Here is a 497,650-nt window from a genome sequence, read left to right on the forward strand (position 1 = left end):
TTAGATGGCTTGTTGCAAGATCTACAGTCAGTTCAAGATACACAAGTCCTGGGCTTCCCTGGTGGCGCAGTGGTTGAGAGTCCGCCTGCCGATGCAGGGGACACGGGTTCGTGCCCCGGTCCGGGAAAATCCCACATGCCGCAGAGCGGCTGGGCTCGTGAGCCATGGCTGCTGAGCCTGCGCGTCCGGAGCCTGTGCTCCGCAACGGGAGAGGCCACCACAACAGTGAGGTCCGCGTACCACAAAAAAAAAAAAAAAAAAAGATACACAAGTTCTTATCCTCTTGCTAATTGGTTCAAATCGGTTGACCTTCAAGTGGGTCTCATGTACAACTGGTAAGAGAGGTCCTGTATGGCCAAGCAACCCATACACTTAACTAGCTGTTGCTCAAGCAACTGACCAAGGCACATGAACCCAAATTTGTCCGAACACCTTCTCCTCCTAGGCTGCAGGGCCAGCATTTCCCCCATCGGGCTGAAACATCTGCTGGGTCAACAGGCAGACCCTATTAGACAGGTGGTGATGACACTAACGTAGAATCCTTGGGGAGGCAGAGGGAGCACTGAGCCTGTGATGAGAGTCCCTGGGCCCTGCCCCACCCTGGCTCAGACCTCCTGGTAGGAGAAGGGGCTTCGTCCCAAGCGCACTGGCAGAGGAGGGGAGGAAGGTGATTTTCCTGGCACTTTGGTGAGCTGGCTCCCGTTTGCCTTTTGATCTGTTTCCTCGCTCGGGCTTTTCCCAGGAAAGCTTGGGTCTGTCTCACTGAACCCATCTCGGTGGTTAGGTCACCGCTGCTTTCCAAGTGGGAGCTGATGTTTAGTCTTTTATTGTTGCCAGAGTCTGAAATGATCTGGAAACCGGTAAAGACACCAGACACCAGGAGATGGCCTAGAAATCTTGGCCAGGCTGGGGGTGGACAGCAGTTCTCCCCACCTCCCCTTACCCTCTCTGTGCCCCCCTGCGGAGAGCTAGCTGATGGCTGGGAGTGTCCCTCAGCCTGCCAGAGTGGAGGCCAGCCACCCCTAACTTCCCTCAGCTCTATTTATAAACCTCTGCCCTGCTCCTTCTGAGACCCCTCCTCAGGGTTTGAGCCTCGCTGCTTTGCCTTATCAGTCTTGCTTTTCACAAGCACTTAAATTCATGAGAAAAGGGAAAAAGTGAAATCAGATAGAAATGCAGGTCTGTTTGCTGTTTTCTCCAATGCAATGGTTCTGGGTAAACAGCAGACACCTTTGATGAAATCCCAGCAGGCTTAAACAATAAAGCTGGTTACAAACTCAATCTGGCAGAGATATCAGATCTGAAATTGTTTCAAAAAACATGTCAACATTTTCTAATGCTCCTTAAAAAAACTTCCTGGGCAGCCCTCTCTGGAGTCTGGGTCGAAGAGACAGGGTGGGGACAACCTGGGGACTCGGCCAGCCAAGAGCCCAGGAACAGGCTGTTCCAGCTGCTGGGGGGCCCTGCCAGCTGTACAAGCCTTAATGGCTACTTCACAGTCATTGTCCAAACCAGGCAGAACACCAGCCTCCCTCCTGTACGCCACTGCACCCCCACCCCCCAGTCTGGCCTCTCAGCCTCCACCCTTAACTCCCTAACTTCTATTCTCCATACTGCAGCCTGAGGAGGCTTTTAAAAATGTAAATCAGATCATGCCGTTCCTTCGCTTAATACCTCTAATGCCTTTGCGCTGCACTTAGAATAAAATCCAAACTCCTCCTATGGCCTACAAAAACTCCTGCGGGATCTGCCACTGCCTGCTTCTCCCTCACTCACTACAGTCCAGCCTCCCCAGCCTTAAAACACCAATCTCTGCCTCTGGTCCTTTGCGCTTGCTGTAAACTGCCTGAGATGCTTTTGCCCCAACCCTTGATCATTAGCTCCCTCTCCACCCCAGCCAAAGTTGGTCCTCTCCCAGCCAAGCACAATATCACATTACAGTTTACTCTCTACACTAAACTCAGCCGCTACCTGAAGTCACCTTATGTGTTTACTCATTATCTGTTTCCTCCTTTGGAACATAGTCTCTCTGCAGGCTCCCAACCTGGGTGTCCCCTTACTGGCAGCCTATGACTAGCGTATAGTAGGTGCTCAATAATGAACTGCTGCATGAATGAATGAGCAGCAAGGATGTCATCACTCCTCTAGGTATCCTCCTGGGCAATGCCCAGGAGTACAGCACCATAGAAATATCTCACCAACCTCTCCTAACTGGCCAACTGGCTGTCCCTGCCCCACCCAGGCCTCACCCAAGGTCCCTGCAGGCTTTGGGCCACAGGGCCTTGGTGGAGCCTGGGGGCGGGAGCTCAGGCACTCACAGGGATTGGACTGTCTCCCCACTCTCACCGCCCCCTTCCCCCGGGCTGTTTCCTTCCTCTCCGAACCCCCTCATCCCCGCCCCCTCCCCCGGGACCCAAGCTCACACAGGCTTGAGAAGGGGTGGGGGGGGGGGCTGGGGGGCGGGGGGGAAGCAAGGGCGCGACGGCCCCCTCCTCGCTGGCCTTCCTGGACAAGCTCAGGCGCCCGGTCGGCTCGGGCCTCCCGGATCTGCGGCGGCGGAGGGGGTTGGGGGGCGAACAGCGATGCCACCCGAGCGCTCAGGCCCCCAGCCACACCCCGCCCAGGCCGCGATCGATCCCTGCTGCTCCTGCCTCATTACCGAGGATAACGGCCGGGGCTGGCGGAGGAGCCAGACGGCTGCGGAGGGGGCGGGGAGGCCTCTCGGCTCCCCGGCCCGGATTAAATATTTACTATGTTTTGTTTGGCCTTTGGGGGAGGGGCAGGAGGGCTGTCGCATCCGTCCGGAGCTGCCGGCGAGGCGGGGCCCGGAGGTTGGGGCTGGGTTCGGGCCCCGAGTACCCCCGGCCCGACCCCTCCCGGGGCGGGGATTCTGCTACGGAGCCGCTGGGCCGCGCTGACAGATCTGGGTTATCGCTCTGCTGCGGCGCGGGAGCTGTGGGCCGCCCGGGAAACGCTTCCCACCCCGCGGGCGCCTAGGCCACAGGGCCGGGAGGGGCCCCGCGCTCGGAAACCCGCTCCCTCGCCCGCGTGCGTCCTGCCAGCAGACCCCCGAGCCCGAGCCTGATCGGCCGCTGCCGGAGCGCCTGGACTGTGCTAAACCGCATCTCCTCTAGTCCTCCCGCCTCTGATCCCAGCAGCAGCCCTGAGCCGGCTCCACTCTCCCATTGCACAGATGTGAAATCGGAGGCAGAGAAGGAGACGCGGGGGCCAGACTGGACACCCAGGAGCGCCCCCAGAGCCCGGGCGCTTCCTCACCAGGCTCGCCCAGCATCTGGTCGCACTTTTCTACCTAAGGCTGTGCCGCGCCAACGCCCTGGCGCGCTCTGCCCACCGGCCTGGCGGGCTTCGGAGAAGGGGAGAGAACCGCGAGTAGTCTGGGCACCGAGGGGGACTCCGGGAGTGCTCTCAAATGCCTGCCGGATGGGCGGGTTTGCCACGCTCCTCTGAAGCCAGCTAGGACCCTGGAGTCCCTTTACACGGGCACACACACAACTCCTTCCTAGTCATCCATTTACTGGTCCCTGCTCGGAAGAGGTGTGCTGGGGACACAGAGTGCTGGGTAGACAGGGTCCCTGCCCTCATGGAGTGCATAGTCGGTTGTGCACACAATAAGAGCTGCCATCCCTTTCCACCCCTCTACTCGAACGTATACTATGACACACACACACACACAGGGTGACTACTCTCCAACAAACCTGCTGCATGGACATAGACCCACCCTAAAAGGCTGCTCACATCACATTCTACACGGGCAGGTACACACACACGTGCCCAGCCCACTCCAATCCCATCTTTACATATATATGTGTACACATGCCCACATACATGCACACAGCAACTAAGGTGTGGCTGCCCCACCCCTTATATTAGTGGGTCATGTGTGTGCCCACTAATATAAACACACACACACACAAAGAGCTGCCCCATCCCTATACATGCATGTGTATATGTGAGTACACACATATTCACTCACAAAGAACACCCATCTCCACCTCCATACATGTTGGTGTACATACCCACAGAGCTGACCATCCCCTCATCCCATCCCTGCACATACTTGCACTGAAGTGTCCACTGCCACCCCATCCCTATACATGTGTGTCCCCCTTACACACACACACACACACGCACACGCACACAGGCACACACGCATGCGCACTGACTACAGGCGGCTGGGGAAGAGCTGCAGCCTCCAGCCCTGCTCCTATTTCAAGAGGAGCATTGCTGGAAAAGGAACAAAAGCAAAGCTGGCTATAAATAGCCACCTCCCTCCCTGCTTTTCCTGCCCTCCGGCCTCAAGGCCTTGCGTCTCCTCTCCTGCCTCGGGCCCAGAGCAGCCAGGGCAGGGCTGTCCCCAGGAATGGGCAGGGGGGCCCTAGAGGCCCTGTGGCCAAGCACTGAGCACTGGGGCCGGCCAGGGGCTCTGGGCCTGGGTAAGTGCAAGGGCCCACAGCCTGCCACCTGCAGCCAGCCCTGTGTGCATGTGCCCAGCTTGGAGGGAGGGAGGCCCACTTGGGCCAGGCATGGTTGCTGCCTCAGCAGAACTGCAAAGGCTGGCAGCTGCAGGGGGAGGAAGGCGGGTCTGCTAAGCAGCAGCCACAGCTGCCCCTGCCTGGGCCCTCCCTTCCCGGCCAGGTTAGACCTTCCCTGTGTTGATTCCTGGTTTGGTTCCTGCACCCAGAGTTGGGGATATTGGGTGCCCAGTCAGGAAGCCGCATAGGGTGGAGGAAAGGGTGGGCAAGATCAGAAGTGGGGGAAAGGATGCAAGTCCTACTTTGAGTTCCAGTTCTATCACCTACGGATCCACCAGCCTTAGGACAGGCTCCTGATCACACCACCCAGCCTCGGTTTCAACCCCCTCTTCATGGAGTGTTGGGAATGATGCATGAAAAACCGGCATGCCTGGCAGGCCCTTGAGAACTGTGGAAGGCCATGGGATGGGGGAGATTACAGACTGCTCTCTGTGTCTGAGAAGAATTGGATTAAAATAATACCTTTATTTTGTATTTACCATGTGCTAGGCACTGGGCTATCTTTAGTTTATTTCATCCTCTGTGAGGTAGGTACTATTTATATTCCCATTTTACAGATGGAGAAACTGAGGTTCAGGGGCTCGCTCTAAGTTCACACAGGTCCCTAAAACACAAAGCCAGGTTGCAAAGCCAAGCTGAACCTGAAACCAAAGCCCTCTTTCTTTCTTTTTTTTGTGGTACGCGGGCCTCTCACTGTTGTGGCCTCTCCCGTTGTGGAGCACAGGCTCTGGACGCACAGGCTCAGCGGCATGGCTCACAGGCCTAGCTGCTCCGCCGCATGTGGGATCTTCCCAGACCAGGGCACGAACCCGTGTCCCCTGCATCAGCAGGCGGACTCTCAACCACTGCACCACCAGGGAAGCCCCAAAGCCCTCTTTCTTACATCTTATACTGTGGGGGACTGGGGGACCCTGGTTCTCAGGTTAGCCCCTCCTCAGGGACCAGTGGAGGTCTGGGCTGGGCTGGCTGGGCTTCCTGGGACTGGAACTCAATGGGCTGCAGGGAGTAAGCTAGCATGGCCCTCTGCTCCTGAGGCCCCCACCAGGGACTTGTGGGATCAACCCACCTCCCACCCACCCCTCCTGTCCCTAGCTCAGGCAGACCTACTTTCAAGGCTTTAATCCTTTTCGCTTAAAGGATTTTTTTTTTTTTTGCTTGGGGAAGACTTGGTCTGATCAGAGGAGAGACGCAGGGAGCTGACAAGCTGCAGAGGATGGGGGGTGGTGAGGAGAAAGAAATACATATTTATTACCCTCAATTATTAAAAAATAGATAGTACCAGATCTTAGGTCCTGGCAGACACTGCAGCGGCATTTGTGCAAGGACTGTTTTCTTTCCCTTTTCTCTCTCTGTCTCCCTTTTTTTCTTTTTGTTAATTCTGTTGAGATTGTGATATTTGTAGTGTGGCTAGCTTGTTAGTAAAAAATGTCCTGGCCAGTTCCCAGCGGGCTGGACAGCTGAGAGGTGAACAGAACCTGCAACCAGGGAGCCTCTGTACCCCAAGTATAGGGAGGAGCCGGACCCCTTCTCAGTGGAGGAGAGGGTATGGGAGGGAAGGATCTGTGTCCCCATCCGGGGCTGCTCGGGCTGGGCCCCGGCAGGCATGTAGCCCCAGCTGTTTCTCCCCCGCTCCCTGCTCTCTCAGGTCAAATCCACCAATAACCAGTAATGTACCCGCCCCCCGCCCCTTCCCATATTGCTGCTGTTTCCAAGGGAGTGGAGAGAGAGAGAAAGCGATTCCAGCTTCTTCTGTGAGGAAGGTGACAGCTCTTGCCCCAGGCTTCTGAGGGCTTTGCCCAGGGGCACTGCCAGCTCCCCAGACACACCCTGCTCTCCCCAGGACTGTATCAGCCTGTTGAAAAGTGGGCAGATCACCAGCCTGGTGCAAAGATGCCAAGGCATCCTGCAGGGTCCCAAGACCCACTGAGGCCTGATTCCCCAGCAAGCAGGTATACACCCCCAGCCTCTTTTCTTGTGGATCCTACAACAGGGCAAGGTGGGACCCTAAACAAAAACAAAGAGAGGGATCTCCAATGAGGAAAACGACCAAGAGGCAAAGCCACTGAGAAGCAGACTTGGCATTCATTTTGGTACTTGAAGACCTCACAGAGCCTGGCACACAGTAGGCCTCGGTACAGGGCTGTTGGATAACAGATCAGGATGATGAAGACAGAACAGCAGCAGCATTTCACTGAGGCCTTGCTACCTGCCAGGAAGGTGCTTTACACCCACCTTGTCATGAACTCTCAGAACCCCAAGAGGCAGATGGCATTGGCCCCACTTTTCAGATGAAGAAACTGAGGCCCAGAGAATTAAAAGCATCTGCCCAAGGTCAGGCAGCTGGTAAGTGGCAGAGCAGGGCCCTGATTCCCGCCCATCTGGCTCCACAGCCTTTGCTCTCAGCTACTCATCTCTATATACACAGGCAGCAGGCAAACCCGAGCAGACCAGGAATACGTTTGAGGAGAACCAGGCAAGAAGCAGTGTCCATTTCACAGCCCAAGAGACAGAGTTACTGGGCTGGGGCCAGGTTTTCCTTTCTGATCAGGGAGACCCTGTTTTGGAGGGAAGGAAGAGGCAGCTGAGGAGAAGACAGGGCTGTGGGCCGGTGGTGGGTGGATGATGTCCCAGTTTTCTGGGAAGGCTTTCAACCTCTTCTTACATTCCTGAACCAGTGAAAACCATTTGGGAATGCTTTCCAACTCCCTCGCCCCCCAGCCCCGCACTGCCTTATGGAACTTCTCCTTGACTGTAGGCAGAGGGGGCAGGGAGTTCAGGACAGAGCCAGTCCTCCCCAAAAAAGGTGACCCATCCCTGTTGGTCCTGAGACTCCTCCCCCTGGCCAGGGCTGGCCTATGTCATTTTGTCCACTCACACAGACTCAGCCCTGGACACAGAGAGGCAAAACTTCAAAGGGCAGTCAGGTCTGGCCCACAGGAAGGACAGCACAGGAAGTGACCACTCATGCTACTAATACTGAGGCTGCATTGGTTGAACTCCTATTCTGGGTCACGGTGAAGTGCCAAGAACTTCATCAGCGTCATCTCATTTAAGCTTCACAGCCCTACAAGACAGGTGCTCTTGGTAGCCCCATTTTACAGATGGAGTAAGTCAAGTTCAAAGAAATAAGGTCATTCCCAGGACTTGAATCTGGGTCTGGCCAGATCCCCAATTGGAGGTGAAGGGCTCGGCCACTGACCCCTGGAATGAGCTCTCCCTACCAGACCCTCTCCTCTTGTGGGAGAGAGCCTCCACTGAGCAAGGACAGCCACTAGCACAGCCGCAGAGGCCACCAATGAGGGCTCCACCGGAGTAGAGGTACAGGGAGAGGCTGGCGATGGGGGTCCTGGACAGATAAGGGGCATGTTACCAATCTTATCAGCCAGTATGCTTTGGACATTGTATGGAACACACCAACCCGATGCTGTGTGATGCTGGGCAACCTACCACGGCTCTCTGGGCATTGGTTTTCTCAGCTGAGTTATAAGGTCTCTTCTAGCACCAAAGAGCCTGCAAATCTGTCAAATTCACACAAATCCCCTGGTCCAGATCAGAAGCCAGGGACATGGTCTTCCTCATGCTCCATCCTCAGGAGTTTTTGGTGCCACAAGCCACTCCGATTCCAAGGAAAGCTAATGCCTCTGTACATCTTTCCCCTCTGGTGTGCTCACAGGTCCCTTCACTGGAGACTTAGACCATGTCTCTGCCCCCCGCCCCCCCCACACACACCCTCTTCCTCCTCAAATAACCAGAAGGCTTTGCATCTGGCTGTCTGCTGCTTGGGGTAGTGTCAAGCCCACCTACCTAAGGGGTATCACTGACCTCCCACACTGGCTTCCTTATGAAGGCCTTGACCTTTCACCCTTCTCTCCTTCCCCTGCCCAGAAGCCCACACAGCACATGGGCCGAGACATGTGCACAGGTGTGGGCTGTGGCATAAAAAAGAGGGAAACAGTCTCCACGCACAACCCAGAGGATGGGCAGTCAGACGAGGGACATTCTGCGGTCATTAAAACAGGTTTTGAATGACCACCCTAGAAAGGCGTTTGAGATCTACTGTTAATTCAACAAGGGCACATTTGCATGAATGTAGGGAGGAAGGTTAGAAGGAAGGATGCCCCATATGCCCTGGGAGGGATGAGAGTTCCCACTCTTTGAGTTGTGGGATTATAGTGATTTTCTTCTTTTTGCCAACCTGTGGTTTTCCACTGTTTTCTGCCATGTGTATGCATTATTTGCAAAGTTCAAAAATGTTACTCTAGGGAGAGAAGGCTGCTGTATAAATGCGGCAGCAGGTGAGAAAAAGCAAGACCTTACACAAAACTGAGTTCTATGTTTTGTGCTTAGGAGTAAAAGGCAAGGGCTTATGGAACTGACCTCTGATCTTGTACTAGGGCTACAGCCTGAACCACATTAAGAGCCAAGGAGGGGCTCCCCTGGTGGCACAGTGGTTGAGAGTCCGCCTGCCAATGCAGGGGACACGGGTTCGTGCCCCAGTCCGGGAAGATCCCACATGCTGCGGAGCGGCTGGGCCCGTGAGCCATGGCCGCTGAGCCTGCGCGTCCGGAGCCTGCGCGTCCGGAGCCTGTGCTCCGCAACGGGAGAGGCCACAACAGTGAGAGGCCCGCATACTGCAAAAAAAAAAAAAAAAAAGAGTAAGCAGCCCTGGGTGGCCATATTGGCCCTTGTGTGAGGTGAAACGTCATGGGTGCAGACAGTGGGGCAGGGGTAGGAGTAGCTGTCTTAGGTGGAAGGAGAGGCCATGAGAGAGACCACAGAGAGGTTGCTACTTTCTAGAGCCAGCCCCTTTACTGGAGGCTTCTGGAGTCCAGGTCATGCATCTCTTTGCAATAACCCCCCATTTCCAATGAGCTACCTTGAACCCCTGCCATCACATTTGTTCACTGAAGGCAGAAATACCAGCCCATCAGGGGCAGTGGGCCAATCACAGGAAGATGATAACCTCTGCTACCTTGAGGTAGCCTCAGGACCAATTGCCGCCCCATGATTTGGTGATAAAGTTTCCCCTTCGGTTGGTGCGTTCTCCTGAGCATGGCTCTGTGAACTGTCCCGGCCTCTCTCCCCTGCTCAGAGATGCTGTATCAACCGCAGGCTTGGGCAACATGCTCCCTGCAAGGAGAGGAAGTAGATCAAAGTAAAAGTCATTTCCCCAGATGGGAGAGAAGGCAAAAGGGGCAGAGTTTTCTCACCCCAGGCACCACCTGAGCCCAGCTTTGCCTGGCAATTTTATCTCCTCAGGTTCCGTCCAGCCTCATTTAAACATTTCAGATCTCTGAAGCCCAGAATGTCCACGAGAGGTTTTCATTTGCCACGGAATCAATAGTGCAAATTTTGTTCCATAAAGATCTGCCAAGTACAGCCCTAAACTTTTCTGAGTGAGAGTGCTGTTTCTTTCCCCAACATAGCTCCTGCCCTGCTGGATGTCCTCTGTGGCCCAGTTGCCCAGTCTTTCTGTGCCTGTTAGTTTTCTCTGCCTACAGAGGAATGGAACAGGGCTGGGGTGAGGCAGCAACAGCCCTGGGCCCTAAATGAGCTCTGTAGCCCCTCTGCGCCTCAGTGTTCTCATCTGTAACTTGGGACTAATACAACCTGCCTTTTCTGCTCTTAATGAGGCATTGTACAGGGAAAACCATGAGACACCTTTCTCCATACTCCTCACTTAAAAAAAAAAAAAATTTGTTCCCTCCTGGTTCCTGATACGAAGTTTCTTTCTTTTCTTTGCTTTTTTTTTTTAAAGCCCTAGGTTATCGTGATTTAATTTTTCTTACAGTTGCAGAGCAATTTAAAAGTTAGGTTTGGGTACCAGGTTCCTTGTGTTCCAACTAACATGTCATCAACATTCAATCAACATTGCCAGTCAGCTCGTAAAGACACGACATTAGTTATTGGTTCAGTACTCTTTACCCAGTGTCACACTTGTGCTACATTTTATTTTGTGCAGGATGCTGTATTAGTCGGGTCCTGGTAAGAAACACAGAGCACTGTCCGATTGAGTAACTTGATGAGTACATAACAAAGATGAGAAGAGTGGGTAAGGAAACCCTAAGAGATCATGTCTTTTACGGCCCCCTCCCCCCAGAGCTGAGTGAGGAGAGGGAGCTCTTACTGAGCCTGGAGAAAGAGCTGCTGTGAGGGCTTTGACCCGTTCAGCACATACCAGACTGACTTCCAACTGTCAGAACCCGCATTCCTTTGCCTGAGGGCCTCCTCTAGCAGGGAATCTGTCTTTGCTTTCTCCAGGGGAACAGCACTTGGCCAGTGAGGGATGGGAGCTGTGTATAAATACCCCAGCTCCCTCCCCTTGGAGTGAGAGAACTTTGAGGTGCATGTTCTAGACTGTATCTGAAGTTCCCCAGTGGGATTAAGTTCTGGTTGCCCATGACAACACACCTGTTATTGGCTTCTTCCCTTCTCTGTCTCACTTCCCCACTCGTCTCCTAGTGTTTCCTAGGATCCCTCCCAAATAAAGACTTACATCTGAATCCTTGTCTCAGGCTATACTTCTGGGAGAACCTTTGGGTGACCTATGGTGGAGGGACAGAGAGAGCCCATGGCGACCCACCATTGGTTGAACCCAGCCCTGGGACTACAATTTTGGGGTTCTTTCCAGAGCCCCAGGGCCCCCAGGAAGAAAAGGGCCTTAGCCAGGCCAAAGCCAGGGTCGCACAGAGCTGCTGTTACAGGCAGAGCCTGGTGGCTGGTGAAGACAGAGAGACAGACAGGAGGGTAAACACCGTGAGACGTGCTCCTGCAGCACAGGCTGAGGAGGTGGCCGGCGTGCTACAGCCCTCGCCCTCCGCCCAGCCTGCCCGGGCTGCCCCACGCTGGCCACTGCGTGACCTACCCGGGCCCACCTCCCCCGAAGCCCACCGCACTGCCTGCTCCTTCCTCCTCCCAGCCTGCTCAGACAAGCCCATGAATAGAACATTAAAGGTAAAACCTTCTAAAAGAAAAAGCAGCTCCCTGGTAGGAGTCACCCCATGAAATGTCAAATGCAGGAAGCCTTGCACGCTTCTCACTAATGGAGGCACCTTAGCCTCCATTCCCCACCATCCAATCGCCCTATAAATAAATCATTGTAAGAAGAATGCTGGTTTTCCCCCTAGGGCCTCATGAATCTCTCTATAAAAGCCCCCTTCACGATGTGTTGGCTCAGGTGCCCAGAGAGAGACATGGCGAACTCTGCTAGGACAATCTTAGAGGCAGAAGTAACTCTCATGCCACCTCTGTGGGCTGAGAGCTGGTAACTCAGCTCTTCTCCTGACTTGGGGAAGAATTTTTTGCTCCATTTCCTGCAGATCCACCCCGACCACAGGGCCACTGTCCTCTGGAATCAGCCCAGGACGCTACCAAGAGGCCTCGGCTCCGAGGGCTGCGGTGGTTTGTCCCCTGGCAGACATGTGATCAGTCATGCCCACCCACCCCTGCGTGGGCGGGTGAGCCATATACCCCTTCGAGCTTTGTTCCCAACACGTGGCATGCAGAGCGCTGGCCTGCCCACTCCCGGGGCCCCCACTGAGTGGCTCACCAGCCACCCGTGGTGCTAATGTCACGCTAGTGGCCCCAGGGTGGGAGTGCCGACCTAAGCGCCAGAGCCCACAGCTGAGCATTCGGGATGCTCAGCTTTGCCACAGTGGACCTCTGGCGTGCACTCCCGGAGCCTGCTGCATGCTCACCAGGTGTGTTTCTGCACACACACATAGAGTATTGTGCCAACCCTCTTGCTATGCCGGCACGGAGGCCTCCTCAGCACCTCTTCTGAATCACGTAGCAGGGGCTGTTTGCAGTTTCGGATCCCAAGTTCACTGACTGATTAGACAGTAATCACAGGTTCGGAAGCACCCCGCTGAATCTGTTAGATCTGACACCCTGCCCCACCCACACCGAGGAGGAGAGGCACTCCTCGCTCCAAGGGGGAACCCGCTCTTCCACACCGCGAGATCGGCTGGACTCTGCCTTTTCTTTTTTTTCTTTTCCAAACTGCAGGAAGAATGGGCCTCTCAGGTACGCAACCTCGGCCAGAAGGGGGCAGGAGAAATCCCTTGTGGAGGACAGCTCTGAGTTCTGCAATTACCACCCAGCTGACAGGGTAGGGCTGGACCATGGGAGCGCCCCCAGGAGTGAAGGAACATTCCAGAGGAGGAGGGGCAGGTGCAGGTGGAGGGACCTCCCTCATCCAGCCTGCTAACTGCCACCACCAGAGGCTGTTGCTCCCTAGTCACCGACCAGTTTGGGGTGTGGCTCCGTTAGCCAGTCCACCAGGACAGCCTGGAAGGGGACCCACGGAGAGCCACCTATGGAGAAATCCCAGCCCCCAAATAAACCATGGCTCCACCTTTCTTAAGGGCATGAAAGCAGGCAGGTTGGTGCTGGCCCACCGTCTCATCGTTGTCTGCAGTGAAGAATCCAGAGCAGGAGACGGTAGGGGAGGGGTGTGTCTCCCCAGACAGAAAGTGTGTGTGTGGAGGTGGACAGGGTAGAAGAGGACACGTGAGAGAGGGGTTCAGGGTATCAGGAGCCCCAAGTCCCAGCCAGAGATGTTCCTGGAGGAACACCAGAAGGGGAGTGCATGGGAACTACCAGGGAGCTCTGTAACAAGGCACAAGCGACTCAGCAGTGCCCGGCACCTCGCAAAACAAACGTCTTACACATCAAGGCAGATGGGCATGTGAGGCAGTGGAGCTTAAAGGTTAAGAGAGCAAGGAAAGGAGCGTGGCGGCAGAAAAACCTGGGATAGCAGCCTGGCCCAGTGTGCCAGCTGGGTGACCCAGGGCAAGGGAGTTCACTTGTCTGTGCCTCGGCTTCCTTATCTTGAGAGGAGGGACAAGCACAGACTGATCTTGATGGGTGATTGTGGAGATTGCATGAGGTAAGGCACGAAGTCCACTCAGCTTGGCCCGTCACTAGTTATAAGCAGCTATTGTCAGCATGTGGACAGGGATTGGCGTAATCGGATTCAAGGCAGGTTGGGAAGAACAGTCCATCCCCGATGCCCACTTCCAGCTCGCATCCATCCCTCCTCCCAGCAGGCTTGGCCAAGTATGCTCTGAGACCCACATGGCTTCCCCTTGCTCTAGTGATGGACACCAAGTCAGCCGTGCCTCTTCTCCCCAGTTCAACGACATCCAAATGTCCCTGCTCCTGGGCCCCCTTGCCTTGGAGTTGATGTCTCCCTAGGTCTTCTCCCAAGCCTTGAGGAAGCCCTCGCCCTGGGGTGCCTGCCTCACTCGTCTCTCAGACTCACTTCTACCCAGGGTGGCCTGGTCAGCTCACCCTGAGGAAAGGGCTGCTTCCAGCGCTCTGCACGGAGGTCCTGCCTTCTGCTGTCCCTGGAGGCTCTGTTCCCGTTTCGCCAGTTATTTTGCTTCCTCGGCCATCTGTTCCCTCCCTGTCATCTCCTCTCTGCTTTAACCTTAACCACCACTTCACCGCAGATGGTACCAGATCCATTCTTGACATCCTTCATGATGCCTGCCCCCTCCTTCTCATCTCCAGAGAGTGAGCTTCTGCTCTGTCCTTTCTCAGGCCCTGACTCCAAAGCTTGGAGTTGGATTCACCCCCCACAAGGTCCCATTCACCCTCCTCGGTCCCATCTGCTGTCAACCCTGTCACGGGTCAGGGGGCCAACACCTACCCTTTTCCCCGTCTTTTCCTTTTCCTAATGAGACTTCCTCTTTTCAAACTTGGCCGAGAACGTCTCCTGGCGTCAAGTCCACTGTTTGCTCTGGTTATCCACCTGGTCTCCTAAAACAGAGCTGTTTAATCCTCCGGGGCGGGGGGGTCGGGGTTGGTAGCCTGAATCTGAGACCAGAAACTCAGGTTCATTCTTGCAGTAAAGGAGCCAGTATGTCCACGCTGGGAGTTTGGGTCCTGAACAGTTCCTCTGTAGAAAATGGACCTGGAAATTGCAGTGAGGAGTTGGCCCTGTGTTGGCATGACAGAGATGGAACCAAAACACATTTTCCACATTGTGTGAGCTCACAAAAGGGGAGCATTGCACTGCTTTCCTTGCTTTTATTCTGGATCCTGGTGAGAAAATGCATGCATGGACTTTATTTAGCAACTCACTCTGCCTCTCCTCTCTATTGAGGTGACCTGGTGCTCCCCTAAAATTCTTCCTCTTGGCTTCTCTTTGCTGGCATAAGGACCAGGAGCTTTGAGGAAAGAAGTCCGGAAGCTCCTAAATAAGGAAACTGTCTTGGTGTCACTGGTTTCACTAGGCTGCCTTACTTGAAGGGGACAGAATTGGGCTGGGAAGACTGAAATCCCACTTCTGTACCTGGATTTGGGCTAAAAAGCCTCATATCTCAACCCTCTAGACAGGGCTCTTGTATTTCCCCTCTACACTTTCTCTAGCAGAAAGGAGAGTGTCTTGGCTGTCCATGGAACACTCTCCACTTCCCTTCTCCACTGGGGCTAAGGAGGGCCATGTCACTCATAGCTCCAAGAGGAGCCTGCTTACACCTGGCCACGTGGAGACTCTCTGATTCCCTAGGGAACCTCTGGATTCAAATCAACCAAGCATCTGACAACCCCACGGTCCCCCTACCTTCCCTTCTTCCCACAAAGGAGACCCAATCTAGACACTAGGCGAGCCCATCAGGCTATGGAAACCAAAAGAACAAAATGCATCTTACTGGGTTGCAGGCCTTAATCTAGCTCTTGCTGAATTATGCAGGGATGGCATTAACTTATACAAATGAGTGTGTTTGACTGATTTTGTGGTTGATGTACAGATAAATTCTAATGAAAGACAGCTACAAGATTTTAAATTATTAATTAGACTGCCACTTAACAAAGCCTATTTGGCACTCTATTTCCTTGCTTAACAAGACAAAAACTTTAAGGTTCTGTATGCGCCCAGAGGCTGTTGATTTGCATTCTGTTTTTATAGCTCTAAAAATGAAAACCATAGATCCTGACCTTAAGCAGGCCGCTTCTTGCAAAGCAAAACCCCCAGCAGGCTGCCCTGCCTTCCTGGATGGTGCTGGGTGGCTCGGGGCCTCGCTTGCCCTGACCGCCTCTCATCTCTGACCAGAGGTTTGCTTTTTTATATCCCTGGTTCTTCTGGGGTAGGCCAGGAGATGGAAAAGCCAGCAGGGCAGCTGCTGAAGCCTAAAGCTACCAGCGCTGTCAGTAGCAAGATCCACTGAGAACGCAGGGCTATTCTGGTTCACAGAGGTAGGGCTGTGGCCAGTAGAGTCTGTTCATTAAGAGATGCAAGGCAGGGCTTCCCTGGTGGCGCAGTGGTTAAGGGTCCGCCTGCCGATGCGGGGGGTGCGGGTTCGTGCCCCGGTCCGGGAGGATCCCACGTGCCGCGGGGCGGCTGGGCCCGTGAGCCATGGCCGCTGAGCCTGCACGTCCGGAGTCTGCGCTCCGCAACGGGAGAGGCCACAGCAGTGAGAGGCCCGCGTAACGCAAAAAAAAAAAAAAAAGAGAGATGCAAGGCAGCATCCCCAGTTCCTAAAATGTCCTGCCTGGAGACAGCACCATGTTAACTACAGTCAGACAACCAGCAATCAGAGGGACGACCCTTGTGGTCCAATCCCTACTCTCACCTTCTTCCTCCTCTGGGGTTTCTTTGCAGGATGGGTAGGGCTCGTGGTCCCCTCTTCTCCCAGGATCTAGGGAGGGCTACTCTTTCTTCATCTTTCAAACCCTTTTCCAAATCATAATTAAACTGTGAAACTCCCTCAGAGCCAGGACCCCACACAGGATTCTGCATCTGATAGGCAGGGAAACTACAACTACTATCTGAATCCATGCCATGATATTTTTGCCGGGAGCCTTTGGGAACAATTTGAGAAGCAGAAACTTCAAGGGCCACCTCTCTTGGCACTAGCTCCAGTCATATCTTTGTCTCTGGGCACACACCTAGAATCCACACAGAGAATCTGAGTGGCCTGTGTGTGTGTGTGTGTGTGCCTGTACGCGCAAAAGAGACCAGTCCTGGGGACCCGGATCAGGGGCCAAGGGAGAAAATTGCCCAGGAAAGGACCCAAATAGAAGTCCTTTGCCCACACCATGTCCCACCAGCAGGCTCCAGGCTGCTGGAGCCCAGCTCAGCCAAGTCCAGCAAAGGACTTCTCTGCTCTGCTTCCCTCAGGCCAATCCAGGTGGAAGCCTCTTTGGTTGGTAGAACCTCTCCTGCCAATGACGCTGTGCAGGAAGGGAAAAATAGCCCAAGTGGCAAATACACGTGACTGCCAGGCCTCCAGTGACCACCTCTTGGGCAAGGTAAAGAGCCTCCCCCTGGGGAGCGGCCCCCAGAATGCATTGGACTCATCCCAAGCTGTGCCTCTGGCTAGCAAGGATGGGAGAAAAAGGCTCCTGGAGGCTGCTCAAGCCTCCCTGGGCACTTAAACCATATAAATAAAGTGCGTGGGCTGCTTCATGGCTCGTTTTTAACTGTAAACTGCCAAAAGACAAAAGACAAAAAGGGAGATGTCAGTTCCTCTCTATTATCTCCATCACAGACCTGCAGCCCAGACATGGCGGCCTTTAAAACTGCCTGGGAAGCCTTCCCCACTGGGGCAAGTTTGCACGCTCCTGGCCCAGGCTGCCCAGACCTCGGCCTGCGCTCGGCTGCGTAAAAAAGCATCCTCTCTGTGCAGACACACTCTGGCCAGCACCGCCGGTTGCTGAAAAGGCTTTTAGTCCCTTTCTGCTGGGAAAAGGAACTGGGGTGTATCTGTGAAGTGGTTTCTCCAACCAGCCGCAGAGACTTTTCCCACCCACGGTGAAAGGCAGTCAGCGTTTCCCCCCTGCACTGCACCGACCCACGTGGAGGGCACAAGTCACACACAAGTTTGTGGATATTGACACGGTGGGGCAACCGAGGCTCCTGGGTCGGTCTGAGACAGCCGGGACCACCACACCGCCTTTACTGCTTCCAGCGCAGGCGTGGTTTCTTCACCTACCTGTCCGACCTCCTTATGGGGTCTCTTCCATCACCCCCCACATCTACTCCTCCCCGCCCATCTCCGGGCTTTGCTTCCCCCTTCTCCGCCACCTCCCCCCTGCCCATTTTCTCCTTCCCCATCCTACTGTGAGGTCAGAATCCTGTGCTTACGACACCTCGGTCTGTTGCCATGGAAACAGGGGCGGATTAAGGCTGGAGCGCGGAGCGCAGGGATCAGGCCCCTCCGCTACCTGAGCACCCGCCTCAGCTGGCTCCCGCAGGGCCCGGGCAGCCAGCCGCAGGCGCCCGCGGCTCATCAGCCGCTTGGCCCGGGCCAGGGACGAGGGGGTCCCGACGGGGCGCCGCAGCCCACCCGGACCTGGGAAGGGAGAGAGGTAGATGCAGAGGCCCGGGCAGCGGTTGGCGGAGCCCGCGGGCTCACGGCGTGGTCACCTGCCCTCCCTGGGCCCTGGGGACAGCTGCCGGCGCGGCAGCCACGTGGGGGCGCGGCAGGACTTCCCCAGCGACAGCGCCAACTTTGCAGCGCTCAGCTATGAGCCCGACAAGCCCAAGGGTCGTCGTGAGGTGGTCGCGGGGCCAGCTCTTAAGTTGAGACTGGCTCCGGCCGCGCACGCTCCAGGCACGGCCTCCGCCTTCGCATCCCTTCGCTCCAGGCAGAAGGAAAGTTTGAGGAACCGATCAGCAGGGGCTAGCCACCAACCCTCGGCCGCTGGGTGTCCAGAGCCCGCCGCTGAGGACCACCAAAGCGGGGCTGCAGGGAAGGTGCCCGGCTCCGGGCCCCACCTGGGAACCAGGACGCGCAGTGAGCGAGCGCCCGGGCCGCGCGCTGACTGACCGCCAGCTGCACCGGAGCGCAGTCTGGACCCGGCCCCGCCAAAGCGGCAGAAGCTGGCGGCGTGTGCCCGCGCAGGGGATGGAGCCTGCAAGTCAAAACTTTATACTGGCAAAGCTAAGGTCCCAGGAGGCCGGCTTCCCTTCCATCAGGGGCAGCTCACTGTGGTCTCGAAATGACCTCGCCGAGCCAGATCCCTAGGCCTGGCCGCTTGATCCATGGAGCAAATCCCGTGTCTCGCTACTGGCCCCAGTCGGGGGCTGAGCTCCTCCAGCAGCACTTCCTCGGCGGGTGCGTCCCCGCGAAGCCCGCCAGACTGCCCAGAGCTGCTTCCCGGGCCCGGAGCCTCGGCGCCTGGCAGCTCTCGGGCGGCTCCCAGGCTCGCGGCTCTGCCCCGTGCGTATCCAACTCCAACTTGCCCCTGCGGCTCCAACTCACCTTTGCGAAGCATGTTGGCCGCGGGGCCGCCACTCGGAGGTCGGCCTAGGCGCGCTCCCTCCCAGGGTCCGGATTCAAATCCTTGGGCGCTGGCTGCAGCTAATCCGAGTGCGTCGAGGCGGGGGCAAACCGGGGATCCGCTTGTGCCCGGCGGCCCGGCCCCGCAGGGGCATGGTGAGCCCGAGCCCCGCGCCGAGGGCACCGGCGCCCACCAGCAACCGCGGCGCTGCCTGGCAACCCCGGGGCGAGCTGCTTGCTCCGCGGAGCTGGCGGCCTGCTTCTGCAGCCCCGAGCACTTTGCAGGCGGTTTTGAGGGGGGACGCCGCCCCCCGGCCGCCCGGCCGCGGCCCCCTCCTTTCCGCCCCCTCGGGCCGCAGCCGCCGCCGCGGTTGCTGCAAAAGGGCGCTCGCACGCACCGCCAAGCTCCGGGGAAAGCGCCCGGCGCGCGTTTGCAGGACCGTGCGATCGGCGGAGCGGGGCGCCTCCCTTTCTCCCCCCCGGCTTCCCCCACCTCTCCTCCCTCCTTCCCTCCCCCGCTCGCTAGCTCCCTCCCTCTCTCTCTCCGCTCCCCGCCCCCGCTCACGGAGCGCCTCCCATACAAAATTTATGAAAGTGCTCTCAGCTCGCGGTGCTGAGCGCCGTCTTATTCCCAGGGCAGCGGCGCTCAGCCTTGCGGCGCCGCCTCCCAAGGTGTTTTCGCTGCGCCCGACCCCGGGGACGATCCTCGGCCTGCGGCCGTCCAAGTACCTGCCCTAGTCCCCGGGCCAGTCGTCGGGCCACTCGAGAGCCCCTCCCGGGCCCCGTGGGCTTCCCGGGGCTCGCACCCGCCGCCCCACCCCACCCCCACCCCCCGCTCGCCCTTCGCGGATGGAGGTCACCGAGAGAGGCAGCTGGAAGCGTGCGCTCTGCCCACCGGCTGGGATGCGAGGACCGCCGCCCAGAGTCCCCGATTACAAGTCCGCACCCCTGCCCATCTCCTCCCTGGCCGGCTCCTCTTCCTCCTCGGAGGCTAGACGGCTCCTCCTTGCCCAGGATAGCTCCAGCAGACCCAGCCGCATCGCATACCGAGACCCAGGACACTATCCTTTTTGAGGGGTGGTGTGGTGTGCCCCCTGGCTGGTCTACACACCTCAGCAAGCATTGGGGAGGCCCAGTTGCATATTCTAGAGAGGGAAAGACTGGTGTGGGGCTCAGGCAAGCTATCTCCGCCTGGGAGGGTGGGGGGCTCTGTTCTCCCTCAGTCTACACAGACCCCGCCCGGGGCTTCGTGGAAAATGGAGGAGGCACCGCCTAAAAAGCAGGTCCCACAGGGGACCAGTTGGACTGAGCTTAGAGAAGGTTCAGGCCAGATGAGTCCTGGGTGGAGGCCGGCACCCCCTACTGGCCTGGGATAAGAGGGGTCCTGGAGGGGGGAAAGAGTGGGCTAAGTCACCCTTTAAAGGCACATTTATTGAGGGTCTATCATTGTAGAGTACTACTGTTCCCCGGGGATTCAGCCAATGAAAAAGGCAAGGTTCCTGCCCTTGTGGAGTTTACAGTTAATAGGGACAATTGAGGAAAGTCCAGATGAGATGGCGCTTGGAAGAAGAAACAGCCAGGTATTGTTCTGGAGCTGATATGGGCAGATCAGGGAAAGCCGCTCTGAGCAAGTGACATCTAAGCAGAGATCTAATTGAAGTGAGAGGGTGAGTAGTGTGATTCCTTGGAGAAAAACTTGTCATGATCGGAAGGTCAAAAAGAAGGCCATTATCATTCATTCACCCATACATGCATTCAACCACACTGAGGCTCTGGGTTTGTGCTAACTACCTAGGCTTGGACTTCCAGAAGTTTATGGCACAGTTGGGGAAGACCCACAAGCTATCCTAGAATGCGACAGGAAGAGATACAGAGTGTGGGAGGGGGCTCTGCTAGCTCTGTAGGGGGTGGGGGGGGAAGACCATCCAGAAAGGCTTCACAGAAGAGATGCCGTTGGTCTTGAGGGCTGAATTCATCAGGCTGAGAAGGTGAAAGGCCATTCCAGGCAGGAAAGAATGTGCAAATGCTTGGAGGTGAGAGAGTTACCTTGTTCTGAAGATTAAGAAGATTGGTCCGGAACTACCATGGCAGTCCAGTGGTTAAGAAGGAGCTTGCTTTCCAATGCAGGGGGTGCAGGTCGATCCCTGGTCGGGGAGCTGGGATCCCACGCGCCTCTTGGCCAGGAAGCCAAAATGTGAAACAGAGGCAATATTTAACAAATTCAATAAAGACTTTAAAAATGGCCCACATCAGGGCTTCCCTGGTGGTGCAGTGGTTAAGAATCCTCCTGCCAATGCAGGGGACATAGGTTCGAGCCCTGATCCGGGAAGATCTCACATGCCGTGGAGCAACTAAGCCTGTGCGCCACAATTACTAAGCCTGCACTCTAGAGCCCATGAGCCACAACTACTGAAGCCTGCGCGCCTAGAGCCCATGTTCTGCAACAAAAGAAGCCACCGCGATAAGAAGGCTGGGCACCACGAGTGCAGCAACGAAGACCCAAGGCAGCCATAAATAAGTAAGTAAGTAAGTGAATAAATAAGTAAAGTCTATATAAAAAATGTTCCACATCAAAAATCAAATCTTAAAAAAAAATTGGTCCATCTTGTGGGAAAAGAAGGTGAGGTATTCTCTTAGCCTCCACCAGCTGCAGAGCTGGACTGAGCCACCCCATCTGAGCCCTGCCAGGCAGACACTAGCTGAACTCAATGATGCTGAGAGCTGCAGGGGCCCTCCACCAGTAAACCAATGTCAGCGAGGTTGAACAACTTGACCAGCTTCTCACAGCCGATCAGCGCCAAAGTATGGGCCTGAATCAGGACGTGCTGATCCTCCTTCCATCTCCTCAAGCCGCCTCCCCATGACCCCCTGCCCCACAATCTCCAGTATCTTAGGCAAAGTTGGCTGGGGCTGGGCGTGAGTGTGAGAAGCAGAGTTATTTCAGTCCTCTGGTTGGGTGCTGTTTTGGAGTCCAGCCAGGGAGTGGGGGCGACCGTGGGTGGGTGTTGTAGTTTAATGTGGGGGGAGCGCTGTGCCCGCCTTCTTGTCAGGCAGTAATTACTCAGACTGCTGAGTAACTCTGGCAGGGAGACCCCCATGGACAGATGGAGGTGTTCTCCGCCTAAGTTGAGTAACAGCCCCCAGTGTCCTGCACTGCAGGGTCTTGGGGCACATGCTCACCTCCTAATGGGGGCCAGGGCAACTCATTTAGGACAGGCGCTGTGGGGCAATGTTATAAAAGGATGGGGGACTTCTATCACCAGTGGGCCCACCTCTGCCTAGGGAAAGGCTCTAAGGGATATGGGGCCTGCTAGGGAGAAGCCATTACTCTGCTGGAGCCAATTTTTCCCCCTTGGAACTCACAGCTGCAGCCAGAGCTAAAGCTGCCCACAGGCTGGGCCTTAGTGTCCTGAATGGGGAGGGGCTGGACTCACGGGGTCCCTGGAATTGAGATCCTACACCCTAGGGGTCCAGAGAACCTGAGGGAATGGGTAAGTGCAGGCTGGACTCTTATCAGGCTGATGGGGTGTTCCTTGGACCCATGTTGGCCACATTCCTGCCCAAAGCTGTGATTGTCCTAAGAGCATCAGTTGGTGGTCTGACGGGCAGAGCACTGACCCCTTCTGGTCCTCCCCTTGGCTGCTCATTCCCAGCCTGCCCAGCCAGCTCTCCTCTCTGGGCGGTCTCCCAGGCAGAGCCGGTCCCTGGCTGCTTGTTTTTCACTTCTCCCTGCACCTTAATTAGGAGTTTCCAAGCAGGGAGGGCCTCCAGGGGAGCCCGAGGCCACAGAGCGCCTTAAAGGGCCAGCTGTGCTCACATAGAGAGCAGAGAGGAAGATGGTGCCAGAGGGCTGCGTGGGCAAAGGGCCCTGGGGGGACGATTCCTCTATGGGGCCGACCTTGCTGAAAGCCAGTCCTGCAGGTACTCTGCTCTTCCAAATGTCAAGGCTGTCTCACTGGCTACCCTGCCTTCTCTTTGAGATTCCAGAAGCTTATGCACTGATCAGGAGAGAGGCTTCCTAGGCCTGAGGGGCAGCCTAGGCAGGACAAACGTTGGCCAGAATCCCGAAGGTTTAGGCAGTCGAGTCCTTAGACTTCCCCACTCTGCCAGGAAAGCACCTTCAGGCTGGGGGCCTTCCCCGGTAGCAGTTTATCACAGGTGAACCTTCCACACTGTCGGTTCTAAAGGTGTAAGGGCAACCCAGCGCTCCGGAAACCAGCACCAAGACTCAACTTGGAACTGGCTCGGTGGGTGCTGAGTTCTGTCCTGTCCGAGCAATGGGGTCCTCTGAGGCAGGGAATGCGGCCCCACCCATAGGCATCCAGGTCTTATCAGGAGGGGAGAGAGTGAGGGGCGCTGAAGGAGGACCCTGTGGTGTCGCCATTTACAAGACTCCGCCCTCAGAACTGGGGTAGGGAGTCGGCAAATAGGAGGGCACTTGTCGGGGAGAACCAGGTTCAAGCTGCCCGGAAGGGGAGGAGGGGACAGGGTCGCCGGGAGAACGCAACCGCTGTAGCCGGGGACCACCAGGGGCTCCCGAGAGTCTCGACCTTCCCGGCTGACCTGGGAGCCCACTCTAGCCCCACCCCTATCTTTCTTCTTCACGGTCCCCGCCCCGCAAATCCCCGCCCCTCGCTGGCCGATCGGCGATCGATCGCACTGTCTGCGCTCTCCTCGTTCTTCTAGCGCTGTCTTTTTGGTCCCAACGTGGGCCAGCTGGTGATGGCGGCGCTGGTTGCGGCCGAGGCCACAGAGTCCGGCAGCCGAAACGGCCCGGGCAGAGGTGGGTGCTATAAGGCTGCGGCCTCCGGACCTCGCATCTCGGGGTAGGGCCTCCAAGTCAGGGACAGGACCCTTTAATGGCGGCGGCGCGTTTCTCCTCCAGACCCGGAAGGCCTTGCCGTCGCTCGCTCTGGGCGGCTGTCGCTGGAGCCCAGGACGACAGGTCTTTTGCAGCCTTAGGGCACGATCGGGAGCAGCCCCTCCTAGGAGCTTGTAGTCCTTAAGTCGGAAACGCTACCCCCCCTGCCTTGGCGGGCAGACAGACGCCTGAAGACTCACGGATAAGACGTACCCGACGGGGAGGGAAGGAGCCAGGCGCGTTGCCCCGGGCATTCCACAAGTGTGCCTTCGGGGAATGCTTCAGGAAAGATGCACAAGGTTTCATTCACCTGGCACTTATTGAGCGCCCGCTGAATGCCAGGCCTGTGCTAGGTGCAGGGACTGGACTGCAGCCCTGCCCTCAGGGATCTCACAGTCTACCGAGGAATGCTGACGTAAACAGAAGGTTACAGCCAAATGAAAAGGAAGCGCCTACTGGCCCTTGGGACAAATCGAGCTGCTACGACTAGCAGCTCCCACACCCCGACATCCACAAAGGGCTTGGGCCTCTGCCAGAGGAGCTTCTGAGAGGGGCGGTCCCAGAGACGCAGGCTTGTGTTTCATGGCCTTTGAAACATCTGAACAAGTACCATAGCAGTGGTAACATTCAAATCTGGACTTAGGGTCCCAAGCCTGCCATTCTAGTTCTCCACTGCACCATCACCACCACCACAGAGGCTGAAGTGTCAGGTCTGGCAGGATCCCTGGCAGAAGTTCTGGCAAATAGTACAGGCTCAATAAATATTCGCTGAATAAATCATTTCTCTCCTTGTCACATTCCCAAACTGTCTGGTGCCTAAAGGGAGACCAGGGTTGGGCTAAACTGAATTGTGGGGAGTAGGATGCAGATGAAGGGCTGCAGCCTTCGTAAAGGGCTACAATGTTTCTTCTCCTTTAATCAGGGGTTTGTAATTATTTGTGTACCTGCATTTGCCTCCACTAGACTACTAGCCCCTAAAGGGCAAGGTCACTTTTCTGTCCTTACCTGTTTGCCCACAGTCCTGACTAGAGTGTATTCTTTCCATCCTTCCTGGGGTGGGAAGTGGGGTAGAATGATGGAACTGGGGAATTTGTTAAGTCAGTTAAATGTATGGTGTTTATTTCCCTTTTGAATGAGGAGAGGGAAGAGTGCAGGAATTAACCAGTGTAGACATAGTCAGAGGGACTCAAGTAAGGAAGGCAGTCTTTTAAATTAGTACTTAAAACAGTTTGCTTATAGATCTCATATCTAGGATCTCAGAACTTCAAGGTGTTCTCAGGGGCTGGGAGGAGAGGGACGTTTTCCCAGACTGGTTGGGCTGGCTGGGCTCTTGGGGTTTCCTCAGGATTGTTCTCTATCAAGGAGCGGTTGTGTGGACTTTTTTTTCATTTGCCTCTCAGTTGAGTCCCCTAGTGTCAGCTTACTCTCCTGAGGTAAGAGCTGAGCCACACACTCAAGTCCTTGATTCCCAATAATCTCATAACATGGAAATTAATTATACAGATTTCCTCCTAGCTTAATGGGTTGTCTTTCCAGCTTCAGGATGAACTCAGTGGGGAAGAAGGCTGGGCCACTCCCCTTGGCATCTAGGATCTGGGCCTTAAACTTGGGTGGTGTTAACAGCTCACTCAGGTCTGGCTGTGGTTTAGGCCAGGCACCAACCAACTCAGGCCTTGCATTCGTCCTAGGTCGAGCCCCTCGGGGCCGCTTGGCCAATCAGATACCCCCTGAGATCCTGAACAATCCCCAGCTGCAGGCAGCCATTCAAGTCCTGCCTTCCAACTATAACTTTGAGATTCCCAAGACCATCTGGAGGATCCAACAGGCCCAGGCCAAGAAGGGTGAGCCCATAAGCTTTGAGCGGGGATGGGGGAGGAGAGGTTGCCTGGCCGAGCCAGGGGCAGTGTCCCCATCCCAGTCTCTTCCCAGCCTTCTGCTCACGTCTCTGCTCTGTCTTGCAGTGGCCTTACAAATGCCTGAAGGCCTCCTCCTCTTCGCCTGTACCATTGTGGATATTTTGGAAAGGTGAGCCTTGGGCCACTGACGAAGCTGAACCAAGACCTTCCCCATGTCCATTACAGCTCTGCCTGTTGGCATCATTTTTTCCTTCTGGACTTCTGCCTTACCGTGTTCCTTCCCACAGCCATACACACACCAAGGGAAAACCCCCAAACTAAACTCCTAGCCTGCTGCAATCCCTGCTTGTCTCTATAACTCTCCCCTTCCCTAGAAGAAATCGGGAGGGAGAAATGAGTCAATTCCAGTATCTTCAAAGGTGGGCCCACAGCAGGTGGTGGAGCCTGAGGAAGAAGCTAAGAGTCCTCAGAGTTGACCCTGCAGTGGGCTGGGTGGTCAGCATGGGGTCTGGCTTGGGGGAAACTTTTTCTCTGGCACATTTGGAGGAGTGAGGCAGGAGGGGCTTGGCAGAGGGAGAAGCGCATCGGAGATGGTATTCAGTTCCTCTGCCTCCCTCATCTGAGTTTCTTCAACACAGTGAGCCATCCTTGGGGGGGGGGGGTGAGTGCTCAGCCATTTGGAACCAGCACAGGAACAGGGAGGGCGAAAGAAGAAAGGGGAGGTCACCTCGTGATGGGAACCTCCCACTCCCCTGCTGCCGCCCTACCCCCACCCGGCTCCTCATCCCCGCAGCCACAGACTCACTTCCCTGCTCCCACCCTCTTGCCCCTTGGGGATGCTCTCTGGGGCTCGGGCCAATTTGCATACATTTTAATCTATAAAAAATTAAGTGCTCTGGCTGACTCAGACGCCTGGGCTGCATTCTAAGGAGCTGAATTATCTACTTCTGTGCACAGCCTGATTTGGGGAGGTGGGGGAGCTGCCTGGCAGCAGCTCAGCTTTTCGCACCACACCCCCAGGAGAGGAATGGGGAGACCCCCTGACACTGAGCCAGACTCCATGCCCCAGGGGTGGGTCTCAGGGAAGAGCTAGTCCTCTGGCCCCATTCCTGTGGTGAGTTCAGGGAGAGTGGGGTCTTCCCCAGCCACCCATCCCCCAGTGATTCAGGCCTGGCAGCAGATCCCATGGCAGTGTGCTGGCCAGAGCCCACTCTTCCTGACGCATGAGGTGTGTGGGTGGCGCCATGTGCTGCGGAGGAGCTGTCCACGGGTCCCCCCATCCCGGGCACAGAGGGCCCCGACTAAGGGTGGGGAGGTAGCAGGGGGTCTGGGCGATGGGGAGGCTATGTGTATCCCCACACGCGTGCCCACACACACGTCACGGTGCCAGGGTGTGGGAGTGGGTGTCTTCACCCCTGTGTGCATGCTCATTGCTCTGGGTGGGAGGAGTTGGGGCGGCGGAGGTCTGTGTTTGACCCCCTGTATGCCAGGCTGAGGGTTGGGGGTCCCTCTTGCAGTCTGAGCCTGGGCAGAGGAATAAGGTTGCTAGAGTCCGTCCTCATACCGCTACGGTTCCAGGAGCTGCTGCCAGGCCTGGGGGAGGTAGCAGCTGGGCCCCTCCTACTCTCTTGGCAGAAGTGGCAGCTGCCAACCCAAGGGATTGGGAGAGGTAGGGAGAGTGGAGCTGGGCCCTGAGATACCTCCACAGTTAGGTTCTCTGCTACCTCCTTGTGTCACTGTCCCATTGTTCCCCACCCCGACAGGTTCACGGAGGCTGAAGTGCTGGTGATGGGTGATGTGACCTACGGGGCTTGCTGTGTGGATGACTTTACCGCAAGGGCCCTGGGAGCTGACTTCCTGGTGCACTATGGCCACAGCTGCCTGGGTACGGCAGACCAGGACACCCACACCCTGGCAGGGAGGTGGGACTGCACGCTCATCCCCATCACAGTGCCTTGTCCTGCTTGTATGCACAAGGTCCCTCCCGGTTTCTGGGATGGCCTTGGCCTTCCTGCACTGCAGGTGAATCTTTCCTTTGGATTTGGTTGCCTTGGAAACCATGCTGCCATCCCAGATGCGGGTGTTTGAAAGGCTGTTGGTGGTAGAGCAGGCTGCGCCCCCAGCCGAGTGACAGAGATGGAGCTTCTCAAAGACCCATGACAACACCCTCCCCACCGCCCCCAGCCCCTCCCTCTAACCCTCAGGCTAAAGCCACTGGTCCTGGCTACTCAGAAACCTCGGCCCGGGCCAGGCCCTCTGCCCCTCCTGCCTTCTAGAACAGTCTCCTGAACTCTTCCCTCCTCCCAGTTCCCATGGACACCTCGGCCCAAGACTTCCGGGTGCTGTATGTCTTTGTGGACATCCGGATAGACACTACCCACCTCCTGGACTCTATCCGCCTCACCTTTCCCCCAGCCAGTGCCCTTGCGCTGGTCAGCACCATTCAGTTTGTGTCAACTTTGCAGGTAAGTGGGCAGACAGTGGCCAGTCTCCAGGCTCTTCCTGGATCCCCATGGCAGGTGCTCCAGGCTGGTCCTATGGCCCTGCCTCTCCTTCCCCATCCACTTGCTTCCCTTCCCTCATTATCCCTACAGGCAGCTGCCCAAGAGCTGAAAGCTGAGTATCGTGTGAGTGTCCCACAGTGCAAGCCCCTGTCCCCTGGGGAGATCCTGGGCTGCACGTCCCCCCGTCTACCCAAGGAGGTGGAGGCTGTTGTGTAAGTGAAACATGGGGTGTCAGTCATAGAGACACAAGAAATGTACCCTAGGAGGGAGCTGAGGTTCATCATTCAGGAAAGGAAACTGAGTCTAAAGCTCCTTAGCCATTCGCTCAAGGTCACCTTGCAAGATGGGGACCAAATAGGGTTTCAGGTTTCCTGTCTCCCTCTCCAGTGCTCTGTCCAGCATCCAGAAGGCTATGCCCAGGGTGGAGCAGGAATCAGGGCCTGATGGGGGGATGAGGGTGGGCTAGAAATGGTGGGACTATAATTGGAGAAGATGGATGGGCACGCCCAGGCTGCAGCCCTATTAATTTAGCATCCGGACAGCTAACAAGCAGGAGCAGCATGTCTCCTGCTGCCTAATTATTTTAGGTAATGGAAATGCTTAATGTTGTGTGAACGCAGCCAGCCCCAGAGCCGACAGCTCCCCCGGCTAAGACTGGGTAGGGGAGCCCCATTCCCAGCTAATGGCAGGGAAGGAGGGAGGGGCACTCCTCTGGCTCAGCCCCACCTCTGGGGCTGCTGATGCTGCTCCCACAAGCCTTGCTGCACCCACACAGCACATCCCTGCCCCTAGCAGGCCCACATCAGGGCCTTCCCCAGCCCAGACCTGGTAGCCCTGCTCCCTGAGGGGCATTCTTCCTGTGCCTGTGCCTACATAACTCTGAGCTCATAGATGCCTACCCCTGGGGGCGTCATGGTGTGTGTTGGAAGGAGGGACACTGAGTGTTGGCCATTCATCAAAATTTGGTCTGATCTCCAAGACAGAAGGAGCTGCCATGCAGATTGTCTTCCATGCTCTGGCCTCTCCATGGTCTGGGAAGGTACTGTTAGGGACAGCATCTCCTAGGCATGCTTGGTACAGCCTGATGGGTAAGCCTGGAATCAAATCCCAGATGTACTGCTTAATAGCTGTGGGACTTTGGGCAAGCTTCTTAACATCCCTGAGCCTCACTTGTATCTTCTGTGGAATGGGGATACTATAGGTAGCAGCTTGGAGGGTTACCTGATAGGACTGAGTGAAGTCATACATTCACTGGGTGTTTAGCCCAGGCCTGGTACACGGAAGGCACAAGCCCAGTAAACAGTGGCTGTTATTACAACTCAGTAACTGGACCCAAGAGCTAGTTTGGGCAGAGAGTAGCCAGTATATACCCTGAAAGCTCATTTATGGCATAGATGACACCCTGAACACTACTTCCCACATCTATATTGAGCTAGGTGAGGGAGAATCTGTCCCTCCACCTCCAAGTTAGGATCTAGATCTAGAGCCTTACCGTGGTCTTGGCTGTCCCTTTACTCTTCCCCCAGAAGGTCGGGGTGGGGAGAGGTGCAGTTCTTAGATTCTGTATTACCTAGCTAGAGGGGCCTTAATGGTCATCCAATTCAAACTTATTTCACGTGTGAAAAAACCAGGACGGGGTCTCCCCTGGTGGTGCAGTGGTTAAGAATCCGCCTGCCAATGCAGGGGACACGGGTTCCATCCCTGGTCCAGGAAGATCCCACATGGGGCGGAGCATCTAAGCCCGTGCGCCGCAACTACTGAAGCCCACGTGCCTAGAGCCCGCGAGCCACAACAAGAGAAGCCAGCTCAATGAGAAGCCCGTGCACCACAACAAAGAGTAGACCCCACTCACCGCAACTAGAGAAAGCCGGCACGCGGCAACGAAGACCCAGTATAGCCGAAACAAAAACAAAAAACAGGGCGGGTGGGGTGGCGTGGGGTGGGGTGGGGTGGGGTGGGGTGGGGTGGGGTGAGGGGGGCGGTGTGTGTGAAATGATGCTTTGTCCCAGTTCACATACACAGTCAGCAGCATAGCCAAGAACTCAGTCCTCTGGACCTCCGAGCCAGTGCCTGCTTCTTCTGGTGCCCCACCCCACACTTACTGTCCCCTTTCTCCCCCCTGCAGATATCTTGGAGATGGCCGCTTCCATCTGGAGTCTGTCATGATTGCCAACCCCAGTGTCCCCGCTTATCGGTATGGACTGAGCTGGGCTGACCAGCTGGGAAGGGGGTGGGGTTCTCTGCCACTGAAACCCTCAGTCAGCCCAAACTTCCTCATCCCTTGGCCACTTAACAGCCCCCGGCCCTAAGGATCTGAGGCACTTGGGTTCTGAATCTGGGTATCAGGAGAAGGGCTGCTGCTGCACAGCACCTACCCATCCCCTGGAATCACACCTGGATCCTAGACCCCTCTCCCACTCTTGCCTGCTCGAGTTGTGGAACTGATCTTCCCAACGACAATCTCTGCTCTTGCCTCTGTTCTTAATTGCCTGCATGGAGCCTGAGGGTTCAGGAGACCAAGGGGCCCAGTCAGGGAGCTGTGTATATAGCACAAATCCTGTAAGTGGCTGTCACTGTGACCATGACAGCTTCTTTTCCAGATACGACCCGTACAGCAAAGTCCTGTCCAGAGAGCACTATGACTACCAGCGCATGCAGGCCAACCGCCAAGAAGCCATAGCCACTGCCCGCTCAGCTAAATCCTGGGGTCTCATCCTGGGCACTTTGGGCCGCCAGGGCAGTCCCAAGATTCTGGAGGTCAGAGGGCTCAGGATGGCCTCTGGAAAAGAGGACTAAGTGGGAACCGAGCTGGGAAAATCAGTAGCCTAAGGGATTTAGCTTTGGCTGCTTGATCGTGGGGACCCCAGCTCTGCTTCTGTCTCCCAACAGCACCTGGAATCTCGGCTCCGAGCCTTGGGCCTTCCCTTCGTGAGGCTGCTGCTCTCTGAGATCTTCCCCAGCAAGCTTAGCCTTCTTCCTGAGGTGGATGTGTACGTTTCCCCACCTTTCCTGTCTAGCTATGACTGGCTAAAAAAGCTTAGAGTCTGGGTCCTTCCCAGCACCTGTTGAAGGCTGGAGTCGGTGCTTCCATGATCATGGAATTTCAGTGTTAACAGAGCACCCGTCCAGCAGGGACTACCCTTGGCTGTGGGTCTTCCCTACTTTGTCTGGCTTGGGGGCTCACAGGCAACGGCAGCATCATAGTCATTCTGCGTGAGATGAGTTGGAGGGGTGGTTGGCACCTGCACTGTACCAGGCACTAAATTTGATTCTGGGGATACTATTGCACATGAGCTGCCCAGGCCCTCCCTTCAGAAAGTTCATAGTCAGTGGAGGAAACAGGAGAAAACAAGCAACACCATAGTGTTATTCTTTTTTTTTTTTTAAATAAATGTATTTATTTTTGGCTGTGTTGGGTCTTCGTCGCTTGGCATGGGCTTTTTCTAGTCGCGGCGAACGGGGGCTACTCTTCGTCGCGGTGCGGTGGCTTCTCGTTGCGGAGCACGGGCTCTAGGCACGCAGGCTTCAGTAGTTGTGGCTCGCGGGCGCTACAGTGCAGGCTCAGTAGTTGTGGCGCACAGGCTTAGCTGCTCCGCAGCATGTGGAATCTTCCTGGACCAGGGCTCGAACCCGTGTCCCCTGCATTGGCAGGTGGATTCTTTTTTTTTTTTTTTTTTTGCTGTACGCGGGCCTCTCACTGCTGTGGCCTCTCCCGTTGCGGAGCACAGGCTCCGGACACACAGGCTCCGCGGCCATGGCTCGCGGGCCCAGCCGCTCCGCGGCATGTGGGATCTTCCGGGATAGGGGCACGAACCCGTGTCCCCTGCATCGGCAGGCGGACTCTCAACCACTGCGCCACCAGGGAAGCCCGGCAGGTGGATTCTTAACCACTGTGCCACCAGGGAAGTCCCCATAGTGTTATTCTAAACAGTAGTAGGTGACAGTCTTTACTTTAGAATAGTAAGCATGCATTGGCTGTGTTGGGCACACAGCCATGTTCTTCAGCATGCTGCCCAGGAACAGGGGGGCCCCCCCTTTGATCTGACGTGACTTCCCCTCCCAGGTGGGTGCAGGTGGCATGTCCACGCCTCTCCATTGACTGGGGCACAGCCTTCCCCAAGCCGCTGCTCACACCCTATGAGGTAACACCACGTTTTGAAAATCCCTGGGAGAGAGTGGGCTTTGCTCCTAGTTCTGTGGGTGGGTGGGCAGCACTTAGTTACAGCTGAGCCACTTCCTAGCTGTGTGGCCTTGGAAGTCCCTTCACCTCTCTGAACCTCACATTTCCTCTCTGTGCTATAGGGATATAATAGGACCTTCGTAGGCCGTCGTGAGGGCAGAATTAAATAATCCTGCGTAGAAAAATGTTGGCAGATGTCACTGTCCGGTGTTTCTCCTCTAGGCGGCAGTGGCCCTGAGGGACATTCCCTGGCAGCAGCCCTACCCTATGGACTTCTACGCCGGCAGCTCCTTGGGGCCGTGGACCGTGAACCACGGGCAGGATCGGCTGCTCCAGCACCCGGGCCGGCCGGCGCTGGGGAAGGTAGGAAGGAACCTCAAGGAGGGCGGAGAGGCTTGGGCGCGGCCAGACATTGGCCGCCTCCTTGGTGACGCGAGCCGAGCCCGCCGCCCTGCGGCCGCTACGGGAAATGCGTGTCAGCGGGGTGGGGAACGTCGCGGAAGCGAGACCGTGACCAAAGTCGGCCACCTCAGGTTCAGGAGAGGCCCGCGCGCCCCTTTCCAGCCGTGGCTTGCGAGGCTTGCAGCTGCAGAGACGAGGAGGTCGCGCCGCTCGCTCCCTGAAACGCTCCTTGGTCCCAGGTATCAGCCCCAGCTCTGGCCGGGCCGCACCCGCTCTCCGTTGTCATGGCAACGCCCACTCTCTCTGAGGCCCGCCTCCAGGGTGGTGCCGGCATTGGGTCCCGCCCCCTTACGTTCAACTTCCGCTCGGGGGAAAGACCGCTTCCGGTCCCTTGCGCTTGCCCAAAATTATGGCTACGTCCCCGCCTTTGCGAGTCTTGTGTCTGGCCGGTTTTCGGCAGAGCGAGCGGGGCTTCCGCGAGAAGACTGGAGCGCTGCGGAAGGCGCTGCGGGGTCGCGCAGAGCTCGTGTGCCTCAGCGGCCCGCACCTGGTCGCGGACACAGCGGGCCCTGAGGGCGCCGGGCCACACCCCGGTGAGATGAGCCCTGCCCGGAAATGCGCTCAGAGTCTTCTCTGTCTTGCCTCGTCCCCGTAACGCCTGCCTGCACACAGCCACCCTGTCCCTCCCCTCATTCCTGCCACCCTCCCACCTCATTCTGCCTATGCCCTCCATCCCTCCCACCCCAGCCCCTCGCTCAAATTCCAGCCTGGCCCTCCCAGACTTCCACCTTGTCTCCTCTCCAGGTCAGTCTGTTCCCCGCCTCATTTTCCCCAGACTTTCTTCTCTCCTCAGCGTCCTCTCTTTCCCTCACTCCCTTTCTCATTTCTTTCCCCCTGGATTTCCCCTCGTCCTAACTCTGAACTCTCCCCCTCACCGCTGTAGGGCCCTGCCCTCCGGAGGAGCAACCTCGAGGCTGGTGGTTTTCCAAACAGGAGACAGACGTTTTCTCGGCACTGGAAGAGCCCACGGTGTGCAGAGGTCTGGAGGAAGCCCTGGGAACGGTGGCACAGGCACTGAGCAAGCTGGGGCCTTTCGATGGGATCCTTGGTTTCAGCCAGGGGGCCGCGCTAGCAGCTCTTGTGTGTGCCCTTGGCCAAGCCGGCGATCCCCGCTTCCCTTTGCCCCGGTTTATCATCCTGGTATCTGGTTTCTGTCCCCGGGGCCTTGGCCTCAAGGAAGCCATCCTGCAGGGCCCCTTGTCACTGCCTTCCCTCCATGTTTTTGGGGACACCGACCGCGTCATCCCCTCTCAGGAGAGTATGCAACTGTGTAGCCGATTCGCTGGAGCCATCGCCCTCACCCACTCTGGTGGCCACTTCATTCCGGCAGCCGCAGCCCAGCGCCAGGCCTACCTCCAGTTCTTGGACCAGTTTGCAGAGTGACAGATCAACAAATGCCTTTGCCTCTGCGTTCCCGCTCCACTCCCCATCCCCTAATGGGGACACATGATCTTGATGCAATCTCTATAATCCCTGTCCTCCCCTTCTTTCCCCTACTGTGACCTCAAGAGACAAATATCAATACTTAAGACTCAAATTATATAAGCCCAGCTCTGCACTCAAGAAAAAGAGGATTAGGAGGCCTAATGGACTTTGACCATGGCATCTGATATTCAAATATAAAAAAGGTCAGTGGAGCCCTGGATGAGTGGAGAGTAACACGAAAAGCAGAGACTGGCAGCACTGTGACTGGTACAAAATAAAGTGGTGATTTGGATTTTGAGCATCGTTTCCCTGGTATACACAGCAAAACTCATTTTATTAAAAAAATAATAAAAGTGGATTCCTGGCCATCCACACAGCCTCCAGGGCAGCACCAAGCAGGGAGGTGTTTCCAGTTATGAACCCCCAGGACAAGCTCATGCATGTGTGCACGTAGACACTTACACATTACTGGTGAAAGTCTTAAGTCCCAACCTGAAAGAAAGGAGGCCTCCCTGAAGCAGGGAAGAATTTACATCTGAGAAGTCTGGGGAAGAGATCAATTGGCAGGGCTCTGCCTGGGCCATACTGAGTTTTGGCTTCCTCCATCCTGATCCCTAAGAGTTGTGTGTTGGCCTGTCAAAACCTGGCTTCATATGTTCTCTGCTTTCTCCACCATAAGTCTTACCCCTCCGAACTATGAGCTTGAAGGGTGGGATGGTGCTAGACCTTAGACCTTGATGGAAGCCAAAGATAGCACAGAAGTAACCTTCTTCCAAACTTGGCCCTGTTTGAAGCGTTTGAGATTGATGCTACTCTGTAGAGATTGCAGCCAAGACCTAAGCAGCCCATCTGGCTTGAAAGTGGTGTTTTTCCTAGACACTCTAAAGACTGCTCAATTCAGCCATTTCCCCCACTTCCAGGGCCTTCATCCCCAGCCTGCCCTGCCTCTGCAGACTCACCAGCTTGTTCCTTTTCTGGAAGTTCGCAACAGGCCCTATCTGGCCCTCAAGCATGGCTGCCCCAAGTAGTTTAGTAATTGAGCAGGAATTGAGATTAGGAGATTGTAGCACAAATACTCTAGCCCATCCTGAGACGACAAGACAAATAGTCTGAAATCACCTGAAATTCTGAGTTCTTCACAACGGACAGCAGCTGTCCAAGATTTTTTAAAAAGAAAAAAAAAAAAAAAAAAAAGGAGTTACCTGCCCAGACAGACCCAGTTTACTGAGTCTGGAACCTTTACAGCAGAAAGTGGGGTTGGGGAGAAAGTTCTCTCTTGGTACAGTCTGCTACTGCCTTGTTCTTGGGGTTTTTTTTGTTTTGTTTTTGGTTGTTTTAAAGGGAGATCCCTTCCTTGGCAAAAGGAAGAGACTCTGAAATGGACTGAATTACTCCTATAGACCTGTTTGTTGGCTTTGGCCCATAGAATTTTAGAAAAAGTTGGGATTATGATACTTAAAAATTTTGGAATTTCACACAAATTCAGATTCTTGGCTTCTCTGGAAATAAGCAGTTCAGAATGGAAAGCAGTGAGTAGATCGGCAACTAAGGGCTCACGTGCCTTCGTGGCAATCACACAGCAAGGCCCCAAGCGGTGAAAATGAGGCCAACTTGCATACCACAGCTGCTGCTACTTGGGATTATTGGAAGGAGTAAAGGAGAGAGGGAAAGACATTTGGGGAATAAATTTTAAGGCAGGGCTTAAAGTTGGAAGGGTGAAGGTGAAGACCAGAGCAGTGTCCGGTGGAGCAGGAGTGAGGAGATAAAAATTCCCCTGAGAATCAAAATGCCTGACCTAGAAGGAAACAGATCATGTGGTCCACTGGTTCCCAACAACTGAGATATGTCCTCTCCCATCATGCCCTCCAGGAACAATGGGGAATCTTAAGGGGTTATTCCTCCCACCCTCCACACAGATTCCATGGACCATTTGCATCAGGATCATGTTAAACCTTGGATTCCTGGGGCCAACTCCAGAGCTACTGGGACCCAGGAATCTGCATTTTGACAAACCATCCTGGTCATTCTCATGCAATGAAATACTTGAAAGCCACCGCCTTAGAGAGTAGAGTGTAAGTCTCTGGTAAATATGTGTAATTTTAAAAAGCCCCCCATGTGATTCTCATGCACTCCACTAGGGAGAGGGAAGAAGCTCTGTTAAGAATCATTGATCTAACATTTTCAACTAAGGAAAATGAGGTCTAGAGGATAGGAAGAGGAATATAATTTATTGAGTGCTAACTATGCCAGACGTGCTAAGCAGAAGCTTTAGTTAGCTAGTTTAATGTCACAACTTCATAAGGTAGATACTGTTATTAACCTAATTTTACAACTGAGGAAAGAGGCACAGAGAGGCTAAGTAACTTACCCAAAGTTGGATTCAGATCCAAGAACTCCCATTCTTGACCTTTACTAGTCATTGCTTTCTCTGCTGCTTCACAGAAGATGAGCAGAGAGGCCACCACTCACTACTCTGGGACAGTATGTCCTGCGTGGGCCTCACCTTCCTAATCCATAAAATAGGTTGGCGGTGCGGTGCCCTAAGTGATTTTCAAGATACTAAAAAACTCTAACATTGTACAGTCAGTCCTTTGGTTTTTTCCCCTCTCTGACCACCTTCAGGTGGGTTCAGACTGCAAAAGACTTTGTCTCTTCTTTTCAAAACATCCCTACCATTTCTCTTTTCTACCTCTCACTTCACCTTAGTTCCTAAAGCTCTTGGGAGAGAGAGTCCCTAAGCAAAGAACCCTCAATAGCCCCAGTCCTAGAGCTTCTGCTCAGAGAAATGTGTCCCCCTCCCCTGTTCATTCTAAGTGCCCAGAGCTGGGGTCTCCCACCACCCCCCCCCCCTTACAAGGACATAGTAGCCTAAGAAAATACTTAAGATCGAAATAGCTTTCTGCTGTTTGCAAAGATTTTTACTTACGTGATCTTATTTGGTCCTCACAACAGGCCTGCCAGAAACGAGGGATTATTATCTCAATTTACGGAAGGCTCAGAAACAACATGGCCCCTTAACAACCAGTTGATGGTGATGCCAGGTTGGACCGCCTGCTTCCCAGTGCACTACTCCCATGTGCACACACTACAGTCTGCCCACAGATGTCCACCGGATGCCAGAATCAGGTGCATTTTAATCCAAGACCTCAGTGTCCTTGGGTGGGAAGAAGACAATGTGTGGGTGTTGATTAGCTGTGAAACCAGCACCAGCTGCCTTAGAAGTAGTTTAGAAAAGGAGGGGCTATGGAGAGGTAGAGAAAAATTGGATTAATGGGTGGCAGGGCTGGGCTGCATTAACCATTCCCAACACTGTCCCTTGGGAGGTCCTGAACCCAATATCCAACAGTCAGCCCGTGGGTGATGATGGTGGTGGCAGGTGACATGCAGAATGTTTTTGAAGAGGTCATTGCTTACACTTCACTGGCCCAAGAGGACTTCAGCTCCTCCGATATTTACTCTCCCTCTTTTGGGTTAATTTGAGACATTGTCTAAAACTGGAATACAGCATCTAGAGATGGACTGAGGTGAGGATGCTGGTATGTTCAGACAACGGTTTAAGGACTGGTTAACTTTACAAGTTTTATGGCTTCCTGAGGGTTGGGGAACCCTTCTTATCGTTCAAGACCCAGAGGGAAAAAGAGAGGGAAGAGGAGTGAGGGAAGGCTGTGACTCCATCAGGACATGGGTTCAAGGTTTACCCTTTGCCCTCTGCCTACTCAGCTAGGGGTTCCTGGAAGAGTGAGGTCGTGGCGCATTCAGGAAAACTTTCCTCCGTCTACCCACTTCGGTCCCCAGGATGCAAACATTTTTCCAGGTCCTAGCAGCCTCCCTCCCACCAAGGAGTTAAAAAGAACACAAATCCCAGAACTACCCCTTCTCTCACAATCCCCTGGGTGCAGTACCTCGGCTAGGAGGACAGGACGGTCATTGAGGGGGACGGTCAGGCATACTCCGCAGACCGCGCTTCTTTCTCTGCCTTGGTGGATGCCCAGCTCCGGAGTAGCCCGCCTCCCTGTGCCTCACCTCCCGCCACCCCCGCAGACACATGGGCTCTCGACTCGCCGCCTCCGCTTCCTCCTGCTCCGAGCCTCCCCCATCCCGGCCCCGGCTGTGCGCTGCGCGGCGCGGCGCGTGGGCGTGCTGCGGGGCGACCATGGCTGTAGACTGTTACCTCCGGTTCCCACAGTAACAATCGAAAGCCACGGTTGCCCTGGAGACGCGGGGGCGGGGCGCGCGCTGCTGACGGCACCACGGCAGCTCCAGTTTGGCTGACGTCAGGACCGCGGAGTTGGGGGACGGCGGCGGCGCGGGCGGGGGACGGCGCTCGCGGCAGGGGCCGGGCGCTGGACTCCTGGGGCTATGAGATGTGCGTGTAGGCCGGCAGCCCCTCAGTAGCCCTTGGGGACTGGGGACGGGACGGCTCGATGGCGGTGCCCGCGCCGGATCAGCACCGCGGACAGCGGCGGCGCGGGCAGCGAGCTCGGGGCTGAGGGACCCTCGGGGACAGAGGGGCCGGGGGCGCGGCAGGTGGCCGGGTCCGCGGTCCTGGGGCGGGGCCAGGCGTCGGTGGCCGTGACTGGAGACTGTTACTGAGGGCGGCCCGGGCAGTAAGCAGTCTAGAGCCAAGGTGCCGGCGCGCTGCCCGGGCAGGGTGGCTCCGTCGCCCGCAGCTGGGGGCGCTGCTGCTCCTCCTCCCCCACATCTCCAGCCCTTCTCTGACCCAGCGCTTGCGGACAGGCACGTGGCCCTTGATGTCAAAACCCTGTGACGTCAAAGATGTCCCTGCAGAGAGGCACTTCCGGCTGCGGGGAGGGGGAGGGCGATGGGGGCGGGGCAGTCCGGCTGAGGCCCCGCCCCCGCCTGGTCCTGAGAGGACAGCTCCTCCTGCAGAGGCGGGAAGTTGGGGGCGCTGAGGGACCAGCTCGACGGGACGGGGAGGGGCGCCCCCGGCTGAATGAGGGGAGGGGTCCCGAGAAAGCCGCGGCCAGGTCGGCGGGTAGGTGGGCGTCTGTCTCTCGCCGGCACCCCAGCTCAGCCGACCGGGGGCAGCGAGGCTGAGTCACCGCTCTGCGGGGAGGAGAGGAGGGGGTGCATCTCCTGGGGCGCCGGCACCTTCGTCCCACTTTCTTGGGAGGATGGCGCAGGAGCTCCAGGAAGAGCCGCAGGGACTCTGAGGTCCGTCCTCTGATCGACGCTCCTCCGAAGTGGCTGCGTCTCCATCCGGGCGCAGGCAGGTGCTGCACAGGGTTCTGCGTACGCCTCCGGCTCCGGCTCCAGCAGTTGCGAGTGGACCATCGTCCCCTCCACCCCGTCCCTAACCCCACCCCTTAGGGGCCCCTCTAACCTGCAGCCTGTCGGCCTCCTCCTTGCCCTCCAGTCCGTGTCCGTGCATCGGTCCATCTGTCGCCCGTTGGTCGGTCAGTCTCGCTTACCTGTCGGCTGTATTGCGTCCGCGCCCGCTCGCCTCCCGCAGCCGGGCTGGCGCGGCGGCTTTTATAGGCGCGCATAGTACTCGTGCGGCGGCTCATTCATGCGGCCGCGGCTCCTACACACTGACGCGCTGCCGACGTCAGCAGGGAATTTAGGAAACGGGAAGAGGGGCTATTTATAGTGGCGAGGCGGGGTGGGGGGATGGGGTGGGGGGTTGGGGACCGAGGCGACGGGGAGCTGGGAGGGGGAGGAGGGCGCACGGAAGCAGGAACGGGGAGGGGAGCCCGCGCCCCCTGTACCGGTCTACAAGGGGTTAACTTTCCGGAACTGCGGGCTGGGGGCCCGCGAGAGGACAGTGCGGGGAGGGGGGACGGGTCCATTACAGATGTATTCACTCTGGGACACCTGGGGGCGCAACCCCACCCTCGCCCGGCCTTCCAAGGCCCTCACCCAGTAGCCCCCACTCCCACTCCTCAGTTCCTGGACCCGACGGCTCAGTGACGTCACAGGATGCCCCGCGGCGGCGTTATACCCCACAAGGCCACTGCGGTGTCGTCACCCTTGGGGGGGGTAGGGGGCAGGAGAGGAAGCTGGACCCTCAGAGGGGCCTCTGGCAGCATCTAGAGCTGTGGTGTCAGGGACATGAGGGAAGAGGAGTGGGGGAGCCCAGGGGTCTGGAAGGCTTTGTAGGAGGAGGCTGGGCCTGGAAGGAAAGGCTCAGTGGGAGTCCAGGTACCAGACGGGAGCTGGAGACGCGAGGGAAGGCAGAAAAGTTGAGGAGGGTGGCTTGGACTCCCCAGAAATGAGCAAGAGGGTCCTCTACGGGGGAGGTGGGGGAAAGGTGGCAGGAGAAGGGAGAGAGAGGAAGACAAAGCCTCAGCAACTGGAGGGGAGGAGGACTGGTCCACAATGCCAGTTTCAGAGCCTGACACTCAGCAAACCGCGTTTAGGACCCATTTGTGGAATGAGGGACATTGGCAGCTTAGCAGAGAAGAGTCTCTGGGGGTAGGAGGGAAGAGACCACTTCCTGGAGGACTTAGAGTTCCTGGAGATCAGAATTGACAGGAAGAGTCCATGCAATGTGAGGCAAACTTCTCCTGGACAGGATCAGGGAAATGAATGATCCTGGCCCAACCTAGCTCCATCAGTGGGGGCGGGGAGTGTGTCCAGAGAGAGGAGCCGGATTAGGGTGGGGAGGGGACAATGCCAGGCCAAAGCAGGTGGAACTAGGGAGGGAGGGAAAGGTCAAAGATTGAGGAAGAGTGAAGTCCACAGGAGGGCAGCTATGCTGGGGGCAGGTCTGTCAGACCCTCCCATACAGATGTAAGGACAGTGTGAGAATAGGGATGGGGAAGTGGGAATCTGGGGAGACTTGAAGAAAAGCAAAAATAGTGGGCACAGGGGACCCTGGGCACAGGGGACCCTGCACAGAGACAGGGCTGGGTGGATCCTTGTGGAGCTAGGATCTGGCCCCATCAAGGGGATAACAGATTACAGCGGAAATGGGGTCAAAGAGGTCCTGCATACCCTTTGGGATCTGGCTTCCTAGAGTCCCCCCCCCCCGCCTGTTTTTTTTTTTTTTTTTTTTTGCCCCCAGCGTTTGTCCCACTGGTTCTCTTCTCCAGGAAGACCTTCCTGCCTGGGGGGAGAACTCCTGTTCATCCACCAAGGCCCAGATCTAAGAGCACTGCTCAGGTGTCTCCCCCCCCCCCAGCACCCCATACATGGTTCCACCTCAGCGCACAGCACATCTCTCCGCCAAGGTGTTGAGGTCCACCTTCCCTGGGGGCTGTCAGCTCAGTTTCCTTCTTGGAACCTCACTGCTTCCTTAGCGAGGGCTCTGGGGCAGGGGCGGGGGAGACGGAGAAGAGGACTGGGATAAGATGGACCCAGAACACGGAGTGGAAGCAGGGTGAGGGCGGACTCGGGAAGCAGTGGGAGGCAGAAGAACCTCTGGGGACCAGGAGCCGCCTCCTGGCCCCGAGGCCATGAAGTCCCCTGCTGAGGAAAGGGAGCCTCTGGGGGGCGCCCGAGACCTTGGTGTCTGTCAGGGACCGCGATTGGCCGCGCCGGCGGCCCCGCAATGAGTGACTCAGCCACTACTTCTGTCGCGGGCGTGGGGGCGAAGGATGGAGCGCGGGGCGGGCGGAGGGGTTGGGGGTGGGTGGGCGGCGAGCGCGGCCCCCACCGCCCAGCGGCCCTGCGCGGTTGCTAAGCTCTCCAAGGCCTCGGAGAGACGCGATATGGGCGAACCTCATCGGTTACTATGGTAACTCTGCGCCCCAGCCTCTCGCGCTCGGCGGCTGAGGGAGGCGCAGCCAATCAGAAACTGCAGGCGTTCTTGGGGACCCACTCCCACCCCCCCCATGTGGGCGGGGGTCAGAAGGTGCGGGGAAGAGGCGGAGCGTGGGCTGCGGAGGCCCACTCAGCCACACAGGCGCTGGCTGCAGGCCTGATGTGCTGGGGCGGCTCGGGGACACTTCCGGAGTTAGCTGTGCGGGGCGCCCTCCCTCCCAGAAGGGGCGTCACCTGCAAGAACCCGGCCTTCACGTGGGGTGCAGGACCTTGCGGGGCATCCCGGGCTGCAGGCCGTCCTGTGACTTTTCTCTCGGGTCCGTGGTTTTGGAGACGAGGTCGTTCAAGCGGGTCGTCCCTCAAAACGGCTCACACGGGGAATCTGGGGGCTTGGGTCGCTTTTGCGGGACCCCCAAGAGGCGCTGTCCAGCCATTCCCAGTCGCATATCCTGGGGTCCCTCCAGAGGCCTGCAAGTTCAGGGTGGGCTGTTTGGGTACCACCTCTGCCCAGGTCATGGAGGGCCCTACATGACAGTCCCCTGAGTACGCCAGAAAGCCAGATCTTGGACTCCGGAAGGGGGCAGGTGTGTGTCTGTGCAAACGTGAGCGCCAGCGGGTGTCAATGCCTGGAGAGGGTCTGGGTGCAAACGGGTTTATTCTGTGCATACCTATCCCATGTGGCTAAGTAAGGGTGGGTGTGTTGGGGGGTTACAAATGGACAGTCTCAACCAGGAATATCTAAGGAGGGTCCCCTAAGATCTTGTCTATCTTCTTCTTCCTTAGGATTTCCAAAACCTCTCTCCCACCATCTACTGTCCCCTCCTTGCGGGCAGGACTTAACCGAACTGGGGCAATGTGAGAATTTAGAAATATGTACAGGGGAGCATTCAGCTCAAAACTCCGGGGTCTGTGGGGCTCGCAAGTCCGAGGCTGGGACCTCCAGGTGGGCACATCTGGGAGGCTGAATCTGCCAATAGGCCCCCCTCCTGAGTCCAGCTCCGCATCTGGGCGCCTCCGGCCCAGGTGCGCAGGAAGGAGGCTGTGGCTGTGTCGCGCAAAGTCCCTCACGGCCGCGAGGTGGCGCCATAGCTGCAGCAGCGCCCGCCGGCCCGGGCCGCTCCAGATAAGAGTGTGCGGAAAGCGCGGCGGGGCTGAGACGCGACCAGGACGCGGGGAGGACGGACCAGCAGGACATACCGACCGGGGGCCCGGCGGGCGGAGGGCAGCGCAGCCACGTCCCCCCTGGATCCGCCGGCAGCCGGGCCCGGGGCTTCCGACATGCCCCCCAGGTAGGTTCTAGGGGTGGGGACCGGGAGGGACAGGGGACCCGAACAGCCCGGTCCTCGCGCGCTGGCCGCCTCGGGCGCATCCTCTGGCGCGGGAGCCCCAACGCGGCTGGCGTTTAGGGCTCCGGGTGTCGCCCCTAGAGGACTCAGGACTGCCGGGCCGCTTCTCTGCGCCGGGTTCACGGCAGGGTCAGCGGCCCGGGGCCGGCTCTGCCCGCACATGGGCTAGAGAAGCGAGGGGAAGGGAAGGGGAGCTGGCGGGCGGGGCTGGCAGGGGCGCTGCCCTCCCTGGCACAGCGCGGCGCCTGGCAGCGGGGCGGGTGGGGCGCCGACTAGGAGCTGCCACCGCCACGGGGAGGGAAGCCCGGCCGGGCTGCGGCCGCAGGTAACGGGCCGCGAGGCCCTGTGGGCCAGGCGGGGAATAGGGTCGGGCGGGCGAGCGGACGGCCGCGGAGCTCAGGGCTCGGTTCAGGCCCGGCGGCCGCCTGGCTGCCGAAATTGGGGGCCGAGAGGAAAAGCTGGGAGCCGAGGGACTGCGGCTGGTGCGCTCCTCCCGGCCTGTCTGAAGTTGGGAAACTTTTCCCCAAGTTTGGGGCGGCAGAGGTCCCGTGGAGAAGGGGCCGAGGGGAGCTGGGGAGGGAGGCGCCGGGCCCGCGAATGCAGAGCGGAGGCCGAGGCCGGGGCCGGGACGCGGGTGGGGCGCAGGCCGGGGTCAGGGCCGAAGCCGGCTGTGCGCGGTGCCCGCCCGGGGCGCTGCCCCCTCCCTCCCTTGGGAGCTGCGTGGCTCCCCCCTCCCCCCCACCTGCTTCCTGCCTCAGCCTCCTGCCCCGATATAACGCCCTCCCCGCGCCGGGCCGGCCTTCGTGCTCTGCCCGCCACGGCAGCCGCTGCCTCCGCTTCCCGCGCCACGGCCGCCGCCCGGGCCTCAACTGAGGGCCTGACAGCCCCCGGCCAGGGCGGCGCCACGGCGGGCACCGCGCTCCCCTCCTCCGGACCTCTTCCCCCAACTGGGGCAACTTCTCTCGAGGCGGGAGGCGCTTTTTTACTCGGCTCCCTTGTATCCCACTTGGGCAAACTTCTCAGCCCTGAATGACTTTTCCTGCAGCGGACATTTTCCTCAAATCGGGTAACTTTCCGAAAGGGTCGCTTCGCCCGAACAGTTTTCTCCTTGGAAGCCCCCAGAACCCAGGCGGTGAGCCCGGCGGTATCGGGCCTGGGGGTGCAGGCCAGTCTGGCCTCCTCTCCGCCAGCCAGTCTCGGCTCCTTCTTTTGGTCCAGGCCGGCCGGCCCAGGCTCCCACTCTTGGAGGCCGCGGATCCTCCTCCAGTGCCCAGGCCGCGGTGCTCAATGCCCCTGCCCAGCTGAGGGGAAGGGGAAGTGGAGGGGAGAAGCGCCGGACTGGGTGCAGGCAGCGAGGGCTCGGTGCAGCTCAGACCCGGCTGGTGTGTGTCCCCGCAGGAGATTGTGCTGGGCAGACGATGCTGGACACGATGGAGGCGCCCGGCCACTCGAGGCAGCTGCTGCTGCAGCTCAACAACCAGCGCACCAAGGGCTTCTTGTGCGACGTGATCATCGTGGTGCAGAACGCCCTCTTCCGCGCACACAAGAACGTGCTGGCGGCCAGCAGCGCCTACCTCAAGTCCCTGGTGGTGCATGACAACCTGCTCAACCTGGACCATGACATGGTGAGCCCGGCCGTGTTCCGTCTGGTGCTGGACTTCATCTACACCGGCCGCCTGGCTGATGGTGCGGAGGCGGCGGCGGCGGCCGCCGTGGCCCCGGGGGCCGAGCCGAGCCTGGGCGCCGTGCTGGCTGCCGCCAGCTACCTGCAGATCCCCGACCTCGTGGCGCTGTGCAAGAAACGCCTCAAGCGCCACGGCAAGTACTGCCACCTGCGGGGCGGCGGCGGCGGCGGCGGCGGCTACGCACCCTACGGGAGGCCGGGCCGGGGCCTGCGGGCTGCCACGCCCGTCATCCAGGCCTGCTACTCGTCCCCGGCCGGGCCTCCGCCGCCGCCCACCGCCGAGGCGCCGTCGGGCCCCGAGGCCGCAGTGAACACGCACTGCGCCGAGCTGTACGCCTCGGGCCCCGGCCCGGCCGCCGCGCTCTGCGCCCCGGAGCGCCGCTGCTCCCCGCTCTGCGGCCTGGACCTGTCCAAGAAAAGCCCGCCGGGCTCCGCGCCTCCCGAGCGGCCGCCGGGCGAGCGCGAGCTGCCCCCGCGCCCAGACAGCCCTCCCAGCGCCGGCCCCGCAGCCTACAAGGAGCCACCGCTCGCCCTGCCGCCCCTGCCGCCGCTGCCCTTCCAGAAGCTGGAGGAGGCCGGACCGCCTCCGGACCCATTCCGCGGCGGCGGCGGCGGCGGCGGCAGCCCGGGACCCGAGCCCCCCGGCCGCCCCGACGGGCCCAGCCTCCTCTACCGCTGGATGAAGCACGAGCCAGGCCTGGGAAGCTACGGCGACGAGCTGGGCCGCGAGCGCGGCTCCCCCAGCGAACGATGCGAGGAGCGAGGCGGGGACCCGGCCGCCTCGCCTGGGGGTCCTCCGCTCGGCCTGGCGCCGCCGCCGCGCTACCCGGGCAGCTTGGACGGGCCTGGCGCGGGCGGCGACGGCGACGACTACAAGAGCAGCAGCGAGGAGACGGGCAGCAGCGAGGACCCCAGCCCGCCCGGCGGCCACCTCGAGGGCTACCCGTGCCCGCACCTGGCCTATGGCGAGCCCGAGAGCTTCGGCGACAACCTGTACGTGTGCATCCCGTGCGGAAAGGGCTTCCCCAGCTCGGAGCAGCTGAACGCGCACGTGGAGGCGCACGTGGAGGAGGAGGAGGCGCTGTATGGCAGGGCCGAGGCGGCTGAGGTGGCTGCAGGGGCCGCCGGCCTCGGGCCCCCTTTTGGAGGCGGTGGGGACAAGGTCGCTGGGGCTCCGGGGGGCCTGGGCGAGCTGCTGCGGCCGTACCGCTGCGCGTCGTGCGACAAGAGCTACAAGGACCCGGCCACGCTGCGGCAGCACGAGAAGACGCACTGGCTGACCCGGCCCTATCCGTGCACCATCTGCGGGAAGAAGTTCACGCAGCGCGGGACCATGACGCGCCACATGCGCAGCCACCTGGGCCTCAAGCCCTTCGCGTGCGACGCGTGCGGCATGCGCTTCACGCGCCAGTACCGCCTCACCGAGCACATGCGCATCCACTCGGGCGAGAAGCCCTACGAGTGCCAGGTGTGCGGCGGCAAGTTCGCCCAGCAACGCAACCTCATCAGCCACATGAAGATGCACGCCGTGGGTGGCGCGGCCGGCGCGGCCGGGGCGCTGGCGGGGCTGGGGGGGCTCCCCGGCGTCCCCGGCCCCGATGGCAAGGGCAAGCTCGACTTCCCCGAGGGCGTCTTTGCTGTGGCGCGCCTCACGGCTGAACAGCTGAGCCTGAAGCAGCAGGACAAGGCGGCTGCGGCCGAGCTGCTGGCCCAGACCACGCACTTCCTGCACGACCCCAAGGTGGCGCTCGAGAGCCTCTACCCGTTGGCCAAGTTCACTGCGGAGCTGGGCCTCAGCCCCGACAAGGCGGCCGAGGTGCTGAGCCAGGGAGCGCACCTGGCCGCCGGCCCCGACGGCCGGACCATCGACCGTTTCTCCCCGACCTAGAGCGGTCTTGCCGCCGCGTGGCCCCGGCCCGCGCCCTTAGGCAGCGGCGGCGGCGGCCACCAGCAGGCAGGCACACCGCGCCCGACGACTGTAGTAGCTGCGGCAGCGTCGCCGCAGGGGCGGCGGCCCCACCTGGCCTCACTGCTTTGTGCCTTAGCCCGGGGGTGGGGGTGGGGAGAAAACCCCGGGACGGGGGTGGGATGGGGGAAGGGAGATTTATATTTTTGATATCAGCTTTGACCAAAGGAGACCCCCGGCCCTTCTCCGCCTCTTCCTGTGGTTCGTTGGCCCCCTCCCCCGGCTCCGTGCTGCTCTTGGGGGAAGGGGTGTCACTGTTGGGGCGCTCCCAGCCCTACCTCCGGCCCTTGCGACCACACCCATTCTCACTGTGAATCTCCCCGCTGGGGTCGGAGCGTCGGGCAGAGTTGGGGAGCGGGGAGGGGACTGAGCCGGCCGGAGGGCCCCCCGCCCCCGCCCCCGCCCGCCCCGGGACTGATAATGTGAAGTTCCTCATTTTGCACAAGTGGCACTAGCCCCAGGGCTAACCTTTCCCTCCCTCTGGAGTCAGAGGGCTGAGACAGCCCTGGCCTACCCGGTCTCCCACTCCCGCGGTGGTCCCCCCCTCCCTTCCCTGGGGCCCCGGACCATATTTATTGCATGCGCCCTGGGCGGCCCCCCCAACCCCGAGCCCAGGCTGGGCTGGAACGTGGTCTCTTTAGCTCCCTCCTCCTCGTTTGTATATTTCCTACCTTGTACACAGGCTCTTCCAGAGCCGCTTCCATTTTCTATACTCGAACCAAACAGCAATAAAGCAGTAACCAAGGACCCTGGACCCAGCGGCTCTGTTCGCCCTGCACAAGGAGCTGGGTGGGCCGCACCGGGGTGGGTGCAGGGGCCAGAAGCAGCGCCCTCATATAGGTGCGGTGGCTTGGACCTTCCCTCCCCGGTCCCAGAGACAGATCAGCAAGAGCTCAGGTGTGTTTCATAACTAAAAATTTATTAAGGGAACAAATCCAGTGCTGCAAACGGGACAGAAAGGAGAGACAGGGTCTGGGTCCCACCCACCCAGTCGTCAGCCTTCATCCAGGGGAAAGGATCTCAGAGGAGAGGCCAGGGACCCTATACCCCCAAAAAGCCCAGTCTTCTGAGGCCCTGGGGGACTCACCGCCCCAAATCGTCGGCCGTGGCTCTCCTGTACAATTCCCCCTCCTTCTGGCATAATCTCGGGCCTCCGGGAGGGCACTGCCTTGCTCCCGTCCTCTGGGCAGGCTGTATAGTCAGATGGGGGGCTCTGGGGGATCCCCCCACTGGTCCCATCAAAACTTACTCCTGGCTCCGCCTCCAAACCCTGTCTTCCCCTAAGTCCCCCTCCCTCCCTGTCCCTGGGTTGGGAGAACGCTTTCCCAGTAGGAAGCCTCCTGAGTGAAGCTTTGAACACAGGTGCCAGCTAAAGAGGCAACAAAAAACTCCAAGGCCTAAGGGCCCCTGGGTCAAGTTCTTCTAGGGCAAAGCTAGAAACAGGGTGCAAACTTCAGGCTAGGCAATGCTGCTCCCAGGCACTGGCCCACCCTACCCTCCCTCAGGCTGGGCTGGAGGAGCCTGGAAGTATCCCAGAGCAGAGGGGCCTGGGAAAGGTGGTCAGCGGCAGGAAAGCTTTCTTAGGTTCCTGCCACAGGTACCGCGGGAGAAGGATTCAGAGTGAGAACCTCCGTGGCAAGGAAATGAGGGGCCAGGAAGGTGACAGGAATCAACTAGAAAGAGAAGGAGGGTGAGGGGGATGATTCAGAAGGGGGAGAGGGAGGGGGAGGGGGAATTGAGAAGAGTCTGAGGAAATTTTGTCAAGTGGGAACTAGAGCAAAAGGCAGGCCAATGGAGGGAGATGGAGCAGGCAAAGGCCACCCAGGAAGCATGGGCCTGAGAGCAGATGTCCCTTCCCTACAGACCCATGACCAACCGAGGGGAAAACAAGTGGCCCAGTACAGTGGACCCAGATTGGTAAGGGCGGGAAGAGCAGCGGGATGGGTGTGTGTGTGTGTGGGGCCTAGGGCTGCTGTTCAGAACCCAAGTGGGGTCCATAGGGGAATCCAGGCCTCAGGGGGAGAGAGATGCCCTGAGCACTCTCTTCACGGCGTGACCAAAGCCTCTTGGACGCTTTCAGGACAGGGGCTCTGAAGATTAAAGGGACCCGTGATCTCACCTGCATCTGATGGAAACTCTAACCCCCTGCCCCATCTCCAGCTGAGAAAGTGGCTGAGTCCCTGGGCTAAGAGGCCTTCCCCCAGCCCTTGAACCGGACACGGGGAGGGAGAAAGGCTGAGCACCGGCGGTCTGTCTGGCTCGCCCACCTGCTGTCACTGCAGCCAGCCACCTCCCTGCTAAATCCCGGCAGCCCAGGAGGGTCCCAGCGGCTTCCGCCCGGCCCTTGGGAGGGGCTCTGTGCGGAGCAGCTGCCCCCACAGCGCGGCCACGGCGTGGGGGGGAAGAGGGTGGTTTACTGTCTGGATGGACTGGTGGCTCAGGCACGCGGGCATCTCCTGTGCTACTCTGGGCGCCTGGTGGCCTCTCGGGAATGGTTCCATGGGGGTGGGCCCCGCTGTGGCCCTCTCAGCCCACCTGGGCCCACGTGAGGAAGGCCGGGATGTCCCGCACAGGCACATTCCTGGTCAGCGCCTTCACACGCAGGTTCCGGTCATCCGTCAACAGCACCACCTCCCGCAGTAGCCGGATCGGCTCCTCTGTTGGCACGAGAGAGCAGAGGGACTTCACTGAGGGCAGGAGGCAGGGGCACTGGCTGCCTCTCCTCTTCCGGAGGGGAAAGCAGTCCTGGGGGCTCAAGGCCAGCCCTATCTTGGCCCTTCCACAGGTCCTTTCCCTCGTGCGGACTATCAGCCGAGGGCGCCCCTCCCCTACCGGCTTAGGGAGGGCCATGAGGGGCCAGGGCTGGCCTTCTGCTCTGGACCCCCGCCTCCAGCATAGGGCTGTGCTGCCTCGTGCCCTGAGAGCTGCCCGACCCGCCAGCCTCCGCAAACCCCTCTTCTCAGGACTCAGCTGAGAGCGCAGAGCCGGCCCTCCTATTCCTTCTGACTGCACGGCTAGTCCTGGACCCAAAACATTCCTCTCTTCTGCACATCTTCTCCGCCCACCCCCCATCCCCCCCAAGGCCAGCAGATCCACGCTTTAGGTATTCAGAGGTAGAAAACTCAAGATGGAATACAAAATGTATCCAGGGCTCCCGGGAAGTGAGGAGAGGGGTTAGCTCAGGGAGCTCTGAGGAGGGGGGGGGCAAGGGTCCCGGCAGAGCCCAGCCAAGGTGGCCCTGAGGTCAGAGCCAAAAGATTCCCTCTATTAAATAAACGTGATCCGTGTGTACGGTAAAAACCTCTAGGTACAGAAGAAGGAAAGGTGAAGTCGCATCATTCTCCCTGTTCTCTCCCTCATGTCTCTCTGTCTTGTTTCCCAGGGTAGAGCTGTGTATGTCTCCAGATTTCTTTATGCACGTTTACAAGTGTATATATGTTATATAAGCTTTTTTTCTATAACATTACAATCATACTCACCGTACCTACTTCATTCAAATTTTAAAGATTTTAAAGTTCTTTCTATATCAGCACAAACGGACGCACAAACGGATAGCCTTCGTTCTTTTTAGATGACTTTTTAAGCAGGATATCTTCCCCCACTTCTTTCCCCCTAATTCCCTAAACTTTTAATAATGTAGTGGGGAGAATTTAAGCTGGGGCCAAGCACTCACACAAGTGACATCCCCACCCCTGCTAAGGCCCCTTGGGTGGCAGGTCCACTCCTCGGTCCCAGGCTGGGTGTTTGCTGACGGAGGCCCGGCAGACAGTGAGGCACAGGAAATGTCCTGCGGGGCTTGCTGACTGTGAGGGCTGGCGGGGCTGGGGGACTGCAAACATCCCTGCCGACCTGAGCAGTTTCAGGCTTGCCAGCTCCAGGCAGGGAGGCTGAGAACTGGCTGTCAGCCTTGGGAGGAGTCTGGGGGGAAGAGGGAGGGAGAGGCTCGTGGGGTTGATGGCGGTGAGAGAAGGGGAGAGGCGGAACGAGGGTGTGGTGGGAGGTGAGCAGCTGTGGCGGACAGAGAGGGAGAGGAAGGCAGCCATGGGGAGAGGAGATGCTCTGAGACTGCTCGGCTGCTTGGGCCTGGCCCCTCGGGGTGTGTGCGGTGGGGCGGGGGGGACGTGCAGTGCCATGTGGGGCTCCCAGCGGCTGCCCAAGTCTGTCCACAGCCCCACTGGTCCTGCCCTGGGACTCAGACCAGGCGAGTCCCAGGCCTTAGGTCAGCCAACCAAGGCCCGGCATTGCTGGCAGGGGTCTGCAGGGGTTTCTGTGGATACTTTGAGACATTTTTAACAATAAACATCCTCTGTTTTGACACTGGTAACTTCACTTTGTTAGAAACCAGAGACTGTCATCTTGTCAGGCCCCATCCGCCATAATCCACATGATTTTAAAATTCAACATCGTTTACACATAAACATTTGGTGATGGTTTCTCTGTGAATCTGACAAGTTAATCTGCTAAGAATTCACACTGACAAATGGGGTTTGATTACACCAGCCGTTGCTGATGTAATTCTGATAGGGGCGGTCCCCAGGATGGCAATGGGTTCCTGTAGGCTGTTTGGGGTGAAGCGGGGGGGCGGGGGGGGGAGACTAGGGCCAAAGCCAAAATGTGTCTCTGCTAAGAAAGAAACAGCTCTGAGGCTGGGTGGGGCCACAGCAGCATCTGAACCGTACTTCCCAACAAGGCCTTCTGCACTCCTGCCTACCTCTCCCTCAGAAGGTGCCCCTCTAGGAAGCTGCCTGGGAGCAGAGCCCAACCTCCTCTGTTGGGCTCAGCTAGGACTCCTTTTTACCACTTGAATGCTCTGGATCTGGCCCTAAGGGACAGGACGTGCAAGCCACGTGGCAGGACCCCTCTGGAGAACAGCAGCTGTGGGCTCATTACCAGCCTCAGGTACAGAGACTTGGGCAGCAGTGAGGGGCTGAACTGAAGTGGGTGGGAGGAGGGCTGGAGAGAAGACAATCCCCAGGCCAGCCTAGAAGCCAAGGCCAGGAAAGTAAGCAGAGACAAGAGATGGGTGACAACTAAGAGAAAATGACAAGAGGCTACATACACACAGACACAGACTACATGGTGAGAATTATCAGCTCTGCTGATGACACCGAGATAGGAAATCCTAGGAAATCCTTCCAAAAGAAGAAATGTCAGAGTCCTGGGTGCCGGGAGCAGAAAACACCTGAGCCTCACTGACTCTGAGGGGCTGAGGGGCTGCGTCAGAGGAGAGATGGTTCTGGGTTGAGGGTGAGGTGCTAAAGCACCTGGAAGAGAACCCCTGGTTCCCAGATGGGATTCTGCTCACCAAAAGGGTTTTGAAAACTGGGCTGAGGGCTCAGTCCACAAGCTCTCACCTGCCTCCAAAGGGCTGTGTCACACAACCAGAGAGACAGGAAGGAAAGGCCCACCACTAGGTGGGGAAGCACTCCTCCCCCCCACCCCCCATACACGGTAAACATTCACGGATGAATTGAGAGGATGAACATGGCCAAGAACAGGGAGGTAGGCCCTGGGGACCACCAGGGACTGTCCTCAGAGCGGCAGAGGGCTGGGCTCAGGAGACCATGCCCAGAATAAGCTACACTGAATCATAAAGACATTCTTGCTGTCAGAGAACTCACCGAGGACCCAAGAAAGGAAATGGACGCATGCACAGTGGGAAAGTTCAGTCTAGAGCCCAGCTTCCTGGGCTAGGCCCATCCCTAGTTGGCCGAGGGTTCACCTGAGGGTGGGGGAGTTGTGACAGGGAGGTCTGACTTCCAGGAGGGGAGGAAACTGGGCTGGCCTCAGGCTTTTATCAGGCCTGAACCCTGATTCCTTAAACTTCCCAGGCCAGAGTCAGTGGAGGGACCCTTCCCTAGGGCCAAGGAGGGCAGGACAAGGTAGGGAGGGGAAGGGATGGTCCCGAGGCAGACGCAGAGCTGTACCTTTGCTGGTGGGCATGAAGTCCTTAGCTTTGTCTTTGCAGTAGTGGAGGCAGCAGGAGAGGATCAGGTCATCGTTGTTGCCCTGGAGGAAGACAGGGTACGTGCCACCGGGTGGGGGGGGGGGCGCCACGCATAGGGGGCACAGGTATGCTCTGCCTCTGGGGTCCCGGGGAAGGTCACTTCCCAGGGTCCCTCCCAGACATGCCCTGGTCCTGCTTGGCCAGGTCCAACTGTGCCAAGAGTGGTCTAGGGGACAAGGAACTCCCCCTCCTGGGCCTCGATGGTGGCCGTCCCCTCGGCTGCTCAGGACAACTGGCCTTCCTCTAGCCCCTCCCTCCCGGAGACCCTGTTCTGAAGGCTGGCTATAGGTGCTCCCTTTTTGCCCTGGGTCTCACCAGCTGGCCAGTGATGTCCTCACTGCGGAAGGCGATGGATTCGAGTTCATTGCCACGGCTGGTCAGGGCCCGCAGGCAAGAGTCCCGACTCTCGAATCGCTGCTCGAGGAACTCAATGGACTTCCGGGCCTTTTCCTGCACCACACGGGCATAGCCCCCAGCCCGGTGGTCTGTCTCCTGCCCCTTGGCCAGGCCGTCCAGCTCATTGATCACTGATGAGACACAGTCCCGCAAGGAATCAGCCTCAGCAATCAGCAATCACGTCTGTCTTCGCCCGAGGCCTCGCTTTCCCAGCCAGCCCCTCCCCAGACCACAGAAGCCATCCTGTCCCACAGGAGTCTTCCAGTGAAACTAGGGGATCTTGGGGGGCAAGAAATGCCCCAGACTTTCCACAGTGTTCTATCTTCTTTCTGCCTCTTCCCCTGGGCCCCACCCTCCTCCTGGGAGGAACTTACAGGGAGTTTCTGGAGCTGCTGTATTCAGGGGAAGAAACCTGGCCTCTCTATCGCATTCCTCAGTTATAGAATCAAATCGAGAGGGTCCCTCAGGAGAGGCGAGGGTATGTAGCGGCTAGAGGAAAGAGGCACTCTCCCTCATCCGCCTGGGCCCCCACCACGGCAGTCCAAGGGGGGCCCAGTTCCATGCCCACCCCTGCCAGAGCGCAGGGAGGTCACAAGGTGGCAAGTGGGGATCACAGCCTCACTCACAAGGACCCTGCTATTCCCCTAAACCCCTGGCACATCTACCTCCTCTGATAGTGCACGTGTGTGTGTGTGTGTGTGTGTGTGTGTGTGTCTGCCTGCCTGCCTATGTGTCTGGGACACAGCTTCATTTTCTGGTGAAGATTCTTTCCAAAATTCCAGCCAAAAGCCTGAGGTCAAGTGGGAAATATGCACTCCTTGGGGGCTCCGGGAGAGTTTGGGGTCTGAGGCCTCTCCTCAGTGCAGTGATTCATGGCTCGGGGAATCGGCGTGAGCATGCTGTTCCATGGTGAGCCTGGCACTCACCGTCTGGGTATTCAGAGACACTTTCTGGAAAGGGCCCATGTGGGAATACACACACACAGACACACAGACACACAGACACACAGACACCCCATGCCTTCAGCAACCTGAGGCTGCAGTGTCCACACACACACACACACACACACGCGCGCGCGCACACACGCCACGCCTTCAGCAACCTGAGGCTGCACTGTCCACCCAATGTATGGTTGAGGTTGCGGAGTAGTGGTGGATGGGTGTATGGTACAGCAAACAGAACATCAAACATGAAAAACTGGTATTCTATCCCAAAATCTGCTTTCCTGCTTCCAAACTAAACAGGCTTCAAAGGGGAAGCTTGTTTGTGCTTCTGCACCAGGCGGGGCTTCTCGAAGCTGGGGTCAGACCTAAGGAGCAGGGAGCAGGTTAAAGAGCACAAGAAACAAGCAGAGAAGGCTGCCGGCTTAACCCTTCGTGCTCTGCACACAGGGCAGGACTCCCCTGCGGCGCCTCACTGAACAGGAGCCCCCTCTACAGCCCCTGAGAGTCAAGGCCCTGCCCAGCTGAGGACGCTTCAGAAAGGCTGGCCTGGATGCCCTGACAGAGTTGGCATTTCCCAGTGCCCCTGGGGGTTGACCAGTTATTCTCTATCTATATTCTCCTCTGAGTTTTCTCATATATTTGCTCCCTCCCCACTGAATCTGGCTTCCCCCACTGAACCATAAGCTCTTCAAGGCCAAGGGCTGCAGCTCTGCCTTTCACTGGCTCCCTCGGGAACAAGAAGACTGAGCACACAGTAGGGGCACAATCGGTGCTGGTGACTGAGGGCTCTGCCGGCCTGGGATGGTGTCTGAGGCTCCTACCAAGACTTAGGGGGCTCCTGAGACACCAGCAACCTCTCAGTTACACCACTTCCGGACCATCTAGCAAAAAGTGACCAATTCACTTTCTTATCCCTGAAAATCCCCTGGGTAGGAGAGCACAGGGACACGCTATCCTGAAAGTTGCCCCACCCCGGGCCCTGGTGAGGGTAGAGGGGAAGCTGCAACAACTCGCTAGTCTGGCTCTACCTGGGGCAGACAAGCTGCTCTACTTCTGAAGAACAGAAACCCTTCCCTTGGGTCTAAGGGCCTGGGTTGAAGAGGCTCTGGCCAGGCCACATGGGGAGGGGGAAGGAAGACAGGGAGGGTGGAGGCGGGACGAGGGCTGCTTCAGTGCCAACATTCTCAGGTGGTGCTAACGTGTTTCCCACAACCCCCCAGGGTTCTATAGCCTCTGCAGGGGCGGATGTTTCCTGCCCTTTGTTTCCACTCTCATCTGGCACTAAGACACTAGGGACTGGGAGGGAAGGCCCAGCGGAACATCTTGGCATGAATGTCAGAGGTGGCTTGGCAGGCAGACTGCCAGTCTGGCAGATTTTCCAGAGGACAGGGCCCCTCAACTTGCTCCAAGTGGCTGGTGAGAAGGGGACATTAAAAAGCCTGGGCTTGCCAGCCATCTCCCAGATACTCTCCCTCCACAGGATAGCTATCAGTGATATTAGCTGTTATATCAGACAGCAGCCCGGAGCCCAGAACACAAAGCCCATCCTGAAGCTGACCCACCACAGGGCTCCCAGAACCAGAGGTGCCTCAGACAGCCCTCTGGAGATAGCCCAGCTGGGCTCCTTTGGCCTGAGGGTGGAAGCAAGCTAGCTGGGTCCTGAGATGCTGACCCTGTACCAGCACCAATGACCAGACAGTGGTAAGAGCCCAAGTGGCAGGAATCCACACGCGTGAGCCAAGGGCTTGCTCTGGAGGGTTTCCATCAGCCTGGCCTTAGGGTGACATTGGCCAGAAGAATGTTACCTCGAACCAACAGAACAATCATGAAAAGCTACAAGACAATCAGACCAAAGGCATCTAAGCACTTCAAAACCCTCCCAGCCTCCCTGCCAGACCACCCAGCAGCACTGCCGCTATCTGCCAGGGCTGAGTGTTTACCAATAACGGGAACCAGCTTTGCTGTTTTACTGCAAGCTTTATAAGGATAAAAACAAGGGCTGGGCTCATGCAGCCTCTGGTTGCTGGGACACAGGAGTCCATTTGCTCAAGCAGTTTAAGCCATGGATCAGCCATAATAATTTGAACTGCTTTGATTATTAAACAATTTTCCTTGCCCCACACATTCCCTACTTCCCTGCAAATCCTGTCTTACACACACAGCAGGGTTCCGCCTGCCTGGCCCCCAGGCTGCGGGGCATGTGTGTAGAAGGGGTTACTGCGCACATGCAGGGCTGCTCTGGCCTGACTCACCGATGAGGGGCACCACCAGGATGTACTTCCTGCTCTCCAGCAGCTGTGCCAGACTGGCCAGGTGGTCAATGAAGCCGTTGGTGTCTGGTACGAGGAACAAGGGTCTGATCTCGAGCTCCATCTGCCTCAGATGACTCTGGTCCTCCAGGACAGCCTACAGGGACACAGAACGGTGAGTGAGCCAGTGAGTGAGTAGGCAAGGGGTGGGCGAGCCGGGGCCCTGAGTCCACGGTGTGTCAGCATCCTGCCCCTTCCCCACCCAGAGAAACAGCCAGTCCCTGTCGGGACAGGCCCGAGGGCTGGGCAAGGCACTGCAATAAAAATCAGTGTAGACCAAATGGCTTGGGGAAACAGGCATGACTAAAACCCTCGCATAGGACTGAGAAGGGACCTCGATGGTTATTAAAAATAACGGGTCTCTGAAAGTAAGACCTTGGGCTAAAAATCAGCAAGGGAGAGTTAGGTTCCTTGGATATGGAAGTGGCTTCACATTCGTTATCTAGGCAGCATATACAGGGGGTACTTCTCAACCCAGACACTTTTACGTATATGTATATCCCAAACAGAATTTATTTCAATTTACTTCACTGTGTACTTAAAAACAGGAAAGAAAAAGAATAAACTCAAAGTCTATACAAAAAGAGTGATGCTGACAACTAACAATTAACACCGAAGTGTCCCACATCGGCGGGAGCCCACATGGTGGGATGGTTTAGGACCCAACTCACAGATGTGCAAAGACCACCATCCAGACTGATGAGAATCGTCACCATCTTCCCCCACCAGCATGGTGATCCCTAAACAGTAGTCTTCTGTGCTCTACCTGCACTCCTTTGCCACGATTCCGTACAACCTGTACTCTTGTTTACTTGATGTTTTTCTTTAAATTGACTTTACGTCAGCTCGTTTTTGTGGCTTAGCAAATAATATCTGTGGTATCAGGAGTCTGAGAGCCTAGGAATATGTTTACCAGCGCAAGCGGCATTTCCGCAATAAAGAGTCAGAATGTCTTCTATGCATATTGAAAAAACCCCTCATGTGGCACCAGTGGTCTGGGCACCACACCTCGGAAGGCACACGGCCTAGCGCCTGTTAGTCTTACAGATGTTCACGTCTTCCAGGGAAGCTCCATGCTCATCCGTAAAAGCCCAATCTTCTCAAGTCCGCCAGGGCCTTGTGTGGCGGCAGCTCTTTGAGACTGGCTCTGGGTACACCTGTCACTACAGAACATGGTCACTACTGTGCTGCTTCCTCTTCTGGGGACCATGGCCAAGAAGCAGGCTGATGTGCGGGCATCTGCCCAGACAGTGTGCTCCCTGTGTGCAGAGCCAGAGGGCACTGAAGCAAACCCGGTAGGGGCCTGGCGAGCAGGTCCCAGCCCTGTCCTGCCCTCCCATGGCCTCCTGCCACACACCAACTTGCAGGGACAGAGACACAAGCATGGAGCAGGGGAGGAGGTGTGCGTGCCAACTGAGATGGGGCCCACAGGCTGGGCCCTGGCCACTAACAGTCAGTGAAAAAGGTGATCAGGTTTCACTGGCAGTGACAGTAAAACTGAAAGGGCATGCCTCTGAATGCTGGGGGTGGCTCCTCTGTGACCTGCTGGGGACCTCTCCCTATGAGTAAGTCATTGCTGCCACTGCCACCACAGCGGGTGGAAGGCACAGGACGCTGGCAGGCCTGAGAAACGCAGCTGAAGGGCTTGCCTGCTGAAGTCTTACGGCTCTCACCTCATGAAGGGAAAAGCACCTCTGCTGCAGGCCACCTTCCCAGGGGAGGTGGGTCACTGGCCCTCCCCATGGGGCTGCCAACTAGAGGGTGACACACATTCTACCGAACTCAACTTGGGCATTAAAAAAAACCCTATTTTTTTATTGAGATATAATCGATATATAACACGTGGGACGGCGCGGGCATTTTGTGAGAACAGGAAGCGGTCCCCACTCAGGCTTAGTGAGCTCTCCCGTCTCTCTCCTCACAGAGGGAGCATCAGCACTCCTGCTGCTTATTTCCCCAGGTCTCAGCGTTCTCTGTCCAGCCTTTCCACTGCCTGGAACGTTTCTCTTGGCATTATAGGCCCCTAAACCTCTGTCTTTCTCAGTGAGAAGGGGCAGGACGCACCCTGATGCCGGCTGGGCCTGAGCACAGCATCTCTGCCACCGTTCCGCTCAGACCCCTTTCACATCTTAGTTTTCCTGCCTCCATAAATGATCCTCTGGCCCTAAGGCTGACTCTAAGGACGTGGCATTGGCTGCCCCTTTTACCCTGTGGGAACAATGAGCTCCTAAGACCTCAGACCACCCTTCCGTAAATGCTGGCCATGGGCAGGAGGGCCTTTAGGCCAGATGGCCGAGGGAGGCGGGGGGCTGAGCCTGCCTGGGTGTTTTGATGACAGGATGGAAGAAAAATCTAGGTGCAAGGTCCAGGGAAGCACTAGCGGTCTGAGTTCTCTGAGATCTGGCTCAGGGCCAGAAAGGTGAACAGAGGCCACAGCCTTTTTGGGAGGTGGCAGCCTTGTTGGTTCCCCAGGGGTGGGCGGGATCAAGCTGATGAGGGTGGCCAGAGCTGTGCTGCCACCATCCGGTCCCAGGGACACCCGCAGACAACTTCCCTTAACCTGGCTCTGCCCAGTGAGTCACTGCACAACTGCTTCCTGTTCCCCACATGCCCTCCTGGAGTCTCAGGAGATTCACTGAAGCTGTTCCCCCTTCTCTTGGGGTACCAGTGGGACTCTGGGGGGTCATACCTGGGTCAGGAGACTGGCCCAGTCCCCTTGAAAGAATGGCAGACAAGGAAGGATTGGGAATCCGCAGCCCCTCGTCTGTGGGTGTCGGTGTTTCCGGCCCTCTCTGAGTGGCGCTGTGTGTGTGTGTGTGTGTGTGTGTTTGTGTGTGTTTAGCATTTGCCCTCCCAACTTTTCCAGATTTTACCCGTCAGATTCCTGGCAGCTGTGCACGGCGCCTGTGCCGGCCGTCACGTCCCATTCTGATCTCTGGGTCGCACGGTGAGAGAAGGACACAGGATGCGCAGGGAGTGAAAAAGTGATGTCGGTGGGGAGAGCGCCAAGTCCCCACTCACAGCCATGGGATGCTTGGGGAGAAGGGGGAAGCATGCTGCTGTGGAGTTCAGAGGCCGGTAGTGAGATTTATTTTTGTTTGTATGAGCAAAAAGCTGCAGAAGCCTCTGGTGGGGGTGAGGGGGGCGCAACTGGAATGCTGTGATTCAGACGGACTGGCCCTGGCCTGGAGTCAAATGTGCTGACCCGGAAGGAGAGTTCCATAGGAACCCTTCTCACTGCAGCTAAGGCTGGGCCACAGTGGTCCTTGGACAGTGAGCTGGGAATCCTAGGAAAGCAAGGACATGTTGAATCAGACCAGTGGCAATACGGACCATAAAGTCACAAAGTGTGAAGAAGAAAAGAACTTAATTCTGTTTCTGGAAGGCGCTAAGTAACCAACTTTCTCTGAAGGACGGAGGCATCCTTGAGCAAGGTGGTGGGGAACTGGGAAAGAGACAGTCCACAGTAACATCTGACGAGGAAGCTAACAGGCTTGGGTCCCCGGGAAGGGCTCTTTCACAGGTTAAGTTCCTTCTTCTAGATGGTGGGAATGATTGGGGGATGCTTGACCCTTTTGGAAATTGAGACACTGAGAATGACAAAGGTCATGCAGTTAGCTCACACGGCAGTTGTGGAACTTGAAGAACTCAGATCGCAAAGCAGAGCCAGATCAAGAGAAGACCTTCTTAGGTCGTCCTTCTGTGTAGGGCTCCAAAGGGAGTGTAGCTGCTTCCTTCCCTCTACAGGGTGATGGAATCATTTATACCTGAGCCTCTTTGGCCGGAGCAATGTCTTCACCAGAAATGAGAAGTCTGGTAACATAGCATATTTCCACCCTCATCTTGTATATGCAAGTATCTAGCTAAATGCCTGATACGTGTACTAGTAACTTAACAGATTTCAGTTTCCTTTCTTTCTGCCCGACTCCATTTCTCATCTTTTATACATCCAGGGTGGGTGACTGTCTGGGGACACCACTAGGGAGCAGAACCGGAGCTGGGGAGGGGCGAGGCAGTGCACTGCTGATTTCTACTGTAAAACTCGTGGCACTCTTGGTGTTTTGGGTTTTTTCCCCTTTTTTCTTTAACTATGTAGAGGTATTTTTAAAAAACAAAAGATGGAAAAATGGAAATGAAATATTAATAGGAATAGCTGGTGAGATAACCACCAGCAGTGCAGACAGGCATTCCCTTTTTTTTTTTTTCTTTTTGGCCGCACTGCGCGGCATGCGGGATCTTAGTTCCCTGACCAGGGATCAAACCCGTGCCCCCTGCAGTGGAAGCATGGACCACTGGATCACCGGACCACCGGGGAAGTCCCAGGCATTCCTTCTTGAGCTGCAAAAACCAAAGGGCAGATTCTGCATTTGCTATAGAAAGCAGGCAGAGTCACTGGTTTCTGTTAGCATCTTCATTTGGGGTGGGTTGCTCATGGGAAAGTTTCTGCTTAGGATCCCTTCTCTGGATATCCAAAGTCAATACCACAAAGCTTAACACATACTTGCTATCTTTTTCAAGGTTATAATTATGACGATTTGCTTGCTACTTCTTACTGCCCTTTCTAGATAGACAGGGAATGGCAGGCCTAAGCATGACACCACTGAGCTTGCTACAAGCAGCAGCCTAAGGGTATTCCAGCCAAAAGCCTGACCATTTCTGCAGGAGGACAGGACCCCGTGGATGCTGCTGGAACCAGGGAGGTGAGAATGGCTGGAGCAAGCTCTGGAATGTGCTGGAGTGGGGAGGGTGGCCGCCTGGCCCCACAGGCTGATGTGCTTTCCTGCCCTGGCGTGAACGTGCCCCTGGCCTGGTAGTGCGCTGGCTCCCACCCTGTCTCCGACAGCTAGGAGCCAGGGCTGAGTGTCTGCCTTCCGCTAGATTCCATACAGGTGTGGGGGGCTCTCTGCATGCCCCATTGTTCCACAGCGCCCCCCCCCCCAGCTGGGTGGCAATATGAATGGGCTGCAGCTATATTTAGAGTGAAACTCCTGGGGCTACCACAAAGGAGTGACTGCATCTTCAGGAGGGTGGGTGGGCGGGAAGGGGATAGGGGAGTGAAGCTATTTTCAGAACACATGTCATTGCTGGCTACAGAGCAAGACTGTGGCCATAATGCCGAGGGAAACAATAGCCGTGGCCAGAGGAAGAGCCTGTTATGTTTCAGGTGGGATGTTTGCAACTGCTCAGGAAACCTGACCCCGCCCGACAGCAGCACAAATCACAGCAAAGCCTCGTGGAGGCAGAGAGGAGGTGGGGATTCACAGGGCCAGGGCCAGGGTGAGGTGCCAAGAGGCCACGCCTCAAGCCGGGAGGAGGACGGTCAGTGACTGCTTTGCCCTGAGGGCCTGGTTGGGAAAGAAACACTCCTGACCAGTATCCCAGGCAAAGCATGTACCCTGCCCTGGTCTCTGGACGCCTCTCAAGAATGGCAAGGGGAACGGAAAGAACTCGGGAGGAAAGCAGCAAGGTGGGCTCAACCAGCACAAGATGAAGAGCTGTCTCAGGCAACAGGCAAAGCCTGGGCTGAGCCGGAGAGTGCGGCCTCGAAGCCCTGGGTGGGCGGACTTGGCCCCCAGCATCCGAGGCCTGCCTGGGCGCCGAGGCTCCAGCTGCACAGGTCCTGAGAGCTGCCCACACCCCTTTTCTGACCTCCAGTCGGCCCCACTCACCAGCCTCTGTGCAACACCGGAAGCAGGGAGGGACAGGCTGCGGAGGGAGGCCAGGCCTCACCTCCCCCATCCCACAGATGAGCTTAGGCCCGGGGGTCTCGGTGGGAGCGGGGAAGTGGGGGTGTGGCTACGGCCCCAGATCTCATTTGGACTTTACAGCCAGCATGGGGGCCGGGAGGATTTTTTTCAACCCCACCTTCACATCCCCTTCCCCAAACATGTGTGGTTCCTGTTTTGCTGCATCTGTAAAAGGCGCTGGGAGCTGGGGACGTGCCTTACACCTCTCGGTTAACACCCCTGGAGACCGATGGAGTTCGGAGCACAGTAATTTACAGCCCATCTCTCCGATCTTAATTCACCCGATGCTCCTCTCTTCCTTATTGTATTAGTGTGACCCAGGTACCTGCCAACAATAATGGCCTCTCCAGCTAGGAGCCTCTCCCCCACTCCCAGGACAATTTATACCTTTTCCTTGGGATTTTCCCCCCTTAAATTAAACAAAAAGAGGGAAAATAAGAAGAGGTTAACATGGGTTTGGAGCACTGCAGCCCCGTGGTTCTGGGCAGGGAGCCAATGGCCCGAGGGCACACACATGTGTGTGCTCTCCCAGAAGGGCCTTCACCGGCCCTGTTTTACAGCCACCTCGGCACAGACTCCAGGGTTCACGCATATGGCCAGACAGATGTGTCTGGCTTACGTTCAAGGCTGGAAAATGAAGAATTATGGAAGTGAAGGGCCCCGGGCATTAAACAGGGGGTGGGGAGAAGGGAAGGGGGGAATTTCTCCTCTGCTGAGAAATCCTCCTGTGGCTGTGAGGCTGGAGGAAGAAGGCTGACAGGAGGCAGGGCCGCCAGCAGCGGTGCACGTGGGGCCTGTTCTTAAAGGGGCCACAGCAACCCCAGCCCGGACGGCCCGCAGCAGGCCATCGATGCCTGGCCTGAGCAGCCTGCTCCAAGGGAGCTGACAGGGAGAACCAGCTTCCGGGGCAGGAGCAGCTGCGGGCTCCGGAAGTCAAGTCTCATACAAGGACTCTGTCAGGTACCGCCTGTCACTGGAGAGGCCGGGCTGAACACACTGCCTGAGACAAGGCCATGTCCCCTTGGTGCACGCTCCCACAGCATCTTGCACTTCCCTTTGGTCACAAGGCTCGCTCACACTTCAAATCACTGACTTCTCCACGCCAGTGGACACTCTGGGACGGGACTTTCTTGGTTCGCTCCCGTGTCCCCTCACCACCAGCCTGGTAGGTGCTCACCACCATTTACTAAATTGAGCGGAAGACACGGTCCCTGATTCCAAGGAGTTCACAGTACGGCGGGGGGAACAAGTCCAGAAATAAGTGTAATTTGAGACGTGATATACGTTTCACAAATGAGGTATAAATCAGTGCCACAGGAACACTGAGCAGAGAGATGAATTCCTCCTGGGGGGAATCCGGGAAGGCTTCACTGGGGAGATAGGGTTTCATCTGGGGACTGAAGGAAGAATAGAATTTCAACAGGTAACAGGAAATGTGGAGCAGAAAAAGAGTACTCGGGCTTGAGCGAACAGCAGGAACAAAGACGTGAGAGTAGGAAAGGGCAGAGCTGTCTGGGGACAGTGGGTAGAAAGGAGGGTTAGTGTTGTCCAGGCAGGAGGGCTGGAGTGTCTGGACAGGCACTTTGCGTGCACTGTCTTTCTGAGGGAGTTGCTGTTACCACTTTCATCTGACAGATGAGGAAACAGGCTCAGGGAAGTTAAATGATTTGCCCAATGTCATATAGCTCGTGAGGGCTCATAGGGGACGGGAGAAGAGGTTGGGAAAACAGACTGGGAACAGACGAGAAAGCCCTAGATGCCATAGTAAGGAACCCGACTTTATTAGCCAAGCAAAGGCACTGATGATTCCTGAGCAGGGGAGTGGCTCTTTTGGGGAGAGAACGATGAAACCACGTTAAGATGAGTTGCAGGCAGGGAGCCTGGCATGCGGACCGTGTACCACACAACTCCAGGAGCTGCATTCACAGACTACAGGGGAAGGGGGACCCCCTGGACTTGTGCAATGCAGGGTTGCTGGCTACAATCCAGTCAGTACCTGGACCAGAACAGCAGTAGTGGCAATGGGGATGGAGAAGGGGGGGGGGGATAAATGAGTGAACAGATAGGATCTGATAAGAAATCAGGCACGAGGGGTTAACAGCCAGTGAGGAACTTAAGATGCTGCTCTCGCTACTACCATCTATGAACTCACGGAATGAAAATACCTGCTGAGGGCCAACTCCATGTGCTGAGACTAAGAAGTAAGAGAAAGGGAGGAGGAGACCAAGTAAAGGATGGTGGTGAGGAAGCCCAGGAGGGTGGTGTGGTCACCAGACAGAGAGGAGACGAAGGTCCCCGTGTGCGGAAGTGAGGCTGGAGAGAGGCGGCTTTGGGGTCCAAAGCTACAGGGAAGTCAAGTGTGATGAAGACCCGACACAGGTACTTGGGGGACCTCTGATGCAATCGCCTCTGTAACTGCTGGGCTGAGAGTCAAGAGGTGGAGGTGGCAGTATGGATAGGACTTTAGGGAAGACTGATGGTGAGGAAGGAAAGAGCTCCCGGACAAGAAGAGAGACAGCTTGCAGACGAAGCTTCGAGGGCCACGACGGAGGTTCACACGGACGGCGTGAGGGTGGAGGAGGCAGCCACACCACAACGGCAGTGATGCTGGCACAGGCTCAATTCCAACTGGGAGACTCATATGAACACGTCTGAAGGACCACGGGTCCCAACTGGTATCCATTCCCCTTTCCCGGGCAGGGCTCTGTCTGATGAGCGGTCAGCCAGCTATCAGACCACGGTGTGCCGTGCACTGTGCTGGCTGCTTTACGTGCACTGGCTCCTGTGGGCCTCACAGCCAGTCCAGGCGGCAGGTGCCGTCACCAGTTTCACTCTGCAGATGAGGAAGCAGGTTGGGAGAAGTTAAACAATGTGCCCAAAGTCACAAGGCTAGTAAGTGGCGGAGCCCAGCCTGATCAGGTCGGCCTGACCACACGCACTACGCTCCATGCCAAAGGCCAGAGGTGGCTGAAGAGAGGGCTGAAAAGAGACATTCCTAAAGACGACTGACGCTTCCCCACGTATGCAGTTAGTCTGAAAGCAGGGAGCATGGCCGGCTCTTCCCCGTCTGCCCCGCGCCCTAGATGAGAAGAAGTGAGCTTACAGTGCAAGAGTCAGACCTGGGAGAGCCATAAGGAAAAGCCTGTTGGAAGTGAAGGTACGGGTCCACAAGAGGGCTGATGGGGCAGGAATCCTTACGTGGCGATCGAGTAGCTTCTCCCTGGGGTTTAGAGTGTGCTGTCCAGAGGGGCTCGGCCATTACGGTGGGAATCCAGACAAGCAGACTGTGGCCATGACACCGTCTCCCCCTGAGAATAGGTGTTCTCAACAGAGAATCCACGGCTTTTCCGAGAGTGTCTGGACAACGTTCAGGGGAACTCTGAAACCCCTGAAACTGTGTGAAAGGTTGCGTATGTGTGGTGTGTGTTCATAGATCATCACTGGGGGAGAAGTTTTCAGCAGATTCTGAGAAGAACCTGGCCCTGCTTGCAGCTCCGGAGGAGGGAGACTCCAGGCACCAAACCAGAATTTAGTGGCAGAGGAGGAAAACAGGTGGTGGAACCAGTGCGGACGCTGCAAGACTTCCTGAGTGAGAGGGTCCTGCTCATCCCTACTCCCATCTCCCTCATGCCCTACACAGACCACCAGCCACATGGGAACCACCCTCCCCAGGCAGGCCCCACCTGGATCTTCTCTTGGCGACGCTGCTGCTCCGCTATCTTCCTGGCCAGAGCCAGCTTCTTGGCCCGAAGCTCTCTGATGTCATCCTCGCCCCCGCTGCCTTCAGCCTCCGAATCTTCCTCAAAGTCTTCAATCACCACGTCCTCTTCCTTTGCCGGTGGTGCAGGCCAGGGGAGAGAGGAGACTGTGAGCCCACAGCACAGACCAGACCCACCCTTCCGTCCCGCCTGCGTCCCAATCCAGGCCTATCTGGACCATTCCACACACAGGGCCCCAGGGTGTGTGCTTGCCCCAGCTCAGGCAGAGGCAGGTCGAGGGAAGCTGTCATCCTTCTCCCCCGGCAACTGCTCCCCTTTGCGCTCCAGGGCCCTCCTCTTACACACTCACAGATCCACACCCTATCTACTTCCATGCCCTTCACAGCCCTTCCTTCTTTGCACACACTCAAAATGTCAAACTTTGGGCCCATTTTCATTTTGAAATTCACCAAAGGGGAAAACAACAGATAAAGTTAAACCACCCAATATAAGTCTAGTTCATGCTAGCAATCGGATAGGAATCATTCTGGCCAACAGCTGGGAGTTAGCCATGGAAGCTCCCTTGTCCCAGGCAGCATCAGGGAGCAGATGCTGTAGTTCAGCAGACCTTGCCCTGGTTTCTTTTTAAGACCACAGCCTGGCGGTGCGGGGGCTGGGGGCCCCATGATAGGAATTCACATGCCATGACCTTGCTCAGCTGCCCTCTGGGGGCCTGCACAGACTGGGAGATGGCTGGCTAGCTTAAGGAGTCTCCTGCCAGGCTGGTGGAGCCTTCCCCAGGGATGGCACCTCCCTGCTTGCAGCCTCAGCTCTTAGAAGCCACTACTCCCCGGGTGGTCCCAGGCTCCATTTCTCACTCTCTCACTTTTGGCCTTGGTCAGTAGAGAACATGCAGCTGCCCAAGAGAGCTTCCTTTGAGGGACAGGGTTAGCACGGGTAATAGGGGTTGACTTAGTAGGAGAAGATTCCTGGGTCTGAATGATAACTGGATGATAATAATGCCACTGATTATGACAATAACGGCTACCATTCACTGGGTGCTTATTACGAGACCAGGTACCAGGCTAAGCATTTTTCATGCATTAACTCATGTAATACAATAGCCTGTACACAGATGCTATCATCATCCCTATTTGATAAATGAACAAACTGAGGTCTAGAGAGGTAAACAATGTGCTCAAGGTCACGACGCTAGGAAGTGGCAGAGTAGGGATTCAAACCTTAGTGAGTCTGATTCCCAAGTCTGTGCTCCTGCCACAAAGACCAAGCAGCACAGGTGCGGTCCTGGGTCTAGATGGTAAGCCCAGACCCAGCCCTTTGCCAGGCCTCCCACGGACTCACACGGATCCTGCTCCAGACAGACTCTCTCTCCTCTAACTGTCCACCTCAAGGATATTCTGAAGGACTCTCTGCGGAAAGTGGTTTAGCAAGAGTGTGTGAGCCGGTGATGCTCTGTCTTAGGAGTAGAATCTAGAGGTGGGAAGACAGGTGTTCTGGGAGCATCCTTAAGGAAATGGATTCTGTTCTGCTCATGAAGAATGATGTCTGAAGAAACAGCTCCCCTCTCCTCTCCCAATCAGCTCAAGGGACTCAGTCTTGCAGTTAGAAGACATGAGATCTCGGGATGGCGCCAGAACTGCCACTATCCTAAGAGGTCTCCGGGGTCTGGGATGCTGTCCACAGTCAGCACTCATCGGACAACGCGCAGGCTCTAGTGTCACAGGGCCCACTTCCAGAGAGGCCCAGGCCGTGGGAAGGAGGAAGACTCTCTCTGCACATTTACTTCCTGCTCGTGGGGTTAACCTGGACCAGAGTGAGTGGAGTAGGGTCCCTGGCTGGTCTGTGGGGGACACTGCCCCTGCCTGCTCTGACCAGGGATACACGGGGTTATCATGGGGCTTGGACTGAGCCTGACTGAGGTCAAAAGAGGGTCAGCGAGGCTTGTCTGAGGTTGGCTCAGCTCTCATAGCAAACGAGGAAGTGCAGGGTTGTGAAATTACACAGACCAGGGTGAGCAGGGTTTCCCAGGGGCCACTAGCATAACGGAACCCAGGAGGCTCGTGGGAAAAGGAAGAAGTGGGCAGCATGGCATGGGTCACAACCTTTGTCTGGTCAATAAGCCTAAGAAGGAGGGAGAGAGCGTGGCGCAGCCAAGATCTGGGACCGAGAGCTGGTCTGTTCCTTGTGAGAGTGGAGGAGCCCCTCCCTCTGGGCACCGCCTGCTTCCCTGGATTTGGCCCTGCAGGCTCCTTGGGCCAGGGGACATCTCTTGCAGCAACCCTGGAGAGCCAGCTTGCTCACCTTCTACCGCCCGCCTCAGCCTCGAAGCGCGGGTGAGAGAGCTGATCAGGGCGCTGCCCCACCCACGCTTCCCTGCACGGTGCCCAGGGCTTGGGTGGCACTGCGCCGTCCTGCCTGAAGCCTGGACACCTCAATGGCCTTAGCAACCCCACTGTCTCCTCCCATATTGACAGCTCATTCTTTCCCGTTACTCCCTGCCCAGGTTTCATCTGGAGAGTCTGGAATCATGGGCTCAGCTTTACCCCTGGAACCACCTCTATCCTGTGTCATCAGGGGTGGGGTGGGGTTCTCCAGCTATTCTAATGAAGTCCGTCCAAGATTTTGCTGCTCTGAAGACTCTGAACCAAAGGTGGCCACTCTATCACTGCTTCAGATCACCAACGACAGCTTCCAGCTGACATCTGGCTTCCCTGGCCTGCTGCTGATTTCATCCCCACACTCCACCCTGCTCCACCAGGCGCTTGAGACCGCTGCAGGCCAAATGACTGTGTTGGCCTACGGGTGACCTGGCCTCTGGCTACAGCCGCTTGCGTCCCTTCCTTGAGTCCCATGTTCTTTCCCACCTAAGTCCCCTCTGTCTATAATACCGTGGGGCAAAAAGAAGGAAAGAGTCCACCAGCAGGCAAAGCGAGCTCTGTGTGCACACACACCCAGATACCCACACCCAGACACACAGCAGGGCAGCTGGCAGCAACAGTGAGCACAGTAAACGCACACAGGCACCGGCACCGTCCACACTCACATTTACTCAGAACCCACAGACAGCGGGGAAGCTGGCAACAGTGTTCCACTTACACTGACACACAAACCCACTGTGCACAGAACCACAGTAACGATCACCCCCAGAAAGATACATACATGTACGGCAAGGCAAATGTCAGCGGGGTTTGGCAGGGGTGGGCACTCAGGCTGGCATGAGCGCGCACACACGCACATGCACACACACACACACACACAGTCTGGAGTGAAGCAAGGGCTACAGGAACAACCAAGGGCAAACAAACAAGAGGAGAATTCCTTAATCACATCAGGATGTGCAGGAGGGAGGGTGGGAGGGAGCAACGGAGGGAGGGTAGGCCAGGGAGGGGGTGATTTTCCACACGGGGCCAGCAATGTCAGCTCTTCCTGTACGTGTGCTGGAGGCTGCAGTTCAGGCCTGTGCTGCACTGAGCTCCACACATCCATAAACTTGATCCTCGGCCTGAACCCTAACACCCCCCCCAACTCCCTTTCCTAAGCCTCCAGAGCTGCACATTATTAAACTCTTTCTTTCCCTCCCTTCTCCTCCACTGCAACATTAAAAAGAAGCATCTGGAACTCGTAGCAGAGCGAGATGGGGGCACCGGGGTGGGACTGGCAGGAAGGGGCACCAGCAGAGTGCACTCGTGAGAAGCTGGCTGGTCACGCCAACATCGCCACCACTCTGTGTGGTTATAAATAACCAGGGGGAGAGGCCGAAGCCCGGGCAGAGCAGCGCTGGGGGGATGGGGGAGCCTTCCTTCGGCCACAGCGGGCTCTTCCCGCATTGTACCTCATCTTCCAGTTGTTTTCCCTCTTGGCTTCCCATTTCCTTTCCCATGGTGTCTGGGACGGGTGCCACTGACACATATTTTCCACCCTTGAATGCCAGCAGAGGCTCTTCTTGTCCACAAAGGGCTTCCAGAAAATACTTCAGCACTGTGACCCTTTTGCAGTCGGCTGCAATAACCTACAGGGCGAGAGGGAGAAGAAAAACAGCATTTTCTGAAAGGGAAGATGAGAGACTTTGTTTGTTGGCTGAGGGGCACACGAGAAATGTGTCCACTGGGCAGGGAAGGCGGAGAGAGTGAGCGGGAGTGCGTGCGTGTGAGGTGAGGAGGGCCAAGACCCTCTGAAGGAAGACAGCACCGTCTCCCCCGAGGTCACCTCTGGGGGAGCAGAGAACCCCAGGACCCATGACAGGTGTCCTCCGGGGTTTCGCCTTTCTTGTGATCAAGTCCTGATCTGAAAAAAGAATAAATTAAGTCTTCCAAGTTTGGTATCTAGCTGATAGAAGGAAGGGTGGCATGTAAAATATTGGCTGTCACGGAACATAGCTCTCTGGTACCCTCACTGCTGCTCTCCATTCTTCCCCCAGCTCCCCTCTTGCCAGACTCCCAAGAGGAGAACTTTCAGCCCGAGTGTGAAATGAATGATGAGGGCTTTCTTGGCTGTTTCATTTCACTCAGGTCATTTTGGGTTTCCCATGACAGGTTCCTGCCCCACCTAAGAGCTTCTTACACTGAAGAGACTGGGGTCTGGCAGGAAATTATTATCAGGAGAAGGGAGACAGGCAAAGCAGGTGTGTGTGTGTGTGTGGGGGTTCACCAAGCCCTGCTCCTCCAGGGGTTTAGGCCATCCTGCTCCCATGTGGCCACGTCAGCACATAAGCCAGTGCTGTCAGAGAAGCTGGGGCTGATTTAGCTGAAATGAAATTCAGTATCTTGAGCAATCATCAAATTTGTAAGTGGCTCAGAGAAAGTTTCCATAGTCACCCTGTCTGGGGTCCTTCTCCTGCGAGACCTGCAAACCCACCTGCTTTGCACCTCCTCATGCCCTACTCTTCGTCCCTGGTCTCTGGGGTCCTCCCGTCCCTTCTGGGAGGGCGCTCACCAAGGGAGAAGGGGCCCATTTGATCTGGAGCTCACAAGTGGTGAAGGCCGTTCCCATAGGGTAACACTTCGGTGGCCAGATATGTCACAGGGTGGCAGCCCCTCCATCATCACTGACTCTAGCCCCTGTCCCCCCACCCCCAAACCCCATGCTTCCCATCCTGTCACGTGACAGGGACTTCCCTGGCTGTAGCACACAGTAAAGTAACTAACTTGGAGACTGTCTTTGATTGCGTGCTCTTTGTTTCACAGGTGCATCTGTTACCGCCCTCGCCTGGATGATAACTCCACTGGTGGCAGAGACTACATCTCATACTCCCCTGGCAGGGGCCGCTAAGGACAAGCAGGGCACCCGGGAGGTTTGCAGTAAGGGCTGACAGGCACAGGGAAGCTCGGCTGGGCACCAGAGCGGGCAGATGAGGCCGCTGCGACCCAAGTCCTCCAGGAGACGTGGAAGTGAGCTCCCCTCTGGCAGCCGGCTGGCCAGGGAATGTGCAGCACACAACTGTCAACCCTGCGCCCCGTGACTCCGTCCTCTTCCACCTCTCCCAACCTCGGAGTGGATCCCCCCCGCCCTTGCCCCACCAATGGCCTTGATAAAAACTGAGGCCTGAATCGCAGGCTAAGTACCTCGACCACCTGAGAGGCTAAGCCAAAAGGTGCTCAGCTACCCAGCAAAGGCTTAGGAAAGGACAGCTGTCTTGAGCTTGGGGTGCCTGCCCAGCGCTGTGCTTAAAAGGAGGAAAGAAGCACTTGCTGGGCCAGGGCAGGTAACCATGGGTTCCATCGCGTGTATTCAAACATGTGATGAGGAAGGCTAGAAATACAGAAGCAGGGGCTAAAAGGCATTAAAGAACAGAGCTGAAATGAGTAATAGCCTGGCAGGCAGCACGCACAGTGGCCTCCCTGCATCCCCAGCCTCTCACTTGCAGAGGAAACTTCTGCATTTCCACAAGACTGCCAGTTTCCTCTCAGTGGTCTAATTTTAACCACCTTGTCGTTACAGTGTGTGTCAGCCACCTGACCCCACTGTGACCTCCGACCTTATGCCCCAGTTACTGCTTGCACTATGGAGAATTATGTAATGGGTCCAGGACTTTCCTGCTGTCACTGAACGGAGAGGAGGTGGGGGTTGAGGGGTGAGAGGAGGACACAGGAAAACCTCACAGTGGTCCCTGGCACCACCTGGATGGTGAGAGGTACGCTGACACTCCTGCTGAGTGTGCTGCAGAAATCTGCCCAGGAGACGAGTGTGCCCATGGGTGTGTGTGCTGACAGGCGGGCAGAATTCCTGCTGTTAGGGCATGGGCTGCATGGCATGCTGAGTGGCTCAGGAAGAAAGTGTGATTTCTGGCCAAGGGGGAGAAAGGCCACATGTGTGGACGTGGGTCTCCTGGAGACGGGGATTTCCAGGGCACAGCAGGACCCAGGGATGCAGACATCCTGAACCTGCCTGCGGCACATCCTCAGAGGATCTGGGGGAGCTGTTATTCACGTGGACACCAAAACAAAAAGGAGTGCCACCTCCCTCCCCGGGCCCCTGCCCCCTATTTTAGTTTTCACTCTGGAAGGAAGGAACCTGATTTCCGGGGGATTTTGTCCGCTATGGCCATCAGTTCTTCCCTGAGGGCAAAGGGACTCCTGGATGATTCTCAAAAGGGCTTTGATCCAGCGGGGTCTCTGAGTGGGGTGTAGAAAAGAATTCTACATGTTTGGAGAGAAAAGTCACCCAGCCTCTTGGAAGAGTGTCCTCGCCTTTGCAATCCAACTAGCAAGGAGGATAGCCGACGTTGTATGGTCTCCTTAGGTTTCAAAGTGCACAGTGGAGTGAGGAATGGGGTTTGAGCTACTGAGGAGATGCGGGGACTGAGGGGCAGAAAGTCTAGGGCTTGTCCGGGGCACAGAGAAACCCTCGGTCTCCAGCCTGCTGGCCTGTCTGCTGAAGCATTCTGCTCTCAGGTGGGAGGAATCAGTCCAGCGGGTGGACTTCTCCTAGACAAAGCCTCCAGCACTTGAATTGGGGGAAAAAACCCCAGTTTGAATATGGTTAATAAGGGATATCACGAAGGAAGACGCCCTTTAAACCATTCACAGAGAGCCAACTCCAAGATGATCTCTTTCTGGCCAAGGAGGACTTCCTGGTAGGACAGGGGTTAAAGCTAGGCTCCCGGCTCGGAGAGGAAGGAGTCCAGATGAAGTCTATGACATAATCCCCACAATAGCTCTGTTCATGAGTACATTTTTCCATTCTATATCAATGAAAAACAGAGAATGTAAGTGGTATGTACATTGTAGCTCTGGGCAAATTCTAGATTCTCTAGAGGAGAAGGATCTGGGCTGCAGAGGCCTCCTTCCTGGGCTGTTAACAGGTGGGGCTGGACAGGGGCTAGAGCTGAGGAAAAGGGCTGCTGGCCGGGAACACCCAGGTAACCTGAGACCTGGCACCTTCTCAGGGGCAGTCACGGTCCTTCTGGAGAGACTCACTGTGTAGGAGACCATTGGGAGCTGCAAAGTTGATGGTCCAGTCAGCTCTGAAAGAAGACTAGGGCTGTAGGTCAGGGACGGGCTGAAAGAAAGGCGCCCAGAGAAAGCCCCTCTCCCTCCCCCTGAAGACCATCTGAGGCAGTGTGCCCCATCGGCGGGAACTGAAACCTCTAGCTTCAGGGCTCCAGCTACCACCCAGATCAGGTCCACACGCAAAGAACCAAGCATAAAGGAAAACTGAAAGTGAGATGTGGCGAGGCGATGTGGGAGCCTGGCCTGTCACAGGCTCAGTTCCTTAGAGAGAGAGAAAGTGAGCATGCCCATGGTAAGCGGAGGCTGGCACCCAGAGGAAGGTTAGGTCCTGAGGAAAGCAGGAAGAAACCTCTAGGGCAGGAGAGAAGAGGGAAGGCAGTCTGGGGTATCTTAGGTGGGCCGGTGGATGAGAAAAGAATGTTGTTTTCTGAAAACTGGTGACTTTCCACAGCCACTCGGCAGAGGACCAGCCCAGCCTGGGCAGAAATGCCTAGGAAGGAACAGAAAAAGAGGTCCAAGCAGTCTTATGGAAGGTGGCGGAGGGAGAGAGAGAAAAGGAACTGAGCACCAGGTACCATAGACGGATGTTAAGTGGCAAGACTTCACACCAGCCATGGGGAAGGGAGAAGAGCCCTAACCCAGCCAGGGAACAGGAGGAGGGGTCAGAGAGATGAAGCAGGCCTCTGGATGCAAGCTCCAGGGAATGATGGACTCACTCCATCTTTATTGGGTCCCTATTCAAACAGGCCTCCTGGAAGGCACAAACACTACAGTGACTGGTTAGATTTTGCAAAATTTCTTTTTCTGAACTTTTGGTTTGGGGAAGTCAGAATTTAAATTTGCACTATCAGCCAGTTCGATTATTTTCTGGTTTAAAAAGTCCTGCTTGCTACTGCTGCTCTGGTTACAGAGAAAAATCACACGGGTTCTTCCCCTACAAACTCCAGTTTACAGGTTGTTTTTCTTGTTTCTCTAAATGGTGCCAATTATTCTCATATTTGTTGAAACCTTCAATCAAACTTTATAGCTCGTTAATTTTATAGAACGTCCTTAGAGCAAATAAGATGCAGACAGAAAAGTGAAGTCTTGCTGAAATTATTAAGAAATCTTAAAATAGCCTACAAATCCATTACCAATCCTGGTACAATACAGGCTGCTTGGCTGGCTTCTGAGGTCCATTAGCAATGGGTTAATTATCATCTCTAATGAGCCCAGCCTACAGGATTGGCTACAAGAAAACTGAACTCAGACTAAAGTGTTTTCACAAACTGAGAACCTCTAGTTATACACGATTCGCCTTCACAGGAGACTGAAGGGTGGGTAGGACGATTCTGTAGTGGCCAAGGGTGGGTCAGCCTGAGAAGAGGTCTGCCAATGGAAGTTCAGACACAGGGAATCCTCTGGAGCTGGAGGACAGAGGAAACAGTTTATTCACATTCCTGGAGGAGGGGCTTCCAGGCAGGAGGGAAGCTGGCCACGAGGATGCACATTCACTCTGAAGACAGAGGCCGTAGCTTATGATGGGGAGACAGACACTCCCAGCCTAGATGAATCAGGACGACTGGTACTGATTTGTTGAGAGGGTCACAGGTCAGAGGGGAGAGAAAGGAAGAACCTGGCAGGCACTGAATGACAAAGTGGACAAGGAGAAAAGGCATGGATCCTTGTGCCAGACACATCCTGACAAGCCCCGGGTATCCTGTCCAAGGGCATCCACTCAGCGGGTCACTTGTTCCCCGTCCCTGCAGCAGCAGGACTGCATTTCTTCGCAAGGCAGCTAAGCACAGCCTTGCCCTCGGTCACTTTTGATCCCAATGTCCAGACTCAGCCATCCCTAGTCCTAGTGCCAGTTGAGGGGTCAGTGGGTCACAAGATGAAATGCTAACATCATCGGCCAACCCCCCCGCCCCCGCAGTAGCTATACCATTCCACGTGTCTGGTCCCAACAGCTGTTTTCTTCTTAGTGGAGGCAATGTGGGCTGTTACCAATCAGCTGGCAATGCACAGATGCCTGTTCAGAGTGGATGGCAGCCTGCTAGCCCCACCCATACCTCCCCCCACCGTGTGTGTGCGCGCATGCACTGGCCTTAAGTGTCCTGGGGGGTGGGAACTGGCAAATGGTTAGGTGGGAAGATTTGGTGGGGGTGGGGGAGAGGCTACTCCATTATTTTTATTGAAGATTCCAAAGGGTAGGGGTACTGAGAGGGAGATTATGGTCACACTGGGAGGAGAGTTGGGAGAACAAGAGGAGATGTGGAGCATACACTGGTGGTGAGAAGGTAAGTACAGATGGGAAAACAGGTCCATTCTGGGAAGAGGCAAGCTGAGGCAATACAGGGGGTCGGTCAAGAGCCTGGGCTTCCTAGTCAGAGATGTAAGTTCAAGTGTTAACTGCCACTTCCTAGCTGTGTGTCCTTAGGCGAGTTACTTAATGTCTCTGAGCCTTGGCTCAAGTTGTTTAAAAGGGATAATGCATATCATATATTTAGCAAGGTGTCTGGGCTCAGAAAGTGCTAAGTAAATGAGTGGCTATTATGTTTCTTCTTCTTCGCTGCCTCACTCTGCTCAGAGACAGGAGGGGTACTCTGCCTGACACCACTGAGATGTCTGGAAGCCAGGCTCAGAGGGAAGGAAGGAAGCATGGGGCAGGCACACAGCCTAGGGCTGAGGGGAAAGGCCCTGGAATGCTCACCTGGCTGTTGAAGCTGCTGAAATAGTTTATTTTGAGCTAAGGTGTTGGATCCAGGTTGCTGGACAAGCCAGCTTGTGGAGGGAAGCCCCGGCCTCTCTGCAGCTGCCCCCTTCCTATTCTCTACAAAGATTCCTGGACCTAACCATGGGCATGCGTGCATTCTGCAGGACTCCAGAGGGGCCCCTAGGGCATGGGCTGTAGGACAAGCACGGCACTAATGCACACATCAGAAATAAGGTCCTGCGGTGAACATCACAACCATCTTGCCCATCTGGCCTCTTCACACTGGGGTGTGGGTGGCGACTCTGCCTTTGTTAATGGTATCCTCCTTAAATGAGACCAGCTGGATCCTTGCTCCAGGTCTTTCAATACAAGAGAAATGATGTGAAAAGCCTCTTCATGCTCTCAGGTGGTATTTTCTACCCACCTGAATTTCCTAAGCTTGGACATTCTAAACAAAGGCAGAGAGGAGTCTTGGCTCTCCTGGGCAGAGGACAGCTGGCTCTTCTTGAACTGTTCCCTCATGGAAAGAAACTATTTTGTTCTGGAGCTCTAAGCTCCGGCTGCACGAGCAAGGTGCATTCTCAACAGTGAGGGCGTCGTAGAGAGCAAGCTATAGGCAGCAGTAGCTCGGGCTGCGGTCCAATCTGCTTCCCCTGCAGAGGCTCTGAGAGCAGCCACCCGCACTGGCAGGGGCTGGGCGGATACTGGCACTGCCAACACAAGCCTTTCAGGTCTGGCTGGCTTCAGCTGCTCTGAAACCTGGAGCACAGGCACTGGGGCCCTCACTCACTAACCAGCAGGGGAGGCTACAAGCTCAGCCCCTGGGGAGGAAAGGCCTGAGTCTGTCTCAGTCTGCAAATATCCACATGCAGTCTGTTTCTACACTGCCGGTTAGTTCTGGGCCAGGAGCACTGTCTCTTGTGCTCTGGTCGCTCTGAGCCACTTTCTTATTTGCCTTCCAGACAGCCAGGATCAGGAGCCGCCCCTTAGGTTCGTGTGCAGACTCCTTCACCCGATCTGTTCCTAGTTTTATTTATCTTATGTGTGTGGAAGAATGCTGAGACCTGCAGCATTCAACACATCCAGTCAACATTCAATTCAACAAATATTTACTAGGTGTTTACTGTGTGCCTAGGGCCCGTTTTAGACCCTGAGGATTCAGCAGGAGGGGGGTGGGGCACATTCAGAGCAGGTGCATCAAAGACTCCCAAGAGAGAAATACGCCCTCCCCCCAACCCCCATTACCTACAGCACTCAGAAGGGCAGAGTTCTCATTCCTCTTCTCCTCCTTCAAGAGAGGAGCAAGAGGCAGCCCGGGGAGAAGAAAAGCTCTTTGTAGAGACTGGGCACACTGCTCCTTTATCGCTTTTAGGCAGATAGGGCCTGAGGAAGTCAGGATGGAGAAGTCCCTTGGGCTCAGCCTCAGTACTAGATGGAATCCCAATGTCTCTCAACGCTCTCCATGATCTGTGCAAACCCTCCCCACTGTACATCACCACGGCCCTTCTTGCTGTTATTCCCTAGTCCCCAACTCCAGGCCCAGGCAACCTTGCTCAATATTCCCGTGTGCCATTTGCCTCCCTGGCACCTCTGAGACTTTATAGATTATTCCCCGAACCTACCCAACCTACGAGGCCTTTACCTTTATGCAATCAATTCATTCCCTCACCTTCCTTTAACTTTGATAAAAAGTCTTTCTTTTCTTTTTTTAAAATTAATTAATTTATTGGCTGTGTTGGGTCTTCCTTGCTGCGCGCGGGCTTTCACTAGTTGCGGCGAGTGGGAGCTACTCTTTGTTGCGGTGCGCAGGCTTCTCACTGCAGTGGTTTCTCTTGTTGCGGAGCACGGGCTCTAGGCACGCAGGCTTCAGTAGCTGTGGCACACGGGCTCAGTAGTTGTGGCTCGTGGGCTCTAGAGCGCAGGCTCAGTAGTTGTGGTGCACGGGCTTAGTTGCTCCGCGGGATATGGGATCTTCCTGGACCAGGGCTCGAAGCCATGTCCCCTGCATTGGCAGGCGGATTCTTAACCACTGCGCCACCAGGGAAGCCCAAAAAAGTCTTTCTTTTCAAGAAGTCATTGTCCAGCTCACCAGCCCACTGTCCACCAATTTTTCCTAAGGACCTGCTATGTGACATGCTAGACATTTCGGGCACACAAGAGAGAATAAGACAGATGCAGTCCTTGACACTTCACAGAACTTTCAGGCCATGGAGGGATTCCACAGTAACCTGGCACTAACCTCTTCCGAATCCCCAGTTGCCCCTCCAGCGCCTACGGGCTAGGCCCACACGTCCTCCTCTTTTCCGACTTCATTAGCAGTCCTCAACACCTGTATCACTCAGATGCCAGAAAGTGAGCTACCAGTCACTCAGAGCCACCCTAGAACCTCTGCTACAACATCTCCCAGTGATCCAACCCTTTCTTGAGTATGTCAGGTGGGAAGGATTCAGGACCCTGGGGAAGCTTTTAAAACCATCATCCCTTCATGTTTAAGACACATATAAGTAATTTTTATTATTACATACTTAACAGATTTTTTTCCCTATTAAGTTCCAGTCCTGACCATGCTGTATGAGAGGTCTGTTACTGTCTTGAGTCTACAAGGGGTTCATTTCCTAATAGGGAACCCATTCCACTTCTGGACTTTTCTCATCAGTGGAAATGTCTATCCCTTTTAAGCCCAAATCTGCCTCCAGTGCTTCTAATCCTGTTCTCTGGGCCACAAACAACTCTAGCTCTGCTTCTACCTGCGTGGCTTCCAATTTGTTGAAGTCGGCTATGTTATACCTTCTCTAGGCTAAACAGTGCCACTTCCTTCCACTGTTCCTCGCTTCAAGTGTCTCCTTCACATCCTGCTTATTCTTTCACGAAGACTTTCACTGAGATGAATGTCTCCTGGAGGGAGCCCACGTGTGACTTAGCAGCAGAGAACAGAGCAAACAGCTCCTCCTCGTTCTGCTCTGGACACCCCTGTGAACAGGCCAAAAAGCATACATTTTGTTGTTTACCACTTTGCCCTAATGACACATTGTGAGCTTTTTTTTTTTGCGGTACGCAGGCCTCTCCTTGTTGTGGCCTCTCCCGCTGCGGAGCACAGGCTCCGGACACGCAGGCTCAGCGGCCATGACTCACGGGCCCAGCCGCTCCGCGGCATGTGGGATCTTCCCAGACCAGGGCACGAACCCGTGTGCCCTGCATCGGCAAGCAGACTCTCAACCACTGCGCCACCAGGGAAGCCCAACACAATGTGAGCTTTTAATCAACAAATCCCCAAAGTGTTTTCACGTATGTGGCTAAATAATATCTTCCCCAACTGCGAGCAAGCCCTCCAGTAACTATTTCCTTTTATAACATTCCTTCACTGAGGTCTCTCCATGCTATAAAAAAACCCCTATTATTTAGTATTGTGCTGCATGCTACTTGCTGTGTGCAGCTGACTTTCTGGATAAAGTAGGATTTTACATTTATTCATATTTGAGTTCATGTAATTATTTACTTCTTTCATTGTAGCCTATCAAGTTTTCTTTGGATCCTCAATTTGTCATCTGAGAATGTATTCCTTCTTAAGTTCATGACATCCATAAATCTGATCTGTTTATGCTTCGCAATATCTTTCTCCTATTAAGCTGTCCTGTTTTCTCTCCTGAGTAAGACTCTTGAGGACAGGCACTGTAATTTGTACGTGTGTGTGTGTATTTAAAGAAAAGTCTATCTGCAGCATCTAATACACACTATGGGTAGTTGGACAACGTGGATGACTGATCATGGGAGGCTGACGGCAGCTTTGGGACCTTAGGACAATTCCAGAGGACATCATGATCGTGGAGGGGGTGCCAGCCACACTGTATACCGTGAATCACGTTCCTTGTGTTGTGCAATGTGAACACCCTGGACAGGCTACTCAGAGATGCTTCTTTCTGCTTCAAGTGATGCTCCCCACGGAGATTTAGGCTCCATAAAGAATGGTGCTCTCTTTTGACAGGCTGCCTACAGAGTTTCTAGTTTGAAATAAGATACCACAAGAAGCCAAGCTCTGGGCATGTTCTGCCTTGTCTTAACTGCAGGCTGCTGCCCCAGGGCAAGGTACAACACACCTCAGCAAGAGGTGAGACTTATCTTCTTCAAAGCACTGATGTCACACTCTGAGAAAAAATTATACCTGTATCTCGAGAATCCCCACAGCATATTAAAAATATGGTGAGAGAAATTCTGAGATTAGGGCTGAGGTGTGAGGCCACTTTAAGTTGTATTTTCAGGTCCTACATCTAGAGTCCTGAGTCTCAAGTGGCCCATGCCTCATGGCTGGAGACAAGACAAGCTTTGCTAACTAAAGCTCGCTAAAGTCTATTTATAGTTTGATAAGGTATAAGTAAGCCAAATGCCTGGCATATAGAAGAACTTCAATAAATATTAGTTCCCCTTTCTTCACCTATGAGCACTAAAAAGCATTTAAAAAACCACCTGCATCTGAATCACACAGCGAGCTTGTTAAACATGCAGATTCCTGGACACCACTTTGGACTAAGTAAATTAGTTTTTCTGGGGACAGGGCCCCAGAATGTGTACTTTCAATAAGTGTTCCAGGTACTTATGAACATTGAAGTTGTAGAATCACTGCTTTAAAGGCTAGAAGACTAAGTGAAGGTGGTCACAAGTTTAGTCCACTCTTCAAGTGCAACTCTAGCTAAGGTACAAAAAAACACGCTACAGTTTTCATGGCAATTTTGGAATCTAGGAATCCTCAGGGCCTTACAAAGCGGTTACTATTACATTCAGATAATGACAAGAGATGGAAAAATAAGTTAAATGAGATTTGAAGCCAGATGCAAGGCCTTCGTACGCCTGTGTTCTTGCCACCTCACCAGAGCCGCTTCCTGCGAGAGCACCACTGGGGCTTCTAAGGCACAACAACAAAACCCGGCGCGTGCTCCTCCACCCTTCTCGGCCATGGCTAACACTAAGCGGGCGGCTGCCGGTGCCAGGCACTGTGCCAAAAGCTGACACGCACCACCTCATCTGATCCACACAACAGCCCCACGAGGCAGGTGCTATCAATACCTCGATTTTACAGATGAGGAAATCAAGGCACGGAGAAGTTAAGTAACTCACTCAACTTCAAGCCGCTGGTAAGTGGAGGGGCTGGAACGTGCCTCTGCTCCCAAACAGCGTTCCAGCTGCCCACAGCTCTCGATGGGTCCAGAGCATCTGCTTGTGCTTCGGGCAGAGACTCTCACCATCTCCACAAGGGAAAAGAGCTGATCATAAATTCAAAGGGGGCAGCCTCTTGCTGCTGCACTTCTCTTGGGCAGCTGACCTGCCACAGGTCTAGGGAAAGCAGGGTCTAGAGGAACGTTCACTTCATGCTCTCCTGCGTGATCTTCGGCGAGTTACCGAACCCTGTTTGCAAAATGCAGGTGATTCTCGAGATCTCTTTCCCATTTGTAAAGGTTTCTATGACTCTGGGCAGTCATCTTGGAAAGGAGAGGAAAGACGGTTCTGCCTCTGACCTTGAGGCTGGAGCTCAGCTCTGTCACAGGGGACAGTGCCAAGAGCTGGGCTTGGCCCTTTTGGAAGGAAGGGCTGAAGGTTCAGAATCTGTACTAACAGTGAGAGCCTGCAGATAATTCATGACGGAAAAAGGTGGTATAGGTTCTTCTCATACGATAAGCCACTCAGGAAGACTTGGAGGGTTTGATGGAATCCTTAGCACAGAGCTCCCCTCTGGCCACAGAGCAGAGGAAGAGACAGCGGACCAGTTTATAAAGCTCCAGAGCGGAAAATTTCTGTTGGTGTCCAAACTAAGTTTTTGGCTTTCTGTGAAATTTGGAAAGACTTATACTGAAGTTTTAATCACCTGTTTAGTGTTCTGAAGACTCTTGTCAGCAGCCTCACTGAGCCTGCTCCAGCAGGCAGTGGGAACCGCTGGCTCAGGCACTGTGCTCTTACTGTGGGCCGTTTCTTTCCCATGGCCGTCTCTGACACCCTGCAGCTCCCTCCAGGCCACTTGGAGGGTACAAGCCAAACCAGTGTGCCCCGTAAGAGGCTGAGGACAAGGTTTCTGGATCACTTCTCACCAGATTTGAAGCCAGGAGGGGCCCCTTAAGAAAAGCCAAGGTGCAAAGAGGTAAGGAGTGGTCTCTGGAGATCAGTCGGCCAGCAAGGCCTCTGGGATGGCACAAAGGAGACAGGCTGGCCTTCTAGGAGAACGAGACCGTCCAGACGTTCTAAAGCCCTTGGGGACGGATCATGAAAGAAGTTCTCACAGTGAAAAAGAAAACTGAACAAACTCAGGGCAGGGCACGTTCTAGAAACAAAAACTCATGAGCATGCAAGAAACCCGTTAAGGAGGTTCAGGGCAGTGGCATGCAGAACAAGTCAGCACTTTACTTCTTCTGCAGTTTTCATGGGTCACAACTTCGTGGTGGCTGAAATATCCCATTTTTCTGGGAAAGCTGTGGTGGAGATGAAGTGGTGGCTGATGGTTGCTAGGCATTATGCTATTTCATCTGATTATCACAGTAATCCTGGGAGATAGAAAGAGGAAGAAGAAACTGGAGCTTGGAAGAAACAAACATCCAGTCAGTGGTAAAATGGGGATTTGAACCCACATGTGTCTTACTCCAAAGTCTGTGCTCAGTCCATTATACTTTGTAGCCTCTCTGGAAGTAATGGTACTTTTGGAGAAAGGGACCTACTTCAAGTCCTTTTTACTAAAGGGTATATCCACCCCCCCACCCCCCAACCAGCTCAGCACTGCCCCAAGGGCTGGCCCCCAGGACAAAAGAAACAGTTCTGATGAATTCACATTTAGATGAACACGAACCAAATGGGAGCTTGGCTAAGCTACGGGCAGGAACAGAGATACCGAAATCAAAAGCTTCTCAGGGTACCTGGCCTAAAAGGAGTTCTATCATCCAGTTCATTTCATTTCCCTGGACACAGCATGGATAAGACCTCACCTGGTCAGCTGATGAGCTGAACGAATATGGGAAACTCGTCACTATTGGATGCCAAGCTAAAACCTATGCATGGGTGTCCCCAGAAAGTCCTCTGCACTACACAGTCTTGGAGTCTGGATGGACTGTAAAGAGAAAAGTCCATCAGAGAGCGTGGGGACAAGACAAAGGGAGTCAAAGCTCCCTCCTTCCACCTGGCACCCAAAGGCTCCACAAATCCATCAATCGGAGAAACTTTTACTGTGAGAGCAACAGGGTGCGTTGTTCATCTGGCAATCCTTGATCCTGGAGCAATATATGAAGGCAGGGAAGAGAAAGAACAATAGTTTCCTTCTCAGTAGAAAGACCAAGATGAGGGAGGCGATGCTGGTTTCTGACTGAGCTCTCAGGGAGTACTTCCCTGCCACAGAATTTTCTCTTTCCTTCTCTTCTGTTCTTTCTGGGGGTAGCTTCGTCAACTGCCTGCTCTCTCCAGCTGAGAGTTAACTTCCCTTTGTCTGGCCAGACTACTCCACAAATGCCACCGTTCCTTGCCCTGTTATGCCCAAGTTCAAGCAGAGAAGCCGCCAACATGGCTTCTAATGGAGGAAGGGAGGGGCTCCCTCAAGGGAACTCGGCTTACTGAGGGAAAAGAGACTCGCACAGCAGCAAACGGCGCACACTGCCCTTCCTCAGTGGCCTCGGAGGAATCTCCTTACAGAAGCTGCAGGTGGAGAGGGAAGAGGGAGAAGGAAGGCAAAGAGAGGGAGACCATGACCAGAGAGGTCGTAAGTCCCACAGGAATGACGGCGAGGACGAGGACAAGGCCGCCTGTCACGAGGACAAAATTAACCACACCCATCTGATGATGACAGAGGGAAGGCCAGTGCTGGGATAATGACTGGAGGAAGAAGCTCACAGACCACTGCGTACATGGGGAAATGTAGGAGAAAAGTGTTCCAAAGCTGATGACAAGGCAGACAGGAAACTTACATGTCCTTGCTGACAGGAAAGAGAGAGTGAAATGCTGGGTCTTCTCTCATCTGCAGGATTTCTAATAGGCGTCTGAAGTTCACCCTCTTCCCAAGGATGTGCTGACAGCTGGGAATACTGCCCTTCAGGTCAGGCAGAGCAGGGATCTAGACCTCTCCAAGAGTTCACAAAGAGGCTCAGTAAGGATTCAAACCACGATCCAAAACACAAGTGGGACTGCCATTTCCTGCTGGGTTTCCATGCTGTAAAACAGTGGGGGAGAAGTGCCAACTACAACGTGCACTGCCTCCTGTGGAAAACGGAGTGCAATGGACCCGGCTCCAGTTCTGACTTGTGAATCGAAGTGAGAACTGGTTGCTAGCTGCTAGAGGATTACAGTGTTAAAGAGACATCCCACCACCCAACCTGCCAGCCTTTCCGCTCACTGTCCGTGGACGGCTAGGGAGCTAATGACCAAGCTGTCTTGGGCCTCCGTAGGAAGGCAGCCTTGGACTCTGGCAGCTCCTCGGGACCCCAGTTCACTGTCCTGTGTTCTTAAACAGCTTTGATGGAACAAGCCATCTGTGGGAGTTATTTAGTTTGGAACTGGAAGAGGGTTAGGATGTGGAAAAAATAAACTGAGCAGCCAAAGGATGGGGCCAGAGAGACAAGAGAAGGCAGGTGGCATGTTCATGGGACTATGTGCCAGGGCGAAGAGGAGGGTGGGACCGCAGAAAGGAATGGTGCCGAAAGGAGGCCAGCATGGGAAGTGCTGGAACACCCAGGACAGTGTGATTTTATTTCCAAAGTGGTGTTCTGCTGTTCTCCTTCAAGGGCTCACAAACCCTCACTTGTGGGTGTCCATTACAAGAGAATCCTAGGATAGTATAACTGTAAGCACACCTGATTTGCCATCTGAAAAACTACCTGAATTCTGCCTAATTTCTTGCTGGGCCTGTATCCTAGCCTAAAAGGCAAATCTAACAGTTTTTTGACATCCAAAGCCACAAGATAATGGCAAGAGCTGAGAGTGGAAAAGGGAGATGGTGGAGGATCTGAGGGAATCCTTATGAATTACAGAAAACAGCAACAGAAACTGCAGGGTGATCTGGGAAGATATATAGGAATCTGGTGCAGAACTGGACTGAACCTGGTCATTTCTTTGGAGTCATCTTTTTTTTTTTTTTGCGGTATGCGGGCCTCTCACTGTTGTGGCCTCTCCCGCTGCGGAGCACAGGCTCCGGACGCACATGCTCAGCGGCCATGGCTCACGGGCCCAGCCGCTGCACGGCATGTGGGATCTTCCCGGACCGGGGCACGAACCCATGTCCCCTGCATGGGCAGGCGGACTCCCAACCACTGCGCCACCAGGGAAGCCCATCTTTGGAGCCATCTTAACCGCCCCCTCCAATCACTATAAAGAACATATACACATTGAGAGAGACTTTTATTTTTAAAATATAGATATTTTCACTTATGTTATCTCATTTAATCCTTACCGAAATCTTAGGAAGGGACTATTCTCATCCCCATTTCACAGAGAGTAAATTCAAGCCCAGACGGAATAAATAACTTATATGGAGTTTTCTTATGATCAGAACGGAGCAGAATGAAGACTATGATTCGCAACTAGATTTTTAACCAGATTTTTCTGCAGGTCACTCTGGCAAAATGGCATTAACATTGATTGTATCTCATCTGATCCATTCCTGATCGCCAAGCCTATGTAGCATATCCTCACAGGATTTGAAAAAGAGATCAGAAAGCTGCTGCTAGAGTCTATCTCTGATTCTTCACTAAATCTTTCCAAGTCATTAGTCTAAGAACAGGCTTAGAGACAGTAAGCCAGCAACTCTGAATGCTGTTTACTTAACTTCTGAAGCACACACACAGAAAGACATACAAACAATTATAAACTACTTAGTATAGTTTCAGTGCTTCGTACTGATAAGACAGAGAGACAAAATTTCTGTACCAGCCTGTACTAGGGAAGCCTACACACAGCCTAAACTTTTTTTAAATTGACAACACAGAGCTAAAACTGAATCCTGTCACTGAATTCTGTTACTTAGCCTAAAGTCATTCTTGTTGCTGACAAAGCAGAAAAGAAGTTCAATGACAGCATCTCTTCTTTCTAGAAGGCAATGAAGATATGGTAGCGCCTGGGCTTCAAGTACCAGGACAAACTGAAGCTGTTCAGTAACACGTAGTTTAAACACGAGGCACATGGTAAAAACCAACCAACCAACCAGAGAGTACATATGGCTGAATTTTAAAAACAATCTTCCCACCTCTGGTTTCTAAAGCCTCTGTTTCCCAGCCTTGTTGCCAGTTTCTGGTGTGGCCTGCAGAGATATTTATGCTTATACTGCCATATATGATTAACTATGGACCTATACCTTTGAATACTTATTTATTTATTTATTTGGTTGCACCAGGTCTTAGTTGCAGCAGGTGGGCTCCTTAGTTGCAGCTCGCTGGCTCCTTAGTTGTGGCATGCGAACTCTTAGTTGTGGCATGCACGTGTGATCTAGTTCCCTGACCAGGGATCGAACCCGGGCCCCCTGCATTGGGAGTGCAGAGTCTTATCCACTCTGCCACCAGGGAAGTCCCGGACCTATACCTTTTATATACATTTATATAAATGGTGATACATGCTGCCACTAACAGCATATCTTAGAGATCATCAACATCATTCGGGAAGCACATTTCATACCAAATGCTAAAGATCATCAACAGCAAGGTTCTGGAACAGATCCAGAAAACCAACCATGTTTATTGCAACAATTTCTCTGTGCTGGGATGACTGAAAGACCCAGCAAAGGCAGCAAAGAAAAGCAGACAGAAGAAAAACTGTTCATCAGTAAAGTCCGTCAGTCACCATCAGGTCCAACAGGCCTGGGAGTGGTCAGCAACAACAGACCCCTCAAGCAGGCAGGGTCTCAAATGACAATAGGCTGGGCAACGGGGACTGCCTTTACATATCCAAAAAGAATGTGAAAGTACATTATGCGCTTCAGTCTGCATGCTGCCCGGAAAGGGCTCCCACACCAGAGCAATCAACATCAGGAGGGTCTTCAACAAATCTGAAGGCCAGAAACAAACACTGTAACACTTTTTAATGTGAAAATTAAATTGTGTTAATTACATCTCTACACATAACCCAGGTGTTATGGCAAGAGGCGCCTGGTACATCTGAAGGCTTTGCACCGTCTGCCAGTGCCAGTCTCCCTATCAGGGGTTACGTGCAGATACCACAGGATACGTGCAGATACGGCAGGATATTTGAGGTGTTCCAGGCTGATCTCACAGTCTGAGGTTCTGCCGTGTGACAGTACCCTATTCCAGGGGTCAGGGTACAATAACTCTTTGCTCCTTAAACTGTACTTCCTAAAACATTTTCAAGTATTCTACTGAATTCATTCAATAAATATTTATTAAGCATCTGCTATGCATAGTAGGGCTTATTTAAGACACGAGGGACACAGCAATCAATAAAATGATGCTCCTGTTGTCATGCAGCTTAACATTCTTGTGAAACTGAGAAACAAGCGAACAAATACAGGACAAGTAGTGGGAAGTACTAGGAAAAAAATAAAGTAGGGTAGGAGGGACAGAGAGCAACAGGGTAGGGGACAGTATTGCTATTTAATCTAACACGGACAGAGAAAGTCTCCTGGATAAAGTGCCATTTGATCAGACGTGAAGGAGTGAGCCACAAAGCAGAGAGGGCCTTACCTTCTGGGTACCTTCTTGGGCAGGTAACCAGAGCGCCAGGGAGCCCCTTCTCTCCTAACAAGGGTTCCCAGCTATGCAGTGTGAAGGAAGGGGCATAGGCTCTTCTAGCTCAGCTGAGTGAGAGGAGAGGCCTTTGAGAACGCATGCAGCTCGCACGCCTTCCATGCAGTTTCTGGATAGTTTCCATCACAGATGAGAGTTTTATGTTGAATTTTAAGTTGACCACAAATATTTAACTTCCCTGGACCACAAATGCAGTATCTTCTCTGTGGTTGAGCTGGCACCAAGTACATATTTACGAATCTCTATATGTCTGTCTGTTATTTAAATTTCTTATAGAAGTGCCAAGGTCTTTAGCTGTGATTTATCCCCTCCCATTCCATATAAGTGGGTCTGAACCCTGATCAGGCCTAATTCTTGGAGAAAGGAGATATCTTTACAATTGAAGCTTAGGGTCTTCCTAGTTAAATTTCCTATTACTGCTTTCTTCAAAAAATATTACTGGGGGGTCTATTCCAGGTTCTTGTATTTGAATTACAGTGTAAAATATTTTAAATTACTGTTTTTTCCACAAGAGAATAAAAAATAAAACTTAGAAAATCTACATACTTTAGCTACATTAAAAGGAAAAACAAACAAAAAAAGCTATGCGTAAAGAGCCCCAAACTTCTAAATGTGTACTCTTATTTACTTACCAATTCCTGAGAATTATAAGCAGCACTAGAGTTACAAAGAATATAGGAAACAGTCCCTGCTCCCCAGCTGGGTCTGCAACAAGCTGGCTTGGGAAAGGGCTCTGGCTCCACAAGAGCACAAAATTCTGGGTCATTCCGAATCCCAGGGTCAGTTTCTCTTGTCCAACTGGCAAGAAAAGCCATGAGGCATTTTTATTAAATAAAGGCATACAAGCAGATCGTCCGAAACTCGTGAGTTTCAAAACAATCTCTCCTACCTCATTCTGGGTATCTGTCATTGTCTTCATCTTCTGCAGTGCAGCTTCCTGGGCCTTTGGGCTATGGCTCTACTCATATTCAGGCTTCAGGGGGTGGGGAGATACCAAGCTGCAGAGCTGAGATCCAACACAGAAAGACCAACGCTCACCTTCATAAAATGAATAGACTTTCAAAGTATTCAACGTGGAAGCCTAGAAACTCATTTAAAGGGGGAATTCCCTGGCGGTCCAGTGGTTTGGACTCCTTGCTTCCACAGCAGCGGGTATGGGTTTGATCCCTGGTCAGGGAACTAAGATCCCGCATGCCACACGGTGCGGGGGAAAAAAAAAAAAAAAAAGGAAAAGAAACTCATTTAAAAAAAAACTATTTTTTTTTAAATTGGAGTGTAATTGCTTTACAATGTTGTGTTAGTTTCTACCACACAGTGAAGTGAATCAGCCGTATGTACAGACACATCCCCTCCCTCTTATACCTCCTCCCACTCCCCATCCTACCCAACCAGGCCGTCACAGAGCACCAAGCTGAGCTCCCTGTGCTATATAGCAGCTTCCCAACAGCTATCTATTTTACACATGGTAGTGTATTTATGTCAAACCTAATCTCCCAATTCATCCCACCCTCCCCTTCCTGCCCTGTGTCCACACGTCTGTTCTCTACGTTTGCCTCTCTATTCCTGCCCTGAAAATAGGTTCATCTGTACCATTCTTCTAGATTTCCACATATATGCGTTAATATATGATATCTGTTTTTCTCTTTCTGACTTACTTCACTCTGCATGACAGACTCTAGGTCCATCCACATCTCTATAAATGACCCAATTTCATTTATTTTTATGGCTGAGTAATATTCCATTATATATATGTACCACATCTTCTTTATCCATTCATCTGTCAATGGACATTTAGGTTGTTTCCATGTCCCAGCTATTGTAAATAGTGCTACAATGAACATTGGAGTACATGTCTCTTTTTGAATTATGGTTTTCTCAAGGTATATGCCCAGTAGTGGGAATGCTGGGTCATATAATAGTTCTGTTTTTCGTTTTGTTTTTTTTTTGCAGTACGCGGGCCCCTCACCGTTGTGGCCTCTCCCGTTGTGGAGCACAGGCTCTGGACGCGCAGGCTCAGTGGCTATGGCTCACGGGTCCAGCTGCTCCGCGGCATGTGGGATCTTCCCGGACCAGGGCACGAACCCATGTCCCCTGCATCGGCATGCGGACTCTCAACCACTGCGCCACCAGGGAAGCCCTGTTTTTAGTTTTTTAAGGAACCTCCATACTAGCACTGACTTGTAAGTAGAATGGCTTTAAGTACATGCGTCAAGTTATTTTGTCTACCCTTCCAGTTTTCCACTGAAATGACTGAAAAAAAAAAAAAAAAAGAAAGAAAGTATATATCAGTACTAGGCAACCACATACCAGAAACTATGAGGAATTTTCTACAAGACAAACTACAGATGGGACTGGAATGAGAAAAGAACAACTGATGTTCAACCCTTTGCTTGCTTGATAGGTTCATAGATGAGACTTCAGCAGCCATACCCCACTGATGTCCTTTCCTTGGAGCAACTAGGCCAAGAGCCAAGGTGGGTTCTGACACACTTAGAACGGCACAACTGAATCCCACCAGGGTATATCAGAAGAAACTTAGCAGCTGCTGGCTTACAATTGGTGTGGGTGGCCGCATGAGGAAGGAGGAAGACAAAGCTGAGTCTGGCTTCTTAAAGAGGCAAGAACCCCAGAATGAGAACACTAAGTTGGTCTATTACAGCAAAGGGAGGGTTTAGCTCCTTGCCATGACTATCTCTAGCTCTAGTTTCCTTTCTACACTCCTCTAGGAGTATTTAACGCCCACAGTGTAAATTAAATGTTCCTCTTTTCCTTTTATCTGCACCTGAAAATCTTAACAGACATCCGAGATCTCAATATGAACAAGTATAGACTGCCTAAAAAAAGGATGGAAAAAAAAATCACCTAACATGAGAAAAGGTATTAAATTGAAAAGAAGGATACGAATCTAAGGAATAAGTATCCCTCTAGAACAGTCATTGTGAAAACTTTGGAAACTTTCAATTTTATACGCAACAGTAATGGCACAAGGACAGATAAATAAGATCATTGGAACAGAACAGAAAGTCTACAAATACACCCAAACATATATAATCGCTTGACTTATGACAAGCCACCACTGCAGGTCAGTGGGGAAAACTGATCTTTCAATAAATGGTGCTCAATCTATGGGATATCTGTATGGAAAAAAATTAACCTTGTCTCTACCTCATGCCAAAAACAAAAATTAATTCCAGATGGACTACACACCTAAATGTGAAAGGTAAAATAATACAATTTCTAAAAGAAAAAAACAGAAGAATATCTTCATGATCTTATAGGCAAAATAGTTCTTAAATAGGGCACAAAAAGCACTAATCATTAAAGAAAAAAACTGATAAATTTGACTTCATTAAAATTAAGAACTTGTGTTTATCAAAAGACACCATTAAAAGTGAAAACATGGGGGCTTCCCTGGTGGCGCAGTGGTTAGGAATCCGCCTGCCGATACAGGGGACACGGGTTTGGGCCCTGGTCCGGGAGGATCCCACATGCCGTGGAGCAACTAAGCCCGTGCGCCACAACTACTGAGGCCACGTGCCACAACTACTGAAGCCTGTGCCCCCAGAGCCTGTGCTCCGCAACAGGAGAAGGCACCGCAGTGAGAAGCCCGTGCACCGCAACAAAGAGTAGCCCCCGCTCGCCACAACTAGAGAAAGCCTGTACGCAGCAATGAAGACCCAATGCAGCCTAAATAAATAAATAAATAAACAAAATTTAAAAAATAAAAAGTGAAAACATGAGCCAAGGCAGAGATGGTATTTTTAACACATAAATGTATATCCAACACAGTACTTATATATAAAGAATATTTTAAAAATTATTCTATAAATTAATAAGAAAAAGACAAGCCATCGAAAGGAAAATGGGCACAAGTCAGGAACAGGCACTCCATAGAAAAGGATATCCAAGTGACCAAAAGCAGAAGAAAAGGTACTCAATATCATTATTCTCCAGGGAAATGAAAATCAAAATCACAATGAGATCCTTCTGCACACCCACCAGAATGGCTAAAATGAAAACCAAAACCAAAATCAAAACCAAGAGTTGGCAAAGGAAAGATGTGGAACAACTGAAGTTCTCATATACTGCAGATGGTCATGTATATTGGTACAACCACCTTGGAAATCTGCTTGGCATTGTCTACTGAAGTTAAACATACATCTACCTTATGACCTAACAATCCCATTCCTAGGTATATATCAAAGAGAAATAGAGCATATGTCCACCAAAAGACATACATAAAAATGTCCATGGCCGCTTTATTCATAGTAGCCAAGACTGGTAAAAGAAACAAACTTTCATCAACAGTAGAAGTAGTAAACTGTGGTGTACTTATACAACAAAATACTACACAGCAATAATGAGGAATGAACTACTCTTACATGTAATAACATGAATAAATCTCTCATAGATTGTGTTGAACAAAAGAAACAAAGCAGGGGGGGACTTCCCTGGTGGTCCACTGGCTAGGACTCCAAGCTCCCAAAGCTGGGGGCCCAGGTTTGATCCCTGTCAGGGAACTAGATCCTGCATGCCTCAACTAAAGATTCTGCACGCTGCAACTAAGGGTCCCGCATGCCACAACAAAGACCTGGTGCACCCAAATAAATAAATAAATATTTTAAAAACAAACAAACAGACAAACAAAGGGTATGTACTATATGATTCCATTTATGTACAGTTCAAAAACAGGCAAAATTAATGGATAGTGAATGAGATCAGAATAACTGTTACCTGTGTAACGGAGAGTATTAATGAGAGGGGGCAGAAAGGAGCCTGCTGGGATCTGAGAAATATTCTGTATCTTGATCTGGGTGGCAGTTAGCATGTCTTTTTTTTTTCTCTTTGCAGGTTATTTCTTTAATTCAGATCATGCAATTTTGGAAATAGGTATAAGTCATATTCAACAATATCTTTTATTAATAATACAGATGACATTTTTTTAAACATCTTTATTGGAGTATAATTGCTTTACAATGTTGTGTTAGTTTCTGCTGTATAACAAAGTGAATCAGCTATACGTATACATATAACCATATGTAAAAATATACTGAGCTCAAACTTAAAAGTAGTGCATATTACTTAATAAAGGTTAAACCTCAATAAAAAAGTAAAAAACAAAAACGCACACAAAAAAACACACAGAGTAAACTGCATTTCAATCTAGATTTTGGCAGTCATGTTAGAAAATGACCAGGAAAAAATACAGGTAAGGCTATAAGCAGCAGTTAAATATAGTAATAGAAAACCAAATTAGTGAAACGAATGACTTCATTGAGCCTCTTCTACAATACAAAAGAAAATATAGAGATGAAGATAATGGTGGGGGGAGTAAAAACGTGAAGAGAGAACCCTAATCTTTAAAAGCTATTCCAGAAAGATCAAGACTGACAGGAGAAGAGCAATTATTTTAAAAAATGAGAAAGGAAAGGCGGGGGGGGGAAGGAAAAGTAAACTTTCCTGAGTGAATAAAAAGCCTGAATATTCAAAGGACAAGCTAAGAAACTTAATAACAGCAGACCAACACCTTCATTAGAGTTGGCAAAAAAAGTGGGTTTTGGGGGCTTTGTTTTATTTTTTTTTTAAATGAATCTGAAACTTCATTTGTATTCAGTGGGAAAGAGTGCTGTGATCAATTAGTAATGCCTGTCTTTGGCACAGAATGAAAGCATATTTATCAGACATTTGCCATCCTTGACCCAGATATACCCTGGTTCAGTCTTTAATTTCCAAGGACAATGAGAAAAAAAATCCTGTAAGCATTAAAACAAACAAAAAAACAAACAAACAACAAAAACCCCACACAAATCTGACTGGCCTCAGACTTTTGTGCCCCCAAACTGCCCCATTCATGTAGAAGGACAAAAGACAGACATTTTCAGATAAACTAAGACTTAGAAACATAATAAACATTTTTCTTTCAGAAAAAATACTACTTAAATATGTATCCCAGTATAACAAGATATTAGAAAAAAAATTGAGACCACCATTAAAAAAAAATCAAGAACATCTTCAACAAATAAAAGGCATTTAAAAAAAAAGAGAGGTGCACACCAGTCAGAATGGCCATCATCAAAAAATCTACAAATAATAAGTGCTGGAGATGGTGTAGAGAAAAGGGAACCTTCTTGCACTGTTGGTGGGAATGTAAATTGATACAGCCACTATGGAGCACAGTATGGAGGTTCCTTAAAAAACTAAAAATAGAACTACCATATGATCCAGCAATCCCACTACTGGGCACATATCCTGAGAAAACCATAATTCCGAAAGAGTCATGTACCCCAATGTTCATTGCAGCTCTATTTACAATAGCCAGGACATGGAAGCAACCTAAGGGTCCACTGACAGATGAATGGATAAAGAAGATGTGGCACATATATACAATGGAGTATTACTCAGCCATAAAAAGAAACAAAATTGAGTTATTTGTAGTGAGGTGGATGGACCTAGAGTCTGTCATACAGAGTGAAGTAAGTCAGAGAGAGAAAAATAAATACCATATGCTAACATACATATATGGAATCTAAACAAAAAAAAAAGGTTCTGAAGAACCTAGGGGCAGGACAGGAATAAAAACACAGACGTAGAGAATGGACTTGAGGACACAGGGGGTGGGGGGGAGGGTAAGCTGAGATGAAGTGAGAGAGTGGCATGGACACTATCAAACATAAAATAGATATCTAGTGGGAAGCAGCCACATAGCACAGGAAGATCAGCTCGGTGCTTTGTGACCACCTAGAGGGGTGGGATAGGGAGGGTGGGAGGGAGATGCAAGAGGGAAGGGATATGGGGATATATGTATACATATAGCTGATTCACTTTGTTATACAGCAGCAACTAACACAACAATGTAAAGCAATTATACCTCAATAAAGATGTTAAAAAATAAATAAAAATTAAAAAAGGGAGGTGGGAGAACTGTTATACATTAAAAGACCCTTAAGAGGGCTTCCCTGGTGGCGCAGTGGTTGAGGGTCCGCTTGCCGATGCAGGGGACACGGGTTCGTGCCCCGGTCCGGGAAGGTCCCACATGCCGCGGAGAGACTAGACTAGGCCCGTGAGCCATGGCCGCTGAGCCTGTGCGTCCGGAGCCTGTGCTCTGCAACGGGAGAGGCCACAACAGTGAGAGGCCCGCGTACCGCAAAAAAAAAAAAAAAAAAAGACCCTTAAGAGACATATCAACCAAACACAAAGTATGAAGCTTGCTTAGATTTTAATTCTGACAAACCCATTGTGAAATGACATTTTGGAGATAATCTGAAGAATCTGAAAATAGACTATATGATATTAACAAATTATTAATTTTGTTATGTATAATAATGTTATGTTATGCTAGAAAGACTTACAAGTTAGACATATCTACTGAGTATTTTCAGTTATAATGAATGGAAGTTGATTTAAAACCTCCAAGAACAAAAATCTGGCAGGGGGACAAAGAGAACGATTGAAAAAATATTGGAAAAATGTTGACAACTGCTTAATTTACATGGTGATTCATTAAACTATTCTCTTTACTTTTCTTGTAGTCTGAAAATTTCAAGAGTAAAAGGTAAAAACAAAAAAACCAAACACAACAAAAACTAACCAAACAAAACCCAGGAACATAGTAGATAAATTGTATTAAAAAACAAATGGCATAAAGCAAAAAGAGTAAAAGATACTTAATTCTATAAAAGTGATGTTAATAGGATTCTGAAACAGTGCAAATGTCAAAAAGTACTCTTCAGGGCTTCCCTGGTGGCGCAGTGGTTGAGAGTCCGCCTGCCGATGCAGGGGACATGGGTTCGTGCCCCGGTCCGGGAAGATCCCACATGCTGCGGAGCGGCTGGGCCCGTGAGCCATGGCCGCTGAGCCTGCGTGTCCAGAGCCTGTGCTCTGCAATGGGAGAGGCCACAACAGTGAGAGGCCCGTGTATCGCAAAAAAAAAAAAAAAAAAAAAGTACTCTTCAGAGAAATGATACACAATGTACACACAATGTGCACACACTGTAAAAACATTTAATGATAATAGGGTTGAGAGTATATAGTGGTTAATCTGGACCTACAGTATGTGTTTGAATTACTGGATGTATGACCTTAGTTAAAAACCTGAACCTTTTTGCATCTCATTTTTCTTCATCTATAAAACGGGGATAATGACAGTACTTACACAGGTAGAGTTGTTGGGAAGATTAAATCCTGGCACATTGTAAACCTTCAATAAATAACTACTATTATCTAAAATCTCACTGATACCTATACTAACTAGGAAATGGAGAAGTGGTAAGAAAAGGAGGAAGCAGGAAGTCCTACATGGGGGTGCATGGCAGAAACTGCTACTTGTTTCCCATTATCTGCTCTCCTTCTCTTCCTCTGTAATAAAACTCTTGATTTTTAGCTGTGCATGTGGTCTACCTAGAATAAAAATATTTCCCAGTCTACACTGCAGCTAGGTTTGGCCACGTGACTCAGTTCTGGCCAATAGAATGTAGGCAGTAATGTGCATGAACTCCCAGGAAAGGCCCTTAAAGAAAAAGACATTTTTTTCTTTTTAACTGCATTCCTTCTTTAACTGTTTCTACTTCGCACAGGTTTGCATACAGATGAGGTGGCTGGCATTCCAATAGCTTTCTTAGACTATGAGGGGTCCTTGGAAATGAAAACCGTGTATAGCAGAGCAACAAAATAGAAAGAAACTTGGTCCATGACACCATGGAGTCCCAAACCAGAAAACCTCTGGTTTTGAGAGGGAAATCTATTTCTATCTTATTTAAGTTACTGTTATTTTGGGATTTTCTGCATCTTACAGCTGAACATAATCCTAACTAAAATGAGAGACAGTTCTATCCTATTTAATTGTTCTACTTGATAACTAGAGAAAAAGAACTTAAAGTATTTTATTTTAAAAATCAGAGATAAACAAGTGGAATTAAAATGCCATGAGCATAGAGGTGTTGGTTTCACAACACTACGAATGTTCTAAATGCCACTGAATTCTTCACTTTAAATGGTTAATTTTTATGTTATATAAATTCATATAATTTTACCTCAATAAATTAAATTTTAAAAAATACCCCAAAGTAGAAATTAGTAACAAAAGTTTAAGAAATCCAACTATAAAAACAAAACTCCCAATTAACTTTAGTATCAAAGAGAAAAAATCAAAATGACAATTAAAGACTACTTAGAAAATGGTCATTAGAACAGTACACATCTCAATGAATTAGAATGTGGCCAAAGTATTAGTAATTGCATATTCAAAGCCATAAAGCTTTTAAGTAAACTAATAAGAAACAAATGAACACAGAAGATCCAACAGAAGTAGGAGAACAAAACAAGTCTAAGAAAAATAAGAGGAAGAAAATAAAGATACAAATAAAAATTAATGAATTAGAAGACAATAAATATAAGAGCTAGTTTTTGAAAACTAAGAAACATACTGCTAACAAATTTAAGAAAAAAATCAAAGAACACAGAAATTAAATTAGAAATGGAAAGCGGATTTATAACAAATCCTTAATTTTTAATTAGTGAAGAGATATCAAAAATGTGAAGGGACTTCCCTGGTCGTCCAGTGGTTAAGCATCCACCTTCCAATGCAGGGAACATGGGTTCGATCCCTGGTCGGGGAACTAAGATCCCACATGCTGGGGGCAACTAAGCCCACACACCCCACACACTGCAACAAAGAGGCCACACACTGCAATGAAAGATCCTGCGTGCTGCAACTAAGAGCCAACACAGCCCCCCAAATAAATAAATAAATAAAATATTTTTTTTTAATGTGAAGATTTTAGAGAAACGGATCATTTTCTGGATAATGTCAGTCAACAAAATTGACAAAAGAAGTGATAAAAATGTTCCATATCCTCATTGTGGTGACATTTACACTACTGTATACTTTTGTCAAAACTCATCCAACTGAACACTTAAAATTGTTGAACTATTTATTATATGTATTTATGTTATATCTCAATAATCCTACCTAAAAATGTGATGCAAGAACTAAGAAATCTTAAAAAACACATAACAAAGGAAGAAACAGAAACAGGAGGTGTCAAAGGTTTTCTTTCCAAAACTACTAGAGGCTGAGATGCCTTTATAGGTAAGTTCCTTCAGTTCATTTACCTATTCAGCCAATAATATTTATTAATGGTATGGGGAGGGATCCATTCTTCAGGCACTGTTCTAAACACTGGGGAGTAATACAGTAAATAAGATCACATTTTTTACGTTCTAGTGGGGGACAATAAATAGGCAAAGCAAAAACAAAACAAAAACCAGTTGTCAGGTAGGTGATGTTAAGTGTTAAGAAGAAAAATAAAGTCCAGTGAGGGGACAGAGAGTGCCTGGGGTAGACTGTTCATTTCTACAGATTACTGGTAAAGAACTTTCTGATAAGGCTGCCTCATGGACAGGAATCTGAAGGACATTAGGAAGTAAACTATGCAGGGGGGTAACAGCAGAACAGAAGTGCAAAGGCCCAGAGGCACGAGTTGTTTGGCGTGATTAAAGAATGAGCAGGCCAGCTTGACCAATGAAGAATAAGTGAATAGGACAGTGGTAGGAGATGAGGTCAGAAAGGATGTAAGCCTTGGTAAGGGCTTGATATCTTTTATGAGTGAGATAGGAATCCTCCAGAGGGGCTTGGCAGTGGTGTTAACTAATCCAACTTACCTCTTAAAAGATCACACTGGCTGCTGTGTTGAGACTACACTGAAGGGGGGCAAAGATCACAACATGCCTACAGTAATAGTTTAAGCAAGAGAAGGTAACATTTTGGACAAGGGTGGCACTACTAGAAATGGTTAAATGGCTGGATTCTGTATATATTACAAAGGTAGAGTGAAAGGACAACTGCTGAGAGGCTGAAGGTAGAGTATGAGAGAGAGAGTCAAGAATGACTCTTTAAGTAATACACACTATACACTTACCAGGTCACAGAAAAAAAAAAGCTGCTTCCCATTTCTTTGTACGAAGTCAGTACACCCAAATACTCCAACACCCAAAGAAAAAACAGCAAAGACAGAAAAGAGAGGCCAGGCCTACTATGGAAATTGATGTAAATATCCTAGGTAAAATCATAGCAAATCAAATGTAGCAGACCATTAAAATATAACCCAAATAGTGTTCATCCCAGTAAGAAAATGACAAGTCAAGTTTAGAAAACATTAATTTAACACATTACATATAAAGAAGATGTGAAAAAAACTATAAGAAACACAAATACATGGAGGCTAAACAGTGCACTACTAAATAGCCAACAGATCACTGAAGAAATCAAAGAAGAAATTAAAAAATACATAGAAACAAATGACAATAAAAACACGACCCAAAACCTATGGGACGCAGCAAAAGCAGTTCTAAGAGGGAAGTTTATAGCAATTCAATCTCACCTCAAGAAACAAGAAAAATCTCAAATAAACAATCAAACCCTACACTTAAAACAACTAGAGAGAGAAGAACATGGAAAACCCAAAGTCAGTAGAAGGAAAGAAATCATAAAGATCAGAGCAAAAATAAATGAAATAGAAATGAAGAAAACAATAGCAAAGATCAATAAAACTAAAAGCTAGTTCTTTGAGAAGATAAACAAAACTGATAAACCCTTAGCCAGACTCATCAAGAACAAAAGGGAGAGGATGCACAGAAATAAAATTAGAAGTGAAAAAGGAGAAATCACAACTGACACTGCAGAAATACAAAGGATTTTAAGAGACTACTACAAACAACTATATGCCAATAAAATGGACAACCACGAAGAAATGGACAAAATCTTGGAAAGGTACAATTTTCCAAGACTGAACCAGGAAGAATTAGAAAATATAAACAGACCTATCACAAGTAATGAAATTGAAACCATAATTAAAAATCTTCCACAAACAGAAGTCCAGGACCAGACGGCTTCACAGGCTAATTCTGTGAAATATTTAGAGAACAGCTAACACCGATCCTTCTCAAACTATTCCAAAAAATTGCAGAGGGAGGAACACTCCCAAATTCATTCTATGAAGCCACCATCATCCTGATACCAAACCCAGAAAAAGATATCACAAAAAAAGAAAATTACAGACCAATATCACTGATGAACATAGATGCAAAAATAATGAACAAAATACTAGCAAACAGAATCCAACAGCACATTAAAAGGATCATACACAGGGACTTCCCTGGTGACGTAGTGGTTAACAATCCGCCTGCCAATGCAGGGGACACATGTTCGAGCCCTGGTCTGGGAAGACCCCACATGCCGCGGAGCAACTAAGCCTGTGTGCCACAGCTACTGAGCCTGCGCTCTAGAGCCCGCAAGCCACAACTACTGAGCCCACATGCCACAACTACTGAAGCCCACACACCCAGAGCCTGTGCTCTGCAACAAGAGAAATGACTGCAATGAGAAGCCCGCACACCACAACAAAGAGTAGCCCCTGCTCTCCACAACTAGAGAAAGCCTGCACACAGCAACAAAGACCCAACGAAGACAAAAATAAATAAATTTAAAATAAATAAATAAATTTATTTTAAAACAAAAAGGATCATATACCATTATCAAGTTTGATTTATCCCAGGGATTCAAGGATTCTTCAATACATGCAAATCAATCAATGTGATACACCACATTAACAAATTAAGGAATAAAAACCATATGATCATCTCAATAGATGCAGAAAAAGCTTCTGACAAAATTCACCACCAATTTATGATAAAAGCTCTCCAGAAAATGGGCAGAGAGGGAACCTACCTCAACATAATAAAGGCCATATATGACAAACCCATAGCAAGCATCACACTCAATGGTGAAAAACTGAAAACATTTCCACCAAGATCAGGAACAAGACAAGGATGTCCACTCTTGCCACTCTTATTTAACATAGTTTTGGAAGTCCTAGCCACAGCAATCAGAGAAGAAAAAGTAATAAAAGGAATATAAATTGGAAAAGAAGAAGTAAAACTGTCACTATTTGCCAATGACATGATACTATACACAGAAAATCCTAAAGATGCCACCAGAAAACTACAAGAACTAATCAATGAATTTGGTAAGGTTGCAGGATATAAAATTAATGCACAGAAATCTCTGGCATTCCTATACATCAACAACGAAAAATCAGAAAGAGAAATTAAGGAAACAATCCCATTTACCACTGCAACAAAAAGAATAAAATACCTAGGGATAAACATGACTAAGGAGGTGAAAAACTTGTACTCAGAAAACTATAAAACACTGATGAAAGTAATCAAAGATGATATAAACAGATGGAGAAATATACCATGTTCTTGGATTGGAAGAAACAACATTGTGAAAATGACTATACTACCTGAAGCAATCTACAGATTCAATGCAATCCCTATCAAACTACCAATGGCATTCTTCACAGAATTAGAACAAAAAAATCTTACAATTCGTATGGAAACACAAAAGACTCCGAATAGCCAAAGCAAACTTGAGAAAGAAAAATGGAGTTGGAGGAATCAGGCTCCCTGACTTCAAACTATACCACAAAGCTACAGTAATCAGACAGTATGGTACTGGCACAAAAACAGAAATATAGATCAGTGGTACAGCACAGAAAGCCCAGAGATAAACCCACACACATACGGTCACCTAATTTACAACAAAGGAGGCAAGAACATATAATGGAGAAAAGACAGCCTCTTCAATAAGTGGTGCTGGGAAAACTGGACAGCTACATGTAAAAGAATGAAATTAGGTTGGTTCCATGTCCTGGCTATTGTAAATAGTGCTGCAGTGAATATTGCGGTGCATGTCTCTTTCTGAATTATGGTTTTCTCAGGGTATATGCCCAGTAGTGGGATTGCTGGGTCATATGGTAGTTCTACTTTCAGTTTTTTTTTTTTTTTTCTTTTTTTTTTTTTTTTGCGGTATGCGGGCCTCTCACTGCTGTGGCCTCTCCCGTTGCGGAGCACAGGCTCCGGATGCGCAGGCCCAGCGGCCATGGCTCACGGGCCCAGCCGCTCCGCGGCATATGGGATCCTCCCAGACCGGGGCACGAACCCGTATCCCCCGCATCGGCAGGCGGACTCTCAACCACTGCGCCACCAGGGAGGCCCTACTTTTAGTTTTTTAAGGAACCTCCATACTGTTTTCCATAGTGGTTGTATCAATTTACATTCCCACCAACAGTGTAGGAAGGTTCCCTTTTCACCACACCCTTTCTAGCACTTATTGTTTCTAGCTTTTTTGATAATGACCATTCTGACCGGCGTGAGGTGATACCCCATTGTAGTTTTGATTTGCATTTCTCTAATAATTAGTGATGTTGAGCATCTTTTCACGTGCCTCTTGGCCATGTGAATGATGAAATGTCTATTTCATCATAGAAAAAATGTCTACTTAGATCTATTTAGGTCTCCTGCCCATTTTTTAACTGGACTGTTTTTTTTGATATTGAGCTCCATGAGCTGTGTGTATATTTTGGAGATTAACCCTTTTTTTTTTTTTTTTTTTTTTTTTTTGCAGTACACGGGCCTCACACTGTTGTGGCCTCTCCCGTTGTGGGGCAAAGGCTCCGGACGCGCAGGCTCAGCGGCCAGGGCTCACGGGCCCAGCCGCACCGCGGCCTGTGGGATCTTTCCGGACCAGGGCACGAATCCGTGTCCCCTGCATCGGCAGGCGGACTCTCAACCACTGCGCCACCAGGGAAGCCCTGAGATTAACCCTTTGTCTGTTGTTTCATTTGCAAATATTTTCTCCCATTCTGAGGGTTGTCTTTTTGTCTTGTTTATGGTTTCCTTTGCTGTGCAAAAGCTTTTAAGTTTAATTAAGTCCCACTTGTTTATTTTTGTTTTTATTTCTATTACTCTAGGAGGTGAGTCAAAAAAGATTTTGCTGTGCTTTATGTCAAAGAGTGTTTTTCCTATGTTTTCCTCTAAATGTTTTATAGTGTCTGGTCTTACATTTAAGTCTTTAATCCATTTGGAGTTTATTTTTGTGTATGGTGTTAGGTAGTGTTCTAATTTCACTCTTTTACCACAATGTTCATTGCAGCACTATTTACAGTGCCAGGACATGGAACCATCCTAAATGTCCACCAACAGATGAATGGATAAAGAAGATGTGGTACATATATACAGTGGAACATTACTCAGCCATAAAAGGAAACAAAACTGAGTTATTTGTAGTGAGATGGATGGACTTAGAGTCTGTCATACAGAGTGAAGTAAGTAAGAGAGAGAAAAACAAATACCATATGCTAACACATATATATGGAATCTAACAACAAAAAAAAGAAATGGTACTGATGAACTTAGTTGCAGGGCAGGAATAAAGAGACAGACAGAGAATGGACTCTCAAAGCTGGGGTGAAGTTAGAGTAGCATCAACATACATACACTAGTGAATGTAAAAGAGTTGGCTGGTGGGAAGCAGCAGCATAGCACAGGGAGATGGGCTCGGTGCTTTGCCATGACCTAGAGGGGTGGGATAGGGAGGATGGGAGGGAGGCTCATGAAGGAGGGGATGTGGGGACATGTGCATGCATATGGCTGATTTGCTTTGTTGTGCAACAGAAACTAACACAGTATTGTGAAGTAACTGTACTCCAATAAAGATCTATTAAAAATAAGTAAATAAATAAAGAAGATGGGTACATATATACAATGGAATACTACTCAGCCATAAAAAAGGATGAAATAATGCCATTTGCAGCAACATGGATGCAACTACAGATTATCATACTACGTTAAGCAAGTCAGAAAGAGAAACACAAGTACCATTTGATATCACTTATATGTGGAATCTCAAATATGAGACAAATGAACCTATCTATAAAATAGAAACAGAATCAGGGACACAGAGAATAGACTGGTGGTTGCCAAAGGGGAGGGAGGTAGGAGAGGGTACGAGTGGTAGTTTGGGATTAGCAAATGCAAACTGGTATATATAGAATGGATAAACAAAAAGGTCCTACTGTATAGCACACAGAACTATATATAAACCATAATGGAAAAGAATATGAAGAAGAATATATACATATGTGTAACTCAGTCGCTGTGCTATATAGCAGTAATTAACACAACACTGTAATTCAACTATACTATACTTCAATAAAAAATAAAAAGAAAGAAAACAACACATCACATAAATTAATGAAAGAAGTAAGTGATCGGCTAAAAACAGAACCAATAAGAGAATTAGATGTGATACCTGAATACAAATGTTAGCTTTTCCCAAGTACGACGTAGAAGGCGGGATGGGAAAAATTCCATTCATTATAGCAAGAAAATCGATGAAAAAACGTGGAGACATAAAAGAGCTGATATCCAGAGAGTACTTTGACCTAATAAGAAAACTTACAACAATGTAAACTTTTCTTCAAAGATATTTTTATTTTAAAAATTTTCATGTATTTATGTATTTATTATTTACTTATTTAGGCTGTGCTGGCTTTTTTAAAAATAAATTTATTTATTTTATTTTATTTTATTTTTGGCTGCATTGGGTCTTTGTTGCTGCACGCAGGCTTTCTCTAGTTGCAGTGAGCAGGGGCTACTCTTTGTTGCAGCGCATGGACTTCTCATTGCGGTGGCTTCTCTTGTTGCACAGCACGGGCTCTAGGTGCGCGGGCTTCAGTAGTTGTGGCACGTGGGCTCAGTAACTGTGGCTTGTGGGCTCTAGAGCGCAGGCTCAGTAGTCGTGGTGCACGGGCTTAGTTGCTCCATGGTATGTGGGATCTTCCCAGACCAGGGCTCAAACCCATGTCCCTTGCATTGGCAGGCAGATTCTTAACCACTGCGCCACTAGGGAAGTCCCTGCATTGGTTTTTAGTTGTGACATGTGGGATCTTTGTTGCAGCACATGGGATCTTTTTTTAGTTGCGACATGTGGCCTCTTAGTTGTGGCATGAGGACTTCTTTAGTTGCAGTATGCGGACTAATTGAGGCATGTGAACTCTTAGTTGTGGCATGCATGCAGGATCTAGTTCCCTGACCAGGGATTGAACCCAGGCCCCCTGCACTGGGAGCCCAGAGTCTTACCCACTGGACCACCAGCGAAGCCCCCAAAGATATTTTTAAAGTGAACGCAATTCCAATCAAAATACCATGAGGAGTGCTCATTTTTGGCAGCACATATAGTGAAAACTGGAACAATGGAGAGAAGATTAGCATGACCCCTGCTCAAGGATGATGTGCAAATTTGTGATATGTTCCATATTTTTACTGTATATTTGAAAGTTGCTAAGAGAGTAAATCTCAAAAGCTCTCATTGCAAGAAAAAGAAATTTGTAACTGTGCGTGGTAATGGATATTATCTAGACTTATTGTTGTGATCATTTCACAATATATACATATATCTAATCATTATATTGTATACCTAAAACTAATATGTTGTATGTTAATTATATCTCAATAAAAAAAATAACATAAGGATTTTTTTGGGGGGGTGGAGTGGGATTTTAAATTATTCTGAAGTTTGCATAAAGCATAACTAGGTAGAAAAAGCCAAAGGTATATTGCAATAAAATATAAAAAGGAACGTGTGTAAACTCACATCACTGGTATTAAAACACATTACAAAGCTAGAGTAACTAAAATGACAAAGTTATGTTTCAAGAATAGACAAACATAAAACAAAAAAAAATCCTAGAAACACATGCTAGGATGCACCTATACCTATCTATACATATAGATTCTAGTATAGTGTATACATATATCTAGTGTATGATGAAGCTTAACTTTTAGTTAAGTAGAAACAGAATAAATTATTCAATAAATGATGCTATTTTATAAACTATTTTGAAAAAATTAAGTTAGATCTCTATCTCACATCATTCAGCAAAATAAATTCAGATAAAAGTTTTAATAATAATTTTTCAAAAAGTAAAATAGTGAGAAGAAAATATGATTATTCATTTGGTTTGAGGTTAGGAAGACTTTTTAAAACATAAAAACAAATTTCATAAAGGGAAAATGGAAGATTTGGCTACACAAAATTTTAAATCCTTTACATTTGAGAAAGATCCCATAAATAATGGAAGGTAAGTGACAAATTGTATAAAATACTTTGAATATAAATGATTGAAAAGGGTTCCAACCCTTGTTAGGAAGGCCTTTTCAAAAAAAAAAATAGTAAGTGAAAAATATTCCAATAAAAAACAGGCAAAGGATATGAGAAGGCAACTCTTAAGAAGGCATAAAAATGTCAATGCTCAAAAGTACCTGAGAATTCCTCTTTTAAACATTTTCAAAATCAGTTTATTAATTTTAGTGGTAATTCTCCTTATTTCAAAGACCCATGTTATTTTTGACCTTAAAAAGGAATAACTCAACTTGCTCACTGTATTTATTGTTCACTGGAAAAAATATTTACTATTCTTGACTCCAAGTGTTATTCTGGCTATTTAAATTAAAAAACAAAAAAACAAAAAAACAAACACAACACTGTAAATCAACGATACGCCAATAAAAATTAACTTAAAAAAACCAAAGTGAGACTTAAAGTCTGAAGATTTGCCACCTTTAAGGATATTCAAAAGATTGATTCATGGATTCCAGAAAGCAGAGGTCCCAAAACTCTGGTGGTAGAAATAGCACTAATATACACATGTACAAATATCTAAATTAGCTGGTGCAGGAGTTCTGCTTCCAATATGACTAAGTAAGTTCCTACTGGATTAAATTTCCTGTGAATAACAATGATAAACTCAGGGTAAAATTATAAAAACAAATACCCAAAGGCACTAGAGAATGAACCAAACTAGGCAGATCTGTGAGGGATACTGACACTCAGAAGAAGGAGCTGGGACAGTTGGTGGTACCATACAGCGCAGCTAAAACTCTGCTGAAAAATCCAGTCTTTAATAGCCTGAAGAAACAAAGGACAAAATTCAAGACAATCACAGCTGCTAAAAAGCAAGGGAGGAAATCCCATAAAGGGGGTAGCCAGAGAGAGGAAGCCCCATATTCTGTGTATACACAATACTCAAATTCATGGCTGACTTCTGAATCATGCATGTGTAGATTAAATGTAAAAAAAAAAAACAAACAAACAAAACCCAGACAAACGGAATGGATGTTTGACCTACTGCAGTTTGAGTCCAACCAACTGAAAAGCCTGATACACTAAAGCATCAACCCTCTCTGCAGGAATAAAACAAAATCCACATGACATTTACAATTCCAGGATAAAACCCCAAATTACTCAATATACAAAAAACCAGGAAAGTGTGAACTACTCTTTTTTAAAAAAAATTTTTATTGAAGTATAGTTGATGTATAACTTATAGGTATACAATATAGGGATTCACAATTTTTAATGGTTGTATTCCACTTTATAATTATTATAAAATACTGGCTATATTCCCCTTGTTGTACAATATATCCTTGTAGTTTACTTTATACCTAATAGTTTGTACCTCCTAATCTCCTACCCCTATATCGCCCCCCTTCCCTCTCCCCACTGGTAACAATTTGTCTGTTCTCTGTATCTGTGAGTCTGCTGCTTTTTTGCTATATTCACTAGTTTTGTTTGTTTGTTTTTGTTTTTGGCCATGCCACACTGCATGCGGGATCTTAGTTCCCCAACCTGGGATCAAACCTGTGCCCCCTTGCAGTGGAAGCACAGAGTCTCAACCACTGGACTGCCAGAGAAATCCTGCTGTATTTTTTAGCTTCCACATATAAGTGATGTCATACAGTATTTAATGGGACCTATTCTTAAGAGAAAAGACAGTAAATGGAGATCACCTCTGAAATGACACAAATGTTAGAATTAACAGCAAGATTATAGAAAAAGTTACCATCATGATTATGGAAAAAGTTACTATAATGATTATGGAAAAAGTTACTATAACTATGGAAAAAGTTACTAATATGGAAAAAGTTACAGTGAGAAAAAGGAAAATGATTGAAATAAATGAAAAGATAGGAAATCTCAGCAGAGAAACAGAAACTATGAAAAAGAACCAAATGTAAAGTCTAGGACTGAAAAAACAAAAACAAAACAAAACAAACCCAATAATCTAATATCTGAAGTAAGAAAGTCATTGGATGTGCTTAAAAGGAAATGGAGGAAGGGGCTTCCCTGGTGGCGCAGTGGTTCAGAGTCTGCCTGCCGATGCAGGGGACACGGGTTCGGGCCCTGGTCTGGGAGGATCCCGCATGCCCTGGAGCAACTAGGCCCGTGAGCCACAACTACTGAGCCTGCGCGTCTGGAGTCTGTGCTCCGCAACAAGAGAGGCCACGACGGTGAGAGGCCCACGCACCGCGATGAAGAGTGGCCCCCACTTGCCACAACTAGAGAAAGCCCGCACACAGAAACGAAGACCCAACACAGCAAAAATAAATAAATTAATAAACTCCTACCCCCAACATCTTCTTAAAAAAAAAAAAAAAAAAAAAGGAAATGGAGGGACTTCCCTGGTGGTGCAGTGGTTAAGAATTCTCCTGCCATTGCAGGGGACATGGGTTTGAGCCTTAGCCCAGGAAGATCCCAAATGCCGCAGAGCAGCTAAGCCCATGCGCCACAGCTACTGAGCCTGCGCTCTAGAGCCTGGGAGCCACAACTACTGAAGCCCACACACCTAGAGCCTGTGCTCCGCAACAAGAGAAGCCACCAAAATAAGAAGCCCGTGCACCACAACAAAGAGTAGCCCCCGCTCGCCACAACTAGAGAAAGCCTGTGCGCAGCAATGAAGACCCAATGCAGCCAAAAAAAGGTTTCGAAAAAAAAAAAAAAAAAAAAAGGAAATGTAGATGACAAAGAAGTGAGTAAATCTGAAGTCAGAATAGAAATCATCCAATCTAAACAAGAGGAAAAAAAGATAAATTAATAAAGCCCCTGATTTGGGACACAATAGGCCTAACATACATGTAATTGAATCCCAGAAGGAGAAGAGATTGGAACAGAAAAAATTAACTTCAGTAATAATGTCTGAAAGGCCCCCAAGTTTGGTGAAAGACAATCTGTAGATTCAAGAGCACAGCAAACGCCAAACAGGCTAAATAAAAAGAAAATCATGCCTAGAATATCATAGTCAAACTACTGAATACCAGATATAGAGAAAATATAGAAAGCAGCCAGAGAAAAATGACCCATCACATATACAGAACAACAGTTTGAACAAGGGCTGATTGATGTCTTATCAGAAACTATACAGGCCATAAGACAATGGATGAACATATTTAAAGTACTGAAAATTTTCTATATCCAGTGAAAAGATCTTTAAAGAAGGAAGTGAAATAAAGACATTTTCTGATAAAAGAATACTAAAGGAATTTTAGCAGATATGCCTTACAAGAAAAGCCAAAAGCTTTCAAGCCAGAGGAAAACAATACCACTTGTATACTTGGCTCTTCACAAAGAAATGGTAAATACCTGGGTAAATACAAACAACAATTTTTCTACCCTTTTAAATTAAAGAAGATATATAGATTTGTTTAATGTAAAATTATAACATTTTACAAAATGGATATCCCCATTCCAGTGAATGAGGCTGGTTCCTTATCTAACACCATACATAAAAATTAACTCAAAATGGGTCAAAGATCTAAACTTATGAGCTATAAAACTATAAACTCTTAAACTATAAAACTCTTAGAATAAAACAGGAGAAGGGGCTTCCCTGGTGGCGCAGTGGTTGAGAATATGCCTGCCAATGCAGGGGACTATGGGTTCGAGCCCTGGTCTGGGAAGATCCCACATGCCTAGGAGCGGCTGGGCCCGGGCGCCACAGCTACTGAGCCTGCGCATCTGGAGCCTGTGCTCCACAACAAGAGAGGCCGCGATAGTGAGAGGCCCGCACATCGCGATGAAGAGTGGCCCCCGCTTGCCATAACTAGAGAAAGCCCTCGCACAGAAACGAAGACCCAACACAGCAAAAATAAATAAATTTAAAAAAAAAAGAATAGATTCTCTCCATAGAATCCATGAGGAAAAAAAAAAAAAAAACAGGAGAAAATCTTTATGACACTGGATTTTGTCATGATTTCCTGCATATGACACCAAAAGCACATTCAACAAAAGAAAAAATAGATTAAATGGTAAATTTTATTATCTATCTATCTATCTACCTATTAGATATATCCAGCAGCTTGCAGGATCTTAGTTCCCCGACCAGGGACTGAACCCAGGCCCCCAGCAGTGAAAGCATGGAGTCCCAACCACTGGACCACCACAGAATTCCCAATGTTACATATATTTTACCACAGATACACAAACAACAACACCTAGGATTTAGCATTATTTCAAATGTTTGCTAATATTAAGTTAGTAGAAATAAAATTTGCATGTCTTTGAAGTAAAAATCCAAAGACCAAAAACAACCCAACCCCATAACACTGTCATGTGGAGTTTATAATGTATACGGTATATACCATATAACAACTATAATAATAAAAGAGCAATGGATAACTGGAACTGTATGGTTGCAAGATTTCTACATTTTATGTGAAGTGGTACAATAGCAACTCTAAGTAGTCTGAAAAGTTAAGGATGTATTAAATATACTATAATCTACAGAGCCACCACTAAAAAACTGCAAAAAAATAGCTAAAATGCCAATAAATAATTTAAAATGGAATTCTAAAAGAAAAATCATATAATCTAAAAGAAGTCAGGAAAGTAGGTGCAAAAGGAAGATACAAAACGGAGGAAAAGAAAAAAAGAAGGAACAAAAAATCAGAAGGGACAAAACAGAAAACAACTAACAAAATTGTAAACCCAAATCCAACCACAGGGATAATTACATTAACTGTTAATAAACTAAATACTTCACTTGAAAGGAGGAGATTGTCAGTATGGATTGAAAAGTAAGACCCAGCTACATGCTGTCAATAAGAGACACATTTTATATATAAAGATTCAGACTAGTTAAAAGCAAATGGATGGGAAAAGATACACCATGCAAATAATAAACAAAAGAAGACTGGAGGGACTTTCCTGGTGGTGTAGTGGATAAGACTCTGCACTCCCAATGCAGGGGGCCTGGGTCTGATCCCTGGTCAGGGAACTAGATCTCACATGCATGCTGCAACTAAGAGTTCGCATGCCACAACTAAGGAGCCCATGTGCTGCAACTAAGGAGCCGGCAAGCCACAACTAAGGAGCCTGCGAGCCTGAACTAAGGAGCCTGCTTTCTGCAACTAAGACCCGGTGCAACCAAATAAACAAATACTTTTAAAAAAATGATTAAAAGAAGACTGGAGTGGCTATATTAATATCAGAAAAAAATTAATTTCAAGGCAAAGTATTATCAGAGATGAAAGAGGGGCATTTCACAATGATAAGATGGTCAATTCATCAGGAAGATATAACAGTCATAACGGTGTATGTGCCTAGTAAGAGACCTGCAAAATACAGGAAACAAAAACTGACAGAGTTAAAGGGAAGAACAGAAAATCCACAATCATATTTGGTGATTTTAACATTCCCTCTCAGAAATTTTTTTAATTAATTAATTAATGGCTGCATTGGGTCTTTATTGTGGTGAGCAGAGGCTACTCTTCATTGTGGTGAGCAGGCTTCTCATTGCAGTGGCTTTTCCTGTTGCGGAGCATGGGCTCTAGATGCATGGGCTTCAATAGTCGCAGCACGCAGGCCCTAGAGGGCGTGGGCTTCAGTAGTTGTGGTGTCTGGGCTCAGCAGTTGAGGCGGTGGGCTCAGTAGTTGTGGCTTGCAGGCTCTAGAGCACAGGCTCAGTAGTTGTGGCGCACGGGCTTAGTTGCTCTGCGGCATGTGGGATCTTCCTGGACCAGGGATCAAACCCATGTCCCCTGCATTGGCAGGCAGATTCTTAACCACTGCGCCACCAGGGAAGTACCCCCTCTCAAAAATTAATAGAGCACCTAGACAAAATATTAGTGAAGACATAGAGGATCTCAACACTATCAACCACGTCAACCTAATTGATATTTATAAAACACTATGCCCAACATACAGAATACTTTCTTTCCGTTGTACATAGTTATGGTCTTCAACATAGATACGCGCTAAGCCATAAAACAAGTCTCAATAAATTTAAAAGGACTGAAATAACACCACGTATGCTCTGATCATAATGGAATTAAATTAGGAATCAGTAACAGTAAGATATCCAGGAAAACCCCAAATATTTGGAAATTAAACCACACACGTCTAAATAATCCATATGTCACTACATACAGATCCTACAGACATAAAAATAATAGCAAGACATTATTATGAACCATTTTATGCCAACAAGTTTGCCAACTTAGATTTAACACCAATATTGGTGGCACAGTGGTTAAGAATCCGCCTGCCAATGCAGGGGACAAGGGTTCAAGCCCTGGTCCAGGAAGATCCCACATGCCGCGGAGCAACTAAGCCTGTGCGCTGCAACTACTGAGCCTGTGCACCACAACTACTGAAGCCCACGCGCCTAGAGAGCCCGTGCTCTGCAACAAGAGAAGCCACCGCAATGAGAAGCCCATGTACCACAACAAAGAGTAGCCCCTGCTTGCTGCAACAAGAGAAAGCCTGCGCACAGCAACGAAGACCCAACACAGCCAAAAATAAATAAATTTATTTAAAAAAAAAACCCAATATTACACAAACTCTTTCGGAAAATGGAGGAGAAAGAGGAGATTAAACTTCCCAAGCCATTCAATGAGGTCAGTATAACTCTAATTCCAAAACCTGACAAGATATAACAACATAAATATTCCTCATGAACACAGACACAAACATCCTTACCAAAATATTGGCAAATCCAATACAGCAAATAGGGTTTATTCAAGTAATGCAATGTTGTTTAAACATTTAAAAATCAATCAGTGACTCATAAAACTTAACAATAAGAAAACAAACAACCAAATTAAAAAATGGGCAAAAAATCTGGACAGCTCAATGAACTAAATATACAGATGGCAAACATATGAAAAGATGCTCAACATCATAAATCATTAAAAAATTGCAAATTAAAACAATAATGAGCTACCAGTACACACCTATTAGAATGGCTAAAATCTAAAATACAGACAACAGCGAATGCTAGTGAGGCTGTGAAGCAACAGGAACTTTCATTCATTGCTGGCAGGATGCAAAATGGTACAGCTACATTGAAGGCAGCTGGGCAGTTTCTTACAAAGCTACACATAGTCTTACCATATGATCTAGCAATTGTAGTTCTTCGTATCTACCTAAATGAGGTGAAAACTTACCTCCATATAAAAATGTTTATAGTGGCTTTATTCATAATTGCCAAAACTTGTAAGCAACCGAGATGTTCAGTAGGTGAATGGATAAACAAACTGTGGTACATCCATACCATGAATATTATTCAGGAATAAAAATAAATATTACTATTCCATGCCATGAAATATTATTCAGGAACAAAAAGAAATGAGTTATCAAGCCATAAAAACAACTTTAAATGTACCGTTAAGTGAAAGAAGACAATCTGAAAAGGCTAAATGTGATTCCAAAGCTTATATGATTTTGGCTATATGACACTCTAGAAAAGGCAAAACTATAGAGACAGAAATAAGACCAGTGGTTGCCAGGGGCTAGAGAAGATCAAGGGAGGGAAGAACAGGTGGAGCACAGAGTATCTTTAGTATCAGACAGGGTATCTTCTGTCTGATACTATAATGGTAGATATGTGTCATTATATATTTGTCAAAACCCACAGAATGTACAACACAAAGAGTAAAACCTAATGTAAGTAATGTAAATAATGTAAGCCCTAATGGACTGTAGTTAATAATAATGTATCAATATTTGCTCATCAGTTGTAACAAATGGGCTACACTAATACAAAATGTTAATAATAGGAGAAACTGCTGTGGGGAGGGGTGGCGGGGGAGAGCTTGGGTTTTCAAGCTCTCATAAAGTAATAGCCATAAAACAAAAACATGATAAATTAGATTGCATCAAAATTAAAAACTTCTGTTCAGCAAGACACTGTTAAGAAAACAAACAGGCAAGCCATGTACTGAGTGAAAACATTCACAAAACATATATATTTGACAAAGTACTTGTATCCAGAATACATAAAGAAATCTTATAACTCAATAACAAGAAAACAAACAACTCAAAGAAAATGGGCAACAGATCTAAAACAGACCCTTCACAAAGAAGATATACAGATGGCCAGTAAGGACATGAAAAACTATGTAAATTCTATATTAGTCATCAGGGAAATGCAAATTAAAAACCAAAATGATATACCACCCCCCTCCCCCAAATGAGGACGTGGAGCAACTGGAACTCTTTTACATTGTTGGAGTATAATATGGTGCAATCACCTTTGGAAAAAGGTCTAGCAGTCTCCAATAAAAAGCATCCATATATCCTATGACTCAGCAATTCCAATCCTAGGCATTTACTCAAGAGAAAACACGTGTCCACAAAAGGGTTTGTGTACAACTATTCATAGCAACTTTATATTCATAATAGCACCAAACTGGAAATAGTCATCAATCCATCAATCAGAGAATGGGTAACTGTGATATATTCATAAAATGGAAAACTACTCAGCAACAAAAAGGAATAAACTGCTGATAAATGTAACAACATGGAGGAATGTCAAAAACTTTATATTGAATGAAAGAAGCCTTACTCAAAAGAGTATATGCTGTATGATTCCATTTTTATGAAGTTCTGAAAAAGGCAAATCTCATCTACAGTGGAAAAAAAAAATCAAGACAGAGACTGCCTCCGGGGGTAAAGGTGGAGATAAGGGAGCATAATAATAAGACTCTAAATTTTGATAGGTTTTGGGTTACAGAGGTATATGCATTTGCCAGAACCTAGCAAAGGTATACTTAATGTTTGTCCATATCACTGTATGTAAATTTTACCTCAAAAGAAAAAAGCCATAAACGAATACTGAACTCTAGTTAATGATATATATTCATGCTGAAGGATTTAGAGAAAATGTATTGATGACACAGATCAAAAAGAAACATGATGGATGGAGAGATGGATGGATAGATAGATACATGACAAAGCAAGTATCGTAAGATGAGAATGCCAGAATCCAGATGCTGAGGATAAGTGAGCTCATTGTAAAATTCTTTCAACTTTGCAATATAATAAAATGTTGGAAATCAATTATATCACTAGAAAATAAAAAGACAATGTATATTGGATGCAGTGGACGTGGCTGTTTGGAATAAAAGAAGAGAATCTATCTTTATCCTTGTTGCCTTCACTAAATGTTTGTCTCCGTAGCTATTAAGGAAAACAGGCTGTCAGAATGCTGGTTTCGCCACCTAAAAGAAGTCTTCAGCTGCTTGTGTCATAACATTGGCTCTGATATAATTCTTCAGATTTGAAAGACTAGAAATGTTGAAAATGTAGAGGCAGTTTCAATACCCAGAAGGCAGGGCTGGGAACTAAGACTTATAAATTTGGCTCTGGCACCCGGTGGGGAGGGGGCAATGACTGAGCTAGGTCAGAAGTGGCCAGTCACAGAGACCCTCGCCAGCTCCAGCAGTTCTCTGTCTGGATGTCGGCCCCACATACTGGCTTAAAACCTCAAGAAACTAGAAGATCTCACCAGTGGGATCAGCCAGAGCAGCTGAAACACGTCCCTGTAAACAATAAATGTTTATCTGGGCAGATAACCTGGCAGATAGCCGTGTCCTGATCTTAGGCAACTTGAAACCCCACAACAGGAGGCTGAGCACAGAGGGGCCCTTTGCCTTTGCCACACGGATAGGAAGGCAGAGATGGAAGGTGGACCTGGCTCCTACTACAAGAGAGGCGGCAGGAAGCCACTCTGCAAGTGCCAGCTTCTCTCCTGGGCGATGGCCAGATTCCCTTAAACACAGAGGGTGGGGACAGAGAAGTCAAGTGAGCCAACACTAAACAGTGCCACCGCATGAAGCTGGCTGTTACACCACAGCCCTGAAGGTATGAGGGGCTCTGGCGTGTTGGCTGCGGCCACAGGAACCACACTGGCTGAGGGCTTCCCCAGGCCTGGGTGGGAGGCTCATCACTGACTCCGGCCACACACAGGCTCAGTCGCCACCTCGGTCAGTGGCAAACAGCTGCTGAGAGAGGAGGGGCAGACCCAGGGGTGCTGTGCTCTGCACAGCAGCATCTGCCACTTTAGGAGACCCCAGACAAGACTCGTAAGAACCATATGGCTTAGACCTCACGGAGGTACCAGAAGAAAGGGTTGTACAGGCAAAGAGGCAGCTGGAAGAAAGGAATGGAGGTATGCTGATGGCACAGAGAGGCCCTTCACTGACAACTGTCTCTGCAAACAATTTTACTACCAGTTCTGAAAACCCCACGCCCTAAGTGAGGGATTAAATCTTGGCACTGGTTATTCCTCCCATTTATGTGCCTCTGCCCACACTGCTCTTGGGACGGCAGAGGACAGGGAAGTGGAACTCACAGTTTGCCTAAAGGGTAAGTTCAGCTCTTGTTCAGCAGATTATGGTTGAGTTCTCTTCCAGGGAAGAGAACGAGATAGTTTAACAAAGGTTCTTTGCTCTGAAAGAGTACCACGTTAAGCCCAGAAGAACAATAAGGGTGTGGATCTGGGATGGAGCCTGATGGAGAAGTGTAGGAGTGTGTGTGTGTATGTGTGTGTGTGATAATGTTTTTTTTTTTTTTCAGGGGTTGGGGGAGGATGCCAATCCATTCTTTAGACTTCATTTGCACTTATAGCTGCTTTATAATCATTTCCTGAAAACACAGTAGGAAGAGAGTGGTATTTGCTCACCCCACCCTCCATCTAACACTGCCCCAGCAATCCAACTATGTGCTTTAAACTGAGAAGAGGCCAGTTTTTTGCCTTTGGCAGCACTGAAGGCCAGACATTACCAGCACTCCTGTGAACAGCTCAAGGCTCCACCCAAAGAAGACTGCACACACTGAAATCCAAGAGGACTATCATTTCCAGCACAACAACCCAGGAGAGAAAGAGGAGAGCTGAGGAAGCTGGGTGGGACAGTTGGGACACTTCTAAGTTCTGACACCAGAACACCCAAGTGGTTAGCATAGGAATTTTGGTAGAGTGGTGATAGATCAATTCTAGTGTGGGAAAGCCCAAATGCTATAATAAAAAAAAAGTTATCTGTATACAAGGAGAGAGATGAGCATGAGGGTGGGGTGTAGGCTAGAGGGTAGTAAGGTGGAGAAAGCATATTTAGAGAACTGGGTAGCTGCTGAGCTAATCCAATTCTGAATACACAGGAGATGTTCCAGCCTCTTTTCAGGAGAGGCTGATGGAGAGTGGTTATGCGCAGGCCAGGACAAACAGGTTCCATTTCTGGTCTAGAAGTTGACTGGAGGGCTCCTCTGCAAGACAGTCTTAATAAAATGTTGATACACAGGCACCACAAACCTACTGCTCCTGGCTATCCAAGGCCAAAGGCATCTTCTTCCAGAAGAGCTGTGTGATAGCCTCTAAGCTCTAAGACACCCAATTTTATTTACTGGGTTTTCCTGTTTACTCTGAGAAGATCTGCAGATCTCCCTAGGGAGTCTTTAGAGAGATGCTAAGGAGGGGAGCAGGGAGACCGCTGTGAACAGTACTAAGGACACAGCTCTTTTACACCCTAACATTACTTCTTACCTGGCAGGAAAGAGAGAATGGACATGGAAAGGGAGTTCCCTAGTTTAATTAATTAACTATTTAATTAGTTAGTTCTAGTATTCATCCTTTATTTTTTGTTTCTGATGTGCAGGATTCTCTTGGACTCTTGACCCTCATGGAAAATGGAATTGGAAGTATGACAATTATTGGCATCTGAAGGCACTTTCTGTTGTTTGTTGTTTTTCCCATGAGAATATCATCAGAGTGATGAACAAGGTACAAATGCTTTAAAATAATCAATATTTTCATTTAGAAAGGAAATTTCTTTGAAAACAGTTGACCCATTTTGGGTACCATAGTCTCTGTTTATATGAAAATAAGAAGAGGCAGAAGGAGTTCCATTTCTGCCAGAGACAGTCTGTCTTTTGCTAATTTTTTGAAAGCAATAGGTTCTCTCTCTCTCTCTATGTATGTATGTATGTATGTATGTATGTATTTATGGCTGCCTTGGGTCTTCGTTGTTGTGTGGGCTTTCTCTAGTTGCAGCAAGCAGGGGCTACTCTTCCTTGTGGTGCACGGGCTTCTCACTGCAGTGGCTTCTCTTGTTGTGGAGCATGGGCTCTAGGCGCGTGGGCTTCAGTAGTTGTGGCACGCAGCCTCAGTAGTTGTGGTGCGTGGCCTTTAGGGCACGTGGGCTTCAGTAGTTGTGGTGTGCGGGCTCTAGAGCACAGGCTCAGTAGCTGTGGCACACAGGCTTAGTTGCTCTGCGGCATGTGGGATCTTCCCGGACCAGGGCTCGAACCCATGTCCCCCGCATTGGCAGGCGGATTCTTAACCACTGCACCAGCAGGGAAGTCCAGCAATAGGTTCTTTTTAAGTTCTGGAGCAAACTAGACACTTCCAAAAGGAAAACAGAGAAGGAGACAGGATCTGATACTGCATGACTTGTGGCTATCTCATATCCCAGAGAGAGAGAAAGAGAGAAAGAGAGAGAGAGAGAGAGAGAGAGAGCGAGCGAGCATGTGCCTGGAGGAACCTACCCCCTCCTGGAGGCAAGCCTCTCTAGGCATGCTTTCCATATGTGCAGTCATCCTGAGCCCAAAGATGATTCAGGTACTACAAGGCCTCTGCAGGTGTCACCATTGCCCAATGTTTTAGAAAGGAAAGAAAATCTGGGAAAAGAATCTAAAAAATAGTGGATATATGTATATGTGTAACTGATTCACTTTGCTGTACAGCAGAAGCTAACACAACATTGTAAATCAACTATACTCCAATAAAAGTTAATTAAAAAAAAAAGAAGAAAATCTGAGGATGATTCTCTAGGGCTGTGCTGTCTAATACAACAGCCATTAACCACATGTGGCTATTTAAACTTAAATTTAAATTACCTAAAATTAAATATAATTAAAAATTTAGTTCCAAAAAACAGAAAGACATCCAGGTTCATGGGTTGGAAAACTTAATATTGTTAAGATGACAGTACTACCCAAAGTGATCTTCAGATTCAATGCAATCCCCATCAAAATCCCAATGGCATTTTTTGCAGGAACAGAAAAACAAATCCTAAAATTCGTATGGACTCTCAAAAGATGCCAAATAGCCAAAACAATTTTGAAAAACAACAAAAATTGGAAGACTCACGTTTCCCAATTTCAAAACTTACTACAAAGCTACAGTAATCAAAACAGTTTGGTACTGGCATAAGGCCATAGAGACTAGTAGAACAGAACACAGAGCCCAGAAATAAACCTTCATATATACTGTCAATCAATTTTTGACAAGGGTGCAAAGACCACTCAGTGGGGAGAGTCTTCAATAAATGGTGTTGGTAAGGTTGGATATTCCCATGCAAGAGAATGAAGATGGAGCCTTATCTTACACCATATTAAAAAATTAACTCAAAATCGATCAAAGACCTAAATGTAAGAGCTAAAACTAGAAAACGCTTACAGGAAAACACAGGGGGAAATCTTCACGACATTGGATTTGGCAATGATTTCTTGGACCTGACAGCAAATGCATAGGCAAAAAAATGTTTTAAATATAAAATGGACTTATCAAAATTGAAAACATTCATATACTAAATGACACTATCAAGAGAGTGAAAAGACAACCTACTGAATGGGAGAAAATATTTGTAAATCATTTATCTGCTAAGGAATTGATATCCAGAATATATAAAGAACCTCCTACAACTCAACAACAACAAAACAAGCTGATTCAAAAACGGGCAAATGACTGGAAAAGACATTTCTCCAAAGAAAATTGTCAAATGGCATAAGCACATAAAAAGATGCTCAACATCATTAGTCCCTAGGAAAATGCAAACCCAAACCACAATGATATACCCCTTCACACCCACTAGGATGGCTATTATCTAGAAAACCAGAAAAAAGAAAAAAAAGAGAACTTTGGTGAGGATGTAGAAAAACTGGAACCACTGTGCACTGCTGGTGGGCCTATAAAATAGTGTAGCTGCTGTTTGAAAAACAGTTTGGTGGTTCCTCAAAAGGTTAAACACAGAATTACCATATAATTCAGCAATTACACTCTTAGGTACATACTCAAGGAATTGAAAGCAAGGACTCAAACAGATACTTGTACACCACTAGTACACCACAAGGTCCATAGTAGCACTACTCACACTAGCCAAAAGGTGGAGCAACCCAAGTGTCCACCAACAGATGAATGATGAAAAAAGTGTGGTATATATATATACACGTTAGAATTATTCAGCCATAGAAAGGAACTAAATTCTGACACAGACAACAACATGGATGAGCCTTGAAAACACTATGCTAAGTGAAGTAAGCCAGACACAAAAGGACAAATATTGAATGATTCAACCTATATGAGGTACCTCAAATATGCAAATTCATAGAGACAGAAGGTAGACTAGAGGTCACAAGGGGCTGGGGGGGTGTTTTTGAGAACTTCTTATTTAATGGATACAGAGTTTCTGTTTGCAATGATGAGAAAGTTCTAGAAATGGATGAGTGATGACTGTAGAACATTGTGAATGTACTTAAATGTAACTGAATTGTACAATTAAAAATGGTTAAAACAGTAAGTTTTATGTATATTTTACCAAAATTTTTAAAAATTAAAAAAAATCAATTCCTCAGGGGCACCAGCCCCATTACAAGTGTCAACAGCTATATGTGGCTAGTTGGCTACCATACTAGACAGTGCAGAGTAGTACATTTTCATCACTGCAGAAAGTCCTATTGGACAGCACTGCTCTAGAGATATATTAAGACCACCTGATCCTGTTTTCAGCCAAACCATCCTAAAAGCTGCCTCTAGCTGCCTTATCCCTTATTCCAGTGTACCACTAGCCTGCCTACTTCCTCTCTAACCACTGTAAACCCCCTTAGCAGTGTAAATTTGAAAGTTTACAGTACTATTTCACAAGTGCTATTTCATTTAATATTCAGAACTGATGGGGATGGTGGTGTTATTCCTTTTTTTTAGGCTTAAAAACTAAGGCCCACAGTTTTGTAAGTGGAGCTGGGATGCAAACGCTTGATTTTGAATTTTGTGTTCTTTCCACCTCTACACCACACTGCCTCTCAGAGGGTTTTGTCATTTTCACCAGCACTAACATCACCAAAAAGCATTCACTGAGCTGCACATGCTGATGTCCAGGAGGCTGTACAATGGTGGTCATCCTCTCCTTAGAAGTTTCCAACCTCAAACATGTTATATCCTCGAAGGCTTCCTTTTCCAACCTGCCCATTTTAATCAACAGTAGCTCAAATACTTCAGTTATTTAGCCTCAAAATTTTATAAAGATGTTCAATTCTTCCCACCTTTACCCTACTTGTACTATAGGAAAACCAAGTCATATTGTAATGCTGCTGCTGTTCTGAGCTAGATTCTCATCACCACAATCTTAGATAACATACTGCCAACCGGCCTCTTGCTTTTACTGTTTCTCCCCTCCTAAACCCTGCCACCAGATTAGTCATCTGTATCTCCAATTCTGTCATGTTATTCCCTAACATTATATTTTTTACATAATTTTTTTTTAAATATAAGGAAGAATAAATGGCACGTAGGCAGCAGGGGAAAGACATTTAAGAAAATAAGGGAAAAATAAGATGTGTCTCCCATGAAACAAGTATAGTCCAGAATATGTTCATTTTGGGGGGGGGTGAAAGAGTAAGAATAAGAACACATTGAGCTATTTTAGGAAAAAAATCTTAGTTCAACATCAGAAATGTATTAATGTATATTCCCATACTAACAGGTCAAAAAAGACATACCACATGATCATCAACAGATGAAGGAAAAATATTTACTACAATTTAACTCATTTATTTATGATGAAAAATAACCTCAGTAAACCAGGAATAGAAGGGAACATCCTTAACCTGATGAAAGATATTTATCAGAAATCTATGGCAAATAGAAGATTTAATGACACAAGTTTAGAAGCACTGCCATTTAAGTCAGAAAAAAGTAAGGATTTCTGTTATTCTGTCATCTATCATTAGAACTAATGCTACTAGCGTTGGCAGATATAGCAACAGAAAAAAATAGCACTTACGTTTATACCATTAATAGCCAACTAGAAAGTACAATATTCAAAATAGCAATTAAAGCTGTGCAAAGGGGCTTCCCTGGTGGCGCAGTGGTTAAGAATCCGCCTGCCAATGCAGGGGACATGGGTTCAAGCCCTGGTCCAGGAAGATCCCACATGCCGCGGAGCAACTAAGCTCATGCGCCACAACTACTGAGCCTGCGCTCTAGAGCCCACGAGCCACAACTACTGAGCTCACGTGCCACAACTACTGAAGCTCGCGTGCCTAGAGCCCGTGCTCTGCAACAAGGCAAGCCACCGCAATGAGAAGTCCGTGCACCTCAACAAAGAGTAGCCCCCGCTCATTGCAACTAGAGAAAGCCCGCGCGCAGCAACGAAGACACAACGCAGACAAAAATAAATAAATAAATGGGAAAAAAGACCCAATGCAGCCAAAAATAAATAAATAAAATGAATAAATTTTTATTCATTATTATTCATTTTATTCATTTTATTTATCTGTAGGTCATTTGTAGGGATATGGATTGACCTAGAGGCTGTCATACAGAGTGAAGTCAGAAAGAGAAAAACAAATATCGTATATTAATGCATATATGTGGAATATAGAAAAAAGGTACAGATGAACCTACTTGCAGGGCAGGAATAGAGGTGCAGATGTAGAGAATGGATGTTTGGACATGGTGGGGAAGGGGAGGGTGGGGTGAACTGGGAGATTAGGTTGACATAAATACACTACCATGTGTAAAATAGATAGCTAGTGGGAACCTGCTGTGTATAGCACAGGGAGGTCAGCTCAGAGCTATGTGATGACCTAGATGGGTGGGATGGGGGTGGGGAGGGAGGTCCCAGAGGGAGGGAATATATGTATACATACAGCTGATTCACTTCATTGTACAGCAGAAACTAACACAACATTGTAAAACAATTATACTCCAATAAAAAAAAAAGTCATTATGAATGAATCAGGATCAGAGATAGTGGACTCCAAAGAGTGGAAAATTACTAGATTCTTATCAAGATAATTTAGTAATGTGTTTAGCAGGATTCAAAATACGAAGTATGGGAATTCCCTGGCGGTCCAATGGTTAGGACTCCACGCTTCCACTGCAGGGGGCACAGGTTCAACCCCTGGCCCGGGAACTAGGATCCCACATGCAGTACTGCATAGCCAAAAAAAAAAAAAAAAAAAGAGGAGGAGGAGGAGACTGGGTATTGGGAGGTAACTGGCAATCTCTGCTCCAACAGCAGTTTGATTTTTTGGTCTAGTGCTTTCCCACTGTTTCATGTTGCCTCTGTTTCATTAGCTAATGATTTAGTCATCCAAGCCTCCAGGGCTAGCAGTTTTTCCAAAGAATTAAACATAAGCGCGCGCTCGCTCGCTCTCGCTCGAGCACTCTCTCTCTCTCTCCCAGTTGAATAATTACAATAAAACCCACCGTTAATTGAGGACTTGCTATGTCTTAGTTATTATTCTAAGAGCTTTACATGTATTAAAACATTTAATCCTCAAAACAACCCTTCGTGGTAGGTACCCTTATTAGCTTCCATTTTATATTTAGGGAAACTGAGGTACAGAACCATTAAGTTGCCCAAGGTTACACAGGTAGTAAATAGTAGAGTCAGAATGCAAGCCCAAGAGAATTCAAGCTCCAGAGCCCATCCTCCAAACCACTGCTACTCTACACGGCCTCTTGGGGAAGTGCTATAATTGCCTAAAAGTAGATGGTGGCTTTCATCACACTACAGACATGCCATTCTCCTCCTCAGGATTATTCATAAACTGTGCTAAAAGCAGCATGTCTGTTGTGTTGTCTTACTTTTGCATTCCCTATCTTCTTCTGTTCTTCTCCCAAACCTGAGGCTGAGAAAAGAGATTGTGACATGCTTTAGGTTTTTAGAAAGTTCACATCCCTGAACTCCTGTTGGAACTTGCAGAAGATTTGCTAGGTAATTAATTAGGTGTCTGTAGAGAATCCAGAGGTTCAAAGTTTCTTTATCTTGTTAATAGAAATATTGTTTCCAAATATATTTTAAAATTTTCTTTTCACTCCCACTCCCCCAGCTTCAGTGTTCTAGTTCTAGTTGTGGCTAGTGAGGGTACCACCATTTATCACTCCATGTCTCTTCCCATGGATACCCCACAGAGATGGTGCTTGAGCATACAGTCAGTATATAGCCTGGGCTTCTCTGCAGGGTCAAACATCTCCCCTAACTTCCTCTGGTAGGCTTGACTTGTGGCATTCACTTAATATTAGGTATTTATTGAGCACTATTTGCCAGGTAGTACTTGCAGTTCTAGGATTTCTGTGGTGAGTGAGGCAGACACAGTCTCTTACTCATGGACCTAATGTTCTAGTTGAAGGGAGACGGGCAGTTAAAAAAAAGTAAATAAGTGAAATAAATTCAGCTTGTGTTAAATACCACGAAGGAAATAAAGCAGGGCAATCTGATAAGAGACTAACTGTGGGAGTTGATTTAGTCAGTCACATAACCACTTCGAGCTACAATTTTACCTCCCTAAAGTAGAAAGACCTAGGGCCACTGATGGCCATAGATGGAGGTTGAACTCTACCCCTGTGCAAATTAGAACTGTCTTGATAATTGATCCTAATCTCTACCCAGTTGTTTTTTGTTTTTTGTTTTTTAAAAAATCTTTATTGGAGTATAATTGCTTCACAATAGTATGTTAGTTTCTGTTGTACAACAAAGTGAGTTGGCCATATGCATACATATATCCCCATATCCCCTCCCTCTTGAGCCTCCCTCCCACCCTCCCTATCCCACCCCTCTAGGTCATCACAGAGCACCAAGCTGATCTCCCTGTGCTATGCAGATGTTTTCCATTAGTTAATTAACTCTTTTACATTTGGTAGTGTATATATGTCGATGTTACACTCACTTCGCCCCAGCTTCCCCCTCCCCATCCATGTCCTCAGGTCCACTCTCTATGTCTACCCCTTTATTCCTGCCCTGCCACTATGTTCATCAGTACCACTTTTTTTTTTTTTTAGATTCCATATATATGCATTAGCATACGGTATTTGTTTTTCTGTCTCTGACTTACTTCACTCTGTATGACAGACTCTAGGTCCATCCACCTCACTACAAATAACTCAATTTCGTTCCTTTTTATGGCTGAGTAATATTCCATTGTATATATGGACCACATCTTCTTTATCCATTCACCTGTCGATGGACATTTTGGTTGTTTCCATGTCCTGGCTATTGTAATGAGTGGTTCAATGAACACTGGGGTACATGTGACCTTTTGAATTATGGTTTTCTCAGAGTATATGCCCAGTAGAGGGACTGCTGGGTCATATGGTAGTTCTATTTTTAGTTTTTTAAGGAACCTCCATACTGTTCTCCATAGTAGCTGTATCAATTTACATTCCCATCAACAGTGCAAGAGGGTTCCCTTTTCTCCACACCCTCTCCAGCATTTATTGTTTGTAGATTTTTTGATGATGGCCATTCTGACCCTTGTGTGGTGATACCTCATTGTAGTTCTGATTTGCATTTCTCTAATAATCAGTGATGTTGAGCATCTTTTCATGTGCCTCTTGGCCATCTGTATGTCTTCTTTGGAGAAATGTCTATTTAGGTCTTCCGCCATGTCTCCCTCTCTACATCCTTCCTGTCATTACCCCCAACCTTAATCATCAAGTCATACTTCTTGAATTTACCACAAAGCAGAGCTGTCCAACAGAACTTTCAGCTATGATGGAAATTTTCTATACCTACTCTTGACAATATGGTAGCCATTAGTCACATGTAGGTATTAACCACTTGAAATATGGCTAGTATGGCTGAAGAACTGAATTTTAAACTTTATTTAATTTTAATTAAAATAGACACACATGGCTAGTGGCTACTGTTATTGGACAGTGCAGCCTATGGAGTGAGCTCTAGGAAAGAGAATTATACATCATTTCCTCATTTCTATTTGATATATCCCATTCCTTCTCAACACCTATGCTAAAACGTTTTCTCTTAGCCTACTCCTGATATAGCCTCTAAATCCTTGGGGGTGTACCCATTTCCCTATTTGGGATTTGGGTCAATTATCTTCTTTCCAGAAGAATAGACAGATTTGTTCAAAACACACACACACGCACACTCTCTGTCCTGAGTGAGACAGACATCCTTAGGGCAAAGCTTACTGAACACACCAGAATAACTAGATTCATGGAATCCACCAAAAAAAAAAAGCTCCAAAGATGATTAACTCCCCAAAAAGGCCAGACCCTACTTTGGCTTTTTGGCCCAAAGATATCTGAAGTTCAATTATCCTTCTTGGTAAGTCCTTATGTATTCAATATGAGTCTAATACGTTCTTTTAATTAAATAAAACAGGAGGAGAAACAGGCAGATTCTGCTCCTAGGAGAAGATCAAACTAAAAGAAATGGCCTGAAGCAAGGTTACTGACCATGGAAGGCTTGGTAAAGCAAATAAAACTGTCAAAATAAGCAATCTGTCAACTTGAAGAATGAGTATCTTCATCATGGGGATGGGAGGTTGGTTAAAATAATACCGCAGGTGATTTAACTCTTAGTGAAGGGCTGATGCTTTTCAACAACGCTAACCCAACCCCACAAAGGACAAGCGATCAGCAATTTACTGGCCTGCTCCACCTGTGTGGACAGCCCTAGACATTCTAACTATGATCTGTGTATTTCAGCTGAGCACTGGGCAACTTGGGTTTCTACTATCAGGCCGATAGGCAGGACAGAGAAAAAGCTCTAGAAGAAGAGGGTATCAGACAAATGTTTTTCTAGCTTGAAAGACACACGTTAGAACAAACACCCTGACCCTGATGACCCCTCCAGGCTGCTACTCAGGTGCTCGTGTGTGAGATGTGAGCAACGGTGTAATTTCTTCAAAACTCCTTGATGTTAATCCAAGAAACAACGTGACAGTACCTGCTGTCGATTTCCCTTAGAGGCAAACCAGTGTGACCTTCAAATGCAAATCGGCTTACGCTCTACAGCTGTCAGGGTTTGGGGGAGGAGTTTAAAAGAAAAGGCAACACTCCCCTCTGACTGGCCTGAGGAGTACGGCTGACCCTGAGCCAGTGAGAAAGAGGGACAAAGGCCACCTGGAGAATGACCCCAGTGAGCAGAAGGTTCCACGGGACTGGCCTGGGCAGACCTCGAGGGGAAGGGGAAGTCTCTGGCTCTGCAGATCCTTGAGTTGGACCCCCTTAATTTTCGCAGCCCCCTCCTCCTACATGGACTCAGGTATTCACTGATCTTAGGACAGAATCCGAAAGTCCCCTAGACCTCCAAGTCAGTTCTCCCTCGTCTTTATGGCAGGCGTGCCCGTAAACCTTGTCACCCAGCTATGCTCCACTGGCTCTTACTCACTAAGGAAGTATTTATCAAGCCCTTGTGAGATCGGCAGCACCACACTAGACACCTGAGGATGTCTAGAAGAGTAGTTTCAAGGAGCTCCCAATCTCATGTTCAGTGTGTAATCTTAAAGGCAGATGCAGGCAGAAACGGGTGAGAGATGACCCAGGAGAACCATGTCCGTACTCAGAAAATGCCTCCGGTCTTTCTAGGGACTGTTATATCACATGGAAACATAATTATTTCACAGGAGGTGGGGGGGGGACCCTGGAATTTCAGAAATGAGAGAAAAAATGTGGGGTAAAGGCAGGTAGTAGTTGGGATTAGTGAAAATGACAGAGTGGAAGCTTTAGACTCAAATAGAAAGGCCAGGGAAAGGAGGCCTGGAAATTCAAACATGCCTAGATTAAGGAGCCTGTCCCCATCTACAGGAAGTTTATCTCTAACATCTAAATAGTCATGTTTTAAAATCAACAAGTTATCTGGTTTTCAGCTGCCACTGACTGGAACCCCCAGTGGCTCTGGCCCACAGTGTAGACAGACTGTGCCCAGCCGGACTAGATGAAGACATGCAGCCGGAAGTCAGCCAGCCAGCCTGACACCTCCCAGCTTTGGGAGGAGTTTGAGCAAAATGCTACCCAGCTACATGAGTAGCAGACAAGAAGGTTTAACCCTAGCAGCACAGGGCTACACCGAGGACCTGGCATCTCAATCAGTAGATTCAGACAGTAAGTGGTCTAGGACTCAAGGGGACTCCAGGAATGAGAACAGAAACCTAGCAGCAAGTTCAGCAGGACCTTTGGTCCCTCCCTGTCCACTGCAGTTGCATATTCACGTTCACAGTCACATATTTTAAAATTTTGATATAATTATCTCCTAGAAATTACTGTATGTAGCCTCTTGGGATCTAAAGCAATTAAGTGAAGATAAATTTCTTTCATGGAGCAAGCTGTCAAAGGATGAAGCAATTTCATTCCCCATTTGAAGTGGAAGCTTTGGGTCATGCATGGTTTATTTGAAACAATGCCATCACCTAAAGCTGCTGATCTTATCTCTAACTCCGTTCTCCATTTCAAACTGCTGGAGATATGTAGCGTGGCACTGCCTGAAGTTATGACATCTGGCTCAAGGCCAGCAACAGAACAAGCCAGCTCCTCTTCTAGACTGCAAGCTTAACAGGACAAAAATAATATTAAAGCAAGATAACTTTATAGGTGAAGTCTGTTAAACCCTAAAAAGGGGAGATCTTCCCAGGGCATCGGGTGTGACTACAGAAGCACCCTAACAGTGGGGAAGTGGTTGAAGAGCAGGCAGGAACGCCCCCCAAAGGGGGTAGAGTGAAATACATGCCAAGGAATCAGATTTTTCTCTTCTGGGAGACACCAAACCAAACAAGTAGTGGGTCCTGTTTCATGAAACAGCCTGATAGATGGAAAGCATACCAGGCCGAGAATCAAATTCGGCCCAGGGTTCTAATTCCAGCACTACTAAGACCACGTGTGAGATTAAGGGGAAAGTTCTCATTAACTCTTTTTCTTCTGAACTGCAGCTGGCACTTTATTTTAAAAAAATTCTTCATAACCACGTATTATTTATTTTATAATATACAGTCAATGTGCTATCTAGGTAATAGTATTCAAACTTTATATTTAAGCCATTGAAACTTTCTTCAGGTAGAATCACTGCAGGTCAGACCATGTCCAAGCACTGCTTTTAACAGGAACCTTGAAGAACTAGAACTTGTTAGTGCACTGGAATCACCAGAAGAGCTTGTTAAAATGGATTGCTGGGCTCCACCCTCGAAGTTTCTGATTCACAGGTCTGGAGTAAGGCCTAAAACATTATATACCTAACATGTTCCCAGGTGAATCTCATGCTACTGGTCCAGTACCACAGTTTGAGAACCAGTGGTATAGAGGAATCTGGTCAGGAGGATGACTTGGACTTGGAGTGTCTAATACAGTAGCCACTGGCCACATGTGGATAGTTCAGTTTAATTAAAATTAAATTAAAATTTCTGTTTCTCACCCACATTTCAAGTACTCAATAGTCACATGTGGCTAGTGGCTACCATACAGGATGGTAAAGAAATAGATTTTTCTGCACCATCATCAAAAGAAGTTCTATTTGATAGCGCTGGTCAAGAATCTATTTGGGGCCTCCCTGGTGGCGCAGTGGTTGAGAGTCCGCCTGCCGATGCAGGGGATATGGGTTCGTGCCCCGGTCTGGGAGGATCCCATATGCTGCGGAGCGGCTGGGCCCGTGAGCCATGGCCGCTGAGCCTGCGCGTCCGGAGCCTGTGCTCTGTGACGGGAGAGGCCACAACAGTGAGAGGCCCGCGTACCGCAAAAAAAAAAAGAATCTATTTGATTGCACTGGTGGAATGTTTACCCTAGAGAAAAGAAAATTTAAGGAGAATTTCAAGTATATTAAGATGTGTCAGATATAGAAAAAAAGGCTTTGTGACTCTCAGAGAGTCTCTCTAAAACAAGTAAGTGGGAATTACAGAAAGGCAGATTGTGTTCAGTTTGAGAAACAGCTTTTCAATGGTGACTGTCTCATGACACAGTAAACTCTGGGAAGTATCTGAAGCAGAAGCTTTGAGGACACTGGGACACTATTTCTTAATTAGGTAAAGACTGACTGTGATGTCTATTCTAAAGGGCCTCCCAATTCCATGGTTCTTTTGTAACCTGATCTAATTTTATATTATGGCAAACCATCTCTTCTTGCATCTGGGATAGTTTTCTAAAGCATGTAAGTCAGGTAGAAGGAACTTCCTTTATTAGGATATTTTGGTGATAAAATTTCCCAGTTTGTATTGTTTAAAAATGTTTTTATGGGAATTCCCTGGCAGTCCAGTGGTTAGGACTTCACGCTTCCAATGCAGGGGGCATGGGTTTGATCCCTAGTCGGGGAACTAAGATCCTGCATGCCACACGGTGCGGCCAAAAGAAAAAAAAAAAAAAGTTTTTACAACACCGAAGTACAAGTAACAAAAGAAAAAATAAACTGAATTTCATCAAAATTAAATATTTCAAGAAAGTGAAAAGACAATCAACTCACAGAATGGGAGAAAATATTTGCAAATCATGTATCTGATAATGGACTTTTATCCAGAATATATAAAGAACTCCTACAACTCAATAAAAGACAAATAACCCGATTTTTAAAATAGGCAAACTATTTGGATACACATTTCTCCACTTTTAGAAAACCTTTACAAAGTACTTTCACAGACCTCATCTTTTATCGTCACAATAGCTCTTTGAGTTGGATAGGGCAGTTGTAGGTTTCCTAGTCTTAGTGAAAAAGAGACAGACACCCAGAGAGGCTATATAAATTGTCCAAGGCAATACAACCAACCTATGGCAGAGTTAGGATCAGAGCCCACATCGGATGCTTTCTTTCTTTTCTTTTCTTTTCTTTCTTTCTTTCTTTTTTTTTTTTTTTTTTTTGCTGCATGGCTTGTGGGATCTTAGTTCCCCAACCAGGGATTGAACCCAGGCCACGGCAGTGAAAGTGCTGAGTCCTAACCACTGGACCACCAGGGAACTCCCCTGACACTTTCTTTTATTCCATCCTGCCTTCTTTTGCCTCAAAGGGAAAAAGCTTATGCTCAGGCATCCCAAGGCCAATCAAATTTGAAAGCGAAATTATATTTTTTAAATGCACACAATAAATAAGCACGTGAAAAGATGCTCAACATCATTAGTCATTAGGGAAAAGCAAGTCAAAACCACAATGAGATATCACTTCACACCCATGAGGATGGCTAGTTTCAGATATATAGAAAATAACAAGTGTTGAAGAGGAGGAAAAATTAGAACCCTTGTGCATAGCTGGTGGGAATGTAAAATGGTATAGTCATTGTGGAAAGTGGTATGGCAATTCCTCAAAAAATTAAACAGAATCACCATATGATCCAGTGATTCCGCTTCTGGGTACATACCCAAAAGAACTGAAAGCAGGGACCTGAACAGATACTTGGGTTTCCCGGCACTTATTCACAACAGCCAAAAGGTGGAAGTGACTCAAGCGTCCATCCAAGGATGAATGGATAAACAACATGTAGTGTATATATACAATGGAATATTACTTAGCCTTACAAAAGAAGGAAAGTCTGACATGTACTACAACGAGATGAACCTTGAAGATGTTATGCTAAGTAAAATAAACCAGTCACAAAAAGACAAATATTGTATGATTCCACTTATATGAGGTTCGAAGAATAGTCAAATTCAGAGACAGAAAGTAAAATGGTGGTTGCCAGAGGCTCGGGGGAGGGAGGAAATGGGGAGTTATTGTTTAATATACAGAGTTTCAGTTGGGGAAGATGAAAAAGTCCTGGAGATGGAGGATGGTGATGGCTGCAAAAACAACTGTGAATGTATTTAATGCCACAGAACTGTAAACTTTAAAAACAGAAACAGTAAATTTTATATTACGTATATTTTAACAACTGCTTTCTTTTTTCTTTTGGCTGTGTTGGGTCTTCGTTGTTGGGGTCTTTGTTGCTGCGCATGGGCTTTCTCTAGTTGCGGTGCGCGGGCTTCTCACTGCGGTAGCTTCTCATTGCGGAGCTCAGCTTGTAGGTGCGCAGGCTTCAGCAGTTGCGGCACATGGGCTCAGTAGCTGTGGCTCGTGGGCTCTAGAATGCAGGCTCAGTAGTTGTGCCACACGGGCTAAGTTGCTCCGTGGCATGTGGGATCTTCCCGGACCAGGGCTCAAACCCGTGTTCCCTGCATTGGCAGACGGATTCTTAACCACTGTGCCACCAGGGAAGTCCTAACAATTACTTTAAAAAAAATAGTTTTAAAACACGTCTATCGGAGCTGGTGAATTAATGTCTTCAACTTTACCTTTAAATGCAGTTGTATCACACATAATATGTTCTGATCTCCAAGTCCGAGGCAATGTAAACTGATCTTCCTATTTTATCAGTTGTGGTTTGTTTTTTTTTTTCCTTGGCCACACCACACAGCATGTGGGATCTTAGTTCCCCGACCAGGGATCGAACCCATGACCCCTGCATTGGAAGCGCAGCGTCTTAACCACTGGACCGCCAGGGAAGTCCCAAGCAATTACTTTTTTTAAAAAAATGGAATCAGCCTGTTTTAAAGAGTAAGGCCCTAATGAGAAGAAAAACACCCTTCCTAGCTCCTCACCCTCTTGAAAGGCCTGGTATAGGGATTTTCCAGCTGCTGGTATCGACAATGTAAGGAAGAACAAATTAAAGCTATCAGTGGGGCTTCCCTGGTGGCGCAGTGGTTGAGAGTCTGCCTGCCAATGCAGGGGACATGGGTTCGTTCCCTGGTCCGGGAAGATACCACATGCCGCGGAGCGGCTGGGCCCGTGAGTCATGGCCGCTGAGCCTGCGCGTCTGGAGCCTGTGCTCCGCAACGGGGAGGCCATATCAGTGAGAGGCCCGCGTAACACCAAAAAAAAAAAAAAAAAAAAAAGCTATCAGTGAACCAAAGGCTGCCCTGTGACCCTGGCACCTTCAGAGCAAAAAGCAACCTAGGCAGGCTTGTAGTTCCTCCTTGACCGCATGGTCTGATTCTCAAGGCCAAAAACTGTCCTCAGCTCTGTCTGTGTGGGATTCTGAGTTAAAAGAAGGAAAAACAAAGTATTCCTTCAGTTCCTTCAGTTGTCTGTTTATAGGCTGGGCCCCCAGGAAACAGCTGACTCTTAGCTCTAGAAAGCTACGACTTGCCTTATACCAAAATGTAAGCCGGGACGGAGCACCAATTCCGACATTTAAATGCTATGCCCACAGGACTTCAGTGTTTCCACAGGGAGGGTCCTGCTTATGTTTTGTAATCCTGAAAGGCAGAACTGCCTGTTCTTTTTTTTTTTTTTTTTTTTTTGCGGTACGTGGGCCTCTCACTGTTGTGGCCTCTCCCGCTGCGGAGCACAGGCTCCGGACGCGCAGGCTCAGCGGCCATGGCTCACGGGCCCAGCCGCTCCGCGGCATGTGGGATCCTCCTGGACCGGGGCACGAACCCGTGTCCCCTGCATCGGCAGGCGGACTCTCAACCACTGCGCCACCAGGGAAGCCCGAACTGCCTGTTCTTTAATGTTCAGTTTAGCCTGAGGGTTAGAAAGAATACAGGTTGGATTCTGGGAAAAATGTCTTCTGGGGCCAAATGCATCCATGCCCTTGAGCATCAAGGTCCCAATATCAATGCACTGGACAGATGTCTTCCACCGAGTTCATCAAGATCCCCCAAAGAACACAGCTGTGTCCCCACCTAGTCAGGGGTAGCTAACCTCTCAGAGGGTTATGTTTCCGTGATTCTCAGATGCTATGGAAGTAATCAGACCCAACTCCGATGGCCATCTTGAGATGTTTTTTTATATTGCACTTGCTGTTCCCAGAGTCAGACAGAAGGCAAATCACTACAGATCTCTGTCCAGATGAAGTGTATGTAACTCTAAAGTAATAAGATGTGTTTTTAAAAATCACAGATGAGTATCAGAGCAATTAGGGTACTTGGTAGTCACACCTTCTACTGAGGCTGTGAAATACTCTTTCCCCCAACTCTCAAGCCCAGGTCTCACTCGAGTGTGGAGGAGGTGGGTTTTGTTTTTGGTTTTTGAATTTTTGTTGAATATCCATACCCCAGCTGTGACACTTCCTCCCGCCTCTACCTGTACATCCGTGTCCGACAGAGCGCTGCTGCTTCAAGTGAGATGCGCGAGGCTTCTGTAGATGCTGGGGAACAAGATGGAACAAAAATGCTTCACACCTGGCTCCCAAATTACAGGCACGCTGGACTGGGGCCAACATAAGCTGGCACAGCACCAGCTGAAATGGACATCAATTAAGGAGCCTGTCATCTTTCAAGACTGCGGGGTCTTTTTTCACTCCACGATCCCCACACTGCTCCACAAACCAGCCACGGCACCACTGGTACAGTTTTCCAGATGGGATCATTTCCCTTAGATTCCATACTTGCAGATTTATTGCAGAACTTGTTTTTAACCCCTCCCTTTGTTTTTAAAGCCTGAACTATTATTCCACATTACAGTTTTATCTTTAATTGAATTTATTTGTTCTTAGGAAAGTGGGAAATTTGTACGTACATGAGCAGGAAAAGTGTTAAGTTTGCCTAAAAGATGCTTTGTTTACAAAAAGGCATTCAAATAACTGAGATTAGTAAAGGGTCAGAAATTCTTCTCTGTACACATCACTCCTACTGGGGTCAGAAGCCAGAGAGCCTCGACCAGACTTCATTATCCTGGAAAAATGGGCAGACCTCTAAGACTAAAGCAGGCCTCCTCCTCCTACCATCACATGCAGTGTTAGTGATCCATGTCATGCGCAGAGAGAAAAGAAACTCTGCTAGTGTCTAGCCAGTGGCAATGCTGTTTAAGAAAAAAAACCTTTTTTTTTTTTTTTTCTTTTTGGCTGTTCCACGTGGCATGCAGGATCTTAGTTCCCCGACCAGGGATCGAACCCCTGTGGAAACACGGAGTCCTAATCACTGGATCGCCAGGGAATTCCCAGAAAAACACCTTAAGAATGTCAGCAATTAAAAATTCCACATAGTACCTTTTCTTGACTTTTGTCCAAAGGGGCAGAACATATTTCCTCCCCTGTACCTAAGTGGGCTGCCCTGTGGAAGGAATTCCATGCAACATGAAAGAGTCCCATGATAAATAAATATCTCATCCACATTTAATGTATGTTCCGAGAACTGAATTCCAGTGCCTCAGGGGGCTGTCTGTTGCTGCCAATTTGCTTCTCATGGCAGAGCCCTGAGTGGCAGAGCCCTGCTTAGGCGCTGCCGATGCTTGTTTGGAAAAGAGTCCAGCTGGAGATGAAAGAAGCTCTTCAAAGTGGGTGACTCCTTGGAGGCTATCACTTTAGGGCTTGGGAATGATTACTTATCAAAAACTATTTCAGTCTGGAATATACTCTGGCAAGAAGCTGGCCTGCCCTCTCGGGTATTCCGTTGGTGTTTGTGGAGCTGGAGAGGCCTCAATGGGTTTGGAGTGATAGCAGGAACTGAAGAACCCCGCTAAAGGTAAGAGCCCAGAATCCACATCATAGCTGGGGACAGGAGAGAGAGAAGGAATCAAAGAAAGCTTCAGACATCTGTCTGCACAACTCAGTCTTGGTGCACCCCTTTCCCCACTCTGGTATTTTAAATAAACAGCTTCAAAAGGGGTGGTCCTCACATCGTTCTGCTGACTAAGGTCTCAATTTCCTTACTTTCTTCTACCATGAGAGCCTGAAACCTCTAGCGCTCAGCATTTAATCAGTCAAACCTTAGTCTCTGAAGTGAAAAGACAAGCCACAAGCTGAGAGAAAATATGTGCAACGCATATATATCTGCCAAAGGACTTGCAATGAGAATATATAAAGACCTCTCAAAACTCAGTAAGAAGGGACTTCCCTGGTGGTGCAGTGGTTAAGAATCTGCCCGCCAATGCAGGGGACAGGGGACATGGGTTTGAGCCCTGGTCCCGAAAGATCCCACATGCCGTGGAGCAACTAAGCCCGTGCACCACAACTACTGAGCCTGCGCTCTAGAGCCCGCAAGCCATGACTACTGAGCCTGCGTGCCACAACTACTGAAGCCCATGCACCTAGAGCCCGTGCTCCGCAACAAGAGAAGCCACTGCGATGAGAAGTACACGCACTGCAATGAAGAGTAGCCCCCACTCGCCACAACTAGAGAAAGCCCGCGCGCAGCAAAGAAAATGCAAAGCAGCAAAAATAAATTTACAAACAAACAAACAAAAAAACAACTCGGTAAGAAAACAAACATTCCAATTTAAAAGTAGACAAAAGATTTGAAGACATTTACCAAGCACATGAAAAGATGCTCAATATCATTAGCCATTAGAGAAATGCAAATTAAAACTGCAATGGGATACCTGTTGGAATGACTTAAAAAACAAAACTGCAGTACCAGATGCTGGCAAGGACGTGGAGGAACTGGAATTCTCATATGTTGCTGGTGGGAATACAAAATGGTACAGCCACTCTGGCAAACAGTTTGGCAATTTCTAACAAAATTAAACTTATGCTTACCAAATGACCCATCCATTCATTCCTAAGTATTTACCCAAGAAAAGTGAAAACTCAAGTTCACATAAAAATCTATACAGGAATGTTTGTAGTAGTTCTATCCATAATTACCAAAAGCTGCAAACAATCCAAATGTTCATCAGCTGGTAAACGGATAGACAAATTGTGGTATATCCATACAATGGAATCCTACTCTGCAACAACAAAAATGAATTACTGATACAGGCAATAATATGGATGAATCTCAAATGCATGACGCTACATGACTGAAGCCAAACTTAAAAAGCTAATTACTATATGGCTTTTAAATATGACATTCTGGGGCTTCCCTGGTGGCGCAGTGGTTAAGAATCCGCCTGCCAATGCAGGCGACACAGGTTTGAGCCCTGGTCCAGGAAGATCCCACATGCCACGGAGCAACTAAGCCCGTGCGCCACAACTACTGAGCCTGCACTCTAGAGCCCGTGAGCCACAACTACTGAGCCTGCGTGCTGCAACTACTGAAGCCTGCGTGCCTAGAGCCTGTGCTCCACAACAAGAGAAGACATCACAATGAGAAGCCCGCGCACCGCAACAAAGAGTAGCCCCTGCTCGCCGCAACTAGAGAAAGCCTGCGTGCAGCAACGAAGACCCAGTGCAGCCAAAAATAAATAAAATAAATTAATTAAAAAATAAACAAACAGATTTAAATAAATAAATAAATAAATATGACATTCTGGAAAAGGCAGTCTTAGAGAGAGTAAAACAGATCAGAGGCTGCCAGGCACTGGGAGTCAGGGAGAAGTTGGTTGCATGAGGGAGTATTTTGGGGGTGATAAAAACGCTCTACATCTTAATTGTAGTGGTGGTTACATGACTGTATGTTTGTCAAAACTGTATAACAAAGAGTGGATTTTAATGTATGTAAACAAACAAATCTTGGTCTCTGGGGAAGGGGATGAACTTCAGGAATACCACTCCATTCTGTAAGTGGGGTTACCTGGGGGATGCAATATAACTAGAGTGTGACAGGGCTGACACAGAGCCCATTTTCACCCTAAGTTGGAGGCAACATTAAAATAGACCTGTATTTCTGTTGGAATAAAAGGAACTTTATACCCTTTGTCCCCAAAACTTTTCACTGTTACGGAGATAATGCAATCTTCCATATGCAGATAAAAAGATACCGAGTCCCAGCTTGGTTTTCCTCCTCCCCTTTCATTTCCTGTTTCATTTGGGCAGAGGTCTCTGTTTCTACAAAGGGCAAAGTGTATACAAGTTTAAAAATCATGGGGGAAATCAGAGGTTTAAGCTAACTGGAGGTCTCTTGGCCTAAATGGGTTAACGAGCACACAACCTCATAAAAATAAATCCCCAAACATATTTTCTAAAATAGTAAACAAACACCTGCCAAGGTCTAATTACAAGTATTCTCAAGAAATCTTTGTCTTGTTGTCAGTGAGTGAAGTTAAAAAACTTAAAGTACACCTGTAATAATAAGGTTTCTTTTTATATCATTATGATCTAATAATGAAATTATGGGCATCTCCAAAGGTGCAATATTTTGAAAGAAAGATTATACGTCTTAAGGGTAAGCTGGGATGAAGTGAGGGAGTGGCATGGACTTATATATACTATCAAATGTAAAATAGATAGCCAATGGGAAGCAGCTGCATAGCACAGGGAGATCAGCTTGGTGCTTTGTGACCACCTAGAGGGGTGGGATAGGGAGGGTGGGAGGGAGATGCAAGAGGGAGGAGATATGGGGATATGTGTATACGAATAGCTGATTCACTTTGTTATAAAGCAGACACTTAACACACCATTGTAAAGCAATTATACTCCAATAAAGATGTTTAAAAAAAAAGATTATACCTCTTATTATAATGTGGTCATAGGACCACAGGGAGTGAGGAGGTTGAGTGGATAAAGGTGTGTGTTACAGCAGTACCTGGAGAGCTGTGAAAGCAGTTAGCCTGAAGAAGAGAACATATTCCCACTTTCATTTTAGTGGCTTACCTTCACACCTCTGCTTCACAGCTTAATCCTTAGTACTTCTTGGGTGCTTCAGGCGAGAGGAAGGAAATGGTACTTGGAAACAATAACTAAGCTAGACTCTTAGCTCCCACCTTCGAAGAGCACAGGCATGTAAGCATATGCACACATACAAATGCAGAGAAAGGGCTTTTTCATTTAAATGGAGGAAGCTGCCATGTCTACCTCTATAAGCAAAAATATTAATCATCCACCGTCTGGTTTTAATCCACACGCTCCTGATCCTGCATCTGAATGTATTGTTATCAGGGGAAGGAGCATTTCTGCTCAATCTTATTCACCAGCCAAAAACCTGAAAATGTGAAAACCACATTGGTGAAGTGCCTTCTTGGGGACCCAGAAAACTCTGAGCTGCTGCTTTTTTTTATTGTTTTCTTTCTTTTTAAAAAAATGATGAACAAATGTGAATTTCAGAGGGTCTGGAGGGGAAAAAAAGAAACAGCTCAAGTTACAGGTCCCTCCTGATCTTGGAGTGACACTATCCTCGGGGAAATTAGCACTTTCTCTGCTGTACTTCCCAACGGGGATCCAGCCACACAACCTGATTGACATCAGCCCGTCCGAGGCTCCCAGGTGCATCCCTTACGAGTATTTACAAATGAAATGGCAAGCCCAAACAGCAAGCCTTTGCCTCCGGTCTCCATTCTTCTGGTTTGTGCTTTGCTAGCAGTAAGAGCAGGGACTAAAAAGGTGTCTGTATGAGTCTAAGCACGCTTCTCCCACTGTCTGTGCTGGAGACCCTTCCCTCTCTTCAGGGTCACCCTAAAAAGGGTCTCCAAGCCAATATGTGTTCTTGAGTACCTTCAAAGCCATTAGTCACCACCCTTGCAGTCTCACTCCAAACTGCGAATGGGGCCACCCGTGACACAAAAACTCTGGCAAGATGGACTAGCGAGAGCTGAAGAAACCACAATACGCCTGAGACTCCCAGGAGAACAATGACTAGTGCTGGTAGGGAACAGACTGACAGAGCAGACAGACTCTAACCAGGCCTCGCTCTGTTTTCGATGCAACACAAATGTTTTCCATTAGAAGTTCCCTGCCCCACAAACACTCATACATGCGGCTATGAAATCCACATACTTAACTTCTGCTTTTCTGGCACTCTGACCCAACTACCTCTCCTGGTCCTCTGGAACACAGCAAAGTTGAGAGTGAAGAGATTCCAATACCCCCAGCACAAAGGTAAGGGGGGTAAGAAAATCAGAATAAGGAGCATGCTCACTAAGTACCATCTAACATGAGTGTGACTGAGTAGGCTAAAGGGAAGAGGGGAGCAAACAAGGGCTTTACTTTTGCCAAGAGAGAAACAAGTCTTATATAGCTCTGGCTCTTATTGGTTGGCTCCTATGCTTTCAAGCTTAAAGTTTGGCTTTACTTTCTAGTAAAGGCTGCAGCTGATCATCATCAGGAGGTGTCAGTCACCATTAAAAGCAAAGCAGGCAAAAACCTCCGAAAACTCATTACAAAGTCTGCAAAATTCTAGTACTAAGAAATCAAGGAATGCTGGCTGATCAGTAATCCATATTTCAAACACTCAGAACCAGCTGAGTATGGCAACTGTGAGAAGAAGCTGAACTAGAAATCCTTAAGCCATCAGTAACCATCCTCCCACCATCTGCAGAATCAGGCCCAGGCTTACTTCTAGTCATAGTCACAGAGGGAGGGACACGTGAATGTCTGGCTAATTAATCTCTTCCCTAAAAAACAAAACAAACAAACAAACAAAAACCAAAACAACAACAGCAACAACAACATAAAAAAAAAAACAGGAAAAAAACCCCACAACTAAGAATTTGAGAGAATAAAATAAAAAGAACACTGAAAAAGAGGGAAAAAGTAAAAATTTTAAATGGCATGTAAGAAAGAAAAGGAAATCCCCTATTCAGGCAGCTCTGGAGTTCCCTAATTGCACAAGAGCAAAGGACAACCCCCCCAATGTGGATGCCTTGTTAAGCAATTGCTCAACCTACACTCATTGTGCAATTCCAACCTTCCAAAGCTTTTTGCTGCACATATGAAAACCACGTTTTCCACTGCACTCTAGAATTAAGAACAGTTTCTCATTTTTCTCTTCTTCACTTTAGAGGGGGCTGTGTCCCTGAGCAAAAAAAAAAAAAAAAACCCACCCAAATAAAAAAACCCAACTATTGCTAGATAAGCATTCACTACAAATGAGGTTTTACATTATTTCATCTGGTTATTTCTGAGTTTACTGGTAGTTAAGAAACATTTGGATTTTTTTCTTAGGCAGCTAAAGATTCATTTTTCCTGTCACTGACAATAATGATATCACAAAAAAATTGTCCACACAAACATCAAACCTTCAAAAGCCTTTGTTCTAAATGACTGCAATTCTGGAATATTTGGAGCAGTTGAAAGTGGCGGTTCCTATTATACAGCCAAAATTCCAATAGAGGCCTGGGTAGATCACAGTGCATCTCGCTAATCACAAACCTTTCTTTTTAGGTCATGTTAAACAGTTAACAAGAACAATAATAGATGTGTACCAAGATGAAGAAAGCATAACAAGAAAACCCAGAGGTCACATAGGATAAGACAGATCTGACTCTATAAAAAATTTAAGTCATACATTGTAAAAAATATAAACAAGATTATAAAACAAGCTACAAACCAGGAGAAAATATTGCAACATATAAAACTATCTATAGTATATTAAGAACTCCTACATATCAAAAAGTATAATAAAAAAGCACAAAAATGGACAAGGCCATAAATATATATATATATGTGCAAGTCAGAGAGGAAGAAATATAAACATGCAATACATATACAGAAAGATTCTTTATTCCACTAGCAAACAAATACAAGTTAAAGTGAGATACTTTTTTAAACCTAGAAGATTAGCAGAAATTGAAAATATAATAATAAACAGTACTGCTGAGAATATGAAGAAACAACTTGTATACTGTGAATGGGAGTGTAAACTGGTATGATCATTTTGAAGGGCAATTTGGCAGTATTTGTCAAAGCAGTAAACATGTATATTTTTGACAAAGCAATTCCACTTGTAGGAATCTATTCCACAGAAACAGTCCTGTAAGCATACAGAGATTTAAGCACAAGGAAGTTCATTTCAGCACTGTTTGTAATAACAAAAATTGGACACAAGTATCATCTGAAAGACAGATGGATAAATTATACCTATACAGTGAAACATGATGCAACTTGAAGAAGAACAGTGTAGATTTATATGTTATGATTTAGAAACAGTTCCAAGGTATATTAAGCAAAAAAAAAAAAAAAAAGAAAGAAAGAAAGAAAAGGCAATGTATACATGGCATGTATTTGAAATTTATTAGAAAAATTAATACTTGGTTACCAAACTGTTAACAGCAATCATCTTTGGAAGGGAGGGACTTGTATTCTTATTTTCTATAGTTCTATATTATTTTAATATTATTGCAGAGAGCATGAATTACTTTTGTAATTAAAAAGTAAAGACAGTCCATCTTCTTTTTCTGATTACGATGGTAACGGACTAGTCCTCACCCCATAAACAGCTGTAAAATATATAAGGCAACTGTTTTTAGGCAGTGCCCAACAGGCAGTGTCCAACAGGCAGTGAAGAACAGTGATCCCTGAGAGAACAGAAACTCATGAAATGAGCCTGTAATCACTCCGTCCTCTGCTTAGGGATAATTTTGCAACTTTGACACAGAAAGCTGAATCCCAAGGATATTATGGTGATCCTGTTGAGCTGAGGAGACAGAGAACAGAATCTGAGGCAGCTGAAGGGGCTGAATCTGCGAGTAAGGAAATGAACAGAAAGAAGTTGTGCAAAGAAAGGGCATGAAGTACATGTGAGAATCCTCAGTGCACAAGTAGGTGAAGGCTAGACTGTACATATGCAGGCCAAGATGACCAGAACTTACCAGATGGCAGCTGCTACAGAGTTAAGAGTGGAAAAGAGAGATATCAGAGGTCCAGCAATGCTAGGGGAAGAACACTGCCTAGGGATGAGGGAGTTGAAGTTCCAACACTGCCAGAGTGAAGAGATTTTAATACCTTGTTAACATCCTTTGACAACCATTGGAGACTCCAGAGAGGCCACACCCTAGAGTTAGACCTAATCTGAATTTGCATTAATTGTTCCTAAAACCCAGCCTAAGACAAATCTGCAGGGGAGTCGGGGCTTGGAAATTGACTATTACCAAGTTATTGGGGCTTGGGAAACATCCTAGGTTTCTACATAGCTGCACTAATAATGTGTAAAAGCCAAGCTTACACAAATCCAAGATGATCAAGCACTAATATAACTGCCTGTTAAAATTAAAAAAAAAAAAAAGAGGAAGGTAACAAGGTCAAGAATCTCTTTAACAAATTATCCACAGGGTCCAGTGATTTTAAACGAAAATCGCTAGACACAAAGAAACAGTAAAATGCAATCCATATTCAATAGAAATCAAATGTGAGATGGCCCAGATATTGGATTTGGCAGGCAAACACTTTCAAACAGCTATTTTAATAAATATGTCCAAAATATTAATGGGATAGACGTTCAAAGAATTAAAGGAAAATATGGCCTTAATGAGTAAACAAATAGGAAATGTCAGTAGAGAAAAGGAAATTAGGGAAATGAACTAAGTAGAAATTCTTGAACTGAAAAGAAATAATTAAATTTAAAGGTTCACTGGATAAAGTTAATAGTGTATTGAAAATGGCAGAAGAAAGAATCAGTAAACTTGAAGACAGACGATAGAAAGTAAGTAATCTGAAGACTAGAGAGAAAAATCACTGAGGATAAATGGAGCTTCACACATGTGTGAGATTATATAAAAATGTTTAACATACACATAATTCAAATTCTGGGAAGAGAAGAGAGGGTATTTGGGGTAAGAAAAAAGTGTCTGAAAGACACTCCAAGTTTGATTAAAAAATAGCAACTTATAGCTCTGAGAGGATCAGTGAACATCAAGTAGGATAAATGTAAAAAGAACTACAACTATGCACATCCCAATTAAACTTCTGAAAACAAAAGATAAAAAGAAAATATTCAAAGCAGCTCTCCAAAAAGATGCATTACATAGGGAGGCAAAAGAATGTTGATTTCTCATGAGAAAACAATGGGTATCAGGTAATAGAAGAAGTACATCTTGAAGATGCCGAAAGAAAAAGCTTCAATCTAGAACTCTATTCAGTTAAAAAAAAAAAAAACCTTCAAAAACAAAGATAAAAAAAAGAAAAAAGAAATAAAGACATTTTAAGATAAACAAAGGCTATGGGAATTTGTTACCAGCCAACCTGCTTATGTCCTGTAGGCTCAAGAGAAATGATACCAGATGGAAACTTGGATCTACTAAAAAGAATGAAGAGCACCATTAAATAAGTAGATTAATATAAAAGTCTATGTTTTCTTTTTGTTTGTAATTTACTTCAAGGCAACTAACTGTTCAAGTAGAAATAATAACATGGTATGATAGGATTTATAACATGGTAAGTAAAAGAGAAGACAACTGCACAAAACAAGAGGGAACAGTAAATGGAATTATGCTGTTTTAAGGTTATTACATTTGTGAAGTGTGAAGCAGGAAACAGGAAGCATAAGGTGTGAAGTGTAAAAAAGTACAATATTGACCTTAAATATCTTCTGAAAAGCTAAAGATGCAAATTGTTAGCCCTAGGACAACCACTGGGGGGGGGGAAATTAAAAGGGGTATAATTAAGATGAGAAAAGCAAAGACTTCTTAAAACAGAAAAGGCACTAACCACAAAGAGAAATTTTGAAAAACTGAACTTCATCAAAATTAAATACTTTTGTTCTTCCAGATTTTGTTAAAAAAAAAAAAAAAAAGCCAGCAACACTGAGAGAAAATATTCAGAGGACAAAATCTCACAAGGATTTTTGTCCAGAATATATAAAGAAGTTTTACAACTCTATTAGAAAACAATTTTTTTAAATGGACGGGACTTCCCCAGTGGCACAGTGGTTAAGAATCAGCCTTCCAATGCAGGAGATATGGGTTCGATCCCTGGTCAGGAAACTAGATCCCACATGCATGTTGCAACTAAGAGTTCGCATGCCACAACTAAGGAGCCTGTGAGCTGCAACTAAGGAGCACACGTGCCACAACTAAAGGAGCCAGTGAGCTGCAACTAAGGAGCCTGCTGGCCACAACTAAGGCCTGGTGCAACCAAAATAAATAAAATAAAATAAAATAAATTTTAAATAAAAATAAATAAATGAATTAAAAATGGGCAACAGATTTGGACACTTCCCAAATGAGGATCTATGAATTGCTGATAAACACATGAAGAGATGCTCATCATTAGTTAGGAAAATGCCAATTAAAATTAAAGTGAGATACACTAGAATGGCTAAAATCATAAAAACTAGAAATACCAAATATTGGCAAAGATGTGAAGCAACCGGAACTCTCATACATTGCTAGTGGGAGTATAACGGTGCAATCACTTTGCAAAATAGTTTGGTAGTTTCCTTAAAGTCAGACATGTAATTATTGTATGACTGAAAATTCTATTTCTAGCAATTTACCCCAAAGAAATGAAAAAATTTGTCCACAAAAGACTGTATATTAATGTTTACAGCATCCTTATTCATAACACCTAAAAGATAAAAACAACCCAAATGGCCATGATCAAGTGGGTGCATAAACAGACTGAGATATATCCATACAATGGAATACATTAATAAAAGGTAATGAACTGCTGGAAAAACACAACAACATGGATCAATCTCATAGAAATTATGCTGAGTGGAAGAACAAAACATAAATGTATGATTCCACTTATATGAAATTCTAGAACATATAAAACTAATCTATAATGAGAATAAACAGATGCCTGGTTGCCTGGGGTTGGGAGTGGATGAGGGAGATTAACTGCAAAGAGGCATTTGGGAATATGTGGGGGAGATGGAAGTATTTTGTATCTTGATTGGGGTGGTCCTTACACAGGTGCATACATACATCTGTGCATTCAAATGTATGATTTCACTGTAGGTAGGTTACAAATCAATAAATTGATTAATAAAAGTGAAGGTATGAACTTTAAATAAAATTATTTTTTTCACATATCTAAAATTATGAAGTAAAAATACATATTATTTTACAGATATGAGGGACTACATTAGTAAAGAAAATTAAAAAGGGCGGGAAGGAAGTTCTGAGGCAGAAGTTTATGTCAATATCAAGGATTTTCTCTAAGTATCATACATCTTTCCTTTATCAATTTCAATTTCAATTTTTCATTATGGCCCACATTTATTAAGTCTTGAGCCAAAGATCACTTCTGTGGATGTATGTAGATAGGTAGGCATACTTACATCGCTGACTTTCAGGTTTTTATGCGTGTGTTATCCCCATCAGCCAACTCTAAGAGTCACTGTTCATCTGTAAGCAATCCTGCCTGCAGAGCTTGGAATCCAGGGCACTGTCTTGATCTTCTGGTCCTTAGAGGTTGCACTACCACTACTCTTAGATTTTTTTTTTTTTTTTTTTTTTGGCTGTGTTGGGTCTTCGTTGCTGTGCGCGGGCTTTCTCTAGTTGCGGTGAGAGGAGGCTACTCTTCGTCGTGGCGCATGGGCTTCTCATTGCAGTGGCTTCTCTTGTTGCAGAGCAGGGGCTCTAGGCGCATGGGCTTCAGTAGTTGCAGCATGTGGGCTCAGTAGTTGTGGCGCATGGGCTTAGTTGCTCCGTGGCATGTGGGATCTTCCTGGACCAGGGCTCGAACCCGTGTCCCCTGAATTGGCAGGCGGATTCTCAAGCACTGCACCACCAGGGAAGCCCCTACTCTTAGATTTTTTTTGCCCTTGAATGAATACACTTCCAAAACAGTGTAGCTCATCCAGTGCATATATTCAGTGCCTCTTAGAGCAGTCTCAAGGGTTTGCCAAAAAATAAATCAAGTTGTCTTTTCAAAGACTCATATTCTAGACACTCAGGTATCTTTGGACCCAAGGCATTCAAAGATTTGAAGACCATCCAACCCAAAGAGAAAGCAGCAGGAAAATTCAATCTGAGCACCCATTCCCCTCATATGAACTTTTACTTCTTTGTTCATCCTCAGGAACTATTATGGGAGATCAGATGATCTCCCTAAACCAGATCAATAGTTCCCAAGCTCCTGGTGAGAAATCAAGCTCCCAGTGAAAACAGAACTATCAAAGTTGAGAAGAGAACGGGACGTATGCACTGGGCAGTGTGTTTGTTCAACCACTCTACTACTGTACTTATATTCAATTAAGAGTGTGTGCTCTAGGGGCTTCCCTGGTGGCACAGTGGTTAAGAATCCACCTGCTAATGCAGGGGTCAAGGGTCCGGGAAGATCCCACATGCCATAAAGCCTAGAAAAAAGCCCACAGGCAGCAACGAAGACCCAATGCAAGCATAAATAAATAAATAAAATTTAAAAAAAGTGTGTGTGCCCTAGACTTGGATTTGATTCGTTCATTCTTAGCTGTGTCAGCCTGGGCAAGTTCTTCCTAATAGCCTAAGTCCCATAGGGCTTTTGTGAAATTTAAATGAAATAATATAAAGCATTAAAACAGTGCCTAGCCACCAGAATCTAACACTACATTGTAAATCAACTATACTTCAATTAAGAAACAAACAAAAGACAAACCAAAATAATCCAGTGCCTAGCACGTGATAAGCACTCACTAAAAGTCAGCTGTTTTGCTCTGGGTCCTCTTGGGAAAGGAGAGCCAGACATGTGACTTTTCATACATATTCAGGATAAATGTATTTCTAGCATTGTGAATATAACTTCTGAAGACCTCAGAAAGCTATATGGCAACATGGAGGCAAAGTATATAAACTGTCAGGTAATATGCTCTACATTCCAGAGTTAAAGATAGAATTAGGAGGCCTACTTATACCAGAGATATTATTTTTACCTCGACCAAAATCGTTGCCTAATGGCCACCAACAGCCACCAAATTCCTAAAACACAGTAGTTCTTGGAGTGTGAAACCCAGACCATTGGCATCACCTGGGAACCTATTAGAAATCCAATTTTTCAGTCTCTCCTTCTCCTAACTAATTAGAAACTCTTGGGGATGGGGCCGAGCAAGTTTAACAAGCCCTCCAGGTGGTTTTGATGAATGCTAAGTGTGAGAACCAATACCCTAGAATAAAAAGAACACCTGGGCTTCCCTGGTGGAGCAGTGGTTGAGAGTCCGCCTGCCAATACAGGGGGCACGGGTTCGTGCCCTGGTCTGGGGGGATCCCACGTGCCGCGGAGCGGCTGGGCCCGTGAGCCATGGCCGCTGAGCCTGCGCGTCCTGAGCCTGTGCTCCGCAGAGGGAGAGGCCACAACAGTGAGAGGCCCACATACCGCAAAAAAAAAAACAAAAAAAACAAAAAAACACCTAGTGGTTGAACAATCCATAATAGCATGGGCCTAAAGATAACTGAGTCAACAGTGTCCATTTGGGGAATTAGATTTATAAATTAGGCAGTAACTGATATAATCTGAAGGGACTGAAGTAAATGGAAGTGGTAATTAGCAATTCTATAAGGTTTATATACAATTAGTAAAGAGGTGAGAGACAGCACACAAAAAAGGTTAGGGAGGGCAACAATGAGTAGACAGAAATGCACAATACAAACGATCAGTGCCAAAGGGCCACTGGTGAAGTGAGTCATCAAACAAAGTGGCCCATCACAGTATTTTTGCACCTAAAGTGGGAAGAGGCAAAAAGAAAAGAAAAGAAAAAAAAAAGACTATTTTTTGAGATATAAAACCAGAAGACTTTTCAAAACACTGTATAACTTTTACTAAGTTTATACCAATATCAAAGGCTCCTTTGATTAAACAGGCAAAATAGAGAAGGAAATAAATATAGCTTATAGTTCATTTCTAAATATCTGGCTGGAAACAATTTTTCCTTAGATATCTACAGACTGAGAGAGAGGGAAGTGCAAGAAGGAGAAACTAATTCAGAAGTTGAAAACAAAAGATCTTATCCAGCATGGTGCGACAAAGCAACGCACATGTCTTACTGCCTAAAAAATACAGTGTTCTCCCTTCCAAGTTTCCAAAAGTTCTTATCTCATTCAGTATAAAAATAAAACACCTCTTGTACAAGGGTAACCAAAGAAAGTTCAAAAGTTATTCATAAAAAGCTTTTACAAATCATTAAGAAAAAAATGGATAAGCATTCTAATGGTAAAACAGGCAAAGAACATAAGGTAATTTATAAACTGTGACACCAATACATATAATTAGTAAGCATAGTACTTAAAAAAAATCAACCTTATTAGTAATCAAAGTATGAAAATCAAAACAATGAGATGCCAGTTTTTGCCCATCTTTGGCAAAGTTACAAAAAAGTCAAACTATTCATGATTAGTGAGGATGCTAGATAACAGATACGATATTCTGCAGTTTAAACAGCTATATAACTTTTTTGGGAGGGCAATTTGGCATTATCTATCAAAAGGCTTAAAAATCTGCATACCCTCTTTGACCTAGTAATTCCACTCAAAAATCTGCCTTACGAACTGATAAAAGAGATATGTAAAGATTGCCTGAGATGGCATCATTTATAAAAGTGAAGAGTCAGTAACTTTCTAAAATGCCTAATGATTAAGAACTAAAAATATTATGGTATGCCCATACATGTTAATATAATGCAGCCATTAAAATTCACACTGTGAGTGAACATGGAAATATATTCAGGATATATTTATTGCTAAGTGAACAAGGTAGATTACAAAACAGTATATACAGTTTTATTCTATTTCTGTTAAAAAGCAAAAAACTTTGCATATATCTATCTGTCCATCCTTCTATCCAGCCAGGATAGAAGATAGAAAGATCAAGGAATCTTTCATTTTCCTTATTGCTAATATTGATTTTTCTAATATTTCTTTAAATGAACATCTATTTTGTAATACAAAGAAAGACTTTTATAGTAAAAAAAAACTTAAAAAGCATACATTTCTGAGTTAAATAACTCTACTTCCAAAATCCCAACTGAAGTGACCAAACTGAATACACAGAGTATATCCCCCACTCCCCATGATGCCTCCTTTGTCTACTGTGTTCACAGCAAGGGCCACGGAATCTAGAATAGCTCCTGACGCATAGCAGTCAATAGCTATTAAATGGGAAAATGCCATCCATCTGCCATAAACCATAAAGAATTACTGCCAGATGGATAGAGGATAGCTGGAAACAGGTCATTAAGAGCCAATTCACAGCTTCCCTTCCTAAGAGAGCAACTGAAAAGAAAAAAAATTTTCATTTTGCTTGATGTTAGTATGTAGATGTGGAATTGATTTTTGTATACTGACTTTATATCCAGCAACTTTGCTAAACTCACTTATTAATCTGAATAATTTATCCTTATTTTCTACGTATGAATCACATTATTTGCAATTAAAGATAGCTTTATTTTTTTCCCTTTCCAATCGTCTTTTTAGTACTTTATCTTATCTTACTGTACTGGTTAGAACCTTCAACATAAACTGAATGAAACTGGTAATTAATCACCCTTATCTCTATTTCTTGACATGCTTGGTGGTAATACAGTTGCTCACTTTGTGATGAGTCTTTTTGTTTTACATATTTCCATACGTATATTTCATAGTGAAAAAGGTTAAAAAAGAAAAAGAAAGCAGCAAGAGAAGAAACCATGAAGAGCCTGGCAAAATTCTCCAGTTTGGAGGGGTCAATTAGTTTCCTACTGCTGCTGTAACAAAATACCACAAATTTAATGACTTAAAACAAAACAATTTATTATTCTACAGTCTGAGAGATCAGAAGTCCTAAACTCAAGATGTTGGCAGGGCTGTGCTCTTTCTGGAGGCTCCATGGGAAAATCTGTTTCCTTGCCTTTTCTAGTGTCTAGAGGCCACCTGGCATTCCTTGGCTCATGGTCCCTTCCTCCACCTTCAAGGCCAGCAGCGTACTATTTCCAAATCTCTCTCTCTCTCTGTGACTTCTGGTTCCATCACCACATTTCCCTCTTCTGACCCTGACACTCCTGCCTCCTTGCAAGGACCTTCGTGATTACGTTAAACCACCTGGATAATCTGGGGTCATCTTCCCATCTCAATATCCTTAACTTAAACACATCTGCAAAGGCCCTTTTGCCTTGTAACGTAACTTATTTAACAGATTTTGGGGAATAAGATGTGGACCATCTTTAGGGGAGGGCATTATTCTGCCTACCACAAAATGTGAGGGTATGGGGGCAGATGCAGAACACCGCTTGGAAGACTTCACTGCTACAAATCAGTACCAATCACAATCAACAGTTCAGAGAGGCCCAAATAAATGTAAGTGGGAAGTGGCCGGAGGGTGGAATTTCTTCTTGACATGGTAGACCACAGCTCCAGGAAGGAGGTCAGAAATTGCTATATCATCTATGTGAAACAGAAACTGGACATGGGATACTCATTCTGGTACAGTAGCTCCATTATATACAGGAAAGAAAATGTAGAAAATAAGTTCATATGTTGAGAATGCACACCACCTGGCCTCCGCCCCAGCCGCTTCAGGGTGGTGACTTGGTAATACAAACATGTATCAACCAGTTTTTGACTTGAGAAGGGGATTCTAAATGATATTTGTAGGTAAAGAAGGCATCCAGTGAGAATCTACCTAACCTGTTGTGGAGAAAATATCAGAACGGAGTAAACCTTTCTCTGTTCAAAGAAATATAAAAGGCCAGAATCAGACTGTAGAAATACAAGTGGGGGCCTATGAAAAGAGTCTGCAAGATAAAAAAGGGAACAGAGCATGCAAAGAGAGAGAGAAATAGAGAATACTTGGGGGAAAAATGTTAGCTGACGGAGACAGTATCTGCTTTACTCTTACAATTGGATTTTTAAAATCATAGATTCTGTGAAGTATGCTAAAAAATAAATGACAAAACAAAACAGATAAAGGAGACCTTGGTAAAAGGCAGGCAAAAATATAAACATTACAGGATAAGATAGGGAAAAAACGTAAGGCAACGAATAATGCAACAGCGGACTTAAGAACTGAATTAGAAGCAGTAAAGAGTAGAATCAGCACTATAAAAATCTGAACCAATTAAAGACAGGAAAAACTTGAGAAACCTTCCGAGATTGCAGAGGCAAAGCAAAAAGGGATTAAAATGATGACAGAAAAATAGGTACAGGACGAAGAACAGAGATCTAACATACATGTTAGGAGAAAAGAAATTACTGAAGAAAAGAACAAACACAACATTAGTAATCAAAGACATGGGAGATGAAAACTTTTCTGATCTAAAGATAGAATTGCATCTGCTTATTTAAAGAGCTCATTATGTGCCATGAAAAATTAAAGTACAGAGCCCAGTACTAAACAAATCCTCAATTTGGAATTCAAGATTTAAAGAGTTGTAAGTTACCCATGCTGTATGAAAAAAAAAAAAAAAGTTTACCTATAAAGGAAGAAAAACCAGACTTTTCTCCAATTTTTCCTAACCATTAATGCAATGGAATAATAGCTATTGTTTTAAAGGGGAAAGAAGTTGACCTAAGCTAAGTTGCCATTCATGTGCAAGGGCAAAATAAGAACACTTTCAAAACACAAGTGTTCAAAAAGTAGTCATGAAGAATGTCCTCAATATACTGTTTAACGAAAAGAACAAAGTAAGGAAGAGAATGTATATCGCACTATCATTTTGATCATATATGTATATATGTTTATAAATATGCTTCAATGGGCATAGAAGTGGTCTAAAAAGATAAATATCAAATTGTTAACAGTGGTTATCCCTAGAGGGTGACTTTGACTATATATTTTTTTGAATTGTTTGACCCTTTTGCTTGAGTATGTATATTACTACTGTATTTCACAAAAATCACCTTCATTTTTAAAAAGCCTCCATGTTATCTTTGCTGACAAAAATTCTACAATGTTGCATCTGAATAACAGATGAATCAAAGTAAAGAACATAAGAATGGGAAAGCCACAGAATAAAAAGACAAAAATGGTGAAAACTGGACACTGAAAACACTTACTATAAAATTAATTCTAAATAACTATTGTAAATTTAGAAACAAAATGCAACTGTGTGAAAAAGAAAATACATATTGTAAACAGTCCTAATTTTCACATCTTAAATATGGGATAGTCAACTGTTTTTTTTTTTCCCCTTTCACTCTTGATGTTGATACTTTGAGAATAGAAGATTATGTATGTTTTTCAAAAAATTAGTCACTGGTAGCACTTAAAATTAATATTTTCCAGACCACCAAAAAACAAAGGCAACATTTCCCCCCAAACTATACATGTATCTATGTATATATGTATATGTATGTATGTATATATACGTATGTGTATGTGTGTATAAAAACAAGGGTGTTTAAAAAACATAAAATAAGAACAAAGCATATACTGTATGGTCCCAATTTTATGAAAGGAAAAGAATAAGTACACACATATAAGCATGGGGGCAGGGGAAAGACTGAAAGGACATATATGAAACCTTAACACCAGTTAATTTTAGGTGGTAGTTTGTAGGTGATTTTTATTTTCTTGTGCTTTTCTATATTTTCTATTTAAAATATTTGGGGGTAATTATGTGCAAAACAAACATGCCAAAAATATCATTTAACAAACAGACAAGCCAATAGTTTCAAAAGTTGAACAATTTAGGTGCAGTGGTTAAGAATCCTCCTGCCAATGCAGGGGACGTGGGTTCGAACCCTGGTTTGGGAAGATCCCACATGCCGCGAAGCAACTAAGCCCATGCGCCACAACTACTGAGCGTGCGCTCTAGAGCCCGTGAGCCACAACTACTGAAGCCCACGCCCCTAGAGCCCGTGCTCCACAACAAGAGAAGCCACTGCAGTGAGAAGCCCGTGCACCGCAACGAAGAGTAGCCCCCTCTTGCCGCAACTAGAGAAAGCCCGCGCACAGCAACGAAGACCCAACGCAGCCAAAAATAAAATTAAAAAAAAAAAAGTTGGACAATTTAAACCTCATCTTTAACCTCAATTACATATTTTATTAATGACAAAGCTTCCTGGGATCCTACATCCAGATAGAAAGCAAAGGTTACTGTAAGAATGAATGGGATGTGATCGTGAGACTTATAACATCACCATATAATATGACCTGTAATTTATTCCCTAATCAAGCCAAAGGGTGGCCCCGGCATTAGCTTGTTGGAAAGTTCTTCACTTAGTTCTTGATGAGATAATATGGGAAGGAAGACAAAGAAGATCACACGGATTAATCTTCCTGGGGATGCTAGAATGAGGATTGCTTACATCTATTTATGACATCAACGTTTTGCTTATCATTAAATGGCTAGACCTTTAGAGCCTAAGGAAAGACACAGCCTGTCACTAAATAAATCCTTGTTCAGTACCACCTATAGCTATACAATCACATGCATTTTTTTTTTTTTTTTTTTTGCCGTACGCGGGCCTCTCACTGTTGTGGCCTCTCCCGTTGCGGAGCACAGGCTCTGGACATGCAGGCTCAGTGGCCATGGCTCACGGGCCCAGCCGCTCCGCGGCATGTGGGATCCTCCTAGACCGGGGCACGAACCCGTGTCCCCTGCATCGGCAGGCGGACTCTCAACCACTGCGCCACCAGGGGAGCCCCACATGCATTTATTTTGAAGATGACAATTAAGCTTTTTTGATATTGACTAACATATAACATGAACTTAACATCTTTCTCCTAAAACAGTTTACTTTTTATCACTTCTCCTATCTGCCTATAGGGCTACTGGGGTTTCAATGAGGAAATATGTGTAAAGAGCTTAGCACGGTGCCTGGAACATGATTATTGACTGAAAAACCTTTATTATTATTATGGTTTGATTACTTTTTCAATCACTTATGCTTATTCAGTATAATGCAGCAGAAAGGACATGGAGTTTTATTTATTTATTCCTTTAAAACTTGTTCTTATGGAAAATTTCATATATATACAAAAGTAGACTACTATAATAAACTCCATGTACCCATTATTCAGATTTAATAATGATCAATATTTGGCCTTTTTTTTCCCATCTACACTCCTGTCCACCTTCCTCCCCACATTATTTTGAAGCAAATCCTAGATGTCAAACCATTCATAAGAACATGATGTTCTGAAGTCATACAGACAAGGATTCTAATCCTGTACTTCCTCACTTAGCTACATAACCTTGGATAAGCTACTTAACCTCTGAATTTAGGTGCCGAGCAGCCACTCAACGAACCTAAGATCACTTTCTCCTAGTTGGCTCTAATTTTCAGCATCTGTGATGTTTCTCTCTAAATGTAACCAGCTCCACTCTATTGCTTTTACCTTAATCTGTACTCTTTATCTTACTTTTGGATAATCCCAACAGCAACCTGTTTTCTCACCTCTTACTCATCCCATACCTGGGTTTTCTACTATGGTTTGTTTCTTCCAGGCAGAATATTAATCCTGTAAGATGTTCAGTAAATCAGAAAGATCAAGGGTGAAGCAAGGTTGGGAAAGATAGCAAAGCGTATCCCCCTCGCAATGTACTCCACATTAAAACTCCAAGAAGTCTTTCAGTAATGGATTCTGTCTAATATTGTGTTACCCTAACTTACATGATTGTGAAACTCTTTTTTTCCACCTATTAAGAACCTATAAAACTAGAGTTTCATGGAACATGCTTGGGAAATACAGTGATAGGTTAATGCCAAATCAGTGCTCCTTGAGCAATGCCTTCATTGGGAAACTACCAACTCTACAAAATTTCAAGAGTTCCTTCTATAGGTTCAAATTAACTTAGGTTCCTTCTCACATCTTTGTATATGCCGTAAGTTGTCTCCCAAACTAGGAGGGTGTTTGCCTTGTATGTCTGGATTTCTCTTGTGTGTGCAGGTGTGTAATATAGGCCGCTCAGTGAATGCCTGTTGAGTGAGTACCCAGGCTAGACCGAACATGTGACTAATCTCCACCAGCAGTGAAACTGCTCATGTTGCTGCTACAAAGTCCTTGAGATACTTTACATTTCTTAATAGTGAACACTAGAAGCTGGAGAAGATGTCTATCTTCTTCAGATACCTAAAAGGTCAAGAGTTCCTAAAAAGTCCCTCTGGACACATCCATACTAATCTTCCAGGTCAACCATGGATATGTTTCCTATGTTTCTATCATTCTTCACTCCTCTCTTGAGCCTCAGTTGTCTCTTTTATAAAATGAAGGCACGAATACCTACTTGGCAGGCATATTGTGAGGACTTAATGAAATACTGGACAGAATTACCTCTTCCTGGGACTGATACATGCTAGATATTCAAGAGATGTTATTTTTCTCTGCCATGGAGAATAAAGCAGAGAAAAAGGAAAAGGACGGCATGTAACATCTTATATAGGGTAGCCAGGGAAGACCTCTCCAACAAGGTGGCATTGAGAAGGCCATTGAGAGTGCCACACAGGTATCTGGGGACGGGGTGTTCCAGGTTAAGAGGAAAGCAAGTACAAAGACCCTGAGGCACAAGTGTGTGGCTTGTCTGAGGAACAGCAAGGACGCCTATGTGACTAGGGCATACTGGGCACAAGGAAAGCAGCAGGAGCTGGATCAGAGCGTGAACAAAGAAGTGACATGATCTTATTGATGTTTTAAAAAGATCATTCCAGTGGCTGTGTTGAAAACAGACTGGAGGGTAGGAGGAGGGAGGTATAAGAGAAACCAGTCAGAAGGCATTTTGTTGAATCGAACTAGGGTGTAGTGGTAAGAAAGAGTTGCATTTGCGTTTATCTTGAGGGTAAGGAAGACTTGGATTGCTGATGGATTAGTTATGGAGGTGTGAGAAGAAGAGAGGAGCGAAGGATAACCCCAAGAATTTTGACATGAGCACCCCCAAAGTCAAAGCTGCCATTTACCGAGATGGGAAGACTGAAGAAAGACCAGGTTTGGGGGAGATGTTGTGTTGGGCACACCTATTTCACAGTCCTTGAAGTGGAGACCCACCTTAGTCTCAATGAGCTGTGACTGCCCCGGGCAGCCTGTGATTCACGACCACAGGCTGAGGGCATGGACCACTGGCTCTGTGTTCTTCTTGCCAGGTCATATATTGTATTTACCATATACTGTACCATACACATGTATCATATGCTAACACCAAAGCTGGGAGAGCTGATGAGAAAACAGGGCTTAGCAAGTCTAAAGCTGGACAGGACTCCTTCCTTGTTCTGCACTGAAAGACAGCTGACCCAATTGCCAACTCCCAAAAGCACCTTCCAGAGTCAAGACCACCCTGTGATCACAGAAAAACAGTACGTACTAGGATTCCCCTGGCCCAAGCCATGGCTACCCAATTTCTCTTCCAACTCTTCTAACTGAACATCTTCCACAAAGTCTGAACTTTGTTAGCTGTCCTCTGCCTCACACACTACAACTCCCCATTGTTATTCCCTTCTGAGACTAGAAGAGCAGGATTTTATTCCAACTTTTCATTGGAAAAGCATAAAATGAGTACTCCTCTTGAGAGACAAAGGTTTTCACATTCCCGATATTAGCCATTAAATGTACCCAAAGAGTATGAGTTTTTGATATGTCAATGTCTAGAACCCTTATCTACGTATAGAAATGTAACCATAGGGAATATATGAAAAAAATTCTGCTATAAGGAATCAGCTGTTTATAGTAGTTCAAAAATTCAGGACAGTCCCTTGGTTCAATAAAGCAAAGACTGGTTAAAGAAATCTTGGCACAGAAAAGAATACTAAGTGATCATCAAAAAAGATTCCAAATAAGAATACATTAAAAGATACTACATGCGAAAAGCAAACTATAAATAACATGTATAATATGACCCCCAGTTTTTTTGTTTAAAAAGAAGTGTGTGTTTATACCATAAGTTAAATATGATTGTATATAATTAGCAAAAATAACAGTTGTGTTACCAGTTGGTAGAGGGATTGTGGATACGTTTTTCTTCTTTTTACTTGTCTACAAGGAACATATATTCTTTTTTCACTAAGAATGAGTTAAAAAAATTTTATATTCAACATAAAATCTCTCATATTTGTAGTTTATGCTTAGAATTTAGTTTTTACTATCTGACATGAAAAAAAACAAAAACCAAAAAACAACTACCTACACCTCTATACCTACTTCATCTAGGTCAAAAGACTTCCTTCTGAGAAGCCACTTGTGGACTCTCCACCTAAAGGCTCTCCTCTAGGGGACGTGGTGCTACCAACTCCACAGAGGGGTCAGTCACTGAGTTCCCCTGCTCAGCACAGGAGACCCTGCTCCCAGGGTCTGTGGGCACGGCTTCCCCAGCCTAGCAACCGCTACACAGGAATGTGAAGCAGAATGGACTGCTCGACTCTCCACACCTGGCCACAGACCCAACTGTTAAGCAGAGACTACGAGTTCCACAGTCCCCACCAGGGCAACAGGCAATGGGCTTTGTTTTCTATAAACAGACAAGACAAGGAAAAAGTTCAGGTTAAAACACAGTCCTCGGAGGAAGAAAAATAGAAACCAGGCAGCGGGGAATGCTTCATACTCCTAAAAGCTTTTTTTGTAAGTTAACACATGGTGTCTGCTTCTCTCTAGTCACCTATTTATCACTCTCCTCCTTAGAGAAGGGAAAAAGCCCTGGCTGTTTTCCTAGTGCAGAGTTTTGTGGCTGGGGGGAAGGATGAAAGGGGGGAGGAAGGAGGGTGCTTTAAGCATGATGCAAACCATTTGGAGCTGAGTGAGAGCACTGCCAACACAAGCTGCACTATTTAAACAAGTGAGGAAATGATCGTATATACAACATGCCAGTGAGCGCACACACACACCAAAGGAAGTCGAGAGGGCTTTTTTTTTTCAGGACGCAGAGCTGGATGTCAGCGGCTAAAAGGTCGATATTTTCCCTTAACACCCTTCTCAATGACTTAATCATGTTCCGTTTGCACAGAAAACTTCCCAAGAATAAAAAGGTCTGGAGAATTAAGAGGAGGGGTGAATGGGGAGGGATGTTTGGCCTGGGGCTGACCTTATCCGAGGTTTTCTCCACGTAGCACGGGTCCTGAGGGGCAGCCAGCAAGGGTACAAAGCCCGAGAGAAGCCGATCCTCTTCCAGGATAAGGAGGGTGAGGTCATCGTCCGGGTCCTTGTACAGTGGCACCTCAGACTGATTCACTGCAGTCAGTATGTTACAGAAATCAGCCAGCATCGACCAGACATCCACAGCAACCCTGTGAGAAAGAAGGTAAGAAAAGAAGAGCAGCTCTAAAGAGGGACCAGTTAAAGTATTCTAAGCAGTTGTGGGCAGGGAGGTACTCGTGGCACTTGCTGTCTACGGCTGGCATCTGCCAGGAAATCTAACCCAAAACGCTAGGATACAAAATTGCGCCCGTGGCAGTAATCTGGTGTGTGTGTGTCCATCTATGCAAAGTTGAAGTTGATTAGAGGGAGTTTTTAATCCTAACCAGAAAGGAAAAAGAATTTAAGAGAATCAGTTGCCTAATGCAGGTCCTGTCACCTTTCCAGACAGTGTGCCTGAGACACTTACTCAAACACTCAAGACAACCAGTGCCTGAGGCAGCTCCCAGAATTCCCCTACTCCTGTCCAGCCAAGTATATGCCACACAGACAGCAACACAGTGCCAATCTCCCCTCCTCCCACACAGCCAGAGGGGCCAGTCACACCAGGCAAAGAGTCATGTGGTTATTACCTCCCACCCCAGTCCCCTACAATGCTTTAGAAGTCTCTTCCTACATATAAGTAGGAAAACAATCAAACATACCCACCAAAAGCCACATTCCTGGCCTGCCAAGATCTTCCCAGGAGGGTAAAGCTTCCCATGCATTTCAGCCGACAAACCAGTATCAGTGCTGTCTTGGCCATCCCTCTCCCCCTCCTCTCCCTCACCTGTGGAAGGTTAGATATAGGGTGACCAACTGTTCTGGTTTGCCTGGGATTTGTCCCAATTTTAGCACCCAAAGTCCCATGTCACCAGAAACCCCTCAGTCCTGGGCAAACTGGGATGGCTGCTCATTCCTAACTGCACATCACCAAGTCCTGGCTGAACCTAAGAAATCTTGAAAATGCAAAGTCTAGCTCTCCCCATTTCAAACTCCAGGGCAGAATTAGAAAAAGAAGGTTCATTTCTCTGTCACCATCATTTGCCAAAGATCTACCGTGGTTCATATCCCTGCTTTGATGGGTGCTAACGATCCTTAAGAGCTTTCTTTTTTGCCTGCACAGGACGCAGCTCAAATAGCCAAACTGTAGTCAGATCCAGGGCTTGCCAAATCTATAGGCCCTGGGCTGTACAAGACTTGGTTTCCTTTTCCAGAAGACTACCTTAACCAGGGACTCTGGAACAGGGAGTGCCCTATGGATGCTAAGCTGTACTCTAAAAGGAGTGAGCTGCATAGAAGAACAAAGAAAAGCTTTACAATTAGGCTCAAGAGGTGGAGCGGCAAGAGGCAAGAAGCAAAGAGAGCTGTAAGAGCGAGCTACATCCTGGAATCTTCCCAGAGGAGTAACTGCGCATGAGCCAAATCTGCTAGGGAGGGGCCTCAGACCTAAGCAATGTGTTTCTCCTGGAGACTGGGAGCCTCTGGGAGATGGCAGAGGAGAGGGCATTCAAGGGACATGGCACTGAAGGTGATGCTGGGGGAGAAAGTGGGGTAGAGGTGTGGGGACTCCTTGACTGGCTCCAGGTGGAAGGAGGCTGCACTGGTTTATTTACTGTAATCACTGCACTAGGAAAAGGCAATGAAATGAAACATCTTGTTTTCAAGAGTGTCCTGGGAACCAGGCGGAACACAGCTCCATTAATCATACAACGGCACATAATCAACACACATGTACTGCACAAGTAACTCGCCTCGCAGGCTTTGCCCAGGAAAAAGAACATGTTTGGGAAGAATCACCGGAGGGACAAGAGTTTTCTAAAGCCTCTCTCTGCACAGACACCGACAACCAGGCTCATTCACAAAGCTCCATCTTTTGGCTCGGCTGAGTTTGGCTGTCAGAAATGTTTAAATATGGAAAAAAATAAACAGTTGCAACACGTTTTAGTGCAGAGATCTGCCTGAGCCCCTTTGTGATGTAATGGGAAACGCAGCATTCAGGCTACCAGCTGTAGAATAAACAGAACTTCGAGGGTTAAAAGGAACTGAACTTTCCACGACCCCATCTGCAGAGAAGAAAATAATAAGAGGAATGATGCACTGCCCCACAGCTCTGATAGTTTATCCTCCGGTCCCGGCTGCAGAGACAAGCACCGGATGTGATAGGGCTGCTCAGGGCCGCCTCCGAGGTTAGCGCTGCCCATGGGAGACGCACAGGGAGGCTCTTCCAGCTCCCCGCTTCCTCCCCCAGTGCCCTGCTGGCCACTTGAGCCCACTGCCTGAGTCTGATCCCACAGCGCTGGTGAGCTCTGGCCAACAGGCACTGCTCGGCTGCAGAGCAGCAATTTGGAAAATAAACAGGAAAGACGACAGTGAGAAGGAAGAAGGTGAAAAGTCTCCCAGCTGAATTCTTGGCTTGGGGGCCTTGGTTGGTGCTGCTGTGCAGGTCAAGGCTGCTTCAGGACGTAGATGGGGGTGGGGGGTGGGGGGTGAGGGCAGCAGCATCTCCAGCCAGGGAGGGGCAGCAGAAAATTGCCCACGGCTGCCACGATGGGAGGCCCCACATCCCTCGCTCGTCCTCCCACCCCTACCATCTTGGATCCAAGACGAAGGAATATGTGGTACCATGTGGTTCTCATTACCACGCTCCCTGTCCCCTAAGGCTCAGATAAACCAACACTGACTCCTCCCAGCGGCTGCTGGCCACTACTAGGGACCCCTGCCCACATCTGCCTTTTGCCCATTACCACCCACCTTGTGCCAAAACCTTAAGACTCACTGCAAAAATGAAGTGGATGAGTGTTCCTACCCTCGTACTGATTTGTAAGGTAGCAGCTGATGCCAAAAGACACAGGAAGTATCCTGAGTTCCCAACTCAGAAATGTAAAGTGGCCCAAGGGCCAAGCTAGACTGAGCAGAACCAAGGGAATACACAAAATGCTCCGATGAAGGGTCATTTCTGCCCTGATCCCGTCAGACTGGTGTGTGATTCTGAGTGGCCACTTTCTTCTGGTATTGCAGTGGGACGGCCCCCGATCACTTCACATATCATCAGTTCTCTCCTCTCTCACTGAGCATCACGAACATGAACACAACTGACTGGGCACCCATGGACCATACGGTGACCCCCACAGAGGGTGGGGCAGAGGGGAGTGTCAGGAAACTAATACTAAAAGGAAGAGGTACTCTGAAAAACTAGGTGAGATGTCTGAGCTCAGAAGTTAAGATATTTGCAGAAGTATGAGGTGATTCCTGTAGCCTGGGCAACCTCACCTCAGCTTACCCCAATCAGGCCTCTGGGCTGACAGGTCAGTTCCATGGGTGAACACAGGGCTTCCTGTCTGAGCAGAAGGGGAAAAGTTAGCCTTTTCCTGCTCTAGCCCTTATCCCAGCTGGGAGTGCCTTCCAACCTTCACCCCAATCTAGTCCTTGGATTCTAAGGATTCAAGGTTGACCTGGGCCAAGGAGCCCAAAGTCAAATTCTGGTGGCCGAGAGGAACTTTAAACAGCTCCCAATCTTCTAGAAATGCCTGGGAAATGACTCCCCAAAAGAGTTTGCAGACATTCTCAAGCCACCTTTGGTTCTACATGGACCCTCTAGAGTGCTATAGGCTTGGGCAAGTCCCTCTGCCTTGTGGCCCCAACTCGTACTTTGGGAAAGCTCCCAGAGTCCAAAAAAATCCCACCAAACAGACACAAGGCAGCCAGAGAACATGAAACTGCATCCAATGAGTCTGTTCGTGGCTCTCAGAATGGTGGCAAGGGAGCCTCTCAAGCAGCTGTGATGTGACTAGTGAGCAGGGATCAGCAGTTGTAGGGTGACCCGGTGGCCCAACCCCACAGAACACACCACACACCAGGGAAAGCAGACCTCTGGCTGGAGTCTGAACATCAGATCCTAGCTTGGGACAGACCAGCAGTGGCTAGTTATAGGTATGCACTCAGGACCAAGGCTCACCCACTTCCCCACAGACATGCATTCACTTACTCCACCAGGAAAGGAAAAAAATAAAGAGTTAATTTACTTTTTATTGCCTCAGAATTCCAAGGTTTAATGTAGCTGTCAGTTTGAGTGCAGTGCAGCTGCTGGCCGATACAATGCAGCCCAGGCCAGCCCAGGTGACTAGGGAAACACATTTCACAGAAATGAACCAATACACACACTGTTGGCTGGTTGTTTGAGGGGATATTGACTTGGGGAATCAGATTAAACCTTCAGGCTGGGGTTAGTTCTGCAAACAGCATTAGAAAAGCAGCTTCACTCCAAGGAACTGAGAAGTCCTGATCTCAGGTGGACCAGTGGGTTTCTGTGTTTCTACCATTTTGGAGTTTTCTCATACGATCTGTTACTCAACTACGTCATGCTCGGAAAGATTAAGGTGTGAGATATGTGAGGCAAGTTATACCACAACAACCTATCTCTTTCCTAGAACTCAGAAAGAAAGGCAGATCTGCCAGCTTTATAGGGAAGAGGTCAAGAATGAACTTGTCTGCAAACTCCATCCGAGGACGGGACTGCAGGAGGAAGACAGTTTGGAGAATGGAGTACCAAGGCCCGACCAGGGCTCAGGCCATCCTTCTGGCAAGTCTAAGGAGGGCTGAGCCCTCACACACCCCTTCGTATTTTTACTGGGGGAACAGGCTGACTGGTGATTAATATCAAGTACAATGACCCCATGTTACAAGCCTGCAGGGGCCTGTGGAGGTGGCCATTTCCTGTGTAATACCAGCTTGTTTAAACACTAACATTCAAACTCCACAGCTGCAGAACAAACCCGGAAAGAGGTGAGTGAGAAGAAGCCCTGCATTGTGTTTTGGAGCTACGGAAGATCAGAGAAGTAGTACAGATGGGAAACGAGTTGGGTCTTTTGGTTCCTGGGGTGAGACACTCTGGAAATACAGCTAAGATGGCATAGAAACTAGGCACAAAGAAACTGAAAAAGAGAAAGTCCATGGACTATAAACATAAAAGGGGAAAGCCAAAAGGCCACAGCAAGAGAAATATTCTTAAGATATGTAATATCCTCTTTTTAAAACCTGTTTGCCTACGGACCATCATATTATAGCCCACAACTCTTCACGTGGGGTTCAATGGCCAACATAAGACCACTGTAGCCCTGGAGGACTTCCCACCCAACTGGACAAAACTGCAGGAAGTGAGCAGATAATAACAGAAATGGACCTGAATCCAACAAGTCTGGTAGAGTCAAAAGAATAGTACCTGGGTTTGAAATAGCTTAGTAAGCTCCTTGGAAAGCCAGGATGTCATGCCAACTCTGTTCTCAGTAGGCCGAGGATCTGGTTCTGGTATCAGGGCTAGGCAGCTCAACAGAATGGGGTAGAGACTGGGGGAGGGTAGGAGGAGAACTATGCAGCTCCCTCTGAGATTTAGGAACTACAGTGTGTTTTCCAGATGCCACCATGATATAAACCGGAGACAAAGTTATCAGGGGTCACTATTCTAGGAGTTAAGACATGGGCAGCAAGATACCATCCTCCAAGAATAATAGCTGCTTATTAGGTGACCACTAAAAAATATAAGACTCAGTTAAAGAAGATCCTTTCTGCCTTCCTAATTTATACAAACAAGTCAACTTGGGCCCTTGGAAGAGTGCCCAACTTAAATTAATTCTGCCCAACAGGGCAAAATCAATCTGCAGCTCAGTCACCCTGCACTACTCGAAGAACACAGACTTCATGTTCTAAGCAGTGCAGCTGGAGCCCTATGGCCAACAACAGGTCACGGTAACCTCGTTCCAGGATTTCTCAAGTACCTCTAGCTGTGCCTCCCTCAACCTCTCTCTAGGTCATGCCTATTTGACTTCAGTTCTCCCAAAGCTACACTCAGATGTGTAGCCTCTGTCGTATCACTGTGGTGTGTTAAACCCATCCGCACTGTGTGTTTGGGAAAGAGCAGCCCCCAGGGGACCCTGACATCGCCACGGCATGAGTGGAGCCCTCGGCGGCCTCCCTGGTGCGGATTCTCACGGTTCCTGCCTCTCTAAATTTTTAGCTGTAACCACTCCAACACGTCTTCTTAGTTTAGCACACACTGGACCCAAATAACCTCAGCCCAGAACTGGAAAGTACTCTCCCTGGGGTCAGCGGCTGTACCCTGCTGGGGTCAGACTGGAGCCTTGGGCCAACACCCCTTCCTCTCACAAGAAGTCCTGTGGGAGGAGTGGGGAGGGGACAGTGGCTCCTGCCGTGGGAGAGATCACGTGTGCCCCACACTCAGCACTTGGAGGAAGAGGAACCCCCTGGTGCCAGGCTATAGTGCTGACGCCCCAACCCGGAGCCAGGGAGACTGGGTGGGGAGCCAGGGTAGCAAAGGGGCTTCCCACAGTCACCACCACTTCCTTCAGGGAAGTGCTGATGGACTATTACTTAGTGACCTCCCAAAATGCCCTTCTGGGAAGACGTATTAAGCGTCCTTGAAGGGGTGCCGATTAGACTTGGGATTAGTTCTTATTTCAGAACTGCCCTATGAGGGTGAGTGAATGAGCTGCTTTTTAACTCAAGAATTTCTATCTCGTCTACAGGGTCAACACATGTAGGCTCCCTGAGGAAATGAGCTTACTGCATACTCCCTCCATATCCCCATGTCTCCCTATGTGACGGCACCTCAGAGGGCTCCCTACAAGCCCTTTCCAGCATGCTCTGTAGACTATACAAGACAAGCCATGGAAAAGCAGCAAGTCCAGGAATTTCTGGAGTTTTTTTTTTTTTTTTTTTTAACAGTGCTCCAATCCAACAGTGTGATAAATGCATCCGAGCTACAATTAGGAAGATATATAGCATCAGAATGCGAAGGTCTGGGCAGCCTGGTGAAACGCGGGCTCTCCAGAGCCCCAGCTATGTTTCCCATTATGTAACCCTGGTCATGGGCAGACAGCCAGACTCCAAATGAAAAAGAGACTCTGGCTTGGCACTGGTTCTATTTTCCTATCCTCATTCGGGGTCAGCGCAGTGTCATACAGCTGCAGAGAAAGCTCTGGGGATTAAACCTGGGAAAGCCTCCAAGACCAGGACCTGGGTTCAAGTACCAGCTGAAAGCAATAAACCAACTGCCACAGCTGGGCTAGGTTTGGATGTTCTCAAAGTCCCCTGACTCTTTCACTTACTGAGAACTAGAGATCAAGATGAGGGAAGATCTGGCTTCAGCAGAGACTATGCAATGAGGTAGGTTGTCCCACTGCCCCAGCCTTGCCAAAGGTCCTGGGGTGCAGGGGGCTGTGCTTAGGCTCGGGGAAGCCTGTTGCTCTGCTTCTCTCCACCACCTGACATTCACAACGTGCCTCATGTTCCCTTGGTAGAGCGGGGAGCAGCTGCCCCTCCCCTCTAACAAGAGGCCTGGCACAGAAACTGTGCTCCCCACTCCACCCCCACCCCCACCCCCATAAGCAGACGGCCCCTCCAAACACTGTGGTCTGTTCTAACCAGACCAAAGCACTCTACACTGCCTTTTACAGTGGCTCAAGGCAACTTTCCACACCCTGCTACACTCCTCTGTACCAAAATCTCCTGGGATATAAAGCCATCCTATGACGACTCCTAACAGATACAAATGGGAAGTCAACGTACGTACGTGCTGACTCCAGCACACACACCTACTAAGCGCCACTGTTGTGGGAAGGCACAAACAGCCCTGAAATCCTGCCCTTGTCACTCTGCAGTGTCAGTGAGGTTCTGTCATCATCATTCTAAGTGGTCCATGTGTGCCTAAGTGGCTACTGCCTAGGAAAAGTAAACTTGACCAGAAAGAAGAGGAATACAGCAAAGGGGAGAGAACCAAGGAGACTACTGATGCGCTTTAGAATTCCCCTGAAAAAGGGGAGGTGCTTCGAAATGACTAACTGTGCAAGGAAAGATGGTAACACAATGAAAGACAGAAAGGGAATGAAGGGAGCAAGATTAAACAAGGGTCCAAATGTGTCAAGGAGACAATATGGGAGGAGGAAATTTCTGGAGGAGAAGCAAACTACAGTGTAGGCTATCTGGTCACCTTATCACAGGATCAGTGAGGAATCTGTCTTTGCAGAGAACAAATGCAGGCGAAGACCAATGAAAACATGCAGAGGAGAGGCGTTAAGTGGAAGCCATTTCCTTCCTACTCTCTTGAGAGCGCTCCTAAACCCTCCAAAATGAAGAGCAGCACAAGGACCTTAAGAGTGTCAGAGGGATTACTGTTCTGACATCTACAGAACTGTCTGGATTATGTTATTCCCTATAGCCTTAAAAGAAAAGGTTCCACAGTGTGGAAGATCAGTGGGTATAAGATGTCACTTTGAAACCTACAGAAGAACCACCGTACCGGGCCAATCTCTCAACCACAGTATTCACTCGGTGAGTGTTAGGCAGTTACACGAGAAACTAGAAAGAAGGGAGGTAAATTCTTATTCCACTTTCCACTGCTTGGATCTGAAGGCTATGAGGTGGGATGACCCTCAGTGGTGGTCAGACCAGGTTTGCTCTGTCCAACGGTGGCACCAGCCCTCAAACCACCATGCCTTGGGGTCAGGCCCCAGGATGGCAGAGCCCCTCCTTTATGCTTCAACTTGCATTCCAGAGACAACCAGCCGCTGATCCTGATTGCAAAGGGAGACAGTGTAGAAGGGGACTCTATTTTCTACCACACTGACTTCTCTAGCCTAAACTGGACTCATCAAAAAGTAAGTTACAGCTACAGGAACTTGTTTACTAAGTAATCAGATTCAACATATTATTTGGTCAGATTTGCTATCCTTGTGCAGAAAAGTCTGAAAAGACTAAGCAAATTCGATTCGAGTGTCCCAACCCCCTCTGCCTTTCTGTAGCCTCGGAGGTGAAGCCCAGTTGGGGATGGATGTAACTGGGACCACGTGCCCAGCTGCAGATTGAGCCCTTGCCCAAAGATGGGCAGCAGCTCACATGAGCCGGCAACGGGCCATTCGCTCCAGCATCCACAGAGAAAACAGATTCAGCACCTCAAGCAAATGAAGCCCAGCACTTCCTGTGTGAGGTTTCCATTTCCTCAGCCAAACAAAAGCCAAAGGGAGCAGGAGAGGGAGGAGGGATAAAGGGAGACAGGTTGCAGAAGAGAGTGAGCAGGCCTGATGGCCAGGATATGGGCAAACAGGGGCTGGGTGGACCATATCTAAGGTTGTGAGGTGGGGTGACCCAGGGGAAGGCCCAAGCTCCAGGGACAGATGGTCTGCCTCCCCACCCCCCGAGAGGAAGGGAGGAACACTCCGTGACCCCTGCACATGCTCAGAAGCAGTGGCTTCAGATACTTGGAGAGCAGAGCCCTTCCTTGTCAGTTTCTTTCCAAAACTGCAAATTGCCTAGTCGGCATCTTAGATTAACGGCCTGAAAACTTTGAGGCTGTACATGTTAACTCTTCAGTGAACACTGCTGGCAAACAGCTGCCCCCTAGCCAGCAGATCGGTCTATTCCTTTGTGTGTCCACAGCTCCCCAGCTCAAGCTCAACCCTGGCTCACGAGGCCTCAGCCTGGAGTGCATTTTGAAACCTAGAAGGGTTCACAGGAAAGATGCAAAGATTTGTCTGATGCTGTGAGCATCACTCACATGGTTACAGAGCTAGAGCTGGGGGGGGCCTAGGGAGGGCAGGCTTAATGGTCCAGGGGTGCTTCCTGGGGTGAGGAGCCAGGAAGAAATGGGACGAAGGAAATGTAGGAAAGAGCCAGACTATATGGTCCACACAGAAAGGTCTAACTGCTGGCCAGAAATCTCTGCTGCAGTCTTCCCTCTGTGGGTCACCCATGAGTCTGGGAGACTCACATGGCTGGTCCCCAGCCCAGAGAAGCACCCCTCCCCGCTCCCTAGAAATGCCACTGGCACCATCCTAGGTATCCATCTTCCATCCTCCAGGATTTTCCCCCTCCCAGGGAGGAGCACTCGAGAAGAATGATGAGATGCTGGGTGTGGATGCTTGTTCCCAAACACACAGATATACACCCAGCACAGAGCCTGAAGGAACTCTGAGTGCACTACACCTGCCAGAGACCACAATACAGCAGATGGGGGAGGGAGGAATGGAGGGAGGGGAGAAAGGGAGAAGGAAAAGTTAAACAGAGAGAAAGAGAGACAGAAACACTAAGGGAGAGACAGGAAGAGAGAAAGAGTAAGGGAGAGGGAGGGAGAGAGATGGACAGTCAACAGAGTTGACCAGAAACGGGCACCTATATGCACACACATTAGGACACTCTTACGCAAACACAAACACACACACAGTGACCCTAACGTACAGAAGAACAAGACACATAGGAACATGGATATAGATGAGGAGCTGGCAAACTTTTTCTATAATGGGATAGAGAGTAAATAGTTCTGGCTCTGCAGACCACACGGTCTCTGTCACAACTACTCAACTCCACTGCTGCAGTGTGAAAGCAGCCATAGACAAAGTGTAAACAAACAAGCATGGCTGTGTTCCAATACAACTTCATGGACACTGAAATGGGACTTTCATATACTTTTCACAAGTCATGAAGTCTTACTCTTTTTATTTTATTTTTTCAACCATTTAAAAATGTAAACCATTCTGAGCTCATGGGCCATAGCTTGCTGACCCCTGAAACAGATACACAAACAGCAGAGAGAGACAAACAGAGTCAGGCAAAGAGGCAGGCAGGGACAAGCCAAGACAAGCTGAGACAGGCAGGAGGGACAGGCAGAGGCAGGCAGGGAGACACAGGCGAGGCAGGTGGATACAGGCAGCCCCTGTATCCACATATACAGAAATCCCCTGCCCCCCAACAGAGAGACCTAGACTGACACACAGAGACATACTTACAGACAAATATGGACACGGACACAGGCAGTCCCGGGCACAGACATTCAGGAACATATACAAACACTCCCACAGGACACAGCCACACGCAGAGAGACATGGACAGGACCAAAGCAGACATGGACTGACATGGCCCAAGAATCAGACATAGACATATATATGAACACACAGACATGGAGAGAGACACACAGTGAAACAGATTCCTCACAGGGACACAGGAACCCTGTAAAGAGATCCACACACAAGGATAGACAGAGACGCAGACACAGATGTGGACACAGCACATGGACACACATACATAGACAGACATGGAAAGGCACACCAAAAGAGCCTTCGACAGACAATCCCCGGGGACACACACACACACACACACACACCCTCACACTCAGACACACACAACCAGACACACATAGACAACCAGGCCCAAACAGGCACACCCAGATCTACAACTCACACATCGCTACAAACACAAGAAATAGCCCTACCTGGCTGCACAGCAACGTGAATGTACCATGCCACTGACTGTATGCTTAAAAACGGTTAAGATGGCAAACATTGCCACATATATACATTTTACCACATGTCATATGGACACACAAAAAGATCTACAGAGAAACACCCAGCAGACACACATACTCCCCAGACCAACACATCCCACATCAACACAAAGAGACAGGGAGAGGGGGCGGGATGTGTTGCGGGGACAGGGATGAAGTGAGTGGGAGAGAGGGGTGCATGCTCTCACCATTCCCCACATACTACAACGTCGTGAGAGGAAGGCAAGGAGACAGAGTGCGCAGGACAGCACGAGAAGCAGCAAGAGCCTGAGAGATGCACAGAGATAAACTAAAAGGGAGAGAAAGAAACAAAGTCTCTCACACACACTGACTGACACCCACCCAGACTCAGCAGGTAGCCGCCGAGATGGTGAGTATGAACAGTACGCAGTAAAAATTAGCAAGATCAAGGGGAAGGAACGAAACAGAGCAAGCTATGGTGTGAGAGAAAGAGAGACTGAGAGGAGGAGGAACAGGCTGGAGAACAGGCAAAAACAACCTAACACGTCAGAGGACGAGGAAGGTGTCAAGGAAGGGGAAACCCCAAGTTCAAATGAAGAGGGAAGACAGACACAGGCGGGCTGCGGGACAGGGGCTGTGGGAACACGGGTGGGCGAGGCTGACTCACTGTGAGGGCAGATCCAGGGATGTGGGCGGAGGATTCCAGGTGTCTGGATAGCCGAGCATCCAGTCTGACCAGACTTTCACACTGGGGAGCAGTTCCTTCAGGTCCGGGACGAAGGAAGACACCTTGATGTCATCTTGATCCTCCTCCTCCTCAGGAGAAGACAGCTGAGCTGCAGAGGCAAAGGGTGAGAACTGGGCCTAGGTCTGCTGTGGCCCCCAAGTGAGGCCTGGGGCACTGGGACGGCAGCAGGCTCTTAGGGAAGGGAGACCAAGTCCACAGGAGAGCTGGGCCCAGAAGCGAAGGACAAGTGCCAGCAACTGAGAGGATTCTGAAAAGCAGGACAAAGAGAGAACCAGGGCACTGGGTCCGCCCTGCAGACAGCTGTCTCTGCTCCACCTGTGGCCTGGCTGTAGCTGCTACCCTGGCCTCCAGCCCCTGCCCCCACCCACTTTTAGCCTTTCTCCAGCACAGTGCTGAGATGGCACCAGGGTTCATGCCCAAACTGTATGACCTGAATTTGACAGTGAGGACGTATCAGAGAAACCCAAATTTTAGGGCGTTCTACAAAGTAAATCTCCTGTACACTTCAAAAATATTAAGGCCATGAAGGACAAAGGAAGACAGAAAAACCATTCCAGATTGCAGGAGACTAAAGAGACATGACATCTAAATGCAAAGTATGATCTTGGAATGGATCCTAGACCAGAAAGAAACTTTTTTCTTAAAATTCTTTTTGGGACAACTGGTCCAAACTCAGTAAGGTCTGTAGATTCAATGATAGTACTGTATCAGTGCTGGCTTCCTGATTGTGATAAGAGTACTGTGATATAAGACAATGTCCTCATGACTAGGAAATACACAGTCAAGTAGTTGGGGGGAAAAAGCTACCATGTCCGTAACTTACAATCAAATGGTTCATAAAAAAAAAAATAACAGGGACTTCCCTGATGGCGCAGTGGTTAAGATTCCACCTGCCAATGCAGGGGACACGGGTTCGAGCCCTGGCCGGGAAGATCCCACATGCTGCGGAGCAACAAAGCCCGTGTGCCACAACTACCGAGCCAGCCCTCCAGAGCCGGTGAGCCACAACTACTGAGGCTGCGTGCTGCAACTACTAAAGCCCACACGCCTGGAGCCCGTACTCCGCAACAAGAAACCTGTGCACCACAACAAAGAGTAGCCCCCGTTCGCAACAACTAGAGAAAGCCCACGCACAGCAACAAAGATCCAACAGAGCCAAAAATAAAATAAAATAAATAAATTTTAAAAATAAATAACAATAACCATTAGGTATAGGTGTGCATGTGGAAAGAGAGAGAACTTAAAGCAAATATGGTAAAACGTTATCAATTAGGGAATCTGGGTGAAGGGTATGTAAGAGAGCTGTTAGTATTATTCTTGCAAATTTCTGTAAATTTGAAATTGTTTCCAAATAGTTACCCCTACCGTCCCTCCAAAAAACAGGCAGTCCCAGAGGCTAGAGGCATTCACAAAAGCTGATGCGGGGTTCAAGACGGCGGAGTAGAAGGACGTGCGCTCACTCCCTCTTGCGAGAGCACCGGAATCACAACTAACTGCTGAACAATCATCAACAGGAAGACACTGGAACTCACCAAAAAAGATACCCCACATCCAAAGACAGAGGAGAAGCTGCAATGAGATGGCAGGAGGGGCGCAATCACAATAAAATCAAATCCCATAACTGCTGGGTGGGTGACTCACAAACTGGAGAACACTTATACCACAGAAGTCCACCCACTGGAGTGAAGGTTCTGAGTCCCACGTCAGGCTTCCCAACCTGGGGGTACGGCAACAGGAGGAGGAATTCCTAGAGAATCAGACTTTGAAGGCTAGTGGGATTTGACTGCAGGACTTCTACAGGACTGGGGGAAACAGAGACTCCACTCCTGGAGGGCACACACAAAGTAGTGTGCGCACCAGAACCCAGGGGAAGGAGCAGTGACCCCATAGGAGACCGAACCAGGCCTACCTGCCTGTGTTGGAGGATCTCCTGCAGAGGTAGGCGGTGGCTCACCGTGGGGACAAGGACCCTGGCAGCAGAAGTTCTTCTGGGAAGTACTCCTTGGCTGAGCCCTCCCAGAGTCCGCCATGAGCCCCACCAAAGAGCTGGTAGGCTCCAGTGCTGGGTAGCCTCAGGCCAAACAACCAACAGGGAGGGAACCCAGCCCCACCCATCAGCAGACAAGCAGATTAAAGTTTTACTGAGCTCTGCCCACCAGAGCAACACCCAGCTCTACCCACCACCAGTCCCTCCCATCAGGAAGCTTGCACAAGCCTCTTAGATAGCCTCATCCACCAGAGGGCAGAGAGCAGAAGCAAGAAGAACTACAATTCTGCAGCCTGTGGAAGGAAAACCACATTCACAGAAAGAAAGACAAAATGAAAAGGCAGAGGACTATGTACCAGATGAAGGAACAAGATAAAAGCCCAGAAAAACAACTAAATGAAGTGGAGATAGGCAACCTTCCAGAAAAAGAATTCAGAATAATGATAGTGAAGATGATCCAGGACCTCAGAAAAAGAATGGAGGCAAAGATCGAGAATATGCAAGAAATGAAGACCTAGAAGAATTAAAGAACAAACACCTAGAAGAATTAAAGAACAAACAAACAGAGAGGAACAATACAATAATTGAAATGAAAAATACACCACAAGGCATCAATGGCAGAATAACTGAGGCAGAAGAACGGATAAGTGACCTGGAAGACAGAATGGTGGAATTCACTGCCACAGAACAGAATAAAGAAAAAAGAATGAAAAGAAATGAAGACAGCATAAGAGACCTCTGGGACAACATTAAACGCAACAATATTCACATTATAGGGGTCCCAGAAGGAGAAGAGAGAGAGAAAGGACCCAAGAAAATATGTGAAGAGATTATAGTCGAAAACTTCCCAAACATGGGAAAGGAAATAGCTACCCAAGTCCAGGAAGCGCAGAGTACCAGGCAGGATAAACCCAAGAAGAAACATGCCGAGACACATAGTAATTAAATTGACAAAAATTAAAGATAAAGAAAAATTATTGAAAGCAACAAGGGAAAAATGACAAATAACACTCAAGGGAACTCCCATAAGGTTAACAGCTGATTGCTCAGCAGAAACTCTACAAGCCAGAAGGGAGTGGCATGATATATTTAAAGTGATGAAAGGGAAGAACCTACAACCAAGATTACTCTACCTGGCAAGCATCTCATTCAGATTCAATGGAGAAATCAAAAGCTTTACAGACAAGCAAAAGCTAAGAGAATTCAGCAACACCAAACCAGCTCTACAACAAATGCTGAAGGAACTTCTCTAAGCAGGAAACACAAGAGAAGGAAAGGACCTACAAAAACAAATGCATAACAATTAAGAAAATGGTAATAGGAACATACATATCGATAATTACCTTAAACGTGAATGGATTAAATGCTCCAACCAAAAGACACAGGCTCGCTGAATGGACACAAAAACAACACCCATATATATGCTGTCTACAAGAGACCCACTTCATACCTAGGGACACATACAGGCTGAAAGTGAGCGGATGGAAAAAGATATTCCATGCAAATGGAAATCAAAAGAAAGCTGAAGTAGCAAGACTCGAATCAGATAAAATAGACTTTAAAATAATGAATGTTACAAGAGACAAGAAGGACACTACATACTGATCAAGGGATCGATCCAAGAAGAAGATATAACAATTATAAATATATATGCACCCAACATAGGAGCACCTCAATACATAAGGCAGCTGCTAACAGCTATAAAAGAGGAAATCGACACTAACACATTAATAGTGGGGGATTTTAACACCTCACTTACACCAATGGACAGATCATCCAGACAGAAAATTAATAAGGGAACACAAGCTTTAAATGACACAATAAACTAGATAGATTTAATCGATATTTATAGGACATTCCATTCAAAAACAACAGATTACACTTTCTTCTCAAGTGCACACAGAACATTCTCCAGGATAGATAACATCTTGGGTCACAAATCAAGCCTCGGTAAATTTAAGAAAACTGAAATCATATCAAGTATCTTTTCCGACCACAATGCTATCAGGTTAGAAATCAATTACAGGGAAAAAAACAGAAAAAACACAAACACATTGAGGCTAAACAATATGTTACTAAATAACCAAGAGATCACTGAAGAAATCAAAGAGGAAATCAAAAAATACCTACAGACAAATTACAACAAAAACACGACGATCCAAAACCTATCGGATGTAGCAAAAGCAGTTCTAAGAGGGAAGTTTATACCAATACAAGCCTACCTCAAGAAACAAGAAAAATCTCAAATAAACCATCTAACCTTACATCTAAAGGAACTGGAGAAAGAAGAACAGACGAAACCCAAAGTTAGTAGAAGGAAAGAGATCATAAAGATCAGAGCAGAAATAAATGTGAAATAGAAACAAAGAAAACAATAGCAAAGATCAATAAAACTAAAAGCTGGTTCTTTGAGAAGATAAACAAAATTGATAAACCTTCAGCCAGATTCATCAAGAAAAAGAGGGAGAGGACTCAAATCAATAAAATTAGAAATGAAAAAGGAGAAGTTACAACGGACACCGCAGAAATACAAAGCATCCTAAGAGACTACTACAAGCAACGCTATGCCAGTGAAATGGACAACCTGGAAGAAATGGACAAATTCTTAGAAAGGTATAAACTTCCAAGACTGAACCAGGAAGAAATAGAAAATATGAACAGACCAATCACAGGTAATGAAATTGAAACTGTGATTAAAAATCTTCCAACAAACAAAAGTCCAGGACTAGATGGCTTCACAGGTGAATTCCATCAAACATTTAGAGAAGAGCTAACACCCATCTTTCTCAAACTCTTCCAAAAAATTGCAGAGCAAGGAACACTCCCAAACTCATTCTATGAGGCCACCATCACCCTGATGCCAAAACCAGACAAAGATATTACAAAAATAGAAAATTACAGACCAATATCACTGATGAATACAGATGCAAAAATCCTCGACAAAATACTAGCAAACAGAATCCAACAACACATTAAAAGGATCATATACCATGATCAAGTGGGATTTATCCCAGGGATGCAAGGATTCTTTAATATACGCAAATCAATCAGTGTGATACACCATATTAACAAATTGAAGAATAAAAACCATATGATCATCTCAATAGATGCAGAGAAAGCTTTTGACAAAATTCAATACCTATTTATGATAAAAACTGTCCAGAAAGTGGGCACAGAGGGAACCTACCTCAACATAATAAAGGCCATATATGACAAACGCCCAGCAAACATCATCCTCAATGGTGAAAAACTGAAAGCATTTCCTCTAAGATCATGAACAAGACAAGGATGTCCACTCTCACCACTCTTATTCAACATAGTTTTGGAAGTCCTAGCCACGGCAATCAGAGAGGAAAAAGAAATAAAAGGAATACAAATTGGAAAAGAAGTAGTGAAACTGTCACTGTTTGCAGATGACATGATACTATACATAGAGAATCCTAAAGAGGCCACCAGAAAACTACTAGAGCTAATCAATGAATTTGGTAAAGTTGCAGGGTACAAAATTAATGCACAAAATTAATGAAATCTCTTGCATCCCTATACACCAACAATGAAAGATCAGAAAGAGAAATTAAGGAAACAATCCCATTCACCATTGCAAGAAAAAGAATAAAATACCTAGGAATAAACCTTCCTGAGGAGGTAAAAGATCTGTACTCAGAAAACTATAAGACACTGATGAAAGAAATCAAAGATGACACAAACAGATAGAGAGATATACCATGTTCTTGGATTGAAAGAATCAATACTGTGAAAATGACTATACTACCCAAAGCAATCTACAGATTCAATGCAATCCCTATCAAACTACCAGTGGCATTTTTTACAGAACTAGAACAAGAAATCTTAAAATTTGTATGGAAACACAAAAGACCCCAAATAGCCAAAGCAGTCTTGAGGGAAAAAAACACAACTGGAGGAATCAGACTGCCTGACTCCAGACTATACTACAAAGCTAAGGTAACCAAGACAATATGGTACTGGCACAAAAACAGAAATATAGATCAATGGAACGGGATAGAAAGCCCAGAGATAAACCCATGCACCTATGGTCAACTAATTTATGACAAAGGAGACAAGGATATACAATGGAGAAAAGACAGTTTCTTCAATAAGTGGTGCTGGGAAAACTGGACAGCTACATGTAAAAGAATGAAATTAGAACACTCCCTAACACCATACACAAAAATAAACTCAAAATGGATTAGAGACCTAAATGTAAGACCGGACACTATAAAACTCTTAGAGGAAAACACAGGAAGAACACTCTTTGACATAAATCACAGCAAGATCTTTTTTGATCCACCTCCTAAGAGTAATGGAAATAAAAACAAAAATAAACAAATGGGACCTAATGAAACTTAAAAGCTTTTGCAAAGCAAAGGAAACTACAAACAAGACAAAAAGACAACCCTCAGAATGGGAGAAAATATTTGCAAATGAATCAACAGACAAAGGATTAATCTCCAAAATATATAAACAGCTCATGCAGCTCAATATTAAAAAAACAAACAACCCAATCAAAAAATGGGCAGAAGACCTAAATAGACATTTCTCCAAAGAAGACATACAGATGGCCAAGAAGCACATGAAAAGCTGCTCAACATCACTAATTATTATAGAAATGCAAATCAAAACTACAATGAGGTATCACCTTATTCCAGTTAGAATGGGCATCATCAGAAAATCTACAAACAACAAATGCTGGAGAGGGTGTGGAGAAAAGGGAACCCTCCTGCACTGCTGGTGGGAATGTAAATTGATACAGCCACTATGGAGAACAGTATGGAGGTTCCTTAAAAAATGAAAAATAGAATTACCATATGACCCAGCAATCCCACTACTGGGCATATTCCCAGAGAAAACCATAATTCAAAAAGACACATGTGGGCTTCCCTGGTGGCGCAGTGGTTAAGAATCTGCCTGTCAATGCAAGGGACACGGGTTCGAGCCCTGGCCCGGGAAGATCCCACATGCCGCGGACCAACAAAGCCTGTGTGCCGCAACTACTGAGCCTGAGCTCTAGAGCCCGCAAGCCACAACTACTGAGCCCACGTGCCACAACTACTGAAGCCTGCGTGCCTAGAGCCTGTGCTCCGCAACAAGAGAAGTCACAACAATGAGGAGTTGGTGCACCACAATGAAGAGTAGCCCCCACTCACCGCAACTAGAGAAAGCCTGAGCACAGGAATGAAGATCCAACACAGCCAAAAGCCAAAAATAAATAATTTATACATATTAAAAAAAAAAGACACATGCACCCCAATGTTCATTGCAGCACTATTTACAATAGCCAGGACATGGAAGCAACCTAAATGTCCATCGACGGATGAATGGATAAAGAAGATGTGGTACGGGGCCTCCCTGGTGGCGCAGTGGTTGAGAGTCCGCCTGCCGATGCGGGGGACACGGGTCCGTGCCCCGGTCCGGGAGGATCCCACATGCCGCAGAGCGGCTGGGCCTGTGAGCCATGGCCGCTGAGCCTGCGCGTCCGGAGCCTGTGCTCCGCGACGGGAGAGGCCACAGCAGTGGGAGGCCCGTGTACCGAAAAAAAAAAAAAAAAAAGAAGATGTGGTACATATATACAATGGAATATTACTGAGCCATAAAAAGGAACGAAATTGGGTCATTTGTAGAGACCTGGATGGATGTAGAGGCTATCATACAGAGTGAAGTAAGTCAGAAAGAGAAAAACAAATATTGTGTATTAACACATATATGTTGAACCTGGAAAAATGGTACAGATGAACCAGTTTGCAGGGCAGAAATAGACACAAAGATGTAGAGAACATAGAACTACCATATGACCCAGCAATCCCACTACTAGGCATATACCCTGAGAAAACCATAATTCAAAAAGAGACATGTACCAAAATGTTCATTGCAGCTCTATTCACAATAGCCCGGAGATGGAAACAACCTAAGTGTCCATCATCGGATGAATGGATAAAGAAGATGCGGCACATATATACAATGGAATATTACTCAGCCATAAAAAGAAACGAAACTGAGCTATTTGTAATGAGGTGGATAGACCTAGAGTCTGTCATACAGAGTGAAGTAAGTCAGAAAGAGAAAGACAAATACTGTATGCTAACACATATATATGGAATATAAGAAAAAAAATGTCATGAAGAACCTAGGGGTAAAACAGGAATAAAGACACAGACCTACTTGAGAATGGACTTGAGGATATGGGGAGGGGGAAGGGTAAGCTGTGACAAAGCGAGAGAGAGGCATGGACATATATATACTACCAAACATAAGGTAGATAGATAGTGGGAAGCAGCCGCACAGCACAGGGAGATCAGCTCGGTGCTTTGTGACTGCCTGGAGGGGTGGGATAGGGAGGGTGGGAGGGAGGGAGACGCAAGAGGGAAGGGATATGGGAACAGATGTATATGTATGACTGATCCACTTTGTTATAAAGCAGAAACTAATAAAAAAAAAAGATGTAGAGAACAAACGTATGGACACCAAGGGGGGAAAGTGGAGGTGGGTGGTGGTGGTGGTGGTGGGATGAATTGGGAGACTGGGATTGACATGTATACATGTGTATAAAATGGATAACTAATAAGAACCTGCTGTATAAAAAAATTAATTAAATTACATTAAAAAAAAAAAGCTGATGTGGCAGAGGAACAACAGAGGAGCCTCACACTCATCAAAATTAATCCAGAAGCTGAAAGAAAGGTACACCCTTCAGACCTACCTTACACGGCTCAGCAATCAGGCTTGGAATTCTAAGGGCAGCCTTAACGGATAAGGGGACACTGCTCAAAGCGCTAAAAAGAACCCCTGCTCTGGTCCAGTGAGTCTACCGAGATGGCTGGTCCACAGTGGTTATAGCCCCCACCAGGTACCTGACAAACAGGGACATATAGATAGAGGGGGAAACCAAAACATGGATTATGAACACCAAGGGAAACTCATTTTTCTTTTTTCTTTTTTTTTTTTAAGTTGCAGGAACATGCAGTAGTTCAGAGGTACATTGAAAATCCTAACTATTAAAGGCGAGAAGAGAGAGAGGAGGAAAGAGGCCTCCTTTCCTTTCTACAAGGAGGAAAGAGGGCCATAGAGGAAATGGGACTAGTTAGGTGGGCAAAAGGAAGCCTGGAGTAGAGGGAGAAGACGCAGAGACAGCAGCGTGGCATTCTGAGCTTGTCTGGGCAGGACCCAGGAGCTGGGAAGTCCACCAGTCAGGGCCCCTCATCTGCTTACCTTTGGCTGATTCCTTCAGTAAGTCAGTGCAGCGCTGCACCAGGAGAGAAAACATGGCCAGGCCCAGGGCTGTGGCTTGCTCCTGGATCACAGAGCGACACTCCTCCGAGAAGCAGTCTGAGCAGGAGAAAAGGGAAGCCCATCAGTATCCCGGGGGCCAAGGGCTCCTCTTCCCTACCTTACTAGGTGCAAGTCCTTGCTTGTATCACCGAGCTGCTTGCCCTTCATCTAAGACTGGTGTTGTAATATTCCCTCTCTCAAAGGGTAGTGAAAGGCTAACTAAAGTAATGCACGTGAAGCACTTACCACCATGACCGGCCTGTGGGTAAGCACTCAATAAGGTTACTATAAGGCTCACTTGTGTAAATTCTGTATCACATCACTTCCCCAGGATCAGTTACCCCAAGGTGAGCAGCCTGAGCCACACCTGCATGCTCTCTGCCTTTAGTTGCCTGCTGATGATGTGAAGCAACAGCAACAAGAAGTCATATTTAATTAACTCAGTCTCTCTAACGTATACATAGCGAGAATACAATCACCAATTAAGATCAGAAAAATACACATTTAAAAGTTATCTTCTTGAATCACCAAACTTTGGTTCCATCCTTAACTTCTCTCTGTTCCTCCTCACCTTCTCTCTGTTCCTCCTCCTCAGAGAACACACACGAAACAAATAACCTATTTTCACCGCATGAGTTAACTTTATATAGGACAGTGCATGGCACATAATAAGCACTTAATCAGTGTTAGCTTTAATTTTCACAAGTTCTCTCCCCTAGGGCTAAGGAATAAATCTGGTTTCCAATACTAGCACCCTATCCCCCTCACTTTCTCAGCCTGCCCAACTTCCCTCTGGCCGCAGGTCAGGGAAAGGAGCCACCTTGGTGGTGGCCAAAGCTATTATTTAGCGAGAGCTACATACACACCTTCAAACCACTGCCTGCACCTGCCCCTTGTCCGTGGCCCTCCCTGATGGGCACATCATCCAGACCTGAGAGAAACAGGCGACCAACAGAAGGCAGCAGTCCAGCCTTGCAGCCTCAGAGCAGGAGACACCCTATATGCACAGGAGACGGAATCAGGGGCCAGGCTCGCTTGCTTTGGCAGCAGCTGATCCGTTAATTCCTTCTGTCTGAATACAGGAGAACTCCCAGAATCTCCAGGTGTTAAAAGGATAATTAGCCACATGTTTGATCTCTGTCCCTGCTTGCATTTTAACCTCAGTAGCCAAGGGGGGGCCCTCCTGCCTCTCCCCTCATTGATACTCATCTTTCCAGTGGGGCCTAATTGAAGTCTTTACTCCAGGAGATGCTACACAACCACAGTTATTCCTAACCGTCTTGGCCACAGGAGCAAACATGACTGGAGTATGCAAAGCCAGCCCCAAACCACTTTAGAAAGCCCTGGGGGTGAGAAGGAACGGGCTGCTGTTCAGAAGGTCCCAACATATGAATAGCATCAGTGTAGCAATTCTTCTATAGTGGCCTTCACCGCCATCCTTCCAGATGCCCAATGGTCCCAAATGTCACCCTCTAACTTTCCAGTTCAACTGTGGCAGGCAGTAAGGAAGTGGTAACAATCCATGTGATTAGAATAGATCACCAGTCTCATTCCTCCTCCGGTAAGGCCCTAAACCTGTGCTAGAGAGACAAAAAACAAGCATCTAAGAACAAAGCGGAGGGAGGATGGAAAGTAGGGGAGGGGAAGATGTGTAAGCCATCCCAAGGAAAGGTTGCCAACTTCTCTCCTCCACCCTTACTATAGGCAACAGGACTGTCTGTACCACCCCAGCTCAGCCCAGGCCCCTGCCAAGCACTGCCAGCAGCCTGCCTCTAATCAGCAACAAATCCCAGAATGGGAGAGTAAGTCCATAACAGAGGGAACTAGGAGAGGCCACATCCTGGTAGTTGACACACTGAGTACCCATTAGTGTCCCCTCATCAATTGGGCACCTTAGGCAGAAGTTACCTGCACACAGAAGGCCCTCAGAAGGGATAGAGGTGGGTATCTTAGCTCCAAGGACTGGCAGAAGCCCAAGACTACAAGAAGACACTCTCATCAACCTCGATAAGGATAAGATGAGGCAAAGGGAGATTACTTTCACCAAGACCATTTCTATTTTCATGATGAACATCAACCTCAGGTTAGACTCCTTCTCAGAGAGCACAGGGCTAGGGCTCAAGGGGGAGAACTGCTTAAGAACAATGACACTGAGGCCTCTGGGGAGTCCAGGCTGGCTCCTTTTTAAAGCTTCTTGCTATGAGGTCTGGGGACCAGGTGGGGAAGCGACAACTGGAGCCTCTCTGCTGTGTCTGCAAGGGCTCAACTACCTCTCAGGGCAGCAGCTAAAAGGTAGCTTCATGACTGCTCTGCCATGGTTATGTGACCTCAACCCTTCACCCACCCCCCCCACCCCTCCACCGCCCCAGGACGGGCCCGACAGCACTCCCTGCTGTGTTCTGGTTTAACTGATGGTTAAACTGATGGGAGGTACAGATCAGCAAGCTGCTCTGCTCTGATCAAGCAGGTGGTGATATCACAGCTATCTGGGGGCCAGAATGCCTGGGTCTCCGTCAGCTCTTCATACACAGCACTTTCTGGAAGGCCTGCCCTCCTCCAAGGCTCAGTGGTACCGTAGGCACTGAACATCTACAGTGTCCTTGACCCTGTGCTGAAGAACAAAGCTACAAATAAAACAGGATCCCTGCAATCTTAGGACCTTGCAAACGGTTTGTTTACCCCCCAGTAACCATGGCAACTCAGACCCAGTGCCTCCAGGGAGAAATGTATTAAGTGCTATGGTATCTTCAGGAGATGCTCTGTGCTTCACTTAGGCTTCTGTGGACTAGAAGCTGTAAGATGCCAGTCCTTGAGACGTACCCACGCTTATGTAAGTGGGTAGGAAAACAGCATCCAGATTCCCAGGTCCGCCCACTCTAGGGTTAGGCCTAGGAAACTGGTCCCGGTCTTGGAGATGCCCATATATATCCCTAGAGCGGGCTGGGCCAGGCCAACACGTGATGTGGGGTGGGGAAGGAAAAAGCATTGTTCGCCTTGGTATTTGCCTGGGTTCCTCTGGCTTTGTGTCAGGTAGCTGGAGCCTGACATGAACTGAGGAACTCATTAACATTGTGAAACAGCCTTTTCCCTTCTTTCCAAAAGCAGGCTTGCTCCAGGGTGTAGGGGGATGGTTCTGGCTAAGGAAGTCGGATGGAAATCTTTCTTACCAAGAAAGTCACCTGGAGTCTGAACCGGGTTTGCCCCTTCCCACATGCTCTCAGATGGGCAGGTGACCACATCTCCCACTATTCCCCTGGCCAAATACCTGCTCAAGCAGAAACACTCTTCCCGCTCCTATGTAACAGGGAGACCTTCTCATTTCTCTGAGAACATATTCATGGAAAACATAAACCAACTGTCGTCAAAGTTGTATGAAATCAGGAAATGGAGCGGCCGGGAGAAGGCTGCCATGTGGCCGGATGTTATGTATTTCTAATTAGTGCTATACATCTTTCAACAGCAAGTGTCCTTCTGCTGGGAAACACAACACACTGCCCTTGTTATTGTAACTGTCAGAGAAGTGCTTAAACAGATAATCTCCAGGAAAAGTGATAAACACGTCCCCTCTCCCACCAGTGTGTGTGCGACGGTGCTGCCAAAGCAAAGCTGTGCTTGACGGCTCCAGGATGGCAGAGCGTCCTCCTGCAGGAAATGGGAGCGAGGCAGGAGTGGGGGGAGAGGGAAGAGGAGGGCAGGAGAGGCAGGCCCACCTGCCCGGACACACTGAGCCCAGCCAAGGGACAGCGGTTCAGAACCATTGCTTCTGATCAATTCCTGGGTCACAGAGCGATCTGGAGGAAACCAAATCAGTAGGGATGAGGTTTGCCGGGTCACAGAAAAACCTGGCAGCAATGGAACAAGCAGAGTTCGCCTGGTGCACACAGCCAACTTCCTAGCAAGAGAATGAGAAGAGTAATGAAGGGAAGACACAGGATGGATGACACATAAGTCTGCTACCCTGACAGCCGCAGAAGGCATTCAGAGGGCACTGGGGTCCACTCGCCACTCCAGCAGAGAGAACCAACCAACCATTTACTCAGCTGCTTCACTAACAGCCGGAGAAAAATGCAGGCAAGACCACTTATTCACTGATTCCATCCCCACCGGCTCCTCCCAGAGAGAGGAAATGAATGGTCAGTCACCTCCAAACTAACACCACCTGGAGGCGATTTGTTGGCTCTTATCTTTCAGACATGAGGCTGCTTTTCTCATGAGTCAGTCACCAGTCAGACACAGAGCTGGCACAGTTCCTGAGCAGCCCACCAAAACCTCCTTGTCTACAGGAAGTGGGCAGTGAGAGCATCTTTCGACTGCTGCTGTTTGAGCCACGGAGTTCCCTGTGGCAGCTGCTGGCTGAAAGGGAGGTGGAAGAAGCAGTCATTTCATAGGAACCATACAAAAATCTCACAGCAAGAGCAGAGATGTCCAGGTCATCAGGGCATCATTTTATTCCCCAAGGAGGAGAATGAATGAGTCAGAAAAATCAGGCACCAATACACCCAAGCAAATTATTCATGCACAATGGCAGAACACAGGCTGACTGGGTGGAAGGCAATCCATGACATATTCCTGAACGAGGTACGTCTGAGACAAGACAAAGGAACATGGAAGGTAATGTTTCTTCCCTAAGAGCCCCTACTCCTTTTGGATTTTCTAGGATTATAAAACTCTGACTTCTTTTAGCGGGTAGATGTCGGGGCAAAGAAAATCCCAACCTCCTAACAAAGTGACCTCTCCGACTAATTCCAAAGTTGTTTATTTAGCCCAATTGTGGAGGATATAAAGGAAAACAGGATACTGTCCATGAGAAGATGATATTCTAACGAGGAAGACAGGAAGAATACACAAACACCCAAATAGCTGTAATTCAAGACAATGTATTATTACATGCCATAGGAAGGTGGAAATAAGATGCTTTCTCTCACCAGAAGGAAAGAAAATCATTTCCAGCTAGTGTGTATCAAGGAAGGTTTCATAGAAGAGAGCACTTCTGAGCAGGGCTACAAAAGATGAACTGGGCAGGATGAAGGAGGGATTGAGCGTGCTAAAGAGGCACACAGGCAGGGACACACCAGGCGTGTACCCAGACGGCAAGCGCTGTACTCGGCACATGGTAAAACAGGGACCACAAAGCATAGGGCCTGCGATGCCACAGCAAGGAACACAGGCTTGACCCAACAGCCAGTGAAGAGAACACTCGCTCAGGGTTCCTGAGTGAAGGCAGAGGTGAGTATTTTATGAAGATTAATCCAGTTAAAGCATTCAGGACAGATTAGCATAGCTGGAAAAAAGTAACAGGGAGGCAAACTGGTTGGGAAGCTAAGAGGACATGAACTTGTTTGAATTAAGAGGAATTACATGTAGAGCGCTTCATAAACTTTATAATGCCAAATAAATGTAACATCTTTCTTATAAGAGGTGGGAGAGGGAATGGAAAGGAGTGCACAGATGTGAGAAATGCTGCAGAAGGAAAATCAAGAGAAGAGAAGGTGGAGACGATGTGGGGGAGGGAAGGACTCTCACTGATAATCTGAGCAAGTTCCAGAGGATCCTGAGACCTCAAAAAGGGCAACACCCACCAAATGAGATCCAGGAAAGGGGTAGAAATGTGGGAATGCAGAACACCTGGAGAGAGGGAGGAGTCCCCAGGCTCCCGCCCACTTGGCTCTGGGCCAGTCCTGTCTTTCCAGAACAAAGACACTTCAGGGGGTCAGAAATACTTGAGGAAGACCTTGCAGAAGGAGGCCTGGGAAGTCTGAACTGGTTCTCCCTGTGGAAGCCATTAGATATTCAGCACTTCATTTGTTTCCAATTCTTGTATGAGTGCAGCTCCAGGCTGTGGGGTGAGAGGCTCCTCTCTGACGTAATCAGGAAGCAGCTGCAAAATTAAGGAATCCCTCATGACATCATAAAAAGGGTCGATGGTTTACTGGGGAAAGTATAAAAATTAATTACATATTCCCGCATGACTCCCTTTCCCCTAAATCTGTACACACCCCCTCCCACCCCAACACATTCTCTCATCAACAACATCCAGAAGCCACCTTGATGAACAGGGTACGAAAGGGCAAACAAAACCCAGGAAGAAAAAGTTCTGTGATGCACCCACTGTCCGCACCACACATTTGGAACTTAACAAGTGATGCCTAGTCCTGGAATTTTTATACATATAGCATGTTTCCTCAACAAAATTATAAGCCCCTTGAGGACAAGAGCTATGTCAAGACTTCACATCCTTGAAAATTAGCACCATGAAGGGGTTCAAGAAACATTTGCTGCTCTTAACAGCAGGTACACTTGCCTCTCCATTTGTGGATCATAAATGATGATTCCACTGTGGCCAGAAATAATAACTAAGATATAGGGAGAGCTGTGTTAGACACAGAGCATTCATATATATATATTATCTCAGAGCTTTACAAAAGATTTGCACAGGAGGTGTTATTCTCCCTTTCTGACAGTTGAGAAAATAGGCTCAGAGAAGTTAAATGACTTGCCCTAGGTCACAAAGTCAGTTAAGTGTCAGAGATGGGATTTGAATCCAAGTCTGTTTGCTCTTACACCTACACTGTTTCCATACCTGGTGTTTTTGTTTTTCGTTTTTTGTTTTTGGCTGTGCTGCACGGCTTCCGGGAACTTGGTTCCCCGACCAGGGAGTGAACCTGGGCCCTTGGCACTGGACCACCAGGGAATTCTTCATACCTGGTTTTCAAATGCCTGTGATTCAAGTTTCAAACTCCAACTCCTCCTCTCTCCTTTGCCATGAACATGAAAACCTCACACCACTCCATAGTTCTGCACAAAAAGCTCTGAGATAACTGTGTGGTGACTGAAATTAAAAACACAGTATTGCCAAAGAAAATGAAATACTTAGGTGTAAATCTAACAAAATACGAATGGGATCCTAGGCTGAAAATTACAAGTGTTGATGAAAGAAATAAAAGATGACCCAAAATAATTGGAGAGACTTACCATGTTCATGGATTGGAAGAATCAATATCACAGAGATGTCAGTTCTCCCCACAAAGATTTAAAGGTTTAGCACAATTACTATCAGAATCTCAGCAAAATTTTTTTGTAGACGAAAACAAGCTTATTCTAAAGTTTATGTGGAAAGGCAAAGGACCTAGAATAGCTAAAACAATTGTGCAAAAGAACAAAGTGGGAGGAATTATCGCTCCCGATGTTAAGTCAAAGAAGGATAGCCTTTTCAGCAAATATTTGCTCGAGCAATTAGATATCCCCAAACAAACAAAGAACCTTGACCTAAATCTCACACGTTATACAAAAATTAACTGAAAATGGATCAAAGACTTACATGTAAAACATAAAGACTATAAAACTTTTAGACAAAAAATAGAAAACAATCATCAGGATCTAGGACTAAGTGAAGAATTCTTGGACTTGATGCAAAAAGCACAATCTATAAAAGGAAAACTGGTATGCTAGACCTCATAAAAATTAAAATCTTTCGCTCTGTAAGAGGATGAAAAAGCAAATTATAGACTAGGAAAATGTATTTGCAAACTACATATCTTACACAGGACTAGTATCTAGACTATATTAAGAACTCTCAAAGCTCACCAGTAAAGAAAACAAACAGTCCAATTAGAAAATGGGCAAAAGACATGAACAGACATTTTACCAAAAAGGATATACAGGTGAAATATAAGCACATGAAAAGATGTTCAATATCATTAGCCATTAGGGAAATCAAAGTTAAAACTACAGTGTTAAAATTACCTATCAGGGGCTCCCCTGGTGGCGCAGTGGTTAAGAATCCGCCTGCCAATGCAGGGGACACGGGTTCGAGCCCTGGTCCGGGAAGATCTCACGTGCCGCGGAGCAACTAAGCCTGTGCGCCACAACTACTGAGCCTGTGCTCTAGAGCCTGCGAGCCGCAACTACTGAGCCTGTGTGCCACAACTACTGAGCCTGTGTGCCACAACTACTGAAGCCTGCACGCCTAGAGCCCGTGCCCTGCAACAAGAGAAGCCAGTGTAACAAGAAGCCCACGCACCACAACGAAGAGTAGCCCCCGCTCGCCGCAACTAGAGAAAGCCCGCGTGCAGCAATGAAGACCCAATGCAGCCAAAAATAAATAAATAAAATAAATTTATTTTTAAAAAACACAAAAAACTACTTATCAGAATGGCTAAAACAAAAAATAGTAACAACAGCAAAAAGCTGATGAGGATGCAGAGAAATTGGATCATAGATACCTAGCTGATTGGAATATAAAATGGTACAGCCACTCTGAAAAAGTTTGGCAGTTCCTTCTAAAACTAATAATGCACTTATGATATGACTCAGCAATTATACTCTTGGGCATTTATCCCAGAGAAATAAAAACTTATGTTTGCACAAAAACCTGTACGCTAATGTTTATAGCAGCTTTATTGATAATAGCTTAAAACTGGAAACCCAGATGTTCTTCACTGGATGAATGGTTAAACAAACTCTGGAACATCCATACTATGGAATACTACTCAGCCATAAAAAGAAAAGAACAGCTGGTACACACAATAACTTGGACAGACCGTCAGGGAATTATGCTGAGTGAAAACAGCTGACTTCAAAAGGTTACATGCTATATGATCTCATTTATATAATATTCTTGAAATAATGTAATTATAGAGATGGAAAACAGGGCTTAGGGTTTGGGGATGGAAGGGGGCAGGGATGGTTCTTACAAGGTAGCATGAAGGAGCTCTGTAGTGATGGAACAGTTCTGCATCTTTTTTTTATATATAAATTTATTTATTTTATTTATTTATTTTTGGCTGCACTGGGTCTTCGTTGCTGTGTGCGGGCTTTCTCTAGTTGTGGTGAGCGGGGGCTAATCTTCGTTGCGGTGCGTAGGCTTCTCATTGCACTGGCTTCTCTTGTTGTGGAGCACGGGCTCTAGGTGTGCAGGTTTCAGTAGTTGTAGTGCATGGGCTTAGCTGCTCCACAGCATGTGGGATCTTCCCGGACCAGGGCTTGAACCCGTGTCCCCTGCACTGGCAGACGGATTTTTAACCACTGCACCACCAGGGAAGCCCCAGTTCTGCATCTTGATTGTGAAGCAGTTACATGAAACTACCTGTGTGATAAAACTGCATACAACTATACATGAACACAAACAAGTGCATGTATAACTGGTGAAATCTGAATAAGGTCTGTGGATTGTACCAATGTCAATTTCATGGTGTTGATACTGCACTAAAGTTATGCAAGATGCTAACATTAGGGAAGGAGGGATGAAGGGTGAACAGGACCTTCTGTACATTTTTTTCTTTTTTACAATTTCCTGTGAATCTATAATTATTTCAAAATGAAAATTTTAAAACAAGCAAACAAAAGTAAGCCAACAAACAAAACCCAAAAAGATCTGACATAGGATTCCAGAAACGTTTCTCTTTCACATAGAAAAGGGCTCTTAAGACATTTTGAGGACGGTTTCTCAATTAGTTGAGAATACTCTGTGCAGATGCTGCAGCCCCTTGTTCTCATCGTGTGCTGACTGGCCTGAGCTGTTGGAGATGCCCAGCTGTGTGGCTCCTTATCTGGACTGAGCAAGAAACTGCCAGGGGCAACCAAAAGGATAATAAGAAAAAAGAAGGGAAAGTTCACTGAAGACAGAACTTCTGTCTAAAGAATAAGGTGTAAAGCAAGAGAACTTCATCATCAAGGCTATGACTCATCGGATCAGTAAAATCCACGTCAAGCAGCACAAAGTGAAGGTGATGAGAAAGTGACGAAAGATGACAAGAAGAACGAACTGCAGAAGCTAAGTGAGCTGTTTAAACATGTACTTGCTGCTCAAAAAATAAGTAAAGGTATAAATCTCAAACCAATGGTATGTACATTCTTCAAACAAGGGCAGTCAGGGGAAAAAAGTTGTTTAACACATGAGCCCTAGCACTGTTTTCTTCATAAATGAAGCTGCTTATGCATTTTCAGTGCTGCACTGCTTCAGACTGTTAATCAGATGGATATTAAGAAGATTTTTTTTTAATTAGCAGCATCAGCTACAATACTATTTTAAACTGCTCCTTTGCCAACAAATCTGTAAAGATCAAACTTAAAAAGACTTCATTAAAAAAAAAAAAGCTTGTTCTTTAAAAGACAAAAATGAAAAGAGAAGCCACAAAGAAAATTGTCTCACTGGGAGAAAATATTTGTAAAATATATATCTGACAAAGGACTCATATCTAGAACATATGAAGAACTCTTTCAAATTAATAAGATAAACCAAAAAATGAGCAAAGAAGCTATGTAGATGGCAAATAAGTACATGCTAGGGACTCCCCTGGCGGTCCAGTGGTTAAGACCCTGAGCTTCCACTGCAGGGGGCGCGGGTTTAATCCCTGGTCAGGGAACTAAGATCCCACATGCCCCGCGGGTGCAGCCAAAACAAAACAAAAAACAACCAACAAAACAAATGGACATGTACTTCTGATAAGATGCTCAATATTATTAATCAGTAGGGAAATCTAAACCTCGAAAAACTCCACACCCCCTAGGATGTCTGTAATCAAAAAGAGAGAGAATGACAAAGTGTTGGTGAGGATGCAGAGTAACTGCAGCTCTCACACACTGCTTTGGGAATAAAAAATGGCACAACCACTTTGGAAAATAGTTGGGAAGTTTCTTAAAAAGTTAAAATACACATTTACCAAATGACCTGGGTAGACCATTCCTAGGTATTTACCTAAGAGAAATGAAAGCATATGTTCACACAGAGACTTACACTTGAATGTTTATAGCAGTTTTATGCATAACAGCCAAAAACTGGAAAACAAAACCAGATGTCCATCAACAAGGGGGACAGATAAACAAATTGTGGTATATCCACACAATGGAAGACCAGTCAGCAACCAAAAGGAACAAACTACTGTATCACTCAACAACACAGATGAATGTCAAAATCAGTGTGGAGTAAAGAAGGCAGGCCAAAGGGAGGGAGGGGAGGGAGGGAGGTAGAGAACTTACTGTCAAATTCTAGAAAATGCAAACTAATCTACAGTGACAGAAAGCAGATCAGTGGTTGCCTGGGATTGGGAGGGGAAGGTTAAGGAAGAATAGATTACAAGGGAGCACAAGGAACTTTCACTTTAAGGAGTGAAGGATATGTTCACTATCTTAACTGTGGTGATGGTTTCACAAATGTATACATATGTCTAAATTCATCCAATCTGTACACTTTAAATATGTGTAGTCTAAAATACATCAATCACAGGGACTCTCCTCGTGGTCCAGTGGTTAAGAATAAGAATCTGTCTTGCAATGCAGGGGACACTGGTTTGATCCCCGGTCGGGGAACTAAGCTCACGCAACACAACCAGAGAGCCCACGTGCTGCAACGACAGAGCGCAGGCACTCTGGAGCCTGCGCACAACTAGAGAGAGAGAGAGAAGCCCATGCACCGCAACAAAGAGCCTGCGTGCCTCAACTAAGACCCGACAGGACCAAATAAATAAAAATAAATAAAATAAAATAATAAAAATATAAAATACATCAATTACATCTCAATAAAACTGTTAAACAAAATTTTTAAATAGGGGAATGACTGCCTCAACTCCTCAGATTTTAAGAGTTTATAATTAGAGATTGATTTAATCAAGAAAGCTGGACAGCTACTGAGTGCCTAATACATACAAAGGCCCTGAGCAAGGTGTTTTGCATACACTATCTAATTTGATACTCAGAAAAACACTACAAACTGGCATTGATATTCCCTATTTCATAGACAAGAAAACTAAGCCTCGGGCTTCCCTGGTGGCGCAGTGGTTGGGAGTCTGCCTGCCGATGCAGGACATGCGGGTTCGTGCCCCGGTCCAGGAGGATCCCACATGCCGCGGAGTGGCTGAGCCCGTGAGCCATGGCCGCTGAGCCTGAGCGTCGGGAGCCTGTGCTCCACAACGGGAGGGGCCCCAACGGTGAGAGGCCCGCGTACTGCAAAACAACAACAACAACAACAACAACAACAAAAAAGAAAACTAAGCCTCAGAGAAGATAAGTTAACTTTGTTCATCAAGGTCACACAGCTGATAAATGGCTGAGTGGAGAATTCAAACTTCTGGTCTGGTTGATTGCAAAGCTCCTTATGGCACTATAACACAACTGCTACCTTCTGAAGGTATGAAAATGACCTCCAGAGGTGCTAGGCCCTCTCCAGAGGGCAGCCTGGCTTTCCCTCCTCCTCGACATGGAGCTCTAGAGCAAAGAAATGTCCTGGGAACTCTATCGATACATCTTGGCAAGACAGACGGCAAACCATTTCTACTCTCTACAAGGAAAAATGAAAACACTTCTCAATGAGTGCTTAGCTTTTTCCAGGGAATATCCATGCAATTTTAGAAATGGTATTCCTATAGATTTCCTGGAAAAATTAAATCAATCAATCACTAATCAAAACATACTCTGGCCATTTCTACCTTAGTTGTATCTCTGGATTGATACTTTTGTCACTCAGAATTTCCTGCCTGATTCCAGGGTTATTCAAATACATGTCCCTTCTTGGGCAAGCAGACCCACTGCCAGCAGGATGGCATGCTGGCACCAGCCAAGCCTCTCAGGAATGGGGCCCAGTGGAAGAGCGCCTGCCATTCCAGCATCGCATTTGGAGGAGTTACAAGTAGATCCTGGAGGACAGAGTTTCTGCTTCTACATTTCTTGCCAGAGGTTTTAGGAAGCTTGCTTCTCTCCCAACGTTTGAGGAAAGCAAAGGAGGAGTAGAAAAGAGTGGCAGCTTTTACTTATATCAGGCAGCTAAATCCCTATGGAATTCCATCAGGAGATCTGGAGTGTCTTGTGTCAGAAGTTACTTAAGGCTGTGGAGGAGAAGAGAAGCAAAGGAGGCTTTCTAAGAGGCATGCCCGTTGGCCAACCAAGAAGGAAGCTTTCGCTGTTAACAGTGAGAAGGAATTAATACAGCTACATCCCTTCTGACAGAGTGGGCAGAGATTTGGCATCAGATTCAAACAGTCTGAAACCTGCCTTTGCTGGATGATGCTTCAGGAGCAATTTGGGCTCAAAGTAAAAGTTAGTGAGAGATAATGCCTGCAGACATCCTCATTCAGAGGAAGCTCCTTTGATATGGCAGGCAGAGGGGCAGAGAAGTGCTCAGCTTTCATTTTAACAGATTAACTCAATTTCTTTTCATTTTATGGCTTCCTGAAGGATTTTTAAAAGAGTCTGACAGTTTGCAAACAAGGCCAAAAATAAAATAACTCTGAGGCAAGTAGGGCAGAGAGGTACCCAGGATAGGAAGGCTCTCTTAGAGTCCTTGTGAGAAGCTTCCAGAATGCAAAGATTACAGCCATCAAACAAATCTTAAGGAGTCAGTACTGAAAAATGAGGCCAACGATAAAACATAATTCCTGGGTGGATTTCTCTTGAACATCCAGATCTGCACATTCATCCTGCTCTGTTCCAGCAACTCACCCTAAAAAGTTCCTCAAAGCTTTACAATCCAAGATCAATGCCCAAACTAGATCAAGTAAGCAATGACTTTATCCAACCCCACCCATTGTGAAACATGTTTTTTTTTTTTTTAAATGGCTTTTATTTATTTATTTATTTATTTATTTATTTATTTATTTATGGCTGTGTTGGGTCTTCGTTTCTGTGCGAGGGCTTTCTCTAGTTGCGGCGAGGGGGGGCCACTCTTCATCACGGCGCACGGGCCTCTCACTATCGCAGCCTCTCTTGTGGCGGAGCACAGGCTCCAGACGCGCAGGCTCAGTAGTTGTGGCTCACGGGCCCAGTTGCTCCACGGCATGTGAGATCTTCCCAGGCCAGGGCTCAAACCCATGTCCCCTGCATTGGCAGGCAGATTCTCAACCACTGTGCCACCAGGGAAGCCCGAAACATGTATTTTTAAAGTAGAAAAGAGATCAATAGAACAACAGGTAAATAAAGTAATTATGCCAAGGGAGAAAGTGAGAAAGTTAGCACTCAATGAAGGTGCCTAGAAACCCAAGAAGCACCAGCTAGTCCCCTAACTTAGAAGCTCTAGAAAGGAGATCCCCTTTAGAATTTGTATTCAGTTGGCAGACTTGATAGTTTGTCAACAATACTAACTGAAACCTATATACATTGTTTTAAACTAGATTAAATTTTTTTTGTTTATATTTATTCTTTTATACCTCAATTCCATGAAGGATTTGTGACAATTTAGGGCAAAATCATCTACCATGAGATAACATTAAAGTAAATGTAGAAAATCAGGACCAAGAAGAAGGAAAATACAAATATGTCAATCATGTGGGTTAACAGTCTTCGATGAATGAACTTAAAATTTGCCTCTGATTTTCCTGGCAGTCAAAGCAGAAAAGGAAACACCAACAACTGGATAGCTGTCATTATTGGAAAGGAATAAGTATATCAGTTCCTCAGGAAAAACAAATCTTTTCTCAGCACTGAGCTCTAAAATAATTTTTTTAACACGGACTCTATGCAAGGGATACTGTATGAAAAAATGAACAATAACCTTGAAAAGGTCTTTACAACGTATGGCATTATCACCACATACTGTTAAATGATATCCAAGAAATATTACCCTAAAGTTATCTATATTGTGAGACAAAATACATTGTGTATCACAATCTAAGAATGTTTTTCCAAAAACATAGATATAGGAATAATTTATATATAGATAGATATATAATGCTAAGTTAAAATAATGCTAAATTAGGAGATCGTAATTCTTATTTCAAAAAGGATCCATGAAGGGTTTCTTTAAGCAGAGAAATCCTTGATGTCTAACATATTTGCCCAACATTCAGTCTGTGACAGAGACCAAGGGCCAGAGAAACCCAAGTGCAAAAGTTACTTGCAACTGGTAACAAAAGGCTGAAGTATCCTAAAATCTTAAAGAATTTTAGATAAATGAGAATGTGACAATATGCTATAAAAATCTTATTTTAAGAAGACCAAATGATATATTAAAATATATATGCTATCAAATATATACATATATAAACACAGATGTATGGATATGAAAGGAAAATGGTCAAAACTGTAAAATTCGATTTATGTAAATTTTGGGGATCTTTACAAAACAAAAAGTACAACAGCATGCTATAAAACAAAGAGATTTAAAGCTAGATTTATATTTGAACATTGGTACAGAGAACAAAGCTCCATAATTCTGGGATTAGCACCCCTGCCAAACAGGCAGTCTTCAAGCACCAGCTCAACTTCATCTTCTTGGTGAGATTTCCTCCATTGGGAGGACAGAATTGACCTGCTTCGGCCTGGTTCAAAAGACCTAACAGATTTATTTTTAGAGCACTGCCTTGCCCCTTAGAGAGGGCCCACACCAAAGGATAGTGAATGACAACAGCCACGAAGAAATAAAATAGCAAACCTGCCACCTCCATAGCACTGCATGGCCATTCTCCCGCCCTCGCTCTCCAAAGCCCACCTCTCTCCTTTCCATTATCTAAGTCCTTCCTTCAAGACCCAACATATACTAAACCTGTACTGTGCTGCCTGATAAGCCTCCTTTCTCTGGACTCAAAGTGGTTCCACCCATAACATGCACCAGGCAGGTGGCTCAAAGCCACTCTAGCACAGGATTTACAATTTATCAAGCTTCCCTACTAGGCTGGAAATCCCATGAGGGCAGGGTCTGTAGTGCAGACCCCAGTAAATCCCAGGCACTTACCACGGTGCCTGGTCATCGAAGACTATCTGTTCTGAGTAGTAACTCACTAAGTGCTGGATCAATTCCTTTCCTTATTCACACAGTCAGCATTTACTAAGCAGCTACTACATGCAAGGCCCTATGCTAGGCATTTAGCTTTCAAAGATGAATCAGACATGAACTGGACCCTCAAGGAGTTGAAATCTAATAGGATTCCAGCATGTAGTTAACTATAAATCAAAGAAGAAAGTGAAAATCATCTTAAGAGATAAAGATAATGTGTGAAATGACATGAATGAGGAAATTCACTATTACATATTTTGGAAAGGAAAAGCCTGCAAACAACCTAAGTGTCCACGAATAGAGGACTGCTTATTAAATTGTGGGACATACATACAATAAAATAGCCACTTAAAAGGGTGAGATAACTGTTTGTAAAAAATACAAGTATAGGGCTTCCCTGGTGGCGCAGTGGTTGGGAGTCCGCCTGCTGATGCAGGAGACACGGGTTCGTGCCCCGGTCCGGGAAGATCCCACATGCCGCGGAGCGGCTGGGCCCGTGAGCCATGGCCGCTGAGCCTGCGCGTCCGGGGCCTGTACTCCACAACGGGAGAGGCCACAACAGTGAGAGGCCCGCGTACCACAAAAAACAAAAACAAAAACAAAAAAATAAGTATACAAAAGTGACATAATAATTAAAGCTACTATTTACTGAACCTTTTCTATTAGCCAGGAAGGCGGGGGCGAGACAGAGGGGCGAGCAATATGCAGAAGGAAGCAGAAGTGCAGAAAAAGGCCTTCCTGGTTCCAATCCCTTCCGTAGGATAATATCCTTGTCCTCACGTCCCTTGCAATACATTTCGCTTCTTGTGTAAGCTATTTCAAGATGGTTCTTGTCATTTTCAAACACTCCTAACATACACGGTAAAAAAGAATAAGAAGTGGGGTTGCATTGTTAAAACTCATCAGACTGAACACTTGAAATCTGTGCATTACTGTTTTATGTAAATTATACCTCAATTTAAAAACAGAAACAATGAGGCCAAGACAGCCTAAATATATGGAAGACACTGGTACCAATAACAGAAAAACTGTACGCAGGAGGAAGAGTTCCAGCAGGGCAGGGGTGATCTGGGGCACTGCCCAGATCCCCTCCGGGACTAACGCACTCATTCTCCCAGCTGCCGAGAGTGTTGGCAGCAGTAGATCTCAGCTGATCCCTCTCCCAGCTTGCTCTCAGCTGAAGAAAGGCGTTTTCCCAATGTCACTGCCCCTTCCCAGGAGTAACTCACATTCATTGACTGGTGGTTGGAGGGCAGGAGGGGGTGTAAAGATTCAGCCCCTTTGGCCCAATCTGGGACTACTCTGAAGGGTTAGCCCCTTTAAGCAGCTCCAGAGCGCCTTACAAGACTGGCTAAGGCCTTTGTTACATCTGCAGTGCAGTTCAACTTCTCACTGTGCCCCGTCCTGCATACCCATCATGCCCCTTTGGGTATTGATCCTGAGAGCATTCCCCAACCAACTTCCTGGGGATGCAAACCTCCATCTTAAGAGTCTGCTTCCTGGGGAACCTGACTTACAACACTTGAGAAATAGGATGAATCAATTTTTAATAAGCTTGAGATTCCAGGTGAAAACATTCAACAAGAAGTTAGAAATGCGGGCTAGAGCTTAGGAAAAAGATTTGCGCAGGAAAGAGATTTGGAAGCGATCCACAGAGAGGTGACAGTTAAAACCATGGGACTTTATGATACAACAATGAGGAAAGGCTGAGAGAGGAAGGCCAAGGTAATATCTTTAGTGAGCGCTGATATTTAGGGTGTGGATCAGAAAGGGAAGACCCATGAAATAAGGGGAGAGGAAGGGAAGAACAGAGAGAATACAGAGTTACTATCACTGAAAGCACTTCTGGAAAGTCTCCTGTCAACAAAGGCAAATGCTACCAGAAAAGCTAAGAAGAGCGAGACACAACAAATGCTTAACAAACCCTTGTTAACTGAGCTGAGTGGGACAAGTGGCCTGCAGAATGATCAGCTTTTGTTGGGTTTTCTTCAGCAGCTTCCGTCCTATGGCCGTAGGCACAGAATCTACCTGCGTGCCCTGAAGCAGATCCACAGTTAGACTGGCAAGCAAAGAAAAGCTGGAATGGCCTAGTATGCGAACGTAAGTGAGCCAAGACAGAGTTCAGCTGCTTAAGCAATTTGGAAGAAGCCTTCTGAAAGGCTTCTTTCAAGAGTGTTCCCAGGGACTTCCCTGGTGGTGCAGTGGTTAAGAATCTGCCTGCCAATGCAGGGGACACAGGTTCGAGCCCTGGTCCAGGAAGATCCCACATGCTGCAAAGCAAGTAAGCGTGTGCGCCACAACTACTGAGCCTGCGCTCTAGAGAGCCCGCATGCTGCAACTACTGAAGCCCGCGCGCCTACAGCCTGTGCTCCGCAACAAGAGAAGCCACCGCAATGAGAAGCCCGCGCACTGCAATGAAGAGTAGCCCCTGCTCATCGCAACTAGAGAAAGACCGCGTGCAGCAGCAAAGACCCAATGCGGCCATATATACATACATACATAAATAAATAGCATTCCCTGGGATCTTCTGAACAACTGGGATCCTTGAGGAGGATCACTGTCCCTACGGACCAAATTCAAACCCACAGACATTTAAATAGACTGATTCTAGCATACTTTTCTGAGGGGTTGGGGTGGGCATAAGACCATAGGTATACGGAGGGAGGAGTGAGGCAATCACTTATAGACGTTAGTGACATCATCATTGCTTTGAATACAAATAAAACAATTCTTCTTAGCCATGGCACCCTAAAGTAAATGACATACCACACAAACAGGTGTTATCTGACCTCCAGTCCTAGACCAGAGTAAACAGAATTTACCTTCCGCTCCTGTGCCCAACACAGCTATGCAACATTCTTCGATGACTCACTGACTTTCCCTGTTTTCCTCTGGGTAAGGCTGGGGGATCCCCACATCTATGTCTCTTGCCCCAACTCCTCCTGCCCAACCTGCAATCAAAGGCCAAGGCACAAGGCATCACAAATGCCCAAGAGCCGATGTGGCTGTATTTCCTGCAGAGATCTGAAAACCTGTTGGAGTTCCAAAAGTCAGCACCAATTTCAAATCTGATCAGGATCTCTGAAAGTCACAGTTACCATACAGCTGAATAAAATATTTTTTCATAAATTTAACGCCAGCGTGTCTGTGTTTGGAAACTTTGAAAATACATGTTGTATGGTTTACTGCACTGGAAAAGGTGCCAACAGAGTTTCAAAGGAAGGGAAGTGTATAACTGTTTCCTTTCAAATGCATTTTCCAATGGGATCCATTCAGGGAAAAGGCTGGAACTAACTAAAACATTATTAAAAACTGTTATGGAAAGAGACAGGGAGATGGAAAAAGATAGACCCAAAAAAGCGAAATACATAACCAAGAGTGAGACAGACATACAAGGAAAAAGAAAGGGGATCTGGGCAGAGAGACAGGTTGGACGGTGAAGTGGGGTGAGATGGAGTTTTGTCTGGCAGTTGCTGTTCGTGGTCTCATACTGCTGCAGATCAATCGATCCGGGCTGCAGTGCTGCTGGCCCAGTGGCACAAGACAAACCACAGAGTTGGCTTCAAGTTCGGCACTTGCGAACTGCTGACCTTCAGTTTTCAAACCAAAAATATTCTTTGGGAAACGGTAATACCAGGTTCAGCCCAACCAGCCAAGCAAAAACAAGGACTACTAACCTGAAGTAACACCCTATTCAGTTACATCAGGCACCGACCCTTCACAGGCATCAACTGGGAAGTCTGCAAACCTGAAACCACACCCCACCAAAAACTAACTCCAGGTTCTGACTCAACCAACTAGGCAATGATAACCAGAAATGCTAAAACAAGTGACATGGTGTTTCAAAGTTGGCTTTACCAGGACCTACTCAAGCAGGAAGGCCAGTCCTCGCTCACAGAGCCAGAGATATGGCAATTCTTTCTGAGGTCACATGTGCATGACTCCAGTGGAATCTGCTTGCAATGCTTAGGGCAGGGTTTGGCGCTTACAATCCATTACATTTCTAGACAAAGAATTAACAGTTTGTAGTGAGTGAGTTGTTTTTTCAATTTTGGGTTTGTTTGTTTTTTTAATCTTTTTCTAAATTCACCTAAGGTAGGGTGATGCTAAAATCTATCTCCTAAACTGGGATATTTGTGAGAGCGAAAGGGTATGCTATTAACAATGCATAAACAGGGACTATCCTTAGGCAAACCAGGACTTACCGTCACCCTAGACTAAGCCATAGTAGTTTTTTTTCTCCCTGGGTCAGTATTATACAATTGTAGCTCAGAAGAATCTTTTTAAAAAGCCAGGACTGCTCCTGATTAGTGCCAAAGCACTTTCTTTTTGAGCTCCTCCAATGGAGAGGTAAACAAATCAATTAAGTTAACTGCAAAAACTAACAAGAAAGATTGGGCTGACAATCAGGATTCTGGAGAAGCTAAAAATTCCAGGCAGCAGCTTCAGGGGAAAAGGGAAATGTGCCACAGATGGAGCTGTTGAGGCTGATCCACCAGGCCTCTCAGTGCTAGGCCCGGATGCCTCAGCCAGCTTCAAACAGCGAGTGGAGGGCGGGCAGACCTTGGTGCAAGTTTGCTGAGTTCCAGGCCATCATTCTTGAGGGTGTAATAACCATGGGCTGTAGCACACATGTTGAGGGATGAGGGAAAAAAATAAACAGAGAGACAAAAGAATGAGGATGCACTGCCAATTTCAATTGTGCAGCTTTTATTTTTAAATGCTTATCAAGCTGAGAGAGAGCAGAGTTCTTGGAAAACAAGGTTTCCTTTTTTCCAATGCCAGTGTAAAACACCCTCAAGGACGGGCACTGCACAGACTGTAACAACAAGGAACGTGGCTCTCCATCCTCCACGCAGCACAGTCCGCCATGGGTCCCACGCTGCTCTGATTTCGGCTCAGCTGAGAACTCAAAATAACAGGCCCACTGCCTCTGGTAAAAACTGCTCTTTTTAAATTTTTTATTAATCTCCAAACTGGCTGTGTTAGAATTACAGCCCATTACCTACTAACTCTCTTCACTAATAAAATAAATTTGTAAAAGGCCTAATTACTACTTTTACTGAAGTACACTGCCTGGGGATCGAGTACAGGAAGCCAAGGGCTCAACCAGTTGTCAGCTAGGGGATGATGGGGGGGGCGCGGGGGGCGGGGGAGGACCTAGATAGAGTCACCAGAGGGAGAGACTATGACATCCACAGACGAACCTCAGAGCCCATGCCCAAAAAGAAACAAAAGGGCACTAACCCTGCTTTTGTTCTGAACAGCACCGTGAGGATCCATGCCATCATGGCACTTGGGGAGGCCTGTCACGGGTTACACAGGCCTGTGCTGCCCACGCCCCAGCTCAGCAGAAAAAAAGAACTGCAGTCCAAGACAGACGAATCCTGGCCGGACTCTCAGCAGAGAGCCTGGAGAGTCTGACCAGTAAGGAAACAAACAACCATCCTTCCCACCTATCCCCCTCTATCCTTCTACCCCAATCTAGGCCCCCAAAGAAGAAAAATACACAAAACAACAACAAATTCAGGCAATTGCACAAGAGCTGTACCGTGAAGGCGAGGCCGACTGCAACCACTTCTGGGCTGTGCCCCGCACCTCATCCCAGAACATGATTACAGAGCTGGAAACGTTCCTTACACACTGAGCCAGTCAGCACCCCCTCATCCAGGGCTGGTGCTGAGAAGTCTGGCTAGAAACTAGCAGTCAACTCGGACACACTCATTTACAACAGAAGGTGTGTATTAAACAAACTAGTCCAACCTTAGACAAAAAGTGAGAACAAAACGTGATTGGCATTCTTAATTGTCCACGAAGAGCCCTCCCAGGCAAATCCTATGCATCTCTGGGACTTTGATAAACAGTATTTCTCCTCCAGAGAAAACTGAAAATCAACCATTGCCAAAGAACCTCGTTTTTAAAGAATCCTGATAAGAAAACCTGCCATGGCAGATGAGTTAAGCCTGTGGCAGACACGCCTTTTGGGGATGACCAGACTGAAACCTGGCATTTCACTGAGGTGGAGGATCTGCACTGACTCTCCGCACATCACATGCCTGACCCTGAAGGGATGGAATGATCTCAATGGGAAAAACCCAGCAGCAAGTGCTGTGATACCAAAGCCACAGCTCCATGGGCCCCCCGAGCCTCTCAAACTAAGCTGCCAGCTAGGGAGCTAACACTAGCTTTGGATAAAATGCAGCTCTGGTAGAGTAATTAATTTTTTTCTTAACTGGGATTACATTAATTTTCAAGGACTAATGGAGTCCAGCTGTAATGGGAAGAGCGGCTGCCGATGCACAAAGGCACTTGTGCGTACAACATTATAAACACACACATACACGCGCGCGCACACACACACACAGACCTATAAAAAGGATCCACTATAACAGGATATTTTTAGTTTCTACAATGCTGCACTAAAAATACAGCCCCGGCTGATACATCATGGCAGAACTATTCTCTCTGTGTCCCTTCAGGAACAGTTTAAAACATTTATTTTTGTTTCCTTTTTGCAATGGTCAGAGTAGAGAGAGAAAATAGCAACTCATTGATAAGAGGAAACGAGAGAGACATGAAAAATTGAAAACTACCTAAAAACTCATGGCGAGGTTTATTTTATTAGTTCTTAATAAATATCTTGCAGATTTCCTCAGGAAATACACCAGATCACATGTAAAATAGTTTGATACTGATGTCAACTGCATCAACATATGAAGTCTATTAGGGTGAAGCCACAGCAGGGTGATCAGCGTGCTGAAAAACTCCACAGTACTTGTGGGGGGGGGGGATCTCACGGCCTTCCAAATTCTTCGAGAGGTAAAAAAGTCAGCCAAGACGCAGAGAGAGAGAAAGAGAGAAAAAAAAGATCCCACATCCTGCTTTCAGCTGCCAGCAATGTGAAGTGCCCAGAGATTAATTCTACGTCTGGCCTGGAAATGTGACTTTAAAGCATGAGGGAGGGGAGTTGGGGGGGAGGAGGGCGGTGAGGAGGAAAGAGGAAAGAGAAGGGCAGGCTAACTGAGGCTGGCAGCAGGCCACCAACCCCCTCCCAAAGCCATGTTTCAATGTAGACAGAAGTAAACCCCAACAGACAGCAGCGCCTCAGCCTGCCAGGGCCTTACACCAGCTGCAGCACATCTCGCTCTCCACTCAGCCCCAAGTGCAGATGTTCCCTACAGCATCACTTCCGCTCGACTTTCTTTTAAAGAAATAGCACACATATGTGGAGGCATTTCCACCACTTCCCAACAGGACTCTCCTCGCTTTTAAGGGCTTCAGAGCAAGGGCGAAACTGACAGCAGGTACCACGATGGCTGAATGAGCTGCTCCGCCTCCCTTGGAAAGGAGCATCATCCATGGGCTAAAGAGCATTACTTAATTAACAGGACTGTCTTTATAAATTTGGCTTCTACTGTCTTCAGTGGGAGAGGCCCCCAGGGTTTGGGGCTAAGAAAAAAGGGAGAGAAGTATGTCAAAGATCTTACTCCTGGTTTCTCAAAGCAGTCCACTGTAGCATTACCATCTCAGACTGAGGGTTCTGATAGCTTTATCACCATGGAGCTTGCATAAGGCCATCTTAAAAGAATGTTCTAAAAACATATTAACATTTTGGGCCAGAAAGAAGGGAAGAGAAAGTTTCAAAAGGAAAGGTATGGTCAGTAGGGCCAAATATATTCAGAGCAGTTAGGTAAGTTGTGGACTGAAAATCATTCACTGAATCTGTTCTCAAAAGGTGAGTGACTGCAAATGGGCACAGGGCTCTTTTCAAGGCAATAGAAATGTTCTCAAATTTGATTGTGGTGATGACTGTACAATACTGTAAATTTACTAAAAATCACTGAATTATAATTAAGCCACTTAAAATGAGTGACTTGTCACATGTAAATTATATCTCAATACAGCTTTCCTTTAAAAAAAATAAAAACAAAAAATTAAAATTAAAAAAAAACATATTAACATTTTAGGGAATTCCCTGGCAGTCCAGTGGTTAGGACTCCACACTTCCACTGCAGGGAGCCCAGGTTTGATCACTGTCTGGAAACTAAGATCCTACAAGCTGCGTGGGGTGGCCAGGAAAAAAAAAAGAAATTACTATTTTACCAGGCATGTTACTTGGCTGCAAAAAAGACATTATTTTTTTTTAATTAAGTTTGCTAATTTCTTACATGCCTAAACTCATTTTATACAACCCCAGACCCTGATAAGTTACTCAATCGATCAGTCATTGTTGATTAAGTACCTAATTTTGAAGTCAGCCTTGAACACTGTTAGGGATTTCACAAAATATACAGTCTTCTCTTGTCCTCATGGAGTACATACTCTAGTTGAGGGATCTATGTATTTCATGAAGCTAAAATAATTTCATTTTTTAGAATAGCTGAATATTCTCTAGTTGGTCTATTAGGTTACTAGTTCTTCTGGAATCAAAGAAGAGAGAAGAATCAGCAATGTCAAAAGAAAACAAAACAACCCTCAAAACCAAAGTTGCTTTGTTTGAACCTCAAGTTCAAGAGAGGAAACAGAATCTTCCCTTAAGGGAAGGAGAGAAATACTGGCAATCAGTGGCAAACCATATTATGGTTAGAAGGCTTAATTCAACAAATATTTAATAAATGTCTTCTATGCACAAGGTACTAGATATAGAAACAGATTTAGAAACTGTTAACTAATTTGCATGATACAGCAAATAACACAATAGGAACTAGAACCTAGTTTTATCTAACTTCAACTTTTTTGTCATTACAATTTCTAAAATTACGTTTCTTATTACAAAAATATTGTGATCACTACAGAAAACAACAAAAATGCAGAGAACAAAAGAAGAGAATTAAAAACACCTTTAATTCTACCATCCTAGAGAATCATGATTAAGTTTTGATGTATATCCCTCAGGCTTCTTCCCTGAATGTGTATATAACATGTATTATTTTACGAAAATGTGATCAGTTGCAAAGTTCATAATCATGGGACCACATGGCCTTCAGAGAAAGGAGAGATCACATTTTTGGCAGCTGACCCCACCCCTAAGAGTCAATCACCCAGAAGACAGAAATGTGATGATCTGACTCCCTATACCTGGCAGCATACATCTATTCCATCCCTATAAGTCTCCGAGCTCCTTAAAGCAAAGAAATTTCAAAGATATTTCATTCTCCTCTACCCTCCTTCTGCACATCCCTGAGCCCAAGATAATCAGGGGCACTGACTCACTGAGCAGAAATGCTGCCCTCAGTGCACCTTCCACAGTGCTTCCAAAACCAAGACTAACCAATGAAAAGGGCCATCGGAGATTATGGGAAACATCTGTGTCCAAATGTCTCTGGCTGAGTCTAGTCCCATGCGCTGGTGGCTTGTGGGCCCCCACTGGCACAGCCTTACCTCCTTGCTTTCAGCTCAATAGACAGTTTACTCCAAGAGCTTTTACTCCAAAATAAAGATGGTACTTCCTTAGTAACATTCTGTTACACACCTAGGATTCATTCATCAATGAAAAGCAGGACAGCCACAAAAGGTAACAGTATTCTTTCCTCCCTGAAATGGCAAGACCACACAACTACTCACCTGCATACCTATGCTAATTTTCCAGGCCTGAGCTATTCCCAGCTGGAAAGTAGTCACCTGAGGTGAGGTGAGGGGAAAGGTCTGACTCTGACAATGCAACCCCTGATGACTCCAACCTTACCTCACTCCAAGTAATGGATAAAAGTGGGCTGATACGCTGGTTGGGAACTCTTATATCGGGTGCAAAAGATCTACTCTCACAACATCTCACATTATTTAATTAAGCACGTAGGGTTCCTCACATCTCTTTCCAACTGAATGTAATTACAAACGATGCTAGAATTCCCCCCAGCTGATGGAAATGAAAATACGGTTGGAGGGATGGCTAAAAACTTCTCCAATGGAAAGACCTTTTTAAGCTTAAGAGCAATGAAATAAATCATAAAGAAGGGCATTTTTAACTATATAAAATTTTACAACTTTTATACATTAAAAAAATAAATATAATTAAAAATCAAATACAAATAAGAAAATCTTCAATGAATATAAAAGGACTTGCTATATTTACTATCTGTAAAGCTCAAATAAATTGGTATGAAAAATATTAGGCTGGAATAGAAAAATGAGCAGAGAACAAGACCACACAGAACTATACATGGGTAATAAAACATAGGAAAAAACAGGAAAAAAATGTCCACTCTCACCAATAATCAAAGAAATGCAATTGCAAACAGGATAGGTTGGAAGACAGTTCGGCAGTTTCCTACAAAACTAAACACAGTCTTACAATATGATCCAGCAATCACACCCCTTGGTATTTACTCAAATGAGTTGAGAACTTAAGTCCACATAAAAATCTGCACACAGGGCTTCCCTGGTGGCGCAGTGGTTGAGAGTCCGCCTGCCGATGCAGGGGACACGGGTTCGTGCCCCTATCCCGGAAGATCCCACATGTCGCGCAGCGGCTGGGCCCGCGAGCCATGACCGCGGAGCCTGTGTGTCCGGAGCCTGTGCTCCGCGACGGGAGAGGCCACAGCAGTGAGAGGCCCGCGTACAGCAAAAAAAAAAAAAAAAAAAAAAAAAAAAAATCTGCACACAAATGTTTACAGCAGTTTTATTCATAATTGCCAAAATTTAGAAGCAACCAAGATATCCTTCAGTAGATTAATGGATAAGTCAACTGTGGTACATTCAGACAATGGGATACTACTCAGTGCTTAAAAAAAAATGACCGGGGCTTCCCAGGTGGCACAGCGGTTGAGAGTCCGCCTGCCGATGCAGGGGACACGGGTTCGTGCCCCGGTCTGGGAAGATCCCACATGCCGCGGAGCGGCTGGGCCTGTGAGCCATGGCCACTGAGCCTGCGCGTCCGGAGCCTGTGCTCCGCAGCGGGAGAGGCCACAACAGTGAGAGGCCCGCGTACCTCAAAAAAAAAAAAAAAAAAGACCTATCAAGCCATGAAAAGACACAGAAGAACCTTAAATGCATATGACCAAGTGAAAGAAGCCAATCTGAAAGGGCCACCTACTGTATGATTCTAACTATGACATTCTGGAAAAGGCAAAAACTATGGAGACAGTAAAAATACCAGAGGTTGCCAGGGGTTAAGAGGAGGGAGGGAAGGAGGGAGGAACAGGCAGAGCACAAAGGTTTAGGGCAATAAAACTATACTGTATGATACTATAATGGTGGATACATGTAATTATACATTTGTCTAAACCCACAGAACACCACCAAGAGTGAACTCTAAGGTGAACTCTGGACATTAGGGGATAACGATGATTAGGCTCATCAATTGTAACAAATGAACCACTGGTTCTGGATGTTGATAGTAAGGGTGGTTGTGAATGTTTGGGGGCAGGAGATAATATGGGAACTCTGTACTTCACACTCAATTTTGCTATGAATCTAAAACTCCTCTAAAAAATAAAGTCTATTTAAAAAAATAAAGATAGGTTTTATTCTATCATTTATTCTACAAATATATGGACGGCTACACTGTGCTAAGGACATTAACAATACTCAGTGCTAGCAAGAGGTGGTCACTGGGCATTCTCAAACACTGCTGCTAAGACTGTAAGCTGGCACAGCTTCTTAAGTAAGTAATCCAGCTATCAACAGCGCTAAAAGACTTCAAACCTTTTAAACCCAAATGCTAGCTTCTAAAAATATATTCTGGGGGCTTCCCTGGTGGCACAGTGGTTAAGAATCCACCTGCCAGTGCAGGGGACACGGGTTTGAGCCCTGGTCCAGGAAGATCCCACATGGCTGCGGAGCAACTAAGCCCGTGCACCACAACTACTGAGCCTGTGCTACAGAGCTCACGAGCCACAACTACTGAGCCCGCACGGCTAGAGCCCGTGCTCCTCAGCAAGAGAAGCCACCGCAATGAGAAGCCCGCGCACCGCAATGAAGAGTAGCCCCCGCTCACTGCAACTAGAGAAAGCCCGCGCGCAGCAACACAGACCCAACGCAGCCAAAAACAAATTAATTTAAAAACATATATATATATATTCCAATAAAACAATATGAAAAGCAGAAAATGGTTTAATGTTACAAAGATGTTAATAAAGCATTATTTATAATCCTAGAAAAGTGGAAAAAATGTGTGAAAACAGGGTAATGATTACGTTAATGTTAACATATTTACATGAGAATATTATTCAGCCATTAAACATGTTTACAAAGAATTTTATAACTCAATACTTATAATAAGTGAAAACAGTAGAATCAAACATTTTATATTCAGTATACTTTCAACTGTGTAAATAAAAACTTGAATATTCACACATACACATAGGAAGGAATGTCATTGCTGGGAAGCTGGTTTACAGGTGGTTTCCACCTTTTTTCCTAATATAATTTTTTCTAGTACTCAACAAAACCTAAAAGGTTAAATCTTTTAAAAGATTTTATGTAAGCTAATTATTATTTAGCTTACATAAAACAGGACAGAGTTGCTCCAGTAAGGTAAGAGTAAAATATGGTAAATGAGTAGAGAAAGAGAAATAAAAGAATATTTATGGGCAGGAAGGATAGAGAATTAATGATGAAAGATTCAGGAGATGAAAAAGGACAGAGCTCATGCTGTATTAAAAGAAATTTTGCTTTCCAGAGACCTGAAGACACTGACTCCAGTATTAACAGTAAATACCAAGGCACATTTAATGCATTTTAATGTCAGGATATAAAACACGCACTTGGAAATTACATATTCAGAAGTGTCACCTTAATGAAAAAACATGATTATAAGCAATGGCCCAAACAGCAGATGCCTCCTGGCCTTGCCACTCAGCTTTCAGTGTCTAGACTGACTTATTGACAAACTTTATTCTTGATTTGAACTCAATTCAAAACCTACTTATTGAGAACTTACAGCACACTAGGCAGTGTTCTAGATGCTTGCAATACATTACTGAATAAAACAGGTCAAGGATCCCTATCTGCAGGGAGCTTACAACCTTGCAGAGGAGTAGTAAGGGAAAACAAAGATACACACAAAAAATAAGTTATCTAGTATTTAGAAAATTTGTGTTATAAAAAAGGAACGTCAAACAGGATAGGGGACATGGGAGAACAGAGTGGGAGTGCAGCAGTGTTAACAGTATGGTCAGAGTATGCCACACGGAGGCAACACTTGAGCAAAGACTTACAGGAGATGAGACATACGCCACGCAGACAGCTGGAAGAAGAGCGTTTCCAAGTAGAGAAAACTGCTAACGCAAAGGCCCAAAGGTGGGAGAAGCCCTGGCTGATCAGAGGACTTGCAAGAAGACCAGAGTAACTAAGGCAAAGTAAGTAAGCCAGGGTCTGGTCTGAATGAGACCAGAGACAGCAAGGAGGAGTGGGGAGGAGGGGGAGTTCCACATAGGAAGGCCTTGTAAAGACCATGGCTTTTGCTCTGAGAGAAATGGGAAGCTAGCAGGGGATTCTGAACAGAGGGACATGATGTTTTTAAAAGAATCACTGCTGTATAGAGAGCAGAGAGAGAGAGAGAGAGAGAGAGAAAGTGTGAGAGAGAGAGAGAGAGAGAGAGTGTGTGTGTGTGTGTGTGTGTGTGTGTTCGGAGTAGAGGGAGACAGGGGAACAGGAGAGACCACACTTAGGAGTTTCAAATCTTCTCGACTGTCTTTCTCTTCGTGTTTAAAAAGAAGTTTTATTCACAAGGGGTATCCAGGCCATGTTTGCAAAGAGGGTTTTTGCTTCCAGTGTGGAATCTTGAAGAATGTGTCAATGGTCTGCAATTATGTCCTCAGCAGGCATCTCAAAATAAAGATTACCAAACATTTATCTCTGCTCATTGCCCTGACATGAGTTCTGGGCATCACCCTCTCTCAGGGGAGAGGTGAAAAGAGGTTATGTAGAACAAGCAGTGATAACAGGATGACGTCACAGGTGTGCCTCAGAGAAGCCCCCAGTGAGTTCAGCTCATAACCACTCCACAGTGATTTACTCTACCCTGCCAACGCCAGCTGGAGGAGGGATGAAGAAAGCTGACACAGCCTTAAGCCCTGGGCAGGCATTATAAGATCTTTCTCCCTCCCGTCTCCTGCCAGCCCCTCCTCTCTTTCAACTGCTGATCCTTGCTTCAGTAGCCAACGTGTGAACAGCACGTGTCTGGATTTCAGAAACCTGCCCAGCAGTTGGAAATTCCCTGCAGCGTGTCAATTGCTGCATCTGCTCTTGGCACTTGGGGCAAGGGATCACATGGGCATTTTCTGAAATAAGCGTCAAGATGGGAGTCTTATATCTGAAGAGGGGACTAGAGAAGCCAGAAAACTCCAATTACAGTAAATAAATTCCTAAATATATGACAATCTGCCTTCTAAAAAGGAAACTGAGACATACAAGCCAACCAAACAGCTCTAAGAACAGCAGTAGTCAAAAACAAAAGCACAGAGCACCTTGACTAATGGAAAGGATTTTATGGGCCAACAGAGTTTACCAGCTCTGTAGTGTAATGTGGCTGAAACTAGAGAGCACTCTTTCCCAGATCTCTAGCTCACACCCTTTTGGCAATAAATGGCTTCTATCATTTCAGCTGCAGGCCTCCCTCCCCCTCCCTTTTACCTTTCTTCCCGACTCAAATCGTCCTCTAAGAAGTCTATACCTTGAACACCTCTTGGAAAAATTGAAAAATTTGAGCCCAGTAACACTATCTGCCATAAAACTAGGCTGTAGGAGCTGAAAAGGAGCTGCTCTTTGAAAAAGCAGCCTACCAGGCCCTTGCCACCCTAGATACAGGTGCCCCAATCACACTGCTCAGAGGCAGAGGTAAAAAAATGCTCAAGTCTGATGCTTCAAAGGAAAAAGGAATAACAGCATTTCCTCTAGTGACACAGCAGGCAGACTAGGAACCTAGGTCTACTCTCCCAAGGAAACAACTAATTATCCTGGAAAAGTATTTTTAAAATCTTTTTAGAAAGCAGTGATGAGTTAGTAAATTAAAAAGGAATCCTCTGGTCAGGAATTGAGTAAAGACGGGAAACTAGAGCTGTAAGTGTGAAATATGGTCAGACTTCACCCTAAGGACATTTGCTACCTGATGAACTTGAGCTTTGGTTTCCAAGGCTTCATGGGTACAGCCAACGTAAGAGGATGCCCAAGATCCCTGACATAAAGCTGAGATCCCACAGAGCTACACCCAAGTATAAGGGTGAGTCAGAAGTAACCCCTTGGGACTTCCCTGGTGGCGCAGTGGTTAAGAATCCACATGCCAATGCAGGGGACACAGGTTCAAGCCCTGGTCTGGGAAGATCCCACATGCCACGGAGCAACTAAGCCCGTGCGCCACAACTACTGAGCCTGCGCTCTAGAGCCCACGAGCCACCAACTACTGAGCCTGCACGCCACAACTACTAAAGCCCACACGCCTAGAGCCCATGCTCTGCAACAAGAGAAGCCACCACAATGAGAAGCCCGCGCACTGCAACGAAGGGTAGCCCCCACTCGCCACAACTAGGGAAAGCCTGCGCACAGCAACGAAGACCCAACGCAGCCAAATAAATTAATAAATTAATTTTTTTTAAGAAAAGGAAGAAGTAACCCTCAGACCCTTGATAAGACAGCTAGAAAACTGACTATATCAAACCCTGGGGCTGACTAGAAGAGAAAAAAATATTATACTGAAAGTATAGACTATACACTAGCCCCCACAGGGGTGTGCAGCCTGAATTCACATTATCTGAGTGGTCCAAAAACCCTCAAGCAGATATTTTAATTAGAATGATCATTCTAGACTCCCCCCACCAGGCTGTAGACAAAAGCAAACTCAAATCTTTTCCCCATTTTCATCCCAGGTCTCCAAGAATTCCCACTTATGAAATCCCACAGAAAATAAGCAGATTACAGAAAAAAAATTAAATTACAGAGGAAACAAGGCACATATGCAACAACCAGCAGAAACAAGAGATGAGTAGAAACTCACCTAAAAGGACCCCTTGATCAGAGTACATAAAATAACCAGGGTTAATACATTAAAAAATAAATAAAAGACAAGCTCACAAATATGTTCAGGAAACAAGAAACTATAGAAAAAGAGCAGATTTAAGGGGGGAAAAAAACAAAAATGGAAATAAAAATGTATAATTGAAATAAAATCTCAGCAAGGCATGTTTAGCAGATTAGATACAGCTAAGAAAAGATTCAGTGACAGAGTTAAGGAAATTATGAGGAATGTAGCACACAAAAAAAGAGTCAGAAAAATGAGAGAGAGGTTTAAGAGACATGAAAGACAGAAGGAGAAGAGAAAGCACTGGCAGATGCAGTATTTAAAAAAAGAATGCTAAGAGTTTTCTACAACTGCTGAAATCAACTCACAGATACATGAAGCCCAACAAATCCTTAGCAGGAAAAATTTTAAAATAAGTACAAACCTAGACAAATCATTAAAACTGTAGAACATCAAAGAGTTAAAAAAAAAGAAAAGCACCCAGAAAGAATAGATGACTTTTAAAAGGACAATGAGACTGATGGCTGACTTTTAATCAGCAACACTAACAGCCCAGAGACAGTAAAATATCTTCAATGGGCTGAAGAAAAGGAACTGTTAACCTAGAGTTCTACTACCGGTGAATATAGATCTTTTAGGAATAGGGAAAATAAAGGCTTTTCAGACAAAAATTGAAAAAGTTTGTCATCAAAAGAATGTCACAATAAATTCTAAAGAATATACTTCAGGCAGAAAGAAAATGATCCCAGGGAATTCCCTGGTGGTCCAATGGTTAGGACACTACACTCACTGCCAAGAGCCTGGGTTCCATCCCTGGTCGGAGAACTAAGATCCCACAAGCCACGTGGTGTGGCCAAAAAAAAAAAAAGAAAAAAGAAAATGATCCCTGGTGGAGGGTCTGAAATGCAAAAAGGAATGAAAAGAAAGTAGTAAATATATAGGTGAGTCTAAACAAATATTTAACATAAAAACAACAGCAACAACAATAATAATGAAAACAAAAGAGAAATGAAAACAGTAATACTTGTCTTGTAGGGTTTAAAACGAAAAAAATAATTAAAACAGCTGGCAACAGCAGAATATAACCTGAGAAGATAAAGTTGGAAGAGAACAGACAGAATTTAAGTATTCCAGGGTATCTGTATTATTTAGAAGGAGAGTGAAAATGCTGAAAAACTTTTGACTTTTGGCAAGGTAAATATGCACGCTTTAATTCCAAGAGTAACCACCAAAAAAAAAAAAAAAAGGAAACAAGTGGGGGGACGAGGAGAAAGAACAGGGGGAAAATCCAGAAAAAGTTAAGAAAGGAGAAAAAAAGAAACAGAATAGGTAGAAGAATGGAAAAACACTGGGAGAAAATATTTGCAAAATATATATCTGATAAGGGGCTTATATTCAGATTATATAAAGAACTCTTAAAACTTTTTCAATAATAAAAACAACTTGGTTTTAAAAATGGGCAAGGGAATTCCCTGGCAGTCCAGTGGTTAAGACTCTGTGCTCTCACTGCAGGGGGCCGGGGTTTGATCCCTGCTCAGGGAACTAAGATCCCACAAGCCACATGGCGTGGTCTGAAATAAAATAAAATAAAACTAGAAAAAAAAAATTTTAAAAAAGGGCAAAAATATTTAAATAGGCACAAGGAAGATATACAAATGGTAAGTAAGCACATGGAAAGTCATCATCCTTGGTCATTAGGGAAACACAAATTAAAACCAAAATGAAATAGCTCTGCACATCCACTAACATAGGTAAAGTAAGAAAGACAGACAATACCTAATGTTGGCAAGGAAGCAAAGAAACTGGGACTCTCTCACACACTGCTGGAGGGAACGTAAAATGGTTCAACCACTTAGGAAAACAGTTTAGCAGTTTCTTATGAAGTTAAACATACGTTTATGACCCAGGAAATCCACTCCTAGGTATTTACCCAAGAGGGATGAAAATCTATGTTCACAAAAAGACATTCATACAAATGTTCATGGCAGTTTTATTCATAGTAGCCCAAAACTAGAAACAACCCAAATGTTCATCAACAGGTAACTAGATAAACAAAACTGTAGTATAGCCATAAGACAGAATACCATTCAGTAATACAAAGTAATGAAATACTGATACATATAACAACATGAATAAATCTCAGAAACATTACACTGAGCAAAAGAAGCCAGACACAGAAGAGTACACAATGTATGATTCCATTTATATGAAACTCTAGAAAAGACACATCCAATGTATGGTGACAGAAAGTGGATCAGTGGTTTCCTGGGGCCAGGGACAGGGATAAAGATCAACTGCAATGGGCATAAAGAGAACTTTTTGGGATGATAGAAACGTTCTGTATCTTGACTGTGATGATGACTAGTTACCTGGGTATATAAATTGGCCAAACTCACTGAAATGCACACTCAAAATGGGTACATTTTAGTGTATGCAAACTTGACCTCAATAGAACTGATTTTTAAAAATAGGACGGCATTACATAACTGTCAATGGACTCAATGCTCATAATAGCCTCAAAGAGAAGACAACTCAAATGTCCACAAACAGAAGAATGGATAAACTGCAATAAATGAATAAAATGTAGTGCTGTAGCAATGCAAAATGAATGAACTACAAACTACACATATCGACATGGACAGATTCACAAACACTACCTGGAACAAAATAAGCCAGAGAGAAAAGAATATAAATAATGTTATTAGCATGACTTCATTTACATGCAAACAAAAGCAAACTATGTTCTGTTTAGAGGCATATACAATACTTAGATGATAACACTATAAAGAAAAGCTAAGGAATTAATTCCACAAGTCAGGATGATGGCTCCTGCAAGGGCGAGAGGGAACTACCATGAGGATGAAAAACACAGGGAACAGTTCTGAGGTACTGACAATATTTTATTTCTTAACCTGGGTGCTGGCTGTATGTGCATTCACTTTATTGTTCTTTCAAATATTTTATACTTTCATACCCTTTTCAGTATGAATGACATACCCACCTTCCCTTCAGGCCAAAAAAAGAATCACAGTCTCATTTAAGAATGGCATGTGAGGGCTTCCCTGGTGGCGCAGTGGTTGAGAGTCCGCCTGCCGATGCAGGGGACACGGGTTCGTGCCCCGGTCTGGGATGATCCCACATGCCGCGGAATGGCTGGGCCCGTGAGCCATGGCTGCTGAGCCTGCGCGTCTGGAGCCTGTGCTCCGCAACGGGAGGGACCACAACAGTGAGAGGCCCGCGTACCGCAAAAAAAAAAAAAAGAATGGCATGTGAAAAACCTCTTTTCAAAAAGCAAGGCGGATACTAGAAAAGATGGTGAAAATAAGAAACAATGTTCCTAAAAAGTACTTTTTTATTTTAAAGAGATACTACATATCCCAAGCAAGAGAAAGACTCAACACTTCTTTTACGAACTGGTCATGAAAAATGCTTTCCATTGTGAGGGGAGAGTGCCCTCACCTATGACAGTGGTAAACATGGACCCCAGACAACCCTGACTTGCTCACACCATGTCCTTCTGCCAGCTTATTACCTGTGGCTCCACTTGAGCCTCAAGCAACTTGGGAGAATTCTGACTCCCTCAACTCCCTCACTTCTACTTCTGTTCCTCTTCTCAGATCAGACTCAAGGATCACTTTCTTCATCAAAGAACAGCAGCTGCTCAGATTGCGGGGGGAGAGGGGAAGCAGGGTGGGATTCCTTGCTTTGTTTAGCTGTCTCAATCAGGTCCAAAGAAATTTTTGTGGGCCTTCTCATTCAGAAGGCTTGACCCTTGAGACCTAGGTGTAATTTACTAGCTGTGCAAACCTTGCTTAAGCTACTCAACTTTTCTGATATATTTCTCACCACCTACGGAATAGGACACAAAATATCTGTCCCACCTGTCTCAGAGGGCTGATGGGAGAAATCAAATGAGAATACATATGTAGCAACTATAAAATGTCATCACGTATTATCACAGTGTTGTTCTGTTGTTGTCATTACTGGCCACTACCTCTGAAAGCTACAATTCTTCCCCAGATCAACATTTAGTTGGTTAGGGTCCAAAGTACAACTTACTCCCCCTAACCCCCATCCCCAGAACATACTCATTTCCCCTGTGTATTCAACAAGTAGCACACATCTGGCCCGCGCCCTCCATAAAATCTAGAATTTTACTCCTCAGGAAAAGCTTAAAGAGAGTTCAGAAAAGGGAGCTGTAAGTCCTGCTGCCAGCATCAACCCTAACCCCTAATAATGTCTCCCTTTCAGAATAAGTCCGTCCAGGAGGGAAAAAAAATCAAATTGAGAAGCTATAAAATGGCAACAGAGATGAGGTTTCTAGCCCACGTTAATGACCAGGCCACAATCGGATACTGCACTTCCGCACTGCAAGGCAAAGCAGCCATGGACACCAAACCACACAGTCACCTTGGGGCAAAACCAGAAATTATTTCGTCAGCCGACATGGTAAGAGGCTTAATTTCATTGATATGAGTGAATTTTCTCATTTCTTTAGCTTTTCACAACTGCTTCTCCTCCCTCAGCCTAAAGTAATGGATTCATTCTGAAAACAACAAGGACCCTGGAATTCAGAATAGGGAAGATAGGAAGATGCCTTGACAAACTCACTTCCTTCATTTTTTCTTCTTTTCCAGGGAATGCGGAGGGAAGAAGTCCATGCTAAGCAGCCTGTTGATAGTTCTATCTCCCCGAGAGGGCATGGCTGAGGGATGCATCCTCCCCTGGCCTGCCTCCTAAAGCCTAGCCTCTTCTGACCTCTGAACCTATTTCTCACATAATTTGTTGGCCACGCTGGCTGTTTCTTCGTTTATTTGCTCTAAACTGAGCAGTCCTGAAAACGAAGGTCAGGCAGTGCTGATTACCTGCAGAAATCTATCCACACAGATCCTTGAGGAGAAAGAGCCCAAGGGCTTCTACCGCCAGAGACAGACAAGGAGGAAGGAGAGGGGCAGTTTACACAGCTAAACTCAAGCCTAACCCTTTACGAAAGGTGGATTTCCTGTACAACTGTTCTGACAAGCAGAGGATCAGGCACTTCATATATTCTGCTTGGGTAAGAGACTCAGACAGAAGTGAATTGCCACAGAGGAGCAAATTGCTTTACTAAAGGTCTCTAAGGTGGTAATGTGCCACAGACAAAGACATTTTGGTTGTGAATTGAACTTCTCAACCGGAGTCAACCTGCATACACAACCACAGCGTGAAGGTGTGTGGTTCCCATCTCAAGCAGCCCACACACTGGGGTTAAGCTCTATCGGTCCCGTATTAACAGCTGCGATTCTCTATCCCTCTGGAGGCATGCATGTGGCACTCCCTCCTACCACCTCCTGCAATTCAGGGTTACTAACAAACCCTAAAAGCAAGTGTAAATGATAAAGAAAGGAATGCCAGCCTAGCCCTGCCTCAATCCCAGGCCCTAAATGTTCCCTAAGAACAGGGAGCACCAACGGCGCACACAAGCAGTGTCTCTTGGGTGCCCTCTTGCTGCCACCAGGGCTTTTCTGCAAGGCTGTAGTGGAGGCCTACTCTATGAACTGGTAGGGGAGGAAACAGAGGAGGAAAAAGAGGGGGAAGAAGAGGGGGAAAAAGAGGGGGCCAGGGCACAGAAAAGGGAAGTTATTCCAGTGGTGGCCAATAAATAACATCCAGTGATTTATAGGAAGTATAATCCAATAATACAGTAAAATAAAACAGTGTGTGCCTGAGATGGTTTTGATTCCAGGAATTATAAAACATATTTTTTAAAAAGACAGAGAGAGAGAGAGCGCAAGAGGAGGAGAGAAAAAGAGGGGGAAAAAAAGGGGGCCAGATTGGAGCAAATTGGGCACAGATGGGGGGTGCAATGGGGTTTCAGTGATGCCCTACCACAAATGTTGCTTCAATTATTCCTCTTCAAGAAACTAGAGTTTTATTTCCTTAAATTACAGAATTTTTAAAAAAATTAAAATTCTTAGAGTGCTTGTGGTTTAGATCAACCATTCCCCCTCCAGCACCACATCAGCCAATCAGATGGCTACTGAAGTGTTAAATGCTGAGGCACATGGAGAAGGCCCCGTTTCTCCCTTCAGGAATGCTGCAGAGAGATCACCAACTGTGACATCACTCTGGGAACCACCTATCTCACCACCACCCATCACTCGCCAAAGGGTAATTTTGGACAAAGGCCAGGAAGGAAACACACTGTTCAATGAGGGCTGGCCTGCCCAGAACCTGGCCTTCCTCATCCATGCATTCAATGAATACTTACTGAGTGCCTAAGAAATACCAGGCACCATGCTAATGGCCCCAAACACCCCTCAAATTTATCTGTCCCCAACCACTTCAGTGTAGGTATTAGGATTCTAGACTCTGTAGTCCCACTGAAGTAGGCTTTTTGCACAGGGCCCATATGAGGGGAGGAGATAAAGGTATCCGCACCAGTAGCCCTGAATTTGTGAGTTTTAAGATCACTGCTGAGACCTGAAAGTTTAGTTGGTTAAATGATGTGGCAAAACTCATTTTCCCTTATTGGAAGGGGGACAAATCTCACAACCTCTGCCTCCCTGAGCTCCAGGAAAAACTATAACCTAGGAAAGGGGAAAGATGCCTGTCATTCACCACCATCTAAGTTTTTCCCCTCCGTTTGGCTTGTGAGGTGTCCAAAGCTTTAAAACAGTTCTATGTCTCTCGACCCCAAGGAAAGCACATTTGAAAAGTAATCACACTAAAGTGTTAGTAACAGTATCATTTCCACCCTGGACTATTGGTATTTTGAAAAGAGGGCTTATACAAGGGTAGCATCAAACACACACAAAAAAGAATCAGAGGCATCAGCAAAGGACGTACTTTTTAGTAAGGACGTCCCTGCTGCCCTCCTTAAGTACCACATCTACAGGGAAGGGTCAGGCACAGATTGAGAGGATTCTGACTGCTTTGGGGGGCCACAGATCACCGCTGTTTCAGGCTGGAACGTTCCTTCTCCACAGAGTCCAGGAACTGACATATGCAAACACCCACCCAGAAGGACACGTCCAAGAAGGAACGGAAAGAAAAATGATGGCCCAGATGTTCTGTAACTTGCAGTGACTGCCAAATCACCACAGACCCCAAGCACCTGGGAGGGCCAGGCAGCAGCAGGCCCTTGCTTCCTGGTTTCAGACAGCCAGGGTCCCGCGGCTGGGTGGCGACTCTGACAGCAAGCAGACTGGCCTGGAGAGAAGCCTTCAGAAGGGCACCGGCTGACGGGACTTGGGGGCTGAACACTCAGGGCTGATTTATCACTTCCTTACTCATAAAAATGTGATTCAAACTGCTGCTGATTAGTGAAGGATTTAAATCTTTACCCTCTCCCCAACCCCCTTCCCTCTCCACCCCCGGCACAGATGCTGCTGCTCAGCCACAACACCCCCTTCTTGCCACTGTCCGTGCAAGCACAGCACAGGGGCCCAGAGAAGATGACTCATGTGCTGGGAAATGGAAAAGCGCATCTTCCCACCAGCCAGCTCTGCTGAGCGCTCTGCTCACCCCTCTCCCAATGGCAGCCCACACAGTGGGGTCTGGACGGCCGCCTCAGCTGCACACCGGGGACTTGGCAGCACGTCCACAGAGCGCTCTGTCCTGGCTGAGTGTTATATCCTGTGGCCCAGGCTGTTTTCCCTGAAACACCCTGGGAGCTTCTGACCACCTCAGCTCATACTCCTCTCGGCCCCAGCTGCCTGCCCCCGGGAGGTGAGCGCCAGGACAAAGCCAGAACCCGTGGTAGGGTCTCACGCACAGGCTGCGACATGTCCTCCCTGGCTATCAGGTCCTCATTATGACCAACCATGGAAAGGAGTCCTAGAAAAAGTACCCTGGCCTCAAAAGGGGAACCACTTACTTCCTTCTTTCTCTGTTCTCACCATCTCACCTTCCTTTCACCCATATTTTCTTAACTTTTACTTTACAACAGCTCCAAGAAAAGGACTCACTGGTGGCCTATGAAAGGGCCAACGTATTCCTTTCCATGGAGCACAAGTTGCTGACAACAGATGCTCCACAGGCAAGAGCTGCGGGGTCTTTACATCCCCACCTCCAGGTCACTCGATGCAGGAACAGTGCCTTGGCAGAGGCTGCAGCCCTGGGACAGGCAGCTTGCTGTTGTTAGAGGGAGGCAGGAAAGTGAAGAGGAAGGCACCTCAGGAGGCCCCATTCCCTGAGTCCAGTGAGCTTCCCAGTTGGTAGCCCAACCAGCAGAGTAACGATGAAGGGATCAATCTCCCTCCCCTCTGGACTGATGGCCTCACCACACTTTACAAACTTTATTTCCTCCTTCCTGGAAACCTCCACTGCCCCTCAGGACTGCATGCTTCCTCAGAACTGTTCTTGGGAATATTTAGCCAAGTTCAAAATGGCATCTAAGCCTCCGCATCTCACCTTCTTCCGGGAATTCTAAATGCTGCAGCAGGCAGCGCGAAAGCAGAAAACCCTTGAGGATTCAGATGTGATTGAAAACCCAGGCAAACTAGCAGAGGACCTTGCAGAGTCCCAGGAGGAGCCAAGTTTCAAGGGAAAGTGCAGCATACCCACCCATCAGGGGAGAACACCCCCCTGCAGCAGGCTGAAGCATAACCTAAATACAAATGGGAAGGGAAACCAACTTCGGAGTGAGAGAAATCACTAAGAAAAGGTGCGATGAAAGAACTAGTGACCCTCTGTCCAGAAACACCAGGTCTGTTTTACAATGGACTCTCCATAGGGTAGTTCCCGCTTCTTGGCATTTCAGATGATAAGCTTCCAGCCCTGAGACCAGACACTCTCTGCCAGTGCTCTGAAACGGTTCTTTGGCAGCATGGACCAAATCTCCTTTGCAAACAAACACACAAAATAATGTCACCTCCATGCTACAGATTTCCATCAAGTCAAACCCCATCATCCTTACCTCAGTGGGGTGGAGGAAAGGGAAGGGGAGGGGAGGGATCCGGTAACATCCTTCAACTGTGACCTGGTCATCAGAACATTTAAAAATCCTGCCAATCAGCACCACCCCCATTTCTCCTACCCCAGCCCCCACCTCATGTTAAAAAACCCCCAGTGTTCAGAAAAGCATTTCGGAATGCACACTAGTGCATTTGCCAAATTCTGGGCCTGGTGATTTTTGTGCTTCCAGATTTGAGTCACCAAAGCTCATCGATTCTCTGTTCTTACTCCCTGGCAGACTCCCACAAGGGATATCCCATAGGGAACTAGACTTTTCCATATTGAACAAACAGGGTACATGAGTCCAGAAACAGCTATTCCCAATCCCTGCCAAGCGTATGGTCTCTGCAATGAAACATTTCAGCAATGCCTCCCCCCCTGGGAGAGGCTCTGGGTCTGCAGCCTCCAAGAGGCCTTGCTGCTGCCTTTAGCATGGCCAGATGTGCAACAGCATCTCTGGGTTTGCAAATTAAGCTCTATACCCATGATTCCCTCCAACCATCCCACCCAAGCACTAGAGAGTCATACAGATTTCAGAGAGTCAATTAAAGATCTGAAAGGCAACGGAAGAAAAGGGTGTGTGTGTGTGTGTGTGTATTTGTGTGTTTTGGGGGGACTGTGTAGTGGTATGGTAGCATAGGAAAGAAGCTAGATTAATCTTTATCTGTCTAGATAAAGAAACTGGACATTCCTTACCTTTCAATTGGGAGTTGTGTACAGCAAACATGTTGATGGTCATAAGCTGCAGCATGCGGGTACTTCCAATAGGAGAGGGACTATGCTGCAGCAACACCTGGAACTCCTTGAGGACCTTCTCAGCCACTGCAGGGAATGTCTCCATCCTACAAATACAGCCAGCCCATCAGTGAGGCACATCCCCAAGAGCACTCGGTGTACACACACACACACACACACACACACACACACACACTCACACACTCACACACTCATTCTCTCTCTCTCCGCATCCCCCACCCCGGAAAAGCAGACGGCTAACGCCTAGGACATTTCTTTGCTACTTTCACAAACCTTCCTAGTACCCTAAGGTTGTGAACAAATTTAAGAGAAAGAAGTTCAGAGCTTAGAGATGGAAATAACTCAATTTTTGGATAAATCGCCATGAGTTTTCATCCTTTGGTATGCTATTTCCTAACCTCTGGCAATAACTGGATTCAAGCTGAAATCAAAGTTTCTCTCTGAAACAATCAGTTTTTCTAAATAGTGAACAAATTTCCTTTAAGCTCTAAGACCAGCATATTCCCCAAACTCTCTGGTATGAAAACCATATTCTATGAAGAGGTACATGAATCTAAAGATTCTTCACTCAAAGCTTTACTTCAGAAAGCCAGACGCAGTTCTGCTGCCGTCTACTTAGGGACTCTCACACTAATCGCTCCACCTAAGGATCCCAAATCTCCCCTGGAAGAATCCCTCAACCTAGGGCCCTGATGATCTGTTTCGGTCTTTCCTGTGTTGCTGTCCTCCTCCCTCTCACAAGCCTCTGCTCATCAGGGTCTGTATGTTTTCAGGCCAGTGGAAATATAATGCCCTGGCCAACTGCCACTCCCAATACAGGAAGAGCCTGTAATGTAGGGAGGTAGAAATCTAGCCAGTGACCCAGGGCTCCTAAAGAGAGGTCATTCAAACCACTGCCTGCCAGAAGTGGCCACAAACAGTGGTGCATGCCTGGAGCTCCTCTGGCAACAGGAACAAACCACAGCTGAAGTCCTCAGAAATAAAAAGCAAATTTGAACTTGGTGCTAGAGAGAGAAACCAGGCACACGGGCCTTAGGGCCATGCCGAACAATTCGTGGTCAGCAGAGTATCTTTTATCCATCCTCAACACCCCCGCACCCCCAAAAACAAACAAACTGCTTGTGATACACTGTGGGGTGGGGTGAGGGAGATCTCCAGCCTGGATTAATAAATAGCTTCTGGAAAGCCACAGGGAAGGGAATTCTCCTCAAAAGATACAAAACAGTTTCAAGTCGTAGGGAAAGGTGCTTCTACTTTCACCTGAACCCTGGCTCTTTCCCCTCTGAGTAGTACCTTCCTCAGGTCAGAAAACTCCAGAGCTTTCTGGCCTCCTGGCAATCTTCATTCCTTGCCCTTGGAGGCTACTCCTATGACTGACCTCCTAGTACCCAGAAGTCATGCCACAGTTATGGGTCAATTACAGTTTATACTCCAGTGCCCTTCTCTGCTGAGCTGTCCTCATTTTCATTGGCACAAAACATGCCAGGCATTTGCTTTCTTCCCTCCACATGCCATTTCAAGTGCCACTGCCACCACCCAACAACAACAACAAAACAACTGAAACACACTCTTCCCCCCCCCCAAAAAAAAATTTCAGAACCATTAAAACTCTTGGTCAGTTTGGAATGGCAGAGAGTGATATGTTTGAGGCTGGATTGGATCCATTTTTCCCCATGGGCTATAACAGAGGTTTCATTTTAAATCTTGACACTGTGCAGCGCTCTTTCTAGTGGAGGTGGGGAGGGGGGCTAGCACTTCTCGTTACGAGAATAGCAGAGTTCACTCTGCTTGAAAAGCAGCCACACTGGGCAAGTTTCAGAGCCATGTGTCTCCGTGTTGAAAGGCGGTAGAGAGCCAGCACAGAACGACATGACAGAAGTGTCACGTGGGACAGTCTTGCTTCGAGGCTGTGTCTGAGGAAGCCTCTTCCCTGGATGGGAATTGAAACAGATCCATTAACACTCCCTAGGTCAGAATGAAGTCTCAAACGAGCACCAGGCCAAATGTCCACATCTTCTTTTTTTGGAAAGTTTTAAAAAAAAAATCCCCCGTTCGTCTTTCAACTAGTTCAACATGATTAAAACAAAAGAAAAAAAAAATCAAATGCATAAGTTAGAGTAACTTCAATTCTGAGATATGAGGAAAGATGGCATTCTCAGGCAAAATCAGCTTTGTTAGGCAACAACTGAAGGACACACAGATAAAAGATTCTTCCTCAGAGCTCAATAACAGCGTTTCTGGTGCCCAATTTCGTAACCAAAATGATGTCTGTTTTTGGCCTCAAGTTACCTGTAAGTAGTTTTATTTCTTTCTCTTCGCTCCACCCCATATTGCAGAATGAAAATTATACTAAAACTGAGATAATGACAGTATACAATTTGTTTAGAAAAAACCCCACAAAATAAAATTATGGTTTTTATGGCTACATATGTAAGTATGTAAATATAGTAAAAAGGTCTGGAAGAATACATAACCTGATGTCCGGCATTATCTCTTTGGAAGGCACAGGGGTTGGGGGAGTGTTGAAAGAAATTTTAGAAAAGAATGTTATACTTTTATAAGGAGATTTTATATATTACTTAGGTAATAATTGTAAAAGTTTTAGGCAAGAAGCAGCAGCAGTAGTAGCAGCAGAGGAAGAGGAGAGAAAGCATAAAAAAATGGCAATTTATATCAGCCAAAAATTGGAAGCATCCTAAAACGCCCAACAACAGCCGACGATTAAAATGGCACATCCATACAACTGAATTCTATTTTTTAAAAGCGGTATTAGATTTTTTAATCACGTGGGAGAAAGTTCAACATATATTAAATGAGGACAGCTTTAAAGTAGTTTAACGCGATCCCTTTTTATACATATTTGTAAAAAATAAATAAGAAAATGTGTGTGCGTGATGTATAGAAAAGAAGATAAAATATACACCAAGTGTTAGTGGTAGATAGTTATCTCTGGATAGTGAGAATAAGGATAAATTTTTGTTTCTTCTTTTTGCTGGGTTTTCTAAATATTTTACAATAAGCACTGTATATAGTAAAAAGATTTCCCCTACAATGAATACTTCTGGCTTTTGTATATAATACATTTATAATTTTAAAAAAATCAAGACACAAACATTATATTTTTAACAATTCAGAGTCCAAAATAAACATGAGCCTTTGAATTCCAAGAGATCTTGAAGCTGTGCAAATAGCATGACTCGGCAAGCAAGTAAAAACTAAAGTGGTAACTTCAACCTAGGCTATAATGGGAAGCAAAATTATTCTGTTTGTCACAAATCAAAAGTCTACAGGCTGCCGGCTTCCCGACCTCTCTCAGAGGAGTCTGAGCACAGGTCTGATCTGCCTCTCCTGGGGAAAGCCAGTGTCTGTCAGGAGCCACACGGCACCCCTGACCTATTCCCCTTCCTGAGCCTGAGAGGATTCCCGCCCTATCCTTTAAAGCTGCAGAAGGTATGGTCACTTTCGGGATACGAGTTTCGCTGGCTAAAGTGACTGCTTTCTGAAGTGATCTCCAGAGATACCTTGTCTCATTTGAATGGCAGTTTCAAGAAACCAGTCTTTCAGACAATACTGGGACCTAGACCCGTGAGTGACTCAGACAGTGACTAACGGGGCAGGACCCAACCTCTCATATGCTGGGGAACACAGCTGGGCCAGACAACATTCTCTGCAGAAAAGAATCAAGCTCCCTAACTTTTCTTAATATCTTAATTTTTAAAAACTGAACAAGATAGGAGCGAACCAGTAGCAAAAAAACAAAACAAAACAACTAAGCCGTATGACAGGGTAACAATGAGGGGAAAAAAATCATAGTGCTACAGAACATAAGGACTGGAACAGACCTTGGAGATCATCTATTTAAACTACTGATAAGGAAACCAGAGCCCACAGAGGCTCTGACTTGTTCCCTCTCGAGGTCTTAGAACTAGTCAGCGGAGAAAAACAAACTCTTTTTGGCACTTGATTCCATCTAACACTCCGCACCTCTTTTTCGCTGGTTGCTGAGAGGAAGGAGACTAGCGTTGCACACATTAGGCCCTCAAGCATACGCAAATGCAACAGAGAACACGGGGCACGGACAAGACGAAGACTGGGAGAGCCACGGGGGGCTTTTCTCAGCAGGCAGGCGGGACAGTGGATGTGTCTTCAGCTGCTCCCCATTACAATCTCCTCACTCTTAATTCGTTTTCAACGCCTCCCACATTTCACATCTTCTTGGTAATTAGGCAGCAGTCCATGTTGTTGTGTGTGGCTCGGGCTCATTGCTTTTCTAGTCTTACAGACTTCTATACTTTTTTTTTTCCAATAGAAAAATTATTGCTGTTTCTGCCTTCCAGAATAAATACGGGGCTCAATTCTCTTTTTACCTCTAGGAGAGCACAAGAGGAATACTCACCCAGGGACTGGGATGCCTAGAATTTACATACATTTTCCTCATGTGAACACTACTACGACTCACTGTTCATGAAGGTGCAACTAGACGGGCCTTATCTTTTTGCCAACAGAATATGTTATATGCAGGAATGGAAGAGATCTTGAAAAATAATCTGGACCACAGCAAACCACCTCTGACAAATGAGATAATCTATTCGCTTGCAAAGGCTTCCAGAGAAGAAAATTCCTGAACATCTCCCCTCTGTGAAATCTTCTTACATCTAACCCAAACCTCTCCAGCTGCAACATAAGCCTATTTTTCTCTTGCTGTCATCCAAAAGAAGTCAAAACTAATTGGTTATGACCCTAATATTTAAACACAGTTAGGGTACCCCCAACAGCTGTCTCTAAATAAAACATTTTTTACCTTATTTTTTTAAAGATTAATTTGTCCTCTCAGAAATCAATTTCTAGCTTTTTAATCATTATTGTGATCCTTTCTCAAACTTCCTTCAAAATATCTAAATATGAGAGTTTTAAAAAGGGGAAAAAATAAGGTTCTAACTAATGCTTAACCTGATTTAAAAAATATATATATATATGTGTGTGTGTGTGTGTATATATATATATGTGTGTGTATATATATATATGTATGTGTGTGTGTATATATATATATATGTCTCCTAAACACTCGTATACTCTGGACCAAGATTTATAACTTTTTTAGTCCCAAGAGTCTCTAACAGAGCTAAGAAATACCTAGGGCAGTGGTTCTCAACCAGGAGCAATTTTGCACTGCGGGGAACATTTGGCAATGTCTAGAGACATTTTTAATTGTCATAACTGGGGGTGAAGAGAAGGAATGCTACTGGCATATAGTGGGTAGAAGCCTGGGATGCTGTTAAACATCCTACACAGGACAGCCCCTATGACAAAGAATTATAAGGTTCAAAATATTAACAGTACAGAGGTTGAGAAATCATGACTTAGAGCAAATATGGGGTACATAAAAAGTTAAAGAACAAACACAGGAAAAGGATAAAAGGAGAAAATACTGACTAGAAAGGTAGTAAGGGGAAAAAAAGATGTTTTAAATGAGAATTTTAAAATAAAGAGATAAGGAACCATAGCACCTACTTTAAGTGCAGTACAGTGGTATTTCTGATATGATGTGCTATTTTATGAAATAATATCTCCTTATTATAAGATAATAATCCTGAAACTGCACCCACCCTGAAACTGCAACTTTACATTACTCACTACTGACTGGCCTACTATGACCCGTAGAATACTAGATCCTTCTCTCCAGTCTTTCACAATCTACCCATTTCTTGTAATAATTCACTTATTCCTACAACAAATATTTACTGAGCACCTACTACATGCCAGGCACTAGGGATACAGCAGTCTTAAGCAAAAACTCCTGCCAGAGTAGAGCTGACATGGGGGTGGGGTGAGGGGTTGCTACTGATGCACCTAGTTTACTTTGCTGAGTAAATCACTTCACACTTATTTCTGCTAGTAGAGATGCATCTATTGGCACTACTCCAAGTTTCCCAAGTCATTTCAAAATCAAGACTATAGCCATCCATCCCTGTCACTCTTGCCCAGGCTGATGACAAGTGAATATGTAAGAGGTACAGTGTCTGGTTCACCATCCACAAACAGTGTTTCTTCTAGCAGGACAAAGCTTTTCAGCTTCTCCCACTAAGGAAACCTTCTAGAGCATTACAGATACACTTACAAGGTTATGACAGAAAGTGAAAGGGAGGGGCTTCCCTGGTGGCACAGTGGTTAAGAATCTGCCTGCCAATACAGGGTACGTGGGTTCGAGCCCTGGTCCGGGAAGATCCCACATGCCGCGAAGCAACTAAGCCCATGCGCCACAACTACTGAGCCTGCACTCTACAGCCTGCGAGCCACGACTACTGAGCCCACGTGCCACAACTACTGCAACCCGCATGCCTAGAGCCCATGCTCTGCAACAAGAGAAGCCACTGCAATGAGGAGCCCACGCACCGCAATAAAGAGTAGCTCCTGCTGACCACAACTAGAGAAAGCCCGCACCCAGCAACAAAGACCCAACACAGCCAAAAAAAATTAATTAATTAAAATCTTACAAAAAAGAAAGTGAAAGGCAAACACTGACAACAACTGGGGGAACTATAATCCAAAGCAAATCACCTCAAAGGGTAGTTCACAATAAAACCTCCAACTCAGAAAACATTAAAATGCAGAGACGACCTGAGGGCACCGCCACCCGTTCCTCTCCTGGAGTAACAAGGCACTCAGCACAGGGCCACCAGCTTTACACAGTGAGGAGAAACTCGGATCCACCAAAGGGATACTCAAAACCTGATCTCTTCCCAGAGACTTAACGGATAAAGTAACAGGGTCTCACCCACACCACCTTCCCTGAGATTTATATGGAAATCCGTGGTGAATGGTGAAACCATAGAGAAGTCTTAGCATTTACTGAGGTCAGCAATATGGTGCAGGAAACTGAGCACAGGAGGAAGGGGTATGGTTCGAAGGAAGAGAAAATGTTGGAGGAAAGAAATTACTGTCCACTAATTTTCAAGGGAAAATTAGTGGATAGTATTTTCCCCCAAGGAGGACCCCTGGCAGCTGCACCCAGGGACTAAGCATGACTTCCTTGCGGAGCTCACTAGGGGCTGAGCCGGAAGGCAGAGGAAAGAGAAACCCAGAGGGATTAGGGGTGGGGGCTGGGAAAAGATTGTGGTTAAAAGGGGGCTTTAGTAAAGGTAGGGAAGGGGGAGCCAGAGGGATGGAGAGTAATATTTCCCAAACTTCATGAGCACAGTAGGAGAGTGAGTGAAGGGAAGAGGAGAGAAGGTGGAGGCCCCTAAGAATTCACACCCTGTGCCCTCAGTTACAAACACAGTCTAGTTGCTAACAATATTAAATTCCAAAATGACTTGTAATGTAGGAAAATAAAATAAACATCCTGCACACTTACCCAATCCGGGTAAACAGCTTCCCATGGGCATGGAGAAAACTGAGGATGAACCTTTTGTTCAGCTGCATGGGAAAAAAAGAGAGGAGAAAACAATTAAACTTTCCCCAGTTTCCTGTTACTGAACAGAGTCCCTAGTGACACAATAACCTGGCCAGGGTCTAAGGGGTGGGCACTAGGGATGGGAACCAAATGAACATGCCCAAACTCTCACACAGACCCAGGGCCCATGCCCAACAGCTGCTGCTCAGCTGAGCCAAGATGACAGCAGGCTCGGTGAACGGACAGCACCCCCTGCTGGCAGTAGTGTCTGAGTGCAGGGAGCGAAGCACTGAATCCCAACTAAGCTGGGTAGATGGCTGTCACCCTCTGCCACCTAGAAGTCACTCTGTCACCATAATGACGGAAATGAAACACTGACAAGTACAGGACAGGGATGATGATGATCTTGGATAAGTCCCTTCTCTTTCTTACGAGCTGTTTTTCTACCTACCCAAAAAACAGAACTCTTCTTTGGTAACCAAGGGTAAGGTAATCCCACCACTAACTAGCTTATCAAATTGTACTTCTCCAGCTTTTAGAATAACAGTTCAAACCCTTCCTTTTTTTTTTTTCTTTTCTTTGAAGAAAAACTGAAAGCTGGGGTTATGTGAAATCCTCTGGCTTTTAAATGTTGGCTACTAAAGAAAAAAAATTTAAACATTAGGCAACCCAAAAGCACACGTTTGCCAGCCACATCTGGCTCACAGCCATGAGCTACCAAATTTTCAATCTCAGTTCAAGGTTCTAGAAAATCTACTTCTATCAAAATTTAGGGGAGATATTCCTCTAAGCAAAACAAGGCAGGGAAAAAAATTTCAACTCCAAAGAAAGTGGAAGTAATCTAAAGACCAAACGCTGTCATCTTCCCTGGTCTCCTGGAAGCAATATGCTCAGGGCCCTGTAGCCAGACAGGGAAGAGGGATCAAGAATTTTGAGCTCAAGGTGGTGGTTAGGGCAAGGAATAGCCCAGCACCCTGATGCTCTGCCCAAGAGGAAAATACTCTTCTGGTTTATACCCTTGCAAAACAGAAAACCAGTCAAATTGTGGCAGTTCCACCAATTTCACAAGGAAGCTGGGTGTAAGGAAAGGTGGGCATTCTCGCCTCCCCAATGACTTCAACCACAAACTGCAAACAATCTTCAGTCTCTATATCTGCTTAAACAAATTACATTTAATCAGCAATACCACACAAAACTCTGATTTCTGTAGTTAAAAAGGATACTCCATGGAACGTAACCTGTCTCTACAGTGAGGTGAGTCAGGGCAGGGGACACTGGGTTCCATGAACAGAAGGGAAAGATGAGGACCTGCCACAAAATAAATGGCCGAGGGCTCCGCCACTGTTAGTGGCAAGGCCTGGGCTAGAATGCAAAGGAAGGTGGTAAAAAACTTACCCCTCAAACCTCTGCCACTTACCTGCTGTGGGGTCTCAGGCAACTGGTCTAACCTCCCAAAGTTTTTCTTTCTACGCAGTGGAGATAACAGTACCTATACATTAAGGGACTGGTGCATGAGATAAGGCAACTAAAAGCACATGCTCGGCATTTGTAAACACTCAAGTGTCAGCTGAACATTCTCTCCCAATGAATGGTAGAGTGAGTGGAAAATGTTAATAACTGGAGAATCCAGGTGAAGGAGATACAGGAGTTCTCTGTATTATTCTTTCAACTTTTCTATGGGTATAAAATTATTTCAAAATAAAAAGGTAAAAATATATATTCTCTCTCTATTCTTGTTTTAACTCAACTGTCCCTTTTTCCAGCTGCCAATCATAAACTGGTTAACTCATCCATAACTAGTTATATTTATACATACAGGATACTTTGGTAGAAACAGAACGATATTAACCCATCTCGTTCAAGCCAATTACGATCCCCCAAGCCGCAAGATAGCTCAGAAATTCAAGCAACTTAAACCAGTGAATGACAGAACTTGAACCCAGGTCTTCCAATTCCAAAACAGTTCTCCTCCCCTTAAACTGCCATTTATCTCAGGAAGAGAACAGGTGAGCTTATTCATGAAGGGCCAATGAGGGAGTAAGAGCAACTAAAAAGAGCAGTTCAGTTTTACCTTTAAGTTTTCCTTACCCATTAGGTAGGAAACATAGTGTGTAACCCACAATGCCTCCTGGAACAAAATGAGTGCACCATGAGGTTTTTTAATGCTGGAGTTCTAGCTATACTTCCCAAAGATCCTTCTCTTAGGGTAGTAGACGAAGCCTACTTAAGCACCTGACTTCACACCTGCCATTATCATATTTTAACTGTATCTAGTAGAAAGTGGATTTCAATGCATTGTTTTTCAACTAGTGATAGTGAAGGGAGTCTTAGCAAACTTCGTCAAACTACACACACATTCTCTCTGACCTTGGTTAATGAGAACCACTGCTTTATTTTTAGTCTGAAAGTACCTGTTACCCTAAATATAGTTTCTCTTTATTTGTCACCAACATTTTGAGTAGGAAAGGAGCTAAAATGTAGATACATTCTAGAGAGAGGTAAAAGCATGTTATACTGAGGAAGTAGATTTGTTACACATTGATCAAAGTGGGACTAAACACCATCGTAAATTAATAACATGAAGACAGCAAGTGCTGAGGCGGAGCTTTTGGAAAACTTAACTGATACCAAGTCCACAAAAGGAAGGTCTTAGCCTGAGCTTCCTCCCTCTCCAACACATCACCATGGATTGGCTTCATGTTTGGAGCTTTTTGATTCTTAACAATACACTCAGATGGTCTCACTCAGGTAGAGAAAGAACTGTTTTTCCGCGTATGGTGAGACTATCTGTCTCCAGATCTTCCTCGTGCAATTACATACTGTTCACCAGAAACTAAAAATGCTTCTTGGGTGTAGCCCTAAGAGACAGTGTCAGAATTATTAAAGGGCTCCTGGCTCTCTGGTTTAAGGCCATAACCAACTCACAACGGACTCTTGAGCCTTTTGTACCATCTAAAAGCAAGGACCCAAAGAGACACTAATGGCAATAGTTGGATGGGTAGGTCTCTGGACACTCACAACAAAGTCTGTCCTTCCATTAACTATGGGGTTATGAGTAAAATGGTTTGGGTTGTTCCTCAACTGTCAAATGGAATTGCTACCACTGACGGTACCTAACTCAGAGCTGAAAGGATAAAACGAAGTAATACAAATTAAAGCATTTTGAGGAATAAATGTCTTATGCAAGCCCCAGTTATTACTACTCAGAACTGCCTAAGTGCTTTATGAACTGTGTAGCAAGAGAAAGAAGCTCCTCAGAGGCAGCAAGACATCACCAGAGGAGGAGAGAATTCTGAAATATGCCCAATTTTAATTAATAGTTGTTCCTGCTTCTAAAAAGTTGTGTGGAAAACTGAATTTCTGAAAAGTGAATCATTTTAAGGGCAGTAGGAGGAATTAAGAGGAATTCCTCAGTATTAAGAGGAATTCCAGCATGCGTCTTTAAAGCGTTTTGGGGAACATAAACTATCATCCTCTAATTTATTCATCTGGGATGTCTCTACTTTTATATACCAAGTACTAAAAAAAAAAAAAAAAAAAAAAAAAAACTTCATTGTGTTTTAAAAGGGGGGCTCTATCCCCTTAGATATGAGACAACATAGGTGAAGACCAAATTTCAATGGTACCTGTTAGAAAATGTCCAGGACTTTCAGAGCCTGCCATCAAAGCCCAGTTATCTCCCTAAAGCACTGAGATCACAGGTGGAAAAGAATGTGAGCAGAGGTGAAGCTGCACACCTTCATCCCTGTGCTCCCCTGACAGGCACAATCAAGAGCAGACCAACAAGACAGGGTCCCCAAAGCCAAAGAACTTGTAGCCCAAGAATAAAAGATAAATAACAAACCAACTTGCCAACTCCCCATTTATGTTCCAAAACCTAAGACAAGGCCTTCTGACTATGATGGTGCCAGGAGGCACTGTGCTTCCCTTACTGTCACTATCCCTCAGCCAGGAAAAGTCTGTGGCGGGGAGATCTCAGGAGATGATAGAGAAAGTGAGGAAGGAGGGCACGGCACACAAAACGTGGAAGCCTACCGGTAAGTCAGCAGTATAATAATCATATAGCAGGAATAAAAACTGCTCATTAGAACTTTCAGTATTCCTCTTTCCAGGATATAGATAAATAAAAATGTGTAGGCAAGTCAAGTAGCAAGACTCAAGTGCCTTGTAGGGAGACAAAGCAAATCACAAAAATCCATCTTCGAATCCCAAAGAGCCACACTGAGGCTGAGGTAGGTAGAGCAGGTACGGTGATTACTCTTCACCTTCAGTTTCTTCACCCCTGAACTGTTCTGGGCAGGATGACAGCTCAATTAGCTCTAATGAAGTCCAAGTTCCATGTAGAGCTGTCCTACTCAGATGGCTGGATCGGCGCCATGTGAACTCAAGTGTGAAACGTGCCTCTTAAAACCAATGCACCCCTTGAAACGACAGCTCTCACTCTCACACTGCAGCTTAGTGCTGCCTCAACGAAGTCTTACATTAAAGCAATGTACTTGCTATTACTTCATTATCTCTCCTACTTAAAGCCAGCAAACTGGAGGGAAATTGGGCTAAATGTCAAATCAGCAGTCAGCTCCGGAAAACCCAGCCAGCATGCAGAGGGACAGCTGAGCTTAGAGTACCGGGCTGGCTCTCAGGAGGAAAACTGGCACTAGGTCTAAAGAAAAGAACGACCCACGAATTTGTGACTATTCTGTATTTATCGCTCATTTGTTTACTGTGGGGGAGGGAGTAGTATGGAATAATATGAACAAAGACCAGTGATCTGGGTTCAAGACCTGGGTCCAAATTTTGGTTATGCCATTTATTTTTTATATATAACTATCGACAAATCATGTCAACTTTCTAAGGCTGTTTCTTCAACTATAAAACAAGAAGGCAGGGTGAGATCAGTATCAGTGATTCTATAACCCTGAGTGTGTACGCAGCACAAGAAGAGCGTCTGTAAAAAATACAGATTCCCCAGTCCTTCGGAATGAGAATCCTCAGGGAGGGGAGAAGGGGACTGCGAATCAGCATCTTTAAAAGGTCTCCAGGTAATTCTGAAAGACAGCTAGATTCGGGAATCCCTGGGATAGATCACGCGTCAGCAAATTATGGCCGAAGCGTTTTTTAGCGTGGCCCATGAGCTAAGAATGGCTCTTATATTTTTTAACAGTTGAAAAAAATCGAAAGAATTTTTCATGACGCATGAAAACTATATGAAATTTAAATGTCAGGGTCCACAAATAGAGTTCTATTGAAACACAGCCACACTTGTTTGTTTCATATTGTCTGTGGCTGCTTTCCCCCTACAAAGGCAGAGCTGAGCAGCTGTAGCTGAGAGTGTGCCCAAAAGCCTAAAATACTATCTGGCCCTTTTACAGAAAAAGTTTGCTGATCCCTAATCTCATCGATAACACTGGAGTCTCAAAAAAATGTTTGTACCTGCACAACACTTCAGGGCTACCACACACATACTGGAAACAGCAATGGTTCTCACAGGCTGTTTAATAGCAAGCCCCACCTCTCTGGATGTTCTGACACCTACCCTCCCACCTATCACCTCAGGGGAATCACCAATCCACAGTGTTCCTTCCAATTCTAAAAGCCCACAAATGAACAGTTCCTACTAAATCTAATCTTTCTTACCAGCTTCTGGGCAAACACCATCCTATTCTGTGTTAGCACAAAATACACCAAATGCCAAAAGACTGCTGCTCTCAGAGCTTCTTCTGAACTCAAATGCCCCAAAGGCTACAGAGAAATATAAATGGGGCTCTCAAGGTTTCCACCTTGGAAGCCACTATGGGGTGGAAACACAACACACCCAAGCCCAATCAATATTTCACTTAGGCCAGAGGGCCCCAGGACTTTCCCCAAAACATCCCTAATCAAGGGAAAGTGCCAGACTAAGGCTTATGAATCCCTGTGCTACGTGGTCTGATAATCAGAAGTGCCACCAGCTTAGCATCTCAAGGTATACAGGGAAAGAGAGAAAGTTCAGCCAAAGGGCGACACTGTTGCTCTGACTGAGTTACTTTCTGAATGACTCTTCTTTCTGACTCATCTCTCTCAGAGCCTGGGAACTCTCATGCCCATCCACCCAAAAAAATGGGGGAGCTGGGACACCTTTGCAACTGCACAAAGTGGGAGAGAAGAGGACAGGGCTGAAGCTCCCACTTGGTGAAGAGTTGGGCACCAGAAAATAGTTTTCCAAAGGCACATACACAAGCTCAAACCATCTTTTAAATGAATGGATCAACAGAGCGCTGATGATGGTGAGGTCCTTTTCACACTGTGTCCACCCATTCATGCATTCATTCAACAAAAACTTACTTGCCATCTTCTAGGGACATGACACTGTGCATGAACTATGAACAAGGCAGAGATAATGCCTCCTCTGTGGTTGACACAATTATAAAGTACCATGATTAGCGAAGGATGGGATACTGTGTGTTTCCACAGCAGGAGCATCAGAGATCTCAGAGGAAAAGAAAACATGCCTATATTTCATAAGCATAGGGGACAGCACGTGTGATGGTCCCAAGAGTAGAACGTTGTAGACTGGCATGGCCAGGTGAGTGATTCTGCAAGAGGGAGGCTAAAGAAATAGGCTGGGCCAAGTTGTAGATGTCCTTGTTAAAGAGTTTGATCTTAATCAAAGCCACTGAAGGGTTTTGAGCAAGGAAGTGACATGAGCAAACCTCCATTTTTAAAAGGACATTCTGACAACTGTTTAGAAATTTTAGTTTTGTTTTTTTTTTGGTTGGGTGGGGGGAGGGCGGAGTAAAATGTTTACAGGCCAGGAGACCAGTTAAGAAGTTGCTGCAATCATCCATTGGCAAGAGGGACAGAGGAAAGAGGGAAGACAAAGAAAACCATCATTCCACACTCAATCAATCATGATCCCTTGTCCCTAACTCCCAATAGTTCTAGTTCTAAGTAACTCAATTTACAGAGACCAGCAGTGGCCCAAAACCAAGCAGAAGTCTTTAGAATCACACAGAAGTCTTACGCAAACTAAGTGAAACACTGATTTCATTTTTAGAAATAATTTGGATATTCTTATTTCCTTTCAATAATATTTTTAAACGGCCTAGCATAGTGTCTGGTACTTAATACGTATTCAGTAAGTGACTGTTGAAGAATCTATTAAAATATATAAATTTGAGGGGCTTCCCTGGTGGCACAGTGGTTAAGAATCCACCAATGCAGGGGGACACAGGTTTGAGCCCTGGTCCGGGAAGATCCCACATGCCGCGGAGCAAGTAAGCCCGTGCACCACAACTACTGGGCCTGCACTCTAGAGCCCATGAGCCACAACTACTGAAGCCCACGCGCCTAAAGCCTGTGCTCTGCAACAGAGAAGCCACTGCAATAAGAAGCCCATGCACTGCAACGAAGAGTAGCCCCCGCTCGCTGCAACTAGAGAAAGCCCACATGCAGCAACAAAGACCCAATGCAGCCAAAAATACATTTTAAAAAAAATAAATAAAATATATAGATTTGATAGCAGTAAGATAGATTATCCAGGTAATACACAGAAAAAGCTCACAAGAAAAACAGTACAGTACTAATACTAATGCTGAAGGGAAACAGCACACTCAGCACTACTTTTGAGAATTTAAATATTTCTCTTTCTGGAGGATAATTTGGCAAAACCCAAAAGTATTCAAAGGAAAAGAGAGTACTGGGCTTCCCTGGTGGCACAGTGGTTAAGAATCTGCCTGCCAATGCAGGGGACACAGGTTCAAGCCCTGGTCCAGGAAGATCGCACATGCCCGTGCACCACAACTACTGAGCCTGTGCTCCATGAGCCACAACTACTGAGCCCACCCACGTGCTGCAACTACTGAAGCCCGTGTGCCTACAGCTTGTGCTCTGCAACGAGAAGCCACTGCAATATGAGAAGCCCGCGCACCGCAAAGAAGAGTAGCCCCCGCTCGCCGCAACTAGAGAAAGCCCGCATGCAGCAATGAAGACCTGACGCAGACAAAAATAAATAAATAACATTTTTAAAAAAGAAAAGAAGAGAAAACAGAGTACTATCGGGATTTAAGGATTTTGATCCTGAGTAATAGCAGCTCCATCTGCTACATTCCAGCTCAAGGGACTAGACAAGAAGCGACCACAGCTAACATCAGAATACAAGACGAAGTCCTTACAACGGCCTACAAGAGTCCTGTGTAATCATCATTCTCCACTCCTGCGGCTTCCTGACACTTGAATATGCTAAGCACATTCCCACTCAGGGGGCGTGGGGCAGGGGGCGTGGGGGGGCGATATTTTCCCTCTAGCTCAGTGGTTCCCAACCTTTACGATTCGTGGGAATTGCCTATGAATCTTTTAAAAATACGGACGCCTGGGCTTCCCTGGTGGCGCAGTGGTTGAGAGTCCGCCTGCCGATGCAGGGGACACGGGTTCGTGCCCCGGTCTGGGAAGATCCCACATGCCGCGGAGCGGCTGGGCCCGTGAGCCATGGCCGCTGAGCCTGCGCGTCCGGAGCCTGTGCTCTGCAACGGGAGAGGCCACAACAGTGAGAGGCCCGCGTACCGCAAAAAAAAAGAAAACAAAACAAATAAAAATACGGATGCCTGACTTCTATCTCCAGATATTGATTTAATTGGCGTGGAGGTGAAACCTGGGCATCATGATTTTTAAAAGCTTCCCAGATGATAGTACTGTACCAAAGTTTGAGAACGACTGCTCTAATTTACACTGTTTTTATAGCACTTATCACCAATTTTTACACACACACCATGACAGCAAGGACTTTGTGGATTTCATTCACCACAGCCAGAGACTCCTAGAGGGTAACCTATAAATACTTGATGAACAAATAGCCTTTCTAGTCTGGTCTTTGGCTGCTCCTCCTACCTCCACTGTTGCTGATACAGCCTACCCTTCAGCAACAAACAATTATTTGTGATGCCCTAAATTCACCATGTTCTTCCTGCTGCTATGGCCAATCTCCGTCTAATGCCTTCTCATGCACTCCTTTTTATATCTAATAAAGCCCTTCTTTTCCTTGCTTAAGACCCTCTTCCCAACCCTCTTACCTCTAGGCTGAGCTTGACACCTTATCCTCCAGACTCAGACTATTTCACATCCCTCTGTGATACTGGGTATCATGGTACATCTTTATTATATACACACATCTGTCTTTATATGAGCTCTTTCCATAACATTTTTCCATGATGATGGAAATGTTCCTTATCTTCACTGACCAATACAGTAGCCATCAGCCACAGGTGAGTAATGAGTGTTTGAAAGGTAGCTACAGTGACTGAGGAACTGAACTTTTAATTTTATTTCATTTTAATTAAATAGCCCCATATAGCTAGTGGCTACCACACCAGTCGGCACAGCTCTAGGCTGATGTCCTTTAGTGAATGATTCGTTTCTATATACCAGGACTCAGGAATTATCAATAGTGAGGGACAGCTGACTGAAGAGATGGATGGATATGAGTTTGCTCCAAAGATTATAATACCCATACTTTTACAATTTCTGGCTTTGCCATATGATCGGAGCAAAAAGACATCCTGAAGCACAAATAAGGCTCAGCCAATGGGAGCAAAGGATTGGAAGAACCTATTCTACCCTTCTGCCCAGATATATAATCCACACAGTGTGGAAGTGTGGCCTCACACCTGATTTTAACTATTGGACTGCACCTTTCAGAAGCCTGGGGGCAGGTCCCAACTAAGGACAGGTTGAATTTACAGAGCTGGCTCTGTGCTTTAGGAGTTAAAAGTACCCCAACCTACTAAGACACAACTCAGACACCGAGAGCTCAAGGTTTCCCAGCTGAGCAAAACAAGGGTGTCATACTCAACCACCTTAGTAACAGTCAAAACTCCTCCAGCACCTTCTCTGTGTAAGGCACATTTCTAAGCACTTTATGACTATTAGCCCATTCAACCTCACAACAATCCTGTGAGGTAAGTACTACTATTATTTCTATGTTACAGATGAGAAAACTGAGCACAGAGAGGTTAAGTGACCAGCGCAAGTCTGGTTCCAGAGTCTGAGCTCTTAATCTTCCACCTTTAAAAGGGGCAACTTTTCTGGCAGAACCAAGAATCACACTGAGGATGTTTATAAAGGCCAAAAGCTAAAGCAACCCCAAGCAAAAACCCACCAATGGCTCCAGCTATCATTCACTGAAAGACCACTAGGCCAAACCAACCGAGAACTCTTGCAGATTAAGGGAAGTAGACACTTCCAGTCCAGATCATACCATGAAAGTTGGTGGAAGCACTTAACAACTGCACCCTAGGATAATGCCAGCCAGAAGAGAGAAGAAAGAAAAGTGGGAAAAATAAATAAAAGCTTGTTCTCCATATCAGTAAAATAGCAGTAAGAAAACTAGTAAAATAAAAACCCTAGTATTTTCTAGACAAATCCACAATCCACCTGTTTAATAAGGAATTAGTTCTTCAGGAATCAAAGAATATATGTGCATTTACACACTATCATCAAGGGACTGTGCATGGTCCAGAAAAAATATCAGAAAACATACCCTCCTGCCTACCCACCTACCACAATACAGGAAAACCCCTGAATATCTCAGGAAAGGGAGGAGTAAGAACTAATCTAAGAACCCAGAGAAGAACGAAGCTTCAGTTTAAGAAAGATGTGGTCACAAAGAAGGTTTCACAAACCACTCTGCTGTGGGCACCAAAAAGCAAATAACCAGCATTACAGGGCGCTCTGACAACCTCATGTGAGCTTCAGATTTAAGCAAGGCACCAAATAAGGGAAGGATTCTGGAGCATCAACTCCTAGGAAAAGTGTTTCAAGTTAAAAATGGTTATTCAGGTTTGGATGTGAACTTCTGTATCTGTTCTTTATCAACAGAGGCACCTCTACCTCACTGGCAGCTAGCAGTAGAAAGGGAAGAAAATGGTTGGAATAAAAATGGGTTACACATAGATGACAACATGAGCTGACGCAGCCTGGCATTTACCTGGACACCAAAGACAAGGCTATAAACATGCAACACAGAACTTGTAGGATCCCACATCCCAGCTGGACCCAAGCATCGCCAAGGAGCAGGCTGGCCATGATGTCACTTTTCCCCCAACAGCCAGAGTTCAACATTAAGGCCAAAAACCACAGCACTTTTGGTGAGAGACTCAGTTTCACTGTGACTGGAGGAAGGCCCGCTTCCATCTAGTTTTCTGTCAGTCATATCCTTTTTGTGCTGGTTCCCAGACTCAAAATATCTAGTTCAAAAGACATGGCAAACACCTTCAAATTCCTTGTCTTTGATCCAATTCTCCTCTTCATTTTCCTTATCCTCTCTCAACAATGAAAATCAATCTTAGGCACACCAGAAAGCAGGTAAATCATGAACATTAACTTCTTCCTAACTTATTTACAGTGCTTTATCCCTTTCACTGTTACTATGAAATGTATAGGGAAAATGTGAGTTTAAAGTTAGAAGCACGAAAATGACGAGTCAAACACCAATTACACCAGGACTTCCTTGGTGGCACAGTGGTTAAAAATCCACCTGCCAATGCAGGGGACATGGGTTTGATCCCTGGTCTGGGAAGATCCCATACGCCATGGAGCAACTAAGCCCGTGCGCCACAACTATTGAGCCTGTGCTCTAGAGCCCCCGAGCCACAACTACTGAGACCACATGCTGCAACTACTGAAGCCCGCGCACCTTGAGCCCGTGCTCCGCAGCCAGAGAAGCCACTGCAATGAGAAGTCCGTGCACCGCAACGAAGAGTAGCCCCCACTCGCCGCAACTAGAGAAAGCCCACGTGTGGCAATGAAGACCCAACACAGCCAAAAACAAACGAGCAAACAAACAAATAAATAAAAACCAATTACACTGGGTTACACAGTTTGCTTAGTTTGTGACAATTGATCAACCTGTATGGCTTTGATACATGCACTTTCCTGTATGTATATTATACTGTAATAAAGTTTTCTTCAAATTACCACAACCTTTGCTGCTGTTCCACAAAAAGCCTTTATTTCATGCCAGTATCCTTTGCCCTATATGTTCTAACCCCCGTCAAGATTCTAACTCTGAGGTGGTAAAAAATGAAGGTGACTGTGCTAAAAGGCTGTGGCTCCATCTAGGTGCAGAAAGCTATGCTGGTGTTAAATACGAGATCTATTGATGGTGTAAATTAGATCCTATTTTACAGATGTAGAAACAAGGAAAGAGACTGAGAAATGTTGACAGAAGTAAAAAGAAATTTAGGAATATGACCCAGAAGATCTGACTCCAAGTCTGCATCAGCCACAAGGGACAGCTTCTCAGGGGGCACCAAGGGCATCTACTAGTGTCTTATCCAACCTTTTGATATGTATCACTTCAAAGTATTTTAAAAGCCATACTGTTTTACAGATCTGTCCGGAAGTCTAAAAGAAAATATGCCAAAGAAATTCCTCAAAGAGAATGTCAACTGACTTACAAATAGTTTGCTTTACAAATTAGGGCCTAGCATCTCAGAGATTTGTGGCACAAGTCAACTCAAAATCTCATTAGATAGAATAAGACTTTCGTATCTTTACCAAGAAACACCCCAGAAAAATGCAAATCCACAAAGGTATTATTCCAACTCCTCTTTTCCATATGCTTCAGTAGTTGCAGTCCTACTGTGCGTGTGAAGAGCAAGAACAGGACTTATTGCCAACAGTTACAACATAATGCATAACTCATTCCCAAGCCAAGCTAGGCTTGGCTCAGAAAGCTTCCCAGAATGATGGAAGGCATGACTGTAGGATGACTCAACCTTTGCTAATGCATAAAATAAAGCAAAGAAGAACTATTTGAAGGATTCACTTCTAAGCTTGGGCCAAATCAAAAGCCCAGAAGTATCCACTTTGTGATGAATCTTCAGTTCCAGCTGACTGATTAGACAGCATTGGTGTGGACATCTGTACCGTGGCCCAAGATGTTCTAATGACAGACTCCTGGCTAGGAATCTCAGAAGCAACCACTCAGTTTCTAACCACACCACGTTTTAATCCATGCTGTTCCTTCTGCCAGAAAAGTCTGCTACCCACATCTCCCTAAAGAACTTCTCTCATCCTTCAAAATTAAGGACAGATCACCTTTCTAGGTAGCTTTCCCTGTTCATCATGAGTTAATTTCTTTCTCCTCTGTATTACCCCATACAGTATACATATTTCTATTATAACATGTAACATTTCATTACAAGTATTTACTTAGTTATCCATTTTTCTTACTACACTGTATCTTTGAAGGAAGGACCAATATCATTTACCTTTCTAGGTGCAGTGCCTAGAATAATGACCAGCATACGAAGCTATTCACTAAATATTCATGGAAATGACCTGAATGGGGACAGGAAAAACCCTGATCCCCTCAGAGATGACTAACTGACCTGAGGAAGAGGTTTCACAACTGGAAAAGTAAGAGAAAAGAGAAAAATGTCCATATAAAACTGTGAAGGCAATTATTTAAGTCCACATATACAGGCATATACTGTACTGCAAGACAGAATACAAAAAAGAAAGAGGAGCCAACAAGAAAAAGATTAGAGGTCAGGAGCAGTAAGGACACGACACAAAATGCATGCCAGAAATCCCTGACACTTATTAAAGCCAGTTACAAGTTCAGCTCTAACCTCTGGGACAATTAAAATAGAGAATTATTCTGAATAACAAATTTGTAAATGTGCATGAGGTTAAAAAAAACACACAAAAAAACCTCACACAGTACAACTATCTCTGATACTAAAAGCAAAAATCTCTCCCGTGGGTTTCCACAAAGAAGATACCAAGTAATGCAAATAGCAGTGATTCCCTAGGCCTCTTTTATTATTTGTCTTAATACAGGCTGATGACCTTACACCAAAGTACAATTCAGTCAAAGCAATACTACCACGGACCAACATGTCACCTAGGTACATGTTCTAGGAATGAATGACATGGAAAGAGCAAAAGGAGGAGAGATGCCTAGTGATTCCCAGAGCAGACACTCAATAAATTTTGAATCGGTAGACAGAAGATAAACAACTGGAAAAATCACTGAAGCTCTTAATAATAAAAATGTGTGATAAATACATTTTACAGGGAATTGAGCATCAGAAAGCATCTTGATAGTATTTTAAGTTCCTTCTGGTCTAGGGAGTCTATATACTAATACTCAGAAAATAAAACTGAGCAGTAACTTCAATATTAAATATTTATGAGTAAAGTGAAAGGCTTCCAGGAGGAAGCCTGAGTTTTAACCTGAGTTAACCTGAGTTTCCCCCCTGAAGCCAAACAAAGGGTCTACCGACTGGGGTAAGATCACAAGCCAAGAAGACGACTATTTCATATTCTCTACCTTAGCCCAAACATCACACCCAAGACAGTGAAAACAGAGTAGACAGATGAAATCCCGGGACCTTAAAGAGTAGACAAGGATTGCAAATAACAGAACTACAGATACGTCTCCCCACGAGTATGGTCAGAAACTTAAAAAAACATCGGAGGGCTTCCCTGGTGGCGCAGTGGTTGAGAGTCCGCCTGCCGATGCAGGGGACACGGGTTCGTGCCCCGGTTTGGGAGGATCCCACGTGCCGTGGAGCGGCTGGGTCCGTGCGCCGTGGCCGCTGAGCCTGTGCTCCGCAACGGGAGAGGCCACAGCGGTGAGAAGCCCGCGTACCACAAAAAAAAAAAAAAAAAAAAAAAAAAAAAAAAAAAAACAACATCGGAAATTGGTGAGAAAGGTAACATGGGGAAAACAAAAAGGTGAGTGCAGCCTCTTACCCCGCACAACAGACAATGTGCTACATATAAAGTGAGCTGCTCCCACTCACTACTAGTCATGTCACCTCGCTGCTCCGTCCCCTCCTATAGCAGCTGCAGACTGAACATGGATCCAGTGTAAGGGTCTCATTCTTATTTGCAAGGCTCTTCACAGACTAGGAGCTGGATCCTAAGGGACGATTTGTAGTACATCCGCACATACATTCCACTTGGCTGGAACTCAGCAGCTGATTGCTCCCTTGTCTAACTTGGTAAGGAGCCAAAGGAGGACTTTTCTCAGTCGACTCTCCCAGGCTGGAAAATTCTCTAACCCCAGAGTTCTGGCTTAAGTCTGGATATCAGGTTATTCAGGAGATGCCAAAACTACGTCTTTACATTGGCTTTGAACAAGTCTCTCAAGTACACCATACAGATTCCCACAGATCTCAAAATCATCTGGACATTAAGGCCAGAGATGGCCACTCTTCCTCTCACATAGAGAGGAACATGCTTTCCAAATCATGGCCAACATCAAAATAAACCTTTCATAAATCATACATCAACCTGAACAAGTCTTGAAGGGTGAACAAGCAAGAGACACACTCATTAAATGGCCTCCTTACAACCTTTTTATTCTACACTGAAAATTCTCCCTATTCCCCCAGTGACTGGAATTCTCTCTCACTGTGGTTGATCCCTATGCCATGAAGGGCCAAATTCTAGGTCTGTTTCTCTGACTGAGAGGAAATGAAGGAAGAAACCTTAACAAGGTGTTTTTTTAAATCTCAGTAGGCTCTAAATCACTGGTTCTCAACCAAAACAGTTCCACCCCTCCCAGGGAGTGCTTGGAAAATCATGGGGGCCAACTACTGGCATCTAGTGGATGGGGCCAAGAATGCTAAACATCCTATGGTGACAGGCCAGAAAAATGAACTGTGCCCCCAAAAGGCAATAACACCCTCATTAACAATCAAGGTCCTAAAGGACCTCTGGGTTAACTGCCTTCACCCGCCCAGCTTCTGGAGCAGTGGTGGGCCAACTTTTTCTGTAAAGCGTTCGGCAATAAATAGTTTAGGCCTTACAGGCCACATACGTCTCTCTGTCACACGTTCTTCTTCTTTTTAAACAACTCCTTACATTGGAAGGTAATAAACGCTTCTTAGCTTGCAGGCCACTGGCAGTCTTGTATCTACCCCTGTTCAGAGCACTACCTGACTCATTAAAGTCCACTTATATTGAGAGATGCTGACTAAAATAAAATTCGATGCCGTGTGTTATAAACAACTCCAATAATGAACAGTACAGTTTTAAAGAATGCAACAAGAGCTTCAGAATTTAGTCTTAAAACCTAAGAACTGAGGCATGTATTTGACTTCTAATCAATTAAACAGTTCTCTCCTCTCCTCCCCTGTGCATTTCAGTAGCAAGTTTTCTTGCGAATGTTCGTTTTCAAACATGTTACTGAAAAGAGCACGGGGCAGCCTTTCCCCCTCCCTTGAGGGTATATAACTTCCTATTTACTATGCGTGCCACTCAAAAAGTCTCTTTAGAATTACTGCTCTTAACATTTTCTAAAATGTCTAAACCAAACCAAAGCCTGGAAAATCTGACTGGTATCTGGGTCCCGACTTTCCGGATGGTAACTAAAGGTCACGTGGGGTGGAAAGTGGCCTGTGGGTAACACAGAATACACACATGCACGCGAACAGGATATGTTGGTAATCCGGTTTCCTGAGACCTGGTGAGTTGTGAGAGTTCTCATCAACACTCTTGGGGAAGATGAAAAACCTTAAGCTGGGAAATACTGGATTTTAAAAAAGTATTCATTCTTAGAATTAGATTTCTGGCTGAAGCAGAATGGGAAGGTACACCTCCTCTTCCTCCACATTTTAGTTGTCTAAAAACATAAATAAAACGAACACAAAAAATAAATGAAGCGAGTATCTGACGAGGTTTCTTCACCGTGTGGAAGCTGGTGTTTGCAGCATGGCTTATATCACGTCTCAAACCCAGAAAGACGAAGAGTGTGGTTTTGGTGTCTAACCAGCCTCAACTGCACCCTGGCACTCTGTTTCTTCCCCCCAGAGAACTCTGCTCTGCTAGAGGAAAGAAACCAACCTCACATCTTGAAACAAAACTGCTAGGATAAAAATAAAGCCCTGAAGTGGTTTGGTGACCGAGGTCATATGGGGCGTTAAGGGTTTGTAGTTAGGGCCAATGTGCTTTGAGAAACTTCCACTCACTGCTAACCACAAAGAGACAAAGACAAGACATCAGCCCAAGAGTCCAGCAGTGATCCAGGCAGGTGGCCCCAGACCTTGTCTGTTAGAGGCTGTTCCTCACAGCAAACTCATAGGATCAATATCCGAAAAAACCCAGTCCCAGTTCTGACTTTCTTTGAAAGTAATCTCACCAAGCTGTTTCTTAGGGCCTGAGAAAAAGAGAGCCAATCTGTAGCCGCTTCCTGTAGAAAGAGGCTCTTATGAACTCCTGTCATCACATGCTGCCAAATCTCAGCTGACAGAAGAATACTTTCAAAGAGTTGCCAGGGTGGAGGAGACTGACACGGGGTACATGTTGTAAGCTACTTTACAAAAGTAAAAGGCCACATCAGTGACATGAAGTTAATAAAATGCCCACAGCAACCCCGAAAAAATACATGGTACCCACCTTACAGATATAAAATCTCTATATTCATGAGGCCAAAAAATTAAGCTAACTTTCTCTGCTTTGATGATATAATTATGGGGCAATGCAATAACTGAGTTATCATGGACAAAACATTTACCTATTAGCAGAGAGACTCAATTCTTCTCTATCATTGTAAATTAAGTCAACGCTTAGGCTACCCAGAGGAAATCAGGTCAAAAGCTATTTTGAGCTTCATAGTGGCACTAGCTCTGGAAGTGCCAACCTGAAGGATCATGATACAACTCTAGGAATTGGAACGCACTCTAATACAAGGCAAGGCATCCTGCCTAAGGAAGCAGGCCTTCTAAAACCATGCTCTCATCTATAGTTATGTTCATGGGTGGGGGCAGGGGGGTGAGGGGAAGGTGGAGGCATTAGATGTGTATCACCCACACATCACAGCTTTCTTCTGCACTGTGGTAGCAGCAGTGGTAGCAGCAGCAGCAGCTGGAGTGCACAAACTATGCAAGGGGCACTGAAAAGCAAGACAAAGGATGGGTCTGAAGAAAACGCCACCTGCATACCACACTTTTAAAAAAAGCCTTCAAGCAAATATAATAAGTTGAGCATGTGAAAGCTCTATGCTACAGGCCACCTGATCTGGATTTCCCACAGTGAGGCTGTGCTCCTTTTTTGGCCCATGTTTACTTCGCTGGACTCTTGATTAACGGCAAGAAAAAAATGTACTCATATACTATCCAGCCTTGTAGAGCCATGTATCAAGAGTCAGAAAGAAAATCATCATCCTCGAAGGAAAAACCACCATGGAAACATGGACACAAGAGATTCAGGCAGGGACAGCGCACAAAATCCAGGCAGATGATTCCCAAACCTTGGCAAATAAGGTTCTCACTCTGCCAGAGATTTCACATAACTATTAAAAAGCCTGGGGACAAGGAAAACTACATGAGACCAGAAAAGTTTATTCTAACCAACTGGTTTGGTGGGTGGCATTCAGACTTTACTAAAACACGGCCTGAAGCTTTTCAGTTCACACGCTTAGGCAGTATAACTTCTCACTTTTCACCAAGCTTGGCTGCAACAGGATGCTGAGGAAAGAGCTCTGTCCCAGAGCTCTGTAGGTAGGCCTCAATTCCCACAGGTACAAATTTCATTAAGAAACAGAAGTGATACCTTCAGATTCCTTAGGCTCACTACTGGACAGCAGACAGAGTAACCCAGCCAGGTAGCAGGACATACTGCTAACTGATTTCTGGGTCAACACCAATGACAACGTCACGTGAATCCCAGCAAAACACCTACGGCCCAATGATTAAGACGTTTCCCTGTACCCAAAGTCAGGCCCGTTTGGGTGCTCTTGTCAATCTTAAACTGAATCTCTGAGAAACAACTTAAATGCCTCTTAAAAACGTGGATTGTAATAACTTACTTTGGTGGCACTTTTAAAGCATGGATCACAAAATCAAATGCCTACAGAGGCAAGGTGCATGATATAAGTAAGCAACATATAAGCAAGCATAGGAGAGGTAAAGGGGCTAGTGGCAAACTAAAAGGGGGTAGGTACTACTCAGCTCTGGCAAATTGTTGCCAGATCTTGATTTCTTTTGAGAATTAGCTGGCAACTGACTGTAATTTTAAAATAAAACAAACAAAAATCCACTATTTGTACCACTTGAACTCTGGTTAGTGAGCTAGTCCGACACCTCCTAAGGCAATAAAAAATGAGGGACACAGCCTCACCAATGAAGTACTCTTACCAAAAATGCTGAAAGTATCTAACCATGTGTTTAACTCTCATTTACAGTTATATGGGGAGAGAGGAACAGGATAAATGATACCGCAAGGAAAGAGAGGCAAATCCACAATGTGGAAATTCCATAGGCCAATTGACCTGCTTCTTCTTCTTCTTTTTTTTTTTTTTTTGACCTGCTTCTTTAACAAGCTAGTGACATGAAGAAAATTTTTAAAAGGGAAGGCAGAACCGGTCTTGATTAAAAGAGACTTAGGAAAAAACAATCAAACAATAATATATAGGTCTTGATTTGAACAAACCAACTCTAAGAAGACATTTGTTAGATAATCTGGGAAATGAAGTTATAGATCAGATACTGAATGACGTCAAGGAAAGGCATGGTGATGGCCCTGTGGTACGTAAGAAAATGTTCATTATTTTTTTAAAGGCATGTAGGGGGGACTTCCCTGGTGGTCCAGTGGTTAAGACTCCACACTCCCAAAGCAGAGGGCCCAGGTTCGATCCCTGGTCAGGGAACTAGATCCCGTATGCCCCAACTAACAGCCTGTGTGCTGCAACTAAAGATCCCGTGTGCCGCAACTAAGGATCCCGCATGCAGCAACTAAAAGATCCCACACTCAGCAACGAAGATCCTGCATACCGCAACTAAGACCCAGTGCAGCCAAATAAGTAAATATATATATATATTTTTTTTTAATTAGAAAATAAAAGGCACGTAGAGAAGTGAAATATGTAGGGATGCAGTGATCTAGGGTTTGCTTTAAAATACTTCAGCAGGGGGTGAGGGGGAGAAGCTGAAACAAATGTGGAAAATGTGGGTGACAGGTATGGGGGTTCATTACGCTATTTTCTTGTGTGTGTTTGAAATTTTTCATAATTAAACAAAACTCTTCAAATCAAATGAACAGTCTGCATTTAGACAGTGGGCTGTAAGTTTGTGAATCATCAAGCCTCATTGTTCACTTAGGTTAGAAAGCGAAAATTGCAAAATCAAACCTAATAGCTTAAAAGAACACCGTAACAAAAATATAAGTATGTCGGTAACAACTACCACCACTGTATGAGAAGTTACGGTATGCCACTCATTGCTCTTTACATGCATTATCTCATTTAGTCTATCGTTATCACCACCTTACAAATGAGGAAACCAAAGCACAGGCAGATTAAGGAACATGCCCAAAGTCTCACAGCTAATAACTGATAAAACCAGGACTTGAACTTAGGACTTCCCAAAATCCAAGCTGTTAACTCCTGTACTATCCTGCCTCTGACATACAGAATGCTGGACAAAATTAATGAAAGCTAACAAGCTTCCAAACCCTAGAGAGATATAATGGACTTGCAGGCAATCACTCATGAAAGGATCTCCCAACTCCCAAGTCCAATAGTAATATAAAAAAAAAAGCAAAGGTGAATAACAGTGTGTATGATATGCCACTAACAGACAATCATATATCTATCTTACATATACAATTTATATTACATATAAACACTCACATACTATATTACCCCATTCAAAAATATTTCTTGGGCTTCCCTGCTGGCTCAGTGGTTGGGAGTCTGCCTGCCAAGGCAGGGGACATGGGTTCAAGCCCTGGTCCAGGAGGATCCCGCATGCCACAGAGTAACTAGGTCCACGCACCACAATTGCTGAGCCTGTGCTCTGAAGCCCGTGAGCCACAACTACTGGGTCCGCGTGCCATAACTACTGAAGCCCATGCACCTAGAGCCTGTGCTCTGCAGCAAAGAAGCCACCGTGGTGAGAAGCCCGTGCACCGCAACGAGTAGCCCCCGCTCGTGGCAACTAGAGCGGGCCCGCGTGCAGCAATGAAGACCCAATGCAGCCAAAAATAAATAAATAAGATAAATAAAACATTAAAAAAAATACATTTCTTTAATTAAAATATTTTAAAAGGCAATCACTCCTCTACTAGATCTGTCAATCTCTATTCCTACCCTCCTAGAAACCAACCCTAACATAACTGCCTAGAAATTTCTCCAACAAGAATCCAGCTTTCCAAACAAGGTCACAAACTTCCTATGCCCAGGGGGCCTCACATTAATCCCTCATGCCCCCAATTGATTACTAGCTCAAGATGCTGTCTCATGAAATGGATCCTTTCAGACTCTATCTTTCAAAAACAATAATCAGGGGGCTTCCCTGGTGGCACAGTGGTTAAGGATCCGCCTGCCAATGGAGGGGACACGGGTTCAAGCCCTGGTCAGGGAAGATCTCACATGCCATGGAGCAACTAAGCCCGTGCGCCACAACTACCGAGCCTGCGCTCTGGAGCCCATGAGCCACAACTACTGAAGCTCGCATGCCACAACTACTGAAGCCCGCACGCCTACAGTCCGAGCTCCACAACAAGAGAAGCCACTGCACTGAGAAGCCCGCACACAGCCACGAAGACCCACCACAGCCAAAAATAAAATAAATAAAATAAATTTATGAAAAACAAAACAACAATAATCAGTCCTATTAGATGTCTAACCTTTCTTGAGCTCACTCTTCCTTATTGTTCTGGCTTGAGAAGTTTCTCTTTATGCACAAGAGACAGGACATTATGGTGTCACTCTAACTGTGCTACTTTGATAAAGACCAAGATATAGATAACTGTGTTGACCGTAGATATTAGAATACCACTTTCCCAACCAGATTCTAGGTTAAAAATTAGGCATGGATTTTTCTCTTCTGATATCCCAGGATAATGGGCATTCGACATTTCCAATCTAAATGCTGTGCCCTATAAAAATATGCAGGAAGAGCATACCCTAAAATGTTTTATTTATTTATTTATTTTGGATGCACTGGGTCTTCATTGCAGCGTGTGGGCTCTCTAGTTGAAGCGCACGGGATCTAGAGCACGCGGGCTCAGTAGCTGTGGCGGACGGACTTAGTTGTGGCATCTCACTGGGATCTTAGTTCCCTGACCAGGGATTGAACCCAGGCCCCCTGCATTGGGAGCATGGAGTCTTCACCACTGCACCACCAGGGAAGTCCCCTAAAATGTTAAAAGTGGCAGGGGCCTCCCTGGTGGCGCAGTGGTTGAGAGTCCGCCTGCCGATGCAGGGGATACGGGTTCGTGCCCCGGTCTGGGAGGATCCCATATGCCGCGGAGCGGCTGGGCCCGTGAGCCATGGCCGCTGGGCCTGCGCATCCAGAGCCTGTGCTCCGCAACGGGAGAGGCCACAACAGTGAGAGGCCCGCATACCGCAAAAAAAAAAAGAAAAAAAAAAAAAAAAAAAAAAGTGGCTATCTCTAGGTGATAAAACATATTTATCTGCATTTTCAAGCTTTTTACAATAAGCATGTGTTGGCTTTGTGCATTTTTAAAAGCGATAAAAATATGAAAATGAAAAGAGCTTTGGCCTTCTTGACTGAAGCCATTAGCAATTTCCTCCAACCACCAAGACACAAAGAGACACTAGTAACTTCTCCAGGTTCGAGCTCAGCATGCCTAAAGCACCATCTGAGAGAGCAGTCCTCAAATTTTAATCAGCAAACTGTGGGGCAAAAAATTCAGTCCACTTTCACCCTACCAAATTTAATGAATGGAAGAGTATTGCTTTTGTTGAATTAACAACGCAGATGTGACAAGTAAACAATGAGAAATTCCAAAAACAAAATGTTATTTCCAGAATCCAGAAGGATATTATACGGGACCAGCCTACGGACCACCACACACCCATGCGTCCACAGCACCAAACAAGAAAGTGGTTCCTGCAGAACATTCAGTCTTTCCACCACTCTAACTTTCTCACATTATCCTCCAAACTTATCACAGATTTAGATACCCTGCAAAGCTTCTGCTGTGTCACACCACCTCTGTCTTTGCTCAGGCTGTTCCTCCTACTTGGAACACTCTCTTCTCACTCTCCCTAGTTAACGTTTCCAGGAAGCCTTCTGAATTCGCCCTCCCTTTCGCCACCACAACCCACCCCTCCACCAGGATTGGACCAAGTGCCCTTCTCTGTGCTTCCAAGGCACCCAAGACATACCTCCCTCATGACACTTACAAGATACAGTTGGTCCTCATTATCTGTGGATTTCGTATTTATGAATTCACCCACTCACTAAAACTTATTAGCAACCCTAAAATTAATACTCATGGTGCTTTCACAGTCATTTGTGAACATGTACAGAGCAGCAAAAAATCTGAGTCTCCGCATAAGCACATTCCCAGCTGAGATCAAACAAGGTGATTTCTCTCATACTTTAAACTAGTGTCCTTTCTGTGGCCTACTTAGTGCCACATGTCCCACATTTTTGGGCACTGATTAAAACGGTCCTGAAGTGCAGTGCTAAAATGCTATCTAGTGTTCCTAAACACGAGAAGGCTGTGATGTGCCTTAAGGAGAAAATATGTGTGCTAGATAAGTTGCTTGGGCATGAGTTATACTGCTGCTGGCCATGAGTTCAATGTTAATGAATCAACAATATATTAAATAAGGTGTCTTTAAATAGAAGCATACATAAGATCAGGTTATGTACTGATCAGCTGATGAAAATCTTGTAACCAGGGGCTCACAGGAACCTAACCCTGTATTTCCCTTAGGAGCAATGGTTCAGAACCTACAGATTCAGTGTCTATGGTGACTTTACAGAACATAACTACTGCAAACAACAATAAACTGTACACTGAAACATTCTCTTTATGTAGCCATTCCTTCCATTCACCCAGAGGTTGGTAAAGTAGGCCCACAGGCCAAAGCGAGCCTGCCACCTGTCTTTGTAAACAAAGTTTTACTGGAACACGGCCATGCTCACTCATTTACATTTTGTCTATGGCTACTTCAGCACCACAACAGCAAAGGTGAGTAATAACAGAGACCATATGGCTTGCAAAGGCTAAAATACTTACTATCTGGCCTTTCACACAAAAAGGCTGCTGACCCATGCACTAGACTCTAAACTCTTTTCTTTTCTTTTTTAAAATTTATTTATTTATTCATTCTTGGCTGCACTGGGTCTTCGTTGCTGCGCGCGGGCTTTTCTCTAGTTGTGGTGAGTGGGGGCTACTCTTCGTTGTGGTGTGCAGGCTTCTCATTGTGGTGGCTTCTCTTGTTGCGGAGCATGGGCTCTAGGCACGTGGGCTTAGTAGTTGTGGTTCGTGGGCTCTAGAGTGCAGACTCAGTAGTTGTGGCACACAGGCTTAGTTGCTCCGCGGCATGTGGGATCTTTCCGGACCAGGGCTCGAACCCATGTCTCCTGCATTGGCAGGCGGATTCTTAACCACTGTGCCACCAGGGAAGTCCCAACTCTAAGCTCTTCGAGGAAACAACAATGTTGTACTCATCTTTACAATCTTAGCACAAAGCTAGCACAATAGGACAGGTAAACCAAACTTCAGTCTGACTAAGCACTGGACCCAGAATACAGCCTTCTGCTCTAAGAAGTCCAGGGTAACTGCATCAAACTCCAGATCTGATTAAGTCTTGAAAAAAAGATACTATGCAGGGCTTCCCTGGTGGCACAGTGGTTGAGAGTCCGCCTGGTGATGCAGGGGACACGGGTTCGTGCCCTGGTCCGGGAGGATTCCACGTGCCGCGAAGCGGCTGGGCCCGTGAGCCATGACCGCTGAGCCTGCGTGTCCGGAGCCTGTGCTCCGCAATGGGAGAGGCCACAACAGTGAGAGGCCCGTGTACCGCAAAAAAAAAAAAAAAGATACTATGCAAAGAAATAAAATAAATAATGGAATGTGACAGAAGGATGAGAAGCAAAAGGAAGAAGAACAAGGCAAACAATATCATTTGGTGGGTGAAATAATATGAGAGATTCAAATAAGGAAAGACCCAATAACAGGTATTAGTAGCTATTGAGGTCCAGTCTAGTCTGAACCCCAAAACATATTCAGAAGAGTCAAAGAGAAGGAAGGTTTTGCAAGAGCTTGGCCAAATATACAATGACATTTCATTTGTCTAAAGACATATTTTCTACACATAGCACCACGCATGTTGTACACATAATAATCACAATGGGTTGAGGAAAATGCCGGGAATAGTAAACCAAATCATGCCACAATAGGAGAACTCACTAAAGTCTGAGAGACAAACATCTATCAACAGCTCATTCTTCCCCAGCAGACAGACACATGTTACACTGCATTCAAGATGTTGATAACAGAGCAATCAGGTCTGAGAAAATCCTCAGCAGTTCCATCAGAGACTCTCACCTTTCAGTATGAACATTATTTCTGAAGCCATTAATTTAATATCCTTAGATTAACTCACTCTCAGCAACAACTCATTTGCTAAGCAGTACCCTTTTCTGATTTCCAAAGGGAGCTGAGACATAGCGGAAGGCACATCCACTAAATAAAGAATGCTTGGAACCCTGGCGACACTGAATTTGAGTGGCCTAGCTGACAGAGAGAGAGTTTAAATGCGAGGCTCAATAGTTTCAGAGGATGCCACTTACAGCTGAGGCTGGCAGTCCCTCCCCAGGTTGCGTGTTCAACCCAAACCACATCTCAAGGCTGAAAACCAGCAACCCACAAGCTAACCTCCTGCAGCCACTCAGAGAGAGAGCAAAAGCTCACGCCTGGCAGAGACAGGACAAACCAGTTTGGAGATTACTATCATTACTAACAACCACCTGAAGCCAAATTTTCTGTTTCTTATTCATGGATCTGAATTTTAGCAGTTTGTGCTAGAAACTCTCCAGGAGTTGTCAAAGGAGCAACTCCTATCAAGGTTAATCACTCAAAAAGGACAACTGAAATGAACACACAAGTAAAGCACAACACACATTTAATTACACAGATAAATAAATGGCACACACCTTTATAATGAAACATCATGCAGCCACACTAAGAACATACTAAGAAAAGACACTCTTAGACAAGTGGAAACACAGTCAGTTCTGCTACAAGCTTGTTTTGAAAATGTGTATCTGTTCCATCATGATCAACATATTAGGGAACAATTTGAACCTAACACCAGTTTTTCTTTTGTTCAGGAAAAACAACAGGTAAACACAGAAAACTCCACCCAGGTGAACCAAGCTGCACAGGAACACACAAAACACACACACACACACACACCCCAAACATCCACCAGCTGCTGCAGTTCACCATGTGAACTTACATTCTGAGCCACGCCTATCCCCATCTGGTGTTATACCTGCCAGTCCAGTTTCAAATAACCATCCTTCCATCACTTCACAGTAACTCACAAGCAGCAATCCTTCCAAAGCCCACTTCTACAAGCAAACCTCATGTCTTTTTCAAGATAGTATCTACATACTTCTTAACCAATGAACATGTATAAAACTGTACAACTGCTTTATTAGGTTTATATCTTTTTTTTTTAAATAGGTCACTGAGGAAGTTTTTGAGTGTTGTGCTCCTAACCCCATTTTCCCCATAAGCTCTGTAGTTTTTATTGTGCAATTGTGCATCGCACAGTGATTTTTAGGAATGCATGTGTTACCTTATAGGACAACTGACTGCATGTCCAATGGATAATTCAAAAAAGCAAACTGTGGGACTTCCCTGGTGGCACAGCAGCTAAGACTCCACACTCCCAATGCACGGCGCCCGGGTTCAATCCCTGGTCAGGGAACGAGATCCCACATGCATGCCGCAACTAAGAGTTCACATGCCCCAACTAAGGAGCCCGAGTTCTGCAACTAAGGAGTCTGCAAGCCGCAACTAAAGGAGCCCGCATGCCGCAACTAAGACACAGTGCAACCAAATAAAGAAATAAATAATTTTTTTAAGAAAAAGCAAACTGTAGGGCTTCCCTGGTGGCGCAGTCGTTGCGAGTCCGCCTGCCAACAATGCAGGGGACACGGGTTCGTGCCCCGGTCCAGGAAGATCCCACATGCCGTGGAGCGGCTGGGCCCGTGAGCCATGGCCACTGAGCCTGCACGTCTGGAGACTGTGCTCTGCAACGGGAGAGGCCACAGCAGTGAGAGGCCCGCGTACCGCAAAAAAAAAAAAAAAAAAAAAGCAAACTGTATATCAGTATATATAGTATAATCTCATTTTTGTTAAAAAAATATGTTTCATGTGTGTGTATACATACACGCCTATAAATGTTTAGAAAAAGGTCTGGAAGAACCTACATCAAATAGTTAATAGTGGTGTCTCTGAAGGAAAGAACACAAGTGACTCTCATTTTAAACTTTATGTACATTTTTGTTTGATTTAGATACAGTGAACTGGTGTTACTTCTGCAATTAAAAAAATTCCCTTTAAAAATCAAATCAAAAAATAAGAAGAAGAAAAAAATTTTAAAAACAAACAAATAAATCTGTTCTAATAGTAGAAGTGTTGAAAAGAGTGATCATTACACACTCTGGTTATGCGACCCCGTTTAAAATCCTTAGTATTAGATATCCAAACTCCTCAATATTTATGAAGAATCTGGCCCCTCCTATCTTCTCCAGCTTCATCCCTCACTTTTCCTCCCCTCCTTTATATGCTCAACTAAGATTTATTTACAATCTTCTATATGCAGGCAATGGGGATAAGGCAATGAGCAACCAGATACAGACCCCACCCTCACAGAGGCTTGAATCTAGCAAGGGAGAGGCTTTAACCAACAAGAACAAAACTGCACCTAGTTTTTAAGTAACTGTAAAATTACTTCATCAGAAATATTGCATTACAAAGGGGAAACAACCAGGCTCAGGGATCAGGAGAAGCTTCCCTGGAAAAGGGAAGTGGTATTTACGCTGAGAGTTTAAGGAGAAGCAAAAATGGAGCTGATAAAGAGAGAAGGGCACTGCAGGCAAAGAGAAAGGGCCACAGCCAAGGGCCAGGAAAGAACTTGGGCCCTTCAAGGAGGAAGCCAGTACAGCCACAGAACAAGAACAAAGCGGGGAAGAGCGGTACAGGATAAGGTCAGAAGCAGCAGAGACCAAATCTTGCAGGGACCAGTAAACGACTTTAAGGATTTGGGACCTGATTCCAAGAGCAAAGAGAACCAACTGAAGACTTTCAAATAGGGAAGTGACATGACCAGAAATGTGTATTTGAAAGCTCATTTGGGTTACTGTCCAAAAAGAAAGGCCTAAGGAGGACCAGGAATAAATGTGGAAAGGTCATTAAGAACTTCTTAATAGTGTGTGGATTACTGAAATAATGAATGATAGCTTGTAGTACGATAGTGGTAGTAGAAATAGAAAAAAGTAGATAGATTCAAATTATGTTTAGGAGTAGACCAAACAGCTCTTGATATTGACTGGATGTGGGGTACAGGAAAGGAAGGGGTAAAGGATGACTCAAGTCTCTAGCAAGAGCACCACTCACATCCTAGCCTCCAGCCATACTGAATGACTTGCAGCTCCCTAAGCCTTCAGCCTGAGAGTGGAAATGCCCTTACATCATCCTTCAGCTACAAAGTGCCTCCTCATTCTAGCCTTACCTAACCATGCCCATTAGGTGCTTTAATTGATGCTCCATAGCCTCTCAGCCTTACCTTTGTCACAGCACTTGGCACGCTGCATTATAATACATAATATAATCATATGTTTCTGTCTTCCCCACATGACTGAGTGCTCCCCAAGGTTAAAAATCATTTTTGGTTGTTTTAATCTCTGTATCCCCAAAGCCTAATTACTCAAACGTCTGTGAATAGATTCCCACTTCCCATCAACTGTATGTTCCTCTTGCAGGGAACAGAGAAAGCAAGCTAAGTTCCTGGGGCCTGCTGTACGAAAGAAAAGGATATGGGAACATGGCTTGAGCCTGAGAAAGCAGGTAAAAAAGGCAGTGTGGTTTCCTAACTGGATAAACAGAGAGCTATGAAACTGCAGGCTTCCTCCTCAAGTGCTGGTAGTAGAAAACTAAAAGTCCAAACCCAGAGATGTAAATTTAAAAGAAATTAAGGATGGTGTATGTACCCAAGGATGATGTATAGGCTGAAAATATATAATCAGCTTCAACAATAGTTTAGAAAACAAATTACCACATTTTACTCTGCACACATCTGTGATCATGTGAAATTTTTACTAAAAATATATTCGTATGTTATTTGTATAATTAAAAATAAAATAATAAAATGTAATGGATCCAATGTGCAGCTCAGAGAAGCTACACATTGAATAAAAACACATGCCATATGATCCAGCAATCCGACTCCTGGGCATATATCCACACAAAACTCTAATTTGAAAAGATACACGCACCCCAATGTTCACAGCAGCGCTATTTACAATAGCCAAGACATTGTAGCAACCTAAAAGTCCATCGACAGATGAATGCATAAAGAAGATGTGGAAAGGGTGTGGTGAAAAGGGAACCCTCCTGCACTGTTGGTGGGAACGTAAACTGATACAACCACTATGGAAAACAGTATGGAGGTTCCTTAAAAAACTACAAATAGGGGCTTCCCTGGTGGCGCAGTGGTTGAGAGTCCGCCTGCCGATGCAGGGGACACGGGTTCGTGCCCCGGTCTGGGAAGATCCCACATGCCGCGGAGCAGCTGGGCCCGTGAGCCATGGCTGTTGAGCCTGTGCGTCCGGAGCCTGTGCTCCGCAACGGGAGAGGCCACAACAGTGAGAGGCCCATGTAACGCAAAAAAAAAAAAAAAAAAAAAAACTACAAATAGAACTACCATATGACCCAGCAATCCCACTCTTGGGCATATACCCTGAGAAAACCATGATTCAAAAAGAGACATGTACCACAACGTTCACTGCAGCACTATTTACAATAGCCAGGACGTGGAACCAACTTAAATGTCCATCGACAGACGAATGCATAAAGAAGATGTGGCACATATATACAATGGAATATTACTCAGCCATAAAAAGAAACAAAATTGAGTTATTTGTAGTGAAGTGGATGGACCTTACTTCATACAGAGTGAAGTAAGTCAGAAAGAGAAAAACAAGTACCATATTCTAAGGCATACATATGGAATCTAAAAAAAAAATGGTACTGATGAACCTAGTTGCAGGGCAGGAATTAAGACGTAGACCTAGAGAATGGACTTGAGGACACGGGGTGGGAGGGGGAAGCTGGGGCGAACTGAGAGTAGAATCGACATATATACACGACCGAATGTAAAATATGTGGCTAGTGGGAAGCAGCCGCATAGCACAGGGAGATCGGCTCGGAGCTTTGTGACCACCTAGAGGGGTGGGATAGGGAGGGTGGGAGGGAGGGGATATGGGGAAATGTGTATGCATATGGCTGATTCACTCTGGTGTACAACAGAAACTAACACAGTATTGTGAAGCAATTATACTCCAATGAAGATCTATAAAAAAAAAAAAATCACGGGGCTTCCCTGGTGGCGCAGTGGTTGAGAGTCCGCCTGCCGATGCAGGGGACACGGGTTCGTGCCCCGATCCGGGAAGATCCCACATGCCGCGGAGCGTCTGGGCCCGTGAGCCATGGCCGCTGAGCCTGTGCGTCCAGAGCCTGTGCTCTGCAAAGGGAGAGGCCACAACAGTGAGGGGCCCGCGTAAAGCAAAAAAATAAAAAAAAATAAAAAAAAAAAAAAAATCACTTTCCTTTTCCAAAAAAAAAAGACATGATAAATATATATATATATATATATATATATATAAAATGGATTAGTACTCAGCCATAAAAAACAACGAAATAATGCCATTTGCAGCAACATGGATGGACCTAGAGATTATCATACTAAGTGAAGCGAGTCAAAAAGAGAAAGACAAATACCATATAATATCACTCATATGTGGAATCTAAAATATGACACAAATGAACTTATCTACGAAACAGACTGACAGACGTAGAGAACAGACTTGCAGTTGCCAAGGGAGAAGGAGGGGTGAGGGAGGGATGGATTGGGAGTTTGGGATTAGCAGATGCAAACTATTATATATAGACTGGATAAACAACAAGGTCCTACTGTATAGCAGAAGGAACTATATTCATTATCCTGTAAGAAACCATAATGGAAAAGAATATGAAAAAGAATATGTATATATATATGTATAAATGAATCACTTTGCTGTATACCAGAAACTAACACAACATTGTATATCAACTATACTTCAATAAATTTTAAAAATGAAAAAGAACAAAAATATAAACTTACAAACACATTGCTTAAAAAATAAATAAAATACCTAATGGAAGAGAGAAAGCTATAAAAGATTAATTATAACTTTTATGAGAGATACTCCCTAAGTTTGAGGCCAAGGCCAAAGAAAGCCATAAAATGCTTTCTCAAATTGTCACTGTTGCTTTCATTTTAAAGACACACAGTGGGGCTTCCCTGGTGGCGCAGTGGTTGAGAGTCCGCCCGCTGATGCAGGGGACACGGGTTCATGCCCCGATCCGGGAAGATCCCACGTGCCGCGGAGCGGCTGGGCCCGTGAGCCATGGACACTGAGCCTGCACGTCCGGAGCCTGTGTTCCGCAACGGGAGAGGCCACACCGTGGGAGGCCCGCGTACCGCAAAAAAAAAAAAAAGACACACAGTGGAGCTAATCGATAGAACAATTTATCTCTTATTCAAATAGGCTTCCAGTTCGGGGTGGTAATATTCAAACTAGAAGAGGCAGTAGTGAGGGATTCTACCATAGCAGCAACCCCTCTGAAGCACTTTGATGTACTGGGGCCCCATGCACACCATGACATATAGCAAGTTGGTAGTTTCATTTATAAGCAATGACTGCTTTCCAAGTCATCCAGAAAACAGCTAAAGACTAAAGATACAGGAAGATAAATGGAAATTTTAAATCAAACCCCAAAGGACAAGTCCTCCTATCCCACCACCTTTGACTCATCTTAGACAACCATGCCTCCAACTTCAAAGAGTAAATAGAAATCATCAAAAGGCCCTCCCTGGGCTTCCCTGGTGGCGCAGTGGTTGAGAGCCTGCCTGCCGGTGCAGGGGACGTGCGTTCGTGCCCGGGTCCGGGAAGATCCCACATGCCGCGGAGCGGCTGGGCCTGTGAGCCATGGCCGCTGAGCCTGCGCGTCCGGAGCCTGTGCTCCGCAACGGAAGAGGCCACAACAGTGAGAGGCCCACGTACCGGGAAAAAAAAAAAAAAAAAGGCCCTCCCTCATCTTCCTCCTATAATACAAACTTACCTGCATCCCCAATTATCTGTTCCTCCCTGCCCTCAAGCACAAGAAAGAGGGGTTCTCTTACCTTCCTTCGGGCTAATCCCCTCATTTGTACTCTTTCTCATCAACTGCAAGGACTTTTCCCTGCCATCTATCTCCTTTCTTTCTTAGACCTCGAACCTATTTATCATTATGTTCCTTCCTTGAGTAGCTGAAGCAACTCTCTCATGACTTCAGTACCATCTATAACAGGATGCCTTCAAGTATCTTCATCTCTGGCCTAGATCTCTCTCCTCAGCTTCAGATATCTGCTAGCCTCGAAATATCTCCACGTCAATGTCCTATAGAAATTCCAACATGTCCAAAACTAAACTCATCATCTTTCTCCTAAAACCAAGACCATCATTCACCCGGTTTCCAAATGAGAAACCTAAGTGTTACTTTTGATTCCCTCTTCTCCCTCAGCTCCCCATGTCCAATCAAGTCCTTTGGATTTTACCTCATTAATACACTTCTGTCACTTCTCCCCATCTGCAAAGCCATCTCCTGGTTCAGGTCCTTCTCACATCTCACTTGGATTACTGTGGCACGCTCCTACTCCTCTTATTTCTGTCTTACCCTTCTCCAAATTTTCCACAAAGCAGCCAGAGTCATCTTTCTAAAGTGCACATCTGACATTTCCCTATTTAAAGCACTCAATAGCTCCCTACTACCTTCAGGATAAAGGTCAAATTACTTATTACATGACCCTTCAAGGCCTGGTCCCAGATTACCCCACCACCCACCCCTCTATAAATTTTACCCTCAAGGCACAATGAACCCGCCATTTGCAGTTTTCCAACTACTGTATCCTCTCCCTAGCTTCAAAAATCCCACACAGAATCCTGAAGCATCATATTGATGACTATAAACCCAAAGCAGCAAAAAACCGTCATCCTATACAAATCCTAAATTAATCTTCATTTAGAAAAATTACTTTTACTAAATTCTACAGTGCCACATAGTGGTGAGAGAGGGAAGCGAATAGCAAAGGTAAAGGAAGTGTAGGTGGAGGGCGCAGATGAGAACATCAAGGAGCCTGAAGTGATCTGCCTTCCCTGAGATGAATGGGAAATGTCTGTGCAGTGCTCCATGGCTGCATGTACCCAAACAAACACTCACGCTTACTCAGCTAGTCTTGCTCATAACATCACCCTCAGGAACTTACATCACTGGGGCTCAGGCTGCCCAGCCCATTCTCCTGCTCAGAATCCTTCCCAGACTCAGTGCCCTGGGAGGACCGGGGATGGGAAGGATGAATCCAGATCTCCAGGCGAGTGGTGTCATCTCCAACATGCCGGAAAGTGGATTTCTTTGCTTTCCGCCATTGGTCGGGGCTCAGTTCCAATTCCTCGTGTTGCTTCTTTTCCATCTGTTCTGCCTGTACGACACACAAACATATAAGCTCAGACTCTCCTGGGATTCAGCCAATCAAGAGAAGTGCTCATCTCACCTGAGTCTGTTGCCCAAGAATTGTAAAAAGTAAAGACTTTGCCATCGTTCCACAGTAGCAGAGTATCATCTGTTTTGTCTCATAAAAGTTATTAATTCTGTAAACCAGATGCTGTGCGCCCTGGAGAGCTCTCCTAAAGATGAGTCTGGTTCTGCATAGAGACTGACTGACTCCCATCAGCACAGCCCAAGGGGACCCCTTCAGGACATTATCAGTCGTTTCCTTAAGGACACAGAGACACTAAGAGAAACACATTCTTCTAGGAAGGAATGATTCTGCCTGCATCCCCACTCACCTTCCGTTTGGTCTCTTCAAACAAGCTCATGAGACTCTCCTTGGCAGTCAGGATAGGGTTGCTGGCAGCTAGACTGCGCATATAGTAATAGACGGCATCAAGCTTCCTCCTCTGCAGAAAGAGGTCAGAGACACTGAGTCAACCAGTTCTCTTCTGGACTCCAGCCTGAGTCAGCAGACCCAGGAAACCCTACCATCCCTCCCAACCTGTGCTCCAAGCTGTGAGGAGTTCCAACATGAAAATGAGACAACTATCCACGGGAGAAGCCATGGCGAGTACATCAGAGCTCTCTTCTTGCCCAGTACTATGTCTTACATGTAGACCAGTACTATGTCTTACATGTAGAGGTACTCTTAAAGCCACATGCTCAGAAGCAGGAGAAACGAATAAAGAGCCTCACAAAATACGAAACCAGTTATGTTTTCTTTTTAGAGAAAGAAAATGTTCAGCATGTACTAATTATTGTTTTTAAAACATTATAAATAACAATGGCAATATCACTGATTAAAGCATGGCTAAGTGTGAGGGAAATGATCAGCACTTCATAGATATTATGATATTATTTCCAAACCTAAGGAAACTGCCCCACAGGGAGTACTATTCCCGTTTTAATGATGAAGAGATAGGGGCTCAGGAAGATTATTACATAACTTGCCCAAAAAGGTCTCAAAGCCAAATCCCAGATAAGCTAGTATTTGAACCTAGGTCTGCCTGGCTCCTAAGTTTATGTTTTCACTACAACATACTGACTCCACGAAGAAAAGGAAACAAACTAGTATCCAATGCATGCAGCAAATAAATACTTCAAGTCCATTTTAAAACCAATTAATAAGTAAAAGAAAGGGAGAGGGTCAGAAAGAAGGAAAAACACTGAAATAAAGGGGGAAAGAATATCAAAAAGCCTTTCTATCTTTCTATCATATACATTGTTACCTTTTCTGTCTCAAAATGCACCTAGACTACTACCTCCCTCTCTCCCGAGCACCTACTCACTCTTTACAAGTCCCATCTTGCATTCATCTAGCATGGTTAAAGGTGTACATTCTAAGCTCAACTGCCTGAGTCTGAATTTGGTCCTGCCATTTATTAGGTATAACCCTAAGAAAGTCAACCTAGAAAGGTTTCCTTATTTGTAAAATGAAGATATTCACCAAGATATATGGCTCCTGAAAAGATTAAAATTCATATAATATATACAGTTTAACAGAATATCTGGTACCCAGTTTCAGTCAGTTAAGTGGGAGCTATCTTTAATGTTATTCCAATTACGCCACTCATTTGAGTTTACAGTCTTTTATCAGTTCTACAATGATTTTTTTTCATATTTTAACATCTCTGAAATCAAGATACAACTCAATCACTATCTACCATCATGTCTTATTTTAATTCACATTCTTCTTTCTTAGTGGTACAGGAAGTGATGAATCGAACAATCAGTTGCATCATATTGCATCAAGTCTAATTTGTATCATTGTCTATACACCTCACTTGTCTTCTCAACAACGTTTTCTTTCAGGACAGAAACCATATCAAATATTTACCACTCACAGCACCTAGCAAAGCACTGTGCACAGCATGTTCTCAGTAAATACTTGAGATCCACTGAATGAAAGGTTACAGAAAAGCTGAGAAAGTGATCTTAAAAGACAACTGGGGGCACTTTTCTGGTGGTCCACTGGCTAAGACTCTGAGCTTCCAATGCAAGGGGCACGGGTTCAATCCCTGGTCAGGGAACTAAGATCCCACATGCCGCTTGACATGGCCAAAAAGACAGACAACCGGGTTAACACAGAGAAAGAGGAGGGACAGAGGAAAAGAACTTGAAAAGAGTACTAACTTAGGTAAGAGGTCCATGAAAGAAACACATACCAATTTAATTAGTGTAGCAACAGACAACTGAGGGAAGACACAAGGTTAACACTCAAGGGACTTCCCTGGTGGTCCAGCGGTTAAGACTCGCACTCCCAATGCAGGGGGCCTGGGTTCAATCCCTGGTCAGGGAACTAGATCCCACGTCGCAACTAAGATCCCACATGCCGCAACTAAGACCCCGCATAATCAAATAAATACATAAATCTTAAAAAAAACTTTTGTGCATAAAAGGGCACTATCAAGAGAGTGAAAAGACAACTCATAAAATGGGAGAAAATATTTGTAAATCACATATCTGATAAACGTTAGAATATATAAAGAACTCCTACATCTCAACAACAAAAAAAGACAACCCAATTTAAAAATATGCAAAGGATCTGAATAGACATTTCTCCAAAGAAGATATGCAGATGGCCAACAAGAACATTAAAAGATCAGTACTCATTAGGGAAATGCAAGTCAAAACCACAATGCCATACAACTTTGAAGCAGTTAGGCTGGCTACTATTTAAACACACACACACACACACACACACACACACACCAACAGAAAATAGTGTGTGTTAGGAAGGATGTGGAGAAACTGGAACCCTTGTGCACTACTGGTGGGAATGTAAAATGGTGCAGCTGCCAATATAGTGATTCTTCCCAAAACTGAAAATACAATTACCACATGACCCAGCAACTCCACTTCTGAGTATATATTCAACAGAATTGAAAGAAGAGTCATGAAGAGGTATCTGCACACTCATATTCATAGTAGTATTATTCACAATGGCCAAAAGGTGGAAGTGTCCATCGAGAGATGAACAGATAAACAAAATGTGGTATATACATACAATTGAATATTATTCAGCCTTAAGGAGGAAATCGACATGAGCTGTAACATGGATGAACCTTAAGGATATAATGCTAAGTGAAATAAGCCAGTCACAAAAAGACAAATACTTTTAAGTTCCATTTATATTAGGTAACTAGAGTAGACAAATTCACAGAGGTGGGAAGGTGAAGAAGGGTGGTTGCCAATGGCTAGAGGGAAAAATAGGGAGTTGTTGTTTTAATGGGTAGAGAGTTTCAGTTTTGCAAGATGAATAGAGTTCTGGAGAGTGACTGCACAACAATGTGAATGTACTCAACACTACTGAACAGTACACTTAAAAATGGGTAAGATGGGAATTCCCTGGTGGTGCAGTGGTTAAGAATCCACCTGCCAATGCAGGGGACATGGGTTCGAGCCCTGGTCTGGGAAGATCCCACATGCTGTGGAGCAACTAAGCCCGTGCACCACAACTACTGGGCCTGCGCTCTAGAGCCCGCAAGCCACAACTACTGAGCCCGCGTGCCACAACTACTGAAGCCCACGTGCCTAGAGCCCATGCTCTGCAACAAGAGAAGCCACGGCAATGAGAAGCCCGTGCACTGCAACGAAGAGTAGCGCCGCTCTCCACAACTAGAGAAAGCCCGCATGCAACAACAAACATCCAACAAAGCCAAAAATTAATTAATTAATTTAATTTTTAAAAAATGGGTAAGATGGGGCTTCCCTGGTGGCGCAGTGGTTGAGAGTCCGCCTGTGGATGCAGGGGACACGGGTTCGTGCCCCGGTCCGGGAAGATCCCCACATGCCGCGGGGCGGCTGGGCCCGTGAGCCATGGCCGCTGAGCCTGCGCGTCAGGAGCCTGTGCTCCGCAACGGGAGAGGCCGCTTGGTTTTATGTGTATTTTACAATTAAGAATTATTTTTTAATTTTCTTAATTAAAAAAAATGGGTAAAGGACTTGAATAGACATTTTTCCAAACATCCAAATAAGCATATGAAAAGATGTTCAATACCATTAGTCATTAGGGAAATGCAAATCCAAACCACAATGACATACCACTTCACACTCACTAGATCTGCAGATGTCAACAAACTGATTCTAAAGTTTATATGGAAAGGCAAAACATCCAGGACAGCCTACACATTATTGAAGGAAAAGAAAAAAGCTGGAAGAAAAAAAAAAAAAAAAGTTGCGAGACTGACACTACCCAACTTCAAGGTTTGCTATAATGCTACCGTAATCAAGATAGTGTGGTACTGGCCAAAGAACAGACAAATAGATCAATGGAATAGAATAGAGAGCCCAGAAATAGACCCTCACAAATACAGTCAGTCGATCTTTGACAAAGGAGCAAAGACAATTCAATGGAGAAAGGATAGTCTTTTCAACAAATGGTGTTAAAAACAACTGGATATCCACATGCAAAACAAAGAATCTATACACAGACCTTACACCTGTCACAAAAATTAACTCAAAATGTACCGTAGACTTACATGTAAAATGCCAAACTCTACAACTCCTAGAAGATAACATAGGAGAAAATCTAGGTAACCTGGGTTCAGTCATGCCTTCTTAGATACGACACCAAAAGCACAATCCATGAAAGAAAAAGTTGGTTAAGTTAGATTTCGCTAACCTTAAAAACTTCTGCTCTGTGAAAAACACTAAGAAAAATGAAAAGAAAGCCACAGACTGAGAGAAAATATTTGTAAAACACATGTCTGATAAAGGACTGTGGTATCCAAAACATAAAATGGACTCTTAAGACTCAATAAGAAAACAAACAACCCAATTTAAAAATGGGCAAAAGATCTAAACAGACACATCACCCAAAATACACAGATGGGAAATTAGCGTACGAAAAGATGCTCTACCTTGTATGTCATTAGGGAATTGCAAGTTAAAACGAAGTTTAACACAAATAGGATTTTGCACACCTATTAGAATGAGGAAAATCCAGAACACTGACAACGCCAAATGCTGACGAGGATGCACAGCAATAGGAACTCTCATCCACTGCTGGTAGGAACGCAAAATGGTACAGCCACTATGGAAGACAGTTTGACAGTTTCTTCCAAAACTATACATACTCTAACCACACAACCCAGCAATCACACTCCTAAGTATCTACCCACATGAGATGAAAGCTTATGTCCACACAAAAACATGCACATGAACGTTTATAGCACTTTTATTAATAACAGTCAAAATTTGGAAACAGCCAAGATGTCCTTCAGTAGGGGACTAGATCAACTGTGGTACATCCATAGAATGGAATATTACTCAACAATAAAAAGAAAAGAGCTATCAAGTCACAAAAATAACCCTAAATGCTAAGTGAAAGAAGCCAATATGAAAAGACTACATACTGTATGGTTCCAACTATATGACATTCTGGAAAAGACAACACTATAGAGACAGTAAAAACATCAGTGATTGCCAAAGGGTTGGGGGAGGGAAGAAGGATAAAGAGGTGGAGGGTGGAGCACAGGATATTTTTAGAGCAGTGAAAATACTCTGCATGATAACATAATGGTGGATACATGTTGTTATACATTTGTTCAAACTCAGAGTGTGCAACAGTAAAAGTGAACCTTAGTGTAAGCTATGGACTTTAGTAATATAATAACGTATCTATACTGGCTCATCAACTGTAACAAATGTACTACACTAATGCAAGATGTTCATTAATAGGGAAAACTGAGAGCTGAGGAAGTACATGGGAACTCTGCACTTTCTGCTCAATTTTCTGTAAACCTAAAACTGACCAAAAAAGAAAAAAAAATATTAAAGGAGAAAAAACCCACAATGAAGTATCACTTCATACCCACTAGGTTGGTCATAATCAAAAAAATGAAAACAAATGTTAGCATGAACATGAAGAAACTAGAACTCTCCTACACTGCTGGTGGAAATGTAAAATGGTGCAGCCACTATGAAAAACAGTTTGGCAGCTTCCCAGAAAGTTAAACATAGAATTACCATATGACCCAGCAATTCCATTCCTAGGTACAGACCATAATTAATGGTTAATTTTGTTACATGAATTTTACCACAATTTTTGTTAAAAGCCATTGAGGGGAAAAATTTTTTTAATTATATTTTCTAGTGAACAAGAAAAAAACCAATTCATTAGATGATTACAAAGAAGAAAAACTGGGAAAGGAGACAAGAAATGAGAGAGAAGGGAAAACAGAAGATGGATAAGAATAAAGGGGAGAGAAAAATAAAGCCACAAAGAGGGGTGAAAAAAAAATCTCAACGCATATCACAAAGAGAATAGGACAGAGGTAAAAAGCAGAGAGACAGAAAGATTCAATAGATTCTGCAGGAAGTGTATCTGTAAACCACGTTACTTAATCAACAACTTCAATCCATAATTAAGTATCAGGAATATTTTTGAATCTTTGTAGAATAAAAATATCAATTCAAACACTGTTTATTTGGGCAATGAATTTTACAGTTTTAAGAAAACTCTCCCTGCTAATGAGCACGTTAGCTGCTTCTTAAACCTTTGGTACTTACCAGTGGTCCCTCCCCCTCCCCCTTGAAGTCAGCTTCCTCACTAGGGGCTCTGTCAGCTCCCAAGGCTCACCTTCAGAGGCACATTTAGAGGAGTTTGGTAAGATCTAAAGAGGTACAATTTGGCACTTATGGTGCTTCTGCTAAGGAGACTCCTTAGGTGAAAAGCTAAGATGAATAAGGGGATGATCTGAGGAAAGGAAGGAAGGATGTACTTCGGGCTAGTTGAGGACTTTAAAGGGGAGAGATAAAGGGAGCCTTATTTTCCTTCTAGAAATGAGTAACCTAGTTCAACCTAGGGAAGGGAAACAAAAAAAGATTCAGAGCAGAAGCCTTGGTCAAAAACAAAGAGCGATGTTTGGCTGGAGAATAAGCATTCCCCTAGGAACTTAAGTGCAGTAAAAGTGGATTTAACTGAAGTGAGGGATCCCTGACAACTTACCTCTGAAAGTAACAGTAACAAAAGGAGTTTGAGGATGGGAGGCAGAAGGGGATATGCTTCACGTTATAGCGTTCAGATGAAATCTAGGTCCAGGAGCTGACGCTATCAAAATCCATATTTCTAACATACTGCCTGCAAAATACTTCCACATCCAAGATTTCTTACCGTATACACTGCCAGAAGAGCCAACTGGTTATAGGGGCGCCCATTCTTGGGAGCAATGTGCTGGGCTTTCAGGTACCAGCTGTAATAGAAAAACAGTAAAAAAAAAAAAAAAAAAAAAAAAGTTCTCTATCAACATTTTCCCAATTCATCACCTGATAGCCCTTACTACTTAAGCTGTAAACTTGGAGTGGTAAAGCATGAGGCAAATAGGGTCACCTGTAGGACATAATATATAGGAGGCAGCTCAGGTGGTCCACTGCTCTTAACAGGGCTTGGATTAAAGCCACACAGGGAAGAGGAGTAATGAACAAGAGGCAAACAGTACCTGCGTGCTTTCCCGTAGTTTGCCGTGTCATTGGCTTGCTCTCGATACCTGGCAATATCTCCTTGACAAATCATACATCGCTGGGCACTGATCAAGGCATATTTTACCTTCAGGAAAAATGATCAGTTAGTAGCATATACCCAAGAAACTCTAACTTCAACCCCAAAGGACAGGGATGGGGTCAAAATAACAGAGCAGCATTAATAATAAGGCACCAGTAGTCCTCAACAAAGCAAAAAGTTTTCAGTCTAACCTTGACTAGAAAAAAAAGCCAACAATGTGATGCAAAATTTACTGAGAAAGAGTGCAAAAGGGAGAGGAGGTCATCCTTATTTCGAGTCCCAGTCAAGTGGAAGAAAACATTCTGACTCTCTCTGTAGTAGCTGTGTGATCTCAAGTAAGTCTTTGGGACTCAGTTTCTTCATCGGAATATAAAAATACCTATCTCACAGGGAAACTGTAGGGAATAAGTGTAAAAACACAAATTATAAAGTGACATACAGGGAATTCCCTGGAGGTCCAGTGGTTAGAACTCGATGCTTTCACTGCTGTGGGCCTGGGTTTGTTCCCTGGTTGGGGAACCAAGATCCCACAAGCCACGCAGTGCGGCCAAAAAAAAAAAAAAAGTGATATACAAATATTAAAATAATTGTTTACTCTGTTCTTTTCCTGCCGTCATCTTTCTCTCCTCAAACTGTTAATACCACTGTATTGTGTTACTGCATTGCATCCCCTTTGCAAGACAATAATAGTTCCCTAAAACAGTAAGTTACCCTTTAGCAAACACCTACAACGTGCCAGGACTGAGTAATACTACATACGTTTCCTCCCTGATGGGCTTGGCGTCTGTCACTCAGTGAGAAAACAAAAGAGTAAACCCGTAACAATCCCAAGACACGTACCCAACCAAAAAAACCTTCCTAAGGAACATCACTTCATAAGATATAATACCACTCCACCCACAGACAAGAAATTACCATGTCACTGAATAAAGAAGTAGATACTGACCCCCACAGGAAGGCTCATTTACTAGCTAAGTGAGTAACTACTGCACATCATCCTGCTAACATATAACTCAAAAGTATGCCTCGGCAAAGTTATACATCACTACATGTCATACACCTTCAGAGTTCTGACTGCTCCACACATTCTCCCTATGAATGAACACCAAGAATCCTTGCTATTTAACTGGTAAAGCACCAAGGAAACTGCTATGTTTCCACTCTACAGCCACTTTGCTACCTCAACGGGGGGAAGGAAAAAAAACAAATTTGGCCAAAGGCTCTCCACTATCCTCAGAATAAAGTACTAGATGGTCCAGCCTCTGCTCACCTCTCCAGCACCACTTCCCCTCTCACTCTCTGTGCCTCAGACTAGGCTTTTCTCAGTGGTGCTTTATCACATGGTGCTTCTCCCACTGCAGGACCTTCACATGCACCGTTCCTATTGCCGAGAATACACCTTTCACCTGGCCAACGTCTCCGGTCTTCAGCCTCTGCTTAACTGTGACTTCCTCAGGCCTCTATGATCCTCCAAGCCCCTTCACACCACACCCCCCAACATCCTCTGCGGAAGTCAGTGCATCTGCAAATTACCAATGCAAAACCTGTACTCATCCCTAATCAAACTCTAAACTCAGAGCTGGGAACATGGCTTTCTCGTTCCACACTGAATTAGGTGTGCCTAGGATGGCACCTGGCATGGAGGAGGGACTCAACAGATACTTGCTGACGAGTAATAGAACCCGTGCACGGCAGTTCATCAGAAGGAGCAGAAAGGCAAGAGGAAGCCTCTGTTCCATAAATCACACTCCTTTCTCTAATGAATCAACCTCTTCCCCCCACCCCGGCCCTTTCCTCTCAACATGTAATTACACTAAAGTCTCTCCAAGCTTAGAAGCAAACTTCTCTTGACACTCTGTCTTTGACTACTATCTTCCCTTCTTGCCTTCACAGCCTTCTTAAAAGAACAGTCTAAGTTACCCTCTCATTATATCTGCTGCCCCACTTCTCACTCACGACTCTCTGGTTTCCATCCTCTCCAACTAATGTAACTCGTGGTAAGGTCATCCAATCCAATGGACAGGTTTTAGTAGTCTTAACGTTTGAGGATTTTGCAGCACCTGACAGTTCTACCCACCACCACTGTACAAATCTGACCCCCTGCTCTCTGGCTAGCTTTCCTAGTTTCCCAACTTCTGCTTCAACTATCACCTCCACATTGATGACTTCTGAATCTCTATCACCAGCCCAGCTCTTTCTCCTGAGCTCCAGACAGACCACAACATGCATTTGTTCATCTTCAAGCTCCTCCACCTAAGCTGATCCAAAACTAAACTAACCTCTTCCTTCCCAGCCTCTCTCCTAGGGCACAATATGGGAGATGATCTGGTCTCCTCATGCCTCCCATCTCATCATTCACAGCTCACCAGCCAGCAATTCAATTCTACCCCCTTATATCTTTCCAAGCTGTCTCCTCTTCTCCACCTCCACCACCTCTACCTCAGTTCAGGCCCACGCCTGACCCTCCTACTTCTACTCTGGCCCAAACTCATCCATTTGCCAGAGTGACTGGTTCCAAGAACAAATCTGTGCTATCCATTTGTTGAAAATCGATCAATAGCTCCTCACTGCTTTCAGGAAAAAATCCAATCTCTTCAGCGTGGCATGTAAGAGATTATGATCCATCCCTTCCTACTTCATCAGCTTTACCTCCTCCAACAGCCCAATCCACGTTACAGACAACAGCATGCTGCCCTCTTGTACTTTCCCAATGAGGCATGAGTCTCTCACTGCGCCCTGTGCCAAAACTGCCCCTTCCACTCCTAGTCATGTTTCAAAACTCAACTTGACAGTCTCTAAGAAACCTTCCTTGACCCCCACCAGTCTAAAGCAGATTCAATTCCTTCCATGCCCCTTCAACACTCTATATATGCCACTGCTGTAGTACTCCTGACAGAACATTAGAGTTGTTGGTTTAACTGGTCTGTTCCCCCAGAGGGCTGTATCTTTCATTCTTGTATACTCAGCACCTAGCATAGTGCCTAGCACATAACTAACACCAGATAAATGCTTACTAAGTGAGTGAATAAATTTAAGATAAAGAAGCTGGCTTACTGTCTTTCGTAATGGCTTGCTGCGAATGGCAAGACCGTCCATGTAGTCCTCCAGTTTGAACTTGTAAGTAACCTGCAGCTTCTGAAGCAAACTATCAAAGAAGTCACTACCCTATAAAGAGAAAAAATAAGAATCAGCCGAATCAGCCTGTTCTGATCCAATCTACCCAGAAAGTGGGGCAACTGACCGTTTCACAGTTCTGTTAATGCTCAGCCATCTGATGTAAAAGGAGGCATATACAGTATTTAGTGGCCACCAACTAAGCACAAGACAAATTGATAGCATAAGCCTTTCAGTGGTTTTAAAGATATGAAAACAAACACACACACACACACACACACACACACCAGCTAAGACATTCAGAAAGCTTCCAAACTCAAAACTAACTCCAATTGTCAGTAAATTATGGTGTCAGGAAGTAACAGATGTAGGGTAGGCCTAAACCCAAGAAAAGAGCATACAGTTTGTTGTCAATGTTCTGTTATAAAACATAGTATTTTGGGTGGTAAAAACCCATCACAACTAAAGGATGTTGAAGTCTTTACCCTGAGGACATAAAGATGATGGTTTACCTCATCCAAGAGCTCCAAAAGTCTGTTCCGAATCTGTTCTGGGTTCTCAACATTCGGATCCTTGAGAAGCTGCCTGAACTTCTCAATCACCTGATAGAAAGCACTCTTCCACAGGATCTGATCCACATTCTGATTATCAGAGAACTCAATATCTAATAGAATACAGCGCTCATACAGCTGCAGCAGTTCAGCTCTGGAATAAAACACATGCAACTTCTAGCTCCAAATATACCACAGCAAAGGCTAGACCCAAGATCTGAGGTTCCTACAAATCAAACACCTTCCTTGGCAGGAAATCCAAAATGCCACCAGGTATAGTACTCACTCTAGTTTCCATTCTGCACAGCAGAATGTCATTCTAAAGACAGTTATGTCTAGGAAAGTAGTTCTTCCCCATATGCCTCCACCTAAATTTAACAGCCAAAGTAAAACCTTCACCACAAGTTACATGTTGTTCATTTCTTGGCACTTTAGAAAGTCTTTCCTTTTCCATATCCAGATTCCATGTTCTCTTAAAGATTTTTTTCTTCTTAAAGAAAAAGTGGGAAACATAATCATTTCTAGGACTAGAAACAAAATGCTCTGTTCCGTTCTTTTTCCAACTCCCCTTCCCTTACAAAAATCAATGTGAAAGGGAGACAACACCCGGCAGCTTACCTAAAAGGTTTCTACCTTCCTCAGCCATGGGGGCCTGCACACCTCCAGCTTATCCCCATTCCCCTCTAGCCAGGATGGAACCCACCGTACCTGAGCTGAGCCATCTTCTCCAGGCCCTCAGGACTGATGCGGTCCCTGGAGAGCAGGTTGCTGAGCTGCAGTTCTTGGTTGTCAGCCACCCGGAGAAGCCGATGTAGTTCCTGTTGCTGCATGTTCCTCATGTGTTGCTCCATCTCCTCAGGACTCATGGTGCTGGCAGGGAGGGGGCTACAGACATACTGTCCTGATGGGGTTGGGTAGCCTGGGTAGTAAGGCGCTGGGTACACACCATTTGTAGGGGCCACCGGGTACTGCAGAGGGCTATAGCCTGTGTAAGGATACTGGGAGGTGGGGCCTGGTGTCCGGGGGTAATAATAAGGGTTGTCTGAGTTTTGAAACTTATAGTAAGATGCTTGGGCCTGGCGTGAGTCACCCCAAGAGGTAGGGCTGACTTCATCATCAGTGTCCAAGAAATGTAGCTGCGGTGTCTGGCTCTTTAGAGCAGGTTTCTGATCAGGATTGTTTGGGTCCCACAATCGTCGAGTGGTGCCTCCTCGGCCCCAACTCCGAGATCCCTTACTACCAGATCCAAATAAAAGCCGAGGTCCCAAAGGCGTAGACTCTGGAGAACCGGCTGAATTGACAGACAGGGTGGTATGGGCAGGCAGAATCAGAATGCCACGGCCACGACCCCGAAGTTCTTGTCTCAGGTTTTTGTACTCCTGCTTCTCAGAGCCTTTGCCCCCACTGCTCGAGCCTCTGTCTGACTTTAACCTATCCGAATCCTCCCTGGCTGACCTCACCATGGGGGAATCTTTGTTCATGGTTTCTGCATCAAAAGTAACACGAAGAGTGCCTCGATTTTCTTTACCATTGCTTTTCTGCTCTCCCTCCCCACAGCCAGACCAGCTTCTTTCTAAATGTTTCTTCCTTTCTGAGCTCCTCCGTGGCCCATCAGACTCATCAATTCTGTCCTCATCCAAGGAGTCAGTTGAGGACATAGATACTTGTTTCTTCAGTCGTGGCCTCTCCTTGGTCCGATCTTGGCGGCGGCGGCGACTTCCATTATCAGTCAGGCCAGTCCCCTCGGCACTGTTGTTGCTACCCGCTGAGCTGGTACTGCAAGTGCGGTAGCGGTTCCTTCGTTTGTCTGAGCGGGAGTAGCGCTTCACAGAACCTGGCTTCCCCTGAGCTGGGTCATCATTCACCTTCTTCACGCCCTCCCCTTTTTCAACCCTCTTTCCTTTTTCCCCCTTTGCAGCCCTTATCCTGTCACCACTTAGGCTCTTTTCTGCCTCCTCTTTGTCTGGCTTGTTCACAACCTCCTCCTTCACATTTCCCCTACATGCATCTTCCTCTACTCTCAGTTGTTCTACCTGGTTGAGGATTTCTTCCTCATCCACCCTGCTGGTCGATTCTTTGGTACCAGTCTGCAAACGCCTTCCAGGCTGATAGATCTGCATGTCAGGTTTCTTTGTTCTCTTGATAATTCTTAGACTTCGATCCTCTTGTCCAACAGTCCTAGGAAAAGACTCCTGTGCCCGAGTATCTTCTGGGTCTACAGGACCATTTTGCTGTGGGCTGTCTTTGCAGACATCTTTAATGAGCTGTGTACCACTTCCAACAGCAGAAGAATCTCTGTCATTAACAATTTCATCCTTAAATTCGTGACCTCCAGAGGGTTCCTTGATTTTAGGTCTGTTCCTTAGTCGGGAAAGACCAGGCTTATAGATTTCCAGATCTGGGCGCCTGTTATCTTTGCGCTGCCTGGGCTCCTTCATGTTTTCTGTGATGTTGGAGAGAGTGTTGGGGAGGAAGAGGTAGAAGAATAAAGGGGAAGGAAAGGAAAAGGAATTGTCATTAAAAGTCAAGCAAGAGAGACTTCCCTGGTGGTCCTGTGGTTAGGTATCCACCTGCCAGTGCAGGGGACACGGGTTCGATCCCTGGTCAGGGAACTAAGATTCCACGTGCCACGGGGCAACTAGGCCCGCGCACCACAACTAATGATCCTGCGTGCCACAACTAGAGAGAAGCCCACGTGCACTGCAATGAAGAGCACACATGCCATAACAAGAGACCCCACATGCCACAACTAAGACCCGATGCAGCCAAAAAATAAACAAACATTAAAAAAAAAAGTCAAGAAAGAATTACACATTGATATGTTAATACTGGTGGACAAGGAAGGAAATTTCTGCAGAAACAGAAATTCTACTAGGTTTACAATATTTGTTCAGCAACTGGCAAAACTAAGAACTTAACTGTGTTGGAGCTACCTACACCTGAGTTGGGGAAACAAGGAATAAAACCTACATTCTCTTGTTACCCAAATCATATTTGGATCCACAAGACCCCAAACTATCTAATCATTGATAGAATAAAAGATCTCTAACCAGTTCTGCATTGGACTATTCTCTGCTATAGAGCCCTCAGCTCCATCTTGGTCTCTTCTTCTGCCTCTAACATTTTTCCAGTGTGGCTGAGTCCTTTTAACATATTAAGGGGTCGGGGGCGGGGAGGGGGGAGGGCAGCGAAAAAGAGGAGTATGCATAACAATCCACAGTTCTGGACATCTCTGGAGAAAAAATTTGCAACTCCAGTCACTGAACTTGGCCAGGACAATCCTCTTCTTTAGGATTTCAACCACCCAATCACATACCTCCTGTTGAAGCAAACAGGAAGCAGTTCCTTTCACATTCTTCAACTCCACTCATGCTCACCAACTCTCTAACAGCAGCCAGAAGGGTCCTTCCAAGGAAATACTGCTCAAACTGTCATCATTAGAATACTGAGACTAACTGCTACTATGATGATGTTATATGAGAAGGAAAAAGTTCCATAAAGGAGCTTTCCCTGGAAGATGATGGAAGTATTGTGACATGCTCTCAAAATACCAACGACTGGGGCACTCAAGAATAAGAGAACAAGACTTTAGAAACCACTCTCCAGGCTCCAGGAACTTACAGAATGACAGATAAGCAAGCATCAATTTTTTTACCTGTTACGTTTATCTGTTAAGGGGAGAGTCTACTGTAAATAGCCACTAAACTGTTCAGTGGGGAAGAAACAGGAATTAGTGAGATTACTGAGTACATTCAAAATGGAATGTTATAGAAAATCCTACTACTGTTCTATAAACACAAATGCAAACAAGCTCATAACAGGGATCACAGGCTCCAGCATTTATACCCATGGGTGTAAAGAAATTGGAAAAAAAACAAAACCACAAAACCCTGAAGTTTAAGATACTGCTTCAGTATTTTCTGAAGTCTAAAAGACTGCTTCATCCACTACGAACAAAGGTAAAGCAGTTAACTCCAGAACAGCACACCCTCAGCAGCCTGTGTAAGCTGGGGGGTGGGGTGGGAAGAGCCACTACCACTTTCCAAGAGAGGAGGGAGAAAACCTGAGTAATCCAATGCACACGACCCATGAAAACCAATTTCACAGACTTCTGCCACAAGCCTGCAGGAATATAACTACCATTCTACACGACTCCACTGCCTAACCCAAGAGAGGTGAGACACCAGAATCTTCCTTGGTGCTTTCCTGGTGTGGCTGGAGACTTTAACTTGCAAGCTGAACATTCTCCCTGATAAAAACTGCTCCCACACATGCCAAAGCCAAACCAGAGTAGAGTCAACTCTCTGAGATCCTGGATCCCTCCGGTGGCGCAGCCTTCAGAAGCCTGCCTTGGGGGAAAAAAGTTCAGCAAGGAAGTCCCAAGCTGTTGAACCTTCCTCCTCGATGTTCCCAGCTCCTTCCAACGCTAAAGAAACGACGGGGCAGGCCTACGGATGACTCCTCGGGGAACCATACACCCCGGGGGCCTCCACCAGACCCCGGAGCCCACTCCTTTCCGCGTCCCCTGACGGCTGGGAATCCTGTGAGAGAGCTGGGGCAATGGGGAACAGTCACCTTCGCCGTGAGAAAGGGGGCGGAGGAAGGAACCCGGGCTGCGCTCTCCCGGAGCGGCCGGAGCTGGCAGAGCCCGACCCCACACCGGCTCTCTGGCTGGTAGAGCGGGGAGGGACCGCCCTCGGCCCCCGCCCCCACTGTTGGGGGAAGGGGCGGGGGCTCTGGAGCGCCGCGAACTGAGCGGGGAGGAGGCAGAGGAGGAGAGGGAGGCGGGGCGGGCAGGCCCGGCCCAGGAGCTGGGCGGCGCGACTCACCTCTGCTCCCGGCCTGCGGAGCCAGAGTGGCCAGGATCCCTCGCAGCTCCGACGCGGAGATCCGGACACGCTCCAACCCCTCCGCCATCTTCGCGGCTGCTGCTACAGCTGCAGCTACTCCGCCAGCGCCGCGCGCAGCCAGGAAACCACGACGAACGGGCGGCGCGCGCGCTCACCCACCTCCCACCCTTTTCCCCGCCCACTCCCGCTCCCCTCCCCAAACGACGGTGGCCGCACTGGGAGGAAAAGCGCCTAACGCACGTTCGGTCGGGAAGAGGCGGGCCGCAAGCCTGGGCGGGGCTGGCGGGCGCCGCGCGTGCGCAGAGGTGTGGCCGGGAAGGTGCGCTGAGGCTGGAGTTGGAGGCGCGGCGCCTGGGAGGTGAGGTGAGGTCTGGCCCGGCCGAGCCAGGCCAGGCAAGGTGGGCGTTCGCTGCGGTGGCTGCTCTTGCTGCTGTGGTGGCCTTTGAGGACACCGGTACCAGCCTGGGGCTCGGGTTGACGGGGGCCTCCACCGTCCGGCCCTTTCCAGTCATCTTAGGCCAGGGTCTCCCGCCACAGGCCCGGACTACTGCCCCAGGCTTTTACTTTGCGACCTTCAAGATTTTGTAGGATAGTTAGTATTATGCCCCCCTTTTTTCTTTCTTTCTTTCTTTTTTTTTAAGATGAGGAAACTGAATCCCAGAGAACCGTAGCAAATTGCCCAGGGTAATCGATAATTACCAGACTCAAAAGTCTTTTCCTTTATGGCAATCTACATCCCAAGCTTCGTGAATTTTTTTTTTTTTTAATACAGTATAGATGGCTCTTGCTGAGGGAAGGGGTTGTGTGGAAATAAGTCAGGAGGTGTTATGAGTCGATTTGGGAATTTCTGTATCACTGTGGATTCTGGGGGAAATTACTTGACTTTCCTGGATCTCAGGTTGATTTTTTTTTTTTTTTCATCTTTAAAATGTAACTGGATCTGAAGACTGGTACTTTACCTGTTTGTTCATGAACCCCGTGTTCAGAACTGTGGTGGAACTCCCTCCTCTTGCAAGGCTGCTTCCCTCCACCTCTTGCTCCTTCCCAGTCCCACACAACCTATTGGACCTCTACACCATCAAAGAATAGTTACCGATTATTCCTTGGACTGGGCTTAAAAGATTTAAACAATCTCTGACAACTCATGCAATTCCTATTAGGTGGTAGACGCTTCGCCTCCACGAAGTTCTCAACAGATGGAGAAAGTCAATAGATAGCAAAAGAAGGGAGTGATTGGAGTGGTCAGAGCAAATGGCAATCTTTAAAACAGATATGAAAGAAATAGGAAAAAAATGTCTAAAACTAATTTGTTTTCATAGTGAAATTGACGAGGACATTGCAACAGTTTTTTTTTTAATGGAAAAATAATCTGAAGAAAACTTTCTTAGGAAAAACACCATTGCCAAATTAATACAGCAGTATCAGTGAGCTGCAGATGAGGTATGCCAAAAGTTAAACCAGCTCAAAAAATTTTATGAGAACTCAGAGGGAAAATATAATAGATAGAAACTATTGAGAGGTAAAGGTACGAGATATGGAGAATGGATCCGGAAAACTAATAATCAAATATGAGTCCAGAAGGTGATAACAGAACTGACTGAGGAGGAGCAATAATCAAATATATAATAGAAGAAAATTTACTAAGTTGATGGAAAATTTGGATTTAAGACTTAAATTCAACCCTCAGATTTAAAGGGTTCATGAAATACCAGGTAGAAATAAGTGAAAAGACAACCATATTTAGACCTGTATCACAAAGAAAGCTGAGTTTAAAGAATTAAAATATGTGCTGATATATTCAAGATGCATTGTTAATTTTTTAAGCCAATTGCAGAACAAGATATAGAGTATGGTTCTGTCTGAGTGCAGCAAAACCATTTATTGCATATGTAAATTTCTATATAAATACATAAAAAAAGATGTGGAAGAATACATACCGAACTTTTTAAAATGGTTATCTTGGGAATTCCCTGGCACTCCAGTGGTTAGGACTCCAAGATCTCACTGCCAAGGGCCCGGGTTTGATCCCTGGTTGGGGAACTAAGATCCCACAAGCTGCACAGTGCACCCAAATAAATAAATAAATAAGTAAAAAGAATGAAAATTAATAAGCTACGTATTCAACAAGGGTAGAAAAAGAAAATAAAAATAGAAGGAAGAAATAAAGATAAAATCAGAAATAATAAAGGAAAAAGAACAGCACTTGATAAATTGAAGCACTCATCCTTCAGAAATAGACATTAAAATAGACACATTTCTGGCAAAAAAATTTGAAAATTCAAAAGACATCCTACCAAATGCTTCATAGGTAATGCAAACTTAGCTCATCAAATCTCTGATTTTCCCCTAAAATATTTTTTTCTTTGCCAGCCTTATATCTCAGTAAATTATACCACCATCTAAGTCGAAACCCAAGAGTTATCCTTGACACCTCCCTCTCCTTCAGTCCCTACATTCAATCCAATATCAGGATATGTCTCTTCTATATCTGTAGTGGTGACGTATGGAGTTCATCACCTCAACATTTTCACCTTCCTTTTCTCTTGAAAACTGTCCCTTACTCTCACTCAGAAGTACTTTCTCTTTTCCTTTTTCTATTTCCTTTTTTCCTTTCTTTCCTCTTTTACTCCCTTCATTTGCTCCTATTTTTCCCTCAGGTGCAGAGATTTGAGGCAGTCCTGCTGTTCAGTTCACATCATCATCAACAAGACCTTTCTCATTTTATCTTTTTTTCCTTCATTCCAATTCCCAGTCATGTTCCTTCCCTCTTCCTTCAGTAGCCACTCTAATGTGTTTGATACATGTCCTTGGATATACATGTATCTTTGAATAATATACAGTATTGTTTTGTATATGTATGTGTTTTAAATGTACATATTTGATATTGTGTTATAGAAATCATTGTTTCTGTTTCATGTTTCTGTAAATACTTCTATTGCATAGTATTGTCTTAAATGACCTCACACCCTTGGCCACTGGTCCTGGGCCTAGATGGACCAATCAGAGTCCTTACCCAGAATTTTTTTAACTGAAACTAAGAAAAAAAGAAAATCCCTCTCCAGTTTGGAAGCCGTAAAATGTAAAACACAGGAGCTGTCAGCAGCCATGTGTCCTGCCATGCGGAACCAGCTGGTCTGCAGTGAAAAGAATGAAGCCGACATGCAGAAAGCAGCAGAGGTGAGAAACAATGAGAAAGTCCTGGAAAATCTCAAAGTCCCTAGTTCCAGTTGTTCTGATGTGCCATGTTCCTGCCCTTTCCGTGGTTCAACTCTTCCTTGGATTCCATGAGCCAGTAAATTCTCATCACCTCCCTCTTGTGCCTAAGCCAGTTCAAATTGGGGTTCTATCACTCATAACCAAGAGGTCTAACTAATTATAATCTCCAAAATGTATGTGCGTGTGTGTTTTTTAATTGTGGTAAAATACACGTAACATGAAATATACGTGACCATTTTTAAGTGTACAGTTCAGTAGTGTTAAGTACATTCACATTGTTGTACAGCCAATCTCCAGAACTCTTTTCATCTTGCAAAACTGAAACTGTACCCATTGAACAACAACTTCCTATTGCCCCCTCCTCCCCACAGCCTCTTACAATCACCGTTCTACTTTCTATGAATTTGACTACTCTAGGTACCTCACATAAGTGTAACCATATGATATTCGTCTTTTTGTGACTGGCTTATTTCAATTGGCATAATATCCCCAGGATTCATCCATGTTATAGCACATGTCAGAATTTCCTTTTTTAAGGCTAAATAATATTTCGTTGTATGTCTATATCACATTTTGTTTATCCATTTATCTGTCGCTGGATACGTGGGTTGCTTCCACCTTTTGGCTATTGCAAATAATGCTGCTATGAATATAGGTGTACAAATACGTCTTTGAGACCCTCATTGAATTCTTTTGGGTATATAACCAGAAGTGGAATTGCTGGATTATATGGTAATACTGTTTGATTTTTTGAGGAACTACCACACTGTTTTCCACAGCAACTGCACCATTTTACATTTCTACCAACAGTGCACAAGGACTCCGGTTTTTCTACATCCTGCCAACGCCTGTTATTTTCCCAGTGTGGGGTTTTTTTAAATAGTAGCCATCCTAATAGGCATAAGGTGGTATCTCATTGTGGTTTTGATTTGCATTTCTCTAATGATTAGTGATGTTGAGCATCTTTTCATGTGCTTGTTGGCCCTTTGTATATCTTTTTTGGAGAAATGTCTATTCAAGTCCTTCGCCCATTTTTTGATGGGTTTGTTTTTCCAAAATGTATCTTGAATGATTATTTTTTTCTACCTCCACTTTCACCATCCAAGCCCCCCTGTTGTTTTTCGTGTGGACAACTGTAATACTTCATAACTGGATACCTTGATTCCACTCTTATCTCTTTCCTTTTCATTCATTGCAATGTAGCAAGTGATTTTCTGTAAATATAGATTCTAACATGTCACCTGCTCAGAATTCTCCAATGACATTTTAAAAAAAATTTTTATTGGAGTACAGTTGATTTACAATGTTGTGTTAGTTTCCACTGTACAGCAAAGTGAACTCTTTTTTAGATTCTTTCCCATATATGTCATTACAGAGTATTGAGTAGCATTCTCTGCTATACAGTAGGTCTTTATTAGTTATTTTATATATAGTGGTGTGTATACGTCAGTCCCAATCTCCCAATTTATTCCTCCCCGCCCCCTCCCCTGGTAACCACAAGTCCAATGGCATTTTATTGCTCTTAAAAAAAATCCATGGACTTCCCTGGTGGTCCATTGGTTAAGACTCCACGCTTCCACTGCCAGGGGCGTGGGTTTAATCCCTGGTCTGGGAAGTTCTGCATGCCCTGAGGTGCGGCCAAAAAAAAATTCCATGAGTCATGGTCCCTTTTGATCTATCTAGACTCTGCCAACTTCACTCTCCTTATCTCTTATCACATTTCCCATTGATCACGTTTTCAGATACATTGACCTTTTAATTCCTGGAAAATGCCAATCTCTTTCCCTCCTTAAAGACTTCACATAATATTCCCTCTACCTGAAACACTTTCCCCACTACTCTGCCCATTCATCTTTTAGGTCATAATTTAATTTTACTTCTCAAGAAAAAAAAAACTAATTATTCACAAAATAAAAAAATTCACTTCTACATAGAGGGTCTTCATTGACCTCCTTCACTGATCTAAATAAGGCCTCCCACTATAGTATCCTATCATAGTACACTTCCCTAAGTTAACACATCAATGTTTGTAAATACATATTTAATTGGATTTTTTGTTAGACACCTCTCCAATACATTGTAATCTTTATGAGAGGAGGAACAAGTCTACTTTTCTAATACTATATCCCCAGATCAAACAGTATCTGACACAGAAGGTGCTCAAATTTGTTGAATGAATGAATACCACAGATATGAAAAATACTTAGAAATATTAATATGTACAGCTTTATACTAATAAATTTTAAATTAAGTGATTTTACAAAAAAAATTAACTGAAATTAATTCAGGAGGAGATGGCAAATCCATATAAACCAGTAACTATGAAGTCATTGAAAAAGTTACGAGAGGTACATTTTTAAGGTAAAGACGAATTTATTTGCAGATAGCATGATTGTTTAGAGAATAAACTGTAAAACAGATCTAATAAGATAATCTGGTAAAGTATCCTATTACATGATAAATATACAAAAATTATTAGCTTTCATATACATCAGTAAGCAGTTTAAAAGTCTAATTTTAAAAATGCCTTATCTCAAAAGCAACAAAAATATACTTAGGCATAAATTTAATCAGATCTATACAGGGCATAAATAAATTATGATAACTTTACTAAGAAACCTAAAACAAAAAGACTACTAAATTAAAAGACACCCATGTTAATGGATGGGGAGACTCAATATTTTTACATGTCAATCATGCCCCCAATTCATTTGTAGATTGTACAGTGGGATTTTTGGCAACCTTGGTAAAGGATTTCTGAAATTCATTTGGAAGAATTGGTGTGTGAGAAAAGCCAATAAATTTTAGAAAGAGAAATCAGGGAAGAACGTATTAATACAATTAACAACTGGGAAAGGAATTGGCAGTCTGATCGATGGAACAAAATACTAAATCCAGAAAACCCCAAGCATTAATAGATACTTAATTTTTTATAAATGTATTTCAAAGGAAAGGGTGATTCAGTCAGTAAATGGTATGTTAAAGGTTCGCAAAAGAATTAGTAGCCAGTAAGTATACAGAAAAAATGTTCAGGGACTTCCCTGGTGGCGCAGTGGTTGAGAGTCCGCCTGCCGATGCAGGGGACACGGGTTCGTGCCCCAGTCTGGGAAGATCCCACATGCCGCGGAGCGGCTAGGCCCGTGAGCCGTGGCCGCTGAGCCTGCGTGTCCGGAGCCTGTGCTCCGCAATGGGAGAGGCCGCAACAGTGAGAGGCCCACTTACCGCAAAAAAAAAAAAAAGAGAAGCCACCGCAATGAGAAGCTCGGGCACCGCGACGAAGGGTAGCCCCTGCTCACCGCCAACTAGAGAAAGCCCGAGTGCAGCAATGAAGATCCAACACAGCCATAAATTAAATAAATAAATAAATAAATTTATACATATAAAAAAAAGAATGCACAAACAACAAGGTCCTACAGCACAGAGAACTATGCTAAATATCCTGTGATAAACCATAATGGAAAAGAATATGAAAAAGAAGGTATGTATATGTATAACTGAATCGCTTTGCTGTACAGCAGAAATTAACAACTTTGTAAATCAACCTTCAATAAAATAAAAAGTTCAGTCACTAGTAATTAAAGAAATGTAAACTACTAGACATACTTCATTAAATTGACAGATAAAAATGATACAGTGAGGGTGAAGGAAAATAGTCATTCCTTAGAAAGTGCTGTTGGAGTATAAATTGATAGAATCTAACTCTTCTAGAGATCAGTTTGGCAGTGGTATCAAAAGCCTTAGAAGCGTGTATGCCTTTTAATGTAAAATACCACTGGTGGAGTCTACTCAAAGCATGTATAGAGATAAACAGAGATCTTGCAACAAGGCTGTTCATTGCATCATTTATCATAGCCAAAAAAAAGCTAAATGTTCAACAACAGAGTTATCTAAAGCTATGGTATTTTTGTAAAAAGAAGTACTAGTAAGTCATTTCACTAGAAATCACAAAGTGATTTCCCTGGCAGTCCAATGTTTAAGACTTTGCCTTCCAATGCAGGGGATGCAGGTTCAATCCCTGGTCGGGGAGCTAAGATACCACATGCCTCGCGGCCAAAAAAGACAAAACATAAAAAACAGAAGCAATATTATAACAAATTCAATAAAGACTTTAAAAATTGTTCCACATCAAATAAAATAAACATAAAAAGTCACATATCTATTGATAAGCAAAGATTCATAGATATATTGTCTGGAAAAAGCAAGTTAACAAACCTGTCAAAAAAGTTTTGTCTGCATATGTATGTGGGCCTGGAAAGAAAGACAACAGAGCTTCGGTAGCAATTGTCTTTGGAGAGGAAAGCAGATTAAATTGTTTTTCTTTTGAACATACATTACCTTTGTTAATAAGGAAAAATAAAGAGAAACTTCATGTTTAAACACTACAGTAAAAATAGTAAAAAGTGGAAGCATAATACAGTTACTGAAAATTATAATTATGAAAACTTTGAAGAATGAGCCAAATGGAAAAGGAGTAAAAATGTTATTTATGGTTTGATTTTAACTGTCATATATGTATATTGAAAAAACAGAAGGAAACATAGTGAACATAATTTGTTAAGATGGTAGGATTGTAGGCAATTTTTCCCCTTGGTAAAGGGGAAATTTTTTTTAAATAAAAATTTGTAGCAGATTTTGAACCCAGTTTATTCAAGCTTCACAGTCATGAAAATGTAGAGACCAGTGGCAGTGCCAAGAGATGGATGGTAGGGGCGAGGGCTGAGCTTTAAGCCTTCAATAATCATCACCAGTTATCTCCTATGAGGTTTCAACAGAGCAAACTTACACACCAAGAAACTCAGCTTCAAGAGAAGTTCCCTTATGCAGAGATTCTGGACCCCAGTAATGGAGACAGTCCCCACATTAACACCACAGGCCCTGAGTCTATTTTCCTATGTTATGCATTTTCTTTTTCTTTTTTCTTAAGATTTTTGTTTGGTTGTTTTTTGGGTTTTTTGTTTGTCTGTTTTAGTTTAAGGTTCACAGCAAAATTGATGGGAACAGAAATTTGCCATATACTCCCGGCCCCCACACATGTATAGCCTCCCCCATTATCAGCATCCCCCACCAGAGTGGTATATTTGTTACAGCTGAACCTACATTGACATGCCATTAGCACCAAAGTCCATAGCTTACATTATGGTTCACTCTTGGTGGTGTACATTCCATGGCTCTGTGTTATGCATTTTCAAAATCTTTTTTAAACACATTGTCGAGGCTTGCTTTGACCCCTCTCTTATTCCTGGGTTTCAGAACCATGTGTGATCAGTACTGCATCTCCTTTGCTGATGTTGAAAAAGCACATATCAACATTCGAGATTTTATCCACCTCACACCAGTGCTAACAAGCTCCATTTTGAATCAAGTAACAGGGCGCAATCTTTTCTTCAAATGTGAACTCTTCCAGAAAACTGGATCTTTTAAGGTAACAATCCCTTTTGATAGTGTATCATGTTTTTTTTCAAGCCACTTTGATTCTCTTGACCACCCAGTGAGGTAGGTACAATTAATATCTTTTTACAGCTAAAGAAAGGGTTGTAGAAATTTTCCTTTGCTCAAGTCCTGGTTACTTGGCATCATGGCATTGACAAGAGCCACTTTTACACAATCTTAAAATTCCGTATAATTAAGGTGATCACATACAATTTACTATCCAAACTAGGACATGTTTGAGATTGAAAAGGGGGAACTTCTAACGATTAAGGCGAGACCACAGTCATCAACCTGGACACGTGTGATCACCCTGTATATAGCCAAGTTTAAGCATTCACTTTGTCAACTTACTATTTGTTTATACCTTATTATGAATATAAACAATCTAATCCTAGCTCAACCCTCATATAACAGGACCTTTTTCTACAAAATACATCAGTGCCTCTCCTCTGCATACAGATAGATTTCCGTGCTGATTTGTTACCAGAATTCTCTGACCGTTAGTTGAACTTTAAGATCCATTCAGGTAAAAATCTGAAAAGCTGCATTTTGCACTGTGCCTAACAGGTATTTTTAGTACCCATTAAGTGGTAGCTTTAGGATTTCAGGAATTTACCTTTTTCCATACCCATTAACTGACAACTTTTATTTTAAACAAAAACTTCTCCATTCTCTTTTGCCCTTTGCTTCTTCCATGGTTTATTTTTCATTCATCACGCATCAAGCATTTATTTTCACTAACTATACTAGGTATATGTACGCTAGGCCTTGCCCCATATCCATACTTGCAGGGGAAGACAAAATAGGTTGATGACAAGGGCCTTAAAAGAGATACAAACAAGGGCCATGGAAACGAATGAAGTACCTAATTTTGCCTGGGAGAACAAGGAGGTTGAACCAGGTGGTGTTTGATTCAAGTTTTATAGGATGAGTACTTTTAGCCAGATCAGGGAGTGAGGGAAAAGAACTACAGGTAGAGGCATCAGCATGCCAAGAGGTACAGCAGTGTGAGCTAACCTGGTAGGATGGAAACTAGAGGCAATTTAGGATGGCTACAACGGTAGAGGTAGATATGTTTAGAAAGGCTGCAGCTTGTAAGGGATTTGTACTTTTCTTACAAAAATGGGCAATCAATGAAAAAGGTAACGTTTATTTTTTTAAAAGCTCACTTTCCTAATCTAGTCGAACTATTAGATGAGAATAATCCTTGAGGCAGGATCAGCTGAGATTTGGTGATACCAAGTTGAGAAATGAGGCCTCACCAAGGTAGTGGCCAAGATGAACATGAGATATTTAGGAGATAGACTCAATAAGATTTAGTCATGGAGTGGATGTGCAGTATTGGAAGAGAAAAATGTAAAAAAGCTCCTTGGTTTTTTGAAAAGAATTTTTAATCAAATATATTAATTCACCATTCCTCTTTTCCAGATTCGTGGTGCCCTTAATGCAATCAGAGGCTTGATTTCTGCCCCTTCAGAAGAGAAGCCCAAAGCTGTTGTTACTCACAGCAGTGGAAACCATGGCCAGGCTCTCTCCTATGCTGCCAAATTGCAAGGTACTTGATTAATTTTGCAGCGTACTGGGTAGGCTCATCAGAGAGGACTGGAAAAGTAGCCTTAACTTTCAGTGAGGTTGGTGATAGTTGTGGGAATAAATTTCCAAGTCCCTGATTACAAGCAAACTGAACATAAATTTCTATCCTAAATTCTAATTTGTACTAACTAAACATGCTTCTCCCTCCCAGGGATTCCTGCTTATATTGTAGTGCCCGAAACAGCACCCAACTGTAAAAAATTGGCGATACAAGGCTATGGAGCCTCTATAGTATACAGTGAACAAAGCGATGAGGTAAGGAAGAGAGCAATGTTCAGTACCACCTTAACAGCTTTCATAGTAAAATGAAACTTCTCTTCCTACCTTACTGGCTGCAGCTTCTGTCTTTGTTGTTTCTCTAAGTGTTGGCACACACGACCTTTTCTCTACCTACACTCACTCAGATGATCTCATTAGTCTCATAGTTTAAAATATCACCTACACTCTAACTCCAGCCCTGAACTTTGCTCTTAACCAGGACTTGTACATTCCCACTTGGGTGCCTTAATAGGCATCTCAACCTTACTGTCTAAAACCAAACTCCTCATCTTAATACTGTTCCACCTCCAGTCTTGCCCATCTCAGTAAACGGCAACTTTTATCCTTCATTATCCGCAAAACATGGAGTCATCTTTGATAACTCTGATACCCCACATCCAAATCTTAGTCCTACTTTCAAAACATTTCTGTAATCCAACTTTTTTTAAAATTAATTAATTAATTTTTGGCTGAGTTGGGTCTGTTGCTGCGCGCGGGCTTTCTCTAGTTGCGGTGAGTGGGGGCTACTCTTTGTTGCAGTGCACAGGCTTCTCATTGCGGTGGCTTCTCTTGTTGCGGAGCACGGGCTCTAGGCATGCAGGCTTCAGTAGTTGTGGCTCGAGGGCTCTAGAGCGCAGGCTCAGTAGTTGTGGTGCACTGGCTTAGTTGCTCTGCAGCATGTGGGATCTTCCTGGACCAGGGCTCGAACCCGTGTCCCCTGCATTGGCAGGTGGATTCTTAACCACTGCGCCACCAGAAAAGCCCAATCCAACTAACAGCCTCTACCTTCACCACCCTGATTCAAACCAATGTCAGTCCTCACCTAGATTCAGTAGCCTCCTAATTGGTCTCTGCTTCCACCCTTGCCCCACGAGTCGTTTCCAAAAGAGCAACCAGAGCTATCCATTTAGTCACTCAGAATTTGTCTGTCAGCCCAAAATCCTCCAGTGGTTCCCCATCTCATACACAGTGGAAACCAAAGTTCTTGCAATCATCTATGGCCCAGATGAACTGGCCCATTCCTATTTTTCTGACTTCCATCTCCCACTATTGCTCTCCTCCAAACACTCCACACCAACCACACTTAGTTTCTCAGAAAGCCAAGCACTCCTCTCTGTAGTCTTTGTACTTGCTGTTACTCTTGCCTTGGAATGTTCTGGAGATACACAGGACTTGTTCAAATCTATTAAAATGTCACTTTACCAGTGGCCCTTCCCGAGCACCCTATATAAAATAAATTCATTTTTCTCTAAAGAATTTAGACATACCATGTATTTACTTATATCCCACCCCTCCTCACCACATTAGAACATAACTCCACTGAGTGCAGGGACTGTTTTGTTCAGTTATATCCCCAGTGCCAAAACAAATTCTGAAAAAAGTAGATGGCAAATAAAGTGTTAAATGACTGAATCTAACTTGTTGGGAACTCTATTAAATACAAATAAAGTAAGCTAAATTAATGTACTCTTTCAGTCCAGAGAAAATGTTACAAAAAGAATTGTGGAAGAAACAGAAGGCATCATGGTACATCCCAACCAGGAGCCTGCAGTGATAGCTGGGCAAGGGACAATTGCCATGGAAGTCCTAAACCAGGTAAAAACTTATGTTAGTTCTTATTTAGCTTCTTACTGGTAATGCTGTTTGGCCACAGAACCAATTACTTTATATATACATATAAAACTGGTTATTAATAGACCTATTTATACTTTATATTCTTTTCATTAAAGGTTCCCTTGGTAGATGCACTGGTGGTACCTGTAGGAGGAGGAGGAATGGTTGCTGGAATAGCAATTACAGTTAAGGTAAGAAAACAGCTTCTGGAGGACTCCCCCCTTCAGGCAGAGAAGAGTTTATTTTACATCACAGGACATTGTGAATACTTGCTCAACATTCCCCCAAATTGCCATTCCTTCTCATCATCCCTTGGCACTTGAGATAGAAGGCCCTGCTCTTCATCACTACCCTTTTTTCTTTTTTTTTGCCGCGCAGCACGCGGAATCCTAGTTCCCAGTGACTGAACCTGTGCCCCTTGCGGTGGAAATGCGGAGTCTTAACCACTGGACCGCCAGGGAAGTCCCTCACTACCCTTTTCTTAATGAAAACTTTACAGCACAAAAGCCATTACAATGAGTGGCACCCTCACAGTCCTCTGAGTTCCATCTCAACAACCTACTATCCAAGTCAGTGGCTACTCTTTTCCCAAGTTACCAGCAGAACCAGCTGTGACCTAGGCAACCGAGGCCAGAGTGGAAAACAATTTCAAGTGCTTAAAGGCCTTATTTCCGTTACATCGGTTAAAAGAAAGCCTCTTGGGCAGAAATATGTTAACTGTACTAATCATTTTACTGCAAGCATGTGCGCAAAATGCTGTGGCTAGTTGTAAGCTATCTAATATTCCTCTTCCTAGGCTCTGAAACCTAGTGTCAAGGTATATGCTGCTGAACCCTTGAATGCAAATGACTGCTACCAATCCAAACTGAAAGGGGAACTGACCCCCAATCCCTATCCTCCAGAAACCATAGCAGATGGTGTCAGATCCAGCATTGGCTTAAACACCTGGCCTATTATAAGGGACCTCGTGGATGACGTCTTCACTGTCACAGAGGATGAAATTAAGGTGAGGCCCCAAGAGGAAAGGAAATAACAAAAGAATGGAGCAACTTCTTAGGCAAAAAACCCTCCTGCTGTAAGTAGCAACTCACCCACTAGGGACTCAACTAGGTGATTTCATGACACGTAGGAGGGTGCCCTAGATGTATTAAGACCGTAGAAGCAAGAGTTAGAATGAAAAAAGCCCCGCCCTTCACTGGCAAACACAAACATATAGCAATAGGAAAATTCAGACGGGGCATATTATATCCCCATCTGGCCTTTAATTATAAAGGCCAACGAACTAGGCTCTTTCCCCTTTTCCTATTTCATTAATTCTTACTCCCTTCTATACCAACAGTATGCAACCCAGCTGGTGTGGGAGAGGATGAAATTGCTTATTGAACCTACAGCTGGTGTTGGAGTGGCCGCTGTGCTGTCTCAGCATTTTCAAACAGTTTCCACAGAAGTAAAGAACATTTGTATTGTGCTCAGTGGTGGAAATGTAGACTTAACTTCCCTAACTTGGGTGAAGCAGGCTGAAAAGCCAGCTCTTTAGCAATCTGTTTCTGTTTAATATGTGCAAAAGGAAGAAAAGGGATTCAGTGTCTAGACACTTGGAAATTTTGTCTCCTGGTCATTGTCAACTTCCTATCTTCCCCTCTCAAAGAGCTTTCAAAATCCTAATGGAGAATGTATATTTCAGTAAGTTTTAATAGTTTTTTGGACTAAGCTGCAATAGAAAAACATCCATACTTAACTGAGATACCTTGTCAAGGCCAAGAAAAGTCTTCTGCTAAAAGGAGCAGGAGACCTTAAGTAGGCTTAAGTAGAAAACATAAACTGCCCAGTCACAACCTACAGGCTCCCAACCCTAGAGTGCTAACTAGTAGCAATGAGACAGAATCCCACTGAATCCATTATTCCATGTCCACTTCAGGCACTGTTGAAGAAATCTCACTTTTCACCCAAGGTACTGGTTCTGGTACATATGGATCATAAGTCCATTTGGGGAAAACTCTTTTATAGAGGTTCATCAGTACTGTGTCCTGAGATTTTAGCTTCCCATCAAAACTGCACTTCATGTGGCCATGAGTACCTACAAAGAAAACAGCACGAGTTGGTCAACTTTAAAAGGAAATTTTAAAGCAGTGGTCTAACCCAACAGTCATTTAGTAGCACTGGGGAAATCTAGACAAGATCCCAAATCCCACATTCTCTTACCTAAAGGCTCCTTGATGTGCCCCCTACGGCCCCACTTTGTTCTCAGTTCCACCGGTTTAAACCACAGCACATCCTCTTAGAATCAAACACACAGAAGACCAAGATGAAATATTTATCCATAATATATAAATCCAACCTTCATCCCACAAAGGCAATTGGGTCCCATCCGTTACACCTACCTCTGTTGAAGAACATGTAACGCACCACTGCCATCTTAGTAAAAATTTTGAAAGGATGACCACTCAGAACAACTCTCTTGATGACCATTCTGTCTGGATCCACTGACAATAGATGGCCTGTGGCAATGAGGCTGTGCATTCCTAAGGGGCAAAAGCAGGGCAGCAGGAGTCCATAGGTCAAAGCCTTCATTTATTGTCCAGTCCATTTAAAGACCTATGGGAGGGCTTCCCTGGTGGCGCAGTGGTTCAGAGTCCGCCTGCCGATGCAGGGGACCCAGGTTCGTGCCCCGGTCCAGGAAGATCCCACATGCCGCAGAGCGGCTGGGCCCGTGAGCCATGGTCGCTGAGCCTGCGCGTCCGGAGCCTGTGCTCCGCAACGGGAGAGGCCACAGCAGTGAGAGGCCCGCGTACCACAAAAAAAAAAAAAAAAAAAAAAAAAAGACCTATGGGAGATCTTAGGGAAACAAAATAGGGATGTACTATGCTGCCCCTCCTGGGTTCATGGCAAAGATCACTAAGTGATATTCCTGCTGAGCCTATCCTCAGAACCCACCCTAAATACAGCACTCTGAGCAGCCTCTACCAATTAGCTATGGTTTACAAGCAAGATAAAACCCCATTTGTCATCCTCGCCTCAGACCCAATATGAGGCTGAGATTGGGATATTTTGAAAATCATCATTACCTTTTTTGTGCCATTTGGCCCCCAAATTTAAATACAGAAAGCAGTTAATCTTATTAAGGACCCACAGGCCTATTGGCCTATTCACCTCTGTGAACTCAACTTACCATTGCTGTTCTGTTTGAAAAGCAGCACAGATGCAGGAGGAAAAGTGATAGGGGCATATACTGTCACCACCAGAGCCAAGTCAGCAGTCAGGAATCTCTGAAATTTATGTTTATCCGCTGCCATAAAGGTTAAAAAAATAAAAACCAAAAAATATTTTGAGAAACAATAGGTAATGCAGAGGCCTGTGAAAAGCAGTATCACTGCAACTCTTAAACCTAAGGCAACTAGTGTTTTTTTATCCCACTAATTCTCCAAACATTTTCTGGCCTCAATACAACTGAAAGATACAACCCAATCCTATCAGTGATTTTTCAACTGGAGGCAGAATCTTGGAGTTTAAACTATATTTTGGGGTTGGAAAAAGTTCTCCAGGTGATTCTGATACACATCACCCCTACCTCATTTGAGAATCAGTGCTTTACAAAATACACTAATTCAACAGCTCTTAGTCTTGAGCAAGGATTGGCAAACATTTTCTGTAAATGGGCAGATAGTAAATATGTTAGGCTTTGTGGCCATTATAGTCTCTGTTCCAACTACTCAACTCTCACTGTAGCACAAAAACAGCCACAGACATTTTTAAAAAATTAAACAAGAAAGCACAACTGTGTTCCAACAAAACTTTACTTAACAAAACAAGCAGTGGGACAGATTTGGCTAAGGGCCAAACTTTACTAATCTCTTCTTGGGGACTATCTAGATCTTGTCTTTACCTTCAACGAAACCCTTTTTAATACAATATTAACCCTTTTTAATACTGAATGTTATAGGGAAACAAAATAGTTTAAGGGAAAGAGAAATTAATCCTTCATTTAGACAGCATGGCTGGAGAGAAAAGAAATTATCCAGAGCATCCATTAATGCCGCCTTTATCACCTTCCTCCGGCCATTGCTGAGAGTTGAGAGTGTAGGTAATGTTCAGAAGCCCCCAAGTTAATGCAAACATCTTCCCACTCCTAATACGAAAGAGCACAATCATTTTTTTGTCATAAAGTATTCCTGGTCACCACTCTCTAAATCCTCATGCAGTCTCAACATCTCAGAAGCCACACACTCTGCTTTATCCAACTGAGGGCCACCCCTAGCCTTCACCCACACGGCCACTGGCACAACAGATGCCAAGGGTTCCATGACACAGCATCTCTAGAAAGCAGCCAACTCCTATCCAAAACCTCCTCTGCAGCAAATACTCATGGCAGAGAAGCCTCAGCACCACACAGAGGTTGCATCACTGGGATGCTTCAGACAGGTTCAGACACTTTGAATGGAAACATCATTGGCTCCTAAACCAGAGTACTGAAAATACCTCTAACCCAGAGACTGAGAGTTTGAAATGGTGTATTCTGCACCTCTCCCCAAATCTCAGTCCCCTAAAAGACAGTAAGATGGACAAGAACCCAGAAGCTTCCCTACTGCTCACCTGCAGTGTGCTGAGAGAATAAGGGTGAGGCTCGGAAGCGCCTGAATCCACAGTGGAAGATCAGCTCCTCTTTAGCTTTCACAGGTTCAGTGTTGCCAGGGTGCCGGCTCACCACCATATTAAGTACTGACATCTGGGGACCAAATAGGAAAACAGAACTTCATATCAGGAATAGAATAGCCTAACCTGCAAGAAGGCAAACCTAACCAGATTATATTCACTCTAAGAACTGACAATACTAATTTATGGTGGAGTGTAGATGAAGAGACACAAATTCACCTTTTACCTTCACCAACAACTGGCATTCAAATCGAAAATATGCTGGTTTTCAGAGCTTTCATGTCCCTGCTACACTAGGTGACCTTCCCACGTCTAATATGCAAGAGCTCAACATCTGCCACAAAATCAGTGCCTACAAGTCACTCACTCATCACACACCTCTAAACCACACTCATGCAAGACCCTTCTTGCCTCCACCCTTACTCACAGTGACCAAAAGGCCAGAGCTCTCACATATACCGCAACCTACATGACTGCTGGCCATCAAGAGAAAAAAGATCTATACCTTGGCACTAACCCTGTTTAGTTTCATGGATGCCAACCCTTTGTTAAAGTGTGACCTGACAAACGTACTTATCTCAGAGAAGTCTCAGAACCACACAGAGATCACGTCACTGAGGTGTATCAGACAGGTTCAGACATGTTGGGTAAAACCATCATCGACTTCTCTGTCATCCTCTCTGACTTCTAATAAAGGCAGACTTTTGCATCCCAATGAGTAAAATGTCAGTCACATAAAACTTCAGACTGCCAGACAAAACTGGTTGGAAAGTGTCATAACTCCCATTTCCCACAAGATGCTAACTCACCTTCTGTTCATGAGGTAGTAAAGAAAATGCAATCAAGGGTGCACCTCGCTTGAAGTGCTCAACCACTGAGACAGGGACCTCAGAGACATGAAGTGTGACATACCAGCCAACCTGCCAGAAGAAAGCAGAAAACAATCATGCAATTACCCTTAAGGTCTCAATAATGATGAAGCATTTCTCCAAATATGTTAAGAAGTCTCTCAGACCACCGTAAAGCCAATCCTCACCCTTCAAGACTGTCCTTCACAGATGCCTCAACCACCTAGATTAAGCTTTTTCAGTTAACAGCTCTGATACCTCTTTGTTCCCAATTAGCTCCTCTAATTCAGCTGTAGGCAGCACAAAACTAATTAAGGTCCTCATGCCAACAGAAGTAGAGGGGGCACCTTGGCAAACAAACACAAATTCTAGGGACGCACAAAGGACGGCAGATACCTCAGCTCCTTCAACCTCTTTTTCTTCAATCTCTTTAAAGATGCGTCTCCTAGTGTTAATAAAGTTCTGAAACTGAAAGATCCGAGCATAATCTTGAGGGAGGTTTTCCTTAGGATCCCATGGAGATGTCCGGAAGCTCTTGAGACCTCTGTATTTCTGAAATCTAGAATACAGAGGCTATTTTAAATAAATTAATAGTGAAACTTATATGGTGCTACTTAACCGTTTCACTCAACTCACTTCTAAAAAGGCTAAGGCTTAAAAAGAAGAAAAAAAAGAAAAAAACAAAAACAATTTTTTTTTTAATTTTTGAAAGATAAACAAGTAAATAAATAAAATGCCTAAGGCTTTAGCTTAAAAGAATTCACTATCTCTCAAAATAACCTAACAGCTTAAATCTGAACCACACTCCAAAACAGCCTGAAACAAGTATTTCAGCACCAAACCCCAGCTTCTTAAAAGTATTTACAGCGGCTCCCTGGTGCGTATCAGGGAGCGGCTCTTTAACCCGACGAGCAACATCCTCGATAAAAGCCTTCTCTCTCTAATATGCAGCATAAAGTCTCTGGACTCACCTTTAGAGCAAACAGGACCATCTACATCTTCATTCTTTTATTCTCACTGTTCTACCCAAACTTCCCCAAATCTCCAAGTGTTATATACTTTGAGTCTTAGCTCCAAAGGAAGCATTTGCTAATTAATCACAGCATTTCCTTCAGTAATGTACTGTAACACTATTAGTCTGTACTACACAGTCTAGAATATGAACATTGTTTCCCATATGTCTGTCTTACCTTCCCATATAGTATTAGCCCTTCAAGAGCAAGAACAATGTATGTTCCTTCTTTTACATCACACTGACATAGTTCTGAGCCACGTAAGTTTTAAATAAAAACATACTGATTGATCTTAGACTTGCTGACTAACCGAATTCTAGCAGCCACGTCACGGGGGGTATCTACTTCATCTGGAAACATCTCTTCCAGTCTTTCTTGTTTATATTTCTCCAGCATTTTCCCCTCAGCCTCTTCATCCACTTTCTCATCATACAGATCATCATGCATGGACTCTCCTATAGTCACAGTTTCACATTCCTCCTCTTCTTCCTTTTCACTACCCTCATCCTGTAGAATGAAGGATTACAATTTCAGAGGAAACCCACATCTCTACCCTAAAGGCCATCGAGCTAAAATAATTCTACTAGATACCTAGTCCAAACCAATATCAATTCTAATAGAGACTAAGTTATAAAACAAAGTCTCATTCCCGGCAACAAAGTCATTCCTAAGAAACTGACCACACATACCCCTTAAGGTCAGGAATGCACCTTGCCTTGCATTTGGGGCTGTACACAGAAGTTGCCCAAGGGCCCATTTCCTTACCTGAGATTCCTCTTCCATAAAATCCTCACGTTCTATATCATCATACTCATCTCCTTCCCCACCACTTTCGCCATCCTCATCCAAAATCCATTCAGCTTGATAACTGGATGTTCCTTTGGGAACCTTCTTTACTACCTTGGAAGCTTCCTTCAATAAGTCTGTAAAAGCCCAAATGAGTTAAGTAAATTATATACCTCCTTCCCTCCCCTATTACTTTGGGTATTCTCACATAGGCAAGATATCACATATTGCTACCAATATCAAGAACTCTGACAGGCTCTATAAATAGAACAGACTTCCCAATTTAATTCAGCTGCCTCAGAACTAGCAATACTTACACAGCTAAATAAGTCCTATAATAAATCAGAAGTTATCTGTTCATTAGGAAACAATAACGTAAGTAATTTTTAGAAACGAAGTAAAGCTGTGTCCAGTGTTTGCTTAGTGAAAACATAGAACCTTTGGAGGTAAGAGAAGACTTCCAAATACTTCCTCATCCTACTCTACCTTATAAGGTCCTCACTGTGAGCAGCTAGACAAAACCCACAATTCTAGGCCAGAATTTCAAGTTTGCCAATACCAACCATTTGCTTCACTCAGCTCCTCCTCCGTGGGCCAGGTCTGTTCCCCCTCCATTGGATCTGGGATAACCTCTGTTTGCAAAGATTCTTGTCTCTCAGGGTCTGCCTTCATTAGGACCTTCAGGTCCTCCTCCATATCAGCTACAGCATCTGTAGCACAAATCTGAAAACCCAAACAGTTGATGGTCAATTAAATATTAGCCAAAAATCTACTAAATCTAACATAATAACCAGAAAGATCTAGAAATAACATAGTCCTCAAACAGAAAAATAGAAAGTGAAAACTTGTCAGAATTTTTCAAATGGTTCTATTTCCTACCATTCTAGGTCCATACCTCTGCTTGGCTCTTGAGACCTTTCATAATCTGGTCTCATGCCTACCTTTTTACTACATACCTTACTCCCATCAAGCTGTTATCTTCAGGGTTCAAAGAAACCCTCTGATCCATCACTTTGCCTAGGTTCATGTTGTCTTTATTTGCTTGGATATTCTTCCATCTCTTTTCAACTCATAAATCACGTTCATCCTTCTCAACACCTAGCTCAAGTCTGATCTCTTCTGTGAAGCTTGCCAGTCTTCTTTCTCAACTTCCACTGCAGGTGTGCACCTCAACCACGCTTTCTCAATCTTTATTTCACAGGTCTCTGCCATTTTTTTCTGACCTAATTGTCTAAGGAAAGAGACTACAACCTGTGTGCCTTCTATAAATTCAGAGCCAATTGCTATGTAAGGCATCTACAAAGCACTGGATAAGTATATGACATAGCAACTTATTTGTAGTTGACTACCGCCTTATTTCGAACTAGCTGTTACCTCCAGGGACTAGGATAGTTGTCCAAGTGTGCAGACAGACTACCCTCTCTGTAGTTCCCATCCTCTGCCAGCTTACACATGAATCTACAATACATAGTTTTTAAGAACACCAATCTTACCTCCATTGCCATGCCTGGGTCCTCTGGGGATTTGATCACTCTAGGATTTAAAGGGAAAGGGTCCATAGGGGCATCTATCTGTTTCATCTGGAAATCACCATGTCCAACGATATGCAGCAAGCTATTTACATTCAGAGCCTGCCCACGAACATAGCCTGAGATCTTCAAGGTGCCCACCAAGTTATTCTCTTCACTAGGCACAAAGTCAGCAGCATGAGCAAATAGGTAGGCATGCCGATCTCGAAAGGCAAGATGCCGTTGCTTTTGGTTAGCCAACTGCCTGAGCAGCATCCCTGCCTCCTGTTGAGTGTCTAACAGGAGGAGTTTGTCATCAGGAAAGCGCTTCTCCACTGCTTTACTTAGCTTCCTCCTGACATCTGTTTGTTTCTTCAGTGGGAGGCCCGAAACCCCCTGGACAGCTAATGCTGTGAACAAAAGAGAAAGGGTATCATGACTTGTTGCCTCACTATATGAAAATCCCCCCTGTGGCTCACAAACAAGCTAACAGTTCAGTTGTGAGCCCAGAGATCACTGGGAAACCCAACACTCCGCTACCCTAAAGAAATTTCACGGTAAAACCAAACTTCATATTCTTCTTCTTTCTCTGGTCAATGGGCAGTCCAGAAATAAAAAGACATCTTGATAGGTAGCTTGTAAACAATGGACCAAGTTAAGGCCATACATGTACAACCCTCCAATAGTATCAAGCGTCAGACATAGTGTATCAGACATAGTGTCTGGCAAATTGTAAGTGCACTATACATGCTAATTCACTTCCTCCCTTGGCCTCCAATACTCCCAACTCACTTACTGTAGGTAGGAAGGCCCTGAGCAAAGAGGCAGGAAAGGCAGTAATCCCCAGTGCTATCCCAGCCTTCTAGTGGATCAAGGAGGAACAGGATGGTATCAGCCACTTTAGCCATGTCTAACACAGTGTGCAGATCCCCTGCAAACAGAAGACAAAGTCAGTATGAAGAGGTGGTTGACAGCACATTATACTAAAAAAAATTACCACTAATACGCAAAACATAGTGATAGAAAATATTGTTGTATGTTCTAACCTGGCCTTGCAGATGTAAAAAACCACCGATGTTTCAAGCGGGGGCATATCAGCATAAAGCTATGGGTGCTTCCCCATTCATTCAAGTGTACTGTTCCAGTATCCCTATCCTGAAGCAGTCGAAAGGCCTCTGGCAGGGAAATCCTGTTGTGCAGGGGAACCACCAGTACCTGATGAGGAGGGCCATCCTTGCTGCCGAGCTGTCTCTTTTCTGCCAAAACCTGAGGAAAGAAAGGATCAGAGAACATCTCAATGTTTCAGTACTTTGTTTCGGTACTGCATTTCCACCAGTACAGATGCCCACCCCGACCCTCCGACCAGCATCTCTCTTGTAAAAGGTGTCATGTATGCCAAGGAGGCGGGCAGAAGCTAGAAACAAAGCAAAGAATGCTCCAGCATGAGTCTGGGCCAGCACGCCTGACACGTGCTCTAGGGTTATTCTCCAACCCTGGCCCCTTCCCAGGGTCACATTTTCTAGTTTGAGGCATTACCCGCCTAGAACGGTTGTGAAGCCACACCATTCCCCAATCCCCGGTCCTCTCACCGCCTCCTTCTTCTGCTTTCGGAGCTGGCTGGCGCGATGCCTCTGGTCCACTTTGCTGAGATCTTTTCTCACCTTCTTGCTTAGGGTTTTCAGTGCTAGACGGCCTGTAGGGAGACCAGAAAAGGCTCTTGCACAGGGCACTAGGTCAAGAAAGGAGATCCCTCTCTGCTCTCCTCAGAGCCTTTGCGCGGGGTCCAGGCCGGAGTAGGTAGGAGCTCATTCTGGGCACGAAAAAAAGCAGTTAATATCGACTAAACATCCCTTCTTCCTCCAACCCTACCTTCTTACCCTTGCCGTCCCGCTGCGCGGATCCCCGACCCCGATGCCGCCCGCCTTTATGAGCTTTATTCTGCTGCTTAAGCGGGCCAGAGCGATGAGCCGCCATATTGCCGCTCACGTGTACCAATTCGGCACTACTTCCGGGCCGAACCGAGCGCTTCCGGTTCTCGCCTTGGGGGCGTGTCCTCGCCCGGCGGGGCAAGGCTCCTCGTGTGCTCCCGCGAAGGTCCTTTCCACCCGCTTCTGAGAGCACGGCGCCTGCGTCTCCACAAAACCTGCTCGTAAACTTTTCCCAGGCGGTGGTCCGTTGTTGCGGGCTTTAAAACGCCGGATGTAGACTCGAGGTTTGGGCTTTCAGTCTCGGAGAGCTGTTTTGCTCCCTTGTATTTTTATTTTTTGCGCTATCAGGTTGCATCACTTTCACTTAGGGAGAGTCTCCATTTGTGCGATAGAGGGCTAAGCCCCTCCTCTCACCTAGCTTTGTGCACACCGCTCCTCAGTTTGCAGCAGCAGGTGTTCTTTGACACTTTGAGCAACCTTTTCTCGCCCTCATTGCCCAGGTGGGGCTGCTTAAGTCTACAAGGCAAATCGTGCAGAAGGCGCTTGTCTCACCTCCACAGGTTCCGTACAAGCTCCTTCTGGTCCCAGTCACTCCAAGCTGCGCCCCCACCTCCCACGTGTGTGTGTGAAGGGCCAGACGGGACGTGACGACCCCTCGGGGGAGGGACGGCTGACCTTGACTGTCGCGCCCTTAGGTATAGCCGAGCCTCTGTAGACGGGGGCTGCTGCGCTCCCACTCCTCTTCCCCAAAGCTTTGCAACTGAGGGCGCCCGGCTGGCAGGGGTGTTTGGAGAAACGATGGCGCTCCGCGGCCTTTCTCCCAGCCAGGGGACTAACACTGGCTTCCCCGTGGCCAGACTCGAGGCGTGGGGGCCCCGGCCCTTCCCGTCGGGAAGACGAGCGGGTAGGAATCAGGGGACGTCTAGCTGGATGGGGGCCAGCTTCGGCCCGAGCGACTCACCCCTCAGCCATGGGGTGCCGGGCGCGCCTCGCCTCCCCGCGCGGCACTGGGCGCGGCGGGCTGCTAGCTCTCACAGTGCAAGTTCGCGCCCTCGGGGCTGGAGAGGGCGCGTTGCCATGACAACGGCCCCCGTGGCGCGCGCCCGGGCACGGTGCCCCCAGGCGCGCGCAGCCTTCCCCCCTCCCGACCCCCCGCCAGTGGCTGAGCGCACCACCCCCCCGCCCCCGGCTGTGGGAAGGGGCCGGGCCAGCCTCCTGACGTCGGTGCGGGGCTCGGAAGATGGCTGCAGAGCCCAGCACCGGGCAGTGGCTGCGGCGGCGGCGCCGGGAGGGGAGCGCGGCGGGCGGGGGCTCCTCCTGGCGCTTGGGGCGCTGAGCCGAGAGGCGCTGAGGCAGCGAGGGCGCGTGGGGGGCTTAGGCGGCCGCTGGGCACCACCTCCCCGTCAGCCGCCGCACGATGGGCAGCGCGGAGGACGCAGTCAAAGAGAAACTGCTGTGGAACGTGAAAAAAGAGGTAAAGTCGGGGTACGGACCCCCGGGAGCTCGCGTCCCTGTCCGCAAGGCCCAAGGGACAGAAAGATCTGCTCCCATTCCGGGCCGCGGGCGCTTGCTGGCCTTGGGCGGGGGCGGGGTCCTGGACTGGTTTGCGGTTTCCGCCCCACTCCCGGATCAGGGGGCAGCTCTCCTCGGCCCCAGGGGCTAGGCCGGCGCTTCAGGGTTAGTTTGCTCCGCGATCCCGCAGCTCCCCGCCCTGTGAAGGCAGCAGCTCTGGGAAACCGAGGTCGGGGGAGGGGTGGCGGCAATTTCTGGAGAACCCGAGCTGCCCATTCATTGCCCGCGCCGCCTGAGGAGGGGGCGGGGCCCCTCGCAGGCCTCCTAGAGCGCTAAACGGGTGACCTGGGGGCTTAGCTCCGGTTTGCCCTACACCCCATTCAGTTATCTTTCTGGGAACCGAGCCTCGGCTGCAGGAGGGTTCGCCGCACACCTCACTGATTCTCACTCCACGCCCACCTCCCTACGCAGAGGCCAGAGGGTGTTTTGAGAATGTTTTTTAAGACTCAAGATTATTCTCCTCTTTTGAGGAGTACCCCCGCCCACGTCAGAAAGAGAACAGTCCTTCTCTGTACTAATGTCCTTTACTTTGACCCTGCCCTAAAAGCCATTTCAGTTTCATGGTGGTGGGGGGGGTTGTCCATATGACTCACCCACAAACGAGAGCTGGAGAGTTCAAACCCACAGAGTGGATTAGAATGGATTAGGCCTCTGGATGGAGCCACGAACTCCTCCCACCTACCTCTGTGTCTGCCAGATGTGTAAACTCAATGAGGGCAGGACACCCATCCGTCTTGTCCAGAACTCTGTATCCACGTAGGCACTCAATGACTCTTTGGTAAATAAATCTGCTGATCTTGGAGACTGCAAAGTCTGATGGGAATGCATAAACTTTGGGATAGTCTGGACCAGCTCTTTGTGACCTTGAATAAGTTACTTAACCTCTCTGAGTCTCAATTTCTTCATCTCTAAAATAAGGATAGTGATATTCACCTCATATATAAAAGTTTACCATATTGGTTCCTTTACCCTTTCCTAGAGTTTCAGGACTGGAGAAGACTCTGGGTTCTTATAAAATCCTGGAAGGCTCTAGATCGTTCTCCCGCATTAATTATGGCCTGGCTATTGTGCCCTAACTTTTGTTTCCTTCCCTTCTGTTGGCAAAGAAGTAGTTGAAGCCATCACCTTTTCCAACTGTGTGTGAGAAGCTCTATTGTGCCTTTGCTGTGAAGTGGCCAAGTGAGAGGTTTTTTAGGCCAGGAGTACATCAAATTAGCATTTAAGCCCCAACTCTGGTCTCCCCAAGGAAAAAAGAAATCTCAAATCTCAGTAATTATCCTCAGGAAACAGATAGTCTAGTGACAGAGATTTATATGAACAGTATAAACAAGAACAAAAATGTAGCCATACCCAAACTATGGGCAGATGTGCTAGGCTTGTTGGTGTGTTCCAAATTTGGGGTTGGTCAGGGATGATGGGAAAGATTTGGGGGAAGGCAGTATTTAGAAGGCTGTCTGTACTACTCCCAGAATGATTCTTAAACAAATGTAAGAAATGTCCAGAATATGCCACAGCTATGTGTATTACCTGACAGATGTTGACCCGCTCTGAACTCTTAGTTCCCTTCCCCCTTCAGCGCTTGATTTCAAGAGAAATATAATCCTTTCTTGTCCTACAAGTAGGGACAGTGGGGGTAATTGTAGGCAAGTCTGGCCTTTCATAAAGGACTTGTAGTATATATATATATATATATATTTTTTTTTTGTCTGTGCTGCACAGCTTGTGGGATCTTAGTTCCCCCATCAGGGATTGAACCTGGGCCCCAGCAGTAAAAGCGCCGAGTCTTAGCCACTGGACCGCCAGGGAATTCCCAGGGTATCTATAGGTCCTCCTAATCCAAAAATCTGCCCCAACAGCCTGCTTCAGATGCCTGCAGGTCTTTGAGCTGTGACATTATGCTCTGTTTAATGCAAAACCCCTTGGGAAGTAATCTAGGAAGGTCTTAACAGTTTAGAGTGCAGGCTCTATTTACAATAGCCAGGACATGGAAGCAACTTAAGTGTCCACTGACAGATGAATGGATAAAGAAGATGTGGCACATACATACAATGGAATATTACTCAGCCATAAAAAGAAACAAAATTGAGTTATTTGTAGTGAGGAGGATGGACCTAGAGAATGCCATACAGAGTGAAGTAAGTCAGAGAGAGAAAGACAAATACTGTATGCTGACACATATATATGGAATCTAAAAAAAAAAAAATGGTTCTGAAGAACCTAGGGGCAGGACAGGAATAAAGATGCACACGCAGAGAATGGACTTGAGGACACGGGGAGGGGGAAGGGCAAGCTGGGACGAAGTGAGAGAGTGGCATGGACATATATACACTACCAAATGTAAAATAGCTAGTGGGAAGCAGCCGCATAGCACAGGAAGATCAGCTCGGTGCTTTATGACCACCTAGAGGGGTGGGATAGGGAGGGTGGGAGGGAGACGCAAGAGGGAAGACATGTGGGGATATATGTATATGTATAGCTGATTCACTTTGGTATAAAGCAGAAACTAACACCACTGTAAAGCAATTATACTCCAATAAAGATGTTAAAAAAAATAGAGTGCAGAATCGATCCGATCCCCCTTTACCTAACCACTAACCATGAGCACTTCGCAGCAGGGAGGAAACTCTGGGTCCTTCCTCCTCCCCAGACTTTAGAAGCTCTACCACCCTCCAAACCAAAGTGAGGGCCTGGGGAGCAAGGGCAGCATCAGGACACTGGACACAGGGCACTGTCCAAAGAATGGCAAAGACTAGCTCTCCCAGAGCTTACCGTATCTGTAAGATTTAATGTTGGGATTGAGGTAATCCATCCCTCTAATCTTCAGTATTAGTATTTGTCTCCTGGCACGTTCCCCCAAGCCATCAGAAGTGCATGGTTTAAGTGCTGGGAGCAACTAGAACCTCATATACTCCTGCTGGGAGTGTAAATTGGTACAACCACTTTGGAGAGCAACTTGGCAAAATCTAATAATATAGAATATACTCATCAGAAATTCCTTGCCTAAAAATATAAATCCAAAGAAATGAGCACCCGTGTTCACACAAAAACATGTCTAGAATGTTCACAGCAGCACTACCCATAATAGCCCCAAATTGGAAGCTACCCGAATGCCAGTCAATTGTGAGTTGTTCACACAATGGAGAATGAACAATGCACATCCATATACAACATGAAGAAATCTCACAGTCACACCAAGGAGCAAAAGAAACCCAGTCACAAAAACTCCACAGTGAGCCATTCCATCTATAAAAAGTACAAAACCCCACAAAAGTTCTCTATAATGTTAGAAGTCAGGATAGTGGGTACCTTTGAGGTAAGTAGTGACTAGAAGGAAACATGGCAGAGTCTGGGGGTACTTTAGGGTGCTGGTCATGTTTTCTTTTTTTTTTTTTGTGGTACGCGGGCCTCTCACTGTTGTGGCCTCTCCCGTTGCGGAGCACAGGCTCCGGACGTGCAGGCTCAGCGGCCATGGCTCACGGGCCCAGCCGCTCCGTGGCATGTGGGCTCTTCCTGGACCGGGGCACAAACCCGTGTCCCCTGCATCGGCAGGCGGACTCTCAACCACTGTGCCACCAGGGAAGCCCCACGTTTTGTTTCTTGATCTGATGCTGGTTTCATAGGTGCGTTCAATTTGTGAAAATTCTTCAAGCTGTGTAATTATGATATATACCCTTTTGTATTTGTACATCAATTTTTTAAAATTAATTAATTTATTTATATTTGGCTGCATTGGGTCTCTGCTGCTGGGTGTGGGGTTTCTCCAGTTGCGGCAAGCGGGGGCCACCCCCGCCGCCGTGTGCAGGCCTCTCACTGCAGTGCCCCCCCACCCCACCCCACCCCCACTGCGGAGCACGGGCTCCAGGTGCGCGGACCTCAGCAGCTGTGGCACACAGGCCCTAGAGCGCAGGCTCAGCAGTTGTGGTGCCCGGGCCCAGTTGCGCTGCGGCATCCTCCCGGACCAGGGCCCGAACCCCTGTCCCCAACACTGTCGGGCGGATTCCCAACCACTGCGCCACCAGGAAAGTTCCTGTACATCAATTTTAAAGTTTTTTTTTTTTAAGTTCTTTCTAAAGAAGGCTGTGACTGCTTACCTTACAAGGCATTCAGAAGCTTTCACATCCAGGTAGGAACCCAAACATAGGGCTTTACCTAGACAGAAAGAAGACTGGGCTTGTGAGCATGTAGGGAGTGTCCCTGAGGCCTAGATGGATGTACCACTACCCTCAGAGAAGAGAGAAAAGGAGGGTCAGGTTGTTTATCTGGAGCCTGTACTGAAACAGTTTGTCCCTAAAGGACAGTGTTTCTGCCCACAGGCCCTTCTGCAGCTAAGTACAGATGAGCAAATAGCATCCCACCCCTGTTCTCTATAGCAGGGCACTTCCTCCTGGGTTGGAATATCTGCACTGATTGATTGGTGGGTTTATAGCATCTTTTTTCCTGGTTGCCTTTCCAAGGTGTTGGTGCTATCTGTACTGAAGAAACTTTATTCCCCACCCCTCCCTTTCCTATCGTCTACTCTGCAGGTGTCTGAACCCAGACCAGGGCGGCAGAGCCAAGCCATTTACTTGCTCACAGGCCTTTGGTCAATCAGTTAATCAATCAATCAATAACGATGCTGCCCATTTATTGACAGGTGAAGCAAATCATGGAGGAGGCTGTCACCAGGAAGTTTGTGCATGAAGATAGCAGCCACATCCTTACTCTATGTGGTGAGTGAGTGACTGGGGGATAATGGGAGAGGGGGTTAAAAACTGAGGACACTATCTTGGGGCCAGGGAAAGATGAGTCCTCAGGTTTAGTAGTTCTCGAATCTGGCTGCAAGTCAGAATCAACTCAGAAGCTTATGAAATCTCCTTGGGTCCCATCCCAGACCTACTGAATCAGGATCTCCAGGGCCCAGGAATCGACTATATATGTCTAGTTCCCAAGGACAGTAGTGCTCAAATTTTAGCATGCATCAGAGTCACCTGTAGGACTTGTTAAAACGGATTCCTGGGTCCCAACCCTGGAGTTTCTGATTCTAGTCTGTCTGGGGCAGTCCCAGGAATTTGCATTTCTAACAAGTTCACAGATGATGCTGATACTGCTGGTCCAGAGACCACACTTTAAAGGCCATTGTCCTAGGTAGTTGGGTTTGGGAACCACTCCTCTGGTTTATCTTTACATTAACTTTGGGGAAGGGTCTGTGCTTTCGGATGCTTTCTGTGCCATATCTATTTTCTAATTAATCCCACCTGTGTTGCTCCAGCATCCCAACTATCCAGGCACTCGACTGCGTGCAAAACAACATGAATGTAAAGGAGGGATAGCCAAGCCTTCCCACCTTAGAAAGGAGAAAGTCTGTAATAAACCAACGCTTCTGCCTCAGCATGAACACTTTTGCTTTTGTAGGAGCAAGCCTGTCCCAACACACAACTGAATCTTCTTGGATTTCCAGGAATTTGACCTTCCGTTTGCCATCTTTTTTTTTTTTTTTAATTTATTTTTGGCTGTGCCAGGTCTTAGTTGCGGCATGCAGAATCTTTCGTTGCAGCGCGCGGGCTTCTCTCTAGTTGTGGCATGCGGGTTTTCTCTTCTCTAGGTGTGGTGCACAGGCTCCAGGGTGCGTGGGCTCTGTAGTTGGTGGCACGCAGGCTCTAGTTGAGGCGCGTGAGCTCAGTAGTTGTGGCACGTGGGCTTAGTTGCTCCGCGGCATTCGGGATCTTAGTTCCCTGACCAGGGATCGAACCCACGCCCCCTTCTTTGGAAGGAGGATTCTTTACCACTGGGCCACCAGGGAAGTCCCCCATTTGCCACCTTTATGTTGTTTTCCTTGACCTCTGAGATTGGTGTTCATTGAAGGGAGGTTGTGCATTTCTGAGGTGAAGGAGTGAAAGGAGGAGATACGGGAAGGAACACTTTTGACAGTAGCATGGTGAGGCCGATAGAGCTGCCCCTCCCATCAGTCCAGCAGCAAACACTGAAGGTCCCCCAGATTCCAGATACTGTTCTCCAGGTAGGGAAACAGCAGTGGCAAGATGGACAGCGTCTCTGCCCCGGAGGATTACATTCTGTGGGCAGAGAGACAGAAAACAAATGTACACATGAATATATCCTGCAATAACAGGCGTGGCAACAGCTACGGAAAAAAAAATAAAGCAGAGAAATGTGGGAGGGCGACTGGGGAGAGGCAGCCTGTGAGCAGAGCCCGAGTGACAGACTGAGGGTTCAGACAAATCCCCGTGCTCTGCTTGCTTCTCAAGTTGTTTGGACAAGTTTCTTAACTTGTCACCCACAGTTTGCTCCTCTAAAAACAGGGTGGTGATTCCCAACTCAAGGAATTTTTGTGGGTATTGAGATGATACATGTGAAGGTTCCTAGCATTGTAAGAGATGAGAAAAATGTCTGTGTTTCCTCCTCTTTTGGATGTTAAGCCTGAAACTAGGTTTGCAGGGCTTGAGGTCCTACTATCTCCCTTTCAGGTAAGCTTCCCTGGTTCTTTGAGATGATATAACGATTCTCAGGTTTGCAGGAGCAATCTGATCCTACTTTTCTCGGGCAGAAGCCCTGCTGGGGAAAAAGCATGCTAGTCTTGCAATAGGTGCCTTTGACGAGTATTAGAACCCTACTCCCTTCCACCTGTGCTGTGTTCCCCTGACGTCAGCCAATGTCAGTCATTGTCACCAGAAGGGCTCTACTGGTGGCCCAATTAGTCATGGCATGGTGCTAGGCTTCGTCCAGAGCACACACAGCAAACACAGAAAACAGAATAAAATAGCACAAACAGCTTGTGCATGGGTGCCACATGTGGGCGGCCGTAGGTAAATGGGGGAAGAGAGGCAGGGGAAAAAGCTCTTGGCGTCCCACCGTCAAGTCCACTAGGGTGAGAAGAAACCGTCAGCTCTCCTCTGATGAGTCCAGAGGCCCCCAGGAAGCAGTAGGGCTTTCATTTTTGCCTCTTGCCTTGAAGCCCATGGCTCTTTCCAGCAGGCAGGGATATCACCTTCAAAAGGAATGATTCTTCTACTTTCAGCCAATTTCAGTCACGGAACTAGAACAAGGGTCTATGAAATAGACCCAGGTCTCCAGGGTTCTAAGATCAGCCCCAAAGCAAGAGGAGCCCTGTCCTGCCGGATTTCGGGAGGTGCCTTAGGTCAAAGTGCAAACTTAAATGCCCACAGGGTCTAACGAGAAAAGTCCGGGTGTGGGACAGCAGGCAATGGTGGGCACTGGGGTGAACTGGGTGGCACTTGCCATGTTTGAAGGGGGCAGCCACCACTCAGCTTCTGAAGGAATGCTAGCCCTGGCTTGCTATGGCCCTTGTTTTATTTTAAGAGAAGCCAGAAGTCTGGGTTTTTACATGAAATGTCCCAATTTTTAAATGCTGATAACTAATTCCCATTAAAAAAAAAATTGTGTGGGCTAAACAAAAGGCATCTGCAAGCCTCTGCCAGTTTGCTGCCTCTGCCTTGGGCTTAGTGCACAGCCACGGAAGGGAATGCTAGCAGGAGGGGCTCCCAATAGTATAAAGCTGAGTCAAGCCGGGGCATCTGAGACCCACGGGAAAAGGAATCTTTATACTTTGTTGAAAATGGTGTTCAGTGGTGATGGGGATCTCAGTTCGGGCTCCAAATAAGGTTGGTTTAAAGCAGTGATTATCGAGACTTCCCTGGCAGTCCAGTGGTTAGGGCTCCGCACTTCCACTGCAGGGGGCACAGGTTTGATCTCTGGTATGGTAACTAAGATCCCGCATGCCACCCAGTGTGGCCAAAAAAAAAAAAAAAAAAAAAAAGCAGTGATTATCAACCGTTTTTCCTGCCTGCATCACACAGTGGAATCATAATCAGGGATTCCTAGGGGGAGGCAGAGAGAATAGACATGTACTGATGGAAAACTCCACTCTTCTGGCTTTTTGGAGATTCTGAAATGCCAGGCTCCTTCACCCCCTGGAAAAATGTTCAGAAGTGCATTTTTAGTCTGAAGTGGGTCCAGTCTTACCCTGGGTCTTGCACTTGTCCCAGCCACATCCAGAATTCAGCTTTGTTCTTGGGGAAGTGGGAGTGCAGAGAAAGTGCTGAGAGAGAGGGACCAGAGTGAAGGCCGTGGAGACTGGATAAACTGTGCAGTGAGTGACCCCTTTCACTAGAGCTTTGTGGAGGGCCGGGGTCCCGGGCCCCTCTGCCCTGCCTTGGCCTCTCTGTTCATCGCAGAGGATGGCTAGGGGGTGACTGAAGAGGGCAGGGCCTGAGCAAGATGAGCTTCCCTGAGCTTCCTTAGAATACAGACATTTGAACCGGAAACAGAACCTTCCTGGAGAGCCTTAGAAATGGAACTGAAGAATCCCTGGGTCGAGACCTGGCCCTGGGCAAACCCAGGAAAGTTCCTGTCCCTCAAGGGGAGGAGTGAGACTCCCAGGACTGACGAGAAATGTGCGTTTGTTGTGTTTGCTGTGCTTGTTCCTAAACCTGTCTGTCTAGAAGCCAGTCAGGCCCCAGCAGGTAGAAACCTTGTGAGGAGGCCTTGCTGGCAAACCCAGCTGGCAGGGAGGGGTTCTATGTGTGCTGTTCTCCTACCACAGAGCAAGGCTGCGTTGCTGCTCTGAGGCACCCCCTGCCAGCCCCCAGGACCTGTGTGACTGTACCCGCGCACTGGAGAATAGGCCCAAACCCCACTGTTGGGAGAAGGTTCTTGGATATCTTGTCTTCATCTTAAAAAGTCATGTCAAGTTGGGCTTCCCTGGTGGCGCAGTGGTTGAGAGTCCACCTGCCGATGCAGGGGACACGGATTCGTGCCCTGGGCCGGGAAGATCCCACATGCCAGGGAGCGGCTAGGCCCGTGAGCCATGGCCGCTGAGCCTGCACGTCCGGAGCCTGTGCTCCACAACAGGAGAGGCCACAACAGTGAGAGTCCCACGTACCACAAAAGAAAAAAAAAAAAAAGTCATGTCAAGTTTGCGTTTTGCTCCATAATATGGCCTCTGAAACTTTGTGCTGCTGAATGAAATTAATGGTTCCTGTTTTTCTGTGGCTTCCTGAACCCCCGGGTCGTAGGCTGATTATCTCCTGCCACCCCAACCCCCAGAGGGCCAGGTGCTCTTAACTTTTGCTGGTGGGCAACTCAAGGTCAGGGTTAAACAGCCGGTTGTCTTAAGTTTCACCTTTGAACTCTGCATTTGTAATAGCAATATGACTGCTCACAGAGTGCCCAGTTACTCTTCCCATCAAGTGGTCTGGGGTAGTTTAGGCCTTAACCAAGGAGCACTGTGCCTCCCCTCCCCGCTGGCTCAAAGAAGAGCATCTGCCTCCACAGTGTCTCCGTTTGCTCCATTCCAGTTGGGCGCTGAGGTTGGATTTTAACCACTGGTGGGTAGAAGGGCTTTAGGAGGCCCACAGAGAGGTTCCCGGCCTGGCAGAGCAGGTTCTTAGACTTGTAAACATCTCCTTTTTCTGGCCACAGGCACTGGGGGCGGGACCCAGACCAGCCCTGCCCCTCAGTCCTTAGGTTCCCTGCCCTCCCCGCGCTGATCCGTCCACCTGAGGGTTGCTTCAGGCTGAGGATGAGCTGTAATGGGAGACGGGGGTGGAGTCTGTGGAGCTGGGAAAAACACCAGGGCTTTATTAACCTGCTCCCTGTTGCTAAGCAGCTTTCATTAGCCGGGAAGTTCAGCCGCAGCAAGCTCCTCCTAGGAATGGCAAGGAGATGCTAATAAGCTGGGAGAGAAGCAGGTGTGGCGGGAGGGTGCGTCCCACCTGGGGTATTTCAGCACATCCTGAGATTCAGGCACCAGCCAGTTTTTACTCTCTCTTCAGTGAAAGGGATTCCTTCTCTCTTCTTCCTGCCCACACTGAATGAACAGCTCATTCTCAGCATATCTGGCTTCCACTTTCCATGTGGTAATGATCCAGTAGGAAGAAAGGCCCTCTGGGAGACTGGCTCCCCTCGCCCTGTCTTAGGGCATGGCTGAGGGCACGTGGTGATGGTCTATAGCTGAGACTTTGGAGTCCGGCAGACCTGACCTGGGTTCACAGACTGACCATGTCATCAAGTGTGTGACCATGGCCACTTATTCAGCAACTCTGAACCTATGGAATAAGGTTGATGTGAGGATTAAAAGAGTGATACAGGTAAAGCACACAGCATGGAGCCAGGTATGCAGTAGGTGCTCAGTAAATGTTGTCATCACCACCACCAGTGACATTCTACTTTGTTCTTGAAAGTGATCTTTTAACCTTCCCCATAAAGCCTCCTAGAACCTTCTCCAGGATTCCATTTAGGAATCCATGTTTCTGAGAGTTTTGAGCATCTGGACAATCAGAAAAATTTGAACTCTGGGAACCCAATCAAGGAATTTGAAAATATTAAGAAATTATTATTGATTTTTTAGGTGCAGTACAGGTATTAGGTACATGTTGGGGTTTTTTTGCGGTACACAGACCTCTCACTGTTGTGGCCTCTCCCGTTGCGGAGCACAGGCTCTGGACGCGCAGGCTCAGTGGCCATGGCTCACAGGCCCAGCAGCTCCGCGGCATGTGGGATCTTCCCGGAGCAGGGCATGAACACGTGTCCCCTGCATCGGCAGGCGGACTCTCAACCACTGCGCCACCAGGGAAGCCCTAGGTACATGTTTTTAAAAGAGTCATCTTTTAGAGATACACACTAAAATATTTATGGACAAATATATATGGTATGTAAAATTTGCTCCAAAATAATCTAGGGATAAGGGGGAAAGTGGTTGGAGGTGGTATAACTAAAACAAGATTGGTCCTTCCTTGATCATTGCTTATGTTGTGTGATGGGTACTCGGGGGTTCATTATATCATTCTCTTTACTTTTGTATATGATTGGAATTTTCCATAATGAAATGTTTTTTTTAAAAAGGAGGAAGAGGAGGAGGAGAGGATGGGTGGAGGAAGAGATAGAGATAGCAAGTGTATGCAGCCTTTTTTTATAGGATATATTTTTATTTCAAAAAGTATGTATTGAATGCATCCTTAAACCTTAAACAGGATTCTGGACACGTAAGCCTGCAGAACAGACAAATAAGTATGGAAATCTGCCCCACCTTCTGGGTGTTGGAACTGGATGTTGGATACTGGAGGGTGGGGTCTGAAGTCATGTAAATATAGAATATTTTATTATTTTTTTTTTAAGGCCGTGCCACGCGGCATGCGGGATCTTATTCCCCCACTAGGGGTCAAACGCATGCCCCCTGCAGTGGAAGCGTGGAGTCCTAACCACTGGACCACCACGCCGGGGAAGTCCTAGAATACTTTATAGGAGTAGATCAGCATTAAATGCTAGTCACTGAAGTTTCATAATTTAATTTGTCTTGTAGACTGTTGTGTTTAATCCAACACATAGAGATAGTCCCACCCCCGAGCTGGCCCAGCCTCTGTCCCCAAGTCCATGTACAGACATCTGTTAGTGGTGGAGGCTTCACAGCCTAGAACCTGTGCCCAGGGGCAGTGGGGAGAACAGGGAAAGGGAGCAGATGTTGCTGAAGGGTCCCCCCTGATCCTGGACCCCCAGCTGGAGTCAGGAAGGACCCGTTGTTGCTGAGGCTGCTGCCTTCCTTTCCCATCCTTGGTCTTTTAAACCAACGACAGGGTCCGGGTGGGGGACCTGGGTAGTTCTAGAGAGCGGACGCAAAGCCAGCCCTTCACAGGCCCACACCAGACCAGTCATCACCTGGCTGCCAGACAGTAGGATGGTCAGTCATGTGGTGGCTAGTCATGGTGAAATCCAAAAAGAGGAGGAAGAGTAGAAACCCAGGACACTGGGCCCCCACCATGAGGGAGCTTCTACAGGGAAGGCCAAGGTCCTGAGTCCTCAGTGCTGACCATAACCGCTGAGGCGAGCTATGAAGGCTGGTTTAGTAAGAAAAACGAGCGTTTGCAGCTCTCCTGTCCCAACAGAAAAGCTCTGTGTGGTCCCTCTCCCCATAAGTCACTGCCCATGGGAAATCCTTGACCTTGATGGAGCCACAGCCATGCCTGTCTAGAGGGGGGTGGGGAGAGCTCTGGTGACCACAGCACACGTCCTCCCTCCCCTCCCTGTCCTGCCTTCTCGGGCTGCCAAGGGGGCCCTCTATGGAGACAGGCCCGAGGAAGGGCACCAAGAGTCTTTCCCTTGAGATCAAGACCTGGCCCTTCTTCAGGGAGGCAGCTCCAGACGACCTGCCACAACAGTTACCACAACATCTAGCTGCGTGGCACATACACAGCTTTCTTGAGAAATTTTATGTGCAGGGAAGCAGCTAAATGGTTTAACACCTAAATGGGGATGTAGGGCCAAGGGTGGTGGTGTTTTTTTTTTTTTTGGTGGTACGCGGGCCTCTCACTGTTGTGGCCTCTCCCGGACCGGGGCACGAACCCGTATCCCCTGCATCGGCAGGCGGACTCTCAACCACTGCGCCACCAGGGAAGCCCGGTGTGTTTTTTTTTAATTGGAGAAATTACAGAACAGTTATGTACAAATGGAAAGTATCTAATAGGAAAAAATTAAAGATATAGGAAAGAGAAGGGACGTTGCTGGAGTGATGTCCTTGAGAGGTGAAAGGGGCTGAAATCCAGTGCGCAGGTGGGAGGGGTGGCCTTAGAGGGAAGCACAGCCAGAGCACCTGTAGGTACCAGAGGGAGGGCAGGGGACGGATACAGCGCAGGAAGGAAAGGCACTAATGCTCATCCATCACCTTCCATGTTCTGAGCGCTACAAAGAGCCTTGGGCACCTCTGCACGGGCTGTTGCCTTCGGTCACTCAGCCCCCATCGAGGTGGGACCTGTTCCTTTCCCTCCCTGCAGTTGAAGCTCAGAGAGACTTAGTGGTCTGCACAAAGTCAAGAAGCTAGTAAGGAAAGGAACGAGGGTTTGAACCCACATCTGTCTGACTCTAAAGCCTGTGTTGCCCAGGGATGGGTCCCCCTGTGAGGCCTGCCCAGGAGTGGAGCCTGGAGGTGTGGGGCATTGAGGAGGAGTTGGAGGCATAGCTTGGGTCACCCAACAGTGGACTCATGATGTCCAGAGATACTCTGGGAGACAGCGGGTCTCTTGTCGAGCTGGGTGAGGCTGGCACTGGCCTGGTTCCCTGGCAAGCCAGTGTGAGCCCTGCACATGCAGACTCTGCCCTGCATCCCCAGCAGGGCAAGGAAGATGGGTACGTGTGGTATGAACTTCATTTCTCTCACTTGCTTGGTTCCAGAATATCAGGGCAGTGCTTTCTCCTCCCAGTGAAAGTCTGGGTGGGAGAGTTGCTTTCTTGTTTTAAGGCTTTGAACAAGGCTGAGTGCCACCCCCCTCAAAGCTGAAGCAAACCGCCAGCATCACCAGTGCAGGCGGAAGGAAAAATGTACCCTTGTTACCATAGAAATGCTTGTTCCGCGTGGAGGCAGCCGTCATAAATCTCTGATGGAGATAGCTGGCCGGGGAAGTGGGGAGGGGAGAGATGTAGGATGCCTGGCCTCGCCTCTTTGCTCCCCTCACTTCATCCGCTACAAGTGAAATGTTGACTCCCGCCATGGGCAGTTGAGGAAGTTCCTACTTAAAAAAGGCCTCCCATCCTACCCATTCCTTTATCTCCAGGGAGGCTGCTCCTCTCCTGGAAATCTTGGTTTCACCATCCAAGGCTTTTAAAAATTCTGCTCTGAGTAATGTCCCCCAAAACTCCAGGACCAAAACAAGCCACTTGTGGCTAGCTGCTCCACCCAGCGCTTTCCTCACCTGGAAGCTGAACTCACCTGTTGCACAGATGGCAGCTGGCAGAGGTGGGGAGCAGGGCACACTGGACATACGAGCTCCTCCCATTATCAACCCCTCCTGGCTCAGAGCCTTGGGCCCAGCCTTCATGTCAGGCTGTGCTAACTCTGGATGCCGTGTCCCTCTACCTCAGCCAACTGACCGAGTTCTCTGAAGGCCATTCAGTGGGTCCCCCTATTACCAGGCTGGGCTTGTCCAGGCCCCTTGGCTGCTGAACACAGTTTAAATGTGGATATGCGTGTGAGAGCCGGGGGTTGTTTCTGAGGCCCGCTGGGCTGACTGAGGACCCTTCTCAATTGCTGCTGCGTTTCCTGGCAGCCATGGCTTTAGTCCATCCTCGTGGGCTCCTGAGACACCTAAGCTTGTCCCAGCCCACTGAATTGTTTCTCCGGTCCCTACGCAGCTCAGATCACCAGTGGCTACCCTAAGCAGAGCCCAGGTCATCCTGTGGGAGGGGGAACCAAGCTAATCTGCAGACCCTATTTGCTGAGGGAGCTGGTGATGGGGTGGGTGCCCATGGACAGACCCAGCCTTTCTGAGTTTCATGACTTTCAATTCACCTCCAGGTTGGAGAGAATCTCTAGCATCCTTTCATGATGGAATTATTGTTATTATTTTGAATCGGTAACCTGGCTTAAATATCAAAACTTTACAAAAGGTACACAGTAAAAAGTCTCACTCCTTTCCCTGCCCCCATTCACCCACTTCCCCTCCACCTACCAGTTTCCACACCAGTAATACTACCATTCTTCCTTCTTATGCATCCTTCCAGAGTTTTTTGTCCTGATTTTTTTTTTTATTCTATTCTTTGTTTACCCCACCCTTTTTTTTTTTTTTTTTTTTGCGGTACGCGGGCCTCTCATTGTTGTGGCCTCTCCCGCTGTGGAGCACAGGCTCCGGACGCGCAGGCTCAGCGGCCATAGCTCACGGGCCCAGCCGCTCCGCGGCATGTGGGATCTTCCCGGACCAGGGCACGAACCCGTGTCCCCTGCATCGGCAGGCAGACTCCCAACCACTGCGCCACCAGGGAAGCCCAACCCCACCCTTTTTGTAATCAAAAGCTATCACGCAGTCAAACTGCTCTGCATCTTGCTTTTGGAGACCGTCCTGTTATTAGCTCCTGGAGCTCATTCTCATTCTTTTTCAGAGTTGCATAATATGATACTGTATGAATGTGCCGCATTTACTTAATCTGTCCTCTATTGATGGACAAGGGGATAGTTTCCAGTCTTCTGCTGTTATAACTAAGTAAGCTTGATTCTATCTGTAAGCTAGATTCTCACAAGAGGGGTTACTAGGTCAGAGGTTATTTGCAATGTTAATAGATAGTGCCACATTGCCACCGTAGGGGGTCTTACCAATCAGCCCACCCTCCAGCAAGGTCTGAGAACATTCAGTGACTTCCCAAGTCCCTTCCCTCTCTATCTACTGATGTCTCCTCTGTTCTAAATTGGACTCCTTGGAATGGTTAAATCAGTAAGTAAGGAGTTTGTGGGAGGGGCCCAGAAGATTCCATTAGCACTCGTGGTCTCCAATCCATGTAGCATTTGTTGAGCCCCGTATCTTAATAGACTTTAGGGGCATGTCAGAGACTGGTGAGGGACAGTCCCAGGGCTTGTCTGGGCTGTAGTTCACTGCTTTTCCTTGGGAAGATGGTGCCAGACCTTGTCAGGGTGGGATGTCCACAGCCAGGTGCTAAAGTTAAAACTGTTTCCACTCCTGCCCACTCCGAGTTGCAGTTCCCCGAGCCTTGCTGTCAGTTGGATAGGATGACAGAGTAGAAAGGGTACCCTGGGCTCAGCCGGTACTGTAGCTCCAAAGGCCACTGGAAGACCAAGGTGGGGAGTGAGAGGTTCATGCTTGTTGAGTCATGTCTGTTTCTCTGTTTCAATTCATTCACCCAGACCTTCCCATCCCAACCAGTGACCAAAAACAATGTTGATTTTTATCAATTAGTACGTGTTTTTCTTATGTGAAGTGATCCAAATGATGTCAGGGCTGTCTCTCCCCTCTTCCAGGGCAACCAGAGTGGCTGCAGGTGGTGCTGGGAACCCTGAGACAGGGGCTCCTGAAACCTTCACGTCACGGCTGGGGACCAGGGCCCAGACAGCTCAGTTAGAAGGGGGATGATTTCGGCTGACTTGGTGCTTTGGCTGTGATGGGCGTCTCCTTCAGGGGCCTCTGTGTGACCTTCTCCTGGAGAAGCGTGCTTGTTGGTCTGTGAGAGGGCCTCCTGGGGAGCACAGACAGCTGGAGAGTTGGGCATTATTGCTGATAGCTCTACAACTGCAGTTCTGAGTGTGGTGTTCTCTGTAGGTGGGCAGAGGCCAGGGGGATCTTTGTACTTGCATGTCTGTAAGTGTTGCTCAGTAGAAGTGTCTGCAGTTCCTCTCAACCCAAAAGTCTTAGAGCAGGGTTTTAAAACTTTCTGGGGTCAGATACCCCTCTTAGGAACTAAAAGCCAAGGATCCTTTATCCAGAATAAAAACACTCACCTAAGCATGCAGAAGCAGACCAGTGAGTCTGTGTGCAGTTTTAGGGGATCTCGAAGGTCCAGAAGCCTATCAACAAACCCTCTTAGGAGAGTAATTATCAATTATATATTATCAGTGTTATTATATTATTATTTTTCCTACACACTGCACACAGTGACGTGCTCCTTCCCTGTGGGGGACAGCCCTGTGGGAATGGGGAAGGACTAGTATAGTTTGAACAACTACTGGCCGAGGAGCCCATGGAACCAGCTTAGGAATACCTGGCATAGAGGGTCGTTTACTTTGCTTGGAACATAGAGAGTTGAGAGAGATTTTTCCCTCTGCAGACGTTGCCTGGTACCTTGCCTGGGTTTCACAGAAGGAACTTAGGGGCCATGGGGTGAGTGGGGGCACTGGGTGTGTTGTTTGGGCTTCTCTCAATATTCCCTACTTGCAGTAATTGCTGAGGAATGCCTCCCCCCACCCCAGAGAACCCTGAGGCTGCCTGTGCTCACAGCCTGCCTGGCAGGCTGGGTGAGGCCAAGCTGCTGCCTGCATCCCCAGGCTCCCCAGCCTGGCTACACGGGCAGTCGCCTGGGGAAGGTAGGAAAGCTAATGACTCATTATCCCGGCAATTAGTCACGTCACCAAGGCACATGATTCTCTGCAGGACTGGTGCCACCTGCTGCTGCTCTGGCCTTGTTCAGTGCTGCTTTTCTCCCACTCTGATCGGGGAGTGCCACCCCAGGAAATAGTCACCCCCTTCTTCCAGCTGTGGACTTGTAGCTGCAGCAGCCCCAGGACCAAGAGACTATGACAAAAAGGTCACTCACCTGTGTACCCCAGGGCCACGCAGGACCTCCAGGGACCAAGGGGACAGCCATGGAGGGGAATATGTGGAGGACACTTAAGCAAAGATTCCCCCACATGTTCCATACACACATGATACCTGTGGATACATCTGTCTGTGTACGTATGTGCTCATCGATATATGAACATGCCATGAAGGAAAGGCTGCAACTTGTGAAATAAAGTCCTCCGAGGCCTGAGCTCCCAGGAGAGGGAGGGCGTCCTGTCTTGTTTCCCCTTCCCTGGGATGCTCTCAATGAACTGGCCAGCTTCCACATTGGCCCCAGGGACTCTCTCTAACTTCTTGACCTCAGTACAAGAGAGAGCCAAACAAAACTCTTTTATAGGACATCAGTGACTGTCTGTTAGTAACAATGAAGGCAGAAAACAGGCGAGAGCCTCTGTTTTCAGTGATTATTTCCTAAGTCCAGGTTTCATGTTCTTTTTTTTTTTTTTTTTTTTTTTTGGCTGCACTGTGTGGCATGTGGGATCTTAGTTCCCCGACCAACGATCGAACCTATGCCCCCTGCAGTGGAAGCACAGAATCTTAACCACTGGACCACCAGGGAAGTCCCCAGGTTTCATATTCTAACAACACTAGTCACAGTAAGCTTGATGGGGCCTTAGTTCCCCTGTTCCTAAGAGAATGACACCTCCACCCACCTCTGGGGCAGCCTGTGATTCTCTCTCTAGTGTGTCCTCGCCTCTCTCTGCCAGTGAGAGGACTTGCAAAAACCCAGCCCTTACAGGTTAGCCATAGAACAGGATCTCGACAAAAAGAGGTTAGGAGTCAGGAACCGACTTGCATCAAGGGCCTCCGGCATGAAGTGTTTATGTACTTCATCTCGTGTAACAATTCACACCAGTCCTAAGAAGTCTCCCCCATTTCACAGATGATAAAACTGAGGCTCGGAGCATTAAGTCACTTACCCATGTTTTCCGGAAGTAGCGAGTGGCACCACACTTCAGACCCTGTTCTGACTCTCCACCTCCAGCACAATCCGTGTAAAAAGAGTACCTGTGAAGTGAAGGGAGACCTCCTCCCACCTGTGGGCCCCCACCCCCCAACACACCTGGAGGAGGTGAAAGGGGCTGGGCCAGCGTTTGGGGCCCTGTGTCTATGCCCAGCTCTGCCACTCTGTGACTTCGAATCAGCTCTCTTCCCCTTTCTGGGCCTTTCCTTCCTCGGCTGTAAAACAATCAGCGTGTCCTCAATAATGGCCAAGCCCCTCCTTCCCCCACACCTACACACTAAGTTTTTTAGAATCTGTATGTGCCCAGGACAGCTCCCCACCCTCCCCCACCAAGCCCTTCTTTCCTTCCTATGGGGCCTGTCTGCTGAAAGCAGAATCCAGACAGAGAGAGTAGACCTGGCCCCTAAAAACATGAATGAATGCAGGGAAGCCCTCCCTGCGTGGGAAGTAGAAATCCCTCACTGTCGGCTGCCGGCTGTCAGGTCCGACCTCTGCAGTGGCTTCATCAATATTTCAGCTCCTTCTCCAGAGCCTCGTTCCTTAGCAACCACATCATCTCTGCTCTACAGGAGGGCTGCCAGGCTGTGTGCTCCCTACATCCCCTGTCCTGTAGGTGCTGTCTGTGCTTGCCCTCGTGGGCAGGGGGTGAAGCCACCCATGCCAACTGGCACTGGCAGCTTTGTCCTCAGAGCCTCAGGGCGATGCTGCATACAGGAGGCACGTACATACCAGATGAGAGAGAGGGACAGGGACGGGGTGGCGCAGGTCCACCCTGGGCAGGAGCAGGGAGGGGCCCGCGGGAGTGTTTTGGAGAGAGGTCAGGGTATGTCTCCGTGGCCTGTCTTAAGCCCGAACCTCACCCCCTAGTCTTAGCAGAGCCAGGGCCTGCCCTCACCTCTCTGCTCTCCATAGGTATGGGGGAGGGGAGTGTTTCTCTCTCCCCCACTCTCACCCAGGCTCAGCTGCTGCTCCCTTTGTGGCCCAGGTGCGGTGGAGGCTTGCCTCCTGCATCAGCTGAGGCGCCGTGCCGCCGGCTTCCTGCGCAGTGACAAGATGGCGGCCCTGTTCACCAAGGTGGGGAAGGCGTGCCCAGTGGCTGGGGAGGTTTGCCACAAGGTACAGGAGCTGCAGCAGCAAGTAGAGGGCAGGTAAGCCCTGAACCAGCCCCTCCCATGCCTCCCTTCTGCTCTTTCCATGTGCTGTTTCTTGCAGGGCCTCACCTCTTGGATGACGGGCCAGCCTAAGGGTACGGGGGTGGCCCTTTCAGGCACAAGGTCCTGTCCACCCCATCCCAATCAGTCCTCTGGGTTCTTGTCCTGCAGCTCCAAACTCCGCTTCCAGTGCCACCAGTCTGCGATGAGGCTTACCCCCAAGCCCTCCCACTCCTGAAGCCCACCCCCTCTTTGCAGGAAACCCTTGGCGGGCAACCAGGAGACCCAGCAGAGACAGGGCTCTGCCAGTGGGAAGGCCCCAGCCCTCAGCCTGCAGGCCTTGAAACACATATGGGTACGCACAGCGCTCATCGAGAAAGTGCTGGACAGGGTCGTGCAGTACCTGGTGGAGAACTGCAGGTGACTGCCCCTCCCTGAGCCCAGCCCTCCCTGTGCTTGACTGCCCACCACAGTCTATAGGCACGTGCCACCCCCCGTAGCATCCGGAAGGCAGAGACCACACCAGGCACCCCACAAAGCTCAGTCCTTGTGGACTCATTTCTTCTTGCTAACTGACATGAATTTGATCCTTGTGGGGATGTATCTCCTTGGTGAGCTTGACGGCCCTGGAATGAGTCCTGGAGCCCCAGTGGTCACCCTGTCTGTCTCTCCCCTGGCAGCAAGTACTACGAGAAGGAGGCATTACTGGCAGACCCTGTGTTTGGCCCCATCTTGGCCTCTCTTCTAGGTAAGCCTAGGAGCAGACAGGCCTGCGCTGGGCCAGTGGGGGCTCCAGGACAAGTGCTGAGGGGGCACCCCCGAGCTGGCTGTCCCTGTCTCCACAGTGGGACCCTGTGCCTTGGAGTACACCAAGCTCAAGACAGCCGATCACTACTGGACCGACCCCTCGGCTGATGAGCTGGTCCAGAGGCACCGTATCCGGGGTCCCCCAAATCGTCAGGACTCCCCTGCGAAGCGCCCAGCCCTAGGAGTAGGTGTCACTCTTCCCACCCTGTGCTCACCCAGGACATGCCCCCGGGCCTTTGTGGAGGAGCAGCTAGGCTGTGTGCTCCTGGCAGATCTAGGCTGCGCCTCGGAGATGCCCAGGGGAGTGGCCACCCCAGGAGAGCCTTTTCCCCACACTGGCGCTCACATAAATGCCAGGAGCACAGAGCTGGTCCGTGGCTGAGAGCAAACTGGGGACAGGAAGGACCCTTGGGGTCACCTAGAGAGGGTCTGCATGGAGGCCTAGGGCTGACCCCCACGGCTGACTTCCTGGGGCTGGGGGCAGAGCCGTGACTTTGTGCGCAGATCCGGAAGCGGCACTCAAGCGGCAGCGCATCGGAGGACAGGCTAGCTGCCTGCGCCCGTGAGTACGTGGAGTCCCTGCACCAGAACTCGAGGACACGGCTGCTCTACGGCAAAAACAACGTGCTGGTACAGCCGGTAGGAGAGCCTAACGCCCGGCCCTCCTCTCCCTTTTCCAAAGGCACCAAGACCTCCAGCCACATTCATCCCTTTTCCCAGGGGCTTGACTAGAGAGAAGGGGGAGAAGGGCCCCACCCTCTACTTCACTGTTTCATAGCCTCACGCCCAGCCTGGAGCTGGCAGGAGCCAGGAATGGCATCTGCTCTGGCCAGCTGAGAACCAGGCCATCCGGGAGTAGGAATGTCAGCCAGGAGGCAGGGTGAACGCCCAGCTTGGGTATGGCTGGCCCGGACATGCCTGGCATCCAGGAGGCTGACAGGACAGAGCCAGTGGCCCCAGGCCAGCCAGGGAAAGGAGGCACCCACATCTGCGTGTGGCACGTGATGCCCCCTACTTCCTCCTGGCCCCCAGTCCAGGATCCCGTGATTGGCCTGGCCTGGCCTCCCTGCACGCACCTGGAGCTCCTTTTCCGTAGGCCAGCCCCAGGAGCCCTCAGGCCCTCATCTTCTCTGTCTTCTGGTGTGTCTGCTCCCTGCAGAAGGAGGACATGGAGGCGGTCCCTGGCTACCTCTCCCTGCACCAGTCTGCACACAGCCTGACTCTGAAGTGGACCCCCAACCAGCTCATGAATGGGACTCTGGGGGATTCCGAGCTGGAAAAGAGGTGGGGGCTTTGGGACTTCCTCCAGGAGCCTTGCTCCCGGGCGGGGGATGGAGAGACCCAGCCTGCTCCAGGGGGCAGGCCTCACTCCTTATCCGATGCCAAGAATTGCAGGGGGAGGCTGCCTGGACAGGTTCCCGAGCTCTCTAGGACTGAGCCGGGCCTGGGCACGGAGAGGTTTGCCTGAGCCAAGCTCTAGGCAGCTGAGACTGCCAGGCTCTGTGCCATGAGGACAGCGTGGGGCCCAGAGGGACAAGGTGGCTGGCCGAGGTCACATTCTCGGCTACGGTCAGGGTACTAATAGTAGTACCCTGAATACTACTATTCAGGGTAGTCTCACGGGTGTCGGGGCCGGGAGATGAAGAAGGCGGGATGGCAGGTCTTGGGACACAGTGACACCAAACTGGTTCCTTTCCAGCGTTTACTGGGACTACGCCCTTGTTGTGCCCTTCAGTCAGATTGTCTGCATCCACTGCCACCAGCAAAGTGAGCCTCCCCTGTCCTGGGCACAGGGGTGAGGGGAGAGAGCCTGCGCCGTGCACGGACTTCCTGTCCCCCTCCTTCCGTCCCCACGCTCCCACCCCACTGTCCTCCTACCCAGCCTCACTGGCCCACATTCACCCCCCAGAGAACGGTGGCACGCTCGTGCTGGTGAGCCAGGATGGCATCCAGAGGCCACCACTGCAATTCCCGCAGGGGGGCCACCTGCTGTCCTTCCTGTCCTGCCTGGAGAACGGGCTTCTGCCTCGAGGACAGCTGGAGCCCCCACTCTGGACCCAGCAGGGGAAGGTACCTCGGGGCTTGGGAGGCTCTGGGTGAGGGGATGTGTGGGGTGGGTTCTCCGCCCACCTGCTGGCCTCCCATCCTTTCCCCACACGGAGCTCTTAGGAGCAGCCTAGCTGGGTGGGGGGGCAGGGGGGCCATGGATTGGACCCCGCCCTGGGCAGGCTGACCACCCGCCCCTCTCCCCACAGGGGAAGGTGTTCCCCAGGCTACGGAAGCGCAGCAGCATGCGGTCCGTGGACGTGGAGGACGTGGGCTCGGGGCGGGCCACCGACTACGTGTTCCGGATCATTTACCCTGGCCACAGGCACGAGCACAGTAAGTGTCCCAAACGTCGTTTGTGGAGGAAGAGAGAGGTGGGGGCGTAGTGTCACCGAGGGGGCCGCAGGCAGGGTCCACTGCCCAGGCCCGGTTAACCCAGGCAGGTACTTACTCAGCCTCTCACCGGACCTTCCCCCCCGCAAATCATCCCTCGGAGAAGTGGTCTCTTGTCTACCTAGCTGTCTTCTCCCCACCTTGTGACCCCAGGCTCTTGGCTCAGCCGATCCAGGTGTCGCTGTACAGTATTCTCTTAGTCATCCTTTCATGCCCTGCCCCAGGGAAAAAATGTGGTGAGACCACACATAGAAGGTGGAGAAATCTTGGTTTCTTTTCAGCCTGCCACCTGACCCCCACAAGGCGGCCTGGGTGCAGGGTCAGCGCGTCTTTATAGATGGTGCAAATTGTTCACTGACTCTGCTAGAGCCAGAACCCTCCCCCAACCAGCTACTGATGAAGGGAGCATTAGCAGGAGTGGGGGGCGGGGGGCGTCTGGGGTGAGATTTGGAGCTGCAGTGGGAATCTATGGGGCCAGGAGTTGAAAGGTGACTTGACCCTCATGGGTCCTGCCCCACCTGGACATAACCCCTCTGGGCCCCAGGGGGCTTGTCCACAGGCATCTACCAACACATGAGCTCCCTTTCTGGTCAGAGCACTGCTGTTGCCCATAGGTCTCTCCAGGCCAGAATGGCTGATCTCGGGGATAAGGTCAGGGAATTTGCCAGCCCAGAGCATTTATTGCCAGCCAGACCACCTGCTCCCAAAATGTGCTAACTCGTGCCAATAAGCTGTCGACAAGTTGTCTCCGTATTAGTGGACAGATTGCCCAGACTGCAAACACACAGCCACAGCGCGAGTTCTCTGTTAACAGGCTTGGAGGGCAGGAGACCTGGGGCCCCCTTCCCTCCCAGGAGTGCCTGGTGAAGAGAAGGAGACTCAGCTTTGGCCAGAACGTGTTTGCAGACCTGGCATTTAATCTCAGGCTCTTGCTCGGCTCAGATTCTGCAGCTTCCACTTGCCCTCTTCAAGCCTTGGTACTTCCCAGTTCCGGTCACTTCAAGGAGCTGAAGCCCAGCGGGGTGACTCAGGCTCCTGGGGAGCAGCTCTGGGAAGCCCTTAGGAGGGTGGGTTTATAGTCTGAAGCGGGGGATTTGGGGTAACCCTCAGATGCAGTTCGGCTTGACCATGACACGAGCCGAAGAATGATTGGGACCCATCTGCCAGCAGTCATGCCCAGCCTCCGCCAGGGCTGGGGAGTCCCTGTCTTTCCCTACCCTGGCGCCCCCATCAGTTCTCTCTCTCCTGTTCTTCCTAGAGAGGGCATCCTCCAAGAGTGGAGCTCTGTAGCTGCCGCCCTGTCCTCACCTTCTTCCATACTTTCCCCAGTAACTCATCAACAGACTCTCAGGTCCCCCCTTCCCCTCTTCCATGCCCTGCAGGCTCAAGGTGACCCAGACTCCATTCTGCTCTCCCGAAGGAGGGAGTGCGGACCCTCCTGCCCCGGCCCTAGGGTCCTCACGCCTCTGCATCTCTGCTATTCTTTTTGAGCAGTCACTATTAACTACCACCACCTAGCGGCCAGCCGCGCGGCCTCGGTGGACGATGATGAGGAAGAGGAGGATAAACTACACGCGATGCTCTCAATGATCTGCTCGCGGAACCTCACAGCTCCCAATCCGATGAAAGGTTTTTATCCCTCCCCCTCTCCCTGACCCCATCCTCCCGCCCCACCCCCCTGGGCCCACCTGCCACCCACCGCAGGGGCTCAAATGGCAGTGTTGGCATTATGGGACTTGCACCCAGGAGGCAGATCAGGGAGGGTGGAAGGAGGTGCTGGCAGGAGGGGCAGTACAAAATGCAGTTGACTCTGGGCTCCCCATTGAACGAGAAGAGAGGGCTTTGCACCCGAGAGGGAAGAGATTGACGGGTGGGAAGGTCTGATTTTCTGGTCCCCTGTTGGAAATGAATGGCTCTCTGAGAGCCCTGCTCCCACTCTGGAGGGGTCATGCTGGCAAACCCAGGACAGTGTCTCTTTCCTTCGCTCCTGCTGGCTGGGAAGACGGGCCCCCTGTGCCTCTGACTCCTGACTTAACGGAAACAGGACAGAAGTACCAGGCCTCTCTTTAGCAGGGGTAGGGGCTGGACAGCTCATGGGGACAGGAGTCACCTGTGGTCAGGTGAGCGGTCAGGGTCACCATGGAAAGAGACCCGGGGCTCAGTTTACCCAGCTGGCACTTTAGCATGAAATCTAGAAATATCTATGCCAAGGATATAAGACAGGTGTGTTCCCACCCTCAGGGACCTGACTCCAGGGTTACCAAGGCCCCCTCATTGGAAATGACAGGACAGCGCCCACAGCTCCTCTTTCCACCACTCAGCGCAGAGCTAGACGTGTAGAGAGGGACTGGTCAGGGGATCAGTGAGGGCCAGGCCCAGGTGCTCAGGGAAGATTGCTTCTGAAGGGCTGAGGCCACCTGTCTTGGAGTTTAGGGGAGGCTCCCCATCCCCACCATTCCCATGCCACAGGTTAATTTCTTTTTTTTCATTAAAAATATTTATTGTCCATATAGGAGCTAGTGGGAAAAGCTTCGTCTCTCTTTCCTATACTCCAAGAATGACCAATTAAATATATAATCCCCAACCTTTTAGGAGATGAGGGTAGGGTTTATACAACAAGTAGGAGAAGAAACTTAAGACACCATTGTCCATAATGAAGTGTCAACCCATCTCTATTTCTTCAGACCTTAATGCAAACATGGAACCCTTTGATCCATTGCCCTACCAAAGCACCTTGGTGCAGGGGGCATGACTGCTATCCATAGCCACATCCAACTGCAGACATTGTAGCCAACGCTCGGAAGTCAATGGATCTCTATTAAACACACACACACACACACACACATACACACATACACATACACACACACACACAACACCCCTAATTTCAGCTTCTTTTAAATATTGGAACATTAAATTTGTGAGGCAGATTATTACAGTAATATCTTCCAATTTGTTTATGCCTCCCTGAATCCATTTGAATAATTCCCTACCGTTCTTCTAATTAATTTATTTTTAATTTTTTAAACCATTTTTTAAATTGAAGTATAGTTAATTTACAATTTTTTTTTGAGGCCACTTGGCTTGTGGGATTTTAGTTCCCCAACCAGGGATTGAACCCAGGCCCTTGGCAGTGAGAGGGAGGATCCTAACCACTGCACCACCAGGGAATTCCCTAATTTACAATGTTGTGTTAGTTTCAGGTACACAGCAAAGTGATTCAGTTACATATATATATATATATATATATATATATATATATATATATATATATATATATATATATATATATATATATGCTTTTTCAGATTCATTTCCATTATAGGTTATTACAAGATATTGCATATAGTCCCCTGTGCTATACAGTAGGTCCTTGTTGTTTATTTTATATATAGTAATATATGTATGTTAATCCCAAACTCCTAACTTATCTCTCCCCTCCGCCCCTGGCCACAGATTAATTCCTTCTCCCCTTCCCTGCCCCTACAGGGGGCATCTAGGAATATGTGACACTCTCCTTATGCTTCCGCAAAATTCTACCAAAGAACCCAGTTCCTTAGCTCAGCCACCAAGCCTGTAATGGGCGACCAAGTCCACGGCCTAGAACACATCGAGCACACCCTCAGCACAACTGCCAGCTGCCCCCTTACCCATCACATTCCTGTCCTGGTGCCGGCCCTCGCTCCCAGCCCTTCCAGTGGGCCTTGCAGGCCAGCTGGTGGGAACTCGGGGGAGCCTCCTCACTTGTCATGTTTTTTGCCTGCCACCTGGTTCCTTGCAAACCTGGGCTTGAGGCTGATGCTTATTTCCAGGTTAGCTGACTTGGAGCCGTGTGGGGAAGCTAAGTCAGGAGAGCCGGGGAGCTCCTTCTCACCCCACAAATTGTAGTCAGGCTGGAGGCTGTGGGGGTGGGGGAGTCCCAGTAGAGCCCCTAATTAGTGGAGCTGGAGACAGGAAGCCATCCCTGGCTGCTCTTAAGAGCTGAGGCCTCCAGGGTCAGAGAAACTTACAGGGTCCAGAGGCCTCGGGGCTTGTTTGGGCATCCTCCTGGGGAACTCAGGGGTCAGACCGACCCAGTGTGTAGCCCCTGGGACCCCAACACTTGAGGAGGGGGAGGAGGTGTGGAAGCAGAATCAGCAGGTGGCTGGGGAGATGGTATGGGAGCCCTCATGTCCGCTCCAGTCCATAATGACAACACTGCTGAGGCCGTTCTGCTAGCCGTTGCTTTCCAGGCCTGCAACATGCTTGACTTGTGCATGTGAATCAAGTGGCGGGTGTCCAGACTCTCCTTCCCCCCTCCCCTCCTTTTCCCGCTGCCTCCCCGACAGAGCAGAGATGCTGTTCACTCTAATTCGGCTCCAGGCCAGGCACCTTTCCCTCGGAGTCTTAGGGGCTGTGGGGTTCAATCACCCTAATTGTTTTGCTTCAAACTTTCCTCACGCTCAGAGGAGAGAGTCAGAGTCGAAGCTGGCCCAGCAGACCCCCGTCCAGCCTGCTGCCCCTCGCCCAGTCACTCCAGAGCTCCAGCTGTCTGCACTGGGTTAATTCAGAGATGCAGTGTCCAATGCTGGCTAGTTCAGCTCCTTCCTGGAGAATTAAGGTGAAGAGCATTGACCCAGGAGTCTGCCTTGGTTGGGCCCTGCTTTCTGGGCATGAACTCGTTTCCCTGTGTGCCCACCCTCTGCACCTGGCAACCCCCTGCCTGCCCGCCTGCTGCCTGCTGCCTACCTGGCTGGGCCTGCTCCTGCCACACACACCGCCACACACCCCCGGCTCCTCCCACCACTGGCCTCTCTCCTGCCTGCTGCAGGGGCCTGAGCTGGGCTCCTGCCCCATCCCACCTGCATTTGCCCCCTCCTTCTTCTTCCCAGAGTCTCAGGCATGGCTTGCAACCCCTCACTCCCAGAGCCGCAGCCCCTCCACACCAAGTGTGTTCCCTTAATTTGCCTCCTGGTGGAGCTGAAGGGCCAGATATCTATAAAAATCCCAGCCGTGGGTCTGGGGAGAGAGCCCTGGGGCCAAGACAGGGCAGCCCCTGAGGGGACTGGAGGGGGTCAGCTCAGCCCTCCCCACCAAGGCACACCCAGAGCTGGAGTCTGGATCCCACAAAAACCAGGCCTAGGTCTGCTCCAGACTCATAGCAGGCCAGGGCCCAAGCCATAATTCGCAGAAAAGAACTACTGCTTGAAAGAAGTCTATCACACACACAGCTCTCTCTCTCTTTCCTTGTCTTCTTCACTCTTCTCTTTCTCTCTCTCCTTCCTGGCGTCATCTCCTGGTCCTTTCACTTTCTGCCCTCACTTTGCTTCATCTTTGTGGCTCACTGGACCTGCCAGAGTCCCGCACGAGCAGTGCCCGCCCCACGTGGGCCTTCGAAGCTCTCAAGGGTCTTGAGTTGTGATTCAGGCTAGCTGGGCCGGCTGAGGAGGCTTGGTCTGCTGTGGTGTAAAATTGTCCAAGGAGCTGTCTTCTGAGGCTGCACCGGGCACACTCTTCTGGATGGTGGAACGTGCATGCCCAGCTGCCACCCTCATCCCCACAGTGGCCTGGCAGCCCCGGAAACTTTGCCCCTCCTGCCAGTTCACCTGCGTGTTTGCAGGAGGCCGCCATGCAGTGCAGTCAGGCTAGGCAAGGATGGAGAACTCACCCACTGCTGCGAACTCGGGGGCACCTGGCCTGGGCAGGGAGCACCGCTCCTGCTTAGCCACTGGCCGCCAGGTCTAGAACCCTCAGGGGGATGAGGTCTGTGGACCAGGACTGGTGGCTCAGGGGTCCTTCGGGGGTTTTGATCAGTGGATGCTCCTGGCATGGGAAGGTTCAAAGTTTGCAAAGTTCCAGGCACCTTCCTGCACATCCCAGAGTTTGCCCAAAGAGACCAGGCTGAATCCTGGAAGGCCAAGCCAGCTGGCAGCATTTCAGAGAGCTCAGGCTTTTCTTGTTCCTTCTTTTTTCTCCTCCCTCTAGAAAAACAAGTGTCTATTCCATTGCTTATAGCAAGATGGAGAGAATAGACACAATCATCCATGACTCAGTGAAAGTATCTTACCACGTTGAGAAAGACTAGGTGGACGCTGGGAAGTGTCAGGTGCCCTCTCTCTCCACCACTTCCAACTCTGGGCTCTGGACCCTGGGCCAGGCAGGCACCACCCCTGTGGTTTTCCACCAAAGGGTGACTTCATGCTGCAGCTCTGGGCACAGAGGTGGGCATGCTGCAGGGTACTTGGGGGGAGGAGACCTGCCGGGCCCTGACCATGGCCCCCCTCCTGCCCTCAGATGCTGGCGACATGATCGAGATGCAGGGCTTTGGACCCAGCCTGCCAGCCTGGCACGTGGAGCCCCTGTGCAGCCAGGGCTCCTCCTGCCTCTCCTACTCCACCAGCAGCTCCCCATACGTACCCCCCAGCCACTGCAGCTGTGTCCCTGACCGGTGAGTGGGTGTGTCCATCTGTGTGTAGGTGTCAGTCTGTCCTTTGGGGCTGTGTCACTTGCCTGAAGGGTGATCTCTAGTTGGACACACCTGGGTTCGAATTTCACTTCTGCTCCCCATGTGACTTTGACAAGTTGCTGAGTCTCTCTGAGCTTCTCCATTTCTGAGCCTCAGTTTCCTCATCTGTAAGATGGGGATAATACCCCCTTCTCCCTAAGGTACTTGTGAGGACTGGATGAGGTACATAACCCACGTGAGTGTCCAGAGCTGTGCCTGGCACAGAGCAAGTGCTCAGTACCTGGAGCTCCCCTTTCCAAGGTGGACCTGGATCCTGCTGTCAGGCTGCCGTCTGAGGACACTCAGCAGGTATCTGGGCATCTGCCACGTGCCAGGAACAGTGTGCGAATGGCATTTGTGTGAGGGTCATATGCCGACACTTGATGCTTGCCGACGGCTTTTTCACCAGGAACTTCATTTTTCTACCTGTTGCACCTGTTGACCCTCGGATGGCTCTCTCCATTTTCACATGAGGAAACCAAGATTCACTAACATGAAGTTAGTTGCCCAAGGTCCCCTGGGTGATTGGGGGCCAGGCTGGGCCCCCAGCAGCTCTACCCAGGGTAGCTGGCAGGGCCGGGGAGCCCTTGACATGCTTCTGGGTTGTAGATCCGGCTCTGTGCACCACCTGCCCTCTGAGCCAGAAGGTCCTTGCTTCTCACTCTTCTCTCCAGAGGAGCAGCCCTGAGTCAGTTGATTCCACAGGTTGCCCCTCAAGCTGCTGTGTGAGAGCATGAAGAGGCAGATCGTGTCCCGGGCCTTCTATGGCTGTGAGTGTGGGGTGAGGTGGGGCCGCAGGGGGTGGGAGCAGGGGCAGGGGGAGGCACGGGGACGGAGGGTCACGGCCTCCCGGCTCCCACCCCCACAGGGCTGGCATACTGCCGCCACCTGTCCACGGTGCGGACCCACCTGTCAGCGCTGGTGCATCACAACATCATCCCACCCGCCCGGCCACCGGGGGCCTCGGGGGGCCTCACCAAGGACATGTGGAGCAAGTATCAAAAGGACGAAAAGGTGCACGCTCTGGGGTGCCAGGGACCGAGGCCGGCTCGAGGGGCTGGGGGCCAGCAGGGAGAGGAGACCAGCCTGCTCTGTGAGTGGCTTTCACAGACTACATGGGCGTTCAGGTAAAAGGTGGTCCAGGGTCAGAGGTGACAGGCCAGGACTGATGGCCTTGGAGTGCCTGGGTCAAGGTAGAGTCTCACAACTAGACCTGTGGGTTTCCACAGGAAGGGGACCGGACAGGAAGTCTATTCTGCTTCTGCATTACTCCACGACCTTGAGGAAATCTCCTCGTCTCTCTGGGCTCCTTTTCTGCCCTGGAAGGAAGCAGGGTTGAAGTAGATCTGCTTCCAGCTCTAGTCTGGGGGCAGGGAGGATGTGACGGTCCCAAAGCCGGGTTTGCCTGGGTTTCAGCAGAGCGACCAAATGAATCGCCGTCCCCAGCCCCAGCTCTCAGGGCATGGGGTCGCCGAGCTGGGCTGCAGAGACTGCAGGGGCTGCATAGCCTTTCCCCCCTGGGTCCCTCAGAACTACAAGGAGCTGGAGCTGCTGCGGCAGGTTTACTCTGGCGGTGTGGAGCACGAGGTCCGCAAGGACGTCTGGCCGTTTCTGCTTGGCCACTACAAGTTTGGCATGAGCAAGAAGGAGATGGAGCAGGTGAGGGGAGCCTGTTCCCCATGGGGGTAGGGAGATGGGGAGCCAGGCCATGGGAAGCAGGGAGGGGGGGCCTCAGAAACCCCAGCCTCTTCCCAGCCAGAAAGGAACAGGGCAGAGGAAGATGTTAGCAGGCGTGCCCCACTGTCTTCACCCCGAGGCCCGACCCTAGTCTCCAGCTGTCCCAGGAGGACAGCTGCAGAGGAGGGCCTGGTGCACCCCTCCCGCCATGGTCACGCTGTGGTCTGAGTACAGGTGGACACAGTGGTGGCAGCGAGGTACCAGCGGGTGTTGGCGGAGTGGAAGGCCTGCGAGGTGGTGGTGAGGCAGCGGGAGCAGGAGGCTCACCCAGCTACGCTCACCAAGTTCTCCTCGGGCAGCAGCATCGACAGCCACGTGCAGCACCTCATCCACCGAGACTCCACCATCAGCAATGACGTGAGCCCGAGGGGACCTGGGGGCCGGGGGCGGGGCCACCAGCGCTGTAGGCCTGCCCTCTAGCGTTCGCTGGCAGTGGAGCCCTGGAGAACAGCTTAGTGTGTCTGTGTCTCATTTTCTTCCACTGAAAAATGGGATGACGGTCCCCTGCTGCCCACTTCTCTGGGTGTTGCAGGAATAAAATGACATGGCGCGCTGTGTTCTGTTCTAATGGACTAGCAGAGGAGGATAAATTTATGGGGAATTAGGGAGGCTCTCCCTCTTCGTAGAAAGACCCGAAGGCTAGGGATGGGCCTCCCTAGGTTCGTTCTAGTCCCAGGTCCACTCGTGACAAGATGAGCGACTTCTCTCCCATCTCTGGGCCTCAGTGCCCCCCTCAGCTCTGCTCTCCTCTGATTGCAGAAGCTCCTGCGAGGGCTGTTGGCCAGAGACCAGGGGAGCACTTAACAGCAGTCCCACCTTACAGAGTTGACTATGCAAAGCCAGTTCACAGCCTGTGTGGTTCTTCTGGCCTCACCCCTGACTTTTAGGTGAACATCAAGTCCCAAACTATGGCTGCTGGGCCCAACCAGAACTGATAAGTTTAAGTTTTCAGGACATTGTTTCATTAACTTACGTCTTTTCTTTAAAATTGCCTCTTTAGATAGTGTATGTTCTTGTTACTTAACTCCTTACTAACAGAGAACTCAAATTGGAGCAAGACTTAAAGAAATATAACTGCCAAGGTACACTCTCCTTTCCATGGGCTTTGTTCTTAATCCCCTATTTGTGAACATACACTCTTTCTGCTTTGGGTTTTGTAAAATCCTGAGTCTGTACCAGTGCCCCAGCTGCTTAGCTTATGGACTCAAGTATCCTTTCTCACTGGCACTATTCTGAGGCTCTGAATTGCCTCAGAATCATGGCCGTACCTGACACTAACCCAACAGTGCTTCTTGCCCAAAGTGAAAAGTCTTTTTTTTTTTTTTTTTTTTTGCGGTATGCGGGCCTCTCACTCTTGTGGCCTCTCCCGTTGCGGAGCACAGGCTCCGGATGCGCAGGCCCAGCGGCCATGGCTCACGGGCCCAGCCGCTCCGCGGCATATGGGATCCTCCCAGACCGGGGCACGAACCCGTATCCCCTGCATCGGCAGGCGGACTCTCAACCACTGCGCCACCAGGGAGGCCCGAAAAGTCTTTTTAAGCATTCCCTTTCCTACATAGTCCAAATAGAAAACCAAAATGAAACAAAACTGTATGTATATGTCTCTTCTTTTCCCTGTGACTTATCTGTGGGAGTGTGGACTGTTTCAATCAGTAGAATATGTTTCTTTTCACTTCTTACCTCTCCTCAGCTAATATAACCGATTAGGTACTTGCTAGAGAGGTTTCCTGCCTTGTACAGAACATTCAGTCCTGAAAATAAGGAAGAACTTATTTTTCCTAACACCTCCAGTCTGCCGCATCCATAGGCTGCCCCAGAGGCCACACCAGAGACACTATGGAAGCTGTCCTGGCCCGAGGCAGCCTCATGACTTCTGTGTTTGTAGAGTGACACTTACGCTGGCCATCGAGCGTCCAGGCCTCCGGTCCCCCTTCTTCCCTGCAGCAGCCGCAGGAAGCGCTTCACACTTTTTCTCACCAGTTTGAGGCCAGATGGGGCTGGAGATGGTGTTTTCATGTTTTCCTGGAGCCTGGTCAGCTGGGTCAAAGGGGGCACTTGGCACCTGGGGAAGGCAGTGCTAGAGGCCATGGGGTGGGAGTGGGGGTGTGAGGAGACTTCTCCATCCCTCTCAGGTCTGACCCAGGAAGGAGATGCCGAGCTGAGGGATGGTGCTGGAGTGCAGGTGTGAGCCCTGCCATCTTTGCCCCCACCAGGTGTTTGTCTCTGTGGATGAACTGGAGCCTCCAAGGCCCCTGGGCCCCGAAGATCCCAGACCAGAGCCTGAGCAGGGGGCGGGGGCCAGGCCCACTGGCACCACCATGGTGGAGCAACAGTCGGTGGAGTTCGACTCTCCAGACTCAGGACTGCCTTCCTCCCGCAATTACTCTGTGGCCTCGGGCATCCAGTCAAGCATAGATGAGGGCCAGAGCATGGGCTTTGAGGAGGAGGACGGCGGTGGGGAGGAAGGCTCTGACGGGCTGGTCCCTGCAGCCCAGGTCTCCAAGCCTCAGGACCCCAGCCAGGAGAAGGCCTCGCGAGCCGGCGAGCTGGAGGCCGGGGAGGAGCTCGCCGCCGTGTGTGCTGCTGCCTACACTGTATGTGGTCGTTCCCCAGGCACTGCTCTCAGCGGCCCCAGAGGCTGGGGGTAGGGGCTGGCGGGGCAGAGGGTGGGGTGGCCTGGACTGTCCTGGAGGGAGGCGTTCAGCCCATCTCTCAGCAACCCCACAGGACTCTGTTCTCTGAGTCCCTTGGTTCCCTGCCTTTGCTGCCTTCCTTTATTCGGGCATCACCTCCAGCCCCCAACTCACCCCTGAGGGCCGTCCGCTCCTCCAGATAGAATTACTGGACACCGTGGCCTTAAATTTACACCGCATAGACAAGGATGTGCAGCGATGTGACCGCAACTACTGGTACTTCACACCCCCCAACCTCGAGCGGCTCAGAGACATCATGTGCAGGTGCCACTGTGGGGCTGGGCTCTGTGGGAGGCAGGGACCCTGCTCTGTGAAAGGCTAGACCCGGCAGCGCCCTGCTCCCCTGCCCTGTCCCCTACTCACGCTCAGCTCCCTCCGTCTGCTGTGCCCCCTACCCCACCCCCTCGTCATTCTCGAGGTCTTTCAGATCTCAGGTTTGGCCATGCTTCTACAGGAAGCCTTAGAGGACCCCCACCCAGCATGTCAGGTGGTGATGGCCTGTCCAGTCTCTCTCCCTGAGCCCCCGAGGGCCTTGAGGACAGTGGCTATGGGTTGTTCGCTGTCGTGCTCCAGTGCTTTAGGGTCGCAGAGCCTCTGGGGAGCAGGCTGCTCTAGGGGCCGTCTCCCCAGGAGTTCCCGAGGGGAGGGGAGGATGGCGCACACCCACAGTGACTCTCCCTGGCATTTCAGCTACGTGTGGGAGCACTTGGACGTGGGCTACGTGCAGGGCATGTGCGACCTGCTGGCGCCTCTCCTGGTTGTCCTCGACAATGGTGAGGCGGGGGTGTTGGGACTGGGCCTGGGCTGACCCAAGCTGGGGAAAGGAAAAGGGGATGGCATGGTCTTCATGGGTGGGCATGTGAGCCAGCCCTGTCCCCCTGCGGACTGAGGCTTTGGGGTCTCCTGCCTTGCCGGCCTCACGCCCACCTCCCCACAGACCAGCTGGCCTACAGCTGTTTCAGCCACCTCATGAAGAGGATGAGCCAGAACTTCCCCAACGGGGGTGCCATGGACGCCCACTTTGCCAACATGCGCTCCCTCATCCAGGTGAGGCTGGCAGCAGCCCGGGGGCAAGTGACCGGGCAGCGCTGGGCTTGTTCGTCATCCACGGGGAGGCCGGGGAACGCTCCCAAAATGTTTTTTACGTATGCTTAGTTTCTTTCATTAAAAAAAAAAAAAAACCCACCATTTTCAACCTTACAAATTGAGGAGGCGTGTCAGTGTGTGAACGCTTATGCTCATGGAAGTTCTGGCGAGTAGTGCGGTCGATGATGAGATCACCCAGCATGTGGCATCATTCCAAAGAGTACATCCCAGAGAGACAGGTGGAGCTGCAGAGTGCAGCCCGGACGGGAGAGGCGGGAGCAGCTGCCAAGCAGCCAGGGAGGCACCACAGAGGGGCCTGGGGGGCAGGGAGCCAGGGAGAGGCTGCACCGGTTCAGTCTGGCTCCCGTCCTCCACTCAAACCAGATCCTGGACTCAGAGCTGTTTGAACTGATGCATCAGAATGGAGACTACACCCACTTCTACTTCTGTTACCGCTGGTTCCTGCTGGATTTTAAGAGAGGTAAGAGGTGGGCTGGAGAGTGGGCCTGGGGTCAGGGGCGGTGGGAGATCCCTCTTCCCCGAAGTCAGTGGTTCTCAACCCACACTGTATTTTAGAACCCCCCGAGGAGCCCTGGGCCCCACCCAACCCCAGACTTCCCAAGTGTGGTGACTTTAAAAGCCATTAGGTGAGTCCACAGCGCAGCTAGGGTTGAAAATCACCCAAAGGCAATGGTTTTCAGAACTGTTTTCGAACCAAATCTTCCCGAGCACCAAGGCCTATAAAAGGCTGCTCTAGTGCGATGTGGCCTCTGCAGGAGGCCAGTGTACAGGACCTACAAGGGAGGAGGGTGGGGCCTTGGCCTGGGGCACAGAACTGCTCTCCTGGACAGGCTCCCGTGGTGGGGAGGGTCCCGGGACTCTGGCCCCTGGAGCTCTGTCTCGGCACGAGGTTCTGTCCAGAGGCCTGTGGACAGCCAGGCCCAGCCTCAGCCCCTCGGTGTCCGCAGAGCTGCCGTATGAGGATGTGTTTGCTGTGTGGGAGGTGATCTGGGCAGCCCGGCACATCTCCTCGGAGCACTTTGTCCTGTTCATCGCCCTGGCCCTGGTGGAGGCCTACCGAGAGATCATCCGTGACAACAACATGGACTTCACTGACATCATCAAGTTTTTCAACGGTAGGAGCCACTCGGCCGTTCCGGCTGCCTCAGCAGGGGCGTGGGGGCCTCCACAGGGTTTGGGGGCCCTCGGGAATATTGGCCCCTACCCTGTAAGCAAATGTCAGGGGTCCAGGTGGAAACGGAGCAGGGTGGGCAGTCCCAGGGCTCCTCCCAGATGGCTGCCCCCACTCAGTTATCCATGTTTCCCCCAGAGCGGGCTGAGCATCACGACGCCCAGGAGATCCTGCGGATCGCCCGGGACCTCGTCCACAAGGTGCAGATGCTCATAGAGAACAAGTGAGGGCTGTGGCCAGGGGGGCAGTGGCCCGCCAGAGCCCGGGCTCCGGGCCCCTTTGGTCCCACAGAGGAAGGTGCAGGCGCGGCACAGCCAAGACTGCCCCAGCCCTCAGCTGACCCAGCGGCCCAGCTGTATTCCTAACAAAGCGCTTGTGAGCCTGGGACGGGACTCCAGGCAGTGCTGGCCCTTCAGGGCGAGTCAGGGGCCAGGATGCCCTCAGGTCAGGACCGGGAAGGGAGGGGTCAGCCTCAGGGAATGGCTGCCTTGGGGGACACTTACCCTGCTCCCCTCTCAAACACCTGGGGATAGTCCCACTGCCACTGGCAGCCCCAGCCTGGACAGCTCCCCATGGCCTCTCCTGGGGCCCTGGAGAGTTAGGAGGGCAGTAGTTGCCTGGGCCCTACCTGGGTGGGTCTAGGGGACTCTGTGCTGTATCTCTTCTGAGCGTCCCTCTGCAGGCCCAGTGCATGTGCACGCACCAGCCCCAGTTAGAGCAGCCAGAATGGCTGCCAGTTTGGGTGTGTGCCCTGGGTGCAGGAGACCTGGGCTGCATTCCAGGCCCTCCCCTGAGACTGCGGGACAGCCCAACAACGTGGGCCCTGGGTGGGAGCAACCCACCTCAGCAGCACTGCCACTGCCTTTAGCCACCTGAGGTGACCCCATGCACCACCACCACCCCCGGCCTATACAGTGCACCCATGTGTATCTGTACAGTCTCTTACCACCCTGCTCTTGCTTTATGCATTAGATGCATCCCCGAAAACTGTGTATCAGTGATGCTTTTGCCAGCAGAATGACCTGGAATGTGGCAGAAGCACTTGCTCTCCAGGCTGATTCTTTAGGGAGGCAATCCCGTCATGGCCTCCTCTCAGGGACGGGCTCCAGAGCTTGGGGCAGCCCATTGCCTATCCCGGGCATCTGCTGAGTCCCTGAGGTGGAGGGGTGGGTACTTGGATCTCCCCAGCTTGTCCTTGGTGAGAAGCAAGGCTAGCTCTTCCTTCCACATGCTTCTCAGGATGCCGAGAACACTAGGGACCCACAAACCCCCTTAGAGGAGCCTCACTCATGGAGGTGCTAGGAAGGGCCCAGCTCCTGACCCCAGGCCTAGTCACACTGCTTGCTCTGTCATCCCCACTTCCCGTCTCATCAATACATGCGGGATAGGCCTTGTTCTGGGGCCAGGAGGCCACTCTGCCCCAGGGTTGGGCCTGCCCAGCTATCACTAAGGTCTGGAGACTTCCTGCATTTGAGAAACACGAGAAAGGGCCCAGCCACCCCTCTGCATCTAGCACAGTCTCCCCAGCCCAGCCCTGCCCCGGGCACTGCACCACCTGTTTGGAGGCCAGCCTGCCCCATTGCCCACCCACCAGGTGAGTCCCTGGCCTCCACCAAGCACAGTGGCCGTTGTGTGCCTGCCTTAGTGACTCAGTGGTTTTTTGAGGAGCAGAGTGTGTATGTTTTTTGGCTCAGAAACTATACTCTTCAATGTTAACAGACCAATAAACACAGCATTTGGCAATGCTTGAAGCTCTGGTGGCTATTTGTGGGCTGGCACTGGACCGTCAGTGACTGTTTGTGTTGGGGAATTCTGTAAGCTCCGGATTGAGCGGTAAGGAGGGCCAGCCCCACAAGGCAAAGATGGTGAAAAGAGAGAACCAAAGTTTCCAGAAGAGAGGGGCCTTGGCTGTGGAATGGTCCAGGGTGATAGCCAGACTCTAAGTACCTAGAGAGTTGAAGTAAGTCAGAAAGAGAAAGGCCTAGACCGACCAATGGCCTCTCCAGCTTCTGGATGGCATGTAAGTCCCTGCCCCGCCCCGCCCCTTTCCAGCCTTTCTGCCCTCTGGGCTGGAGCTTGATGGGGAACCTACAAGACCTCCCGGCCTCTCTGCTTCTGCCCATTGAGCACTGTCTTTGAGATGCCTGCTTCAGGCGGGAGCATGGAGGGTGTAGTGGCAGGAGAGGTCAAACTCACTGAGGCATGGAGAGTGCTGGACTCAATAGCAGGTTCCCATCTGCCTTCCCCCGCCTCAGAGGGCCACTGCCCCATCAGCCACAGTTCCAGATAGAGGGCTGCAGTCACCAGCATGTTGTTTGGTGTAGAGGACACTAGCTTTCTGGGCATTAGGGCCTGCTGTCAACTTACTCAGAGCTGCCCAGGCAAGGAAACCAGTTGACACCAGGAACCCTGTGGCCAGGACCTTATAAGCCCCTCAAGGAAACTCCTCTCCACCCCCTAGCTGACCTTGTAGCCTGGAGCAATCAGAATTCCCTCTGCTGTAACATCTATTCATGATAAAAACTCTTACCAAAGTAGGTATAGAGGGAACATATCTCAACATAGTGAAAGCTATTTATGACAAACCCATAGCCAACATAATACTCAATGGTGAAAAGCTGAAAGCCTTCCTCCTAAAATCTGGAAAAAGGATGCCCACTCTCACCTATTCTATTCAACACAGTATTGGAAGTCCTAGCCATAGCAATCAGAGACAAGAAAAAGAAATAAAAAAGTATCCAAACTGGAAAGGAAGAGGTAAAATTGTCAGTATATGCAGATAACGTGATAACTATATAGAAAGAACCCTAAAGACTCCACACAAAAACTACTAGAACTGATGAACAGAAAGCCCAGAAATAAACCCACACACCTACGGCCAATTAATCTTCAATAAAGGAGGCAAGAGAATGGAGAAAAGACAGTCTCTTCAGCAGGTGGTGTGGTGGGAAAGCAGGAGAGCTGCATGTAAATCAATGAAGTTAGAACACTCCTTCACACCACACACAAAAATAAACTCCAAATGGCTTCAGGACTTAAATATAAGACATGACACCATAAAACTCCTAAAAGAGAACGCAGGCAAAACATTCTCTGACATAAATCATACCAATGTTTTCTTAGGTCAGTCTCCCAAGGCAATAGAAATAAAAGCAAAATAAACAAATGGGAATTAATCAAACTTATAAGCTTTTATACAGCAAAGGAAACCACAAACAAAACAGGAAGATAACCTACAGACTGAGAGAAAATATTTGCAAATGATGCGACCAACATAATCTTCAAAATATACAAACAGCTCAAACAACTCAACAACCAAAAAACAACCCAATCGAAAAATGGGTAGAAGACCTAAATAGGCATTTCTCCAAAGAAGACATACAGATGGCCAATAGGCACGTGAAAAGATGCTTAACATCGCTAATTATAAAACAAATGCAAATCAAAACCACAATGAGGTATCAACCTCACACAGGTCAGAATGGCTCTGGTTAAAAGGTCTACAGTCCAATGCTGGACAGCGTGTGGAGAAAAGGGAACCCTCCTATGCTGTTGGCGGGAATGTAATTGGTGCCGGCACTATGGAAGACAGTATGGAGGTTCCTCAAAAAACTAAAAATAGAGTTGCCATATGATCCAGCGATCCCACTCCTGGGCATATATCCAAAGAAAATTCTAATTTGAAAAGATACATGCACTCCAATGTTCATAGCAGCACTATTCACAATAGCCAAGACATGGAAGCAACCTAAATGTCCACCAACAGATGAATGGATAAATAAAAGGTGGTACATATATACAATGGAATACTACACAGCCATTTAAAAAAATGAAATAATGCCATTTGCAGCCAACATGGACGGACCTAGAGATTATGATACTAAGTGAAGTCAGACACAGAAAGACAAATACCATGTGATATCACTTATACGTGGAATCTAAAATTTGATACCAAAACAGACTCACGTAGACAACAAACTCATGGTTACCAAAGGGGAAAGGGGGGTGAGGGAGGGATAAGTTAGGAGTTTGGGATTAGCAGATACAAACTACTATATACAAAAATAAACAACAAGGGACTTCCCTGGTGGTGCAGTGGTTAAGAATCCGCCTGCCAGTGCAGGGGACACGGGTTCAATCCCTGGCTGGGAAGATCCCAAGTGCTGCGGAGCAACTAAGCCCGTGCGCTGCAACTACTGAGCCTGCGTTCTAGAGCCCGTGCTCTGCAACGAGAAGCCAACGCAATGAGAAGCCTGCGCACCACAACAAAGAGTAGCCCCCACTCGCCACAACTAGAGAAAGCCCGCGCGCAGCAACGAAGACCCAACGTGGCCAAAAAATAAAAAATTAAATTAAATTAAAAAATAAAACAGCAAGGTCCTACTGTATAGCACAGGGAATTATATTCAATACCCTATAATAAACCACAATGGAAAAGGATATGAAAAAGAGAATGTGAAAGAACATCTACGTGTATGTGTGTGTGTATATATACATTTGAATTGCTTTGCTGCACACCAGAAACTAACATGACATTGTATGTAAATCAAGTGTACTTAAAAAAAAGAAAAAAAACATCCCTCTGCTGTGACACCACCTGGAAGTTCACCAAAGGCCCCTGATAACTTGCCTGCAAGTGGCTGGTTCCTTCACACACTCCCACCTCTTCTCTGCTCCACCCAGAACTGCTGGCACTCCCAGACCCCAGACTGAGCTTCTAGGGCCAGAGCGAATCCCACAGCCAAAACGATGGGTCTTCTGGGGGCTGTGTGTGGAAAGAAGTAGCAGGAAGCCTGAGTAAGGTACTATAGCCCTCAGCTGAAACTGGGTCATCACGGCCAGGGGTAGAGTCTTCATCTTTGTCCCCAGCGCTGGGCACACTCAGGTTACGTTAACCCTTACTTACCCCAGGCCTTCCCTAAGGTGGAAGGGACCGACCACTTCCTGGAGCTACCAGCAGAGGGAGCAAGCACCTCACAAATGAAAGGAGCTGGCGGGTTGCAGGGTAGTGGGGAGGAGCATCGAGCCCCTCCCTTCCCCTTCAGAGAACGGGACCCTGCGGCATTGGTGGCCACCAGTCCCCTCCCCACGATGACATCCCCACGTGCATCCTCAGACCCACCCCAGGAGGAGAAGTTGAGTCAGTTGTCCGGGCTGCGGCTGGGAGCGGGGCAAGGGTCAGGGAGTTGGAGCCGTGGCCTGGCTGGTCTACACCTTGGCCCAGCTACCTGCTCCCTGATCTCCCTCTCCCTTACCTCCCCACCTACCAGCCTGCCAAACGGGTGGCTTCTCCTAAACTGGGGAGAAAAGATGCCGTTACAAGGACCAAAGTCTTCAAGGCCCAGCCTAGGACATGGCTCTTTGACCCCTGACCCCCAACTTCATCTTCTTGTCCCTTTCCCTGAAAGGACAGGAGTCTTCCCCAGATGACCTGTCCTAACTACAACCCCAGAAGTACACCCTGTCTCAGGAAGCCCTCCTGTGAAAGGATCCTCCAGCTTTCCCACTGGAACTTTCTGGAGTTCAGGATCCCCGACTCCATGACAGACCCAGGGCAGGGTGGCACGTGCCTGGGGACAGCTCTGCACCAGCTGAGATCAGACTGCAGCTCCACACGGCCCCCGGCTGGTCATGTGACCTTAGCAAGTCACTCAGCCACCCCGAACCTGTTTCCTCATCTGCTATTTCTTGGCCTATTTACTTCACCGAGCTGTTAGGAGATGAAACAAGATAGTGTTTGTAAAAATGGTTTGAGGAAGTGTGAAGTATTGCAAAAGCATGAGGACCAGAACTGCAGTTCTCAGAGCTTGAGGACTGAGCCTTGGGATCAGAACAGTAAGGTCCCTCATCTTTTTTCTAAACTCCATCAGCCTGGAATCTACTTGAAGACTCTGCCCCCAACCCATCAATAGGGAAAGGATGCTACTGCTTCTCACTGGAGGTCCTTCCCTGAAGGTCTCTGCCCCCTTTTGCAACAAAATGACCCAGATGCTGCAGGTGGCAGCTCCGTCTCGGGTTTCAGTGCAGGTTTATTTCAATTTTATATTTTATTCCAGGCAAGTGCTTATTACATGGATAGTATTCATGTCTCAATACCTAATGTCTTGGAGCATGAACAGCCACTAGAATACAGTTCAATAGTAAAAATACAATATGTACAAAATTAGGGTTTTTGTAGTTTTTTGTTTGTTTGTTTGTTTTTTCCCACACAGCAGATGTATCCAAACACATAAAAATCTCTACAGTCTGGGGTCGCTACGATTTATATTTTAGGAAACAGAGACACAGTGACCAAGTCCTCACTGTAAACAAGGGCCACCTCTTTGGGGGATGGGGGTGGGACTCTGGGATGGGGGAAGAAGAAGCTGTTCCTGGAAAGGGCAGGGGTTATGGTGACCCCTAATTCCCTTCCAGGAATTCCCTGCCCTTCTTTGGCCCCCCAAGGAACCAACCTCCCCATCTCCCCGAGGTAAAGACTCCCAGCCAGTGAGCCACTCTGAACATCAAAAAGTAAAACACGCATGAGAGGTAAGATGTGTGTGTGTGTGTTTGTGTGCGTGCGCACGTGCGCACGCATCCCCCAGGCTGGAAGGGCTAGGGAGGGGAGGGGCAGGCGGTCCCAAGGGGCGAGGACAGATGTGGTCCTGACAGCTCTCAGGGGAGATGCCCAAGGAAGGGCTGGGTGGAGGCTGCCCTCTTGGGCACACAGCGTCACAGCGTTCACGAAAACAACAAAAACAGCAACAACACCCATCGTCACCAATCTGGACATAGTCATTCGGCACTAGATTCCGAGGCCCACACTGCGGCAGTGGGGGCGGGGAGGGGCGGGGGCGCGGGCGGATGAGGTATCTGTGCAGGCCCGAGGGGCAACTGGCTAACAGGACAGTTACGAGGTGAGCAGAGCTGAGAGGAGGACGGCTCGCCAGTACTTCTCTGACTGTTCCTGGGGGCCAGGCCTGCCCTTCTCCCTCTGCTCTTTCTAACGTAATCACACCAGGAAGAGAGAAACCAGCTCCGCCCAAAACAGGGTGGTAGTGGCAGTGGCTGCAGGTGCAGAAAGGCGGCAAGTGTGAGGTGGGAGCCGCAATTTGGGGGGGTACAGGGTGCCCTCCTAGAAACCTCGGAGGTGTCCAGAAGGCCTTCCCTTTCCCCACCCCGGGAGACAAGGGAACAGTCCCCAGGCAGGTCTCCAGGACCAAAAGGAACTGAAAGGGAGTTCTTAGGTGGCTCAATCTATTCAAGACTTTTGCTGGCCTCCTCAGTGTCCCCCTCCCCAGGCTGTCATTTCAAACTTCACACCCAGGAACACTGGCTTCCCCCTCCACAGACACTCTGAAAGGCCATTGGTGAGTGTGTCCAGGTGGGGAGCCAAGTGTCCACATGTGTAACTGAGTGTGTCTGACACAAGGCCACTTGTAATAAATATGCACATAAAAAGAGAAGCCAAAGCAGTCTGCTGAGGCGAAGGCAGGGAAAACCGTCCCCTACACACAGGCCCCCTTGCTCCTCCCACCGCAAGCTCAGCCCCGCCCGTGGCCCAGCTGAGGACCTTTCCTCAGAGGAAGGTGGTGGCACACAGCAGCCCCCACTGGGGAGGGCAGGCTCAGAACAGCCCGCTGGAGAAAGGGGGACGTTCAGAGGAAAGAAAGATGGTGCCAGAGACGGAGAAGCTGGGTCAGAAGCCACAGTCCTCCCGGGTCTGGCCATGCTCCCTCCCCACAGGCCCACAGGGCCAAGCCCCTGGATTTTAACTTCCTGATTACCTCAACAGCGTGGCTTCAGGCTCCTGGAAGCCAAACCAGATGCTGGTCCGTCTCCCAGGCAGCAAGGAGGCATCCAGGTGTACTCTTCCTCCAGGGAGTGCACAGTACCGAACAGAGGCCAGACCTCCTCTCTACTTTCTGGAAGCCAAGAGTCAAGTCCAGGGATGGGGACAGGGTCCAGAACACCCTCCTCTCAGTCCAGACCTGGTTGAAGGTCAAGGGGGGGCAGGAGGAGACAGCCAAGCTCCTCCTTCCCCGTCCCCACCCTCAGCCTGCCTTCCTGAAGACAGGAGCCCAGTGGCAAGGGTTGAGCGGCTTGGGAAGCTTGGCAAGGGCTTGGGTTTGGTTTACTATTAGTAGAGAATTGTCTTTTCTAGCTTGTTGTGATGAGTCACAATGACTGCAACCAGGTTGGAGAGCTCCAGGCTGGGGCACCCACCTGTCTGGAGTCTTTGGGACTCCACACAAGCCACATCCTAGGATCTGTCACCTGTACTCAGAGCAGGGCCCCCCTCAGTCCCCAGCTTTCCGGGCCAAGTTGCTTCAGTTCTGCTTCCCCCCTTTCCCCTCGAGAACCCAGGGAAGAGAAAGCTGAAGCTTGGGAGGGGAGGGCCCGGGCGCTCAGCCATCTCACCAGACAGAGCAATAGCAGCAGCAGCGGCACAGGAAGGTGGGCAGGGCAAGGGAAAGCGGGAGAACACGATGTCCACATCGCACTGGTTTCTGGGGATGGGGGACAGGAACGGCACTGGAGCTGGCACCAGGCCGGACAGGCGGCACGTTTGCCAGAGCGTCTCTCTTCACTTTGTCAAGTCCTAGTGCAGTGGGGTGACCCCCTGCCCTGTGCCCAGCTCCCTGGGGAGGCCCCTCCCTCCCCTGGCTCAGAGTCTCTGCACCCCCTTCCCCTAGGAGGCCTGGGGGTGGGTATGGGTGGGGCGGGCCTGGGCCTGGTTGGAATGTGTGGAGCTGGTGGGTGGGAGAGTGGGGGACAGGTCTCCCTCCCTGCCCCCACAGGGGGCCTCTGAGTGGCCTCATCCTCAAGCCAGCTTGAGCGTGCTGACTGGGAAGGAGGGCATGGTGACCATGGTCACAGGGTTGAGCACTGTCTGGCCCACCAGCTGGGGGTGGTGCACCACCTGAGCCCCTACGGCTGGCTTCGCCATGACTGTGGCCGGGGACCCCAGCCCGGCCGTGCCATTCACTTGCTGGTGTGAGAGGGTGTGGGCGATGTGGCTCACCGCCACGGGCTGGCTCACCGCCACAGGCTGCGGGTACAGGGGCAGCTGGGAGCCAAGGTGGGCCACGTGGTTGAGGGCGGCAGGGTGCACCGTGATGTGGCCAATGGGGGGTGTGGCGGGCGCCAGCTGCACAGCAGGGCTGGGGGCCGAGGGGGCGATGTGGGCGATGTGCTTGCCACCCGGCCCCTGCAGAACATGGTTCACAGTCTGAATGACTGAGGCGTGGGTGGTGGCTGTGTGGGCAATGACCGTGGAGCCTCCCCCGGCTGCAGCCACCAGATGGGCTGGAGCGGGCACCAGCGTTTGGGCCGGAGCAGCTGGGGGCGGGGGAGGGGCTGGCAGAGGTGTCTTCTGCTGTGGCGGCGGCGGCTGCTGCCCGGGGAGATGGGCAGGAGACAGGGCCACAGGCTGCGGGTGGGGAGGCAGAGGCGCGGTGCTGGGTGGCGGCTTCGGCAGCTCCGGGCGGGGGCGATGGCTCAGCTTAGGTGGGCCCAGGCCGGCCTGGTCCTCCTCCATATCCTCGTCTATGTTATCCTCGCCCTCTGTTGCGGGGGCACGTGGATAGGCACAGGTCAGAAGGGCTTGGCAGGGAGAGCCTGGAGGAGCAGATGTCCCTGGGGGCCCGGGATATTATGGGGCTGGGGCGGGGCGACACGGAGCGGGTGGGGGGTGGAGCTCACCAGAAGCAGTGGAGGTGGAGGCCTGGTCGTCGTCAGGCTGGCCCGTCTGCCGGAGCACGCGGTCGATCTCCAGCACGTCCATCCACTGGCTCAGCTCGTGCTTGAGCTCCGCCAGCCGCTGCTGCGTGGCAATCTTTTCCCGTGCCAGACGCTCCATCTCATGTTCATATTCTTTCTCCTTCCTCTTCAGGGACTGGAGAACAGAGCCAGTAACAGCAAGGTATCCTGAGCGGCAGCCACGGGGCCCATGGTACCACAAACACCTCCCGCCGCAGCCCTCACCTCCAGATCACCTGGCCCCCAGAGGCAGCTGTGCAGTGACCAGGGGCCCAGGCGGACGGGGGCTGTTGGAGACCACACCTGCCTCCTGGTCCACGGCTCTGCCTAGGGAGGCCCAGCAACTGGCAACCGCGGGCTCTCAGGCAGGTGCGGATCCAGGTCAGTCCCTCCCCTACCCCCACATCACTCCGTCCTGAGGGGCTTCGCTGCCTCTTGCCCCATCCACCGTCCTGGCGGCACCTCCCTCCATTCTGCGGAGCAGAACGGAAAGGGTAACAGACTTCTCAGTGGTGCCCAAGGCCCCCGCTGTCATTCACACCATCCTGTCACTCACGGATGCCACAAGCTACCCTCCATGGAACCCATGCCTCAAAGATCCCCAGACGATCCTGCCCTTTTCTCCCCTTCATCATTCACTGGTCTCCTTAACTTCAGTACCCTTGGAGGATGAGCCACCAGATTCTGAGACCCCCATCTCATCTCCTTGACCTTCTCTATGTCGTCCCTAACAGCTGCTGGCTGTGCACCTCCTCTCCGACCTCCTGGGCTCCTCCCCACGGTGCCCACCCGTGCCGCCTCTCCATACCGCTCTACGTCCACGCGGCCCGCAGCCCTCCAGACGCCCCAGGCTGCTGAGCTACCCCAGGCCCTGCAATGTGCCCCTCCTTCCACACCTGCCCCTGAGCTGCCCCGGCCAATGAGAAACAGCTCTTGGGAGGACAGCACCCGTTGCCTCCACCTGAGCACCCCTGGAGAGGCTCCGCCCTTTAAGACAGGTCGCAGGTAGCTCCTCCCCCGTGACACTGAGGCTACCCACTTCACTAAGAACACTGGAGAGAGCTCCCCTGTCCACGGCACCACCTCCCCTTCAACTCCCCCAGGGCCACAGGCAAGCTCTCAGGTCGACCCTCCCAGAGGTTGCTGGACGCCCCGCTACCCAGACTGTGGCAATGCTCCCCTGTCAGAAGTGTCTCCAGTTTCCCTTTGAACAATGCTTATTAGCAGCCCTGAATTGCCAGCTCCTGTCCTGTTTCTCAACTCCCTTCCGCACCGAAACTCTCTCCTTGTCCTCTGTGACCTCCCGACTGACACTTTATTAAACCATCTCATCTTAAATCTTGCAGGCCTCCCTGTTGCCAGCTTTTCCTCAGCCCAGGCACGTCATGACTGCTGGGTCCACCAGACAGCAAAGACAATCTTGCTTGCTGCCCCATGAGTCTCTTACCTGACCTGCTCCTGAGCTTCTAGCTTCCAAGGCTTGCCATTCACAGCCAAGTGTAGAGCCCACTGGCTCACACACACATCCTCCCTTCTCACCCCTCCAGGTCTTACCTGCCTGTGCTCCAGGCCCACCACTGGGCCCCCACCCCCTCACTGTCCATCCCCATCCCACGTCCTCCCGGTACATCCTCCTGCCCTCAAGCCCTTCTTGGCACTGGCACCACACCTCTGAGCGTTTAACGAGACTGTCAGCATTGAGACTGACACTGGTTCACACGAGCCCCTAAATATTCCATGTTTTGTTTTTCCATCTCAATACGTGCTGTCCCTGTCCAACCCTGGGAGCGGGGCAAGGACTGTTCTGCAGTTACCTTACATCCCCTAAGGCTACCAGTGCCCAGGACAGAGCCATGAGTGATGTCTTAGCCTCGGGGGAAGGATCTGTGACGACCCAAGCATGTTGGTACCCACCTCTACCCTGTCTCTCCGCCTCATTACAGGAGGATCACAGTCTCTCATTAGATTTGAGTTTCCCCTGATTCCAGTTCCTTCGGGCAATTTTGCAACAGCCTTTCCTGACTGTTCACCTGACCTCCCAGGCACAATAACGTCTTCAACTCCACACACCAGCTAGGCCCAACTTCCCCACGCTCCCTCCTGCAGCCCCAAACTGCTTACATTCCTGGCCTCACAAGTCAGAGATGCCTCAAACATCAATGCCTGTGACACGCAACCCAGACACAGCGATGCTCTGTACTGACCTGAGATCTGGCAGCTTTACACCTTTTATACTTGTTGCCAGTCCCAGGCCACACACAGCTCTGTCATCCTGGCTTTGAGATTAACCTGTCTCTCCCCATATTTCTGCCAGAAAGATTCCCCACCCCCCCGATTTACTGACACACACACACACACACACACACACACACACACACAATCTGGCTTCTCACCTGGTTCTACCCTGAGAGGCCAGTGCTAGACATGCCAATTGGATGGAGCCACGTTAATGATGAGACCTGGGGTGAGTCAGCCCTCACTCAAACCTGGATGCAGGGGGCTGGAAGTGCCTGTCCTGAATGCTACCTGCTAGCTAGCGGGGAGCATAGACTGTCGGCTCAGGAAGAGAGGATGTCAGGGACCAAAACCTCCAGTTCTCACCTAGTCCAGCTCTCCACAGGCCTAGAGATCCCTGGAAAGCTTTCCCAGGGTCTAACTTTTGTCCCCAGTGCTTCATTCTAAACCCATTTCCTTTCTAAGACTATGGGTGCGTGGTTTGGTACCTGCCTACTCCTCTTCCTGTTTCTGTCCACTTCACTGATCCTGTCTTCAAATCCTTTACTACCTCCACGGTAATGTGGGTCTGGCTGGGGGCTACAGCCTTCCCATAGCTTCCGGCCTCAGCACACAACCGAAGCCCTCAGTCTCCACGCCCTATGTGGTCTCTCCCGTACTCCCTCCCGACTCCCATCTGGTGCCCCGCTGCCGCCATCTCTGCACAGCAACCCTCCTGAACACCTTTAACTTCCAAACATGCATCCTGCTTCCTCCTACCGGAGAAACTTTGCTCTGCACTGGGCTTTCTGCCCTCCACTTGTTTCGGTCACCCTGGCCTTCAGGTCCCAGCTCAAATGCCCCTTCCTCAGCGGCAACTTCCCTAACTCCCCAGAACAGATCCTGTGACCCCCTATCCCTACTACGCCCTCGTAACAGAGTTCTCTGATTATGTGATACTCTGCTGCAAGACCAACCTAAGGACAGAGATCCACAGTTTTTCCTTTGCTCCCCACTTTCTAGCCTCCCAATCAGACACAGGGCTGTCCAAAAGTACCTGAATAAGTAAATGAATGAAGCTGAGGATTTATAGAGAGCCTTGTTAAGTTTTCCAGCATTTCTGCTTCCACTGCTAGCCCCAGGACAAGTATCTCTTATGGACAGCTTGGGTCCACCTTGCTTCCCACTCAGCCCAGCCCCAAATCCCAAGTCTGCTGGCTCTACTGAGTCTCTTATTTCTGACTTACTTTCAAATCCACCATCTCGCAATCAAGGCTTCCGGACCTAGGTATGTGCCTACAGGGAGGAATGAGCCATTCCATCCTTCCTACTTCTCAATAATTGCCATCAAGTTAATATTTATAGACGGCCCATCCTCCTCACATCTTTATGACGAAGATACTATTGCTTCTTCCCACTTAGCACCATCGCAGCGCAAAAGAGGAAACCGATATTGACAGAAAATGTCAGATAGTTTAGACAGGGGTTTGCTCCCGGGCTACATGACTTCCTACGGCTGAAAGACTATAAATTTAGACTCAAGCCCAAGTTCTGCAGAAACATCCCAGAAAAGAGCCTCACGGGGATCCTCGCCTCTGAAACCCGAGGCTGGGCCCCCTCCCCTCTTCCCCGTCTCTCTCCCATTCCCTCTCGGCTGCCGAGGCCCCGCCCCTCCCGGAGCACGCGCGAACCCACGCGGACCCGGCTTTGCTGCGTCACTCCCCACAGGCCGCACCCTCACTCCGCGCGCGCACGAGTCCCGCCCCCTGCCCAGCTCTGCCAATCGGCGGGCCCGGCCCCTCCCCTCCCGTGCCGGGAAGCGGCCTGGAAGCGCGCCAGCCCCTCCACCTCGTCCGGAGGGAGGGCGGAAGGGCGCGCGTTGGCGGAAGGCGGGGAGGGAAATGCCGGCTGGGAGCAGGTCCGAAGCAGCGCCTCCGTCCCCTCCTTCAACAAGTCTGGCTCCGGTTACCTCAGGGCTGTGACCCCTGAGGTAGTTGAGGCCGGGGGAAGGGTGGCCCACCCGGGCCGTGATGCCACCCAGCCCTCAAGCTTCCCAAGAGCGCCGACTGGGAGACCCTGAGGCTGCCCCGCCCCCGCAGCCCGGGAGCCCTAAGTCCCTCCCACTTCCCAACGGCTACCTCCGGCTCTGTCTCCAGGGCAGCCGAGCATGGCCGTTCGCCCCACCCCCACAGCCTCCTTCCCGGCACGCGGAACCCTCGGCCGGTTTCCAGGGAAACCGAAACTCGGGCCGTCACGGCAACGGTCTTATCTGGCGGTGCCCGCCCCCCGCCCCGTACTGCAGAGAGGAGCCAATGCCCAAAAGCAAGGGACACACGGCCAGGAGGGTCCCTTAAAAAAGAGCTTCTTTTAAACCCTGAGGGAAGGAGAATGTAAATCTTTACGTTCGGTGACCCCGGGGCTTCTCGTTGTCCAGACTGCCGCATTGCCCCCTCCCCTAGGTTTACCCCCCAAAGTCAGGTGGTGGCACCTCCGTGAGCTTACTGCAAGGATCTTGGTCCGTCTGGGCTACAAGTCGCGGGCTGGGGGGGGGAAGGTGTTTCAAGGGCGCCACCCTGCGGAACGAGCCACGCCCAGCCCCCCGCCCCCCGCCGTGATAGTCTCAGGCTGAAACCGGTTCCCGCCCAGGCACTGCGGGCGGGAGCGGTGGAGGCGCTGGCCACCCTACGCCCTTCCCACCCGCCGGGGCACTAACGCGCGGCAGGCGGTAAGGCAGGGCCGCGGACCGAGCTGACACTGAGCCGCAGGGGCCATGCCGATCGCGGGGCTCCGCGGGGCAGCCCGGCGGGGGAGGGGAGCCGAGCGCCACCACCGCGCTCCCCCGCGCACGCGCGCCGCTCCCCGCCCCCTCCCGGGCGGGGAGCCCCGCTGACGTCAGCCGGGCCATGTGCTCGGCGCCCGCGTGGAGGCGGGCGGGGGAGCCGGTGAGGGAGCGAGGGCGGGGCCGCGGAGGGGAGGCGGGGCGCGCAGGAAGCCGGCGCAGCGTCCGTCGCCCGCCCTTCTCTGGGCCTTGCTTCCCTCCCCCATACCTGAATGTACCGCAGCGCCGTGCGCAACACGCTCAGATTCGATGTCTTCTTGTCATCCACGTTGGGGATGTTGCGCTTCAGGGTCTCAAAGCACTCCTTCAGATGGGCCCTCCTGGGGAGAGGAAGCAGCGGCGGTCAGCCAGACGCCAGGGGGCCATGGGCGGGAGGGAAGGCCTAAGGAGAGCTTGGGGACCACAGACGGGACCGTCCCGGTAGTCACACACACACACACACACACCTGTTCTTCTCCAGCTTGTTGTGGACTTCTCTGGTTCCGATTCTGAAATCCAGACAGACAGGGGGCTCAGGGAGTTGGGCCCAATTAGGCGGCCTTCCCACCCCCTGCCCCTCCCTCCCCAAATGCCACAGGCTTTTTGTTCCTGACATTGTCTCTCTAGAGAAGCAGCGATGAGCTGTTCAGTTGTTCGCCCTGTGTCGTGGGGCATACACCCCCTGGAGGGCACATGTAGGCTCGTAATAATTCACAACCCCTTTACCTTCCATCACATCCATGCACCTGTGAAGGGCTCCTGGGATAGCCAGTGGACCCCGGCCCTTACTCAAGAGCCCCATAATCCAATACCCTGTCCAAAGGCCTCGAAATGCCATTAGCCTCAACCTTGGAGGGCGTCAGAGAACCCAGAAGCCTGAGAACAACAGAGGGCAATGACCATTCCCCACTCCCCAGGGTGGGGATGGTCACAGCTCGGTGAGGACATATCGAAATACAGGAAGGCGCTTCTGGGCTGGGGAGGCAGGGCCACGGCTCTGCCAGGCTAGCTTGGGAGGGTGCTTTCTCTCGTGCACACCGCTCAGGCCGTGGGCCGTTTGTTCTCCTCTCCATCCCACCAGCCCCTGTGCCACACTTCACTCACCCCCCAGGCCTCTTCTTCTGTTCGCCGGATTTGACTTCTTCAGCGGGTGCCAGCTTCAGGGTCCCAAGAGTGGATGGGGGTGGCTGCTGGGGGGCCAGCTGGGGCTGGACTCCAGGGTGTGGGGCGATGGTCAGGATGGGTGTGGGGAGGGGCTGCAAAGGCTTGGGGCTGCCAGTGGGCGGAACGGTGGCCTTGGAGTCCGGCAGTAGAGGAGCAGGAGTGGGCCCCTGCGGCCTGGTGGGAAGGGGTGCCGACTCCTTAATGCTGAGTCCAGGGGCGCTAACCAGAGCCGGCTGACGAGGTGCCAGGGGCAGGGGCGGGGGCGGGGGCAGAGGCTGAGGGGAGCTGGTCACTACAGGAATAGGGATGACAGTCAGTGGGGTGGGGGTGGCCAGCGGGGGCGGGGGTGCCGGCGGGGGCGCGGGCGGCGACAGAGGCAGGGGCGGTGCCTCGATGCGGGGTTCCTCCACCGGCAGGGCGTGGGCCAGCCTGGCCAGGCTGCTGGCCTGCTGCTGCTCCCGCTCCCGCTCCCGCTCCAGGCGAAGCCGCTCCTGTTCCTCTACACAGAGAGAACGCCAGAGGGGTCTCAGCAGGGCCGGCGGTCCTGGGCCCCAGCTTCACCTGTCCTCCAGGTGCAACCCCTCCTCTGACCCCATCCCAGGCAGCACCGGTGACACCACAAATACTCATCCACACTTGATAGTTCGGCACTGGGCTAAGCGCTGGGGACGCAGCAGTGATCAAATAAAACAATCCTGGTCCTGCTGTTGGGGAGCTCATAGACGGGGAGGGGGGGGCGGTGAGGGGATACGACAAATAATAGGGGTAACAATCCAGGCTGGGGGAAGAGAGAGGCTGTGGAAAGGCCGAGCAGGAGCTGTCAGTAAGGGTGCTGGAGGCTGGGCACCCTGAATGTTGAAGGATTAAGCAGGTGATGAGCAGGGGCTGCAAGGCTAAGGGGAGGGAGTGATAGATGAGGTGGGTAAAGGCCAGCCCACAAATGACCTCACAGGCCACCAGGAGAATAGAGGAAGTGGTCAAATCCTAGATTCTGGGGAGGTACCTTCTAGAGGGCAGGTGGTACCTTCATTTCACAGATGAGATAAATTAGCTCAAAGAGGCAAAATGATTTGTTGAGGGTCATACTGTGAATCAAAGGTAAAACGGGGGCTAAACCCAGCCAGCTCTTCTGACACCTGGTGAATGCCTGGTACTTGCTGTGCCAACGTATGCTCACTAGGTGTCTATATGCGTAACACACACACACACACACACACACACACCCCTCTCTGTATCTCACAAGGGCCCCACAGCACAAGCAGGGCAGGGATATCACCTTCAGCTCACACGTGAGGAAACCAGGCCCAGGACTCAGGACTCCCAGGCTAGGTCCCAAAGCCTGTTTCCTCAAGGTCTATACCCAAAATGCACCTGGTCCTTCTCTGTCCTTTGTGTGCTGGAACTTATTCCCCACCACCACCAGCAGCAAAAACTACAAAAGTAAGAGGCAGGCAGAAAGGAAAGCAGGGCTTTTTAACAGGTGTTGAACAGGGCAGTGAGCTCCAACAACCTTGCACACCTCTGTTCAGCATCTCTGCTGAAAGCCCCGCCAGAAGGAGAGGCCTGCTCAGCAGCGGGCTGAGAACAGGGCAAAGGGAGAGGCCCCTCCTGATCCAGAGGCCCCTCTCCATCCCCACCCTGCCCCCCACCATTCTAGTTCCCAGGCTACAGGTTTGGGCCAGGGCCCAGGGGAGAGGCTGGAGCCCCCAGGCCAGGGAGCAGGCTGGTCAACCAGCCCGCCCTCCTGCCCCGATTCACCACGCTGCTGACTAACAGCTGACAGCACAGGGAGGGCCGACACGCCCCAAACACACCACCCCAAGGGGTGGGGCTCGGGGGCGAGGTTAGCGAAGTGCCCCCTGGGGCGAAGAGCATCCCACTACCCAGGTCTTTGGGCTCAGGGGCCCCCGAAAACGCGAGGCCTCAGGGCCCCTTGGCCAATCAACAACTTGAGTGTGAACCAGGCCTGCTCAGAGCCCCTCCCTCCCACAGAGAAGAACAGAGAAGAAGAGGCGAAGGAGGAAGTAGGGGGGAAGTGTTCTGAGAGGGCAAGCGCTCAGTGGTTTCCCAGCAGCCAGCATTCAAGGGCTGGAGTCAGCAAGCCGGCCTCTTCCGTGTCTCCCCTGCCTCTCAGGAAAGGAAGCTACCAGGCCTGCACCAGCTTGCTGCTGTAAGCCGGCAGCACTGGCTTCTGTTACAGGCCCAGAGAAAACCAGCTCTCTGCGCTCCTGTTTCCCACAGACCACACTGGGAAAGGAGCCCTTCTCAGGCCCAGCCTGGGACATCCCCAGTCCGCTCCCCACCTCCCCCCACCCCACCCCCAAGACAAGGTCCTGGAGCTCAGGGCCCAAAACAGCCCCATCTCCATTCCTTTGAGCCAGGACCCGAACTTTCATTGGCCTTGGAGCAAGTGTTCCGCTCTCCCACAAGCAGGGGGACAGACAGGGCCCCAAACCCCAAGGCCAGGTGCTCTGGGACCCTAGAATGAAGGCAAACGTCGTTTTCCCCATATTTTAAGTCAAATCCAAAGCGCACCCAGGAGATGGCAACCTCCTCACCTACCCTCTCTGTTCCAGAGCCAGGCAGGCACGCCTCACAGATGCCAGGAAGGACCCAGGTGAATGGCCAAGCTCTATCACACCTGGATCAGCATGAAGAAGCTTAACTGGTGGTGAAGAAGAGGGGGCGCCCCAGGCCAGATCCAGCCAACTACAGCCTCCTGCCTTCATTCCCCACCTAGCGCTGACCCCCTTCCTGTGCACTGGGCAGGGGGAAACAAAGTGGGGAGAGCAAACTGGGTTTTAGTAATATGGGTTTAGGCTCTTCAAAATAATGCTCTGCTGCACCCTTGGGTGCACTCCTCTTCTCACACACATACTCTGGCACCTACCCTGGGTTCTGCCCAGAAGCTGCCCCCAGAGAATTTTGCATGACCCTTCTGGGTGATCCAGGGGTCAAGGGTCCAGGCCGACAATGGAGAGTATGGGCTCTGAGCTTCCCCCAAGCCACTGTGGCCTAGGGGCTCAGCAGGCACAGACCTGGGGCCAGAGGAGTCCACACCAGGTGGTGGCCCCCAATCTTCAGGGGCGTTTTCCCCTTCTACACGTAACAGGGAGCTTGGTGCATGAGGCAGGCACAGGTGCGACTAGCTCAGGTAGAAGAGGGTCCCATTTCAGTCACTTCCATGACTGCTGGAAATGACCAGGCCTTCCTGCTGGCCACCAGGATGGCCTTGCCCTTTCCTCTCTCCCCTCGTGCACAAACATGCACGTGCACACACATCCTCGGTTCATCATTTGAGCAAACTGGCTGGTCTAGGTCAATAAACTGTCACTTGAGGCTTGAGGTTGAACGGGGGCCCAGATGAGAGGATCCCTGTTCAGGGCTGCCCATGAGGTACACACCCCCAGAAAGCAGTTCTGGTCAGCAGGCTCACCAGCACCCCCTTCTCTCCCATTTTTTCCCACCCCAAGTTAGAGGACAGAACCTCTAGTAAGAGAAAAAAATGAATTGCAGAGATTAAGCTGCTGCAGCCAGGTCTGGCTATCTACACATGAGTTTTTGGAGTAAATCTGGCTTTCCAGCATCCATCCATCCATCCCCTAAGACCCCCTGCCCCACCAACAAGAAGCCTCACCTCAGCTCCCTGCCCCCAGTTCTCACCACCTGGAGGAGGGGCAGGGCTCTGCAACTTCTTAGAGGAGAGCCATTTCCATGTTCCTTCCAAGTGTTGCTCAAGTCATCCCTGTGGTCCTTACTGTCAGCTCTGGACTGACTTATTTTGGAAAGCATGGTAGACATGACAGTGAGGGTCTTCTCCCCTCCCCCATATGGCCAACCAGCCTGCGAGTAAAGTGAAGCTGAAGTGAGTGTTCCCTTGGAGCAACAGCAGGGTCAATCCTGTTGCCTCCTAGCACAGTGGGCAGTGCACAGTGGGGACACAATAGGAACTCCTGAATTGCATTGTGTTGATGGTGGCAGCAGGTGACTCAGTCTCTCCAAATCTTGTGCACGCTCCTCCCCGTGCCGCTGGTCCGGCACGCAGGACATTCTCGGTCACCACCTGCACTGTCCATCACCTGACCCTGCTCTGGACCTCGAAGACAAGGGGGAGGGGCGCGTGAGCTGACGTCCTGGCCCATCAGTTCCGAAAACCCAAGCACTGTCGGTCACACATATCTCGAGTGACTCTTGACCTTGAGAGGCCGGCTGACCCGCCGCTTCCCCGCCGCTGGTTCACTGCTGCTTCCCCCGCCCGCCGGAGCGGCGGCGGCGGCGGCGGCGGCGGCGGCGGCGGTACACGCTGCAGGCGCGCGCGCGCACACAACACACACTACTACCTCCTGCATGACTCATCATTGAAGCAACAATAGGCAGAGAGAAAGGAAAGGAGGGCGAAGCACTCTCTCCACCACAACCGACCCGGCCGAAGGGCTTGGGGTGGGGGTGGGGTTGGAGGGGACAGCAGTCCCCGGATATTGCACACACGCCGATCCAGGGCTGCGGCCCTCGCAGCAGTCCGGAAAACGGAGTTCTTCCCCCAGTCCCTATTTCTGCAGTACCCTGAAGCTGGGGTCTACCAACAACGGCGCGTGGAGACAGGGGGCATCGCAAACCTCCGTCTCCCCGCTGTCGAGAGAGCACCAAAGTTTGCCCCTTCTCGCCTAGTTCATTCCACACCGCGGCCAGGGGTGCTGCCAGGGAGCCCTGGTGAGAACGTCTGGGGGGTCAGTGGGAGTATGTGAGCTCTATATGTCCAGTGATTCTGAGGGTTTCCCTAGCCCCAGGATCAAAAACAGGACGTTGGGGGGAGAACAGACAGGTGAGCTCGGCTCCTCCCTCGTAGGGCAAAGGATCTCCCAAGGAGATGCCCAGCGGCCAGAGCCAGGGCCCAACCCGGCGCCAGGCCCCTCGCCAGCCCCGCCCAGGCCCCGCCCCCGGCCGAGCGCGAGGCGGCTGGGAGGCGCTGGGCCGCGCCGTCCCCAGCGGGAGTGTCCCCCGTGCACGTGGTCGGGGGCGGGGCCGGTCCACGTCACCACCCGGTGTAACCAACGGGCTTGGAACGCAGGCACACGCAACATTCCAGCCGAGAGCGGGTTTGGAACGCGCAGACACGCCACATTCCACACCGGCTAAAGTGGGGGGCAGCAAGGGGGGCCCGGGGGCTGCCCCCGGAGACCTGCGGGCCGTTTCGCAGATGTCCAATTAGTCCGGCTCTCACCCAAACCCTTGACGCGCGACCCAGCCCAGCTCTGAGAGGCGGGGTCAGGCGGGGCTGGCCAGGATCATAAGACACGCGATGTCATTTCATTCTGCAAAGGCCGCCTCCGCCCCAAGCGGCGCGTAGATATGCCGGGAGCGCCCCCCGCACAGGGCCAGGGAAGCCGGGGAGCTGCTCCGCGTAGAGTAATTCCACCCCCCACTCCATTACACACACGCCCACTCGTGTGCACTAGACACTCGCCCGTGTACACGTCCATCCATCCGCTCTCATCGAGGCTCGCATCACACATCCCCCGTGCATACACGCACACACGCGCGGGTCTGCCACCCCCACGCAACACCATTCTTCACCCCACCCCCCCGGCTCGCACATCCTCAGCCCTACCGAGGGCGCCGCTGGCCCACGGGAAAGAAGCCCCCCACGAAAGGTGCACAAGGGGTGGTAGGCAGCCGGGGTGGCGTCCACAGGAGCCGGGTCCTCCCTGCATGTTAATGAATTCATTAATTTCACTGCCCACAACACTCCCCGGGCGGCGGCTCTTGCGTGGATCCTTGCACTGCCCGGCTTCGCGGGCCGCCCGGGAGGGGGGTACCGCTCGCGGTTTCGCGTGGGCTCGGGGACCGGGGTCGCTCGCCTCCCCTTCCCTGGTGCCCCAGGGGCCCAGCCCGGCCGCTCACCACGTGCTCTCTGTTGTTGCTGCGCTTGCCATTCCAGGAAGCGGGCCGCCTCCAGTAACGTCTCTATGCTCATCGCGCCGAAAGCTGCCGGGGGCGCGCCGGGGCCGAGACTGCGGCCCGCAAACCGGGCACAGGTCAGGCTGGCGGGCAGGCGGGAGGGAGGGATCACCTCCGGGGGGCGACAGGACTGGGCGGCGCAGCGCACTCCACAGGGAAGAACGGGGGAGCACGGGGAGAAAAATCAAGGTCTCCCCAAATGTTTGCAAAATGTGATTTGCAAATTTAAAAAAATTGATGCAAGAAAAAAAAAAAAAGGCGGCACTGCCTCCCTCCTTCCCCTCCCTCTCTTCCTCCCTTCTGATGCCTCCCGCCCCGCTGCCCCCAGGAGTCCCGCCGACAAGAAAAGGCTTTGCAACAAGATGGCGAGGAGGCACCGACACACACAACAAGGGAAGGAGCCGCGCTGCCCCCGGCCGCCGCCCCCGCTACTACACCGGGGCCGCAGCCAAAGCCCGGACCGGAGCCCCCGCCCGCAGGGCCGCGGCGTCTCCTGAAGGGAGGGGCGGGGTCCAGGGCGGGCTGGCCCCGCCCACTCGAGACGGCGCGCGCACACGTGGCCTGGGTGGGGGTGGGAGAAGTTCCAGCCGGGTTCGCGCCCTGCATTTCCGCTTTCCCGCCTCGCCCCGCCCCGATTGCAAGCCACAAGTTGAGCAACGGCGGCGTGTTTGGGTCATTCACAACGAAATTTGTCCTGCTGGAGGGAAAGAGGGGTGGAAAATTCAGGACTTAAGTTAGCTCAAATAAAGATATTCCAGGTCAGGGAAACGTTAGAATGGTAGAGACTGGCCTGACCCTTGGGTCTCCGCTCCCTACCCACACGTGACCTAATTCCTGCAACCACCAGGCTGTCGCAATTCCCCCGGGATCCGCCCCTGGGCGGAGCTGACGGCAGGAGGCTGCCAGCGAACAGGCGGAGGGAGCGGAGTGGAGATCCGGTTCCGCGTTTTGTCTCCGTTCCTCCCCCCGCAGTGCGTTCGCATCCTATTAGGCGATGTCACCGGGCCGCGGGCCAATGGGCGGGCAGGACAACACGGCATGGAGCAGCTCCACATGGACACCCCGCGCCGCCAGCCCTCTGTTTAAAGGGCCAGTGTCTAAAGGGTCACATTCGCCGGTGCGGATGGGGCCACTGTGTGGAGGGTGGGACGCTGAGAGGGAAATTCTGCAGTTGTGCCCTGACCTACCCTTTCCTTTTCACCACCCTCCCTTTAAAACCAAGCCTCTCTCTCTCCTTCCTCTTAACTCTCGTCTTTGTCCACGCGCGTCTGATGCGGGTGGAGACTCCAACTGTGTCATCCAAGAGGCCGCCCTTTGCTCTGGGGCCGGGCTGAGGGCGGTTACGGCGAAGCGTCCACAGCCCAGACCGAGGGGGCGTGGCACAAATCGGGAACAACAACGTGGAAGGCGGAAACCCGGCCCTCCCAGTGGCTGGGCGACTGAGGCCGCGGGCGGGGTGCGGGGGCGGGGCCACTCCGCCCGGCCACAACCATACTCGCTGCGGGGGCCGGGACCCCGGCTGGCGCTCCTTACGGCTTCTTCTTGTGCTAGAGTTTGGGGGCGCCTGTGGGTACAATTAGAAAGTTAGTCCATTTTGAGGTCAGCTTGCCCAAATTCTCTCATTTTGCAGATAAGGAAACTGAGGCCCAGAGACGAGAAGGGACTTGTCTAAGGTCACTCAGTATTCCAGTTACTCCTTGCCCCGCAGGAGAAGCGTTTATTCCTTACCCCATGGATGACTGTTCTGAAGGCAGTTCTGGGTCAGGGCCCTCAAACAGAAAAAAGTCATGGAGGACTATCAAACTGCTCGCACGGGAAGGGGGGTGGGGTCTGACCACCTAACATATTGTGATGGGGGAGGGGGACACTAAAAATCTTCACCTGAAACCCTGATGTACTGCACAGGAGGCCGCACAAACCCCACCCGTACAGTTGGTAGTGACAGGCATAGGCAAGCTGAAGGCATATTTGGGGCTCCCTGGAGCATGTCCAGCTCTGCTGTCCCAATGCCCGCAAGCCTAAGGCCCCTGGATCTTGGCCCCAGATTCCTTTCTTTGCTAATCAGTTCTAATTAGAGTGGGACAGTGCCAGTTGGGTTCAGGATCTTGTGGCCTGGGCTTCACCATCATGCAAAGCCAGAAAGCAAACCTTTATGAGGTTGGCTGAGTGGCAGATCCATCCATCCCATTCCATCCCCACTTCGCCGTTAGAGGGGTACAGTCCTATTTGGGGAACTAGCTAGAGGAGAGCTAGACACATATAAAGGGGCTACAAATGATGCTTGCTGGCTTTGTGCCTTTCCTTTGAGGTCATAATGCATGCCAGTGAAAGAAAATCTGCACAGATTCTGGAAATCAAGAACCTGGTGAACAGGAGGAGGGGGGCTGTTTGCCAGAACCAGTCTACAGGGGCCTCTGATATTTGCACACTTAATGCCCCAGCATCTGTAGCTGAGCAGAGAGAGGCCATTACACACAAATGACCAGGTGACACCGGCTTTATGATGAAGCTGGAAAGCAACGGGGGATCAGAACAGTAACTACCAGCCAAGTTCTTCTTTGCAGGATGAATGCTTTTCTCCTTGGAAGGCTCGATCTGTGCTGGTCCCAACGTTGCTTCCTTTAAGGTGTCTGCTACCTGCTGTGTGTGTGTCGTGTATACACACACACACACACACACACACACACACACTAAGCAGTCTTATATGTAACAGTGACTTGAGATAATGTTGCTGACCAAGTTCTCATTCTGTTAGGGGTAGCGCTGTAGCATTCTGCCCAGTGGCCCAGGATGCTCAGAGGGCGACCTCCAGCTGCACCCCCTGCCTTCCTCAAGCGGTCATGGCACTTGTACAGCCCTGGAGCCTCTTCTAGAGGCTGAGGTCCCATTTCCCTGCCTCGCCAGGGACCAGCTCTGTCACGTCACAAAGGCACCCCCTCTGGAAAGTAGCGCGAAGACAGCTTTCCCTCAGGGGTGGGGAAGCAGGAGATAAAAGTGGGGTGAGCACAGAATTCAAATGCCAACCTCTCCCTTGTCCCCGATAACCCACCTGCTCCAGAGCTTAGTGGAGACCCTCGTTATTTAAAACAAACAGCCTGCCTGCCTTCACATGACCATCTGTTTATTTGGGTCATGTGGGGACAGCAGCCAGGGGATGTTAGGCAAAAGGCAAGGGCTTAGAAAGGAGGCTTTTCCTGGGCCTGTTGCTGCCAACAGGAGCCTGAAAATGGCCAGAGTTTCTCATCAACCAAGGTTATTCTTGTTGGGGAATGGACAGTGGGGACGGGAGATAGATACCTATGAGGTGGCAAGGGGGAGGATAAAAGGAGAGGAATGAATAGGAGGCTGTTACATTTTAGCCAGCTTCCTGTTGCAAGGGGGTGGAACTCAAGTAGAAGCTGGCAATTTATTCATTCAAGGGAAAGTCTTTTTGATGTTTCAGCAGAAAGGTTAGCATGTTTGGGGAATAATCCAAAGCCCAGCCATTTCCAAAAACTTGTTCCTAAAGTTTCCTTATGGCTTCTAGTGCTTAGTACCTTTGGGGCAGGAGGAAACCTAGCCCATCCATCGTTGTGTAATTCTCATGGGAGGATTTTCTATTTCCACTCCTCCTCCTCAAGTCTTTTGTACTCCAAGGCCCAGTTCAACCCCTGAATGTTTTGTTTTCATTTGTTTTGGCATCATGGCTTGTGGGATCTTAGTTCCCTGACCAGGGATCAAACCTGGGCCCACAGCAGTGAAAGTGCTGAGTCCTAACCACTGGACCACTAGGCAGTTCCCAACCCCCTCAATTTTTTAATATGCTGAGCTAGTGACATTCCCTAATGAGGCTGTCTCCGATCCCCCCACCATTCACCCCAACAAAACTCTACATATATACACAACCCCAAGAGCTATGCAGATCAATTCCCTGACCCTCCAAAACATAAAAATAAGATGAAGGAAAGAGTGTGAAGCCATTAGTACAAGTATACCACATCCCAAATGTCCTAACCCTGTAGGCCTGACTTCTCAAATTATGCAAGTTGTCTTGGAGAGCTTTTCACCTATTATAGTTAAAACAAGACCAAAGGGAGAAAGCTGAGAGATGAAGAGGGAAAGACAGAAGACTAGTACACCCAGGGACACGGTACATGACGTTCATTTCACAAATATTTACTGTGTGCCTAACATGTGCCAGACACTGGGCTATCTTCATAGCCAAGGCCAGGGGAACTTTGGTAAGCCAGAGTGGGGTAAAAGATCACAGAGCTGAACTCAATTCCACAGCGATACCTGGAAAAGGTAAAGCTTTGCTCTCTCCCACCATGCTGGATGTAGCACAAGAGATCAGAGGACTATATAAAGATCTGTAAGGAAGGGTACTGATATACTCTTTTCACTGAAGTCTTCACCCACCTTCCTCTACTCCTGGTGAGTTGTCAAAGGACCTCTCCTGAAGCTATGAAACAGATACAGTCAAGTTCAGCCTTCCCATTCACCTACTTCCTCTTCATTGGCTCACACAATGTCAGAACTGGAAGAGCTTCAATCACCTAGACCCATCTCCCAAGAGGTGTTTTATCCAAGGTCACAAAGCTGCTTAGTGTTAGCTGGGATGAGAAGTGGCCTGGTTCTCTTTGGAGTGTGTGTGGGACAGCTCAGCCTGGGGAGGAGGGTCCAGGGTCCTCGAAAACCTCACAGAAATGGCTGATGATGGGGAGCTGGCTGAAGACAGAAATAATCATTGCCTTTGCTTAGTGGTGCCCAATAAACAAGCTTAGCAGGTGAGTGAGAAGGCAAGGAAAGAGAATCAAACTTAGGATCCAGGGACTCAGATGACCTCAGAGGACACTGTACTGCCTCAGGCCACCCTGAGGAATGAGGAGCAGGCCTGGGTAGACAGCCATTCTTCACCGGCGCTTATGTCTGGCCTGAAAAGGTGACTGGGGGAAAGGGGCAGATTTTTATCCAGGCAACCGCCCTGGGTGTGGATACTGAGTAATAAGGAAAGAAATGCAGTTCAGAAGCAAAAGGGGAGGAGCCACACACTCTGAGCTTTTCTGAGAAACCAAAGCGGCTAGCAAGCAAGCAGTGCAGCCCGAGAGATGGGGTCCATGGATGACTTGGGAAGGAGGAAGCTGATCAAAGGGGAAAGGCACAAGGGAAAGGATGAGGACTTCAGTTACTCCTTTGAAGACAAACAAGAGGTGGCTTTATGAGAGTAAGTTAATTCAGGTCATGGGAGTGAGACTAGGCAAAGTTATTAGTAGAGGGAGGCGGAGTCTTGCAATGTGAGTCAAGAGCCAGCTGGATCAGTGGGGGTGGTGGATGTCGAAGACAGGGAAGGCCCCTCCCAGGGCAGAGTGGCTGGAATGCAATCAGTGCCCCACACAAAGGACTCTGGCCCTCGGTCCCAGCCAATGCAAGCTCACACGTGAAAGCAAGCCTGCAGATCAAGTCTTTAAAACTCAAGACATCAGCTACCTGTGCTAGTGACTGATGCTCTCTCAGAAGAGTATGTAGGGCCTGGACCAGTGGCCCCTTACTGGCTGGACTGCCTCCATCCAGGGCCCAGCTCCATGCCCACAACCAGATTTCTTACCAAGGGACCAGGGCCCATTGGGAGAGTCTATACTGGGCAGTGCTGGGGACACTCTAGGACTCTCGAGGAGCCACATTCCAGCCAGTGCCTCTCCTCCCACTTCCAGGCTGGGGGCTGGGATAGTACATACCCCTGTTCCCCAGCCCCCAGCCCACTTGAGTCCCTGTTCCCATCACAGACACCTCACACAGCAGTGCTAGAGTTCACCAGTCATCTCTCTGAAGAGTTTACTCTGTGATAAGTCTGAACCATTCACTAAACACAGTTGAGTCCTTATAACTTACACCATACACCGACATAAATGCAAGTGTTAAATGTAAAAAATGTCAAAAAGAGCCATAATAAAATACGGGCAAACATTTTTCTGCTCCAAGGGTGGTGAAAGAGGTCTCTACCCATAAAGGCAAACAAAGAAAACATAAAGGAACAGTTTGACAGATGTGATTATATAAGCCCTCTAAAAGCTCCCTGACTGTAAAAACAAAATAATTTTCACCCACCATAAACAAGAAGAAAAGGTAAATGACAAAATGGAGGGAAATATTGGCAAGATGTGCCCTTGCAATTTCAATAACAAAAAGAATACCTGGATAGAAAAGTGAACATAGAACACAATTTAAAATTCATAAAACAATAAATATATGAAGTAACATAAATATATATATGAAAATGTTTGGCCTTGCAATACCATAATAAAATTAAAACAGTGAAAATATTCTTTATCAGTTGATAAAGGACTTTTTAAAACTGGCCTTCTAGTGCTATCAAATGTGTGGTAAAAACAGACACTTGTGGAAATGTAAAGTAGCACAACTTTCTCAGTGAACAAACTGGCAATATATATGGAAAGCCTTTAAAAGAGCATTATCTCTTCTGCTTCAGTAATCCTTACATAAATTTATCCTAAAGCAATAAGAAAACACACAAACACTTCTGTACAAACATATTCACTAAGCATTATTTACAGAAGTGAAAACCAGGAAACCTGAATTTCCAACAAGGAACAACTGGTTTCGTGAAGTGATGCTCACAATATGGCACGTGAAGAACACCGGGTTGTTAATAAATGAAAATGTTAACAGTGGTTGTCTTTGGGCAGTGCAATTACTGGTAATTTTTATTTTCACAAGTTTTCCGACACATAGATTAATTTTATAATCAGAAAAAGGTTATCACAATATATTGCTAAATGAAAACGTTTATAAAATAGTAACACAGAATGTGATTCCACATTTGCTGTTTAAAAATATATATGCCTATAAAAATACTAAGGTAACAAAATGTAAAGTAACTCCATTTGAGTAGTGGAATTATAAACTTTTATTATTTTCCAAAGTTCTTACAATGAAAACATTACTTTTGTAAAATGAAATTAAGGGGGAAAAGCTCTCCCGTGCTTCCTCAGGAAGGGCCTCATACCTCTTAGTCTCAACTAACTTGACCTGCTGCTGTGGGTCTACTTCCCATCCTAGTTTTTCTTTCTGTTTCTTCACCCCCTCCCCCTAACCCGTCTAAATCTGCTCTTTCTGCTGCTTAGCTCTGAAATCCCTCAGAAACAGTTCAGGCTTCCTTCACAGTCCAGGTGAGAGATGTGGAACAGCACTAAGGCACTGGCAGCAGGGCTGGAGAGGCTGGGCTGGATTCGGGGGCTCTTTCGAAGGTGGTGAGGAGAGGGAGGCGCAGAGATTTCTAATGTGGACGGCTGGGTGCGTGGTGGCCAAGAGCACAGGAGAGAAAGCAGGTGCAGACAAGCTGAGTTTGCACAGCCACAGACCCGGGGAAGGTGTCCACTGGGTGGCTAGCTATGTGGGTGTTGGAAGCTGAGGAAAGGCCTAGACTTGGGCGTGATGAATGTAGGAGTGAGCAGTACTGAAGTCACGGAGTGGACACGGTCAGCCACAAGTGAGAGAAAAAAGCGAGGCCCATGGATAGAATCTTTGGGATTCTCCTTTTAAGAGGTGAGGAGAACTCTTAAAATGGGAGGGTAGGCAGCAACCAGACTTCAGTAGCTGAAATAAAGAGTGAGGAAAGTGGAGGCAGCAAACATGTGGACACTTCTACCACTTGGTGGTAGAAGAGGCCACAAACTGATGGTCTACCAGGTCTCTATAAACTACTGAATTCGCTGTTAGGGTTTACATATTTCTCCTAAGTCTGGATTTCTGGATTTCCTCAAGAAAGAAGAGGAAGACCCAACAACACTGGGCAGCTATGTCTGCACGGCAGTAACAAGAGGGATTGAGTAAAAGCTACTTCGTAGCAGGAGTACTCCATTCGTGGGAGCTCCAGCACTTCTTGCCTGGCCCCTGGTGTAGAAGACGAGGAAATACTTCCCTTTGTGAATGAAAGTCCTCATTAGTGCTCATCTAGACTTCACTGAAATAGAGGCCAGCGTTTGACCCATAAGCCCCACGTTTGGCCCCCGAAGGCAAATCCTGGGACAAACATATCTGAATTAGGGATCCTGACCAGACTGCGAATGCCCATTTCCCAGCAAGAGACATCGTATCAAAAGCCTCTGGAGGGCTTCCCTGGTGGCACAGTGGTTAAGAATCCGCCAGCCAATGCAGGGGACACAGGTTCGAGCCCTGGTCCAGGAAGATCCCACATGCTGCGGAGCAACTAAGCCCGTGCGCCACAACTACTGAGCCTGCGCTCTAGAGCCCACGAGCCACAACTACTGAAGCCCACATGCCTAGAGCCCGTGCTCTGCAACAAGAGAAGCCACCACAAGGAGAAGCCTGCACACCTCAACGAAGAGTAGCCCCTGCTCTCCACAACTAGAGAAAGACCGCGAGCAGCAACGAAGACCCAACGCAGCCAAAAATATATAAATAAAATAATAAATTTATTAAAAAAACAAAAAAGCAAAAGAGAACAAGACCCAAGAGCGCCTGGAATTACAAATGTACGGGAGCAAGCCCGCCCTCACCCACTGCCCCAGGCTCAGCGGTGCTCCCTGGGCAGCCTTCTTTTGGGCAGAAAGAAGCCCCACAGGCTTCCCTGCGTGGCTGCCAGGGCCCGCCCCCAGCTGGGGACTTCCCAGCCCTGCTCCCAGACGCTCAGCCACGCTCCCTGAATGGGCCCACCCGGTGGCAGGCAGCCTGTCCTCTCCAGATTTACACAGTCCACTCCTCTACCTGGGGAAGACACGACTTGCTATTTTTATAACAATTGTTACCTTCTCCAGCAAGATCAGAAAGTACGTCAGTTTTGCATTCTGTAAGTGAAATATGTGATGCTGCCTAAAAAAACAAAAAAATCTTTCTTCTGTTGTTATACAATTACATATTGTTAAGAGTCGTTACCTAATTATCAGTTATTTTACGTTGATTCTGATGCAACATGTGCTTGCACTAGACATTTTATTTTGTGGTTTTGCTATCTACTTAATTATCTGTACTACTGCCAAATACAAAATTCTATAAAGATTTGGTAGCATAAGTTAAGAACTAATTATAAGCAATTTCACTTATTACACCTTTTTTTTTTTTTTTTTTTTTTTGCGGTACGTAGGCCTCTCACTGTTGTGGCCTCTCCCGCTGCGGGGCACAGGCTCCGGACGCGCAGGCTCAGCGGCCATGGCTCACGGGCCCAGCCGCTCCGCGGCATGTGGGATCCTCCCGGACGGGGGCACGAACCCGTGTTCCCTGCATCGGCAGGCGGGCTCTCAACCACTGCGCCACCAGGGAAGCCCCCACTTATTACATCTTGTTCACTGATCATGGGCTGGAAAATAATATTACCTTCAAATGTTACATTGTGAAGGTGGGTAAGAGATGCTTTTCTATTCCCTGTGTCATATAATTGAAGTCTCCTTCCCTAGAGATGGGTCAAATAAGCCCAGAAGTCCATTTCCACCCTCAGTGTAGCACTTGTTACGAATCTTGAGATTTGGTATGAAATCTCAGTCTCTTATCTCTGGACCTGAGTTCAAGTCCCACCTCTGTGACTTAGCTCTGTGAACAACCTTAGGGCAAGTCACTTAAGCTCTCTGAGCTGCCACTTCCTTAACTGATCACACAGGGACTCCATACCTCTTTGAAGGGTTACTAAGTCAGACAATTTACATAGAGGACGGACAGTAAGTACTGGTTCCCTGTTCATCCTCCCAGTGCACAGAAGCTTGGATTTTGCTCTCAGTCAGAGAGGGGCAGTCTACACCCGCAGTTATACACTTGAGGTCTCAGCCTTTTCACCTGAGTCTCTTGGTAGACGATTTTCTGACTAGAGATTGAAAACTCACAGGAGACTAAGAAGAGGTGAGCAAGTTGAGAAGCCTACTCTTTGTTCATGGACTCTTCCAGGTGCTTTAGTATTTCTCTCACTTAACTGCTGCTACAACTCTGGGAAGCAAGAATTCTTCGTCGTTTGTATGAGGAATCCAAGCTTTAGTGAGAATGATTGACCCTGTAAGTAGAACTGGAACGCAGACCCAAGTCTGATGAACCGTGAAGGCTGTGCTCTTCTCTGTTTTCCACTCCCCTGCACTTTCTGGTCCACTCCGTCTTATCTCCGTTCCCTGGCTCCTGACAAGCACCTGTGGTCCCTCACTTCCCTGAAGAGAGTGGGAGCCCCCGACGTCTCTGCTGGGGCTGAGAGAGGCAGAGAGGCTGCACCTCAAAGGGCATGCAGAGTTGCAAGGCCTTCAGTCACAACACAGTCCCCTGGGGTAAAAGCAAAGCCTCCGAAAGGCAGCATTAGCTGTTCCAACCAGCAATTGAAAAACATAAACCACTGTTTTAGTCATTTGGGTGAGTCACAGCAGAGGATCTGAATGTCTTTACAGAGCAGAGCAGGAACTCTCTGGTATGTGTGTGAGGCCCTGCTGCTCGTGGGTGAGCCCCATGCAGGGCTTTCTAATACTGTACTGGCACAAGCACCAAGAGGTTTGTACTTGGGAGCATTAGAAAGTTCAAGACCATCAATGCCCTGCTCCAAGAGGCAGAGGCCAGCCAATCCATTTTCACTAGTAAGCCTCTTCTGGGTTTTCCTGGGGTTAGTGCCCATTCAGCAAACTGATTCTCCTGAGCATTAACTTCTCCAAAAAAGTTGTGGTCACATCCCTTTCCTAGGGGCACCTCCTGGCTGGCTGTAAAACTGCTGCACCTTTGAGACCTTCCTTCTCTCAGAGGGTTCCTTAGTTTTCCAAACTGGACCTTCTTCCTCCTAACGTACAGGTCTGTTGCATGGCCACCTAGGACATCTGATCCTGGGCCATAAAAATAAGGGCAGATGGAGCTTCCCCTTGAGCCCACACAGACCCAGGGTTAGTGACAGACATGTTCCACACAGAAACACCTCTTGTGGGAAAGAAGGCCCAGCTAACCTGTATAATATACCTAACACAGAACCAACTGTGACAATGTTTTATGTAAATAACACAGCACATGCATGCTCTTCAGCCAGCCAGATAAACCAAAACAAGAATTAAAAGACAAAAGAAGATTGAAAGCAGCTTGTTTCTTAAGGCTCTCTATATTACTCTTCCTGCAACATAAAGCTTTTGAAAAGTTACTATTTAAAATCACTAAACATCCCCCTCTGGTACCCCCATTAACTAGAGACCAATAAAAAGTTGATCCAAGGGACTGACCCAACCTGGATATATTTTAGAGTAGCAGGACAAGTCAACTGGTACCATAAAGAAACATAAAAAGGTTGAAAGCTTATGCCCAGACTGCAGGGTGGTGGGGTTTTCTTTCTTTCTACTTTTATCTCGCTAATTTTTTTTATGTTAAAATGTACTTGCTTCCATAAAAATGTTTATCTGAGCAGCAACTGGATATTTCAAGACAATACCGAGGACACTATTTTATCCACGCCACAGTGAAGTTGATAAAAGGGCCAAATACGCCCCCATGTGGCTACAGAGGAAAATGCCTCGGTTTAAGTAAGAAGGAGGGGCTTACAGGAGGCCTCGAGTTTTCTACAGGCCTTTGCATCTTTTTCACACCCTGCAGTTTTATTACTTGTCAGAGCTTAGAAGTTGGTGTGCTCACATGGTAAGCTTTGATTTCTATCAAGAGAAGAGAGGTTTCATGTTTTTAAAAATATATACTAAAGTTTTAAGTAATCCACACGCACCCTTAAGATCAGCTGTGACTCCAACACAGAGACACTAACCCTACTAGGACAAGCAGCGATGCTCTGGCGTGTGAATACCTGGGCAACGACGTGGGGTGAAGGGACCAAACTGCTGGAAGCAAAGCAGATTCCAAAGAACAAAAGCAGCTTATTCCCCTCCTTGGAAAACAAGTTCAGCTTCTGTTTCCACTTTGGTTATCAAGAGATCAGAAGCCAATGCAAGGGACCAGAATAGAATTTAAGATAATACCACAAAGATCGTATTCCATACCAATCCATCAACATGACCTTGACCTCTAGACACTTCGGTAAGTATCACTCAACATTATGATACCTGGGTCAATAACCTATTTCTTCTAAAAAAATTCCTCTTCCCCATACCAGAGGTGTAGGCTACCACATATCACACACATTGTAAGTATATGCATAAGTGAAAGAATTTTTAGATGTCTTTTCAAAATGTTTCAATGTTCTCTCATTAGATAGAAATAACTACTCAGAGAAGGAAACGAAGACACACAAATGCAAAAATGGCACTCACAGCTCTGGCACTGGAAGCTTCTGTTGTTACATACTTTTTAAATTCTAAGAGCATTAGCTTAACACCTATAAAACGTCCTCCACGACACTAGGCCTTAAACCTGGGGCACCAAATACATATAGACACAAGACACATCTCCTGGGCCTCCAGGTCCACAGAGGATTCTTTGGAGGCCTCTAAGTATCAGACTTAAACAAAGGCTAATACTGCGCCTGAAGCACATTTTGAACAGGCGAGGAGCATAAATAATGCACATCTGTGACAACATGGAAAAATACAAGACATCAGATGAGAAAAGAGCATAATATAAAACTACAGCATGGGGCTTCCCTGGTGGCGCAGTGGTTGAGAGTCCGCCTGCCGATGCAGGGGACACGGGTTCGTGCCCCGGTCCAGGAAGATCCCACATGCCGCGGAGCGGCTGGGCCCACGAACCATGGCCGCTGAGCCTGCACGTCCGGAGCCTGTGCTCTGCAACGGGAGAGGCCACAACAGTGAGAGGCCCGCGTACCGCAAAAAAAAAAAAAAAAAAGTAAAAAAAAAAAAAAAACTACAGCATGAACACAACCAAAGTTGAACCCACACACTCACACCCCCCATCTACAGAAAGAGATTAGAGACTAGAAGGAAACACTGAAATACCAATAGTGGCTGTGCTTCAGAAGGTTGAGACTAGGGGTGATTTTGAAGCTGTTTTCTCCTTTCATCTTTCCAAATCTTTAATAATGAGCACACACTACTCTTTTATAGTGAAACAAACAAGCAACTACTTAGTGACCACTTATCGACTGAATGGTTGTCACCTAACTCACTTATCCTAAAATTTTAAACTAGGTTTGGGTCCAGCATATGATTCCAATGTGTCCTAAGAGGTAAGCAGAGCAGGATGGTGTGGGTGGGTACAGGAGATGAGCACAGGAATCTAGGGCCCTGCAATGAATCTTGGCTCTGTGGGACCCTGGGTGTTGGTTTCCTTATCCTGTCAAAGAAGAGGCTGGACTAGCAGAGTGGTTCCTAATCCTCAGTGAGTTACTAACTGCTCTAAGTCAGGGACGCTTCTCTCCAGAAAAAAAACCCAAATATGTCCAGAGCTTTCGGAAATAATCCAGGAGGCTATGGGTTCTCCAGAGGTCCACGGACCAGGTTAAGAACACTGGCTGGAAGAGTCATGTACCAAAATGTTCACAGCAGCCCTATTTACAATAGCCCGGAGATGGAAACAACCTAAGTGTCCATCATCAGATGAATGGATAAAGAAGATGTGGCACATATATACAATGGAATATTACTCAGCCATAAAAAGAAACGAAATTGAGCTATTTGTAATGAGGTGGATGGACCTAGAGTCTGTCATACAGAGTGAAGTAAGTCAGAAAGAGAAAGACAAATACCGTATGCTGACACATATATACGGAATTTAAGAAAAAAAATGTCCTGAAGAACCTAGGGGTAAGACAGGAATAAAGACACAGACTTACTAGAGAATGGACTTGAGGATATGGGGAGGGGGAAGGGTAAGCTGTGACAAAGCGAATGAGAGGCATGGACATATATACACTACCAAACGTAATGTAGATAGCTAGTGGGAAGCAGCTGCATAGCACAGGGAGATCAGCTCGGTGCTTTGTGACCGCCTGGAGGGGTGGGATAGGGAGGGTGGGAGGGAGACGCAAGAGGGAGGGGATATGGGAACATATGTATATGTATAACTGATTCATTTTGTTATAAAGCAGAAACTAACACACCATTGTTAAGCAATTATACTCCAATAAAGATGTAAAAAAAAGAACACTGGTTGGTTAATATGTTCTCTTCTGCAGCTCTGTCTCCACGGCCACAGGGAGGTATAATACGGTCCTATTTCCATTTCCTGTATCTTTGCTGAGGGACTGGTCTAGCTGCTGCCAAAGTATGCCAAGGTCATCAGTTTTCTGCCCCAACCAATGTCACCTTTTAAAAGTGTGGCTTAACTACACAAGTCTTCTTTGCAGATAGCAAGGAGCTCTGGTACCATACTCAGAAATTTCAGGCTAAATAGAACCCTAGGCTGCTGGTGTAAATTCAAGCCATGAAAGTCAAGCACAGCAGAGGGTAACTGAGACACCAAGAGAATAAAAGAGAGACTCCTTTTCCAGAGACATTCCTGCCAAGCCCTGACACTACAATTAGAAACATGTTTTAAGAACATGGTTACCTCGGTCTTAGAATTCTCCAATGGTAACAGGTAAACACAGAAGGGATTACAAGGGAACCCAAAAAAACCGTCTTTGATCAGCGACAACTTATCTGCCAATAGGTGAGACTTTCTTAAGCAACTTACTACACATAACTATCTTGCTCCATTTTTATTTCTATCATCAATCACCTACCCATTCAAAGCCAAGAAAATATTTTCCCCAACCCCAGGATTCAAACAAGATTGACAGTTTTCAATTCTGAATACTCTTATATTAGCTCCACTTCAAATGTTGAAACAAATTTTAAAAAATCACACACTAGTAAAACTGCTACAAAATAGTACTTTAAACAGGTTGGAGGTAGGGGTATGGCTTCATTCTGCTGCATCTCAGTCACATCTGGCAGTTTTGATTCCCTAATTCTGTTTCTGAAATAACCAACATCAAAACAGACAAAAGTCAGGAATATGCCGATGTTTCCGACGTTTCCAGGCGCTTCCTGATTGGCCCTTCTTCCTGGCATTACTGAGCGTTCTCTCCCCGACTCTCCCGCCACCTACCATTAGGCCAGTTCCCTTCTCAGGACTGACACAGGGGTCATCAATTATATGTACCCAAAGTCTCCAGTCTTGAAGGTGACTTTAGAAGAAGGTACAGGGCTATCTGGTATACCACCTCCACCAGGGGGCTGAGAAAGTCACCCCTTCTCAGGAAGCAACCAGGGGTGACAGAGTGTGATGCTCTGTAAGTTCTGACCAGGATCAGACTGCAAAAATCATCCTTTTGGCCTCAGAAAACCAGTCTAAAGCTAAGGTGATCAGCTTAAGTCAGGTTTAAATCCCTTGTGAGTTTACTGATGGCTTTTTGTTGATGCAAATAACCACAATTCTTCCTCTGAACTACCATTCTACAGTGCCCTGTTAACTTAAAAAAAGGGGAGGGGGATGTTTTAAATGGATTAATTTGTTTCAGATAATTCCATATAATGTTACCAGTGGGCCAATGGTGGGATTCAAGTTGCCACCCCACAGGCCACACTCCAAAGCAAGCTGCTTTACTGTGCAAGGAGTTTGGAGTTAACTAGCAACAAGCCTGAAAATTTGGTTACGTATATAAGTACAAAGCTGGTTCATCAAATCCCTGTTCTGGCCCTCAACCCAATGCATTTCAACTAAGGCATCATCTACCTCCTTCTTAACGTTTATCAAACACTTGAATAGGTAACATCCAGCTACTCTTTGGAGATGGTTCCCTTTTTCAGACACTGAATTGCTGAATTGCTCAGAAGCCTCTTGGTCCTGGGCTCCATTACTGGAGCCTTTACAACTTTCCCAAACCTCCATCTCTCCCTTTTCCTCACTCCTTTCATCCTCCATGGGTTCTGGGTTTTCCTCCTGGGAAAGCGAGTCTTGGTTTGGGCAATGGCCTTCCACAGTGGCAGACTCGCCTTCCTGTAGAGCAGGCCCGCACAGAGCGCTCTCCTGGGGACCCTGAGCCAAGTCTTGGCTGTTGCTAGACTCTTTAGCTGGGGACCTTTTCTCTTCCAAGGCTTGGATGACATTTTTGGGAGCTCGGGGAACTTCTCTCAGTTGTCTCACTCGGTCCCTTTTCTTCCTCCTTAAGTGAATCCAGGAGTTTTCTATGGCCGTTAGGAAAAGGCTAATTTCCTCCTTTCCACAGGGAACTCGTTTATGCTGGACCTGTTTGGAGGAAAAACAGAATTTTATAGGAAATCACTTTTCTCCTCTGAAAACTCCTTAGAACTTTCTTTTTTAAAAAAGAAAAGAGGGCTTCCCTGGTGGCGCAGTGGTTAAGAATCTGCCTGCCAATGCAGGGGACACAGGTTCGAGCCCTGGTCCAGGAAGGTCCCACATGCCGCGAAGCAACTAAGCCCGTGCGCCACAACTGCTGAGCCTGTGCTCTAGAGCCCAACGAGCCACAACTACTGAGCCTGCGTGCCACAACTACTGAAGCCCGCGCGCCTAGAGCCCGTGCTCCGTAACAAGAGAAGCCACTGCAATGAGAAGTCCGCGCACTGCAGCGAAGAGTAGCCCCTGCTTCCCGCAACTAGAGAGAGCCCCGCGCACAGCAATGAAGACCTAACGCAGCCAAAGATAAATAAACTTTTTAAAAAATTAAAAAATAGAAGAAAAAAATAAAAGAAAAAAGATTATTATAAGTACTTCTTCAATGTGCTTATTAACCAGGTACCTTCAGATCGGTGAGAATTTTTTCAATCCATGTTGTCACAACTACTATGCCTTCCACTGTCTCAGAGCCCAAAGACGATGCTTTGAGGGATAATTCTTTCATCACAGATTCCAATACTACAAACGTTATGGGTTTCCTTGGCTTCTCTAATTTTCTTCGCTTACTTGGTGGTGACTGAAAGAAAAAGAAGGCATGGGAGAAGAGGAAAGGTTATCCAAATAATTAAATATGTCTTATAATGAATTCAGCTTGGGAAATATCCATGACCTCTGCTACCAATCACAGAGCAATAAAAACACAAAGGCCTTTGCATATTTATTTTTAATACTCAAAACAACCCTGCAAAATGGGTTTATCATCTCCCCATTTTATAGAAGGGAGAAACTAAGATACAGAGAGCCTATGTAATCAGCTCCAGGTCGCACAGTTAGTATTTGTCAAGTTAGGATTTGAACCCCAAAGCCAGGTTCTTTTCTGCCATACCATGCTGCCTGTGTTTTGGCTATCAGTATGTAACTCCTCCACTTACTAAATGTCCTTAATCTACCTGTTGTGCCCAAAACAGGCCTGTGCAAGTATTTCTTTCATGGCACCTCAAGGACTCCAAGGGCATTGTGTTCTTTTCTATAAAGAAATACATGGCTTAAAATCACCACCTTGTAGCCTGAGTTTATACTTGCCAAGGCTTGAAAGAAAGCAGCTGGTGAGCCACAGTTTGTGAGATCACATGCTAGGAATGACCAGGGCCACCAGAATTACATGGGCGGAAAAGGACACTGAATCTTGGTTAACATTAGGGCCAAGCCAGTGGCTAGCTAAGCACTGCCTCTCAGCTGGGGAGAGGGGACACCAGTACCGAAGAGAACAGTGGATTTGAAAGTTGGTTCCACGTAACTCAAGGTTGTCGTCTTTCTTTAAATTTCAAGCTTGGAAAGTGATTTACACTCTACCCACTAGAGGGACTCAAGTTCCATTTTAAAAACCAAGTGACACTGCTGTATTTAAAGTTTATTTCTTTAAAGTAAAAACTTGCTAAATTTTTTTTAAATGACTCAGCTAACACCAGACATATTATGGATACTTTAAGAGACAGACTTGTAGACAACCTTTATCAAGACTTAAAAAAAATTAAGCTAATTCTAAGGTTAATGGGTCAAAATGAGCAGGACTATAAGAAGAAAGGCTCAAAAAAAGAAAACACCTAGTCAGCTTTGAAGATCTTCTCCTAAAAAAAAAAGCCTCTGATAATTGTGCTGCTAACTCCAGTTCTGCCTGGAAACAGTGACAGAGCATGTCCATATTCACACATAGTCAGGTCCAGTTACTGGGTGAGGCCTTATAGGAACTAACCAGCAACTCCCTACCCCACACATACACAACAAAATATCCAGTTTATTCTATGCTAGAAAACTTTTAGATGGTATTTCTTAGAAACAATCTACATTTTCTCTTTATACCAGATATTAACTAATAAAAAATGGAAATTAAAGAACAATAGAAAACAAGCTTAGAAGAAAAAGGACCAAAAACAAAGGGTGTGTGTATGAGTCAGAAACCTGCTCTTGAGAAATGAATGGTGGACTCTAAGCCCTGAGGTCTGAACTTGCTCAGTTAATGTTTCAGACAAGATGAGACAAATTCATGTTGACATTAAGATAGTAGTATTGTTATTACTCAATCACCCAGCATAAGAAACATAATTTCTACAATTACGGAGAGCCTAACACTTTGCACTAAGGAGCTTAAGATATGATTATTAAGCTGGGGGTGAAAAAAGATGGTGGTGTTGTAGGAGGAGGATGGGGCAGAAGAATCAGATTCCCTTTCCACTTCCTGACATCCAAGGCTGTTAACATGGAAAGGTCACCGTCACAGGGCCATCCCTGACAGCATGCCAAAGGTCATCTACAAATCTGGCTAAAAGGATAACGCCCCATCTCTCTTCTGACAGAGGTGGTAATCATTTGTGCTCACAAATTCCAACCAGCAAAGTGAAGATATTGCCGTGTTTCCCATTTCCTGCACTATTCTTCTCCGAAAGAGTAACAATGGACTCATCATCATTTCTAGAACTAAAGGAGAAAAATGCATCCTCACCAAACTTAACAAGAGCTCTATCAAGGATCCACTTTACAAGTTCTAAGGGAGTCGGAAACAACAAAACAGTTTATTGCCTTGTTACACCAGTACTAAAATGAAACCTTCTCTATCTCATATATTGCTCCTTTACCTTGCATCCTGGCTCCAGTGTTCCATATACAATGGTCAATCAACAAATCTGGTATTTCTGAAGATTTTTAGTGAATTGTTTTAATACACACACATATTCTCAGGATTGTTTTAGTTTTACTCTATTATAGAAACTAGGTAGGCACTCAAAGAGACAGATAATTTATACTTTAGAAATTCTCAAAGTTTTTAAATGATTAAAGATTAACTTAAGCCTGGCTTACAGCAATCATTCCTCTCCCTTTCTTGTTCGTACTGTAAATTCTTAGTAGGCAGGGCCAGAGTAAAATACAGGAGCAGGTCTTAAAGAAATTAATAGTTAAATTCAACCCCACAGGTTCAAGAGTAGGTAACTGTATATATACCCTGTTACAACACCAGCAAATAGAAGCTGTCTTTTCCCCAACTGAGATGATCTTAACTTGCTAATATGCTTTTAAATCTCAAACCACAAATATTTTCAATGAAGAGTTCTACACTCAAACTGTCATAATATAGTTTAGAAGACAAAGTAACATAAATAATTCAATATTTTAAAGCATAAATTTAAAAATCAATAATTTACAATGGTTAATTCAGCTTAATGCAAAGAATCAGAAGGTGAATTTACAACTGGTTTTGGATTAGAAGATGAACTACTGTATTACCCAGCTGAAATTACAATGTGAAAGAAGTTTGGTGGGGAGTTGTAAATCCCACAGGGGATACAGGTTTTGTATTGCTTGAACTGCAAGGATTCAATGAATAAAAATCAACAGGGGGAGGAGCGTCAAGTGTTACTAGACTGAAACCATAAATTGGACAAAAACAGTTCTTAAATTTTTAAAATATGCTTTACCTAGCAGAGCTGTCTTTAAATTTCTTAAATCCTCACTCTTAATTTCTAGATCTCAGTGGTACAATAGTCAGGACACTTTCAAATTAGGTGTAACCTGACACAATTCCGTGTAGCATCTGCTATGCTGTGCTGAAGCTCTGCTGTTAACTACAGCTAAGGCAGAAACTCCCAAGGAAGCCACAGGCTCATGAAAGCTTTAAGAGCTCCCTTGTATCTGCAGGAAAAGAAGGGAGTCATTCACTAAGATCTGCTGAGCATGAAGCCACAGCCTCCTCGTTTAGACAAAGCAGCTTCTAGAATGGTCTGGAGGGGAAAGGAGTGCTCTTGGCTACTGCACTGGGGTCTTCCCTGCTCTACCATACTCTGAATGGCTACTGCCCCAGGTCCTCCAGGAACAAGCAGAATGTCTGTAAGCTGTTATTCAGCACAGGCTGTCATTTATGGAGAAACAAAGCCAAGCAGCCAACACTGACACCTGGCTGGAATACACACAGGAGGTGCGCTGGGAAGGACAGTCAGACCATCTTGCTTTATTCAAATGTGTATCAGCTCTGCTGCCATGAAGTGGACAAAATATTTTATTGTCTAAAGTGTGGCTTCCTTATTAACAGCCCAGTGGCATTTCTGTTGTTACCTAATCTGACAAGTTACTGTTTCTAAAATGTCCTTGTAATTATTCCTAGATATATGCAGAAACAGTAAAAAGTAAAAAATCAAGGGGAAGAAATTTTATGTAGAATGCTACCTATCTAAGAAGGGGTGGCTATATACATGTGTATTTCTTTATATTAAAACAACCAAACAAAAAACAATGGAAGGATAAACTATAAAATCGTTTAAATAGTAACCCAAGGAGAAGAGGGATTAATTGGGGTGAAAGAGACAAGAGAAAGAAGCTAGACTTCTAACTATATCTTTTTCAATATTTGATTTTGAAACCATGGGTAAATATCTTTTACAATTACAAAACAAAATTAAAGAGCACAAAAAGAGGCAATCCCTAAAAATATAAAGTAGAATGAAACAAATGAACATAACTGTGTACGGACTTGGTGGCATAAACCCACAAAAAGGAAACATTCCAAATGACTTTAAAATCCATCATGAGACAATCCCCAAGGACAAAAGAATGAAAAAAAAAAAAAAGCTATTTTCACAAATCATTTGGTGATGTTAACTTTGAGATTGCCATGGTGTATCATGGGCCAAAACAAATGAGTAATTAATTATGGTCAAGGACTGAGATTTTTGGCATGGAATTTTTGAACGGGAGACATAGATAGACAATTGGTGAAGTAGAAACTAAATAGAAAGTCTGAACTAGGATGTATTTTATCTTTAAAAAGGAAATCGAAAAATAGTTGCTGCCAGCTCTGGGGAAGAATCAAAAATATGAACTGAGAGCAACCTGTCATACTAGACAGCAACGGAGCTACCCAAGATTCTAGTATGATAAGACGACTCAGCATCCAACTTGAATAAACACTCCATGGGCAAAGATGGGACATAATCTGTGCATCAATAAAGATAATAAGTGTAACAGACTGAAAAATACTGAAAGTGTAAATCCATGAGTTCATAATAGTCTAAAAACAAAACCTAAACCACCCTCTTTGGTCACTTCTGGGAGATGCTAGGGAACTAACTAACTAACTAACTAACTCATTATTCTTAAAACTAACTAACTCATTATTCTTAAAACTGAAAAGTAAAGCAAAATAATCAAGCATTTATCCTGCCTTTACCAGATGAACTGTACCTCAATGTAACCAAATAATTGATAAGGGGAAGTTTCTCTTTATAAGTACTTTAGCAATAAATAAAGAAGGAATAATAGAATCGGAATATCAACATTCTGTAACTCTAAATGAATTAATGGATCCAGGCAATGATCATCAATGACTGCTCACATTGCAAGAAGACAAAAGCAAACATTATGTGGCTCCTGATGGAAGTTCTGAAGCATACCACACACCACCTAGAAAGCAGTCTCCCACCCACCCCATCAAAACTGTACAATATCTGATCATGCCTCTGGCTCTAACTGCCAATTTACAGGAAAGACAGGGTCTGAGGAACATATTAACACCACGGAGATGCACTCAGAAAAATCCAGATGTAAAAAACTCTATAGGACAAATATCCCATTTTCTTTAACAAATAAATTACAAGGGAGTGGGTGAGAGAAGGGGGAAAGAGGGGGTGGGCAATCAGACTAAAAGCAATTCAAAGGATATACCAATCAACTGCCAACACATAAAACTTAGTAAGGCTCTAGTTTGACAAACTTTAAAACATCTGAGACAGTAAGAAAAATTTGATCAACTATACAGCCAACGTGAAGGAATTATGAATTATTGTGGTGATGTTTTTTTTAAAGAATCTTCACCTTTTACAGATAAATATGAAAATGGTTATGGATAATATACTGTCTGAGATTTGCTTCAGAATCGTCAGGGCAGGGGGAAGGAGTATATGGAATACAGATGAAACAAGAATAGCCATGAGCTGTCAAAAGCTAAAGTAGGTGACTGATAGGTAAATCCTAGGTGTCTTCCTAGACTGTCAATCGACTCAATATTAAAATTATTTAACTTCAAAAACTAAAAACAAAGATATATATTATGGAATAGAATACAAAATTCAAATGCATATTAAAGAGAAAAGAAGAGACTTCACAAGTACAGAGTGCTTCCTGGGAAATTCTTTATTGTCACCTTGATGCCCAGGGATTTGTCAGAAAACATTTCCTCCTATAGCTGATACTTCAGTGGAAAAGTCTGAGAATCACTGTACCACATCATTTATTCCTTCATTTTCATTCATTTAATAATTATTATTTGAGGACCAGACACTATACTAGGTTGATGCCACGTAGAAGACACAATATGGACAAAGAATAGTGAACACAGGAGCAGGATCCCAATATCAGTTTAGGAAGAGTGAGGGCAAACTTCACAGGTGGCAGTATCTGAACTAACTTGATAGATGAGAGTCTGATGGTCAGAGAGGAATCTCCTGGAGAGGGATCAGAGAGCAGAAGCTCAACATTACTGGGGCATCAAATATGGAGGTGGGTGAGAAGGAATGGTGGGGAATGACAGTACAATATATTTTACTGAGGATTTACTATATACCAGGCACTGTGTTAATTATATTTAATCCTCAAAACCCTATGTGGTAGGTACTATTATTACCCCCATCTTATAGATGAGGAAACTGAAACTTAGAAAAGTAACCTCCTCAACATAAAGCTAGACAGGGGCCAGCACACAAAAGGCTTTTTCTATACACTATGCAATAGTTTTGGTGTTATCCACCATGCCACAGTTAAACAGAATACCAATACAAACTACTAGGTCACAAGGAAGTTCATGCAGAATACAAATGACTGAAAGAGATAAGTCCAGAGAGATTTCTATGGGCTGCATGGTTAAGAAGCCTTTATGCAGAAGCTGGAACAGAGCTGGGCTGCAGTGGAGGGAAGTTCACAGGAAGGATCAGAGAAAGGGCTGTGAGCAAAGGCTGTACAAAGTCAGTTATGACTCTGGCATCATGAGAAGACTGTGGAACTTCTAATATCGTAGAAGACAGTACAGTCAGAAAAACAGGGAGCAATTAGGACGGAAGGGAAAGTCAAAGACAGATTTGGGAGGCCCAAGGAGCCACTGAGGAGCTATACATTCTTTGAATGGTGGGTTTAGGATGAATCCAAGTGACTGTTACATGGAAGGCTGTTGGGATGGCCTTATAAGCAAGGTGATGAAGGGTTGCCTAAGTAGGTTAATACATGTCTAGGCTGCAATAAAAGGCAGTCCTTTGGCAGTACAGTGAGTAGGAGCTTAGGCTGTGAAATCAGACTAATCTGGGCTCCAACCTTTTTAGAGCCTCCAATTTCCTCATCTAGGAAGTGGGGATAATACCACGTATTCGACTGTTGTCAGGTTTAAATAAAATGACATAATGTGTGTGAAGCCTTCACATCACAGTTTGAAGCACTATATCCACTGCTTTAAATCTACTATACCTATTAACGTCCTGCTTGCAATGCTGCTCCTTAGTAGAAGTCCTACATCATTCCTTTTAACATTCAACAAATACTTACCAAGCACCAACTGTGAGTCAGACACTGACAATTCCTCCTCCGTGAAGTCCTCTCATACTAGCCCAGCCTGAACCATTTCCTTTTCTGAACTCCCTAATTCCACACCATTCTGGTCCCTACCATTCATTTCATTACTTACTCATATATAAAATTTTGTATCAATACTTCACATATTTTTCTCTCCCATAAAACTGATCATCATAAGGTATAGAAAATGGTATCTTATTTCTTCGGTATTATCACAATGAACATCACACTTAATAAGAAAAGTAATTAAGAGGAGGAGCCTTAGCTTTGGTTTTGTTCAAGAGCTCAGCTCCCTAACCATCACTTCTGTTTTACAGCATAATATACAGTCTGGTATAGTACTGGTTTTCTAACCATGTCTTAACAGCAGAATCCTTTCAATAAATAAAATTAATACATAATACTGACAAAAGCAGATCAGCTCTGGTTAAAATGAGAGAGAGCCCTGAAGTACCAGCCTTACATCTGCCCCCAACTGTCATCCCCTGGGCACCAACACAGAATCCCTCCTCTATCTAGAATCAGTTTGAGAACCTGTGGAATAGTAAGTCGAGCACTATCAGAAGACCCCCACTCTGACACTAACAAGGTTACATAATTAATTTGACCCCTTACCTCCATTTGTTCTCCAAAAAGCCCTCTAGTTATTACTCCCTAGACAGGAAAGACCCAGTCTCAAAGGAAATGTCTTGAACCCAGGAAGGTCATTTTTTAAAACCAGAGTTCCTGGGCAATGCTCAGACCAAGAGTGCACAATTTACTACGGCTACATTATTTTTCCTTTTTCTTTTAACAAGTGTCAAACTTCTGAAAGCAAAGCAAAGCAAACCTAAAATAATTCCTTGAGCAATAAGAGGAGAAGCTCGGACAAAGAGGCATTGTAAGTGGCTTGTTAAAATTCTGTAAAGAACCGTCTTTACATTATGTTTCCTTATATTTGTCATCAGTCAAAAATGAATGTACAAAATTCTATCAACACTAGGACTCGTCTTTTTGCTGTTAAAATAAATCCAGACAAGAGCAATGGGCTTAGTGTGGGCACCTGAATCAGAAGTGAATTGGAATTTTTCAGCATTCAGCACCAACAGAAACGAGTCAGTAGGCCTGAGATAAGTGAAAACAGAAGTTGCCATAGTAACTTGCACATTTACCCTAAAAAGGCGGGAGTGGGGGTGGGATGGGGAAGTAGGTCAATATTTCTGCTTAACTAGCTCTAGTCCTTGGCTTCCTCTCCTCACCTAAAGCAGCATATCCTCCTGCCTCCCCACCACTGACAGGAGCAAGGGGAGGAAATGAGGTGACCATGTCAAAAAGCAAGGAGTGGGAGAGGTCCAGGTAGAGGGAAGGTGAACCAAGAGGACAGTCCACTAAAAACGTCCCGAGTGCCTTGGGACTACCCCTGGGAAAGCAGATGCTGATCAAGGGCACCAGTGCTAAGAAACTGTTGCTGGGTTACCACAAATCAGAAATTGCCATTTTCTCTGTAGCAGTTTAAGTGTACCTAATGGAACACTTGGGAGTGCATTATTAACAACTTTGGGTTGGGGGTGGTGGTGGGGAGGGATGAGTACTCTGGCACGGGAGAAACCTGAAGCCCTTAGCAAGAGGCATCCTTTGATGGCTGAAACTATGAACAGGGCTCATGGACGGCTTAAAAGACGGAGGGAGGGAGCAAGTAAAGTAAGCTGATTTTGCTACACAGAAACATAGTGCTCTTGGATACTCTGATCTGAAATAGCTACTAATCCAAGAGGGCAAGGGTGACGCTGGTCCCTGAGATGGCCTGAAGAGTGCCAGAGCTCATTATCAGCTCTTCTGCCTGTGGTACCAACAAGTGCAGAAAGCAGGTTAAACAGGAAGCATTTGGAAACAGGTGCAGCTCCATTTTCCTGCAGCTGTTAGTGTCTGCACAGGGATAAGCTAGGACATTACTAAGGATTTTAACCATTTGGTGGGAAAGCCCTAGTGTTCTAGAAGACAACAGAAAGGATAATCCCTCAGGGAGGTCAAAAAAGCAGAACCATCTGTTTTAACCAGTGAGAATTTCAAACACAAACCTCTAGATACCCTTCTGCATGGCACAGAGGCAAGTCTAGGCTTCCAACAGGCAGGCCAATCAGACTTGACTGGGAAACTTATTTCAATCCAGCAGCACACCTAGCTGCAGAGCACAGGAAGGAAAGGCTCAGTTTCAAATCTGAGCTCATGTATTCAGAAACAACTGCAAATCACCCCCTTGTACTTCTGCACACGTCTCTACTCCTCTGCCCTATGGGAGAAGGAAAGAGCCTCATAGACACAGCAACATCTAAGAGAGGCTCTGGAGACCCAGCGTGGCCAAGACCTTGGGAGAGGAGCACCCAGAACAAGCCTGTGGTGTGGACAGGGGATCAGAGACGGCAAGGAGCAGGTACTAGGCCTCCGTAAACACTGTGGGAAGCAGCAGCCCACGATGAGCAACGTGTGCATGAACGTTAAGGCAGATGGCTCCAGGCAACAGTAAGTCAATCATTCTTCCAAGGGAAATGTGAGAACAAACAGATGCTATTCTATTACCACCTCTTAGCACGGCCCAGAAAAATTATTCGGTCTAACCAGTTCAGAAACATTTTTCTCTTGCATAGAGCAACACAGAGGACAATGAGAATTTTGTGGAACAAATGTTTTAAAACGTTCTATTACGGAAGAATGTTCAAGCTCAAGCACATGCAAAGTAGACAAAATAGGGTAATGAACTATCACCCAGCTTCAAAACTCATCAGTGTTCCAGTGCTAATCTTAAAGCCAAGACAGAACCGTTCATTGGAATGATCTCTAAGTTTTACACATCAAAAACCTGCAACCCCAAATGGTAATTTCTACATCCACCAGGAACCCCAGGAGATAGTTACTCTAGGAAAACAGCAGTGTTAATAAACAGACTTCAATTTCAGTGCTTGAGGAATATCTAACAGAATAATCATACCCACAAAGTTTTTGTACCTGAATTTTTTAATTCCTAAAAGATGCATTTCCAACTCATTTATGTCTGCTGCGTAAGAATCAATGAGTTGCACAAACTCACAGAGAAAGGTTCCACAGTCACCATGGTCAGCCTTCCAGGACCATGTCTGGTTTACAACCACTTTCCATTCTTTTTTTTTCCTCCAGCTTCATTGAGGTACAAATGGCATATATCATTGTGTAAGTTTAAGGTGTACAACTGTGATGATTTGTTGCACAAATATTGTGAAATGACTACCAAATAAGGTTAGTTAACACCTCAATCACCTCACATAATTACTTCTTTTTTTGTGGTGAGAACACAAGATCTATTCTGTTAGCAACTTTAAGGTATGTAATACAGTACTGTTAACTATAGTAACCATGCCGTACATTAGATCCCAAGAACTTATTCATCTTACAACTGGAAGTATAACCTTTGACCAACATCTCCTCATTTCCCCATTTCAGCCCCTCCACTTTCCATTCTGACATAAGCATTTGGGGCAAACTTCAGGAAAACAGGACAGTACAGATTTAGTTCATTTATGACCTACTAAAACCCACCATGTGCTGGAATTCAGAGAAGCTAAAGGAAGGTCTCTACTTACTGGTACTGTTACATCATCATAAAAACTCCAAGCCAAAGCCCACCTCATTGTCCGACCTTGGCAGAATTCAGTGTAGGTGACTTTAGGAACCTGAAACCAGCAAACACAGCATCTCATCATTCTAGTAATTCTACTATGTTTCTGGCTCCCGCCTCATGTTAAGTTATATGTTGGTCGTTCTTTTCATCAGTCAACAAACACTACCATCCAAAAACAGTTATGCACAGCTGCCTAATAATCAATGAATAAATTACCTCTCGACAAAGCTGTGGGCCTTCTTCCTGCCATAAAACATGAGAGAGAACTTATAGCTCTGGCCTAAAGGTCCAATATATGAAACACTCAAAACACAGCCCTTCAGAGAACCACTGGTAAAATGATTCATATGTTCTTTTGTTTTCTTTTGTTTAGGAAAGAGAGCCTCTAAGGCCTAGCTGGACACAGCTATGTAGTCTCCCTTTTGTCTACCAGATTTTAGGAAAGAAAACAGAACTACTTTCTAGCTGTTACAATTTTAACAAAGAAAAGGTGTTGTGGGGAAAATAGGATGAGTAGAATGTCAGAGAGAAAACTGAAATCAGAAACTTGGTTCTACTGCTGAACCCACATCTGACCCCCTTCTCTGAAAAGTCATCCTGCTCCTGCCTATTCACGCCCAAACACCATCAACTGGGAGGGGAGTTGGGGAAGTATGTATTTGTCACCTGCTTTTCAAAACAAAAGCAAGGGGCTGAACTTGTGTGGGTCACACCATAGTGGGGTGAAGATCGCACACCGGACTGAAGATCATTCTGGTTTCAGCTGTTATAACTAGACGTGTGAACTAGACGTGTGAACTAGACGTGTGACCTGGAACAAGCCCCTTAGCTTCAGTTTCTGCAGTTATAATGGAGTCAGATGTGGGGTCAGTTGTAGGCAGACACCAGGGTTTTTGATGTCTGGTTTCTCTCTGACATTCTACTCATCCTGTTTTCCCCATCTTTTCTTATTGGTCAAAGAAGGCCTTATTTTAATAATTTATAAAAAGTTCCCTTTAGCCCCAAAATTACAACATTAAAAAATAAACAAGCAAAAATAAAAAAAAAAAACACATTTAGAGCTTTTAGGTATAAAGGAAAGTTCTATCTGTACTCCAAGTACCATCAAAAGTGGATACACCAGAAGAGTAATGACAAAGACTTACCCCTTGTATTCGAAGTTCTTCCTTCAGAGGAGCCAGGCTGCATTTCTTTCCCAGCATACAGCTATACCACCTGGTGGGGGGGGCAGGAATCAGGCAAGTCAAACACTGTTTATGTGGTTACACATTTTTACAGTTAAGCATTACTCAAGTTAAAAAGATAAGAGTAGCAAACAAATATTGAGTTAAGTTACAAGTGACAATAACAAGAATTGTATCAATAGCCCAAAGCAACTTAAACAAAAAGCCACTTAGCCTCTCCAATGATTTTAGGGCTGTATGTATGTGGAAAGAGAGTAAGAGAGAGAGGTCTCACCTGCAATGCTCAGAATGAAGGTCATTTAGCTTTGGGACAGAAATTAGTTAATAAACAACAGAAAAAACATGCATATACACCCCCCCACACCATATTAAGAGAAATTGTAAAATCTAGCATGAACCTGTATATTGAGATGCACTCACTTGCAAATAAATTAAGAATATATATTGCATTAAAGTTTCAACAGAACATGAAATAAATTTCTTCTATAGCAAATACAAGTCCAGAAGAGGGAGTATGAAGATGGAGTGAACTGGTTAAAAGGTAAAAGGACAGACTTTATTTCTTCTGATTATTCTAAAAAGTTTGCAAAGTATAAAATTTATACAGGACTTTTGCTTCAGCATATGAAGGATTAACTAGTAAGGAAACCGCCCTTCCACCATAAACTAGGAAACTGGACAAAATATATGAAACAATTTTTCAGACACTAGACAACTGCAGTGAAGACCTATGATCTCAGAGAGAAAAACAAGGTGAGCCCTATAACTGCCAGAGCTTACTGCCTGAAGGAAATTCCCAAGCTGCAAAGCAGGGAAAGGAAACTAAAACAGAACCCAATAATCTTGCTGAATTGATGAGACAGAGACTGGAGTTCAGAGAGGCTGAGGCAGTAAGAATTTGAAGAGCAAAATACAAGAGGAAGGAGCTGCATACGGAGAGAATTCTGGGCATCTGCAGAGGAGATCGCTGGAATATTCTGCAGAATGATCTACATGTGTGGGGTGGAGGCTAGGGAAAGAACTCTCAGAAATCAGTAAGCTGAACAATTCCTGGATTCCAGACAGCTGGGACTAGTTTGTGGATCTACTAGCCAGAGCAGAAAGACCCTGTTAATAAAAGGGGCATCTAGTAGAGTCCTGGAAAGGATACTGCTTTGTAATGGGGATACAGCCTGTTCTATATCTACCCTAATAAAGCTTAAAAGCAAGATTTGAAAGGATCCAACTGATCACAAGTAACTGAAGTAAGCATCAAAACAAAGTTTAACACCCTTTAAAAGAACAGAATGAAACGCAGCACCCCCAAACATAAGATATGCAATGTCCAGCATCCAGTCAAAAACTACCAGACATTGAAAGAAGCAGGAGAGATTCCCTGGTGGCACAGTGGTGAAGAATCTGCCTGCCAATGCAGGGGACACGGATTCGAGCCCTGGTCTGGGAAGATCCCACGTGCCGCAGAGCAACTAAGCCCGTGTGCCACAACTACTGAAGCCCGTGCGCCTAGAGTCCATGCTCCGCGACAAGAGAAGCCACCGCGATGAGAAGCCCACGCACCGCAATGAAGAGAAGCTCCTGCTCGCTGCAACTAGAGAAAGCCCATGCATAGCAACAAGGACCCAATGCAGCCAAAAATAATAAATAAATAAAAATAAAAAAGCAGGAAAATGACTCACAACCAGGATTTAAAAATCAATCATTAGAAACAGACCAAGAAATAAGAGAGATGATGGAATTAGGAGATGAGAACATCAAAACCGCTATTAGGGGCTTCCCTGGTGGCGCAGTGGTTGAGAGTCCGCCTGCCGATGCAGGGGACACGGGTTCGTGCCCTGGACCGGGAAGATCCCACATTCCGCGGAGTGGCTGGGCCTGTGAGCCATGGCTGCTGAGCCTGTGCGTCCGGAGCCTGTGCCCCGCAACGGGAGAGGCCACAACAGTGAGAGGCCCGTGTACCACAAAAAAACAAACAAACAAACAAAAAACAGCTATTAGAAATATGCTCCATAACAAAACATGGACGTGATGAAGAGCAAGAGGGAAGATACAAAAACTAACCAAATGGAACTTCTAGACATGAAAATTATAATATCTAAAATAAAAAATTCAGATGGGATTAATAGCATATTAGACTCTGCAAAAGAAAAGATGTGTGAACTTGAAGACACAGCAAAACAACTACCTGAAATAAAGCACACAGGGGGAAAAAAAAAAAAGAAAAAGACCAAAAAAATAAAACGCAGCACCAGTGACCAATGGGACAATATCAAGCAGTACGCATAAATGGGGTTTCAGAAACGCCACAAAAGGAGGACAAAAATATTTGAAAAAAAAGGTCAAAATTTTTCCAAAACTGATAAAAACTATAAACACATTTACAAGAAGTTCAATGAACTCCACACAGAAGAAACATAAAGAAAACCATACTATATATTTAAAACAGATAGCCAACAAGGACCTACTGTATAGCACAAAGGAACTCTGCTCAATACTCTGCAATAACCTAAATGGGAAAAGAATTTGAAAAAGAATAGATATATCTATATGTATAACTGAATCACGTTGCTGTACACCTGAAACTAACACAACATTGTTAATCAACTCTAATCCAATATAAAATAAAAATTAAAACAAAAAACATACTAAAGCACCTTATAATCAAATTACAGAAAATTAGAGATAAAAAGAAAATCTTAAAAGCAGGGAGAGGGTAGAGACACATTTTGTTCAAAAGAATAAAGATAAATATTTAATATCAGACTTCTCATCAGAAATAATGCAAGCCAGCGCTTCTCTAGTGGCACAGTGGTTAAGAGTCTGCCTGCCAATGCAGGGGGCCCGGATTCAATCCCTGTTCAGGGAACTAGATCCCACATGCATGCTGCAACTAAGGAGCCCGAGTGCTGCAACTAAGGAGCCAGTGAGCCGCAACTAAGGAGCCCGCCTGCCTCAACTAAGACCCAGCTCAACCAAATAAATAAATAAATAAATAAATAAATTTTAAAAAATGTTGATTAAAAAAAAAAAGGAAAACAACCAGAATACAATACCCAGGAACTGTGGGACAACTAAAAAGGTATAAAATATGTGTAATGGAAATCTAGAAGGAAAAGAAAGAGAAAAGAACAGAAGAATCTGAAACAATGACTGAGAATTTCCCCCATATTAATGTCAGAGACAAACCACAGATCCAGGAAGCTAAGAGAACACTGAGCAGAAAAAATGCCCAGAAAACTACACCTAGGTGTGTGATTTTTAAAACACAGAAAATCAAAAAGATAAAGAAAAAATCCTCAAAGAAGCTAGAAAAAGATACACCTTACCTATTGATAAGAATTACATCCAACTTGTCTTAAGAAACCAAGCAAGCAAGAAGAGAGTGGAGTGAAATACTTATTTCAGACAGGGCTGACTTCAAACCAAGGCAAGTTATCAGGAATAATTACACAATGCTAAATAAAGATGACAGTCTTTCAAGAAGACTTAACAATCCTTAATGTGTTTGTACCTAACAACAGAGCATCAAACTACATGAGGCAAAAACTGATAGAGCTGCAAGGAGAAATGGATAAATCCTCTACTAGAGATGGAAACTTTAACAACCCTCTATCAGAATGGACAGATCCAGCTGGCAGAAAATCAGTAAAGACATAGTTGAACTCACAGCACCATCAATCAACTGGCTCTAATTGACATCTATTAACTATTCATCCAACAACAGCAGAATACAAATTCTTCTCAAGCTCACATGGAATATTCACCAAGACAGACCATGTTCTGGGCCGTAAAATACACCTTAACAAATTTTAAAGAATAAAAATCATACAACATCCGCTCTTACACCATAGGGAATTAAACTTGAAATCAGTAACAGAAAGAGAGCTGGAAAATCCCCAAATACTTGGATATTAAACAATACATTTCTAAATAACACATGGGTCAAAGAAGAAATCTCAAGAGAAATTAAGCAATATTAAAAAAATAATAAATTTATTTATTTATTTTTGGCTGCATTGGGTCTTTGTTGCTGTGTGTGGGCTTTTCGCTAGTTGTGGTGAGTGGGGGCTACTCTTTGTTGCGGTGTGCAGGCTTCTCATTGCGGTGGCTTCTCTTGTTGCAGAGCACGTGCTCTAGGTGTGTGGGCTTCAGTAGCTGTGGCACATGTGCTCAGTAGTTGTGGCACGTGGGTTTAGTTGCTCCACGGCATGTGGGATCTTCCCAGGCCAGGGCTTGAACCCGTGTCCCCTGCATTGGCAGGTGGATTCTTTTTTTTTTTTTAACATCTTTATTGGAGTATAATTGCTTTACAATGGTGTGTTAGTTTCTGCTTTATAACAAAGTGAATCAGTTGTACATATACATATGTTCCCATATCTCTTCCCTCTTGCGTCTCCCTCCCTCCCACCCTCCCTATCCCACCCCTCTAGGTGGTCACAAAGCACTGAGCTGATCTCCCTGTGCTACGCGGCTGCTTCCCACCAGCTATCTATTTTACGTTTGGTAGTGTATATATGTCCATGCCACTCTCTCACTTTGTCACAGCTTACCCTTCCCCCTCCCCATATCCTCAAGTCCATTCTCTAGTAGGTCTGCGTCTTTATTCCCATATTGCCCCTAGGTTCTTCATGACTTTTTTTTTTCTTAGATTCCATATATATGTTAGCGTACGGTATTTCTTTTTCTCTTTCTGACTTACTTCACTCTGTATGACAGACTCTAGGTCCATCCACCTCACTACAAATAACTCAATTTCGTTTCTTTTTATGGCTGAGTAATATCCATTGTATATATGTGCCACATCTTCTTTATCCATTCATCTCTTAATGGACACTTAGGTTGCTTCCAAACAGAGCTGCAATGAACACTGTGGTACATGACTCTTTTTTTGTTTTTGTTTTTGTTTTTTGCGGTACGCGGGCCTCTCACTGCTGTGGCCTCTCCCATTGCGGAGCACAGGCTCCGGACGCACAGGCTCAGCGGCCATGGTTCACAGGCCCAGCCGCTCCGCGGCATGTGGGATCTTCCCGGACTGGGGCACGAACCTGTGTCCCCTGCATCAGCAGGCGGACTCTCAACCACTGCGCCACCAGGGAAGCCCCACATGACTCTTTTTGAATTATGGTTTTCTCAGGGTATATGACCAGTAGTGGGATTGGTGGGTCGTATGGTAATTCTATTTTTAGTTTTTTAAGGAACCTCCATACTGTTCTCCATAGTGGCTGCATCAATTTACATTCCCACCAACAGTGCAAGAGGATTCCCTTTTCTCCACACCCTCTCCAGCATTTATTGTATCTAGATTTTTTGATGATGGCCATTCTGACGGGTGTGAGGTGATATCTCATTGTAGTTTTGATTTGCATTTCTCTAATGATTAATGATGTTGAGCATTCATTCATGTGTTTGTTGGCAACCTGTATATCTTCTTTGGAGAAATGTCTATTTAGGTCTTCTGGCAGGCGGATTCTTAACCACTGCGCCACCAGGGAAGTCCTAAGCAATACTTTTAACTAAATGAAAGTGAAAATACAACTTGTTAAAATGTGTGTAGTGAAAGCAGTGCTTAGAGGGAAATTTATAGCATTGAATGAATACGTTAGAAAAGAAAGATCTAAAATCTACCATCTAAGCTTCCACCTCAGGAAGCTAAAAGGGCAAATTAAATCCAAAACAAACAGAAGAAAAGAAATAATAAAAATTGAAATCAGGAAATCAACAGAGAAAAATCAATGAAGTCAAAATTTGGTTCTTTAAAAAGATCAATAAATTCAATAAGCCTCTAGCCAGGCTAAGAAAAAAAAAGAAAGGACACAAATTCCTAATAACAGAAATGAAATGGAGCAAAGACAGTCTTTTCAACAAATGGTGCTCGCCTAGACATCCACATTATATATAAAAAAAAAAAACTATAAAACTCCTAGAAGATAAAATAGGAGAAAATCTAGATGACCTTGGATTTGGTAATGACCTTGTAGATGCCAACACCAAAGGCAGGATCCATGAAAGAAAGAATTGATAATCTGGACTTCATTAAGCTCTGTGAAAGATACTGTCAAGAGAATGAAAAGACAAGTCACTGATCGGGAGAAAATACTTACAGAACACATATCTGACAAAGGACTGTTATCTGAAATGTACAAAGAACTCTTATAACTCAACAATATGAAAACAAACCTGGTTTTAAAATGGGTATCTAATAAGATACCCATCAAAGAAGATATACAGATGGTAAACAGGCATATAAAAAGATGCTCCAAATCACATGTCATCAAGGAAATGGAAATTAAAATGAGATACCACTACACACCTATGGCCAAAATCCAGAACACTAACAATACCAAATGCTGGTGAAGATGTTGAGCAACATTCAGTGAAGCTCTCATTCACTGTTAGTGTAAAGGCAAAAAAGGTTTAGCTGCTTTGGAAGACAGTTTGGCAGTCTTCCAAACATACTCTTACCATGTGATCCAGCAATCGTGCTCATTGGTATTTATCCAAAGGAGCTGAAAACTTATGTCCACACAAAAATACACACACAGATGTCTATAGCAGCTTTATTCATAACTGTCAAAACTTGGAAACAACCAAGATGCCCTTCAGTAGGTGAATGGATAAACTGGTACATTCGGACAACATAATATTATTCAGCATTAAAAAGAAATGAGCCATTAATCCATGAAAAGACATGGAGGAAACTTAAATATATATGACTAAGTGAAAGGAACCAATCTGAAAAGGCTACATGGTGTATGATTCTAACTATATGGCATTCTGGAAAAGGCAAAATTATAGAGATGATAAAAAGATCAGTGGGGGGGTAAGGGGGTGAATACATAGAACACAGAGGATTTTTAAGGCAGTAGAAATATTATGTATGATATTATAATGGTGGATACATGTAAATACACGTGTCCAAACTCACAGAACATACAGCAGCAAGGATGAACCCTAATGTAAATGATGGACTCTGGGTGATAATGAAGTGTCCATGTAGGCTCATCAATTTTAACAAACGTCCCACTCTGGTGAGGAATACTGAGAATGGGGGAGGTTATGCATGTGTAGGGCAGGAGTATATGGGAAATCTCTGTAATTTCCCCTCAATTTTGATGTACCTTAAACTAGTCTAAGAAATAAAGTCTATGTACACCTGAAACTAACACAACATTGTAAATCAACTAGAATCCAATAAAATTAAAAAAAAAAAGTCTACTACAAAAGAAAGAGAGATACGGGAATGACCAACAAGCACATGTAAAGATGCCCCCCATCACTGGTCATCAGTGAAATGCAACTTAAAACCAGAATGAGATATCACTATATAACCATTAGAATGGATAAACTTTAAAAGAATGAGAATATCAAATGGTGTCAGCTGGAACTCTCATATATTGCTGGTGAGAATGTAAAATACTACATACAGCCACTTGAAAACAGCCTGGCAACTTGACTCAGGAATCCTACTCCTAGGTATTTACTCAAGACAGAGGAAAACTTAAGTCCACACAAAGACTTGTATGCAAATGTTCACAGTGGTGTTATCCATACTAGCCAAAACCTGGAAATGATCCAAATGTCCATCAACTGGTGAGTGGATTAACAAACTGGGTATATTCACATAATGGCATACTACTTAGCAATAAAAAGGGAGACTATTCATACAGTGCATGGACATGCTACGTGAAAGCCTGTCTTGTGTTCTTTTATGAGATGGCCAGTAAGGCGCAGCCACAAGGAGACAGAGGACAGGCTCAGGAAAAAACAAAGTTTATTATACTTACAATTCCTAGAGACAGGCAGGACTCACCATGCAGGGTCACATGGGGAAGACACTAGGGTGGTCAGGAAGCAGATGACAGGAGTGAGGGGAGGGCTTAGGCCACGGCCTTTATTGGGGTTTCCTCAGGATGGCAAGGCAGGGCAAGAGTAGCACTGTAGGATCAGCTAGTGTGAATAACCTCTGTGGGCTCTGGGCTATGGAGTGGTCCTCAGTTGCCTGGCACCCAGCCCTGGGGTGACTCAGGCAGAGGAAGATGGCCTCCTGGGCTGAAAGGGCAGAGAGAGGAGGGAGAGCTCTGGGCTTGCAGATCCAAGGCCTGCTCAGGCTGGTCCTTTGCCATGTCTAAGAATCAAAGAGCCCAGGGAGGGGCAGTCTCCCCCAGCCAGAGAGGTCAAAACATCATAATACACAGAAAAGTTAAAATATTTACAATACAAAGCCAGACACAAAAAACTACATTCTGTACGTTTCCATTTATTTAAAAGTCTAGAACAGGCAAAACTACTGTGACACAACAACTGAAGCCCGTGTGCCTAGAGCCCGTGCTCCACAACCAAGAGTAGGCCCTGCTCGCCACAACTAGAGAAAAGCCCGTACGCAGCAACGAAGACCCAACACAGCCAAAAAATAAATAAAACAAAACAAAAGACAAACAAACAAACAAAAAACTACTGTGACAGAAAAATCAGTGATCACTAGAGGCTGGTAGGGTGGAAAGAGACTGCAAAGGGCCACTAGGGAACTTTTTTTTTTTTTTTTTTTTTTTTGCAGTACTTGGGCCTCTCACTGACGCAGCCTCTCCCGTCGCGGAGCACAGGCTCCGGACACGCAGGCTCAGCGGCCATGGCTCACGGGCCCAGCCACTCCGCGGCACGTGGGATCCTCCCAGACCGGGGCACGAACCCGCGTCCCCTGAATCCGCAGGCAGACTCTCAACCACTGCGCCACCAGGGAAGCCCAAGGGAACTTTTTTACAGTGATGGAAATGTTCTATATCTTGATTGTGGTGATGGTAATGTACACATTTGTCAAAATGCATCAAATCATACACTTAAATTGGAGAATGTAACTGTATGCAAGTTATATACCTCAATAGAACTGATTTAAATATATAAATTTCTAAATAATGATGTACCTTATATCTTCAAATATACATAAAGAATAGTTAACAATATAGTAATGTTTTGCATATTTCTTGCTTTATAACATAGCTTAGTTATATTAGCAACATAATCTGTATCCTGCTTTTTTCACCAAGCATCATAATTACTCCTGTCATTTGAAATTCATCTAATTGCACATTAGTTTTAAAGAGAAATTTCAGATTAAGGGGATATACATTCAATATGCATTTGTCTGTATGCAAAATAGCTATTATGAAGGTAAATTTTAAAGTAACAAAAACTCTAAGTGAATTTAAGAGCCTCTAAAATCACATGCTAAGTTAAAACTACAAAAAATTTCCATTTTTATAAGTTGGAAACTGTTGAAGACTGGCAATTTTATATGGTTCAACCTAATACATTAAATAATACAGATGAAAATCTTATTAATTATAAAAGTATGACAAATACTATTATACTGCTTTAGAAGTAGTGTGCATTAACCAATATTTTATTTGTTTTTATTGCTTGTGGGTTCAACAACGGATGACAATCCTTATTTTTGTTTAATCAATCCTTTTTCTGATTTGAAATAAATAATTGTCCTACCTAAATTACTTTAAACAAACCTGGGTAAATTTACTCAGAGCATAATCTATCTCATTTGGCGGCTTTACAAGGTTTGGAAGAAAAAGAATATGCTCCCTTTAAGAAGGCAGTGGAGAAATCATTAACCAGGAATTAAAAGCCTTTGGTATGTTAGGAACAAGATGAAGGAAAAGAAATTAAGAGCAATTAGTGCTCACAAAGTAATAGTATAAAATAGGTTAATTGGGGCTTCCCTGGTGGCGCAGTGGTTGAGAATCCACCTGCCGGTGCAGGGGACGCGGGTTCGTGCCCCGGTCCGGGAAGATCCCACATGCCGCGGAGCGGCTGGGCCCGTGAGCCATGGCCGCTGAGCCTGCGCGTCCGGAGCCTGTGCTCTGCAACGGGAGAGGCCACGGCACTGAGAGGCCCACGTACGGCAAAAAAAAAAAAAAAAAAAAAAAAAGGTTAATTAACACCTTTCTTTTAAAATTAGCATTCCTGAACAGATTTTTAAAAAAATTTTTTTCATTGAAATATAGTTGATTTACAATGTGTTAATTTCTGCTGTACAGCAAAGTGACTCAGTTATATACATATAGACATTCTTTTTTATATTATTTTCCATTATGGTTTATCCCAGGATACTGAATATAGTTCCCTGTGCTATACAGTAGGACCTTGTTGTTTATCCATTCTATATGTAACAGTTTGCACCTACTAACTTCAAACTCCCACTTCATCCCTCCACCATCCCCTCTCCCCCTTGGCAACCAAAAGTCTGTTCTCTATGTCAGTGAGTCTGTTTCTGTTTCGTAGATAGGTTCATTTGTGCCATATTTTAGATTCCACATATAAGTGATATCATATGGTATTTGTCTTTCTCTCTCTGACTTCTTCACTTAGTATGATAATGTGTAGTTGCATCCATGTCCTGAACAGATTAGATCAGAGTCACCAGAAGCCAAGAAAAGGCCCAGAACAGAGACAAAAGATGCTACAAATTTCCTCAGGAAATGAAGGGAAGCAAATATTTAAATAACTCAGGCTTGTAATATGTCATTGGTACTTAACATGGGCTTGGCAGAGTTCATTTCTTTTAACCCTTACTGTAAGCTAAAGAGTACATCGTGAATCTTTTCTTTTTTTTTTGGCCACACGGCTTGCAGGATCGTAGTTCCCCAACCAGGGATTGAACCCACACCCTTGACAGTGAAAGCGCAGAGTCCTAACCACTGGACCACCAGGGAATTCCCTATCTTTTAAGATTGAATCTCATCAATATATCAACTGTTTTCTGCAAGTTATATTTCTTATAGAAAAAGCAGAAGTAATTGGGTGTATTAAAAATTGTTTTAGCTTCACTTTTTAAAAAAATGCCTACTGAGGGACTTCCCTCGTGGTCCAGTGGTAAAGAATCCGCCTTCCAATGCAGGGGACACAGGTTCAATCCCTGGTCAGGGAACTAAGATCCCACATGCTGTGGGGCAACTAAGCCCATGCGCCACAACTACTGAGCTCGCGCGCCTCAACTAGAGCCCTCGTGCTGCAAACTACAGAGACCACTCGCCCTGGAGCCCGCGCGCCACAACTAGAGAAAAGCCCACACACCACAACAAAAGATCCCGCAGGCCTCAACGAAGATCCTGTGTGCCGCAGGCAACTAAGACCTGACGCAGCCAGAAAAAAAAAAAAGCCTACCCATTAGATCCTAGCTACTCTTAACAGGCATCTTGTGACAACTAATCGAAATGTATGTAGGAAAAAAAATGAAAAGGAAGATCAGTTACCCAAGAGATTTTGAACCCATTATACTATTTTAATGATGAAAGTAGCACTCCACTCATTACAGCATTTAGTAATTCCTTAGAGACAGCAGGTTTCAAGAAAAATTATTTTGAAATTATTTCAAACATATAGAAATTGCAAGGTTAGTACAAATGATTCCAGTACATTCTTCACCCAGATTCCCTGTACTTTGCCCCATTTGCTTGCTCTGTTTTTTCCTAAACCATTTGAGAGTTAGCTACAGACATCATCATGCCCCTAATGTTAAATATTTTGGCATGTACATTTTATAAACAAGGACATTCTCTTTTATAACCATAGAACAATGATCAAATTGAGAAAATTTAACACTCATATGATACTGTTATCTGGAATACAGTCCATACTCAAATTTCACCAACTATCCCAATAACGTCCTTCATGTCAATTTTCTCCCCTGATGCAAGATCCAATCTAGGATCATGCATTTCATTTACGTGGCAAGTCTCTTTAGTCTCTTTCAATCTGGAACAGTTCTGTGGTCTTTTTTTACTTTCACGACCTTAATATTTTTGAAAAATTGTCTTACAAATCCCTCAAGTTGGTTTCTCTGAAATTTCCTCATAGATTCAGGTAAAACATTTTGGGCATGAAGAGCACAGAGATGCTACGTGTCCTTCTAGGTGACCCCTGACCCCCATCAGGAGGTGATCACCTGGTCAAGGTGGTATCCCCCAGTCTCTCCACTATAAAGTTACCATATATCTCTTTGTAACCGAAATACTTTGTAACTGGGGAAATACTTTGAAACTGGGGAAATACTTTGAAACTATGAAAATATCCTGTTCCTCTTCAAATTTTCCATTGTTGATTCCTCCATGAATCATTTATTACTATAATGATTGCAAAACAGTGATTTTTCTAATTTTATTATTCCTTCTACATTTACTAGTTGGCATTCTAGAGTAAACAAGGAGCTTTTCCTCTATCCCCTTTGTATTTTATTTGCTTACTTTATTCAGTGGGTTATAATCCATTATTGTCATTATTCATTCTGAGCTTATATTGTCCCATATTGTTCTTTTAACAATGTGGGAGCTGGCTCCTATGTTCTTTTAACATTTAATACCGTAAAAGGTATTATCCCAACCTTACAGACAAGGAAAATGAAGTGGCTTACCCTTTTATAAAGGTAAGTCAAAGTTTGTTGTAGAACTGGACAGTCTTTCAAGCTCAGTTATAAAATTTACAATTGTTCCTTTTTGTTTTTTTTTAATTTTATTTTTGGCTATGTTGGGTCTTCGTTGCCGCGCGCGGGCTTTCTCTAGTTGCAGTGAGCAGGGGCTACTCTTCGTTGCTGTGCACAGGCTTGCAGAGCACAGGCTCTAGGCATGCAGGCTTCAGTATTTCTGGCTTGCAGGCTCTAGAGCGCAGGCTCAGTGGTTGTGGTGCACGGGCTTAGTTGCTCCGCGGCATGTGGGATTTTCCTGGACCAGGGCTCGAACCAGTGTCCCCTGCATTGGCAGGCAGATTCTTAACCACTGTGCCACCAGGGAAGCCCTACAATTGTTCCTTGCAACCATCATTTACAGCACCCCGTAACTATGCCAGCACCTAGTTTTAAGAAAAAAACAGAAAAGGAGGGGGACTTTGCATTAAAGTAAAATAACAGAGTACTCTTAAAATTTCCTTTCAACACAGTAGACCATAGCATTTAAATCTACTGGATTCCTAAAATGGTCAAGAGTTTAAAAGATCCTATTTACTGTTCATTATTATTTTTAATTACATCAAATACATATTCATTCAATTCTATGACTACCCTATGTGGTATGAGGTAGCTATTATTACCTCACTTTACCAATGAGAAAAAATTTAAAAGATAAGTCAGAGGGACTTCCCTGGCAGTCCATTGGTTAAGACTTCACCTTCCAATGCAACGGGTGTGGGTTCGATCCCCTGGTTGGGGAGCTAAGATCCCACATGCCTCCTGGCCAGAAAACCAAAACATAAAACAGAAGCAATATTGTAATAAATTCAATAAAGACTTTAAAAACGGTCCACATCAACAACAACAACAAAAAAAGTCAAAGAATCACATTTCAAAAGGCCTAGATTTTAAAATTTATTATCCATCACCAGATATGTGGATTTTACCCAGACCCAAGACGTCTCCACCATCTGGCAGGGGGTAAGGAATGGAAAGGAAAAAGCAAAAACGGAGTAACACCAGTATTAAGTTGGAACTTGGTAAATCTGGTTCCTGGAAAAATCAAAGAATCACTGCCCTAAAGGGCATCAGCTATAGACCTAATAACCAATGACAAGAGTAAAATCCAGGCCATAAGGGGTTTGATAAAGTCTGCTAATGTATTTAGAAGGTTAGGTGAGTGAGTCTCTAAAAAAAGAAAATGCTATTAAGACAAGCACTTGTAAATCTTCATCAACAGTAGAAAGGCCATCTAATAATGTCATATGTCAATTATACCTCAACAATAAAGAAAAGAAAAAAGAAAAGAAAAGGAGTAGAAAAGAAAAGGCTGTGTACTTAGAAGTCTAACTGCAGTCTGGGCTACAGAGGCTACACAGAGTGGTGGAAAGAGCACTGGACCAGAATTAGGAGATCTGGGTCCCAAATTTCTAATCTGTACAACTAAGAGGTTGGATAACTTTCTCTCTCAAGGGCCTCCCAGCTGCAAAATTCCTTAAGATACAAAACTGCACTTGCTGCTGAGTGTGACTTAGGCAAGGCATGAATCATAACGGGGAGGTGAGGCATCTGGAGTGCCATCACTAAGATCAGTCCAACAAATTTAACTTATTTCACTCCATAATGTTACAAATTTGGCTTAATTTCTGCATTTCTTCAGGAACAAGAAGGGGGATAAGAAGCAGATGGTGGGGTTTAAATACTTGTTTTCAATCCCTTATTTTTCATAGCTTCAAAATATGCAGTTTCCACAGCATTTTAAAATTTGAGAGTTGAATAGTGGTATAAACATTATGTCAACTACAAAAATATGCAGGACATGAACTGGTAACATATACAAATGAAAGTCACCAAAGTATGACATGAAATTGTAAACAATATTTGTGAGCAAAACTCTTTCAAAAAACACTGCCCTGGGCTTCCCTGGTGGCGCAGTGGTTGAGAGTCCGCCTGCCGATGTAGGGGACACGGGTCCGTGTCCCGGTCCGGGAGGATACCACATGCCGCGGAGCGGCTGGGCCCGTGAGCCATGGCTGCTGAGCCTGTGCGTCCGGAGCCTGTGCTCCGCAACGGGAGAGGCCACAACAGTGAGAGGCCCGCGTACCGCAAAAAAAAAAAAAAAAAAAAAAAACACTGCCCTATTTTCTCTTCCATGAAAATCACTTCATTCTTCCTTTCTTCCTTTTACCTTCCCTCTCAACCTGCCTGAGTCCTAACAGAGCAGACAAGACTGCTGAACCCTTTCTTTATATGAATCGTAACTGGGTAACTTTTCCTATATGCGACACCAACCTTGAAATGGTTGACTCTTGAGAGACATGATGGGCTCTAGCAATTTACCCTTCCCAGCAAACGTTCACCTTTCATTCAATTTGCGGGCTGCCATAGAGCCAGGTACAGGCGGACTTGGAACGTACTGACCAGCTTCCTCTCTCTTAGAATGGTGTTCATTTAAAACATATTTTTTGTAGTTCAAATGGAACTTTGGAAATAATACAACTTACTGATCAATAGGCTCCTGAAAACAACCTTCCCCATTTTGTTGAATGACTCCAGTTCCCTCAAAAGCTGACAGATACTGAAATGGCCACATGGCCCTGGTTACCTACTGTCATGAGTCTTGGTGCTCTGTTGCTTTAAGTTTACTTTACTTACTCAGACTCTTCTCAATGCTCAGTATAACTTAAGGCTCTTTCTTCCTCACATCCTAATGTTTGTTTGTTTTTTTAATTGGGGTATAGTTGCTTTACAATGTTGTGTTAGTTTCTGCTGTACAGCGAAGTGAATCAGGTATATGTATACATATGTCCCCTCTTTTTTGGATTTCCTTCCCATTTAGGTCACCTCAGAGCATTAAGTAAAGTTCCCTGTGCTATACAGCAGGTTCTCATTAGTTATCTATTTTATACATATTAGTGTATATGTGTCGATCCTAACCTCCCAATTCACCCCACCCCTCTCTTCCCCCCTTGGTGTCCATACGTTTGTTCTCTATGTCTGTGTCTCTATTTCTGCCTTGCAAACAGGTTCATCTGTACCATTTTTCGTTGAAGAAATCAATTTAAGGCAAAAATTTATTAACCTTTGGCTTTAATATTGTGTAAATTTTCTGAAGCAGATCATCCAAGAATCCAGTTGCTTTCCATATTTAAATAAACTCACATTTAACAAATCAGGTTATTTGTTGATTTTGGAACTGGCCTACTAAAATAAGCAGCTTTAAACACCTATAAATCCAAAAGTGGGGGGGGAAGGCTTCCCTACTTAGCAATTCCAGTTCTGGGTATTCACCCAAAAGAATTCGAAGCAGGGTCTTAAGAAATATTTGCACATCTGTGTTCCTAGCCACGTTATCCACAAATAGCCAAAACGTGGAAGTAACCCAAGTGTCCACCAACAGATAAACGGATAAACAAAATGTAGTATATACATACAATGGAATATTAATATTATTCAGCCCTAGAAAGGAAGGAAATTCTGAAACATGCTATAACGTGGATGAATACTGAGGACCTGACGCTAAGGGAAAGAAGCCAGTCATAAAGGGACAAATATGATTCCACTTACATAAGGTACCTCAAATAGTCAAATTCATAGAGATGGAAAGAAGAATGGTGGTTGCCAGGGGTTATGGGAAGAGAGGGAACGGGGACTAGTTGTTTAATGGGTACAGAGTTTTAGTTTTACAAGAAGAAAGAGTTCTGGAGGTTAGCTGCACAATATGAATGTACTTAATGCTACTGAACTGTACACTTTAAAAATGGTTAAGATGGTAAATTTTATGTTATGCATATTTTACCACAATTTTTAAAAATTCTTCTCTATGTCACAAAGCTAAATCCTAGGGTTGAAAGCCCTTTTAGTCTGAACTACCACATTATCCATCATTTCACCAACACTTGGCAGGGTGAGAAGTCAAGCGAGACAAACAGCTCTTTCTGAGTACCTTATGCTGCTTAATGACAGGTGTGTTGTCCGAAATAATTAGCTTTTAAAAAGGAATAGCCTTAACTCTCCTCTGGAGCTGGTTAGTGACCTCAGTTTCCCTTCATTAAGCTCTTGACAGCTCAATGTCCTCACATCTGTCATCGTTTGAGAGACTGATTCCAAGAACATAAATTGCTTCAAGGACGAGGCAACAAATTTATTCTGGTTCATGGGGCAGATCTGAACCCATCTGTTTTCTAATCAAAAGCCATGTTTGAATCAGTTTTGTTCCATCACAGGACCATACTAATGGGAGCAATACAATAATATGGTATTTTCCTCCTTTCTATCCATGCACTGTAGATTACAGGAAACACAAATCAATTAAAGGCATGAGAGCATCCTCAGAAACAGGGTCTTTGCAGACTGTAGGACCTTCTACCTTTTCAGGTTTTATCTGTTTATTCTTCAGACCACAGTGATTTTGTTTCCTCTCAGTGACATGGTTTCTTTCTGAATTACACAGTCAATAATATTCTTATTACCAACTTACCTTAATCTTTTTTGAAGCTGTAAACTGTCATGGATGATCCTTTTAACAAACTCTAATTCGCCTCCTTCTGCCATGATCTCTGTGATCCCTCCTGTATTTACTGAGCTAGGTGGGGGTCTTCGAGGGTTTCGAGAGTTTACTCCCTGAACAACACAACAACAACAACAAACCCCAGTGAAAAACCTTTACACCTTAAGAGGCCAGCTCTTTGACTGTAACCTAGTTTTACACAAGAATGCTTAGACATAATTTCCGTTTCCAGGTATCATGCTAGATTTGGGATTTAAAAATCGTATAATCTTGGGCATTTGAAACAATGGCATTCATGCAAATACTCCCTCCCAGGGTCTTTACCTTCCATCTTTGTGATTAAACATACTAACATTTTACCTTTTTATCTAGCTAATTCTGTCACTTTTTCTTTATGTTTTCTCTCTTGGTATCATACACTGAAAATATTCCACCCAAAGATTATATAAATATTTTTTTGTTTTCTTCTAGTATTTTATGGTGTCACTTTTTTTTTTTTTTTTGCGGCACGCAGGCCTCTCACTGTTGTGGCCTCTCCCATTGCGGAGCACAGGCTCCAGACGTGCAGGCTCAGCAGCCATGGCTCACGGGCCCAGCCGCTCCGCGGCATGTGGGATCTTCCCGGACCAGGGCAGGGACCCATGTCCCCTGCATTGGCAGGCAGACTCAATCACTGCGCCACCAGGGAAGCCTGATGGTGTCACTTTTAAAATTTAAATATTTAATCCACTCCTACCTCACACCATATAAAAAAATAACCCAAATAGATCAAAGATTTAAATGTAAAAAGCTAAAACAATAAAATTCTTAGAAGAAAACATAGGAGTAAATCTTCATGACCTTGCATTAGGCAATGGTTTCTTAGATATGAAAAAATAACCCAAATAGATCAAAGATTTACATGTAAAAAACTAAAACAATAAAACTCTTAGAAGAAAACATAGGAGTAAATCTTCATGACCTTGCATTAGGGAATGGTTTCTTAGATATGACACCAAAAGCATAAGCAACAGAAGAGAAAATAGATAAACTGGACTTCCTCAAAAGTAAAAACTTCCAGGCTGCAAGGGACACAATCAAGAAAATGAAAAGACAACCCACAGAATGGGAGAAAATGTTCACAAATAATATATCTAATAAGGGACTTACAGATAGAATACATAAAGAATTCTTACAACAATAATAAAAAGAAAAATAACCCAATTTAAATGGGCAAAGGATCTGAACAGGCATTTCTCCAAAGAAGATACACAAATGGCCAATAAGCACACAAAAAGATGTTCCACATCATTAGCCATCAGGGACATGCACATTAAAACCATGATGAGATGCTACTTCATACTCTCTAGGATGGCTATAATCAAGAAGACAGATAAAAACAAGCGCTGACAAAGATGTGGAGAAATTGGAACTCTCATACACTACTCATAGTGGAATAAAAAATGGTGCAGCCATTTTGGATAACATTCTGGCAGTTCCTCAAACAATTAAACATAGAGTTACCATATGACCTAGTGATTCCACTCCTAGGTATACACCTAAGAGAAATGAAAACATGTTCACGCAACACTTGTACATGAATGCTCACAGCAGCATTGTTCAAAATAGCCAAAAAGTGAATAAAACCCAAATGTCCATCAACAGATGAACGGATCAGTAAAATGTGATATTTCCATACAATGGAATATTATTCGGCAATAAAAAGAAATGAAGTACTGATACATGCTACAATATGGATGAACCTTGAAAACATATTATGCTTAGTGAAAGAAGTCAGTCACAAAAGACCACATATTATATGATTCCATTTTTATGAAATGTCCGAAACAGGCAACTCCACAGAAACAGAAAGTAGATTGATGGTTGCCTAGGACTAAGGGGGCTGCAAGGAAACCGAGAGTAATTGCTAATGGGTGTGGGTTTTTTTGTTTTTTTTTTTTCCACAGGGTGGGTGATGAAAATGCTCTAAAATTGATTGTGGTGATGGCTGCACAACTGTGAATATACTAAAAATAATTAAATTCTACCCTTTAAGTGGGTGAATTGATGGCACGTAAATTGTATTTCAGTAAAGTTGCTATAAAAAGATATTTAGTTCTGGTGCTAGTTACAGTCTATTTCTTCATCTGGATGCTGGTTCTATAAGAATATTCACTCTGGAAAATCTAGTTTACTCTCATGGCATGTGTACTTTTATGTATATATGTTGTATCTCAACACTTTTTAAAAGAAATGTACGCCAGGATGTGGCTATTTTATCAATAGTTCTCAAATTTATCTGCACTGAAGGCTAAAATTTAGATTTCTTAAATCCTGCTTCACTTCATGTTCCAATCTAGAATGTTGGTATTGCTAATAAATTTCTGTCCACTTCCCCCTCTGCAACCAAATTTAATCCATCTGTAATTTATTTTATTATGAGGTATGTAAATGGTACCTTAGAGTATCTGAGTGATTCTAAAAACAATTTATTCTCTCAAAGTTTTAAGCATACACATCCCGTCATTTCCTTCTGATTAATATTATTCACTTTCTATTAATTCTTCTCTAGATGAAGGAAAACTTAGGTTAAATCAATAATATTTTATTGATTTTTAATAGGTTAGTTTTTTTAGCCAATGCATCTCTTTCCATATTCATAAGCAAATATATTTTATTTCATGAAATGAATATATTCATTTCAAGTTGGAAAGACTAAATAAGACATTTGTTTGCTATCAAATGACAGCTGGCAGTAAAAACAATGACCCTCTCCTTAAGCCAGTAAGCCCAATGCAGTAGATCAGACTGTAACCTAAGTTGGTCCAATCAGAAGAAACCCAAACGTTAAATGGTTTGGGGAAGAAAAGAGCTCTCTTCTCACCCTCTCCCACTCCCCAAATATTACTCTGCCACAAGTAAACCAGCCTGAGAACAAAAAAAATCAAGGGCCCGATAAGAGCCAAGGGGAACCTGAAAAAACAGAGCCTCAACCTTGATATTATCATGAACTCCTCGATCAAACTGTTCCTGAAGTCCATGCTATTGCTGGATTTCTCAGATATGTAAACCAATAAACTTTCTTGTTAAGTCAATCTCAATTGGGTTTTCAGGTGCTTGATACCAGAAGCATCCTAACTGATATAGCTTCCAAAATAAAAGTTGCTCTTATCTTGCAAACAAGGAAAACTTAACTAAATATTCAACTACTTTAAAGCAGAAGATATCTTACCTTGGCTTCCAACTGATTGGCAAAAAAGGGAGGGTTGCACATGCAAAAGTCATAGATTATCTCAGATTCTTCTTTAAGAGCATCCATCAGGAGTGTCTTCTGTGGTACTTTTACCACTAGGAGAAAAAACAGAGATTGTTAACTACTATTAATACTGTGGTAGTTTTCAAATATGTCCACAAATTCTTTGATACTAGTCCCTTCAAGAGGTAGAGTTTGATTTCCCTCTCCTTAAGTGTAGCTTCACTCAATGACTTGCTCTTACTGAAGAGAATGGGATGAGCGTGATAGGGTATCACTTCTGACGCTAGGTCATAAAAAGCAATACGGCTTCCTCCTTGCCTTATCTCTTGAACTACTTGCTCTAGGAGAGGCCAGCTGACATGCTGTAATGATGCTCAAGTAGCCCTGAGGAGAGATCCACATGGCAATGAACTAAAGCTTCCTGCCAAAAGCAATGTAAGTGAGCCATCTGGAAAGCACATCTCTACTCCCAGTCTTTCAGACGACAGCCTCATGAAAGACTCTGAACAAGAACCACCCAGCTAGGCCACACCCAAACTCCTGACCCACAGGAACCACAAGATTATTAATAAATGTTTATTGTTTACTGCCGCCATATTTTGGAGTAATTTGTAACACAGGAATGGATAGCTAAAAAACTCATTAATAATATATTAATATCTCCCCTTACGATATGTTTAACACTAGTAAGAAAACCCTGTTTCTTCCAAAGAGAGACATAAAGTCTCTTTAATGACAAAAAAATAAAATAAAATTAAAAAACCCAGCCCTGTATATATATATACAATAAGCACAGATGTAAAAAGTAACTAAGCATTAAGGGGATTTGACTATTTGTAGCACAGTTCCATGTACTGAAATAAAAAAGACAGCATAGTTTAATCAATAGCAGGATTTTCTTCCTTTTAAAAATCTTGGTGACTAGGCTACTTTATACACAGTTGATTCTCATCTTTAGTGGTAGCTGTGTTCTATAAAGTCACCATGAACACTGAATTAGTGAATACTGAACCACAGGCTCCTAAAAGAAATACATGACTAGGTAAGTTTGAGCCTCTGGTCCCAACATTTTTATCAACCGATCAATAAATATCCTTACTGATTCATCACCATTGAACTCATGGCCGACAGTACTATAACATGTCTGAATGAAACTTATCTGGCACATGTATTTTCTCTGTAAGGCACATCATGGCCTTCTTGTACTTAGGAACACTAGGCAGTACTTAAACACTGTGTTTAGGGGCCATTATAAACAGCAACATCACCAATAAAAGCACAAAACTGCAAAAAAAAAAAAAAAAAAAAGTGGTACTAAACAGACCATGAAAAGGACACTAGTTTACAGTATGAGAGCTGAAACAAGACAGAGGGCACTGACTTGTCCAACTTCAGCTGGGAACATGCATGCTGGGTGACTCAAATTTTTTGCCGCTTTGCACGTGTCTGTGAATGACCGCAAAAGTACCATGAGTATTGATCTGGAGGCTAAAAATAGCCCCTAGTAGGCAAACTTCAGCAAGCAGGCAAATTCACAAACACAGAATTCACAAATTATGAGGATGGACTGTGTTTACTCTGTTTCTTTCTGAGTTAATTCTGGTAACAAAGCAGCAAGCCAAATTACAATGTACCAGATTGTTTTGAATTACCGAAGTTTGTATATTAAAGCAGAAGACAATGAGATGTGTTAAATTAGAAAGACAGGTTAATAAACAAAGCTTGAGAGGAGTATTTATTCTACAGAGCTAACCTTTTATAAGATCCGATAAGTTATTCTGTTCCACATTCTTCTTTGCATAGTTGAAGCACATGTCATCTACTTCTGTTGCAAGGAAATACCAGCCATTTAAGGTTGTTCCAAGTAAAGGATAGATGCAGGATGCCCCAGTACCTAGTACAGTAAGAATTCAAAATACATTGCACACACCTGAGAGGAAGGTGAGACCAACAAGCAAAAACACCGTTCTTCACTTCTTAGAATTTCTTATAGCCTTAACAGCTTAAACCACAAGCTGGTACTGATTACACACATACTGTGGCTACTGGCTTCATGTATGTTAGTCTTAACTCATAATTAGATTCAAATTTCCTAGAGGGTAGAAACCTTGCTGTCTTCTTTGTATGCTGTATGTAAAATGAAGTATGCATAATTGGCTGGTGATCAAGAAATACATGACTGACTAACTGAAAATTGTCAAAGCAATTTAATTTACTTTATAAAAAGTCTTCATTTTAAATCTCTCCCAAACTTGGTTTTCTTGAAAGAAATCAGTGTTGTTTGTTAAAACACCACAGTAATATCTTAAAATAGATCAATGTATATATCCCCTTCTACAAAAGCAGAAAAAAATACATAGGGTATAAAATTTTTATAATATTAAACCACCCAATTCCCCACATATCTATCTGTAAGTTGTCACTTGAAGGAAACCAGAAGTTAAACAAAACAAAACAAAAAAACCCTAAAAACTAAAGAGAGGATTCATTTCTTAGATGTGGAGACATGGAAAAACACTTGATCCAGATCCAAAACATCAGTCATTGGCTTGCCCCACCATAGTTTCAAGGGAGACGTTCAAAGGCAAATGGTCCAGGCAAAAATCTCTCTGACAACTAGGGTTTGGTCCTAAACTTGCATGTAGAACCTCTAACCATAGACTGGACGAGTATATGTTTGAGTATATACTAACCACAAATAATTGCTTTTACAACCTTTAACTGATCTTGGCCAATAAGATCCTAAAGAGCACACTCAAGAGAAGAAAAGCTGGTGTTCTTCTCGGAGGCCCACAGTAGTCAGCCCATACCAGCCATTCCACGCCCACTTTCCACTGACCACATCATGGTGCCAGTCTAGCCTTCTAAGGATTTGGCAGGAAGAGCTGGAGGCCAGAGATACTCCTAACCCAGAGGAAAGCCAGTCTCATCTTACTGCTTCCTCATTAAGTACTCAGAACAGGCTAGTAAAAGACATGACAACAACTGAGAGCCAGAACATTTAAGCTCTGACGGTCACAGTGACTGCTACACTTCCTATCATGTTCACCTGACAGCATCCTGGCCCTGATGCTACTGGGCAAACATCTCCTTGGGGATGTAGGAGGTGGTGCAGGAAGGAGTGGTAAAGGGTACTCAAGCTCCTCTCGGAGTTCACAATCATTTAGCCCCTGCTAGCCACTCAGAATAAGGAAATCAAGGAAATTTAAGTAGCACTTCCAGCTCTGCAGAAAAAAAAATTCAAACCAGATCCCAGGCCCTTGATTCTCATACAACTACCTCTCTCTTCATACTTCAATTTCATTTAAAAGGAAAAAGAAAAAAGGACACCTTCCCTCAGCTGCCCTAATATCAGGTGCCAAGAGGGTAATAAACGCAGGTAAAAGACCTGTCCTTCGCCCAAAAAAATCAAGTTTCTCAATTCTTAAGACCAGAAGACTTGCATTCTAACATCCTAATAATCCCCTCTGAAAGGTGAATGACATTTTTTAAAATTTTTTATTTATTTATTTTTGGCTGTGTTGGGTCTTCGTTGCCGCATGCGGGCCGTCTCTAGTTGCGGCGAGCAGGGGCTACTCTTCATTGCGGTGCGCAGGCTTCTCATTGTGGTGGCGTCTCTTGTTGCGGAGCACAGGCTCTAGGCACGCGGGCTTTAGTAGTTGCAGCACGTGGGCTCAGTAGTTGTGGCGCACAGGCTTAGCTGCTCCACAGCATGTGGGATCTTCCTGGACCAGGGCTCGAACCCGTGTCCCCTGCATTGGCAGGCGGATTCTTAACGACTGCGCCACCAGGGAAGCCCATGAATGACATGTTTAAATGGGTAATAATCCTTGTAGCGATAAATAAAAATGAAAAGTGTATAACCATAGAATTAGAGCAAACTAATAGAGTCTGGGGGAAGAATTTATATAGAACCCTAATTAGAATGAATGTGATTTCAGCAAGAGTGCCCCTTGTGAAGAGCTAAAATCCATTAACCTCCTATATCCCCAAGTGTTATTTTAGAGGGTTTGGGGCATAATTAAAATAAATTAGTACTAAATAGGCTCTCAAGCTTTTAAAGCTTTTTATAACCCATCAGCCAATCTTCTGCCATGAACATAAAAGAAAAAAAACTTTTGTTAAACTCCATTATTTTTACATAGTGCTTAGTTCATACTGGATGTTCAGAATTTTGAATGTTGAAAGAATGACGTATTTATCCATCGACATTCAACAAATCATTTACTGAACACCTACTGTGTGCCAGAAACTTTGCTAGGCTTTTGGATATTATAGTAAGCAAAAAAGTAATAGGCTCTGTACTTTGTAATCTAGTGGCAGAGAAAGACATTAATCAATCAGACAAGTGAATGTGTAGTTTAAAACTAAAAAAAAATGCCATGAAGGAAAAAACCTGGTTTTCTAAAGCTCATATTCAAGGAACCTATCTTATGCTGGAAGGTCAGAGAAGGTTTTCTTGAGAAAATAAGGCTTGAGTTGACAACTGCAGTACAAATAAGAATTAATGAGATGAAAGTGGGAAGTTCCAGGCAGAAGGAACAACATGTACAAAGGCCTGGAATCATGACATCTTATTAGAACAAGTGCCAAAAACAAAAAAGAGAAGAATATAAGATGAGGCTTAGAGGGACTTCCCTGGTGGCGCAGTGATTAAGAATCTGCCTGCGGGGGCTTCCCTGGTGGCGCAGTGGAGTCTGCCTGCTAATGCAGGGGACACGAGTTCGCGCCCTGGTCTGGGAGGATCCCACATGCCGCGGAGCAACTAGGCCCGTGAGCCACAACTACTGAGCCTGAGCTCTAGAGCCCGTGCACCACAACTACTGAGCCTGTGTGCCACAACTACTAAAGCCCGCACACCTAGAGCCCATGTTCTGCAACAAGAGAAGCCACCACAATGAGAAGCCCACGCACCGCAACAAAGAGTAGCCCATGCTCGCCACAACTAGAGAAAGCCCGCGTGCAGCAATGAAGACCCAACGCAGCCAAAAATAAGTAATTAAAATAAATAAATTTATTAAAAAAGAGAAAAGATGAGGCTTAGAGAGACCTAGAGAGAGACCTAGAGGGCAGGAATCAGACAATGAAAACTCTAATAGGCCTAATAAAGGTTTTGGGTGTTTATCACAGAAGCAATAGGAAGCCATTAAAGTGGTAAAGAAGATGTGTTCAGATATGCTTTATACATACTTTCTGGAGAATGGAATGGAGGGGCAACAGAGTGGACAAGAACAGAATAGTTGAGGAGCTATTCTGTTGACAGGGAGAAATGATGGTGACTTGGACTGGGATGGTGGCAGCTGAGAAGGAGAAAAATAGATGATTTAAGAAATATTTAAGAGAGAAAAACAGGAAACGGTGATAGACATTGTCAGTGAGAATGGAGAGAAGTAAACATCAAGGACGACAAGATTAGGAAGAAAGAATATGAGTTTGGTCTTGGACGTCACAAAGTCTGAGATGTTTTTGAGATATCCAAGTTTCTCATATATTTGGGACTACAGTTCAAGAAAAGTAATCTGAGTTAGAGGAATAAACAATTTGTAGGTTATCTACATGGAAGCAGAAAATAAAGTCATAGATATGGATGAAATTGCCTAGAGGTAGCGTGCTGAATAAGAAAAGGGTTAGAGACTGAGCTTTAGGGATTCTCAACATTTAATACAAGAAAGTAAGCCTGAAAAGGGGAGAAGAGTGACTAGAAACGAAAACAGAAAACCAGAGGAGTCTGGTGTTGTGGAAGAAAATGGAGGAGATTGCATAAAGGAGAAAGGAGGGGGTCAATAAATGCTGCTGAAAAGCTCATGTACGATGAGCACTGAAAACACACACAAATGCTGAACATTTACTACTATCTAGAAACTGTGTTTCCCATTAACTATGTTTAGAAATAGGGTCCACAGTTTTTAACTCAATTCTTCACACTTTCTATAAAGGATTAGTAAAGGCCAAAAGATTAACAAATTTCAAACCCTATCAAATGAAAATACTGGCTATGACAAAACATATAATAATACATTTATAATCGCAAAACATACCATGGCTCATTTCCTTCTGTTTCTCTACTTACATTCCCAAATGAATCAAACAGGACAGTCCTCCCCATTGCAGAAGATTACAATTAAGAGAACATCTTCCTTTAACTCGATGTCTTTTTTCTTCCCTTTAATTTTGGATTAAATACTCTCTACAAATAATCACCTAAGAGATTCCTAAAAGTATTCAGTCCCACATGATCTTTTATTAAGTGACCATCACCACAAAATCCCAATATAGGGACTACTGTACTAACACCAAATAATTCAGAGTAAAAGTAATGCCCAACAGACACAGACATCAACGTGGTAATCTGAAAAGCTAAGAAAACAAGGGCCTCACTTTCATTCTGCACTTCTCTTAACACCCTTGCTCCCTGTTTGGTGCTGACAATCCCTTCTCAAGAGAAAGTGATAGCAGAAAAGCCTAGGTATCCCAAATAAGAACAGTGATATCTGTAGTCAGCTTCTTTCACACAACAAATACCCAGAAGTTTTCAAAGAATTTGCAAAGACCTCGCAAAATTTATAAAACTTATATTTAGCCAAAAAATAATTGAAAACCATGTACCTATGTCAATTCCTCTTCGGAGAGTACTTTTGTCAGAGTCCTGATGACCGATCAGATCTTCTACCCAATGAATATAGTTAAGTCTCAAGGGAACTGTGGGAATTAGTCTCTCCAGCGGAATATCAATAGAAAGTCCAAAATCTTCTCTTAGGAGAGTACAAGTCAGAGCTCTGACTGCTTCAGGGTCTTTAAAATTAAGACTGAGGGGTGGAGAAAAAGAAGTAAAACTGATTAGTAAGACTCACTGCATTCTACAAGCTTTAATGCAACCAGGCAGGACCAAACACCCACCTGTTTCCTAGGAGATCACACATATAGTTACCCAGAGCACTCAGTGCAGTGGCATACACATATGGGTGTTTAACAGTCACAGTATGTGAAAGACAGCATAAATTTCCACCAAAAATACTGCATCTTCATACATGAAGCACAGAGGACAAGAGTACCTCTGTTCCAATTCCTGCCTGTCTCCTTACTTAGTTATGTGACTCTGGACAAGTTATTTAGCCTCTATGAGACTGTTTCCTCAGCTGTAAAATGGGGATAATAATACCTATATGTAGAGTTGCTGTGAGATAATCTGTGAAAAGTACTAGCATTAATGCCTACTACATAGTAACCGTTTTACAAATGCTGGTTATTTTTACTATTATCAAATAACATGATTTGATGGTAGCATTCTTTGAAAATCATACTTAAAAGTGGAAAGGAAGCAGTATAAAATGTTTAATAATGAAAACAGGTTAACATACTTAAATATAACAAATACTACAAGCACCAAAATTTTAAATGTGACTATTTTTAGCAGGTTTCCTGAGGAATAATTTACATACTATAAATTCACCTGTAAGTACACAATAGCTTTCCGTATATTCCCAGAGTTGTGCAACCATCACCACAATCCAATTTTAGAACACTTTCATCACCCCAAAAAGAAACCTCGTGCCCATCTCCAAGTCATTCCTCATTTCCACCCTCAGCTCTAGGCAACCACTAATGTACTTTCTGTCTCCATAGATTTGCCTTTTGTGAACATCTCATACAAATGAATCATATATGTGATCTCTGCATCTGGATTCTTTCACTTAGCATAATATTTGTGAGGTTCATCCATAGTGTAGCATGTGTCCGTACTTCATTTCTTTTTTTTTTTTTTTTTTTTTTTTTGCGGTACGCAGGCCTCTCACTGTTGCAGCCTCTCCCGTTGTGGAGCACAGGCTCCGGATGTGCAGGCTCAGTGGCCATGGCTCACGGGCCCAGCTGCTCCGCAGCATGTGGGATCTTCCCGGACTGGGGCACGAACCCGTGTCCCCTGCAGCGGCAGGCGGACCCTCAACCACTGCGCTACCAGGGAAGCCCCTTCATTTCTTTTTACAGCCAAATTACACTCCATTGTATGGATAACCACATTGTGGTTTATGCACTGGATGAATAATCACATTTGTGGTTTGTTTATCCATCCACCACTTGATGGCTATTTGGATTGTTTCTACTTTTTGGCTATCATGAACAATGCTACTGTAAATATTCACATATAAGTCTTCACAAGGATGTGTTATCATTTCTCTTGAGTAGATATGTACGAATATATCATATGATACACTGACGTTTAACTTTTTAAGAACCTTGTGTCAATATAACTATTTTGAGAGGCAGGAAAAGCATTAAATGAGATGAAGAAGCAACTGTGCAGCAACTGTCAAAAATACAAAATGCTGGAACAAAGTCAGGAGGATAATAACTTCAAAAATGACTGACCTTACATTTAGGTGAGGATTTGTGATCTTTTAAAGACAAGTTTCTATGAAACAGTGGAAGTGGAAGTTTATTGCATAAATACACGCTAGCAATAAAAAGTCTCATTAAAATATATTAAGCCTGTTTAAAGGGATATTAAGTCTATTCCTAGTCATCAGAGGTAGATATGTTAATTTTGTCATTTGTGGGGGCTGATAAAAAGAGAGATAATCCATAGGCAAGCAACAATGAACACAGTTCTGCTTCACTCAATAGCACAGCAATTGCCTCAATCAATTTTCACATTAAAAAAAAAGGCTAGCACTGCCTTTGTATTCCTTCCTTAATAAAAAGCAGTACAAATTCAGGTTCAACAAGATAAATTATGTAGCAATAAAAAGATACTAAATCTATAAAAACTTTATTTTTAATTCTAACAAGAATATTGTATTTTATTCCTTTGAAATCAGTCAAGTGTTCAAAAAAGATGGGCCAACTCATTTCCTTTAATGACACGGCAATGATAGTCAATTTTTTTTTTTTTGGCGGTACGCGGGCCTCTCACTGTTGTGGCCTCTCCTGCTGCGGAGCACAGGCTCCGGACGCGCAGGCTCAGCGGCCATGGCTCAAGGGCCCAGCCACGCCGTGGCATGTGGGATCTTCCCAGACAGGGGCACAAACCCGTTTCCCCTGCATCAGCAGGCGGACTCTCAACCACTGTGTCACCAGGGAAGCCCGATAGTCAATTTTTACACATGGAAAGAAGTTCACATCTGAGTACCACACTAAAGCATTCAAACAAGTTCACATTCTTTATTCTATAGTGGTAGCCCAATCTATTACTAAGCTTCATTGCTAGACGCACAAAAGGAATATAATCAATTCTGATGTCTATGTTCAAAGCCTTAAAACCTGAAATGTGAAATTTCAGAATTTTTCTATCAAAGAAACTTAATAACCTAGATACCTTATAAAATAAACGATGAGCAGTATCATCTAAGAGCAGTACCTATTTACAGAATTGTTAACCTAAAATTTCTGAATGTTATTTTGCACCGACATTTTGAATAAAATTGTGAAATTCAGGAATTGCAAACTCAAATATTTACAACATATTACTCAAAATGCCAGTCCCTGACAAGATACAGAACTTGTGCCAGAACGTACATCAACACACTGAGAGTCATAACCAAAGACATGTCTGCTGAACTAAACGTGCAGCACAAGGTCCTCGCCTCTATGGACAGTAACAAATGGTTTTTGGCAGAGCGGGCAGACCAATGGCCACACTTCTGGTAGCACTATGCCAGATGACACAAATGACCATTTCAAAGGGGATGGTCACTACTCAGTTCTAGGTAATTAATATCAAGTGGGTTTGCTGGCCCAGTTCTGCTAGATCTCTAAAATTTCCAAATGAAACCAGCAACCCATATTTTTATATGAAATTTCTATGATTCTTAAAATATATGTGGACAATAAATAACTGCAAACCTTATACAATTCACAGGCCGACAGGTGGCAACCTCTATTGTAAATAACAGAATTATAAAGAAAGTTGGGGGGGGCTTCCCTGGTGGCGCAATGGTTGAGAGTCCGCCTGCCGATGCAGGGGATACGGGTTCGTGCCCCGGTCTGGGAAGATCCCACATGCCGCGGAGCGGCTGGGCCCGTGAGCCATGACTGCTGAGCCTGCGCGTCCGGAGCCTGTGCTCCGCAACGGGAGAGGCCACAACAGTGAGAGGCCCGCGTACCGCAAAAAAAAAAAAAGAAAAAAAAAGAAAGTTGGGGTACTTGGCTACTCCACACTTTTAAAGAAGTATAAAAGTGTTTCACTCTCTTTGAGCACTACTTTGCTCAACTGAGTTATATGGAATAGGTTAGAATTTTTAAGAGGTTGTGATTGCTGGCGTTCATTCCTTTACTCATTCAACAGGTATTACATGTCAGCTACATGCCAGGCATTGTGCAAAATGCTGGAGATACTGTAGTAAAAGCAAATACAGACATAATCTCTCCCTTCATGAAGCTGACAGTCTGGTAGAGGGTAGGTATTAATTTAAGAATCATTCGAATATATGTAAAATTGTCACTGTGATGAATGCTGTAAAAGATAGATACGAGGGGGCTTCCCTGGTGGCGCAGTGGTTGAGAGGCCGCCTACCGATGCAGGGGACACAGGTTCGTGCCCCCGTCTGGGAAGATCCCACATGCTGCAGAGCTGCTGGGCCCGTGAGCCATGGCTGCTGAGCCTGCACATCCAGAGCCTGTGCTCCGCAACGGGAGAGGCCACAACAGTGAGAGGCCCGTGTACCGCAAAAAAAAAAAAAAAAGATAGATATGAGGTGCTAGGAAACCTACATAATAAGTGGAACTGCCTTAGGAAGGTCAGAGAAGGCTTCCCTGAGGACTGAAAGTAAAATAAAAATGAACAAAGAACAGGGGGAAGGGATCATAGTATTCTAGGGTCCTAGGTAAAGAGAAGAGCAAGTACAAAGACCCTGAGGCAGGAGACTTCATGGGGCATACTGAGAGCCACTGTGTCTAAAATGCAGATAGCAAGGTAAGCATGCATGGTTTAAAATGAGGCTGGAGAGGAAGATAGAGGCCAGACTATATAGGACCTTATAATTAGGGTAACCATATAATTTTATCAATTAATTCAGGACACTTCTGAAAGTGAAAGTATCACACCAGGATACTTATAATCTATGTTAAGGATTTATGTCTGGTGTGGAATAAGGATGGACCAAGTGGAAGCAGAGACACCAATGAGAAAGTTCCTGCTGCCATCTGAGTGAAGAGGCTGGACAAAGGTGGCGGTGGCAAAGACAGGGAAAAGTGAAAGGCATGTAGAGACATTTAGGAAGGGAAATTGACAAGATCTGTTAATGGACTGATAGGTAACGTGAGGGAGGATGTGCTTACAGACATCTCCTAGGGTTCTGGCTTGTTCAACAAGATAGTGCCATTCACTGAAATTGGGAACTCACGCAGAGAACCATTTTTGAGGAGAAATATCATAAATTTGAGCTGTATTTGAGATATCCAAGTAGAGATATTGAGTAAGTATGATCTCTAGGTATAGAGCCCAGAAAACCTGGAAAAAGAGATTTGGAAATCTGGAAAAAATGTATAGGTGATTTGCAAACAAACAAATGAGGGCCTGGCAGAGATGAGAGTGTGCCTAAGGAGAAAACACAAAGTGAGAGGAAAAGACAACTTAACACTAAGCCTCAAAGAATCCTTTAATGGTTGTACATACAATCATTACAGAGGAAGCTACACCAGGAGACAGGGTGGAAGAAGGAAAACCAGGAGAGTGTGATGTGGTGCCAAGGAGGCCAAGGGAAGAGGGTGTCCATGAAGGGTAAGAGTGTCAGTTACCCCAGTGCTTCTCAGGAGTCAACTGGAAACTGAAACTGGATTTAGTGATGTGAGACCATGGAGACCTTTTCAGGAGCTGCTTTCGTAGTGGTAGAATTCAGTATCCACCCTGGGATGTGCTAAAGATTAAGTATGGTATGAAAAAATGGAGACAGTAAAAATAGATAATTCTTCAAGAAGCTGAGTTATGCAAGGGAGAGATGGGGCAGAAGTGGTAGGGCTGACGGAGAGGTTTCTTTACTAATTTTTTTTTTTTTTTTTTTGCGGTATGTGGGCTTCTCACTGTTGTGGCCTCTCCCGTTGCGGAGCACAGGCTCCGGACGCGCAGGCTCAGCGGCCATGGCTCACGGGCCCAGCCGCTCCGCGGCATGTGGGATCCTCCCGGACCGGGGCACGAACCCGTGTCCCCTGCATCGGCAGGCGGACTCCCAACCACTGCACCACCAGGGAAGCCCTTTACTAATTTTTTAATGGAAGATTTAAACACGTTTAAAAGTCAATGGAGGGGCTTCCCTGGTGGCGCAGTGGTTGAGAGTCCGCCCGCCGATGCAGGGGACACGGGTTCGTGCCCCGGTCCGGGAAGATCCCACATGCCGCGGAGCGGCTGGGCCCGTGAGGCATGGCCGCTGAGCCTGCGCGTCCGGAGCCTGTGCTCCGCAACGGGAGAGGCCACAACAGTGAGAGGCCCGCGTAACGCTAAAAAAAAAAAAAAAAAAAAAAAAAGTCAATGGAAAGTCACAAAGGCCACATATTATGATTCAATTTACATGAAATATCCAAAACATGCAAAGCTGTAGAGACAGAAAGCAGATGAGTGGTTTCCAGGGGTTGATGAGACACAGTAGGGGGGAGTGACTGCTTAATGGGTATAGGGTTTCTTTTGGGGTGATGAAAATGTTCTGGAATTAGATAGTGGTGATACTTACAAAACCTTGTGAACATACGAAGAACAACTGAATTGTACACTTTTTTTTTTTTTTTTTTGTGGTACGCAGGCCTCTCACTGTTGTGGCCTCTCCCGTTGCGGAGCACAGGCTCCGGATGCGCAGGCTCAGCGGCCATGGCTCACGGGCCTAGCCGCTCCATGGCATGTGGGATCTTCCCGGACCGGGGCACGAACCCGTGTCCCCTGCATCGGCAGGCGGACTCTCAACCACTGCGCCACCAGGGAAGCCCCCAGAATTGTACACTTTTAAATGGTGATTTTATGATATATGAGTTGTATCTAAATTTTTTAATAAGTCAAAAAGAAGAAACTAGTTGACAGATACTAAATATTTAAATAAAGGAATACTGGACTATGTAAGGTTCTTGAGATGGGGGAGGGTATGGGATCCAAAGTACAGATGGAGAATTTAATTGAATTCGAGTATCATAATAATAGTAATAATAATAATAATAGACTGTCAAACAGAACCAAAAGCCAAACCTACAGTGTTTTCTGTTTTCCACCAACTCATACCTACCCACAACTGAGATTAAGAATTTTTTTTTTTAACTTTATCACACCTATGGTCAAATAAGCAATGAGATCGTAGTATCATATAAAAACAAAGATCCTGGAACAGTTGTAAATGACCATTACTGTTAGCCCTATATTAGCCAAAGAACCCAAAATCCTACATGCAAAATAGTAAGAAACTACCTTGATCAATCAAGTTGGTCTCTTAAATGTGGATTGTTATGCTAGCTAAAGAGCAAACGACAGGGAAGAAAAGCTTAGTCATCCAAACACTTCTTTGCTCTTTCCAATTACAGTTAAGAGTACTCCAGTTTTTCTAGCTAAGCCCAGTAACTTACTCTAAATTCAGTGAAACTTAAAAAAAGAAAAATAGAAGTCCAAGAGTACGGGAAACAGTTAAATATACTTAAGTTTTGCATTACAGAAAATTTAGGAACAATCTAAAAGTAGTCATTAGGGAGTTGACTGAATAAGCTATACCACATCCACACAAGAGAATACTCTGCAGTCATGAAAAGGAGTAAGACTGGGCTGGTTCACACAGTCTTGTATGAAGAGGGTTCCTTGATAAATTAACAGCAACAACAACAAAAAACTCCCACAAGTTTGGGTAAAAGCATATACGTACATTATGATCACATTCTTGTCAAAATAAAAACAAGACAAAAAAGACCCTATATGTGAACATGCATAGAAGACAATCTGGAAGGGTCAGAACCACCTCTGGATGTGGAAATTCTCATATTTTTGTATTATCTGAACACATGTTACATAATACCTTCATAACAACAATAAGTGTTTTATAACTATATGGAAAATGCTTATGTCAAGTGTGGGTAAAAAAAAAATGTCCTTTCATTGTACCTATAGCAAAACTATAACCACAAAAATTACTATATATGCGTAAGGACAGGGCTTAGAAAGGAACACAAGTAATTTGATCTCTGGGGTGGAAGAACCGTGACCCTTTTTCTTTTACGTATGCAACATTCCCATTATAAATGTAGGTAGGAAGGATATATTTCTATAATTTTCCCATTAAGGGGCTCTATAAATGTTTGTAGAATAATAAAAAAACACCTCCTTTTTCAAAAAAGGAAAACAGATCCTTGGTTCCAGAGTACTTGTTTTCCATGAAAGGGGGCCAAATCTGTTGGAGACCAAACCAGCATATTTCCCACAATGACAGCAATCCCCAAAAGATAATAGTGCAGCTTGAGCATTGATTACATGGCTTCACGAAACATTTGGAGCAAGAGAAACAGCAATATAATTAATATATTTTCTTAGTGCCTTCAAACAGAGTTGTTTATATAAACAATTTTCACTGTTTTAAAAAATGTGCTTACTTTGATGGAATAGAGCATACAACTTATTAATAAGGAACTACATCCTAATCACCAAAAAGTATAAGACATCAAGCAGAAGCTAGTCTAACTGAAGAAAATACACAAAAATCAATGAAGAGCTGATTCTTAGACTTTGTTATTAGAAAAATGAGTGTTTGTTTTCTTACTTCTAAGAAAATACAGACACTAATCTGAGGGTTGGAAATCTTTTTGTAGGACAAAAGTGAAGTCATCTGACTTCACTAGTTAAATATCTAGGTCACTTTAGCACCCTGGGACATTCAAAATTCCTGAACACAGGCAAGATCTTTCTTCATTTTCATTTCTGAGAGCACAGAGAGGCACAGGGACTAAAATTAGCTCTCACGTGGAAATTAGCAATTTACACCATCAGTCTTTGTTGTTTGTTTAACACATCCAGCTCCGTAAAACAAAACAGCCTATTGTCAACAGGCTCAGGTCTGATTTCCCCATGATGACTCTTGCTCTGCTATTGATGAATACAGTATTACCATTATTAGATGCAGTTTGGAAAGATACATTCTGTAACCATGGTTAAAGAAACAATCATTCTAACACTGTAACAATAAAGGCTGAAGCCTCCCCACCCTACTCCAACATTGGTTTCTATTCATTAGATCTTCACTGAGGTGCTAAAAATGGTACAGTCGCAAACTATGACACAGCCCTTCAATGCCAGGTCTTTGATTTAAAAACAGATCAGTCAAGTGTCATACTCTATTCCAACTCAACTGACAGGGCTCAAGTAAATTGCACGATGTTCCTATGGGGCTGGTTTCTGTGAAAAAGCACAAACTAAAATTTAATTGAAACGGTCAGATACGATTACAACAAAGCAGTGACGGATGCAAGGAAGAGAGAGAAAAGAGAGAGGGAGAGAGAGAGATCACACCAGCAATCCTCAGTACCTTATCAAGTGTACCAGGCTTAATAACAACATCTATCCTTTACTAAGTGTCTACAATGTGTCAGTCACTTTGCACACATCATTGCTAACCTTTATGACAACCATCCAAAGTGTGTCCTTTTATCCCTCCTTTTTAGATGAGGAAATTCAGTCTCAGTAAAGCTAAGAAAATTATCTAAAACCTCACAGCTGGTAAGTGGCACTCTCAAGACTGGTCCTTAGGATGACTCATTCAGAAGTGCCCCTCTTTCCATATCACACCCTGCTTCCCTTAAGAGAGCACTTAAGGGCTGAGCAAATAAATGACACTTCAATCCATCTCAGGTCTAATGTTCTGCCTGGTATTCCTTTTCCATCATTACCTGGGTTTACATTTTGGCCATTCTTTTTCATGTATCTTCTTGAGTTAAATAAAAAGCCACTATAAAAATAAAGAACATTCTACTGATGCATATAATCATCAACATTACCTAAGTAAGCAGCAAGGAGGATGATGTCCAGGAGCAGGTAGGTTGTTCACATTAAAAAAAAAAAGTACGTATCTTCTCTTCCTCCTCTATCATAGATTGCTTCTAAATATGCTGTACTACCAACCATAGGTAAGCTCATACTGCTCCCATTATTAAAGAACAGGAGCTCTCCTCAAGCTTGCTCATCCTCTTGCCATCCCTTCACAGACAAATTTGCTTTTCCTTGCAAGAAAGTCTAAAATTACTTTTGCCTATCACAAAACCACCAGTTTGAACATGAAGCTCATAACTTTTAGTCCTTTTCTAGGCACAGCATATCAGCACAGATACTTTGGTTTCAGTCTGAAACAAAATGATGATGTTTTATAATCTGCAACACCCATTCCATAGGCTACGTGGTATTCCACTGTATGGAACTGCACTGTAAGAAGCTACAATTTTGGAAATTTAAATTATTCCCAATTTTCCTTGTTACAAACAGCCTTGGGATAAACATCCTCAAACATACATTATTTCATTTAAGTATGCTTTTAGAACTTTCAAAGCTGCAATTCTACCGGTATTTTATCACTATGCCTATTTGACTACATTTTTGCCATTGATGGATACTGCATAGTTTTTCTTTGCTAATTTGGTCCATTTGTCTTTCTTCTTTTGTAAATTGCCTGTTTTTATCCTTAACCTATATAGTGAGGTTTTTTTCCTTTTTCTTACTGTCTTCTAAGAGTTCTTTACATTAAGGGAGCTAAATATTTATACTGTGTTATCACCTCTGCCTATTTCCTGATATGGAAAAGTTTTTACTTCTTATGTAGTTGAATCCATAAAATTTCCTTTATGAATTCTACCCTTGGAGTTTACTCAGAAAGACCATCCCTACACCGAAAGTTAAACAGTCCACCTACATATTTTTTTCTAGTGCTTCAATAGAATAAATATATTGAAATCATCAAACCATCAGGTATTTTACATAATATATAGGAAAGGGAATCTAATGCACTTTCCCCACAGCTGTTCCAACGCATCTATTAAAAATCCATTGCTGTCTGCCTCCACCCTTAACAACCTGAAATGTCCTTATTCTATGTTACAGTCTTTACATGGTGCGGTGGTATTTTACTTAGGAGTCAGCTTCCAAAGTAAGCATATAAAGTGAAAATCCAAGAGAACACTGAAAAGGCTCCTTAATCATTCTAGCACTGTAAGATATTCACATTATGAGAAATACACAGGAGTCAAGACTGATCAAGAAAGGAAGATTCACCCTGTCCACTCTACACTCCCTCTGGGAGGTATACTACTGAGTAGAATGCAGGCTGGAATCACCCTATTTAAGGTGCACATGCTGTTGAGACTTAAATGCCACTTTGTGCCAGACAACTGATGGCCCATTCTTGCGGCACTACTGGGCTAATGTTTTAATTACTCAAACTTCACAATATATTTAAATACCCATCTGGGAAAGTTTACACCCCTTCACCTTGCCATCACCCACTTATAACATTTGTTTTGAGTATCTTTTCTTTGAACAGAAGAAACATTATGTCGCTTTCTCTCCCAAAAATCTTAGAAGGATTTTGATTTGGGGAAGAATCGACATATTAACTATACTGAGCCTCCCCATCCAGAAACACACGGTGTCCCTAGATTCACTGTCTCCCCTAGACCCCTGAGGGTAATTCTGTTGCTTTATCCACATAGATCTTAACATATTTCTTTGCCAAGTTTCTGCCTATTCCTCTTTGTTATTGTGGATGGGATCTTTTATTGCAACTATATTTTCCAACTAGTATCTGGAAACCTATCAATTTTCTATTTATTTATATACATTTAAAAATATTTACATGTATGTTTTATTCAGCAATCATTTGAATATTTTTAGGTGATTCTCAAATGTTTTTTCAGATAGACAATAATCAAACTATCTGTAAAATTGTAATTCTTTTTCCTTCTAATCTTATTAACTCTAAATAAATAAGGGAAGCAATAGACTGAGCCAGAGAGAGTTCCAACTCAGTCACTTCTTAGTGTTATAAGCCTGTGCAAGCTATTTAAAAAGAATGTGTGGGACTTCCCTGGAGGTCCAGTGGTTAAGACTCTGCGCTTCAAATGCAGGGGGCGCAGATTTGATCCCTGGTTGTGAAACTAAGATCCCACATGCTGTGTAGCAGCCAAAAAATAAAGAAAATAATAAAGGAATGCAGTATCAATTAAAAAAAAAAGAATGTGCATTCATATTTATAGATTAAAAGTTCAAAATATATCACTAAATCAAACTCATTGATTATATTATTTAGGCTCTCTATCAGCAGTACTTAACCTTTTTTGGGTCAATTACTCTTTTAAAACTGAAGTTCAAATTATAGGTTAAAGCTTTAAACCCTATCTCCCCAAGAAAAAGAACATACACAAAGAGTATTTTTACCTAATTGCCTTTGAAGCATTCACTGATCCTCTGAAAGTCCCTCAGGCCATTGTTCTGTTTATTTTTCTCTACTTGGTTGGAAAGACAAAGAAAAAATGTCTCTGAATTATATCAAACACTTTTTAAAAGATATTTCTTATGTTACATTTTTCAACATGCTAAAAGTCTTTTTTTAAGTCTCCATTGAACGTTATTTCTTTTGTCAATACAAACTAGTCTTTTTTTTTTCTAATGTGAGGCTTTTCTGCCTTCTATCTTACTTTTTTTTAATTTGGAGGGAACTCTCATTTGTTTAGTATATTTTTGCCCATCCCTTTATTATTTATCTGCAATTTTGTTTTAGGTATGCCATTTATAGATGGCATACAGCTAGATTTTATAGAAGAATTATTCTCACGCATTCGACAAATATTTATTGAATGTCTATTACTTGTCAGACACCCTTAAGCCATTCAGATTTGTGATAACAGATGTGTTTGGTCTGCTCTGACTGATTTTTCTTAAAAAATATAAATCTTAAGCCATCTTAAAAATCCTAACCATCCTAAAAATCTTCCTCTGGTTCCTCAAAGTCTGAGCAATCAAGTCCATTCTACTTTGCATGAGCTAAGAGCTATGAAAGGCTCTTTGTGACCTGTTCTTTGTTTTCCTTTCAGGCTCATCTCCTAGTATTCCCTAAGCTGTTATTCTATATCCACTTCATCCCCATCTACATGCAGTTCTGCAAACTTACCAGGCCTTTCAAAAAATTCTGTTCTCTATACTTGGAACTCTTTCCCCACTTCTATTCATCCTTCAGTATTCAGTTCAAAGACCCAAGGCCTTCACTAATACCACTCCCACACCACTGCTGTGTCCTTCTCTTCTGACTTCCATTTTCAACTGCACATAGACTTCTCAGATTCAATATGCCCCAAACTGAAAATATATCATTTCCCCCCCAACCAGCTCATTCCCCCTTGTTCCTTACTGCAGAAATGGCACTACCACCTAATCTCTTGCTAAGTTGGAATACCAAGCACCATACTTGGTTCATACTTAATTTCTACTGTGTCCTGCTAATTATATTCATGAATTTCTCTCAAATTCATCCAGTGATCTCTATCCTTCCTCCCTCTACCTAGTTAGGCCACCAATATGTCTCATGTAGATTACTAAAACCATTTCCTACTTACTTGCCTATACTTTCAGTCTTAATTCTCCCTGCAATCCATCTTCTACTATGCTCCTAGAATACACCTGTCACCTGTCTAAACACAATTCTGAATGTTATTTCCCTGCTTTAAAACTTTAGTGCATAAGACTGGGGATGAGTAATTCTGAAGACACAAGAACTCCCTGTACATGTCCCTAAGATAAATTCCAAACTCCTCACTGGCCCTTATAAAGTACTGCAAGCATCATCCTCCCAGCCTCATCTTCTGTCATTTGTCCACCACACCCTAGGCATGCTCAACTTTTCCAGTCCCCCACTACTCCGTGCTCTTTGCACATGCTACTCCCTCTGCCTGTAACACTCTTCTTTCTACCTGGCTAACTCAGACTCATTCTTCAGAACACAACTAAGACACTGTATCTGTTTCAAATCATTCTCTAAATCCCAAAGCTGGGGTCAGGTCTCCCTTCTGTGTGATTCCACTGTATACTCCACAGGTTCTACCACACCGAAAGGCTAACTGCTTGTTTGTTTGTCCACTTCCTCCACTAGTGTGTTTACTCCAAATATGGCAGTGACTAAGTCTTGCTTCTTTATTATGGCTCTCCCGGAACTTAGAGCAAAATGGTTAATCAACAGATATTTGTTAAATAATTAAGTACAAAAATAAGTGTAGAGAGGAAACAAAGAATAACAAAACTGTATCTGCTCTAAAGCTACTAGGATAAATAATATCCACATATATAACTATGAAACAAAGATGTAAGAAAAATGGTAGAGATGATCTAAACAAAGAGAAACACCAATTCAGTATCTCTGGGGTGATCTCCAAAGCAAGGTGCCAAAGATGAATCTTTAGAGTATGCAAAGAAAATATTAGAACTCTTATTTAAATATATTTTTAATTTCCAGTTTGAAGTATGTTTTCTAATGTGTTTAATATAGTAACATGGTAAGTAACACAAGCATTCATATATGGAGCTGTGCTCAACTTTTTACTGAGTGGAATAGACAATAAAGCTTGGAAATCACAGTTCTAGGGCATTTGACTTAACCTTTGTGTATTGGTGGGGGTCACAAATCTCTCTGAGAATCTGGTGAAAACCAAGGATTATCTCCCAGAAAAATGAATGTAAATAAATGTGTATTATATATGTATTTTTTAAGTTTTAGGATTTCTAGGGTACCTTGGCCCCCAGGTTAAGTCCTGGCCTAGGGCCTTCAGTTCTACAAGTCTGCCAGGAGGAAGGATGAGGTCAGCAAAATGCCTCAAGCCCTCTGATCCTATTATTCCCGACCTTCCCAGTGCTCCACAAATCCTGCTCTTCCTCCTCCCCACAGGTGAATCACCACATTTTCCCAAGGCAGGCTTGAAATTTCCAATCCCCTCTGTAACTCACATAGAGTTCAGGACGGCAGTCAAAGATCTCCTTCTCAAGGGTATAACACAAACATCAGTTACTACCATACCACTATCATAATCCTTGCCATTCCCTGAAGCGTCATACTATTATTTTCTTAATTTTTAATAATTAACTTTTAAACTTAAATTTAGTGACATTCTAAGTAATAATGAAGTGAAATCAGTTTTGATATCCTGGTTATTATTTTCCTATCTCACATCAAAATAAACACACACTTAAAATAAGGACTTTAGACCCTCACCAGTCACCAAGTTTTAGAGTACAATCCTAAGGTTTCTGCAGGCATTCTGGGATCTCTGTTGGGTAAGCAATAATTTGGACATCAAGAAATTTTTTTTTGTTTTTTGTTTTTTTTAGCCAGAAGGAAAATTAAAAGCATTTGGTCCAATCTTCTGATTTTATAGGTTAAAACGCTAAAACCGAGAGAGGTTAAGTGATTTGTCCAAGGTCAGATGAGAAGTTTAAGGAAATGTCTAGAATTAGTATTCAGGTCTCCTATGAGTCCAGTATGCTTTCCACTATGCTGTGTCCATTGTAATTACACTAGAATAATACTGTATCAAGAATTCTTCATCTGTTACCTACCTCACTCTTCCATTCAGATTTATCTGAACATGCTGCTGAAAATCTGGATATTTGGAAGCCAGATATGCAAAGTCAGGAGGTTTGTCCTTGTATCTATTTCTTGCATGCATTGATTTACTCAGAGCCATCTTTAAAAAGAAAAAAAGGGTGGGGGGGGAATTGCATATTTAGTTAAAAAAAGTCAACAGGAAAAGCTGTGGTTGCCAAGTCAACAGTTACAGCCAATACATCTTTGCCAACCAAGTGAGAAAAAAGAAGTTATATTTTGAAAATATGCAACAACAAATAAGCACATGAAAAGATGCTCAACATCATTAGTCATTACGGAAATGCAAGTCAAAACCACAATAAGATATCACTTCATACCCATTAGGACGGCTATTATTTAAAAAAAAAAAGAAAGAAAGAAAGAAAGAAAATAACAAGTGTTGGAGAGTATGTAAAGAAACTGGAGCCCTCAGGCATTGCAGGTGGGAATGAAGATGGTATGACTGCTGTGGAAAAGTTTGATGGTTCTTTAAAAAGTTAAACGTTACCATATGACCCAGCAATTCCACTCCTAGGTATAGATCCAAAAGAACTGAAAGCAGAGATTCAAACAGATACTTACAGTGTTCACAGCAGCATTATTCACAATAGTCAAAAGGTAGAAGCAACCCCAAGTGTCCACAAGCAGATAAATAAACAAAATGTGGGATATACATACAATGGAGTATTATTCAGCCCTAAAAAGGGATGAAATTCTGACACATGCTACAACATGTATGAACCTTAAAAACATTATGCTAAGGGAAATAAGCCACACACTAAAGCACAAATACTCTAATATTCCACTTATATGAAGTGCCAACAATAGGCAAATTCATACAGACAGAGAGTAAGCAAGAAGTTAGTAGGGGTTGGGAGGAGGGTGGAATGGTGAATTACTCTTTAATGGTACACGGCTTCTGTTTAGGATGATGAAAAACTTCTGGAAATAGACAGTAGTGATGGTTGCACAACACTGTGAATATGCCTAAAGCCACTGAATGGTATACTTAAAAATGGTTAAAATTTTAAATGTTATGTTATGTGTATTTTACCACAATTTTAAAAAATGTATGCAACATATGATGAATCTTTTTCTTTTAAACCAAGGGAAGAAAATTGGAAACTATTCCTTTAAATGCATCAAGGTGGCAGAAGGCAACATAATCTACAGTCAAGAATATTGTAGTCAGAGGTTAGCTTTTACAGTGGTCTTGCATGGATTGACTCTTTTGTAGTGCACCATAAAGTCACTAAAGTTTCAAAAAAACATCTTTTTTTTTTAACTTCCTGATTTCAAACTCTACCAAAAAAATCTTCTATTCCAACTTCTTTTATAAATTTCAGTCTTGTCATTTCCAGGTAGCTAAAACCAAATGAAAACAAACATAGCAATTTTGTTTTCCTCTAGAATACACAGAGGAAAAAAGTTAACACATTTATAGCAAGAAATAAAAACCGGAAAAAACCCATTGCAGTGGTTGAGTAAATCTCTAAGCAGTTGGTAATTTAAAAAATATTTTAGTGTGTATCTCTGGATGGTAGGTGATTTTTATTTTCTTCTTTATATCATTCTGCATTTTCCATTTTTTTCATAATGCGCATTCATCTAAATGGTATTGTGCAAGTCAGAATCCTAAGAGTCACCTGATAGTTCTCTATCCCTCTCGTATTCCAAGAAATGAAGCTGTGTGGATTTTACCAGCTAAATACCTCTCAAATCCATCTATTTTTCCCTATATCCACCAATAGCAGCCCAGTACAAGTTGCCTAGACGGCTACAACAGCCTCTTTTTTAAAAAAATTTATTTATTTTATTTATTTTTGGCTGCATTGGGTCTTCATTGCTGCACATGGGCTTTCTCTAGGTGCAGCGAGCGGGGGCTACTGTTCATTGCAGTGCACAGGCTTCTCATTGCGGTGGCTTCTCTTGTTGTGGAGCACAGGCCCTAGAGTGCATGGGCTTCAGTAGTTGTGGCACACAGGCTCAGCAGTTGTGGCTCATGGGCTCTAGAGCACAGGCTCAGTAGTTGTGGCGCACGGGCTTAGTTGCTTCGCAGCATGTGGGATCTTCCCGGACCAGGGCTCAAACCCGTGTCCCTTGCATTGGCAGGTGGATTCTTAACCACTGTGCCACCAGGGAAGCCCAGACAGCCTCTTATTTGGTCTCCATGAGCCCACACTTTTTCTCTCCATTCCTTTTTCCCCCTTGCAGTGATCATTTTTAAACGCAAATTTCACTGTGTCCTCCTCCCATGCCCACTTGCTCAAAACTTTACATTACTTCAGCATACATATAAGACCCAGCATGGTGTGGCCTTACCTATTTTTTCACCATCAGCTTCAGTCTCACCCATTGCTCTTCTTTCTTTCCCTCCACTCTGGCAATAGGGTCTTTACCCAGGTTACTCCTTTTGTCTATAATGTTCTTTCCTCCCCCTCTTCACCTGATGAATTCCTACTCATCCTTACTACCACAGTTCAAGCATTTCTTCTTCAGGAAGATCTTTCCTTCCATAATCTCCCCAGTTCAGTCATATCCGCTATTGTAAAGTCTCTTAGCAGTAAGTACCGTTCCTTTGCAGGCTTTGTTAGAGATGTAACTTTACATGGTAATAAATATGTTAATACTCAGAAGGTTTTTGACAGCTTTCCACACTGGAAGTTTAACAACCATGTCCAAAAAAGAATTGTCGAGATGTTCCAAATCATGCATCTAACTGCCCACCAGACTACTCACTTGAAAGGCTCAAAAGTACTTCATGCACAACATGTCCAAAATTAAATCATTTCTACCCACCCCAAACAGGTCCTCTTCTAATCTTCACTATTTTGCTGAATGATACCACTATCTTCCTTGTGGCACAAAAGCGAGAAATCTTTAGCACCTTTTCCACCCTGCCTCCCTCATTCCAAACACACCATGTCCTGAATATTCTCTATCTCCTAATTATTTCTTGACCCTATCCATTTTTCGCCCTTCATAACTCCATATCTTTAGGCCACAGACCATAATCATCTCTTTCTTGGATGACTACAATAGCCTCTAACTGATATCTCTCTAACCACTCTTTTTTTTTGGCTGCGTTGGGTCTTTGTTGCTGCACGCGGGCTTTCTCTCGTCGCGGTGAGCAGGGGCCCCTCTTCGTTGCGGTGCACGGGCTTCTCATTGCAGTGGCTTCTCGTTGCGGAGCTCGGGCTCTAGGCACGCGGGCTTCAGTAGTTGTGGCTCACGGGCTCTAGAGCGCAGGCTCGATAGTTGTGGCGCACGGGGTTAGTTGCTCCGCGGCATGTGGGATCTTCCCAGGCCAGGGCTCGAACCCGTGTCCCCTGCATTGGCAGGCGGATTCTTAACCACTGCACCACCAGGGAAGCCCTCTCTAACCACTCTTGCCCCAGCAATCCACTTCACCCCAGCAACAACATCCCCCTCCTCCTGCCCCAATACAAAACTGAACATTCCTTGGTAAATCCCTTCAGTGCCTTCCTAAAGCTTTTAGGCTGATAAAATCCAAAATAATTAACAAGGCACACATAATCTACCCCTCCAAACTCATTTGTTGCCACTTTCTCTTCCCTGTTCAGAGTGTCATGCGTGTACCCTGATATCAGTGCACACACATAACACTGAACACACATGGACAAATTAAATTACAAATATGATAGATTCATTTCCTTATTCAACCCTTCTGGTCAGAACAGATGCACAATGAGTCAATAAAGGCACTTCTCTGCTAACCAAGCTCCCAATACAGGCGATGGGTACTTAGCTAAATCTATCCCATTCCTCAGAGTTTAACTGAGTATCAGTGCTTACCTGGCATCAGCATTATCACTCCTCACTTCTCTCTAACCTCATCTACTTTTCTCTTCCTGGCTCACCCTGCTCTAGCCACACTGGCCTCCTTACTGTTTCTCTAGCAAGTCTGGCACACTCCTATCTCACGGCTTTTGTACTTGCTGTTTGGTCTGCATAAACTGTTATTCCCTCAGAAATACATACATACAAGGTACCCTCACACCTTATTCAGGTCTTTGATCAAATGTCACTTCCTCATTGATGCCTTTCCTGAGTACCTCCATTTAAATAAGCAGTGAGTAAACACACTCCTTGTCTCTCTTAGTAGCTTCAGTCTTCTACATAAAACTTACCCATCTGACATTCCAGATATTTTACTTATTTTTTTTAAATCTGCCCTGCCAGTAAGCTTCATGAGGGAAAATATTTTGTCTATCTTATTATTCACTGCGATATCCCAGAGCCTAAAGTAGGGCCTGGAGAGCAGGCACGCAATAAGTGTTTTTTGATTGAAAGCACGATGGAACTCTTTACACTGTCCAGGACACTGAAACACAGCACCCTCATTCTTGATAAGCAGTCCCCATCTTAAGTCTCTAAAAGGCTCAGGCCTAGGGCTGGACTTTTTTCTTCCGGTTACCCGAGTCAGTCCAGAAAGCCAAAGTAGTAGACCTTCACTTAAGCTTCCGCTTCGACTTTCTTTGATCTTTCCCCTCTCCACGCTTCCGTTTCCTTGGTGTCTCCTGAACCTTAATAATCCTCAACTACCATGTGTCTTAATACATAAGTCTGTAAAATAATCTAAATTCCGCTTTCAGAACTTTGAATTCCTTCTGCACAGATCCCTACCACTTCAATCCTAATCTCCGTTTTCTCTCGTCTCCTTCCCTCATAAATCCGACTTTTTCCACTAGTTCGACCACTGCCAGTTCTCCATCTCTTCCACTCCTTCCACGCCCTCATATTACCCACTCAGACTATCTTCCCGCCTCAGTTTTGGATCTCTGTAAACCTCCTCCGCCCCGCTGGTCTTTCCTACTTCAGTACTAGTCGCCGCTCCATCTGTCAACTCCTCCTATCCACCCCAACACACATATACCCCCGCACGCGCACGCACATGTACACACATACCATCTGGTCTCTCTCCTTAGACCCCGAAACCAACACCTCACAGGCCCAGAACAGGAGAATGTGGAACCTAGGTGATACACAGGTTAAGTGAACTCGCAACCCGCGTGAGAGATATTAAGTGACTCACCTCTGAGGTCCAAGTTCCTTCCAGACGACTAGTCCAGCATGGGCCTGTACAACCCCAGAGTCTTAAGCCACCAGCAGCCCGAGGATCCTAGAAACGCAAATGTTACGCTCCCAGTGTGCCGCCATCTTGGGCCTCCATTCAGCCTCGTGATTGGACGAGCCATTCTCGCGCGACCTGCAGCAGATTCTGAAGAAAGAAGAAACTGTCGCGAGACCTGGACTTCGCGGCTCCTTCTGTCAGAGTGAGGGTGCGTGGTAGCAAGCAGAGTCCTTTAGGTTAGGACGCTTGGTTTTAAATCTGCTAGGGATATTGTTTTTTAAAAATGTAGATTAAAAAAATATGTAGCCTTCTGTGCCCCACTCCAGATTTACTAAATCACATTCTCTGGGTTTGGGCGAAGAATATAAGGATGGCTGCGCGGGGAAGCGGGGGAGGGGTGTTTTTGGATTACACGGCGGCAATTACCGTTTATTCTGCAATAGGTCTCTCCTCGTGCGATGTCTCTCTTGATCATCACAGATAAACCTGTGAGGTGAGGAAGGGTAGTCTCATTTACAGGGAAGGAACTGGGGATCAGAAATATGAAGTCGTTTGTTCAATATTTTACATCCAGATGACATCAAATCCACGTATTTCCTCACCTGCCTCTTGAGCTGGAAGCAATGTTAAATGCTTTCCATTTTTCTTCTCAACTCGGTTATACTAATTTTTACCCTCCTCTGGTAAGTAGTGTGTATATTAGTCTCCCCGTTGAACAATTGAGACCAAAAGGTAAATGACTTTCAAAAGGCATACAATAAGTAACAAAACTAGGGCTAAAGGCTGAACCTCTGGACCCCTACCTAGTACCTCTTTCCTATAAAAAAAGCTTCCCTGGTGGCGCAGTGGTTGAGAGTCCGCCTGCCAATGCAGGGGACACGAGTTCGTGCCCCGGTCCGGGAAGATCCCACATGCTGCTGAGCGGCGGGGCCCGTGAGCCATGTCCGCTGAGCCTGCGCGTCCTGAGCCTGTGCTCCGCAACGGGAGAGGCCCTCGTACCGCAAAAAAAAAAAAAAAAAAAAAAAAAAGCTTCCCTATGTCCTAGCAATTAAAGTGAAAGCTTCTGGCAAACTGTTGTAATACAGTTAAGAGATAGGGATGGAGCCTTCAGCTTTATGCAGAACTGAGTGTACCAGTTGTCACTCCAGAAGAGGTGAGGAGGTGTTTAAATTATCTGTTGTTTAACCACCACCCCAAATGTATAGCTTAAACAACAACCATATTATTTGCTCACTGTGAAATCTGGGCTGGGATTAGCCCTGCCGTTCTGCTAGCCTTGCTGTAGGTCGTAGCATCAGCTGGGTGCTGGTTCCGCGGGAATGACTGGGCCTCTCTCTTCATGTTGTCTTAAATTCTCTCCCTCTCCATGTGACCTTTCTACATAATTCTTCAGCAGAGAAGCCATATTTCTTACATATTGGATTAGGACTCCCAAAAAGACAAAAGTGGAAGTTGGTAGGCCTTCTTAAGGCTTAGCCTCAGGACTGGTGCTTTCACCATATTCTGTTGGTTAAAGTAAGTAAAAGGGCCAGCCCAAATTCAAGAGTAGAGGCCTATGCCAGGGTACCTTCCAGTACTGGAAGGCATGGTTCACTGGGTCCCCCAATGTAACAGAATACTACAGAAATTTTTATGTCTTTAATTGTAGTGTCTTTTTATTTTTACAGTATTTAGTGCTTACTTCTGGAAAGGTAAAAAGAGAAAATGGCCTTGCAGTTAAGGCTGGTAAAGTTGAAAGTGGATTGTATGTAAAATGCTGGTGAATTTCTCTGTTAGTTCCAAACAGCTCCATTTCCTCTGTGGGTCAAACCAGAGAGACCATAGCTCTGCAGCCAGGGAATTTGGGCTTTAATCCTGCTCCCACCACTTTCTAACCTTTTGATTATGGGCAGCTTACTTAAACTATTCAAGCCTTGCTTTGTTCAATATGCAAATCTCTCTGGTAGGGTTGCTGTGAGAAGTAAATCAGATAATGCGTGTAAAACACTTAGCGTAGCTTCTGGCTCATAGTAAGCTATTATTATTATTATTCCTGATGACTTCTGTGGTCAGTTTCCATTTTTAGAAAATTATTTCATAAAGATAAAACATGTTCATTATAGAAAATTTGTAAGAAATTTAAATAATATAGGAACATATGAAAAAGAAAGCAAAAATTATCTAAACTCTCACGCCCTAGAGTCAATCACCATCAAAGTTTGATAACCTTACTTCTAGACCTGTATATATTCATAAGGATATATCACTAAATAATTTTTGTAGTAATAGCATTTTATATATATTTATATATATATATATATATATATATATATATATATACACAAAATGCAAGTCTTGGGGGTTCTCCTACTTCAGTTAATATAGTTCTATACCATTCTTTGTAATAAGTGCATAGTATTCCATTGCATGGATGTGCCACAGATTTTTTAAACTCATTTTCCTCTGGATGGACATAGGTTGGCCTGCTCCCAAAACTGTGGTATAATGATAAATACATCTCCTTAAAAAAAATTTTTTTTTACGTAAAATGAAATTGTCTAGAGACTCCACAAAATAGATTAATAAGATATTCAACATCTGCCTCTTAGGGCTTATATCTCTGACATACTGTCAAATCCCCAAGGATTTAATCTGGAAGAAGTCTGTCCAACTTCCACACTCAGCAAGGACAGTATAGGTGTCCAATTAGTCAGTTACACACTTTGCTTCTTGCTGCCTTTTTGTAGTAGGAAATTGATACTACACATTCAGCAGGTAATGCTGCTAATTCTGATATGTTGCATAGCTCCTACCAGAGCTACTTTTAGCATCAGCCACCTATTATGCTGAACTCAACACTTGAGGGCCTGGATTCCCACTTTTACTGAAGTTAATTATTTCAAAGACCATCTTGCTCTTCCCTTCCACTCTTCTGGCCAGGGCCAGGCAGTCAACATCCACAGGTCTCTCTAGCTTCATGTCTCAGGGAGCAATGATCGAGTATCAGTTCCTTCTAGCCCAGAAGATGCTGGCCTCCTTATGTAAATTCATCCAGCTCCTACTTAAGGACCAAGTTAATATATCAGAGTTCTAATGGCTCCCTTAATTAAGTCACAAAAGCTACACCTTAATCTCAGAAAAATGACTATTTCTCAGCCTACATTTATATAACTGAGAGCTACTCAAGTGATGTTTACACTTAGGACACCATATTTTTCATTATTATAAATAATGCTGAATTCTTTCAAGAATCTGAAAAGTAAATTTCAAAATTTAATAGCTAGTGGAAGAGTTGGATCTGAATGTACATCTGACTATTTCCCTCCTGTTCCAGGTCCCACAAAACAGAAGACATTAATTTAAAAAATAAAAATATAAATTCCAAATAGGACTGAAAACCCAGAAATAGTGCCATTGACAGACCAGAAAATTTGAAGACATTCTGAAAAAATAGGAAACAAATAGAAATAACAACTAAAATGCCAAGAGATTTTTATATGGAAATGCAGATGATTTTGAAATTTATCTGGAAACAAAGTGTGCAAGGATAGCTAGTAATTATGTTTTCCCCTTGGAAAAAAATTAAGATGACATCACATATAAAATAAATCTTATATGGATAATAAACAGAACAATTATTAAAAACCAATGAACTGGGGCTTCCCTGGTGGCGCAGTGGTTGAGAGTCTGCCTGCCGATGCAGGGGATGCGGGTTCGTGCCCCGGTCCGGGAAGATCCCACATGCCGCGGAGTGGCTGGGCCCGTGAGCCATGGCCGCTGGGCCTGTGCGTCCGGAGCCTGTGCTCTGCAACGGGAGAGGCCACAACAGTGAGAGTCAGGTGTGCCGCAAAAAAACAAAACAAAACAATGAACTCAACTATAGAAGTGTTAGAAGAATATAGGAGAATGCTTTTATAAGTTTAGAATAGGGAGGGCCTTCTGAAGACACAAAACTCAAAAACCATAAAGGAAATATTTGCTAAATTTGATTATATAAAAATTTAAAACTTTCAATATAGTAAAAGATGCTACAATAATAGACAACAAACAGGGAGAAAATATTTGCAATAAATATAGCAGACAAAGTGTTAAAATCCAAGATATATTCTCAGAAAATGACAAATCAACAAGAAAATAATTCAGTATTAAAATGAGCACTGGATATGAAGGAAATTCATAAAAGCATATATAGTTGATCAATGAACATATATGAAAAAATGCTCAAATGCATTCATAACCATAGAAAGGCATAGTAAAATAGCTATAATATATCATTTTTAATATATCAGACTAATAAAAATAAAAATATTAATAGTATCCAATAATGGCAAAGCGTGTTGGTTAGTGTGTTGGTTAGCTTTTGCTGTGTAACAGACCACCCTAAAACTTAATGGTTTTAAGAGCCTCATGCTCTACCGACTGAGCTAGCTGGGCGCTACTTAATGGTTTTAAACATCAGACATTATTACTGTTCTGTGCTGGACAGTTATTCTGGTCTGGGCTGGTTCAGCTGATGTCTGCAATTTGCTGGAGGTTGTGCTGGGGTTTGGATGGTCTAGGATGACCTTACTCACGTGCCTGGCAGTTAGCAAGCTGGTTGGTTTAGGGTTAAGGGTCAGCAAAGAACTGCAGGTGGGCCAAGTCTGTTCCCACCTTATTATTCATATATTGTTTTATGGCTGCTTTCACAATACAACAGCAGAGTTGAATAGTTGCAACAGAGACCATATAGCATGCAAATCTAAAAATACATACTATATGGTCCTTTACAGAAAATGTTTGCCAACCCTGGTCTAGGGAACCTAATCTGGAGTATTTATCTCTACTTCACATTGTTTCTCACCCTCCAGTAAGATAGACTGGGTTTATTCACTTGGCAGCAACATTCCAAGAGAGTGAGAAAGTAAGCTCTTGATACAATAGCTCTTAAGGCCTAGGGCAGCCCAATGCAAGGAGTGGGGAAATAGACTTCACCTTTGGATGAGGGGAACAGAAAAAATAAATTGCCTTTTTTGAAGGATCATGTGGCAATATATATTAAAATCTAAAATGTACAATCTTAGAATATCCGTGAAAGGAAGAAACTGATAACAGTGATTGCTTCTGTAGTGAAGAACTGATGACTGGGAGACAGGAGCTGGAAGGAGACTTACTTTTCAATATGATTGATTTTGTACCTTTTGAATCTTGTACTAAGGATATACTGAAAAATAAATAAATGTGTACACATTCTTCTAACCAGCAATTCCATTGTTAAGAAAACAAAACAAAACGATGTTCATTGTACATTATTTATAAAATAGAAAAAAAAAAGAGGAACAATGTAACTACTCCTCAGTACAGGAATGAGCAAATAAGTTATGGTACATCTGTATCATGAAATGCTATGAAGGTGTTAAAAAAAAATAAATATCTGCTGACATGGAAAATCTCCAAGATACAGAATAAGGTAAAGGGAAATTGTGAGACAGTAGCTTCAGTTTGAAACCATTTATATAAAGCAAAAACAAAACACATATTTCAGTATGAAAATGTAAACATGTAAATGTAGCCCTAGGACAAGAGCTGAAGGGAAAAACCCTAAGCTGATAACAGTGGTTACTTTGGGGAAACTGAGTTGGAATGATAGAGGTAGGGTGTGAGAGTTTAAATTTTTTCTGCATTAAGTGTTTTACAATGATAATGAATCGATATACATTTCTATAATTTAAAAATAGATTCTAAAAATAACCTGAAAAGAAGACAAAATCAGGCTTGTCAAAAAAACCACATCCTGAAAGCTCATGCAGGAAAAGACAGTTTGGAGGGGAAGCAAAGTTGGATAATATGGGGCTTCCCTGGTGGCGCTGTGGTTGGGAATCTGCCTGCCGGTGCAGGGGACACGGGTTCGAGACCTGGCCTGGGAGGATCCCACATGCTGCGGAGCAGCTGGGCCCGTGCGCCACAGCTACTGAGCCTGAGCTCTGGAGCCCACGAGCCACAACTGCTGAGCCCGTGTGCCACAACTACTGAAGCCTGCTTGCCTAGAGCCTGTGCTCTGCAGCAGGAGAGGCCATGACAGTGAGAGGCCTGCGCACCGCTAAGGAGAGTAGCCCCTGCTCACCACAGCTAGAGAGGACCCGAGCACAGCAACAAAGACCCAACAGCCAAAATAAATAAATAAATAAATTTATTTATTTTAATAAAAAAGAAGTTGGATAATATGAGATAAAAGAGATTTAGAAGCTATATCCAGAAGCTCCAACTCTGTTTAGTAGGAGTTCCAGAAGATGATAACAGAATAAAAGAATAATGGAAGAAAATGTCCTAAATCTGAGAAAGACACAAGCCTTCATATTGAAAGAGTTTACTGTGTACCAAACTGAATGAATTTTAAAAGGCTACACCAGGGAATTCCCTGGCAGTCCAGTGGTTAGGACTCAGTGCTTTCACTGCCGTGACCCTGGGTTCAATCCCTGGTCGGGGAACTAAGATTCCGCAAGCCACACGGTGCAGCCAAAATAAAAATTAAAAAAAAAAAAAGCCACACCAAGTCAAGTTGTTAGGGTAGACCCTAATCCAATGTGACTGGTGTCCCTATAAGGAGAGGAGATTAGGTCACAGATAATGCAGACAGAGGGACCATGAAAGGACACAGCAAGAACACCATCTTGAGCAAAAGAAAGAGGCCTCAGAAGAAACCAAAACTGCTGACAGCTTGATCTTGGACTTCTAGCCTCTAGAAGTGTGAAAAAATAAATCTCTGTTGTTTAAGCCACCTAGTCAATAGTATTTTTTTATGGCAGCCTTAGCAAACGAATAGAGCCTCCTTCATTATGTTTATTCATAAGTATTTTATTCTCTTTGATACTATTGTAAATGGAGGGGTTTTTTTTGGTTTTTGGTTTTTGGGGTTTTTTTGCGGTACGCGGGCCTCTCATTGCTGCGGCCTCTCCCGTTGTGGAGCACAGGCTCCGGACGCGCAGGCCCAGTGGCCATGGCCCACGGGCCCAGCCACTCCGCGGCACGTGGGATCCTCCCGGACCGGGGCATGAACCCGCATCCCCTGCATCGGCAGGCGGACTCTCAACCACTGCGCCACAAGCGAAGCCCTTTAATTGTTTTTTTAAATTAATTTATTTATTTGGCTACCTTAGGTCTTAGTTGCAGCACGCGGGATCTTTCGTTGTGGCAAGTGGACTCTTCATTGCCCCGAGCGGGCTTCTCTCTAGTTGTGGCGGGTGGGCTCCAGAGTGCGCAGGCTCAGAAGTTGCAGCGTGTGGGCTTAGTTGCCCCATGGCATGTGGGATCTTAGTTCCCCGACCAGGGATCGAATCCAAGTCCCCTGCATTGGAAGGCGGATTCTTAACCACTGGACCACCAGGGAAGTCCCTGGAGTTTTTTTCTAAATTTCCTTTTTGGATTGTTCATTGTTAGTCTCTAGAAATGCAACTGATTTTCGTGGATTGATTTTGCATCCTGTAACTGTTGAATTTTTTAGTTTTTAACAGGTTTTTTGTGGGTTTGTGTGTGTGTATGTGTGTTTTGTGGATTCTTTAGGGTTTTCTACGTATAAGTTCATGTCATCTGTGAACAGAGATCATTTTACATTTTCTTTCCAATGTGGATGCTTTTTATTTATTTTTCTTGTCTAATGCTTCTAGCTAGAACTTCCAATATGATGTTGAATAGAAGTGGCAAAAGCAAGCATCCTTGTCTTGTTGCTAATCTTAAAGAAAAAGCTTTTGGTCTTTCACCACTGAAAATGACGTTAGCTGTGGGTTTTTCATATATAGCCCTTATTATGTTGAGGTAATTTGCTTCTGTTCCTAGTACGTTGAATGTTTTTATCAAGAAATTGTGCTAAACCTTGTCAAATGCTTTTTTCTCATCAATTGAGAAGATCATGCGTTTTTTTCCCTTCATTCTGTTAATGTGGAGTATTATTTGATTGACTTTTGTATGTTAAACCATCCTTGCATTCCAAGAATAGACCCACTTGGTCATGGTGTATAATCTTTTTAATATACTATTGAATTCAGTTTGCTAGTATTTTGTTGAAGATTTTTACATCAGTGTTCATAAGGGATCTGTACTTTTCTTTTATTATGGTATCTTTGTCTTGTTGTGGTATTAGGGTAATGCTGGCCTCATAGAATGAGTTTGGAAGTATTCCCTCCCCTTCAATTTTTTGGAAGAGTTGGAAGAGGATTGGTGTTAATTTTGCTTTAAATATTCATGATTGCTTTTTTCTTTTGGCCATGCTGTGGCGCCTGTGGGATCTTAGTTCCCTGATCAGGTATCGGACCCGTGACCACTGCAGTGGAAGCGCAGAGTTTTCACCACTGGGCCGCTGGGGAAGTCCACACAATTGCTGTCGTTAATCTGTCTAGAATCTAGTGTGGTATGGATCTTTTCCAAATGGCTAGCTGGATGTTATGTATCTAACCACACACATAAAAATTTTTGTGTGTGTAGTTAAATACACATAACATAAAATTTACCATCTTAACTATTTTAAGTGTACAGTTCAGTAGTGTTAACATTGAGCATTGTTGTGAAACAGATCTTTGGAACTTTTTCAACTTACAAAATGAAAACCCTATATCCATTAAACAGCATCTCCTTTTCCCCTCCCCCAGGCCCTGGTAACCACCATTCTACTTTCTGTTTCTATGAATTTGACTATTTCAGATAGCTTATATAACTGGAATCATACAGTATATCTTTTTGTGACTTAAATTCATTCACAATATTTCATCTGAATACAATTTTTAACTCATTGATTTGAATTGTCCTCTTGGACAATTATGTAGTTCCCACATATGCTTGGGCTTACTTCTAGACTTGTCACGTTGATCTGTCTGCCTATTTCTACACATGTACACATTTGTTTTAATTATTGTAGCTTTCTGTTGCCTGACTCTTCTCACATGTTTATGCTTTCAACTAAACTCCAGAACCATATTACTAAGTTTTCTACAAAAATCCTTTTGGGATTTTTTTATTGGTATTACATTAAATAGATCAATTTTGAGAGGATTGGCATCTCTACAATATTGACTCTTCCATTTATATTTAATAAGACTTCACCTCAACATACAAGAAATTCACAACAGAGTCCCACTCTTCCTTTTCCTCCCATGTTTACCCACCCTCCAGCTGAATTCACTATGACCTGGTCCCTGAACACAGTTCATGTTCTTTTCTTCCTTTCTTTTGCTCAAGCTGAAATATCCTCCCTCTTCCTGAAATGTCTTCCTCTTCTCCTTCCCACAATTTCTGCTGGTCCATATCCTACACATACTTTATATCCCATCACAGATTGCCACTTTACCTGATTCCTCCATGCAGATGTGACTTCTCCCTCCTTTTAAACTCCATAGTACTTGGTTTGTCACTTTATGAAGTGCTCACCTCAATTTTCCCTGTTATAGCTATTTGTGTGCTTCTCTTACTGGTCCACACTTAACAACAATTTTGTTTATGTTTTTTTCTCTGGTTAAGAGAGTTTTTTTCTCTCTTTTTTATTTTTATTTTTTATTGAAGTATAGTTGATTTATAATGTTGTGCTAGTTTCAAATGTACAGCAAAGTGATTCAGTTATACATACATCTATGTATATATTCTTTTTCAGATTCTTCTCCCTTACAGGTTATTACAAAACATCAAGTACAGTTCTCTGTGCTATACAGTAGGTCCTTGTGGATTATAAATTTTACATATAGTAGTGTGTATATGTTAATCCCAAACTCCTAATTTATCGCTCCCTCTTCTTTCCCCCTTGGTAACCGTAAGTTTGTTTTCTATGTCTGTGGGTCTATTTGTTTTGTATATAAGTTCATTTGTATCTTTTATTATTATTATTATTTTTGGCCGCAATGCAAGACTTGCAGGATTTTGGTTCCCCCACCAGGGATTGGACCCAGGCCCCCCGCAGTGGAAATACAGAGTCCTAACCACTGGACCGCCAGGGAATTCCCTGTATCTTATTTTTTTAACAACAATTTTTAATTAGAGCAACAGGTCTAAACAAGGAGTGCACATCAGAATCCAGGGAAAGCTTTTTAAAAAATCTACATGCTTTGATCCCACTCCAGGAAATTCTAACCCAGTAGGTCTGAAGTGGGGTTCTGATATCAGTATTTTGCATAGGTATTCTTAAAAATCTCCACAGGTATACTGTGTACATCTGGTTGAGAATCGCTGTTTTTAGATAAACCTCATGAACTCCTGAATATCCTATATATATAAAGCTAATGTCCTACCAAGTTTTGGCTCCCCGAGTGCAAGTCCTGTGTCCCATTCATCGGCCTGCACTCCTCCCCAGGTACATAGCCCCGTAAAAGGTTGGCATTGAATCAAACTTGGACTGGTATTAAACAACATTGCTCTCTCTATTTCAATACCTTTACCAACATTTCACCTACTATTGACTATAATCACCAGTCCAGGGCGCTGCCTTTGCACCCTGTAGCCCTGAATACTGCAGCGGGCAAAAGGAAAAGCAGGAGAAGTGCCAGCCCTCCTGCCATCAGTAGCTACAAGCCTGGTGCAGGAGATCCAGGAAGGCTGGCCTCAGAAAGCAGGCAAGGCTGGGTTCTACATAACATCTAGCTCTGAACCTATTTTCTCACCTGTTAAATGAGAACAGCATTAGCCACATCTACTTCCCAAGGATAGTGTGAGGCTCAGAAGAGGGAAGAGCAATGAGCGTGTTCTGACATCTTCCACCAATACGTTCACAGAAGGGTCTGTAGTAAATATTAGCATTCCTGAGCCAGCCTCCACCCCACCCCCGCCCCATCCCTCCACTTCTGCTTCTAGAGTCCCAGGGGTGCGATCTGGGTCCCAAGAAAGGCAGTTCAATCACACAGCCGTTCATTATGTATTCACCCACCATCTACCGAGAGGCTACCATGTGCCAGGCACTGGGGATGTAGAGATAAAAGACCAGCCCTGCTCTCAAGGAGCGCAGAGGTCTCTGCTGGAGCCCAGGAGAGGGACCCAGTTTGGATCCTGTGTCCACTGTTTAAAACGAAATAAAAGCAACTTCGAAAACAAGCTCAGAGTAGTGGAGGATACAAAGTGAGCAACCACAGCCCTGTTAACAGGGAGGGTTAGCGCGGAGCCCAGAATGTGGGCTGTAAGGGGAAGGGCGCAGAGCACGGTCAAGGGCGTTTCGTGGGGGCGGCGCCGGGCGGATTCCGATGCCCCTTTGGTTCCCGCGACCCCCTAGCCCACCCCCGCCTTCCTTCAGGTCCCAGGTTCCTCAGCCCCCCGCCTCCCGTTCCCCCGGGTCCCTGCACCCTTCGCTCCCGCGCCGTCCCATCCCCTGATTCCCGCCCCCTCAGCCCCTGGTCCTTTCGGTCCCCGCCTCCCTCGGGCCCTTCAGGGCGGCCTTCCTCGCCCGCAGCTCCGCGCTGCTCCGGGCGCGGGCTGCTGCTCCTCCCCGGGCCGGGCTTCGGCTGAAGCCTCAGACCACTGCCCCAGCTCTCAGCCCCGCGCCAGCCTCCTCCCTGCAGCTGGGACGGGGCCGCGGCCGCCCGCATCCCTGGTCCCCGACTCATCTCTTCCTGGGACGGGGCCGGGGGCACAGGCGAGGTGGGTAGGGAGCCGAGCTCACGCGCGGAAGGGCCTTAGAACCTGCAACCGAGTGAGCGCTCAAAAAAGATGCGCTAATAATGCTTGTCCCTGAAATCCTCTCCTACCCGCTCTGCTTCATTAGGCTTAATAATATCGCTCACTCTGGGAGCTGGAGGGGCGTTCCCAAACATCGTGTTCAGGGGGTTGTCCAATACTAATATTAAACGGCTGCTGATCTAAGTGTTTATTATGGGCCAGGCACTGTGCCTGGGGCTTCAAAGACATTCTCTCCTCTAATCTTCACAACCACCGGAAAAGATGGGGACTGTTATTGCCCCATTGTAGTGATGAAGAAACTAAGACTTAGATTAAGAATTCTTCAGAAGGTCCTGCAGTAAGTTAGTGGTGGAACCAGAGCTCGAACCCCAACTGTCTGGCTCTCAGACATCTATTTACCTCTACCATGTGCAGTCCTCCCCAGCACCTCTGCAGGGCTTGTGAGCAAGGGTCTTGGAGCAAAGTGGATTTTAGGCCCCGGAAGAGTGGAAGGAAAACATGCACATTGGGTTGTATTTGTTTTTAAATACTTTCAACTCAAAACACATCTCTTTTAATTGTTTAAGGCAGTTCGAATTGTGTGTTCTAACTGAATGAATCCTTATTGAAGTAGAATTTACATAACAAAAACTATTTGACCTTTTTAAAGTATGCAGTTCAGTTTTTAGTATATTCACAATGTTGTGCAGCCATTACCAGAACATTTTCATCACCCCCAAAAGAAACCCCTTACCCCTTAAGCAGACACTCCTCATCTCCCTCTCTCCCTTCCCCCAGGCAACCACTAATCTACTTTCTGTCTCTATGGATTTGCCTATTCTGGACATTTCATATAAATGGAATCATACAATATGTGACCTTTTGTGTTGGACACCTTTCACTTAGGGTTATGTTTGCAAGGTTTATCCATGTTGTAGCAGGTATCAATACTTCTTTCCTTTTTATGGCTGAATAATATTCCACTATATGGATATACCACATTTTACTTATCCATTCATCAGCTGATGGACATTTGGGTTGTTTCCATGTTTTGGCTATTGTGAGTAGTACTGAACTCTTCCTGTACAAGTTTTTGTTTGAACACCTCTTTTTAATTCTCTGGAATTGGAGTGGAATTGCTGGGTCATATGGTAACTCTCTGTTTAACTTTTTAAAGTTAATGACTCATCATTTTATGTTCAGTCAGCAGTGTATGAGTGTTCCAATCAAAATAATGTACATAGTTTTTAAAACAATAGTGCTACAAGGCTTGTGGCAAAATAAAACTGTCCTTTACCCATACCTCTCCCCTTCCCAAGAGGCAACTACTTTCAACTCTTTTAACTGTTTTTTCACTTGCTTTTCTCCATGCTTCTAAATAATATGCATTTGCTACAATTTCATGGTTTATCAATTTTAGGCTTTCTTCTGACTTCCAGTACTCTAATTACGTTTTCTTTCTTGTACAAATTTTTGGTTTTCCTGAAATTATCAGTTGTCATATTTTCATTGGCTTAGTATTCCATGGCCTGTCTCTATTTCACTACCTTTTCCCATATGCTGCAAAAGATCCGTCACATGACTTTCAGTAGTTTTTCCATACACTCAAACACAGTTTGAACCCTTTGTTGGTTCCATTTGCATTTTTGAATCTGGAGGCATCCCCCTCCTCCTGCCCCAGTTTGAACTAGCTGCACCCACCTGGGGCCTGTGCACACATGGGTTCTGCTGGGCCTGCCCTCACAAGTGCCCTGGATTGATCTCCTGTTTCCAGTATCTATGAGTTCCTCTTTAATGTTGCACGTCTTCAACTTGCTAAAATACATCCTTCAGGAGTATTCTAAGATTGAGTGCTTGGGAAATTAAATATTTGGAGCGTTTGTATGTCTCAGTCCATTTCCATTCTACTATCACACATAAAATAATTTTAGATATACAAATCATTTTTCCTCATTATTTTGAAAGCAAAGCTTCATGGTCTTCTAATATCCAATGACTCTTGTAGGAACCCAAATGTCACCTGATTCTTAAGGCTTTGTCTTTGACCTGTTTTTCCTTTTTTCTCTTTGGAAGCTCTTTAGGATCTTCTCTTTATTCTTGGAGTCCTGAAATATGATGACAAATATCTGCATTTTTTGTTTGTTTGTTTGTTGTGCTAGCCTTTTGGTGATGTCTTTCAATCTGGAACACTCAGGCCCTTCAGATCTGGGAAGTTTTCCTGTAGTATTTCCTTTGATCATTTAAAGAGATTTTTGTTTTCAGGGCTGGTAGAATAACCTAAACCAGCTCCTTTAAAAATAGTCAGCAAACACTTCTGGATGTTTCTGTCTTTTATTGTGTTTTTCTGATCATAAAGATAATGCTCACTTATGTAGAAAACTCAAACAAAACTGGAAACTGTAAAATTTAACATGCTTTTTAAAGATTCTGTGAAAGTGGAGATGCAATAATAAAGACATAAAGTCATTTTTAGTAGTTGTATAGCATTCCATTGGAAAGATGTACCATAATGAATTTGACCAGGTCTCTACCAGCAGGCAGCCATTTTCAGTTTCTCTTTACTGTAAACAGTAGTGGGATGCACATCTGGTACACACAGATGCTACCATTTAAGTGGTCTTATCCCTGCTGCCCTGGGGTACAGTGGAAGTAGGGGAAGGGTCATGAGAAGATGGGATTCAACTCATTCTTCATGGAGGAGCTGTTGGGAGAGTATCTGAACTTGCCTGGAGATGACCTTGGCTTAACCTCCCTGATGGTGGTGCTTAGAGCAACAGCTCTCAAACCTCAATGTGCACATCGAGCACCAGGTGAACTTGTTAAACAGTAGGTTCCTGAGCTGAACCCCAGAAAGTCTGCTTCAGTATGAGGAAGGGTCTGAGGATCTGCTTTTTTTTTCATTTTTTTTAAATTTTATTTTAATTTTTAAATTTTTATTGGGGTATAAAATACCCCAAGGTTGTAAATCATAGTTGATTTACAATGTTGTGTTAGTTTCAGGTGTACAACAATGTGAATCAGTCATACATATACATATATCCATTCTTTTTTAGATTCTGAGAATCTGCATTTTTAACAAGCACCCCAGCTGATTCTGATGTAGGTGGCTGGTGGACCACTAGGAGAAATACTGACTTGAAGAATTACTGACTTAGAGAGTGGAGGAGAAAGTGGAGGGAGGTAAATAGTGTTCACTTGAGAAACAGGAGAGGCTGTGGGGGGCAGATAGGGAAGGAAATTAATTAGGCATCTTTTGTCACCCCAGGGGACCAGGCTCCAGTGTGCTTTGGGTTCGGATAGAACTAACAAATCTACCTGCTGACCTTCATTCTCCAAAAGGATCCAGTGATTCTGATGTTCACACAGACTCCCCTAAGACGTCTAGTCTATCCCTAAACTGTTATTTCCTCTCTTGTACTCGATGTTACTCAGTTAGGAATATAGGGATACATAGAAACATCTCACCACATTCATTAAGGCATTAAAAGACCATGGGCTTGGGCTGGGAAAGATGGGAGCCGCCCCAGGGTTACCAGCAGAGATAACCGAGGTTAGGGATGGTGCTGGAATGTGGGAGAACAACACCAAGTCTTGGTGAGGATGTAGTGCAACAGGAGCTCTAGTGAGTGAAATGTAAATTGTTCTAACCACTCAGAAAAAATATTTGACCCAATAATTCCACTCCAGGGTGTATGCTCCAGAGAAAGTTGTATACTTGTATACAACTGTTGTATACTGGGCTCCAGGAAACATAAACATCCAGGATGTTCTTAGCAGCATTTTCAAAACAGCAAAAAATAGAAAGAATCCAAATGCCCTTGGACAAAAGATTGGATGAATTAATTGTGGTATATTCACACAATGGAACACTATGCATATTACAAATGAGTGAACTATACACACATCAGCATGGATGAATCTTAGAAACATAATGAGTGAAAAAAGTAATCCTAGAAAAAATACATTCTTGTTAAATTAAAAAATAAGCAAAACTAGACAATTTATTGTTTGCACATTTATATGTAGGAAAATATAAAGAAAAACAAAAGATTGTGGGACAAGTTCAGAATAGTGGTCCCCTCTGGGTAAGGCAGGGGATGAGAGCTTTGAGCAATGGTAGTGTTTTCTAGTTCTTAAGTTGGGCCATGAGTTCATAGGTGTTTGTTTTATTATTATGCATATGACCATATATACATAACATATATTCTTTTGGTTATATCAAACATCTCAAAATTTTAAAAATAAGAGAGAAAGATGAAATCCTCTAGCCACTACTGTGTTCTCTCAAGGTTATTTAATCCTTGGGTACCCCATCTCTCCTCCAACAGGCACTATGGACCAGGAAGCAAGACATCAGGCCTAAAGAGACCAATGGAAGCTTGTTAAACTCCACCTCCATCTCACCATTCAGAGACTGGGTTCTTCCCAATCTGTTTCTCATAGACTGTATCTGTCACTAAGTAATGGCCTCTTTTAGACCTAGCCAAGCTGATTGCATGTTTAGCTAATATGGCATTTTTCTCTGCTGACAACAAGACTATACTTGGGACATTGTTTTCTGAACAAGCAAGCCATCCTACCACCTACTTTTTCTTATCCGATAGCCCCCCTAGCACCCACTCTATTCTGTCTGCTGGTCTCACATCTGACTGGGTCTCCAGGCTTCCTTTCGAATCCCTGATGATGAGCTTTTTCTGCTCCCTTCCTCACTGCCCATGAACTCAGCAGGTCTGGAGTTCTGGGCCTTGAATGTTCTCCCTCTGCCATATTTCCTAATTCAAAAACCACCCAACCTTTGGAAGAGGGCAGAGCTCCTGAGGTGAGGTTTTGCCTTGACCAATAGAGTTGAATGGGTTAGGTGGGTTTCAATGCCCCCTCTTTCTCCTACCTGACTGTGTGGCTTGGGGTAGGCCCCTTATCTTCACGGACCCTATTGGCTTGCCTGTAAGATAGAGAGTATTGTCTTTGGGGATGTTAATAATGTGTAAGGACATTAAAAGATGGAAAGGATATTAAAGTTCATCTAGTTTCACCCACTTGTCTTAAAGATGGAAAAACTAAGACGAGGATGAGGTGGAGACTTGGATGGACCAGGGATGCTTTATTAGCAGATATTGGGCTAGAAGTCAGGTCTCCTGTTTCTCCATCATCTTGCCTCCCTGATGCTGCTGAGGCATAGAGGTGTGGGAGGAGGAACCTGCAGCCACTCAGCCCTGCCGAGCTCCATCCAAGGCCAAGGCATTCAACCTTAGAAGATGTTGTTTTTCAAACTGCTGACATTACCTGGGGGCGGGAAGAGCCTGCCTCACCTTTCAGCTGGTCCATTGCACAATCTGGCAAGCTGAGGCCTGAGACTCTTCTTCCCATACCAGGCTCGGCTATAGAAGGGAAGGGTCAGGGTGTAGGGAATAACAAAAAAGTTGGACACTAGCTCTACCTTTCCCTCAGACCCTACTCCCCCTCCCCGCAGGGGTTGGGGTGCATTGAGGGTAAGAGAGGCCTGAGGAGAGGAAACAGGGGTGGGAAAACAAGCTTTCTGCACGAGCTGAAGGGGCAGGGCTGGTCCTCCTCACCCCTAAAGGAGTCTTCTATTTGGGGGAGGGAATTTGTGGACAAGGTAGAAAGGAACAGGAAGAAGCTTTTGGCCTGGTCCTGCTTTCAGTCCATGAGTTGATAATTTATTTTTGAAATGGAGAAATGGGAAGAGGTAAGAGAGAGAGAGCTGAGTTGGTCCGTGAGGCTGCCAGTGTAGACTCTGATGGAGGCAGTGGAGACTGGGCTCAGTGCAAAGATGTCCGGGGTCCCAGTTTGATCCCCTGACCTGTGAGGCAGCAAACAGAGAGGCCAGGGCTATACACGGCTTCTCCCAGCTCTGGACTCATGCATGCTGCCATACTTCAGCTCCTATCTGAAACAGAGCCCCTATTCAGGAATTCCATCAAAGGCCCTCATCAATCCAATTAGAGGTTGTTTTTTCTTTCTTTCTTTCTTTCTTCCTTCCTTCCTTCCTTCCTTCTTTCCTTCCTTCCTTTCTTCCTTTCTTTCTTTCTTTCTTCCTTTTTAAAAAAATTATTCAACTGTCATATATGAGACCAAATGACTATAACACAAAAGGGAGTTCTTTTTTCATTTAACATTACAATATACACAGCAAACCTGGGCTAGATCTTACAATCTGAATGCAGGCATTTAACCTTTTCCGGGCTGTTTGTGTTTACAGTGCATAGAAGTCTTGTAATTGAAGCCATGCCTTTCAGTCACTAGAGAAACCTTTGTAGCTGTCACATACTTCAGCTCCCAAACTCAGTTTTATAAGAACTAGAGTTTGGTTTTTTGGGGGTCCCCCATTCCCACAGGTTATGTACAGTTTGGGGAGGGTTTTTTTGGGGGGGTCCATCAGGCCCTCAGGCATTGGTCCCCGCAGGTTGCAGTGGCTCTGTCAACTGTTTGCATTCCAATCTGGCGACCTGGGATCTTGTCCCTAGATGCAGTGAGCGGCTGTACCCTCCCCAAGGACCCAGCCTTTCCTGCTCTCAGTATCACAGCCCTCTCTGCTCTTTCCTTCTTTCCTTCCACCAGCCTGAGGGGAAATACTGATGCACGATTGTTAAAATATTTTAAAAACCAGACATATGATAAAGTAACGCATGGGTTTTCTAAAAAAGCACATTAAATACCGAGATCTAATACCGATGGTCTAATAACTTCATACTTTTGAGGTAGTGATATATGTAAACAATATTTCAACATATTGCAACAACCATAAAAGGATATGAAAATAGCTAATTTCTGCTGATGACAAAGGCACAGATACTGTTCATAAACAACAATTTGTTGCCTACACTCAAAATTGAAGGAAATGTTATTTTTCAGATACAGGTTAGAGAAAAGAAAAAAAAATGTAATTTTTTCCCATCCAAGTTCAAGGGCCCCAGGTCATAAGAAACCCTGATCAGAAGAAATTCATCTCTTCTCAATCCCTATTTCTTCAGTAGGAGCCACAAACTCTCCCTGAGACTAGTAGCACAAGATCTATTATCTGCTTGAATGAAGGGGGAGAAAGTACGTGCATAGGTTAATATCTCAGTAAAACTTTTCCATCTTAGTTTCATCGGGGTTTATTTACTCCTAGTTTACACACAATCCTAACATACCTGATAGTCTCTTTTCTTAGCTCACAGAAAAATAGGAGCACATTTGAAAAAGGGAAATGTTCCTGCTAAGAAAACACATATATAATTCCCAAGGTGACTGCAAACAGCCTGAAATGTAGGAAGAAGATTTTTTTTAAAGGCAGACAAGAATTCAAAAATCACAGAAGATTGGAAAGATTTAGTTGGTATAGAATCAAATAACTATATGTATTTTAATTTACCTGATTGCTTCTCTGAGATTACAATATCTAATATTCATCACTATGACCCTATATTCTGAAGAAAAAGCTAAAGAATGTATACTTGTTCATCTATACTTAGGAAAGAAAGGATGGATAAAATATATTTAGCATAATGTCCAATCAAGATGGTTAAAATCGAGTTTTAATGCTTAAAGGGTGTATATGAAGATTCTGGCTAACTGAGGTTTTGAAATTAATATTACACCCACAACCTTCTGCCCGCTTCATCCTGTGGTTCTTCTTACAGGACACTATTCATCTTCCTATGCTTCCCTGGGAGTAAAGGACAGTGGTGGGGATTATGGGACCACTGGAGGGGAACCTATCTCAGTTCAGATGGCAACATCCATACCACATTATAGAGCATGGAGAACAGGGCCCAGGTGACTTCCATTCACCCAATGCTGGTCAGCGCGTACTATAAAGCAGAATTCTGAAATCTTTTCCCACCAAAGACATATGTCCTCAACTTCACCTTTGGACGGGGGTCTCCCAGAAGGGGCACCAAGAGAGATATCAAGGGCAGACACTGGAAGACACTTTTTTTTTTTTTTTTTTGGAAGACACTTTTGAGCTTGGCTAGTCCAACCTGCTTTTTACTGGTGAGGAAACTGAGGCTCAGAAATGAAGTTAATGTAAAATTATCATGATTTCTTCCTTTAATATTTTGGCAGGATTCAATGACAAAGCCACCTGGGCCTGGAATGATTTTGTGGGATGTTTTTAAGTATTGATTTAATTTTATTCATAAGTATAGAACTATTCAGATTTTTCCATTTCTTCTTGTGTTCTTCTTGTTTAATTTTTCTCTTAATTTGCCCATTTCACCAAAGTGTAGAAATTATTGGAATAAAACTGTTTGTAATATCATTTTTTAAATATTGGTAGACTCTCTAGTGATATATTTTTTTCATTCCTGATAATAGTTATTTAAACCTTTTCTCCTCTTTTTTTTTATCAGTTTTGCCAAGGGTTTAACAATTAGTCTTTTAAAAATATCAACATTTGTCTTTATTAATAGTCTCCACTTTATGTTTGCATTCTACTTCATTGAAGTATGTTCTTATCTTAATTATTTCTTCTTTCATTATCTTTGGGTTTAATCTGTCATTTAAAAATATTTCTTGATATGGATCCTTTGAACATTAATTCTCAGTCTTTCTTCCTTTCTAATATATGCATTTAAGGCTGTAAACTTTCCTTTAGCCCAGGTACATTCCATAAGCTTTGATATGTCATATTTGTATTATCATTTAATTCCAAATACTTTCTTATGTCCATTGGGAGTTCTTCTTTGACCTGTAGATCATACAGAAGTATATCAAAAATGTTGCAAGCATACAGAGATTTTCTAGCTAACCTTTCTGTTGTTCATTTTGAGTTCAATTTCATCGTGGTCAGTGAAAATACTCTATGATTTAAATACTCTAAGATTCATGAAGACTCACAAATATTGTCACTATACTCAATTTTGGTAAATGTTTCATCTGCCTAATAAATGCTAGTTTGTATTCTGCAATTGTTGAGTGTTCTATACATGTTAAATAAATCAGGTTTCTTGGTTGCTGAAATCTTTTATATCATTACTGATTTTTTTGTTAAAATCTTTTATATCTTTACTAATTTTTTTGCTTGCTTTAATATTTTTTTCATTTTTTGTTGAAATCTTTTATATTTTTACCACAACGGGAGGGTATTAAGACCTCCCACTGTGAGTGTAGATTTGGCTATTTTCACTTTCAGTTGCATTAATTTTTGCTTGCTCAATTTTGAGACTGTGTTATTAAGAGCATAGAAATTTAGAATTTTTACGTTGTTCAGATAGATTGTTGAACATTTTATTATTATGAAATGTCCTTATTTATTTCTAGTGATGCGTTTTGCTTAAAGTCTACCTTGTATGATATTAAGATAGCTACACCAGGGCTTCCCTGGTGGCGCAGTGGTTGCGAGTCCGCCTGCCGATTCAGGGGACACGGGTTCGTGCCCCGGTCCAGGAAGATCCCACATGCTGCGGAGTGGCTGGGCCCGTGAGCCGTGGCCGCTGAGCCTGTGCGTCCGGAGCCTGTGCTCCGCAACGGGAGAGGCCCCAACAGTGAGAGGCCCGTGTACCGCAAAAAAAAAAAAAAAAAAAGATAGCTACGCCAGGTTTTTTGTTGTTATTGTTAGCATATGCATGGTGAAGCCCTCCTTTTTATTGGAAAATCAGTCAACTCTCACAATACACCAATACTTATTTTCTGTTTGTTATCGTTGCTTGTTTTTTTGTTTTTTTTTTTAAGTAGTAACCATCCTAATGAGAGTGAGATGGTATCTCCCTGTGGTTGTGATTTGCATTTCTCTAGTGATTATGATGTTGAGCATATTTTCAATGAGCTTGTTGGTCATTTGTATATTTTATTCAGAAAAATGTCTATTCAAGTCATTTGCCCATTTTTAATTGGGTTGTTTGGGGGTTTATTGTTGTTTTTGAGTGCATGGTATACCTTTTAGGATTATTTTACAACCATCCTTTCTGCATCCTTATATTTAAGATGCGCCTATTATAGGAAGCATATGCTTCCTTTTTAATCCAGTTTGAGAATCTCTCTTTTAATTGAAGTATTTAGTCTTATTGTAACTACTGATTGTTACCTAATGCTGCACAACAGATTACCCCAAAATTTAACAGCTTAAATGACAACAAACATTTATTGTCTCACACAGCTTCTGTAGGTTAGGAATTTGGGAGGAGCTTAGCTGCGTGGCCCCATTAAAGGAAGTCTCAGGGATATTTCATGACATTGAAAGTTCAAAGGATAAAATGTGGGAAGCTGATCCGAATTTAGAAAGGGGTATAATGATTGGCCAAGTCATAGAAAGATGCTTGCTCTGTATCATAAATTATATGAGAAGGTAAGCACTGATAACTTTTACAAAGAAATAAAACATTTTAATTTTCAATGTTTCTAGTGTTTTAAATAACAGTGTACTAAGTAAATGTTAACTTTCTTTTCTTTTTTTCATTTTTCTAAATAACTGACAGTAGAGCTTTTAATGTTTTGACCAAACTATTTAAAAGTCACAGAACAATCATACTTTTTCTCATTGATTTTTTTTCTCATTGATTATTAAGATTGCTATGCATGGGTTTCAGCTTGCACAGTATTTTTCTTTAATTTTTAATTTTTTAAATTTATTTTTGCCTGCGTTGGGTCTTTGTTGTTGCATGGGCTTTCTCTAGCTGCGGCGAGCGGGGGCTACTCTTCCTTGCAGTGCATGGGCTTCTCACTGCAGTGGCTTCTCTTCTTGCATAGCACGGGTTCTAGGTGCGCAGGCTTCAGTAGTTGTGGCTTGAGGGCTCTACAGCACAGACTCAGTAGTTGTGGCGCACGGGCTTAGTTGCTCCACGACGTGTGGGATCTTCCTGGACCAGGGCTCGAACCCGTGTCCCCTGCATTGACAGGTGGATTTTTAACCACTGCTCCACCAGGGAAGTCCCAGGACATACATTTTTATACCCTACTTTTTCACTTAACATTATATCATAAACATCTTTTTTTTCATAAACATCTTTATATTATTGTACAGTATTTGTCAACATTAAATGATTGCATAACACTGCAATTGTTCCCCTTTTATTGGATACTCCAGGTTTTGCAATTTTTCACTATTGTAAAAAAAAGGAGGTTCAAATTTCACAGTTGCATGACCTCAAGTGCAGAAAAATATAACTTTTTATTTTCCTATAATTGAACTAAATTTCTTTCTTAATCCCCAGGTTTCTAGAACAAAAAACATAATCAATAATCACTTCTAGGTAAACTCAGTCATAATCAGAATCTTTCTGCTCTTTCTAGCTCTTCACCTCTCTGTTTCTGAGGAAGTTATACAAATGTCACCAAGGAATAAATGGGGAAGGGACAACCTCTCCTTGACCTTCATCTGCTTTGTCCCATGGTGGCCTCCTATTCCAGTGTAACAGGTGAGCCATCCCTGTCTAGCTCATAGAAAGGGGGCAGGGGTGGTGGTGTCTCAGTGGGAGTTGGGCAGGGTTCCCCCTCTATCCTGACAACCTGTTGATGTGTAGCCACATCCTATCTTTCCATGTGGCCTCTCCGAACCCAGACAGGAGTTCCCATCCACTACCCCTACCAGGAGTAGGGTGTAGAAGCTGGGGGAAACTGTTTCTGGTCCCAAGCCTAGATATGCAAAGCTGTCATTTCTACTCCATAGTGTCTTCACATAATGGTGGGAGATTTGCCTATAAAGCTTATTTGTTGCCTGCCTAAGCCTTGCCTAGGAATCAATAAAGGGGGTTTACTGAACTTCAGATGGGGTCAGATACACAGTTCCTGCTGTTTTGTTTCCTCTTCAAACTTTCCACCTGTCCTCCCTCTCTAATATGGTCTTTTTTTTAAATAATAAATTTATTTATTTATCTATTTATTTTTGGCTGCGTTGGGTCTTCATTGCTGCGTGTGGGCTTTCTCTAGTTGTGGCCAGCAGGGGCTACCCTTCCTTGTGGTGTGTGGGCTTCTTATTGCGGTGGCTTCTCTTGTTGTGGAGCACGGGCTCTAGGCATGCAGCCTTCAGTAGTTGTGGCACACGGGCTCTGTAGTTGTGGCTCACAGGCTCTGTAGTTGTGGCGCACAGGCTTAGTTGCTCTGTGGCATATGGGACCAGGGCTCGAACCTGTGTCCCCTGCATGGGCAGGTGGATTCTTAATCTCTGTGCCACCAGAGAAGTCCCTAAAAGCCTAATTTTTTTTTTTTTTGCTGCACCACATGGCATGAAGGATCTTAGTTCCCGGACCAGGGATTGAACCTGGGCCCACGGCAGTGAAAGTGCTGTCCTAACCACTGGACAGCCAGGGAATTCCCAAAAGCTGACATTTTGTTGACTCTTTTTCTCTAGGTGCCCTCAAGTCTCACAACCCCAAAGGAGGGATGGTGGTCTTAGACTAAACGGGATTTTGAGGAAGGGAAAGGACATACCAGTTATCATCTTAAATTATCATCCTGCCTCATGATAATGCTGCAAAAATACTTCGGTACATATCACTGGTGACCTTTGACAGGCAGGGTGGGGCAGGTGTGTATGAACCAAGGCCTGATGTCATTAAGGAAGGTGAGGGGAGGTTCTGGAGGCTGAGGGTAGAGAGAGCGGTATAAGCAGGTGGTCCACCCTTGGCACAATGGTGGCACCATCCAAGGAACTAGGAGTAATTGCCTGCCCCTCCTCCCTCAGTGAGCAAAGATGGGGAGAAGGCTTTGACACACTTAAGGTTGCCCTTTCCAGTCCACAGGGACAGTGATGATTGCCCCAAACAACTACTTTATTCAGACAGCCCCTGCTCAGAAGTGAAATTTTCTCAGAAGTGAAATTATGGGGTCAAAAGATAAAACTTGTGTAATTCTGTTGTTAAAGAATTCATGGTCTTCGGGCTTCCCTGGTGGCACAGTGGTTGAGAGTCCGCCTGCCGATGCAGGGGACATGGGTTCGTGTCCCGGTCCGGGAAGATCCCACATGCCATGGAGCAGCTGGGTCTGTGAGCCATGGACGCTGAACCTGTGCGTCCGGAGCCTGTGCTCCACAATGGGAGAGGCCACAACAGTGAGAGGCCCGTGTACCGCAAAAAAAAAAAAAAAAAAAAGAATTCATGATCTTAATACAAAAAGTGCAAAGCTGTTAACTCAAAGGTGATCAAGCATGGGGACTTCCCTGGTGGTCCAGTGGTTAAGACTCTGTGCTCCCAAAGCAGGGGGCCCAGGTTCAATCCCTGGTCAGGGAACTAGATCCCACATGCCGCAACTAAAAGAGCCCACATGCCGCAACTAAAAGAGCCCACGTGCCGCAGCTAAAGATCCCGCACGAGGCAACGAAGATTCCGAGTGCCACAGCGGGTCGTGCAGCCAAATAAATAAATAAATCCTGGCCCTCCCAAAAAAAGGTGATCAAGCTTCGGACACTGGTGGTAAAGAAATTTGTCAACATGTCAATATGTGTAGCACACTTTGACCTAGCACCTCCACTTTTGGGAATTTACCTGAAGGAAATAATTGGACAGATATGCAAGGATGTATGTGCCAGGAGGTTCAAAGAAGTATGTGTATAATAGTTAAAAATAAACATGATTTAAATATCTAATGATAAAGGATTATTAAATAAAAGTTAGTACATCTGTATGATCAAACGTCATGCAGTCATTAAAAATGATGGTAAGAATCAGTATTGACTGAGAAGAAAAAAAATTCATGATATGGTGCCCGGTGAAAAGAGCAGATTAGAAAAAATCTTATATAGTATCATCCCTTTAAAATTTATATTGTGTACATACACATAAAAGACCAGAAGGAAACACACCAACATATTAATAGTGGTTATCACTAGGTGGTGAGATTATTTTCTTTTCTTGGTTACTCTTTTCTGTATTTTTTACCTTAAATTATATTACTTTTAAAATCAGGGGAAACAAACAGTGAAAGGTAGTGTATGTAATTAGGCTACTTGGGATGCTATTTTACACATTTTAATCTGTTATTCACATAAAGATCTACCTGCACTAGAATCGATTTCTGGGATTTCTTTTCACTTCACTTAGCCCAAGCCCTGCTCTTCTTCTGGCGTTAACTCCAGAATTCCCCACCCTTGTTCCCCCTCCCTTGTAGCCTCTGCTTCCTCCCCCAGGCCTCTGTTCTGTTCCCACCAGGCTTCCTTACTCCATGTTCTTTTCAGAAGTGGTCCTTGCCCCTGTGATACCTCCCTGAAGTGGCTCAGCCTGGAAAATCTCCAAGGATGGTTGCCCTTTACTGACCTTCACTGCAGCCAGACTTGGAGGTCACAAATCCCCTGTGGTGTGGGGCCTGGCAGGTGCCAGCCAAAGTGGCACTTCTGGGGCACTTAATAGATCAACCAAAGTTCACTGCCAGGTAGCCACTTGGGCTGGGCCACTAATGGGCCCTGATAAGTGGCTGAGAAAGTCTGGTCTTCAACCCTTGGACTCGAGCCATGGGACGACTCAGCAGAACTCAAGGTCCTGCTCATTTAGCTGGCTTCAGGACTCAGATGTGCCAGATCCGCCCTTAAATCTGGACATTGGGAGTGAGGCAGGGACAAACAGCAGGGAAGCCTCCCATGTATGCAGGAGGCCGTCAAGCCTCTTCCCCCAGCTGAGGGCATTCACTTTCCCTTCTGATTTACTTCTCAGTGAAACATTAAAGCCGATAACTTCTTGATGACTTTTCGATCGTGGGCTCATATAGGACCTCAGAGCTATAAAGGCCATTGGATACCACCTGCTCCAAGCCTCTCCCTTTACAGCACAGAGGAGCCCGGCAACTTGCCCAGTGATACTCAGTGGTTAGGATGCAGCCCAGGTTTCCTGACTCCTAGCTCAGAGCTCTTGCTTTTCTCTAATACTATTTGTCTTCTTTACAAATGGGGTATTTCTAAAGCAAACTGTCATGCCTTGTGTGATCTTACCCTCAAATCAAACACTGACTCAATATGTGACTGTAAACCATCAAAATGAGAAAATAAATGCGTCCAACCTATTCATTTTATAAGTGAGAAACAGAGACCCACAGAGATTACCCAGGGTCCCTTGGCTGTGCAGGTTTGGAGCCAGACCTCTGGTGTCATTCATAGCTGTTTCCACTACAGACTGCCCAGGCCCGCAGCCAAACAGGACTGGACCCCATGGAAAGCAGGTTTGTGTCTCCAGGTACACATAGTGACCAGGGACTTCTTAAACAGATCACTCTTCTCTGCCTCTCCTTCCTCCTTTTAGTTTCATGTCCTTGTGTTTAATTCCTGGAAAGATAAGTGACCCAGCTTGTGTGGATGTTGGTGCTGAGGAATGCAGATCCCAACCTAGGAAGAATGAAGTGAGAGAAAGTGAGAGGTAGGGCTAGAATAAGTGTGTGTGTGAAGTGTGTGTGTGTGTGTGTGTGTGTGTGTTGGGAAAATTAGGCTGAGTCTGAAGGTGTTATGGGGGCAACATTTTTCAAATATTATTGAGGTTGTGATCTAATGCTTCATTTAATTAAAGGGCAGAATATTTGAAATCAGGATTGTTTTCTTTGTAGATAGTTTGAAACTCTGAAAGATATATGTGAAGCATTTGCTCATCTATATCACCCAGACCAGACAATTGCCAGATCGTACAGCAGAAAGTGACAATGAGTCAGTATTCTGCTCCCAGCTTCTAGGCTGGTAAATGTCTCAACAGTCCAACATAAATGACTGTCCTTTCTCTTTCTGATGTCTCCAGGGATATGATATCACACCCCTTCAAATATTCTCTGAGTGATTATGCACTGAACAAGAGCAGGAGATGGAGTACACTAGTTGCCCAGGGCTAGTACATGTACCTCTCCTGGGACTGGGGTCTGGGATCAGCCTCACCCAGCCACAGGGATTGCAAGTGGGAGAGGTGATTCTCCCAAGGAAATCTGAAGTACTATTATTAGAATGGGACATGGACCCCAGGGAGGGCAAAAATAGCTCTGCCCATAACAGAGACGATGATTTCTTGAGGTGACATACTGGAATCTCTATGCTGGATGTGGTTGATGGGCCCTCAGCATTTACACCAGTGGTCCTTCCTCTGCTACAGACGCTGAGAAAATAGAGCTACGCTTACTTCCCAGATTGCACGCAGCTAGGATTCTGGGTACAAATTAGGTCCTGCCACTTAGATGCATTTCTACGAGATTTGAAAAGTGGAAGTGAGGTGGAGGTCATGCCATATTCTTGTTGTTTTGGGCTGTTTACTTCTGGCAAACAAAGCCATGAGATGCCAACATCCAGTCTCCAGGTTCAAGGATGTTGAGAGGAAATTGTAGAGGCAACAATGGCAGAATTCCACATTCCAGTGTCCAGGTTAGTGTGGTGGCAGCGGCCCTGTGGTCCCAGCTTTCTGGCCTCTTGCTACCTGGACTGTAGCAAGACAAGTATGTCCTAGAACTTAGCCTTCTTAAGGGTGGCAGAGGGAATGGCCCCCCTTGAGCCTGCTCCTCCCACCCACCCAGGGATTTGGTTATCGCTCACAAATTTTTGTACTGAATCCATTCTGATCTAAACACTGGAAGTGGTTGTGTTTCCTCACCCAATCCCTGACTGATACACCTGTGTGGCTTGAAGAAGCACCTGTTTGGTTTGATTCTGATATGACCTCTCCCCTCATTGATAATTACTGAGGTAAAAGAATAATGACATGGTTCAGGATACACTGAGATAAAAGGAAATTACCAAGTTGCCAATACTGTAGTCTGATTTTCTGCTCTCCTTCCTTAATGTGCATGAGTCTATAACCCAAAAGTCTGCCTCAAGAGATGGCCACTATTTCCAGCCTTAGAGAGTCATGCTTTCCTGATTATTCAAATAGAATGACTCTAGCCTCTATTCCACATTCTCTGGTGACCACCCTCAAAAAATCTCCTAAGATTTTTCAAGGGGATCATCGGTCCTCTGGACACTTAAAAAATTTTCTGTCTTCACTCTGTTTTCACCACTATTCTTTTTTTTTTTTTTTTTTTTGCGGTATGCGGGCCTCTCACTGTTGTGGCCTCTCCTGTTGCGGAGCACAGGTTCCGGACGCACAGGCTCAGCGGCCATGGCTCACGGGGCCCAGCCGCTCCGCGGCATGTGGGATCTTCCCGGACCGGGGCATGAACCCGTGTCCCCTGCATCGGCAGGCGGACTCTCAACCACTGCGCCACCAGGGAAGTCCCCTCACCACTATTTTTGTTTCTTGCTGGACCACCTCATTCCTTCATTTCTCAAAAAATACTGCACCATTAACCTCAAACTCTGTGTGCAGCAGATTTTACTAAAGATGTGAGGCTCAGAATCACCACACTCTACAGTCTGGGCTATAGCTCCAAATTGAACATGACATATCAGTGTCCCAGATAACCACTTGCATTCTCCCTCCTAAAGACATTTCTTGATGCCCATGTGTTTGCTACCTCCCCCAGGGCGGCCCACTAGCCTACCCTGTCTCTTTGTGCAAATAAGAGGAAAATGCCTGCTCTGAGTGCAGCTGATGTAAAATATGCCCCAAAAGAACACGTGGGCACCTGGAGATTTGTGCTCCACCTTAACTGGGCAACTGCTACTCCATTCCAGCCAACTGCAGCATTGCAAGAATTCCAGCCAGGGTTACTAGGCATTACAAAAGAAAAAACAAAAACCAGAAACCTAGATTTTTACTTAGAACTCCTCAACTTCATTTGTTAGTAACTAACAGGCAAATCAAAGTATTTATTAAGTATGTACTATATGTCAGGTACTTTCCTAAGCATATTATAGATATTAAGTATTTGGTCTTTATAACAACCTATTAGGTAGTTACTATTATCTCCACTTTACAGATGAGTAAACTGAGGCACAGAGATTAAGTTGTCCGAAGTCATATGGATAATAAATTGCAGAGCAGGATTTGAACTCAGGCATCTGACTCTAGAAACTGCCTTCTTAACTATCATGCTTTACTTCTGTGAACTAAATTTGGCCCATGCATTGCAAGTTTTTGATCTTTGTTAGAGACCAGGGCAATCCAACAGAGTTTTCTTTCTTTTTTTTTAAGAGATGGAGGGAAGGATGAGGGCTCTTTTTTTTTTTTTTTTAATGAATTTATTTATTTATTTATTTTTGGCTGTGTTGGGTCTTCGTTGCTGCGCGAGGGCTTTCTCTAGTTGCGCTGAGTGGGGGCTACTCTTCATTGCGGTGCATGGGCTTCTCATTGCAGTGGCTTCTCTTGTTGAGGAGCACGGGCTCTAGGCATGCGGGCTTCAGTAGTTGTAGCATGCGTGGCTCGGGGGCTCTAGAGCGCAGGCTCAGTAGTTGTGGCACATGGGCCTAGTTGCTCTGTGGCATGTGGGATCTTCTCGGACCAGGGACTGAACCTATGTCCCCTGCATTGGCAGGCGGATTCTTAACCACTGTGCCACCAGGGAAGTCCCCCCAATAGTTTTCTGCAATGATGGAAATGTTCTACTCTGTGCTGTCCAATATGGTAGCCACTAGCCATGTGTCTGTTGAGTACCTGAAATACAGCCGGTGCAACTGAGGAACTGAATTTTTTTTTTTTTTTTTTGCGGTACGCGGGCCTCTCACTGTTGTGGCCTCTCCCGTTGCGGAGCACAGGCTCCGGACGCACAGGCTCAGCGGCCATGGCTCACGGGCCCAGCCACTCCATGGCATATGGGATCTTACCGGACGGGGGCACGAACCCGTGTCCCCTGCATCGGCAGGCGGACTCTCAACCACTGCGCCACCAGGGAAGCCCAGGAACTGAATTTTTAATTTTATTAAATTTAAATAGCGTTGTGTGTCTGGTGCCTACTGTATTGGACAATGTGGTTCTAAACCCTTTTCCTCTCTCAAGCTATTAGTTTTTTCAATACATTAATTTTTTCAATTTAATTTTTCAGTGTCTTAATTCCTACCATTTCCTCCTGGCAGAGCATTTTATTGCTCTCGCTTTTTTTTCAATTAACTTTTATTGGAGTATAGTTGATTTACAATGTTGTGTTAGTTTCTGCTGTACAGCAAAGTGAATCAGTTATACATATACATATATCCACTCTTTTAGATTTCCTGCCCATTTAGGTCATCACAAATCGTTGAATAGGGTTCCCTGGGCTAAGCAGTAGGTTCTCATTAGTTACCTATTTTATACATAGTAGTGTATATATGTCAATCCCAGTCTCCCAGTTCGTTCTCTTTGTTGTTGTTTTCTTTCTTTTTTGGGGGGGTGAAGTTGAAAAAAGTAGTTCTATTGCTTTGCCAAGCAAAGGGGGCCACAGAGGGCTAATGCTCTCAAAACTGAGTGTCCCGACCTGGAGGGGATAGTGAGGAGTTTCATAGTAATGGTTCAAAGAGGAGGGCATGATCAGCTCATGGACCTTCTTCTGATTGGTTGGTGGTCAGGAAAGTAGGAATCAGCATCATCAACCTTCTGGTTCCAGCCAGTCCGTGGTCTACGTGCTTGCGGCAGCACAGTTAACTTCTCCCACCTGGTGGGGGTTTCAGTATCTGGTTTCAGGACTTAATGAAGCTCAAGTTCGTGATGTCTCATCGCAGAAAGAATTCAGTGAGAGACAAAGTGATAGGTAAGAAGTGGATTTATTTAGAGAGAAACACACTCCACAGACAGAGTGCGGGCCATTTCAGAAGGTGAGAGTGGCCTCTTTGGTTTTTTAAAAAGATTTTGTCCTCTTCCTTTTTTTAACCATGCTCTGGTGGGGCTGGGAGAGGTGACACTTTAAAAAAAATATTTATCTATCTATTTGGCTGCGCCAGGTCTTAGTTGCAGCGTGTGCGATCTTAGTTGCGGCATGTGGGATCTAGTTCCCTGACCAGGGGTCAAACCCGGGCCCCCTGCACTGGGAGCGCAGACCCTTAGCCACTGGACCACCAGGGAAGTCCCAAGGTGGCATTTTTTATATTCGTAGATTCATGGGGTCCAACGAGCTATTTTCCTCTGTGGAAGAATTACTGCTCAGATAGGAATCATGCTACTCTCCCAGGGGTAGAAATGCAGCAGCCGTGGGTTTTATTTTCTAGACAGCATTTTCCCCTCTTTGATGTATACTGATAAATATAAAAAGATTATAAAGACATACACCAAAATGTTAATGATTATGTTTAGGTAGAAGAATATATTATCTATATTTTCTTTCTTGTGCCTTTAAAAAGTTTCTACAGCAAACAAGTAGGCCTTTTGAAATAATTTAAAAATAATTATAAAACAATTGTCTTGGGCTTCCCTGGTGGCGCAGTGGTTCAGAGTCCGCCTGCCGATGCAGGGGACGTGGGTTCGTGCCCCGGTCTGGGAAGATCCCACATGCCGCGGAGCGGCTGGGCCCATGAGCCATGGCCGCTGAGCCTGCACGTCCGGAGCCTGTGCTCTGCAACGGGAGAGGCCGCAGCAGTGAGAGGCCCACATACCGCAAAAAAACCCAAAAAAACAAAAAAACAATTGTCTTTGGAATTCCCAGGTGGTCAGCAAAGGAAAGCCTCAGGAAGGGAGCCTCACAGAGGCCCAGAGAGCAACCAGTCCAGGTGGGGGAGGGGCTGCAAGATGTGGGGGAGGGGTGGGGAGAGGGGATTGGAATTTAATAATCAAGACCTGAGGTATGGCTTTAACCAAAATTGGGTTAAAAGACGTTGAGAAGGGAGAGGAAGAGGAGAAGTAAAAGTTAAATCCTCCAAGTCCATAACAGGAAGCCCGTGGGTAATACCTGCAAATGAAATTTCAAGAAACACCAGTATATTGTTATTAGATATATGGGGGTAAATACTAGAAGAAACAGCTAAAAATGAGTTAAAAGTGGTTGAATCTGAGGAGCTAGACTTGGGGTGGGAGTGTGGGAGCAGAGGGCTGCTGTTTTACCTTTAGGCCTTTTTCTTTTATTTGACTTTTTAGCTTTTTAGCTCTGTACTTATTTTATCAAAGATAAAAATGTTATTTTATTTTATTTTTAAAATCTTTTTTTTTTTTTTTCTTTTTTTTTGCGGTACGTAGGCCTCTCACTGTTGTGGCCTCTCCCGTTGCGGAGCACAGGCTCCGGACGCGCAGGCTCAGCGGCCATGGCTCACGGAGCCCAGCCGCTCCACGGCATGTGGGATCTTCCCAGACCGGGACACGAACCCGTGTCCCCTGCATCGGCAGGCGGACTCTCAACCACTGCGCCACCAGGGAGCCCTAAAATCTTTTTTAAACTTATTTTTTGGCCATGCCCTGCGGCATATGGGATCTTAGTTTCCCCAGCCAGGGATCAAACCTGCACCCTCTGCAGTGGAAGCACGGAGTCTTAACCACTGGACTGCCAGGGAAGTCCCTCAAAGATAAAAATTTTAATGGAATTAAAAAAAAATTCCCTTCAATGATCAGAAAACAGGTGTGGCACTGCCTTGGCTCTCTCTCCTCCCAGTGATGTCAAGTGGATCCCTGCTTCCTCCTCTCATCCTGGTTGGGCCACATTTTTGTTGGGCACAGTGACCAAGATGGGACATCTCACCCACGCAGGCTGAATGACTAAGAGGTTGGGAAAGGACTCCTCCGCACATCCCTGTGGCTCTGACAGCCACATGGCAAAGGCCTTTTCCACAAAAAAATCAAAGGGCTGAGGCTGACACAGCAGCAAGACAGTCACTCTTGAGAGGAACCCTAAGGCCAGAGGACAGTGCCAGGAGAGGAGAGGAGGGAAAGAGCCCAGGGTGTGGTTCTGTCAATTAATTACTTTGACCCTGCACGTCCCACTGGGGCCCTGTGGTGAGCGAGCTGCAGCTGGAGGTGGGAGAGCTTCAGGTGTTCAGATAGGACTTAGTGTTCTCTGGGCTTTCTGCTAAAGAACCCAGGGACCAGGACAAATTAACAACATCCATCCAGCCCTTCTCCCCCGCCCCCTGCCCCACCCCCACTGGAAGCAGACCACCTAAGGAAGACAGGACCAGGTGCTTGGGCAAAGCTCCCCTTCTGCTTCTCCAGTTTCTTCCCTCTAGAAGCCCAGCCCAGGAGTTCTACTGGGAAACACTGATTTTGTGTGTGTGTGTTAAAATATACATAACATAAAGTTTACCATTTTAACCATTTTTAAGTGTGCAGTTCAATGGCATTAAGTACATTGATAGTGTTGTACAACTATCACACAATCTATATCCAGAGCTTCTTCATCTTCCCCAACTGAAGTTCTGTGTCCATTAAACACTAACTCCCATTCTCTGGTAACCATCATTCTACTTTCTGTCTCTATGAATTTGACTATTCTAGGAACCTCATATAAGTGGACTCATACAATATTTGTCCTTTTGTGACTGGCTTCTTTCATTTAGCATAATGTCCTCAATGTTCATCCATGTTTTAGCATATTGCAGAATTTCCTTCCTTTTTAATACTGAATGATATTCCATTGTACATATATATCACATTCAGTTTATCCATTCATCTGTCAACAGACCCTTGGGTTGCTTCCACCTTTTAGCTACTGTGAATAGTGCTGCTATGAACATTGATGTGCAAATATCTGTTCCAGTTCCATTTTCACTTTTTTTGAGTATACACCAGAAATGGAATTGCTAGATGATATGGTAATTCTATGTTTAATTTTTTGAGAAATTGCCACACCATTTTCCGTAGCAGGTACATCATTTTCCATTCCTACCAGCAATAACAAAAGGGTCCCAATTTCTCCACACCCATCCAATGCATGTTATTTCTTATTTCTCTCTCTCTCTCTTTTTTTTCTTTTTTTTACTAATAGCCATTCTAATGGGTGTGAGCACTGACTTTTCCCCCTCTTCTCTCCTAGTCTTTCTCCATATGGCAGTGGTTTAGTTATAATGGAATACTATGTGTTGAATTAGGCTGAGCTGGCCAGAGATGCCAAGGCTGCACTGGGAGATACTGAGCTAGCCTGTGACTGGTAGGCAGGACTAAGGGAGACGGGGTTTACCACCTTGCAGCCTGAAACAGACTTGAGGGATGGTTAATGGCACTGACATCAGAGCCAGAGCCTGGTTCAAGTCCTCACCCTGATTCTTCCCAGCCATGTGACCTTGAGCAAAACATTAGCCTCTCTAAATCACAGCTTCTTCCTCCAAACAAATGGAATAACACTGAAACCTCCCTTCTAGGGCAGTTCTGAGGATTAAGTGACAATGTCCAGAATATAGTAGGTACTCAATAAATGTTATCTATTTTTATTTACTCTTGCCAGGAAATTTTATAGCTTTTAGGCCCACCCTAATGGTACCAGGGCCTCTGCTATGGACTTAGGGATGGTGTCCCCCCACCCCAAATTCATATGTTGAATCCTAACCCCCCAATGTGATGGTATTAGGAGGTGGGGCCTTTGGGAGGTGACTGGGTCATGAGGGTGGAGCCCTCATGAATGAAACTAGTGCCCTGATAAGAATAGACTCCAGAGAGATACCTCACCGTGTGGTTAAAGTGAGAAGATGGCTATCTCTGAACCAGGAAGCATGTTCTCACCAGACACTGGATCTGCTGGTGACTTGATCTTGGATTTCTCAGCCTCCAGAACTGTGAGAAATAAATTTCTGTTCTGCCACCCAGTTTATGGTATTTTGTTATAGCAGCCCAGGCTAAGACAGCCTCCTTTCCACATTTGGTTTACAAATATTTATGGAATGCCTGCTGTGCACCAAGCACCATGCTAGGCACAGAGAATACAATGATAAACAAGAGCAGACAAGGCCCAGCTGTCATGGAGTTTATAATCTAGTGAAGGAGAAAGACTTTAGTTAAATAATCACCTTATTTATAAATAAATTTATTATAAATAAATAAGTGAATGTATGGTTACAAAATAAGGTAAGTGCTGTTGTGGCAGAGTCTAGTGGTCCCTCAATGCCCATTCTCTCCTCCTTTATGAGTAACAGAATCCTCCACTTCCAAGTGAATATACACTTACCTAGAATAAACATTATATTTACCATTCTTGCAACTAGAAGTTGTCATGTGGCTAAATTCTGCCCAATGGGATGTAAGCAGAAGTGGTATGCACAACTTCCAGGAAATGTCTTTAAAGGGAGGAGAATTGCCTGTTCCCCCTCTTTCTTCTTTCCACTTGAGGGACTGTGGACAAGATGGCTGGAGCTCCAGCTGCTCTTTTGGACCATGAGGTAACTTTGGGAATGAAAGTGGAACAATAAGATAAGCCTGTATCCCTGGCACCATGGACCCAGGACTTCAGAACACAAGAGAGAAATGAGCTTTGATTTTGTTTAAGTCACTGTTATTTGGAGTTTTCCTGTGATCTGCAGCTATAACAGGAAGATATGTAGTTCTGGAAACATATATAACATGGAATCTGACCCATACTGAGGGGCTTCCTTGAGGAAGAGATGCTTGGATTGCGTTAGCCAAGAATAGAGTGGGATGGAAAAGATTTTCAAGCAAAGGTAAAATCCCATGCAAAGGCCCTAAAGTGGAAACGAACTTGGTATGTTGAAAAGAAGAGAAGGAAGGTCAGGGTGGCTGGGACAGAAAAAGCAAGGAGGGAAGTGGCACAAAATGAGGTCAGAAAGATGACCACCAAGTGCCTCATAAGCCTGTTAAGGCTTTTGGTCTTTATCCCAAGAGTAATAAGGAGCCATTGAAGGGGTTTCAGTTAGAGGTTATCAGATTAGATTTGCTCTCCCCGTGGCTGGTAGTTCCATCCACTTGGAACATAGTTACCATCCCTGCAACCCCAGAATATCCTTGAGGCCGGAACTGAATATAGTTTACTTGTAGATAAGTTTAGGGTTTTTTGTTTTATTTTGTTTTGTTTTACTATTTTATTGTTGTGGGAAAATATATAACATAAAATTTGCCATTTTAACTATTTTTAGGTATGTAATTCAGTAACTTTACTTACATTCACAAAGTTGTGCAACCATTACCACTATATAATTCCTTTTTTTTTTTGAGGATGGACTTTTGCACTTATTAATCATTTAACAACCGAGTGTTGGATTGCACTGCATCATTGCAGCAGTCATTGTGGGTGAATTCCTAGAAAGTGGGCTGTGGTCTGTGAGGAGGGGTTGACCAAGTCTGAGACAGCTGGGGCCAGCCTGAGGAATCTCACATCTAGGCCAGCAGGTTTGCCAATCTGTCAGCTGTCACCAGACAGGTCATCTGGTGTGTCTTTACTTATGAGGAAGAATTTATGCCCTGAACTAGGTAGAGTCCAGAGTTAACTGATGTTTGATCACTTCCAGGATTTTAGGAAAACATTCTGCTCTCATTGATCTACCAGAGAGTGCCAGAGATACAGAGAACCGATTTTGTCCGTGTTTATCAACCTGGGGCAAACAGTTCTCTCAATGTACACAGTAGGGTGTCCAGGACACATGGAGCCCCAGGACAGACAAGGGGCATCTGCCTGGAGCATCTACTTGATTTGATGGGAAATAATTTGTATGCTTTTATTATTTATTTATTTATTTGGGCTCCGCCGGGTCTTAGTTGCGGCACATGGGATTTCGTTGCAGCACACGGGGATCTTTAGTTGCGGCACGTAGGCTCATAGTTGCAGCATGCATGCAGAATCTAGTTCCCCAACCAGGGATAGAACCCTGGCTCCCTGAATTGGGAATGCGGAGTCTCACCCACTGGACCACCAGGGAAGTCCCTGTATGCTTTTATTTTTAAATAAATTTCATGTATTATGAGACAGAAAGTAACTTATGATGAAGTTTAAGGGTAAAATGGGAAGCTTTGAAGAAATCATACTTGCTGCTTTGGACCTTACTCTCCAATTTCCACGAATGTTTGTCCCTTTCCCTGCTGATACTGGTATTTTGGTATAGCGCAGTACTTATGAATAGACTCTCAAGCCAAACGGCCCAGAGTCAGACTCCTCTCTGATACTTCTTAGGTATTTCGTCTTGGGGAAATTATGAGTCTCTGTTTTCTAATCCATAAAACAAGAAGTATGATTGTACCTAATTCACAGAGTTATTTATATGTTTAATACTTGTAAAATGCTTAGCACATACCAATGACTCATTTAAAGCATTATTATTGGTATTAATAGTAGTATCAGTTGGAAATGTTTCAGACCTTTGGCTTTTTTCAAAGTTTTTAAAATTAGATGGGAATTCCCTGGTGATCCAGTGGTTAGGACTCTGCACTTCCACTGCTAGGGGCCCAGGTTTGATCCCTGGCTGGGGAACTAAGATCCCTCAAGCCATGAGGTGCGGCCAAAAAAAAATTTTTTTTTAACCTGGAGTACTAGAGTACTAGGAGAGTACTCTCTGCTGATTGTAAAATATTCAAATATAGAAGCAAATATAGGAAATCATGAAATTTCCTGTTCCCCCTAAATTCCAGTGACTAGACCAGAGGTAAACACAGATAACTATTAGGTATATATTCCTCCTCTGAACATTTTTTTTAAATTATACAATCATTTACTGAGCACCAGCCATGTACTTTATACCACTGTTACATTTTCAGCCTCATTCTTCTGTTGTGCTTTAGGGCATCTTGGCTGTGTTGCTGATGGTGCCTTTTTTTAAAAAAATTATTTATTTTCTTTATTATTAGTTGTTTCTTTTTAGCTGCGTCAGGACTTTGTTGCAGCTCAGGGGCTTCTCTCTAGTTGTGGCATGCAGGCTTAGTTGCTCCGAGGCATGTGGGATCTTAGTTCCCCGACCAGGGATCAAACCCAAGTCCCTTGCATTGGAAGGCAGATTCTTTACCACTAGACCACCAGGGAAGTCCCTGATGGTGCCTTCTCCAAGAAACTTGTGACAGGTGGCATCGCTGAGAATGAGTGGCAAAGACTGTCTCCAGACCCAAAGCTGTAAGCAGTGGCCACTCTGCCTACAATGCGGTCTAGGAAAGTCACCTTGACAAAGGATCTTTTATGGAGAATGTAATCTGATGAAACTTTGAGAGACTGGGGTGCTCCAGGAAAAAGTGGTCTCAGTGTACTTCTTTGGTTCTGCTTGACTTCAGGCTTCCGCCTTCATTTCATGATTTCATACTTATGTGCAAAAGTAGGATGATTGAAGGCTGAAGGCTGACTGAAACTGCTAGTTCATTTTTTAATTTATTTTTTATTGAAGTATAGTTGATTTTCAGTGTTGTCTTAATTTCTGCTGTACAGCAAAGTGACTCAGTTATACACATACATACATTCTTTTTTATATTCTTTTCCATTATGGTTTATCCCAGGATATTGAATATAGTTCCTTGTACTATCGTGTAAGACTCCTAGTTCTTTAACTTCATTTCCCCTGTTCCATCCCCTCTCTCTCTACTTACTGAGAAGGCAAAGTAGACAGGGTCTCCAGACTCTCCTCACCAGTCACTTTCTCCAGGCAGCCTTCCTATGCCTTCCACCCAGGGTGAATCATGTGGCCTCCCACCTACTTGCATGGTATCCTCTAAACTTTGTTGTGACTCCAGATTATGATGCTGGTTTGTCTGTGTTCTTCACTAAATCACATCTTCTTGAGGACAGAAAATATTCCTGTTTTCTTTTTATACATGGGTCCTAGCATATGGCGCATAATATTTACTAAATGAAAATATATTGAATAGATGGTAGGAGTGGTCATTTGTTTACAAAGATGGCTGCAATAATTTTTCTCATCCCTATATGCAAGTCCCTTTGCAAAGTGACTTTGTACCTCCCATCAAGGAATGGGAATTATTCCTTCACTCCTTGAATCTGGGCTTGGTCAGTGAGACATTAGAAAATACCATGTAAGCAGAAACCTGCAAAGTGCTTGTGCAAAAGGGCTTACCCCCTTTTGGCTGTGGCTGTAACCCTGAGGCCAAGATGTGAACAAGCCTGAGCTGTCTCAATGGAGAGGCCATATGTAGGAGAACTGAAGACGCCCAGCCAGCAGCCTGCCTATGTCCCACTGGCCAACTGCCAGACATGTGAGTGAGGCCATCTTAGACCATTCAGTCCCAGTTAAGACCCCAGATGACTACAAATAGATGAATGACTCCAGGCAAGGTCAGCAGAAGAACCAAGCATCTGAATGTTCATCACATAGAGTCCCCGTGAAAACATCCCTGGATGAAGCATTCCAGCAACAACAGCAAATACCTCTAGCAGCTTTGAGATACATGGGAAGTAAGGTGACTTAAAACTTAGGTTTGATGATAGTAATGTTTTCACAGATATATACATATGTCAAAGCTTATAAATTTTTATACTTTAAATATGTGCAGCTTATCATATGTCAATTATACCTCAATAAAACTGTCAAAAATTTGATAGAGGAAGTAAATATAAACTTGGACTTTACTAATTTAGGGATAGTGGTGTGCTGGAACTGGCTCACGCAGCTTGTGAGAGCTGATGGTTATATTTTCAGTGAGCCAGTTGTTAAACACAGACATCATTAACAATTAATTTATATATACTTATTATTATATTATATTTTAAAAAAGTAAAAACTGCTAAAACTCATTTTACTATTATCTATGTGAGGTTATTTATATCTATTTTATTTTATTTTATTTTTTAAATTTATTTATTTATTTATTTTGGGGGCTGTGTTGGGTCTTCGTTGCCACGTGCGGGCTTTCTCTAGTTGTGGAGAGCGGGGGCTACTCTTTGTTGTGGTGCATGGTCTTCTCATTGCGGTGGCTTCTCTAGTTGTGGAGAGCGGGGGCTACTCTTTGTTGTGGTGCATGGTCTTCTCATTGCGGTGGCTTCTCTTGTTGTGGCTCTCGGGCTCTAAAGCACAGGCCCAGCAGTTGTGGCGCAAGGGCTTAGCTGCTCCGCGGCATGTGGGATCTTCCCGGCCCAGGGCTCGAACCCGTGTCCCCTGCATTGGCAGGCGGATTCTTAACCACTGCGCCACCAGGGAAGTCCCTCCATCTATTTTATATGCATGGTAAAAATATTATATAATGGTGTGCTGTTGCCCCTCTCTTGCCTACTCCATGTCCAGTGATGTCATGTTGGAAGCTTCGAATTGGCCATGATGGAAGTATTTACACCACGGAAATTGTAAAACACTACAAATAAGGGCCTTTTTTTCTCCTCAGAGAACCAGTTGTTAAACATTTATCAGCACTGAGCTATTTAGGGATAACCCAAAGGAGAATAAAAATAGATGTATCTTTTAAATCAACAATAGAGAATTTATATATCAATATATATAGAACAGAGTTAAATGAATAATTAGAGGAAAATGTGTAGCTTTGTAATAAGATAATAAATTTGGTTGCTTCAAGCCACGAAATTTGTGGTAATTTGTTATAGCAGCAATAGGAAACTAATACACAATGGAAGAGACAAAATTATTATTATTTATAGATGGTATAATCATCTATATATAAACCCAGCAGAATCAAGTTCTTAGAGATAAACAGAATTTAGCACTAAGGCCAGATAGAAGATCAACATATGAAACTCAATAATAAGGACTTCTCTGGTGGTCCAGTGGTTAAGACTCTGCGCTCCCAATGCAGGGGCACGGATTTGATCCCTGGTTGGGGAACTAAGATCCCGCATGCCTCATGGTGCAGCCAATAAATAAATAAAATTTTTAAAAAAGACAATAATAATAAACAGATGACTGGATAAACAAAATGTGGTGCTTACATCCAATGGAATATTAATTAGCCTTTAAGAGGAGTGAAATACTTTTAAAAAAAATTTTATTGAAGTATAGTTGATTTACAATGTTGTGTTAATCTCTGCTATACAGCAAAGTGACTCAGTTATACATACATATATTCTTTTTCATATTCTTTTCCATTATGGTTTATCACAGGATATTGAATATAGTTCCCTGTGCTATACAGTAGGACCTTGTTGTTTATCCATTCTATAGGTAGTAGTTGGTATCTGCTAATCCCAAACTCCCAATCCATCCCTGCCCACCCACCCCCTTGGCAACCACAAGTTTGTTCTCTATGTCTGTGAGTCTGTTTCCTTACAGAGTTTCTAATGACCTTTTGTCTGCCTCACTCTTAGAAATAAATGGATAGATAAGGATCAGACATTTGATGGAGCTCAGGTGAAACAGAGACAATGCAGAGAACATACTTTACAAAAAAACCCAACTATGATTAATATTCCCAGAGTGCTTGGAGAGACATTGCATTTATGAAATAAGAACAGGATGATTTTTTAAAGGAACATTTAGCAAGTAAAAAGTTTTTCTTTAAAAGTTTAAAAGTTTTAGGGCTTCCCTGGTGGCGCAGTGGTTGAGAGTCCGCCTGCCGATGCAGGGAACACGGGTTCGTGCCCCGGTCCGGGAAGATCCCACATGCCGCGGAGCAGCTGGGCCCCGTGAGCCATGGCCGCTGAGCCTGCGCGTCCGGAGCCTGTGCTCCGCAATGGGAGAGGCCACAAGAGTGAGAGGCCCGTGTACCGCAAAAAGAAAAAAAAAAATTTAAAAGTTTTTCTTTAAAGCAAAAATATGTAAACAAAATGCATTGGAAGGTAAGGCTAAAGAAATCTAAAATGGAGAGAGAGGGTGGGGAGAGTGGAGAGGAGAGAGACAAGATTACTTATTTAGAGAGTCCAACAACTAAATAATAGGAGTTTCAGGAAGTAAGAGAACAGAGAAATCTAATTGGGAGGAAATATTAAAGCACAAGATAATTTTCCAGAATTAAAGGATGAGTTTTCAAATGGCAAGGACTGACCAATTACCCGGCATGATTATTGAGGAAAGACCCCCACCCAAGCCAATCTTCATGAAATTTCAGAGCACTGGAGACAATGGAACTGTTAAGAGAAATAAAACAGGTCTCACACAAAGTGTCAGGAATCAGAATGATACTGAATATATCATCATAAATATTGGCAGCTAGAAGACAATGGAGAAATGTCTTCAAAATTCTGAGGAAGAGTTTATTTCCAACCTAAAAGTCTAGTCAGACCATAATTCAAATGTGAAAGGTTAATAAATACGTATTTGAATATGCGTGGTCTCCAAAAATGTATCTCCCATACAAGTAAATTTCTCAGGAAGCTCCAGGAGGATATCTCCACCACAATGAGGATACCATGGGCCCATGTAACAGGGGCTCCAACATAAAGTAGAGACCAAGGATGTACATGTAAGGAAGTCCAGTTTTTCAGTGGATGCTAGGAGTCACTAATATATTTTGGAGCAGGAGGATGGAAAGCTTCAGAGGCAATATCACCAAGACAGCTGTGTTTGACTGTGCTGAGAGCAGTTTTAGAGCTGCTGCAGACTTTGAGCATGTGATAGGCACGTAGAAAACCAACCAGCAGAACAAAGCAAGGTCATTTTAATGTCAGGGAAACAGAAAGTTGTTGTTAAAGAAAGGATATTTAAACATGGCATATTACTATATGACTCAGCTGTAAACGATGTTGCACGGTTATAACAAGTTAAGGACTTGAGTATCAGTTTTTTTAAATTGTAAAACTATATTGGGAGGATGAGGAAGGATGTGTTTATGTGTCTACATCTGCTGTAAAATAGAGCAAAATCCTATTTCTATGGTAAAAAGTCAGTAGATAATATATAAAATAGGAACATTTTAAAATGACTGAGTAAATACCTTAATATCCAGAATAAAGAGCTAAGAGGGTGCAAGTGGTGGCTTATGGGGAGTGCGGCTTGAGGTCAGAGAAGGATAGAGCAAGGGATTGATGAACCTTATTATAAACCTTATAGTTTTATTTTATTTTAAGATTTATGCACTTATATTACTTTAAAAAGTCAATTCTCCCTAAAATCTATCCATAAATTAAATGCAATTCCAGCCAAAATGCCATCAGGATTTTTTGAGAAACTGCACTAACTTACTCTTTTTAGAATAACTAAATTTATTTTGGAAACAGAGCAACAGAGGGGACTAGCTCAATCAGATTTTACGCTATAATATAAAGCCATAGGCATAAAATCAGAATGGTGATGCTGTGAGAATAGATACATGAGTCAGAGGAACAGAATAGAGCTCAGAAATAGACCCACAAACCTATGGGAATTTGATATAAGGTGAAAATGACACCACAAGTCAATATGGAAAGGCCGAATTATTCCATAGATGATGTCAGGGAAACTGTCTCACTATTTGGAGAAAAATAAAGTATGATTCCTATCACCTACACTAATCTGCACTCCAGGGGAATTAAATACCTATACGTGAAAGATGAAAAGCCGGAGGAAAAAAAAAAAGAGAGAAGGAAATGAACTAGAAAAATGGGCAAATGCTGTCAATAGGTAATTCACAGAAGCGGAAATGCAGATGACTCACAAGCGTAAGAAGAGATGTTCAAACTCACTGGTATCAATGAAATACAAATTAATCAATGAGATATCGTTTGGTATCTACAGAGGGACAAAATGAGAGTTAGAAAATCTCAGGTGATTAGGAGAATCAGAGAAATGAAAATCCTTCTGTCATTCTGGGAGTGCAAACTGGTACAGATGTTCTGGAAAGAAATCTGGCAGAATTGGGGACCTCAAGGATGCAAAGACTCAACAGCCAGCAATCCCAACCTGGGGTATGTACTCCAGAGAGCTTTCAGGTCCATAAAGAACCAGGTACAAGGATGTTCACTTCACCTCTGTTGTGAAAATGTGTTGGGAACATCCGTGGTGCCATCACTCGTGGAATATTTGGGTGCATCCTGTGTAAAGTTCTTCAGTAGGAGGATCTATGAGCTAGATGTACATGCAGCAGCATGTGTTGAGTACAGAAACAAAGGAAACCAAAAAAGATCCATAATACAATTATGTAAAGTTAAGACACATGCACAGAGCAGCAGTATGTGCTTTATAAGAATACATACATATCCAAGGGTACATTTCAAACACGTAATGGTGGGTGTTTCTGTGGAAGGGGATGGAGAATGTATACCAAGGATAAGGGAGGGGTTAAAATAAGCAAAGGGCCTTAGTGACAGAGCCATGTTCTCTCTGAACTGAGGAAGCTGATGAACTCAACTCAGCATGCAAGGCATCCCTAGCCCCCAACATTTTCAGCAAAAGTCTCAGTGGAAAGTCTTGAGGATTTTGCAATATAATTCTAAAGTTTTTCTGGAAGGAGAAATAATGAAGAAAAGTTAAGAAAACTTTGAAAAAGAAGAACATCTAGGGATGACTTGGCCTACCAGATAATAGAATGTATAAATAATGCAGCAGTCATTAGAACAGTATGTTACTGGCACAGGAACAGACAGAAGAATCAACAGAACAGAAAAGAAAGGGCAGAAATAGACCGAAGAACTTAGCAAAATCTACTAGGTGGTTAGAGTGGCATTTCAATCAGTGAGGGAAATGCTGGATTTTACAACAAATGGCTAATGATTTTTGGAGGAAATGAGAAAATATACACAGTAATAATTAAGTAGATATACAGGGTTTGAATGCCAGTTTTGCCACTGATTAGCTGTGTAATTGCAGGCGAGATGCTTAACCTCCTTAAGCCTCATTTCTCCCATATTTAAAAATGGGGTAATAAAAGTGACAACCTCATGTGATTATGAGGATTAAAAGAGATAATGGGTGTTGAAAAATAAAAACATGGTGCCTATCACACAAAACGTGCTTCATAAATGTTAGCTATTATTATCTCTACCCTATACCACATGCAAAGTAATGTACAAAATGAGACCATAAACATTCCAGGAAGAAAATAATAGCATTATTATAAATTTGGGGAGCAGAAGGACTTTCTAAATATTACCCTAAGGGTGGAAAACATGAAGGAAAAGATAACAATTCTGACTACCAAAAAAAACAACACAAACTTCTTTATGCCAAATCCCAGCACAAAGTTAAAACACAAATGGCAAACTGGGGGAAATATCTGCAATATGTACAGTAGACAAATGGTTAATATTCTTACTAATCAACAAGGGAAAGATGGGAACAGCAATAGAAAAATACACTAAGAACATTAAAGTTAAACAAGCAAAAAGAGATTACAAATACATAAATAGAGGGGGAAATGTTCAATCTTCCTAATAAAAAAATGCAAATTAAAGTGGAATCATTTTTCATATATCAAATTAATGTGATAGATTTCTATGAAAATATTCACTTCTACTAATCAAGAAGTGTGAAGGACTGAAGCTGATTGGTCAAGGAAAAAACACCTTATCTGAAGGAAGCCAATCCACCAACAGGTGAGCTATTTGTGGTTTATGTGGCCAAGTTAGAAAAGATGAGCTTGACCTAACATAGTCCTCTCGGGAAATAACACAGAGGGAAGTTGTTCATCAAAGGTAGCCAACGGGATGGAAGCACCATGTGTAATCAAGGATGGTGCAGCATGTTTGCAGGCACGTGTGAGCCAGAGTTGGGAAGAAATAAGATCAGGGGAAGACAGTTCCAAGGGAGCTAGGAGAAGGCTGAGCAGATGTCCCTATTGCAGCGGATAAACCATCACAGAGGGATTGAGAGGATCACTTGTCCCAAAATGACTGGCTCCTGCCCTTCTTTGAGGCTGCTGGCTCATTTTTGCTTTTCTCCAAGCTATTTTTACACTAAACTTTCATTTACCTTGAGCTATTTCAGTGTGAGGTTTTGTTTGTTTGTTTTTTGGCTGCTCTGCATGGCTTGTGGGATCCTAGTTCCCTGACCAGGGATCGAACCCAGGCCCTTGGCAGTGAGAGCGTGGAATCCTAACCACTGGACTGCCAGGGAACTCACAACCTTGAGCTATTTCTTTTTCTTACAACCAGAGGACCTCTGACTAGAACACAACACCGCTGAGACAGAGACAAAATGGTTGCTTTCATAGATGTGGAGTCCAATATCAGACACCTTAAAAAACAGATTCAGTAATTCCACATCTTGCTCTTGATCCTCAGAATAAAATCATGGATGAACTGTAACACTTTCTTTAAGAAGTGAAGATATAATCAACATATAATATTGTGTAAGTTTAAGGTGTACAACATATTGATTTCATACGTTTGTATTGCAATACAATTGCCATTGTTAGCTAACAACTCTATTGCATCACGTAATTATCATTTCTTCTAGTGACGTGAACAATTAAGATCTACTCTCTCAGCAAGTTTAAGTTTACAGTACAGTTTTGTTGCCTATAGTCCCTATACTGTGTATTAGTTCTCCAGGACTTATTTATCTACTAGTTACAGGTATGTACCTTTAAACAACATCTCTCCCATTCCCCCATCTCCCAGCCTTTGGTAGCTATCATTCCACTCTCTGTTTTTTCAAGTTTGTTTTTGTTTTTTTAAGATTCCACATATAAGGGATATTATACAGTATTTGCCTTTCACTGTCTGACTTATCTCACTTAGCATAACATTCTCAAGGTCCATCCTTGTTTCACAAATAGCAGGAATTCCTTTTTTCTCATGACTGCATATTATTCTGTTTTATATATATATACACACATATATGTATCACATCTTCTTTATCCACCCATCTCTTGATAGAAACTTAGGTTGTTTCCTTATCTTGGTTACTGTGAATAATGCAGCAAGAAACATGGGACTGCAGATGTCTCTTCAATAACTTGTTTTCATTTCCTTTGGATGTATACCCAGAAATGGGATTGCTGGATCATATGGTAGTTCTATTTTTAATTTTTGGAAACATAACACTTTATTGAGCATTCACTATGTGTACTAAGTGCTTTACTTACATCATACCATTTTACCCACACAACAACCTGAGATTAGAAAATTCCTATGCTTGTTTTATAGATGAAGAAATTGAATCATGGAGAAGTATGGCAGAGAAAATGTTGCTCCCCCAACATTCCACCTGCTCCCCACATTTCCCAGCCCCTTGCAGTTGGGTGGGGCTGGATATGCAGGCAGAATAAAGCCTGTGCATGACTCTCCAGTTCTACTCTCCCCCTGCATGATGCCCAGAAGGACAGTGTCCAGATGGGGTGGTGGAGCCAGCATCAACCAGGTACTTTTTGTTGTTGTTGTTGTTGTTGTTGTTGTTGTTGCGGTACGCGGGCCTCTCACTGTGTGGCCTCTCCCTTTGCGGAGCACAGGCTCCGGACGCACAGGCTCAGCAGCCATGGCTCACGGGCCTAGCCGCTCCGCGGCATATGGGATCTTCCCAGAACGGGACACGAACCTGTGTCCCATGCATCGGCAGGCGGACTCTCAACCACTGTGCCACCAGGGAAGCCCCTGTCAATGTATTTTTATTTTAGTTATTCTGGTAGGTATGTGGTCTGGTATCTCATTATAGTTTTTAATTAATTAATTAATTAATTAATTAATTAATTATGGCTGCATTGGGTCTTAACCACTGCACCACCAGGGAAGTCCCCACAAAGTACTTTTGATTATATACTCTCTCTGACCCACAATCGACCCTGAGAGGTAGGAATAAATATATTATTACTCCTGTTTTACAGAAGGGACCTGGAGAAGCTAAGCATTCGGCCAAGATGACAAAGCTTTCGGTGGTATTTTCAATACATTATCGACCTTCAGTAAACACTGAGCTGCCTTTTCCAAGATCCAAGTTATTCCCATAAATCTGCCCAGTACTCAGGAGCACTGGAAGCAAAAGTCAGTACTCACTACTTAATTTGGAGCTACTGGTCTTTGAAAACTGGAAAAGTTAAGAGATTTGGTGCAGCTGGGATCCAGGAGGGCTGCCATTTGCACTACCCATGAGAAGTGGTCATGTGTCTCAACCCTGCTATGTGAACTGGCCATGGTCATGAAAACATCATTGTATAAAAATGTAATTAGAGGGGGCTTCCCTGGTGATGCAGTGGTTAAGAATCCGCCTGCCAATGCAGGGGACACGGATTCGAGCCCTGGTCCAGGAAGATCCCACATGCTGCGGAGCAACTAAGCCTGTGCGCCACAACTACTGAGCCTGCGCTCTAGAGCCCTTGAGCCACAACTACTGAGCCTGCGTGCCTAGAGCCCATGCTCTGCAACAAGAGGAGCCACAGCCATGAGAAGCCCGTGCACCACAACGAAGAGTAGGCTCCGCTCGCCGCAGCTAGAGAAAGCCCACGCGCCACAATGAAGACCCAACGCAGCCAAAAATAAATAAAAAATAAATAAATTTATTTTAAAAAATGTAATTAGAAATATTTTTAGAAGGATATTCCTGAGCTTCAACAAGAAAAAACAATCTGTTAATAAATAATTCAGTATCAAAGCAATAAATGGATGTGGCTTAGGTTTTCAGTCATTTCTTCAGCCCACTAGCCACCCCTTTTCCCTGGGAAGCACACCCACATATCACATCATTGGAGTGGGCCCTTAGGAACTGTTTTACTACCACCTGACTCTGCCTTGTTAGCCCTGGCTATTTGTGCCAGAGGGGAGAAGCCACCCTTGTTGATGATTAGATTTCTTCTTTGGGGAATTCAGGATTGGACTGAAACAGATAATCATTCTGCAGTTGGCTGGAATTTTAACATGTGAACTGGGAGCTATATAGCAGCCACGTTCTGCATGTCAATTGGATCAGAGGAGAAAGAAAAGCAGACATGCAGAGAGAAAAGGAATAAAGCAGGGAGGGAAAAGGTAGGGACTCAAGACTGCTTAACTGTTCCTGGCTCCAGACCCTTTCAGTGGCCTCTCTGCCTACCTGTCCTTTGGTGCTATGAAAGCACCTCTCTATCTTTTAAAAGTTGCCCCCCCCCTTTTTTTTCCTTAAGCTAGCTCAAAAGGGTTTCTGTTACTTACAACCAAAGAGTCCTAACTAATACAATGGAGGTAAATTGTGTTATCATGGAGTAGAAAGACATGGTCTTGAACTGGCTTATGGTAATTTAAAAAGAGAGCTGACTTTTTGGGCAATGGGTGCTATAACCGGGAGACAAAAATTTCTCCCCTTTTATTCTTTATAAAATAAATTGCATGAAAGGGTTAGGCCAGCTGAGTGAACATCAGCTTGTACAATGAGAACGAGAGAGTATTACCCAGCTTAAACTATCATTTGTTTACAACTGGGATGGAACAGGGAGGAGGAGTGAGGAGAGAAACTGGGGTAGAAGGGAAGCCAGTGGAGGAGGAAAGGAAAAGTCTGACGTGGTGTGGTGCCCAGAACACCTTTATACATTCACATTTGGAAACACCTCCACCTCTGGATGAAAAATGCTGGCCAACTGCCAAGTATTATTTTGTAAATTAGATACTCTCCGTGAAATTAGCCTTCTGACACATTTCCAGCTATTTCTCTGAAGCAGAGTGAAATCCTGACTCTCTCTTTACAAGCAGAATTAAATACTGGGGTCTCGTGTTCTCCTCTTTGCCCGGAGTCTGGGTTTCTTTGCCGTGTTCCTGCTTTTGCCATTAGCTGTGATGAACAGAGTGAATGATGCGCAGAGGCGGGTGGGACAATGGGGCTGATTCATGGTTTGGGAAAACAGGGAATTGTCACAGAGCAAACAGTGGCCCTCCTTTTTGCTGGGGCCATTGCAATGTTGAGCTGAAAGCATCTTGTTTGGATTCTTCCAACCAAGGGATAAGCTTCTAAATGACAGGCACAATGTGGGGTCCCCAGGGGTACTTAGAACAATCCTGAGATACACTGGCAGACCTTGTGTTCTTTGTAAACAAACAGAGAGAGGTCATTCAAACAGCTGTTAATTTCATTAAGAGGCCTCATTTTCAGGTCCCAGAACAGACATTTCTTTTTATGTCAGGATTATCTCTGAGTTTTATATTTACATCCACTCCTGGTACCTTAACTGGGATGTCAGGAAGCTCAGCTTACATTTGGACTGGTGTTTTGGCCTGGGCTTCAAAACAAATTTACCTTTAGAGCAGATTACATTTGACCAACATTAATTTGATGGATAATACAGCACTATATATATACATGTTTATTGGCATCATATTGTACGTGTTGTTTTGTGATGTTTTTCATTGAGCACTATAACATGAAAATACTAATTTGTCAACGTATTTTAATCTACAATATTACTTCTAATGGGTGTGTCGTGTGTGACCATATGAACAAATCATCATTTATTTAACTTGTCTCTTTGTTGGACATTTAGGTTTTTTTCAGTTTTTCATAGCTATAAACCATGCGTCAGTAAAAATTATTGTAGCTAAATCTTTGCACATTTCCTTATTTCCCTAGGGGGGAAAAAATCCTGGATTTTGATTACTGGATCAGAAGAGATGCATATTTTTAATATTTTTTACTCATGCTGAGATATTCCCGTCCAGAGTACAATTCATACTTCCTCCAGGTATGAAGTGCTTTCCTTCACACATACCCGGCTCTCTAGTCTAAACTTTATTTAGTTTATTTTCTTGGTTTTTCCGGGAAAATGACCATATAATCTACAAATAATGACTTTAGGGGGGATTTCATTTACCAGATGGGCAAAGTGGCAAGAATTATAATATTTCATTGTTGGTGGAAATATGGATAAGTGGATGTTCTCAAACGCTCTGCCTGTAACTTGTTTAGTATTTCTGAAGGATAATTTGAGAGTTTCTGTGAAAAATTTTAAACTGTGTATCCTTTGACCTAGCAATTTCAATTCTAAAAGACTATCCTGCACAAGTGAACAAAGATATATGCATACAGCTATTCATCAAAGCATTTTTTTAACAGCAAAAAATTTTCAAACAATTTACAGTTCATCAGTAGGGTATAGTTAAATAAATTATAGTACATTTATGCTATGAAATACTGATGAAGCCATTAAAGAGAATAAGGTAAATCTCTAGTACCAACCTGGAAATCAGTCCATGCTATTTTGTTATGTTTAAAAAATATTTAGCAAGGTATTAATATATTATTTTTTTTTATAAATTTTTTTTTTTATTTTTTGGCTGCATTGGGTCTTTGTTGCTGTGCGCGGGCTTTCTCTAGTTGCCATGAGCGGGGGGCCACTCTTCATTGCGGCGCGCCGGCTCCTCACTGCGGTGGCTTCTCGTTGCAGAGCATGATCTCTAGGCACATGGGCTTCAATAGTTGTGGCATGTGGGCTTGGTAGTTGTGGCTTGTGGGTCTGGAGCACAGGCTCAGTAGTTGTGGTGCACGGGCTTAGTTGCTCTGTGGCATGTGGAATCTTCCTGGACCAGGGCTCGAACCCGTGTCCCCTGCATTGGCAGGCAGATTCTTAACCACTGCACTACCAGGGAAGTCCTAAGATATTAATAGATCATGATCCCAATTTTATTTTTCAAAATCCAAGTATATAGCTCAGAAATATACATAGAAAAGGGTCTATTGAAGGTGATTACCTCTAAATAACAGAACTGACACAATAATGAGTAACATTTACTTTTTTACCTTACACGTTGTTTAAATATTTTAGTGAGCATTTGTTCCTCTAAAAAAGGGGGAAATTAATTTGTCTCCTCTTTCTCTGTTTGTGTACATCTTTTCTTATCTTATTAAATTAGCTTATTTTTAAATTATTTATTTATTTATTTATTTTGGAACTTTAATTTTTATTTATTTATTTTTTGGCTGCACTGCGTGGCATATGGGATCTTAGTTCCCCAACCAGGGATGGAACCCACGCCCCCTGCAGTGGAAATACAGAGTCTTAACCACTGGGCTGCCAGGGAAGTCCCTGCATTAGCTTAGAATTTTAAGAACAGTTGTAACTAAAGTAGTAACAAATGACATCCTTGTCTTGTTCCAGACTTTAATAGTAATTTTTTTTTTTTGCGGTACGCGGGCCTCTCACTGCTGTGGCCTCTCCCGTTGCGGAGCACAGGCTCTGGATGCACAGGCTCAGCGGCCATGGCTCACGGGCCCAGCCGCTCCGCGGCATGTGGGATCTTCCCAGACCGGGGCACGAACCCACCTCCCCTGCATCTGCAGGCGGACTCTCAACCACTGCGCCACCAGGGAAGCCCTAATAGTAATTTCTTTAATATTTTTCAATTAATATTGGCTGTTGTTTTCTGACATTCTCATTCAATTGGATATTTTTACTGTGTTTGTTGAATTTTATTAAAGGCATCCACTGGGATGATCATATAGTTTTTCGTTTTAGTTCAATTAGTGTGATGAATTATATTAATACATCTTCAAATGTCAAACAAGTCTAACATCCCTAGAATAAATCATTCTTGGTCATAGTGTTATTATTTTAATGAGCTTTCTAGATTTGATATGCTAATGTTTTTATTGTGGTAAAAAACATATAACAGGGCTTCCCTGGTGGCGCAGTGGTTGAGAGTCCGCCTGCCAATGCAGGGGACACGGGTTCGTGCCCCGGTCCCGGAAGATCCCACATGCCGCGGAGCGGCTGGGCCCGTGAGCCATGGCCGCTGAGCCTGCGTGTCTGGAGCCTGTGCTCTGCAACGGGAGAGGCCTGCGTACCACAAAAAACAAAAACAAAAACAAAAACATATAACAAAATTTCCATGTTAACCATTTTTAAGTATATAGTTCAAAAGTGTTAAGTATATTCACATTGTTGTGAAACAGACCTTCGGAACTTTTTTATTTTGCAAAACTTAAACTCTATATACCCATTAAGGTACTATTCTCCTTTTCTCCTTCCCCCTAGACCCTGGTAAACGCCATTCTACTTTCTGTTTTTATGAATTTGACTGTTTTAGGATGTTTGACAGTATTTGTGTTCTTGTGATTGGCTTATTTCACTTAGCACAATGTCCTCATGCTTCATCCATATTGTAGCATGTGACAGTATTTCCTTCCTTTATTAAGCCTGAATAATACATCATTGTATGTATATATCACATATTCTTTATTCATTCATCCTGCCATGGACATCTTGGTTGCTTCCACCTCTTGGCTATTGTGAATAGTGCTGCTGTGAACATGGGTGTGCAAATATCTCTTTGAGACCCTGTTTTCAATTTTTTCGGATACCCAGAAGTGGGATTTCTGGATCATATGGAACTTCTATTTTTAATTTTTTGAGGAACCACTATACTGTTTTCTATAGTGGTTGCACCATACAATCCCACCAACAGTGCACAATTTCCAGGTTCCAATTTTCCACAGCCTTGACAACACTTATTATTTCCTATTTTTTTTGTTTTTGATAGCAGCCATTCTAATAGGTGTGAGATGATATCTCATTGTGGTTTTGATTTGCATTTCTCTGATGATTAGTGATGTTGCCCATTTTTTCATATGCTTCTTGGCCATTTGTATATCATCTTTGGAGAATGTCTATGCAAGTCCTTTGTCCATTTTTAAATCAAGTTATCTGATTTTGTATTGCTGAGTTGTAGGAGTTCTTTATATATTTTGGATGTCAAACCCTTATCAAATATATGATTTGTAGATATTTTCTCCCATTTCATAGGTTAACTTTTCACTGTATATTTATAATTTTTAACTATATGGTATTGGCCTGTTTTTTTTTAATGTTATTTTTGACAAGCTTATTTGCTACTGTGGTTATACAAATATCATTGATATCTTTCCTTGCTCCCACTTGCAATTCTTTCAATTGCAAGTCAAATTCAAACTAATTTAAGAAAAAAATGGGGTGGGTAGGATTTAGTGGCTCACACTTCTAAATCTTAAAAAGGGAAGGGATGGAAGTGCCCTCAAGCATGACTGGACCCAGGGTGTAGAGCCCATCAGGTTCTTTCTTCTCTTTATTTCTTGGCTCTGCCATTTTTCCTGTGTGAGGCTCATTGTCTAATATTGGCATTTGTCATGGACTGGAGCCACAGGCAGCTCTGGCCCCAGTCAGCACAGAGAGCACAAGAATACATTCTCCTATAACAAAATTCAGATAACATAGAAACTCAAAAGTAACTATTGTAAATCTGCTTTCCACAGCAGCTGAATTGCACAAATCCAGGGGGTGCCATTTCATCATAGTTTATGTGAAAGGCTATGCACTCCCCAGAGAAAAGTGTGTATTTGTATACCAAAGAGATCATCTTGTTTTTGCCTGTACAAATAGCCCTCGAATTTTACCATCCATATTAGATATAGTCTCTTGGGTTGTCAGCCAAAGGGTGGGCATGTGCATGACCCCAAGCTAGGCTGATCAAAACTCTCTTTCCCTGTAATTTGAATATTGGTTTGGAAAATGAAAGCATTATATGAGTGTGTTCATTCTAAGGGTGGTAACATGAGGAGCCTACCACAGGTTTGCTTCTTGCCGGCTCTCTAGGGCTGTTTCTGTTTTTTCTGAGACCTGATTCTTCACATTTTCCTTAAGTCTCTGGGGGATCCCTAATTACTCAATAAACTCTTCCTGTTGTTGTTTTCTTAAATTAGCCAATCAGTTTGTGTTGCTTGCCAGCAAAGAACCCTGACACACAAAACTGTATATTTATATACAGTATTTTTTTGTGTGTTTGTTTTGCCATAAATGGGATTATACTATATGTACTGTCCTGCAACTTGATTTTTTTTTCACATAATCATATGGCTGGTAGATTTCTCCATGTCAATATTTCTATTTATGTACCTCAATCTTCTAGATCTCTTTCTTGGTGTGTGTGTGTATGTGTTTAAAAACTGGGGTCACTCTACACATATGGTTTGTTACCTTCTTTTTAAATTGGTAAGCTATCTTAATCATATTTCTATGCTCATATATGGACATAAGTTATGAGTTTTAATGGCCGACTACTATGCCATTGCCTGAGTATAAATTAATCTATTTACCACTTCCTTAATGGTGACTATTTGGGTTGTTTATAATTTTTTTTGATAGTATTAAAAAAAAGGCAACAATGAACATCCTTGAATAGACACATGCTTGTGCATTTGTCCTGTTTTTCCTTAGGGTAAATGCCCAGAACTAGCCCTGCTCATTTACAGTTGTATACATTAAAATTTTTTTAAGTGATTAATTTTTAATAAATATATATGCACATGGTAAAAAGTTCAAACAAAACAAAATATTTAGAGTACCAAGTGGAGTTCATACTAGGAATGCAACACTGGTTTAACATTTAAAAAAGTAATCAATGTAATTCATCTCATTAGCAAAATAAAGGAGAAAATATGATCAAATCAATAGATTAAAAAAAAGCATTGATGGGGCTTTCCTGGTGGCGCAGTGGTTGAAAGTCCTCCTGCCTATGCAGGGGACACAGGTTCGTGCCCCGGTCCGGGAAGATCCCACATGCTGCAGAGCGGCTGGGCCCGTGAGCCATGGCCACTGAGCCTGCGCGTCCGGAGCCTGTGCTGCACAACGGGAGAGGCCACAGCAGTGAGAGGCCCGCATACCGCAAAAAAAAAAAAAAAAAGCATTGACAAAATTTGAAACTATATATTTATAATTTTGAAAAACCTCAGCAAATCAGAAACGGAAGGGAACTTTTTCAATCTGCTACAGAGCATCTAAAACAAACCTCAGTTGGGACTTCCCTGGTGCCACAGTGGTTAAGAATCCGCCTGCCAATGCAGGGGACACGGGTTCGAGCCCTGGACTGTGAAGATCCCACATGCCGCGAAGCAGCTAAGCCCGTGCGCCACAACTACTGAGCCTGTGCACCTAGAAGCCTGTGCTCTACAACAAGAGAAGCCACCGCAATGAGAAGCCCATGTGCCGCAACTAGAGAAAGCCCGTGTGCAGCAATGAAGACCCAACACAGCCAAAAATAAATAAATAAATAAATAAATAAATAAATCTAAAGCAAACTTCAGCTGACATTGTACTTAATGGTGAACTATTTTCTCCTAATAGTGGAAACAAGGCATAATGATTAGACAGAAGAAGTAAAACTGTTATTATTTGCAGATGACATGATTGTGCATGTAGAAAACACTATGGAATCTACCCAAAAAAGCCCTATTAGAGCTAAGACATGAATTAGCTAAATGAATGAACTAATAAATGAAGATCATAAAATACAAGGTCAATATACACAAATCAATTCTATTTCTGTATACTCACATTAAGCAATTGCAAAACAAAAACAGCCTTTACAACAGCGTCAAAAACACCATATGGAGGAAGAAATCTAATGAAAGATATGTAATTTCTTCTAACTGAAAACTACTGAGAGAAGTTAAAGAAGATACAAATATATAGAGAGATATGTACCATTTTAAATAGATTGGAAGGCTAAAATTAAGATATCAATTCTTCCAAATTTTAGGTATACATTTGATGAAATCCCAATCAAAATCCCAGCTAAGATTTATTTTATTTTTTTTTAATTAATTTATTTTATTTTTGGCTGAGTTGGGTTTTCGTTGCTGTGCGTGGGCTTTCTCTAGTTGCGGCGAGCGGGGGCCCCCCTTTGTTGCGGTGTGCCAGCTTCTCATTGTGGTGGCTTCTCTTGTTGCAGAGCATGGGCTCTAGATGCACGGGCTTCAGTAGTTGCAGCACACGGGCTCGGTAGCTGTGGCTCACAGGCTCTAGGGTGCAGGCTCAGCAGCTGTGGCACACAGGCCCAGTTGTTCCACGGCATGTGGGATCCTTCTGGACCAGGGCTCGAACCCGTGTCCCCCGCATTGGCAGGCAGATCCCCAACCACTGTACCACCAGGGAAGTCCCTAAGATTTATTTAAAATATGAGTCTACTCTATATAATTCTATGTCAAATTTTTGAAAATCTGATGAAGAGAGAAAAATATTATTTACCAAAAGAAAAAGAGACTCTAGGAAAAGATGAAAACCTAAAATACTGGGAATTCCCTGATGGTCCAGTGGTTAGGACTTAATGTTTTCATTGCCAAGGGCACAGGTTCAATCCCTGGTCAGGGAACTAAGATCCCACAAGCCGTGCAGCACAACCAAAAAACAAAACAAAACAAAACAAAATTAAAAAAAACCTAAAACACCAATGATCACAGGAGAAATTGAGGTCCTTGTCAAAGAACTACTCAAAAAAGTGCTATGTACAGATAGCTTCATGAAAAAATTCTTTCTAACTTTCAAGGAATCAATCATTCCTGTGCTATGTTTAAATTTTTTCAAGTATAAAAATGTATGAGTTGGGTTGTCTCTTTATTGTTGGTTTGTAGAAGTTCTTAATATATTACTGGATATCCATGTATTAAAGTACAATCATGGGCTTCCCTGGTGGTGCAGTGGTTAAGAATCTGCCTGCCAATTCAGGGGACACGGGTTCGAGCCCTGGTCCAGGAAGATCGCACATGCGGTGGAGCAGCTAAACCCGTGTGCCACTACTGAGCCTGCACTCAAGAGCCCGCAAGCCACAGCTACTGGAGCCTGTGCACCTAGAGTCCATGCTCCGCAACAAGAGAAGCCACTGCAATGAGAAGCCCACGCACCACAATGAAGAGTAGCCCTGGCTCGCCACGACTAGAGAAAGCCTGTGTGTAGCAACAAAGACCCTACACAGCCAAAAATAAAATAAATTAAATAAAATTTTTTTAAAAAGTACAATCATGTAGTGGAACGTTTACGATGGGTGGGAGCATAGGCACTATGGGTTGCCATTTCTCCAAATGTTTTGAAGAAGCCAATCTGAGAGAATGGATTGGACACACAGAAAGAGGCACTGACAAGAGGCTGAAGAGTGAATTCTGGAAAAACTCACATCTATCATTCTAGTCCTTCATTCCTACCTTTTCTATGGTTGGTTATGCGAGCCAATACGTCCCTCTTTTTGCCTCAGTTATTTCAATTTGTATTTGTCCCTTGCAACCAGAAGAGTACTAGTATAACAGTTACTTGAAACGGTACTGTATGGCCCCAGCTGACATTTTGATTGCAGCCTTTTGAGAGACCCCAAGCCAGAACTGCCCAGACAACCTGCTTTCAAATTCCTGATTCACAGGAACTATAAGATAGTAATGTTTGTTTTAAAAAGATAATGTTGGGCTTCCCTGGTGGCGTAGTGGTTGGGAGTACGCCTGCCGATGCAGGGGACGTGGGTTCGTGCCCCGGTCTGGGAGGATTCCGCATGCTGCGGAGCGGCTGGGTCCGTGAGCCATGGCCGCTGAGCCTGAGCGTCCGGAGCCTGTGCTCTGCAACGAGAGAGGCCACAGCAGTGAGAGGCCCATGTACCGCAAAAAAATAAATAAATAAATAAATAAATAAATAAATAAAATAAAAAGATAATGTTCGGAAAAAAAAAAGAAAGAAAGATAATGTTGGGAGTTTCCTGGTGGCCTAGTGGTTAGAATTCCAGGCTTTTACTGCCGTGGCCTGAGTTCAATCCCTGGTCCTGGAACTGAGATCCCGCAAGCTATGCAGCACAGCCAAAAAATATATATATATGTTGTAGAAATTTGTCTATTGACATAGAAAGATAGTTATGATATATTGCTGAATTGAAAAAGAAGGCTACAAAACAGCATATGTGGTATGATTAAATTTTTTTAAAAATAAAATATATATGCAAATGTAACTATATAACTACAATGAAAAGCTCATGGGTGGCACAGTGGTTAAGAATATGCCTGCCAATACAGGGGTCACAGGTACGATCCCTGGTCCAGGAAGATCCCACATGCCACAGAGCAACTAAGCCCGTGCGCCACAACTACCGAGCCCACGTGCTGCAGGTACTGAAGCCCGCGCGCCTAGAGCCTGTGCTCTGCAACAAGAGAAGCCACCGCAATGAGAAGCCCGCGCACCACAATGAAGAGCAGCCCCCGCTCGCCGCAACTAGAGAAAGCTCGTGCGCAGCAACGAAGACCCAACACAGCCAAAAATAAAAACAAACAAACAAACAAAAAAGTTTATGGAAAGATAGATACCAAGACAGAAAAAGGTGTTGTCCCTGTGTGAGAGGGTTTATTTTCATGTTGCTTGTCTTTTTATTTGTTTACATGTTTGTTTCCTGATTATTCTGTAATGAATGAAAGAGAATCTTTTTTTCAGAAAGAAATTGATAATGCTCAGTGTTTTAAGGGGGAGTGAAGCCACTGGCACTGCCTTTCTAAAAAGTAACTTTACATGTGCATTAAGAGTCTTAAAAAAAGTATGCACTTTTTGGCTTAGTAATCCTAATCTTTGGATTAGAATAAGATATTTCCTGTCTTAAGGAAATAACTAGTGCAATGCAGCAAAGATTTATGTTCAAGAATTTTCATCATATTTTATGTTTTAATGAAATATTAGAAATAACCTTAATGCACAGTGAAAGAATAATTGTAATTCCAATCAGAGCATCTTGAGCTACAGTGACTGAGGAGTACTGGGCATTAATGACCAGGACCAGGGACATGACACATCCTTCATAAAAAAGGATTGTCCCAACTTTCATTTCTGGAAAAATGGAGTAAGCGTACTTTTCCCTGTTGTTCTTTCTAAGTACAACTGGAAACCCTGAACATTGTGAACAAACATAAGAAACACTTCCAGAGCTTCTCTGGTGGCACAGTGGTTGAGAGTCCACCTGCCGACGCAGAGGACAGGGGTTCGGGCCCTGGTCCGGGAGGATCCCACATGCCGCGGGGCGGCTGGGCCTGTGAGCCATGGTTGCAGGGCCTGCACGTCCGGAGCCTGTGCTCTGCAATGGGAGAGGCCACAACAGTGAGAGGCCTGTGTACTGCAAAAAAAAAAAAAAAAAAAAAAAGAAACACTTCCAAACTCATTGTATGTAGTCAGCATTACTCTGATAACAAAGCCAAAGACATTACAATAGATATTAAACTACTGATATCCCTTATGAATATTGATGTAAAAATCCTTGATAAGATACTAGCAAATAAAATTAAGCAGCATATTTAAAAGATTATACACCATAACCAACTGAGATTTATTCCTGGAAGGCAAGGATGGTTCAACATATAAAAATCAGTTAATGTAATACACCATTTTTTTTAAATGAAGGGAAAAAAAAACCTACCTGATCACCTCAACTGTTGCAGAAAAAAGCACTTGACAGGGCTTCCCTGGTGGCACAGTGGTTGAGAGTCTGCCTGCCGATGCAGGGGACGCGGGTTCGTGCCCCGGTCGGGGAGGATCCCACATGCTGCGAGGCGGCTGGGCCCGTGAGCCATGGCCGCTGGGCCTGCGCATCTGGAGCCTGTGCTCTGTGGCAGGAGAGGCCACGGCAGTGAGAGGCCCATGTACCGCAAAAAAAAAAAAAAGCACTTGACAAAATTCAATATCCTTTCATGAGAAAACACTCAACAAATTATGAATGAAAAGAAACTTCCTCAACATGGTAATGACCATAATGTAAAATCCACAGCTGACATCATACTCAGTGGTGAAAGACTAAAAGCTTTTCCCTTAAGATAAGGAAAAAGACAAGGATGCCTGCTTTCACTACTTCTATTTCAACTTAGGACCCGAAGTCTTAGCCAGAACAATTAGATAAGAAAAAGAAATAGAAAGCATTGAAATTGGACAGGAAAAAGTAAAAATATCTCTATTTGCAGATGATATGGTCTTAAATGTAGAACACTCTAAAGATTATACATGCATGCATGTGCACGCACACACACACACATGCAAACCTGTTAGAGCTAATAAGCTCAGCAAAGTTGCAGAAGAAAAAAATCAGTGCATTAAAATCAGTTGCATTCTATACACTAAAAGTTAACAACCAGAAAAGGAAATTAAGAAAACAATTCCAGGGCTTCCCTGGTGGCGCAGTGGTTAAGAATCTGCCTGCCAATGCAGGGGACACGGGTTCGAGCCTTGGTCCGGGAAGATCCCACATGCCTTGGAGCAACTAAACCCATGCGCCACAACTACTGAGGCTGCGCTCTAGAGCCTGTGAGCCACAACTACTGAGCCCATGAGCCGCAATTACTGAAGCCTGCGTGCCTAGAGCAGGTGCTCTGCAACAAGAGAAGCCAGCGCAATGAGGAGCCCGCGCACCTCAACGAAGAGTAGCCCCCGCTTGCCTCAACTAGAGAAAGCCCACGCACAACAACGAAGACACAACGCAGCCAAAAATAAATAAATTAATTAATTAAATTTAAAAAAAAGAAAACAATTCCATTTACAATAACATCAAAAAGAATAAAATACTTAGGAATAAATTTAACCAAGGTGATGAAAGATTATAAGGAAAATTACAAAACATTGCTGAAAGAAATTAAACAAGACCTAAGTAAATGGAGAGACATCCCATATTCATGGATGGGAAGACTTAACATTGTTTAGATGACAATATTACCCAAAGTAATCTATAGATTCAATACAATCCTTATCAAAATTTCAATGGCATTTTCTGCAGATATAGAAAAACCTACCTAAAATTCATGTGGAATCTTAAAGAAACCCAAGTAGCCAAAAAAGAACAAAGTTGGAGGACTTGCTCTTCCTAATTTCAACACTTAGTACAAAGCCACTGTAATCAAAACTGTGGCACTAGTATAAGGACAGACATATAGACCAGTGGAATAGAAGAAAGAGTCCAGAAATAAACCCTTGCATACATGGTTAACTGATTTTCGTTGTGGGTGCCAAGATCATTCAATGGGGAAAGGACAGTCTTCAACAAATGGTGCTGGGAAAAACGGATATCCACCTGCAGAAGAATTAAGTTGGACCCTTACTTTACACCATATACAAAAATCAACTCAAGGGCTTCCCTGGTGGCGCAGTGGTTGGGAGTCCACCTGCCGATGCAGGGGACACGGTTTCATGCCCTGGTCCAGGAGGATCCCACGTGCCACGGAGTGGCTGGGCCTGTGAGCCATGGCTGCTGAGCCTGCACATCCAGAGCCTGTGCTCCGCAACAGGAGAGACCACAATGGTGAAAGGCCCGCGTACCGCAAAAAAAAAAAAAAAAAAAAAAAAAAAATCAAAATAGATCAAAGACCGTTTTGGATTGAGTGTTTTAAAATTTGAACTCAATATCCTTAATAGTTACAGGGCTATTAGAATTATTTCATATTGGGTGAACTGGAGTAGTGAGTGGGTTTTTTTTTTTTTTTTTTTTTTTTTTTTAGCTAATTTGGCCTCTCACTGTTGTGGAGCACAGGCTCTGGACGCGCAGGCTCAGCGGCCATGGCTCACGGGCCCAGCCGCTCCGCGGCATGTGGGATCTTCCCGGACTGGGGCACGAACCCATGTCCCCTGCATTGGCAGGCGGACTCTCAACCACTGCGCCACCAGGGAAGCCCCGTTTGTGGTTTTT

General features: G+C 46.0%; 9 protein-coding genes across 21 annotated transcripts; 5 read left to right on the forward strand and 4 right to left on the reverse strand.

Annotated features, from left to right (window-relative positions):
* Positions 1 to 23,435: 23,435 nt before the first annotated feature.
* Positions 23,436 to 33,619, forward strand: DPH1 (diphthamide biosynthesis 1; the record flags this gene model as incomplete). 2 transcript variants are annotated; one of them, XM_081219008.1, is made up of 13 exons in its annotated part: positions 23,436 to 23,567; positions 25,334 to 25,486; positions 25,607 to 25,670; positions 27,265 to 27,386; positions 27,809 to 27,966; positions 28,096 to 28,217; positions 30,131 to 30,199; positions 30,606 to 30,762; positions 30,895 to 30,995; positions 32,069 to 32,147; positions 32,408 to 32,548; positions 32,719 to 32,826; positions 33,531 to 33,619. In XM_081219008.1, the coding sequence occupies 12 exons, from the start codon at positions 23,507 to 23,509 to the stop codon at positions 32,806 to 32,808; spliced, it is 1,317 nt and encodes a 438-aa protein (XP_081075134.1). In that variant the 3' UTR covers positions 32,809 to 32,826; positions 33,531 to 33,619. The 2 variants fall into 2 exon arrangements, with proteins under 2 accessions (XP_081075134.1, XP_081075133.1); XM_081219007.1 differs by lacking the exon at positions 23,436 to 23,567 and having other exon boundaries at positions 25,165 to 25,486.
* OVCA2 (OVCA2 serine hydrolase domain containing) lies at positions 32,838 to 34,370 on the forward strand. The gene is made up of 2 exons (XM_081219016.1): positions 32,838 to 33,180; positions 33,531 to 34,370. Exons 1-2 carry the CDS (start codon positions 32,997 to 32,999, stop codon positions 34,028 to 34,030), a joined length of 684 nt encoding a protein of 227 aa, XP_081075142.1. The 5' UTR covers positions 32,838 to 32,996; the 3' UTR covers positions 34,031 to 34,370.
* An 8,534-nt stretch (positions 34,371 to 42,904) lies between these two features.
* Positions 42,905 to 46,873, forward strand: HIC1 (HIC ZBTB transcriptional repressor 1). Of its 2 annotated transcripts, none has more exons than XM_081218997.1 (2): positions 42,905 to 43,086; positions 44,542 to 46,873. In XM_081218997.1, the coding sequence occupies exon 2, from the start codon at positions 44,562 to 44,564 to the stop codon at positions 46,713 to 46,715; it is 2,154 nt and encodes a 717-aa protein (XP_081075123.1). In that variant the 5' UTR covers positions 42,905 to 43,086; positions 44,542 to 44,561; the 3' UTR covers positions 46,716 to 46,873. The 2 variants fall into 2 exon arrangements, with proteins under 2 accessions (XP_081075123.1, XP_081075124.1); XM_081218998.1 differs by lacking the exon at positions 42,905 to 43,086 and adding an exon at positions 43,403 to 43,468.
* An 820-nt stretch (positions 46,874 to 47,693) lies between these two features.
* SMG6 (SMG6 nonsense mediated mRNA decay factor) lies at positions 47,694 to 278,074 on the reverse strand. Of its 2 annotated transcripts, none has more exons than XM_081218995.1 (19): positions 277,892 to 278,074; positions 273,771 to 275,505; positions 273,024 to 273,216; positions 272,452 to 272,562; positions 269,336 to 269,442; positions 269,011 to 269,089; positions 262,190 to 262,300; positions 261,610 to 261,822; positions 228,243 to 228,304; positions 220,829 to 220,974; positions 179,481 to 179,597; positions 170,189 to 170,357; positions 158,122 to 158,323; positions 69,748 to 69,924; positions 65,880 to 66,026; positions 56,393 to 56,546; positions 53,116 to 53,327; positions 52,721 to 52,802; positions 47,694 to 49,450 (listed from the first exon to the last, which is right to left on the reverse strand). In XM_081218995.1, the coding sequence occupies exons 1-19, from the start codon at positions 277,977 to 277,979 to the stop codon at positions 49,320 to 49,322; spliced, it is 4,236 nt and encodes a 1,411-aa protein (XP_081075121.1). In that variant the 5' UTR covers positions 277,980 to 278,074; the 3' UTR covers positions 47,694 to 49,319. The 2 variants fall into 2 exon arrangements, with proteins under 2 accessions (XP_081075121.1, XP_081075122.1); XM_081218996.1 differs by lacking the exon at positions 277,892 to 278,074 and adding an exon at positions 277,638 to 277,711.
* A 94-nt stretch (positions 278,075 to 278,168) lies between these two features.
* SRR (serine racemase) lies at positions 278,169 to 291,591 on the forward strand. Of its 7 annotated transcripts, none has more exons than XM_081219011.1 (9): positions 278,169 to 278,270; positions 280,975 to 281,089; positions 286,379 to 286,550; positions 287,987 to 288,113; positions 288,303 to 288,406; positions 289,886 to 290,005; positions 290,140 to 290,214; positions 290,820 to 291,029; positions 291,363 to 291,591. In XM_081219011.1, exons 2-9 carry the CDS (start codon positions 281,061 to 281,063, stop codon positions 291,558 to 291,560), a joined length of 1,035 nt encoding a protein of 344 aa, XP_081075137.1. In that variant the 5' UTR covers positions 278,169 to 278,270; positions 280,975 to 281,060; the 3' UTR covers positions 291,561 to 291,591. The 7 variants fall into 7 exon arrangements, with proteins under 7 accessions (XP_081075137.1, XP_081075140.1, XP_081075135.1 ...); XM_081219014.1 differs by having other exon boundaries at positions 278,207 to 278,270; positions 281,003 to 281,089; XM_081219009.1 differs by having other exon boundaries at positions 278,213 to 278,270; positions 280,952 to 281,089.
* A 104-nt stretch (positions 291,592 to 291,695) lies between these two features.
* Positions 291,696 to 301,289, reverse strand: TSR1 (TSR1 ribosome maturation factor). The gene is made up of 15 exons (XM_081219005.1): positions 300,706 to 301,289; positions 300,418 to 300,521; positions 299,875 to 300,094; positions 299,625 to 299,759; positions 298,814 to 299,238; positions 297,884 to 298,043; positions 297,300 to 297,457; positions 296,845 to 297,041; positions 295,918 to 296,080; positions 295,483 to 295,593; positions 294,614 to 294,746; positions 293,193 to 293,309; positions 292,405 to 292,545; positions 292,226 to 292,300; positions 291,696 to 292,100 (listed from the first exon to the last, which is right to left on the reverse strand). Exons 1-15 carry the CDS (start codon positions 300,800 to 300,802, stop codon positions 291,922 to 291,924), a joined length of 2,415 nt encoding a protein of 804 aa, XP_081075131.1. The 5' UTR covers positions 300,803 to 301,289; the 3' UTR covers positions 291,696 to 291,921.
* Positions 301,290 to 301,935: 646 nt separating this feature from the next.
* SGSM2 (small G protein signaling modulator 2) lies at positions 301,936 to 339,695 on the forward strand. Of its 4 annotated transcripts, none has more exons than XM_081220422.1 (24): positions 301,936 to 302,230; positions 306,962 to 307,037; positions 321,341 to 321,503; positions 321,765 to 321,926; positions 322,187 to 322,254; positions 322,352 to 322,497; positions 322,818 to 322,952; positions 323,473 to 323,597; positions 324,013 to 324,080; positions 324,223 to 324,383; positions 324,569 to 324,695; positions 326,244 to 326,381; positions 331,026 to 331,179; positions 331,942 to 332,006; positions 332,105 to 332,250; positions 332,767 to 332,895; positions 333,148 to 333,330; positions 335,187 to 335,567; positions 335,806 to 335,930; positions 336,357 to 336,439; positions 336,604 to 336,713; positions 337,137 to 337,233; positions 337,721 to 337,888; positions 338,083 to 339,695. In XM_081220422.1, the coding sequence occupies exons 1-24, from the start codon at positions 302,174 to 302,176 to the stop codon at positions 338,169 to 338,171; spliced, it is 3,156 nt and encodes a 1,051-aa protein (XP_081076548.1). In that variant the 5' UTR covers positions 301,936 to 302,173; the 3' UTR covers positions 338,172 to 339,695. The 4 variants fall into 4 exon arrangements, with proteins under 4 accessions (XP_081076548.1, XP_081076550.1, XP_081076549.1 ...); XM_081220423.1 differs by having other exon boundaries at positions 301,937 to 302,230; positions 326,247 to 326,381; XM_081220424.1 differs by lacking the exon at positions 322,818 to 322,952.
* A 4,265-nt stretch (positions 339,696 to 343,960) lies between these two features.
* On the reverse strand, positions 343,961 to 360,409 carry MNT (MAX network transcriptional repressor). The gene is made up of 6 exons (XM_081220339.1): positions 359,783 to 360,409; positions 353,822 to 354,380; positions 353,185 to 353,226; positions 352,947 to 353,058; positions 347,629 to 347,821; positions 343,961 to 347,490 (listed from the first exon to the last, which is right to left on the reverse strand). Exons 1-6 carry the CDS (start codon positions 359,853 to 359,855, stop codon positions 346,748 to 346,750), a joined length of 1,722 nt encoding a protein of 573 aa, XP_081076465.1. The 5' UTR covers positions 359,856 to 360,409; the 3' UTR covers positions 343,961 to 346,747.
* Positions 360,410 to 373,528: 13,119 nt separating this feature from the next.
* On the reverse strand, positions 373,529 to 435,406 carry METTL16 (methyltransferase 16, RNA N6-adenosine). The gene is made up of 10 exons (XM_081219239.1): positions 435,257 to 435,406; positions 430,173 to 430,300; positions 415,250 to 415,449; positions 410,397 to 410,537; positions 408,620 to 408,735; positions 405,379 to 405,521; positions 388,415 to 388,484; positions 387,232 to 387,321; positions 376,440 to 376,613; positions 373,529 to 375,928 (listed from the first exon to the last, which is right to left on the reverse strand). Exons 2-10 carry the CDS (start codon positions 430,298 to 430,300, stop codon positions 375,305 to 375,307), a joined length of 1,686 nt encoding a protein of 561 aa, XP_081075365.1. The 5' UTR covers positions 435,257 to 435,406; the 3' UTR covers positions 373,529 to 375,304.
* Positions 435,407 to 497,650: the final 62,244 nt, after the last annotated feature.

Source organism: Mesoplodon bidens (genome assembly GCF_964165515.1).
Source record: "Mesoplodon bidens genome assembly, chromosome: 19".
NCBI lineage: Eukaryota > Metazoa > Chordata > Mammalia > Artiodactyla > Ziphiidae > Mesoplodon > Mesoplodon bidens.

What these genes read in the sequence shown, in the direction of transcription:
- METTL16 (XM_081219239.1), bottom strand. Translation starts at nt 430,300, where the DNA reads ATGGCTCTGAGTAAATCAATGCATGCAAGAAATAGATACAAGGACAAA. An exon ending in AATCTGAATGGAAGAGTGAG is followed by an intron (nt 415,450 to 430,172) that starts GTAGGTAACAGA and finishes TCCACCCCTCAG; the next exon opens with TCTTAATTTTAAAGACCCTG. An exon ending in CTTATCGGATCTTATAAAAG is followed by an intron (nt 408,736 to 410,396) that starts GTTAGCTCTGTA and finishes TTTTTCTCCTAG; the next exon opens with TGGTAAAAGTACCACAGAAG.
- SGSM2 (XM_081220422.1), top strand. Translation starts at nt 302,174, where the DNA reads ATGGGCAGCGCGGAGGACGCAGTCAAAGAGAAACTGCTGTGGAACGTG. An exon ending in CCACATCCTTACTCTATGTG is followed by an intron (nt 307,038 to 321,340) that starts GTGAGTGAGTGA and finishes TTTGTGGCCCAG; the next exon opens with GTGCGGTGGAGGCTTGCCTC. An exon ending in TCTGGACCCAGCAGGGGAAG is followed by an intron (nt 324,384 to 324,568) that starts GTACCTCGGGGC and finishes CTCTCCCCACAG; the next exon opens with GGGAAGGTGTTCCCCAGGCT.
- TSR1 (XM_081219005.1), bottom strand. Translation starts at nt 300,802, where the DNA reads ATGGCGGCTCATCGCTCTGGCCCGCTTAAGCAGCAGAATAAAGCTCAT. An exon ending in GAAAGCAGAAGAAGGAGGCG is followed by an intron (nt 300,095 to 300,417) that starts GTGAGAGGACCG and finishes TTCTTTCCTCAG; the next exon opens with GTTTTGGCAGAAAAGAGACA. An exon ending in GACGTGGCTGCTAGAATTCG is followed by an intron (nt 296,081 to 296,844) that starts GTTAGTCAGCAA and finishes TCTGTATTCTAG; the next exon opens with ATTTCAGAAATACAGAGGTC.
- MNT (XM_081220339.1), bottom strand. Translation starts at nt 359,855, where the DNA reads ATGAGCATAGAGACGTTACTGGAGGCGGCCCGCTTCCTGGAATGGCAA. An exon ending in AACAAGCTGGAGAAGAACAG is followed by an intron (nt 353,059 to 353,184) that starts GTGTGTGTGTGT and finishes TCCTCTCCCCAG; the next exon opens with GAGGGCCCATCTGAAGGAGT. An exon ending in CTCCACCTCCACTGCTTCTG is followed by an intron (nt 347,491 to 347,628) that starts GTGAGCTCCACC and finishes CCCCCGCAACAG; the next exon opens with AGGGCGAGGATAACATAGAC.
- OVCA2 (XM_081219016.1), top strand. Translation starts at nt 32,997, where the DNA reads ATGGCTACGTCCCCGCCTTTGCGAGTCTTGTGTCTGGCCGGTTTTCGG. An exon ending in GGGCGCCGGGCCACACCCCG is followed by an intron (nt 33,181 to 33,530) that starts GTGAGATGAGCC and finishes TCACCGCTGTAG; the next exon opens with GGCCCTGCCCTCCGGAGGAG.
- SMG6 (XM_081218995.1), bottom strand. Translation starts at nt 277,979, where the DNA reads ATGGCGGAGGGGTTGGAGCGTGTCCGGATCTCCGCGTCGGAGCTGCGA. An exon ending in TCCCTGGATCTGCCCTCACA is followed by an intron (nt 158,324 to 170,188) that starts GTGAGTCAGCCT and finishes TCTTTCTCACAG; the next exon opens with GGTTGCTGTGGATGTCTGGT. An exon ending in GTCGCCAAGAGAAGATCCAG is followed by an intron (nt 56,547 to 65,879) that starts GTGGGGCCTGCC and finishes GTGTCCCTGTAG; the next exon opens with GCTGTCCTGGAGGACCAGAG.
- HIC1 (XM_081218997.1), top strand. Translation starts at nt 44,562, where the DNA reads ATGCTGGACACGATGGAGGCGCCCGGCCACTCGAGGCAGCTGCTGCTG.
- SRR (XM_081219011.1), top strand. Translation starts at nt 281,061, where the DNA reads ATGAAGCCGACATGCAGAAAGCAGCAGAG. An exon ending in CTATGCTGCCAAATTGCAAG is followed by an intron (nt 288,114 to 288,302) that starts GTACTTGATTAA and finishes TCTCCCTCCCAG; the next exon opens with GGATTCCTGCTTATATTGTA. An exon ending in ACAGTGAACAAAGCGATGAG is followed by an intron (nt 288,407 to 289,885) that starts GTAAGGAAGAGA and finishes GTACTCTTTCAG; the next exon opens with TCCAGAGAAAATGTTACAAA.